The 528,084-nt window shown below is 38.7% G+C and overlaps 10 protein-coding genes and 7 long non-coding RNA genes across 36 annotated transcripts; 8 read left to right on the top strand and 9 right to left on the bottom strand.

The window, feature by feature from the left end:
* Positions 1-3,194: 3,194 nt before the first annotated feature.
* CROT (carnitine O-octanoyltransferase) lies at positions 3,195-22,316 on the bottom strand. 4 transcript variants are annotated; one of them, XM_086858774.1, is made up of 17 exons: positions 22,147-22,316; positions 21,445-21,653; positions 15,452-15,576; positions 14,300-14,481; positions 13,992-14,116; positions 13,280-13,388; positions 11,709-11,802; positions 11,490-11,615; positions 10,951-11,052; positions 10,247-10,330; positions 10,036-10,143; positions 9,662-9,792; positions 8,244-8,367; positions 6,354-6,432; positions 5,473-5,566; positions 5,192-5,311; positions 3,195-4,133 (listed from the first exon to the last, which is right to left on the bottom strand). In XM_086858774.1, the coding sequence occupies exons 2-17, from the start codon at positions 21,557-21,559 to the stop codon at positions 4,013-4,015; spliced, it is 1,839 nt and encodes a 612-aa protein (XP_086714900.1). In that variant the 5' UTR covers positions 21,560-21,653; positions 22,147-22,316; the 3' UTR covers positions 3,195-4,012. The 4 variants fall into 4 exon arrangements, with proteins under 4 accessions (XP_086714900.1, XP_086714892.1, XP_086714885.1 ...); XM_086858766.1 differs by having other exon boundaries at positions 22,205-22,312; XM_086858759.1 differs by having other exon boundaries at positions 22,184-22,285.
* Positions 22,254-35,765, top strand: OLAH (oleoyl-ACP hydrolase). Its single transcript, XM_023920271.2, has 7 exons — positions 22,254-22,498; positions 30,335-30,466; positions 32,068-32,206; positions 32,797-32,896; positions 33,904-34,073; positions 34,980-35,062; positions 35,298-35,765. The coding sequence occupies exons 2-7, from the start codon at positions 30,337-30,339 to the stop codon at positions 35,429-35,431; spliced, it is 756 nt and encodes a 251-aa protein (XP_023776039.1). The 5' UTR covers positions 22,254-22,498; positions 30,335-30,336; the 3' UTR covers positions 35,432-35,765.
* LOC147655911 (uncharacterized) lies at positions 30,298-34,013 on the bottom strand. The gene is made up of 2 exons (XR_015278312.1): positions 33,941-34,013; positions 30,298-30,505 (listed from the first exon to the last, which is right to left on the bottom strand). It is a non-coding gene; the product is annotated as an uncharacterized LOC147655911 (long non-coding RNA).
* A 20-nt stretch (positions 35,766-35,785) lies between the features above and the next one.
* Positions 35,786-48,315, bottom strand: ACBD7 (acyl-CoA binding domain containing 7). The gene is made up of 5 exons (XM_086858810.1): positions 47,983-48,315; positions 46,957-47,414; positions 36,334-36,451; positions 36,169-36,231; positions 35,786-36,081 (listed from the first exon to the last, which is right to left on the bottom strand). Exons 2-5 carry the CDS (start codon positions 46,966-46,968, stop codon positions 36,008-36,010), a joined length of 267 nt encoding a protein of 88 aa, XP_086714936.1. The 5' UTR covers positions 46,969-47,414; positions 47,983-48,315; the 3' UTR covers positions 35,786-36,007.
* On the top strand, positions 39,220-42,355 carry LOC147655912 (uncharacterized). The gene has a single exon (XM_086858750.1). It carries the CDS (start codon positions 39,582-39,584, stop codon positions 42,039-42,041), a length of 2,460 nt encoding a protein of 819 aa, XP_086714876.1. The 5' UTR covers positions 39,220-39,581; the 3' UTR covers positions 42,042-42,355.
* Positions 48,316-48,596: 281 nt separating the features above from the next.
* Positions 48,597-51,228, top strand: RPP38 (ribonuclease P/MRP subunit p38). The gene is made up of 3 exons (XM_086858856.1): positions 48,597-48,636; positions 48,836-48,965; positions 50,179-51,228. Exon 3 carries the CDS (start codon positions 50,201-50,203, stop codon positions 51,047-51,049), a length of 849 nt encoding a protein of 282 aa, XP_086714982.1. The 5' UTR covers positions 48,597-48,636; positions 48,836-48,965; positions 50,179-50,200; the 3' UTR covers positions 51,050-51,228.
* A 206-nt stretch (positions 51,229-51,434) lies between these two features.
* NMT2 (N-myristoyltransferase 2) lies at positions 51,435-87,816 on the bottom strand. Its single transcript, XM_086858847.1, has 12 exons — positions 87,522-87,816; positions 79,024-79,159; positions 72,682-72,826; positions 67,769-67,887; positions 67,581-67,672; positions 67,358-67,474; positions 66,648-66,818; positions 65,390-65,498; positions 61,707-61,877; positions 59,209-59,376; positions 55,733-55,870; positions 51,435-55,534 (listed from the first exon to the last, which is right to left on the bottom strand). The coding sequence occupies exons 1-12, from the start codon at positions 87,629-87,631 to the stop codon at positions 55,514-55,516; spliced, it is 1,497 nt and encodes a 498-aa protein (XP_086714973.1). The 5' UTR covers positions 87,632-87,816; the 3' UTR covers positions 51,435-55,513.
* LOC111924179 (uncharacterized) lies at positions 86,576-96,808 on the top strand. The gene is made up of 3 exons (XR_015278329.1): positions 86,576-86,837; positions 90,144-90,274; positions 92,285-96,808. It is a non-coding gene; the product is annotated as an uncharacterized LOC111924179 (long non-coding RNA).
* Positions 96,809-96,896: 88 nt separating this feature from the next.
* On the bottom strand, positions 96,897-185,055 carry FAM171A1 (family with sequence similarity 171 member A1). 2 transcript variants are annotated; one of them, XM_086858835.1, is made up of 9 exons: positions 184,748-185,055; positions 184,110-184,255; positions 134,400-134,627; positions 128,513-128,605; positions 123,318-123,476; positions 118,260-118,436; positions 104,223-104,339; positions 101,596-101,710; positions 96,897-100,966 (listed from the first exon to the last, which is right to left on the bottom strand). In XM_086858835.1, the coding sequence occupies exons 2-9, from the start codon at positions 184,201-184,203 to the stop codon at positions 99,265-99,267; spliced, it is 2,685 nt and encodes an 894-aa protein (XP_086714961.1). In that variant the 5' UTR covers positions 184,204-184,255; positions 184,748-185,055; the 3' UTR covers positions 96,897-99,264. The 2 variants fall into 2 exon arrangements, with proteins under 2 accessions (XP_086714961.1, XP_086714954.1); XM_086858828.1 differs by having other exon boundaries at positions 184,761-184,933.
* A 30,723-nt stretch (positions 185,056-215,778) lies between these two features.
* LOC147655913 (uncharacterized) lies at positions 215,779-220,678 on the bottom strand. Its single transcript, XR_015278344.1, has 2 exons — positions 220,541-220,678; positions 215,779-219,793 (listed from the first exon to the last, which is right to left on the bottom strand). It is a non-coding gene; the product is annotated as an uncharacterized LOC147655913 (long non-coding RNA).
* A 2,024-nt stretch (positions 220,679-222,702) lies between these two features.
* Positions 222,703-223,023, bottom strand: LOC111924178 (uncharacterized). Its single transcript, XR_002861510.2, has 2 exons — positions 222,957-223,023; positions 222,703-222,849 (listed from the first exon to the last, which is right to left on the bottom strand). It is a non-coding gene; the product is annotated as an uncharacterized LOC111924178 (long non-coding RNA).
* On the top strand, positions 223,003-229,171 carry LOC147655914 (uncharacterized). Its single transcript, XR_002861508.2, has 2 exons — positions 223,003-223,198; positions 225,007-229,171. It is a non-coding gene; the product is annotated as an uncharacterized LOC147655914 (long non-coding RNA).
* A 3,053-nt stretch (positions 229,172-232,224) lies between these two features.
* On the top strand, positions 232,225-232,668 carry LOC111924177 (uncharacterized). Its single transcript, XR_002861509.2, has 2 exons — positions 232,225-232,327; positions 232,480-232,668. It is a non-coding gene; the product is annotated as an uncharacterized LOC111924177 (long non-coding RNA).
* Positions 232,669-241,949: 9,281 nt separating this feature from the next.
* On the bottom strand, positions 241,950-354,279 carry ITGA8 (integrin subunit alpha 8). 3 transcript variants are annotated; one of them, XM_086858863.1, is made up of 30 exons: positions 353,878-354,279; positions 353,593-353,717; positions 342,610-342,710; positions 339,908-340,031; positions 338,405-338,466; positions 337,444-337,489; positions 336,363-336,488; positions 335,192-335,236; positions 333,901-333,944; positions 332,864-332,920; positions 332,623-332,675; positions 327,590-327,795; positions 325,282-325,473; positions 313,093-313,138; positions 311,116-311,223; positions 304,029-304,084; positions 303,284-303,438; positions 302,000-302,137; positions 301,446-301,513; positions 300,355-300,502; positions 293,844-293,936; positions 288,195-288,274; positions 285,186-285,266; positions 279,856-279,961; positions 277,895-278,053; positions 271,769-271,894; positions 269,125-269,238; positions 255,635-255,736; positions 247,058-247,180; positions 241,950-245,802 (listed from the first exon to the last, which is right to left on the bottom strand). In XM_086858863.1, exons 1-30 carry the CDS (start codon positions 354,060-354,062, stop codon positions 245,716-245,718), a joined length of 3,156 nt encoding a protein of 1,051 aa, XP_086714989.1. In that variant the 5' UTR covers positions 354,063-354,279; the 3' UTR covers positions 241,950-245,715. The 3 variants fall into 3 exon arrangements, with proteins under 3 accessions (XP_086714989.1, XP_086715003.1, XP_086714996.1); XM_086858870.1 differs by lacking the exons at positions 241,950-245,802; positions 247,058-247,180 and adding an exon at positions 250,058-252,671; XM_086858877.1 differs by lacking the exons at positions 327,590-327,795; positions 332,623-332,675 and having other exon boundaries at positions 332,872-332,920.
* On the top strand, positions 266,888-275,372 carry LOC147655915 (uncharacterized). Its single transcript, XR_015278352.1, has 4 exons — positions 266,888-266,962; positions 269,844-269,906; positions 272,010-272,048; positions 275,333-275,372. It is a non-coding gene; the product is annotated as an uncharacterized LOC147655915 (long non-coding RNA).
* Positions 354,280-359,849: 5,570 nt separating the features above from the next.
* MINDY3 (MINDY lysine 48 deubiquitinase 3) lies at positions 359,850-407,886 on the bottom strand. Of its 2 annotated transcripts, XM_086858902.1 has the most exons (16): positions 407,699-407,868; positions 401,445-401,500; positions 401,275-401,354; positions 399,124-399,181; positions 398,519-398,692; positions 394,934-394,985; positions 392,956-393,070; positions 392,458-392,531; positions 391,912-391,991; positions 387,143-387,213; positions 384,839-384,919; positions 370,490-370,562; positions 369,614-369,686; positions 364,866-364,953; positions 361,789-361,860; positions 359,850-360,921 (listed from the first exon to the last, which is right to left on the bottom strand). In XM_086858902.1, the coding sequence occupies exons 2-16, from the start codon at positions 401,485-401,487 to the stop codon at positions 360,772-360,774; spliced, it is 1,284 nt and encodes a 427-aa protein (XP_086715028.1). In that variant the 5' UTR covers positions 401,488-401,500; positions 407,699-407,868; the 3' UTR covers positions 359,850-360,771. The 2 variants fall into 2 exon arrangements, with proteins under 2 accessions (XP_086715028.1, XP_086715017.1); XM_086858891.1 differs by lacking the exon at positions 401,445-401,500 and having other exon boundaries at positions 407,699-407,886.
* Positions 407,887-407,938: 52 nt separating this feature from the next.
* On the top strand, positions 407,939-482,901 carry LOC111924175 (uncharacterized). Of its 13 annotated transcripts, none has more exons than XR_002861507.2 (7): positions 407,939-408,501; positions 418,215-418,268; positions 421,304-421,546; positions 424,076-424,242; positions 436,863-437,279; positions 438,856-438,934; positions 474,480-474,832. XR_002861507.2 is itself a non-coding variant. In XM_086858946.1 (5 exons), the coding sequence occupies exons 2-5, from the start codon at positions 441,386-441,388 to the stop codon at positions 474,518-474,520; spliced, it is 285 nt and encodes a 94-aa protein (XP_086715072.1). In that variant the 5' UTR covers positions 440,634-440,762; positions 441,277-441,385; the 3' UTR covers positions 474,521-482,901. The 13 variants fall into 13 exon arrangements, 2 of the variants coding, with proteins under 2 accessions (XP_086715072.1, XP_086715065.1); XR_015278357.1 differs by lacking the exons at positions 424,076-424,242; positions 438,856-438,934; positions 474,480-474,832 and adding exons at positions 448,047-448,118; positions 454,832-454,972; positions 455,205-456,495 and having other exon boundaries at positions 407,948-408,501; XR_015278364.1 differs by lacking the exon at positions 418,215-418,268 and having other exon boundaries at positions 407,948-408,501; positions 474,480-482,901.
* Positions 482,902-528,084: the final 45,183 nt, after the last annotated feature.

A 528,084-nucleotide genomic window follows, 5' to 3' on the forward strand; every position in this document is an offset into this window, starting at 1 on the left:
ACAGTCCTCTCATTAAATCCATGTCTTTCCAATTTAGCAAGAAGAATGTTCTGGGGGGGGGGGGGTGGTGTCTCAAAGGCTTTACAGAATTCCAAAAAAATTACATCTATAGCCCTTCCCTTGTCCACTGATGTAGCTCTCCCATCCTAGAAGGCCACTAGACTGGATATTAGGAAACATTTCTTCACTGAGAGGGTTGTTGAGCATTGAACAGGCTTCTGAAGTGATTGAGTCACCAATGCTGAAAGTGCTCAAAACAAATTTAGATGTGAGACTGAGGCATGGTTCAGTGGTGAAAATGGCAGTGCTGATTACATGGTTGAACTCAATGACCTTAGAGGTCATTTCCAACCTTAATTATTCTGTGATTCTATGGTACTTAGTCTGTAAAATAAAATATAAAAATATAAAAAAACAAAGTGTTTTTCTTATTTGTAGATTGTCTAAGCATTTATTCTACTTATGTAGAAGTAGTGATGTGGAAAGAAGGATTTACTAACTGCATAGGTAGAGTGAAGTTTTTGGAGGTTAGCTCCTGTATTTAGAGCTTCTAGGCTTTTTCTTCTTCTTACTGAGTTGGAGGTTGAGTCATGTTTGCTTCCAAGCTGTTTTCTACATTTACAGTAAGGACTGATGATTCACAAGCCTAGAGGTGTTCTGTCACACATTAAAATAAGAAATTAGAAAGATTTCTTTCTAAAAGAATATGTGTTAAAAAAAAAGAAACATATTCTCTTTTACATAATAGGGTAACCAAGAAAAAAATTCATAAAACTGTCTCTAATTATTCACAAAGTTTTGCCAAATTAGTAACCTTGTTGAGTGCATTCTAATGCACTGAAATATGTCAAAGTTATTTCATAGCTATGTTGTTTACTGCTGATTATCATCTCATGCCAACTGCCTTGGATAGTATTTGTAAGAAGAGTTACATGATTGCTAAGCGATGACCTGAATATCTGGTTTTGGCAGACTATATTAATCAAAACAATTTTTTTCAGATCATCACTTTCTGACAATATTTAAAACATGTCTTTCCACAGCAATTCAGCAAAACGTTTCACTCGCAGTATAACAAGCAAACTTGAAGGAAGTCTCAAGCATCTGTTTTTAGCTCTAGGTAGAAATCTACTTTTTTTAAAGAGAGGTTCTTCTTGGAATACTGCCTATAGAGAAATGCCAACTTCACACACCAGAGGTAAAAATAACTACTCTCATTGAAAGGCAGTGCAGAAATGACAGAGCTAAAAGAGAGTAAATGAATTTCATGCCTTCTTTATGAGCAGCAAATTTGCCATACACTTATCTAATGAATCAAGCAGCTCCTGGTACAATCCATGAGCAACAATTCAGAGTGGTACAGACACTATGGGGAGATTCTGTGAAGGCAGTGGGATTCCACAGTGCACAAATCTGACACGAGTGACAGAAAGTGAGAAAGAATTGAGCTTCAGTCCTGCATACTGACTGGTTTTCTGGATATATCTAGTGATACAGTCACATATAGTCACATACCTAGTGGTTATTTTTTGTTTTCTTCTCTCACAAAATGAGTACTTTGAAACTAAATTACGAGCTGCAGAGAATTTAGTGTTTAATGAATATACATTAAAAAATTGATTTCCGAGATGCTTTACGTATTGAGCTTTGATTGCCAGATTCCTGACCAAGGCTAAACAAACTGCTGCTATTCTAAGACTTCTTGTTGATAGTAATTAACTAAAGTAGAGTCTCTTAGTATTTGGGAGCATTAAGAAAATTAAGGCATGAGCTTCCTCTGGTTTTCAAAGACAATGGGTACCTAGCTTAATTAATAATTTTTGAGAACTTTGACTATTTTTCTTCTGTGCAAAACAGGATGATTTTCAAAGACATAAAATGAATGGGGATTAGATACCAAATTGCTGTATGAGCCAGGAAAATGTGTCTCTACAGTTTTAGGAATGAACAGTGGTTCTCCTTTAGGTGTTATAAATGGCACTGAGTTTGGAATTTCTCCTTTAGAAGTTTGGAAAAACTTCTGATTTTCAAAAAATGCTGAGAATATACTCTGTGAAAAATAATTTCTCTGTTCTTGAGAACAGAGGCACTGGAGACAAAATGTTTTACACAACAAGGAAATTAATACCACATTCATGAATTCATGCATCCACAGAACATAACAAACAGCCCTAACAACTCATAATTTAAATTTGTTCTCCCTGGATACTCTTCTGGCTTCAGTTTCTCTAGGCAAGGCTCAGACTGTGTCAGCTGAAGAGGAAATTCTGGTTATGCTGGTGATTGAATGCCATTTTCTCAATGATTCACTTTCTTCCTTCTTCTGGACTTCTGACAGGATTTCTATGTTCCCAGAAATCCACAGAAAGGCAAGAGTAGGTGTACAGAAAATAAATGCAAATAAATGCAAAATTACACCTTTCATCAGACTTCAGGCTGTTTTGAATGAATGTTCAAAGCAAACTGTCCTAATCACAACCGCAACCAAGTTTACTAACCAGTTTCACCCCAATTGAGGGGGGGTGAAAAGTTGTAACTATCAGACAAAACTTATTAAAATAAAGAACAAAAATAATCACACATAGCTTAATCCAAAATCCTAATCTATCTCACAGAAATCACAGCATCATAAAGACACAGGCTTTACTGCCCCATGAGATTTCAGGAAGTCATGTACCTCTGAGAAAGATGGTGGGTTAGTATTAGCATTGCAGAACAGGGATGGATTCTTTCTCTATATGAGTTTTGGAAGATCTCAAACTGTTAAACACTGAATGATTACCAGATGTAATTGAGACAAGACGTACAGGTAGCTCAGTAAAGGAAAGGAAATAAAGGCTGAAATGAGGAGACCATTTTTTGAGGCAACAAGACACAGTGTAACACCCTGGACTGTAGAGAAGTGTCAGGCATTGATGGAGGAAATCAACAGGGGGAAGTGTTCTTGCTACTGTGGACAAAAACATGCAACAGAGCTTCCAGAGAGCAAAGAGACTGGCTCCATGATAGCTGAAAGTTGAGTTGTTTCTATAAAATAATTAATAGTATTTGATCTCTCTGAAACTCTAAAAGCTAGAGAAAAAACAGTGGGTACTTCAGAATCTCTGTTTCAAATTCACCTGTCACCAAGATCATCTTTCTCTCACAATGTTGCTATACTATGTTAAACAGTCCAGCCATAAATTAAGACAAGGTTGATTTTTAGAAAATTTTATTTCTATAACAGGGAAATACAAAGTTGCTCAGAGGAATCAAGTATTAAAAACCTGAGAACCATATCAAACTGTATTCAGTGCTTACTTTTATTGTGCATTATTAGTGTAAAGCAGCAAATATTCACAGTTCACTAGAGAATGAAAACTGAGAAATTTGAAATTCATTCTGCTTTCTTCTTTATTAATTTGTGATTCTTTTTCAAAATACTTCGAACTGTAGTGCTCTCATACTGCAAATGTTGTGGGAACATCCCCATTAATGGATACAACATTTATTTGGTATAATCCTGATAGCAAAAAATGAAAAGTTACTTATAAAATACCACATCACCTGATGGAGGCAGCCCTTCTGTTTCATTAACCACTCCGAATAGGAAGCATCATTGCATTAAGAGGATAGTGTGGTTACTTTTAAGTACACAGTTAAGTGCTCCACTGGCATAAACACTATCAGTAGACTACAAACTATACTACATGTGACTACTAAGGTCATAAATACAGGTCTCCCATCAATTTTCCACTCCAACATCTCATCCTTAAGTATGTTTGCATTGTTGTGGCATATTTTAATATTGCATAGTTCTACACAGATAAGGTACTACTACTTGCATTGCTCTTGCAAATGGCTACATTATTCTTAAATGGGTACTGTTACCACAGTAAATCTCATAAAAATAGATATATGTCACATAGATCATTAAATGTCTTGAATATAACAGTACTCTTGAGTAGCATTTTGTTTTTAAGCACTACATACAACCTGTGAGCTTGCAAAACCTCTTACATCATTATCAAGCTTACAGCTGAGCTGTAACTGTTAACTGCAGGATGTCATGAAAACACTGGAACAGAGTTCTGCACAGCACTTCTGCATCAGTCTCTGGACAGGATTTCCAAGAAGAACAGGAAGTAACAATCCTACCAATAGAAAAAACAGTGAAGTCACTGTGCTTAATTGTCAGGGTCTAGGACAAAGTCACATGAATTGTCCCGAAATGTGGAATTAATGGCATAAATTCTGAAGTAAAAATGCTCACATAAACATACTGTCTCAACACTAACAGGACTCAGATCCTTAACCTTCATTAAGCAATAATGTTGACAGATCTTGAAATCAGATACTTTGATTTAAATACCTTCTACTACATACACAGAGACAAAACTTTTCTGCTTATATTTAAAAATGCTGTAAATTGTATTTCTTCTTTTTCTGCAATTAGTTTAAGGTTTTAGGTAGTTCTTTTCTATTCATCTAATAAAAGGTATATCTTGATCTAGTTCTATTTATTTAAAGAGAGCCACAGATCAAAGTATTAATGGCTTGTCTTCTCAAACAGATTTGAATGGGCACACAACCCCTGCCTAGCTTGAGGAAAAAGTCATTTGAATTACACCTAAACTAGCAATTTATCTCTACAAATTCTAACCAAAGTAGTTTTAGATTTCATAAAAAAGCAGTAATTTGTGTCCATAAGACCAGCTAAGCTGAAGTTGGATCTTTTCAAATTGTATGATTTTTGGAGAAGTGAAGCCAAATGTTTTAGCCTCTCCGTGTCAAAAACGTCTGGTTTGAGTTAAGATGTATGTCACTGCCAAGAGTGATGGGCAGTGTGCTCACGTGTCCTCTTATCTGCTCTAGCTCAGCCAAAAAACACCTTTACGTGATACAAATGATCTCTAAAATGACAGCCTATTTTTAAGTCCTTCTGTTGCTCCCTTCTTTCACCTTCCCTACTCTTTATTTCTGCTTATTGTCAGTATCTTGGTGCTCGCTTGTCCTCCACTACTCATTCTTCCTCCCACACATGCTTTCCCAGAATGTCAATGCCTCTATCCTCATGTATCTCACTTCTCAATCTCTTCTGGCACATTCAGCCATATTTCTTCAGTATTTTCCTGTCCTCATTCTAGTTGCTAGCCACCTTTTCTTCTGTGACGAATGCAGAGCCATATCCAAAATGAAATTATATCCTTACCTGTCATCTCTAATTGAATAAAAAAAGCCATAGCCATGTTGTACCATAGGAAGTGCAGATCCACTAAACCTAGTGTAGCCAGTCAGACTAGTTGAAAGGACAAAATTCCCACCTCCTCCACTGTGAAACAACACAAAACAAAAGCAGCACTTTTAAAAATAATTTAAAACAAAGTGAGTTTTATGGAACAGTTATTTTGTTGTATAGATCAAGACATCAGCACAAAGGCCTTGGTATCAAGAGATACATACAACTTCCCATGGGACAAGAAGATGAATTACCTGGCTGTGAAGGCCTTATCCCCATACAGTTCTGGCACTGGCAGCCCTTGCCCCTGTGCTATGAGCAGGAGACCCAGAAGATGACGATCAAAGCCTGTCAAATAAATGCAAATACTGAATCATTAACAGCAGTGTTCCAAGTTTTTCTGCTTCTTCTGGTCTGGATAGCTAGGAGCTCTAATAGCAGTTGAAGGACAGATAACAACAGCAACATATTGTAGCATCCAAAAACATTTCCCACGTATTTGATCTAAGAGGTCTTTCACATGTTCAACTTGCAGCACTGAGCTCAAAAGCAAATGACTTAAGTAATTAGGGATGCAGCACAGTTCCTGCGGAAAACAAAACCCAAGGAAACTCCCACTTCAGTCAAGGAGGAAGATCTCCCCACACTGGAAGTGGCCCATGGGCAATGTCAACACAGCAAAAAAGCTTTCAGGGCCACAAGTGCTCTGAATTGTGTTAACACACGAAGAAGGCTGGAGAGAGTATGAAGTTCATCAGGTTCATTTCCCAACTACCCTTTTTTATTCACAGAATAGTGTACAGCACTAACACAGCTGGGTTAGAATCTCACCCAAATCTCACCTGTGTCCTAAAGACCACCTTTTTCACTTTTCAGCCAAGCACATATTCAACTGGAAGGTATTCCAAAGTAATGTTTAACTGGGCAGAAAAAACCCTGAATAATATTCCAAGTGAACATATTTCTGGGGTACAAGGATGGGACTAGTTCTTTCCCCCAGAATTAAAGTATAAAATGTTAAGAGGTAGTTTTTATTCAGGTTGAAAATAAGGAGACAGAGAAAATGTACTAGCATACAATGATATTCCCTTTTCAAACACATGAAAAAGACCCAAAAATGTTGACCCAAGAGTACCTTTTCCATTTTCACATTCCTTCCTCATTTTGTTGTGCTTTGCAAATGCCTTATGCATTAGTTGTAGCCGTTGATAATTCTGTAAAGTAGGACAGAGACAGGATTAAAAAAAAAAAAAAAAGAAGAAAGAGAAAGAGAGAAAAAGAAAAATCAATACAAATGAGTAACACATCACAGATCAGCAGGTTTTTTGCTTTCATAGTTTCTAACAATTTTAGATGGAAGAAAATGGAGGAACTTGAAAGCTACATAATAACCTCTCTCAAACCCTTTCTCCCAAACCCAAATTCCCTTTTCAGGAAAATGTGCTTGTTTGTTCCCTGTATCTCTGTTCTCTTACTCAGATTGCTTTTGAACTGAACAATATTCTGAAATGCATGCTCTTTCCCAAATAATCTGAAACAATGGAAAGGAAACATCACTCAGGAACTAGTGATCAAACCCTAAAGCCTCCTACAGGACCATTTATTCAGGACACTAGCTCCTACGAGGTGCATTCCCAAATCCTCTCTGCTGACTGCCAATTCTGCCCAACATTGTGGTTCTTTCAAGCTTCTATTAAAACTTGTATATTAAAGTCAGAGAGAATGCAAATAACATGGTTTTTGTAAAAGAGACCTTGAGAAACTGTCCTAGATGATCAACATCTTGACTTCTAAGACTTATCCTTTTATTCATCACACAAGAGGCTGCAGCAGACAATGTGAAACAAGGACAGCAGCCACTCGCTTTTGATAAAAATCAAGCTACCAAGAAGACAAGGGACAAAACAAAATTTAAGACAAAAGGATTATTTCAAAGCATCTGACTTTAAGGTATTAAAAACTACATAAAGGCAGACTTCTAAGCACATTAATTTCAATACCACTGAACAGATCTTTTTAAGCTCCAGGAGTTAGTATTAAAAAAATCAAAACAAAACAACCATAGGGAGCTATCTGGAGATGCTATGTAACATTACAAAGAGAAAAAGGCTACAGTTAGTGATGAAAGTTATGCACTGCTAGTAGTAGCAGTAATCACTGAAACCTGATAATTGGTTAGAAGGTAACTGAGGAGCAGGGAAATAATAGAAATTGGTATTTGGAATAGAAAAGCAGATTTGGAAGATAGCCAGAAAGCTGAGTTTTAAAACTGCAGTGTATGCCAAAAGAAACCAATGAAGACCAGGAAAATGTGCTTTTAAAGGTCAGAATTATTAATTGTGCATGCTTTCTGACAGCTGTCTTCCTCAATGTTTTTCAGATGCATTAATAATACAGAAACTTTGATTTTTTTAAAGATGTATTTCCCTTTGTCTCAAAAACCTTTGCCTTGCCTAATTTCTCAGGCTCTGAGAAATGTACAGCAAGGGCAACAGAAAGGGCTTTAGTAGAGCTTTTGCTTGGCAAGCAAGGCATGATCTGCTTTGCCAGCCAAGCACCAGAGGGTAGTTGCTGGGGAAAGAAAAGATCTCTGGTTCAGCAAACTCTAGAATACGCTCCTGTTACCACTAAGACAAACATCTTTCAATCTTGCTCTCAGATGCAACTATTAGATACACATTTCCTGAGTTCACTTGAAAATTAAAACAACAGAACAGCAGAATACTTTGGTTCCAACCTAGTAACTTTTTGAGTTGTGAAATAAATCAGTGTGAATGTAATTCGAGACAGTTACATTATTGAACCCAAAAGGTAAATAACACAGAAAACCCAGCCAGCCCACAAATGACAGCACATCTCAGTCACAATGACCAGAATCAGAGTTCAAGCCACCCAACATTTGAAATTTGTCTCCCTGGAAAGGTGCCAACTCCCATCAATGAGACAACAGAAAAACAAGTTTGAAGTGGTTCAGATGAGAGGCCTTGTAAATACATAGTAATTAATGTAGGATTTCAGTATTTACACTGTCAGAAGGATCCAGCATGGACTTGCACCACTCCACTGCTTCCACAGTACATGGCCTTATGGTCTCTGTGCGGCCATGATAGAAACGTCTGGTCATGGCAGTTTCGTAACAGCAGCCCGGACTAAGAACAAAAATTAGGGAAGAGTGTCTCATTAACTTAACAAAACTATTTTCTATCTCAAGGACTAAAGGAGTCCTGCAAAAGATCTTGCACATCCAGCTCAGTTACAAGTACCAGAAACCCATTAATTTTTTTAAACTTATATTTCTGAAAAAGAACCACAAAGCAATTCTATGTGCTTTTATGGGAGAGGTGACTGAAAAAAGTGCTAGTACTATAATCACACCTTGAAAAGATTGCATTGCCATGGATAGTTTCTAAGGACTACAGATCTACCAGCCTCTAGCAAAAATAGCTCAAATTACACAAGCTTTAGTTTCATGGTATACTTCCACCTACACCATCCAAGCCCTCATAAATTAAGAGACACATTTGAAATAAAGCAGTGTGTTCCAAAGCATTTAGAGGGAAAAGGTCAAAACCTTCTCTGCTGCATACTGACAGCCATCCAGTTTTTACATGGACCAACTCCAGCTCTATGACAGTCTACCACTTAATAGACAACCTCCATGAAACACACTTGCATGTTTACAACAGACCAAGGCTATTTTAGTCAGATAATTAGCGTCCTGATGTTCAGCAAACCAAGGTCTAACAACCTTTGTTATAATGAGCTACATCTCACCAGTGACTAAACATCACACTCCTATGATGAAACCCTCCTCTTTCTGAAGCAAGAAATACTCTGCTGGTTAGTAATGACTTACACAAACCATACTGAATACTAGGTAGCAAACAGAAATTTGGGAGCACCAATACAAGAGTAATACCTTTTAATCAATAATACAGAATTAAATGGCAAAAACAGAGAGGCAGGTACTTGAATGGTCACTGTCTCCACCCCTATTACTCTGCCCAAACCTTCACATCCAATATTGCTCAAGAAAAAGACACACTGAAGTTTGTGAGGCCTTTTACAGACTTAGAAGACTAAACATTTTACTGATGACTGTCACATGCTACAGACAAAACTCTCTTTTACATTTAGGCAACTATTTGACATTAGAGAATCCTGACCCACTGTGCATTTTGTGTTCACCCAAGTGTTTCCTCTGTATGGCCCAAGTTCAAGTTTTCATGGTCTGTGTTCTACCATCCATTCCATAATATGTATATGTATTATCCCTATGGGCACAAGAACACAATTCTTCTGAAGCAAGTATGGCTCTATGTCAAAAAGCCCTTAGTTCTTCATTCTTACATCTCCATGGCAAATTACATACTAAGGTTGCAAAGCCACCACACACCTCTACTCAAGAAACTAGTTTTTATTCCTAATCTAGTATTTTCTTACCGTCCATGGCATTTGTAATAAGCAAGCTGAAGAGCAAGCTGCACAAATGTATCAGGATGAAGTTTCCTCTTTCTAATCAATGCTTTGCCAAAGGATGTGAAGGCGTAAGACACCAGCTGCAAGTCAGACACCTGTCATCCCAAAGGAGGAAAAACAACAGAAGTCAAGAAATATCACAACTTGGTCCACTGCAAATAAAACACACTCAACATAAACCACAACATAACAAATTTAACCATGGTGTTAAATTCATCACTTAATCAGTAACATTCATTCCTGTTTTCCAGCAGGAAAAAAGACCAACTAAAAATATGTAAATAGAATGAAAAAAAATAGTATCAGTAAAAACTAAGAGAACCAGGAGTAAATTTCACCTTCTTGTAATACATTTCTTTAGTACATCCAATTTCATTTATTATTTTTGGATCCACTGTGAATACAAGTTCCTCTGGCAATGGAATATCCCTCACATTATCTGATCCCTGGAAAGATGAAGACAGAAAGAAAGACACAAAACCAGAAAATGTTATCCATAAGAAAAGACATGTTAACTGATGAGTGTGAATTTTTATAAAGGATAGATACCTTCCATTTTCCCTCATTTTCAATAATCTTCTTTTCAGCAAAAGATAACATGGTAATTAAAGCCATGGCATCAAAAGGAGAATGCTAGAATCAAATAAAAGAAGATATTACATTACTTTGCATAACAGCAAGAAGATCAAACTCTTCCACTTTTTTCCTTGTGCTACTCTTTTTCCTGTGGACCAACAGCTTTACTGTGCAGTGTTGGACTTGTTTTATAGTTCTGCAATAAACATAGAAATATTCTAAGTCCACTCACAATTTTAACTGCTCCACAGTTAAATGTACTACTGCCATGAAAAGGCAGGTTTAAAGAAAAATATAAGCCCTTCTGGCCATGCAATAATGAGTTTAAAATAAAGTAAGTTTAAAAAACACAGCTGTTTAAATGGATACATCAAGCAGGGAGTTAATTTTAAGCCTTCTTGTGCATTGTATTTTTTCCCTTTGGAATTCCTCATTAAATACTTTCAGAAATAAAATTATGACTTCAGATGCCATTGCTAATTCAAGTATGGTATACTAGAGAACACCATGAGAGAGCAAAGAACATGAGAAAGCAGATTGCTTTTGGGAACTTAGCAGAGCAGGTGCCAGGTAAACAAGGCTATATTAAAGAGTAACACATTAAGCACTTAAAATAATACTCTGAAGGGGGAAATTCAGTAAATAAATACTCAGAAGATGGACAAAAATCAGCTTACATCACAGAATGCACTACAGGTTCCATTGGAAAAGAATATGCTGTTGTAGGATTTATCTCCCCAGCGCACAGTCGGATCACCTGTTAGCCCCAGCCTTGTAAGCTAAAACAGAAGAAACACACTGTGAAGTCTAAAAAACACCAAGAACACTGATAATCTTTGTAAGCTAAGTCTAGTCTACTTTAAGATGGCAAGACCTCCCTAACACATGATATCTTCATCCAGTTCAAAATGAAACATGATTATAGGGCTAACTTATTAATTAGAAGTGTGATCAAAAGTTAATGTCTATGTCTTTGAAGATCCCAAAGGATAGAGAGCTAAAAATTTATGAAGGTAGATTTCAACCATTCCCACTTACAATGTCCTAATGATTAGAACTATTTAAGTTTCCCTACAGGAAGTCCTTTTTTTGCATATTTATCTGCTTCATTTTTACAGTTCTGAAAGAGCAAGAGGAGCTGCTACTTCTGTATACATGCAGGAGAAATTTTTATGTAAAGATGACCACATATGAATTATCAAAAATTCTTAGTTACCTCTGTGTAGTCCTCAGGAGTTGCATGGGGACTAGAATCATCAAGGCCAACCACAAACAAACTTCTCTGAATTTTTTCCAGAAGAGTTAAGTTCTTTGGATCAAGATGAATCAAATATTCCCGTAACTAGAAGGCATAAAAAGACAAACCTAAGTGAAATAGTATTTTTCCAGTGATCACAATGCTTTTCCCAGGAATCAGCTGCTGAAGTATTCCTACCTCTGCCCATTTTGTCCTTTCATTGCTTGTTAGGGCTGCCAGCCCTGGTCCATCTGGTTCACTATAGCATCTCTTCTGTATATACGTAAGTTGCCTTTAAAAAGATTTCAAAAACTGGAGTTAACAACAGATGGAGACAAACTAAATGTCACCTTGCGCCTCTCTCTCTCTTTTTTACAAAGCTGGAATTTTGGGTTGACATTCACAAGCAAATGTTAATTTTCAGGAAGCATGAATCAGCTCCCCTAGATTTAAAGACAATTGAAGACCTGCTCAGCTTTCAGTCACTCAGAACCTACAAGCCTAGTACAAACACACATAAACAATCGTAGTGCTGAAGCATTATTACATGCTTAATTTAAAATTAGATTTAAGACTTTAACAGGTTGAAGACTCTCAACAGGTTGAGACTTTTCAGAGCAGCAGACACCTGCTATACTGCAGCTTTTACAGTAACTAATCACATACAGGGCAAACTTTCCCCTCAAGATAAATCTTAAAGCAGAACACTAGCTACAGTACATCCTGAATGTAGAGTCTGAACTATACAAGAGCAATTTTCTTCCTACCTTTTCCTTTAGAAGAAAAATTAACAGAGGGGTAAGCTTTAGTTTGCAAATTCAGTTTTTCATATGCTGTTCACAATGTTAAAGAAATTCCATGAATTACAGGCATTTAATCTGGCTTGTTCTTTGTTCTGGCACTCTTGCCTATTAAATTCCACTACTGATCAATAGTTACATAGTATCAAATATATAAGACACCCATTATGAGGTTACAAAAATTAAGCCAAACAAAAAAAAGCCCCACCAAACCAAACTCAACTTGCCCTTCCTACAGACAATAGGTTTAGGGGGTTTTGTCTGTATTCCAAGTGCTCATTTTTTTGTTACTGGCTTTACTTAACAGGTACAACTACAAAAATTAGAAATGGCTACGTTAAAATATTAGGTATTAAAGTACCAGATTATTTTTAAAAAGTGATTTCTAGCCTCTCTAGTTAGGTTTGTATTTCCTGAGGAATTTGGCCATCCACTTTTTGCCAATTTTAGTTACAAGCCTTCTGTTGTGCACTATAAGCAGCACTTTGACAACTGCATTAAGTTATTCCCTGTCAAAATTAACAACCCTTCTTTAGTAAAGAGATGCATATAGATCCCCAATCTACAGACTTACGTTGAAACTACATCTGTATGTAACAGAACAGTTCAACACATGAGAGTGCCTCAACTTTGATAATGATTAAGTAGCACTGCGGATTGTACATGGAAGGAATTATGACAGTTGTAATCCTAATTCCATGTAAAGAAACCATAAAAAAGGTATTTCCTACTGAAGTATCTTCTTTCAGCCCTTCTGTATGATGCTCTACACATGTGTTACAGTAGTACATGGGAAAAGCTGCCATCCACTGAACAAGGATTTATTCAAATCTGAACCTTTCAGCTAAAGGAGAAGCTGTAGTCTCTCTCACACCTAATTCTTTGGGGTTAAAGGAATGGAAAAAAAAAAAGCCTCTTTGGTATGTAGCTTAAATAAGACAACTGATTTAAAATAAACATTTTGAAAACCTGAAAATCTCTGGAGGAGTCAGCATGTTGCCTTCATGCACAGCATCAAATGCAAATATCCGACCTCGACACAGGACTATCAAGTGAGATGGACATTCACCTTCAGCCTCTGAAACGAAAAAACAGTAAAATAAATTAAAAAAAACCAACCAGTAAATAAATAAAAGTAAGTAAATAAATGAAAATCCAGCCTTGGGGATAAAGTAACAGATACAGAACAAACCCAGCAAGTCCTACAGACTCTTTTTTGCTCAATTCTACAAACTTGAAGACAGTTCAAAGGCCAACATAACTTTCATAAGACACACACAACTTTCACTGTTATAAACTACTTCAAGTCATTTTCATCTAGGAGCAAATTGCATCTCTTGTAGGCAGGAACTCCCTCTGCTGAAATGAGTGTTCCTTGCTGAATCCACACAGAACACACAGAATTTGTCTTTCATCAATTCTTAATGCTGGTATGCTTATTATAGGCATCAGTCTGGTAACACACAATTTGAAGCAGAGCACTCTTCTACTCTTATTTGATAAGGACTAAACATTGGACCAAAGAGGGCATTTGTAGATGAGATACCTTCTTTGCTTCATTACATAAACACTCTACAATCAGTAGCTGATTTAGTGCTCAAGAAAGCAAGAATTTTATGGTTAAACTGACCAGTCCTTTAGCATATTAATAAAAATAATTTTCAAATTTTCATTTGTTTACCAGTTTTAAAATAACTGCTGAGAGAGTCTCTGGTAAGTCCAGGAATTTTGCAAGTGCAGAAGAGCATTCGAAATTGGTTCATGTCCAGAACAGTATTCCCAGATCTCTCTATGGCAACCTTCTCTCTGTAGTAACAAACACAGCAACATTAAGCAAGAGACATTACAATGATGGAATTAAATCAAGGTAAGACAAACCTGTCTATTACAGCAAAGAATGCATGCCAATGGACATAAACACGCATATGCAATTAAGGGACACACAGACCATCAATATGTAGGATCAGTTATTTTTTCTTAAAGTCTTACGTTCGTAATAGATCCCAGTATTTCAGGGTGTGCCATATATTTACACAGGCTCTGTCTATCTGAGTGCCCTCTTTTGGTGGCCAGCAGTGTTCAATATAGGGACCAGGGCCTCCCATGTTACAGTGTATTTGTGTTGAGATGCGAAGATCAAGATAAGCCACATTCAGCCACCAGTCCTCCAGCTGAAATGAAAAATGTTTAACATCAGAACTTATGTCATTCACTAATCCGTTAATAATTATGTGACTGTTTAACTGCTTTTTACTTTTTTAATATTCTGAATCGTAGGTCCTATATAACTCAAGGCAGAACAGTGGCTCAAAACTAACTGTTAAAGATATTGACACATGTAGCTCCTCTGCTTTCAAGCTTGAAATAAAATTCAACACAGCTTAAGAATTTTAAACTCTAAATTATGGTATTTCTTCCCTGACAGTCATCGTCTTAAACTCTTGCAGATCACAACTCAGTCAGTTGTGGCTGCTGTGAATCCCACAGACTACCCCAAGAAGAACAGAAGGAAACTAGACTTGTGTTGAGAAGGGATCTGAGAGAGACAGTTCATAATGTACATTTTCTGCCACCATCTGAAAATCCCCACTTTGGAGTGTCTTGTTAGGATTTAGAAAGCCCTCATGAATTCCACTTGGTAACGCTCTTCCTTGTATCTCTTTCTCTGTTGAAAGATAACTTTTAAATGCTACCGCATAGATTCCTTATGGGAAGAAAAAGAAAGAAACCAAACTCTGAATTCCAGGGTTGGTTTTGTTGGGTTTTGTTTGTTTGTTTGTGGTTTTGGTTGGTTGGTTTTTTGGGGTTTTTGTTTGTTTTTGAATTTTTTCCAGCATGGAGAGAGAAGGCACAGATGTCATAGAAGAAGAGAGTGACAGATAAAGCATTCAAAAGTTGGCAAATAACTATAAATTTCAGTTAGTGAGCTCTCTTAGCCACTCAGTTTTTAAAAGAACCAAATGACATCTATGTAAGTGAAAGACTTTATAAGCACAGGTCAAGTGGCAGATGTAAGGAAGATTTGAAGATTTAAAATAGTGAAATGATCCTTTGAATTACATCCTGAATAACCAACTTTCTACAAGTTGAAATAAGACTTCTTATACTGAATTATGATTTCTTACATATCTAAATACGCACCCAATTCCTTCTCATTTTAGCTCTTTCCAGTAATTTCTGATGCAACTCTTTTCCAATGCCATTTTCAAATTTTTTAACTATATCCTCGGTTCTTTGATATTCTTCTTGATTTAGAAATGGCTTCACTGTAAAAAGAAAATGGTTTTATTTTAAAGACAACTGTATACTAAGATTTATTCCAAGATTCAGATATCCACAAGCAAGGGAGTGAATGAAAATTCATTTTTCTAAAGCAAGTATTTGAAGGGAAAACACCTCTTAAATGCCTCTCAAATATCTGTATATAAATCAGTATGTACTAATAAAAGATAAACATATACTTTTAAATAAATACAGATGATAGCAGACTAAAGTAATTGCTGAAAAGCTGAAATACCTAACAGATAACTAAATCAAGTATATTTACCTCTGCAAAGACTATGCAGTTCTTCCAAGTAATTAAATTTGCAGGAACTTTGTAAATTAGCACATTGAGCATACATGTCTGCCACCCTACTGCACCAACTACAAGCTAGTTGCCTGTATTTTCAAGTCCATTAATGGTCTACAAGCAACTTGCCCACCAATTCTCATTCACTGTCCCTGTGTTATATCCACCTTTGATTGACAGCAAATGCAGTTACTGGTAGACAGTTTTTCTGTTTTTAAATCCTTTTGGATTTCTCTCAGATCATGTGCATTATAGGCCAAAGTCCTCCATAAACATCTGCAAAACTAATTGTTATTTTAACCTAAACACTCCTTAAAGACTTTTTTACCATGAAATCTATGGTAAACAGCCACTGCTGAAGTCTTTCCATACAGGCACATTTCATTTCTTTCTTATACTCACCTGGCATATAATGTATTTTCTGTTATATTTATACTTAGATTGTGAAGTCAGTGGGAAACAGAATGGAGGGTTGTGTGTGAGGTGTGTTTCTGGTGATTCAGTGCCTATACAATGAGGTCCAAGTAATTTTTGAGGCTGCTGGACACTACCATTAGTTTATTTCTTGTTTGCCTTGCTACTGGTAACCCTATAATGGACTTATACCTGTTAAGAAACAAAGCAAGATACACAATTACAAAAATTCAAACAAGTATCTGCATCATCTCTTATCTTTTGCAAGCAGCAACCAAGTTTCAGCAGGGCAAGGTCTCAAACACTTACTTAACCTAAGTATTAAATCTTAACTCCATCTTGCTGCAATCATGCCTGCTTGCCTGCAACCACTATTTTTCTCTTCTTCATAAATCTAGAGATTAACTTGTCCAACACTTCATCTCAGTAGGGTCAGTTGCAGCAAGTTGCTTAGGACTGTGTTGGGTTTTAAGTATCTCCAAGGTTAAGACTCTACAACCATCTTGGAAGCAGCCTGTTCACTGCATGACCACTGTTGCAATAAGAAGAGTTTTCTTATATTTAAAAGCAATTTCTTGTATTTCAGTTTGTGCCCATCACCTCTTATTCCGTCATTGGATACTACTATGATGTCTGGCTCCATCTTATTTACTCCTCCACAACAATTAATCACCCATATTGCAAAGATCCGAGCAATTCTAGCTTTGTCTGTTTCTCTTCACATGTCAGATAATCCAAGCCTTTAATCGCTGTCATGGCCCCTCTCTGGGCTCACTTAAGTATGTCCATCTCTCACTTGTACAGGGAGCCCAGAAACAGACACAGAACAGCAGGTGTGTCCTCCCCAGCACTCAACTAAGGGAAAGGATCATCTCTCTGTACCTGCTGGCAATGTTCCTTCTATAAGGAGCTCTGAAGACTACTGACATGCCTTGCTGCAAGGCCACATGCTGCTTCATGCTTAACTTCATGTCTACCAGACCCCAGAGGCTATTCTGCATCCAGGCACTAGGCCCTATCTTGTGCTTCTGTGGCAAGTTATCCTCTCCTGTTTGAATGACTTGGCATTTCCCTATGTTTGTTGAGCTTCATGAGGTTCCTGTGAGCCTGTTCCTCCAGCCTATCAAGCTCCCTCTGATGGCATAATAACATCTGGTGTATCAGCTACTCTTTCCAGCTTTGGAAGCTCCTAAACTCAGAGTACACTCTGTCCCATCATGCATGTCCCATCACCACTAATGACCATATTAAAAATTACTGGACCCTGGTCTACGCCATCAGAGACTGGCCTACAGCTGGCATATGTGTTGCTGATCACAAATCTTTGAGTCCAGCGGATGATAAAATTTCCAGCTCATCTGACTGTCCTCTACCTAGTCCACACTTTGTTAGTTCATCTATGAAGATTTTTAAAAAAAGCTTTTGATCTGCCAGAAGCCTTGCTAAAGTCAATATACTCAATATCCACTCTTTGTCCTTCATCCAGCGAGACAGTCAGTGAGACAGTCACCTCATCATAAAAAGCTACCCTGTTGGTCAAGCAAAATTTCCTCTTCAGAAACCCATGCTGCCCATTCCCAATCACCTTCTTGTCCTTCATATGCTCAGAAATGGTTTTCATTATTATTTGCCAGGGATTCCCAGGAATTAAAGCAAGATTGATCAGCCTGTAGTCACCCAAAACTTCTTTCTTGTCCTTCCTGAAGACAACAGTAACATCTGCTTTCTTCCTTTCCTCAAGAACCTTCACCAGTAATCATGATCTTTCAAAGATTATCAGAAGTTGCCTCCCAAAGACAAAGACTAGCTCCCTCAGCACTTGTGGGCACATCTCAACACAACCCACATAGTTTTTCATGTCAATCTCTTCAGTGCTCTTCTATCAGGGGTAAGTCATCCTCACCCCTCTTCAAAATAATTCCATTTTAATCCTAATTACGTAAAGCATTTCAGTATTTTGCACTACCTGACCTAAGGTGAAAGATAAGGATCCATTTTCAGATACATCCTGGTTTCCTTATGGTACTCCACAACAATAATGCAAGTCCTGGTGATAGCTTTTCTATTCCACAGGAGAGACATGGAGAGTGAGGGCCAAACATTACCTAAAAATGTGGTTTTAAACACATCCTGATAATCCTAGGTAGCAAGACAGAACATCTACCTTCAAGTATTACCATACAATGCTTATGTTTAAATTGCCAATGGGACCTCCAAAAACTATAACACCATCACAACTGGAAAGGTACCAGCATTCCCCTTACACTCCCACCAGAGATGATCAGCTGTGGATATTATCTAGACCTCATCTAGGTGCAGCTTGAATTGCACACCATCAGTTGTGAACACAAATGAAAAAAAGAAGAGCAACAGAGCCATTCACCTTTACCCTGCAGACTACAGTTTTCACCCTGAAGTTGAAAGCCTTCCCTGACTGAGGGTAGTGCAACACTCAGATTTCCTAGAAAATGTCCTTATTATCATACTCTATTGAAAGAGAGGATGATTACCTTCTTTTATTCAGGTTACAAAGTCATTACAGAGCAATATTCACATAGAAAATGAAAACCAAGCAAAATTATTTGGTTCTGGTCTCAATTCATAGAATCATTTAGGCTGGAAAAGAGCTGTCATTAGTTTAGCCAAACCACTAAAGGAGTCACTAAGATTGCAAGGGGACTGGAATGCACAATGACATGAGGCTGAGAACTGTGTTTGTCGAGCTTACAAAGAGAATGCAAAGGAAGACTGCTGCCCTCTTCAACTGAATGAGAAGTTCTGGTGAAGAAAAACCATAGTTCCTCTCAGAGATGTAAAGAAATAAGGTAAGAGAAAAATGGAATAAAGGCGGAATACAGAAAATTTCTGACACTGAAAATGTGAAGTTTTTTAGAGTTTTTGGTTATTGCTGTTTTTTTTGATTTGTTGGTTGTTTTTCTTCTCCCTCCCACAATCATGAGGGTGACCAAACACCAGAACAGATTACAATGAAACAGTCTCCACCCTTTTAAGTAAACAAAACCTGACTAAGGAAGGCCTGAGCAACATGCTGTAGTTGGACCAGCTTTGGGCAGAAATTTGGTCCAGATGAACTCTTCACAATCTACATGATTCTATGACTACAGGGCCTCTTTCCATTTAAAAACTATTTAATCAGATGTAGAAGCAGCACTGTTAAGGAGCAGAACTTGGCCCATGTCCCACCAGACTTCAGTGAAACTTCTCTTGCATTTCTTCAGCCTACAGATCTTGTCTTTAGAAGATCAGCTCTGCCCATGGACAAGAAGTATCCCATGAAAGATACCTTCAGCTGCATAGTTAAGAATCCCTCTGGGAAGCTGGAAGTTTGAGTTTTCATACTTTCGTGTTGAATCTATGTTCCTGAATCTCAACCTCTGGGCTGGAAGGCTAAATAACATGGTTCTGGCCACCTTCTCTGCTTAAGGCTTACTTTCAGAACAGGGTCAGTCCTTAAAGAAGAGGTAGCAACAGTAAAATCTTAAATAAGGTATATTCTGACACATACTTTGTCCAGCTTTTCTAGTTGGCTGGCCCTAAACAGACAAGTACTTTACCAGCAGGCACCCTGACTAATGTCTTCCTCCAACCAATGAAAGGTCTCCCAGGACTAATTTAAAGCCTCTATGAAGAATCATTTGGAGGTTCTGAATTGTTCTTCTGAAGCACCTCTTTTCCTTCACTCACATTTACAGATTTAAATGACAAGCTTAAGCAATTAAACTCACAAATTTAAGTCTAGAACTGTACCCTGCACACTTTGATGTTAATGTATTTGTACAAGGGAAGATTGTGGCAAACGATGGGATAACTTTTCTCCACCACCAGTGAGACTAAAGAAGAGCAACAGTGATCAAAATTATAGAACGAATTTGTACATGGAACAGCAATCAGCAACTAACTTCAGCATGAAAAAAACAAAGGGACATGTGATAAGGTATTTATGAAAACAGAATCAGAAAACAAGAGCAAACAAACTCACTGTCAGATTTTCTCACTCCATAAGAGAGTTATTTATTAACCTGGAGAGACGGATGGGTTTACAAAACTAAACAGCAATTTTGTTATTGCAGGCTCTACTCTTGCAGCACAACTTTAATTAATTTGCATTGCAGCCAAAAAGACAGTGCATTATTTTAGATACACATACACACACAACATTTTTGCTCAAAACCCACCACTTCAACATTCTGCATCAAAAAACAATGATGTAAGGAATGCCAAAACAGGCCATTTCCAGTACTCAGAATAAATGGGAACTCTGAGTAAACTTCAGGAATTCTATTTAGGGAAAGGGAAAATTTGGTGTAGTATGCTTCTGCTAAGGAGAGAACTCAAAGTTTTACTTTCTTAGCATTTGTGTAATACCTGTAAGATGGCAAAATATAAAGTAGATGATCGAGGGAAAAAAAATGCATGTCTCAGAGTTCTGAAAAGTATTGAAGAAATGATCTCAAGATATTCCATAATGTATTTTTGCCATTCCCAATATATAATAAAGAACTAAGCAGTCATTTCTTCATTATAAACAAAACTGCACATTGATGTTGTTTTCAAAACTTTTCTGTTACATTCTTTAGATTAGTCAACATGTCAAGGCAGAAAATATCCAAGCTAAATTATGTGAAAATACTCACCACTGCTTTTTCCTACTACTGTATAGTTAAGAAGTATTCTTTCTCAGCAATATTAAGTATGAAAAGTTTTAAATAACTGGGGTTGTTTAAAAGATTCTGGGCAAACAAAGTTATAAACAAGCAGTTATGCAAACCAGAATTTGTAAGTGAAGTAACTTTTACCAGAACAGCTTTTCATTTTTTCGAGAAGGAAAAAAAAAGGTTAAAAAAAACAACTACTCTCAAACCAAAAAAGTTAAAAGGTTAACCTTCCCACATGCCAAATTCCCTTGAAAAAAGGTATTAGGGATAAAATGGAAACTTTTACTCAAGTTGCACTGGGCACTTAATTTCCAGTTTAACTCCTGAAAAAGACCTTTGGCACTCTAAGCTTGTCTATATCCCACGCCCCAATTACAGTACAAGCTGTCTCTACAATCACTTAGCAAACATCTTCAGATTAGCCTGGTTACAACAGCACATGACACGCTGCCATTACAACATTAAGTCATTACCTGCATCAAGATATTTACTCAAAGATTCATGAAGAGGAGGTACTGGCAGGGAAGGCAGAGAATCTTGGTACTGAAATGTTCGTTCCTCTGAGGATTCAAGCACTTGCTTTTCCATGTTGCAGCTCTGCAGCACAACCAAGCAGACTATTCACGAAGCCCACGTTCGATGACGAATCTCCCCACACTGTTCTCTCCCCCGCTCCGGCCTCCTGCCATTTACACGGTAAAAGACAGATATCAGGAAACGTTCCCCGACAAAGCACGGACAGAGGGTTTCTTTTTGGCTCGCAGCCACGAGAGGCACACACACAACAGGGGGAAACGACGACCAGGCGGCTTTCCCCAGCATGCCGCGATTAACCAGCTCGAGGACTGTCGCTTTCTCTCCCATGAATCAGCCAGTCAGCCCTGGGACACAGCCAGAGACTAGAGGACATCTGGGGAAAAGGGAATCACCCCCCAGCCCGATTGGCGGCCCTTCCGAGTCCCCCTGCAGACCCTCCCCAAGGTCCTCGCCCGACCCCCGGCCGTATCCCGACCCCAGCGCCCCCCGGGCCGGCTGTGAAGCCCGCGACACCACAGCAGTCTTTACAGCAGCTCAGGGCCCGCATCGAGAAAAGCCCGGGAGAGCCCCTGGCGGCTGGGGCCTGGGCGTAAGGAGACAGCCGAACCGAGCCCACCCCTCGCCCCACCACCGCGCACCCCAAGGAATGAGGACAGCAGGTTCCATCACTCACACCAGTCCCGGGTCCCTGCCCACCTCCCCGGCCGCCGCCCTCGCTCCTGTCCCAACTCCCAGCGGGTCCGGAAGCCGCGCGGGGCGGGGCGGCCGCGGGGGCGTGAGGGGAGCGGCCTCGCCGGCCCCTGCGCTCTGGGCGCGCCGGTGGAAGAGTTTAAAGGACAGCTGGAAGTGGGGCGGAGCTGTTGACTCCCTCGAAGGCAGACGGGCCCCGCAGAGACCTGGACCAATCGGAGGGGCTAGCCATCGCCAACTGTGTGAAGTTTAGTAAGGGCAAGTGCCGGATTCTGCGCCTGGGAGAGGGCAGCTCTGGACGTACGTACAGACTGGGGAATGAGAGACTGGAGACCTAGTTTCTGTTGACCTGGTCATTAGAAAGTTGAATATAAATCAGCAGTGCCCTGGCAGGCAGGAGGGCCAGCCGTGTCCTGGGGGACACAAAGCACAGCATCACAGCTGGGCAAGGGAGGGGATTGTCCTCCTCTGCTCTGCTCTGGGGCAGCCTCACCTCCAGTGCTGGGGCAGTTTTGGTGTCCACAACATCCAAAAGACTTTAGGCTATTAGAGAGCTTCCAAAGGAGAGCTATGAAAATAGTGAAGGGCCTGGAGGAGAAGCCACATGAGGAGCAGTTGAGGTCACTTGGTCTGTTGAGACTGAGGGGAGACCTCATTGTAGTTACAACTTCATAGTGAGGAAAAGGGGAGGGGCAGGCACTGATCTCTTCTCTGTGGTGACCAGTGACAGGAAATAAGGGAATGGCCTGAGGCTGTGTCAGGAGAGGTTTAAGCTGGGTATTAGGAAATCTTTTTTCCACCATAGAATGGTTGGGCACTAGAACAGGTTCCCCAGAAAATTGGTCACAGAACCAAGCCTACTAGAATTCAAGAAGCATGGAATTTGGAAGATGCTCTCAGGCATATGATGTGATTCTTGGGATGCCCTGCATAGGGTCAGGAGCTGGACTTCAGTGATCCTTAGAACTCAGGATCTATGACATGGGGAGAAAGCAGAGCTGAGGCTACATTAGAGGGCAGGGGCTCTTCACAGCTGCTGTCCCTCAGTGGCTGTGCTCTTAACTTCGGTGGTGTCCTTAGCAGTACTGAGACCAGATGCAAGCCATGGCTGGCCCAGGGGACTCCTCACCCAGGGTAAGTGGCCCAACTGCTTTGTGGGTGGGCAATAGCTCAGGAATCTGTAAGGGTGGAGCAGGTCTGGGCTGGTGGGTTTCTGTGCCACCTGTTAAAATGTTATGTGGGAGAAATGCTTGTGGGGTGTGACTGGCAGCTCCACAGCAGTAGAGTAAGCAGTAACCAGAGTGATGTGATCGGGTGGCGTTTGGAGTAGTCTTTACATGCTGGAGAAAACATTTCACCACATGGTGAAGCACCACTTGTACTGGGAAGGACATGTGAGGCCCACCCAGCCCTACTTGCCATGAATGAGGTCTCTGCTTTCAGAGACACCTGCCAGAGTGTCTTCCCTTCACTTTATATACTGAGCTCTTCCTAAATAGAATAGAGTTCTGCTATTTGGCATATTGAAGAGGTATCTGACAGCTGCATGTGTACCTGGGTAGTGTATGTTGGAGACCTATGGTTTGGCCCAGAATAATAATTTTAAAAAAGTTAAAAAAAATAAATTCTATGACATACTCTGCCATACTAAGTTTCACCATGTTCCATGACTTCTCTTTGCCTCTGCAGCAGTGGTGCCTTCTATTTGCTTCTTTGTTACTCTCTGCTGCCAAGATGGCTCCCTGTTACCTACTGCCACTCACTCACTCGCTCACCAGTGGGATCAGCGAGAGGATCACATCAGTAAAAGTTAGACATCTTGTGGGTAGGGAGAGCAAAAGCTACACAGAAAAGCAAATCAAAACAAGGAATTCATTTTCTATTTCCCATGGGCAGGTGTTCAGCCATCCCCAGGAAAGTAGAGCTCTGTCATGTGTAGCAACTACTTGGGAAGACAAATACCATGCCTTAAAACGTTCCCCCATTCCGCCTTCTTCACTTTATATACTGAGCTCTTCCTAAAGCCTGTGGTGCTGCATGGGGTTGTTTTGACCCAAGGGCAAGACTCAGCACTTGGTCATGTTGAATCTCATGCCACTGGCCTTGGGACCATCGATCCAAGTCCAGACCCTTGTGCAGAGCCTTCCTAACCTCCAGCACATCAACCCTACCACACCACTTGGTGTTGTCTGTGAATTTACTGAGGGTGCACACAGTCCCCTCATCCAAATTATCAATAAAGATACTAAACAGGAAGTTGCAATCTCCCAACTCATGTTTTCCCTTGACATGGTAATTATCTCTCCACATTGGTGTCTTTCCTCTGGATTGTTGGGCTACTTGCCTGGCATCTCTGTGGCTATCTTATCTCTCTTACCTTTCACAGCTCAACTGTGTAGACTCCTTTAGAGCTCTTTTTCTCAATGGAATAATTTCCTCAAACATCTGAGCAGAGGTTATGTGGTTGCACCATAGCAGAACTAGGCTGGCAGCAGAAGCAGTAGGAAAGGAGGCGAGGTTATACTGCTCCTTGTATTTGTTTTTGGAGCATTCACATGATCTGTATATTGGGCAGTTCCAACACCCTGGAAGGTCCAAGTAGTAAAGTCCATGTTGAGAATGCATGTTGTGTGACTTTAATATTTATTTCAATAATTTTGGATTAGGGATGCTTTGAGCTTATCAGATGCAAGTGTCCCACAGGTAGGTTTTCTGTAATAATGTCCTAGATTTTATTTCAAGACTAAGTAAAGGGATGGGCAAACAGATTTCTGGAGGACATGATTTCAGTTGGTAATGACACTTAAATTTTTTTTTTCATCATCAGCTGTTAGATGTTAGCAGTGACATTAACTGATTTCAAATATAGTCTGCTAAAAATGTGGCCATGAGAGATATGTTACTGGGAAAAATATGACTAATAAGATGGGTATGCTCCATACTTTTTTCCATTAATTTATAGCATCTAGGTATAATGACAAAGGATTGCCTTCAGTCTTTATTTTTCAAGAGGCAAAGACCAGTATTTTCCTGAACTCAGGAACTACTGAGATATGGCTTCCCACATTTTTTTTTCCTGTGGTTTATGCATTTTGCTGTCTCGTAAATGGAACACCACTGCTTTTTTCTGAGTAAGAAAACTTCTAGGGATATAAATCATAAACCTCAAAAACCTGTAATAAATATTACTATGCATGTAACAGATGTGTTTTCTCTCTAACTGGACACCTCTTTCCATAAACCTGTAATTTTTCAGAAAGCCTAAGTGCCTACCCTGGAAAACATATTTTTTCACTTTTTTTTCTAAGGATTATTTGAACAATGCGTGTAACCAAATGTGTGTGATACAGTAATGTGCAAGGTACTGATACAGAAATAAAAAAATTCAACTGTGTCACAATGTTCAGGACACTGAGATGTTGGTGTCTGTCACCAATCTGCACTTGCACAAACTGCATTTCTCTTGTGAAGATACAATCAGTAGAGGATTATATTGCCTAACTATCCTACAGCCTGACAGCTCTGTTACTACAGGATTGCAGATACCAAGTGGTCAATGCCCTGACCTGTTAAAATTCCCATGTTCCCAGCCAGGTGTCTCAGATACATGCCTGGTTGTAAGCAATCCAGCAGCTTTGGTAACAGACTCAATACCTACTGTGAAATGGATCATTTGATTCCCAGGCTCACTATTCTGCTTCTGTGCTTATTGCTGGGAGGTGAATGGACTACCTTAAATCTAAATTGTGTGAGTAGACTTGGATCTACTTGCCACCTGGGGATAGGATTGCTTTTTCCCTGGCTTCCAGGATCTGCAGACAGCGTGTTAACTCATGTATGCACAAATGAGACAGGTCTACTATGTAGGGTCTGCAAGTGCCTGGATACCTGAGAGGCCTCTTAGGTCCTGGACTGCCCTACATACCACACTCCTGCAGTTCACAAAGACTTGTTCCACAGATTTTTAGACTGTGTGCTATAGAATGTTTTCCTTGGGGAAATATCTTGCAGCCCTGTGCTGCAAGCACTTGGCGTTTCTTTACCTTTGGCTTTCTGTTCCCTGCAGGATGGGGCTGTTGGTCCATTTGTGCTTGGTCAGTGTGAAAGCAGTCTTGTTGTCACTTGTGTTTTCAGTTGTGCTTTTCAATTAATACTTGCCCACCTACTATAAGTGATGACATGAAAAGAAATAAAGCTCATGTAAAAAGTTCATCATGCTCTGAAAGTCTGTCTCAAAAACATGTTTTAAAAATAATCTGAAATTTCTTTGGTATACCACATCTGGCTCCATTTTTAATTCTGCTGTATTTGAAGGATGTTGAAATACTGAAGTGAGTGTGGCACGGTTCACTGTGATTGTGACTCGAGTGGGTGGTGTACAGGAGATAATGAGATAATTGGTTTTGTCTTAAGAGGGGAGTGCCAAATGAAGATGTCTTCACCTACCTAATAGAAAGATGTGCAGAGGATGGACAGAGCCAGACTCTTCTTGGATGTACTCAGCAAAAAGACAGAAGACTTGTGGATACAAGAGACAACAAGCATATAGATAGAAAGAAAAGTATCATCACTATGAGCCATGATTGAACACTGGAACTTGGTTATCAAGGGAGATTGTAGAGTCTCCATCCATGGAGACCCTCAACACCTAACGAGAGAAGGTTTGAACTGTATGATCTCTAGAAGATACCTCCAGCCTGAGTTATTCTGTGATTTAAATGATGGCTCTTTTCATCTTTTATACAGCTCTCTATTAAACTAGAATTTTATTTTCAGCTTATTCTAAATGTGAAGAGATAAAAGCCAGGAAATACTTTCTTAAAATTTAGTGGTTTTATTTTTTTTTTATGACTGAGCCATTTCTTTGCCGATATTCAAGAAAGAAACATTCTTTTTGATCATGAACACTCAAAAGTAGATTTTTCTGCCATTAATGCATCAGATCTAACTTAAAATTTACAAGGAATAAAATAAAAGCTTAGTTTTCTTGCAAAGCTTACAATCTAGGAAAATCTTGATTATGCGAAAGAATTCTTGTGTCTCCTCTCTTTGTTGTAATAGGATCTAAGTTAGATTTCAGGTGTAAGGCAAATAAGTAAATCAAATATAAAGATATTTTGGAAATAATAATTTTTTAAATTGCTGCCCTGTCTTGTAAAAAATTAGAAAAAAGAAAGATACTTCCCTAACCAGATATGCTTAGATTTCAAATAAATTGAGATTCAACTGAGTGTACTCCAAAGAAGATTATTTATTCATGTAATAGTTCTTTCTTGTTTGTGGCCTTTCGTTTTTGTGAATGAAAATTAGATTGGCTAAATGTATCTTTCAAACCAGTAAGACAGACTCTGCAGGTTCTTTCAGGGAAGTTGTTTCAGGGAAAGTTGTAAAATAATCCTTAAAGGCAAATTACTCCATTAGGTTAGAACAAATGTGTCATTTACATCCAAACCTTGGGGCTGTATATGTAATATCAGCATGCACCTGTCCAGCTGAATGAAGTGTGTGGAAGCTTCCAAAAAAGGTCACAAAAGCTCCCTTCGTTTTCAACAGGAGGATGGTGAGATTGATGTGAAAACTAAACTACAGCATTAGTTTTCAGCTTGATAAATGATGTGCTCTTACTACATAGCTATGTAGTTGCTAGTGCTGAGTAAAAGGTAGAGCATTATGTCCCAAGAAGCTGGGAAGGGACAGATTGTCTCATCAGCAGCATGAGCAGACCCAGCAGTGTCTGGTGATGAGTGCATCTGTTACAGCTTTGACTTACGTTACTCTCTGAGCCTCACCGTTTCTCTGTATCCCATTTTTGCTTTTCTCACAGCAGTTTCCTTTGCAGCAAAGACAATAGTGATTGTGACTATGGTTTTACTCCTGTTCTCTTCATCGAGTACTTCTGTAGGTCATTCTGCAACTAAGAAATCTGGCCCCATTACTGATATTTTTCAGAAATCTGTTATTTGTTTTCATACCTTATTAGCATATTTCAATTTGTGTGAGGAAAACAGCACTTAGAATGGTTTTCCTCGAGTTCTCGCTACTGATTTTTCTCTTCTGATTGGGTGCCAGTAGGTTTGGATATAGTAATTGACCTCAAAGTGATGGGATAACATCACCCACAAGGTGCAGGATAGCCAGTAGTGAATACAGAACTTTCCAATTGAAGGAGACAGAGTTGGTTGTGAGCAGTTGTGGGGATTTTACTATCATCACACAAAAATGTTTGTGCTTAAAGGAATGAGAATAGTCCTGTGGAGTCTTGCACCTACTGTATGTCTCTGGGTAATTAATTTGGTGGACAAGTCTACTGAATACTTTTTGTACCACTGGGTTATGAGGCCAAACCTCAATGTTTATAAACCTCATGCCTTTTTTAGTCATTATTTCTTCAAGTTATTTCTTGTAGGGTGGAAGTGGAGTGTCTATGTGATCTTCTCACTGGATGTGAATTGCTGTGGTTAAAATGTAGTGCCAGCCTTCTATGTGCTATGTGTACCTTTCATACAAAGGCTGAGAAAGGAACAGATTCCCATTATCTGCGGCATTTCTGCCTCTTTGCCTAAGCAGGGTCTCTCTGTACCCTACTAGCTCTCCTATGTTTGTGTGTTTTATTCTTGTCAGTCCTGATGCTATGTCTCTCACTATTACTCATGGGAAAGCAAAACTCTCTGTTCCCTAACCTGCTACTTTCCCTGACTGCCTTTTGGTTTTGATGGGTGACTCACCATTTGCTGCCCAGGAGACAAGAGAAGCATTGTTGGGAGATGGAGGGACCCCCTGAATAAACTGCTGTTTCTCCAGAATAGCAGTTCTGCAAAGTACTAGTTCTCCAAATTGTTATGTTTGGCATCAAGAACTGCTGACAGATACACATTTGGGTCTGTTTTCTTTTATCTTGTTGGTGTAATTTTGAAATAGGTCTGAATTGCTGCCTATCCTGATTTGTTGCATTTCTCAAACTTTTTGGCTAGGCAAAAAAGGTTGCACGTAGGCATACAGGTGTATTTTATGGTGAATCAGCCCTTACATATACTGAGCTATATTCAAGGCAAGAATATAGCCCTTCATGATTTGCAGCATTTTGGAAATGGAGTTTTGCTGCTTGCTATCCCCTAATAAGTATTTTTTCAGTCTTTTTAATAAGAACACGAGAATTTATTCTGAAGGTTGCAGAAAACATTTTATAAAAATTCAGTATAATTATATTTCAAATTAATTTATCTTCACAAAGCACATTCTGTTCCCAGGTTATTTTGACACAACACATATTTATTTTTGACACAACAGATATTTATTCTGGTTATTCCATCATCTCAACAGAATGTAGCAAATTAAAAATCCAGAGATGGACAGTGATGATGGATATGAAGGATACCTAACACAGCCAGGCCATATAATGAGGGCTGAGATAATATAACAGAAGAGCTTAGAAATGCTCAGTGGCACCCTGAGAGGTACACTCTTCACTCTATTTACTGTGCTACCTCATGTGCATCAAATAAATTTGTATAGGTTGGATTAAAACAAAAAAGGGGATTCATTCTTCATGCATCAGATAGTGGAGCTGTGCAACTCATTGCAAGAGGATGTAATGAATGCCACCTATTCAAGGGAAGATTGGAAAAATACATGAAAGAGTTATTCATAGATGTTATATATATAAAGAAACTACATCCTACTGTTCCTTTGACATCTATTTTACCACTCTTATAGAGAGAACATTGAACTAGGTGGTCCTTATGTTTCCTAGGTTCTTCAGATGGATCTTTTATTTTTGTGTATATTCTGAAAACCTATGGTTTTAAATGGTCTTCCTGAAAACCCTTAACAATTTATTTTGCTACTTGTAATGTTTGTTGTAGTCAGTGACTGAACAAATATTAACTAAGGGTATTGCCCAATACTATTTTACCATCATTTATAAAAGCAGAACTGGTTTACAGTGTTGCAGGAAGATTCTCTTATATCTAGGAGACACAAGCAGTTGTGTTGTAGCACAAGCAGTTTTGATGACAGAGACTATTGCACCCTGTTGTTTCAATTTACACTTAATTCACTCTAATTTTCCTGAAGAGTCTTATTCTAGAATGATGTGTTACTTTCTTGTTTTTTTGGTTTTATTTTGTTTTTTTTAAGAAATGGAAAGGCTGGTTTCTTGTGTACAAAAAAGGCCAGATGCTCTGTGTAGGCTGATTTGCTTTCCGTGGTCTGGAGGTGGAACTTCACAACTTGCTCAATGGGGCAAACTCTTCAATGACTCAATTGAAGGTTAGTAATTTTTGTAGTTGCAGTAGAAGTTAAGCAATTCTGAAATACACAATAGCCAAATTTTTTAAATTGAATATAATAGTCTTGAGAGTACCACAATCTTTATCCAATGCATCTTTTCCAGAAAGGAAGGAACGAGCATTCATTAGGAACTAGCATTTCCACTAGGGTACATTTTCTGTACCACCTTGAATCAAATTATATTTGACAAGGTGAAAAAATTATATCCACAGAGCTACATTTCACAAGAGTATAGTATGCTTGATTGCTTCAGAAACTATTGGTATGATTCAGAAACAGAAATACACTGTATATTGTTGATAAGCCAGTCTTCAGCAAGGTTAACAGTGAAGATATGAGAACTGTTTTTAATTTTGAGAGGCTGCAGAGTATTTCTTACCAGTGTTTGCACTTTTTGTATCAAAACTGAAATTTAATCTATGAATTTTATAACAGAGAAATGACATTTAGTTACACTATGAAATAATTCTCATTGCTCACAAGATATATCAGCACTAAAAAGATCTGTTGCTTGACCTATTTGAAGAGGAACCAAGGCCATTTTCCAGACCTTCCACAAAGAAAAATATAATTTCATATTCATTAGTATTGCCATTACAGTTTTACCAGTCCTCTAAATGCACGTATACTTTCTGGTAAGTAGTTGCACATTGAATTTTCCTTGAAATTAGGGGGAAAAAACAAAAAAGAAGAACGAAAATGCTTTTGTCCACTGGAACTGCTTCCAAGAAAGTGACTGAGGAAATGGCCTAGGACCAGGTGCATTAATAAAGTCAGGGCACAGCATGTTCTTTCAGAGATGGTTTCTGCAGAAAGTATAGAAGACGCAAACTTTTCTGTACTTGGTATTAGGTTGTGGCTTAATCTATCTCTTCTAAAATACTTTGTGTCTGACCTATTACTTCTACATAACTGGCAGTATGCAAGATGTCAAGGAGATTTGAAAAAAATAAACATTTTTTTTTCTGATTTATTCATTCCTTACTTTCACTAAGCAGTGAGAGGAAACCCCTAAACTTTGAAAGGGAAATAGTAAAAGGATGTAAAATTTCCTTCTCTGTAAATATAATTAACTATAAATATCCACTTCACACTATGATTCCACATTTTCCAACGTGCAGTGTTGAAGAGCTGACAAAGAAGAAAACAGGGATTGTACAATTTTAATATTGTTTCACTTAGTAATGCTTCCCTTGAAAAAATTTTACACAACCCTCGAACTCACTAATATTGTAATTAATGAATTTGTGGTTGTTATTAAAACTTATAACAATAAAGTTGCTTTCAAACCTCAGCTGAAATCAAGATCGTGTGGATTCTTACCCAAGGCATTTATCAATCAAATCAGCTGGAGGGGCAATATTTGAGACTAAAGGACAGGTGGAAACCTAATCTCTTGCAGGATTAAATAACAGTAGCAGCAATAGCAAGCAAGTGCACAGTATCAACTGTAAGAAGGATTAATTAGAATAGTATGTATATTCTGCAGAATAACTAAAAACTTTAATTAAAACTATTTTACTGTATTTGTTTGAAATAACTGTAATTCTTTTCCCTCTCTTCCTTCACCTCTTCTGCAGTGTTCTGTATAAGGCTTCCTGGAAGACACACTCACCTTGAGAAGCCTTTTGCAAAAGACATGGCAAGCATAGTTACTGAAGTTACAAGTGCTTTGTTAAAAGAATTGAAAGAAAAACCATTTGCATTTTTTGGTCACAGGTAAAAAAAATACACATTTTTAGATACCCTGGAGAAGGAGCTTCTGTTTCTGAGCTGTAGGAATAGAGAGTTACTTGTTTTTATTTGCAAAATAAAAATAAAATTTTCCTTTATATGCTTCTGCAAGGATCTTCTGTCAAGTCATCCTAAAACATGCAGTTGCTCTCAAAGACTCTGGTTATTTATTTATTTATGCCTTCAGGCACAACATCTGAACACATGTTTCTAATCAATTATAATTGCATTTATTGTTAATATTTGTGTCAGTGCTTGATCTATATGAATGCAGGCAGTGAACCATTCATGAAACACAGATTTTAAAGACTGCTGAGTCTCAAGTATTCAAAATAACTGTTCTTACTGAAAATTAAGGAGGCTGTTAAGAGAAAGAGAGACTATGAAAAAGTCTTATTTGCAAAATTAGACCGTGTAGGAATATACTTCATGTCAACTAATATTATCTGCATGTCATATATGGTTTCAGCAACTGTTCAAGATAGCCAGTTAGCACTAAAATTAAAATTATGTTTATGTTTTCCAGGTTTTATGTGCATTTTTATTTACTTTGCTTTAATGCTTCTTCACTGCAGTTTTGGAACTTACACAAGTTTTGCTGTTGCACTTCATTTGAAAGAAAAGTACGGATTGGAGCCAGTCCATCTTTTCATGTCAGCAGCACATGCCCCAAATGTAAGCTACAGAATCATTAACATTATGAAAAAGAATCATAAATTAGCTATGAAGAATAAAAATAATACTTTTCAGTATGGTATGCAGAGTAGTTTTAATACAAAATAAACATTTCTTCTGAATCTATGGAGTGAAAAGTGTTCTGAGGTACATGCAGAATACATAATATTCACTGCTGCTAACCTTAGCCTTGCAAGAGCAATCTCCTTAAACTAATGATTGAGCTAATTAGTGTTTGAATTAACTAATTCTTAAACGAAATGTTTTTGAATATTGTGTTATTTAGTATGGCCATTGGCTTAAAACTCTAAAGTAATCAAACCAAAATACTAAGTGGTCCTCCTTACTGTGTAATGTGTGAAATAACTGTCTGGACCTAGTCTTTCATAAACCTGCTGTATCAGCCTCAATACATTTGTCCAATTTTTCTTCTCTCTCCTCATTCTTTGTAGCATTTTTAATCAGTTTTTTCCTGAGGTTCTGCTAGTCTTTCTCAGAAAAACAGTAGTGAAGTAGCATTTTTCCAATCCTGTCCTCAGTCAGCATTTTCTATTTCTGTTCTTTGGTTTCTAAGGCTTCTTAGCAGTCCTGAGTATGAGTGATTCATAGAAGTAATTGTTATTCCTGCAAATTTCCATAATCAGTTGGTCTCTTCAGTCCTACATTAGCCAGGTTTATGTCCAGTGCTAGGTTTTTCTTTTTCTTAGATTATGTTACTAGTTTTATTCCAATAGTAAGAGTCAAGCTTGAACAAAATCATATTAACAGTTATTTGTCTGTATAAGTTTCAGAAGTAGAGTGTACTTGGCTCACTCATAATTTGTCACTTCATTAAGCACAAGCAACTAACCCTTTCCATCAAGTGTACTCTGGGAACATTAAACGAATCAGCCATTGTATTCTGGAGATGGAAAATTATTGTATTTTTTTCTAAAATAATTTTAATGAAAAGATTACTTGAAGTATATTATATAAAACCACTGATCTGTTTTGTTTGGTACTGATAGTCTGCAGTACATCTTGCCCTCAAAAGCATGGTCATACCTGAAGGAAATGATGAACTTCTTGCATGTATGGAGATTCTAGGAGGAAATTATGACCTTCCACATGACGAAGACACTAGGAAAAATATGGCTCTTCATTTCAGAGAAGACATTAAAATTTTTAAGACATTTTCGTAAGTTTTAAAACTTTGTACTACTTTTGTATTTTACATTTTTACTTCTGTCTGATCATGTTAGGTTTTTGATTTTCTTTCTTAGTAACTTGTTCTCATTTCTGTTATAAAAAGAAAAAGAAACAATAAACAGTTTTTTTCCTTTGTGTTCTTTTCTATATGTTTTCTAGTATTTAAGCCCTAGATGAAACACTGTGTACTGCAGCAACCACAACTGTTACTACAGTAGTGAACCTGTCGTGGCAGAATTACAGTTCTACCTAGGATCCAAAGTTAGCAGCTACTAAAAAGGAATATATGTCTTTCATTGTTTTCTGAGGTTAAGAATCTCAGCTCATCATGCTTCAGGAACACTGCATTCAGCCTCCAGATCCAAGGTCTTCTAGCCTAACCAGAAGAAAAGAATCCCTGTGTTCTGGGAACCCAGACAGCAACCAGCTTCTTGTATCCTAACTGCTGTTCCCACTGGATGTTACACAACAGCTCATGTAGCTGAGTGGTTAAGGCTTCTTACCTTGGCAAAAACAAGAATACACTTGGATGTAGGACCCATTTTGGTCTTAGGAGCCCGACACTGAAAGATGCTGAAGTGCTAGAACTTGTATATAAATAGGTAACATCATTATTTATTGTAGGTGACAATTTTTATTGCAGGTTGAAGCTCTTTTTTTCCCTTAACTATCAGGTCATTCTTTCTTTACTATTTTAGATCTAATTGCAGTAGGGCAAAGAGCTGAGAAACTTCAAGAAGCAATATTTTCTCCTCCTGATGTCCTGTATAATCTAATTCCTGAAATTTATTACATTTTGTGAAAGAAAAAAAACAAAACCTTTTTTGTATATGGAAGCAAATTCCAAATATAGGTATCTTATGGAATGTTTTATGACTACTTTTTATGTTCACAGATTTCAGAAGGCAGAAATGATCCCTTTCTCCTGTGATATTACCTACTTTTCTGGATCTGATGATAAAGTATATGATGCACAAGGTACTTTGCTTAAATGGTTTTCCTCTTATGCATTTTCTTGTTATAGTGCACCTGTTAATTAAGAGTTTTTAGAGTATCTCCTTCTTAAAGGAAACAAATCAACAGAGCAGTTTCAATGTATGAACCAAAAAGTTGATATGAATTTAAAATAATTATTAAATAATAAATTTGAAATAGTTATACAAAATGGTCACAATAATTGACATTTCTCTGATACTTTAAATATCTTTGTTAGGTTGGCGAGAGCTAACGAGTGGAGATACTGCCTTTTATGAGCTTCCTGGAGATCACTTTTATCTGCTGAAACCATCTAATGAAAGTTTCTTGATAAAACACATCACAAGATGCATAGAAAATGCTGGTTTATGAGTATTTACCTCAATTTTAAATGTGTAAAATTAGTCCACATCAATTTTTAATAAGTCACTTCTTTCTCTACATTGCATGCACTTATGCCTAGAAGTTGTTCCTCCTCTGTAATCCTTTATAAGGGGGAGTTTTCCTGATTTTTTTGAAAACAAACATTGGCTTTGGGTCTTAAAAAAGGTTTCATCTTTTCCTTCTTCTCTTGCACATGTACAACCTCTTCGCTTTATTGCATAACCTTGTTTGCAAAAAAATTACATCTATGTTATTTTACTGTTAGACTTTCTGTTTGTCTGCTCCTGTCAGAATGCTAAATATAATTTAATACCCACACAAATTCACAATTCTCACAGAGAGTTTAATTTATTCAGTTCAAATTTATTTAGATTAATATACAAGCTAAAAATGCATTATATATGTAAATACTCTTTACAGTCAAACAGCTTATGCTTAAAATATATTAGTGTCAGACTACACAATAAAGAGTTAGTACTGCATTTTTCTCAACAGAGTTAGTTCATTAGCTGAACAGTTAATTATTAGTGGGAATTACTTAATCTAGATTAAGATTAAGTAACTCTAGATCCCATATTTTTCTACCATTGCTCTTGCTTTAGAGATATAGGCGCTCATGGCATCCTCCTTTGACAAACCTGCAAAGGAAAGTAGGAGTCATTATCTTTCCTCATTTGTCATCCTATAAACTTGACTACAGGATGTAAATTCAATTGGTGTAACACCTTTTTTCAGGTTCCATGCCTCCCATTTGGCTTTGCCTTTCAAATCTAGCATTCCTGGACATTCTGTCAAAAAAAATGCATAGCTTTGGTTATCATGAGATTTACATAACATTAGCTTGATTTTATCAATATATGTGAGTAAATGTGAAGTATATATGGTAATACCAATATTAATATCTCCAACAGTAGCCTGTTTGTAGAATCCATAGAGTTCCTTCAGTTCTTCATCAGTTGGTCTTGTTTTCAATTTTTTTACATCTTCTGCAGCACCATCAAAGTCAGCCTGATGAAAGAACAAAAAGTGTTCTCCTCTCAATGGGTGTATTTAAAACATGAGTTATAAGACACAATCTAATATCATTAGATATTCTCAATGACTCACTTGGGTTTAGCCATCAGACAAGGCTTTTTCCATGGAAGAAGCTTCAAAATGTATACATTTGTATAAAGGGATCTAGGCTTGTACGGCTGATAGGGGCAAGCAGCCTCCACAATTTATGTAGCATATGTGTCTTTGACAGTCACACTACAGGGATGATGCCATTCACTGAACTTTACACCCCACAGTGATCTCTGAATTTTTTTGACCCTGCCTGCACTGTGTTGGCTCAAGTGGTGGAGCTCAAATCCCCCTCTGAATGGTACTGCCCAATTCACCCTCCATTTCCACTGCTCTGCTGACAGGGAAATAGGTGACCAACAGCTGGCACAGAGGTATCTCACGGAGATGAGTTACTGCCAGGACCACCTTCCACAGACAGCTCTGAAACACAGGAGAGCACCAGAGTAAAGTATAAATTTACTCCTTTCATCACTGTAAATCTCACATCAACCTGAGGTTATAGCCGTTCTCGCTATAAATCAGGTCTCAGGCTAAGGTTTGGAGTTCTGTTCCATGCCAACAACATTTCAGAGAGAGATAGACTTTGTATAGTGACTACAGACCCATCAGGTCACTGCACTACTCTAATGCAGAATGATACAAGCGCTTTAACATGCTATATGCTGGTTTCAACTATTATTTTAGCTTTTGAGTTGGATCTGCATTTGCAGAACTGCAGTATATCCTGCACTCATATTTAATATGTACAAAACCAGCTGTATTGGTTTTGCATGGCCTGTTTTTTGGTAGTGGAGGGACTACAAGTGTAGCTTCCATAAAAAGCTGCCAGAATCTTCCACCATGTCCAGCAGAGCCAATTCCTGGTGGCTCCAAAGATGGATGTGCTGCTGGCCAAGGCTGGGCCGATTAGAAATGGTGGTGATGCCGCAGTGGTAACAGATTTAAGAAGGAAGATAAAATAAGTGTTTGTGCAGTTGTAACTATGGCCAGAGCAGAGCCAGAATGTAAGAGGAACAGCCCTGCAGACACCCAGGTCAGTGCAGAAAAAGAGGCAGGAGGCACTCCAGGTGCCATAGCTGAGATTCCCCTGCAGGCTGTGTGCAGCCCATGGTGCAGCAGCTGTGCCTCTGCAGTCCATGGAGGGCCTGGGGGATGCAGGGATCCACCCACAGCCCATGGAGGAGCCCCACACCAGAGCACGTGGATGCCTGGGAGGAGGCTGTGATCCTGTGGGAGACCCATGGAGAGAGGGGCCCTGCTCTCAGGCTGGAGCAGCCTGTCCTTGAAGGACTGCACCCGTGGAGGAGTGACCCACGCTGCAGCAGTCGGGGGAGGACTGTTCCCCACGGGATGGACTCACCTTGCAGCAGGTCACAGGGAGCTGTAGCTCATGAGATGAGCTCACATTGGAGAGGTTCACAGAGAACTGTCTCTGTGTCACCCCACGGTGCAGCAGGGGAATGACTCCTCTCCCAGAGCAGCGGGAGAAGCCACGGGTGAGGAACTGACCATAACCCCCATTCCCTGTCCCCCTGCACTGCTGGGGTGGGGCTAGAGCTGGAAGTAGGGAGGGGTGAGTGGAACATGTTTATAAGGGCTTATTTTACTTCTCATTTTGTCCTTGCTGGTATTTGATGAGTGATTGTTCCTGGTCCTTAACTCATGAACCCTTTGTTAAATTTTCTCTCCTCTGTCCAGCTGCAGATGAGAGTGAGTGGCTTTGGTGGGTGCCTAGCATCTGGCCAGCATCAACCTACTACACCAGCTTAAAAGTTTGTATGAAAGTCAGCAATGATTTCAGCATGAGTGCTGCAGCTCTGTTTAAATCACTGATATCCTGGCATTACCTCAGAAGTTCGCATTGTGCTTCTTCATACCACCTTTCCCTTCAGTTACAGGAAATATTAATAATTAGATTTTATTTTTTTTTAATAAGAAAACCTAATGCATGTTTGTCCCCTTAATTGATGCCTTTCTCCTTGGCAAGTAACTTTGCTGGGTGGACCAGGTGATGGAAATAATCAAATATGAATGAGAGCTAGATTCACTACAGCATTCTGTATTTAAACAGAGAGAAAGTACAAGAGAAAGGTTATTTCTGATTTTAAATTTAAGAAGGAAAAATGAGTAGCAATTTAATTAGAGAATGATGTTCAAGCAATGTTTCCTCTCAAAAAGGCCCCTCCTGGTGTGATAAATGGAATTGATTCATGCTAACTAAATTGTAACTATTTGGAAAGTTATTAACCAAGGGAATTAGTGTTACAAAGCAGATGTACCCCTTTACAGATGTTACGTGTTAAAATTAAGGTACAGGATGTAGTTTTGAGATAAGTGATGTCCCAAGACGAAATCAACCTTGAGATGGATAAAGCTGGAACGACTTTAGGCATAGAGCCTGAAAATTATTAAATGTAAGACTAATTAGTGGACTTACATAACACAACGCTTAATATGCACATGCAACCTGTGAGGCCATCCAGAGGACAGCAAGGATGAGTGTAAGCCTTCCTCAAAAGACCACCAAAAGAAGACTGAAGACCCCCAATTCTAGGGTGCTGGGGCTCCATTATGACCCATTGGTGTGCTCTTTGCTTGGGTCATGTCTCTGGTTGCCCAGGGCTATTATGAGTCCCAGGGCTGAGGTAGAGATGGAGGGCGGGGCTGGTCTGGCCGGGATGCACTCTGTCACGTGTGACATCACAGGACCTGTGTCACAATGGGTGCAGCTAGCAACATTAGGAGCAGGTGATGCTGGCCCAGTACAGCCTCGGCGAGCGGCGAGTGTGCACGCAGACGGGAGGCTGTGCTGAACGTCGAAGGAGACCGACGGCACAAACGCGAGTACCCGGGCAGCCGGGTCTCAGCGGGCATCCAGAGGCCAGGCTCTGGCAGGAGCACCTTTGCCAGGTTGCGGTGCTGCTGCCGGGCCAGCAGCTCAGGCTTTGCAGCCTGCCAGCTGCCCGGCCTCCTCTTGCCTGCTTTCAGATCCCCGGGGGCTCCTGTCCCCATTTCCCTTATCAGGACCCCCTTCCCATCCCCACTCGAGCCCTGCAAAGCACCTTAGGCCATGCTGGCCACAGCATTTCTCCTCTGGCTTGCGCAAGGCCTCATCCAGTACCCGCAGCAGGCCGGGGACGGGCTGGATGAGGCCGCACGGGAGCGCATGCAGCAGCGTGCTGAGTATCTGAACCAGCAGATGGCTCAGCTGCTTGAGGAGCTGGAGCAGAAGGACCTGGAGCAGAGTCGTGGCACCTGGGGAGCCCTGCTGGTCTGGCAGTTCTGGGCTCTAACTGGAATCGTGGTCCTTCTCGTGGCACTGTGGTTTGGACTCGGGAAAATCAGACGGAACCCCAACACCAGTGGCGTCAAAGAGAGGTCCAGCAGCAACTTGGTGGAGGAAGAAGAAGTCGAAGGAGAAGAAGGAGGAGAAGAAGAAGAAGGAGACAACATTGTTGCAGAGAAAGAAATAGAAAGCACCAATGTGGAAGAAGGCACTATGGATGGAAATGAAGAAGGCAGCAACATTGATGCAAAGGCAGAAGGCAGTGCTGGAAATGAGGCAGAAGAAGGCAATGAGGATGCAACAGAAGGAGTAAACCAGGGTGAGAAGTTTGAGGAAGCCAATGCAGCTGGAAATGAGGAAGAAGATGAAGAAGAAGGCAGAGGCAACACAGCTGCAGAGAGAGAAATCAAAAGCAACAACGCAAATGTGGAAGAAAATACAATGGATGGAAATGAAGAAGGCAACAATGTTGATGCAAAGACAGAAAGCAGTGCTGGAAATGAAGCAAAAGACGGCAATGATGATGCAAAAGAAGGAGTAAACCACGGTGAGAATTTTGAGGAAGTCCACACTGCTGGAAATGAAGAGGAAGAAAAAGAAGAAGAAAAAGAGGAAGAAGAAGAAGAAAAAGAAGAAGGACACAACATTGTTGCAAAGAAAGAAATCGAAAGCAATGATGCAAATGTGGAAGAAGACAATAAGGATGTAAATGAAGAAGGCAGCAACATTGATGTAAAGGCAAAAAGCAGTGCTGGAAATGAAGCAAAAGAAGCCAATGATGATGCAAAAGAAGGACTAAACCACGGTGAGAATTTTGAGGAAGCCCACGCTGCTGGAAATGAAGAGGAAGAAAAAGAAGAAAAAGGAGGACACAACATTGTTGCAAAGGAAGAAATCAAAAGCAATGATGCAAATGTGGAAGAAGACAATAAGGATGGAAATGAAGAAGGCAACAATGTTGATGCAAAGACAGAAAGCAGTGCTGGAAATGAAGCACAAAAAGGCAATGATGGTGCAAAGGAAGAAGCAAACCGTGGTTCAAAGGAGGGCGAGGAAGCCTATGCTGCCAGACTTGAAGAAGACAAACAGGATGCAAAGAGAGAAGACGATGACCAAAATATCAAGCGGAACCTTCGAAGGCCTTTAGAGGAACGCATAGAGTTGCATGTAGTGGACCTGGACAAAGGTTGCTCGCTGGTAATGGAGCTGATGGACAAACTGACAGACATCTTTGGACAAGACTTTTCCAACTGTTTCTACCCAGTGCCACAACAAGCCATTGGAGTGGGCAGCGCCTTTGAAGGCTGGAGTCCCCATGCACAAGATGTGTACCGTGTGCTTGTACCCCTGAGTCCCCCTCCAGGACACGCCTTCCACCTGGAGCTGGACACCGCAGGGATGCTCCAGAGGAACTTCTGTGTCCGTGTGGAGCTGCTGTGCACCTGCAGAGGGGAGCAGCTGCAGGAGGACATGCTGTGCTTCCTCCACCACTCCGAGGAGGAGCTGAGAAGGAAGCAGGACCCCAGCCTCCTGCAGACCCTGTGCACTGGCTCCTATCTAGACGTGGAGAAAACTGTCCAGTGGTTCTACCGATTCCTGAGAGCAGCCCGGCTGTTTTTGCCTCCGTCCTGCCACTGGCATTTAATGTTGCAGCCCTGCAGCCGCTCCTGTAAATTTCAGCTCAGCAGAGACACAGAAAGCTTCACGGTGGAGGTGATCTTTGGGGTGCGGCAAGGAGACACAGATATCTTTGTGGGCAGCCAGCCTACAGAAGTAGGCACGCCAAGCACAACGTGGCACGAGACTTATGCCGTGGCAGAGGCAAAATTCTTCAGGTACATTTCCGGGCAGGCTCCCCAGGACAGCTGGCACTGCAAGTGCCTTCAGTTCCTCAGCTGCTTCCCGATGGGCGGAGGTTTTTCCAGCTACGCCTTGAAGACTGTGGTGATGCATCTCCTGAGCACCGTACCCCCAACACGCTGGGGCAGGAGGGACTTCCGTCAGCGACTGATGGATATCCTGAAGTACCTGCGGTGCTCGCTGGAGACAAAGCAACTTCACCACTTTGTCGTGGGCAATGAGAAGTTTCCCAAGGAGATCAAATTGCCCTCCAGCTTGCAGCTGGCTCAACCCCCCAACCTCTTTCAGCCCCTGGCAAGTAGCCCAGATGCCCACACGAAGGCCGTGCAGGAGTACATCCGCCTGCTGCATCGGATCAAACAAGTGCTGATCTACGGCCATTGAAAGGGATTTTCCTGAACAGAGCTGTGCTTGTGGGGCCTCTTGGCAGACCCTGTAGATATTAACCTCCCATAGTTAGTGCATTTTTACAGTACATGTTAACACCCCATAGTTAGTGCATTTACTACACATATTACAGCCCCGTAATTAGTGCTTTTACTATATGTGTTAGGACCCTCTAGTTAGTGAAATTACCAGATAGATTGCGACACTTTAGGTGGCGCTTTTCCTGTAGATAGTAATGCCCCTTAGTTAGTGAATTCAGCATTCCAGACCCTTCTTTGTTATAGTTTCAATAAACGCATCTATTCCTTAAATGGACTGTGCAAGCTCTTCTTGAATTCCAACAGACCTAGAATACCCCAGTCAGTTTCATATGTGAGGTGGGGTGAGAAGCCCTCCCCCTACCCCAGTCAGTTTTGCTTATGCCTTAATCATACTCAATCACTGCCAAATTACATATATAAATTGTATTTTTTGCTAAATTGTATTCTTTTACTAAATTGTATTCTTTTATACCAAATTACTATTCAATTTACTAAATTGTATTAATTTTTAATTAAACTGCTTTTAACTCAATAGATCTAGTTGTCAAAATTCTAATTTCATTTATAATACTGGAATCATGAAACTACATATTCATTAATGTAAGGACACACCAGCTGGTGGCTTTATTAAGGCAGGAACAGCAGGCAAAATAGGGTAAGGACAGGTAGCTGAGTGCATTGCCGCTTCCTGCACAGAAACTTGGCCACTCTACCACCAAATGGATCACCTCTGCCTCCTGAGATGGAATTCACTTTTTATTTTGGTCTAGAAATTTAATTTGGCTAATGAGATTCATCAGATACAAACTTCTGAGGAATTTCTAATTTTTGCAAATTTTTAATTGCTATATGAAATCCACAAAGGGAAAGCACAAATCTTCTAAAACAAAAGTGCTCACCACAGGAGGATATACATCTGTCACAGCAGTGTTGCAACAAGGAGCAGCAGGCAGAGAGGTGCATTTAAAAGGAATGTTTTAAAAAAAGTCGTGATGTGTGATTAAAAGGGTATTCTAGCTCCCTACAAAGCAGCAATTAAGTCTTGAATGTTCTTTAAACTGCAGCTGTAAATTCACAGAACATTAGATGGGAAGGATTCATGATGACAATACACATCTCTAGGTCTGCCAGTTCATAGCACCCTTCAAGTGAAATGAAAGGAAAAGACAAAAATCCTGCAGCAATGCAGATGTTTTTTAACAAATAATCTTCCAACCCAATGAGAACCTCAGTGTTGGCATAATTGACAAGCAGGTGTTTCTGGGAGATTCCCACCAAGGCCTTCCTGAACCAAATCCCCAGTCATAGATGGAGGAGTACAGAGAAGAATTGGTGTGCTAAAATTGATACTGTTTTAAGTTTGAGAAATGCTGCTGTTCTATTTTGAATATAACAATCCTTCTGAGAATTAGGCAGATTCCATGTGTCATTTGTCTTCTTAAAGATCTCACACTTGTTCATTCAATAAAGTATATGATTTGGCAGTTTCTGCACCAAATTCTAGATTAAATTACTTCCAAATTATATTCTTAAATCTAAAACTTTATATACTGAAACATATGATTACTTATGTAGTTTGTTCCTGTTTTAATAAAAATAATTCTCAATGTTACCAAACTGTTACTGTTTCACTTGTGCTCACCTCCGGATAGAGGCAAGGACATGGGGATTGCAGAGGAACTCACATGCTCTGAATTTACATCCCAGCCTACGCCTGAGTCACTCCAGCCGTGCCACGCTGCTGCAGTGTTCCAGGCACTGCAGCATTAGGATATGAGGGAGTTTTGTACTAAGGTAGCAAGACAAGTCTAATTACACAAAAACTCCTGTGCACTAACAGTACTTTTAATAGATGTACAGCATTTATAATGGAGAAGCATTTAATGAGGGGAAACAAAATCAGCAATGCTAACTACCTTACCAAGGAATTAAAAATAGTGGTCCAAAGAAACTGGAACTGTACACATTTGATGCTTCTCAAAGCAAAGCATTTAAAGTCACACTACCGGTACAGATGTAGAAAAGGGATGGACATTTACTTACAAAAATAAATGTGATGACCTACTGCTCAAGGTTTTTTTATAGGTTTGATTTTATTAAAATAAGTATTTAATTATTAATCCAAATATCAGAAATGTGACATTCTTGACTACACCTATGACTGACTCCTCCAGACATTTCTTAATATTATCCACACACATGCAAACAAAAGCAGGATTCGTGCTGTTAACTCTAAGATTTGAAATTGGTATCACTAATAAACCATACCTAGGTTGCCACATTGTTTAAAGTTTAAGATACTACTGCAAGTGAGCGTCTGCCAGCACGAATGTACAAGGACCGTTCAATCTGTGGAAATCTTTCACATCTCTAGAACTGTTTTCTGATCTAAACTTCTGTCTTAGTTCTGTCTGGGGTATAGTTAATATTCTCCCTAGTATCTGGTACAGTGCAGTGTTTTGGATGCAGGATGAGAACAATGATGGTAGCACCCTGATGTTTTGGTTGTTGCCGAGTAGTGCTTGCACTGAGCCAGGGTCTCATGCTCTGAAAGTGAGAAGCTGCACAACCTGGGACACAGAGCTGGGACACACCTAGGACAGCTGAACAAACTGGCCAAAGGGATATTCCAAACCATAGAACTGATGTTCTATGCCCAGTGTAGAAACTGGGAGGAGCTGGCCGAGAGGGACTGATTGCTGCTCAGGGATGGGCTCGGCCTTGGTCAGTGGGTAGTGAGCAATCATATTGTGCATCACTTACTTCTCCTGGGTCTAATTGCACATGCTCTCTCTCTCTCTCTTTCTCTCATTACTACTATCACAGTATTATATTCAATTTTTAAACAATTACTAAACTATTCTTATCTCAGCCCATGAGTTTTTGCTTCCTCCCCCTTCTCCCAGCCACCAGTTCTCCTCCTGATCCCACTGCAGGTGAAGGGGGTGTGTGAGCAAGTGACTGCCTGGTACTTATTTGCTGGGTGGTGTTAAACCATAACAGCTTCACAGTAAGAATGAACCAGAAGCCCTGTTCAATTGTACAATTTGTTTTTTTTACAAACAGTAAAAAAATAAGGAAATAATTAAGTTAATAACCTTATCTTTCTATTTTATTCTATTTGCATCTATAGGCAAATATCAAAAAATAGTTAAAAAAATTTGCAAATGCTTATCTTACACAGCAAGAAACATACAGAAATTAAATCTAAATACTAAACTTTTCTTTCTTTATCCCCCTTTAGCCAATCATTCTGCACAGACTGTTGCTTAGGATTTGCCTGCTTATACAACAAGCTTATGAGCAGCCTGTAAAAATATAATTTTATTTTAATCATGTGCCGATAAAATTCCCTTTAACTTCTCAAATAAAAAGCATAAAAAAATATACAGACATAAGCCTGAAAGATAAAAGCACAAATTATCAGACTATTATCAAACACTGCATTTTTGCAAAGTAAAAAGCTTGAATGAATTCTTCATTTACAGCAGAATATTTTACCAGTTTGCAAAACTCATAAATGTTACAGCCTCACTAATGAGAATATAATTTTATTCATTTGTCCTCATTCCAATACAGCTAGATTCAATAAATTTATGGATATGATTGGTAACTGTCAACCAAACCAATGTGAACAGACAAGCTCAACAATGTCTAATGCAGAATATGTGCGGTATCTTAAATTTCAACCACTGACTTTTATGTGAAAGTGTAACTGTAAATAGCTATGGAACAGCATATCACACCACATTCAGCTCTTTCTTATGATTTATGGCTCAATTGCCACAAGATTATTGCTTAATCATCAGGCTAATAAATTCATTTTCTAGAGTGAATTCAAGACAGAATAAAACAAACCATAATTTCAGCGATTATTAATTAAGCAAAGATGGTGTTATGTTTGGGATTTGGCAATTTTGACCCACTGAAGAAAGAGATTTCTTCTTAGCTCTAATACAGCACAATGAAACCTCTGTGCTATTCAACATAATTGCAGCTCAGAAGAAAATTGCTAAGCTGCTGGCAGTGCTCTCCCTGCATCTAGGTCAGAGCATTGTGTTGCTCACTCTTTGCAAAATACACACTAAGCTGAGACAGACATAATGAGACAGGGATAGAAGAGCTTGCAAATCTTGAAGTGAAAGGGATAATAGGAAAGCCTACAGAAGAAAAACAGCTTAATCCATCAGGGCATGGCCAAGACAAGGGAAGTATTCATAGTTTCCCACAAAGATAGGAGGCTAAAAGCCAGCAATAATTTCCTCAACAGCAATTTAAAGCTAAAATTAGAGAGAACATAAAAGGAAGCTCTCTTTTTAGCCAGAAGGTAAGAAAGTAGAAGCTCTCCTACCAAAACACAAGGCTACCAAAATGTAGCAGTCCAAAGATGCATACATCCTAAAAAATACACACAACTTCCTTAAAAATTATTTACACTTCCCAAATGCACATATAACACTGTCTCAGTGCTAGAAGTTTTCCTCCTCTTTAATAGCTCCAAGCAACCATCTAGATCCTAAAAATGCAAGTATGTACCTCTCTTTCCATGTCTAACTCAGTCCTAGCAAACTCAGATGCACATCTGAAGAAATATAATCCATGTATGCTCTGAACAGGTAAGGCTCCAAAATATTACATGACCTATGAAATAGTTCCAATTAACGAGCATGCTTCTCACCCTCCACTTCTGAAAAGCAATGCAGTTATTTAACCTCCAGGGGTTTAAGCAGATTTCCCTTGCCGCAAGGTAACCTTGATTTTGCAATAAAAATCCTCATGCTGAAGAAATACCACGGTCTCCAGCACGGCGTTACACAGACGCACAGTGCATCCCCTCTCGTCTCTGTCTCACCAGATGCAGAAGTGAGTACCTGAAGAGTCATGATGCTGCGAGGATGCTCAGGGAACGGCCTCGCTCCTTCTCCGGCGGGGGCGCGGCGCGTCTGCCAGCGGGCTCCGGTGGCGCTGGGATGGGCGCTGCCCGTGAGCTCGGCTGGGCAGCGGAGCAGCGCCGGCAGCGCACACGGACTCGCAGGGCCGGGACAACTGAGCGGCGACAAGCGCCGGGAGCGGGCGGTGGCGGCAGGGAGCACTGAGCCCCCAGTGGTTTCCGCTGAAAGCCTGAGCTCCAGCCATACCACTGAGGATTAGGGCGCCAGGTTGAGAGCAGTGGTACAGAAAGGTCCCCAGGCCGTTTTTGTGACAAAGGAATTTCTTGAGTGATTTGAATTGCAGCCAGCCCAGTTAGTGGGTACTGTTCCCTCTGCAGCAGTCTCTGCCCATGTCCTTGTCCAGCCAACCTGGGACCTCGCACCCTTCAGATGCAGCTCTGAAAAACATGTGGGCAATCCCCAGGATACCTCACACAAGCGGCTACACACAAAATACCCTGCGAATGCCTGTTTTAAATTTCATCTACTAAGTACAGAATAAAAAGAATATTAAATTAATTGATAAACTACCCTACAAGTGTAACCACTGAAGAAAAAAAAAATCATCCCTCTTGTATCAATGAATTATTTATATTCATGCCTCTATACATTTGTGTACATTGTTCCCTAAGCATAGTTTAATCTTTCTGCATTTTTTTACCTCCTAACTTCCATAAAACCATGTCAGAAAAGCAATTGCACGGGAAACAAGTCCAGGTTAAATTAAATCAGGAATTAACGAGGAAAAAATCCAAGTAAATTTAAGTAAGTAGGAGATTTAAAAAAATCTGAAAACATCTCTGAAGCACCGGTGCCCTGGTGAAGAAGCTCTGCTTTTTCAGGGCCAAGAGGCTGTGCTTAACCGTGCTGTGCACTACGGTGAATGTGAAAAGGAACGTGGTAGCAAAGATTTGTCATAGGCTGAGGGCGGATTGCGGGAAACACTGAATGGAACCAGTCTTTTACCTGTCACCTTGGTCACATAACGCGGTATCCGTGCACAGCACGGCGCATCTGCACTGCAGCGAGGGACACCCCTGTGCCTGTGAAGTCCCTATGAAGCACCTGGTGACCTGGCCCTGGCTGCGTTAGCTGACACACCGCTCAGCTGGTCTGCCAACGCCAGTGCTGAGCCCACTGTGAGGGCCGCCAGGGGCAGGCCCCGGCACCAGCGCTGGGACGCTGCTTTCTACTGACGCTGCGGCCGCTGCGCGATGCGGCCTTGAGCGCAGCCCGGGCACCGCCTGCCGAGCCGCCACAGCGGGACCCGCCCGGCCGGCGCACCGCTCTCCCATCCCCGCTCCCGACCGCGCCGCTCCCGCTCGGCCCGCTCCGGACACCGCACCGCCGCGGGGAGACCCACCCCGCCGGGGGGCCGGGGGCAGCAGGGCCGGAGGCGGAGCGCGCCCGGGGGTGGAGCGAGCCTGAGGGCGGAGCGAGGCCGGAGCGGGGCCGGGGCCGGAGCGGGGCCCGGGGGCGGAGCGGGGCCCGGGGGCGGAGCGGGGCTCGGGGGCGGAGCAGGGCCAGGGGCGGGGCGGGGCTGGGCCGCGTCCCGCGGCGTGTTCCTGGAACGCGGGACGGCTGAGGTAGGGCCGGCATTGCTCCGGAGGGCGCTGAGCGGTGCGGCCTGGGCCCCGCGGTCGGGCAGGCGGAGGCCGCTCCGCTCCCGGGGCCGCAGAGCTCGGCGGGTGGGGGGCGGCGGCCCGGAATGCGGGGAGAGGGTGCTGCGGTCCCGGGGGAGCCTCCGCCACAGAGACCCGGCGGCGGGCGCGGTGCGTTGTTCTGGGGCCGTGCTTAACCCAGGTTTCCCTGTTGCCAGGAGCTGGAGGAGCCCAGGGAGCGCTCTGGAGTGGAAGCGGCTGCACACAGCTCCTGGCGGAGGTGGACGTGGGCCGCGTTGCCCCATCTCCCTTCCGGCGGAAGCGAGGGCGTCACGACGGCGGAGCGAGGTGGAGGAGCTCAGTGCTCGTTTTTTCACTCGTTGCTCTGTTCCCTTATTCCTGCACGCTTGTTTTACTCAGGAGCGCCCATTTTGAAAAGAAAAAATGTAATCTCTGAGCTGTGAACATGTTCCGTGTTTTTTTTTTTTCTCGTACATGTCGCTGATTTTGTTTGTCAAAGGTCATAGGAACATATCTAATTGAAAGCTTTTAAAAGCGATGACCCAGAGCTCATTTTTTTAAAGCAATCACAAACTTCTATTCTAACTCAGTCACATGTAAGAATTCTTGTGGTCATTTCCCTTTTTTTAGTTGTGTTCAGTTTTTATTGTTACCACTGAGATGGTAAGCAGAAGGGATTAGATAACTGCATGAATGACAGTTTCATAAAGGACTAATAGGTTAAGTTGCCACATCTGTATTCCTACATCCCAGATGCAACCATTCTGGGTGCTTGGGAGCTGAGGACCTCCCCAGTTTCCACTGTTAGAGGCTTGACCTGTCATCAGGCTTGACCTCATGTCTTCACTGCTATTCTGGACTTGATCAGTCAGAGCAAGGAAAATTACACTTTCTCAGCCCCTGTTCAGTTTTACTCATCCCTGAAGGCATTCTCCAGGTGACACAAAAGACCCCTCTGAACTTTTGGAGGCCTGTAGGGGATTGTCTTCCTTCTCTGAAAGCATAAATTACTAAAAACTGCAAGTTTCTGTCATACCTTCCAAATACAGAAAAACACAAAAGCATGGACTAAAGACTGAAAAGACACTTCTAAAACTCCTAAATAAATTCAGGAACTTGTTTCATGTTGTGATTCAGTTTTTGCTTTTCCTCCCATGTCAGAGGGGGCAGTGCAGCTGTGCAACAATGAAAATGGAGTGTCCTTCAACCTGTGATGCTGGGGATGGATTGTTGTTTGGTTTGGCTGTTTTTTTACATCTGTAAAATCTCCAGCTGCTTTTGTTCACCTTTAGAAGGGTCTGTTGTCACTGCTGTTGCCGTAACTCTAATGCCCAGCTTTTTAAATTCATTCTAAAAAAAGCAGCTCCACACCTGCCCTGTGGAAGATGTGTGAAGGATCGGTGCCAAGTGTAGGAGGTTGAGAGATGCCAGTATCACTGACATACGTTCCTCTTCTGCATTCTCAGAAGAAACTTCTGGTAACAACGTCCACAGCACACCATACAGTATTTGAACAAATGTCTTTCTCTCTCTTCCTTAGGGTGACACAGAACCACCTCAGGATGTCTGTAATTAAGCAAGGGACAGCAACACTTCGGAAAGCAAAAAAAACCACAGTAAAAACATGTCTAGATAACCCCTTTGTTTTCCAGTGGAAAACCATAGATGGAGAAGATATGCATTTTATACTAGAGACCTTAGAAGAAAGGATTAAACATATTGGACTTAAAAAGATTGAGAGTCCAAGAAAGAAAAAACGTTCCCTTACAAAAAAACAAACAGAAAGAAAGTGTGATGCTAGCACCAATCAACTCCCTAAAGAGGAAACAGAAAACCACCAACAAAAACCAGGATGGACTGATGTAAGTATCAGAAGACAGCTTGCTATTGGAGTTAATGAAGTTACAAAAGCATTGGAAAAAAATGAGCTGCTTCTCTTGCTGGTGTGCAAGTCTGCCAAACCTGCCATGATCACATCACACCTGATCGAGCTGAGCGCGAGCCGCGCCACGCCGGCAGGGCAGGTGCCACGGCTCAGCGAGACCATCGCGCCCCTTCTCGGCTTAACATCCGTTTTAGCACTCGGCTTCAAAAAGCAGTCTGACACATTCACTGAAGCAATAGCAGCAATAATTCCAAAGATACCAGCTTTGGAAGTGCCCTGGTTTCAGTACACAGCTGAAGAACCTATGTCTTATGTAGATTCAGATTCTTCAGAAAATCTGGAACCCGAACAGCTCACAGAGGTGCTGGGGGATAAGCTCACAAATCAGAAGCGGAAGCATACAGAAAGCAACTGGCCTGATCTTTCAAATGTAATTTTGCAGCCTTTGAAAATCAAGAAACTTGTCCCAAATCCCAGTAAGATAAAGAAACCACCTCGCAAAAAGAAAAAGGCTTTTTCAGTGTAACTGATTTTAGTTTGGTTCACTCCAGTAAACAGATTTTTTAAACGAAGGATGGAATACAGTTTAACTGAACAATTCTTTTAGGCTTTACAGTGTAAAGCCTAAATATACTGTGAATACACTGAACTTTATGTTACATTTGGCTGAGATACTTTCAGCTTTAATAAAGAATATTGCTCAGACTTGAGTGTTAGTGTTTACTGGGGGTAAGTATTTTCATTTGCAGCTGGAAATCGGAGTTAAAGCTTGTAATGAACATGCCGAAATAATTTTAAGACATAATTTATACTTCTTTGGAATTAATACAAAGCATTAAATGAACTTCATATTTTTACACAGATGAACATGCTTTAAGCAAAAGAGATTAAAGTATAATTACTCAAACAAATAAATACCAAAAGTGAAAGTTTATTTAAACAAAGGTCCATGCCAGTATAAGTCTTTTAAAGCTGGGTTCAAGTAAATAGCACAGGCAGACTTCCCTTTTGAACACTTATTATAGTTTGTTCTGCTGAACAACTTGTTTTGGTCACAAATATATGCAGACTTGGGTTCTACCTGATACCTGCTGCATGGTATGCTGAAGGAAAAGCTATTTCCAAATACCAAACCAAATTACTACTGCTGCAGTATTAAAAAAAAATACTTCCATATGCAAACTATTAACACATCCTGTGAGAAAATGTAAACCTAAACTCCATTAGATCTCTAAATGAAGTCTAAAATTATTTCCCAGAAAATTGATATAAACCATATACTTATGTAAAGTACATGAGAATTATAACTGCTACAAGACTGAAAACATATGAAACTATGAGTTTCCTTTAATTTTACTGGGGACTATGAACAATTTCCTAATGAAGGAGCTGGGTTGTAGGAAGAAAGGGAAATAGCACTGCAATTCAGGCAATCAGCAGCCTAGGAATTTACTTGTAGAAGAAAGCATAAAATAACAGTAACTTTCGTTGTTTCGTAAAAGGTAAAATTTACATGTATTTTTCAGAGATTTGTTAATCCAGGCTTCCACTGTCATCTCAGATCTCATCTGTGTTTTGAATTTATTTAGAAATTACTTTAGTTCATGATACCAACTATGAAGGCAGGCAGTAGCAATGAGCAGTGATCGTGTAGTCATGATGCTCCTCGAAGTTAAAGCATTTAATGCTACAATTCTGTCTGTGTCTGAGGGTGCAAGAAGAGGTGAGATTTCATTTCCTTGCTTCATAGTCCTTTATACATATCCTTTTTTCTGGTGTTCTGGGTGTATAAAACTGAAGGCATGCTGGCACTAGCGTATTTCATTCCCAGGCTGGCTAACCATAGCATGAGTTGTAAAATTCACACAGAGCATAAAGATTAGCTTTGGTAAAGAACATAAGCACAGCAATCATCATTCAAGCACTTCACTGCCTGCCCAGGTCTACAGGGATTTGAGTTCCCTCTGCAGATAGGAAGTTACTTTGGGAAAGAAGTAACAGATGTTTAAAAAGCCAGAGGAAAGGTGGTAGAGTAAGTTTTAGATTTGCCAATCCTTTGCAAACATCTATTAGGTTCTGAGGAGTCTTACCTTCATAGCAGGACTAATGCACACAGGTTCAACCTTGGAAACAAGAGAAGGGTCTCTCCTGACAGTGGCCCCACACAGATGTTCACCTTCTGTTTAGTACCTGCTTAGGAAGTCAAAGTGAGTTGCCCCAGTTTTCACCTCCATAGTAACTGTCTCATTATGTGGGTGCAGGCTAGGACACCTTCAAGATGCAAGTCCTCTTGATGCTGTGATACTTCAGCAAAACACTACAGGTGGAGAGCAATCAGCAAGGACAGAGGCCATGCTTAATACACACCACTGAACAGAACTCTCCCAAGAGCTGCCCCAACACTCAGGCTTAGATGCCTGCTTCCCTCATGCTCTGGGCTGATAAATTTTCTCTCTCAGCTACAGTACTGCACAGCTTCTACAAGAGCATGTCTCTGCCCTCCAGCCCCTCAGTGAACCTGCAGAGTGAGCCAGACAAGACAGAAGTCTATCCCTTGGATTCATATGCAAATGGCACTATTTTACTAGAAGAGAGCACAAGACTGGCCATGCTCCTTCCTTCATGTGCACTAACCTGAAGATTTTGGCAGAAGTCAGGCTGCAGGAAACCCACATTCAAGTCTGTCTTCTACCTGGACACACTTAGTCCCATCATGGCCATCATGGTTTTACAAGGACAATACCTGGGAGAATCTGCCTTCTGATTTCAGAGGAGAAATCATCTGCCTAACATTTCCTCCACTTGCATTTTTTTGAGGGGAGGGAAGGCAGAGAACATGAACATGTACTTCACCTGGGCTGTGATCACCTGGTCTGTCCCAGCAAGGAAGTATCTTAGCCACAAGGACAGAGCTATGCCCTGTTGTCCCACCTCAGGGGTGGTGCCCTGAGTGAAGACTGCTGAGGCTCTGTCTTTAAGAGCTGAAGCAGAACACACTGAGTTCCTTGGTGAACCTCATCCCAGAGCACTCCATGAAAATGTCCTGCCAAAGAGGCACCTTTTTGCCTTTTAGGAGTTAAGTCTTTGACAGGGTCAAGATTAAATCCCTGTTACCTCAGGTATCACTACCATCAATTACATTTTCAGGCACTTAATTCTGCTCAGGCCTCACAGAGTCCAAGCTGTCTCTGCACCACCTGTTTTCACTGCTGCTAACAGAGAGGTATCGAGAGTGGCCAGAGATGTAAAGCCCAACTGCACCATTAGATCTCCTCTGAAGTCCTTTTAAATTCATGAGGTCCCAAGCTGGTGCACAACCATGGGTCAAACAAACCACGTTCAGTCCCTTCCTTTTTTGAAGGAGGTCGAATGCTTTAATCAGCTATAATGCAGTAAGGGAAAGTATTTATCACTGTTCCTAGGGCAGAATCCTCTCACCACAATTCAACAAGAAAAAGAAACCAAACCACAAACCATTCACACAGTGGAAAAAGAGCGGGAAGAAAGAAAAACCCCACTGCTACAAGGTGGTGGGTAGGGCTAACAGTTATGAAGAACAGACAAATTTATCTTCATGTACAGAATTAAACTTTCAGCAAAATCTGCTGTCATAATTACAGGCATATTTAAAAGGAAAGTTAGACATTTGCATTTCATGAGATATTCAAGTCACATTCAAAAGATGCTCACAGCACAGAGGCTTCACTACCACGATTTGGCACTTTCAGCTAGAACAGTTTCTTAACACAGATTTTCTCAGTGCTCACGATTCTGCAGCATCCATGAGCTGAAAGAACTGCTATCATCTCTAGCTATGACGCTATGCTGGAATGCATAAAAAGTTCTTCAGAAGCCACTCCCGTTGCTGAGCATTCATGAGGGAATTAAAACAGCTCCACCCAACAACAAAGATCAGCCCTCCAACATTTCGGGAAGCGCAGTACAGACTTCCAAGGACTGAGGGCAGAGCATTTCTCTTCTGCTTACCAGCCCATATATAGCAAAACTTCTTGTTCCAAAGTCAGGATAAAAACACTACCAGGAACAATTTATGAATACATATTTACACAAGGTACTTTTCATTAGAATTACAGACTTCATAGGAAATCAAAGTAGACAAAGGAATATGTGCAATTTCGCAGAAGCGTCAAAAACATTCAAACTATAAATATCCTGATAGCACTACTAAAATTCTTAGTTTTACACACAGGCTGATGTTATTCTACTGAGGAAAAACTAAGGTATTGTGCCACAACTGTAAATTAAGTACAGTAATGTATTATCATTCTGGCAACAGATAACACCTGCACTGAACAGTGCGATACTGTTAAATCAATCCACTGATCTATTGAAGATCAAAGTACAAATCTGTATTTTTTATTGATTTGGCAGCGTTGCTTATGGAGAAACAAATGCACTAGTTAAACCAGTACATTGTCATACTGCTCCAGTTACAAAAACATCCAGGACTTTCACAGAGCTACAAACGCATCGTATTTTGTGATTTTCCCCCAAATTATGATATCCATGTTAAGTAAATAAGCAAAGATACTCCAGTTTGTATCCTTCATTCTGTTACATTGATATACATACATCACCACTTAATAAATAGAAATGCAGCAGTTCATCCACATAATAGCAAATATTTTTGTACCCTAATCCACCACTGAAGTTCAGTTTGTACAAAACAGTCTTTTCTACAGAGTGGAAAAAAATACCTTCTTCTCATCCAGGTGCAAGCTAAGCTTTGAAACTTAAATGAATGTGCTTTTTATTCTTTTCATGGACAATAGAAGAGTTTCATGGACTGTCTGATCTATCTGAAAATGCATAAATTTGGTCACATGTGGATGTCTTCATTGATCAGATTTAATGGACTATTTCAGTATCACTGACGTTGTGCTTTTACTCCTCTTGAACCATTTCAAGAGTTATGGAGATCAAATTAACTCAAACGATGACCTCAAGAGTTCTAGAAACATAAGCATTCTCATTGTAATACAAGACCAACCTAAAGGAAGAAGAAAAAGACAGTATTTTAGTTGAAGTATGGCAGTAAATCTAAACATCAATAGTCTTCTTCATCTCAATTATGGATCATAAACAGGGCCAATTACATTATTTTTAAAACTTCTTCCCATTTTTGGCCAGTGTAGATTAATGTACCATTATGTCTAATGGAATTCAGGAAATCATTTTTCTCCCTTACCTTTTCAGATTCCATGCCTGGACATCTCCAGTTGTACAAGTAATACTGCAAATTTCCATCTCCAATCCCAAACTTGAGTTTTTCCAGGAATGTTTTGTTTTCCATTAAGTCTAGCGCATTGAACACATCAAATCCTTTCTGACAACAGCAAAACATTTTTAAATTTTACTTTTGAAATTTTCAAATGTCACACAAATGATATTTTACTGAGTGGCATACAGTAGCCAAGAGACTTAGGTTAATTAAAAGGAAAAAATACAATGGTCTACAGCTCCTGGAGTCTTAACAGCACAAAGGGAGGGCACCAGCAGGACATGATACACTTTTAAGACAAAAAGTACAAAACAATAATGCTCAATTACTTAAGCAAGTAATGGTTAAGAGACATTTTTTACTCAGTAAAAAAAAAAAAAAAAGGTATTTTTTTCTTTTAAGTGAGCATCCCATGTTAGGAAAAAAGGGGTTTGAAGAAAAAGAGCACTTAAACTCTTCATCAGGACTCTTTAAAAGAAAGTTACAAAGCACAGACAGTGAGTTTAGTAAGGCTTCCTGCTACCTTATACAAAGATCATTCTGTGTGCAGATGACACCATGCTAAGTTAAATGTGCTGTGAAAAACAATCAGAAATAAGACAAATGAGGTGACAACAGCTGACATTTGGTATTGAAAGTAAATTTTGAAATATTCCAAGTTAGTAAGTAACAGTAGCAGCAATCTCAGCTGGCAGGAAGTGGGGAGAATACAGACACACTCTAGATTACAAGTACACTAAGCTGTGCAATATAACACTCAATATTCAAACAAAACTCTACAGATCTAGTTTTAATTCAGTATTTAAACATTAGCAGGTTAGTTTCAGGTTAGTATCTTCTGAGAGGTAGAAAAAGGTTTCTGTTTAAAGGTATTTTCTCCACAGCTCTGACAGACCACCAAAGCAGACTCAGAATGTGTGTTCCAGATCTAGAAAGTGTCACCTTCAACAATATGCAGGGTTTTAGAGGGATTATCCTGATGCAAAATTTCACTCTCTTGCCATGCAGAATAGAACCCAAGTTAATAACTCCAAATTTTGGGTTTTACTTTGAAGGTCGGGTGTTTTGTCTGGTAACTGCCAAACTAATTCTTCACTAATTTTATAGAGAGTGTGATATGAAGATAAAAATAAACAGTAGCTGACATGCAAACCCTAAAATCAATTCGCTGAGTTCAATTTGTACCTCCAAAATGCATGCTTTGGAGTTAAAGTGCAGAAAGGAGACTATGGTGGGCTGTCCCCAGACAGGAAACTAACACCCACACAGTCTTTGGTTTACTCCTCTCCCACACAACGGGGAGAAAATAGAAGGAAGGCAAGATGTCTTGTGAATCGAAATAATGGCAGTTTAATAGAGAAAGCAAAAGCTGAAGGCACAAGGGAAGCAAAAAGAATTCATTCACTACTTCCCACTGCCAGACATATGTCAAACCACTTCCTGGGATGATTGTTAGAGAAAATAAATGCTATCACCAGAAGCATCCTCCCTTCCTCCTGCTTTCCTTCAGCCTTTATTGTGGAGCAGAACATAGGGTGTGGAACATTCCTTTGGTCAGCTGGGGTCACCTGTCCTGACTACGTCCCCTCCCAACTTCTTGCCCACCCTCAACCTCCTCACTGCAGGGGAAAGAGAAAGCCTTGAGGCTTAGCAAGCACTGTTCAGTAACAACCAAAAACACTGGGGTGTTATCAGCCCTGCTTCAGTGACAAAGAGCAGCACCATATGGGCTGCTAGGAACAAAGTTAACTCCATCCCAGCCAGACTCAGTATGTTTGTAAACAAAAGGCTGTGAATAGGACTGCCTTTGTCATCTCTCTTCTGTTGCCTTACCTCTCCTCATGTAAAACACAACTGTCAGGTCTGCAACTATAATTAGGCATTTAACGATGCATTACAGGCCCAGCAGGTACTTAAGAAATCCACAGGTGTCTAAATCCCAGTATTGCAAGGGATATAGGATGATCCACTCAAAAGGAAAAGAGCTGCATGTCACATTGAGAGAGAAACGTGTGCAGGGGAAGGTGCAAAGCCTTGTGGTCAGACCACGGAACTGCCTCCTCACCCGTCCCACCCACGCCCTAGAGAACGGCCAGACACACAGCTCCCTGTGCCACACTTCTGACTGAGACCAAACTTCCTCCACCTTGACTTTTAATAATAATTACTAGTATTTTTAGCCACTCCTGAAAATTATAATAACTTCTCAAAGTCTGTCTCTGAACTTCCTTTTGGATCATTCTGGAGTCTGAGTAATGGTACTCTGTAACTATCCAGGAGTTTTCCCTGACAAATAGTTACTGAACTGCTTCTAGGTTAACAAGCCTCAGCAAGCAGCTCCTGTCACAGATGGCAGCTCAGCTGCAGTGCTGCATGAACATGGCTGGAACAGACAGGTTGAAGATTGTCTGGCTGCTTTCATGCAGCCTCAAGTCTGAACAGAAACAGCCCTTGCAGACCATCACTGGCTTCATCCAGAACCAACACAGAAATCCCTGTGGCACGTGCAGGCAGCTCTGAGCATGGCCTGCTGGAGCACTTCCCAGGTGCTGTAAGACCACCAGCTGTGCGGCAGCAACACCTCAGCGGGAAGGAGGAGCAGAAAACATGCCTGTGCTCTGCAGCCTGCTGGGAATCGTTGCAGGGCAGATGCTATGGACCAGATTAAGCCTCAGCAGTGCTTTGAACCACCCAGGACAAACAGGTCTCTGCAAATTCATTCAGAGTGCTGGTATGTACCATTGGTATTAGCACTGCAGTCCCATGAAACCCCAGTCACTAAGAGCTGAGCGATAGCTTTTCATTAGACAGTACTAAACTCTCAAAATTCTTCTCTTTAAGAACTTAATTTATAGTCTTTTCCCTTCCATTCAACCAAACATCTATCAGTATAATTCCTAATTATACTAATCCTAATCCTACTACTAATAATAATGATTCCTAATAATACCTAAGAGTATGCTTAAAAGTTATGCCATGATATCATCTCCAGAGCTTTACATGCAGCAATGATAAAATGATAAAGCTCACATAAATAACTTTCTACATTTTTTTAGGAATAAAACATAATTTTAAAAAGCAAAATATATTTGACAGTGCTTATTTATTTATCTCCAAGGGAAATTATTTTACTGATACTTTTCATTCTTCTGATACTTAGTGATTATGGTCATCAGTGTGCTCTTGGGTTTTCCACAGTTCAAGCTATTGCAAATACTTTATGAATTTGTCATTCCCCAGCATCACTCAGAGTAAAAAGGAAAAACAAACATACTGCTTTATATTTTGATATATATATTGCACATGTCTCATCAACTGCACTCTGTGCTGTAAACAGTAAAGCTGACTGCACTGGTATGGATAAATTACTCAGTTCTTACCTTGCCACTACTCCTAAGAATATTTTTGTGAATGAAGCAGAAAAAACCCAATCCACAACTTACCAATTTAGCTATAATGAGTGCATCATTCATTAAGTCCAACAGGGGAGTCTCTGTATGAATATTGTAAAAGGAATAGGCAGCTTTGAGGCTTTTATGAACAGGATGATGCATCACTGTTGAAGGTAATGTGTAGAAACTGAGGAAGTCTGTTAAAATACCATTTGAACCCTACAAAAAAAAACAAACAAAGAAGTCCATTAGTAAGTAATCAGTTACTGGTTAGGCTAATGTGACAGTTCTACAGAAAGTACTAAATGCAGTAAGGTTTGTGCACTGTAAGTACTATGGTATAACAGCTAGTTTTAGATATGATTTGAAGAAACAAACATTTAGATTTTTCAAGTCTATTATACCACTAACATTTTGACAAACAATTGTGAAAGCAGTGGTTTGCTACAGGCAAAGCAAACATAGCACACTACCAGTAAAGATATTGAAGTTCTCTGACTGAACTAATTTTTAATAAAGTATTCTTAAAATACTAGAGATATTTTAAAAATCTGATGACAGTCACATCAGAATAATTTTCTCGTATTTCTAAAAATAGAGAAAAAAACATACTGTGCTGGTATACAAAGCATATTTAAATATTAATCAACAAGCACAACTTATTTGTTGGACAACAGTGCTGAATCACATGGAAATTCTAATAAAACCAGTAGTCATCAAAAAAGGTGTTTATACAGAAATCTAAAGTATATGACTTAAAACTTCCACATCTAAGGAAGTCTGACCATCTTCAAGAGTGCGGATTAGTAGGAAATAGAAAATAATTACTACATGGGTTATGAAATAATTATTACATGGGTAATGACTAACATTCTGAGCACAGAAAAATCCCCAGAGTATCTCCAAGAAAATAAGGCAAAGGAGACACACAAAAACTTCTTGCTTGTTTGCTTTATTTTTGAATGACTAATAACCACTAATTAAGAGTTCAATGAAGAACCTCACATGGCTCTTTAAATTAACAGTACTTTGACAGTAAAAAGTAAAACAGTTCAACGTACCACATGCAAAAAAGCTTTTGTCTTAGAGTAGGTACACATTCTGTAGTAGAGTAATACTAAGTACAAGGAACAGTAAAGTTATTGAGTTACTCACTAAATTCACTAAGAATGATGAAAATACTAACTCATAAATTACACAGAGTATTTTGTAGATTCTCCAGGTGACACAGGTCTTAAAAAGATTTTAAGCACTAATTTTGTATAGTAAAAAACTAGTGCAAGAGACAGCATAAAACAAGTAAGTGAAGACTGTGCAGTTTAGTAAATATGGCACTGATAATGTCACATTCATGCTGATCCTGGTGCTTGTGAACTCTCCTGTAGGCATCAACTCACAAAGCAAGCCAAAAACAGACTCAGGGAGCAGGGAAGAGAGCAGGGAGAAGAGGGAGTGGAGAAAGAAAGTAGAACTATAAATTAGACCATGGAAAAGTCCAATGAGCACTAGATCCACTACAAAGTAAGCAGAAAACTAAGCTTGGACAATAAAAACTGATGGGCAGGACCACTCATCTCCATCAGCTCTAGGTTTCCTAATTCAGCTGAGGCTCCTGCACAACTTTGGGTTACAGCATGGGAACACTGAGCTTCACAACCTAGGGCTTCTGTGAGAAGGTTTAGGGATGTTAGTGCTGATCACTTTTAAATAACATTATCACTTTAAGCAAAGTAATACCTGTCTAAGCATGCTGTCTACAACTGATTTTGTATGGACTCAAAGGGAAGGCTTATCTTTCCACTAGCTTTAGTGCCCCTATTTCAAACATGTCTGGGAGATTTCCAATCCAAATGCTAATCTATTCCTGCACTCCTTATTTCGAGAGAAGCATTATGACCACTGCTTTGGAGGGTGGGCATAGTAGATGCATGTATATATGTGTATATATATGTGTATATATATATATATATATATATATATATATATGCAAATTCATACACATATATACACTGGAAAAATACACTTTACTGAAGAAAATCATCAAGAAACATAATTCTCCCAACAGGTGCCTCTAAAATTAGGTTTTGTTAAAAAAGCATTTTGTAATGGTGTATGGCAGAAACATGTACACCTGGGAGAATGACAGTCAATTCAAAACAAATCATTATTATCATTATTTCAGTCACAGCCTCATTTTCCCTTTTTTCTAGAAAAGAAGGTTTGAAGACCACTCCTTAGTATCAAGTCATATCTCTGTAAAAAAGAATCAAGAAATTCAGGTGGAAAAGTTGACCTTAAAATAGGGTAGGTAGGGTTCTTGTCAAGATGTGGTATTTGGATATTTCTGAATTCTCCTTTAAGATACTCTATTATAAAATCACTACAGTTTATCACAGCCAAACTTTTTCTTATTAACAGAATGTAATACAAAGAACAAAGTTTGTAACACACTTATTTCATACTGCCTGCATTTCAAAAACTTGATGTTGATATGAACTACTGTCAGTGGCACTCACACACAGAGTCATATACGTTAGTGCATATTTTACCTCTACCACATAAGTGTCAATAATATGATCCCGAGGCAGGAACCAGTGGGCCACCTCTTCTTCATCCATCACAGGAGCAAGATTAAACTGTTTCAAGTAAGTATTGATTAACTCTTGTACTGCTTTAGTATCTTTTTGCTCCATTGGTCTCAAACCTGAAGTCTTTGTGGCCTTAGTGTAAAAGAAGAAAAATAAATGTTAAGATGTTGAAAGGAAAACTGCAAATACAGCAAAGGCTGAAAGTAGGTTGCAGAGTCACTTCACTTGTTATAATGCATTCACTATTAGCCTACTTTATCCCAGCCACCTAATTCATTATGCTATTTTACAAACGGCTTTCAATCAGAATTCCCTCTCTTCTAATTATTGAGACAGTCTGGGACACTTCAATCTTTTTACTTCATTATTGAATCAGCTTAATTTCTCCAGAGAAAGACATACCATCACCAACTGCCTACACTTTGTGCGATTTGTATTTTTTTTTTTTTTTAGGTCAATCTACTTCTTATCCTCTTCTAAACTACCTGGGGCCCAAGACACAGAAACAAAACAAAGAAACTTGAATATCAGAAGTTATCTCAAGACAAGAACACTGGCAATTCAAACTTATGGAAATTACAGTCAAGCTATACATCAATGTCAGCTGATTAAGTTTAATTAGAAATTATTTAACAAAAAAGATTCTACCTCTTTTTAGCACTTGTAAACTTGCTTTCTAACAACCTTCTATACAGGCACAACTGCTATTCTGTTAACAAGAAAGCTTCTCATAACTTACAGCTGCCTGAAATTAAAACCTATTTTAACAAATAAAGTTATTTTTCTGACTTCAAACATCAGAAAAGGAAAAAAATTACTTTCTAGTACTATGCAATTACTGTTTAAACAAGCGAAAGTGATTAAAGTGTTCTTCCCATCTTTTGCTAGCCTTCCTGGATATTTCCTTTAGGGGAGGCTAATGCTTGCTCTCTTCAGTGCTCATTTATTGTGCCTCATCGGTCTGAGCTACATACTTGGGCACGTACCACATTAATCATAGCAAAGTCGATTGCAAGAGCAGCCAGGTAGAGACTTGATTACTGGAAGCCTGAAATTAGTGTAGCTGATTATGATTTGCCCAAAAGGCATTATTCTGGGGGAGGTGTTTATTCATGTGCTCTGGGAGTCAGCAGACAGATGAGAAATCAAGGCACATTCTGCCACAGCTCGGGCCTGTGTATTTTATTTCATCCTTCACGCTTTTCTAGGCAGCCTGGGACTATGGTTTGACTCCACAACAGCACATCATCTTTATTTTTAAATGTCCTTATTCCAGAAGGGTGTACACTTGGCATACAGGAAGGATGGAGGAAAAGCAGCTGGGCTGGAAGATCTTTTTCCCCCCAGCAATGCTCAGAAGTGCCACCAGTAAGTGACTACCTGCAATCCCAGAGGTAAAGGAAAGTGTACAGAACTGTGCTAAAATTTGTTTCTCTGCTGGACTGGGCACATAATCATGCAACTGTCCAGCATCAGGATCTCAGCTGGTCAGGAAAAGAACAACAGAGACAAACATACTCCTGTCTTGACTCTAAGCACAGACAAACCTTACTTTTTCCAGGAAACTCCTTGCTCAAGAGATTAAACACTTAGAAAAAGGACACTTTTATTTTTTGGATCTATAGGAACATGCACAACCTTCAGGGATGGTGATATTTATTAATTACAGTATTTATTACACCTGAAAACCTTTTTAATTCAGGCTGTTCAAGTGATTAGGAATGATTAATTCTCTTAAAGGGAGATGAGCTCCTAGTGGCAATGATATTCCAAGGACACTAAGAAAAGAGGTTAAAACATAAGAAACAGTGTTTGGTGCTGAGGGACACTATAGCATGGCCTGAATGGTCAAATCTGTTTGACAGTAGTGTTTATAACAGCCTGAAACTGAGGAAAAAGAGCCTCAACAGCACTTAATCCCTTTCTCGGAAAAAAAAAAAAAAGGCCTCCAAATAAACCCAAAGCACAAGACCTAAAGAGAAAAGATCAGAACAAAGATTAAATCTTTATTTTCCACTGAGAAGCTCCCAAATCCAAACTAAAAATAACAAAAATCCTGAGGTATGTGGACTCCTACATCACTTAATTTAAAAAGCTGATTTTGAAAGCATCTATCTTCTATTTGCACTTCTATGTACAGTGTATGTTTGCCTTAGCTATATTTTATGGATGAGATATGATATATTACTTACTTTCCATAATTTACCTCTCTGTTGAAACTGGGTTTTATGATGAAGGAAAATGATAAGGATACAACTCCTATTTCTAATGATTCTCTGTAGTTACACCTTTGGTACTACAATTAAGATTCTTACTCTTTAAACTATTCACTTCCTGCGTTGTTTCCATAAGCAATGTTCCTAGAGTTGCCACCAAAACCTACACTTGAAATTGTATCTTGCACTCTTCAGACTGTTAAAAATGTCTTCAAGATTTGAAGGAAGCTATATTTAGCTGTCCAAGATTAAAACCCAATTAATTTGGTTATTAATTCTTCAGCTCTGCAAACTGCTACCCTGCACACAAGGGAGAAGCTGAATGTGCAGGCACAGGTGGCACCAGGCAGAGAAGGAAACGAGGCTCTCTGACAGCAGCAGGAGTACAGATCAAGGCATGGCATCATGTGCTTTATTCCAAGGGCTGTTCAGCCTACTGCTCAAATATCTGAGCAGTAAGAGAATATGCAGCATCATGTTAAACATAGCAACTGACACAATTCTCCAAAATCAGATAAATCATTATAAAGTACTGTGAGTGAGGAAAAAAAGTGTCGTTTTTAACCAAAATAAAGTGTTTGTTTAAATAAAGAGAGGTTTACTGATAATGTACAGGTAAGGGATACTCTGCAATCCCTCCAAAAAAGGTAGCTTTTACAAGAAAATAAATTGTTTTCAGCCATAAACTCACACTAAATTCCCATAAACTCACACTAAATTCTACAGGCTATTAATTACAGCAATGAGATTTTTTAACAGTACATGGTATTTACAGTGACTTGCCCAATCACAGAAGTGCTCCCTAAGGCTTTTTGCAAGCTTAACGATTAGCTGCAAACACAAGAAAAAGAAAGTATTAACTAAACTAGCTATGCCAGAACACTTGTTTTTTACTAGACCATGCAAACTAACAGTGCACAACATACTGAAGTGGCTTTTACTCAGCCTGCTCAATGCAGAAAAACAGCACTCTCTGACAGTACAGAAAAAAATGTGAATTAGAGTGGAATCAACAATATGATTGTATTCAGCCAAGTTGCTGACGGACTTCTTTGAGAATTGTAAGACATGAAATGTTGATTTTCTATTCCAGTAATCTCTTATCAGATTAAACATACCAAGAATAGTCTTATGAATCTTCAACTCAATCCCATGTGTTTGTGAAGTCAAGCTTTCTGGGCTTTCTTTCCTTTGTTTAAGGGTTTTAGGTCAAAATTTGTATTTTCTCCATAGAGATCCAGATTTCCAGCAATAGTCTTTTCTGTTTTGTATAGCCCTTAAGGTCTTTTTCATCAACCAGAGATTATTTTTTTAATGTCCTGCATGCACTGCCTTTACACAGAAAAGCCTGTGCTGTCAGAGACAGATGGAAGGTTATTTTGGGCCTCACAATAACTGTGGGGATTCTCTAGAAGTCATACTGCTTACATCAGGAAGTCTGTAGAGCTTCATTGTTCTTTGTAGAGTCATGTTTCTACTCAAATGTGAAAATTTCACCTCCACCAATTTTCTGGGATTTAGTGATCGATGCCAATACCTAAAATACAACCAAATAATGAATTTAAATAGTATTTTAAGTGTCAGTGTCACTTGTATCCATTGACCTGCTTTCTTGCTTGTTCTTTTTCTGCTCTCCAAATCTCTAAGCAAGCCTGTACTACATCTACAAGACTGATTAACAAAAAAAAAAAAAAATTAAGGAAAAGCTATAGCCAAGTAATAGGTTTTAAACAAGCCTGCTATCACAGTATTTTCAATCTAAGCAAATGCTTTTTGATACAGAATGAATAAGTACAGGGCTAAACATTTTTGCATTTGTCATAGCCCTGAAAAACTCACCATACATACATAATAACATTTAATTTCTGGTGCAGACAGGACCCTCTGCTCATGTCTAAGCATTATTTTTGAAGGTGGTCTCCCTTTCTTGGGAGGTCATTGTGCAACAGAGCACCTCTGGTTGTTCTAACACAGCATAGCTATACCCTCCCCCCCCAATCATTCCTTCCAGAAATTTGGTGTTGATAGGTACAAAACAACTTCAAATCAAAAGGTACTGTGTCCTCCGGAAGTCTAAACAGCTGGACTAAAAGTGCAGAAACTGAACTTTTCCTAGTAAAAATAAAATCCATTCCAAGCAAATTGAATTATATTTGACTGTAACTCTTCTCACATGGTAGTGTTCCTATATTTATCAAATGCCAATAAAGTCCTCCTTTCTCCAGTAAAGATGAAAGTATCTCAAGAAAGTAAATCACACAATTACCAGAAATGCTCTGCCATCTCTGGCAAGCAACCAGGTTAACAGGGAAGTGTCCCAGCAGGGACACAGGCCACTTGAAAAACACAGGTATACAATGTTGTCATTGCTAGCATGGATACCACCAGAAAGTCAACTGAAACATCTGTTAGTCTATTTAAAGTATGCTAAACCAACCACAAATTCAATTTTAGTCTGAGAAGCTGTTTTATCTGAGGCACTGGGAGGGAAGGGGGAAAAAACCCGCAACACCAAAAAATCCAACACTGACAAACACTCAGGCCTTCAGGTTAGTCAAGGCCACAATATTTAATACCTTTGAATTTCATGCTTTTACTGTTTTTAGACAATATTAAAAAAAATTTAAATTTTCTTAAAAATAACTGTTGTAAGAACCAATATTATTAAGAACATCACCTAGGTTACCTGCAAGTGGCCACAGGTTTGGGAAGTACCACTCCAGCAGTGTAAACAGCCTGAAAAATTCCTTCCAAGTTTACTCTTCTGGTTATTTCCCGAATCAGTACAGGTGCCACCCGTTTAGATCTCAGTTTCTTATGGACACACAGAAAATTGATTTCTACCATTTTCTTCACACTGAAAAGACATTAAGTAGTGGAAAAATTAAAGAGAGTTGCACATTACATATTTCCATTTTTGTAATTAGTTTTCCATACTGTGACAGAAGAATTTGAAGTAAAATAAACTTGCCTGTGACAAAGCACATCTGCAAGGAACACTGATCTATGACACTGTGACTGCAATGACAAACTGTGCAATATGCAAGCTATCTCTAAGGGGTTTCAATAGTCCTTTATTAGAGCTCTATCAAGACTTAACTGACTGCTTTACTTTAAGAGGCAGTATAGCATCCAAGCAATGCTATGTGGTGTCACAATGCTTTATGTTTGTCAGTATAAGAAGCCCAGCTGATCAACTATAAATGCTTTTAAGCAGGGTCATAAAACTGTATGGTATTATCTGTATTGTCCATCGCTAATAAAATTCCTTAAATAAATATTGGTGCTCTTCACCTCGTTCTCTCTTTTTAAGTTCTCTATAGCAATGGATACCAGTTTAAGGTTTGTTTTGTGGCATTATTCTTTTACAAACTGAAAAGTACTGGTGCATTTTACCTTTCATAAATACGAATATTTGCAGGGATGGCACTTATGAATCCTACCAGTTTTTTGTTTGAAGACACTCTAACCCCACAGTGCCACTGCGGTAACCAGCCTGGAGGACGTAATGCCCTAGAATTGATGACAGAAATAATTACAAATTACTGCCTAAGAAGATGTAATAAAAACACCCTCCACTGCACTCCAGCCAGAACAGAATGTGGAACTCACTACTCACCACAGAAGAAATTCAGGTGAATAATCAAACCTAAACATATTATCATCATCTTCTACATAATTCTCATTTAATAGTGTGTATAACTCCTTCAGCTGAAAACACACAGAAAAAAATCCAAATACTTATCCACATATCAATCAGAAAAAAATTGAATTATTTTAGATATATATAAAAATTGTTCTACTTACAACTTCAGCATTGCTAAGATCCAGTGTGTCCCACATAAAACCTTGTGGCAAAGAATATGGCTCTAGGCGGACATTGTCCTTATCTGGTTCAATTGCACCATGTGAAGTTATAACTTCATCTTTTGAGTGAGAAGGAGGGGGAAAAAAAAACAAAAACAAAAGAAAAATCTGTTACATTGCTAGCTTTCCTGATAGTCCTGTGAACTGCATTTAATTCACATCATGTACTTCCTCATAATTATGTGAATGGAACAAGAAGCTTTTAAAAAATGCTGAAAAAATTAGTATTAGTAGTTTACACTACTTCTCATTCTCATAGACCACATTCAGACTAATGACTGTCTCATCATAATATTTCTAGATATGCACAGAACCACTCTATCTCAACTGATTTCCTGCATTTCATAACACAAGAGACAACAACTTATCAGCACACGCACAGCATTTAAACAGCCATGAGATCCACAGCCTCATCATGAGACCATGTACTCACAGCTAAAAAGCTATGGCTCAGATTCTGTTTACCACTGACTTGAACAGACCTGAACTCAACAGGATTACTCAGAAGCAGTGACATAGCAAAGCCAGGGCATTTAAGAGATACTGGTGGTATGTGAAACGTGTTCCTAAAATCCTACTTGAAAACATGCTTTCTGCTCCTCCCTTACTTTACAGCTCCAGTCCTCAGTATACACCTATAAATTGCAGCTGTTCCTCTTCTAAGGAGCAGCACCTACTAAATCATAGAACCATTTAGATTGGAAAAAACCTTTAAGATCAGTCCAACCACTAACCTTACACTGCCAAGCCCACCACTAAATCATTCTCCTTGGCATCATATTTATCTATCTTTTCAATACCACCAGGGATGGTGACCCCACTACTTTCCTGGGGAGTCTCTTCTAATTCTCAACTATCCTTCAGTGAACAGATTTTTCCTAACATGCCATCTAAATCTCCCCTGACAGAGCTCCCCTTGAGGTTGTTTCCCCTTGTCCTATGACTTGTCAGCTGTGAGGCTGACTACCACCTGGCCACAGCCTCATTTCAGGTAATTGTAGAGAGTGATAAGGTCTCCACTGAGCCTCCTTTTCTCCAGGGTAAACAAGCCCAGCTCCCTCAGGCATTTGTTATCAGACTTGTGTTCTAGACCCTTTACCAGGTTTGTTGCCTTCTCTGGACTCAGTCCAGCACCTCAATGTCATTCCTGTAGCACTGTCCTTTAAGTCAGACCACACTGTAAAAGCTTTCGACCTTCTTGATTTTCTTCTGCATAACCTCAGCATCCTTGCAGTCCTCATGAGCTGCCTGCCTCTTCTTCAATAGCCATAAACTCATTTTCTTGCCTGAATCCCACTGGTGGTGCATCTCCTCATCCACCCTTGGGCCTCTCTTATGATCTCAGGAGTTCCTGGTAAGCCTTGACCAAATCAGTTGGGCAGTGAAATGTCCCTTGACCATAACAGGAGATCCTGCACAGTAAACGTGGGAGTGACACTGACTGTATCAAGATCATCATTTGCCTGAACAACATGGGGAACAAGGGATAATCACTTATTCCCTAATAATCAGCTACTCCCTGAAAGCCGTGGAACACCATTTACCTGAACACATTTCGTGCCAAAGTGAAATGGTAAAATTGTTACTGGACGGGATTTTTTAAAATTTTTTTTTCCCCAAAAAGCAGTTACCAATGTGGGTTATGGCCATGATGGAAACTTAGGGATGACTAAAGCAAATTATCTTGCAATCCTATGAAGAGTGGTCCTAAGTGAGGCCCTTTACAGTGCCCTGGACCACAGTGGGCTGCATCAGCTCCTCTCTCTGAGAGGGATATCTCTTGGAGCTTGCAAACCCTCAAGTCTGTGATATTCTAAAGACTTGCTGAGGATGAGACCTATGCTGAGCCCCTCCACTCCTCAAGGCTCAACCCTTGCCTGCTGAGAAATGCAAGGGACTTAATGTATGTCACTGGGCTCACGGGGAATTTTTAACAGGAACCTTTGAATGTGGAAGTGTATAAACAACTCTGCACCGGTGTGCATGTGTGTGAGTTGAGTATAGTAGGAATGCTGCTATCTAAAATCTGTAATTAAATTACTCTTGTAGTAAATCCTATTGAATCACTTCATAAATGTTGAATTAATGATTAAGTACTTCTAAACTCTTCTGTACCCTTTTATTTTTGCACCTGTATCCTTGGCACCCTGGCTCTCCCTGCATCCCCACTTTCCATGTAAATAATTTTAAAGTGCTGCTAATTCTGCTTTGCTATGTGTGCCTCATCTATGTAGTAAGTAATAGAGAGACCCTTTCCATCAAAGTCTCTTAAGCTGCACTTCCACAAACATACATTTAAGCCTGCTTGTTGCAATTATCTTTGATGATGATTCTTGAGGTGGCCCAAACCACTCATTCACAACAGTTTGAGCCAAACCACTCATTCACAACAGTTTGAGCCAAAGTTCTGCCACGCTGGTCTTCGTCCCCACTGGCTCATCCTTTGGCACATGGAGACAGCCTATTCTTGCATCTTTAAGTCTTCATTCTGAAAACACTTCCAGTCCTCCTGTACATCTTTGCCCTCCAGGACTGTCTCCCAAGGGACTACGTCAACCAGTCTCTTAAACAGATCAAAGTCATCCCTCCAGTTCTGCTGATCCCCTCCTTAGTTCTCTAAGAATCAAAAATTTTATAATGACTGGGCCCAAGATGGCCTCCAACCAGGACATCACTCACAAGTCCTTACTTTTCACTAACAACAGGTCCAGCAGAACACCTTCCTAGTTGGCTCACTCACCAACTTTGTCAGGAAGTTCTCTTCCACACACTCCAGGAACCTCCTAGACTGTCTCCTCCCAGCTGTTCTGTATTTCCAGCAGACACTTGGTATGTTGAAATCCCTATGAGAACAACAGCTAGCAATTGTGAGACTTCTGCTGGACGTTTACAGAATATTTCATCTGGCTCCTCATCCTGTTTGGGAGGTCTAGAACTGATTCACACCATGATACCTGCCCTGTTGACCTTCCCCCTGATCCTTACCCATAAACACTCAACTGTATTATCAGCATCATCAAACTGGACAGTCAAACGTTCCTTTGAGTATTAATTTTTCCAAATGATGCACAATCCTGACTAACAGTTATGGCCTGCCATCCAGTTTGTAAGGTCATAATTATTACCATCTTTAAGCAAACTCTGGAAGGTACCAACAGCCCAAATATTACTGCCACTACATGGCAGGTCTGGCATAACTAATAGTGATAATAATTTTAACCTGAAGGCTGGAGGATTCTGAAGTAAATTTAATGCAAAGATCCCTACAACATTTTCTTGAATTGAGAGATTATTTTTTCCACCTAAACATATAACGTAAATCAACTAGTGATCACTTCCCAATCTGTTCATTCATCAGATAAAAAAAAAAAAACACCTTAAAAAGAAATCTATGAGATCAACAAAACCTCACTGACCAATATTTGTAACTGTAACTAACCCCACTGTATGGACCTTTTACAACTGAAAAGTGACAGATTTTCCTCTCTAAGTGCTGTAAAATACATTGATTAGTCTGAACTGAACTCCTGGCACCACTGCAGAGACACCAGAACTATCTCTGGAAAAGCTTGATTATGGCCAGAGCATTCTTTGATTTACACTTCAACTTATTTTGGCTAGGGTCTTTCTCCATTTAGGCTGGATTGCTGGTGACAATTACTACCATTACTTTATGCAGGTAACTTGATAGAGTTTGTACAGAGAAAAGCCATGGCAGGTCAATTCAGTGCAGTCCAGGGGAAAATATTGTATCTAGGGACTCTGCTCTGGACTTATCTATGCAAGAAAAGTCAGGAAAAAATGAGATTGCTGTGGATTAAGCTATAGCCATGGATTAATGTCAAATGCTGCCTGTGGAGAGAGTGAGCAGAGTGCTCCTGTGCTTTAGACTCTATCTTATTTCTGCTCATTCTACACCAGTCTCCAGTGCAATGAGAGAAACCTGCAGGACAGAGCAGCACCAGCTACTGTGCTGAGAACGTTTTACTTGTGGGGCCTCCATGTTCACACTGAAAAGCTAAAACTGCTTAACTTGAAGATAATGAAATCAGAAAAAGAAGGTTCAGAAAGCAATGCAGAAAACAAAAGACAGTCAGCAATTAATTTCTCCAACAACAAGAAGTTTTACCAACTGTGTAATCTGGGATCAGATCAGTATGAAAAATAACTTGTCAGATTCATTACAAATTTAAAGGCAAGGAGAGATCACCTCATCATCTCACTTGGAATCAAAAACAGAGAACAGAATCTGAGAAAGCATGTCTTCAAGGTAGTGGACATTGTGGAGAAGGACATGAACAAGCAGCAGAGGAAGAGTCTGTGTATCAGACAAGTGCCATTATCCACTTAAAGCTGTATGAAAACAGTGCAGCCTATGGCAGGAGAGTAATTTCTGTGATAACAAATCCATCTATTGAAAAAAAAACTTAAGGAAATATAAATAAACAAACAAAACAAATAATAATTAAAAGAATTAAAGTCTACTCTTTGTCACTACTTAGGGGGTCTTACTTCTCCTAAAGTGGAAAAGACTTCCATGTTCTATTGTTCAAGATTTCAGACCTAAAATACACAAAAGAATGCTATTTCAATAGCATTTCCCATTTTTACACAGGACATCAGAATGACACTTATTAACACTGTATATTATCTATGGGGAAGACAAGTACTTCCCTAGAAAACATCAAAAATTCCACATAAACTAAATGAATGATTAAGGATCCCTACCACACACAGTCCAGCTTTATACCCATTTTAGAGAACATGCCACAGAGCTCTTTATGCATGCACATGCACAACACCTCTTTAGTGATCATGTGACAGGTGTTTGATACAAATCCAGTTTAACTTACTAAGCTTAGGTACAGGTTGTGTATCCCAAAACTGGTATTTACGTTTGGTAGCCTCATCAATATTCTTTGCTGGGCCTTGGCATGCAGAAAGCAGCTCCATTGCTCTCTGGATGTCTTGAAGCTTCTGCATTGGAATGGCTGGATTCTGCACACATAGACAAACAGAACAGGAGGCTTATTGAATACATTTACTCTGGGAATAGTTGTACAAACATATTAGTTTATTTTACTATTCTTACAGGTACTCTTCTCATCATAGTGAGTTTAGGTACAATGTTTGTAGACAGAAGATGGAAAAAAGTTGGGTTGGTAACAGGCAAGCAACTACACAAAATACTTGTCAGTAGCACTTGCATTTACCCAAGAAACATCAACATTTTTAACACAAATACAGCAGCATTAAGGTAATAAACACTTCTTATATTCCCTGTTCCCCTGGTAAAACACAAAAAAATCCCCCAAAAAGGGTCAGTTTAGGTATTTAAAAATAAAGGTACCATCAGTACACATGGAGTTGTTTGAAGTTCTACTTTACACATACAATATAAAATAATATTTAAATTCACTTTGGTTCAGTAGTGCCTGAAGATACACTGATGTGCTACGAATACCTGCTTTTTAACCTTAGTTATATTGACTTGTATTTTCTGGCAATTATTAGAGCAGATAATACCCTTCTGTATCATACAAGTAGGAGTTAACCACCTTGCTGCTAATGTCAATTGTGCCAACACTGACAGCTAAAGACAATTTTAATTGAAGCAGACAAACATAAAATAAACTCATTTTCCACTTGAAAGCTGAAAAATCTTTATAGGAAAGTTATTTTAAAAACATAAACCTAAGCATTTCTAAATTAAGCTGTTAAACCCTCACTTTTGATCACTCTGAGTAAATGTAACAGGAATGAGAATTTTTCTTGCAAAGGACAGTACAGAGGAATAATACTAACAGGCCTCTAAATCTAAAGAGATTTTCCCCTCTCTCTTTTTAAATCTCTTTGTTTTGTTATGTTCCTAGTGCTAAGTCCTGTTCTGAGGCATATCAACAGCATGCTTGTGCTCAGGTTTCCCCAGAATGCAGTGCAATAATGCATCTGAAAGAACAGTCTCAAATGTACTGGAAAATTTTAAGCAGTTCTGCACAGATATTTCAAGCCAGACTGTTGTTTTATTTTTTTTTACTGAATAGCAATGGACTACTATTTCCATATTTCACTTTCTTTCTAGGATTCAGGTGTTGAAAAACCATCATAAAATAAATGTAATAATGATGGTAAAGCTTAATTTGGGTGATCAGCCTCTGGTATCCTCAGTCACAAAAGGAGCGGAAGTGCCTGGAGCTCAAGTAGCCCTTCATTTACTATTTATAATAAACACTTTTATTATCTAAATTAATGAAAAAAAATGCCTAATGTTTAAGTACTGCAAATTTCACCTGTAAGGTTCTTTAGACACCTGTCAACTGAGTAACTGTGAATTAATATGTTTACACACTTTAGAGCAACACTAACAGTAGGCCTAAAAAAACTACTTATTTCTAGATCAAGATAAACAGAGACATAAATTACTAATGCCACTACATAAATTCTGAAATCTTATCGGTACATTATTATATCATACATAAATGCTGACACACTGTAGTTTATCCTGTATATTTGTTTAAAGTCTATAATATGTCTTCTCCATTAAAAAAGCAGAAAATCTAAAAAAATCCAACAAAACAGTTCCTAAGAAAGACCTTACTAGCATAATAGTAAGAAGTTAATGTTCAGGTACTAGGTAGACCATGGCTAGGGACATCAGGAAGAATCCCCTTTGGTTCCAAAACATTCAGAGATCGGCCTGACTAAGAAGTTTACGTTCAACACTTTTTGTTTTCCTTTAACAGAAAGCAAGGAAAACCTACACAGAACTTCACACGAATTAGCAAAACAAAAACCAGATCTTTTATTTCATTTCAGTTTAGGGCAAATATCTCTTCACAGCACAAGATGGCCCTGTCGTGCAACAGGGCTGAGGTACAAAATGTTGCTTTTGCCTCGGTTTTGTTGATGACCTTAGGCCTTCAATGTCCCTGTGCACTGTAGCAGTCTGAGAGAAAGTTAGCGACTGTTGAGCAAACTAATCATGCACAGGTCCCTGAAAACACACCAAATGCATGTAAGGATACTAAGGGAGCTGGCTGATGTAGTGCAACTAACATCTATTAAGTTTAAAATCTCAGCTGGTGGAAGTTTCCTCTAAATGGATAAAAGGAAATGTCGCACCCATTTTCAAGAATGCAAGGGGGAGGACTCAGTGGTCAATATTGTTTAATGATCTGGGACTTGACAAAGAGTACTTTCTCTGCAAGTGCACAGATAATACCTAGAAGAAGAATTTCTAGAACTGTTGATATGCTGAACCACAGAGCAGTTATTCAAAGCTACTCTGACAACCTGGAAACAGACACTTGATCAAGTTTGACAAATGCAAATACAAAGTCTTCCACCTGGGATAGAAAAAGCCCATTCAAAGGCAGAGGGCAGCATGGACTGGCCAGGAAGCAGCTTGCATAAAAGAACTTGGAGGTCCAGGTGGGCAGAGAGCTGGACATAAGGCAGCAGATTGATGGCCAGCAAAGAACAGCTGCATACTAGCTAGTACCAGTAAGACTGACCAGGAAGTCTTCCTCTTTATCTGGTACCCCTGAGGGCACACCTTACAGTTTGGGATTCTCTATCACAAGGAGAACATTGACGGAGCGTTGCGAGTTCTCTGGAGGGCACCAAGATAAATGGTGGGCTGCGGCACATCACACACAAGGAGAAGACAAGAGACCTTGGTTTGTTCATTCTTAAGAAAAGAAGGTTGAGGGAGTAGGAGAAATCTTATTACTGCCTAATGGGAGGGTATAAAAAAAGCTGAGCCAAATCTTTTCAGAGGAACACAGTGATAGGACAAGAAACAAAGGACACAAGTTGCAAACCAGCAAAATCCATTTAGATATGAGGAATTACTATTTGTTCTAACCAAAAACTGTAGTCAAACACTGGAATAAGTTACCAACAAAGATCATGGAGTCTCCATCCTTGGAGTCCAAACACCCTGATCTAGGCCTGAGCAACCTGATCTAGCTGGACCTGCTCTAAGCAGCAGGTTGGTTAAAAAACCTTCAGATATCCCTTCCAATCTATTATTCTGTGACTAGGTTGTGTAGGCCACTAGTGACTATGATAATGACTGATGAGACTGCAGATATGGCAAGCTTTCTTTTTGTCAGTGTGACAGCTTACATCACTGGAACTTGTAATAGGGAAAGATGGAAATCTTGTGAGACGGGCAGTGAAGTGTCCTCAAGGTCACTGTAAGCACACAATGCTAACAATCATTTACTGCTATGATTACACTCACACCAGTGTTCAAAAGGTCTGTCACTACTATCACATATAAGGAAGGCAGAAGCCAAGGTTACTCACTGTTCTGCTTTACTCATCTCCAGACTGATACATCTCTTTACAAACTCACATGACCTCAAAAAAGTTTTTCAAAATAATTTTCAATGAGTTCAGGGGCCCCACTGAGTTCTACCTGATGATCTTGCATATATTCTCTTAGAGGTAAGGTGTGCAATGTCATTCCTGTCTAAAATATACTCTTTTCAACCAAGCGCAAACAAATACTAAAAGCCTGTTTTCTGTAATAAATTTCATATAGGACAAGAATACAAAATCTAAGTATTACTTGAGCAGCAGACAAAGTAAATATACTTTCCCACACTGATCCAGATCAGCAGTCTAAGATGCTTTCAAAAAATCCAAAACAAAATAGTTGTCTAAAACAGACCTGCAACACAGCAGAGAAGGCAAAATAACCCCCAGGCAATATTGATGCATTTGTGACTAAAGAAAAGTGAAAGCCATAAAAGAAGAGTAAAGTGGTTTTTCTGCCTAGATCTTGAAAGAAAGATTTATATAAGAACTTTTTCTTTATGCCAATAAAATATAAATTTTTTTTATATTTTTATATAAATTTATTTATATTTAATATAAATTATATATAATTTATTTATATTAATTTTTTTTATATTTTATCTTTTAACACTGCTAATGAACTTACTAAACTTGTGTCAGTAAAATAATCATGAACAGTGCCACTCTAAGTACACAACTTAGAACAAGGATAGGCTTCCACATTTGTACAACATATCACATCAGAGAAATAGTGTGCAAGACTGCAAGGTGCAAGACTAAAATCTTGCACACAAAAGCAAAAATAACATGAAGCAGCTTCATTTTAATGCAATTAGAGGCAACACATGGAACAATAAGCTTGGTCAGCAGAAGATCAAGGAATTCACAGGATACTATAGCAATTAACTATGCCTTTATGTTAACATAAAAATTTACTTCATGTCAATTGTAAGAGTATGAAGTTACTTGTATATCATTTGCCAACTGTCTTCCTGTATTATCACCTGTTTATGTGTAGCCTCTATATTTATATTGTATCCTGTATCCTTTATATTTATCCTGTATTATGATGTGTTTTAGAGAAAGGCAGTATAAAAACATGTAGCAAAGAAGTACTTCAGTGTTGGAATGTATGAAATTGAAGTTTCTGAGTTCCTCAGAGAGAGAAAGAAATGCAGAGATTAAATTAGAGCCTTTAGAGAAACTAAAATATATTAAGCTACAGACATGAAGTAGGAGTGTAAGTTTTAGTTTTAAGTAAGTAGAAATATAACTTAAGTGCCTTAAGAGACTGTATTAGCAACTAAAAAGCCCTAAAGTCTAGTTGAAAGTTCAGTAGTGTTACCTTTCACAAACATAACTTAGCTCCAGAAATAATGAAAACATAGTAAGAACATTGCTTGCATTTCTAGATAGAACAGATAGATCTAAGTATGTAAACAGATAGTACTCTATATGAAGTTTTTGGGTAAGAACTGACTACTTTTGCACGTTAGAATTAAGCTTAGATTAGTGTAGAAAGAATGTTTTAGAATCGTGTTTTTTAGCTGCTTAGATGACTTATGAATAAAATCCCCCAGTATTGGAGAGAAGAACAACAGAAGAAAGAAGGACAACAACAGGACAACAACAGAAGAACACAAAAGAAAGAAGAAAAAGGAAGCTGCTGCTGTGGCTGCTGCTGCTTCTGCTTGGAGGGAGCTGCTGCTGCTCAAAATATCAGGACTCTGTGCCAGAAAGCCTTTAGCACGGACTTTAGTACTCTGAACTCTTTGCCTTTGAGTCTGATGCATTCATACAATAAACAACTTTACAACAACCAACAACTGCTCTGGTCTCTTTGAAGACCCAAGACCCATGTAAAACTCGGCACTTAAGTATATATAATATGTACTCTCTACATATTATTAAGTGTCCCCTGTGCCAAATGTGCCCATTCAAAGCAATGAGGGTAACACGGAGAAGATCTAAAAGGACAACACAAAAATGTATCACTATGCTAATGAGCCAGAACACAATCATTTTTCCCTATAATTAGTTGGTAGCTCCAATGTACTTGAAAAATCTTATAGGACAGAGATTACTGTTGGTACAATGGTGTAAAATTCTCCACAATAATCAGATAAAGCGAATGTAACTACCTCAATATGCTCAGTGGTCCACAAACTTTCTTAGTTTTAAAAACTTTAGTTCTTGGACTCAGATTTCTCTTGGGATAAAAGCTGTATGCTAAAAAGCCACCACATCATGTTATTCATTGCTCATTCAGAACATGATAGACAAAAGCACACAAATAATGCTATTTTATCAGAAACTCCACAAGGACTGTACATTCCCCCAAGCAATTCTCCATTCTTAATTATAGTGGAGGCCTTTCTGACAGCAAAAATTTTTTTCAGCTGTATCTCCATGTGTGGGATTACTGTATTTTATGTACAATTACATGCTGCTTGCTTGCCCTAAAGAGACTGGTTAGCACAGCAGGCCCACCTTCCCTCCTGCTTCATGCTGCACAAGTGACCAAAACTGCAGTAAGCAAAGTTAGATGGTAGCTAAAAACTAAAAGCAATTCATCAAATAGGAAATCTATTTAAAGGCATTACCACTGCAGATTATGATTCTGTGCAACGAGGCTGTCACTAGCCCGAGTTCTAAGTGCTCAAAGAGAAAGACAAAACTCCTCCGCCTTTCTCACAGTACACTGTGGTGGTGATGACAGCTCTGAAAACACCAGGTCTTGGCTTGCTTCTCTCTGTTCAGGACAGGAACCATTTGTTTAATTTTCACACACTAAGGCAGAACTACCAACTCACTTTTACAACAAGCGACACACAAATTCAAATCAAATTAGAAAGCAAGCACAAATTAAAACAGAACCAGGCTCTCACTTTTGAAGGTTGTTGAATTTTAATCTCCTGGGAGTCAGATGCAGAATCTGATTTGGTGCCTCCAGAATTTGGTTTCTCCTTTTTTCTCTTCTGCTTCTTTTTCTTCTTCTTCGCGCCCAAATCCCCTCCAGGACTTCTGCCAGAGATTCAAAGAATGTGCAATGAGAAAAATCAGTACCACTGAGCCTCAAATTTAAAAGAAGTTAAATATGGAAAACCCAGCATTTTGATATGAAAAATCTAACAGCAGTTTGAATGTAAAGAAAAGGCAGCGGAAAGAAAGGAAGGAAGGGGGGAACTGAGAGCACTGATGAAAAACTTCCTGCAAGTGCTGGCTCATTTGTTTTATACTCTGACACCAGCAGAACTAGGCATTTTGACATACTCATGTCAAATTGTGACATTACACAGAAACCAGTGCTCTTCTCCAGTCTATTACCCAGCACAAACACAAAATGACCAAATTCAACAGTTTGGAGGAACACAAGAAAGTATGGGAACTGAGGAAAGTAACCTCCTTGGAAACTCAGCGACTATTAGTGCCCCAATACTTTTCCCCCTTTATGCTCAACCATCAGACACATTTGTATTTGAGAAGAATCCAGATGAAACTTTCTGTTTTCAGGAAATTTTGTTCCTAACTTAAGCCAAAATAAAACTCTTGCTGAAATCCCAGTAGGAGACAACATAAAACTAATCAAGCATTTGTGCTTTAAAACAATAAGCACAAGAGGGTCAACTTCGATTAAAAAGCCCCAGCAACAAAGTAAAAATTGCACTTGAGGATTCTGATACATTTTGACCATTGATAACGTAAGTTATTCTTAAAGGAGATTTTTATTTAACAGATAATGAAGATATAGAATCAAGATTAGATCAGAATTTGCGAAGTGTGGGATGTGTTGGCAACTCTCAGACAGAACAAAAATATAGAGGGTATGAGTTAACATGAAATTGTCTTCAAGAGGCTAATCTCTCAGCAAAACCATATGCACATAATGGAACTGAAGACAGATATCAAGAGTTTGGGGGGCTCGGATGTTTTTCATTGGAAAAAAGTCAATGCAACAAGCAGTTGTTTCTTTTAATCCTGGAGGGGGAAAAAGCCCAGGTATCATACCGACAAACAGAAAGAAAACTCAGAAGAAAATAACTAAAGTTATTATGACCAACGTATTTACAAGGGACACATTATTTGCTGCTGCATGCTCACTTTCAAGATTATAATGACCAGTCTTAGCATCTATACCATGTCTGAGCTGTTATTGTCAAGAAAACACCTTCCTCCAGTTGGGAGGCCCAAAGCCTGCAATTAACCAAACAATGCAACTAAGCAAAGACTGATTTTTCTGAGATCATTACTGTACTTTAGAATAGTCTGTGATGAAAGATCAATTTCAAGAAGTCCTTAACATTCACAGATACATTGAGTTATGCTCCCAGAAAGAAACTGTTGTAAATGCCACAGCCTCTGGAACAGGACCAAGTTGCTACTCAGTGAACAACAGTAGAGCAGACCAAACACACTGGAGACATAAGAGAGTTTGAAGCATTGCTAGAAGGTTGCAGAAATAAAAAATGGACTTGTATAAGTGATCAGGGAGAAAATCTGTTGCACAATAAGCATACTGCTGGATCACCTACATGATCCATGATGAATCACAACTTCATTGAATCACAGCACTTAAGTTGGAAACCACCTTTAAGATCATTGAGCATTAACCCAAGTCCACTACTAAACTATATCCCTCAGTGCCACATCTACACATGTTTTCAATACCCCCAAGGATGGTGACTCACCCACTTCCCTGGGGAGCCTTTACCACTACTCAACAACCCCTTTGGCGAAGAGATTTTTCATCACATCCAATCTTAATCTCCCCTGGTGCAAGTTGAGGTCATTTTCTCTTGTCCTGTCATTTGTTACCTGGGAGAAGAGGCTGACCCTCACTCAACTAAAACCTCCTTTCAGGCAGTTGTAGAGAGTAATAAGATCTCCCCTGAATCTCCTTTTCTCCAGGTTAAACTCCAGTTCCCTCAGGCATTCCTCACAGGAGTTACTTTCAGCCCCTTCACCAACTTTGCTGCCCTTCTCTGGACATGCTCCAGCATCAGTTTTGTGGCCAGTGAGGGGCTCAAAACTGAACCCAGGATTCAAGGTGTGGCTTCAGCAGTCCAAGTACAAGGGTACAATCACTGTCCCCATCCGGCTGGCCACTCTGTCTGATACAAGCCAGGATGCCACTGGCTTCCTTGGTCACCTGGGCAAAGTGTTGACTCATTTAAAATAATAAAATTTGAATCTATCTGAATACCTGTATACCGAGCTGACATTTTGTACAGAATTTAAATGCACAACAGACCCAAAAGCTTGGCAAGCGGTTATAAATACAAAACAGTAAAACTTCATGTGTGTATAAGACCTAGGACTTCACCACCTCTATCTGGCAAAACAGATAAAAATACCAGGGAAAGTGATTCCACCTTTGCTGAGATTCATTTAAGGAAGCATTTTTTACTTCCTGCAACTGTCCACAAGCTTCCATTTCCCTGTAACACCTCACATACATCAAACAAATGATGCTGCTGGGTCCCTGAGCTGGCTCCCAAGGGCTTGTGTGCTGAACATCAGGCTATTATTCAGAGTTTCAGCAAACACTGTTCTTGAACAGACACTCTCAGCAGGCACTGAGCCCAGCCCTGCACCCATGCAGCTCACTTCTCGTCTTTCAGGAGGATCCGGCATCACATACACCACAGGGGAATTCTGCTCACTAGGATTACCTGAGGGTCAATGTTTTATTTAATTTGGTGAAATAATGAACAATTGAACTAAAAAAAAACGTTTGGCAGCTATGGTGAAAAATCAGCTTTGCCAAGCTTTACTAATGTTACCCCAGTCAAACTGTACTTTTACCAGGACAATCACAGTTTGTTCTTTGACCAACTCAAGATCATTTTTATATAGAAATGTGTATTCTTCAGCTGGGAAAGAAGGAAGACAGAAGTGAATCGCTGTAAAATACATGTGGCATTTAAAACTACACTACTTGGCTTTGGTGTTTTCTGGTATTTTTTAATCTTCCAAAATCCCAGTCCTTGGTTTATGACCTTCAGGTTTAAATCTTTCACACGGTGTTGCAAAATAAATACTGGTATCTTTGTCTGACAGTTTATCCAGCCATTTCTGAGCAGTTATTTATGCACAGTCTCCTGCTTGGGCCAGTTTATTTTTTACTGTTACAGTCCACACAATGTAAAAAGAGGATTTAAATAGAGTTCTACTCATCCTACTATTTAGGCACGCCTGCAACCCAGATATTTGGCAGCAGGCAGCACACAGAAACTTCTCCTCAGTAAACATGTTTGTCCAACACAAGTTTCAACCAGAGATATCAAGCAAATCAGGGCAGAAGCAAAACTGAAACATATCAGGATTTTGTGTCCTTCTCATGCTCTGCCTTGAAAAGAACTGAAAGGGTCTAAAACTGGGAGTGAGAATGGCTGGGAAGGGAGGAACTTTGTTGCTCAACTTGTAGTAATTACACTGGAGTTGACAGCACAAAGGATATGTGAAGGTAACAAGATTGAAACCAAAGACTCCTATTAAAAGCTTTGCTCTGACACTCTTGTGTGCTGACTAAGATCTAAATTCTCCTCTGTCTGGTCAGATACACCTATATGCTGACATGCTGAATTATATCTCACACTTAGAAGCTGTGAGGAAAGAAGTTTCCCATTTTTATGATCTTTAAGCATGAAATCTCTTTTTCCAAACTACTCTGCACTTGTAAAGTGACACAGCTCTGAGCACAGGTCCCATGTAGGAAGCAGAAAACCAATACAGAACTCAGGGTGCTGCCACATCAAGCTGGCAGGTCAGGAAACACAACCTTTTCACGCATCAGACCAATACATCTGCCCCAGTCCACAACACATTATACAAAGAAAACCATTCAATGTTAGACTTTGGGAAGATTTTGACTGTATCAGTCTAGTGGAGACATGCTGATACCAGCAGAACTTTAATGACAGGAGGTCTGTGAGGTTCAGCTATATCTAAGTACAGGCATAGTCTAAGGTATTTTTAAATGCACCCACAATGACAATTTTGTCAGTTGGATGAATAAGAAAAAAGGTGAGGCCAGCATAGAAGTCACATGCAAATCAAAATTCAGTTGAGGCATAAGTAGGGTCCAAAGACCTTATTCTGCCCCAAAATGACTTAATCCTGTCCAGTAACAGGCTGTAGATAGGACTCCAAGACAGTCACTTAGGCCTACAGTTTTATGATTTTGTCTGCAAGTCACAAATGCAAGCCCATGATCCCACCCACATACCTTTCCACTTATGTACACACATCTGGTGTTTTGCATCGATGTGGGAAAAAAATACTTTTGCTTCTCCCTGCATTTGGTGTTTTGGTTGGTTGAGTTTTTTTAAACTGAAAAATGGGAATGAATACTTACTGCATTTGGGGAGAAGTGCAGCAAAGGTGGAGAAACTTACTTTATGAGGCTCAGAGCAAATCCATGAAAAGCTGAGATGGAAAAATCAGGAGGAGCATGACAATTGCCCTGTTCAGGTGGTCAAACTGTTTTGGTTCCCTTCGTTTATCTTTCTCACTGACTAATTATCACTATTATTTTAATTTCCTTTTTGAACACTAAATTCTGCTTTAGCAGAGACAACCTCTTGTAATATCAACATCTGTTTTAAGTTACGTGGAATGGTAATTTTGAGTTACCAATTTCTCAAATTTAAAACCAAACATGTACTTCAGATGTTTATTTTTAAACTGCAAAGGCCTGTGTGGGGTTCTTGCCTTCACAGTACTTCTCCCTCTATGAGTAAGTGAGGTTGCAAAGCTGTATTTCTGAAGATGTTACACAGATCTTTTTGATCACAAAAATCAGGTCTCATGTATATGGGCAAGATTTCAAAAATTTTTAAAGCAGTATTATTTATACTAGAGCTGTCCTTGTTTCATAAAGAAAATGGAGGTTTAGGTGCAAAGGGCTTTCTCATTGCTGTGAAAAACTACCATTAGTTAAGACGATACAGAAAGGTCTTGACCAGAAGTGTCTGTGCTCTTCAAATTCCACTTACTAACAAACTGCCATTACAAAGAATCTCTCTGCATGAAGATTTCATTTCTATACATTTCAATGCCTGAGAATGCAAGATGTTTAGAATGGAAACCTAGCAGCAATACCTTAAACCCTAACCCAAGAGATTTCCTCAGATCTTTCCTCTCATCCTCAGATGTTTCCTCTGCATCACCCTTCAAGTCCATAATCTGTACTCTGAGACATAAAACTCACCTGCTAAAACAGAGCACTGCTTCCACTACCTTAAAAATATTCGCTTATTTTTTAAATCTAGAAATAGTATTTGTTATGAAGTTGGCCTTTTTTAACAATAATCATAGGTGTATAATACAAAAACGTTCAAAGCAAATAATTTGTGAGGGCTGGGGGAGTTGTTTAAAGGTCATACCTTTTCCTCATCTGTTTACTAAATGTTTCATGCCCAAGGCCTTTCTGGCAAGGAGCGTAAGGAGTTATTTAGAATGTGAGAGACCTTATAAGGCTGGGCTTAGCAGGATGGATCCAGGTGCAACAAATACATTTTTTCCACATAAGACACTAACAAAGATATTTTGTAAACCACAGTTTATTACAATACAGAACAAATACAGCATAATGTGTCTAGCAGGAGCAAACTACAGAACAGGAAAACAGCAATGAGTCACACAACATACATAATCCTGCATCTAAAAAACAGGAGCAGAATCAGAGGACAAAGACATTTGCACAGTTGAGAGCTATAAAATGGTTATTTTCTGCTGCACTCATTCAGTGCTCAAACAGAAAAAGACCTGCAAACTAAAGAAAAAAACCAACAAAAAAAACCAAAAAAAAACCCAAGCAAAAAACCAACCCCCCTCCCCCCCAAAAGGCATATATATCTAAAAATCATATTTTCCTGTGGGCAATATTCTAAGGACTTATTTTCAAATGTCAAGAAACATCTGGTTAAAACAGATTAAATACAGATCAGCAGCAATAAAGACCACACAGAATTTAGCAAGTCAGTTGGCAGAGTCATAGTCTCAAGTAGTTGGACTGCTCATAAATTGCTTAAGTATATAAAACCTAGCTTAAAAGCTTGAAGCAAACTTTAAAGTTACCTCAAGAATTAATATACAATGACAGGGAGAAAACAGGGAATAATTAATTAGGGCCCTGTTACTATGGGTTAATCTCTTAGATCAAGAGTAGATTTTGCATACTCTGCTGTGAGAGTTTTCCTTTCATTTGCTGGAATTCGTTTGAGTATTTCAGCCTGCAGACAAAGAGTAGCAAACAAGATTTTTCAAAGATTACAGGAAAATAAAGTAATTTAAGAGTCAATGAGACTTCATGCAGCAGATACTAATAATTAAGAAGCTTTTTCTACTGGAATGATCTACCACTAATTTAACTAAACTTCATATTACTTGAAAGTATTCACTTTCTTAATCACAGATGCACAAAACAGCTTTCTTTTTTAATACTCATTAAAATACATCTGGGGTATTCAGCAAAAACTAGTTTTGGGTAGAAGACCATACAGGCTACAGTTGGTGTCCCTTAGAGAGCAGTGAGACCCATGCTGAAGTAGAGCAGCAAGCTGTGATTCAGAACACACCGAAGTGCAATTCTTTGTTCCCTGGCTGCTCCTCACACACTGCACTCGCTGTCACAGCAGCCCAAGCACAGCAGCTACAGAGGTAGCTCCCTCTGCAGAGGGCAGCTACAACCCAGGCACGCACACAAACAGGACAGCAAACTGAAGCAGGAATACAATCCAAATGAATTCTGGGCAGGATTACCTGGCTATCAAACAATCCCAACTAGGATGCCAGCTCGGTTCCTATGACGAACAATAAATAACAACTCTCTGCTCTTAGGACTTTACTTTCACATATTTGGGAATCATCAACTGTGACATATTTACTGAAATAAATGCAACAAAAGCCCCAAGATAACAAAACAGTATTTTGTCCCTTTTAATATCCCAAATTTATATTAACGTACTTATTTCTGATGCAATTATTTTAGTGTGCATGCCATTAACTCAACGACAGAGCAGCAAGCATCAAAGTTTTCCCCCTTCCTGCCTTCTAGACAAGTCAGCCCTCCAAAGTCTCTTAGATTTCTCTTGCCACGTTTAAGATTGTTGTCAACTAAATCCTAGGGACAGGAGATAACAGAATACATCCTCCAACATCAATCACCTAGAGAAAGGCTCTCGAACAGATCAATCACAAATTCACGAGGAAGATATTTGTGTAGCACTGTATAGATTAACCTAGTTCTATTTTTAGGTTACTCCAGCCACTCCTAGCTGCGACAACAAAGCGCCTTCTCTGCAATCACGTTTCTAACCCCTCAAAAAATAAAAAAAAATAAATTAAATGAAGACGACTTTTGAAACACACTGTTCCCAGTCTTCTGCCCCAAAAGCCTGCAGAGCAAGCCAGAATCTTGGCAGCTCGTGCCCGCACAGAGCCACGCTGCAGCCAGCCCAACAGCGGTCGGGTGGCAGGGGCCGCAGCTATGCTGGCTGCCTCTCCCATCGGCTCCCCAGGCAACTGGAAACACCGCCTGATCCACAGCGTGGGAAGATCTGAGACGCGAGATTAGCGTTGAAGGAACTACAACCAGATAACAGCGTCTGCCCCGGCTACTGCCGTGCTAAAACACGCGCTCTGCTCTGCACAGCGCGTGGATCTGGAGGTATCATCTCTTGGAGGACAATGGGTGACGGTGAGGAGGAGCGGCTGCAGGACAGGCTGCCACAGACGATGTCCGGGCCGGAGCCCGGCCGGCAGGGAGGGAGGGAGGGAGCGGGCGGTGGGTGTGCATGTGCATGTGGATGAGCACGGGGCGGCCCGCGGGAGCCGCTCAGCTGGAACCACCCGGAACCACCGGGGGGACACGGGGGCATCTCCCCGCTACAGGGGGCTTCCTGACGGCCAAAATTACCCGGAAATGCCCCCAAGCTCTAAAAGCGCCAACAAGAAGACAGTATTTACCCTCGTTTATATGGCATGATTTCAAGGCCGGTGTCCGGCGGGGAAGTGCCAGCCCGCCGCCCCCTCACCTCGGGTCGGGCCCAGCCTCCCGCCTCCCCCCTTACGGGCAGAAGGGCGCCGGGCCGGGCGGCGGGGCCGTCCCACACCCGCACGCTGCGGCGGGAGACAGCCCGGGCCGGGGCCGCTCTGCCGCGGACGGCCCGGCGCAGGCGCCGCGGATGAGCCGGGCCGGGCCAGGCCGGGCCGCGCAGGCCGCCCGCCAGCGGGCAGGAGCGGCCGCCACACCCGCCCCGCTGAGGGACCGCACCGGGCATCAGGGGGGCCCGGCCCGGGCACCTCCAGCCCGGCCTCTGCCGCGGCGGAGGAGACGGAGCTGCCTCCCCGAGCCGTGTCCGCTCCCCATGCGCGCCCCTACCCCTTGGCGTGCTCGGTCTCCTCCTCATTGTCGCCGTCTATGCCGCAGGTGTCCTGGTCATCCAGCTCCAGGCTCTGCTGGCTGGCCGCAGACTCGCTGTCCTCCGCCATCACGGGGGAAGGAGGGAGGGGAGGGGCGGGGGAGCCTGTGAAAGAACCGGGACGCACGGGCAGACGCGGTCCGGAGCAGCTCCCTCTAGCTGCGGTCCTTCCCCGCGCCAAAGCCGGGGGACGGAGGCGGCGGCCGCCGGGGCTGCCCGGCCGCTCCCGCCACCCCGCGGGGACCGGGGCGGGGCCGTGTGGGGAGCGCTCCGCGCCCCGTCCTGCCCGGCCCAGCCCAGCCCGGTACGCTCGGGCGGTGCCGCTCCTGGGTGCGGCCCCGCACTACCCCCCTCATGCTGACATCCACGGTGCTTCCCCGGCCCTCTACGGCCCCGGGATCCCGTCCGTAGGCGCTGTCCCCGCAGCCGCGGAAGACCCGAGCGCAGCCCCGGCGTCTCCGTCCCTTGGGCCGGGCCTGCAGCCGATGGGCCTCGGCAGCATCGATGCGCGTTCTGCCGGCTCCCCATGTTTCCTTCTCACGCCATAAACACTCAGCCGCCCAAGTTATTTTCATAGGTCTGCTTAGAGCTTTAGAAGTGACTCTAGGTTTGCTGCTAGATGTGGACAAAATACCCAGTTGCTTATGGCAACAAATTGGAAGAAAGGCAAATAAATTACTTCAGGTGTAGCTCTGCTGTGCTGTTCCCGCTACTGTCAGCCGCCAAAGAACAGAGCAATGTCTAGGGGACCCACCACACCACCATAAATCTCAGCTTTCTGGATCTTTCTCCATTCTGCTTTCCAGGTTCTGCCTCTCCCCAGTTATCCACAACAGAGGCAGTCATGGGTCTGTCATGGCTACAGAAAATTAACCCGTGTCTACAATTCAGAGATGCTTTGAGCCACCTCAAATGCATGTATGAGCATAGGTCCAGATGCACAAATAGGCTTTGCCATTGCTCTGTTTAACTTTTTCCTAGCTGGCTCCCAGAGGAAACTCCAGAACTTAAAATGAAACTCTATGAACAAAATTTGCTGCTGCAGAGGTTGCTGAGGCAACCCAGAGGCAATCCCAGCACTGTGGCTGGTGGGCACTCACAGCACTTGCTGTTTTTATCAAAGTCTTTTGTATTTCTACAAGCTCCATGCTAGAAAACGTGGAATTGAATGGTGATGATTTATACACAGGAAAATAAATAAAGAACAACTTGTGTTAAGTATTCGAACTGTTGCGATTTCCAGGGTCATATCAAACTTTGTGAATGAGATCCAGAATTTCTGAGTGCTTGGTTTGGCAGTGCTGCCAAACACCACATTACAACGTAAGAATAGGGTGCATCAGTTGTAATTATCTTTGCACTCTTGAAAGCAGTTTAATGTGAGGAACCTGCTGCTACCACCCTATTTGATTTAAGGTTTGACCTGGATTAGTTTTTTCCATTTTTGATTTGAGATGGCATCATATTTTGATCTGTTATGTATTGCAGGTGACGTGTCAAGTAAAAGATATCACTGGCCATGCAGAAGAAAGATAAATGTCCTTCCAGCTGTCAAACTCGGTGTACTGACCACCAGCCTGGGGATGCCCTTTGTCCCACTGCACTTGGTCCTTTACAACTGATGAGTTGCCACAGGAACTTGTGATTCAAATGCATGAAATGGAGTCTGTAGTTTAGACTTGGCCAAGTATGACTTCCCAGTGTCAAGCCTGTCACTGTAGTTTAGAGAGAGAATGTTTCTATAATGTCACTACACTTTGAAATGACCTTTAGGAGTAAACTTTAATTCAGTTATAATGCATAGGAGAGAAAGGAAATCTCAAAACAAAGGCACAATACCCAATAGTTTTCAATTACAAAAAGCAATTGTGAAATTGTCCCATAGGCTGGAGAGAAGTTAATCCAGTGATTATGAATGAATTTTTTTTTCCCTTTATAATAAAGTGCAAGAGAAAGTGAAGAACAGTATGTCAATGACTAAACAGCTGTATTGAATCACTGTTCGAGAAGCTGTAGATTTCACTGTTTTCTTTCCTTTACAATTTTCCTCACTTCATTGAGACAAATGGACTACAGGAAGCCTGGATCCTGACTCTTCTTGCATTTCATATTGTCAATTAAAGAGGCAATAAGAATTTCTCCCACCAAGTTACCCTGCTAGGCATTCTTCCTGAAAGGGGGACTATAGCTGCAGAGTGGTTGCTGTTCTATACTTCATAGCATGTGTGAAGAATTACCTTAAGCATAGTGCAGCTGATATCCTGAGATTATTATCCAGGTTTGACCATTGCAAGGTCAAATGACAGCACTGGATTGTGCTTTGCATTTTATGAAAATTCAATTTTTTTATACCACAAATAGATAAGTTCACCAGAAGTGAAAGTTAAGCACCTGTCCTGCACTGTGGATTTCTGAGGTAGCTTTACTTTTCTGAAATTATGAGACATATTCCCAGAGCATTTAAATTCACGCTGCAGATGCTGCTCAGCAGTTAGGTGCTTGATAGGTGCTGGCTATCACATGTGTAGTTGTCTTCCAAAAATAGAGCAGCAAGGTGAAAAAAATGTATCTTTGAATTTCAGGACCCCAGATGCTCAGCCACAGAGTTACTGGAGTATGTAACATTAGGACAGCAAGCAGCAAACATGGCACCTGCTGTGCCCAAAAAGACTCCCCGTGGGCTTCTGTACTTCCAAGATCTCTGTTCTTGCATGTGAGTATATCCAGGGACCCCCGCAAAATACTGCATGTCAGTACTGCAGACACAACCCACAGACTCTCACCAGTCTAAGCAGACCATCAAAAAACATCAGAAATGCTTAAACTTAACCAGGTAAAGAGCTTGTGTTTGTGACAGTGCAAACTTACTGTTTTTAATTGATAAAAAAGACCTCTTTCTAGATCTATAGGGAAGATAAAAGCAAGAGCTTTTTATTTTGTGAAAATTGAAAAGAAGAAAGTACAGTCATTTTGCACAAAAGCTAAAAAAAATATTAACAAAGGAAAATGGACTTCCTTTGCAGGAGATAACACTTCACTTAATTCTAAATGGCATATCATGAAATCAATTAAAATACTTCCAGCATGTAATGAATTATTCATTGGTTGGTTATTTTCATAGGTCTGCTTAGAGCTTTAGAAGTGACTCTAGGTTTGCTGCTAGATGTGGACAAAATACCCAGTTGCTTATGGCAACAAATTGGAAGAAAGGAAGAAAGGCAAATAAATTACTTCAGGTGTAGCTCTGCTGTGCTGTTCCCACTACTGTCAGCCGCCAAAGAACAGAGCAATGTCTAGGGGACCCACCACACCACCATAAATCTCAGCTTTCTGGATCTTTCTCCATTCTGCTTTCCAGGTTCTGTCTCTCCCCAGTTATCCACAACAGAGGCAGTCATGGGTCTGTCATGGCTACAGAAAATTAACCCGTGTCTACAATTCAGAGATGCTTTGAGCCACCTCAAATGCATGTATGAGCATAGGTCCAGATGCACAAATAGGCCATTGCTCTGTTTAACTTTTTCCTAGCTGACCCAGAAGAAGTGCCAGGACTCAAAATGAAACCCTACAAGCAGTCAAATACTTTGGTCATCTTGGTGGCCAACATGAGTTCACAAGAACCCCAGATTACTGAGGGAGGAGCCATCTTAGTTTGGCAGTAAGAAATTTTGGGGATTGGGAAGCCTAAATTCCCAGGACTGTACAGGGACTGGATGAACCATCAAGTGAGACTGTGCAGTACGTGGGAAGGGTTGTACAATGCTTCTCCTTGGTCTTCTGTGACTGAATAAAGCCAGCCAGGCACAAATATTATTTCCCTCAAGCAGCCAGGCATAACCCAGTCTTGTTTACCTACCTAGCAACACATATTAATTACATCCCAGTGAGCTGGTGATATATAATCCAGCATTCAGCCTATTGGCATAATTTGATTAGTCTATGTGTTTTGAGTATTGAACACTGCAGAAGAAAAGTATCTAAAATTTTCATGCAGTCATAGGACTTCTCCCACCTTTACACAACACATTGAAACATTAATGGCATTTATAATATAAAAATGTTTTTGGATTGCAAGTAGCAACTTGATGTAAACATTTTTAATCTTGCAAATTGGAAGCAAAATAGATCCAATTTGAAAATTAGCTACTATTTTAGTGTTTCCCCTATTTTCCTAATTAACATTAAAAAAGTTATTGAGCTAACAAATATATCTGAACTTTGGTTCATTCAAGCATCTATTAGTACTACCCTCACATTGTCTTTTTTCTAATTGGTTGCTCTTTATGGTGAAAATGGACATACTGCCTTCCTCAATTCTGAGTGAGAGGCAAGGGTAAAAGAGTAAGATTGAAAAGAAACAGAACAGATGCACCAGAACACTTCTGCATAGCTATGGCAATTAATAGAAGTAGAAATGGTTAGGGAAGGAAATGAGCTTGTGATCCTACATGTTGTACAGGTATCGATGTGAGATCACAACTCTGTTCTTTATGATTTGTCTCACCCACTCTATCTCTTTTTAGACCCCCCTGCATACCATGCTTGGGGAGCTGCAGCCTCGCCTGTTCCTACAGCCCACTTGCTGATGGCCTGTATTGGCTGCAGTGGTCAAACTGGAGGCAAGCACTCTCAAAGTATCCCATTCTTACTGCTGCACTCTCATTCAACTTTTTTTTATTCCATTTTCAAATGCAGCTCATACCTTCCCTCTTCTCTTTTACAGCTTACCTTTGCACAGAAACATCTATTTCTCCATGCTGATGCCTTGGCAAGGGCTGTGGGCTGTACAGCACTGAAGAGGATTAGGCATTTACATGCATAGTGAAAACATATCAGAGCATTAAAAAATGTATATGATAAATAAAAACCTTTGTACTTAAAGGTATACATGATAAGGATAGAAAGATTTTCATCCTGTTGTTATTGCTAGAAGAGATTTCAGTTTTCCAAAGCATCTGTTTTTGATGATTGTTGGAAGCAGGATACAAGACTTACATCAAACACAGGTTCAAACTGGTTCCAGCTCTGCTCAGTTCCTAGGGTCTCTTGCCCCAAAAGGTAAAAAAATACTTAATAATCAGAGCAAAAAATTAAATAATTATTACAAATATAAACATATTTTTCATTTTTATGTCTATTTTTATTCTGAGACCCTTCTCAAATTATGTATATGAATGAGAATTAGTGGTGACAGATTTTTTTGATAAAGACAGTGTTGACACAGGCACTGCAGGACCTCTAAACTGATACTCAGCAATTACTTCTGCCCATCCAATCTCCAAATCAATCCAATTTACTCCATCAGCTCTGCAATCAGTTCTCCCACTAACCTTTTACACTTCCCCGTATCAATGTGCCTGCTGCTTCCTTCTCTTTGCAGGAAGGCTGCTGGTGCATCCAAGATGCTTTATTTCCCTCATTTTGGATGAAGTGAGCGATAGATGTATGAATTATTCTTTCTCTCTTGACCATTTCAGTAGTTTTCCCAAAATGAAAGTTTTTAGAGTTTTCTTTTTGTCTGTTTCAGATAGTTCTTTACCCAAAACCAAAAAATAACTCTCTCCTATGACAGATGTGCCTTCTGGGTGGTTAGAAACAAATTAACAGAATGGTTCAGAATGCACACTTATGGCATGGAGAATTACACTGAATTAGGAAATGTCTCATAGATGTAGTGTCTTCCCTATGAAGACAATGGAAAATCAGACTCTATTATAACTCTTCAATTTCTATGCAGTTTTTTTTAGATTTTACAGTAAGATTTTACCCTTCAGAATTTTACACCTTTGCACACAAGAAAAGACTGTCAAGTGTGCAACAATTGCAGAGTAACTTACTTAAAATATAGATACTAGACAAGCTTTTTAATTTTTTTTTAGATACTTAGACAAAATTTATACATCAGGTCTAGGCCAGAAAGCAAGTATGAATAAATCTCATGGAAGTTGGATGTACAGCAGAAACTCAGCATCAAGCATAGTTTTGACCCTGCAATGTCAGACCACAAGGACAATTAAGTTAATTAATACAAGCCTTTATGGGCTCTCATGCCGGTTCTTCCAGTCAGTCTGGGTGAGCAACCTTTACTTGGCCATTGCTTGATGTTGAAATGCTGAAACTAGTATTTAAGCCAGCTTTTATATCAAGTGCACTTATATACATACATGTGAATGTGTATCCATACATGTGTGCGTGCACACACACACACACACACACACACACACACACTTATGTAAGCATACTTTCAAGGATTTCAAGGAAAGAAAGACCAATCCAGCTGTCAAGACAAACACATTTCTCATTGGGAGAACCTGGCTATCATGTTTTGCTTCTCTCATTTTTATTGTTATTTAATATAGAATTGCATGGTGTTAAATTCCAGTTAGAGCAAATGGCACAGCTACAAAGAAAACTTGCCCTCGCCAACACCTAAAAGTAGCTTTCCTGAAAAGTCTAATCATAGGGTGTCACATTGTATGTCCCCCTGATGTGTGGCCTCACAGCATGGCAAAAAACTGAAAGCAGAATCAGGGAGTTTGGTTTATGGAAGGGGCATTCCCTGAAGAGAAAGGAGAGAGAAGCGAAGGCCCACAGCTTCTTTCATCTCCAAGCTCTTTAAACTTCATACAACCACTAAATCACCAAAACCCTTTAAAAAACAGTGCTTGTAACAGGACCCACTTTAAATAAGTTCTCTCAGTTTTAATGCCCTCTCTTGCAGCAGGACCAGCCATTCCTTTGAAAGTGGGATTTCTCATCTCAGCATTATTTTAAGCACCGTTTCCTCCCTTTATAATATAAAAGTGTCAGGAGCATTCCTCAGCTGGGTTTATTGAGGAGTCTGTCCTTCTAGTCATGTGAACACAAAGTCCTTCTTTACAGAATTAAAGAAATAACCTGTAAACAAGTATTTCATTTGTACCTCCCTGTTGTCATCACATTTTCTTTCCCCGTGGCTGTTTCTAAGGCAGAATAGCTATTTAATGATCAAACAAACTAACTGGCACTGTTCATCCCTAGAAGAAAAGCACATCATAAAACAAGAAATATTTTAGCTAAGTGGGAACAGATCAGGTGCCACAGTTTGCAAAGTAATTACCTGTGGATACCAGAGGATTACAACTGAAAAGAATTAGATACCCTTTCTGTTATTGCTGACAAACAGAAGACCTAGTCTCAATTTAACAGTTGGAATTACATGAGTAAATGTAATAAAAAATGCTCCTCTATTCTGAAAATTGCACCTGAAACTCCAATTCCAATTGTTTTGCAGCATGGAAATAAAAATAGCAGATATGATGAAAATATAGTGTATGTACGTATCTATCCTGGCATATGATAGAGCATTATATTATATATATTATAAATCATGTATGAGTGTGTATACACACACACACACACATAATAATAATAGTAAGGCTAGCATTATGAGTAAGGCTAGTGTTGAACCTGCCAGATTATTTGTCTGTAAGCAGAGGAACAGGAAAAGAATAACTGAATTGCTCCTATTTTTCTCAACTTTGGAAACACTTAAATTTGTTTTTATTTTATTTTAATCTAAACCCAAGGTGCTATTCACAAGGCAGAATGCAGTACCATCAGTGATGATGCTTTTTGATTTGAATGGAGATGTCACAAGCTGAGTATTTGCCCAGCAAAGAGGCTGGGCAAGGGCCCTCAGCTGACAGGGATCTCTGCACTTGGACTGACAGCAGGCCCAGGCAACAGCTGATGATCCCGTGCCAGCTGCCTGCTGGCATTACTGAAGTTGTTAACTGCTTATATTGAAATGATAAACTGCTTCACACACAGCACATCTGGAGAAGCAATTCACCACCAGGTGGCAGATACCACAACTTGGAATTTCAAATGCTGGAGAGACTAAACGGCAGCACTGATTCAGAAAAAAGTATCTGTTGCAGATGTAGTTTAGAAAAGTAAACAGACACTCTTCTCCTTGGACCAAGTACAAGGATGTACTGCATGGACCCTACCATGCTCCAAGTTACAGACTATTGATTACTGTGTTACAGTTGATTACTGTGTTATAATAAATTTTAATTCCCAGATGAATTCTTAAGAAAAAAAGCCTTTTTGGTTCACTACTGACCTTCCTAGAGTAAGAGTTAATATCTCATCCAACACTTGCTCATTTATACCTGTACTGTTCAATAGATTAAACCCTACATAGGACATTTGATTTCTTACCCATTTGAAATGTATTGGTTCAGAATAGTGAGATAAAATTGGTCCCTGAGAGCATTCACGGATAGTATGATGGGCAGAAAATGAAAATTTTGCCAAGGTATTTCAAGAGTGCTTAATTCACTCTGCTGAAGCTATTCAGTCCTCCCTGTAACAAAGAAAAGCATTATGAGCAATTTCCAAATTATGGGCATTCCTCTGTAATCTGTTCATCTCAGATCAGTACAAGTTTGTGTAATTTGTCTTGTTAGATTGCAAGTGCTCCAAGGCAGTAAGCAGTTTTTGTCGCTGTATCTGCAGAGGGTTTAGCATGCTGGTACCCTGACAAAGCACTTAATCAAATAATAGATCATTTTCACAGTAAGTCAAGGTGCTTCACAGACAGTTTAATAAGCTTTGAGAAGCAAGTATTTGAGAAAGAACAAAGTAGGAGCTGGGGAACAACCATGTAGTGAATGGACTCTTAATGAGTGTATTAACTCTCAACAGTGCTAACATTTCAGAGAGTCTGTGATATAAATGAACATGAACGTTGAAGATTTGTTTCCAGTATTTTTTTAAGACAAACATATTTTCATTATTTCTGTAAGCTTTGTCCTTAAAAACTTGAGATTTTTTCCCCTACTAATAAGAAAATAATCATAAAATAAGAAAACAATTGCTTTTCTAGGTTATCTTCTACATGGACTTGGAGCTGCTGATGCCAAGACCTATCCAAGTTATACTATGTTCTCTGTGTTTTGTAAGTTTTATTCATTCTTGCTTCACTGTGCAACTGCAATATACAGGCAGGAAAGTTTCTTTGCATTTTACTGATGTATCTTCCTTGGTAAGTTTTTGAAAATTAAAACATGGAACTTATCACTGGACTTTTAGCTTAGGCACAGCATACTCTAATCTTAACCTGTTACCTGATCTGTGTTAATTCTGTTCCAGTTTCATTTAACATATGTGGATGTACAGAAATACATTTAATAAACGATATATTTTACAAAATTAAACTATCACACCAGTTAAGAAATGCTGTTTTAAAGATTTGAAACATACCTGCATTGTGTTTGTTCAAGTAAAGTTGCTGTATTAGGACCACAAATCATCAAATGAATATTTTGAACATAAAACCAACACAATTAAAGAAACAAAACACTGCAATTTAATAGCAACAATCTCACTTTACAAGATAGCAATGATGGAAACTTTGCAAAGGAATGTGAAAAAAGAATGTAATTAAAAATGACAGATTTAAGACAACAGAAAACTTGAAATTAAATAGCACAATAATTCTAGTATGTGGAAATTTTATTCAGAATGTTTACTTATGCATCATTCTGATTAATAAGTGACACTGTATTACCGGCACTTACTGACATCTGATAAATACTATGCCCTTAAAGTAGTGTTTTTCTGTTCAGTGACCTTGCACAAACTGACAATAAGTAACCCAGAGCCCAAAACCAGTTCACAAGTGATCAGTACAAATTCCTAAACAGAACAGGAAAGGACCTGGCACATACACAATGAGTAAAATGTAATTTAGTGCGAAATGTGGTGATTTCAATATTCAATGCACTCCACAATATTTCAGATTCCTTTTACAACATATACCACTTTCAAACATGAACCAAACAAAAGGTGATCTGGCTTTGTGCATGGAAAGGAGCGTTGACCTGGGAACTAGGAAATTGGGATTCAACTGCTGTCTAGAGATCAGGTTCCCAGGTAAGACATACAGTAAGAAGGAACTTACAAGACTGGCTTTCTATGAAAACCTTGAAATTTACTGAAAATAAAGCAATGAATATGAGCTGGGGCTTATTATTACAAATTAAATGGGAACTATATAATCTTTGGAGATTACTTATTAACTTTAGAAAGCACAACTGCTGCTGATCTGCATAAAAGTAACTGAATGAAACATGATAAACTGAATGTATATGAAGGATTTCACAAAAGTGGAAGTCACATACTTCCTCTTTGAACCCAATTCATGAAAAAGTGAGAAGAGTGCAGTAAGTTTGAGTACCCACAGAAATTTCAGAAAGGAAACTGTCCCATGGGAAGTGTGACTCCACAGGGAATTTTGGTGATGCCAGGATTTAATTTCCAATGTCTTCAATGATACTTAAGCAAATCATTATGTATTTATCAAGATAAAGAAGATGCTTTTTTGAAAAGGGGTCTAAATTTCAGTATTGACTTAAGCTCAAGAGAACGCCAAAAGAAAGTCACACGAGCATAAATATGCATGGGAAAAATGAAACCCAAGTATTTTTCTTTTAAAATGACATTATGTGATAACCACTAACAGAGGAAAAAAAATCCACAAAGATACATTTTTCAGTTTATTTTCAATTGTAATTTTTGGATAACCAAGCAGCTCTGTATGGAAAAAGCACAGAAGAGTAATTCTGGCACTTTTGGATAGTACATTTGTTTCTTCCCCAAATTTTTCTACACACATTCAGTCCACTTGCTCGGTCGATAGTCCATTTTATATGAGCATGATTAGCTCATGTGATAGAGGAAACTAACAATATTTACAGTCAATGAAACTATCTTCTTGGCTACTCTGGGCCCTTTAGAATGTCTTCTAAGTCTATCCTGGCTAAACAGAATCCACAATATACATGATAGCTACAGAATACACTGTACTGAAATGAGAAATGCTCAGCACAAAATGGGACTCTTGGCATGCAGCTTAAAATAAAAGGTAGAAGTTCAGAAGTTTATAAAATCTCAAATGGGGTCAATTAAAAGGACTTAGCAAAAGAAGGGACTGTTCATTGTTACTGTAAAAAAGGCACTTTGAGAAAATGGTACCAGAATTGGAGGAATCTTAATCGACACAAAGTTCAGTTTGGTTTCATAAAAAGGCTTCAATGCTAAGGGATGCTACTCAAGTTTCCTGCAGTTGTACATTAAAATAAATTGCTGAGTAGTTTATAATAAAGGACATAAAATGTTTACAACCAACTTGTAAAATTAAGAAAAGCATAGTATAAGCAAAATATTACTAAAAGCAGCAATGCATAGCCTTTCATTGAGATAATGCACGATTTTGGACACCATGTGTCAAACTCCTGTTTTTAAGATACTTTCAGTAGCATTATCAACATAAAATTGGCCTACAAAACAAAAGCTTTACCAGCTCCCATTCATAAGGAGATTGAGGTCATAAACCAACCAAAACAATTTGTCAGTATTTTCAACATCCTGGATGACCAATATCAAGTATATGGAATAACAATCACACTCTTTGTTCAGCTATCTCACTGGAGGCAGCTGTTAAATCAGAGGAATGATTTTAATTCTTTTCTAACATTTACACAGTAATGCATTTAAGTTCTTTCAAATGTTGCTCACCACAGTTTGTTTTTCTCTTTTCTCTCCACAACATAAAAAAAAAAGAAGAAAAAAAGAAAAAAAATATCAAGCACTTCCACAGAAAGGATATTTGGCAATTTTATACTCCACTGAAGGGTGGATTTTCACAATAGCTCACTTTAGATTGAAAGTCATTAGTGGTCTTTCCTCTCTTTTCTGCCAAGGGCTCTTCTTATCTTCACCTTGGTCATCTTCCTCATCCTCCTCATCTTCATCATCATCTTGAACGGATGTTCCATGTTCAGGACTAGTTAATGGCTCTGGTTTGGTATCCACAGTTCTGGTTTCCTCCTGCAGGCTGGGCAGTTGCACACCACTTCTCTTACTGGTGCCTTCTAGGAGGCATCGGAGAGCATTGTCCTCGGGGCTACAAACCGCTGTTCCACACTCGCTGCCGCTTTGGTCCATATCATCCAAGTACACGAGCTGTGTGTAGGCTGTGCTATCTGAAACCTTCCGCTCTCTCTGCTGGTGCTCCTGCACTGGGGGGTGATTCTGTGGCGCAGACAGATGATCTCCTCTTCCCTTTCGGGCAGATTTCGGTTCATTCATGTCAACACCAGAGTCCAAACTGGCATCATTACTCCCGTTCCTACCAGCTCTTTGGAGATCAATGTATGAATGTCTAACGTGAGCATTTGAACGCCCATCTAGAGAAACAAACCATGCTCGAGGATGAGGCAACGGCTTTCCACCTCCTAATTCCATCAAAGCCTTTTCTGTAAGAAGCTGCACTTCACTATTCATCTGAGCCAGGGATGCATCGTTAAGAGAGGCAGGAATGGAAATAGATTCAGACATGGAAGCATTTTGCTGACTCCACTCAGCTGCACCTGCATCTTGTAAATGTTGCTGAGATATTGCTTGGGATGCCAACTGCTGGGGCTGCAGCTGCTGGGCAGAGTGTGGGAAAAGCCGTGTGTGAGGGTTAGGAAGCTCAGCCTGAAGTCTTTCTAGATCAATCTGCTGGTCAGCTGGGACAACCAGGGGCTGGCTAACAAAAGGGTGCTCTCCGGGCAGCTTCATGTAGTGACCTGGGATGACCAGTGCAGGCAAAACCTTTCTGTAAACACTGTCATTGACTTGGTCAACAGAATTGCAGCAGATTAACTGACCTGGTCGAGGGAAAGATGTAGGTCTTTCAAGGTGATCAACTGAACGAGACATCATACAATCAGTTGGTCTGCAGTCTAGCAGCTCTTTTTCAGGGGCTGAAGGTGTGGGGTATATTTGTTCCTGAATATTGTATTTACTTCCAGTAGCAATATGGTTCATAGATACTTGAATTTCTCTCTCTTGCTTTTCAAATAAAGGCTGAGACAGCATAGCATTGTAACTTCTCCTATACTCATCTTTGATAGGGGACTCGTAGCCTTCAGCTGTTTCTGTAGATTTTCTTGTCTTTAGAGGAAAACTATCAGCTGACTTGTGGTAGTCTTTTCTTAGAGACCCACTGGGAGTCAGGTCATCCAAGGAAATTCTGCTCTTGTCTTTCTCCTTGTCAGAGAGCAGTTCCTCTCGGGAGCTAAACTCCTGGGAAGTACTGAAGGAGTGTTTGAGCATAGGTGTATGCATATCTGCTTCTCCAGTGGGTGATACCATCTCCATGTGGACAGCACTGATTAATTCCTTTGCCCCTGAGTTTTCAGCGTGTCCATTGCTAGCAACAGACAATCCACCTGGAAATTCTGACTCACGACGTGAAAATATTAAATTTATATGGGACATTGAGGTTGCTTGATCCTTCTTAGAAGTGTCCAGTGCGGTTGAAAGTTGCAGTTTCTTATGATGCTGACGTGGTCTTAGACATTTTCTTCTATAAAAGCCAGTAACAAAAGAAGTTATTATGACTGTTGTGCACAGAAACAAGAGAAACAAGTGTGTCTTAAAAGAAGACTTTTAAGCAGTGATTAGTATTAGGGGAATTGAACTTTTATTACATAATCTAAAAATTAAAAGCTTATCCCAGCAGCAAAGATAAAATTAAAGAATAACTAATGTCATTTGGGAAATATCGCAAGTACCAATTACACACTGGAGTAAATGTCTAGAGAAGGCAAATATAAAATCACTCATTAGTAGGCATTTGCTGATAATTTAATGTTAATTTTAATACAATGCCAATAGAAAGATCATTTGCAAATACAGAACAGGTACAGAGATCTTGAACCTATGCCCATGTTTGATAGGAAGTTAATTACATGGAGAGCACAGGTACAGATGTGTGTGATTCACTCAACTACCATCCTCCCAAAGGCAGGGTTTTTATGCTGCATAGGAACACAGGAAATTTGATCTCACTGTTTCTTTCTATTTCAAGTGTTTGCTTGTCTTTTTTTGCCCCCCCAAAGGAAAAATGTTTCAATACAAAAGCTTTTAATCTCATAAGCACAAGAATGCTTGTATTTTCAACATGAACTAAGTAACCAGGATGGTGAATCTTACCTGCAATAATACAAAAGCAGACACAGCAAGACAAGAAGTATGAGAGCCATCCCTCCTAAAATTGCCAGAAGAAACATTGTGTGATAGCTGGTAATGTCGTGTGTTACAACAGGACCTGGAAGGCCAGAAAAGAGCATTTAGACCTGTAATAATCTGCAAATAGGAAGAGAAACAACAGTCAAACAAGGAGAGGGACAGCTTCCCTTATTATGAGGGAGCTAAGCAACACTGCTGCTCATAGCCCTGGTGCCTACTGAACAGACCATCTCTGGAGAAGAGAGCAAATTGTGGAGAAAGCATGTGCTGGTTTTCGTGACTGCAAGTCCAACTAGCTCATTCTGTGGAAAAGCGGTTAGTTTCAATGGGAGCATGCATCAGTGAATTCTGCTTTCCAGGTCCTAATGCTAACACCGTTTGCCAAAGCTCTCACCACTGGAGAAAATCCATCCCAGCATCTCCCAGCACTGTAATGCACGAAGCAACACTGTGGGAAAAACTGCTCTGCAACATCTGTGGCTCTTCACAGCAAACAGTACAGCCGCTGCAGTACAGGATTTGCTGGAAGATGTGTTGGTGCTCTGAAGTCTAGAGCAATACAAGCCAAGCAGATCTTCAGTAGCTTTAATTAACAGGCCACTAGTGAAACAGTGTTGTAATTCCAGGTTTAAATAACACATAGTAAATGTTCTAACACACAAAGGAATGCAGACATGTGGACAACATCTGTTCACAATTATGCATGTGTGACCCAGTTGGTTTGTAAAATCCTTATGGTGATTTTGAAATAAAGACCCAAATTTTCATCTGCAGGCAAGGAGGTACAGCACCAGCTGGCAGACTAACATCCATGTATTGTGAAGGACAATAAACCTGGACAGCTTAGAGGGTCTGGGTCATAAGGTTTGCAAAACCTCATCTGTGAATTTTGAATGGTCTGTAGAGCCACTGCTAGGAAAACAAAGATAACTTTTGTTGATTTTTGAGATAAGAAATCAAATAGATTAAATTATGAGATAAAATATGGAAAAATATATTAACTCATTAAAAGTAACATAAATTATATTGCATTTGGGAAATCAAAATATTTATACATTCTGTCCCATCACTATCATTACATAATAGATTTTGCTGTTGCTTTAGGACATTAAGCAAAAAGAAGACAAGATAGATCACTTGAGTTTTTCAGAAAAATATTGTTCCCATTGCAACAAAGTTTTAGGAACTCAGATCTAGCCTTAGAGGGGAGGAAAAGTTAAATACAAGTAGAAATTCTGCCATACAAGGTGAATCACAAGGAAAAATAAGCCTTCTCCTGTTAAGAGTTACATGCCATGTAACCTCAGAGTTACAAGCACAGTTACTAGAGTAACTTCCTTGCAATCTGGGACAGAGCTGTACTGAGAAATGTTTGGTTCAGAGCAGTTACTTTTTCTTGAAGATCAATTACTTTGTAAAATTCCATTAAATTTAATATGATAGCTTATACAGATTTGTACCTGCCTCTAAATTCTTTTCAGCAGTGAATCAGCTGAATATCCCAGTATTTAGTATCTATGATTTAATAGAACCTCAAATAAAAAGCTCATATATTATGAAATAACTTCATGATATGTAGGAGTAGACTTTAAAACCTTTCCTCATGTAAGAATTTGTTTTGTTGGTTATATTTAGTTTATTGAGCTTGCACAGCCAAGGCAAGCATGCTTTCATTTCTACCGGATAAGATCTTTAGCTGGAAAACATAATAAAAGAAATCTGTAAGGAGTTCTGGGTTGTTTTGCTTTGTTTGGTTTTTTTTTTTTTTTCGGTTTGTTTTGATTAATTGATTGCCTTTTTTATACACAGAGGTATCTCAGATTCTTGGTGGTTATTGGAAGAACTAATACCAAGAAATCTGAGGCAGCCACAGAAAGAAAAAAAGGAAGCATGAGCTGCAGCATTAATAATCTCCTAAGCAAATATAATTAATGCCTAGTTCAAAGCCTTTTTTTACAGTTATGCCAAGAGGTTTTTTAGATGACAACCAGTCAGCTCTATACTAATGCCACCCTAATATACCTCCTAAGTTATTGTCCTAGTTTAAGGATACCCCAGGACAGTTATTCACAGTGTAAATTGTCACCAAAATGATGCAAAGCATTACTCAGGGCAAAATGGGCATTTTCAGCGCAAAAGTAAAAAGGTGTCAATCCATCCATCCATCCATCTGTAAGCATCTAACCCAGGATAATGCTGGTTTTAGGTGAATCCATATCTCTGTGAGTTTCTGTATAGAAACTCCACAGCACCTGTTTTTCTACCTGCTGGAACACCAACACATGGATGTTATGACTCCCATCATTTTTGAGCAATGGCTCTACCAGGCAGTGGTGACACAAATGCATCAAAGCAGGAATACTTTGAAATGCTCCCCATTAAAATGACAGACACATTTTGAGCACCAGGGTTTCCCCACACAATTCTGAAAAAATTTTAACCCTTTACTTTCAGATTTCTGTTTTCTAATAATCCATTATTGATCAAGCTGTGGCATCTCAGATGAGGTCATTCTGAAAAATATAAACATTATATTTGAATAAATAATTACCCAGTGCTGCAAATATCAATAAAATCCAATTCCATCTTACCTGGGATAGTAGGTGACATAGCTGCAACCCAATAGCCCAGCTGAGGTGCAATATAAGTCCAAGTCAACTGATTTCCTTCTTGTTGTACAATGCCCAAACTACTCTTCAGCCATGTCCCTGTAAATGTAGAAGTTGTAGGAAGATGTTACAGATATTCACATGTTCCTCTGCAAAAAAGAGGAAAATTAAGCAGTAGCAAAATCTATCCATGTGTGGTAGGGATTGTGTGTGCTGCTGTGAATTGGGAAGTTGTGCCTTCTGGTCACTGGCATTTGAGAGTGCCCATGGCTTTCTCAGAAGCAAAAAACAACCCAAATCCAAAACCTTTAAGATTAAATAAAACTAGTAAATCTTCAAAACCTGTTAAAAGAAAACATTTATTGTCATATTGGGTTCCCCTATTTTGAAGATGGATATTCCTGAAGATGATTACATGCAGCCAGCCCACTTAAAAATGTAGCTCAAGAGACATCACATCTCTCAGACCACACTGGAGTTCTACATGGCACCTTTCCACCAGCCCTGGCTGTTAACTTCTAGAAGACAGAGGAAAATGCTTCTTCAAAATGGTTTTCCTATACAGAAAGCAAATTATTGCCAATGACTAGAATTATACTGCACCATCACTGTGATCAATTCCATTAATCATTCAGTATCTGCATAATATCCCCACAAATACTGTTTGGTAACAGATGATTTTTTAAAAGCATGTTTCCCAAAGGAAACAAAATACTTTATTTTTTTATTTTTTTTAGAATTATGAAATGATAATTCCGAAGTAAGACTAACAGTTTTAAAGCAATGTGTTTAAATTCATGTAACTCTTGAGTAGTCTAGATTAACAATCTGCACTAGATGATAGTTTCTCTACTTCCTGAAGATTACTTTTGTTCCAAGAGTTGGGTTATGAAAACCTTTACAACTGTACCAACTGAATGACTTTTTGTAATTCATTAAGACCCCTGATTCTGGGGCTGTCATCTTAGTTTCTGATGTAATAAATGCCCAGAATGGCTTGCAGGCTGTTCCTGTATTCATCCTCTTTGAACAAAACACAGAACTGCTGTCCTTGACGTGGAGAGCAATCACTGAGAGGCCACTCCTGGTGCCAGGCAGTGTTTCCTAAACCTGCAGTCCTGGCTTGGCACCTCCAGTGGGTGCCATAATAGAGGGCTTGGCCTCCTTCAGGCCTCACATATATTAGTGACCACTACCAGGGTGCTGATCTGTGTACAGAGAAGGCATAAACCCCTCTGCATTTCTGTAGAGCAGTTCTGTATTTTGTGCTGAAGGGGGAAGAATGCTGTATTTCCCTTACTCAGCCTCAAATGCTCACTTGAAAGGCAAGCTGCGTCATGTATTTGTGATTCCCCTTCCTTTAAAAAAGTCTCTTGTAACTCCTTGTAACTCCTGAAATGGTGCTTTTCATGAGATGTCACTTAGGATTAAGCAACAGTATTCTGGATGACAGTCATCTGAAGACAGCAGTGAGTACAGAACACACAGAAGAGGTGCTGTGGCTGGGTTTGTTGTGTTTATAATACATTAAAGATGCTGACGATTTCTTCTGTGTTCCTTAGATTATCCACCTGTGCAAACCCTCTACACATAAGAAAGGCTTTTTTGAGTATTCATTTCCTCCCTGCTACTGATTTTTCCTATGTAAGACCACTGTCTAAGGCTAATGATAAACCCACCTGAATACAGTAAAAGTTTTGGAAGTATACATGGTTGAGAGGATTTCTAGATCTAGGTGACTACTACTGCCAGATGTCAACTGTATTTACAACCAAACTGAATTTGTGAGCAACAGGGAAAAGGAATTACTAATGTAATTATCAGTTTTCCAAGTATCATTTCCAGTTTGTAGAGGGTAGAAATCATCTGTTATTTCATAAGGAAAGTCACACAAGACAAGTAATTTTGATTTACAGTACTAAAAGGACTAAAATCTGTGTACACAGATTTGCATACGTGGCATTCATAACTGCTGCAGCAGAACATCTTGATGTAGTCACTCATTTACCTCTCTTAGGGAAACATTTTCAGGAAAAATAGAATGGAATTGTCCACAGTTATCTGTGATGTTTCTGGAAAAGCTAGGAAAAGTAGATTTATTTTTCTCCACTAACATGGCCACCAACCCTTCAGATTCTCCGTCCATGCACTTTCACAGAAGATGTCATATTAATAGCCCTGAAGGTGAAAAATAGCCCTTAAGGTCACAATTTGCTTTTATCTGGTCTCTAGAATTCCATTTGATTAAAAAATTCTGTAACCCTGAACCTTGCAATTTTTCTTTTTCTGCAAGATCTGGATGATGAGAATACACACCAACTATTGAAATACACAACGATGTGAAAATAAAACTTTAACAGAGATAAAAAGTGCTGATTAAAAAAAAAAGACCTGATGAATACATCAAGTCTCCCGTATTTTTCTTATCATCTCTAAGCCCTTTAAATTCACACACAAGCAGAATGCAGACATGTAATTTAGCCAAGTTCAGTACTTTTGATGTCTATTTCTATAGCTGCCTCCTCGAGCAGAAGCTATTACTGATGCCCTCACTAGGTGGAGCTTGTGTCCAGCACGGTTACCGACATGATGCTGCACGCCAAAGAACGCAGTCCTCCAGCTGCCTCCCAAAAAGCCTTTTGCTCGGTAATACTCTGCATAATGCAGTGATCAAGAAGCTCAGAGAGGCTGCAGGCTAATCGCTGCCAGCAGAGCTCTGCTGCCAAACGAACAGCAGCTCACGTTGCTCATATTTTAGCAACAACAGGAATCGCTTATTTGCGATGGAAGCAAACAAGAGTCTACTGCAGAAGCCTCAGACAGGTTTCACACTTGTCTGCTGCTCACGTAGTTCACTCACTCTTGCTCACCACTGGACATACTCCAAGCAATGTGCTGGTCTGTGTAAACCAAGGAAAAATGTAATTCCCTCTCTTTGTTATGGATAGTTAAGAATTTCAAATGCATAAAAGATATATCCAATACTGATCATCTTTAAACAAAAATGGTGCAGCTTTTGTTGACCATACCCTACAAATTGGTGTGTTATGATAGAAAATAGTAACTTTTAACGGCACTGTCCCAAGTTCCTTCATCAGGACGACACCAAGAGTGGGTTCCTGTGAACCACGAGTACACAATCTTATCATCAGCCTTTTTAATACTTTCATTGTCCAACATTGTCTCTGTTTCCACTAATGAAACAGAGAATCCTCCCACATCATGGGATGAAGAAAGCAAAGAACTCCATCCTTTACAACAGCAACAAAACAGGTTTGAGTGGAAAGAGCTGAAAACACAAAATCCTGTATTGTTTCTTTTGTGATCAAATAGCTGAAAGCTAACCTAATGTTACTGGAGGGAGCTGACATACTTCCAGTATTCTGTAAATGCATCAGTATTTCCAGGTCTCTCATATTTCTTCCTTTATAGATTCTAATTTCCTGGCAGAAGCCTCCCTTAAAATGGAAAATCCCTTCCTTCCGAATTATTATAATTTTGAAATTAAGGGGCTGTCAGGCAAAGATATGGGAATAGGAATAACAGTTCTACTACAGTTTACTAGTATGTATAAATAAAAAAATCTTACAACTTAACAGAAAAATTAAAATAAAATGCAGTAGTATAAAAAACCCTGTCAGAGTCAGAATACAACTTGACACCCTGTTGGTCAGGGTGTTGGAAGCAGTCTGATTAAATGGTGGCTGCAGTCCTCCTGGAGTGGCAGATGTGGTTCTGTTGAAGCAGTGATCCTGTAGAAGGGTGTAGTTTTCCTCTGAAGGTCCAGTGGGGATGTAGAACAGTCTGGTCTTCCTCTGGGAATCCAGTGGAGAAAGGCTGCCTGTGGTGTTCCAAGCCTCAGATTATATCCAGGTAGGAATGCTTGGCTCCTCCCCCTGGGTGGAGCATCTCACCATGGGATGATGTCATTTTACCAGTCATGCAGTGAGCCTCAATGGCCCATTAACAGAAGAGATCCCTCTGGAGGGAGGATGGGTCTTGGAAGAGATAAAGAACACTGCCCCACCTGGTTTTAACAGATGGTAATAGAATACATACTTTTGGTTACATCTTGCATTGCAACTCAATACACCTGGTTGCTTTTTAAGTATCATTAAACAAGCAGTGTTCTTGCAGCTCCTTACATGCAATGCCTTGCTGTCATGAATAATGTTGGACCTTCTGTTGAGCAAAACCCGACTGCCTGGTAGTGACTGGCTGTGCTCCTACCATTTCACACTGCCTTAGGTGACCGAGAGCTCACTGCTGTGCAGCCTTGAGAACAAATTCCCTATCCTGCCTCAGATTCCTCCTTGGAGTGAAAAACAAGATGTTTTCCTGTTCTAAAAACGAAGCTAATTACCCTCTATGTCCTCACACACTTGCTGCTGTAAGCAAAGGAGGGGACTGGGCAGTCAGTGAAGAACTTTGTCCCATTTTTCTATCCATTCCTATGCAGTAGCCTGCAAATGGAAGAAGAGCAAGCAGCATTCATTCTTTCTGTGTTGTCAGGTTTACAACTGCAGAACTAAGCAGGAGGATTTAGAAAGAACATAGGTCTTACCTCCCTGTATGCCGTGTTCTAATATTTTAATTTGTTATTTTCCGAATATCCTGTAACATGACTTCTTCCTGCCACCCACCAAGTCAGCAAAATCAATGACCTTCACTGCTTATTAATACTTATACTTGATTTGTAATCATTGTTAAGTAACAAGCAATGCAGAATTATTAAAAAAAACAACCCCAAATCAGTAAAAATAGCTGGATGTAATGGATCATTTTTGTTCAAGACTGTGTCGTTCCAAAGAAAACTTGTGCCTCTTTGGAGAAGAAACAGCAAGCTCAGTACAGTTTGTAAGCACTGCATGATTTGGGCCAATTCACCATTAATTCTTAAAGACTTTCTGGTGCTTCACGGAAAACTTCTATATATAGAGACATTCTTGCTTATAGATCATTTTTACATTTCTCTTCCTCTTTTTCCTCTCTTACTGCTCAGTGGAGCCAAGATGCTGATCCAAGATTCAAGTCAGGAGACATTTCTCCTGGCTCAAACTAACAGCAGGGGGAGAACCTTGACGCTTAATGCTTTTCTCACCAAAATTATACTGCCTGTTACTGACTTTTTGGAATAAATGATGTAATTTAAATTTATTCTTCATTCTTTCTTAAAAAGCTTTTGAAGTATCTACCCATCACTCTTTCATATATGGAACTCAAAAGCAAGGTAAAAGAACACAGCAAAGAATATAGACATTAGAGTACTTTAAAGACACACAAATCAAAATATGATCAGATAAAGCAAACTGATGTCCATCAGACTGCAGAAAATATCATAGAAGTTCATAGGAGAGATAAATTCTGCTAGTGAGAAACATCTTAATTCTTTGCAGTACCTTTTATTGTGATGAACATGCTTATTTATCTCGGGCAGCATTTAGGACTCGCCAATCTCCATTGGCAAGTCCTAAATGCTGCCCGAGATAAATAAGGGGGGTTATCATAACCAAATTTAACAACAAATGATTTGCACATTAAATCTCTATTTCAAGACACATTCAACATCAAACAACATCCCTTTTGTAACTTAATTTGGTTTACTTCTGAATCAGACTGAAAAATGTAGCTTTCAGCAAGGAGAGTGCTCAGATGTGCAGTTATTGCAGAAAAGCCATTGAAGAACAGCTATTCTAGACTTTCCCCCTGTGCAATCAGGTCACTGCAAGTATGGATGGTTTGGCCACAAAAGAGATGTCCTGTTGTCTTCAAAGACATCAACTATTTGCTGTGACAGCTTGCTGGAACCAGGCAGCATAAATGGATCTGCTTCCACAGTCTAGATACATGATGCATCTGAATAAGACATTGTTTCCATATTTTAAAGTGAGACTTTATTATTTTAAATTGATCTGAAGTCCAGGGAATTGTATATCCCTCTGGCTTCCAGGTATGACTGTGGACACTGATAATCCCATGCTGCTCCAGCTCAAGCAAATGGCAAACTTCCCACTGGCCTTGTGAGGCAGGAGTGCCCCACAGAACCATCTGCCCTAGGGATAGATGCACGGGACTCTTGCTACAGCCAAGAAAAGGGGGACAATCTCCCCTCCTGTTATCTGGCTGTGAGGGGAGTTCTCTTGCTGGCACCCCAGCACAGAGCTTGGCTCTCTGGGCAGATGTATAATGCTACTTGTCTCAGGCTTAACTTCCCAAGCTGACCATTTCAGAGCCTTCCAGATCACCACCGCTGCAGGGACTTCTGCTGATGTTGCCTGTGTGTTCTTTCTATCACTGATCAAAATAGCTCTAGTAAATGACTGTCAGATGAGAGTGCTGCAGCCAGCAGCTTCCCCCAAGGACAGTCATAAAGCCTAAAAATTGCTTGTGTTTAAATATATGGTAGCTATGGTGGTTTACTTCCATAAATTACTTTTACATGTGAGCTTTTGGTAGAAAATTCTTCCATTGATCAAATATGGTTTGTTTTTCATTTTGTTTCTTTTAATTGGCAATAGTATCATCCAATGCCACTCAAGCAGGGAACCAAAAAACTGTCTTATTTACAACATTAATTATTTCCATCCAAGAGGTTTGACAAATAAAATTATTTAATTAGTAAGAAAGCAAATTAAGCATAATCCTATTATATAAATTTATTTTTAGTCACAAGATTATCTTCCCTGGACAAAAGCACTTCGTAAAGAAAAGAAAGGTACTTTTAACTGTACTGCTTTATAGCATAGATATTTTAAATAAATATTCCTTAATGAGAAGTGCTTTTCTTTCAGCATGGATCTCTTTTGTGCTGTCTACGATGTCTCGTCAGATTGCCCTGCTTAGGCAGAGATTCACAGTTAAACAGAGATATATGTGTCAAAAGGAGTGAGGCAGGTTGTTATCAGACAGTGTAGGACAGCAAAGGATATTCAAAACATACTAAAAGCGATTCTAGAAGTAATTGATTTAGACACTGCAAATGGCAGTGTTATTATGAAGAGTTAATCAAGGGCAAGTTTGTGAAAAGAACTTCCTAAAGCATGTTATGACATACATAAATTGTAGCTTTTCATTCTACCAGTTGAAAGCTGCTTATCAGATTTCTTCTTCCAACTGAAAATCACCTCTAATCTGCATCAGGAGGGGAAGTTTTAGTAGAGAGGGATGGGATTTTTGGTTTTACTTTTGTTAATTTTCTAAAAAGCTAAAAGCTGAAATGGAAGTTGAAAATTCCTTTGTGAATATTGGTGGAGCTTAATCTCCTCCTCACCTTCCCCCCAATACACATGGGTTTAAAAATTCATAGTATTTAAGTTAATATTACAATTTTGTTTTCAGGGTTGCTAGGCAACATCAAAAAATAAATGTCCCTGCTCTGAGAGCCCATACCCTCATTATTCTTCCACTCTTACAGAATCTGTTACACAATCCTTCCAGGACTAAATCCTGCTCCTGTTCTAGCAGCACCACCATTACTTTGTTAACTAAAAAGGAAATGCTTTTACCATCGTACCTTGAAGATTTTGGCAAGGAAATCTATGAGTTCAATTTATCGTTTGTGTCTGAGAAGCTCTGTGGGTTTTTCCATCTCTTCTTGTTTTTTCCCTTAAATCACCTGCCAAGTGTTTAACAAAAGAATACACCGGTTTTCATTATTTAATATTTAATAATCTTAATTATATCTGGGCAGAAGGCAGGGCACATTACACACAGAACTGCTCACATTGCTTTGGTCCCCTCAGTACTTCCTTCCAGAATGCCAGAACAGAAGTGACATATTAAAGAAAATTGCTTCCATACATAATTACTGGGTAATAATTGTATTTCAAAAGGAAAAGCTTAGTTATGCCTGTTGGACTACCATCCCTAGTTACTGGTACACATGAAAGATACTGCCTTTAGAATTTGCTTTACCATATTATTAATCATATTCAGTCGGTTATTAACAAAATTATTAGAACGAGTAATAATTAAAGCACATGCACAAAACACTGCATGCCTTTTCCTACCTTCAGCCTCACATCACACTCACATTCAGTTCCTATTTTTCAAACTGGAAGTGGAAGCAGAGACGCACTGGGATTTGATCTAACATTGCAAGGCTGCAGAGGGAGGGGTTCCCAGGTCCTCAGCCTCTTCCAGCCCCATCCAGGCACTACCCACTCATTCCTGGATATTCCCACCAATCTCCAGGTCCTCTTCAACTAAGGAAGTTGCACAAGCACAAAGGTCTTTTTTCCACTTCTGAAGTTTTGATGCCTGCCTCTTCCCACCTTCTCCTGCCACGGTTTCTATAGGTGGAGCTACAGGGCTATCTACATGATACTACATTATTAAAACCTGCTCCCAGAAGCCAGGAATCTGTTTCCAGTTTTATTTCCTTGACTACATATCTGTAGATTCTTTGCACAAAGATCACTCCACTTTGGCACCAACCTGTTTCCTTCAATATTCCTTTAAGCATCACCATAATGCCATACCTCATCCACTTCGCTATAAATGCAGTTCAAATGGTGTACAAGGTGAGCAAAGGATTAAACAATCCATTCATTCCCTTTTATGTGTGTAAGCCACAGCATCCATTTTGAAAACACACACTAATAAATAAGCACATCTCCTTCCTATGAGCCTCTCCAGAGGAATCATGAGAGTGAGAACATAGTCAGGGAGCTATACTGTGAAGCATCAGAGGAAGAGCTTCTTTTCCTTTCAATGCTGAGGACTGTCTAATATTCTGAAATGGTATCAACACCTATTATGTAGACACTGTACATGGTAAAAAGCTGGGTTTGGTAGATAACATTTCTATGGCAACACACAAAATATGAAATTATTTGAGAGCAGTTAAGAACCTGTATTGTTTAGTGCATTTAGTCTTTAATTTAAGCTTTCCAGCTGAGATTAAAAAGGAAGTCAAAATCAAATAGTCAAGGATTTTTAAACTACAGAAATAGCTTAACCCTGAACTTCTGTGGTTCTCACCTTTGCAAACCAATCTCCATATCACTGTTGAATCTGGTCTAGAACCATGTATCTGATTATAACTAAGCTCAAACCTTTGGAGGTGAGAGATGTGATTTCCTGAGCACATCCATTTCTCATGCACAAAAAACCCACTAAAACTCATGGAGAAGTGTATGAAGTCCCAAGCCATATGTGCAGCTGCATGCACTCCATGCAGACCATGGTCAGAGACACAAACTCACACCCAGTGTGAGCTCCAGTGACAGGCTGTGAATCTTTCTGTTAAATTATTATTTTCTGTCAGTCACACAAGGTTATGAATGTGGTGGCCGTCAGAAATTAATCAAATTCACAACAAAAAAAAAGTTATACTTTTAAACTATAAGACAGTATTTTCTCTGGGTGGATTATCACTGCTACCACATGGGAAGCTTAAATCTGAGACTTTTATAAATCATCTTATTTGCAAACAATGCACAATGAACTAGACAGGTAAATGTACAGTAATCTGCTTACAATTTCTGCCTGACAGTAGCTGTCACCCTCTCCATAATAACACCATAAACAAAAAGCATCATTTCACCTCTATGAAATTGTAGTCAAGTTTAAGTAGGCACCAATACTGCTTACACACAAGGATATCCTCATGACTTCTTTAGAGCACAGAAAACATTATCTTGATTTTGCTGAGGAAGGAACATCTGGAAATTCTGGTTCTACAAAAATCAATACAAATTTACCACTGACAGCAGAATGTCACCCAGAAAAAACAAGTACCAGACTTTTAAATGCATTTAGAAATCCATTATGGCATTAAATGCAGACAGAAAGCACCAACCAAGAAGAACAGAGTATGTAAAGTATTGTTTTTTATGAAGTTACAGAGAGTTCCCCAGGATGCTTTTCTCCATATTCTGCCCTTACTCTCCATGAACACATGGCTGAAATTTCAGGCACTGGGGAAACTTCCTCCTCTGCAAAGAAGCCAGTCATTTAAAGACAGCAATGTCATGTTGAAGACATACAACCAAGTGTCTGGGGAGAAGGAAGAACAGAAACACGGTATTCCAAACTTCATTTACATGTAGTGCACAAGGAACAACATGTTTTAAGGAGGATGAACAAAAGGGCAAAGGTTAAACCCTTCCACTCCAGAGTCCTTTGCAGCACAACTGAAAACAGTGTTGAAAATATTTTCCTATTATTTGATGGGAATAATTAACTATCAGCAACATGTTAATAAATCTTATTTTCATATTATGCATACTGGAATATTTGGTAGAATTTTAAAGTCTTTCATACAGCTCCAGATGTGGATCTAGAGGTCTAGGTGCAACAAAATGCCTTCATACCACATGGAATTAAACTGAGGACTTAAAATGGGGAATGCTGGACTTACAGTTTTGCTCACTGAATCCAATGAAAACCAGACACCTTAACATAAAACATAAACCATTTAAATGGAGGCTGAGGAGAATACAGCTGAGAAAGTGCTGTATTATTCACTCCAGCTGGTGGGAGCTGGAGATGACACAGGAGGCAAAAAGTTTCATTTCTACTGGGATCTGTGGTATTTCTGACTGAGGAGGACAAGGCTAGAAAGAAGTTTTGAACAGAAATTTGGTGTCCAAGAATAGAGAGATTAATTATACTGCTGTAAATCCTACTGACATCAAGGCAAATATACATGAAAGAAGTCATGATCCCAACCATCTGTTTAAAGATAAAGAAAAAATGATTTTTTCAGCCCCCTTGGATTTTGAGAAATCCAACACAGCACTTGTTAGGAAAAAAACAAAACACCCAAACCCCAGAAAACCCCACTGAGCAGTCCTGATTATAGGAATGAGAATCCCTGTCTCTATGTCCAAACCTTTTAAGTGCATACTGTGGAATAAAACCACTGTCCCACAGTAGTGTGAAACATAAGACTTGGGTGTATCCACAGCATGGAGTGATTAAGTTGCATTTCAGCATGTAATGTCTCCATAACATCAACACATCTGTGTTGTTTATTGCCAACACTCAAAATGCTGCAGGAAAAGGTGGTGGACCAACACAAGAACAAGGTTACATGTATTCACTTACCCTTAAAACATCTCCAGGGCATTGACAGCTGATCTTTATTTTATTAACTATTCAAAATGGTATTATTGCTTTAATTTGCTTGCTGTGCACACAAGGCAGTAGGTTTGTTTCACAATGAAAAATCTCATTTGGAACACTATGAAATAGATGCAGCAGATTGTCTTGTTTTGATGTCAGCCTGTTTATTCTGGCTGCTTGTTTCATCAGTGTCAGCGGAGCCACTCTCAGCCTTAAGCAGACTATACTGCTTCTGCTTCTCTCCCAAGGATAGAAAGCATGGTCATGAAAATACAGATTGTTTATGGTAAACATCCTAAAAAGCCATTAGTTATTTTTGGCTGCCATAAGATGTAAATACTCCTCATTTTTGTGGAAACTACGAAAATCTCTGCACTTCCAGTCAGATGCCTCTGGGTTCGTATTAGTTCATCCTGAGCTCAGCAAAATGTATGAGATACTAAGGATTAAAATACCTCTGTAGTATTTCTGTCACTTCTCCATGTTCTCTAAAAGTGAAAAGTACTTTTGCTTTTTAGAGCAGAAATTGTATTTCATGCAGTAATGATGACAACCGCATGGACTCTAAACAAAAACAATGGCTTGCACGAACAAGTGTCCACTGTACTGCTAATCCATGAGAGAGAAGTGCTGTAAGTGCCTGGTAAGGCAGTCACAGTTTTCTATCTGTGGCATTTACTCACTGTTCAGATAAAAGCATGAAAATTTAAGCCACTGGAAATCTATTAAGGAGAGACCAAAACATAACCAGCACTGAAAAAAGCAGCCATGAAATGAGAGACAAAATCAGAATAATAAAGTTAGAGGTCCTGTCCTAACAAGGCACAGATCTGGCAATGCAAATGCGTTACAACAACTTATCTGCCAGCTGAGGATTTCTCCAGTATGGAGCCACCCCAGTCATTACCCATCCATCGCACTTCATAGTCCAAGCACAGCAGGGATGTGGAATGACAGGATACCACCATGTTCATGCTACATATGGCTAGTTTGACAGCCCTTAGGGTGTTAGAATAGCTTGCAAAAGATAGTGTGGCTGCTCTACTTATTAAATTAAGCTACTCTAATTTAAATTGGTTGGGATGTGGCCAAAATTCTACTAGAACTGGCATGCTGCAGTCAGGGCTTAAAATGCATCTTTGTTCAACATCTTTGGCTGCACAGAAAGGTGCTTACTTCAGCTGAAGTGTGAGCTGGAGCCTGAGTGTATCATCTTCAATACCTTGCTATCCAAGCTTTGTGAAGCTAAGTGTCCTGACAAAGATGCATTTTGTTTAGTCGTCCTTCATACCTTCTCCTCCCAATAACATAAGTGCTCCAGCAGTTTGTAATGAATCTAACACGGCTGGACATGTCTCAAGATTGGGAGGCTCAAGCCTGCAACACTAATTAAACACTAACCCATATTGATCTATACTAATATATATATATACTGCACACAATAGGATAACTGGGTCTTTATATATGAAATTAAAAACCATATTCCATACTAAGAGAGAGCTTTTGTGGCCTCACTGCAGGGACATGGAAATTTGGCCATAAATGAGAAAGCTCCATAATCAAAATCAGAACCATTTACTTGGAATTATGAGTAACTAGCAATGAGGCAGGTTGCAGCTAGCACAGTTGACAGGAAGGAATGGGGAAAGACTGCTTCTTATGGTGAAAGTAAACTCAATCTTCCCTGTTTTGCTTTTTTCTAACAAGGGAAAACAAAATAGTTTCTAGAAGAATTATTCAGTTTCAGGAAGAATGTAGTGAAACTTACTTCCAGGTCAGCACAGAAGTAGTTTCGTTTCCACAGTTAAGGGAAAACCAAATCCATTCATTGCACTCTTTTTCTACTATTCTACTTTAAATCATATTCAAACTTAGTCTTCACTAAATCATACTGCTTTACCCTCTAATACAGGCAACTTTTGACCGAAGATTCATAGGCATGCTGTTTGAAAATACATCATTTTTTTCAGCAAACAGAGGCAGTTAATAAAGAAAAACATATCTCCCCTTTCACCTCTCTCTTCCTCTTTTCCTTCAACACACTGCTTTCCTCCTCTTCTAGGTGTGATGATCAGCTGCCTCAAAACATTTGCTTGCAGGACAACCCCACACTGATTGTTTATACAGACCCATATTTCTGGTTCATTTTTCCTTCAGCATCTACCTTTCTCATCTTCCATTCTCCTTTTTCTTAACAACCATCTGGAACATATTTCAGAAGGCACAGTACAATAACTGAAGAGGGATCACCAAGACAAGACTTAAGCACTCCTTTGCCCTTTAAAATCTGAAGCTGTAAAGAAGGCCAGTACAGTGTACCAGCTAGCAACAAAATAAAGAAAATAAATTTGAAATAGAGCTTGAAACATGTATTTCTGGGAAAAGTCCTGTTCACAATGGCAAACACTATTCCGTAGTACAAAAACTTGAGTGCATTTTACAAATTTTATTAATTAGTCATTCTGCTCTTTCAAAATATTTAATGAATTTGTCTTTTTAAAATTAATTTAAATCATTTACATGTATTTTCCTGACAGTATTCATAAATCTCAAAGTGATTTACAAAAGAAGTCAGTGCTATATTTTCGATCTGGCAGGCAGGAAACAGAGCCCGAGCCAAGAGAGGGACCCAAGGTCAGACAGCTGGCTGCTGGCAAAGATAAGGCAAGTTTCCATTTCTACACATTTCAAATTCAATGCTGTAGTGAACACATCTCTCTTCTTCTCAGTATGTGTGTGAAATGCAGTTCTCTCAAGTTTTTAAATAAAATATTTAATAATCTAAATATGGTACAATTACCAAAACTTTTCTTTAAAATTGGTACATGGTACCAAGTCAAGTATATTTGCATATAAACCATATATTACTTGATCAGTAAAACTCAACTGTCACTTCTTTTAGATAGAAAACAAAAGCCATCTAGGGAGCCACAATGAGATGTCACCTACCAAATTTTTGGTCAAACCTCCATGCTGGAACGTGTGCATTGTGTTTCAAGTTGCTGTTTGCTGGCAGAGGCACTGTTACATAGATGGGGCCGTTCACGGGGACAGGGGTGCCATCGCTGCTGAGGAGGTGGACGCTGACAGCAGTGACAGGGGTGAGGTCATACCTGGTGCTGTTTCCTAACGAGAGAGTGAATGAACACCATCACTACAGAATGTACAGAATTTAAGGAATACCTGTGTGGTTCAACACTGCAGTACTACATCAACGTAATTCTCAATGGACGGTAGCAGCAATTTCCTCCCTGCCTCACAAAAAGAACTTTAAACCAACCAACCAGCCATCCAACAAACAACCCTCCCCCTGCCAAAAAAAACCAAACCCAAGCCACAAAATTAAAGGAAGATGTATATGGTCTTTTTTCACATAATTTGGAAAAATGTGAAGACAAAAAAACTACAGTGTAAAAATCTCCTGCATGTACTTTTCCATGTTAATTCAACTTAAATAAACCTGTATGAGTAACAGTTTCACAGCAAAAAAAAAAATTATCTTACAAGTCTTTATTATAACCTCAGGTGCCCATACTGTTAACTAACAAACACCAAAATAAACAGTGGCATCTCACCAAAGATCAGTCACATGTTTAAGAATGCCAAGGTGCATTTCCTTTGGCCTTTCACTGAAAAGAACCTTGCTAAATGGATTATTAGCATATACAGTTATCATCTTATCTAAACCAATAATTATTCTTTATGTTTAAACTGGATGCCAATGAATGTTACTTCATGACAACATACTTCTAAAAAGCATTATAACCCTTTAATGATTTAACCAAATGAATGAATGACAAATATATATATAAACAGGTGAAAAAAACCCATATTGAGCTTTAAAACCAAGATCTGGAGCTCAAGGCAAGAGCATGAGTAGTTCAAATTGGAAGAGATGGAGCTTCCAGTTTTGCAAGGGGCTTGAGCCCCACAGGCCCACGGAGCTGCTAAAAGCACCATCCCTGCTGCCTCTGTTGTGCTAGCTCCGGGGCTCTGCAGCTGCTCCTCCTGCCAGGGGGTGAATCAGGGAGAAGGGAGAGGGATGCCTGGCTGGTAGGGATGGGGTACTGCCCCACTGCAAGCCTGGTGCCTTACGATGCACAGTGCCTGTGGGGGCATATTCACACCCAGCAGTGGTGGCACAACCACGCGGCCTTCGCGTATCCTGAGGTTTCCCGGTGACAGTGCTCAATATGATGGGTATGTTGAGGGAATGGTGGGAAAACATTGAGACCTTTATGATTTCTTGCAACTATGGTTAAATGGTTAAATGTCCAGGAATGGCCTTTACTACATTTGATGTCTCCGAGCAACAGGTCACCAAATAAAGACATCACCAGGAAAGGGCTTGGGGAAGTGGTAAAGAGGAAAGGGAAAAAAGGTGACAAAACTTCACTGAATTTTAAATTCTTTGGATTTTTCAAGACTGGTGAACTGAAGAAATGGAAAATAACCAGAAGTAACGTTGCATGTGGCTCCTTTATGAAGGCATCTAGTCTGATGCACACTTTGCCCAGATTTCCAGGTGGGTGTCAGTGTTACACAGCTGATGTGCAAGGGACACGCGCTGCCCTCAATGACTGAGAATGGAGGGGCAGACGCTGACCTTACAGGGGGATTAAAGTATTGAGAAAACAGGCACTCTGAAGGTGCCCATGAAGGAGAGACACAGAGCTAACAGATCAAAAACAGACAAGTAAGCTTTGAAAATCCAGCTAGGGTGTAGGGAAAGGTTGCCAGCCTACCCATGCATCTGTAAACATAGGCTCCAGTGGTGCACAAAATTGGTCCCTTAACACATTACAATATAAAAAAGTGAGACAGAGGAAGGAATTGGTGAGGGAAAAGTTATTTCTTTATTCCTGATCAATACACTGCCTGTGCCTGCACCTATAACTTCTGTCAGACTGATGCTTGACCCCAGGCCTTGGGCCACTAAGGTTCTCAGGCTGGTATCAGAGAAAATTCTCTTGCCAAGTACTGTATCCTGAAGACATTCTTGTGTATACAAATTCCAAACAAAAAATGGTATACCCTCAGATTTTAGATTAATATAAAGGATTAAATAATGTTTTATATTTTGCATCTTTTTAAATATTGAAAGTTTGAAATTTTTCTTTAATTACTGTCTTGACATATCTGTAAAAATTACCTTTCAGTCGCAGAAGAAGCATTCTGATGGTGAAGCACAATTTTAATTAAGATGCACTAATACTTTGCAGCACTGGACTGAACAATTGATATTAGAAGATGAAGAAATTTCTGAAATCCACTGACCTCTAGCAATAAGAAATAATTCTCCAGTTTGCCACCTTGGACAGTATGTTAATGCTAATTAAAAAGATAAAATGTTTCTCTTTTTTGTTGTGAAGGCAAATTAAAATCAATGCTTTTGACACTCGCATCCTATAAAACTGATAAGCATACACACAGATTAAATGGGAAGGAACTTTGATAAATGCCAGCTTTGATTTATTTCTTGTCATTTTTGACATCTGGTGACCTCTAAAGAGCTTTAAAAATAATTAGATAAAATTCACTGTCAGTTAAGACATGATGCTTTATAAATAAACAAGCAGGCACACAAAAAGCAAGAGGAGTAATGGTTATCATCCAGCTTTGTCCATAGAGGCAGGTGATGAAAAGTTTCTTTAGTTGGGTTGAAAGGACAAGATTTTGGGAAGCCATCCTCCTGCTCTCCAGCTGGTGATTAATATAAACAATAAGCTAACACTATACAGGCTTGTCACTACTTGCAGTGAAATTCTTCAAATTTTTATGTTTACAACATGCTGATTCATCCAATGAATTTTCACTGCTCTGTATTACTACTTCAACACCCAGTTGGGATTTTATGATAAATGCTGAACTCATAGAGAGGAGATATTATCTGAAACTACTATAAAGACACTCTGGACAAATACTTAGGGATGTAAACACTACACCAGAACACTACAGACATGTAAATAAACTGTGAAAGAACAGAAAAGTAATTGTGGGGGAAGGGGAGGAGGGAGAGAGGGAAGACAGTGTCCTGTGAAATTCCAAAATTTCCCATGCAAATCAATGTTAAGCTTTTTTAGAATTCTAAAATTTGTAAATATTCTTTTTCTCTTGAGAACAAAAATATTCTCCAGCAGGTGTTGGCCTCATTTTTTTATGCTTTCAAAAGTTTTCCAGGCCAAGTCTTCATCAAGTCACTTGCAGATGCAGAAAAGGATGTCAATCCAACTTCAGGATTTTAAAGTTTCATATTTCCACACCAAGAGAGGATTCTACTAGAGATAGAGGACATTTCACTTCTACTATACTGCATAATAAAATACATTACATTTCTAGTCTGTGTTACACCATATTGAATACTACAGTAATCAGAAAACAAGGCTCTTCTCAGTCTCTTAAACACCATTTCTTTGACCGCAATTTTGGCCTTTTGCAACAGTTTTACCTGAAAACTAAAAGTCAAATCCAGGGTTCCTGTGATCAAGCAGAAAAGTTTCTGTCATGCAAGAATAGAGAAGACTAAAAAACCTAAGGCTGCACTAATCTGTTTTAAAGGGGGCTAGGAGATGAAAAAGGAGAAAGACAATATCCTGGTTGTGCATTTCCCATGAGATGGAATCATCTGAAGCCTTGGCAAGACCTGTGATCACTAGGTAAATGCAAGAATGGGAAGCTGGGTTGCCATGTACTTAAGAAAGGTTTGGGAAAGAGGAATCCCACACACACTGCCAGCAGTTTGTTCAGTTGGTTCACAGATAAAAAGAAAGGAGATGAGGAAGTAGACAAATGAGGAAGATGAAATGCATTCCTTCATTTAAAAAAAGATAAAGAGGTTTTGATCATGTCTGAGTATGAAGAGTCAGAGAAAATGGAAGGCTGAAGATGAGAATAGGAAAATGACAGGATGAGATGTACTCACTGGAGCAGACAGAAGGACTGGAGTAAGGTTGCAGACACGTTTCTTGTTGTAATAGAAAAGTAGATGTGCAGATTTGTACAAAGGGAAGAAGGGGGAAGCTAGCATGCTACTGTTTACACACATGACCTAGCATTCAAAGTCACTTAGATCAACATATCACAAGTAAATGCATCCTGAGAAACAGCAGAGAGAGACCTCAAGGGGATATTCAGGCTCCTTCAAAGCAGGCTCAGCTATGCCTCTGCCATCCTCACAGGTGACTAACTCTGTGCAACACCCTCTAACAAGTAAATCTACAGCTTAAACTATCCTCACCATAGCAAGGTTTTCCTAATCACTAGCCTGACTAGCATGGCCACTGATATCTTTCTAACCCACTATGGGTACAGAAAACAAATTGCTCTCCTTTTCACACCAGCCTTTTAAGAATTTGAAGGCTTCTGCTCTTGATTTTGCTATTCTTCTATTACCTATGAAATACCAATTATTCCACTCAAGACTGAATGAAATGTGGAAAAAGACTAGCAGGCAGTTGCAGCTGTAAAAATGTATTACAACTTTGAATTTAACAGTGGTTGTGCTTCTACTGTGAACATTCATTGTTTTCTCTTTGGTGCTAGACGAATTTTCACATTTTGGCTACATTCAAAAGTATCAATGAAGCCACTGAAACAATGCAGTATTAAATTCTTGATATGTACGCATTTTATTTTTAGAAAAAAGAGATGAAGAATTTTATGGCATCTTCAAGTTAAATCTTCTCTTGTTCCTTCACATTCATTTCCATCTTTTATGTGCACACGCAGTACATTTGGAGATTCAGCTTTGAACTAAAAGTGTGACCAACTTGTCTGATCTCCCAAGGCCAAAGATTTTTCATCTTTGCTATTCAGTGGCCCCATTTAAGGGACAGCAGACTTGCCCTCTTGCTCACTGGAACAGCATACTGGTAGGGCAGTTGAAAATATCATGTCACCCAAATGTGAAAGAATGTTTTCTGGAATGAGGAATGGAAAAAACTGTAGGATCAAAAGTCAAGCCCTGGACCAATATGAAATCAGAGCAAAACCAAAGCAGTGGGTTACCTGTTCCATTTCCATCTAATCCCTGCAAATAAGGGAAACTGTCCACTTCCCAGGGTGAACTGGCTGCAGTCAGATATGCTGTCAGATCACTGTAGCTAGTGTTCTCTGGCAATTTCACAGATCTTCTCTGAAAGTGAACTTGTGGCTGAGTCCGTGCACCTAAAAATATTAAAAGTGACTTTATATCCAGGATGGGCAGAATATTTAGGTGTTCATATTCATGGAAGCAATTTTACATTTTTTCATTATAAAATCCAGTAGCTTGAGAAGAACAAAGATATCAGCAGGCAATTATGAAAGACAGAAAAACAGTATTTTTACATTTATTTTGCAGTTGCCATTATTTCTGCACAAGTATTCCAGAGCAAAACTGTGGAGGCACCTACTGTCAGAAGCTTTTCTGGCTATGTTGTTTCTCCTTCACTTCCATTACATGCCTCTTTTAATTAGTCTAACTGAAACTAAAACTAAGTTCAGAGGTAGGGTATGCAAAAACTTAGAAAAACATCCAGTTCACAATATTTGCTCAAATTTTGTTTTCCCTGAAATAGCAAGATAAATGTAGTTTATACTTTTGAAAATTATTATCTAAGAGACAGTTCTACCTGTAGTCTCAATTAAGTTCTGTAACTTCTGTATTTAGATTTTGCAAAGCTTTAGCCATGAAAACTAACTCTAGAACTGAGACCAGTCACTACTGAAATTGCTGGACAAAAAGATTCACTTGATAAACCTTGGCTGAAAAGATTTTCTATATTTTCCCATGCAAAAAACATATCTAAATAGAAGCAGATTACTTGGCATGTAAGAGTTCTCTCTTTTCCTCTGTCTTGTACAATGTTAGCATTTCTTTCAAGCTCACTAGGTGTTAATTGAAGGATCTTTGCTGCAACATGATTTTAAGAGTGTTTCATGTACTATGGCATTTCATGTCTCATTTAAATCCCAGCTTATAAAGTCAATAGACTTTTTCAAAGGATACTCACCATTGATACTGTTTAGCAACACACAGCAAGACTCCATCTGAAAGTTTGTGTGCACATGCAAATTAATTTTTAAATCAAAAGCTGTTGTATTCTCCAGAGCTCATTTTGAATACACACAGAACACTTCCCACACAGCACAAAATCAAGAGGCAAGCATTTTTCTTTTTAATTCACATTGGACTATGTGATTCAAAGATGTCAACTCAAAACCATTTTGCATCTTTGCCCCCATTAGTCTCTGGCAGCACTTTTAGGCTACATGTAGCTTCACTGTGAGAAAGAATAACGAGCCTGACTTGCTCCTAAGCTTTGTAACTGCCAGTGTCATTAACCTAGAGAGTGGAATCTTTTCTTGCATAATTTTCCAGCAGGAGCTCTAGCTGTGACAAAACAAAACTCAATAGAACAAAATGTTGTATTGGTCAAGAAAAATGTCTGTGTACAGGAGTAAGCACTTGCAAAGAGCTGATTGTTGTTTAGCTACCATTTCTTAGGTAATTCATCAAGAAAAAGCTGTAAAATTGCTTTTATTTTTTAATTTCTGAAACACATATTTAAGTATTTACAGTAGGCTCTCAAGACTGGCAGTATCCTTAAGTGTTTAATACAGTCATTAAACAATACCTGTATGAAATGGGAAGAAATCTCTCTTATATTATTTCTAGACATAAATGGAAAACTATATAAAAGATTAAGTAAATTGACTGCAACAAACTCAGGCAGGATTTATCTCCTGTGTGCTCTGCGATACTGAAGCAGTTTGCTGTAACTCAGGGACTGATGTGCTCAGGCACTTTGGAACCCCCTGACTGCACTGCTGAGTGGGCTCCTACAGCCCATGGGTATACATATCCACAGTAACAACACAGGAAAAAAAACCCACAACGAAGAAACTGGCATTAGGATTATCACCAATAGTTGTATGTAAAATTGTCGGATTTTCCGCTGTCTAAATCTCTGGTTAAGATGCATTATTCAAGCTGCCAGGAACTGCTGTTTTATTTCTGAAGATACAAACTAAGCAAAAATTAGAAACCAGCTTGTTGCATGTGTAATACAGTAGTTTATGGGTTTTCTATTAAAAAAAAATTGATGGATTTTACCACTGAGAGAGCCATGAGCTGCCAAATTTTAACTAGATAAGGAGGACTCAGAAAGCCAATCTCAGTTCCTTCAATCCTACAAGCAGCACAAAGCCTTCTTATGGCTGAGCCCCAAACCTGGCAGGAAACCTGCACAACAATGCACTCGGGTGTAAGCTTCGAGGGTGAAGAAACTGTCTCCTCTGTGATAGTGCATACACAAACATTTAATAAATCAGTGCAGAGTAGTCACTTCACACCCTAGAAAAACAAATTCCTCCATACTAATGTTCACTCAAAAGCTGCTATTCACCCTGACTCCCCCTTCAGTTCCTCAGCTGGGTCTCCCACACCTGGCAAGAGACTCCAAAGGGGCAGAAGACTGGGAGCTTCCAGAGAAAGGCTTGTACAAAGGGAAGAAGCGGGAGGAAGGGAAGCAGCTACCAAGGCTTTCACCTTCTGTCACCACCAATCCAATGCATTTTACCAGAGGCCATAGTGGATTTTGGGGCGTATGTCTGGGGATAGATTTATTGAGGGAATTGAAGTGGTAGAAACTTGTACTGACCAGACTCTTCAGAGTATTTTTCCACAAGTCATCACTTATCACTGGGAGTGGGTTATTAGTATTGCTTCTATTACTGAAGATACCTAGCTTTTACTTATAAATTGCAGTTTTTACATCTAAAACCCAAGCACATTCAAGTATAAAATGTGCATGTGAGCTTCTTCCACATGGTGTGTGCCATGAGGTAAAGACTGCTGAGCACTGACCCTGCCTTCTTAAAACAGCCTCTTGTCAACACATCAGCCAGATTTCTATGCTGTCAGCTCTAGTTTGCCAGTACACCCCTTAGGATGTAACCTCAAGGAGTCCCTGTAAAGTACCTCTTGTCACACTGAATGTGTGACATGTGGCACCACACCAGCACCTGAGGTTTAATCCATGTGAAGTAACATCTGAAGTCTCACCAATTCATGCTCTGATTGCTCACAGGTCAGTGACAGATAGAGAGTCCCCATACAGCTTCCATTCACTGAATGCTGAAATTCCGCCCATCACTTGCTGGTATTAAATAACTTAAATGACCCAGTGGTTGGCAAGCCCCATCCCTCACAATTACTGACAGAGCACAGCAGTGGATTGTAATGCCATCATGAAAATGAAGCTGCATGCATCAACTCAGACAAACTTCTCAACTGCATAATACATCACTTGCTTGATTAATTATTCAAATGCAATTGGTAACTTAGTGTACCAAGACAGGCCTTTCTTTCTCTTTGGCTGGTGCTTCAAACACCAGTGTTCCCAGCCTGTTCCTCGTATAATGAGTTCTGGTTTGCTCTCATTCTTGCACTAAGGTAACTCCTGATCAGCTCTTTTGAAACAGTGTGAGGTTACTGGGAAGTGAATTAGAGAAATAACAGAGGAAAACTAGGTCACAAGAATTTTGGATCGAGACTAGAGAGGCTCCATTCAAATACTGGAACAATGTCTAGGCTGTCTTTCTTTTAAGTATCATCACAAGAGAAGTCCCAAGAAAAGAAATGCGGACTGGACCCATAAAATAGATTTTACTGGGCAAGACTACAAGTTCAAATTCCAATCCTTAGCACACTCCAGGTACCACCTTCTTCCTTTATCCCTTTTTTCTGCTATCCCAGTAGAAGCAGTAACATTATTCTAACTTACATATATTGTTAACACACTGGATAATTCACTGAAGGAAAGATTATGTTGAAAATATTTATGAGTCACACTCAACTGTTAAATGTCCCTCTAGTCCTCCAGAAACTCCCATTTTTTTGAAGGAAGATGTGAACATGAAAATACTGTTCCTTTTCAGTTAACTGCATAATATTAGCACATTTGCATAAGAATAAGAGTATTTAATACAGCATGATAGTGGAATACTATTGGTAAACAATGTTTCATGTTTTGCCTAATGGAATCCCTTGTGTTTTAACACAGTTCACTGTCCATCTAATTTACCCCTTAGACAATGTCCAGCTCTCAAATTGCAGAATATATGTAGAGCAGCTCTTTCTCCAGCTCCTTCTGAGCATTCTATCAGCTACCTAATTTGTTTAATGCATTTTCAGCTCTAGTCATATCTAGTGCTATCATTAATGAAAAGTCTATTGTGTCTGGATGGCTTCTAACTAAAAAAATATGTCAGGAAGGCATAACTGTATTATATTCTCTCAGATAAAACAAGGTTATCTTGGAATACTGTTGAGGGCACTATTCCCTTGTTTAACTATCCAGTAGAGTTAAAAATGATGGCAAGCATAAGACTTATTGTGAATAAGACACCATTTATGCACAATTAAGAATGCCCACAGGAAGGATACACCCTTGCTCTGGTTCAAAGTACCTTTAAAAACCCCTGTTCTTTTATTAACAGACTTACCTCAGCCAGCACATCAGCTGGAGTAATTTATGTCAGACCCCTAAGCCAGATGAACATTTTATTCTTCACTGTGCAGTTCAGAACTGTTCCTCTGACTGATACTGCACTCTATTATTACTTTAACATCTGTGTTTGGCCTTATGAAAAGGTTATTCAAACTTTATTTTTCTCATACAGTGGGCTTCAATGTGTAGGACTTAGGTTTGCAGGAAGTCTGACAAGGGGTCCACAGGAAAAGCAAGTTTATACAGTGTTTATACAACAACGCAGATACAAGAAATTTTCAGTTTTTCTATGCCATAAACATCTAAGTCATTCACACTAAGAAGCAAGAAACAAAATAAAACCAGAGGCAAATCTCAGACATTAAGAACACCAGAATATGTTTACTTCAAGGATGGTTAAATGAGGCTAGATGAAAAAACATCCAACAGATAGCGTAAGAAATTTAATCTCTAGCTCTCAAATGGCACACTGAAGTCCAAACTCATTTATTACCATGTAACTTGAATTCCCTAGTCACAGCAGTTAGGAATGAATTCAGCTATTAATTTGGTAAAACAATCCCACAGAGAAGCATCCCTCAGGGAACTCAGAACTCCCCACAGAATACCAGTCTCACTCACAGGACAGGGTTCAGAAAGCACTGGGCTGTCATGCTTTTTCTTTAGTGTCCCTCAAATTTCAATTCCTGTTCCCCAAAGCCAGCATACCTTGAAATCCTGAGACTATCTGGACTACATCATCATAGACCATCAGAGTAGCTGAGCGTTCAGGAAGAAGGCCGAGGCTCAGTGAAGAGAACACTGTGGGAGAGAAGTGGTTTAAGTGGGATATATTTAAATTCCTATAAACATAATCCAACAACAACAGTGCTTACTTTCTTCACATTTTTGCAAAAGCAGGCCACCCAAACGATTAAAATCATATTGTATACATGACAGAAACCACATGCATTTTCTGAACCAAACAGTTAAATTGCCAGAGTAACTACTGAACTAAACAAAATGTTCTATGCTTTGAGTCCTGCACGTCATGCATGATAGCTCAAAGCACTGAAGAGTGCAGTGTAAAGCAGAGCTTCGTGCTTTATATGAAGCAATTCCCAGTTACACAGAAAGACAAGAAATACATAATGAGAACTGAAATGCTAACTCATTCTGGCTGAGTTATTTTTCTGTGCAACAGCTCTACTTCTTACCTCAGGAAGATTTTAATGAAATGTAAGTTTTAAGAACTTTGAGATGCTTACATAAGTTATACAGAAAGGCAAAGTATGATGAATAAGTCTGAATAATTTGCTTTAAAATGCAGCATGTACTTACTGAATCACCACCTACACCAGGGAAGTGCTATTTATAGCAGAACTACTGTCATCCTACCAGTGGTGTGAAAGGGGATGGATAAATGGTATTTGCTGCAAAAAGTCTACCTGCAAGGACCTCCCATCCCACTGGGTACTGACACTCCTTGCAGAGAGCTGTGTCAGTGTGCACACACATCTCTGCAGAGTGAAAAACAGGATATAATTTCATGCCAAGTTCTTCAGACACAGAAGACCCAAAATATGGAAGGAATTATCCACCAAGCCCACCTACCACTGCCTGCAGTACACGTGTGGCTTTCAAAGATAGAAGGAGAAGACTAATGTAGACTAGGTATTTTTGGTAACTGAGCAGCATCCCATACCTGGAGAGCACTCATCCTAGTCTGAAGTAAATGCAAGCTGAGGAAGGCATTCCCAGAAACAGTCAACAGAAGAACAACACAAACTCTTCTGATTTTCTGGAATTTTATGAATTTCCTCTAAATTAATACAGATTACTTAATCCAAGTAATTGGGTTATTAATCCAAATAAATAGTAAGAGACCATATAGATGTTGGCTACCAACAGGGAGACTACACTATTTCTGCTTTAAAAAACATATTCTCCTTCTAAAGACTGGAAATTTCAGAGTTTGGGAGAAGTACGGGAGAAAGGAGAAAAAATTACAAGAAACACACTGAAAACAACTACCATCTAAAAGTTGGTCCTAATGATTTATATATATAAACATTGAAATATAAAAATAGAAATTAAATATCATGCTATTGCAAGTACAGCTGGGCATTTTTTCTTTCCAATGCCCAGCATGAGAAACAGATGTACACATTAAGCAACATAAGTAAGAAAGCCTAGTGCAAGTAGCACTAAGGCCACACAATTACAAAATCTGTCAGTACTCCAATAACTTAATTTGTATGAAGAAAGCTAATGTAATTTAGACACCCTGGGGAGCTCAATACAATCAGCCATGCCAACATCTTCCATATATGCCAGCCTATAACGAATATATAACCTCTAAACTTCCCTTGGGCTTTTCTGCACAATCTTTTCTCAGCAGGACAAAGACAGAAAGACACAGCTTTTAAGGCCAGAAGGATGACAGTGATGATCCAGCCTTATTCCTGTATAACTAAAGCCTTCCCTGAATTAATTATTGCTACAGATTCAATAGCCGTACCAAGACTTGAAAATATGTTGCAAATGAACTCCAGTTTTATTTTACAGGTGTCCAGTGGTGAAGTGATGGACCACTACATGAATGTTCTAATAAATAATTATGAAGGCAGCTAAACTATGTGCCTCTTTACCCATCAAAATTTATAGAGGTTCGATTTCCAGCCATTTGATCTTCTTTTTATACAGGCCTGCTAGACAGAAGAATTCTCTCTTACCCGTTTCCTGTTCTCTATGAGGGTATTGATGGACTATGATCAAATTACCCCATGAACATTCGTGCTAGTGAACAAAATAAATTAAGCACTTCCAAGTCTTTCCCTGTAAACTGTATTTTTCAATCTTTTAATCACCCCTGATAAAAGTCCAGTTTTAAACATTCTTCTTGAAGTGTAGATCCAGAGCTGGACACACATTTCCCTGAATGGCTATGTCAAAGACAAGTCCTGAAATGCTATACTCTGCTTTCCCAGTTTTTAACCTTATTTTACAGGCAAATGATTCCAGATGAGCTCTCCTCTCCCAGAAATACCATAAGCATCATCCTCTGCTCCTAAAACTGTATTTTATCACAGTGAATATCATAGTCTGCTTTGACTTTGACTGACTGTCCTGGTTTCAGCAAGATGCAGATACTTCGTTCACTGTGGCTGGTACAGTGCAGTGTTTTGGATTCGGGATGCCAATAACATCAATAACACACTGATGGTGTGGGTGCTCCTGAGTAGTGCTTACCCTAAGTCAAGAACTTTGCAGTTTTCCATGTTTTGTCAGTGAGAAGCTGCAGAAGAAGCTGGGAGGGAGCACAGCCAGGACAGCTGACCTGGACTAGCCAAAAGGAAATTTCATACCATAGAATGTCATGGCCAGTATATAAATGGGGGGAGAGTTGTCTGGCAGGGGTTAACTGCTGCTCAGGGATGGGCTGGGCAATTACATTGTGCTTCGCTTGTTTTAACTTGGTTTTACTCCCCACTCTCTTTTTGTTAAGTCTCATTCTTCTTCTTAAATTTTATTTTATTTCAATTATTAAACTGTTCTTAACCCACGGGTTTTACCTTTTTATGATCCTCCTCCCCAACCCATGGAGGCTGGGGGGAGGAAGCAAATGGGTGGTACTTAGTTGACAACTAGAGTTAAACCATGGCACTGCCTCTACCAATGAAGTCTGAACTCTGCTGTCTCAGCAACTCCCTCTCTTTATTGCACACACTGCTCCAAAAGAAGTGTCCTTTTAAAAAAGGATTACCAGTCACAAATGTTTTCTTCCAAATTTTTTACAAAGAAAAATCTAAGCATAGTTAAGAGCAACCGATGAACACGTCTTCCATTGTGAACGCTTCAACAGCTCAAGTGATGTTAAATTAATGAACTGTTAATGAGTGGAGTCATGGCTCTGCTGATAAATATTTAAATGGAAGAAGAGATCTTAAATCTTTTCTCCCTACCATTTATCACTACGTAAATAAATAATCCTCCTGCTTAAGCAGTAAAGAGCTAGTAATTGTTTTTGTTAATATAAGAAAAATTAATTTCTGCACTCCTTGAAGCTACTACAACAATATCACAAGTTCAGTGGCTGCACAGCTTTTCAGCATAACACTATTACTAATGCATATTGCCTGTGATGGAGGAATCCTGATCCTTCGGCAAAGTTCTGCTACAGCACTTTAAATATTACCACCCTTTAGCTTTCAAACCTACTCCCTACTCATGGTTATCATTTTCCTATTTGAGGTAAAATGGCCACAGTTCATTTACCACAGCACACAGGATGGCACATCAGCTTCAACACTGCCCTGGAGGAATGCTTCTCAGAGTGGGACCTGCTCTGTGGGGGACAGCTCCTAGCACTGTTAACAAGCATTTTGGGAAATGAAGATCCAACTGTATGGCCGTGCCCAGACTGCACACTGCAGAACAAAGATCGAGATATTCTACCTGTTCCACATCATTCAAACCAGCTTAAAAATAACAACAAAACAACTTGCACATTTTTCCAAAGTTCTATAATGTGCTAGTTAAAAGCATGATAGGCATCTAAATACAGGGCATTGAAATACAAACAGTTCTTGGAAAGTTTTTTTAAAGACTATAGGCATCTTAGTCCATACAAAACATAAAAGCCTAAGTATCTTAACTTTTATATCATGTATCTTTTCAGGACTAATTCAAAGAACAATCCTATTAAATCTACATCAGGCATATCGGGTTATAACTTGTTTCTTTAATCAAAGAATGGAATAGGTTCAAGGTACAGAAAGCAAAATAAAGAATTCTACTTCCAATTAAATCAATGGCAAACTATCTACCAGTTTCAGTGGGGGAGGATCAGAGGTGAAATGAATCTACTTTCTGAGCTAAGCTCACATTTCAGCCATGGAAAGAAAGATTTTGTGGAACCTATACAATTACTGCTCTTTAAACTTCAATGATTTACTAAAACAGAAATGCCCTGTTTCATTCCTTTCCCTCAAAAATCAGCATTTAAGCAAAACAACAAGCAAAAAATTAACCAAACAAACTCCAGGCTATGGAACAGTACATCTCATTCAAAAAACCTAGGGTATGAGTCAGAAAGAGAAGAGACACAAGGCAAGGTTATTGCATACTTTAATCATTTAAAAGCACGTGAAGTATGCTGAGAAAGTTGCACGTTATCTTATTTAAAGAGAAGAAAACCCAAAGAAATTTCTAAACAGAGTCACAGAACAATTATGGCTGGAAGGAACCTCTGTATGTCACCTCTTCCAGCAAGCAGAGGTTCTCCAGTTGAGTCCCGAATGTCTTTAAAGGCGGAGATTTCACAACCTTTCTGCATGACCTATTCCAATTTTGCTGCTGCTGCAATGAATTGTCGTCTTTTACATATTTTAAACTCTGCTGTCTGCAACTCTTTTCAGTTGCTTCTTATTCTTTCACTACACCCCAAAAAGCTTGACTTAGTCTTTGCTGTAGCTCCATTAAGGAGCTGAAAAACATGGCGAAATACAGTTCAGAAAATGTGGAAGAAGTTACTTTTATCTTATCTGAAGCAAGTGAAAGCAGATAAGTAAACAGCATGTTGAAATGCCTAAAGCATAATTCTGGGTTTGAAGAGATTCACGTTCCTTTCCCCTTCTGAAAATACATTTTCTACTTGACCTTGCAGCAAGTCACGCAGTCCTTCTGGCTATGTTGGTATTAATAAATAAAATGGAGCCAAGGCATGGAATTCAACACTGCCCTGGGAACATATACACTATTTAAATATTAGTGCACTTAAAACGTCACTTGGCTTTGGTCCAGGCTAATTATCAAACCCGAGGTGTGTGTTATTTAGGTGTGATTTGTGTACAATACCTGGGATCATTACCAAATTACGTGGACCCTAATTGTACCTGAGGATTGCAAGAAAGGCAGATGAAACTTGAGATGTGATCCTCATATAGATGTTACATCTCAAGGTTTAAAAGCCACCCTCAATCTGCTCTTTTCAGCAATACAGAAATAGGGTTCACGACTCAATTTTTCTACTCATATAACTAATGTAAGGTTCTTAGGCATTCTGATAAAAAATAACATGTAACTATTATTGTTATATTTGTTTGCCCGTGGAAGAAGCAAAACCATGCCAATTAAGTTAGTAAAAATCTTTACACTTGGATAACTGCAGATTAAAACTGTTCTATTGACATGGCTAAGAACTAAAAGACCAGGACCTTTATTGTACACTACAGCCTATGGTGCAACAGTTGTTGCTACACCTTAGAAGAGAAGCAGGAGTACTTCACAGCTGCTGAAACAAGGTTCTTGGAAACCTCGGGACTTCCCATTAAGAAAAATATCTGGAATAGATTTCTATTTACTATGGAGCTGTAGGAGCACCAACAGTTGTTTGAAAACTGATGCAGCACTGTATGAAGGACCTCCAGGAGAGTGAATCTCTGCTCAGCCTTGATGCTGCAGTTTAACTGAGGAATAAATGTTACTATTTTTGAAATGTGAAGATGCTTCTCCTCCCACCCAGGATATCAAGCATTGAAACACATAATACAAAACTGTGTAGCTTCCTTTAGATGCAATATCTTACCTCAGAACAAAAATAAAGATCTCTTACCAGGCAATCTTACAGGTTTCCATGGTGCAGAATTTGGCACATATGCATGTTTACTAGCAGTCACTATCAGCTGATTGCCCAACTTATACTGAAACTTGAGGAAGGCAGTGCCATCTGCTCCTGAGGTTCCAGATGCAATGGAGATCTGGTTGGTAAAAATCTCAATGAAGGCTTCAGTTACTGGCTGATGGGTGCTGGCATCGCTTACATGGACCTTCAGCGTTACTTCTGTAATGACAAACAACCACAGCGATTATTGTCTGAAAAGCTTCTGTGGGAGGCAGCAGTTAGAACATGCTGACACACCAGTGTCCCAACACACCAGCTCTGACATTTTGGTGCCACATACACCTTTTTATAATGGCCTGAAGTTCTCCATCTCAGGCAGTCACTCTTCAGGGACACTGCAGATTCTGCTACAAGCCAGACCAGGTCCTGAATTATTGCCTGACAGCTAACTTCAACTGTGGAGGCATCAATCTTCCACCTGTGACCCACATGCAGCTGGGCAGCACATCTCCAGAGCAGTCAACGCTCCCTTTGAGGGGAAACATGTCAATCACAGAGTACTGCTGTACTATGGCAATTCTAAACGTTTGCTATCCAACATCCTGTGTTAGTCATGCAAGCAGGGCATGGAAACTCTCTGTAAGGTCCTTGCTGTGCTTCTGCTCCAGCCAGCCTCCTCCAGCAGCAGTGGGGAGAAGAAAAGTGGGATATGCTCCTCACTCCTTCCCAAAGCAATTCTCTCTGTGCAGGAATGGAATGGATGAAATCTGCTGTGATGGAAGCCCAGGAAGAAATAGAGTAACAGGGCAATACAGTAGGCTGTATTTTCAGCTCTGGTGGGAGAAATTACCCCAGCTGGCACAGGACCTCCTGGTGGTGTCTAACCAAGGTGGAGAATTCCCACAGGATCATGTCCATGTCCTCAAAGCACAGGACAACCAGGTGGGATGCAGAGTGCTAGCAGTGGTAGCGGCAGCTGTGACATTACTGTATGATCTGTCCCCACATACTACTGGTGAGAAGCAAAGCAGTGATGGTTAAAGCAGTCAGGAGAATCATACATCCTGCAGATATGCAGTCTGAAGCCAACACAATAGACTACATTTTTCTTGAGTAATTTGCCATTTTTCCAGAAACTAATTTACTAGTTTAAATGGTTCCAGATGTACAATATTTGTCCACTCCGGGCACTCTTATGACTAAACCATGCATATTGTGTCACCAAGCATTTGTTACATAAAATGGAGTGGCTTGTGCAAGACAGTCCCTCTAGAAGGCATTCTTATGATTCTATGATAGTTTTTTGTGCCTACAAAAGTTCAACTGCCTCATGCTCTAAAGCAGCAGCTGTTGCCTTTGTGCAATAACCATGACTTAAATGCAGTTTTGTGTTGAAAAGACCCAGCAATGATCTACTGCTTCCACCACATTATTCCTTGGGTTCTTTTCACTTACAGTTGTCTCTTTCTTAAATGAACACCTCCTCTCCCTCTTTTCTCTCCAGCTCTCCCCTTTCCCTCATTCCCATCATAATGTCTGGGAATTCTGCTGTTCTTGCATGAAGTTCCCTACCTCAGTTTCTCCATTCCCTAAGCTAGTAGATGGTATTTTGCAAACTCCCTTTTTGTGTTAGGAGACTTCAGCCTCTCACAAGCATGATCCTCCCACTCCACGTGCAAACATTTTTGCATGTGATGCCCACAAAAGAGAGCATGACCTCCTGCTCACATATACTCAAAAACATTACACTGATTTCTACAGAACAATACTGGTGGCAGAATTCTACAGTTCATCTACTAATTCCTTATCAGAATTTATTTTGGTGTAAGCCCTGAGCCAGCTAGACATGACACCAAGAAGAAAACACAGAACTTAACAAAATCTTTGTGGCGAGTTTCAATAGTGAAATGACACAACTGAGTATGTGGAGAAAAACACTGCAACAACCTAAAAGTTTAAAAGGACATGAGGACCTAATACAAAAGTACCAGCACATCTGTCCTAAGGGCATTTCAGCCAGAAAGATCTATTTGCTGTGCCCTTTCATAAGCAGAGACCTTCTCTCTGAATTCTACAGTACTGAAAATATCAATGTCAAGCAGCCCTGAACAAAAACCCCGTTAGAGAAATTCATCATCATTGCAGCCATTGCTTTAGAACTTGGCAATGGAGGATGCAAATTTAGACGGGATCAGCATGAAATATATTCTAGCTATTAAAGACTCTGGACTTCTTCCCAGTTTTGCATTTAGTAGTCAAAGGAAGCAATGTACATTGGTTGAAAAGCAGTGTCCACCTACTCTGGTGCCCAGTACAGAGGTTGCTCCTTAGAAACTTTGCCTTGACCACCAAGAAACTTGTGAAATCTTGTGTATGTGAAAGGCAGCCACACTAATCAATGAAGGAAAAGATACATATTCATGTATTTACAAACATAAGGACAACAAACAGTATAAGTTTTAATTTTCAAACCAGAGGGATATGCTTAGATCCAAAGCCAGATAGCTGTGCTCTTAGCACTTCCCACTTTGAATTTTCTACTAAAGAATGCAAAAATAGATGAAGTTAAGAATAATGGGTGATGCATTAAAGAAAATGCAAGAGAACAGGACAAGCTGAACACTGCTGTTAGTAATTTCAGTAACATGGAAGTTTAGCCTTTCCTAAAAAAAAACACAGAAAAGGAGGAACACCAAAGAGCTCTGGAATATTAAGTACTAATTAAGGAAGAGAGAAAGAAAACAAAAGAAGTATTGTATCAATTTAATTCCTTATATACATACAAAATTCTAGAATAGAGACTACTACTAAAATTGATCATGAGAGAAAAACAGTAAAATTTTCCTGTATACATAAATCCATCTTTCTCTTCCCAAATCAGAGAGCTAGTCATAGGTATCTCCAATAGGAAATCTCTTTATCTCTCACTCCATAGCTATGTAAGGACTTCTGTCTGCATACTTCTTTCTCTCTTTCTGGCAGGGAAGGACAGGGTCTTCCAAAATCCTTCTAAACAGAAATGACAAAGGCAATCACCCAAGACAGCAGACTGATGTCCTGAAAGGCAGCAGACTGGAACTGCTGTTCCAAACCACACAGTCCCTAGATCAGACACTGTGCTTGTTTTCTCCTTCTTTTTGATACTTAACATGTTTTTTTCCTGGGCAGATAGAGAAAACCCTAGCAGCCTGAACAATCCTAATTCCTTTTCATGCGTTATCTTCCCTGAGAAACACGTGAAATGTATACAACTTGCCTAATTCAGGGCCTTCTCCCACGCAACAGCTCCTTTTTCTTATCTAATGCAGCAGTGAAGTCACAAACACTAAACCTACATTATCACTGTAATTTCCACAGCAACGGAATGATTAAAAGCTTAAAACTGGAAAGAAATTGCAGAAGAAAACATCCTCTCAAATAGTAACGTCGTGAAAAGAACCTATAGAAAAAGACAGTAAGTTTCAGAACTGCTAGGATATATTCAAGCACTTCTTGAGCATCTGGGGAACCGGAGAAGGGAAGTAGGCAGCAGAATAAGGACCAAAGTGACCCAAAATGAGTCTGATCTCAAATTAATAGGGAGGTCTTAGATTGAAAGACTAGGTAAACTAGATGAAATCAATTAGAAGGTGTTTAGAAGACTTACGATTAACTAAGGAATAGAGTATTTAAAATATCTAGCACATTTTTTAGTTGGAACTCTCAGCAAACAGAAGGTATAAAGCAGGTACGTTATTCTTGAGGTTTGCAGCCTACCACAGCAAGGAGTTCACACAAAATTAAAGACACACGGACTCAGAGAAGAAACACAGCTGCAGATGAAGGCAGGGAACTGAAAGCACTGCAAAAGATGAACTACTAAAGGGAAACCTGCTTCATTCTCACACTATTGTACGTACAGTAGGAGTGTTTGCTAAGTTCTGGAGGAGCTTTGTTCTGTGCTACTAGTGAGGTCCTGGAGGGAGGAATAGGACATAAAGGTAAAGAATGCTAATGTTTTCTCATTTAAGAGCAAAGTGAAGATGGCAAAGGTGACAGACCCTGGGCTGATGAACTCACCCAGGGCAGCTGTGGTCTTTCACTTCCCCAGACAAGCCAGCCACAGTCAGAGCCTGAGCCACAGCCCTGTCTGATGTACCTGACTCCTGACTGGTGTGGTGTGAACGTGTGACTTTCAGACCTCATCTGTCTGGCAAGTATTTCCTTGTTGGCTGGTAGCACTGGTGGGCACAGGTACAGAGCCAGAGTCACTTGCCTGTACCAGTAGTGTGTGTCCTGCCATTTTATTTGTACAGGAAAGATTCAAGTCCAAAGCAAGAACCACTTAGGATAACTGTCATTTCCAGAAGATAAACCATAAGCAAAAACATCTTTTCTAGATGGGCAAAAAGCCTGTGTCTGCCTGCCTAGAAGTTCAGGTAGGAATAGGCCACTCACAGATGTTAAATAGTGCAACCCTTCTACTTCAGTAATCCCAAATGAAAGTGGGAAAAGAAGGTTAGTTGGAAAAGAGCAAATAAAACCAGCAAATGCAGGTGTAAATTCTACATATAGATCAAGGCTGGTGTATAGGTATGCTCGAGCAAGTCCAGTGTAAATCTGTTCTCTTATAATTATAGTCCTTTGTCTTCTTTTAAACAATAAACCCCCTACTTGTTGCTCAAATGAGTGCAAACCAAAACTACTAGTTACTGTGAAAACAGCTGCTTAAGTGCAGCTCCCTCCCAGTTTTCTAGTACTAAATTTATTGTAAGCTATATAAAAAACTCCAGCATCTTCAACGTTATAATTCGGGAAAGTGAAAAAAAAGACAAAAAAATCCCTAAATGGTAGCACTCCAATCCAGAATCCCATCTGTCTTCTTAATCTGATTTTTGAGATTTTACTAAGTTTAAACTTTCTCTGAGCAATCCTTCCTGTGCCATCTGCTCTATGAACCCTATTGCCTTGCCTGAAATACAATTAACCTTAAGAAAACTATGTCTGCATTTGTAACCCCTTCTTATATTCACAACTGCTCTTTACTTTGCTGTGAACTCTCAGTTTGGGAATGGCTTCTTTTGGAACTGCTATCATCACTGCTTCTATAACTGAACTCTTGAAAAGCACTGCTTTTAGGTGGTTTGGGGCTTTGTTTGTTGTTTTTGTTTCTTTTTTTCTTTTTTTCTTCTAAGTCAGTAATATAACACAGAAAATAAAATCCTTAGTGACCTGAGCAAAAGCAAACTGTCGGATCCCATATACTGTAATAAACAGAGAAAAATTATGATACAGATTGGAAATCAAAGATCACAATCCTATTTAGATCCCAATCCTGCAATTTGGTTTCTGTGCACACACCCCTCTGTCAGGCAGACTCCCACTGACGTATGCTGGACAGATGATCTCTTTTGGGAACAGGCTGACACAGGCAGCTGCTATCACTTAGCTTTTCCTTTGTGGGTCCCTTATCCATGGACAATGTCAGGATATAACCAAAGAAAGAGATATTTAAATTATCTAGGTTTTGATTAGAAAAAGAAAACTTCCTGCTCATTTAAAAAATGCCATTATGAACTTTATGTAAAATTGTCTTCTGCTCTGATTGAGCTTACTGGCAACATGCCTGGCTTTGAATCCTATGTGCCAAATGGATAAGCCTTTCTGTCTCTTAACCTTTTGCCCATGTGTGAGGTCAATCCTCAGCCAAACAATAGGATTTTCATTTATCTAAAGGAAAACATTTTCCTAGAAAAAGGAGTGTTCCCCATGCTTTAGCCAAGATGCCAACTCTAACATTTACATCTTGTATCTTTCTAATGTATTGCATCAAGAAGGCTCTACTGACAATCACACTTCAAAATAGAAGCAGACTAAGATTGTATGAAGAAAAGGAAACATGTATGTAACACCCCTCCAGAAGCACAGAGACTCTGATCTTCATTGATGCTGTCAGCTGAACCTAAGTTCTCAAGTACCTCAAATATGTGTGCTTGAACAAGACTCACAGTGAAGATGATGACATCCTCTGTTCAGAACTGGCTCTGGCCCTCATTACAGGAAAATCAATAGTGCTAAACAACCTCTCCCTCCACCACAGGTGACTCAGGTTTCAGCTGGGTTAAGTGTCCACCAAAGATTTCCAGGGAACCCAACCATGGGAGCCCAGCAGGAGGTCTTCTCAGTGCCTGTTCAGCAATTCTCCAAATGACACCAAGGCTGCTGCAGTCCTTGGCTTCAAGAAAAACATTCCCTACTACACTGCTCAGAAAATCCAGTAAGAACTACAGAACACAGCTTGGTTCTCAGATCTAGATTCAGGAAGGATTTAGAAAGCAGTAGGGTTCAGAGAAGAGACACACAAAAACCTAAGAGACAGAAGCAGCCTTAGGACTGGTCATCTGAAGAACATGACCTCCTCTTCTTGCAAGAGAAGGCTGGATCACTGTGTGTAACCATGAAACTGCAAAAGATCGAGTCAGCTGAGGACCTCTAGTCTTGCTAACAGAGACAGCAAACAGCTGTACACTGAACCTAAGCAAATTCAGGTGTCACTTCTTCACAACAAGAGAACACCTTACTAGATAGTAGACTATCTCAGCCTGTGAGAAAAAAGTTGGGTTAATAGCTTTAATTTTAGTTTTAAGTGTCTAAATTAGGCTTACAATTAATGTTAAGAGTTAAGAGAATTAATGTTTGATTCTAGAACATTTATGAAGCCAGCCCAAGTGGTTGGTTGTGGCACTTCTTTTTTGCACTGCAATCTGAATTTGCTAAACACTTTGTACTTCAGAGGTCAAGGGGATGACTATCAGTAGGGTCCTCCACACACTGAGTACTTGCAGTGTGATGACTATAATTAGTCCCACACCTCAGAAGTCAAGAAGGAACCTTCTTCCTCAAATGCACAACTGATTATTTCTGAGTTTTTATTTTTTTCTTCTCTCTTGCTCTTCCTCAAAAACAGCAGAGTTCAATGAGAACTGCACATTCCACTCTCTTGGCTGACACAGAGAAGCCTCTACATGATGCCTGATCAGAGCATTCTGCTCACCTCATCTCTGTGGACAATCAGGATCCAGGACTGGGGAGAAAGCTACACTCAGGTAGCACTTGAGGCCTTTTCACCCTTCTCTGCAGCTCAAGTTGATTCATCCATATTTCTCATCTAACATTCCTTGCTGCTCCAAGTGCCTCAGGCATTGCTGGCACTGGGGCTGGTTCCCCTAGTGCACAAGAATTTAATTTCCAGGGGATTGAAATAATTTATCTTAACTAAAATAATTAGTTTTAATCCTCAATCTTCAAATAAAGCACAGTTGTCTGTGATATGAAGGTCAGACAGGTGCCCTACTTACCTCTTCAGGTTTAAAATCCATTAAACAAAGTGTTCATAAACTAAAATGATAAAAGCATTAATTTATCTCACTATGCATTATCTCCTAGAACTAATGCACACAATTTTTAGTAAAATGTCACAGAAAGAATTCTACTATATGAACTAGAGCAACTTATGCCACATACAATGAAAACCAGGCTACTATACAATCCCTGTATTCAAAGGGGAGGGAGGGGCAGTTACGGGATAATCAAATAAAGACATCCATCATGCAACAGTCCAACATGTAAAAGAAGATTTGCATATCCTGACCTGCTAGAGCCTAGAGCATTACCAGCAAAATTAATTTCTTGGGAAAAAAGGTAGGAATTTGCTTTAATTAAAAAAAGTGGGAGCTATATGCATTATGCCCAGATGAGACTCCGATACCCTATTGTTAAGTGATTAAACAAGCATTTATAATTAACTTGAAACTCACACGGCTATGAAACTCATGAATAGCAATAGTTGCATTAACAGGTCTGCCTTTGATCTCTACAGGAACTGTGCATGACACAAACTAATTTCATCTCCAAACCTTGTCTCTTAGACATGGAATTAAATAAAATACTGTCATGGAGCACAGATGGAAGTTGAGTTTCAAAGCTTTAGCTTGCCACACGCATAATGTATTCTTTACAAGACATGAAAAAGTAATCCCTCCTTAAACCCCTCTTTTTTTTTTTGTAATAGAGTCCTTTGAAACTCTGTTTGGGGATCAATATGGAATGAGAAGTTAATGCACTGATAATTTCCAGTTGCTCAGCATTAGAGCTCTCCACTGACTCAAGACCCCAGCTGATTTTGTGACATCAGCTCTGAGGATAACACCACACTGAGCTCAACCAGTGGGGGCTTTAAGCAAACTTTATACCTACTGCACCATCAGTCTAGTTTGGGGGAGGACAGAAAGGAAAAGCTTGGATTTGCTTAGCCACAAAGGCACGTGTTACATTTTCTCAACTTTATCCTAAGTCTATTAATAAAAGTATGCATCTGATGAAAGCAATTTAAAGCAGATGTATTTTATGTTTAAGCAATCCAATATATGTTCAATGGGGCAGTGAGGAGACAAGCACCTTTTTTTTTTCTCATTTTCAAGCAGTTTTAATCTTAGGTTTAATCTCTAATTTCCAAAGCCTGTTGTGAAAGCGAAGCTAGATATCACTTTGGAAGAAGCTATTTTCACTTGGCTTGTTTGTTTTTAAATAAACCACTGTAACAACTCAAACAAACCCATCTCAAGGGCCTCTCTACATTCCCATTGCAGTCTGCAGTGCAAACTTCCACTTTCATCTCAGTAATCCACTGATGTAAGCTCATGCACATACAGAGGCAAACTATTGCGCTAAAATTTTATCTAGCCACTTGCACATTCCCTGTCTTGAAATAACTCGACAGTCGATTTATAATCGCTTCATTCCTTGAAGAGGTTATCCCCAGCTGGCAGACAGGAAAATTCAATTGTAGGTGAAGCTACACATGGTAACCATCTCATTCCTCCAACCCAGCCAGCCTGAGCAGAGAGCTGTGCTGAGGGATAAGGAGTGCAGCACCACTGTTCAGCTACCCCACAGCAAAACCACCACCATCCCTTCCCTCCCGCTCTCTGGGACTGCTGTGGACTCTTGCTCCTTCTCTTGGGCTCCCCCACTTCTCCTTGGACCTGCTGCTGTGTTGGTTGCATTCACTAATCCAGCACTGCACCAGCCTAACAAACTGAGTGTCTCAATGCCAGTTTATCAGGCTGAACTGCTGAAGCAATGCAGCCCCACATGCCAAAATCAGCAGAACAGGCAGGTATGGGGGTAGAGAGAGGTGGCCAAGTGCAACACTGACAGGAAAAGAAAGGATTTGGAACCACCCCTGCTGGTTCACAGGCAATTCAGTCAGCTCTGCTGCATGCCTATGGTCACTTTGGAAGGGTACCTGCCCATCTCCTGACCTAGGCAAGCTTAAGCTCAGTGTTTGGCATGTACAGTTGCAGTAAACATTTATTCTGCATTAATTCCAAATTCCATACTGACTCCCCAGTAACTTCCCAACCTCTGCTGCTGCAGACTGGCACCACAGCAGTAAAATCTCCTGGCTCCATAATGACAGGATGCTTGTAACAATGCCAGGAAAGGGTTGATATGGAGCAGCAAGGCCTTTTGCACAGGCATTACAGAGTGTTTACAACAGCTCCTGAACACCCAAAAACCTCTACAGTCCACTGGTATTTGCAACTGGGTAGATGGAGAACTCTTGTTTCCTCCTGACCCTAAAATCTTCTATTTATTAACATCTCTACATGCCACTTCCTGTGACTTCTGTCACAACAGCACCAAGATTAAATACTAACCAAGCTGTCTATATTGAAATTTTCCTATCCTCCAAAAATATTTATTTCCAAGATTTTGAGGTTTTTCTGTTCAAAATAATATTTCTACTTCCTCATTTGGAACAGCCTAAAATTTAATTAACCTGAGATCTACGTTTTCTTCTAGATAATAAATACAAACTTTAAATAAAATAGGACCCATTACAGTTTCCTTTATCCTAACACTGTAAAGCAACCCCAGTTTAATACATGGCCATTCATCATTACACTTTGTTTTCTCTTTCAGCCAACCTCAGTCACATAGAAGAAGCCTTCTGATCCGAGTCAATTAATTTTTCAATTAATACTTTTGAACCAGGCTGCTGTACTGTCTATACTTCAGCTGTGATGACTGCATATATAGCACACATAACTGACTCAGCAACCAAAGCTTGCGTCAGTTGAAATTACTCTAATAGCCATGGTGATCATAATTCTTGGCAGGAGATTAATTTTTAGGGCCATTAGGATTTCATGAGAAAAATAATTCTAATCAGATTAAAACTATGAATTTTGAAAAATTTCTTTCTATTTCCCCACTCTGGAAGTCAATTATGTAAATCAAAAGTTATTGGCTCTTCCACAAATTCACAATCATAATAGAAAGGTACAGTTACACTTGAAACATTCGTCTTTCTTAGACTCACTGTATTTAAAAACCAAAATGTGACAATGATGGTTTGACATACTGTTCACACACCTTATCTTGCCTTCCAAGATGGGAAGAGCACTGCAGAGTACCTTTGTATTTCTTGGTTGCCTTGCAGCTCTGATTCCCAAAGCTCCTTATCAGTCATGTGACTACCACTGTAGCTAGAAATGAAGGTTTGGAGGTCCACAAACCAGGCTTTGGGAATGGGTGAAAGTAACTTGGGAGTAGCCTGTTTAGGTAGTATATACAATTGCCTCATCTAAGGGGGACATCTGAAAGGGATGACACTCTGCTGAAGGACTCCTGGGGTTCACAAATCAAAGTGCTAAAAAACAACGAATCACAGCTGATCACACAGACCAGTGAATTATTTGTTCTATTTAGAAATCAGTCTTGATGTAAAATGCTGTGACTGGCTGATAAATGGCAGAGGAAGGCTGAGAGGAGATGGGCATGGGCTATGTGCACTGAAGCTCAGGAAATCATGCAGGGTGTGACTGACCACAGCTGCTGCAAACACAGCTGACTGTACCTCAACACAAATGGCACCCAAGGGTGGCCTTTGTGTTAGATGAACAGCTATGTCATTTGAGTGAATGACACCACTGAATGAATCAAATATTTCTCCAAGTTCATTAAAAAGTGAGAATGTCTCCCAAACTAACACAGGTATGGCATATATGCATGGCTCAGACCAGGAAAGTGTCTAAGAACTGAACAATTAACAACATAAATAAAATCAAAGATAGTTGTGGGCTGGTTTCAATCTATGAATTCCATCTCAGCAGCTGGTAATGGCCAGCATCATGATGGTAAGCAAGTTACAGAGACCAAGAATATGTACCATATATTGGTGTAGTGACTGAATTATTATTGTTGCTTATGTATTTTGCATTAACAAAGCATAAATTACATTGGCATTGTGACTTTGGTATATTTTTTATCATTGTGCTAAATCAAAAATCCCACATAATGTTAAACATATCTTCAAATAAATAAACTTGGTATTACACATGTGCCTACCTAAAAAAGCACAGTCGGAGCATACAAGATTCTGGCAAATGCTCACATTATTTACTAGTTTGTCCATTTGACAACATAAAGAGTTATTGCTTTTACTCTGGCACAAACCCATTCTAGATATTTATAGCTGTAAACAGCACTCTGCTCAAGCTCTTTCCCTCAATAAAGAATCCCTCAAACTCTTTCATTTTACCTTGTCTGTTTCTTATACTTGTGTTATAAAACACACATCTGCTTAAAAGTAACACCATCACACAGGGATGCTGGTGTTTTCAGTTCGACAAATACGGCCACTTTCCCATTTACAAGCAGATATGTAAAACTGAAAACATTCCAGCAGCGGGCTCTGCTTCCTTGGCACAGACAGCAACATGAATATTTTGTAGGCTACTTAGTCTATGCATTAAGCAAGCATTATAAACTATTATTATACTGGTTTAAACAAACAGCTGTATGTCTGGAAAGTGATCTACTGCGTGCAAACAATGCTTACAGGAGAAGCAGGAGGAAGGCCTTTCTAAATACCCAAATCATACAGACGCTAAACTTATACACAGACGTTGCATTAACAGGGTGTGCTGGGGAAATTTGCTGGGATGCAAATTAAAAAGGAAATATACAAGACCAATAATCAACTTCTGAAAGGGTAAAATATGCTCTACTACATTTTGTACCCAGAATGAATATAATGGTAGCACCTGGGGACATGGTTTTGTGATGAACATGGCAGTGCTTAGTTAATTATCGGGCTTGATAATCTTAGACATCTTTTCCAAACTTATAGATTCTATAATTAGTAGATAAAAGGTTCATGTATGCTATGCACATACATATGTATGCTAAGTTGAACTGAAAACACAAGGTACAGGTAATCACACTAAAAATGACCGCATTTACTTAAAAGTTTATTTGACAGTACCAATCTATATTTCTTCCCTGAAACCCATTCAAAAACCAAGTTTAGATATTGAAGTTAAGAAACTATGTATTTCATGCAGGGGTATCTCCTCTTTGTTCATTTGTAACATATTCTGTTCTCACACTTACAAAGGAACTGCTAAGAAAAATTACAGTATTCAAAAGTTAATCAGTACTTTAAAGGAACTAGCCCAATAAATTTAAAACATACTATACCATATTTAATCATAAATACAATTCCAATAAGTAATAACAGAGTGCTAACCTTCTAGTAAACATGCAAAATAGAGGTACAGATTCCTCATCTTCCCTTATTGAATTTAACAGCTGTAGGAAATCTATAAATACCAATTTTTAGCAACATATTCAGTGTCACTTCATGCTGTGTCTTATTTTGACATTAACTTCTCTAAATCACCATACATTTAATTTTAAAATTCACATAATTTCAACACGTCCTGAGATTTGGGAAATGAACATTCCACAATACAAAAGTAAGGTATTCTTTTGCTTTGCTGAACATATGCTCTAAATCAAAATTGCTCTTTACTTTTTTTGCCCCTCTTCACACTAAGACTCAGGAAAAAAAAAACCCAACCCACGTAACTCAAAGGATGTGTGTATGTATATACACTCACAATCTGCAGCACACAGTTATACAGGAAGGTTGATTTATTTATTTCAACAACAGGCCTAATAACACAGTGGTCAGTTGTTCTCTTTAGGTTGCAAAATTACTAAAAAAAATTAGAAAAAAAATACTAAAAAAATTACTAAAGGGAAGAGGAAAAGGACAGATTGCTATTATTGCTCAAAGCCAGCCTGAATTCCCAGCTAGCCTTGTGCTACCATACCAGCACAAGGGAGACTTCCAGACATGAGCTGGCCAAGTACAATATGCACCCCTTTAAAAGAGCATATAAAGGTTAGGAGAGAGAGGTTAACCATAGAGAGGTTAGGAAACCCCACAGCACCCATCCTGTAGGAACCAGAGGTCTACTGCAAGGATGACAACAACCAGTTCAGATGCCTTAGATGTTTATAAAGACAAAAGGACTTTGGGTCCACTGCTCTAGTACAGGATCAGCAACAAATACCATGGCAAAACACTTCTATGTAGTTACAATAAATTTCTACAGTCACATTAATGTCCTGCACCCACACACATGTGGATGCAACATAGAAGAAACAAAATAATTAAAAATGCAATTGCCTTAAATGGCAATTTAAAACAGCTTATCTGCAGACTCAAGTTCCTGCAGAAATGGTGGAGTTACTCTAATGCTAAAATGTTCAAGGTGAACAAGAAGGATTTTAACTTCAACTTTGGACCATTCAATCAGATACTCCATTCTGAGTTGGTAGCTAAATAAAGAAAAACTGAAGCAAGTTAGAATTATTACCAGCTAATTAATATTTGCACTTCATCTTTCTAGCCATTAAATGAGTATTAAAATGAGGCTGAAATTATTTTGTAGTTACTTTCACATGGAGCCCAAAATGCTTGGGTCTCAAGTAGCACGTAACAGCAAGGTAATAGTTCAGATAAGTACAGCAACTCATAGTGTATAAGCTACTCCTTTAAAACATGATGATTCTTACGCTAGCTGAAATACCAAAGCCAGGCAAAATAAATTTCATATACTTTTCAATGAGTGTGCTTACATATAAAACACTGCTGCCTACTTTGGAGTTCGGTATAGAAAATTAATTTTTGTTACTGCCATGCTAAAACTGCAGTGAAGTGGGTGGAATTTCTTAAAATCTCTTTTTTAGGAACCTCAGCCAAAGTGTTTTTGAGAGCCATTGCTCCAATTCCCTTGGTAGAAAGGACTTCTAGAAAATCAAATAGGTAACTGTGAAGCAGAATGGGTGAGATTTCATGATCCACTTAGGGATGCAGTGCTAAACTTGCTGTCAACACAGACAGTGGTAGAAGCAGATGGCTCTGCAGGCCGTAAGCTACTTTTGCACCATGCCTATCCTTTTCCACAAATTAGAGGGGGTTCTTGGCAGAAGGCCCTGGGGACTGCCTGTTACACTAGCAGTAACAAAGCCTGGACTCTGAAGATGTGGCCTTCACCTTGATAGTTCTCCAGTTTCTGCTGCCCAGGCTGTATCACATGCAGAAAGGGCCTGTGAAAGACAGCTGCACTCCAAGCCAGGAATCCTATCTGTAAGGCAAAGCGTCTTCACAGCCTGGGTCCCTGGAGCAGCATAAAAATCAAAGCTGAGGCTTTGTGCTCAAGCCTGAGGGTCTCACCCAGGAATTCCAGTCCGGATTCTTTTCTGCTCTTGTGCTGAAGACTCACTTGGCTTAAGATCTGCCATCTCTTTGGCTTGTTGAACTACTGCTGAAATAATTTGGTTAAGATGACATATTTAGAACCTCAGCAATTAATTTTCAGAACTGCTTTTGAAACACCTTACTTCATATTTAGCTACCTTTGTCCTACTGTCCTTATGTTCCAAGACTCCATCACTTACTAATACTCATTTTTATAAAAAGAAAAACAGAGAAAGCTCTGCTAGATGCAATTAACTTTAATAACATGAAATAAATTGATTCACACTGGAGCAATATGTCTTGTTTAAACTTAATTTTATTTAAGTAGCAGTTGTAGTAAATGTATTTAAGTAGAAGACCTGCCATAGTTTATAAAACAAAACAACAAAGCACATGTACTTTACTTTGGCTCTCTCTACAACAGCTTAGGACAAACCCTTCCAAGTTTCACATGAGACTGAATCAACATGCAGAGGAAAACAGTCTTCAGAAGTTCATTTTACAAAATGTACAAAGAATTTAAAATTACTTTTTAAAATGAGAGTTTTCATTTTTCAACAGCTTCATTACAACTGTTGCTAAATTGCTCCCCAAAAGTGTCCTTCTGAAAATATGCATCCTTTTTAGATCACTTGCAGTGACAGCAGGCATCCTGATTTCAGCTCAGTTGTGAAGTCACCAAGCCTTTTGACCAAATCAATCAAACCCAGATTTATAAGAAGCCCTAAAGCATGTAGTAAAATACATTGAGTATCTGAAATGTGGTATGATCATGAAGGTCAGAGCAGCAGGAAGGCCCCTTGGTATAGCAGAGTCCTGGAGCTCCTCACTCCAGAGTGAGGATGCAGGCTCCAGCAGCATCTTCTTGTCATTTTGTGTGCCCCAATTGCTCTTGCCTGACTCAGTTGTAACAGTTAACAGATGGGACTTGATCTACTCCCTTTTGAAGAAAGCAATCACCTGCCAGGCTGTTCAGTCTGTTTTGGTTTTCCCCTCCCATGGCAGTTTTTTTCAGGCTCCATACAAGGCCCTTGAACCTATAAATTACATCAAGAGTCACAAATGACACCTGAAAAAGAGCAAGTCACAAGGCTTGCCAGAGTAATACTACCATTTTTATTGTTACTGGATTTTAAAATATATTTTAAGTAGGATCCATAAAAACAAAAAGGTTAATAAATACTGGTGAATGATGAAGGAAGTCTATTAAGATGGCAGTGGGGCTGCTTCTTGGTTTAGGGTTCTTAGGAAACAATCACAGACTCTGTTTAGGAAAAGGAACTCTGAACTCAGAAAAGTTGTACAACAGAGAGTGAAAATGTAATGAAAAGAGGGCAGCAACTGGCTTTTGTGTGAGTTTAATGAATACAAATAAAATAAATAATAAATACAAATAAATTTATTCTAACACTTTTTTAGCTTGCAGAGAATTGACAAAATGTTTCATGTTCAGTGGGACTTTCACTTCCTATTAGACAAAAAAAGATGAGTGATTGTCTACTTGTGAAAGGAAAGGCCTTTGGGCTGAGCTGGCAAGAGCAGTAAATGGACCTTAACACCAGAGGCACACAGCTGGGAGCCTGACTGGCTACCTGCCACATCTGTCAGCCTGGGTAAAATGGGAAGGGACAGAATAGGGAATGAGGTGGACAGTCTCCATTCACTGGAACAGGGAAACAAGAGTGAGGAGAGATGCTTACATGAAAGTCACGTGTCCACAGATGTTGTCCCTCCATCTTCGTGAAGTTTAGAAAAAACCCTGTAAATGGGTTTTTCTCCCTCAACACCAGACTCTCCTTCCTTTTTAAGTCCTTATCACATTCCAGTAATTCCTGTCAGCTCTAGACTGACTGTTGCTATTTGCTCTTACTTGGACTGGCCTTAAAAGTGACCTCAAAGTGTTCAGAACAGAAAGATGCAGAGAAAGCTTTTCCTTGGTGCAGCAGTAAGAGACTAACACTTACATGATGCCACAGGCCCTCCTCACTGATACAGCCATCGCTCCACTTTCCTGATGTGCCAAGGTGTCTGGGCTGGAGATGTGAGGCAGCAGGGGCAGCACACAGCTGTGTTCCCTGCCAACAGCCAGGAGCTCTGCTGGGGAAGCTGCCCCATCCCCCAGCCTTGGGCCTATGCACTTCACTGACATCATCCAAGATTCACTCCCCTTCCAGCACATCCACGCCAGATACTGACAACATCTGCTCTGGGCCAGAATACCCTGGCCTTTTGACTCCCATTTCTCCTTTCTCTTTGGGATTATTTGCTTCATGTTATTTATTGCAGCAGCTGGATGTTCAGCTTTAAGATCCTCCAATGCATGTGGGCTTTGTATATGAGAAGTGTCATCTCCCCCTGGATATGGGGGTGTTGGCAGGAGAAGGAAGGAAAAAAAAGAGAAGTTGAGTTTTTCAAGCCACTCCCTTTGATTTGCAGAGTAAGTACATGACTGCTGTGTGCTGAGACACTTTGGTCCACGGACTGTACACAGCTGTCATGGAGCCAGGTCACAGAACCAGGGCAGCTCCACTCCAGTGCCAGCATATGGGTCACTTCTGCCTCTTCCCTCCCACAGATACCACCCTCAGCCCACCACGTCAGGGCTGCCAGCCACTTGGCAAGGAACTGAGGTGGGGAGGGGAGACCAAAATATAACAGGCTCTGCCCTCTCTCCTGTCACAGCAGTCAGGACAAGCTAAGAGATAGAAACACTGGACTACCACACATTGTGTTGTGATGCTGCTCAGGGCTTTCAGGACTATTACACCCATCCCCTCAGAGGCACACAGTGACTCACAGCAGCACTGACTTCACACCCTGCAAGCATCAAAACCAGCAGCGGGGTATTAGGGGAAGGAATATCGAACAGCATGGCCAAATCCATCTGAGTTGTGCAAAACAGCAACTCTAGTCTTGTGCTATAGGACCCAGGAAAACACCCTGGGATCTGTACACACTGCTCCAACAGATCCCAGTCCCATGCTGGGAGGACACCATCCCTCTGACTTCTGCAGCTTGTTCTCCACAAGATGAATTTTGAAATGGCTGTAATCCATCTGGGTCCCACCCTACCCAGAACTGCAAAGCACATGATGAACCCCTTCTCCCCTTAAAGCTTTGGCATAGCTTCTGTGACAGCACTCAGCATCTGGGACATTTGCAAAATAAAACCAGAGCACGTTGCAACCAGAAAAGCATCTAACACTAGCATGGCTCTTGCAAACACTTAAGCAAACCACAGGTTAAGTAGCGATGTAAGTGCTAGGAGATGATCTGCACATTGCTTTATGGGGAAAAAGAAAAAAGAAAAAAAGTCAAACGGAAAAGACTTGTCGCTCGAGAGATGAACGGTGGTGGTGAACATCTATAAACAACAGCAATCAGATACAAAGCAATACCTAAAAATAACCAAAGGGAAAACTAGTAAAATAGTATGCTTAAATGTAATATATGTGTGTTATATCTGCAATATGTGTGTTATAAATGAAATATGTGATATAGATGCTTTTTATATCCTGCCTTGCCTCCAAAAATCTGTGTGGGTTCCTTTGAAGTTAAATGTCTACAGACTATTTTTATTTTGTAAATCAGTTTGATTATGTTCCTTGTGGACAGTAAAATATTTGCTAGCTTTTAGACAAGAATTTTCCAGTAGTTTTACTTGGAATGCTCACTGGTTCTGCAAAGGACAGCTGTAGGACTCTCACTTGCACATTCAGCTTCTTTAGAAACTGCAAGCTTTAGCAAGTCCAGAAAACCAAGTTTTCTGAGTAGTCTGTATATAACTCTATGACTCCAAAGGCTGTAAGGAGTCATGCTCCTGTGACATCAGCATACCTTGGAGAAGAAGTCAAGCGACATATGGAGTGTATGTTTAGGCACTATTTTTGGATGCTCTGCCTTTATACTTCTAAATTGTCCAAAGGCTGGTACAGGAAGAAAATAGTTCTTAACACTAATACAATTTTACTTTGAAGAAGCAGAGACCATACAGAAAATAAAGAGGATTTACCAGACAGCTGTTTCGTTCTATACCCTACTCATGTGCAGCTAATAGACCACCACAAAATGAGCACCCAGAAAAGCAAATTTTTAAAGTTCAAGCATATAAACAACACCTCCAAGGCCAACAGCATCAGAAGTATGAATAGCATTATGCATCGTATCTACCTTCTATAGACTCGTCAGCTTCCTTTGCAGTATTTTGGCTTTTACTATACAGGGATTTTTGGGAGATTCACATGTGCCTTTGGTGAGGACAGCTTATTAAAATACAGAAATTATTCAAGTTTTATATACCACAATATGAAGATTTTATCAACCTTTATTTTTAAACAGAACACACACAATAAACTCATAGTTTACCAAAGAACTTCAAAACCCACACAAAACAGGTACTTATATCTAGTCTGAAAAATTCAACAATTTCTTCAGGGAATTGATCTTTAAAAAACAGTTCTTAAAAAAACCCTCAATCATCTGATGTGTATGAAACTTGATTCCAAGAACACCACTTTCACAATAGTCTTAATATAGTAAATGGGCTGTGAAGTTCACCAAGTGAGCAGACCTCTCCCATTTTCAGCCTGCGCCCTGCCTAGACCTGGAAACACAGGCAAGTAGGAAGATGACTGGCTAAAGTTTTGTAAGGACGAAAGGATGACAAGCACTCCTGGAGTTTGAAGGAATAGACTACAGTCAGACATGGGAAAAGTTTCTCAGTTCTCAACACCTCATGCCAAGGAAACTGGCATGTCTAGCCAAAGTCCTCTTTCCCACATTGCTCCCCTCCAGGGAAGTGTGACAGATGCTACAGGAAATTGATGTTTCTATTAATTTCTTTTGTTGTTGTTTGTTTTGTTTGGGGATGTTTTTTTGTTGTTTTTTTTTTAAACAGAGATTGGTAAGAACTTGATATTTTGTGAGCTGTGTGGTGACCACATAGAAGTATTTCTTCATTGTGCTGAAGGGAAGACTGACTCCCTGGCAAGTATGCTCACAATGCCTCTTTATTCAAAGCCAGCTCAAGAGAGCTCACAAAGGGGTGAGTGGGCTGACGATGACAACCTCTTTGCGAGAACACGCAGGAATCTGGTGACGCACTAATCGCTGCCTTGTTTTTTTCACTGCAGAACCCCTTTTGTGCCTGTTTCAGAAGCCAGCTCTCACCCTGCTTTGCTGCCACAGCAACACAGAAACTATCATGTGGGAGTGCTGAAAACAGATTTCCTTGTATTACTGAAACCAAGAGATCCAGCAGTAGATGAGGAACCAAGAATAACTCTTTTACCATCTTGTGGACACATCACACTCGAGTCTCAGAGACAAAGCACAATTTGGAGCTCTTCCCCTCACTCAGTCTCCAAATAAACACACGCACACACACTCCTGCCCCCACAGATAATACTAGACAAGAAAAATACTCCTGGCTTTTCTTGTTCTTTGAGAAGATGACTTTTCTCAGCCAGGCCTTATGCTGACTCAAAGGTCTACAAACCTTCACAGCATCTCAGTGGAAAACAAAGTCTGTTATTGGGATTTGGGCTTGCTTTGCTGAGATGCTGTAGCCTCTTTTCACTTCATGGAAAAAAGACAGTGAAGGAGAAAGAAAGCCTGTGCAAATTACTGAGACGTCTAATTATACTTTGCTTTTTTAACTTCAGGTAGATTTGCAGTTTTTTGACAAGTCTATAATGATACAGTTTTTCATTTTGCATTACAAATGTTAACAGTCAATACTCCGACAGCTATTGACACAGATAATAGATTGCTGAAACTCTGTAATGTAGAAAATTCAATCTGCGAGTGGTGTTTCACAAGTAGCAGTTTCTGTCCTGTGCTCACAGGGAGGTGAAGGTAGCAGCAGGACACTCAGTAAAAGCCCACTGCTTCTGTCATGCTCTACGCTACAGACAGAGCATAACTTGCCCACCATAGGAATCCAACACATTTTACTGCTATACACCCTCATATAGTTTACAGCTATTAGTAACACTACCACGCAGCCTATCTTAAAATTGAATTTTCATACAGGAGAAGGAAAGAACATTTAAGATGAGACATTTATTAAAAAGGAAACGGTTAAATGTGAAGTTTCTAATTTCTTTCAGCCAAGTTAGAACTGAAACCTGAAAATCAGAGTATCACTTAATTTCACTGCCTCAGTGTGTTCTCTTACTTGGGTGATTATTTTCCTACAAAATGTTGTGGGTTTTATGCATTACACTTTTTATGCATTCCCTCTTTTATAGAGGTACTGGTTCAGAGGCATAAAGGAGAGTGAGGAAATGAGGACTAACTTCCTTGCAGTTAAATCAAGAATTCAGAATTTTCACTTCACATAGGCTTTGCTTCAGGGCTGGAATAATCCATCATATGGTATTAATACTGAGATAAGAAATCTAATCAGAAAGGCCTTAATTATACTACAGCTGTAGGTAAACTTCAGCTCAGCACCATTCAATTTGGTGGTTGTTTAATTCTAAGTGTCAAGCAAAAGCTTACTGTACCTGGTATTTGGAGGACTAGAAGATTCCAGTTGTAGCTCAAAATGAGCAAGGAATATTTATTTATCACAGTATGAACATAATATGTTTACGAATTGAAGTGTGTCATCTCAGAAGAGATACAGTAATGTGGTGAGGCTGCTGGAATCATCGTCTACACAGGAGGCCCACCGATAAAAATTTACCTTGATGCAAAATCTTAAATTGACAGAGCCAGAACCAGAGCTCTGTGAATATACTCCTTTTCCCCTGGCCAACCAGACACCACATCCTGGTGGTTTTCAGAGAGTGCTGGGAGCAGGATGATTGTACCACAATGGTCTTTGGTGACCTCTAAGCCCACTGAGGTCATTTCCTATGACTGGAACTCCTCAGGGGCTGTGCAGGTTCACCACCACAAGAAAGCAACAGGAGTGCTCCATGCAGGACTGCTACTCCCTGACATTTGACTTGCTTTTCAGATCTTTCACCTTACCTTGACTTCTTTTCTTTATGGATCAAAAAAATGCTGCAATTATCAGACTAAGCTCCAGGACTGCAAAAATGCTGCACTGAGAGACATAATGAGGGATTTTATATTATCTGTTTTATGTTGCCAGAAACGTTCAAATACAACAATTCAGGGAAGGTCAATATTTCTCCAGCGACAATGCGTAATACTGTATGCTTTTTTTTGGTACTTTTATTTGCAAGCAAGTTAAACACCCATACTAGCTTAAAACTGAGATGGAAAAACATTACATATACCTACATGAAGATTTATGTAAAAAAAATCATAAGGCAATTGGAAAAAAGTTTATGGTCATACTGTCTCTCCAGGGAGTACTTGGAAAGCAAAGGGAGAAGACTGATGGAGAAGCGTTCCCTTTAGTTAATTAAGTTCAGCTGTATTAATTTATTTAACAGATGTCAATGACAAGAAATCATTATTTGTCAGTTTAGAGCAATTTCATAAAGCGATCTTTAAACCTCAGTGGTATTATTTCCCCTTACTTTCTGAACACTACAAAGCTGCTGAAAATGTACTTAATCAGCCTGCTATCAATGTTGATACCACTATGAAGGTAAAAAAAAATTCATAAACCCCTTAATTTTATAGAAAAATTATCCAAGGCAATGAAATTAAGCAATATTATAGCTTTCAAATGTTTCAATTCCAGATTTCCTGGGATGTCCATGAAATCAATCCACAAACACACTGGTAACAATAAAACCTGCCTACAAAATTAAGACTCCTGCTTTTGATATGCTCACCTCCCCTTTTAATTATACCTAAAAATTAAGAGGGTTGAGATTTTAGTTGAGATGCCCCATGTCTTGCAACCATATTTTTTTTTTTACCTACTGTCAATTGTGTTTAAAAGAGAAAGTAGAGTGGATGTTGTAGAATTTTACATAGCAAGAAACATGCCTTATTCAAATAGGGCTTCAGTAAGTTATTCTAAGCCATAGTGGAAGAGAGAGCCTGCTGAAAGATGTACTTTAGGAAAATGTAGTGAAAGAGTTCTATGGAAAAGACAGACACTAAAACAGCCTGAAAACTGATATAAAAAGCAATCAGTTTTTTGTCCATACTTAACAGAACATCTTCATCAAGCCAATTTTTAAAATCAATTTGATTCCATTTCTCCTTGTGAGTGCTTTCATTCCTGGTGCCTCCTAATGACTGTCTGCCCCTCAATTTCCTTTGACATTTAACATGTACATTAAATGTTAGCTGAAGGTGAAAGTATCTTACTTAACACTTCCTACATATGAATCTAAAGGATGTATCACCTGAATTATAGCCAATCTCCCTCCCAAACAACCGAAAAAGCCTAACCACAAGCAGAAGCCAGAGCTGTAACAGCGCATTAATTTACCACAACGTCATAAACAAATGACAGTAGTGGGCAAGCTTTCAAAATACAAATTTTTCTACTGTGAGAGTCCTCCCATTTTCAGTCTGTTACAGCTAAATGTCCATGCTCATTAAAAGCATGCTTTGCACAAGCAGGATTTAAGAGCAACGAAATGTTTACTTTCAAGTAAATAATGTGATTGCTCACAAGACAACATGATACAAGAAAGCAAGATGCAAAAGCAGTATCACTTAGTTGTCAAGAATAATATAAATCAAACAAACCCACATTGCTTCATTGTATTTCTTCCAATACTACCTATAATCTTTCAGTTTTAGCCAACTCAAATTGGCTTAGGTGACTACTGTAGTTTTTTGTGTCCTTAAGCTTCACAGTCAATTTAAGCATTACAATAAATGACCAAAATTTTAGTAATTCATACTTTTGGTAAATATTTAGGAAAGTTATTTGATGCATGCCTTCAATTATATCTCCTCAATGAATGTAGAACCTATCTTAGTTTGCATTTATAAAATACGCAGTACACATGACTTCAGACAACCTACCTATGGAAAACAGAGGGGGAAAAAGCTACATGAGTAAAAAAAGAACAAATTTAAATCTAAAAACTTAAGCAAAGTTATTCTCAATTAACTGCAAGAACATTTGACTGAAGGGATGCTTTTTTCCTGAGTATTCAATATACAAGAATAAGGCAGCCCCCAACCCTTATCTGCCTTTGTGCCTTGGGCTGGGGAAAGGTACAAAAGGAACAAATGTACAGAGTTTTCTTCTGAGGACAGAAAGCTCCTCTGGCACACACCACTGGAAAACAGCACTGATGCAATTAGAACATGGAAGCAAAGCACACAGAATTTCAAAGTGTAATTTGACTACTTCCCTATTTTTTAAAATCACATTTTTTCTCCAAGATACTAATTTCTGGAAAGTACAAACCTAACTGGCATTATACGCATGTTAATTGTAATAGGCAGAACGTCACATTCTGCTGTACCAGAATTGTTCTGAGCTCCTTTAGCAATAGCACAGAGATGCCACCCATTTTGGGACTCTGGATTAGGCAACACACCCCACAGAAAAGATAACATCCAAGGAATTACCCATTGAGGGGGTCCTTTTCTGTAAAAGAAGTTTGATTAGAAAGATCTGGAGGGTCTGCAGATTTGTCTATTCAGTATCTCTCTTGCTCTGTAACTTTATCGATGCTACTGAAATATGACTATACTGTTTGGATAGGAGGGGAAAAACTACATTAAAAATGTTCATATTTATGAGTACTTGAAGTAAAGACATTTATATTTTTAGTAGCCTCATGATCCTGTGTAACGATTCTTCAACTTTACAGGAAGTAATGCTACAAGGAAAGGTCTCCATCGTGGATTCAAGAATGCTGGTTATTACTTTCTCCAAGCCTTGGCTTGACGCTAAAAAGAGTGAGTGTGAGCATATGTCTGTGTAGAGGAGGAAAGGAGGGAAACATGCTATAAATACTGATACATGATGACCTTCAGAAAGTACCAGATGAGATTCCAACTTCGTCTAAAGATACTTTTTTTCCCAAGAGAAAGATATATTTCCTCTCTCTTCTTATGCCCAACCATCAGCTTTTTTTCCCCCTACATCTTCGCAGTATCATTTCAATTAAAAAAAGCTGCAAAAAGTCAAATTATTCTTTGGTCTTACTCAAATTGCTCTTCCCTGGTGCTGACTGTACCCACAGTCCACATGTATCTACTCTATAGATTTCCATCTCTGTGATAAGTCATGATAGCTGCTTTGTTATCTTTAAACATCAACTTTTCCATAATCCACACATCCTTATAATCTTGCCAGTGAATATATCTGCAGCAGATTGGAAAGAACACAAAATGAACACATTTTCTGGTATGAAAAGACAATCAGACATCACAGTTCCACTGAGACAGAAGAAGGTTGTAGCCTCTTGAGCCGTAAGAATTTTGAAAAGTGCATTTTCTCAAGATAAGAAAGCTATCTAATCAGAAGACTCTTCCCCAGGCAGTTCAGAGTGCCTGAAATCAAGTTCAATGTAAGCCACTGTCAAGCATGGTTAAGTAATATCCTGACAGCAAAGGCAAAATCTACAATGGAGCACGAATTGCCATCAACCTCCTCAACTAACCACTTAAAATCAGAGAGCCTCTTAACTGGCCAGTCATTTTATATTTGTTAAGATATCAACAAAAATGATGTAAAATCAACTAACTTCACTACTGGATGAACATTTTGGACTGTATTGTCTCAAAAAAATAGGACTGTCCTCAAAAAACAAACATATTCCAATTATTCCCCTACTACAATGCAGGGTACAATGTCCTTTAACTGACAACCAACAGGGCAGAGAATTGACTAACCCATTGATTCCTATTTGTGTGGTTGAGATGGGCTTTAGCCACACAAATTTAGGGTTATCCAGAGCCAGAGGGTAGGTACAGTGCACCTGATAGATTCTCTGTGACAGAACTCAGTCAGTGCTTTGACTAAAACCAAGTATCAACGCTGGGAAATGAGGCTGAACCACTAAAATGTGCCTTCAGGCAGTCTGGGTGTTTTTTTTAATGGAAGCTGCAAATGTTACTTTACAGATCAGAGACTCCTGAATGATATATATGGGCTAAACTCAAACCAGTGATCCTATAAACTGCATTATCTTTTGCTGGGTTCTGCAATTTACTAGTGTGACTACTGAAATAATTAAACCTATTCACCTGATTAAACCATTATATTGACATTCCCAAAGGCCATACATCCTTTATACTTTTAGACACAGTTATACTACACTCAGCCTCAAAACACACAATTATTATAAATTATTATAAATTAGCAATATTTTACTTTGGTTTGGATTAAGTTAATAAGACTTTAAAGCAACAGATACATTAAAAAAAATAAAAAAAATAATGAAAATAGGATTTGCCACACCAGATCTAACAGGCCACTACTGTATCTAATGTGCTATTTGCCTTCAGCATTGGCTCGATACTGTGGACTGGCAAGAAAATGACACAGTCAATCTAATCAGAAAAAAAAAAAGTTACATAACATACATATATGAAAATAACGGAATAAAGGATACTGTAAGGGGCAAAGTGTATTGTCTTAGATAAAATCATGTAATACATCATGCATTAGTCCAAGAGTTAATTCACTCTTCAAGGTTATAACTCTGCAAGCAGTCCAAGGAACAATTAAGAACAATGTCAAAGTATTCTTATAAGCACTACAAGTGAGAGCAAATTTAGAAATACAACAGATAATGGCAAAATGACAGATGGGGCTCCGTCTGTCAAACACTTATATTTGATAAAGTAATTTGAAAAGAGCTAATGGAGATGAAAATTTTCCAGTGGGTGCAAGAAGAGACACTCTTCAGATGTCATTCCAGAAGAGACTTATCCTGGGTACAGTTGCACTTACACACACACACACATATACATATACATATATATATATATATATAGGCTGGTTAACAGACCTTAATTAAGAAGAGAAGGATAATTTCTTTTATTAACCCAAAACAAGTCACTGACATGGTGTGATGGTGAGCAGTGATGGTCCTAGTATAGCCAAACACTGGTAAAGGCAGATAAGTGTTTGGGGCCAGGAACAGTGGAACTGTACCCCAATTTTCACATTTGCAGAAGTACCAGTATATTAATTTTTCTTTATATTTTATATATATTTCATATATTATAATATATAAATATATTATAACATATATTATGTATTATATATTATATTATAATCTATATATATTACAATATATATTTTATATATAATATATATTATATAATAATATATATAATATACATAAAATATACATTTATTTATATTTATATATTTTTTATTAATTTTTCTTACTTTCTTTTCTTATTAATTTTGTCAGGTGAGAATAGCTGCTCACAACATACAGACTTTAAGATGATTCATGGTTATCAAGGAACTCCCCATGAGAGACTTATTTAGATAATCAGGAAACAATTTCCATGTCAGTATTACTGAGAGGGGTGTTTTTCAGGCAAAAACGAATCAATTCAGATTGAACTAGGTTAAAAATCTACATGTCTTGTAGACAAACACAACAGCCATGGGATGGCATAGTATGGTCTGTTGAGGTTCAACAAAATTCTTAAGTAAAGGATAAAGAGAGTTAAAAATGAAACCAGAAAAAACCCCAATCCATTCCCCTGTGCCATCTCCTTCCCTCTCCCCTGACAAAAGAAAAATCTAGGAAAACACCTGAGAAAACTAGCCAGAAAAAGATCATCTTGCCAGTTAAGCCATAGTTGTATAATATGTACCACACTGGAGCAGTAAGCAAGGCACAAGACAAGGCCACACAGCAGATAAAGATCTTGTGCCTGGTATCAACTTTCATTGCCATTTCACTTTGATGGCTTTTCAACTAACAACCTAACAACTAACCTATCAACTAACAATAACAAAGTCAAATGTAAAAACAGAACATTTGTTGGTTAAAAAAAATATTAAAACATTAAGTATTACTAAAAATAACTAAATAGTTATTTGCAGTAAACTTACACTTAGCTGTGTGGGGAACTTCGTGAAGGAAAGTATTCCATAACTCAAAACATTCTCACAAAATCCTAACCTATAGTTCCCACCAATAAGTAGGCAGAAAAACTGAGGTAAAATAAAATATTGCAGTTTAAACAGAGATGTGAAATAAAGGCAAAGGAACATGCAGAGGAGATTGAATTTCCCAGGACAAAGTACAACACATTAAACTGAAAGACTGCCATTAGCTATTTCCAAGATCATGATTTTCCACAGCCAAAATCTAGAGGTTTCTGTTGCTCTCCTGTGAAACTCAGCAATATGATGTACCCAAGTTAATACCTGTGCCAAGGCCCTGTTTTTTGGCACTACGAAACGTAATATTTTGGCAGCTTTACGACCTTCAGGCCACTTCCTCTCTAAAGCAATTTGGTTTGTTTACTAAATGAGCTGAGATTCATTAAAACTTTATACATTTTGCACAAAAAAACCCCAACCCTAATGTTTCTACAATTCAGAATTATTTCAGTTGTTGGTCAAAACATCACACTATAGCCAAATATGACATCAATTAACTCTCCAAAACAAGAGTTTCTCTCTGTTCTTATCCAAGTGGTAAGAATACTCAAGATAGTATTTTTAAAGCTTCCATTTATGCCGCTTTATCACCCAAGTCTTTAACACTAAAATGAGCACACAAAGAAACTCACAGACTAATGTTTTGCAAGCAGATTTGGTGGAGAACACAGGCACCATTAGATATATCTCACTTCACTAACTCCAAAGGCAAGGTGTGCAGTAGTCACACCTTTGTGCGATCATAGAATAGGCACTTAACAGACATTTAACTCTTCCCAGGATTAGGAGTTACAAGTTTCCTTTGGTTTTCAGTTACTCTTGCTATCCAGTGGTGGTTTTGTATTAGTGTTTGACAACAACCGAATCCACCAAGAACCAGAAAGCAAATTTTTCCGTATTCAATGGTCATTCACATCATCCCTGAAATGCAGTTTCATGTTTTGCCTTCCAATCCCTTATCTAACATATTAATTACTTTCCATGTGCATTGAGAATAAAACTGTAACTACTTTTAATTGAGTACAAGCTCTTTTGCAGCAAGAATGGAGAAAGTTACTTTGAAAATAGTAATCTGTATAAAAATTAACAAGGAATACTAACATACAATTCTTAACTGCAACACAAGTACAAAAGAAACTGTAAATCTAAAAAATTTGAGTCATTTTTTCCACTTCTTGTGTTAACTTTAGTATTTAGTTATTAATTTTAAAAGCTATTTAGTATTTAGTTAAATACTGAGTCACCTCAGGCCATTTTTAGAATGGGGTTTTTGTTGGATTCCACTGAAAAGCAAAAACTAAAAACAAAGGAAAGTATTTTCACTGGACCTTCACTGTACTATTACCATTTTTTGTGTTTCTATTCTTCTCACTTGTTTTTAGTAGGAGTATTTTAAATTAGAATAAAGAACATACACCAGTCTTGTGGGTAGTCAGGTATAGGCCTCTGCTACTAAAAGAAACGTGCATCATAAAAAGCAGTCAAGATTTTCAAGTTCTGTCTTAAAAGAGGTAATTACTTATCTTCCACACCCACACAACTGGCTGCCTGCCAGAACCCCACTCCTCAAAGGCTATTTCTCTTACCTGCATACTTTTCTCAAGGCCAGACTGTCAAGTGCTATATTCCTTCCTTAAAGAGGTCCTTTCTGTATCTGCACTGTTTACATTTATCTGGTGTCTTATAAAATAACCAGTGATTGACCAACACTCTTGTCTATGTTTCTTCCTCTGTATCTAAGAGCTAGTAAGCCTCCAACTTAGAAATTAATGTTATTGGTCCCTAAATAGAGAAATTTATACTGTAATACAGTTGGTTCATTTTGTAAAGACTGTTATAAAAATCAAAGCTTTATATATATTATTATTAGAAATGTGAATGAAAACCTACTAATATAAATATTCAGCATCTGTTCACAGGCTACTGTGTTTGTCACACAGAAATACTTCTACAGTGCCAAATGTAAAGCAAGATTCTTATGAAACTCCACTAAGAGCTTTGGGGACATCATCTGAAGAGGAACAATATTATTATCCCCTTCAATACTAACAGGAGCTTATATGCAATCCTAACACGTTAGAGAAAAAAGACACAAAATAGCTTCTGCAACAGTCTATCAAAATCTCAGCTTTGTAGAAAACAACTCAAACAGTCCTGAATGCTGTTCGCAACAGTCATTTCCCACCTCTTACAAATAAAGAGCAAAAGTAGTACAAAATGACAGACAATTTCCTTAACAAAACAAACTCAAGAAGCACAAACAACAAATCCCAACACTGAAATTCAATTCAAGCAAGGTAGGGCAGCAGATCATATGGATTAACCTAGGGATGGCAGAGCCCAGCCTTCAAGCAACCAGCTTGAGTAAGAAACACCAAGAAATATCCCCCAAGCCCTACCTATGCCTTTTTTTTTTCCTTCTTTGAGAGTTTTACAAGTACTGGGATGAAGTGCTAGGTCTCAGAAAGCTGAAATTCAGAAAAGAACACAGCAATCCGTACTAGACAAAAACTAAGTTAATTATGCCATGAGGAAAAAAATACATGATTGAGCAAGTTCATGTGTAGTTCAAAAGCTAGGTAGGAATGAACATTATACAAACAAAACATAACATTTAATAATTCATTTATTATCTCCAACCATCACACAGTTGTGTTTAGATGAGTATTTGGGACCTGAAGTGTCTATTTCCTCCTTTCTGGGAAATGAGGAAAAAATTGAATGTAATGGAGCTGTGCCAAGTGGAACAAACTGAAAGCAAGACAATAAAAACAGTCCCACATGGCTTCACCAAGCTGTGAGCCCAGACTAGCTATGACAACCTTTTCTGTATAGGTAAATAACATTTGCCTCTGACAGCAAAAGAGTAAGACTGCTTTTTGCTTGGGATCAAATACTACTAGAATGGCTGCTCACTGCAGATACCAAAGGTGTGTGAAACAGTGTAATCACAAACAGCAGCCGCAGATGAAGATGCTCATGCTCAAGCTGCCTAGCACCATCCCTCATCTGAATATTCTTACTGCTCCAGCTGAAGGACTGCAGCATGTTATGTGAGCAAGCCTCATCTCTGTGCAGCCAAGCACTGACTCCATGCACCAACACTGCTCAACAGTTTTGGTGAAAACTGGTGAAATTGGAGCTCCCAACTGTGGAAAGGGGGTCTTACAGTAACTGCTGCAACATCTAAAGCTGACTATGCTAGATCTGAAATGAAAATAGGGTAGTATTTTAAATATAAGGAGGAAATAGTACAAGGAATATGTTATAAAACTGCTGATCAAATAAAATATAGATGCCAAAACATATGGCATTAAAAGCATACAAGCAGGGCACTACCACAGCTCAGTATATATTAAATTCTACATAACCAGAGCACTGAAAAGACAGATAAAGTGTGACATCAGTGTTCCTGAGGCCACAGGCAAAGGTAAGAAATCCAAAATTTCTGGCAGCTCACCTGGAATCATTGCTGTTTGTATTTTAACAACAAATGCCATGAAAGCAATACAACTCTACTCAAAATAACTTGGCATACTGTATACTTCTTGGCTGTGGTATGGAATTAATTTTGAGGGAACATGCAAGGCTTGATCTCCCAGACAGGTATCCTTGTAATGAAAAAATAATTAGTGAAAGTTCGACAATTTTCTCAAACACAGAAGTCTTTCTACTCTTCCTGGTCTTAGGAGTAATAGCACCTTCCAGCCAGGTACAACTCAGAAAAAACAGCTTTAAATGTGGCATAATCATGCTATTACCATATGTCACAGTTTTCCTCACTTCCTGCTTCACTGAAAAGATGATAGAGTCAGGCACTTTCAGTGGTGCTCAGTGACAGAACAACGGCAGTGGGCACCAACCAAAAAAGGAGGTTCCCTCTGAACATCAAGAACTTTTTCACTGTAAGGGTGACTGAGCACTGGCACAGGCTGTCCAGGGAGGTTGTGGAGTCTCCACTGGAATATCCATGGAGTCATCCATGTCAGAAGCTGTCTGGAAATAGTCCTGGGCCACCAGCTCTAGATGGCCAGGGCTAAGAAGGGAGATTGGACCAGAGGTACTTTCCAAACTCAACCATTATGTCATCCTATCTCCACACTATTTCAATGCTTGCTTTTCCTCAATTTGATGGATATTACACACCCTTATTTCCCTCCTTTGACTTTGACTCAAAATTAATAAAATTAAAGTCAGAGCAATTTTACTGAGGTATGCACAAGTTGAAAAAACATTTGTCATAGAAATGAATAAAATCTTCATGCAAGCTTCTCTTTTTCAATTTTCCAAGGTGGTCTAAAATATTCTCGTTTTAAGAAATAGGACCATGTGCAAGCCACATTCATTTGGATAATACTAGAGAAAGAAAATATGAGGGATTATCAGGTTCTAATTACCTTACTACCTGAATAAAAGTTACCTTACCTTATCAACTGAATAGAAATTAACCGGCTTCTTTTCTCAACACTTGTGGTTCTGTACAGCTAAGCGTTTTCAGCATTTCTGTTGGTACTGACCCCATATGCTGAAGCTTTAGCTTGTAAAATTTTAAATTTACCTTTTTTTTTAACTGGGTATGTGTACAGCTGCAACTTTCATTGAAATCACCCCAATGAATCAAGCTGTTGGGTTACAACCCTATAACTCTATCTGTGCACAAACCAGTAAAGGCCAGCAAAATACCATATTTCATGGACTTTATAAGTTCAGTTGCTATGGCAGATAAAAAAGTATTGAAAAATTTGCACAATATTGCTAATAACAGTGAAATGCTTGGAAACATCCTGTGACTCATAATGGTGAAGTCAAGCAGAATTCAGTTATAAGATTAGGTCAGTGAGATTCAAAAAATGCTTACAAAGTACTTGCTAAAGAGATGAAAATCCAGTCTGTTCCAGTACCATACTCCTACACTTTCACAGGGTTCATGATTCATATTCAGAACTGCGCTCCAAACATTTCTGGTCAAACACAGAAGTTAACATATTGCTGCACTTCATTATCTTACCCTACAAAGTGAGTTGTGGGCACATCTTGTTCACCACCTGTAATTTCTGCAGTATTACATTCACAGATCAGAGGGCAGAAAGGCCACTTGGTATGATCCACAATATAATACTAAGGAATCTCACCTAGTCCCCACTTCTGCTCTACACAGAAGCACCAACTGCAACCATGCAGACCAAGCTACTCTGAAAACAACATGCATTCATTCTGCACACCACAAAGTAGAAATGAGACAGCCTCCCTTTACTTTCAGCTCGCAAATATTTGCTTTCCATGTTCAGCAGGTAACTGATTATCCTGCTCCTGGCTGAAAGCAAAGCAGACAAGGGAAACTTATGAGACCAAAACAGAGGGGAAGAAAAAAGTTAAAAAATTAAAAAATCAGTAATCCAAGAATCAAGTATAGGCTGTTACTGGTGCCTATAATATCGAAATATATAATCTTGAAAAGTCAAATAAACACAGATGACTAGCAAGGAAACCTGAAGTTTCTGTAATACACAAAATCTCGAGACTATTAGCAAAAATTATTAAGTGTTCCAAAGTCTGCAAATGGCCTCTGAGTAAATAATTCTAAAATAATATTAATAAAAGTTAACCAGAAATCACAAATTGCATTTATTCTGGCATAAGACCTGTATATCTCCTGGAATTAAGTATCTATCTTTCTATTAAAAACATCCATGTCTGTTCATGCTGGGTTTAAAACATGAACAGAAGACATTTGCTAGATTAACACCCTTGCTATCATGTTTTAATTCTTCAAAGAATCACACAATAAAAAGTGAGCATCTGATTCTCATCAGTTAACAATAAGGTCAATTTTTTTCATTTAAAAAAAAAAATTAACTTTATTACTCACTCATAATATAAACCAAGAAAGAAGCTAAGGAGTTAAAGCTGTTTGGCAGCTGTTATTTTAAACTCCTTTGGGTTTTACAATTTGCAGAGCATGTTAGTTCCTACACATTGGAACTTTTTAAAACACCCAAGCAGAGGAATGTCAAAGCACCATCATCTGCTGTAAGTACAATAGTCAGAGATATTATACAGCAGAGGACCTCCCCCTCCAAATCTGTCACTTGTAATAAATTATGGTGTAGCCAGGAGCTGGTTGAGACCAGACAGACAGAGAAATCAAAATTAAGAGAGTATGTAGAATCAGACATGACCTATATAGAAGTGACGGCTAAGGCTGAAGAGAGCAGTATAATTTCTTAGAGGGAGAAGATATATATGGATGAGGGACAAGGACAGAGCCAATGACTACTCAGTGAAAAGGACAAACAAGAGCATAAAACCTTGAGTACTGTTATTAAAAAGTAGCAGTTTGAGGCTGTATTCAAGCACACAACACACTGGTTTCTTGTTAAAGGTGCTCAGAAAGTAAAGATCAAATATGGCACTAAAACCCAGCCACAGCAAACTTAGCTCAGAGACAAAGTCTGCATCGCAAGACCTGCAAGTGCCACACAGCAATCAGATACTGTCTTTGACCACAATATCTAGAACAGAAGATTTTGCACAAGTAAGAAAAATAAATGCTTATGTTTGTAACTCTTCAAACAAATGTCCTTTTTTCCATAAGATCATCTTTTCCACATCTATTGAGAATGGCTATTCCATCATACAAACATCCCGTCACTACATCAAGTCCCTATATCTGGGTAATACAAACCCTCTCTCAAAGAGAGACCCAATGTGAACTGAATAAAGAAGTTAGCATTTAAAGACAGATAAAATGCTACCCCATCATTTCATAACCTTGCACTAAGTTTACTTCCACTATTTGTACCCACTTCCATGAAGTCCAAGCTGTCAACATGAACTACCCTCCAGCTCATACTCAGTGCTGCAGGACAGCAGCTCTGAAGCGCTCCGAGCATGCCAGCCTTTGGCAAATAAAGGTGGTCACCTTCACTTACCAGATTACAACAAGCAGCCAAAGCCAGTAAGACACCAGTAAGTGCCTTTCATGTTTTCTATTGTGTTTACCTTTTCCAACTATTTGCATTTTCAGATGAACTTTTTTCCTGTTTCTACATTACTTATTTTTCTCTGTTGCACAGATTACAGGATTAGAAGGGGTCACAAAGCAGAACTTTCAGTATTTAGCTCCTTGGCAATGGAAAACATTAGAAGCCACAACACCTTGACAGATTACAGCCCAGCAGAACTCCAGACACAAGCTGGGGCCCTCATGCACTATTGCTATCTACAGGTACCTAACAGCCAAGCAAGAAGTTAAAATGATGGTAAGCAGTGAAAGCTTAGCATCTGCAAGTATTGAGAGCAAAACAATGAAACATTTGTTTCAAGCTCATGCAGCAAGACAAAAAACAACTGCACAGCAGCCACCATTCTTCTGAACAGGAGCCAGTAAGATGAATGTTTCTTCATTTTCCCCAACAAGTTCACTAAAATGTTCGTAAGAATCATCCTTTTATTTTAATTATTGCACAGATCCATACAATCTGGATGCTCTTCCCAAAAAGTAGCAGCAGTGGGGTGTAGATGAGGGTGAAGAACAGGAGCACAACCTGCTCACTGCTCTACATTCAGCCGTACCAGCCCATGCTGAAGAAGCTGCTGTTTACGATCCTCAGTTGACAGAAAGCCAACACAACAGACCTTCTAAGTCTGGATGCAACATGTCAAGAACACAAAGGACTGGCCAACATGACAGCAGCTGGTAGCCATGAGATACTGCCATGGCTGTCAAGCTAACCAAGCTTCCCTCAAGTATGAACAACAAAGACACAATGCTCACTCCAGCCTCATCTCTGCACATCCCTCTGTGGTACTGAAGGTCAGCAAAATGTCTCGTTCCACATACACATTGAGCATCTCTGTCCAGGAACTACTGAGTAACCAAATCCTTCTCAATCTCTTCTGATGGGGATTAAGAATCTGGGAGAGGAACAAGACACATGGATTAGAGCCCTTCAGTAGCTAAAATGCAGTTGTATTTCAAGCAACTGGAACAAGTTGAAACACTGCCAAGTTATCGGCAACTTACAGTAATTAGCAGGGACATAACTAATTTCTTTATGAGATGCAGATGTGGCACTTAGGGACATGGTTTAGTGATGGACTCAGCACAGTTTAGTGATGGAGTGCAGTACTAGATGATCTTAGAGGTCTTTTCTAAATCATTCTATGATTATTTGAATAAACATCCAGGTAAGAGAACTGCACAACGCACAGTTGGAAATATGGGTCAAAGGCAAGCTCAAGTGAACCTGACAATGCATAAAATGCCTCCAGAAAGGACACAAGGATGTGTCTGGACGGCCTACAGAAAAAAAGAATCAGGAAATAACTAAGCAATTCTTAGCAAAACTCCATAATGAACTAACTACTCATCTCCTTCACACTTTGGCCTGAGCGTGCACCTTGCTCTAAGACAACATAGCAGTACACCGAGGATGACACATGTTCATCTCTGAAAGTCAAGGTCATCACGACTATGTGAAGAAATTACTGGCCACTCTACAAGGTGATTATCTACACCAGAACTGCTGGCAATTGAAGTCCCGTTTTCAAAAATTTCAAGTATGGCAGAATATTCAACTACCAGACACATTCTAAAGGGATGGCTTGGAGTGCTTACAAACCATTTAAAAAAGAAAACAAACGAAAAAATCTATGTACAAGACACATCATGTTATCAAAACATGTATCATTTTTTTCTGTTGTTTTATATTCCTCATAGGGAAAAATAACAGCATATCAATTACAAACAAGTATATAGGAATAATTAGAACCCAAGGACCTACTATGACTACCAAAGAGAAAAATCTACCAGTACTGATTTTCAGTAATGTCATTTACAGCATAAGACATCTGACTCAGCATTTGGTCAGTATTTAGGGGTATGTTAACTTATTATTAGGGTATTTATCTTAATACAGATAAAAATATAAACAGTAGGTCAGTTCTCCATTTTAATGCTAAGTGTATTTGTGCGTCTAGAAAGGATAATTTTTAATGGTATCAAAGGCACTATCACAGCCTAAAAGCTGAATTGTCTTGAGCTACTGTAATGAAAAAAAAATAATTCTAAGTGCTATAGTTTTATGAAAAATATCTAAAAAATCTAATATTAAAATTCATTTCTGATAAAGTTGGAAATGTCTAAGAACTCCCAATAATAGTATGAGATACCATGAAAACTGCAGGGAAAAAAACAACCAACCAGGAGCCAGCAATGTTTAACTAGAGGTCTGGTTGTTTAAAAAGTCCTGAACAAAGGAGTACATATACTCATACACTCAATTAGTTCACATGCTTTCTATCTGCGAGGCAAGGGTTTGTTGCAAATCTACTGCCATGAACAAGAAGGAACAAATACATCTGTATGTATTTGCAAGCCAAAGCTGCTTTGAACAAAGCCAATGAGCAGAAAAGATGACACGACTTCTGGTGTAATTGAAATATCCGCAGCAATCCAAGGACAAAATTGAAGCTAAGTATCCTGGAGAACACATTAATTTCACAGAATAATGACCATTAACAAAGGACAATTGCTGTAAGTTGTTCAAAGTACAGAATACCATGCCATGAACACGTAACTGAAAATGGTGGAAAATGCATTACAATTTTACTACTGTGAGGTAAGCTTTGATTCATACCATATGGCCTTACAAGACAAGCATATGTGCACATCTGCACATGTGTGCACGAATGCTGAGGTCTCCAACCAACTGCAGCCATCCCGGTTTCTTAGCAGTAGTAGAGAGAAGACAGGATTCCAACAGACAAATACATAGTTTTTCAAGAGTCATTCAGAGAAGCTAATCCTACTGACTCACAACTTTTGTCTCAGAAACCTGGTAACTAAGACAAACTGAGACAAACTAAGGTGTGAAAATAACTAAGTATTATAGCAATACTAATTGTTATGCTCTTATTTGTTTTCCTCTTTACAAGGCTTAAAAAAAACCCTCAACAAAACAAATCACACTAATATTTGAATAATTCATGACAAGGAAAGGGATCAATGGACTTCCCCTATTCTTTTTAAGGTGGTATAAAACACATAGTTTGTTATTTCACCCTCAGGCAAGGTCCAGTGAATACAGAGCTGCCTCATAAAAATCACAGGTCATCAGTTTGGGTTTAAAGTAACAAAAATGTTAAACTAAATATTATACTGTAAGCATGGAGAATATTGAAAAATGCAACTGGTTATCAGCAAAATTCCTGAAATCAACATTTATCAGTGTTGTCTCACTCTCTGAATTGAAATAATTGCTTCCTACGGTATTTTCTGCGTTGACACTACAGACAAGTACTGACTTTTAAAAAGCACGTTGAATTTGAGGTGGTTTATCCTCCTGCTGCTTCAGAGCATGAAATGAGGTTCTGATGTTATCTGCGATGCCAAGTTTTGTGAGTATGTTTGAAATACAAATTTGTTTACATGATTATGTTTTAAAATGTAGGTTACTTTCTGTCAAAATGAAATAAAGTTAAAAATTAAGCTCAACTCAGAAGACAAGGAAAGGTGAAGGAAAGTGCAAGAAGGAAGAAGATTTTAGTACTCATAGCTGGAATCCATTCAAACTTAATTTCCTATATAGGAACTTTCATACCTTCCTATCACCTTTATGCTTTTTATTTTTGCCCTCTTTTTAAAAATCTTCTTAGTTTCTTTACATACATATATTCAGAAACAAAGCTTGCCATTCATTTTGGGGACAAGTTGCTGTGTACATGAAAAAAACCCCCTCGGATCTGAACATCAGTGTAACAGGTGGGGGTTCTCTGCCTTCCCAGGGGAGACTGAAAACAAGAACAGACTGCTGACACACCACTGTGCTGCCCACTGCCAGGCTTTACCCTTTACACTCATGCAAGTGTGACAAACAAAAGCATGGAGCTGCAAGAAGAGGTGGAATAAATCTGAACATTATTTCACAAGGGTCCAAGCAGAAACTTCATTACTAAGTTACTAATTTCTTCTTCATTACTAATTCTAATGACTTTAATTCATTAGAAGTTTCCTTACCACTGAAGTAAAAATGGCACGAATTAAGAACAAACTCTTGTGTGAGCCTGATTTACTTCCCATCCCTGACCTAGACAGTGTATCATCATGGTCACTGCACTTTCTCTTTACTCCTGACCTTATTTTATGCACAACAACATGCCCTCCTCATCCTGTGACTAGAGAACAAGCAATAAGCCTTTCTTTTCCAAGGAGATTACACTCTTTCATTAATTTGAAGTTTTATTACTTTTATTATACACTCAAGAAGCTGAAAGAATAACTTAAAATATTAAACTCAGCAAGAGAAAGTGCTGTTCTAGTTGGCAAACACACCCATCACCTTCAAAGCCTTTGGGCTGTTAAAAGCTCTTCTGAACTTTAACTTTGGAGTAATGAAGGTTGCATTTTACTATCTCCACAAAGACACACCAGAAAGTAAGCAATGACCTGCAACCCAGTAATGTTAGCTACCATTTGTTTCTAGCCAGCCCCTACATGTACCAAGGCTCTTCCAGGATGAAACATTTTGAGTAAATCCTTACTAGCTGCTACCCTGTACAGCAGTAGACAGAATGGCATTAAGCTACAGTGAGGCCATGAGATTTTCTGCCCCACGTCAGCATCATGGTAAGGAAACAGTGCCGTGCATTTACTTTTCCACCCATTCAATATATTCCTTCTTGGAAATGCTAGCATTACCACAGGCACACAGAGTACCTGAGAGAACTTGGCCATAAGAATTTAAGCTTTAATATTTTCTCCCATGCAATCAGGCTAGGGGTAATTTGATTACCCTGAGCAGCTAACTGATGCAATACCTGATCCTCAAATGCACCAGATATTAAAAAGCATCTTTGTTTATGTGCAATCATCTATGGTAAGCAAAGATTCTCTACCACTCTGAAGGAACCTCCAGATCTATCACTTATTAATGAGTTTCATCTTGAGAGCTTATATACATTTTTAAATTTTTTTTTTCACCACAGAAAAATTAACGTACACTTAAAAGTGTGCATTAACTTGCACATGGGAATAACCATTACTTTTCTAGGAGCCCACCACAAAAGCTGCTCTACTCTTGTTTGCCAAGCCCCTCACCCCTCAAAATTCAAGGCTATTTTTCTGTGCACAGAAAGTCTTGAGACATGACACTAGTCTGACGCTCTCTGCAATGACAACATCTGCTGAGAAGGCTCACTCAGCTCTTTATGCAGCAATAGTAAACCATGCGTTAAAAAAAATTCCCAACAAATGAAACAACCCCTCCAAGATTCATTGAAAGATTACATACAGGTAAAATTACCAATTAAAACAACATCTTCACCAAGACTCTGAACATAGCTAAAGAACAGCAAGTAGTTTTTGCTGAGGTAAAGCAAAGGCAAAGTTAAGGTAAGTATTCAAATCTGTCGTTAAGAAGGACTGCCTTATCAAATGTCTGGAAAAACTAATGGTTTTCAGCCAGAACTGTAGTATGGCAGATTCTCTTCCTTCAACAACTGATTTTTGAAGTACTTTTATTAATTTTATATTCTAAAGCCCACCGTAGTTATAGCTTCAGCAATAAGCAAACTTGAAATTCATCCCATTTTAAGTTCTAGCTCCTACTGCTTCAGGCTGCTTGAAGCAAATGTGTATTTAAATTTCATGTAACGTGCTAACAACAGTATTTATGTTAACTAAGTTTAATGCCATAGTTCCCCCTAAAATTATTTAACTAGCAGTATACTAAAGAATGAAATAAAAATTCCTTTTTTCTTAAAGGATAGTTAACTTCTGAAGAAAATTAGTGTCTTCAAATTAAGATTTTTATAGTAGGCAAAATGTAACAGTCCCCAAACACAGGTTCACCACAAAACAACGAAAATACAGCTCTCATCTCAAACATGTGCTCCTGGGTCCTGTGAATCATATATCAGGAACCTAGAGACTAGCCCAAGCTTAAGTTATTTGCAAGGACTTCAAATGCTGAAATAAGCTGTTAATAATGCAAGAATATTCTTGATATTAGCAGTAAAGATAAAAACAAGTATATCGCCATGCTTCACTGTGTCAATATTATTACCCCAAGTAGCCTTCTTAACTACTGTAATATTTGTCCAGGTCAGCATACTACTCAAGTTTCAAAACTTGCTGGGACCACAAAGCAGAGAGAAGTAAAGCAAACTCCGATCTTGAGCTGATGACTCCCATTCTGCAAGCATAGCGCAAAGCCTGGACAAGTTTATCCCCTCCTGCTCAGCAGTGTGCTCCTGCCCTTCTCCATCTCACCCACTGCAGACCATCAGTCCTGCCTCCAGAGCTCTGGGATACATTTACTTCCCTAGCAATGCTTGCCCAACTCAAACAGAAACAAGGAAAGGCCATGAATACTCCCTAGCACACTTTCCTGCCTCTCATCAGGCCAAACCAAGCCTTTCAAAATACCAGAGAGCCAACACAGGCACACAAGGAGGAAGGGTAGGAAGAGGAGTTGAAAGTTCTTATCTCTCAACAGACACTCTAATCTTGGAGACAACAATGCAAAAGTGCAGTAGCTAAGGAAAGTTAGGCAATTAGCTGAAGGAAGGCAAGAATCACTGGCTAGCAGACAGATCAGAGAGGAGTGACCAGACACTACCAGGCACCATGCACTAATAATGTCAAATCCTATGCTGAAGATTTGCTGGGGAAAGTTACTCTACCAGAGGACTATGGTAAGCATCAGTACTGCCCCCATGTTTCTTTAGCATTCAAATGAACTAAAATATGTAATTTCCTCTCAAACCATTTAGAACATCCAGAGAAAAGATGACTCAGGTACTAACTCACCTGCTGCCCTACAACTGGGAGAAACACTCGTGAGCACTTGATCTGTCACAGTATATATCACAGTACATTTGAGCTAAAACTATGGGTAGAAGTCTGTTTAAACTTCCATGCAGGGTACAAACTGGAAATCCTGGGTAGGAAAAAAAACCTGTTCTAACAAGAGACAGCTGCAGCTGAAAATGCCTCATATTATCTGCCAGCATCCAGATCCAGGTCTGCTAGTATTAACTGTATAATGCAGGTTTTTTTCTACTGTAAGCAAATTGTTTTTTCAAAGAATTCTTTATGCTTTTACTTTGAGCAATGGGATGGTGTCATATTTCCAGATAAGAGCAGTTTCCTTTAAGTAGTAACTTTTATAACAGTTACCTTTCAAAATGCTGTGCCTTTCGTCTTATGCTTTAGTTCTACAAACAAAATGTAATCCTGCATCAGCTGGCATTGCTGCCATGAAGTCCTTGTTTTCCCTTACCAGCTCCTCCTGCCCCTTTCCGCTGCACCAGCAACAGCATTTGTGTAATTTCTGATTAATCCAGTCAGAGAAATGATCCAGGTGAAGACTGACCTGATACATACAGGAGTTTTCAGTTGAATAACTTCCTTGATCTGGTTTACCACATTGCAATACAAATGCCAGTATGAGAAAACAGACAAAGATGAGAGTAACAATGCAATTTAATCCAGAATAAATCAACCCCTGGGAATACAAAGCTAATTAAAAACATGGCAAAAACATAGAGGCAAGTCCAAACAACTCTGCAAGCCTCCTTACTTGTTTCTAAACTTTTCTTTTTGTTTATTTACTCTTGGGAGTGAAACACTTAGGTTCATAAGCATAATGCTACAAAGACAAATGGTTTAGAAATGTAAATAGACAATAACTCTTGTCTGAGTCTTGAAAAGCACATAACCCCACCAGGTAATCCAAGAGTGTGTTCCTTCACATAGTTTATTACACTGTATATATTCAGTAGCTCAAGGCGAAGCCAGAGGGCAACACCGAGGGAGGCAACAGTGAGGGCGGATTCATCTGACTAAATGGGAATTCAAATAGTGTTGTGTAGGCTGTCAGGCTCTTCACTGGAGATTCACACAGTGTATATTCACCAGAGCAAATGTGCTTACTCCAGGTGACAGGAATGATACTTGGCTCCAGTAGCTGAGAAGATTAGATCTTTTTGTCTGTAAAAGGACCATGGACTCAGTACAACACAAACACATGAAGACTGCAGACATCCAAGTCAGATGCCTACTCTAGATGCAAGCTCCATATCCCTCAAATGAGGAGTACTTGATATGTTCAGACTGAGATATGAGATATTTGGATCTTAACCCTTCACAACTTTTCACAGTATGGTGAACAGCAAGAGGGCTGGACAAAACTGCTGATACATTCATTTCCTTGCAGCTGCAGTACCAATGCTCATTTTACCTTAATTTAGTGCTGTTTTCTTAGCAAGTCTCACAAAATCACCTGAGAAATACTTGTTGCTGTGTTAGTACATGCCTTTGCTTATAAAGGATGAAAGGCACCATGTTTCAATAATGACAATCACAAAGGTGGGATGAAACAAGCGAAAGAACCCAATACCACTATCACTTCTGTTAATCAATGTAGGAAGAAGAAAGGGCTCTGTTTTCTTTAACAAAGCAGGAGTACTTTATCTACTTCTACCTCCTATTTATCTCAGCATTTATGGACTGTTAGTGTGAGCTCCCCTTTACTGTTAAACACTGTTATTGTATTATATCTACCACACAGTGCAGCAGCTCTCAGCAGTCCTGCAGCTACAACTAACTGGAAGCATTATGCACTTCGTTGGATTCAGCTTCTTTGTTGTCCCCAAGTCGAAAGGATGCTGCTACTTCCTTCCCCTTGGCTTCCGCTCTGTGCTCCATTTCCTCTCTGCTAACTTCAGCTGCCACTGTGTCTCCTCAAAGCCCCCAGGGCAGAGAGGCTAAGGGTGGCCCCTAACTCCAGCAAGGCCTATGAGGTGCCCTCTGTACTGCTATGTGCTCTTGTCTCTCCATCTGACAGGCACCCGTGACAGCAGCAGTTTGCCATGGTGCAGTTCCCACTCACAGCAACAGAGGCTTCACCTGCCAATGCTTGAGGTGTACAGGAATTCACTCCCTAGGACGCCTCCACTGAATGGCACAGGTAGCGACAGCTCACAGAACTGCAGAAAGTAGGAGTAGGAGCAATTAAAAGATAGCTTTGGTGTTGGATTTCCGGGGACTTTTGTGCCCTGCCTGCATAAACTGCTTTTACTCAAATCATACTTTTATATCCACTGCAGCTCTGTTTAAATATACCCAGTCACCCAAGTAGCTAGTGATGACCCCTAAGTAATAGGGAGTCAAATTTAGGGATTATACTGTACATAAATGATTTTTTCCTTCAGTTTTTCCTCAAGATCTGCTGCACTTCAAGCTAGCAAGAGTGGCATGGGTATATCTGAATCAGAACATCAGCATTTTACAGAAATAAAAATGTTTCTCTATGTTGAAACATAAAAATACTCCTTTCAAGGGCTCAGACATGCAATTATGTCAACTGTGATTCTGTCTTATTTTAAAGTGGAAGATTCAAGGCACTTGGAAAGAGCAAAAAGAAATGGTAGTATGTTCACATTCTTATGGCTCTGTATTTAAAAATACATACATGCTTTCCATTTTCTAATAAAACTAAAAATGGTATTTGTAAAAACCATGTGTATAATGCTTATTACCCATGCACAGCAAGCCAGATATTACATTAACTGAAAGCTTAATGTAAACCAGCTTTCAGGATAATGTTTCTGGAATTTCTGAAGGAAAAAAAAAGCACTCTGTTCTCTTTGGCACTTCCTAAAACAAAGTGTTTTAGTGTTCATTATTAACATGAATTATATTAGTATTATTACACTGATTTTTTCTAGTAAATACCATTTACACATGCTTCTTGCCTCCCTTATTTTTGCTTCCTGGCATGTATATAAAATGTATATTATGTATATTAATGTATAAAACCATTGGGACCTGTGGGAGAAGCAGAATACCAACACCACAGTTCTCTCAGAAGTTGCCTTTTGTCGTGTCTTAAGGCAAAACAGACATATATATACTGGAGCAAAGGAAAATTTATCTTACAAAAAAAAATGTAGCTTGCATAAGATAATGAATGTTTAAGTCAACAGAAATAATGAAAGTGCAATGTCTTGATTTCAAGTTGCATGTATTTCTCAGTTTGCCTTTGGCTGACCAGAAGCAGAACTCTCCCTGAATTATAAACCTGATGTTCACAACAACTGTATTGATCTAATGTACTGGAATTTGAGATGTGGAATAGAAGCATCACTCCCAACCACACTGCTATTCAATGGTGAGACCTAGAGCAGGGCTGTTAAGAAATGCCATTTAGGCTGATCCTCCAACCTGCCAGGTACACCACATTCCTACAATGATGTGACCAAAGCATTGTGTTTCCTTGGCATGCACTTGCTTTGCCCACGGAAGACAAGAGTAAAAAACTAATCTGGAGTTTGCAATAGGAAGTGGAGCGACATTTCTGTTCCTCCATTTACCAAAATCACTGGAGATTTCTTATATTTTCAAAAAAATCAAAATGCACAATTCCTCTTCCTCCCCAGCACACAAATACATATAGCCAAGCTTCTGTTAACCATTACAATTAAAAACTGTAAAATTACATTTCATTCCTACCAGAAACTTCTATTTGAAAACATTCACTTAGCCAAAAGTTGACACAGCCACCCGTAAAGGTCTCATGAACCCAGTTTTTAGTCTCAAGCAGGAAAAGGCATCAGTGTTGCGTTAGACAAAAAAAGGGCAAAAATAAGGAGAGAGGGAGAAACACGTGGCAATTAACACAATCTCAAGACACACATGGGCAAAAACAACACAAGACACAAGTGGGACCGCAGGGAAAGCCAGCATATGAATTTGTCACTTCACAAGTGCATACATGCATTATTAAAGGTAAGCTGAATCACTTAGTGCAAGGTATTACAAGCCAAAAGGGTGAACACAAATGCTCAGGAGAAAAAGACTGCAGTTTCAAACCCTCAGATCACCTAGGTAACTTGTTCATCTGACTGAGCGAAATCAGTTACTAGGCACTTGCAATCATTAGTAGTTAAAAAGGAACATGAAAAACCAACCTAGTGCTTACCTGGATCTGATAATTGATCAAATCAACAAATTCCTCATCTTCATTAACATTTTACAACACTATCTAGTACTGAGTAAACAATTGGCTCCCCCACTAGCATCTACTCTGAGAAGTCTATTTGCGGTCTCAATTAAATAAACCTTTGGATTTGATGGTCATTAGTAATTTGCAGCTGAATCAGAAGAGACAGTATGGCTGTGCAAGAGGAAGGAGAGAGACTACAAAGACTATTTCTGCATCATCTAAACTTTAGCATAATTGTTAAATCTGCAAGCTTGGGATAACCAGTTTAAAAACAAACCCCCAAAAAAAGCCGACCCAGAACTGGAGGGTCTTCTCAGAGCTGTTACTGTGCTGTCCAGAAAAGCAGACTTTGCGGAATGTCCAGCTGAAATGGTTGTGAAGTTAGCTTCCACTAAGTAATGGAATGGCTGCTTGCAGGAAGGCAATTCCAAACAGCAGCACTCAAGCATCAATCCCCCTGTCCTCCATGCATACAGGGGGAAAAAACACTGCAGATCCTGACTAAACAGCAACATCTGAATTTTTATTCACCATCATACATTATTCGCCTAATCTCATTCTGGGATTGTGAAGGTGGGATATCCTGAGTATATCCATCTACTAGTAGGCTAGTATTTGAATTGGGTTAATTGAAATGGTATTTCATTATTCATAACTTCTTAATTTTGAACAACTAATAAAATAGGAAAATCAACTGAAATATGAGTTAAAACCAATACACAGTGCAGCAGACAAATATAATGCCAGATTCCAGCACTAAAATAAAATATTCTAGGATTTCTCTAAAAAGACCTCCCTAGCAGCTAGAATTGAATAATCCTCATCTTCTACTGAGAAGCAAAATTTACAGGATAAAGAAATTTAATCTCTTCCCAAATTACACTGATTATGCTTACATTCTCCCTGGATTCATGTTGCATCTTCATATAACTCTTAAATTCCTGTTTGCCAGGGGTCTGTCGTTAAGTTGTACAGAAGACCTACTCATGTGAAAAATGTGCACTGTATATTTTGTATACTCACCAAACAAATCACCAGTGCCAATAGGAATTCAGCTTAAGGGTTAGTTTGGGGGCTTGTTTGTTTGTTTTAAAATTTGCACACATTCATTTCAGCACTGAAAAAAACTGAAGTTCTGTTAGAACAATTAAAAAACCCAAACAAAACCAAAACCAAAGAAAAACCCCACAAAACCATAATTTAGTTCTCATCTGAATTACCTGTCAGGTTTTACGTACTTGAGAGAAGTTATAGAGGTAAAGGTTCTAAAGGATACCTTCATGGATATCTAACAGCCTCATGCTGGAGTTCCAAGCACCAACACTGACAAAAGTGAACAACTCATCTGTGAGAATTTTACCCTATTCAAGCAAGTTACTGAAACTTAGAGGAAACTCTGTGACCTTCAGAGGCCACAAGAGATCTGCATAAAAAAGTCATTCAGTTTTCTAAATACAGTGCTAAGTGCAGAGCTTAATAATCAGTACTTCCATATTCACAAATTACGTAATCAGTCTGGCTGAAGAGAATCTGAAGCTGGGACTGTCTGAACATATGTCTCAGTGAGGGAAATACTTGATGCAAAGCATCCCTCCTCATCCCTTCCTTAATCAGAACACTGACTACAAATCCCACCTTTAAAAAGCTCCAAATCCAATACCTATTTATTTGGTTTGTTAACCAGACATGAAACAACCAAGTCTCATTTGATCTGTCCCACCATCAGGAAGGCTCTCCACCCTAGTCTCATGTAACCTATCCAACAATAAATATTGCAGCCGAAGCAATTATTCCTTAACGGCATGCTCTGGTTTTCTAACCTCTACCTTTATTTCAATCACTTGATTTTTAACTGGTCCATTCACAGCCACAAAGGGAAAGGCAGTCATCTGCAAACATCCCTGAACTTTGGCAATGGCCCTTTACTTGTACCTACAGCTGTGACCGTGGACTAAAAGGGCAAGAGGGAAAAACAGCTAGTTTAGGTTTTACAACCATTTAGCACGTACTGTGCCATGTGTATACAAACTGGGAATGTACCTGGTACTAAAACTATTTTCCCCAGAAAATCATCACACCTGATGTTCAGGAAGCTATTCAAGGCTACAAGCTGGCATCACATAAACTTTCAAAAAAAGATTCATAGTAAGGAGGTGGTAATTATGAAGTAGAATACACTTTGATATGAGATCAGCTCTACATATCCCCTTGTACCAATGTAGGTGTCTAAAGAGTAAAGATTGAGCTTGTAATGAGGCTTTGGAAAGTGATACTATGAAAACTTCGATGTTCTTACATGGAAGACAAAATTAGACATCTCTATTTCGATAAAGATATTCTCAACTTACTGACATAGCTGTTACTACTCAAATAATCAGCCATCAGTCTTGATGTGGATGTAGCAGCTACAGACAAACCCTTCCACACCATCTGAATTGAGCTTGACAATAGAAGACAAGATCAACACAGCAGTTGAAAGGCACTAATTCTGGCAATACCTCACCACTTTGATCACATGAAAGGGATTTTCCATATGATACAAAAATTATAGCAGATTTTGATATTACCTTCATATCTGAAGTGCTAGCTTCATGGGCCACACACAGCTCTGGTTTTCTGGCATGCTTATCAATAAACTCAGTATATCCCGAGTTTAGTGGCCTTTGAGTTTTAGTTAGTGGTTCTTATTCCAGAACAGCTATTTTTTTGTCCTTTAAAAAAGGCAGGAACTGGTATTACATTTGATGTCAGATTGCCTGGCATGGTAGATTTTCCTACAAGATACCTTTGCCTTCTGACTACTCTGTGCGTGAACACATGCCCACCCAGATCCTACTTAGTGTACCTAAACACAGCCATGAAAGAAGGAGACCAAAAAGGTTACTTTTAATGTTTTATTTCCTGCAGCAAGCATCACTTACTGATTATTACAACCTGTGTGAGATAAGGAAAGCTCCTAGGAAACAGGACACAAGCGTACCCTTCACATGGTGCCCATCCACCCCAGCACTGCAGGAAGGATGCTGCCAGCCCACTGCCATGAAGGCTCAGCCGGTGTGTGATCGCTCATCACAGATGACACATTTAGCCATTAGACAATACATGCCACAAGGCCAACACAGACCACAGGGGAGGATGCATTTCCTTCTAGCATGTCTTGTACCCCTATGTACACAAGTTTTCTGCATCCTGACATACCCATGGGCCCGGTAGGCGCGATGCCGCCGCAGGATCCCCGTCGGAGCCCGACCGAGGGGTTGCCCTCCTGCCACAAAACGCAAGGCCGAGGGCAAGGAGGGTACGGCGGCGTCTCGCCCCTCGCCGAGATTCCACACGGGGGAAGGCTGGAGGGCAGGTGCACCTCGCCGGCCGAGGGGCTGCCACACCACGGCACAGGTGAAGACCAGGGCTGGCAGCCCAGGCCAGGACCCGCAGCCCGGCACAGGAGCATCAGGAGCTGCTCCAGGTGCCCCCGGCGCGCTCGAGCAGTGGCTCGCTGCGGCTTCTGCGCTCTCCCGGGTGAGGGCGGAGGAGACGCTGCCCGGCCGGGGATCGGTCTCTGCCCGGCTGCCCAGGGGCAGCGGTGACAGACCCCGCCCGGCCGGCGGGAGCCACCGCGCCGAACAAAAGGCCCGGCGGAGGCCCGGAAACGTCCCGGGGCCGCGGCCGAGCCGCGCCGTCAGCCCAGGGGGCGAACCCCAGCCTGGCGGCCCCGCACGGCCTGCGGCTGCCGGTGCCCCCCACCCACCTCTCACCGCCGCGTCGGGCCCTGCAGCGGGCACCCTGAGGAGAGGGGAAACCGGGGAAAAAGGACGCAATGCAACAGCTCCGGCGGCGCCAAGGGACGGAGGGAGGAACGGAGGGGGCAGCACAATGAGGCCAGCGCAGCCCCTGCCCCTGCCAGTAACAAAAGCTCCCCAGCCCCGGGGCTGCCTCCGCTTCTCCGGGCTGCGGGGTCTGCAGCGACCGGTGGAAGCCGGGAGAGGTCTCACATCACCGACCCGCTTCCCCGCCGTACCTTCGGGCCGGCCCCCCGCACAATGCAGCCCCCACCGCCCCGGGGACCACCGCACAAAGCGGGCCAGTCCCGCCGCCCATCCCGCACCGACCTTGAACCGCCTCGGGCGCCCCTAAGGTTTTGGTCACCGCCTTCCACACGTTGCAGCCCAGCAGGCACAGGAGAAGCGCCGCCGACCTGCTCATTTCCACCCGCCGCCGCCAGCCGCCGCCAGGGAGAGAATCGCCGCCGGAGCCGCTGCCCGGAGGAGGAGGAGAAAGAGCCGCATCAGGGGCTGGCCCGCTCCGCGCCTCCCTCCATGTTGCCGTGCGCTGCCCCTCCTGCTTTCTCCGCCTGCTGCATTGTCGTCCCGCCGCTGCGCCCCGGCTCCGCGTCCCGCGCTGTCCCCTCGGGCGGACGGCGGAGGCGTGGGGGGAAGGAAGGGGAGGCGGGAGAGCTCCGCGGCCCCGCTGCCTGTCCGCCCGGGTTTATTCTTTAATTCCGCTCCCGTTTATCCCCCCCGCTCTCCCCGCGGGAGCGGCCCGGGCTCCCCGCCCGCCCCTTAACCCTTGGCGGCACCCCCTGCCCTGCCCGCGCCCGGCGGCGCAGCGCCCTCTGCCGCCCGCGCCCCGCCCTGCCCCGCCGCGGGGCTCCCCGGCAGCGGCGGTGCTGCCCCGGCCCGCCCGGGGCGGCCGCGTGTCCCGCGTGCCCCGCCGGCCCGGCCCGGCCCGGCCCGCCCGCCGCTCTCACCTGCCGCGCTCACCTGCCGCGGGGTCGGGTCCCGCCCGGCCGCGCCCGCCGCCCGCTCTCCCTCCCTCAACGGCTGCAAAATGGCCTCCCCAGCCGTGCCGGCCCCGCTCGCCTCCCACCGCAGCCAGCGGGAGGGAAGAGGGGGAAGGCGGGCGCGGTGACCTGCTCTCCGCACGGACGGGACGTGTCGGGTCGCAGGGTCCCCCGCGGCCGCGCTGCCACGCGTGACCTCTGACCGGGCCCCTGCCGCTGCTGGAGTATTTAAAGCGATTTTTAAAAGCAAAACGAGCCAACCAACTACAAAGAAAATGCACTCATCTGCTGGTTTTAATACAAAACAGTTTTAAAAAATGCTATAGCAAACTGCACAGGAACGGTGAACTCTGGGTTGGAAACCGTGGCATTGAGGGCTGAGACCGGGCACGGCCCGTGCGGAGCATGGCAAAGGTAGAGCTGGGGACATTCTGCGGGGGCAGGGTACCTTCCCTGGGAGCTTTCTCACTGGGGTGGTTTGCATCTTCCCTAAGAGCATCTCTCGGCTTGCTTTCCTTCAGGCAAGCAGGGGCAGAACACAAGGGGACAGCAGTCACTCCTCCCTTCCCGGTCTCTGCTGAGCATTACGCGTCCTAAGGGAGGGAGAACAGGCGCTCCTCATGTTTCCTCCAGCACGGAGATTGCTGCTCCAGACAGCTATTATGGCAACTCTTTACACAGCTGTGCAAAGCAAAGCCCCTGCCTCACGGATTTCCCACGATCTGCTCCCAAACACTGCCAGTGCTTCAGCTGGCCTCTAAGACTGAAGTTTGTATACCTACAAATTTAACCTCTCACTGAGGTGTCTTAAAGTTTCAGGATTGATTTGTAAATCTATTTTTAAGTAAAATCTTCATGTAAAAATATGATGTGTTATAGATTGATTTTTAGGAAGCAGTACAGTTGTTTGTTTGTCATTTGAGTGTTTGACCAGAGTAGCTAAATCACAAGCTACAGGTTGTTTATGAATTTTATGAAATTCTGGCACCCCAGAAGTGTTAAAACTGATTTAACAGATCATTTTCAGAGACATTACCGTTTACAGCATACAGATTACAGATTGCAACATATTTCACTTTGGTTTTGCTTTTTTCAAATACATTTTCTGAGAGCTGATAAATACTGTGTAGACACCGCAACTTTAAACTTTTATCCCGAGAATTTGGAGGATTTATTTGTAAAGTTCAGTCCCATAAGAAAACTAAGTACAAAAAGGCTATTCAGTTTCCAGAGAAGACTAAATGAACAAATACAGATCATGTGATCTTACTCCTGCTTGTCATAAACAAAGATTTCAATATTGTAAACTCATGGCATGTCTTAACTGTGAGGCAACTTGTTCCTAAAGAAAGGAGGTTGGCCATGTGGCAAATAATACAGCTTTTCGGTTTTGGTTTTTTTTTTGAGATCCAGTTTCTCTTTCTCTGGATGTTCATGAATTTAAATTAGCACACACAGGATGATCTTAGAGCTAGAACCTGATATAAAACTTATTTCTGTCCACAAGGAAAGATAGAGCATTTTGTTACAAAGAGGAAAATACATTTTCCTGAATAAAGCTGTATTATTTTCACAAAAAACCAGATACAACAATTCTTGCAACATCAGTGGATAACACATAATGACTAAGGCTGGAAAGAAATGAGATATTGCGCAGAGAAATCACTGAATTATCAAATGGTTTGGCCTGGAAGAGACCTTAAAGATCGTCTAGTTTCAATTCCCCTGCATAAGCAGGGATACCTTCTACTAGACCAGGTTGCTTAAAGCCTCATCCAATCTGGCTTTGAACACTTCCAGGGATGGGGCATCCAAAACTTCCCTGGGCAACGTGTTCTAGTGTCCCACTGTGCTCACAGTAAGGAATTTCCTCCTGCTATCTCATCTAAACCTGCCCTCTTTCCATTTACAGTCATTCTCCCTTGTCTTATCACTACATGCCCTTGTAAAAAGTCCTTCTCCAGCTCTCTCGCTACACGGTTTCCCCAGAGCCTTCTCTTTTGCAGCTGAACCACCCCAGCTCTCTCAGCCTGTCTTTAAAGGAGAGGTGTTCCAGTCCTGTCTTCATCTTCATATCCCTCTTCTGGACTCCTTATTTGGAGGCCGCAGGACAGTTCACAGTACTCCAGGCAAGGTCCCATGAGAGGAGAGGGCAGAATCACCTCTCTCAGTAAACCTCCTGGTCACTTCTTGTGATGCAGCCCAAGGTACAGCTGGACCTCTGAGCTGCAGATTTTGAAAACATGAGCTGTGTGTAGTACCACACACTCCCTACATTTCTCTTTATTTCAGCCCAGATATTCTTACAAACTATGCTGGGCACACAGGGCTTATCTCTTACCTGAAAATTTATCTATATAATTACATGTTAACACTCACATAAATGCTGCTATTCATGTAATGAAACTGAGCTATTCCTCCAAACAGCTTCTCTTGAAATGATCTTTTCTTTCTTGCCCCAGTGAGCACTGAAGCATCTAACACTGACATACTGGTAATGCCATTGATTCCTAGATGAAAACTCCTTGTGACATAAGGGGTAGTTGATATCTTATAGCTCAGTTCAAATCCTCTTCAAATTTAAGCAAATATAAGTTATACCCCAGTCACGTTTTCATGCCTTGTTTGCTGACACCCACTGGCTAGACACCCTTAAGGGAAAAAAGGAGACATTTTACTGCAGCCTGAGTAAACACCACAGGAGCAGTGTCAATAAATAACATTAATACAATAAAATTACCTAAGCAGGCTGTAGTGAGAGCTCAGTTCTAATTTGGGTCATACATGAGCCAGCAGAATGCTTTTAGAGCAAAGAAAGTGAATGGTATCCCAGGCTTCATTATTCAAAGCATTGCCAGCTAATCAAAAGAGGTGATCTCTCTCCTCTACTCAGCGCTGGTGAGGCTACACCTGGAGTCCTGTGTCCATTTCTGCATTCCTCAGTCCAGGACACACTTGGGAGAGTCAACCAAAGGTCATGAAGATGATAAAGGAACTGGAGTATCTCTTCTTTGAGGAAAGGCTGAGAGAACTGGAACAGGTCAGCCCGGAGAAGAAAAGGCTCAGCGGGAGTCTGATCAATGTGTATAAATAAATACCTGAAGGGAGGGTGCAAAGAGGATGGAGCCAGGCTTTTGTCAGTTGTGGCCAGTGACAGGATCAGAGGCAATGGGCACAAACAGAAATACAGGTGGTGCCCTCTGACCATCAGGAACCACTTTCTGTTGTGAGAGTGACTGAGAACTGACACAGGCTGCCCAGAAAGGTTGTGGAGCCTCCATCCATGGATATATTCAAAAGCCATCTCAACACAATCCTGGGCAACTGGCTCTATGAGGCCCTGCCTAAGCAGGCAGGTTGAACCAGATGACATCCAGAAGCTCCTTCCAACCTCAACCATTCTGTGATTTCTATTCAGGAAGAATACTTGAGCCCTAGCACTGGAGGTGCAGTGGCAGCTAGATGGCTTGGCCTATTCCTAACCCAAGGTGGCTACTTTTTCCTTTCTGCAGCATTTCCTATTTGTCCAGTCCATGCTTATGCTACACACAGTACATTTTTACATTGTACAAACAATGTAAATTATATTTTAAATTGTACAAACACATTTTCAAATAGCTGACTATTCAAGTAATAAATGCTAACCTACTTAGAACATGAGTACCTATTAATGAGGCTCTCTGTACCAATCATTAGTAGACAAACACATTCAATGAGTGCCTTGGAGACTATATGGATTAGTTTGCAGGTAGGCTACAATTAAAATTTCCAATTTTTAATTCTACAATATTCAGAGACCCTTCAAAGGTATGCTGAATATGCTTAAGGAAAAAGTTGGGCTAATTAGTTCTTGTCTGTTCCTTCTCACAATTTCTACTACCGTATTTCTTGTGGTAATATTTCCACATAGACAAATACAAGTTATGAAAGCAGTGCTCAGCCAACAAATTTATAATGGAGGATTAACAGCTAAATATTTCATATATAGCAAGTGAATTCAGTGAACCAGAAGGTACAAATATTTTTGATAAAGACATAACTCTAGCAGGCTGTTATCTAGCCTTTCTGGTTGGCAGTAGCAGTGTGTCCATTTGAAAATTGCTTTGAAGTACTTTTATAATTTCTAGAAGAGTCTTTGTTTACCACAAGTTACTTTACATATGGAAGATCACACAAACCTAAATCTAAAACAAACAAAAAGAGTGAACATCAGATACAAAGCCCTGATTATTTTGTAGTGCTCCTGATAAATTGAGCCAGCTACAGATTATGTGGTATTAAATATATTACATGAAAATTATAGAAGCTATTTAGTCATAGATCTTTCAAAGAAAAAAGCAAAGTTTTATGACCAGGACAACAATTATTTCATATCCTTTTAAGAAATCTAGCAGTGATTGAGTACTATTGTTATTTTAGTTGTAGCCATGCTGAGCATGGATACCAAAACATAATGTTGTCTTTGGCATAAATACCTTTCCCCCTGAAGATCTCAGATAATTTCAATATTGACATAGACATGCTGTGCTATTAATATGAGACACAACTATTGCCTATGTGTGTTTGTAATGTAAAGAAATGTTTGGCTTAGGAAGACCTAAGTACTTGCTTACTTTGGGAAAGCAGAGCAAAATATACAAATTATATGTGAAATACATTCCCATACCTGACTGCACACTAAATCCCTTAGTAGACAACTGAATGTGGACCAGCTCAAGACTTCAATAAATATCAGAGCCAAAAGTAGTATTTACTGCCCTATTTCTGTATTAAATAAAAACTGTATTTATCTTATGGGAGCTGCCAGAATAGGACTAGGCTGAGATTAAAAAAAAATCTATAAGCATTGCATAAAGGTTGTAGAGGAAAAGCCAGTAGGGTGTCTTGAAATTAATATGAGGGTTTTGGGAGGCTAGGCTCAGCAGCTTAGAGGGGACTGGGAGATCAGAAGCAATGATGAAAGGATGACTGAAGAGTCAGTGGGTTCGGGGACAGGAGAAGGAAGAATGAAGGAAGGGTTGTGTCGAGCCTCTGGGGCTTTTGGAAGCTATGGGGGATATCAGAACATTTTGTAACAGGCAAGGGGGGTTTTCAGCCTCTGAAGTAGTTTAGTTTTCCAGATCTTCCTGCATTTCTGAAAGGTGAATTTAAAACAAACAAAAATATCTGAGAGTCCCAGATGAATCCCTGACATCCTTAACTCCTCTGAGAGTTAAGGATTTATTAAGAATTCCAACATAACAAAATTCTGAATAAAATAAGGTGAAACATTTATACTAAGGATAATTATAAAGTTAACATAGACTATAATTAAGAGGAAGTTGTTATTCAGCATAAAAATCCTTCTTTTCCCTTTTCTGTTATTTATGGCTCCATTCAGCTGAAAGGATGTCTGTTATTTGGATATCAGCTAGGCGAACCTGAAACTTTTCCTGAAGGTTTGATTTAAATTATGCTGGATATTATTTACATGATTGTCTGAGCTGCCACAAAGCTCTTACAATACAACAACAACAAAAAAAGTCAAAACAAACCAATCTTTCTTTATGCTACAGCAAGTGACAACAAAAGATAGCAGTAAAACAGAAGCTTTCTAAAGTATTTTTTGGTATATAGCCTTACTAAAACCACTGTCTTCCCTATAGCTTTCAATACCCAAATCTAAGAGCCTTCCCTCTCTGTTTAATCACTTTGATGAAATGCACTCAAAGCAGTTTAGATCTGAGTTCCTCACCACCAAGTCACACTGTTGCTCTCAATTCTCTCCTCGAGGCCACCACAGCTGTACAGCTCCTGTGGAAGTTGATAGCAACACAAACACCCATCCAGGCACAGCTCTGTTCACAGAGTTTGTGAGTGTTTGGGCTTCCTTCTACCTCCTGATGACAGTCAGCAAAAATAAAATGCAAAAGTCTTGCTTAATGGCCTTGAGTTGTCATTACAAGTCCTGAACTAAAATCTTTGGGCGGGGGGGGGGGGGGGGGGGAGGGGAAGAAACCACATTATAAATCAATACAAAACTAGCAAACATTCCTCTCAGAAGCCATTATCTTACTCAGGTTTTTAAAAAATAATTTCTTTTAAATTCTAAAGTAAATTATATTTTTTTGTGGCTCCCCTTTCTCTTCTTTGCCTGTAATCTCAACTCCTGTCATCCAGGACACTTCACTTTTCTCATGGTTTTGGTTACTGCCTATATTAACCAAAATCTAATTTATCTTTCTGCTCCAAATTTTGCTTACTTCAAACTTTAGTTTCAAGGATATCAGCTTTACAATTGGAAATTATAATATTCTACTCAAAAACCTTGAATTTTCTTTACTACTAAAAACCTGATTACTGTTCCTTCTCACCCAAACTTCTAAACAGCCCTTGTTTTTTTTTTTTTGTCTTTTCTTCCATTTGTTTAATCTCATGCATTTATACTATCTTATATTTCTTTGCCATACCTACTACCATAGTCTTGTTCAAGCAGTTTTATGTAATTTCTATTATTACAGGTACTCCCACTTTCCTACTTCAACTCTTTCCTCCCTTAATCTTAATTGAGGAATGGGGATTTTTTTACTGATCAGAACCCTTCCCTTATCTTTGGTTGGTGTCAATATACTTGCTGAGTCACACAGACAATGCTGCATCAGTATGAATCATTCTTCATAAGAGGTGAAAACTTGCCATTTTTAAAGCTCAGGGTTTGTTTTTTTTTGGTTTTTTTTTTTTCCAAATGCCATTATGCAGCAGCTTTAAAATAGTTCAAATTTATTGGCAATTTGCTAATACCTCTGTTCCAGGATAGAATACAATAGGATATTGTATTCTATAATACAATAGTCTATAAGGGACTCACAAGGATCATCAAGTCCAACTTTATCTAAAAAGCTTGACTTTTAAAATATTTCAGATATTAATTTCACCATTTTATGCCACCAGCTCCTACTGGAAATAATTTTGGGAATATTTTGCATAACTAGTTAAAAACACGAAACCATTGTGGCACTTATTGATATAATTTTTCTCAGATGGCTGTTCTGCTGCATCTCACTGCCACACACATCCCATCACGCCTTAGTAATCACTTCGACAGCTACAGCTGTGCCAGCAAATACAAGTAGTTTCTTAGCTCCCAAGGGTCCACCTTTAAATTAGTGAGTTCTAAACACTGTCCCTCCCACAACAATTTATGTGATGCATTTTGTGATGTTTTTTGTTTTCCTTCTGTCACTAAACTCAAGCTCAGAGCTTGCTACCAAGCTGTTTCACATGACACTAAGTAATTAAATTCTGCAGTATTAGTATGTGGAAACTGCTTGGGTTTTCACATGTGTTTATGCTTATAAATGGTTCTGATGGTTTACTTGCTACTATTCTGAGTCTTATGGGTCCCAGGATGTCTCAATATCTCAGGAAGCATCTTGGTGTACTTGAGCTTTTTTCCTCATCCTGCCACTTCACAATATTTTGGAAATAACCAAAAGCCAAATCCATAATCTTTTAAATTTTTGTCATTCCCTGCAACCTTTATGCCTGAAAGTAAATATAATCACAGTCCTGCTGTTTTCAGGTTACTCCTGAAGACCTGGAATGCACTTGTTCTCTGTGCATAGCACAAAGTGGGGAAGCAATAGAAATGAGTTTCTATATGAAGAAAGTGTCAGAGGAGCATCTGGCAGGGAAGGAAGTAAGACAATGTCAGAAACCTGTTGGAGGAAGGTGACCAAAGGACCAATGAAGAATAAAAATGTTTTTGTCAGCTGGGGGGAGAAGAGATGTCTGTGTTTTCTATGCCAGAGTTTAAGAGAAAAGTAACTTAGTCCCTGCTTTCATGAAAAGGAGATAGCAGATCTTTCTCTATGCATTTAAAATACAAAGGATACAATTAAAAATAAAGGGTGTTCACTGGCAGACTAAAAGAAAATTTAAATGCTCCTCTTTTTTTTCTTTTCTTTTTTTGTTTTCTTTTTCTTTTGTGGCCATGGTTTTGCTTTTCAGAACAGAACATTTTATGTAATCTAGATTCAGCCAAGAAGTTAATTACCGTGCTGGAAAATAGTTATACACTTGTGCCAGAACTTCTCCAGGTTGGGGTTTGCATATCTTCCCTTGTATTTCCTGTATACCTATTAGAAATGCACAGAACTCTGTCTGCACACATTTCTCTCCTTTTAATTTTTCCTCTTGTTTGTCCAGAGCATGGTGTGGGTCCCTTCCAACTCAGGATATTCTGTTATATTCCATTCCATTCCATTCCATTCCATTCCATTCCATTCCATTCCATTCCATTCCATTCCATTCCATTCCATTCTTGAATATTCTGTTCATTTTAACTGTGACACTTTTCACAGTAAGTTTGTATTATTCTTGATATACAGCAGATCATACTGACTGAAGACATACTGACAGAACCCATCCCTTCTAATTAAGCCTGAAATCTGTGCTGTTGATTACAGATGTATTAGAATTGAACATTCGTTGAAATTTTTATTAAATGTCATGAAAAAGATAGGACAGTGGTTATTGTCTCAGTTGCTATCTGAGAATTATCTCTTCCCAACTTTTTGGAGGACTGTATGTCTGAAATAGATACAGATTTCCAAGGGAGGGGAGGAGGAGTGAGGGAAGGAGCATCTGGAGATGGTTCTGCCTAAATTAATCATCACCTGGAAAAGACAGAGCTTAACTAGTGTGCAAGGAAAACACAGTGAAATGTGAAATACTGAAATGATGGGCAGGACTGTATTATTTGTCTCATGAGTAAGACCAGGCATTGTAATTCATCAGAAATAGAAATGGCTGTGAAGAATTTGTCTCATAACTACTTAGGAAAAAATTGAGGCTTCCTCAAGAGGCACAAGCCTCAGGAGATGGGGACTGAAGTGTTGTGAAATGCTTCTGTCTCTAACATTCCAAACCCTTGGAAAACTTGTGAACAGGCCTGGCTGTGGGAAAGGCAAAGTGGATAGTTGTCTGCTGGAGCAAACTTCTGTGGGCAACAAGCTTCTGCTGTTCACTGAAGCAGAGATCAGCTGCTTCTATGCAGGGCAGAAAACCTCTGGCTTTCCCAAGCCCTTCCACTAAGCTTGGTCTCACAGGCTTTGCCTGATCTGTTGGTGTTCCCACCATGCTGAGACACCATATGCCTCCTTGATTATTGATTACCCAAACGGGAAGGAGGGAAGGAGGGAAGGAGGGAGGGAGCATTACCCACTTCAATTTTACACCAAACGGGAAGGAGGGAAGGAGGGAGGGAAGGAGGGAGGGAGGAGTTACTATCAGCTCCTGCATCCAGCACAGAGAAAACTAAGGCAAGAGCATTTGTAGCCATATGCTGGGTACAGGATAGAGGGTAATATGAAATCTAAAAATGTGGTGTTTTATTCCCCAGGATTGAAGAAACATATGGTTCTGCTGAGTGTGGAATAATGTCCATAGATAAAAGACAGGTTATCCCTGTAATGCAAGGCTCAAGGACACAAGGACTATTCTGTTTCTCTTACAACTCTTGTACACTGAAAAGGAATATGGGAGACAAGAATTGGTAAAATATATTGAGATTACTTATTGACAAAGGTGGTATGGCCATCAGAGTACAGAAGTACTGTGCCACAAAAACTGAAATTATGGCAGTTTCTGCTTTCAACTGAAAAAATTATGCAAATAAAGACTTTGATTGCAATGTTTTCTCCAGAGCACAATGAATGTAGCTTTTCTGGGGAAACCCAGGAAATGAGAGGTGAGCTCATTACATGTATCCTATGGTGCTGTGATTTTATGAAGCTTGAGAAAATGAAGGCACAAATGAATGGGTTTGGCCCAAGAAAAATAGTCAGGCCCCCTAAGTGGATCACAAGCTTGCAGAGAGAGATGCTCAGGAAGCCCTGCATTTGGCCTGGTTGCAGGGACATTATTTCAGCATGGGAGTGACTCAGACTAGTCCCAGAAGTTAATCTGTCCAAATGTACACTGAATTTTTTTGCCTCTGCTTCAGACTGGCTTAGCACATGCCAGCTTGCTTTTGAGATGCGCTTGCTTTGCATTGAAGAATTTCAGTACCTCCATCAGGCACAGTGTTCACAAGAATGTTTAGACATGCAATTCCTATTAAAATGAAGGACTCGTGAACACTTATGAGATGTGCACTGTAGAAAACTGAAACTCTTCAAGTGTTAGGTTTAACCATGCATGGATGCATATGCATGTGGATACACACAAACTATTGAAAATGGAAATCCAGGAAGACCAAGTCAGAAGATGTAAAATTTAATCATACTTTTCTTTGATTTCCTTTCCATGAAAAGCATTTGTTTATGTGTTTGCAATGCCACCATAAAAATTGTCCTTTTTCAATCTTTCTCTATATACTGTAAAATGAAATGTAGATATATCAAGACATAAATACACGTAGGTGTACAACTGTAACTGTACATGGTAGGAAAATATATCTATAAAAATATACAAGGGAAGTATTAACTGAGTAAAAGACTTTTATTCTTTGTTTAGTTTAAAATCTCTGGAGTTAGTATAATTATTTTAAAATTTCTATACATATATAAAGACACACAAACACCACACATTCAGCAAAAACAGCTTGACAAAACAAAAGCACATTGGTACAATCTTACAGCTCATGTTCTTGCTTTCCAGTCAGGAAAGGTGTGCTTCAGAATAATGACATTAAAGGCTAAGCATGGCTGTGACTGGAGACCTGGCTAGCAAACACTGCTGGGATAATTAGCATGACCTCCCTGCTATTGCCATTAAGAGACATTAAAATGAGGGTATTTACAAGGGGTAAAACACAAGTGGAAAGGACCAAAGATGAAGTTTAGGGACTGGGAAAGTGGAGAAGGTGGTTGCAGGGATTTCCAGCCAATGGTAGGAACAATGGTTTCATGTTCTGTAATACAATCTAATGATCCCAGTTGGTCTTAAGCCTGATAGAAAGATTTTGTTTAAGAACTATAAAAAACTTCATTTTTCATAAACTCTGAATAATCTGGGAAAAGAAAGACTTTGTCTGATCTGAATTATGTGGTCTTTGTTCACACTGTACTCCTTACTGAATCTAGGGAACAATATGAGAGCCCTCCTGTGGACAGCTGAACACCTGTAAATTCCCTTGATTGCAGTCAAAGACAAGACAGCCCACTAGATCATTACCTAGTGTCTGATTTCTTGTTCAATGGGAGTGAGTTGTTATCATCACACCATTTATTGTGTAGAGGTGTGCATGGCATTCTCAAGAATAAATCAAAGGTGGCTGTCAAACACTGATGTTAGAACATCTAAGTTAAAGCACAGACAGAATAAAGTGAAACACAGAGGTAACACTAGTACAGAACATAATGACTTATTATCTACTGCTGTAAGTCAGCACAACTCCACCAACATAGACAAAAGAAGATAAGTGGATTGAACAGGTAGCCATATGGAACACTTTAACAAAAGGCAGTGGACTTGAAGTGGAAAGGAAGGCTCTGAGTGCCAGTCTGTGTCTTCATTCACAATGTGCTGACATTTACACCAAGATGGAAAAGATGTGAAATCCTGTGCTCTGACTGGGTATTTTTAATATATCCCTTTGCAGAATGTAGATACTGCACAAGCTACCCAGCAGGATTCTTGATAATAGTCTCCCACATCTAGACAACTTGCACCCTCCTGGGCTAATCCTCATTCACATCAACTTGGATTTACAGAAGTATCAGAACAAAAGGATTCGATAGCATAAGAAAGGCTGAGATATCACATTTTCAATATCCACAACTTTTTCAGTACAAAAAAAATTCCTTTTGCTAAAGGGGCAGAAAAAGATTCTATGCAGCCTCTTAAAAAAAGTGAGTAAAATGAGTAGCTGGTCTAAGTACATAGAGATCTTGAAAGGTTAGGAAAAAACCAACTTCTATTATAAAGAATATGAACCAAAATAATCCCTTTAAAGCTAAGAAATTTGATAACAATTTATCCCTTTCATAACTACAAAAATGAAATAATCTTTATTTTATACAGTCAAATTCAAGAGGGCACACTGAGGAGAGACAACTTAGCTCCTTTGAACAAATATGCTCGAAGCTTAGGCTGAAGAATCAAGTGTGTGCCCTATACAATGCAATGCGTTACATTACTGAGCTCTTTAAATGGACATAGGCAGCTAAATACCTTGGGAGAGCTGTCAAAGACAATTTACACAACACTGGTGATGATTTTCATTAGCATGAGTAAAGGTGCAAGAAGAAAATGCAGTATTTGATCCTTTCAGTGCAACATTAATTAGTGTTGCCTACCATCAGGTTACCAGCTTTACATGTTTTTGTAAGTCAGAGCAAAATGCTGTTCAAATAATCCATATCTGCAGTTTTTTCCAGCAGCAGGTCAGCATTATCTAAAACCTCTGAATAGTTGCTCCATGAAATTTTTGAGTTTCCTGATCCTTCTAGACTTCTAAATTTAACTATCTTTGGTCTCCTTGTCAGGCATGTGCAACATGTGACAAACTGTCTCAGTACAAGAATTTTAACTTGTGAATTAAAATCTACAAATCCAAATCGGTCCAAGTGGGGGGGCCTTTCTCTCTTGGTAGTACAGCCAATTGATCGGTAGATGGTGGTGGTGCACTGTCACCTGATGAAGTTGGCCGACGATAGTAACCAGCTGTTAAACCATTTTTATTATAGAGCAGATAAGTACAAGTCTCATACATGACTGAGTTTTCAATGTATCAGAAAATTAGAACATTAAGAAAAGAGAAATACTAAATATATGTGTCTTATAAATGAGGAAAAGTTGTATTTTCTTTTTTGTTTGTTTTCTTTTTCCCCTAGAGTTTCAGCATCCTGTATTTTAATTCAGTGAGGATGGAGTCCTTTAGCTTTTGCTGTTTTCATATACTAAATAAAATGATAGAAGTGAGAAGAAATAAAATAAAGATGGTAAGATGCCTAATGAAATTGTCAAACTCCAGAAATCCTTTCAACATGGTTATTTGCCACTTTCCCTCCCACATTTACTGTCACAGCAGCAACTCTCTGGAGCTGAAGAAGGGACAGAGAGAGCTGGTTTTAGTCTCCTTTTCCCAGGCTGGTGAGATGGAGAGGACAAGCACTGGGGACATCCTTCACCTGTTCAGGCATAGGATTCTGGCATGCCTTTATCTCTGAGTCTTGGTCTGTTTGCACTGCTGTTGGCATTTTGGGGCCTCTTTCTAGGGATATATATGCCATTATGCACCTGAAGCCAGGGTGCTTCTCCATGGGGATGGACTGTATTGATTTTGGGGCTTCTTCTGAGAAAGGAAGAAATGAAGTCTTGGAGCAGGACCACAAATGAGTGAATTAGAGTTGCCTTTCTGAGCAGTACAAGTGCTGAAGCTTTACAGCAGGATGTCTGATGGGAGTGCCATGCTGAAGGCAGTTAGGAAATACTGTAGGCTAGGAGCCACATATGAGGGACAGATCAGATTTCCAGTTAAACACATTTCTCACCCACTGGCCAGATTTGCCTGCTGCTGCAGTGGGAATTAGCAGCTTGTAGTTATAAGTATTTACATATGATGGATGATTAGGATGTAGAAAGCATAGTTTAACAGTAGAATATCTTTGAATGTTTATAGGCTTTTTTTACAGTTTTAAATGTAATGACTCCAGAACTGGGCAGTGACAGGGCCACATTAACACTTTTAATTTGCAACTCACTTCTGCCATCAAAAGCAATATTTTCTCATTTCCTAGGTCATGCTTTCTAGGCTGACTGACAGATTATGTGCATGAACAATCAGAGCTAAAGGAGCAATTTCATTTGGGCTGTGCATAAAACCTATTATGAAGGTAAAACCATATGTTAGTTCAAAATTGAACTAGTACTTGAGAAGAGGGTGAGAAAGCTGATCCAAACTGTTCCTTTTCCTCAATGATCTGGTGCCAGGAGAATCTGGTATCAGAAAAGAGAATTGAGGGGGAAGTCCAGAAGACCTGGCTGAAAGTGTCTTTCAGCATGATTGGTTCCTCTTCAGTTTTGGTTTTGGTCCTGTCTTCACCCAAAACCAGAACTGTATTGTGGGGTGGATGAGTCTCTACCTCATCTCAAAACTACTAGTATAAGCTGGGCAGAGAAACAAAGGAAAATGTGCCCCAAGGCTAGCAGGCCAGAAACAAGAAATGACCTTTTCAGATTTACCTGTCATGAGTCAGATTATTTTTCTCCTTTCCTCCCTCCCTACTTCACTGTAATTTTTCTATCACCTAGAAAGAAAAGCATGTTTAAAGATGTAATATAAAGAGTAATTCCCATGCTGCCCCTTTTGGATTTGAAAGCTGGTAAGAATTCATTGCTCAGTAAGTTAAACCTGATACTGTGACATTTCTAAGGGCAATGGTTATGTAAATACATCCTTATACTATCTCTAGGGTGCCACTGCAAACAAAAAATACAGTCCACACAGGGCAATGATATCATCTTTACATGACTGAATGTAGAAAATTGAAGACTCTAAAAAAATCTTTTATGAACAGCTTCTCTTTTATTAGGTCCTGGGAAAATATGTATTGTTTTAAAAAGAAACAAAGTAGTGAAGGAGTGAGAAATTCAAATAATTTTTCATGTTACTTCAAATATTAAAAAGGGAATACAATAAGATACAAAGGAATTCATAAACTCTGGTTGCCTTGACATAGTTAATTTTGCACTATGAAGGTGTCAGTGCAGAAACATCCATGTAAAAGAAAATAAATTCTCAGGATAAAATTAATATCTTAAAAAAAAATCATACCACAGCTTGTAATGTAAGGCTTAGCCATTAGTGAAGTTATTTATTAAAGCTAATTCATACATTATAATTAAAATGATAAGTTTACTATAGTCATGACAGCTCTTTCTTGATTAGTGTATATTATTCTTATATCAATCTTAAAGTCATGAACTTTTGGTAAATTTGGTCTAGAACCTCCATATGGATTAATGAGGTTTTACATGGAAATAGAACTTCCATTTATATATATAGTCTACAAAGACTGAAGAAAATTTACCTACATTTAAGTATCTCCAGTATCCAGATGGAGCAAAAAGTACTTTAAGGCATATGAAAGTCATTATGCCCTCTCTCTCTTACTCTCTCTCCCCCCCCACATATATAAATATATATATTTGATATAGTGTTAATGTTAGTTATCACACCTACCCATTCAAAGTGAAATCTCTATTTTTCTTGCCTAGATGCATGGCTAAAAGGAACCAGGAAACACCTAAAGAAAAATATCACGGTCAACACTGCAATAAAAAAATCCCCAGGTCCCTCTGTTCCTTACCATGTTATAAGGCACAGTACTACACTCCCTGATTCTGCCTATCTGTAAAGAAAGGCAGACAACAAAAGTCAAAATTTGGTCTTACTTTGACTTGAATGCAGTAATTTATTTTGTGCTGACTATTACCTCATCGTTTCCAAGAAAACAACACTTAGTATTAAAGATCAATTTCATGCTTTCCGAAGCATGCTGTGGGAACTTTTCTGTTGCTTGAGGAGATAAAGAATTTTTCAAGATGATCTTAAAAAAATTGCCACTCAGCCCATTACGTCTTTCTACTGCTGTTGATAGACTTATGAGCAGTACTGAGAAGAACTCTGCAGGATTGCTCTTGCCATTTTTCTGCCTTAGGCTACACGCAGTCTCTGTAGTTCAGCCCAGTTTTCCAGACTGTATGTCCCAAGTCACTCCCCAGGGAAGATGATTCGTATGCTTCACTGCTCTGCCTGTTCAGAAACACTTTCTAACATCTAACTTAAACCTCCCTCAGTGACATATAAAGCTCTTAGGTTTTTATCCCATACAACATGAACATGGCAAACAGATTACTTCCTTTTGCAGCAGCACTTTTTTACACATTGGAAGCTTATGTCTGTCTCCCCTCTTATTCCTCCTGTCTTTTGGCTGTCAGTCTTTGCAGACAGTTAATCATTCCTACTGCCCTCCTTTGGACCCCTTCCAGATCATTCACATATTTTTAAAAATAACTGGAGTTGCCAAACATCCCTTATAATGTGGGATTTCCCATGTTTAAGCCTCAAACCTCACATTCCATATTAAAAACATGTGAAATATTGCCTGCTTGAATATTTCCTCTTTATTTGAATAGGTGACATGGGTTCTGAGGCTGAAACATAGAAACTTGTAGCTGCTCTCCTGCCCATTCTTCAGAGCTGCCACATCACAGAGCCATCACTTGGATGTGGCTGTGACAGAAGTAAAAATACAGTGTCCCTATAGGAGCTGGGGAGGTCTGAAGAACAATGCACACCCTGATGCACCAGGAAGGTGTATCAGTGTTTTAAAATTCAGAACTCACCAATTCTGAGATGCTGGCTATCATCAGATGTAATCCTTCACCGAAGGACTCACCAACATAAGAAAATAAATACTCCTATGTTTTGTAGAAAATGCTTTTGTTTATACAACTCAAGAGATGACATTGTAGGTCCCTGACTTCCGTTTTGCTTGGGATTCTCCATGGTCTCTTCTCTGCAAAATGCTATCCAGCAAGTCATGCTCCATCCTGCATTTGCTCAGTTGCTTATACATGATTGCCTAAAAACCTTGTCTTCACTGTACTTCCTCTTTTTCTTATTAAAACACTTTTTTAATTTGCCAAGATCATTCTGAGTTTTGGTCCTGTGCTCCATTAGTCTTGCTGTTTCTCTCTGGTGTCATCTGTGAATTTAATGCCAGCTCTGCTATCAAACTGTTTAAAAAAAAACCCCAAACCAAAACTATAACCAGACCTAGACCTTTGAACTTTATGTGCTGTATCTTTAATTTTAACAAAGAATCATCTGCTATGTTGTTTGGAGCAAGTAAGAAGCAGAACAGACTTAACTCCTCAGACACCATTTCCATGGATACGATGCAACACAAAGGTATGAATTTGCTTCTTCTGCTTCCAGATGTACAGAAGTACTGTGACACTTGTAGAAGCCTGATGGTATAAGCTCTTTTCTGAGGAAAGACTGGAGAGTCATTCTGAGTGTCCTTAGTCTTGTCCACTGTGGGAGAAGCCCTGTTTCAGAGATGTGAGTGCACATATAGCTGGGGCAGAACATGAGATCAACCCAAAAGAATAAACATCTCCTCTCAGAACTAAGAATACTCCAGCACTAAGAATGTCCTCTGCAAAATATCTACTTCAGCAAATAGGAATGCTTTTTCTTGGAGTCCCTAGGTAACTGATAATAGCAAGAGAGAAACTACAGCCTTTTTCAGGCTCTAAGATCTGTGACATCCAACTGCAGCAGTGTCCATCACCTCTAAAAATGTAAACTGTAGCAGACCCTAATTGCATGAAAAGAATTTCCTTCAACATCATCAAAAGGTCTGGGATTTCTCACTTTGTGAAGAGTTTTAGAAGAATCTTTTAATAATTTTCAATGAATATGTATGAATCTTTCCAGTCTGGGCTTATCAGAGGAGAGAAGCTTGGCATTTAGGAAATGCTTGAGCCTAACTCACTTCATTTTTTCCTCAGCACTCTGCCTGATGATATTTCAGTGTAAAAGAAGGCTTTGCATCTGACCTTTCTATTCCTGCCAGAGAGACCTTACAGGCAGTGGCAAATTCTGTCATTACCCAAGGTGAAAAAGATACTCCCTATATAGATCCCTATCCAGTCTGGACATCTTGGCAGAAATTTATTTCTAGTTATTTCGGTCCCAGTGCAAAGCTTTCAGTGACCAAAGTGGGTGAAAAGGAGTGAAGAAAAGCAATTTGAACTATGTTTGAAAGTTAATTTCACACACTTACGCTATTTCCAACTGAATTTCTAACTTTTAAACCAATTGTTATTATTTTCCAGACCATTAAAAAAGAAATTCCTGTTATAAAGTGAGATGGTGGTTAATACCATCCACTTGCCAACAGTGGAAGTAGAGGTGGCTGGAAAGATACGAAATGCATAGCCTGTGCTGATAGAACATGGGCTCATAGGATTTATATGCACTCAGGGACCACTTACAGGACTGTTTTGTGCTTGTGTGGCCACACATGTGAATGTCATGGGCTAGTTTTTCTTTGCAATGATGCAAGGAGGCAATAATTCCCACATTTTTCTCCCAGTGACAGGAGGAAGGTAGCTTTAAGAGGTAGAAGGCTGAGGACTGGGACCTGTAGTTTCTCTAAGGTGATTTAAAAAGATTTTTTAACTCCAGACACTTCATATTACTAAGCTCCTTAAAGATTTATGATGTTTATGACAATCATTTTTCCTTGTGAAATTTTCTTTCTGCTCAAGTATTTACCTGTCAAGTCAGCAAAGCTTATCCTGTGAGGATTTCTGAATGTAAGGGGGAGATTAGTGTTTCAGGAACATACCTTAATTTACTTTAGAAGCATTTACTGGACTTCCTGCCATGCCTCCTGTCCAGCTGGCTGCACAGTCACTGCCCCGCCTCCCTCTGGGCTTCAGCTTTATTTTATTGAAAGGAATTGGGAAAAAAAATTCCACAAACAAGATTTGAAATGCTTTATATCATAAAATCCCACTTGGGATGTGATTGTTTTTGACTAAAGCAGGGAGCTTCACTTAATGGGATTAAGTAAATTTCCAGCTGCTTAGAGATCCTCCATTTCTCTGCCCCTCACTGACAAGGGAAAAAGAAGTTCAATCATAATTGTATTGCAGGATAATACATCCAGTGGCTTTTGACTCAGTGCCCACAGCTATCATTGCCTCAGCTGTACAGAAGGGAGCCAACTCAGGGGTTTTAACAAGACCTATTTCTCACAAAGACAGAGAATATTTATTTTGGTCCTTAGATGGACTTAGACATTTACAGAATCAGAGAATCATAGAATATACAGCATTAGAAGGGACCCATCAGGATCATCAGCTCCAACTCCTGGCCCTGCACAGGATCCCCCAAAAGCCACACAATCTGCCTGAAATGAACAGCTCTGGTTTTTATGTCCTGCTCAAGATGTTTGGGAAAAAATGAAAAACATCTTTTTTTTTTGAATATTAGCTTTTCACAGAAAATCGCTTCAAACTGATTTCCTTTCCTACATATTTCAGTTTTGGAGTATGTTTCACTGTGATAGAGATGGATCTGCATGGTAGGATCACGCAACTGTTTTGTTAGAACAAAGTAAGATCTAGAAAGCAAAATACAGCAATCCATCTTAAAAATAATAACTCCCATACCACTGCACAAATTACTTACATTACGTTTTTGAGATTAGCACAGTGTACTTCAGAAAGTCAGTTACCCTTTCACCCTACTCTACAAGTTTGTCTACCTTCACTGACCTTTGTTTCCCCAAAATATTTAGAGGAGGTATTAAAAAGGGGCTTTTTTGAGGTTGAGAATTACATGATCAATATGCTGTTATTGGGCTTTTTCTTTTACAGCATAAATTATCATTAGTTGTACTTTTTGCATTTATTTTTGTTAGCATAATTGTATCTGGCAGTAAGTTCATAGTTAAAGAATTGGCATTATCCATAATGATTTCTAAAATCAAACCAGTCTTAGAGAATGGTGTAATTTTAAAAAGCAAAACAGTACTCAATTATCTGCCCAAACATGTGTTGTTATTTAAGGTTGGTATTTAACACTATCTAAGACTTTTTATAAGGGGAAATGAAAATTCTGTGCCCTAAGGAGCTTGTGAAAGGTTTCATCAAAAGAAAAAGGTGCAAATGTTCATAAGCATGCCTTGCTCCAGTTTGAGGCAGAGAAAACATGTGTGACAATCTACTTAGAAATTTTCTACTTTATCTTCTACTGTCCAAAATCTGTTTTACCTTTCCATTTCTCTATAAAAGTCTGTTACGCAGGCCTATGTCAATGACAATATCCCCTCATGAAGGAGTAGAACCAGCAATGCTGATAATCCATCAGGATGCCAAATGCATCTGGTGCAGGGTGTGTGGGCACTGGGGTCCTCATGGAGCAGCCCACTCTGCATCTGAACCATCCCCACCACGGAGTGCTCTGCACCCTCCCCCTCTCCTTCATCTATGGGCCTCTATACAAATATGCATGACTTCTGTATGTGTGTTTAATCTTTGATATTTAATTCAATATATGAAAATAATAAACCGGTACAGTTGTCTTAATGAGTATACCGGCATTTTTTTCCTTGATGGATTTGAAGAGAAGTGGATAAATTTTGTTTTACTTTAAACATTTTCAATGGAAACTTGTATTTTCAAAGGAACTATAAAGCTTGCAGAAACTCTTCAACAAGGTGCAGCATTATCTTCTAAGTAAGTTTTCACTTTTTCCTAAGGAATCCAAAATATTTGGAAAGTTGAAATTAATATTCTTTGATTTTACTGTAAGGCTTTCAGGAAGCCTCAGAGATTTTTATTAGGCACTCTATCACCTTAACATTTCTTTATGTAAATGAAGCTCTTGTTAAATGCTAAGTAAGGTTAAATCATGCTCTGCAGAGATTGCTAAGAAGTTTGACATAAATTTGTGCCCTTCTCTTGATGACCTGATTTTCTTAGGAATTCATAATTTAACTACTTCTCAAATTGCCATAGAACGTAGACAAGTTATTGAAATGAGCCAAAATTTCCAAAAACCCCCCAAAACTGCAGAAAAATAGAACAGTAGCAGGAAGAGAAAAGGTTCTGACCAGTGGATAGGAAAAAAAATTAGTGTATTCTTCAGAGTGTGTCCCACGTGCACATCATTCTTCAAATTAATCAGTATTGTAAGAATACCAAGAAAAAATGGGCAACTTCCATATTTGTTAAAAAGTAAATATATAATATTACATTACTTTTCATTAATATGTTACTTTTCAGTGCTGTCTCCTCACCTTTTTTTTCCACCAGATTCTCCAGCTTTCACCCACAAGCCAGCTAGAGGAACCTCAAGGCTCCAAAGTACAGCTTGAATGACACATTAATCACTATTGGAAACTTAAGAGACTTCATGCTCACCTGGTTCCTTGGTGCTTACATAACTTAAGCACATTTTTAATCCAAGCATCTCCCAAATGCAAGCCCTCCACAGATTACATGCTGCCCATAGAAGTTTTGTTATTTAGTTCTTCCTAAGGACTGTTGGCCAACAGGAAAATGTATATCTGAAAAACTTAGGTTATGTCCATATGGACTGGTTGAAAATTTGATTAAATGTTGAACAATAACATATCCAAAGTGTTCAATTTCCATAATGCAGCAGGCTCAAGCCCAGTCTCTCCAAAACACCAGGAGACAAAAGATGCAACAGTAAAAAATACTTCACAAATATACAAGCCTTCTGAAACATCCCCTGAGAGGCTATCAAATATCTACTCGTAATTCTTTTATAGCTCCTTTAAGATAATATTTTCTTCCCTAAATACAATGTTGAAATTCTACTTTTAACATGTTCAAAAAAAAGTTACATTTTCAAAACTGAAAAAGAAGTCTCTGTGAATAACTAAATCTCAAGAACTATAGCTACAGAGCTATAGATACAAGCATTACATGGCTCAAAATTTTCAAAAAATACAGTGTTTGAACTTAATAAAGCTAGCATCACCTGCAAGTCAGATTAGTAAAAGGGTATGGTCTCCTGCCAAACTTCAGGAAAAGCTCATATTTTCAAGAGTTCATAACTCAGTTGTAAAATGTTAACAACTGTTTTCCAGACTTCTCTTTGGTACACAAGTTTCAGTCCAGAAGTCCTTCAATTTAATCAAATATAGTTCATGTTAAGGGACAAAGAAACCAACTTTTAATCTATTTACAAGGTTTTGTTTATAACACTGAAGTTTTACCATTGGGAATCAATGTAAAACAGAATACAAACAGTTATGTTTATTTGGACAAATTGCAGAAGCAATGTTAACTATGCAAGTACCTAGTTTTGTATACTACTTTTCACCAGTAGATTTCATGAAGTCAGATCTCATACTCCATGTTAATTAGAGGAACACCTAGTTCTGTGCAGAACTTTATACCAGTAGTTGCCAAGAAGTCAGATTTGAAGCCTCTGATCTGCAATCAAAGAAAGTTGAGTGACATATAAGCTGGTCTACCAGACTGGGATGTAAGGTAGGAAAAACATCTGGGGATCTTTACTCCCAACTGGGCTCACTCACCACAAAGCAAGTTACATGTGCAGTAAAAGTACAGTGCACTATCTTCACACACAGAAGTGTATTACAGAGTCAGGTCCATAGCAGCCTGTTCACCCTACATAGCTCCAATCATGGGTTTAGCCATGGCTTGCTCTGGGCAAGAGAGATCAGTAGCCCCACATGGCTTCATTTGCCTCTCAGGGACAACAGGAGTCTGTCATCCATGAGCTTTGGAGCATGCCATGCTGGTATGTTTCTTTAACAGTAACAGGTGATATTATAATTATACTAACAGTATAATTATTATACTTTTTTAGTATCCTAAGAAACAGGTTTTAGATAGGGATTCTGCAATTGTCCTGAATACCTGGATAGCTAGATATTAAACCTACAGGTTTTAATGGTACAGAAGTTCAGTTCTCACTCATGCCCCTGAAAAACAAAGCAGGGTAAACAAAGTCACCCAGTATCATCCTTCACCTGAACACCTCTAAGAGCAATAATTTTGCAAAGCTTTCTTTTACAGTATCTATTGAATATAAGCATTGTGCACTTCATACAGTAATATGTCATGAGAAATTGTCTTCTGTTGCAATTTGTATTCCTTAGTCTATGAAAACCGTACAAAAATAATAAAATTTCTAAAAAATTAAATTGAAAGTAGTGGTCTGATTCCTTGCTGCAATATAAAGCTTTATCTTCAGTCTTCAGTCACTGAAGGCCAAGCATGCCTGCAACAGTACAGGAAGGAACATCTGTTTATACAGAGAAAACAATTATTACCCATTATGAGGATAGTGCTGGAACAGAGATATAATTAATTACAGTAAATTTAGCACCATGAATTGAAGGACTTGACTCCCATTTGAAAACAGGGGAGGGAAGCTCAGCAGGCAGAAAACATCTTTTATAGACAGGGATCATATAAGTGCCCATTTCACACTTATTTAATCTTGAAAAAACACTATTAAGGGAAAAAAATTGTTCCTGAAAAGCATATAAGTTATTCTAAGACATTCAGACACCTGCATACAGAGTTTGTGTTCAAGAGAGCCCTGAGAAGTCAGGACAGCCCATGATCCAAGCTGACAGACCTACTGGGATATGAAGGAGCCCTGAGTGTCCCCAGGGACGCATGCAGAACAATGCTGCCAAGGTGCCTGCCTCACCCCTTTGGAGGTGTGCCAAAATAGGGATGAACCAGCATCCATGCTCTGCCCCACAACCCACATGTGGTGCACACAAGAGGCTGCCTGGGGTAAAGGATGCCAGGTGGGGCAAGGAAAAGGGTGCAGGGCCATGCAGGCAACCTGCCCAGGGTTTAAAATTAAATAAGGCTCTGCAGTGAAAAAAAGCATGTGATTGTTGGCATACTGCCATTCTCTGGAGGTAAGAGCAGCTACCAGAGTGGGTATGTTCTTGTGAAGATTCCTGAAAATGACACCACCATATTTGGGACCAAAGTGTTGTAACACCTTTCTCTTTATTTCCTAAATATGCAGCAAGACAAAGCAGAAAACAAGTTATTAGGAAAACATCAGTGGCTTTGAGATGGGAATGTAATAAAAAACCCAGAAAAAACAGCTCAGTCTACCATATCTAAAAACCCAACCAACTAAAACTTCACCTGTGAAAAGATCTAAGAATTAATATATGGAGTGACCATGAACTGAGTCCAGCTATATTAGAGGCTAGATGTTGAAGTTTCTACAGGACTCTCTCTGAACCACAGGCTGTATCAGAGAAAGTAAAACAGGAAATACTTCCAGAGATGGAAAGTTCTGTTACATTTCTTAAAATATTGGCATTTAGTGCTGGAACCTTTTTCCCCTAATAAGGTACAGGTGATGAGATCAGCACAACAATGAGGAAGGCCCTTGTGCTCTGTCTGTAACACAGTTGTTAGGGAAGAACTAAGAAATCTGTAAGTGCTTTGGTAGTTTTGTAGTCTTTGGATTATGACTGAGTAATTGGTGCTGAGGATTCTGGATTAGGCAGCAGTACCCTGTTTTTGTATAGCCACTTTTATCATAGCTTGCAGGTAGGAAAACTTTAATTTAAATCTTACGGATAACATACAATAAAAGTAGCTATTGACTTTATCGACATTTTAGCATGCAAGGTATTTTTAGAAATTATTTGGAACCTCTTCTTTATCTTCACAGATAGGTATATTTCTATGTTGCTTCTGAAAGAACATAATTTAAGTGCAAAATGTTTGTGTTAATTCCTCTCTGATACAGTAAACTTTTCCTTACTTATATCTGTAATTTGATGATAAACTCCATCAGTTGCAGAATTCTGTAACGTAATATTTAGTTACTCAAAACACACCAACATGTCTCCAAATTATTGCAAATCATTTAAGTGTCCAAGTTAGCTGCTAACCCTGTGTGAAACTGAAACTTGGGCACCAGGAATTTTGTCACATGGCCTAAGTGTTCATTAAAAATGACAGAAGGAAAAAAGACATGGGGAAAAAAAAAAGTACATTCAGAAAATTAAAATATAAACCCAACACCTGGTTGAGACTTGAAAACCATAGTTTCATTTGTAGTTTTCTCAGGATATCAGTTAGAAGTCAGCATGAATGTGTACAAACAAAGCACAGATCTGGAAATACTGCTGTGTCAGATTCTCAGCTTTTACCACAGAGTGCCAGGGTGTGTATATTAAATTGTTGTGGCTTTAGAGATGACACTGTCTTCCTCATCCTCCCTCACTGACCCCCTTGCACAAATGCCAGCAACACCAGTTCCTGGCCTGGCAAGTGCATTGTCCAGACCAAAACACCTAAAAAGTAGTTAGTGATTAGAGGGAAACAAATGTCCCGTGGCAGCACCCACAGAACTGTCTTTCATGTTTTTCTGTCATCAAAGGGCTAAACAGTGATCAGTGTATGACTCCACAACTGTTTTCATGAGTATTTTTTTAGTTCAGACATCATGCCTCCCGAAACTTGTCATTTGTAAATGACAAGATGCATTTAAAAGCCTGTTTCTTTATGAAGCACTTAAAATCATGTCCTGTGCCCTACAGGTGTGCTCAGATACTTCCAGGTCAAGTAAAATGTGTAGCAAAATCAAACAGGGTATACACAATCACCTGTAGCTTCTTTAAGCAAGGCCACCTCAGAGAAGCAAGAACAATAGTCTAAGAAATGTTGGAGAGCCTTTTTTCCCAGCCAACATACACAAATCTACAGCTACTTTGTTCCCAGAGGCCAATTTTCCTGTATCACATCATGAAAATTGTTGCTTCACTTGGCCTGAATTATGGTATATGTTTGACAGTGCTTCCCTAATGTCACTGTTCATCTGCTATTATAAAACAATACTTACAGCTTGTTCACACTTCTAGCTGATTAAATTCATATATTCTTCATAGAACAGTTTTCTACAACAGCTCAGGAGCCACCACCCCAATAAAACAGAATGATAATCCAGTACAATCGTTCACATCCTAATAGTTGGAATTTATTTCTATGCAATTTCTGAATCAGTTGCAGCATTTGAAAATCTTATCTAACACTGTCTCATCTAGGGAATTTTCTAAAATCAGATTCATGCACATATAATTAAGCTTTTTGTCTGGCTTTGCTTCAATTTCTATTCTGTAGCAAAGATAGAATTCATAGTTCTGACAAACTCTCAGAGTTTGTACCTTATTTGAAAGTCATGTATTTGCAGATAGATAAAAAACATCTCTGTAATTTAGTTACAGTATTTGCAATACTTGTCTCTTGTGGTGATGACAACAGTCAATTTCATCTAATGATACTTTCTATAAGGACACTACATTTTTATATCCATAGACCAACCTCTACTTATTTGAGCTAATTTCTGATAGTACCTCTGGCATCCTCTAAATGTGCAGTTTTCAGGCTACTACTGCAGGAGATCTGCATCAATGCACTTTATTGAAGTCTAATTTAGACAATCTGGGTTTGTTTACCCTTACCACTGCTCATGAATCCCAGTAATTTTGGCAAGCACCAATCCCAGATTTTCCAGATTTACTGTCACCTTGCCACTTCATATCATTACACTTGTTTTCAGGGACCCACATTGAGTTTGAATCTTTAATTCATTGGAAAAGTTCTTCCTCCCTTTAGAAACCCTGTATTAGGATCTAAATGGTTCAACTAATCAGGCATCTAACACCAAGCAAGTCTCAAGGTAAGGATAAGTAGATGGAAACCCAAGGGGACAGGAAAGACTACAGCAGAGGCCACAGTGGGCTGGAGAAAGAGCTTCTGGTTGTAGGCAGTCTGCAGCTTTTCATGCATGTGAAGAATTGCAGCTGCTGATGTTGTCAATATGCCAGAAAAAGGAGTAGCTGCAAGAGAGGGAGGAAGGGAGGACTGTGTTGGACCTCCTGACTTGACCCCACACTTCTGTAGTGTAAATTTTTCCTCCCTCTCCCCTGCCATACTCCACCCATAAAAATTTGATTACTATGATTTCATGCAGGTGAAGTGAATTTCACTTTCAAGGTTTGAAAGTTGTTTCATTTTCAAACCCTAAAGCTTTACAGTAAGAGAGTGGGAAATGAGCTGTGAGAGGTCACGGGTGTGATTTTACATGTGGGGTTTTTGGGCACTCAGTTTCAGGAGCTGGCTTTTTAATACTGCTGAAAGAACTCCACACTGAGGATTGCAAGGTATCAGGTGAATGCTGTAAAATGAAATACCATCTTTGCAGGATGTGGTTTGTCTGTGTTAAATTTCACATCTGCCAGTCGTAATAGCATCTTTGTAAACCTAAAAAATTCTATGTTAATGTTTTTCTGTATTTAAATAAAAACATTAATTAAAACCCCATTTTAAAACCTGTAATTTCTTGATTCATGTCTTACAGAATAAGCTATGACTTTTCAGCATATAGAGTGACTGTAAATGAGAAACTGTAATTTCTTATATAGTTAAAAATTTTCCAGAGTCCTTATTGCTTTTCTAATATATTTTGGTCATACAATTTTTATATGTCCAAGGGAACATGAGTTATTTCCACAACTGAGCTCTTTAATGTATATAATATATATATATTTCATATTATATATATATGATACTTCTCTTGCAAAACAATTCAGAACTTTCTGTTCTATTTTTTCCCTACAATGCACAACTGCAGAGATTGCCCGTTTAGTCAGATATATTCATGTTGTAGCAGATTTTGTTTTTTTCTTCAAAAAACAGTGATTCTTTTATTATTTAAAATATGTTAACATTTTATAGACAACTTTACATCTGATTTAGACAGGTCTGCAAAAAGAACCATAGCCCTTTAAGACAGCATTATGACCTGTGGGAAGCTGGGGAACAAGAGCATGGGCTACTGGGAGCACAAGGCCTCTCAGACAGACCTTGCTCCTACCTGGGCTGAAGCACTGCCAAGCTTGTGAAAGCTTCTTTGATATAAGAAGCCTATGGGCTGTATGAGAGGAGCTTGGGTTTGGTACCTACTGTTGGAACCAAAGATAGACCAAGAGAGGTGGATGTGTGTAGGATATTGATCCTGACTGTGGAATTGGCTGGGTGTTCCAACACAGACTTCAGTTTTCCTTCCTGTAAAAAACATTCTGTGTGGTAAGAAGAAGAGGGCTGGTAGGACATACATCCACAGCTTAAACTGGTAAAAGACTTACCAGTCTGGGCAGAGCAACTTTTTCAAATCTGACTGTTCATATGTTACCTATGGACCATAGAACGCTGTTCTTTCTTCAAAATTTCGTATTTTCCTTTGTATCAACAAATTTTAGTCCTTGAAAATATATGGTGGAGTCTTTCACCCCAAGACCTCCTCCCTGTAGCTCACAAGGGATGGCCACTGCTCTCTGGCTTACTAATTCCTTATCTAAAGGGAAGCTGTCCTGCAAGAGCTGCTAGATAAGAATACGCCGTATATCACACTTAATAAAAATGAAACACAGGGATGTCAGACAGCGAATATAAACACTCCCACAGACCTCCTGCCACCATAAAATAATTAATGGGGTTGGAGCTGGAGTGGCATTCTGTCCCTGATAATGTTCCCAGCTGGCTTACCAGCACCTATAGTTTCCCTGACTGTTTGCAGAACAGTCCCAGCTCTAGTTTCAGTTCAATAACTTACTTTATTTATGACCTGCTGTTAAGGAAATCTCAGATGTGGTCAGGTCTCACTCACTGAGCAGAAAATTGTGTCAGGTATTTCAGAACAGCTATCATTGAGCTCACTCTAAGTATTATGATTTTTTTATAGAATAGTCCCAAAAGAAAAAGTCTAACTGCCACCAACTCATTTTCCCTTTCTGAAATGTCTCTCACAAATCACTACAAAAGGTCTAGGGAACAGAAACCTTTCTTAGACAAATAAGCCCAATAGTAAATAAAAATAGGCTATGGACAGCATTTAACATAAAATCCAATACTCTCCTACCTTCGAAACTGTAATTTTGTCAGATCATGTGGGGAACTAGAAAAATTTGCACCTTTTCTCCTACAGGTGCTATATAATAGCACAGTTTTCAGTGGAGGCCACATTTTTCTTCAGAGATTTTAACAGCATTATTATCACTCTCCCATTCACAAGAATCTTTTCTTACAAATGCTAATAATTGGTCTCTTAGAAAGTCAGTTCTATAGGAGAAAACCTGAATGGAAAGCACAAAAAAAGGTTTTCATTACTGTAAAATGCTTTTTGAGAAACAGCTCTAAGTCCAAATGGGGAAGACTCAGGCAATAAATAGAGGAGTGAGTTTGCATATACTAAGTCCTTTAAAAGACACAGCTAGATGTGGTACCAAAGAAATGTCTATTATTTTCTACTAGGCATGGAAAAATTGATGATGAAGAATGAAAAAGAGAATGATACAGAAAGAACGTGCCAGTGGCAACCTGGGGCCCCAGCAGAATACTGCTATTGCAGTCAGGGATTCAGAGGCCCACAGCAGCATAACAACATTAACTGAAATGTTTCTGTCAAATTTCTTCTCTTCTGTTTTTTGACACCATCATTGCAATAGTCCTTTTGCTCCCATATAGACAAAAAATTAATGAAAATGTGAGAGCAACAGGTGAACTGAACACATTTCTACATTTGAGTGATATGTGGCTTACTCTAAGACCCAACCAAAAAGGTAGTTCTCATATAAAACATAACACTGGGCTTTTATGAGCAGAAATCTATGGATACACAATGCAAAATTCATTTCAAAATTGACATAACATGAACGAGCTGCTTTTAATTGAATGCTCTTTCCTTTTTCCTGTTACTCCTCTGTTAAAGCACGTGGTTGCTCTGAGAATCTGTACTGCTGAAATGAGTTGCAGTGTACATGACACACACTGTTGTATCATTGCACATTTTTACAGCACTAACAAAAGAACTAGAATAAGAGTCTGAAAAGAATTTTGTTCCATTATAAACTCAGAAGCTTGGAAGCTTGATTAGATCTTCATTCATTGAATTCCATTGCAAAAGTAGGGCTGGATCCAGTGTACTTTGGATGGAGGGAAAAGGCATTGGCAACACATCATCGTAGAGAGTGTTTGCTGCACCAGAACAGCCTGAGCTGAGAGGTGAAAGCTACACCAGGAAAAGGATTTTGGGAAAGGGAAGTATTTTATATAAGTCATGGAAGTTACTTCCCAATTGGTCAGCAATCTGGATCTAAATCATAAAGGAATTACCTTCTCTGTAAAACCTCCTGGAATTAAAATTGCCTAAGTTCAAAAAGGAAAAACATCACCTTACTACATTCTTAGCAAAAGCCAGGATATTGGAGTGTCATTACATGAAAAAAAGTAGTAGTTAAACAAAGTAATACTTATTTCATTAAGTGTGTCCTGTATTTTTTTTCTGTTTTAATCTCTTGAGTCACATAAAAATACACTGTAAGTTAAAAATCAGAATAATTAAAGTAGTAGCTATATTTATAAATGCTGCTACTTCTTTTGCCAGGTCATTTGGAATGTTCTGCAGCAAAAGAAACAGATGTTGAAAATATTAACACACTAATATGAAAACAGCCTCTTAATATTTAAACAAGGACCATTTAAGAAAAACACACACACAAAAAAAAAAAAAAAAAATCAGGAGGAGGGAAAAGAGTGGATAGAGCCAAAAAATACAAATCATGGATGAAACGTGACATAACTGAACCCCTTCTGGTGCAGAATGCAATGACAGCCAGAAATACTCCCTAAGATGCTGTCTTCTGATAATGTGTTAGGAGAGGGATAGAGCCCTGGTGCCAATACAGACACCCTCCAGTGTAAAATTTGTAAGAAGCACAATGGGCATGTCCTAGGGGTGTTCCCACTCTGCCACTGCAAAAAGAAAGAAATGAGAAAAGATGAATCTTTTCTCCCTTGCAAAGTAATCATTGGCACACTGCTCTCCAGGAATTGCTGCCACAGCTCATGGAAAGCAAACTTCACAGGACAAACCAGTCCCATCCATGCCCTATCTCCAAAGGGAAGAGACACCTCAAGAGTGGTGTCGCTGTCTGGAGGGGACTGTCTGTGCCTTAGCCCTCTCTGTCCATTTCCCTGCCTTAACCAGTAAGCTGGAAAGCTGGAACAGGGATAGTCTGATCCAGAAAATGTCCATTAAGAATTCAGGACTACAAGGAATTTGAGCAGGTGGCAACAGATCATAGTACCCTTGGCACATAGGAAATGTCCACAACTCCTGAGGCTGCTGAGGCCCCTATGACCAGGTGAGCTATCAACCTGCATTGTAAATAGCTACAGAAAACCTTCTCTGATGGAGAGAGCTCTCAGCATCATGGGTCCGTCACCAGCCATGACAGTGCACAGGAGTGACCTCTGAATCACTCCAGAAACCACTTCACATTTTCAGCTTCAGATGTTGGACTTAGAAACAGAACCCACCCCCCCCACCCCCAAATCCAAACTAAACATGTACTTTTTCCACTTATAAAAGTCTTTGCTTTTTCCTCCTTAAGGCTTCAAAATTAACCACAGAAATTTCCTGTTGAAGAATAAATAAGCCCTAAGCAATTTCATGATCCTAAACACCCGCAGCATCATCACTCACTTACCTTTCTTTAAAAGGGAAACAACCCTTATATGTCTCTTCAGTAGTTCTGTGAGGCCTGAGACTCCCACCTCACACAATATTTAAGCAATTGCCTAACTTTAAGCACTTAAACTCATGCAGAGCCCAGAGCAGTAATACAAAAATGAGAGTGCAGAGTATAATGTAACACTGTGCAACAGATAAAAACAATGTATTGTTTTGGTACAAATTCTGGCAAAGAACAAATTTTCATTTCTAAAGGAAAGACCAATATTTTGAAATTAAATTAAATCCACATCTGAGCTTCATTCTGTGTTCTAATACACACACAAAACTCTTATGAAGTGAATAAATGTCATTAATGTGAGTGTAACACTGACATTAAAAGACTGTGTGGAGATATTTAACTGCCTCAGAAGAGAAATTGAGGAAATGCTTTTTGGTTTTGCTGCTCAGTGTGAGCATTGACTGACTAGAAAGTTATTCTCATCACTGGTAACACCTAAGCACAATAGAGTGTTGAAAAGCATGTCTGAGTTACGGATAGAAAAGCTTGATCAGCGGTATTTTTATAGAAGCCATTCAAACTTTCATTAGGAGGAATTCTGGGTACTGAGAGTACTGAGGCCTGTACAAAGTGCAGACTTTCTGGCTTCAGAAATTTAACTCTTCATAAAAAGTTAGTAACACTTTTTATTGGCAAGTACCTGAACGAAACCTTGGGTAGCCTGGGGATATTCAGACTAGCATGCAGTGTCAGAGACACCACCATACTTGTAAAAGGTCTTGCTACTCTGGGCACACAAATTAGATTTCCTTCCATTTACACAATGCCTGAGAGATAAGCTATTAAAATTTAACACAGTGAATTATCAATAAGGATAGTTCTGGGAACATTTGGTGTTCCATATTCTTGACTGCCTTCATGACAGTTCTGCTTTCCAAGTCTTAATCCATCTTCCTGTTTTAGGAAGATCTATTTGATCTCTCTACCCCTAGAACAACTATGGTAACCACATCTGAAGTAGTTGAAGTGAATTGTCACACAATCTGCCTGTGCTTTACCCATGCTTTAGTCCTGGGGGAATACAGTATGGGGCTGCACATCTTCCTGTCAGCTACATGCCTCCTTCTTCTGTCCCTAGCTCATGCTGTACCAGAAAAACCCCTCTTGGTTGTAGTGCTCCTGTCCAGAGAGGTAACTGACCTGGAGTTGTTTAATTTTAAACAGTCTTTGCTGAAGAAAAGTTAGGGAAGAACTGATAGGGGGACTCCAAGATATTGCCTTTTTTATGGTTTGGCACAGGGACATGGACTGGAGTCTCTGCACACAGAGATACTAAAATCATGGGGCCAAATTTATTCTCAGTGTGGCTGTATTGGGACTAAGGAAGTTACATCTGGGATGAATTTAGCCCTTAGCTTGAGAAAATGGAAACCTTATGAAAATCTATTGCTGAGTTAATGACAATGCTGAGCAGTAAGCAATTTTCCAGTAAGCTCCAATACACATGATAATGAATTGTTTTCCTTCTTTATTGGCAGCTAGCTCTATTTAATTAGGTTTCTAGAAAGCGGGGAGTGTCCAGAAATCCTGTTTGCTCTTTGCTCCTCAAACACAGTATTTTTTAGGCCTTACTGTATATGCACCTGTAATGCACCAGCACAGCAACTTCTCCTGACAGGTCTGCTTTACCCAGCAACATCAAGACACGACATCCACTATTTCCAACAGGCTGGGGTTGATGGAGAAAGCCAAACTGTTGTCCTGCCAGAATGGTGGAATGGGACAGCTCCCTAATGCACTGTTAGCTTGAATGAGATACAGCTGGAGATCAAGATCAACTCTCAGGAGAGATGGAGGAAAGACTGTAAGAAGAGAGTCCCACTGAAACATGGCCTCTGCCTGAGATAGTAAAGCCTGGAAGAAAACCTCACATCAGGAAGCAGAAGAGGTGAAGAAATGCCTGTTCCCAGTGCAGCTGTTTCACCTTGCACTCTTGAGAGCAATACCAAATGTACAACTAGCTTTGCAGAGGGCCTGAATGGGACACAGCAGTGTTCACAGTGAATTTATTGCCCCAGATTCTCCGTTCTGTTTGGAAGGGGATGTGTTGCCATCTCAGTAGACTTTGCCACTGAAAGCAATTTTGCTCTGTCTGTGAGATACTAGGATTCATTGTGTTACTGTAAAAAATACTGGAGAAGAATAAAATACTTATTTAAAAATAATTTAATATAATGCTTCCAAATGTTCACAAAAATGGAATTTTACAAATATAATTAAAAAAGATCCATAGAAGAAAGCTTTTCTAACTGCTTTTGGTTTTCAACCGCTTTCCTACCACTGAAAACAGTGGCCTCTGTCTAGCATTTAACTTTTCCTGCAGCTTCACAGGAACTTCAGCTGCAACGTCAAAACCCTATAGTATGTGCTGTTGCTTCACACTAACCTTGCTCTCATTAGTATGATAGAAATGAATGTATCTTTCGCAGCAGTCATTATATCTATAAAGAACTCAATTGCCATAGTAGTTCTAAAGGCCTCAAACAACTTAATGAATTATAAATCATTCTCTCTTTCCTTAATCAGACTGAACCTTTCCAGGTGTTCTTTAGCCAAATCACTTAAGCAGTGTCCAGGTTTATATACAAACAATGTTCCATTTGCTAGTTTATAGTTTCCTGTCCTTTGCCCTCTTTAAAACGTGAGATTCAAATCTGCTACTTCTTAATCTCCAGGAATCTCTTCTTGACTCTTGTGATCTTCTAGAAAATGTCAGTGAAAGGATTGCAGATGTGCCTTTCCTAAAAACTTACATTATCTGGACTTCAGGCTCTGTTTGATTTTAGTGCATCTAGAGTTTTTAAAGCTGATACTGCTGTTATCTGTAACACACAGGAGACTCTCACCCTCCCTTTCCTTTCTGTAGACAGCTACAAATGAGCCGCTCAACAAATGTTCTGTTTGCTATCATCCAATATCTATTTCTCACTATCATTTTTCATTGACCCTATGATTATCCTTTGTCTGGTGTGTGTATATATAAGATCATATAACATTTATCATACTAACCACATACAAATTCCAGAACTGGACAGTTGGAGGACAGTATTTTATGTGGAACCAAAGTCACTTATCTGAACAATTTGCAGATGTGACCTCAGAGCTGCCTCCAAGTGCAGAGGGAGGAATGGTTAACGTGACCAAGAGCCTCCCACTCATGCTGGAGTGGAACCACAGTCAGCAGCCTCGGCCCGAGCTCCTAAGCAGTAAGATAATCAAATCATGCAAAGTGGGCAAAAAAACATTTTTATGACATAAACAGGAACACTTCTTTTCAATGCCTTGAGGAAAACCAAATGAATTAATGCTTGTGCTTGGATGACTCTCAGTACATGGTGGATCGGAGGTTGTTCTACTGATGATGACTGTCACTTTACATAGGCATTCTCCACATGATTTCTAGAGCATGTTGGAAGAGCTGACAGTGCCCTATTGTCAGTAGCAATGGGATTATTCTTTATTTGCTTTTAAAATTATCTGTTATGTTTATTTTCCTCAGTAGTTTCCCAGAATTCTTCAGCCTGTGTTTCTATACAAAATGTAGTGTATTTTGTATTTACTAGCACCTTTTCTTGCTTATTCTCAACCTTTTGCCTGTTCCATAACTGTAACAACCTGTGATGTACGAGGACTGAGAATTCAAAAAGTGATTTGTAAGCCTACTGCCACTTAAAAGTATTATTTATGTTGCTTAACAATTCACTCCCTAAAATTGAATTTATTTTTTAAAGCTATCTTGAGTTATAGCAGATATATTTAGAATGCATTATAGGAACTAATTAAAAAACCATGACCAACAAGAAAAAAACTCCACCCACTGTGACATCCTTCTTTGTAGAAGCCAGCCCGAAAACATCCCCTGCAGTAGAAAAAATCATTTTAGTTTCTATGGAGGAATAAACACCAAAAGCCTACTTCATTTATTTAAATAAATGCAATGTATTTATTACTGTACCTTCAGTTATGAATGTTTATTTTTAAATTTAAATTATTTAAATTATTTGTGCAGTAATAAAGTAGTGATTGGCAGTTGACCAATCGATGTAGCTCATGTGCAGCACCCTTCAGACATTAAGTAAATCACAGGGGTAATGCAATTCTCCTCAAAAGACTGGCATTTACAAAGAGAATTTAGCCTTTAAATGTTCAGCAGGGGCATGGCGGGATGTCTTCACATCTTTTAATTTTCCCCATTTTTTTCTGCATGGTTCCCTTTGAGCTCCCCTATACTGAGTCTGGGTAATAACTAGAGTTACCATCTGATATGTGATGTGGTTTACAGATGAAGGGAAAGTTTATTTTATAGAGGTTAAAACATAATAAAGTCAACAGATTTTAAAAGAACTTATCCTGCAGTCTCATTATTTGATTTTCTGCACTACGCTAAATTTTATATTCCTGTAGTAAATCATGGCTTTTCATAACAAAAGAGAGAGAAAACTGGTCATAGTTTTATCAGATTAATGTATTTTCCACCATCAACACACACCGCCGACTTTGCTTAAAGGTGCCTGTTTCTCCCCGGCAAGAGTCACGTTTTCAACCTCTCAGTACGCCCAGTTTCTCGATACACACACACAAACCGTGCATTACAGCTGATATTTACGTTCGGATATTTGACGCGCTGGCTGCGGTGCGGAGGCCGCACGCTGTTGTTCTCATGGCCGGAAGCTCCCCGAGGCCCTCAGGGCGAGCCGGGCGCGGCCGCTGGGGGGCGCTGCGCCACCAGCCACGGGCCGGCCCCGAGCGCTGAGGGCGGGCAGCGGCCGCGGGCCCGGGCGGGGCCGGGCTGGGGCCGGGGCAGGTGCCCGAGGGCAGCGCGGAGCTCTCCTGTCCCCTTCCACCCGGCTGAGCTCCCCTGGTGCGGTGCAGGCTCTCACCTCCCCGAGAGGGCACCTCTGTCCGGCCACTGCCGGGGTGGGCACAGCCCGAGCCCGGTGACAAAATTCTGCCGGCAGAATCCTGCAGAGAACCAAGGACAGCTCTTGGCCTCAGGGCAGGCACCCTTTTTATTAGTTCTGGTTTAAAGATAAATACAAATTCTTTGGTGTCATCGAGCCCATTTAAAAATTATTTTTTTAACTTTTCATAGAATCTTCACAGAATCATAAAATTGCCAAGGCTGGGAGAGATGTTTAAGATCAAGTTTAGGTGCCAACCTGGCACTAGCACTAGAACCCTAAACAACTAAATCATAGTACCCAATGCCAGATTCAGCCACTCCTTAAACACTTCCAGGCGTGTTGATTCCACTCCCTTACTAAAAGGGGAGAGGGTGGTCAGCTGCTAAGGCATGTAAATGGACCTTAGAGATCTTATAGTCCCAATCTCCCTGCTATGGACAGGGACATCTCTCACCAGACCAGGTTGCTCAAGGCCTTAGCCAGCCTGGTTTTGAACTCTGCAAGGGATGGAACATTCAAACCTCCCTGGGAAAAGTGTTCCAGTATCTCATCAACCACATAGTAAAGAATATTTAGAAGAATGCCCTAATATCAAACCTAACTTTTCCCTCTTTCAGTTTTCTACCCATTACTCCTTGTCCTATCGCTACAGTTCCTGATGAAAAGCTCCTCTCCAGCTTCCCTGCAGGGCTCCTTCATACACTGGAAGGTTGCTGTGAGGTCTCATTCAATCTTCTCCAGACAAAACAGCTCCAACTTTCTCAGCCTGTCTTGTTTTCATCTTCATGGCCCTCATCTGGCCTTGTTCCAACTTGTTTCATGTCCTTCTTACATTGGGGACATACTTCTCTGCCTTTTTATTCTATCTTCATTTTTATATCTCACTCCAACCCTTTTGCATTTTTTATTTCTATTCTCAAAACAAACAGAAAAAGTGCTTTCTTCTGGTTTGTTTGCAGCCTCAGGATACCATTCCAAATATTTTCATTTACTTTTTTTATTTTTTTAATCTGCATATTTATCTGTGTCTTATTCAGAGTGAAAACAAATACTTGAATATTATGTCAGTTGCTCTCAATTCTGCTGCTTGACTATGATTACACAGCACTATTTGAAACACCCTTGAGACAGTGAAGTGGTTCAGAAGTGCTGTTTACAGCCCCTGACAGAGGCCCTGTTCCTCTTCCAGCTCTGTCTACAGAGCTGATTAAAGCAAGCACAGTATAAAATGAAGGTTGGGGCCGTTTGTGCTGCCTTCCTGGTCAAACTATGCTCGGTCCAGAATTAGAGAATTTTGACTTTCTGGAGATTATACTCACATCTGAGAGTCAATTGAGAGACCCAGCAGTTCTGGGCAGCTGGCTACAGCTGTCAGCCTGATTTGTGGCCAAAGATGATGTATTTATTTTAAACATAATATTTAAATTAAATAATTATTTTTTACCCATGAAACTTCATAAAATATCATAAACAGGTAGAAATTAGACCAAATATTCCTTATATTTCTTATCTTTAGCCAGTTCTGCAGTCTTTACTTTCAGCTGCACCAAGAAAGCACTGACTGGCACATGCTGCCTAAAGCTGTCCCAACCATAGTGGAAGACAGTGTCAGCTGAAGGGCAGAACTGAAATCTTTCTGTAACTGAGATTAATTTTGTGTGAAAAAAGTAAGTTGTTCATATTATCTGCCTGCTATGAATTATACTGTCAAGAGATGACATACTAAATCAGAGAAAAAATTTAGAAATATCAGGATCTGGTGCTTCAATTCTGATTTTTTTCTCTCTTTCACAACAGTTATAGTATCAAACAGGGAATCGCAAGAGCCCTTCCTTGAAAGAAATCTGAATTTCTTACAGCCATGTAAAGTTTTCTTTCCTGCTTACATTTTACATTGTAACAGAAATTTGTATTTGTTCTCTTTTTGTAGGAATACTGTACAGGTGGCTGGAGAGCAAGTAGGATTAAACCTTGAGAGGCAAGTTGAGAGCAGATGAGTCAAAAGAATTGCCTAGAAGAGAAAAAAAATATTTTAAAATATTTTGTCCTTTGGTTTTCTAACTTAATATTGGGCATATAATTAACCCAGCAATGTGTGATGCTCATTTATTTGATGACCTTGCAAAGAAGTTGTATCCATTGGCCATGTATAGATGGAATCAAGGAACCTTACAGTGAACAGAAAGGAACTGTGACACAGAGCAAGTGCTGAGAGGCAGTGTACATTAGGTTTGTCACACTACTGTGTTGACACAGCTTCCACACAGAAGCTGGCTCCTCTCCTGCCAGCTCAGAGCTCAGGCAGAGTGAACATGTGAGCATGCATCCATCTGCCCAAAGTCTCTCAGATTTCCATGAAGGTAAGAAAATGCATTATCCTGAAGAACATACAGATTGCTCTATGAGTCCTGGTTCACATTTGTGCAAATGTTACTGACTTACATATATTCCCGATTCATCTTTAAAACAATAAATCTTTGGAGTTTACTAGCTGAAGCTCTGCTTCTAAAATACTGTCCTCCTGCTGATTTTCTGAAGTTCACCTGTAGTTTCCTTCTCCTGTAGTCTGGGGAACTGATTAATCTTGATTTGAAGAGGCTATTTAGGAACTAAGTAACAATTCTATGATGATGTGAAGCCATTTATGTCTTTCCTCCTGGGTGCTTGCTAGTGAGCATATGGGTTATACCATCTTGTGCAATGCACAACCACGTATTAATATACACAGAAACTGGAAATCCAAAACTGGAATTCCAGTTCCCCATACTTCCATCTGAGAAACAAATGAATCCCAACAGAATAGGATTTTGCCCTCCTGACTAAACCAATAACCATCCCATATCCTGCAAAATATTCTTTCGATCGTGTGTTCATGGGATAAAATTTTCCCACTAAAAATCACTGCAGGAACATTCTCTCATCAAAACATGAAACCAAGTGGCTGCTGCTTCTTGAAAAGCATGAAGGTGTTATTGTGAACATTGCTCTAGTATTCACAGGGGAAGGGAAAAAATAGCAGCCTTTTAGAGAGGTTTAACTCAAATCCCCATGTGCAGCAGTGTTGCCTCCAGCCTGAAGCCAATGTAGCTTTTGATCCTAAGCCTTGCAATCTGAAGTTATCCTGTGGTTCTGCAGTTGTGTTTATTTTGGAAGATACACAACAAATAACAAGAGGAAGGATATACGAGATAACACAGAGAGCTATAGGGAAAGGGGTTGCAGCTCCAAGGAGGGGGGACCTTTTTGCATGTGGCCTCTGAAAACCAAAAAAATGTCTGTAGATAATATTTGCTTTTTCTATTCTCCCTTGGGCAAACAAAAATAAAGGGCAGAGGGAAATGATGTTTTTTCTAAATTATAGCCCTGGGTTACTAAGGATCAGATAATGTTTTAATCAGTTGATCTACTGAGGAGGGGAGCAGAAAGTTTTAACCTCAAACTCCTGGAGAAGGCTGTAGAACAGACAGGAAATCCACACACTGTAAAAAGGAATCTGCTGTGAGCTGAAATGCTGAAGTTCTGTTCTGGGGGGAAAAAATACCTTCCATGTGAATTTGCTTCCACCTCAGTTGGAATGAAAAGTTAGAATTCATACTCGCCTATATACTAAGCATTCCCCAAAGCTGAGTTTTGGGAACATGAAAGTGGCCTAATCAGAACATTTAATTTGAGTAAAGTCATAGCATTTTGTTTCGATAAAGTCAACAGACTTTGTTTCAGCTTTTGATCTGGAAGCTCTCTGACAGAGAAAATGATGGAAGCCTGTTCTCTGAAGATGTATTGCTTCCTCAAAAATCTCATGGATTGTTTTTTCAAGCAAGCTGGGGGAGAAGAAGTTAATTGGAATTTAACTCTGCAGTGATGGCAGCTTCATAGTAATCCAAAAGCCACTAAAGCATTCTAGTAAAGGGCAGCATTAAGAGTGACAGCAGCTTGAAAATCCTTTGTGCTGGCAAGGATACTACATTTTATAGATACATACACATATATATCTTTGTGCCACAGTAGAACGAAATCTATTGAAAAAATGCCGTATTTTTCAGTTACATTTTAAATGAGCATAATTAAGCATATAAGGTAAAAGAAAAGGCTTGTTAGTACCTGAGCAGTTAATTGTGACTGGTCGTTTGTTTGTAGTGGTAACTAGCATTTGTTCTCCTGATATCAGCTCCTCTAGAAGATACCAGGATAGACTTGCTAAGAAGCCAACAACCAGGAGTGGAAAAAAATAAGGATGGAAGTATTACAAGTAGATTAAATGTTCATCAGTGGGAACAAGGAAAGAAAGAGCAAGAGAAAATGTTACTGTCCTCAAGGGAATTATAAAGGCAGCAAGCTAAGGAACCTGCAAACAAGGAAGAGCAGGATTCTGACTAAGAACAAGTGAAAACACATTATCTTGTCCCAAAACGTCCACCACTGCTAATTTTCTTGAAAATTAAATCAGATGCAGATCCAAATATTCATTAATAATTAAAGAGATTATTAAAAAACAGTTGTGTAACTAAATGCAAGAAAAATGTCACAGGTGAACAGGTAAAGAAGAAGGGACTATTGGCCACAGCTGATAGAAGCAGAGTGAACAGAAAAAGCAAGAAAGAGGAGTGATGAAAACAGTGATTTACTGCAGTTGAGCTCTTAATGGAAACAGATTAATTTCAGGTTCTACAGGAGAAAGACCTGAAATATTTACTCTGTTATCAGGTCTGATACTGGGGAGGAAGGCAGTTATTTTAAAGGAGATTCATATGGCTGATAAGGAGGAAGGAAGTAAGGACAAGTTTAAATTAAGACATGGGAAACTAGGGAAGAACAAAACAACAAACACTGTCAAGGAGATGGACTAGGTGACCTTGCAGGTCTTCTCTATCAGATGCTTCCTTGACTCTCTATGAAGAGAGCAGGGTCTTAGTAACTGATACTTAGGGTGTCACTGTCCAACTTCAGCAGACTTGTCCTGCTAGAAAGAAATAGACTGCTTCTCTGCAATCTCTTTAGAATAATGAAGATACTGAAATGTAGCTCAGAGTTTCATCAAATCAACTCTATAAAATACTGGCAATGAGCAGAGGTACAGCTTTTCTTCTCTTACTCTCCAAGTGTAGTGGTACCTGAGTTGGTTTTGTTTTGGTGTTTTTTCCAGCTGCTTTGTACTCTGCTGAGAATAACCAGGATAATTGTCTGGGCTGATCTGCAGTCACTTCAACAATAGCCACTCTGTCCATCTAGGGGCTTGCATCCAGTTCATATCTGTGGTCACACTCCAGTAGTTTCCTACAGCCTTACACTGGGAGATACCACAGCCCACCATTTTACGGAATCCTAGAATAGTTTGGTTGGAAGGAACCTTAAAGATCATCTAGTTCTAACTGCCCTGCCATGGACAGGGACACCTTCTGCTAGATCAGGTTGCTTAAAGCCCCATCCAACATGGCCTTGAACAACTCCAGTGACGGGGCATCCCAAACTTCTCTGGGCAACCAGTTCCAGTGTCCCACCACCCTCACAGTAAAGAATTTCCTCCTAATATATAAACAAAATCTACCCTCTTTCAGTTTAAAATCATTACCCCCTCAACCTATCACTGCACTCCTTGATTCAGAGTCAGTCCCCATCTTTCCTCAGGGCCCCCTTTAAGTACTGGAAGGCCACTATAAGGTCTCCCTGGAGCTTGGCTAAAAACCACAACTCTCTCAGTCTGTCTTCATAACAGAGGTGCTCCAGCACCCCGATCATCTTTGTGGCCCTTCTCTGGACCCATTCCAGCAAATCCATGTCTTTCCTATGCTGGGGAATCCACAACAGAGCAGAGGGGAAGAATCAGCTTTCTCAACCTGCTGGGCATGCTTCTATTGATGCAGCTCAGGGTATGATTAGCTTTTTGGTCTGCCTGAGTATATTGCCATCTCATATTCAGCTTTTTAACCACACATACCCCTAAAATCTCCTGTTCAGGGCTGCTGTCAATATAGTCATTGCCTAGCCTGTGTCCATGTTTGGGGTTGCCCTGAATTGACCTTGTTGATCTTCATGAGGCTCACACAGGCCCAAATCTAAAGCCTATCGAGGTCTGCCTGGATGTCATCCCTTCCAATCAGATTATCAACTGCATCAACAGTCAGCTTGCGTCATCCACAAATTTGCTGTGGGTGCACTCAATATCACCGTTCATGTCCTCAGTGAAAATGTTAAATTATATTGGTCCCATATGGTCCCCTGAGGGACATGACTCACCACTGGTCTCCATCCAGACATTAAGCAACTATTTTAGTGCAATTCTCTGAGTGCGACCATCCAGCCAATTCCTTATCCACTGAGTGGTCCACTCATCAATTCCAGGTCTCTCCATTTTAGAGACAAGGTTGTTGTATGGGACATGCTTTGCAGTAATCCAGGTAGATTTGAACTGGGCTGTTCTGGAAGTCCCAACATTGTGGGGAAAAAGAATGAGAAAATACCAGTCTTTGCACCCAACCATATGGAAGTGTTGAAGAGAATTGTTAAGGGAATAGTCAGACCATCAGAAGAATACCATGTGCTGTTGAAGTCAAAGGGTTCTAAGATGGTAAACCATTGGAGCCCCCCTATTGTCTGCATTTAGATGAGTTGGGTGGGATTTTTGTACTGGATACCAATGTCTTGGATTTGATTCTTGCAAAAGAAGTAACTGAGTACTGTCTGGTACTGCACAGATGCATGTAGGAATGCAGCTGAGAGCTAGTAATGCCAGCTCTAGGCAGCTTGGTCAGGTGTTCTTCATCCTCAGCCTTTTTTCTCTAAAAACACACATGTTGGATAAAGCACTGCATTGGACTTGAACCACTCATCACCAATTACAGAATTATGGGTTATAATACATGTCTAGGAGCCTTCTAAGTCCTTCATTTTGGGCACATACAAGGTAGCTGCTTTCTGAGTTCTTCTCAGCTAACAAGAGTGACTACAACTGTGGAAATGATAGTGAGGTACTTTCTAGTAGTCCATCCACCAGTCGCTTCCAGCTGACATCAGCATTGCAGTGTTTTTTTTTAATGACTGGAACCTGTGTGATCACTGAAACCATCCACTGCAATTTTCTCTAGTTCTACTATCATCATCATCACCATTATCATCATCCTCCTCATTATCATCATCACCATCACATAAATGAGTATATGCATGTCTTTTAATGAAGGAAATACAGTGAGTGGTTGACCACTGAAGGACAGCACATCTGTAGTGCCAGTTTCCTGAAGGATCCTACCCTCTATTTTGGTTTAAACAATAGACCTTAATGATCTGGAAGTTGTTTTCTCAGAATCCTTTGGAGGAAGAGGAGGTTCTGTACTAACAAACTCTAGACATGAACTCCAGGCAATGTTTACTAGTCTTGAGAAAACTGACCTTTCATTAATATTAGTGGCTTCTTTGTGCTGCATCAGCTTGCTGCTCAGTGTTTGTAAACTTCTCAGTCAGTTCCCCCAGGATCTCTGAAAAGCGTGGAGCTGCCACAGCTCCCCAGTGGTGCAGCTGATACCCAGCTCATCCAGTCTGTCCCTTGCTTGGACAAATCCCAGTAGCAAACTAATCTGAAACACCAGCATCCACTACCAGAAAATTTGTGAGCAAGGTGGAGGCTCAGGCTAATCAGACTATCTATTGCAGATAATTTGCCCAGATTTAGATTTATAATCAGTATGTAATCTGCTTTCTACCACTGTGTGAGGGTGTGGGATACAGTGTATACAAACACAACTGGAAAAGCCCCTGCTACATACTGCTTTGTAGTCAACTATGTCCTAGAGAGGAAAAGAATAAACATTAGCAAACAATTCTGACTTTCCCCTAACCTTTGCAATGAAATCATCCTATAATTTATGGTTTGATTTTTTTAAATGACTTTTTATTGGATGAAAAAGCTTATGTGTGCATAAAAGTTCAGCAGTCAAGAGCATGTGTATACACACAGCTCCTAAAGACTAGGAGCACCAGACTCCTTTTTAATTCCCCCCAGCACCCCCCCCCCAAAAGAATGAAAAAAATCATGAACAATATCTTGTGTATGAGTTGGAATCCAGACAAAAGTGGAAAAAAACCTTGCCCTTTTTGTGTTTTATGGTATTCTACTATCTTTTAAAGTTATGGTTTTTTGTGTCAGCACTCAGAAGATTTTAGGTGAGATAAAGTGTCCATTCTTTTCTTTTTGCCTCTTTTTTTCCACCATAGCATCTGGGATCTTAAAACCTAAAAAAAACCCCTTATGATTTATCAGACCTAATTGTCTTGCAGTGGGCTTTCAGAGAGATCATTAGCAAATTCAGACATAAAGCAGATGTTCCAGTGATGACATGTCAGCAGAAGGGAGTGTGTTTCTTTTTTACCTCCTCCTTCTTTCTTATTCCTTATCAAATCTCATTTCCCTCAACACATATGTCATTTATGGGGGTGTGATGTTTGTTGGTGGGAGCAGAGGGGCAGGAGCAGCTCTTGCAGCACCTGCACTGTGAAATCACCGGGGTCCTCTGCTGTGTCTGGCCATGGCACACCAGCACACAGGTACAGTAGGTCAGGATGGCAGGTAGCACACCAGGATTAGTAGCACTGCCATGCATACGCAGGTGAGTGGCTGTGTTTATGTGTCACACCTGAGAAAAGCTTCCCACCACAGTTACCTAAATAAAACATCTCAGCTGCTGTCCTGGCTTCATGTCCCAGCAATGAGGCCCTTTCCATGAATATGTTCATTTGCCAATTGCCTGGGTGGAAAAGGCTTGTAACAATTCAGCTTCTGAAGCACATTTATTTAAACAAAGTATTATTTATGAAGATTTTCCTTTAAAAAATAGATGTCCTCTGGCCTGAGGGAAAGCAATAAATGCTCTAAATTATGTTCTCAATCAATAATTAATCTTGATGACTGGACAAAGGAGTAAAGAAAGGAAGAAACAAGAGCTTCAATTTATAAAGAAACATTTTTCCCCCAGCTGCCCGGCAGTCTGTGTTGCGAAGCAGAACAGAACATAGGGTACATCTGAGTCTGAAAAGGCAAAGAAAAAAATTGTGATTATATCTAGAATTTTATAGCATTTTCTCTAAGAAAAAAATCCAAGGAACAGAAAAGATGAGAAAGATGCCAGATAGCTGTCTTGATAAAAAACATTTCCCAAAGAAAAAACAATGGAAACCCTGCCAAATCAGGATCCTTGGTGCATGGTTATATATCAAATCCTTCTCCTTTCCCCCTTAAAACTATGCTGCATGCAAGATTTATTTTATTCTTGTCATGGTAAATAAATCTATGTCTGCTTTCCTTTTTAGGAGTGAATACCAAACTTTAAGTACAATTGCACCAATTTTAAGTTTCAGTATATCTGCACACATAATTGTAACAACACATTTACAACAGAAATGTCACACAGAGGCATCATATCTCCCACTACATTTTGTTTCTAATATGAGGAAGCCAGAAATGGGCTAAGCTAGAATGCTTATCAACTTCCAGCCTCCAATTTCCCTTTCCAGCTAAGAAAGCTGAGGAAGGCTTTGAGAAGAGTGGAAGAGTCACAGCTGCTGTTCTCCCATTCCAGAGCCAAAATATCCACAAAGACACAATCACTGTATTTTTTTGCACCTCCCATCACTCTTTGTATGGAAAGAAGGGAGGTTTTGGTAGCAGCTCTGACTTTGTGATGGTAATGGGATGGTCTTCAGTGCTCCCGGGTCTTTTATAGATGAGCATTACCATTAAAATCAGAAACACTTCAATCTGGAATAAGTCCTGTGGTTTTGTGAGTAACCCTCTGTTCTGTATGGCTAATGTTCTTGTCTACCTTTATCTTAAAAATGAGATTATAAATGTATTTGATAAAAGCTGCAGCACTGATAAAAGGCTAAATTCTTTATAACATCCAGTCTTGTAGGGTTTTTTGACTGCAAAGTAATTTCAGTGTGAATCAGCATTAGTGTGGCTCACATTGAGTGGATTACTAACTAAACAGACAAGAAGTGACAAATTTCAATTTGAACACAGGAGAACATTGGCAATGGAGTCTCATCACTGAGTAGGTGTTTCTAAAGGTATTCAGTTCTGCTCCCATGTTATCTAATGTTTTTTATCAATAATCTCATAAACCCCACAAACATTCCTGTAATATTTATATACAATAAATATTGATATTGATGTAACAATGATAGCAAACTCCCTGTTCAAAGGCAAAGTGTAAGAAGATGAAGCGATTGTTGCAATTGAGACAGAAATTTTCAAGAGTGAGGATGGCTAAATAGCTGGAAAATCAAAACATCTCTCAGGTGAATTTAACATAGTGTGTAATTAATTCCTGCATAATTGGATGCTCAGGAGAGGCAAATAAGCCCTTAGGCATGAAGAAAGGCAAAATCCAAGGCATGGTATAGTCTTTGGGTTCATCATGATGGACTGTCAGCCCAGTGCTTCCATATCTGTCTTGTTGGGACCACTGGATTTGTTTCAAGAGTGAGCAAGGAGACATTTCTGTCCAAGTTTTTCCAAAGTGTTTTTTGCCATTTTCCAACATCTCCTCCATTTTGGTGACACATATAGCTACCCAGAATAGTTGCTGGAGATGGTGCAGGAACAAGTCAAGCACACATGGGAATGTTTGAAAAGCCAGTTGCTAGATGCACTGCAGATGTTGCTTGTTTGGAACACTGGTAGCGGTTCTGCTCACAATTATTTCCAAAAATAGACTAAACACTGACGTGAATAGCATATTCTTTTTTTAATCAATACTTTCACTTTGCCCTAGTTTTGTTCTATACTAGACATTTTAGAAATGAAAGAAAAAGTGACTGCGAAGTGAAGTTAAAATATCTCAGGAAAAAAAGAATAAGATCAACAATGGGGAAGGCTAGCTTTTGATTTTCACTGAATGGCATCCTTAAAAACAAGTAGAATTATTTTTTCTTGCAGAACCTTGTCCTTCATCTGGCATGCTTACAAGAGAAGCAAAACAAGAACAGTATGCATGAAATTGTGCACTGCAAATACTCTATGCCTTACAAATGGAAAAAAAACAATTATCACTGTGGATGTTATTGCCTCATAGTTTTTGGGTTTTTTTTTCTTCCCTGAACGTCATTATTCCAAAATTTTTTACGAACAAACAAACTTATAAAATATGTGTAAAGAATTAGGAGATAATGGTTTTACAGATAACACATTAATTTAAAATAAATTTGTAAGTTTTTCTTAAATAAATATTAAATGTTTCAAACATTGACCCTTCTTTTCAGAGATGGGGTTGTTTTTAAACAGTTGTTTAACATCTTATAAAAAATCTGATGCAGATATAGCTTAAATTTTAGAGTCCAAAATTAAGCAATTGTTTTAAATTCTTTTAATAATGAACTTTTGTATTTGCTTGAACAGGGAGTAGTTTTGAACTGCATAGTACTCACCTGCATGGAAAAAAAAAGTCAACCCCAGCCTCTGAGAACTGTAGTCTGAGGGAAATCCTAGATATGCAGGAGAAGTAGGTTGGACTCTCTGTATGTGTATTTCCCCATCACTAATTTACACCAAAGAAAAGTATTTTCCTGTCTCTTCATTCCACATGCTCCTCAAAATTCAGAGTTGAGCCTGAAGGTGGAAGATGTCACCCTCCAACATAAATATCTGTTGCAGGTTAATGAAGCTGTGAGGCTGTGATGGAGTGGGTGCTGCTAATCTCAGAGTTACCACCTACACAAAAAGACTTTTCCTCTGCCAAACACCCCCAATGCCAGTGACTTCAGTGGAGTCTACAAGTACTTGGCTTGTCAGAAATATGTACCAAAAAGTACCCGAATTGGCCAATTATAAAATTTGCTGCTACTACTCTGGCTGTGGCTTTTGTAATTAGTTTCAAGACAGGTAGTTTCTGATACTGAGTTACTTCTGACTGTGTACATGATGCTGAGTGGGTAGCACCAATGTAAATCATCAACCCTGCTCTCAGCAGGGATGCTGTTGGCGTTCCTCACTGGAATGTGCACTGGGGCTGTGCTCTGTGAGCAGCAGCAGCCTGTATCTGTACTTCTCAAGAAGAGGAAAGAAATGGCTTTGTGGAAGAAACTTCCGCATTACAGACATTCCAGTTGTTCCTTTGAGCCACAGCCATAACTCTCTCCAGATGTAACCCTTCACTTCTCCTTCTTTACAAGTTTATTTTCCTTGTAAGGAAGAAAAACATGGAAAAGATTTTTGGTGGGTGTAAACCAAGCTGAGAAGAACTGAATGTAAAGAATGAAGAGGGCTTTATACAACATTTGGCAACAGCCAGTGAGCTGAGTCACAGACACAAAGCCATGGAAGAGCTAGACCCCATCAGATGCGTCTGTCTAGGTGAAATTCATCTTCTTGCTTAACATAGCATGGGGGGAGTATGTGTGTGCTTGTGCAAACACAGGAAGAGAAATCTTTGCCTAAATTTATGGCTTGACCGAGGAACTCTGGCCTCTGTAGCTCCTGCTACAAATTTTGGGCCTGACTGAAATCTGGAGGTTCTGTACACATCCTGCCTGGGAGGGTTCTACCACAGCAAACACGTATGTACAAGGCTATGGCACCTCTATAGGCTCTTATGCTTCTCTGTAGATGTTCTCTAGAGTAGGAAGAAGGTACACATGAAAGTACTCAATTTTCATGTTTCTAAAGTGTTCTCCTGATAAGAGTATACTGATAATTCTGGATTTCATTTTAAGTTTTGGGCATAGGCATTTACCCTTCCAGTTTTTGTATGAGGAACTAGGAAACTTCCTAGTTTTCAAGGCTGGAGCTAAACCTATGTCCAGGCATGATGAAAGAGTAAAACACTTTTAGTCCCCCCACCTGGGAACCCTATCTCTCAATGTGACTAAGGGCAGGGGACCAAATAATGTGTGCTATTTTGACCTTTTGGTGAGTAACAGCATTGTGGTAAAAGCTGAAGTGCTGATTGAGGTATGCTGCCTTTTACCAGAAATCTCCAAACTCTGCTCTCCTCACAGTGGAGCCATGAACGGACCTGCCCAAGCAAGTCCATTCTCCAGAGAACCAAGTGAGCAGAAAGAGGAGTTACAAGAACAAAGTGTAGACCCCAGAACTTCAGGATTTTTTTGGACCTTTTTTTTGGAGTCTACTGGATGGAGAAATCATAGCAGCAGTCTCAAAATAGTAATTTTATTGACTCTGCTGCTGTATTTTTGTTCTGTCTGGCCACATTAAGAAATGAAAAAATGTGTGTTTATTTTCCCTGAACAAACACAAAGCACAGCTTGTCAAGGGACCTTCAAGTAGATATTTAGCTTTTCCTGATGTTGCAAGTAGGATAGTGAGCCTATCATATTTGTACCTTTAAAAACAAGCCCCACTGACAAAACCAGATCCATTAATTTAAGATGCCAGCAACCCTGAGCATCTCCTAAATATTGCCAAATGTGGCTTCATACTATTAACATTTTCTTCACCCAGAAGCCCTCCTGAGGCTGTCAGTTTGCAGAGTGTGCCTGACACCCAGAGCCGCAGCCTGAGGGCAGAGGTCAGCTAAGACAATAGCATAAGAACAGAAAACATGAAAACCCTTACTCATCAGTGACACCAGAGAAGGCCCAGGAAATTACCTGGGAGCAAATGAAGACCTTCTGCTGAGGCCTGGTGGGCACCTGACTGCCACTTCAAAACATTTCAGTGTGGAGCCTGCTGTCTTGGTATGTGTGAGGTACAGTATTTCTCTTCTAAGGACAGGCTGAACTACTGATTCAATAATTCACATTTGAAAGAAAACTCTGCACACACAAATGCAGTAGGCCAGGATTATTCCATATTTTATGTCAACACATAGATATCCTAGAGAGCATTGTTTTTCTTTCCTTCCCCCCACTTCTATGTTTTTTGGTCTGGTTTATGTTTAGATTCTTATTGAAAACATGTGAGAGTATCACAAACATGAATTTGGCTGCCAAGACTTAGATCCCTAAAGCCATACGTAGGTATCTAGAGTGGTTGATTTTCAGGGTTCAGAGTTCAAAGCATGGCAGAGCAAAGCATTGATTTAGGTGTCTACATAAAAATGCAGTTGTTTGTTTTGAATGGTCAAGTTAGAAAAAATATTCCCAGTATATTCAGGAAATTGAATACGAAAATGATGAACCTTTGAGCATTTGACAAGTTAAATGTTTCAATGATTACCAGAACATGGCAAGGCTGTAAACTTTCCAAGACATTCATTGGGGACCTCAAACAACATAGCTGGAATTCCAGGCTTCTACAAGTGAATTTATTGGCAACGGATCACATTCAGACTGATTGTTAGGAAACCTAGGGCTGATTTAAGAGAAATTTAGGAGCCTTCAACAGAGTAATTTGGACCACAGAGGTATCCAGCCTTAACACTGCTGCTTCTACTGCTGCTGTCTGTGGATGTTCACGTGTTATTGCACAAACTCAGAAGTGTACCAGCATGAGCACTTCATTGCTGGAGGTTTTGCAACTGGTGCAGAATATCTCAAAGTCTGTGGGAGGTCCAAGCCACTGAGCTTATTTAGATGGTGTCACACACTGACAGGCTCAAGAAAGGATCAGAGGAGGAAGGGACACTATAACAGCCTCTTTGCCACTGTACTCAGCCAAAAAAGCAGAGTAAGTTAATGCTGGAATTAATTCTACCTGTCTGGATGTGAACAACCATTTACTTCTCAGGAGAGGACCATAACTGGGTGATGGGTATGTCTGGGGAGAGACATATGCATCATCTTTCCCAAAACACTAGTGCCACTGGTGCAGAAAAGGATTCTGGACACCTGGGAACCACAGGAAAGCAAGCATTGGCACTCAGGGGGTAGGTATCTTCTTGATGTTCTAAATGCCCATGCTTTGAGCATTCTGTAATACAGAAGATCCAACCCACTCACTCCTATGAGCACAGAGCACAGTCCCAGGAGATCACTTTACTCAGCTGACTGCAGTCAGACCCTTCTACTCTCTCTGTGGTCCCTCTGCATCATGGGCTGCTTTGAACCACAGCACAGCCAGAGCAGAACATGTAACACAGGGCTGAGATGAGGTCCTGGGCACAACTTCTGCTTGCTTGTCTCACCTACTTTGCACACCAGTGCTCTTCTAAAAAGTGGCCTTGGGACAGTACATTGGCACCCAGTGCCTCAACCCCCAGCAAGGCAGGAAAAATAGCCCAACTTGATGCCTGCTGTTTCTTCCTTGGCACCAGACTCAAATGTTACCAGATGGGCTTAACAGAGTTGCTGGAGAGTAAACGCAGAGCTGTCATTTCCACTGGCTGTATAAGGTATAGGAGTAACTAGGAGAAATGCTCTGGGTTGCATTGATGGGCCAGATGACTTCTATTTAGGTATTATGATGCCCAGTTTAGGATCCAGAATAGGAAGTCTGCTTATGGCCCTGGCATGCTATGACCATTGCTTATTATTCTGTTCATAATTATGCCATTGTTTCTGTATGGTTCTCTTTGATTACATCCATCTGCTGTTCCATATTTTATATTTGAAGTGTGAGCCTTCTGTGCCACAAATTTGGTCTATGCCTAGCACATAGTAAAGGCATGCCAACACCCAAATCCTGCACTTCCCTCACAGGTCCTCGTGGAAGCACTAAACAGTTGAATGAAATACTTAAGACAGTAGATCATGTGGAAAAATGCTACATTCCTCCTTAGATTACCAGCATTTGAGGTGTTTGTCAGCTGGTGTCTGCTATCTAGTGAGGTAAAAAATTCAGGATTTGGAGGGCATAGTAAGAGATTGACTCTGTTCATCTTTTTAAGCTGTAGACATCATTGGAGCACATGGAGAAGAAAACAGTTTTTACAAAAGCTTTACATGCCAACTTTACATCTGTGACAAAAGCCAGCCAAAATAAGGAACTGCATTGTTACTACACAGGCTCCACTGCCAGCCTCTTCCACTCATGGTGGTTTTATGGCAGATTTGGATGTTGATATGAAGTGATCCTGCTCTGTTTGACAAAACACCATGGTTAGGCCAAGACTGTCAAGTGTTCTAATATTTCTGACTGCTCAGTTTCAGGCAGCTCTGATTTTTTGGGGGGCACCCAGGAATTCAGTGCTCCAGTCACTTCACCTGTAACCACTCCTTATTTGAGTCAACATACCAGCTTGGCTGTTGCTCACAGACATACATTTTCAACTCCTTGAAATCCTCTTCAATGATTTGATTTGTGGTTGCTTGTATATCGGTACTCCCATTCAGGGCTGTGCATCTCTTCTGTTAGTGAAACAAAACATGCAATAACCTACCTATAGAGCAAAGACAGGGCACAACACTTCTATCTCATTGTTGAAAATCTCCAGAGTAATTCTAGAGAAGCTCTACATGTGACATATAAATTCTATATAATTCTATGTTCAAAAGAAATACAAACTTGATCCTTTCAGTGTTCATGGATCCAAGGCTGAAAAGATAAGTACTTAATATTACTAGTTCTTCCAACCTAATTTTTTCTACATGGCAGCTTGGAAAACTATTTTTTTGTATGACAGTTCAATAGCTTCATATATATTGGATTGATGAGAATGGAACAAGTAGACTTTTCTTTTCTGCAAGCCTGAGATGAATAAATAGCTCAATCACAGTAGTAGTAGTAGTAGTAGTAGTAGTAGTAGTAGTAGTAGTAGTAGTAGTAGTAATAGTAGTAGTCCATTACTACTTTTTTCATCAGCTTGGTTTTACTTTATTTTATCACTTATAAATGAGGGGCCAAATAATGCAAGAATAAGCAGCTAAAAAATAATCCTATATAGTTTTATGGGTCTGTGGGGAAAGAAAGGAGCAGTCACATGCTTCTCCAATACAGGCACTTGAACTTGCAGCAACGAGCCCATGGAAGCTAGTGTTACTCAGGACCGATATGTCTTTTTAAGCTTGCTTCCACCTTAGAGAAATAGGAGAGTCCTGGTTTCCACGTGAGGAGTTTATTATTTGCAACACATATCCAGCACTGTTATTTGGTGGCCTTGCTGCAGATGAGGAAGCAAAGGATGAAGCGTTTTCCCAAAATGACATGAAGTTTGTGGACAATTCCACTGCCCAAGCTCAGCCCAGCAGCCAAGCACAAGGCCATCATTTGCCTTCCATGTTCCCAATATATACTGGGAACAAGCTGAAGGGCCTGGGGTGGTGATGAGGAAGATATTATAAAGATTCAGGGTACATATTACGTGGGCAGCTTTGGGGATTGGGCCTGCCTTAACAGCCAAGAGGAACAGGCAGAGGTCAACTAGTGAAAGGTTGTTTTGAGAGGTGATCTGCAAGGAATGGGCAAGAACATTGTTCTGGGACATGAGGGATCAGTCCGGAAACAAAACTGGGGAAGAGATGGAGCAGAATGAGCAGACCAGAGAAATGGTTTATCTTTGGGGAGGCATATGTAGGTGTGAAACAGCAGGGTATGAGTGATTTGGGGATGCCATCCCACTCAGCAGCCCTGTGAGAAGTACATGGTTACTGTATCTGTTTGTATATTTGGCTGGACTGAGTTCTGCCCAAGCCTCCCTCAGGAGGAGGTAGGGGATAGCCATAGGGTGAGATCTGCCTTCAGGACACCTGTGATGCCCAGCTGGGGCCCCATCACATCACAGGGCTGGGAAGCAGCTGCTGAAGTCCCGAGTGGGGAGATAGAGCTGGGGAGCTGCTGCCACTGTGGTGTGGGGAGGCTGAGGGGAATTAATGTTTGGAAGAACATGGAGGAGCTGTGAGGGGGCTGGAGGTGAGGCATGACACTGACTTCAGAAGGGAGTGAGGGGAGGGAGCAAAGGGGCACAGACAAAGGGAGGGAGTGCTTCAGGAAAAATGGGCACCAAGCACAGAGCCCCTCAGTCCTGTGGCAGCTGAGGAAGCACCTCTTCACACCAGGTCTGCACAGTGCTGTATGCTGGAGCCAATCCACATCTTTCAAGGCACTGCCCCTCCTTGGTGGTGCTCACACCCCACACTGCCACTCTGCCTTCTCCTGCAGACCTGCTCAGGAGGTCCCACTGAGAGGCTGGTAGTTAAAAGTTCACCAGTTCTGAGTGTGCTTGCAAAAGACAATCCCCATTTTTTCTGGCACTTCATTCCCACTCTCCAGAGAAAGCTTTTTTAAGATAATAAAATCCACTAACCATGATCTACATAAGATCAGTACACGCTTGACACAACATAACAACTGTAGCGATGACAGTGAGGAGTCCACAATATGTTTTACAAGATTTCCTCTTAAAGACATTGGAGTGAGTCAATGGTTTCACACAGATGTTTGCTTAAAATGGCTGGGGGGCCAACTTCAGGGTTACTTTGTTCTGCTAAATTACAGAACAAAGACTTGGCTGGCTGCTTAGTGAAATAATCTGTAATAGACACTGCAGGACTCACTTTTTTGTGTATATAGGGGCATTAGAAAAGTGGGGTAGAGACTAAACACCCCTTTCCCCCTAAATCAAGTAGAATATATTCTCATCAATCACATGGGAATTACTGAAAAGCTGCAGACATGTTCATGAGACAGGAGATAGCCTCAGCATTTTAAACAAGAAGCAGATGCAGAGGAGATGGCATTGATTCTCTACCTTTCAAACCAGTTGAGTGTGGAGGAGCCAATGAAGCAAATATTAACAAAGCAGCACTCAACAGAGCAGAGCAACATGCTTCAGAAATCTTTGAGTCAAAGCAAATACATCAAAAGGACTGAAAACTGGTATTAGCATTTTCTCCTCTTGGGAGAGTAACTGTTTTGTCTTATCTGTTATCTTACACAAAACAGAAATATCACTGTTAGTAATGCCTAAGTGCTTCATTAGTACCAAAATATATTAAGTGTAGAATTAAAGAGCTACTAAACCTTGAAAATATCAAGCATTCATTACAGCCAAAACTAAATAGGTATCAGCTTCATTACATCGATTAATTTTTCAATTCCATTGCTGACTTAGTTGTGCCTCCTTCATCAGTTTGCAAAGAATTGCTTCAATTTAACTACTTGAAACTGGATTTAAAGACCAAAGCTTTTTACATGTATAGAGAAGCTTCTCAGTGCATGTAGCAACATCTGATAAACAAAACCATCCCACTTAAACACCACTTTACTCCTTAGGTTTCCTGGGTAAGCCAGGCATAGACAGTTTCCACAAAATATTTAGTATTTACTGGTTTGAAAGAAAAGCCTTTCTATTACGTTTGGATAGGGCAGTCTGTGCACTACAGTGAAATATGTCACAGTGCCTCAGCAAATACTGAAGTCACTCTGAAACAGCAGGGAAGCCAGAAGCTGGAAAAACTTCCAAGTATCATGTCTTTATCACCTCCTTCCTTCTCTCAAAGTCAATGAATACAGCCCTTCATTTAGGAATGGGAGAGATTCACAGTTAATGCAAGAAGCTTGTCACAGCTGCAGATATTTTTCCTTTCATTATCTAATTTCTAGGGAAATAGTTTTCCTCAAACTTTGCATGAGCAATGAATCAGTTGGCCATTGTGAAAAAAACAAAATAAAATCACTGTTGTAGATCATTAGTCTCATTATATTCTAGGGTCACAACTTCTCATCTCCTGCAGCTGAGCCTTATTTCCAATCCATCCATTTTACTAATCATCCTTTTTGTTGCTTCTGATCTGTGATAACATCTATGTGTTTAAAGGTTTAATTTTTCCTCTAGAGCTTCCTCCTACTCTCTAAGTTGTTTACAGTTAATGTAGTATCCTGCAGCCTCCTTAATTGCTTGATAACGAGTCCCTTGTGTGCAGCTACCTTGTGTTTGTTCTTGTACCCATGGTGCTTGAAGGGCAGAGCTTCCATGGGGTCATGTTCTCCTCAAGTGAAAACAAATCTTTCCTAATTTTAGCCAGTGAGAAATTTTAGTCTTTGTCCTTCTCCACAAGAAAGTTTCCTCTTGGTGTACTGAGTATAACAGTGAATGTCTCCTACCCCTAGCTTAATAGTGTCAGTTACCCATGCTGTGCCTGTTCTCATATACAGGGCACAAAGGAGGAGATGATAGATCTGGTTGTTTAAAACAAATTTTTTTTGGTTTTCATTAGTTGGCATGGGAGTATTTGTTACAACAATGTCAGAACACTCCTCACCTGAGCTATCTCCTGATGCCTCTTCCAAGCCTGAAATGGAAAAAAAGTAACCCAGATATAAGTGTGGGTCTCATGTGAGTCTTCACTGTTAATTTAAATCTATTTTCTTGTTCAGATCTTACTATGCTGACCTATCTTTTCTCAAATGCTATTAAAATATTAAAGACCAACAAAAACAATCAGTAAGGCTGTCTAAAGAGCCAAGAATTATCATATAAATTCATAGTGCAAAATTTCAACAAAGAATATGAAATCTATGGAAACTTTTTTGCAACTTTTTGCAGCTTCAGAGATTATTTTCTGGTGCTGCAGGTCTGTAATAAATGGGCAGAGTGCTTTAGCTGAGAAAATGTTAACCTTCATGACCAGGAGAACATCACAAGAGAGATGGTGTTTGTGCTCTTGCCATACACTTGCTTTAGTTGCTATACATTTGTCTGGTGCAAGTTTAAAATATGCCCTCCTCTCCCCAGCTTTGCTGTGAGAATTGGTTGGTGTTTGGCTTCTACAGAAATGACAAACAGGGCACACCCTGGTCCTCCTTGACAAAAGAAATGGAGAATCTAAGGTTGATATTTTGTTAATGCAATTCTGAATATAAACTTGGGTAAACTCCTGAGAAGTAAGCTAGCCCCTGTAATGCACTGACCATTTCACACAGTATCCTGGATTCTGCTCTGCCACTGCTATCTTGAGTGGCTTCTGGAAAGGCAGTCCAGTTTTGGAAGTAAATTCCTTGAAGTCTGCTTTACAAACCCTCACTGAAACAAAGAACAATATACAACCAAATGAAACGTAGTGCATTGGTTAAGTAGAATAACATGTTGAAAAAAAATGAAACCATCTGAAAATCAAGTTGAACAATTACTTCCATTCCTCTTTTCTAAAAGTCACTGTGTACAGTAGGGTAGCATCTTGAATAGCTATGTGCCTTTCCAATACAAAATACAGGCAAAAAAAGAAAAAGAACAGTCCTTCAATATTAAAAGCATTCCTGCTGTGTCACATCATGGTGCCTGCACAAGCTGAATTCAAGACTTTTTATTGTTAAGAGGCACTGCCATTACACTACATTTTAATATGGATCTTTGCCAACAATCATAAATAAAACACTCACTCATAAACAATTCCTAAAGGCAGTGTGTCAGATGGTATTTCATTACAAAAATGCTTGCTGCAATGGAGTACCATAGGCCATGGTTGGCTGGGGCTTTCTTTCCCCTGTGTATCTCTAGGTGTTTTGTTGGTTCCCAAAAGGCTTTTTAGTTAATGTAAGCTATGCCTACCAGAAGATATTCATGCTAATGGATGGAAATTTCACAGCTAAAGCATAGAGAAAATCAGTGTAGTTTTCAAGAGCTGTATAATGTGGGAAACCTGTAAAAGCTGTGAGAAACAGGAAAATCTCAAAATAGGTTACAGAATGGTAACAAGAAAAAAATGAACCTGTGGTAAAATTAAAATTGTATTTGCTAAATATCTTTAAATCCGTAACAGAAAACATATTCAAATACACAGATCCCTATTCTGCAAATTCTGAAATTTTCATGAAACTGAAAATATGATATAGTCTGCTGCATGGTTAAAATAACTGGACAGCCTTTCTCAAATTCAGGAAGAAGCATGTGAAATAAAAGATGAATGTCTCTCTATTTACTAGGCTGCTGTGGTAGTTGTAGCAATGAAGAGTTATAAAAGACTAATTTTTAAAGTAATCTTCTGGTTTTCCTGCTCTCTTGACTCCTCTTATGTTCTCTGCAATTAGAAGCTCACCACATACATTGGAAAGCATAAGGCTGAATTACTTTTACAGAAAACTGCATTTAGTAACTCATTAAGAAGCTGACATCACTGCAACAAAAGTTCAGTCATGTAGGGATGTGGCAGAGGTTATCATGTATCATAGTACTAATATACTGGGGGAAAAGATTATGTCAACTGCCTGCTAGTGTCCACATCCAGGATGCAATCTCCCCGGGGAATAAACAGTCCTGGCAAGCACTGAAACGCAGAAATCTTCACAAAGCTGTTTGCAATTTGCAGCCAAAACTATCCGCAAATGCTGGGAATAGACTGCAGTCCTTAACAACACACAACTCCAGACATTTCCATGAGGAAAGTTTAATCTACAAGGATGTAGAAATATAAAACAAAGTATTGCTCAAAGTAACTGTTTGTCAGATCATGTGCCTCTAATTTGGTTTCCAGTGACATTACACAGCTGTAGCCGATGGATTCCAGCCAGACCCAACAGTCACTGAAGTTCTTTTTTTGTTTAAATTTAGCATCTGAACATGTTTTGCCCATCATTAAAATGGAGAGTAATTGCTCAAAAGTGAACTGTAGAAGTTACAACTGCAAAGAACTTATTAGGTCATCTAGTCCCATCCTCAGAGCAATGTAGGATTGAAACCACATTGCAAGAAATACTGAACAGCACTGTGTTGGTTTTCCTTCCCCCCCACCCTCCAAATTACTTTTTTCCTTTATTGTAATCATTATCACTATATTCAAAGTTTCAAAAACAACCACAAATGCCAGTGTAAACATGCTTCAGGTATATAAGTAATATAAAGTATTGCACATACAGAAGTCCTATGTTCAGTATCTCCTTATGGTGCTATTTCATCAGAGTTGAGCAGATGACATGATTACAATGAGCTGCTGGTATTATTTCTGAAGCTGCTGCACACAACAATTAAATATTTACAAAAGCTGGAAGCTCACTTTTTCTGTTCATGGAAGGATGATTTTGCCTGGAATGTATGGGATACAGAGGTGTGCAAATATGGGGCAGGCTTGCTTTGTGGTGGTATTTATCAGCTGATGTCTCTGATCTACAAAGGATCAGCTCAAAACCATCTGGGGGAAGGAGTCTGTTAATGGTTTTCTGGGGGACTGGGAAGTTGTGAGGTCTCCCCATCCCTAGGAAACAGAGGTGCTTGCTTGTGTGAAGCACACAGGTGCTCACCTGTATGCTTCAGAGACACATCTCCTCTCTGTAAGTCTTGTGGGCACACTGCAGCTGATAAGCTAAAGACTCCATAAAAGGTCTCACAAATTTGCCTTACATATGAAGACGTAACACAGCTCCTGCTTGGATTTCTCAGCTTAGTCTGCATACAAGAAATGATAAAACTGTAAAATCTTGTGTCAGACTGGAAGAACTGATAATGTCTCATGACTACTGCTATCTTGAAGTATTAGCAAGCAGAAGGGCAGCTGTTTAAAAGGAGCCAAAAAGTGGCAGAATGGATGAGGCCATTTACCAATTGAAAAGCTGAGATGGATTGGAAAGAAAAGCAACTCAGGAGAAGGCAAGTGATGTGTATGTTTCATAAAATGAAAAATCCTCCTGAATTTCACACTCACAGCCAGCACTGAAAGACTCAAGCTTTCACATAAAAATTTGTACAGATCAGGGCTTAGAGCCCCTGCTCAGATAAAGACCACTTACTGATAGAAGGGAAAGAATGAAACATCTCTTATTTGGAATCCTAGACACAGAAAAAAATAATAAATTAAAATTTTTACACTAAGTGTATATTTTTACTCTTTACCTCAAAAACTCTTTCTTTCTTTTTGTTCATGATTGGCTGGCTGGCATCTAATTTTTCTGCAAAAATACAAATCCTGTCACCCTTTCCTGCAACACTTTACTTCCAAAATAATTTCATTAAGCCCTAAACATTAAGCCAAAAGCATTACAAGATGCTGCCAGCTTGTAGACTGAAAAATGAAAAAGGCAAAGATTTCTTCAGGTGAACAATTAAGGCAATAGCTGTTCCATTTTAAGAGGCGATTTCAACAAAGTAACAGGGCAAAGCCAAGAAAATTTGCCCCAGCCTCAAACCCCCCCAAGCCTTTTCAATATCACCACTGTGGCTGTGATAATTTAAAACAATGTTTCAGAAATTACTGCATCCTGTGTCAGTGTTCAGCTGCCAGCCATCAGCAAAGCAAGGACAGGGTTACTCATCCCTGTTCTATATTGTGCATAGATTTAGTTATCTGGCTGTGATACTGCCAGCTCAGGGCTGAAAGAGATACAATGTGTACTTGCTTATCATATGTCTCATCTTGTAAAGCGTTCCATAATTCTTCTGCTTCGCAGAACACCTTGTAGCCATGGAAGTTGTGTTCTGGGTGTACAATGTGTTTATTCTCCTATTTACATGCAAAGTATGTGATTTCTATTATTTTTTCCTTTCTTCTCTCAAAATATATGTTGATGATTATATCAGATACTTATTCCAAAAAGGTGGAAAAATAAATAATTGTGCCCCGTCCATAAAGTTATGTATAGACTACCTTTGTATTTCAGAAGTACTTTCACAGTACTGATATATTGCCCGTCTCCCTGAGCCATAATTTCATACAAGTTCTTAGGGAGGTTTCAAAGGTACTCTGCAGTAGCATTCAGAAGGTTTGTCCTGCTTCATCTTCTAGACAATACAGCAATGAAGGCATTCTCTCTTTGAGAGATTTGGGCTTGTCCTGGAAGCATCTCAGTATACCACATGTGCTCAGAAGCATCTGCTGAAACGTAGACTGGAATATGGGATAAAAATTCTGTTCAGTGGTAAATATGTTTTTAAGGCAGTGATAAGCAGCTTTCTTTGGCAAGGATGGCCATCATGTGGCATATTCTCAGAACGTTGCATAGATCAGATTGACACCATGTCACTTGCAGGTACAAACGAAGACTGGTTGGAAGGAATCTTTCATTTAATCCTCATTGTGTTTCTAGTCTCTCAGGCAGGATTCTGACGTGAACTGTCACTCTCTTCCTTTAAGCATCAGTAGTCTTGTTATTTGTCAGCTGTTGCCTGTCAGCCATGTCATCTTGAGGAGGTCTAGCTCTGTCAAAGAAGCCACACTGCAGAAAACAATCAACAGAAACAAAGATGTCATGGTAAGACAACCACAGGAGCACTCAGCTGCAGTTGGATTCTTCACTCAGTCAACCTGAAATGTTGGGCACAATATATGGCAGGCTGAGAGACTCTGAAGACATTTTATTTCTATCCAAATCATTCCCTATGAAAGATTTAGATGCAAGGCATTGAGTTCCAAAGCACAGCTTTAAAAATCCAAATTATGTGAAAGATGTTTTTGCAGGAGATGTAAAGCTGGTCTGAATGCTGGTATGGGCTGATGCTAATGAGAAATCTGCTCCTCTCAGTCCAGCAATGCACTCATTCAGAAAACAGATTTTATCTGACAAGCAGTAATAATAAGAGATGTGTAATATGTGTTGGGAAATGTCCACAGGACAGTGTTGTGATGCAATCTAAAGATCGCGAAAGATGAAATTCCGCCCATCTTACTGAAACTGCCTAAAAGTCACTCTTTTAGTTGAAAGGTTGAAAGTTCACAAGTGGTTAAAGGAAGGTACCACCAAAAGATAATTTCTCCCCTCTTGCATGTTTAGACATGACTTTTTGTTGCTCCTACCTGACCAGGTGAAGCTGGGAAGTTAGCATAGGCTGTACACCTAACCATAACATTTAGGCAGCTAAAGACAGATGAACCATATCCTAACGTAAGAAATTATTTCAATCTTATTTTTAAAGTGAACTGAGAGGAAGTACAAAAGCTACACTGGCTCCCTGTAATATAGCAGTTTCCAGTAATTTGTCTTAAAACTTGTGAAGGGAGTGTAACAACCAACACAAAAACAGAAAACTTTAAAAAAACAAAATATATTATATATAAATATAAAAGGAAATCTTCTAAAAATTAATCCTTAGAACTGGGAGTGTTATTCCATGCTGACAAAAACTGGAAATTCCTGAATTATTCAGAGAAAACAAAGTTAGAGTAACTTCTTTTTGAACCTAAACATCCTGAAATAGAGGATCATAGGTCTTGGGAAACAGAGCCGAACTCTGTATGCCCATTTGTAACCAGGCTTCAAAAATAAAGGAGGACTTTGAAAACAAGTTCGCTGCATAAAAGTCAATGACACTAGCATGTCAGAAATGCCAAAACAAAAAAGACACGTGTACTGTTGTCTTTGCTCCACACTGTTAAAGATCATAAAATTCTAGCCTCTCTTTTTATCTGTTAGAATTTTTCAGAATTTTCAGACTTTTTTTTATAGCAGCAGTAACAGAAATAATGGAACATACCTTCCATAAAGCTAGGGTCAGCAGAGCTAGTACCAGTAGTCCAAGAAGTATGGCTAGTATTATAACCCATAAAGGGATCTCAAAAGAGACATTTGGGGTGGACCAAATGACAGATGTTCTGATCTGCAATGAAAGGAATACATTTAATGAACAAAAATGAAGTAAGTAAAGCAAGTAGAATACAGAGGTCAGAAGCATTGACTTCAACTGCATTTTTCAGATTAGAAATACACATTGACTGAAATTTTCCCATGTTAGCTTCATTTATTGTAATTTCCTTTCCACTTGTTCATGATAATTACTAGAAATGGAATTTACACATATATGAAAGTCTTGTCATATCAGACTTAAAAATTATTTTCCCATAATACAGAATGGCAAAAAAAGTGCCTTCTTGTGCAGATGCTTCATGAACATTCCAGGAGCAAAGTTCTGCTCATATGCTGGTACAGCTTAGGCCAGTACACTGAACTGCACTGAATTACTCCCAAACAATGGTTGACTTTGGCCCAAACTCTTAATTCAAACCACAGTAGATACCAGCTGCATTTTTCTTATTTTAATTTCTGCTGACATACCAGTATACATTTTTTCCGATGATTTGAATTTCAGCTAAGCAGTCCAAAAATGAAACTCAAGCAGTGTGTATTGTCCTTTTGATAAAGCCTAACATACAGTCTGATGTTATCTTCTTTAAAAGAAGCCAAGCATACAGACTATTACCTAAAGGGGAAACAAGCGTGAAACATACTCTCCCATTGTCTGAGGCTCTACAAAGCAGCAGATGTTAACATCAGTAACCAAACTTTTAATTGACTTGGCAAACTTCTCTCTTTAGACCTTCATATGGACAAAGAGTAGTAATAATGCTTTTGTATTTCTCCTTTTGAGGACATCCACACTCTCCTCCTCACTCTCCTTTCCATACTTTGTACAAAATTTATTTTATGCTCTCAGGTTCTGCTTGGAAGGCTCCTCATCAGTATCACTGAATATTTGCTCTGTCTCTACTACTCCCAAGTGGGAAGGAATGAGTTTGGGCTTTCCTTAGCTCTTCCAACACAATTATATCCCTTCAGTTTTAGTTTATTTTCTCAAACTTTTCTCTTTGTTGTTAGCCTAGGATGTGATTTCTCTCTGGGGTTTTCTCTTGGACCTCTCTTGTCTACTCCTAGTCTCCCTTAAACAGGATAAGTATGTGACAGATGGAAGTTATTTGCTTTATGACATGATGAAATCAGTTTGCAAAGAAACTGATGACACAAACTCTCAAATGATATTCCTCTTCTGTACTCTAGGTATAGCTAGGAAATCTACTCTTTCTAATAAGTTTCTTGGCTATTGTCCAGTCCCTAAGCTGCACTCATTCTAAATCTTCTATGTTTTTTTTCCTCTATTACCTTAGTGATTGATGCACTAGAAATTTAATGAAATACTAATTTCTAATTTGTTCATTGAAGGAACAGCAGCCTAAGTTTTAAGAATGGTCACAACTCTGTAGTTCAGCTCAAAACTGTTTCCATTCCTGTGCCTCTCACTTCTCTCCTTGAAGATGGAAAATTTAATCATTTAATTCTTTCTGCAACATCCAGTCCTTTTCTCTCTCACTTTTTCTTGTGATCAGCATTCTCTCATAGACTTTTCATTCTGAATGCACCAGTAGATCTGTCTTCCAGCTACTGGCAGGCTTAACTGGAAAACACTTCTGAATAGTCCCTTCCACTTCATCTGTGCAGCCAGCTTCTCCCTACTCTGACACACAGAGATGGCGATGGTGAGCTCTACCAGTGCACGTATTTTTTATACTACCCCTCCCCAGGAAACAAAACGTAGGGACAAACTTTCTGTGTAGGAAACTACTTGCTTTCTACCAAAGTTGACACTGAGGGTTACACAGAAAATTCCAAGATACTGCCCAGTCCTGGAGCTTGCACTTTAACATTGGCTCTGAAGATGAAGTACTTGCAGTGCTTGCCATACCGTTGTTGACCTAACAAACACAGCTAGTACCTCTTTGGAGCAGCTCAAAATAGTCATAAGTATAAAATATTTCAAAAAGATAACATCTACAAAGAATAAATATGAAAGCTGATTAAAGCAAGAAAAAATGATTTTAAGGCAAGCAGCATTAATAAAACAACCCATGAAATGTCACCCTTATGTCCCAACAGATATCCTGATGGTCCAGTCAGGTGATAACCATGCCATTGCAGGAATACCATTCCCTTTGCCAGTCTCCTCTTTGGGTTGCTTCTTAATCACTGCAAAATTTCATAGTCTCTCTGCATCATTAGATTCAGCTAGAGCAGAGCTTATTTAGTAAGGATAAAATGTTCTTGAATGGCTCTGCTTGTGTCTCAGAGTGGCATTAAAATGCAAGGGCAGAGAAAATGAGAGAAGGGTCATTTGAACTGTCTGCAGATTCCTCCCAAGAAAAGCCAATTAAGGAAAAAAAAGATGAATTCAAGTAAAAGGTTAACTGACCAGGGAAAACAGAAAGGATGCAGTTACAAGGAGCTGCTTGAAGGCTGTAGAAAGCTAGGAGCTCAGCTGTCCAAGGAAGAAAGCATCTCCATTCTACTGCTTGAAAATCATGAACGCTGCCCTGAACCATGTGTGATCACATACAGCACAAGAGTTGGGAAGTGCTGATGAAAATTCATGGGCCCCAAGACAGCAAAAACACACTGATCCAAAAAAATCCCAACTCATTCACAATGTGCACTTCCTCTGCTGGCAAACTCTGAGGTACGACACACAGTAAGTTACATATTTTAATTATTGTTTGGAAAGGACCTGACACTGTCACACTGTCAACATGCAGATTGCATATCTTAATCGTCTAAGATTTTAGTTTCACTATGGTTTCTGTTCATAACAGTATCACTTGCCTGAGCATGTTGCTGTGAATCTGGAGCACTAATGTGAAAGACTAACCAAAACCATTCTAAAAAAAATATTTGTAAAACAGCAGGAACAAAAAAAAAAAGCAAGCAGGGCTTTCTGTTGTCTCAAGTTTAATGAAATGACTAACTCCATTTTACAGCAAGACCAAACCACAGGGAAGACCCATTTACATGCAAAAACTTTATTTTGCCATTTCTGCTGCTGGAAGCTTCAGCCAAATTCCTAGGTGGCATAATGTGACTGAGATAAATGAGGAAATAGGAATCAGCATTGCTGCTTTAGGCTGGATTGTAGAACATCAGTAAAACAGAACAAAGATTCTGACAAGTGGCTGGCTAGGTATGGATGGCTTGATAGATGGACGGTCATCCTGGATCTGGGCAGGAAAGGGTTAATTTTTGCTGTAGCCTGGAGGGGGCACAGTCGGGACCTGGGGGTTACTCTACAACAGCTCACATTATTGCCTGAGATGGGGGAAGGGAGTCTCTTCCAAAGTTCCTCCCAGTCGAGTAAGCCTGGCAGAGGAAGCTGTCAGGTATTGTCTATTGTAAGGGAGCTTCCCTGTCAATCTTTCCTTTCTTCTACCCTCTGTCATCAGTATTGTTGCTATTACTGTTAATTTTCTTATCTCATTGCTATTTCCTGTAAATTGTTCTTATATCAACTCCTGATCTTTACATTTTGTACCTTCAATTCTTATTTCCAACCTGTTGCAGGGTGAGAGGGAGGGGAAAACAGGGAAGAAAGCAAGCAGTGCATGGTTTCGAGAGTCCTAGCGGGAGAACTAAATTGGGGAGTACCATTCCTAAACTATGACAACAGTCGACTGAAATTGTACATCCTGAATATGGAAATTATCTGAGTGGACAAGTACTTCTTGGAGTAGGAAGAAATTTTGGTTTACAGATTTCTTCAGATAGTATTTAACTGGACCACATCTGGTTCCTTGGGCACCAAGTCCACTTTAACCCAATCTAAATAACTACTTCAGCACTACAGTGCTCTGAGACAGGGGTGAAGTAAACACCGTGTGGTGTTTAGGTCTGAATAGTTCATAGGGCAGCATATGATTGCACAGGAGCAGAGCAACAACTAAACTCTTAATGTGTGCCAGTTTGCTGTTCAAAATTAGGTAGGGTCAATCCAGACTTCAAAGCATGTTTGATTTCCTCCTGAAATCGGTGGAAGCAGACTATTTCATTAGGGATGGTAGATTTCAATAGGTTTTGGATAAAGCTGGCAGTAGTGTATGCAACTACAAGTACACATGTTGCCTTCCCATCTTATGGAAGAGCAGGGTATCATTCATAGTCCTTAGATTATCAGCAATGAGCAAAACAGCAGAAATTAGGTCTATCCTTTATCAAGCAGAATGCTGCTGCAAAGCTGGCATATTTCTCTTCTCTTTTAGCCTGAGTTCAGCCAAAGCTAATGAAATATTTGCTGGCTAAAATCTTGAAACCATCCCGTTGCACTCACACCCTTTTCCCATGAATCATTTTTTGCCGTGGGTTTTAAAAGCAAGGGGATGGTTGTGCTAAGTACTTGAGATTTATTTCTTGAGCAGGGAATTATATGTAGGCATCAGTCTCACTCCTGCCTGTGTGCATTACCAGTAGGATATAATGCCCTGGGCTGCCACCCTTTATACTCTGCACAAAGACTTGCAAGGCTACTAATGCAATTGCTGGTGAACAGTTTGACACTGCAAGTCCTGAACACCCACAGAGTTGAGGCAGAAGCTGGAGGGGAAGACAGAAAAAAAACATTCCTTCAGTTTTGTCTGCCTTGTTTCACCATTTTTACAGAGGACTGTTGCTTCTTCACCCCATGCTGTCCACAACAGTTTTACATATGACTTTGATTTAAAACAAGTTTGTATTTTCAGCTTGGTTTTTGTTCTCCACCATGTAGTAGGTTTAGTACCGCAGGATTAGAGCCAGAGAATTTAAGGTGGACAATATGAAGTGCAATTTTTACACAAGTGTTGCATGTTGACTCTGTACTTTAGATGTGTGTTGGCTTTCCTCTCTGTTCAGGACAAGACTTTATGCTGAACGCTGAAAACAATGCTTGCTTCTCTGTCAGGTAGGTGAAAAGCACGTCTCACAGAATTGAGAGGAGCCATCTGACTTTGACACTGCTGAACATCTCACACCTTTTGTATCCAAAGGGTGCCAAAGAATGGTACCTGCCTCAGGCACAGAGATGAGGGTGAAGTCAAGCCGAGAGTTATGGACAGAGCCTCTGTTTGCTATTGGAAATAAAATCCACAGTAGTCTTAACACAGATGCTGTCAGATAGTCTTGACTTCAAAAGACCTCTTGTGGTTCCATGAAAGTCATTTGTTGCTTATATAAGTGTTCTTCTGGAGAGGCTTTTAAAATGTATATTTTTAAAATTGTGCCATTGTTAAGCTTGCTGTAAGTAGATAAAATAATTATTAGGGGTTTTGCCACTGTATTTTGTCCAGTTTGGATTTTGCTTCTGATTTTGGTGTTAGTGAGTCTTCAAAATAGTCTTTGCTTCCTCTGGAAGGGAGCACAAAACAGAGGGAAGCACATGTAGTAATCTGCTGGCTCACTGGAACTTCCATGTGTATAGGTGGGAGTTAGGTTTGTCTGGTGCAAACTTCCAGCATTTGTGGGGTCAGAATTCAGCGCATGCCAGTGGGATGCTCACAGAGTTATTTTTTTCCTCCCTGGTTCTTTAAAAGACACACTTTAAAAAAATAAAAATAACTTCTCCATAATTTATTCTGCTACTTTAAGGAACAGCAGCTAAATTAATTATTATTCTAGTGCTACTGCTTTTGCTGCCTATGATGGATGACCTGTCTTTTAGTCTTCAGAAATTTTCTTTACAGAGGCTGAGAAACTGAAAAAGAGGAATTCTTTTGTACTCCTACATGTCTCCATCCAACCATTACAGCATGATGTTCTTACATATTCTCAAAAATGCTCAAAATAGAATGCAAAAGCTCCCTTGAGCTTGAAGTCACATTTATGTTTACATTACAAATGTTTATACAAATATATGTAATGAGGAATATAAGCTTGTTTAAAGTACTTTCACCATGTAATAACTAAAGGAAGTTACAGGCCCTAGTCTGAAACCAATGTTACTCACTGTAGGACACTGGTCAAATAGTTTAGACTAAAGGCATCCACGGTGAAAATCCTATCAAACGTTTGAGAAAAACAACCTTATTTTACTAAACTCCCAAACTGGCTCAAGAATCATAAATTAAAATAGAGAGAATTGCTGCTTATTCTAACTTTGTACTTTTTGTAATAAAAAGTACTTTCATGTTGCACATGAAATTCACCAAGTAAGTATTATTTACCACAATAATACTTGTAGCAAAAAAATGAAAATTTTCTCCTCAATGAAATAACAGTTAGCAAGGAAATTCACCCAGTTGTATAATATATGGTTGAAATTCTAAGACTATCAAAATTAATGGAAATACTATTATAGATGTCAATGGATTCTGGTTTAAGCTCCATACTAATTTTCTGTTTGATACATTTTCATTCTAATGTTTTATTATAAAAGATCCAGATTTTCTTACATTTACCTAATGTTTCACAGACCTTTTTGTCATGACCCTGTCTTCAAGATTCATGTGTCCAAGACCTATATTCCATAATGATGATAAAGTCCTCAGAGCTACAAATAGGACTACATGACTCTGTAGGTTACTGATGTATACGGGATTATTCATGCCATTAAAACTAAAAGTAAATACCAGCTTGTATAATTGGAATTCAGCACTATATGAATTAAATGAAGGACATGTGCTCTATTCTTTAAAATATATTATCTTCTTTATATAAAATTTAAAGTGCTAGCTGATTATTATATATATACTTTTGAAAATTGATTTGAAAAATATTGGAATCTTTCTTCCATCCTTTCATTGTCTGAAGGAAAACCATAAACCTTGAAATAAATCCCTGGAAGCTTTTAAAACACAACTAGTGATCTTTTTCAGAAGGAGCAAAAATATTAAGCTTTGCCCAACTTCAAGGAAATATTTCTTCTTGCAAGTGGAACATCAAAGAACTGATGCATATATAACACATCAAGCTGTAGAGCTGGCAAGCATCCACTGCCATGTCCAGATATGAAACAACATAAAAGTGTTATCATTTTTCAACATTTTACAGTTGCCATTACAGGCATTTTGCTGTGAATCATCTGCTGCAAATAACAAGCATTATACTGGCTGGAGAAAGAGAATGAAATGCTTATCTGATCATTTGGTAGATCATCTGACACTTGTTGAGAACAGCAGGCTATCACCTGGGGTAAAGCACTCCAGCCCAGATGAAGGCCCCACTATCAACAGAATTCTGCACATGTGTTTCTGGTATGGAACACATGCTGCAAGAAAATAAAAAGAGCCTGAGCATATCTGTCAGCTTGGTGCCTTTGAACCTTTCTGGATGAATACTGCATTAAGCACCAATCCTCTTTAGTGAAATCATGGTTTTACTGATGATGGAGGTTGGAGTCACTGTGCACACAGAACCAAGATTTTACCTTGCGTTTTCCCAGAGCAAGTATCAATAAACCATTCAATCTACGCACGTACAAAACAAAACTTTATAGCCTTTATCCTCTAAAATATACTCTTGGTAAACTATAAAGTGTATTATTCTGTTGGTTTTCTAAGTAAGAAAGTATTCTGTCCCTTCTACTACACCTCAACAGACTGATAGGATGTATTTCCACCACAATTCAATTAGCAAAGTTTGAACTGAGCTTACCTTTTAAAAGAAGGAATGTAACTGATGAATCTTTATTAAGATGAGAACATTAAGCCTTAAAATTTCAGATTACTCTTATACTAGAATAAATTTTTGCCCTCATATTTTACTTATTTCTATCAGTAATGACAAAATAGAGTGAATTTTAACCACACTATTAGACACCATAAGAAGAAAATGACTTTAAAGTGCTCCCCAAGCCAAATCCTTCAGCACCAGCAAACAATTAAATCAAACTTATGCCTCCAAAATTAGTTTTTCATATAGTACTCCAGGACCATACAAATCTTAGTCTGCAAATAAGGCAAATACTTTAGCATCTATCTATAACTTCCATAAGGATTACCAAGTAAATTTGTATTTTGCACTTGATGTGCTGTGAGGTGCAAATCTAACAAAGGCATACAGACCTTCCTGAAAATCAGGGTATCAAAGAAGCTTAATTCAGATAAGAAAGAAGTTGCTGTAGAAAATACACAAGCTTGTGTGAGAGAACTGCTGACTGGCAGAAGAGTGAGATCTCTAAACCTAACAGAAACATGATTCCGGATTTTGCATAAAAATTTCCTCCAGATTTTTTACCCCAAACAAGGTAACTAGATACTTGCTTTCACAGTTCTGTTTTCTATTGGGTGAAAAATCCATCCTTCTTGCAATGAAGCAGTCTGCACATTAGTTCAGCAAAAAATTACTTTAAAATGTAATTAGAATCATGTATCATCAACTTCCACAGAAAGCAATGAAGTTATTTCCTTTAGGTATTATTTCAGGAATTTACACTAGAAACACAGGAAAGCCCAATCTCGATATTTTCATCTGTAAGAATGTTCACAGCTGTGATCAGAGTGACCAAATACATATGCTTCACACAAAGACATAATTTTCAGTTACTTACTGCTATGCTTCCCTTGGGGAGCTTTGCTGGTTGCACTTTATATGGCATGCTCTTAACTTCAAAGGAAACATTGGAAGAAAGACTATAGAGATCATTCTTTCTCTGAAATAACAGAAAAAAATAAATTATTAAAATCCATGTTTATATTTAAAAGCATTATGAAAGATAAGCAGACAAAAAAAACTCCACTGATTTCATAAATCAAAGATGGTTTCTTTTGGTGAAGAGTGCAGGAATATTGAGACCTGTATGTGTCCATGAGATAAATACAGCATAAAGCTGCAATACAAAGGCCACATGTTCAAAATGGGGAAGAAGGGTTAGATATGGAGAAAGATACATACAGTTGTTTCTCATATTTCTCTCTGAAATAGGTGAGTTAAAAGCATGGGTGAAGTTTATGGGGTGTCTGTGTTTTAAACCCTCACCTTTGCTGACCAGGCTCAACAACCAACATAGGTATATTGAGAACATTTACAGGCCTATGTTGAGACCAGGTTGGTAGAGCTTCCTGATAACATCAAAGAAATGCCTGTGCCTTCTCACCAAACAACAGGAATATCCATCTCTGAACATCATATACACAGAATCACAGAACAGTTTGGGTTGGAAGGACCCTCTGTAGATCCGCTAGTCCAATTCCTCTGCCAAGGCAGAGTCAAGCTAGGCTTAGAATGTGACTGATTTCCCATTACAGTAGAGCTCAAAAATCCTGCTCACCTTGCTTGTTTACTAAGTTGTGTCAATGTGAGAGGAATGTACAGCAGCCATTGTTTAACTGGCCACCTAGTAAAACATTTATACAGCTGTCATTAAGCATTTCAATAAACCCAAAGAGGTGCAGACAAAATGTGCAATTGATTTTCTGGGTGACACTACATGAAACTTGTCTTGTATATCCCTTCCCATGTAAATCTGGGATAGTGATACGGATCTTGTTTGGAAGTGCTTCAATACTCTCTGAGAAGCATTAGATTTTTAAGTGCTAATATGCCAATGAAATCTAGAGGGTTAGGAGTTATGACTTTTATATCCTTTTTCATTATTATTATTATTATTATTATTATTATTATTATTATTACTACTACTATTACTATTATTATTATTACCATCCTATTTATGCTCCCTGTCTTAATCCTTTATGAAATATGAGGATCAGATTTCAATGCAGTATTTGGCTGATGATTTATAGAGAGACACAGCCTCGTAAGTAAAGCAGTCTTTCCTTTTGCCACGAGCTTCTTTCAGTCCAGCATATCTGGAACATCATTGTCACTTCCTAAACCCCCTTCTGCAAAACCTTCTCCTTCCTTCTATTTCTCACACATTTAGGAGCTCTCCACTGACAAGATTTGGTTCCTGTGTGATTGCTCAACCTCTTTTCCTCAGTTTTCCTGTGTAGTTTCCAGTTGCATCAAAGGCATAAACCCTCTCAAAGAACTGCTTTTCCTCTTTCTGCCTTTTTGCTGAGCAAAGACTGAGATAAGAAGACCCCTTGATGATTTGGGCTGCTATTTTTTTCCTTCACTGATAGAGAAAGGTTTTGTGAAAATGACCTGAAATAAGCATAATATAAGCCTGGGAGCCAACTTGGATGCATTTGAATGACCGTGGCCCAAATCAAAGTTTTCACAGAACTGCTGTAGCTGGAGAGCACATTTGGAGTTTGTTTGCTCCAAGCACAGGCACAGTAGAATCACAGGCACAGTAGAATCAAATAGAACAGTTTTCTCAGGACCATGTCCAGTTAGGGTTTGAATATCTTCAAGAACGGAAACTCCACAATCTCAAGAAGCAACCTCTTCCAGTTTTTTTAACACCTTCCAAGTAAAAAGGGGGGGAGTATGTTTAAATGGAATTTCCTGTATTTCAATTTGTGCTTCTTCCCTGTTCTTTGGTATTGAGAAGACCCTGCAGTGTGTTCTTTACTCACTCCAATCAGATGTTCACACATGCTGATGAGATCCCTCCTGAGCTTTCTCTTCTCCAAACTGAACATTCCCATCTCTCTCAGCCTCTCCTGGTATATCAAATGCTCCAAGCCCTTTATCATCATTGTGGCTTTCAGCTGCAGTTGCTCCAGTATGTCCACAACTTGCTTGTCTCAGGGAGCCTAGGACTGAACTCCAAATCTGTTTCATTGGTGCTGAGTACAGAGGAAGAATCAATTCCTCCGGCCTGCTGGCAACGCTCTTCCTAATGCAGCCTAAGAGGTTGTTGACTTTTTTTTCTGCAAGGGCACACAGTGGGCTCATGTTCAACTTTGCATCCCACAGGACTCCAAGATCCTTTGCTAGGACACTGCCTTCTGGTTGGCTGGTTGGTTGGAATAACATGTACTGGGGCATAGGATTATTCCTCTTGTGGCACATAACTTTGAATTTTCCTTTGTCACACTTTATGAAATTCCCCCCAACTCACTTCTCCAGCCTGTTGAGGTTCCTCTGAAGGGCAGTACAAACAACTGGTGTATCAACCACTCCTTCCACTTCATAACCATCTGCAAATTATCAGGCTATCAGGTTGGTAAGCATCATATCCCTTTTGCAAATCCACGCTTACAGTTTCCAGTCATCTTCCTGTCCTAGAGATGTTTGCAAACGGCTTCCACATTTTTTTCTCTATCACCTTCTCTTCTCAAGGATTGAAATAAGGTTGACTGACCTATAGTTCTCTGAATCCTCCTAGAAGACAGGTGTTACCATTTGCTTTCTTGCAGTTTTCAGGAACTCTTCCTAATCACCATGAACTTTCAAAGATAATTGAGAAAGGCCTCACATTCTCATTGTCCCTCTCTCAGGACTTGTATGTGTATTCTGTCAGGTTCCTTGTACTTTTGTGTGTTCATTTTGTTTAAATGTTCCCCTATCCTGATATCTCTCTGCTGAAGATAAATGTTGATAGCTGCAGGTTTCCTCTCTGGTTGCAGATACCTTGGATTACAGTATGCAGATTTTCCCAGTAAAGACAAAGGTGATGGAGGCATTGGGTAAACTCAGCTTTTTCTATGTCCCATTCAGCAGAAGACCCATATTTTCCTTAGTCTTATTTTGGCTGCTGATATACTTACAGAAGCCTTAATGCCCTTTAAAGTCCCTTGATTAGCTCAGGTGCTGGTGGGCTTCTACTTTCCCAACTCTCTACATTCCTTGCACTAGGTCAACTGACTCTGCTTCTTTTATGTTTCATAGAATCATAAAGATTGGAAAAGACCTCCAAGACGATTGAGTCCAGCCTTTAACCTATCACCATCTTTGTTAAGTTTGAATTGTACCAAGATGGAAAAACTCCATTTGTCAGGATGGACTGTTCTTGAGTGTTAAGGATAATGATCCTGGAGAATCAGTAGTTCTTCTGGGATGATTCTTCTCTTTTTTCCAGGACCATCTCCCATGCTGTTCTTCCAAAGAGATCCCTGTAAAGGGTGTTCTCCTGAGCTCCAGGGTTGTAGCTCTGGTATTTGCCTTGTCCATTCAGTCTCCTTTTAAAAAACTAATTTTCTCTGCAAATATGTGAGGGTGACAAAAAGACAGCGCATTTATTGCCTTCTGGAACTCATTTGGCTAGGCCATAATTTTTTTCTTTTAAAATATTGAGAGCAGCTGAATGGGTATTATCAGAAAATTCAACTTCTCTTTGGGGCTTATACTATGAAAAAGCAATACTAAAAAATCTGTTTCAAACAACTACATAGGGATAGTCAAATCAACTACTTAATACAGCATCAAATGAAAGGGAACTATCAATATCTATCTATTTCTATCAATAGTGTTTGAAATGAAAAATTAGACTTGGTAAATAAGAAGTTTTATATACTTTCATGGTGCTGATCATCTATGAGGTGATATTCAGAAAAATAACTTTTCCTTATCACATTAATTATTTTCCATTTCCAGACTCAAGACATTCTTTGTATTTTATTCTTTGGCACTAGATTCCTCCTCACACAAAATCTTGGAATGTTTCTGTGGCTGTGCATTCAGAAAAAAACCCTGAAAAAAGCCTTATATTTTCAATCCTAAGCAATTAACATTAAGCAGGATTCTGGATATGATTATATGATTTATAAGCATTATCTGTAATGGAGAGAGCAGAATATGTAGAAGAAGTAGACATTAGACATTCAGCTGGATTGGCTAAGGTACAGTAAAGGCATTAACTCTCTTGAAACCTCCTATAAAGGATACCCAGCACTAATGGAAAAATAAAACCTTTCATCTACTATACATGGCTTATTTCATTTTCAGCTTATATCAGCAACAAGAACATCAGAGGACGGTACTTCCTGTGGATTAATGCTTGGCTTGGGTTAATAAACTTGGTTGTGACCACAGCTATCAACTCGCCTCAACCCTTGATTAGGCTCCTGGAAATGCTGGAATACAGGAATAGAGACTATAAAAGACCAGAGAGTATTTTCCTGCATTTATGAATTGTGTGTTTGTGTCGAACACATTGAAAACAATGACAGAGGTCAACATTGGTCACAGCAGGATTCTTACTTGTACTAACACCTTTGAGATACAAGCAGCTGTCTTTCCTACCTTTTTTATAATTCTCAAGCCAACTGTAAGAAACAATATTTCTTTACTATATCATTTTTTAAAATAGTGTATGCTTAAATATTCTGTATTTACTGGAAGCTGCAGGACTTGTGGTTTGAAATTCAAGCTGAGGACTTAGTCATGGCTCAGAGGAAGGAGAAGAAAGAATCTGGTATTAGTGCCAGTGCTTAATGACCAAGACTGGAGAGCCCAGCCCTAACTACACTGGTCTTTTGTGGTTCCTCTTGTGTTAGAACAAGCAGAACTTGATCTTGTGCTCATTGCTGAGACAGTAGTTTGCAATATTCTGGGAAGCAGGCAAAACATGGCCATCCCCTGTGTTTCCTGGGTGGCAGATCCTGATGATATATTTATTAAAGCTTCTCTCTCTACAAGCTTTTGTTTTCTGAATAGATTTTTGAATTAGAGCCTTTGTTTTCTTTAAAAGTTGCAAGACAAAAAAGCAGTCAGAAATGAAGGAAAGTGTTCCAAATAAATAATTCAGTGCAGTGTTTTCCTATGTACAATTGAGACCAAAATAATGTGAGAAATGATAGAAGATCTTTGACAATTTGAAAGACTGTTCTCCAAGCTCCAGGGGAATGCTGATGCTTTCTGCAGGAAACTCAAGCACAAGCTGACCCCCACAAAGCATCTCTAAGGCATGTGGGCATTCAGAGACCACACTGAAATTCAGGGACAAATCTGGATCCCAGGGAGGTAGACTGAGGGTAGGAGGAACAAAACCTTTAGCAGCTTAAAGACTGGCAGATCATTGCTGTTCTGCAGGTTTGAAGAGTTCAGCTACTGGAGAGAGTCCCTAGAATGACTCTGCTCCATTGCCTCTATGGAGAATTGTTCAGGCTCTTGCAAATCCTTTTTATTTTCTGCTGAGATGTAGCTCAGTCTCCCTAGCTGAAATGCATATATTGCATTTCTATGGCAAGCTGTGGTGGTATTTTCACCCCAAGAACTTATGACTTTTGCACATGGAGTTCAGTGCTGTTACAACAATATTGGCATTGCTTGATTAAAATTTGTTTCCCTTCATGTCTGCTGGAGTCTGGCAGAGTAAGCAATACTTTTTAAATACATGCTTTGGGAATTCATTAGCTTGCTTTCTTTGACCATACCTCCCAAAACCTGAACTGCTTCCAACAGAGTAGCTTACGTAAATGCTGCGAGTAGAGCTCATACAATTACTTCTTCTTAATAATTTATTTAAAAATGTACATGTGACTATACATATGGTCAAGTAGCATTTGTGCTATTTGTAGCAAGAGGATATGTCCACCCAAATATGTGACCAAAGACAATGCTCTGAAAATCAACACATCCTTCTCTTTATCATTATATTCTTGCACTTCACATATTGTATTTTTTACATTCATTTTAACAGCCAATTTGAAGTTATAATAGAGGCAGCTATTTTATTGTGATTCCAGAAGAAGTCAATAAACAGATTATAATGGTTATCAATTTAAGATGTTTGTTTCTTCATATACCTAACATTACCTATACTGCAGCACATCTAAGAAGAGTCTCATGTTCTCCTCGTGTTAACACTGAAAATATTTTAAATAAAAATGAAAGGAAACAAAACTAGCCCACACCCCAAAGACCTCCAGTTAGTTCAGCCCCATGCAAATGTCTTTCTTTCTAGCCTTCATTCCACATAAACAATGAAATACAGTATAATATTGTATTTTTGGCCACAACCAAAGTTTTGGGGTTTATTTATTTTGTTTTTTTCAAATAACAACAGTTTTTTGATGTAATTGAAAATTTTGATGATGACTTCCTCCTTTTGTTATTATACGTGCCTTGAAGGCCAGTGCATCAAATTCTTGGCTTTTAATTCTCAGTTTGAATTAAAATAATCTACTTAAACTTCCATATATGGCAATGAATGAGGGCACAAGATCTCTCTCTCACTAATTTTTCTGTTTCCCCACTTCCATCCACACACAGGGAATTTAGGTTGGCTGCAGAATTATTCTTTGAAAATACTAGGCAATCTTCTCTTGACTGAGATGTTTTCCACTGGACATAGAAAGAGGTTCTGTGCTGGAGGATGCTGGGGACAGAAATTATTATTCCTTGGGGTCATATTCCACTTACAGGTTGAATAATTGCTGCCGTGGTAAAGACGAGAGGAGGAAAAGTGAACAAATAAAGGACATTATACAAGAGGATCTCCCACCTGTTTCACATCACCTCCACCAGTTCACCACTGTTCTGAGCTCCAAGCCTCTGCCAACACACATGTGCACACATGTGCAGTCTGTGTGGCCCCACTGCACAGGCTATCTGCATTCTTCCTCTAATGGCCTTTATGTAGCTGAACCAAATCCTTACCACAAAAGCATTACCTGCCTTAGAGAACTTCTACCACACTAAAGAGGCTCAGAGTTCACCAGTGACAAAATACAGAAATTCTTAACAAAATTTTTCATTAGAACATGCACTCTAACAGTGGTGACAGCTCCAGATTCCAGGCAATGGAGGCAAAGGTGGATGCCAGGACTGGGAGAACTTGTGGTTGATGGTCCAGACCAACAAGGTATTACATCATGGTCTTTGTAATTTTCTATACCCTTCCAGACCTCTCAATTTCTTTTTATATCCTTGGTGCAGCTTCAGCAGAAGAGAACACCATCATTTTAAAAAGCAGGGATCTGAGGCCTCTTAAGCTGAGTTTGAATTGAATTTGTGTCTTCCAGTCCTGAATTCTCTAGTCATTGGACTTCCAGCTCTTGCTTCTGGCAATTTAAATGGAATAAACCAAGTCCTCTTAAAGTCTTTTAACTAATTCTATAGGTACCCTATAAACTATTATTGGATTCTGTGTCCAGAGAGGGTGAACATATTCCCACTAAATCCAAATTTGGGTTCCTATCCTCCTGATAACAGCCCTCATGCACCAACCTGACGGTTAATGCAAGTCACTTTGTCTGAGGTATCTCTTTTTCTCCATGTGCTGAACAGGGAGCCTAGGTATATAGGTTCAGGTTTTGGATACCAGTCTGGGGTCAGGCAGTTAAGATATGAGTGTCGCAGCACACATCATTGTTAATATGTCAAGCATATATTTCTGTTTTTAGGCATCTAAAAAGAAACAGTATCAGTGCACATTCAGAAACATTGAGGTAAGATGTTGCCGTCCGTTTACTTTGTTCAGGTTATTTATTTAAATGGTTTGTTCCTGATGTTGTTCCCCCCATGAGTTGTAATGGTTTTACCCGCTTGTCAGTTTTGTAAGCCCCTCCCCTTTTTCCTGAACCTTCCTTGCCCATCACCCTGTTCCTGCCCCTGAACCCCATCAATCTATGTAAACCCCACCTCTTGTTCTAGCTCCTTCCCTGTCATTTATCCCTCACTCGAAGCCCCATTGGCATTGTGACTGCCGCCCCTCCCACGTGTTATTCCTATTGGTCCCCAACATTGTAAACCCTCCCCCCAACTCCTCCCCTGAGATGCCCTGATTGGTTCCTGTGTTTGTACCCTCCCCACCTTAAATTGGAGCGCACAGAGGTGCTCCTTGCTCAGACCGTCCTACCCTTGACCTTTCCAGTCCTTCCCCCATCCACTGCTCCCGACCCTGGAATAAAACCTGGTTTCTGGAGAGAACCTGGGACTCTGAGCCTCCTCCTTGCCTTCATCGGGCACCCACGACGCACCTGAGACCGCAGAGCTTGGTGGCTTACAAGCTCTGAAGGTTCGGTCTGGGACAACGAGCTCCCAGACCGTTCCCCACTCCCGGCGCTGCCAGCGGCTAGGGAGCAGGAGCTAGCCAGGGCGAGGAAAGCCGCGGCAGGGGCAGCGTCAGTAATATTTAACAGAGAAGCCAAAATACGATTTTGGGTACCAAGAGAGCACCCACATGCAGTGGTGCCTCTCTTGCTTTTCAACTTTTTCTGATTAAAACTAGATTTTTCTCCCTTCTAACTATTAAAGTTCATACAATCAGGAGTGCCAAATTTACATATCTGGAACTGTCAAAAAGTCAAGAGAAACAATACAATTATATTCAATAACATTACAATAAAATACAATAAACTTCAGACTTCTTGGGAACCTCATACATCCTCTGTGGTTTTTGTACATTACTGCCTTCCCTAGTTCTCCCAGAAGGAGATTGGTATCATTATGAGAAATTTTCTGTACAGGATGAAATAGTAGCTAAGAAAGTACTGAGTTCCATATCCCACAGTACATATCCCACAGTCCATATCCCACAATGTTTTAAGTTCCAAGGAGCTTGGAGCCTGAAGGTTGTCACAAACCAGACAGATTATACAGATTCATCACTTAGAAATGCATTTTCAAAACAGATGTTTTACTAGACAACTCCTGAGTCTTATATTAAAAAGTATCTATCCATTCAAAGAATACTAGATCAGATCCCCTTGGGTCTCCCTCAGGTGATTCAGAAATATGATTAGACAAATGGGGACATAATAGAACCCCATCAGAACACAACATAACATAACCATGTAAGGTTGTTTCTGTTTTGAACGAATCAGGCTGTTATTTGCCTGATCAGCAAGTCTGAATCCAAAAGTCAGCTTTACTAGAGGGTTCATACTTACAGCCAGACTTTGAAGTTAATCCAAAAAAAGTATGTGATTCTTCTTGGCCTTTGCACAATGTCTGTCTCTATCTTTGTTGGCTGGTTGGGAAATTTGGGCTGCTTTATTTATTCAAACGTGTCAAATTACTGCACGTCATTTAACTGTTATTTGTTATGGGAGTTTGGGTTTTAAGGTGACAGGTTACAACTGTCAAGAGACAAAAGGGTCAGCTGTTGTCAGTTAAACAAAGTGGAAGAGGAAGGAGTCACTCAATACATGACAGGTCTTTTGTGGCAACAAAATACACATGTTGGCCCATATAACTTAGATGAAAAACATTCATTATTTCATCCTTGCATAAATCAATCACTTCCAATAAAACCTTTCTCAGGTTTGCATTAGCGTATCTATAAGAAGAAAATACATCATGACACTGTGTTCTCGGCTTTAATGAGCACAAAAAATTTCTTCTGCAAATCATCATGTCATCATTTAGATTATAACACAGTTGAGGAATGTTGTATGTCACCATTATTCTGATTTCTTTGGCATATGAAAACTTTTATATTGACTGAATGTGCAAAAGAGGTTGCAATGCTTCTCTAGAGACTTTTACCCTTAGTTTCTTTACAAAAGCATGACAGTGGGGTTCAGTCTGGCCTTTGAACAGTCCTTCCTGGTTCACAATCATGTCATCCTGATTATTTTGACTGCATTTTAATCCTCAGTTTGAATCTGCAGATTTCAGCCTAGTTAACAACAGTTGCAGACTTACTAGAGCAGATTATGCCCTTTTTAGGAAACTATGTTCTACACTCTTTTATGGGATGGCTGTATAACTGTTAATTTTAAAAGGGGCTGTAAAAAAGGGAACTGTTTTGAGATGAGTGGAAGGATGACAACCAGACCCTAGGACACTATTTACTGTCTCCAAGTTTGTATGTGAAATAGGGATCGTATTATTCTGGCAGCTAATTAGACATAAATGGGGGGATGCAACAGCTCTCTGGAAGCTACCTTTTTCTACTTAGGAAAAAATTCTGTTGCTTTGAGTGGAGTTTTTCTGATTCTTAACAAGGCTTGCAAGCTACTATTCAAAGGACACAGAAATGTTTACAGGAAAAAGGTGAAATCACAGCCCATAAAAAGTCCTGTTTGGTAGCAAGGGTATGTAAAGCCAGTGGAGTAAACAGAAGATGTTCTGGTAGGAGTGTTTCCCATGAGGTCTTCCCACCCAGTGAATCCACAGGACAGCTCATCCACGTCCCTACCCACAAGCAGGAGCTAAAGGGACTGCAGCACTGGCATTGCCCAGTGTGTTCACACACACCCGTGTCTCAAGGCCCAGCTCTGACCCTTCTCCCCATCCAGATCAGACAGAGAGATGTTTCAAATCGGCTGGATAATGCATCCTCTGAAGATACCTTTCTGTCTTGTCACTGTCTACAGAGCTAGCAACCAGCTTTGGCATCTAACTTTCAGATGACTAATATAACATAAAATGAGTTCCACTCTTCTTGCATTAAATATGCCACTGAATTTCATGTAGTTATACTTGTTCTGAACCTAAGTCAGACTAACTAAGGTTACACTCCAGAAAAAGATTCTGTTTTTACTAAGTCACCCAAAAAAGGAGATTTTGTGTCTTCTGTAGCTAGTTTATTTCAATTGTTACACATCTTCTGTCACAGCCAAAAACTCAGGGAAACTGTTTCTCATTAATTTTGTTTAACTTTAATCTCTTACAGATATTTCTTTATATATACTAATCTAGACTTAGGAAAATCCTAATGAGGCTAATTTCCACTGAAATAGCTGTAAATAGCCTAGAAACTTAATCTAAAGGTCTGTGCACAGGATTTTTTCACAAGACTTTCTTTTTGCCCCTTACAGAGTTAATTATATTTCACTAGTAGAATTATGAGGAGGAAGACTTGACTGGATCTGGAATACATCAGGCTCAGTTCCCAGTAAGGAAGGTAGCTAAAGGAGCTTTATCTTTTGCTTGGTGAAGAAAATGATGACGATCCTCTGTGTTATTGCTTGCCCACTGCAGTGTTCAAAATTGTCACACATTGTTCCAGTCAAGGATAATATTTCTGCCTCTATGCCCGTCTCTGTGTGTTATGAACAGAGAACCAGCTTGTCCAGCAGTCTCTTAATGAAATTGGAAAAAACTGTAATCAAATTCCCATTCTATTTCCCAACAGGTATGTTTTTTCTTTAGCTGTAGAGATGTTTACATACTGGTATTTTCTGTCCTTTGCAAAAGCTTGCACCAGATGATGTCCATCCTAATCCCCAGATTTGAAAGGACAAAGAGACATCCAAGCTGTCATGCTTTTGGGCTTAAATTTGAACCAGACCTTGCCTTTTTTTTTGCACTAGCAGATGACTCACTCAGCAAACCTAAATGAGGTACATACAGTCTAGAGTATCTAGACATATGTAAGATTTATTAAATACACTTCCTCTTTAAAGCATGTTATTTGTGTTAATGGAACTGAAGGACATTAAAGTTTCTTGGGGTTGGTTGTTCATAGAAAGAAAATGCACTGACAAATCAGGAATTAGTTCACTTAGTATCTGAAAGGATGTCCTTTGTTACATCGTCTCTCTGTCTCTCTTTCTGCCTCTCCGAGCGAGACAGAAATCTCTTTTCTTCATGCAAGGCCAGATAGTGAGGACAGAACTTAAGTGCTCTTCAGTCATAGTGGTCCTATAACAGCTCTTGAAGAAGAAACACAATGTGACCTGATGTCCTAACAGATAGGTAGAAAACCCTTTAAGTAATTCTTTTGAGCAACCACTGACCTAGTCCTGTATGTCAAGGGAGACCAACGATGTCCCAAAAGTTTGCACCCATTATAGATTTGGAGCAAAGGTGGTTAGCTACTGAGCTGGAATTTAAATTTCTGGAAGTATTATCCTATCTGCTCTCATTTCTCCAGGAAAGCAAGTGAGGATGAATTTCTTTTGTCTGCTTTCATGTTTGAGTGAAGGGAGAAATTAACTTAAAAGGTGTGAGGAGCTTAATTTAAAGCTGTAAACTGAAGATCCTCAATTCTTCTCTTGCTAGGGTAAGAGGTACCCTGCATATAAAGAATTCTTCTCCCACATCTACAGGAAGGTTCTTGAATTCCAGATAGAAAGACTGGGAAATTCTAAATTCCTTGAGGAAGAAACTGATAATAAATCAGCTTGATCAAGATAGGAGATGCAGGCATTTCTTAATAACAGCAAAATGAATTACAAATTTCGCAGTGTAATTTCCAGTATTATGGGTATGACGACTACACAGTAAATACAGACACACAGCCAGCTGTGAGGTAACAGCTCACAGTAAAATCCCTCTGCCTTATAAAATCATATAATAATTTGGGTTGGAAGGGAACTTTAAAAGTCATCTGCCGTAAGCCTGGTCATCTTCAATTAGTCCAGGCTGCTCAGAGCCCTGTCCAATCTGACCTTGAATGTTTCCAGGGATGGGGCATCTGCAACCTCTCTGGGCAACCTGTTCCAACATTTCATCACCCTCATTGTGAAAAACTTCTTTCTCGCATCTAATCTAAATAGATCTTCTTTTAGCTGAAAACCATTACCCCTTGTCCTATCACAACATGCTAAAAGATTGGTTCCCATCTTTCTCAGAAGACCCCTTTAGGTACTGGAAGGTGCTATAAGCTCTTCCTGTAGCCTTCTCTTCTTCAAGCAACTCCAGCTCTCTCAGCCTTTCCTCACAGGAGAAGTGTTTGATTCTTCCAGTCATCTTTGTGGCTCTCCTCTGTGCTTACTACAACAGGTCACTTTATGCAGTGTGAATATAATTCTGAGAGCAGAATTTGGAAATGCAAGAATTTACAAAGAGAATTTTTATTTTTTTTCCCATTGTCTACACTGTCCCTTCTTTTAGTAGTAAGACAGATTGTCACTACTGTCATGTATCATATGAGCTTGATGCATACTACTCTTCCCTAGATTAACAGAGAATGAATTTTTAAGCAGGACATAGTGTGTACATGATACACTGTTTAGCTACAAGAAAAGTCTTCCATTGGGAAAAAGGTTATTAATGCAGAACATTTGGGCCAGTCCAGAAAAGCAGAAACAAAGCCAGGAAAGGTACTTAAAAATAATCTTGTAACCTTCAAGTAGGATTCAGGACATAAATTTGGGAAGAAGTGAGCAAAAAAAAAAAAAAGTAAGCAGCATCCAAATACCTGGACAGGAACCAGTGTGATGTTATCTTCAAAAAAAGTGTTAGCAGAAAGTATTTATGTTTGCCCCATTTAATTAAATAATTTTTATTTTAAAATATCTGGTCAAATAAAATTTATTTTCATATGGGTATAGAAAGAGATGTTTGCATTACCTCCAGGAATGTTTGTGCCCAGAGCCGGGACCTGATTTTTAGTGCAGCACTCTTTCCTCTTTCCAACTGTCCCACAGCACATGAAATTAGGACACACTTCACATTTGTACAGTTCTGAGTAAAAAGTAAAGGCAAATCATACTTATGCTTTGCAAACAAAATAATTTTCAAATGCTATATATAAGCAAAAACAAATCAAGTTTTCATTAAAGAGCTAAGTACTTTTTTCCCGTTCTCTATGCATTGTTTATTTACATCCCTAAATTGTTCCCCTTTTCTAACTCTCCTGGTTTTCCCACTGATATTTACATCATAGCAGCCAGAACATTTGCTGAGATTCATTAGTTGCTTTACTTGAAACTTACTGTCCATGAAACATTTCTGATGAGCAGTGATTTTGGCTCATACACAAGGCTGAAGGCAAAAGCCAAGCACTGCAACTCAAAACTATATACTCCTAAATTTGCCAGAAGAATGTCACACTAAAGGTTAAAAGCTTACTGGGAGCCACTGAAGGGAATGGGCGGAGTCTCATGGTGTAACCACAGAAATGATGTGGTTGTTTAGGGAAGAAAAAGGAAAAAAGATCTCATAAAATTGATGAAATGTTTATGGAAAAAAATAAAAAATTCTCTATATACAAATAGGTTTTATCTGAAGAGTTTTGTTTTACTCAGGGGAAGGTTGAGGTTTTAATTGTTTCCTATTTTTATAACAAGGCAGAGAATCCCTCCCATGACAGAAGGCCTGGTGACCTCAGAAGAAAAGCTAAGTTTTCACAAGTAAGTATATTCCCTAGTGAGAGTGAGAATGCACTACCAATACCCAATCTTCAGGAAATGAGATGATGATGCATGTAACAGATCTGAAAACACCCTTAAGGAATCCTGTATCTTCATAGACAGCTTTCCCCACAAATCTCTGTCTTATTGGAGGATAAGCAGCTGTATGCTTAATTGCTGCTTTCTATATCTGCCTGTAAATGAAATTGTAAACCCTGGAACTTGCAACTGTAAACTTTTTATTTAAAATGAATATTTTAAAGTATCTGTTTATTTGGCTTTAAACATCCTCCAAACAGATTTATTAATCTGCAGGAAGAAGAAGACTTGTTTTCATTAATCATAGGGGCCAAAACACACATTAGCAAAATAAATCATTAGTATGCAAAAAAGTCTATTTTTGGCTGACATTTTAGGACCTGAGCACATACTTCTGTTTTTCTTAGTAATGCATTTAGCCTGTAGTGATTTTCAGAACAATGTAACATTGGAACTAATGGAAAAGAAACCAAATGTTTAATCAGCAGTATAAATAGAATAAGAGGTTCTCAGAACATTTTGTCTCTCTGTGAAAATGCTTTGATGAAAATGAAAATAACTTAAAATTTCCACAAAATATTTCACTTTTTAACAAAAAATGATCTTTGTCCAATCAGTGTTTTCCAGCACAATATTTATTTTCCATATATACTTCGAATGTGTAAAATAAATTTTAAAAAAATATGCATCAGCAGTAACTAATGCTGAAGGCACCCAGAATTGGGAGACCTTCTAACTGAACTAATGACAGTGCTTTTTCATGCTCACCCTGGAAAAGCCTTGCTACATAACCAGTGCTAAGCTCTGCATCCAATCCTATCCTAATTTGTACTAATCAAAAGCATATTTTGCTAGAAGATTGCTCATCAACGTGCCAATTTCATATTACTGAGTACCCCACTAAATATGTTTGATCCACCTACATCAATCTGCTGAAAATTCTCTGCTTAATATTTTAAATTGCAGACACACTGCATACTTCAGAACTTTGTTAACCACTTCCAGTTGCTGCAGTCATTTTTATGTTGGCAGCCTATGAGCCTAGTCACTCAGAAAGATGACTGAAAATTAAGATATCACCGAAGAATGCACTAAGTGTTCTGTGATATTGACTGGCATGTTTTTGAAAGTCCTTTCATTCTGACCTGGTGGAATCAGATTCTTCCTAGGGTACTGGATTGATGAATGAATGGCACAGAAACCAACTGTGATTATTGTTTAAAATGGGTTGATCTGTGATTTTGTTCTTAATAATGTTAAAGTTTTCATTACTTTCAGATTCTCTCTTCCTGTTATAAAAATTGCCAAATTAACTTTCAGAAGCAATAATTATTCTATTACTCCAGAAGACTTAGTTTGTGAGGCTCTTTGCTTCCAAATTCTAGTGAGGTCAAGGAATTCACGCACGAGTTTACAGTAAACAGCTTAACAAGAGACTGGACAGCATGAAAGAAACTCTGCCCAAGGTTCATAAAAATAGATTGAAAGCACTGACTGTGTGAATCCCTTGACTGATTTCAAGGTCACTGAATTTGCATGTTTCCTTTAGCCAAGGGCAGCTGACCCCTACGGTGCTGAAATATGCTAAGGATGGCACTTTGAATGCAGATGTGAAAAAAAAACTTCTGAAAATACAGCCAAGTCCAAATACTCAGGTACCAGAGACTGTGCAATCAAAACTATTTTCCTAGGAGAGACAGCATTGCTATTGCTCCAGCATTGTCTGGATTGTTAAAAATATGGTAATTGTCCCATTTGCCTTGCCTGTAGCGAGTCTCACCTTTCCCTGCACAGTCCCCATACATAGCTTTTAGATAGCTCACCAGTATTTTTGCAGAGTTTTTCCTGTGAGGTTCTGCCACTGTGACATCTCTTCTCCTGATATAATGAGAAATTGTGGAATTATATAAAAAAGCAGCAAGTTCAGGAGTGTCTTGTGGAACAGCAAACTGCAAAGAGAGAAATGGGAATGGAAATGACATACACATAGAACAATTGTAACAGATTTCTTCCTGTCTCAGAGGTGCTAAAGTTTGGATTAACAGTGTTTTTTCAATTGAACAGCACAATCATGAGAATACACTGTCTTCAGCTAGGAGCATGGTGAGTAATAGCACAGCAAAATATTGTGCAGTCATAGGAATTACAGCAGACATTTTTCTCCACTTTTTACTGATGTAATTTTGTTGCTTTACTTAATTCTGTTAGACTCTCAGGAGTAAATTCTGATTGAGATAACAAGATAAATTCAGAGTTGTTGCACAGTAGTTTAGTCATTAGTTCAGATCAGAATCTGCCTAATGAAATCTAATGATTTTATCAGTTTTAGAAAAATAAGGAAGTCTGACTTCAAGCAACACAATTTTTGATCATATAAAAAATATGTTACAGATTTGTTTTGCTAACAGATCAACTTTGTATAATGCAACAGCTTATTCATTTTTAATCTCAGATTAAAATGCATTCTCTTCAGCTTTGTATTTACAGATTTTTGTTCTCCAATTGAAAACTACTTTTTGTTGGCAGTTTGTCTTTAATTTCTATACAGGGCATTAATGGATTCTTTTATGAAGCCTTAAATAACTCCTAGAGCCAACTGCTGCAGAAGGAAAGATACATTTTAATTCATAATAATACAATCATGTAAAATCAAAATATACATGGAAAGATACATTTTAATTCATAACAATCCAATCATGTGAAATCAAAATATACATGGAAGTTTACTGTAAGATCTCAACAGGAACTCAACTAAATATAGCCACAGCTATTCCTTAAGGACATCAAATTATAAAGCACTGCATCAGATACTTCTTATCAGTCCCTTTAACCTCTAAACACAAAATATCTTAAACAAAATCCTAAAGAAAATGTTTGTAATTTTAATAAATGTTGTAGCATTAAAGGGAAGAGAATAGCAATAAACACACAAAACCTTCCACACACTAATGCTGTGTAGTACTAGATTTGCAAAATTTGTGTCATTTATCTGATTAAAATTTTAATGCTATAAAAAGAACATAAACATCTGACATTGCCTGAGATCTTCAGTCAAAAGCATTCTGCAAAGGGAAAGAAAATATAATTCATTAAGTGTTGAAAACCCATGAAAAATAAAAGAATCCTCTTTTTTCCTTTTTTTTTTTTTTCTGTTGTTTCATGAGGTTAGCATTGTTTATTTGCAATAAGGGAGCCTGTAAGTAGCTAGTAAATATCTCCCTCTCAATGTGGTAACATGCAAACTCTCCTTCCAGAATTCTTCCACCAGCATATAGACTTCTTTAATGATGACAAATTAAAGAAAAACGCACAATATAGTAAAATGCCTGCAAAGAAGCCCTCAATATATTATCACAATGGATATATATGTAGATCAATTTGAATACTAGAAGATTTTTCTTTTTTCATAGATCCTAGAGTGTTAGCATCTTAGTAGTGAATTGTTTCAGCAAAGGTTCGAAAACAGCCCTTTGCAGTTAAGGGAAAACACGTGTCTACTGCAACCATTTAAAAGCAGAATTTGTCCAGTGGCCTAGATGTCCAGGTTAAAGATACTATTTTATTCCTCTTGAGCTGGTCACATGGAATTGCTCAACTGTACAATCTGTCTCTGTAGCTATTTTATATGCCACATATTTAGCACACAATACTTTATCTTAGAAGATCTCTCTCCCTTTAACTACAGTGGACTGTCTCAGTTTCCCTGCCATGGAAAACTGTACTGCTTTCTGCTATAATTTCTAAAGTCCCCTGCCTCTCTGCCACTACTGTCCACCCCGCAGCAGCTAGGGAGACAGGGGAGATAGTTTAGCTTGTCAAAGAACCTAAAAATTAGCTCTGTCCCTTTGCTGAGATGGCAGTTACAGCTTTATTTCTTGGGATCCTTCAGGGTGAGGTTGCAGGAGGGAAAGAGCAAGAGATATTGATAAGCAGTCCTTTTTGAAGACAGGGGGAAAGGGGTGGAGGAATTTACACAACCAATAAGGGGAACTGGGGAGAACAAGATAACGGAAAGAAACTTACAATTCTACATTTTCAGGGGTACATTTTTTGGGTCATACCATTTTTCCTAACTGCATTACAACAGCTTTCTTCTCCTGAGCATTATTACTTTGAGCAGGTTTCCAGACCTCTCCAGTTCCTCACTTCTCATTTCAAAACCCTGTTTTGCTTTTCTCATTTTCTAGCCAGGCCTTTGTTGTATTGTGTAACTCCATCAGAAATGTTCTGGAAGAGGACTTTTTTACACAAAGATTACATATTCTATTCTATTCTATTCTATTCTATTCTATTCTATTCTATTCTATTCTATTCTATTCTATTCTATTCTATTCTATTCTATCCCATTCCATTCCATTCCATTCTATTCTGCATATTTATGTATATTATCATCAATATTATATATAATATATTCTATTACTAAATTATACACAAAATTATACAAGAGAGGTTGGTGACCATTCAAGAGCAATGCATTGGATGGTATTACTTTGTCCCAAGACCAAGCCCTAAACACAGTAGTAAGTTTTGCAGCATGAGGAGACAGTGCTTCTGGAAGGGGTTAGCTCCTGCCACTCATGTTGGATGTACCTTATACATGTGGTAGATTTTTGCTGCTATTTCACTGCTTCCCTGACAGATGCCTCACTCGTGGTACTGCAGTGCTCAGCTATGGAGAATGTGCCATGTGTGTTTGTGTATTCTACCACAGTGGCATTTATAGATACGAGTTTCATAAAAATGCTTTTTGCCATCAGTCTGTGAGAAAAAAAAACATCAGGAATATGTTCTCAAGCCAGAAGGCAATCTAACTGGGCCCTCTTCTCATCACAGCTGCCTTTAGGAAGAATAAGAAGGAAGTAAGAATGGGGCATGCATACAAAACAGTCTCCTAATAATTTTCAGCTTCCAAATGTTTTCAGATCAGGGACTTCCTTATCTATATGAAGTTTTTGTTAATTTACTAATCTTCAATGACCTTCTCTTTTGGGAATTTGTTTACTTTCCTCTTAGAATCCTGTAAACTTTTAACCCTGACTGCTTCCTTTTGGCCACATGTTCCAGATACCTGAGATCTGCCACCATGAACCATCACTTCCTTTTGCTTGTTTTGAATCTGTCTATCCAGGCTTCATTAGATGTCCCAGTTCTTGTGCAGGAAGAGGCAGAGAACAGTCAATCCACACCCACGCTCTTCCTGCCACTACTCATTTTGAGGATCATATTTGTGGATGGTCACTCTTTTCTAGATCGAAGTGTCCTAGTGTACTGAGTTCTTCTGCACTGGAATTCATTCTCTATCTTTGATAAGTACTTTTGCTCCTTTTTACACTTTTTTCAAGATTCATAATTTTATCATCCTTTCCCATCCCTCATTGCCTTCACAGAAAGATAAGCTACAGAAAAGTCCCTAAACAAAGTATTCCCATGTGTGACTTTGTGGACTAGACAACAATGCTCAAAGAAAACCTTTTTACAAGACAAGAAAATCAGCAGTGGGGAGGAATATACTGCTTTGATTGAAATAGAACAATCTGAGTAATTGCAAAGGGGAAACGTCTTGGTGCCCTAAGAGAGGTAGGTTCAGATACTCAAGATAAGTCAGGCATTTAATGTCTTTAGCCTTATTTGGAAATTTGTGCTAAGCATCTTGTTGTTTATACAAAACTTGAAGGAGTGTGTCTCTGCTTTCTGTTGCCATCTGAAGTAAAAGATAAGCATTACATATTTGAAACCTGATTTGTGTATTCATGCTGTTCAATGCTTTGAAAAACTGAAATAAGGAAAGGATATTTAACTTCTTGCCATAATGACTGCATCTAAAGCCATATTCTGTCACAACAGATGGACCATTACTACGGAAAATTTCTCACAAGCTTCACAAGAATTTAGTCTTTTTATGTAACAGATGCAATCATTCTCAAGTAGGAGAAGGAGGAGCAGACTAAAAATAAAATAAATAAAAATATACATTGCTTGATAATGTCAGCAAGAACTGTGGCAGTATTCTAGACAGCTTCTTAATTCAATCTCAAACAGAATACAGTGACTAGGGTGGGAGGATGCTGAACTCCTTTTCATGTACTTGCAATCTGATCTGATCAATGAGTTTGAAAAGCTAGGCTTGCAAGTACAAATGCAGCACCTTAGCTTCTTCTTCCTCACCACTTTTGAAAAATGGGTGAAAATTAGGTAGAAAAGATATGTAGAAAAAAATCCCTGTCTCAAATCTTGCTGTACTTTGGGTATAAAATGGACAGACACTTTCTATCTTCTGTTTCCTATCACTCATTTGCTTTTTCTTTCTCTAAAGAAACTAAATAAAAGTGGAGTTCCAATGCCCCTTTGGTCTCCTGGGTGAAACACAAAACTCTAGCCATACTGTATTTGGTAGACATCAATTTTTCTTTAGTCTTTTAAAGTACGTACTGTAGTTCTGTCTGTTTAAGTTAAAGACTTGACTTGTAGCTCCTTAGGTTGTGAACACTCCTCATCACAAAAAAAGTTGTCTCCCCTTTCATTGAATATACTGAACTCAAACCCCTTCTGATATGCAAAAGATGTAGAGCATTTTTAGCACTTGTAATTCAGGTCTCCCTAAAAGATGTTTAACAGGCTGCTGCTTAAACATGAGAAGTGTTGTTGTTTACTCCAGAAATGTCTGGAATCCATCATGCTTAATAAATTGGATACCTTATTGTTGATGGGATAATAGCAGAGCTGTGTTTTGCCTAATCTTCTGACTCTGAGCCAAACCAAGCTCTTTTTGAGGGGATCTGCCATCACAAACATAGATCTTAAAGCAGAAAATTGTCCAAGCAGCCAGGGATCAGATTAGGAAAAACCAAAACCCTAAGAAAATTAAATGTGGCCAGGGATGTTAAAAACAATATGAAAAGCTTCTATGGATACTCAAACGAAGATAAGGGAAAATAAAAGTTTTCTCCAGAAGGAAACAAGAGACCTGGTTACCCAGGATGCAGAGAAGGCTGAGGTACTCAATGACTTTTTTGCCTCAATTTTCACTGGCAAACACTCCAGGCACACTGCCCAAATCACAGGAGGGAGAATTAAGAACTGCCTGCTGTAGAATGTCAGGTTTAAGAACATCTAAAGCATCTGGAGGTTCACATGTCCATGAGACTTGATGAGGTGCATCTCTTGGACCTGAGGGAACTGGCAGCTGAACTGGCTATGCCACTATCCGTATCTGAAAAGCTGTGGCAGTCTTACTGACTGGAAAAGAGGAAACTCCCTTTTCTAAAAATGGTGAAAAAGGAAAACCTGCAAAACTACAGACCAGTCAGTTTCGCTTCTGTGCCAAGCTCAGTCATGGGGCAGATCTTTCTGGAAACTGTGCTTAGGCACATATTAAACGAGGAGGCAATATGGCTTCACTAAAGGCAAATTGTGCCTGACACATATGGTGGCCCTCTGTGGTGGGGTCACAGTGTTGGGGGATAAGGGAAGAACAGCTGACTTAATCTACTTGCACCTAGACAAAGCATCTGTCACAGTTCCAGATGACATCCTGGTTTATGTGCTGGAAAGACATAGATTTGACAGAGCACTCAGAGGATCATGAATGGGCTGTGATCACATTCCACAAGGAATTGTGGTCAATGGCTTAATGTCCAGTTGGAGACAGGTGATGTGTGGTGTTCCTCAGTGGCTGGTATTGGGACAGGGCCCTTTTTAAAATCTCTGTTATAATCATCATCAACAGCAGTACTGAGCACACCCTTTATGTCAAAAGAGTAAAGAAGCCAAATATGTACCGAGCAACACAACACTCGCATTAGAAATGTTATAGACTATCTATATCTTGCTTCTTACCCAGGAAAATGATCTTGGACTGTTAAAAATTCCTAAGAAAGTTCCATCCATTGTGAATTGTAGGGAAAAAAACCCAATCAAAATGCAGAAAAGGATGGAAATAAAATACTTACTTTTATTTGCATTGTATTAATAGGAGAGCTTGTTTGACAGTTCAATGGTCCATGTGTCTGAATGTGAAGAATATAAAGAAGAAATTCTTCTCTACTGGACACAGGCCAACCAACGTGGAGAACTGTATTGTTGATGGCACTTGGTCCTATATTGTGCAGCTGTTGAAGAAATATGATCAGTACTTTTCAAGGAAGTAAATAACAATAAAAAACACTGCAACAACCATTCAGATATCTTAAAATTCTTAGTGGACACAACCTTAAAGTATTTAGGGAAGGATGTATAGATTATTAATATAATTTTATTGATAGAGAATCTGTGGCAGGTTGGAGAGAAGAACCTCTCCACATTAGTCACAAAGCCAATGGAAAATCTGAGAGAACAGTCTTTTGTCTGAGTCTGTATTCAAGAAATCCATAACCTTTCCCATTTTTTCCTACATATGAAGAGTTTAAATTATCTAAAAAAGAAAAAAAAAATCTCAACCCAAAACCACTAGCAAATAAACCCCATCGAAATATGAACAATGAAACATAACAGATCATACTTGAAAACAGTAATCAAAACTTCAGAATACATACAAATCACATTACAGGGCACAAGAAGGTAGAGCAGAACTTTAACTAGCTTCTTTGGTTAAGAACTGTATTTTCAACACTTTCAATCTAAATTTACTCAAAAAAAGTAAAGGAACTACTTTTCCTAAATTAATATCCCAGGATGTTATTTTTTTCTGGGGAAAATGAGCAAAGATAGAAATAAGAAAAGTTTTCAAATCTAGGCTATTAAAATAGTTTCCTTATATCAGTTTACAGTTTGAAAATAACTGATGACAACAGGAGTCTGGATATGTGTTGTCACTGAACATGAAGAGTTAAAAAAGCTTAACACCATTGACTTTACACTAAGTTTGTAGAGATGTGAGAACCTCCTTTTTTTAAAAAAAATTTGCAGAATGTTTGTGACTGATGACCTTCAGTTACAACTAAATGAAAAGCCTTTCAATCTCACATCTTCTGGGAGACGGCTTGGTCTTTTTTATGCTTTTCTGATATAAACCATGTAAGTGGTTTCCTTAGTAACTGTAACTGATCACTGTAATTATTTTAATATATTTGAACTCACAAATACAGTTTCACAAACAACCCAAATGCTTGAGACAGGATGATTTGTTAAGTATTTTTCAGTTTAGAGAAATATGTTAAGACGAGGAATTCACAAATGATAATTTGTATTTTACAGTTGTATTCACTACACTTTAGTATGTCATGCAAATTGTAATCTTACACTGCTGATTAAGCTCAGTTGCTTATGTTTTCTTGAGTGCAAGTTTGTGAATTATAACCATATGTGAAGCCCTCTGTTTTACCCTCTAGAATAAAGGCCATCCATCAGATTCTAAGGATGGCTTCTATTCCATGTAGTTCACACAATACCCTTTTTCTAAGCTGAACTCTTTTAATTGACGAATCATCCATAGGAAAAATCCAACAAAGATAGAAGGTAAAAATTTGTGTACTTCAAACGTTAAAGAGTTATTTTCAACAGAAAATTTTCTGATGTAACAAATTACATGCATGTCTACATTATTTTTTCAGTTAGCTAAATGTCAAAGAAAACATTTTTTCCAGTGCACAGCATGCACAGCTTCTACTGTGAAGATATTTAACATTGATTATAAGGAACTTTTAAGGACTGTTTTTAATTCTTGTCAAACACCCAAAATGTTTATAAATCCCTTAAATATCTAAGACAAACTCCTAGCATAAACTGGTATCTCCTCCACTCACATGAACAGATAATGGGGTTGTGAATTCCCAGATTAAATTTGGGTCATGTGCTAAAGTCAGAGTATTTACATTTGTGGCGTTATCTAGCTACAGATAAAGACAATAAACCAAACTTGTCAGGAATTCAGTGGGGGCAGCGTGAGGTCCTGAGTCAACAATGTCATTTTTACCTCATAGATGTGTTCTACTAAAGGACCAACTTCTTCTTCTTTTGTAGGTTCATCTTTGGGTTCCCAGTTGTGAAGTGGAAAAATTATGGTTGGGGGGTGAGACACTCTGTAATATACAAACCAGGTTAAAACAGTAACTGTTACCAGTGACTGATTGCATCAGTTTTAGAAAAAAATGTTGACCACTACAAAAAACTGGGCTCTCAAAGGCTTGTTACTTGGGCACATTAATTACAATTAGGTGAGGTGAATAATACAATGTCTCCATAAAACACTACCCAATCCTTGCAAATGCCTGAGGGTGCGCGTTTAGTGTCATGCTTCCTGTAATGGATTGTCCTTTCCAGAAAAGGGTGTAGCTCTGTTTGGAGAGAGGAATCCAATCTGCTGGGCATTTATATCCTTCTCACTGATGAGATACCTGAATACACTATCCACAAAACTAGAGTAAATAAATGTATTTTTCTATTTCCATTTAAAGCCTGTAGGTATTTAATGCTATACATCTTTCTTCCTAGAATACACATTTATCGATTTCTTTAACTGTTCTGACTGTAAATTTCTATAACATCTCTTATTACTCCTTTAAAATCCTTGCAAGGTAGCTTATCTCATCTTACAGATGGGAAACAGAGATATAGTGACTTCCATAAAATCATGATGAAAACTGGTGTAGTGAGAAACAGAATTTGGGACTGGAGTCTACAAGAGTGCTCCAGGCTTTCCAACTATTTTGCGAACAAAGTGGCACTTAAAGCATTCCCTGAAATATTGTTGCAACTTGCAACACATAAATAAAGCACAAACAAAGAAAACTGTGACTTAATATTTGACATCTTTCCAGCTGCTTTTTTATTTTTCCTTTTCTTCTCTATCTGACCTTAAGAATTTAGTTAACATTTTTATTACAATCACGAACACTTAATTTCCCATAAAATTGGAATTTTGTCATACTGCTCCCATTCAGATGTCAACTAAACCTCACTCAGGTGTTCAGAAGTTGGGAAATCAGACCCCAAGAATTTCTTCTAGCATGATAAGTTAGTTCTGGCACAGACATCTGTCACTTTCAAGTACTGCATGTAGCTCTTGGTGCTAAAATTGTATTACCTTTTCTTTGCCAGGGTCAACTCTCACTCAGTTTTGCTGGTTTATGGAGCATTTAGCTGAAAGAAAAGTTCTGCCAGAGCTGGACTTTTGCTAACAGAAAACTGTTAAAAACCAATCATTAATTTTTTTGAAGTGTAGAATTTGAGTAACATGATGGACTTCTAGGCACTGATGTTAATCACTTTGCAGTAGCCCTGTGGCAGATTGCCCCTTGAAGAAAAGTTTGGATGGCTTTGTTGCAAATGCTGAAAAAATACTATTGGAAGAAACTGTTTTCAATTACAGCTCCTTTGTCATATACAATGAATGAAATGTCTGAAATAAAATTTTCTACAGTACACAGCTTCTAAAAGCTGCAAGAAATCCCAGAAAAGAACAGCCTAATACCATCCAGCTGAAGTACAACTCTTTGTGAAATTTGATGTACTCTGGAATATCCTGCTAACTCTTAATACTTCCCCTGACTTCAGAATGCCAGCAGATTGTACTAACAAAAAAGTATGCCAGAGAACAAATCCACAAGCCAGCTCTAACAATAAAAGAAGCTCAATTTATTCATTAAAAAAGTAATTTGATTATGTACTTAGCCTAAGTTTCACAAATCATATTGTTTCCAATATGAATTTTAATTGTTGATTGCTGTTGGAGATTAGGAACTTCAGGGTGTTATTACAAAAGCCAAAACACATAGACCCTTAATCTACCACAAAAAACCTGCAAATCAGAAACTACAGAGACAAAAAAAAGGTATGAGGTTTCAAAACTGAGTGTTTTCTATTGCACTGCCAGGGAAGTATTCTTATTCATGGAATTACAAAACACAAAGTATAAATTTGGAGATTAAATTGAAATTATTGTGGCGTATATAAGAACATGTATTTTAACAGAATTTACAGTTATTTTGAGAACTTCTGCTATTGACATAAAAGTAGCAAAATTAGGTCAAATAAAAAAATCCATTATTTTTACTATTTTATTTTGCATTTAATTAAAACTAAAAAATTAAAATTAAAAAATTAAAAAATAAAATTAGAGAATTAGAATTCAAAAATTTAAATTAATTGAAAATATTTTTAACATTTGAATGTTTTATTAGACAAGGATTTTTCCTAGACTTTTAGGTGACAATTATCATGAAACAAGAGTACTGAAAAATAAGATAAATGAAGTATTCCACAAAAAGGCTTATATGGGGATATACAATAAAAATTCTGCCAGCTCCAAATCCTCTCAATCCAAATTACTTCCTTCCTGAATCCCTCATTCCTCCAGTGCTTTTTCAGCAGTGGTAGATAACAATGACAATACTAAACTCTTATATTTTTAGGGATGGAAAAAGGTAAGCAGAATAATCAAATTTTAGTTATCAAAGCATCTGCTTATTGAACTATCTAAGGAGGTATGTTAATTTTCTTTTAAAGAGGATATTGAAGAAGATTTCTTCCTTTCTCACAGAAAAGAAAGGTTTCACTGTGCAAGTAAATCTGTCTGCATACATATGCACAATTTCATAACCACTTACTTTTCCTCAGTAAAATGTACAATGCATCCAGTTCCACTCTGTGCAACTCTTGGAAGACAAGAAACTAATGCAAGATATTTTCCAGTCCAAATGTGGACACAGTCTCTCTTTTATTTTTATATAGAAAATAGTGAGCAATTCCCTTGGAACTGTGTGTTTTAGCATCTCTGAGTAATTAGCAAAATATGTCAACAAAGCAGTTGGGAATGCTATAGCTAATAAGAAACTTAAAATACTTAAAAGGAAAGAAACTGGAAGTCATTCAATTAAGTAATTCCTCTGTATTTAATAACCTGTTTCTTAGAAGTGCAGGCAGCAATTCAAGAAACTTTTTCTGCTTATTACCAAGCTCATAAGTACTGAGGATTTTGTGGTCATTTTTTGGTTTATCTGTTTACCTGTTACAGAACATTTTGTTAAAAAGAACACACTATGGCACAGTAAAAGCATGATGGAGGCAAAGTTTCCAAAGAGTCTCCAAAGAATAAAAAGTTTGCAAGACTTTTTTATTAAATTGAGGAGAGACTTCACTAAAAAAATAGAATCAACAGCACTGGAAACAACCCTTGCTGGGACGTCCTGTGTATGCAACCATACCTATTCCAGTCTGAAACTCCAGACAGTCTCTAGCCTGGGTGTTCACCTGTGGCAACACCTAGCAGCCGGTGGCTCCCAACACTTTCTCACACATCTGCAGCCCATTAAATAATACCTTTGATTATCTTTTCCTCAACCTCTACTTCTGTATTACACCATTTGTGTTTTTCACCTCTCTTTCTATCCAGCTCATTTCCTTAAATGACCACTAACTACAGAAAATGAAATAATATTCTCACATCTGTTCTTATTAAATATATTGTCTTTCAAGTGCTCCTTTTCAGAAATAAAATAATTAACATATATACACACAGTCTTTGAGCACCAGCCTTTTTTTTCCACCTGACTAGTTTTAGGGTCTTAACCTGGAATACACTTACAAAATACAGTGAAAAATACTTTAAAAATCTCTGTGATTTAGACTGAATATTAGACTAGATTGGAGGAGATAGATTGAATATTAGAACAGAAAAAATGTTCTCTGTGATCTGCAAAATAATGTAACATTGCTAGCACTAGGCAGTCATATTCTCTTGCAAGTGACAATAATAAATGCATTTATATAAATGAAAAATACCATAAATAAACACATTTTTTATTTGTTTACATCTAAGGCAGCCCCTTGAAGTGTATCACATAAGAGACATCTACTCCTCTTGCATCAGCCAAGCCTCATGGCCTGACTATGGAAGTGAATCTGGTTCTTGTAGCTCCTGTTCAACCCTTGCAGAGCTGATAATGGTTACAGGTTTCTTTGAGCTGTAGGTTCATAAATGGAGATGCAGGAAATATAATATCCCAGACAAAAAGCATTGGGGCTAATTATTTGCTTTACAAAGACATCCTCCTGACTTTCTCCAGGGTGCCAGAACAGGAGTCTTGCTCCAAAACTTTACAGGGTACTCTAATATTCTTATAAAATCTTACAATCATTTAGGTTGGAAAAAACCTTAAAGATCATTGAGTCCAACCATAAAACTAGTACTGTCAAGTTCACTATTAAATCACATCCCTCAGTACCAGATCTACACGTCTTTTCAGTATCTCCCAGGATAGTGATTGTACCACTTCCCTGAGGAGCCTCTTCCAGTGCTTGACAACTCAAAAAAGTTCAAGCCGCTCTGTTAGCGACAAGAAAATTTTCCTAATATCTAAACTGAACCTCCCCTGCTGCCACTAGAGGCCACTTCATCTTATCCTGTCACTTGTTACCTGGGAGAGAAGACTTATTCCCACCATAATACAACCTCCTTTCAGTTAACTGTAGAGAGCAACAAGGTCTTCCTGAGGCTCCTATTTTCCAGGGTGAACACCCCCAGTTCCCTCAGCTGCTCCAGGCCCTTTACCAGCTTCGCTGCTCTGCTGGACTTGCTCAAGTACCTCAATGTTCTTCTTGTAGTGAGGGGAGCAAAAATGATCCAAATATTCGAGGCATGGCCTCACCAGGGCCAAGTACAGAGGGTTGATCAATGCCTGTTGATCAATGGCCACATTATGTCAACCCAGGATGCCATTGGCCTTCTGGTTCATGTTCATCTGGCAATTATCACCTAATTGCATTCTATAATTTCCAAAATTAAGCTGTATATGAAAACAGATATAGAAATTATCATCTTTGATTATATCCTGTGGTGATTTAATTTTGGTATACTTTGTGTCAATGGACAGTTTATCATAACTCATTTCTTACTCATCCTTTCCCCAAAGGTGTCACTCTGCTCTCTATTAGTACATGCATTGCCATAATGTGCTTCACATTTCCAGCCATAAAAGCAGTATATTCTGTCCAACTAGTTGCACAAGAAGACCTACACAAATAAGCAGGCATTTTATATTAGTAACACAGTTTGAATGCCTGAATAAAATGTTGGCTCTGACTGGTATTACTGCAATGTGAGATTCTTTAGGTTGCTGTCTTTGCACAGACACTCAACAAGTCTCCATTCTGAAAGGCTTGCAGGGGTAAGACTCAGGTGTCCTTGACAGATAATGCATTTGAGTTTATAATATGCCAAAAGATTCACTACCTGGAATTATCATATGCAGAAAGATTCTGTAAAAAAGTAGCTACCATAACGAGTTGAAATAGTTGAATACTTACCCTCTGATCTGTACTTGAGCCACAGCACTGATGTTGATATGGAGGTTCACTAAGTTGCTGGTGGGATTTATTTTGTTAGAACTGGAAAAAATATGTACAAGTATTAACAAAGTTTTTATATCAGAACTCTAGATTATCGTATCACTCAATACACAAGGCTTGCTGGACATATTACAAAATAGGATTCTTATTGCCACTCTTCAGTCTTGTAGGACACTGGTATTCAAGTTGGATATTATTTGAGCTCATCACATATTTAATAATATCTTCAACTCAAGCTTCTTTTAAAGAATCTTGTGATTATGAATAAGATGATACAAATTTATATGGCTCAGAATATCATGTCAATTCCTTTGTACAACTTGGCTTTCTGTATGGATAAAAGTATCTTTATATAATAGAAGTTTGTTTCCTTCATTGGAGTAAGGCAGTGTTAATAAAGAAGACAGGCTTTGTTAGGATAAAATTTATTCTTATGACTCCAAACTTGTGACTTTTGCATGACAGAGTCTTTGGGTAAAAAGAACCAAGGTCAAGTGTTTCTTTCATTTTCTTATTTTCTTCCCTCCCCTATCCAGAGTGTTTACATTTTTAAAACCACTTAGTAGTTCTGAAACTTAGAGGTCTGAAAACAGATCTCTGTGTTTAAAACCTAGACCTCTCATTGAAGGCTACTCCTGTGATTATAGCCCATTCATATAAAGAAAGGTTTGCAGGTTCAAATTCATGAAGATAGTGAAGTAATTACAGAATTAGAATTTATTTAATTATAGGATTAACAACACTAAATTTGGATTTTTTTTTCAGTCAAGTGTGGTCCTCTTTGATCCATGAACAGTATGTTTCTATTGCTGTCCCAGTTTGCTGTTATCACATCTGGGTAGCATCAGTCCATTGGAAACATTCAGAGGAGGTCAGCATTCCCAGTAACTGCTGAGGAGTAAAGAGCAACACTGCTTTGATCCAGGCTTTCTGGTTACAGATTGCTAAAATTAACAGCAGCTCTAATTTGTTTGTAAATTACTGCAGATTCCCATCAAATGTTATTTGAACTTTAATGTAATCCTCTATAGCCATTGAGTATAAATGTACAAAAAATGTTTGAATTACAAAAATTATTATGCCACTACTTTTTTAGAATAAGCTGCTATCCAATTTGCATATTCGTCCTACTTTCCACAGACTTAACATACAGATTTTGATCATATATATCTGGTATTCAAACCTTGTTCATGCTTTATGGCATTTTTTTAGAGAAGAAAATAGTTTAAATAAAAGTGCCAAGACATCTCTCTCTCTAAGGGGTACATAATTGCATAGCAACATGCACATGAGTAAAGGAATCAGATTTCAAGACACAACTCAGCCTCTTGCTTGTTTCTTATAAGTAATGAATTTCAGTTTTGCAAACCAAAATATTCATTTTCCACTTGATGTTTTGAAGCAAAATAAAGTTCTCTCTTTTGAATAAATTAAAGTAGGGCTGAAATTGAGATGTATTCTTGCCTCCATTTAGGCAATTTCCTCTTTTTGCCTCACAGAGTTCTGTTCCCTTTTTCTTTTAGGATTATTTTACCTGTTCACTAAGGACATAGAAACACACAAACTGTCCTGCTGCTTGTGAATGAATGTACAAAGCAGTGAGTTTTAACTGCAGGGTACATTCCCTATGCAAGAAATTTTACTCTTTTATTCTTTCCTTTTTTGTTGTTTTTTAAATAGCTGTGTGCTCTTCAGCATTTTCCTACAAGTTTATAGCCCAACACATTTCCTTCCTTTGCATTTTAGTGAGAGTGAGTACTCTCCTTGCACTCAGAGAGGAAGCATGAGATGTTATTTTCTCCTGAAGTTCAGACTTAATACTCAGGGAATTCTTGTAACTTTTTAAAAACAGTTACCTACATTCAACTCTTACTACCTAGACAGATTTAACAACACAAAAAGCTCTGGACCTTTCAAATTTCACAGCATGAAAAGGGTAATGACATGAGCCTTGGATAACCATTTAAAACTATTGCTTGCTATTAGGAAATGGATAGTGGCATGGACAGGGGACCTACAAGGTAAATGTTGTGCCTCTCTCTAGAGGAGCTCATGTCCAGGTTTGCATGAACCCCAGGCAGATTCCAGGGAGAGGGCTGAGCACCTAATGGATTACTGTGGCATTGCTGTGCCTTTCCTGAATTTCTGTATGTCCTTTCCTTTCAAGGGTTACATTATGAAGACATGACTTACACATTTAAAATGTCTCAGTTATTTACCATCATGTACATGATCAAGGCCCTCATTAAAGACCAGACATTAGCAATTAAGTCTCTGTGTGTAGGGCAGAGAGGGCCCCATACAGAACTCCAATGTGTATTTGGTGAGGACAGATGGAGCAGAAGCCCTGCTCCTACTGAAAAAGTCCCAGGTTTGTTTTTGCTGTTATCCTAACTCAGCCCACTCTGTGCTTTTTTGTCCCTGTGGAAGAAGTACTGCTCAGCATAAAACAGAAGATTCTACAGTATTAATATGTGAGGCCCACAAATGGGGAGGAATCTAATGCAAAAATGACAAAGATTCACCTGCATCAAACTGAAACAGTTCTCTCCATGCCAGTAAACCTGCTGAGCAGATTTTAACAGCTTTTCTTTTATTTTCTAATTTTTTGTGAAGAAGAAGCATGTCTAGTTTAATTCAGAACATGGTATATTTACACATATTCACCTTTGTTATAAAGTGATTACTGTTTATTAATTCTGAAGTAGAAAATAAAGTTCGAATTTGGAAAATCTATAGAAGATCCTCAGATTATTGACCAAAATCAGTTAACCTGAATTTTAAAGAAATAAGACTTATTTTCCTAACAGCTAACAAGGCTCCAACCTCAAAAATCCTCCTGACATAAGCTACCATTGACACTGAAATAATTACTGATACTCAAGAGGGACCTTATTATATAATAAACTTCATATGCCAATAGGAATTAATAATTTAATTGACCATGCTCTTGATAAAATATCTAACCTTTTTATTTGCAGCTCAAAGTTGATGCTGAAATCTGCATTTTCGAAATGCTGAACAGAAAATCGAATGCCAGTGGAAAACTGAGAAAGAAACAAAACAACAGGTTACTACAGCTGATTTCTCCAGATCAATAAAGCAATACTGTTCAACACTGCATTTCACAGAATTATACTGGATACTGTTGTTTTTTAAAATTAATGTGAAATAACATCATCTAGTTGTTCTCAGGAAAAAATACCATCCTGTCTGTGTATGTCACCAGATGGAAAACTTGGCTGAAGAGAGGAAAGATCAGAGAAATAGAGAAGCACATTCCCATGAACACAGCAGTGGGCCCTTCTTCATCCAGACAGTCATTGCCAAGCCAAGCCAAGCCAAGCCAAAAGAAAATAACAGTTGTTTGGCAGCTCTCATCCCTGCCTCCATCCATGCATGCCTTGGTCCAGGTCTGCAGGGATTCCTGGTCCCAGCACTGTCTCTGCACCTGGGAGCTCTGCACTGCATGCTCGTGTTAGCAAGCATGTGTTAGGTGTTGTGGGGCTGACTGAGCACCTGATGCTAAATTAGCAGCAGTTTTAATTTACTTTTAGTTTGAGTCTTTTTTTCCATTGCAGTTCTATTAAGAGGAATACAGCTTCAAAGTTATATTTGCAGTTCAATTTGCCACAACTTGGAGTGAGTGACCAGAGGAGAGAGTAAAACACAGTTCCCAAAACTGATGGAGGTAAGTGCTTCCACTGGTGCTGCCTTGCGTTTAAGCAGATCTAGCATCCTCCCTTTGAAAATTTCCGTTTGTTTTGAAAGAGAGGCAGGGATAAGCAGATCAAGTTTATTCAGAGGAGAGAAGGGCTAACTAGAGGAGGAATATACAATAGCCCATGTTGGGGTCTCTGTAAGCCTCTTGTTGGACGTATTTACAGCCTCAGTGTGTAAGTGGCAGGTAACAGGAGATGCCATCTGCCCTCAGTGTAAATTAATTAAATTCTACTGCAATGTTAAAGTAATTGTTTTTTATTATTTCAACTGCACATTTAAAATCTGGTAATTTTAAAAATGTGAGTTTTGCAATTCCTACAACTTCTTACTCCCCCTCTACCTTCCATCTGCCTGATGGCAGAATTTTTTGCAGGATAACATGCACATTGTAATTCCATTTTTTTGAAAAGGATGGTAACACATAGATATATTCTGCATGTGGAGAAACAATCTTCCTGAGAAATTAATCAAAAGGCATCAGGAAATGAGGACATCATTCCCTCATTTCTGCCAATGTCTGACTAGATTGGGGGGCAAGGGGGTAAGAAAAAACAAGTTGTCTGCTTGGCATAATTTCCTTAGAATATTTAAGGAAACCTTGTCAACAGGACAGGACACACCAATGTAGGGACTTACATTTAACATCAGCAAAGATGAGAAAAATTCTTCTGTGGATGTCATTTAATGTTTAAGTAATTCCTTTTTCCCCACCAATTTTTTTTCATTAAATTCTCATATTTCTTCATTTGCAGTGGTGCAACACTATCCATCACCAGAAAACCTACCTAACATGTTTCAGCTACTTTCAGCTGACTCATGCTGAAGCAATACTGCCATCATAAATGGAATGGTGAGTTCAAATCTTTGAATTCTAATTATCTTAATGTCCTAGTAACAGTTGATCTCTCCTTTTCAAAGCAAAATCTTTCAGATGAAAAGACAGTGCTCATAAAATTACTCAGAAGTTGAATAGCTGACTTGGAATAGGTATGTAAGCTCTTTTTAATTTTAAGCTCACTTTTTGGAGATGATATTAGCAACTCTATTGATATTCCATTCACCTTTAAAAATATAATGACTTTAGTCTTTTAGACAAAAATTTCCAAATATTAAACTCACCATTTCTCTTACTGTTTTTACTGACCAGTCTAAATAAATTTGTTTCCACTTACAGCAGAAAAGATATTTGATAAACCAAAGATAAAATTTTCATCAGACAGAGCAAACATGAACTGCCGTTTTGATGATCTATTACACCCCTGAGGCTTAATCCCCTATTTATTAGTGAAACATGCTCCTACTGTACAACTCTAATAAGTTACAGATGTTGTCTTTGTATAGTCATATGACTTTGTTAATGTCAAGTAACCCTTGACATTGCTACTAATAATGGGGCAAAGATGCTCACATGCCCTTGCTGAAAACCCACGGAGGCCAAAGGAGTTTAACTTGCTTGAACCTATAACTTAGCAATTACTCAACATCCTCATTTTAGTAGGACATAAATTTTATCAAAACAAAAACTTTATCAAAACTTCCAAAGTGAAGTTCGTTTCATTAAAATTGCATTATTTCCATGTTTGTAACATCATGTATCTTTGAAATACATGACATTTCTGCTATTACTAGTAAATTTAATCTATTATGTTTGAAAGGATTTAGCAGAGCTGGGAGACAGAGCTGTAGCTTTTTTGAAGTGTCTTACAGTGCATAAGAAAGATAAAACTTGGCGCTCTTGAAGAATCAGTTTGGTGCATACCAAGAAATAGGCAAGATCTTCCAAGCCTCTAGTCTTCTAACCTTCTTTCTCTTAATTTCTATAAACTTCCAGATTTTTCTACTAGATTTTCTCACTTGCTAATGCCACTGAACGGCATTAGGAAGCTTGTCAGTCTGATCCATTCCAGTGTCATAAATAAATATGTTGAGCAATCTTTGCCAGTGAGATGTTGTCATACATTTAGTTTGCATTTGGCATTGAGGTTTTCCTTACCGATTATTTTTCTCTTCATTTTTACTCTTTCATCTTTGTTTTCTTTTTTAACTTCAATGATATTACTGATAAGGTGAAGTATTTTTTTGGGGCCAGTCCTTTTTTAAGGACTCAGATGACATAATGCATTTTGAAGATGTAAAGTGTCAGACAACCCCATAGTCTGCTGCAGTAATATCCCATGGATTATATTACAAAATCCCGACATAACCCTCATACTCAGAAGTTGATCTTCAAGAGGTCAACAATTCTAGGATTTCAGGGTGCTGGCAAGTCATTAAGGTGACTCAATAGTTAAGGAGTTTTAGGAATGTTCAATTTTGACCTTATCCTTCCTTCTCACTCACAACTTCCACAAAAAGTCCCTTTCTGAATATTTTGAGAATAACTGATCTCCTGCCAGAGCAGAATTGTTTTTCAAAACTGGAAATGGATCAGAGCAACCTTTTGAGATTTATGCAATTTGTACAAAGGGCTGGTATTTTGCTTTTGGAAGTACATTTGCCATCATAAATATGTTTGGACTGAAAAACAACAAGTCCTTTCACCTTTACTGAGCTTCCAGGAGAGCTGAGCTTCAGAGAGCTTCAAGATAAATTTAGGATTTAAGATTTCACTTACTCTAATCAAACAATGTTGCCATCTGGCTTGTAATGCTCTACCTTTATATACCTCAATTTTAAAGGGCTGGATTATTTTCTTATAAAGTAGAAAACCCTTGAATATGTTATGAACCCTGCTGTTTTATTCTGCTACTTCTCTCTTTATGAAGTAGTTTGCTTAGGAGTGTCTGGTAATGGCACTTACAGCAGTCCCAGAGTTGATTCTGAAGAAAAGAATTATTAGTTCTGCTGTGAAAATTCATAAAGAGGCAGGTGAGAGTGGTAATGTTTTAGTGGCCACCAAATGGCATTTCTGAAATCTTCACACTGCTAGCATTTTGGGTGAAGGATAATGTGGAAATAGGGCTTTGGATTCAAAGGGAGGAATATGAGGGTCTGTAGTCTAACACCTCTACAATCAGACCTTTCCATCACTTATGCTTACAACAATATGCAAACTACAAAGATTTTTTTCTCGGTATACAAATTAGTGTCTCTTGTGTTTGGTCTTCCTTTTCCAGCACAAAGGGTTTTACGCTCTCCTGTCCCACTCCAGTGCATCCCAACCACCCATACTATTCTTGTCCACTTCTGTCTGTATATTGAGAATTTGCTTCTGCCTTGAGACTAACTAGGAAACTACTAAGCAGGTAAGTAAAACAGCTGTCTTCTTAATACAAGAAATTATTTGCCTTGAATTGGAAATTTGTCTCAAGCTTTGGCCCATCATTGTGTCCCATCATTCCATTATGAAAATTTCATTACTCAGAAATGTTTTCAATTACTTTCACTTTTTAGGATTTTCATTAAGTAGAATAAAACAAAACATACAAAATCTTTTGGCCTTCCTGTCTATGTCCTTCCCAGAAAATGTTTATAGTAATCTCTTCAGTCCTCTCATTCAAAGTTGTTCAATGGAGAAGGAACCTCACTAGGAAAATTCCCCTTCCCAGGAGGTCCATCACCCAGAGTTGAATCTTCAGTGGTTTCCACCTCCCTGTAGTCCCAAAGAATCTGTGGGACTGCCTGTGACTATGCAAGCAGATGACTGTATGAGACACCTGCCCTTATTCACATTCTAAATTTCTATGGCTGATCTGAAGCTATTCCTAAAATCCAAAGGAACTTCTTCTAGTCCCGATCTCCAGTTATATGACCCATTTGGCTCTTCTGTCAAGGGTCAGACAAGAACTTCTTCAAGATTAAAAGAAGCCAGGAAAGTCCCCCTCTATAGAGAGGCTGAAGATTGAAATACCAATCTTCCATGGGATAAACCTTAGCACAGATTTTGAAAATACTACAGAAATTTGCTTTGGTTTTTTGCAAAGCCATAGGTCCAATATGAAATTCAAACAGTAGTAGTTTTCAATTAAAAGTTGCTATTTATTCCTGATATATGTTTATGCTGTCAACTGCTTTGATTTTATTAGGACAGTTTTTTTTATCTAGGTATCAATAGTTAGATTTTTTTCTTTTAGTTAAATATTCATAGAACTTAGGAATTTATGAGAAACACTAAACTCATCCGCAAGAACATCCATAGCTGAACATTCCTGGATTTAACGCTTCTGGGATTTCCTGGATTGTTTTGTCATGAAATAGGGATGAAGAACTATAATTGTGGATTTTTTTTATCTCCAAACTTATTTTTATCCTTATCTAGTGTTCATCGTCAGTTATCATACAGTTCTGCTTTGTCCAAAAACAAGGCTACCATCATTCCATCCAATGTGTAGTATGATTTATAAGAGGCTGTTTTAGGAAAATCTTCAGTATTAAAATAATAACTTTAAAGTGAAAGTTTATTTCAAACACAATTTCCTAGATATAAATTGTTTTAAACTGCTAAGACAACCCCTATGTACTCAAGATGAGAATCAGATTGAAGAAGTTGTCACTTACTATACATATATCTATATATTTTAAGTAGAGGGAATACTAAAAGGGAGAAATAAACTGATCACGTTATAGATTGGAATTCTCATTATACTAGTATACTGTATGTATATATATACAACTTCTAATGAAATGATAGTGATAAATTGAGTCACTCTCACTTTCTTTCAGTGACATAAAACCTCAAGTTCTAGAATAATTAATATTTTAGGAAAACATAATGTTAATTTTTCAGAAGCACAGTTCTGCTTCTTATTACACCAAAAAATTCTTGTCCAGGTAAATAATTTGGTTTATGTGCTGCTTATTGGGACACATTCTGGTAATTGAATAAATTTCCATTTGTTCCCCTTTAAAATTCAATTAGATAAAAATCAGTAAATGCATCTGGTTTTCCCTTACGTTTGCTCCAGCCACCATGGGGTTCCCAAGATCACAAACCACCATTCTAGTTTCATTTTCCATCTTGTAATCACAGCTCAATACACGCAGTGCCTGCAACAAAAGGACACCAATACAGAGGTCAGAGATCCCAGTGAAATGTATCCAGTTGGGAAAGTGATGCCTTTTTGACTGTGACCTTTCTTTTGATTTCAGACACCTGCTTAGTGCACTATCAAAACATTTAGTTGGTTATTGTCAGACAACGGGGGAAACTGATGCCAGGGAAAAACAAACAGGATAGTTTCCCAGTACATTAAGAATCATGATGAGATCACTCTATGTCTAGTTTTACCATACTGCTTTGTTGCTGTGAATCATTCCTATAGCCATAATGACTCAACAGAGAAACAAAGAGTAACCAAACTAAGCAAGAATAGGTCTCACAGTAATTACAGTGTTATCCATCACCAAAGTCTCTATAATGAATTTCTGACATTGGAAAACTTGAGTATGGATCAATTCTAGATCTTTGTTTTCCAATCTGTGGTAAAACCGAATGTTAAACGCTTCTGTAAAAACATAAACTGTTATGTGAGTTTATAAATTAGCAACAAAAGAGATAGACTTTTACATTATCAGATATAAAGGTTTTATTGTTTATAGCAATCTTTATCACTAGTAATATCATCTGTAAACAAAAAGTCTGCAAGAGGAGGAACAGCTATAAAATAGTGCAAGCTAGGAGATACAGAATAAGGCAAAGCAATAAAATGAGGGGAGGTTGCAACAAAATGTGGGTTTGTTTTTGTTTTTTTCTGTTTTCCTTTCTGACATCTTCAGTAAATGAAGGTATTTCCATATATGTGCAGAAGTAAACCAGCCTGTAAAGCAGGATGCAGCAAGTTGCATTACCTTTCTGCTCATCTGTGCTTCTCACAGATAAAGCAGTGTGAACAAGTTCATGCCCTTTACATAAAAAAGACCTGGGAAATCCCTGGACCAATTTTCCCTATCTGTAAAAGCCAGCATGGACATGCTGTCCTCATAATTTCCTGAGTTTAAAAGAAAAGACAGGGCATGTCCTAAACAGAGTCCATGTGAAGCATGCCCTCAGCACACACCTCATTGTGCACTGACATTTTTACAGTTTGCTAGGAAGAAGCAAAGTTTGTTACACAGCATGTTCAGTGCACTAATAGCCTTCCCAAGCTTCTCCAGGGTTGGGAGGGAAGCATTTTTATACTCTTTCCAGATGGTTAATTAGAGGTGGGAAGCAACACATGGGAGAAAAGAGGGTGTTAACACAGTTGGAGTCAAACTTGTCTGGAAAATTGTCCATTTGATCTTGATGTGTGGGTATATAATTTTGCTTTTGTTGGGGAGGAAGGTTGAAATTTAGGTTTAAAAGTTAGAAATAAATACTGATTTATATTAGATATTTGTAGATAGTTTCTTTAAAGATGCTGTATCATAGACCAGCACAGAGTAAATCAGCCCTTTTTGTCCCTCAAAGGCTGAGAAAATAGAGGTATTTTTCAAGTAGTTCCTCTGCAGTCTGGAGGCTATGTTTCTAGACTAAAAATGATTAATGGTGCAGGATTTCAACGACCAGCATCACAAAAGCTAATTTGTGCAGTATGAAGATGTGACAAAGTGTCAACTGTGGTAGAATTCCTTCCATAATGAGATTTACTGTCTTTGTTTTTATATTGATCACCTTTCTGAGGTGATTAAGTACAAAACAGGAAAATTAAAATCAGGCAGGAAGCTAGCAAGAGCTGAGGCTTGTACACCTACTATTGTCAGTATTGGAGCATTCACATCTAACTCAGCCAGATAGAAGGGTTTTCCACAAAGCCCTTCTACCTGACAGTGGTAACAATTCACATTTCTGTAGCAACACATGGTTTTTTAGCAGTCTTGAGCAGAAATAAACCCCCAACATTAACACATGTGCTCCCAGGGTGCATTTTAACTAGAAAGTGATTGGATGCTTTAAGTAATCCAGGCAGTCTACAAACTTGAAACTCTCTTTTGTGGTTCCAGTGATGAATTACTAATTAATACCATAACAGTTAAACACAACAGGCTGGCAAGTAAAAAACTTCCGCTTTCCTTTACCATCACCTTCTAATTTTATTTTCTGAGGAAAGAGGGATGGATTAGGTACCATCTTCTAGTTGATGTATATGTATGTATCTAGTTGATGTATGAAGAGTAATCTTTGCCTTCACCAAGCTCAAATCACATCTCATCTAGCCAGCCACAGTGTACCTAGTCTAAGAATTTCCAAGTAAGACAAGAATGTTCCAGGTCTTTTTCTTATTTTAAGAGTGCCATGCTTTAGTTCAGAAAAGCATGGGGGAAATGACTCAGGGTTTATCCATTGCAGTACCTATCTGGATGTGATCTTTATCACTCTGCAGTTTCCAATCTCAACAGAGGCAGTTCTGACAAAATACATAATGTTTTTGGTGCATAACAAATATCTGTTAGTGCTTTGTATTTGCCTGATTTACTAATTATTCCATAAGAATTTTTAAGAAACCATAAGGGTCTCAGCTTTTGCTACTACGGCAGGATTGAGCTGTTTAATATGTGCAATTCTGTCATGGAGCAAAGGATTAGTGCACTGTATTCAGGCAATGGCTGGTGGTTCAAACACACACTCATGCTAGTGACTGTTGTAGTGTAAAAAGTGTACCATATAGCAGTATATATTTTCTCTGGATCTACTTCTGGAAATATGAGCTAATATAATGTGATTATACTTTCTTCATTGCAGCTAATTTCAGTAAATTCATATCTACTGCATATGAACAGTTATTGCAAGCCAATGGTTTCCAGGAACTAGTGAAGCTGTGGTAATTTTCTCATTTACCTGGTCTCTGTACCTTCTAAGTGCTTCCACAATACAACTGATGAAAAACACAATTGATTTCATTTAAAGACATTCTACTTCAATCCTCAGCTTTTGACTGAAGGAAGTGTCAGCATCTGCAGGAATCAATGATGCTTCAAAATCATGTCCCTGACCTCAGACCTTAGGATCACACACATTCACTTGCCTCTCCTCTTGCATATGATCACATTTGTACAGAATGTTGTTCATTTTTTTATGCAGTTGCACAGTCTGTGTGCAATATTCTAGAGAATCAGGCCCGAGATAAGAAGATAATGCCAACTGAAGTACAACAAGCACTATATTGTGTAAAGCTGAAGGAAGGAGGTAGAGACAAGTGAATTTTCAGTTAAGTTTTTGTCTTCAACAGCTTCTAAGTGTAATTCAAATTATATAGAATAACACAATACATTATTAACATGAAATAAAGAAAAGAAAGCAGGGCTGGACAGGAGGAACTTAAGGTGTTTCTCTATAAAGCACTTAACGTGTGTTTTTTTATTAAATAGACTAAATCCAGAACAGCCACACAACAGACGAATATCCTCTATAAATAAGTCACTTTGAAAATATGACAGTGTAATTGAATTATTGATTCTACAGATACTTCAGTTCCATCAGAAATGTATCAAGTGATTTATGCAGCTGATTAAATTTCATTTATTCTGGTCTTAGTCTACCTCTTTTGTTGGCTCTGAGGAGACTCTTATCTCTGCCTTAATACCAGGAATTCTGCAGTCTGGAGAAAAACAGCTACACAGAGGACAGTAAACATGGATGAAACCAAGAGGAAATGCAATCCCAGAGGCAGAGTTTTAAGAACATGATTGCAGTGGGCTCTACCATAAATCTACCTGTCTGCTGAAATTGGTCTGCATTAAATTAAGTATATTTCAGGAGCAGTCACAGATGCCCCTTTGTCAGGATACAACATAAACACAAAAATAAGAACTGAAATCCTGACTTCACTGCAACTGACATGAAAACTGGAATTCTCATCTCTAGTCCATGCCTCAAAAAGTGCCTGCAGATGGAGACACTTTTTTTCCGTATAGCTCAGTGTTTTCTGCATCCAGTGTGATAATTTCTTCTGTTATCTTGTCAAATTGCTGTATTTTCTCAAAGCCCTGTAAGTTGAATGAATTGAGTCCCTCTCATTTATACTCACTTATACTCTTTTATACTATGACTCCTAAGAATTTTGTCATCATGGTAACAGAAGAATTTACATTTAGAAAATTTTAGAAGAAATTTACAGAATCAATTTTTTTCCAATTGCACTTAGAAATTTATAGTTTAGTTTACTTAATGGAACCATAATATTGCAGAAAACATAGTTTTAAGAAATACACATTTACCATTTAAAAACAATACAAAGAATAAACTTAATTTCAGTGCCATTTGTAATCCTTGTGAAAATGGTCCTTTAATGCAGAAAGAAAGACATTAAAAATTATGTAGAAAGCAGGACTAATGTTTTGATCCTTCTCAGAGCATGATGACATCTTTTGGAATGGAGTAAGTATGAAAAGCAAAGAATATGCAATAAATTATGTGTGGGAGTAAGCTAAGTAAATGTGGACAAAAGGAAGACAGTTTTTTATAAATCTACAAGGATTCAGAATTGGATTTTTCAGAAAGGCATTTAATCTTTCCCAAAATCTGAAAAGAATAAAGTATTGTGTTTCCTGTGTTTTTAAATTTTTTCTTCAAAAGAAAAAGTACTCTAACTTTAAAAACTTCCCAAGCCGTCCTAGTTTCTCTTTATTCTTCCAAAGCACCAGGATCTCCCATGTATTCTTTCCTTCCTTTCTCCATGAGTCTACTGTGTTGGCACTATAAAATTAAATTTTTCCTAAAATCATAAGAAGCTCTGAATTATTTCTCTAGGGTCTAAATTGGAAGGGACCTTAAAGATCATCTTGTTCCACCCCACCCTGTTGTGGACAGGGACACCTTCCACTAGACCAGGTTGCTCCATCCAACCAGGCCTTAAACATTTCTAGAGATGGGGCATCCACAGCGCCCCTGGACAACCTGTTCCAGTGCCTCACCACCCTCACAGCCAAGAAATTTTCTTAATATCTAATCTGAACTACTTTCTTTCGGTTTGAATTTATTCTCTCTTGTCCTGTCACAACATGTTAGTGTAAGAAGTCCCTCTCTGTCTTTCTTTAAGTCTCCCTTCAGGTACTGAAAGGCCTGATGCAGCCCAGGACACGTTTGACTTTCTGGGCTGTGACTGCACACTGCCAGCTCATGTCCAGCCTCTTGACCACTTCCACCCCCAGGTCCTTCAAATGATAGATACGTGCTAATACATGCTTGGGTTTTGGAATTAGTGCCACCTCTGCCACCTCAGTAATATCCAAAAGAATAGTGAAAGATTTCTAAAGAGGAATAAAGGATAAAGGTAACCATTTTTAGCATACTAAAGAGAACTTTAGTTTAGATTACAGTCAAAAAAAACCAGAGGCTTTGCTAAGAGAAGAAAAGGAATGGGCAGTAGGAAAAGGCTAGTGTCTTTAAGGTATGCTTTTGAGAAGTGAGGTTGCAGAGAATTTCTATCATCTTTGATTATAGCATTACTTCTTGTAATTTTTTTCAAACTAGATTAGAAGCCCATTAATAAAGTCACTGACAGAAGAAGAATAAGGAAATACCTTGTAAGTTACTTTCAACTTCCTTAAAAACATTTGCCTTCAGAAAGGAAATTAACTTGCTTTCTCCCACTCTCACCCTTGAGGCCCTTTTGAACATTCCAGGCACTAACAGAAAAAAGCAGTTTCATGTTGCAACAGCTTGGGAGATATATGTGCAGATGAGGCAATTCAGATTTGCTGTCCAACAGAGAATACATGAACACTCTGCTTGTTTGTAGGATAGTGTTTCATCTTTGCTCTTAAAAAACAAACAGACCCAAAAAGGAAAAACACTGCATGTTCAGTACAGCTCTGCAGGACTTCAGTCAACATTAGTCCTTCTGTGAACACTGGCACATTTTTACATTTTAATTGCATTTTTGGTCCATTCACAACACAAAAGAATTGACAACAAGGGAAAGCAGCTTCATCAAGTTTATACTGCAGTTAATGTCCAACTATTCAGAATATTGGAGACTGGGACCTTAAAAAACTGGGACTACCTTAATAATGCCAAAACACTGGTGAGAGGAAACAGCAGTGTCCAAGTGTCTGGGGGTTCAGTAGGGCTCATTAACTCTGGCTAGGAGTTGGTAACATGGGATCTTGGGTTGGAAGCATTAAGGGAATTTGGCAGTATTATTTTCTGCTACCAGTATTGTTTAGTGGTTCAAAATCTAAATGATGTGAATACCTCTGTTCCTAGACGAAATGAGACAGTATTATGTAGTATTATGAATAGGTTAATTGGAAGGAACTGAGCCTGAGCTGGGTCTGAACAGGATGGTCCTGTCCTTCCCATCTTTTGGAGGCATGGCTTATCTTTACCCTGGGCTATGCAAGCAAGTATAGCTGAGAGTTGATGGAATCTCCCTTCCTTAAGGGAACTTCCTTATGTGCTGCTTCCAGCTGGTACAGCCTATGTAGGTTATCCTTGTTCTCAGTTGTCTGCTTCATTATTGCTAACATTTTGATTTTACTTTACCTTGTTGTTGCGTTCAACCCCAGTGTAATCTGCTTCAGGTGGAATCTTTATATGTAGCTCAGCTTCATAGGCTCCTTCCCCATCATTCCTTGGATTTATTATGAGCATGACACAGTTTTCTTCTCCAATTATTAGCTGATCTGTATCCCTGTATAGAACATGCTACTTGTCAGGAGTTAAAACATGCACAGTTAGGATTTAGATATGAATAAAGCAGAAGGATATTTTGCTCTCAGAGCATCTGTTGTGGAAAATACTCTGTGAACACAAAATAAAACATCTTCTATAAAAATAACCCTATGAAAAAGTAGACCAACACCTGGGTAGAAAAGAGGTCAAGAGAAAACACCACTGTGGCCAAAATGGACTACCACAAAACTTGAAAATAACTGGTATAAAATTCCAGAGCCTGACTGCTTTCTAAAGAGCAAGAAGTATTTAGTGGAGAAATCACTTGCCACAGGGGTCTCATTAGCATTGCTTTCTGGAGGACACAAAGGTGGTAGTTTTCTCCTCATGTCCATCGTAATACAAACAATGACAGAAACTCTCCTGAGACCTAAAATGTCACTGTCCCTTTTTGTTTCACAAAAGTCTGTTTTCTAAGGACTGATTCTGACGAGTCAGGTAACTCTCAGACATTCCCCACTTGTCCTGCTTGGCATGTTTCTCCCTCCACAGGACTGTTGCCATGTTTTGAAAATTTTATTTTGAGATTAATTTAATACAGGAGAAGTGTGTCCAAGTTCAAAGTCACTGGCACTCTGTAATAAAAAAAACTTGAAACCTCCTATGAACAACAATTTGTATAATCTCTTGGTTTTCAGAGAACTAGAAGCACTCCTAACAAATTAGCTGGAAACTCTATTTTCTGTGATAACCATTAAACATCATGAATGTGGTTTGCAAGTGTACGTTTCTCCATTTTTTGTTTCTGTAGCTGAAATGGACGCACAAATTAAAATCTGGAAATCAGGTAAGAATGATTAGCTACAGTAAACAACAGACCACTGTTCTACATCATTCTGTTGCAACAGTTAGCAGTGTCTGGTCTTTCTTATATACAGCATAATTTATTTTATTTAACTTACGGCACTGCAGAAAGTTGCAAGTCAGGAATGCATAAATTGTCCTCCCCACAGTCAACCAGAATGTGAGCCTGTATCATTGCAAAGTAAAAAATGATAATAGAGTTAGTATATACCTCAAAGTCCAAATCACTTCATTAAATATTGCTAACCTAAGTGTCATAAACATCACTAGAACTGCCTTAGTGAATTAAATATTTTTCTTTCTATAGGTTTCTTTCACTAGAAGTTCCTTTTCACATGGTAGTTGGAGGTTGGAGACTATTTAGGTGGTCAAATATGTCCTTAGCAGAACAATATAATTTTCAGGCCCTGTCTCACACTAACTTGGCTTGCATATTCTAGAAAGCAATCAAAACTATGAGTACAAGAAAGTTTTGGAAATACTTGAAAGGCCTCTTGATTCTATATTTATATTCAATATACATTTTGTATTAATTAAATCCCTGTTGTGTAATTTCTGGATGTGATACTCTCTTTTAAGGAAGATGACACACATAGTATTTGTAAATGCTTTCATGTTTATATACAGAAAAGGTGGCATGCAAAATTCATACCTGCTCAGCTAGTGAGTTTTTCTGGTAATAGTTCAGTATTGGCTTCACAGTCATACTATCTTCAAAACGGGACTCATCCAAACTATAATTGAAGTTTATATTGATGGGAGATAATTTATCTCTAAATTCTGTTTCATCCTGTGAGTGACAATCACATAATAAAAACCAATGGTTTGTTGTGATTATTTCAGTTGCTATGGTATGACAACAGATTTAGACTTCTGAAGGTAAAGATGTGGTCTTTATTGAAGGTAAAGACACGGTTCTTTGACAGATGTTGGCCAAATTCTGGCTGCATGTGGTGTCATTAGGAAAGCAAAGTAACTCACCAGTAATTGGAATGCCCAGAACACATTGCCTCCACAGCCCCACATCTGGAAGAAGCTGGCTGAGCTGAGTAGACTCAGAAATTTTTCAAAGCATTAGCCTAAAATGAAGCTGTTTAAGAGACACACAGAACCAACTCCTATCAGCTACTGCCCCCCTTCCTTTTGAAATGGAGGTAAGGGCATGTGTGGATTTGTGGAGGTAATATTGCTGGTTTGTATCATAACCAAGAATTTATAATAATTAGCAATGGTAAAATTCAACCACCTTTCTTGTCTAGTTATGTCCTTACACAGTGCTTGAAACTTCTCCATTTCACCTCCCACTGCATTTGTAGGATCAGACTTGGAAACTACTACAATTGCATGAGATAACTCCACCTGTAAGTGAGCAAGTGTTGACCCTTTTTCCTTTACAACTTCAATTCCATAATTTTAGTTTTTTAAAAAACATTTTCAAATATCTTTAACATATTTTTTTAAGTTGTATGAAATTTAGGGCAATATCTCTGGTAAGACTCCTTTAAAATCTTTTGAACCTGAATTGGCATGATATTTAACGTGATTATTACTTCATGATAAACACTAAAAAATTAAAGGGATACCAAAAAAAGGAAAGCAATCTTGCATTTTTGTATCAGAAGATGCAGTATTTGACCAGAACTTCCAGAAGAGTGTGAAATGAATGTATTTTTATACAGAGAAATTCTATACTCTTCAAAATCAGTATTTCTTTTATACTTATATTCACAAAAGAGGAGCTGAAGATTTACATAGGGATTTTTTTCAAGGTAGCAGTATGCTCTGGACATACTGAACATACAGATGAGGTATATATTATATCCCATTTCTGTAATTTTGGAAATTCTTCTTCTTTTTCCAGTTTTTTATTATTATCTTTAAATCCCTGGTACTATTCAAATAATAATGAAAGTCCAAAATATTTTAAACAACTTACTCTGAGATAAACAAGGAAGTCCTGGCAATGGAGTTGTTTCTGTCTTTCTATCACAATGGAGAAGTAGTGATGTGACTGATGGTAATCAAAGAAGAGGGTCCTCTTAACAGCTCCTTTCTGTTTCAATGAATCTAATTGCAATTCACCTTTCAGGACTAAAGGATACAAGTAAGTTACTTATTGATTTAACTGAAAGAAAATACATATGTATATGTGTAACACATAATATGTATAACACGTAATATGTATTACATATATATATATATATAACATATAATTATATATTTTAATTAATTAACCTAAGCAAGTCTTCCAAGAAAAAACAATTCATGCTTTAAGTGCCTGTCTGTTTAAAAGCCCACTAGGTTTTCATCCAAATTATGCAGGACGTGTAATTTAAGCTTTCATAGTTCATTGACAGATCATATGTGTATAGGACATCTGTCTCTTTATTTTTTTTCTAAAACAAAACATTCTCCAACAAGGTACATTCTTGTATTTATTTAGAAAATTACTTAATCTGAAACAAAAATCCTTTAAGTGAGTAATAAAACGTTTGTGCTTACACACACACACACACACACACACACACACACACACATATATATACAAACACTTTTTTTTTTAAACTGCATTTTCTTGCCTTAGGAGGCTCTCACTCCTATTGTCTTTCCAAATGTAGGAAAAAATACATCTGAAATGGAGCAGGACAGGGTAAATTATAGGAATAGAAAACTTTTCTTACCTATCTCATCTGAAATACTTTGACCTTCAAAATCTGCACAGACTCTTACTATAAAGCTACACATAAAAGAAGTAGAAGCAGTTAATTATTAGCAGATAATGGACTGACTTGGGAATCAGCAGTTCCCAAGTTATATCTTTTAAATTTTATTTTAATTTTCTTAAAAATATGTTAACTAAGATTGCATCTAGCTACCAATGATATTCTCTAATTAAGTCAGGAATTCTCCTATACTGCACTAATAATAACAGAAGACAGTTGCTGAGTACTTCCTGGCAAAGGTACAGAGAAGATTCTTTGGTCCCAGTAGTTCTTGAGAGAGCCCATGGAGATGACCCTTTGGATACTACTGCCAAAGCTGGATTCTTGATGCTGAAGTTCAGCAAACCACCTTTGTAAAAGGCTGTTCACAGAAATCCTTTCTGGTTCATCATGGTAAATCAGAAAAATCTTAAAGAATGTTGTCAGTGCTCAGGCTGTTTTCCTGCAAATCAAATCACCCAGGATACCAATGTGTTCTATTGTCATTACTGTAAGATTTTCATTATTTTAACAGGCTATGATTAATTCCAAACATAAAACCTAAATTGTTGGATTTTTGCAGCCTTAGACTAACCAAACTGTATTGCATTCAGTTTGCTAAGTTTTGTAGAAAGTGGCATTTACACAACCTAAATTAAAGCACAGAGATACTGGTGATTCATGCTGTTTATCTAGTATGCTAAAGCAATGCATTCTACAAAAATCAACACATCATAAGTTAATTGTTTTTAATTTTCCTGTTCTGAATGCATAGCAAACTCTTTTGAGCCTAGAAATATTCACACCACAACTGTAACAATTATACAAATGTCACCTCAGCCATAGGTGAGCCCTTTCCTGTAAGAAATATTTCTGTGTAAGGCTGGCAACAGATTTGCAGTTATACTTAACTGATAGGAGAAGTCTTTTATAGTTTTATTGGCTGATACCTTCTAATAAGAATTTTTAACTTACACAAAAATTAAGTAAAAAAACCTAAAAAAGTAATGATTATAGGAAAGTTTCACTTTGTAAGGAATCTATTTATCTTTTATAAACATTTAATTGAATTGCATTTTGAAAAATTGCATTTTCACAAATTACACTGGATGGAATGAGAAATAGTATTAATTATGCCTGTTGATGCAATTAGAAGAGTGTACTTCCCCAAAAAGTGGCAAAACAAGAAATCTGAAACTGGAAAGATGTTCTTCATTTTTGATTTCTGCTGTCATCCGCCACATAGACTAAGTACTGCATACCATAATTCCTAATGAAATCCTGTATAATGTAACAAAATTGCTCAGGTGAGAGATTCTTTCAAGTGTTTGGTTACCAATCATCCTTAGAGAAAACTTTCATGGCTTCATAAAATGTTTTGAATTGTATATGGACAATATATTGTAGGTGAGCATTAAAATCAGCTTGAGTCAAATAAAAAAATATTTGCATTATTCATTGATCTTGATCTCACTACTGTTATACTCTATACTAATGTTCCCATGCAGTGGATACAAAACCACTAACATCAACTTTAAACCAACCTGTAATCACATTCTAATTGCATGTTTGTTTTCTCTGACAGATGTAATGGAACTTCCACATCTGGGATATGTCAGTCCCATAAAGAAAAATTCTTTTATTGGAGAAAAAAAAAAGCCATTATTTCTTGAGGAACTAGAATGGCATAAGTGATTAATCTCTGCCAAACTGTAGCCGTCAAATGACTTTCCAATCCATGCAGAAATTGTAAATTTATTCATACTCCCCCTTATTTACAATTATGAGTTAATACATGAAGAATCAATTATTTCCAAATACACAAGGACAAAATAATGAGGAAATTTTGTGTAATCACATAAATGCAATTTAGACATCAGACTTCACAGGCCAGTCTCACATGTCAGAGTGTAAGAGTGCATTTCCTCTAGTGTAAACTCAAGAGCTGGCATTGTATTAAAGTCACTTATTTTGCTTTGGATGAATCACATAAATTTTGCCCTATCATGTTTGAAAAAAGGTTGTGTTCAAAAATGCAGCTTGGAATGTTTAACAATAAAACAGAACACTTTCAGTGTATGCTTTATTTACTGCAATGAACAGAATAATTCATCATACATATTGATAACTGAAGTCATGCTCTTAAACATTACTGTAAGAGTCAAGATTTACTCCATCCACTCCAGGCAGAGCATGTCAGAAAGGGAATGGCAGAGCAAAAAAGCCAAAATTTGGAGTGGATAATCTCCAACACTCTGGCCACACAAGAGGGAAGACTATGGTTTATAGCACAATTCTGCCACAGATTTGTGATTCCATTATTTAGTTTAGAAATAGTGCTAAAGACATCAAAGATTTCAATTGCAAACCTAGACGAAATTAGATTCACTCATCAATAAGAAGATGCTGGGGAGATTTTGAGGGATGCATTAGCATCAAGATAAAGAAAAGCAGAGAGAAAGAAAGACCACAAAAGAGGACAAGAGTCTAAAGAATTTGTAGACATTTGAGATCTGACTCCTAGGCACAGTAGAAAGAAAACATCTGAGCTTTTGAGCTTACTTGTAGGAGCAATCAGCTAAAATACACAATTAAAAATTAAAGGAAGAAAACTTCAGCAAGTAAGAAACAAATGGGAAATAATGCATCATCCCAAAGCACATGAACTGTTTATGTGCTATCAATTTTGCCTCTCTGAAGAGATCCCCACATCACATTTATTCTGCTGTGTCTGTCATCACTATGAGATTATGCTTTGAATAGTATTTGACTGTAGTTACAAAATAGAAGGAAAGCCTTAAAACTGAACACACTAATTTTTCCTGACAATTTCAAGGCAACAAAGCAGTTTGTTTAAAATAATTTTACGTTCTTCAGGTAGACAGAAATATCTTTACAAGAACAAGAAGCTTAAAAACATTCCTTTCTTTAAAACTACTCTTGGCACAGATGGGAGCAGTCTCTTCAAAAGTTAACCCTAACAATATTACCTAATATCACCAGAACTGGTGAAAAGTTAGTTACCCCTGTATAGTATTTCTAGACTGCATTTAGTACCAGAAAGAAATTACTTTGGTCTAGCGACTCTAGCAGCTGAAAAAAAATAGAAAACTTACTTCAGGAGGTGAAAAGCAAGGCATTATCAGATCCTACTAAATGCATTTGTCATTGCTAACATTAGCACCCAGGTTTGCAGATGGAGAGAAAGAACAGAAAATGCCTTAGCAGAAAGGCAATGTAAGCTTTAATGTTATGGACTTCCATTCTGTGTGAGGCTGATGTCCTATCTGCAAGGTCACAAACCTCCACAGGAAAAGTTATTATCTACTGATGAATGACCTTTAAACAGTTTCCTTTCTGAAGTACAATGTGTAAAAGCAAATACACTTCTATTATGATGCTCTAATACTTGCCCTGCTTTTAGATTTTGTTTTAGCTAAGTCTAATCCAGTGACCAGCACAGAGTTTTAATGCTGAAGGTGTCTCATGGCTAAGCTACATCACATGGCTAGGCTGCAGTAGCTCTAGGGCTGCTAGATAAATCAAGTGACTGCCCTTTGGATGTCTCTAGGGCTACTGAAACTAAAACCTGGAACAGAGGTCTCCTGTACAGCAGCTCAGCTGTGTTGGTAGAAACTGACACCACCTGCCTACCCCCTTTGACCAGCCCCTGAAGAATGAGGTATCCACCTTCTGACCCGTGGCCATATGGCTTTGCTATCCAACCCATGGAGTCGGGCTGGCCAACAGTCTTTGGAAAATCTCACACAAATTTATCTCAACAATGGCCCCTAGGTCCAAATCCATGGGGCACCAGTCACATCCTCTTTCAAATGAGGTCAATGAGAAAAGAAAATACTAGCAGTAGAAAGGAGCAAAAGTAGAAACATAGTCTAACCTATGCAGCTAGGAAAGGCTGAAATATTATTTTGAGAGTTTATATCTTTGGTGGAAATTTTGTATTCAGTTTTTTAAAAAAATGTATGTAGAAATGTCTCATTTACTGAACCTAGCTGACTCAAGATCATGAATGTTTTATTATTACTTTAATAGTAAGAAATTTGGAGATAAATTAACCACTTTTTTTTTTTATTAAGGATTTTTTTTATAGTAGGAACTTGAAGATCAGAAATTTTAAGCACTCTGCTTCTGTTTTTAGTGGCTTTAAAGAGGTGGATAGCCTCCAAGGCACATCTCAAATCAAACATCCAAACCTGAAAAGCACCTACAAATAAAAAATATAGTCTACAGATATAAAAATAGAAATACAAAAATACATATACAAAATACATTCTACAAATCATGATTGGACACTTCTATGCAACTTTCAGTAAGTCAGGTAACTTCTCTGATCCTCTACAAAATGGAATTAACAATATTCACCTGAAATTAGTGAGAGGTGAGTAAAAAACTTGCTTTTTACACTTTTAGTTAGTAGATAATCAGACCTCAAATGGTAATAAAAATACCAATGCATAGATAAATTAGACCTCCTGACAGCTAGAACCCAAACTTGAACACAATAATTTACATGGTGTGGAAAGAGGTTTTGAAAAATGAAAATCTTTAATTTATTTACCTCTTTTTAGATAATTAACAGATACTGCATCTTTTACACTTAGGGGAAAGAAAAGTCTTTTTCCATACTCTTTAATATCTTCAAAGTTGCAGAATTTGTTACAGGCCTGCTAGTATTGGGAACTCAGAAACAGCCACATTTTACACCCAGCAGAGAATGAATTATGTTTCTAGAAGTTCAGGACAATTCTCTTTGAACTATGCATAAAAATGACTTTTTTTGCATGTTTCCTCTTCTGCTTCAGCTTTGCAATTTATATCATGGCAGAAATAATATTTTCCTAATACTTGGAAACGTACAATAATCCACATTATTCATGCACACACACTTCCTGAAACTTTTCTGGTAGGAGGTTTCATTTCATTCTAATTTTGCAGTGTTAGTCAGAAGAGTTTTATACAAGTTGCACATCTGGCTAAGAGATACAGAAATCTGTCCTATGGGACTGAGGAATTCTTTGCCTGTTGGGGTTTCCCTACTAATTGTTTTCATATGTACAATACATTCTTATATCAACCAAGGAAAAAAATTACAGTATGAAAAATAGCAGCTGCTCTTCAGTCATCTCATAACATGAACTGAATCTTTAGGGAACAGTACTTTAGAATAAAGCAGACAGAAATTAAATTATGCTCCTACTAAAGCTCTTGTAGATATGAACCAAACTTCTTCTGGCTTATTGTAGCGGAGAAATGAAAAGAAAAAAAAAAATATGTAAAAGGAGTATGCATTTCTTCCTTCCTTTTCTAAACAATATCTCAGAGCAAGAATATTTTTTAAGAGAGGTGTTTTTCTTCTTGTGCAAAAAACACCACCTTTTCTCTTGCAATACCTGTTGTTAACTGTTACAATTCCAAAATCATTTCCATTATGATAAGAAGCATTTTTTAAAAGTCTTAAAATCTGGAGTTGTGAGCGACGTAATTTGGATCATAGAAAATGCTTCAGCCAAGTGTCTGTATTTCAAAATTTTTTTACATTAACTGTTAAAACAAAAGATAATTGAATCAAAAAATTCCAGAAAGGCCAAAGATTTGTAAAGTTCTGGCATTGCTTAGTACCACCAAGTGCCTTCTACACTGCTCTGTAAATGGGCAATTTTCTACACTGGATGTAGAAATGAGGAACGTGATATAAAATATGAGTAGCCCCATAAAGTGTAAAAGAACAGCGCAAGACTGAAAATCTCTTGACAACCCCATCCCAGATGCTTTGGAAGCCCACATATTTATTGGTTTAAGTGTATAAAAGTTTAGTTCCTTTAAGAGCTTCCAAGGCTCTTAAATGATCTGCTTCTCATGATTATGTTTTACAGTTCATACTTATCAATTAATTCTTACGACTCTTTTATTAATCTTACATTTGAGATGAATTTTAGGACTCATCTCCTGTAAAGAATGCTTCCAATGTGGGGAAATCCTCTGACCATCTTTGGTTTAAAAGCAGTGCAAAATGTCTGCATTAATGTTATCTTCTGGGGTCCTCTTTTACACCTTAATATTGTTTTCATCCAGCCCACGTCCTGGCAGGCTTCCTGCTTCTAATGTTTTTACATCCTGGAAATCTGTGCCTCACAGTCTTTCTGGCAAGACTTACTATCATTTTATATTCAACTTGCACGTGTTTATGCTCTGTTTTGATTTCAGTTTCCTCATTTGTTATGATTTCCACTTTTAAACGGTATCTTATGTATTTGTAAAAGCCTCTTTTGTCAGCTGTTCCTGGGGTTCATTCAAAGTGACTTTTTTCTAGTGCAGTAAACGTGCCTTTATGTGGTGTTATGTGCTGTTATATAGCCTCCAAACGTCCTGCAAGCATTTTGTACTTGTAACAGATCTTAAATTGTTTTAATTAGCTCCAAGGTTTTTTATGTTGTTGGTTTTTTTCTGTTCAAAGTCAAATGCTACTGTGGTTAAATGTTTCTCTTTTAAGGATAGTAGAAACATTGCCCTGTATTATGTGCTAAATAAACCTTTCCTCTGACCAAAGACAGCCAGAAACAACATCCTGTGAACTTCTCTCAGGATGGCCAGCCAGATACCTTCTCTCTTCCATGAAGGATTAAGATCTGTCTTTCTCCAACAGAAAATGGTGGGCCCACTAGTTCTGCATCACTTTTACTGTTACATTTTGTCAACAGATGACTGTTTATATGTTTCATCTATTTTAGCTGGTTCACGTTTCATTCCTCTAAACATTGTATATAACTTTGTAGCCTGCCCCTAGGAGACACTGAGCATCCTCTTATGCAGAAGGAAACTCAGTGTATCAAAGGACTCAACTTTCAGCTACAATTAATTAGACAATCTGCTAAGTACTAGAAAATACCCAAAAGATTTCTGTATAGAGGGGTTTTGTAGTGCTCAGAGCATGTTTCAACATTTTGAACTTTGAACACCTTCAACAAAGAGTTGCAATAAAATTAAGGAACAGGAAGTTATTTGAGAAAGAGGACAAGGATATTTTTTTTATTAATCATGGACTTACCAGGCCACCAAAAGCTGAGAGCTGGGGAGCTGGCAGGTTTTATTGTCTGGATTCACAATCATGGGGTTCAGAATAAGATGAGCATTCACTGTCACAACAGGTCTGGCTCTGGGGGACAGAAATAAGGTTCACCACGTTCAGAAGGAGCACATTAGTACTTAAGTTGCAGCAGAGAAAAAACTGAGTTTGCTGCAAAGAAGCCAGAGATGTACGGTTACTTGGGAGAACACAGTTTTGTAATGCTGCTCATAGCCAAAATAACCTTTTTTATTTTTCCATCAGAATCCTACTGAGAGTCACAAAAAAAAATATCACATGTTAACACATCACGGAAACAGTATCCTATGGTTAAGCAATAGATGTGCCCCAGGACTGAGGCACATCAGGCACATTTCATCACACTCAGTTTTTCAAAGGGACAGAGTTTGCCTTTTGGGGTTTTACAGCAGTCCTTCGGCCATCTTGCAGATTTCTTTTGTACTGTCTCCATTAATAATGATACATTCAGACTTACTGTGTCTGTTTTAAGACTCTTAAAAAAATAAACATGATTTGGTTAAAGTAAAAGTTAGTTAGACTATCTTGGGCCAATAATGAAGTAAAATCTTGTCTGACATTTTTTGAGACAACTGACTTTGTAAACCAGGAATAATCATCATTAAATTGTGCTTAGTACATGAATATATAGTTTTGGTGACAGAAACCATCTCTCTGAAGCTGTTATTAAATATGAGATAATCTATTACTACAAGCAGTTTAGAAGACAAATAATAACAAGTATGTGCCCAGATTCTGGTTTTTTAAGACAGCAATACTATTTACAGTAATTTACATAATCCCAGTTTTCTAACTTTCCTGATAATTTAATCCACATCTGAGCTTTTATGACTACTTCTTTATATTACTTCAGCAAGACATCAAAAAATAAAATTAATCTCTTCACTTTTGTGCAATAGGGAAAGCCCTTTTTTGCCTAGAAAATTTCAGTAATAAAATTCTGTTTCAACACTATTCATATTCATATTCAATATATTCTGGCTGGGAAATGGACTCCTGCTATTCACTTTCTTAAATGAAATAGAACACATTTTTTTGTTATTGAAAATAGACAGGGGATCTAATTCTTCAATGTTTCATCCTGTGCAGTCACTCATGGCATTGCAAAGTATTTGCATGATTCTCTCATAGCAAGTAGGAAAATCAGATCCTCTCATTGCACCTATATTGTTAGCTGAGATGAGCTAACATTCCTGTTTTACAAAATTTTTAATGCTGTCACAAACATTCAGTTGGGAAGTAGAACATGCCTTTTCTCACTAAGGTGCTGTTGAGAATACAGACAACAAGAGGCCAGACAGGAATCAGAAATATGACTACATTGTTGTAGCAATGGATGGTGAATATTTCAATGAACTGAGCTGTCAGCATGGCTGGACTGAGAGCATTAGCAGATTTTATGTAAATGTTTACGTGTTTCGTAGTGTTAAATTTTACATCTAATCAAAAAGTGCCTTGAGTGGAACTCCGTAGTCAACAAGAACTTTTTGTTTTGTAAAATAGGATCTTGCGCATTTTTTTAAACTGAGGCTAAAAGTAGCAATCTTTATTTTGAAATGGTTCATGTCTTAACATACACAATCTGAAGATCAGTTACTTTAAAATTTCATACTAGCACCATATCCACATGAAAGAAATTAATTTTCAATGCTATGCCTTTTAAATTTCTTATTCAAAATTAACTAGAGTCAAACATTCCAGAAGCTGCTCGAGCTAAGCCTAAGCATGGAAACTTTAATTAAAAATTACAGGTTTTGAGCATGGAAAAAAAGCATTTGTTTCTCACACGATGTTTAATTTTTCATCTCTAATGACCACCTTTTACACACTGCAACAGAGAAACAGGAATATGACATTTTTAAATTTTAATATTTCCCACTAAAGCTGTAAAATATCAAATCAATTGTATTTACCACATACCTGTAAACAACTGCTTTTCCAGCTCCAAATGCACCAACAATTAAATCTGGAAAAACCAAAATGGCTTCAGAATAACTATACCGAAATCTCTCACACATTTTTTTCCATCATAAATTAGATTATTAACATTGCAGTAACATAAAATAAATATGATAATTACTTTCTAAGCAGTTTTGTTCACAAGTGTGGAAGAAAACACTTTTGTTCACCTGGAAGAAAACATTTCACATGTCAGAGATGGTGTCATAAATGTCTCAGTTGTAACCAGTAACTGCCAAACTATTCAACATGAGGTCACCCATGCCACAATCTCACTTCTCTCCAACTTGTATCATAGGGAAGAAAATACCATTAAACTCTATGCATTTTATTCCAAATCCTTTACTGTCCATTAAATGAAGAGCTGCAAAACAATTTATTGACAGTTTCATATAAGTCGTATTAAAACTTTATGGTGTTCCTTCCCGACAATCCTTCCATTTTACTTTGTGTTTTAAGTAATTTATTCATTAAGTTAGGCACTGCATCTCTGTACAAATAAATACAAAGCAAGATCAGAGGATGGCTGATTTGATAGCTTCTAATGTTTACGGCATTGTAGCAATATGTGCTAAGGTTTACAAGTTATCCATCTAAAGATGTCATTTTCCCTGACAGATGGAGTCAACAACACAAGCTCTACCCCAGAACTTGGCCATGTCTTTGTCAATGGTCACTGGCCTGGGGTTGGGAATGTACAGTCCAGAATATTTCCTCTTTTTGCCTGGAGTCCCCACACAGTGGTCCCTGGAAAGATCCAGACTGGCTTGCTGGATCCATTCAGGCCTCCTGGAGAAAAACTGCAGCCAAGCCATGAGGAAAAAGGCTCAACTTTCCTGCTGTGCTTGCCTTTGGAAAGAGCTTTGTTTCATTTTCAAAGCCCCAGAGTCCATCTTGGCACAGCTTTCACTCTACTTCTGCTATCATTCAATGTGACTGACATCCAATTCAGAAGACAGAGCCTCAAAACAGACCTTGCAGTGGTACAGACTGGAAACCTAAACTGATCTAAATAAGTTAATTAAACGAGTGCTTAGGCGTGTAAACAAACCCTTACTTGCTGCTTCTATACTTGGAGCACTGGTTTGCTTAAGCAGCCCTGGAGTCATTGAACATGAAGCAAATACCAAGTTTTGATGTTAATTATCCGGATGGGTTTGGTCCAGGTCTGGCAGTGTATTTTCTAGTGCTTCTCCATCTTTCAGATGATCAAGATTTCATAAAAAAGTTTAAGCAAATACTTCACATGGGCAACAGCCAGTCCTTTGCTGAATTCCATTAATTAATGTCCTAATAGGAGCAGACATGGACAGTTTATTGGTCTGATCCTCTTTTTGTACAACATTTACATTTTTCTAATTTCATTGGCCTTAGAGAAATGTGTTTCAGGGTCAGGAACACTTTAAATAGCAGAATAAAATAAGTGGGTTTATCTCCTTTTTGGGACATTTGTGCGTTGTATTCTTTAGTAGCCTTTATAGACAACTTGCCCACAGTACCAAAACCTAAAGATGTTTTTCCTCTTAAATAAGCAACTAAATGAGAGAAAGCCATGGCCATGAAGGCTGCACCACACAGAAAAACAGAACTTTTCCTGGCAGCTCACTTATAGTGGCACCCATAGTAACTCCCCAAAAGATTTAATATTTTGTTGACTATTTTTTTGCTTGTGTTTGAAGGGGTTTTTGTGGGTTTTGTGTTTAGTTGTGTTTTCTATAACAGACTTGACTTAGGATATGTACTGGTTCATACCAGACTTGATAACTCAAAAGGTTTCAGGGTTATGCTGTAAGAGACAAAACAGGTATATATCTAAGACTTATTAAGATCTTGGCCTAGTGGTGATTTTCTTTCATTAAAAAATAAAGGTTAAACACAAAACTTGGGTAAGCTTAATAAGATGCAGCCTGTTAGAATCTGAAGGTGAGAAGGATGAGTCTCAGTTACAGCTGGCCTCACTAGTGTGAGTGAATGCAATTTCACTATGTACTGCTGTGCAAAGATCCCCTCTATCCCAGCATCCCCACTTTAATATTAAAGAGGGTTTTGTACACCTGCTTAATGGTTAAATCCTGATTTTTTGGGACAGAACCCCGCTTATTTGAAGCCGGGGGGGATGGGTCTAGAATAGCAAATAGAGGCCTCAGCTACCAAAAGACTGGTTTTCCATGAGCAGTCTTTCTGCACGGCCACTTCAGCCAGGTTTGGAGACGCAGCAAATAGGATGAGGATCCTCCATCATGGCACCACCACAAAAGCCCTATTTAAGACTACTTTAAGGGCAGCCAGGACTGTGCTCATCCTGCTCTTGATTGGACGCTATTACTTTTACCCTGACATGTCATTTGTTTTCTGGTCTAAGCCATGCTTATTCTGGATCCAAAGAGCTTAAATGACTAAAACTACTAAGTAGAGAAAGTGGAATTAAGAATAAATACGCAAAAAACCCCCCATATTTATAGCCAGTAGTAACTTCTACAGTCTAGTGTAAGGACAAAATGATTATGTATTCAAGCAGAGCATTCACTGGAAGATTAATTAGGGTTTTTTCTTTTCTTTGTCTTGTTCTGTTACAGAGCAGTAATTTCACTCTTCCTTCTTTTATTGCTTTATGGGGTACAGCTCCTATACCCATAATTGGAAAAAATAGTTTTTGATGCTGATACAAATGCATGAGATTTGAAAACACATCCCATCAGAGCACTTTCATAAGCAGAAGTTTTGAATTTGTTGAGTGTTCCGTAGAAGAAAAGTTACTAATCATTTCTATGAAAAAAATGTATGAGATGTCTAAATTATCTGAATGTTGGCAACTTTCCCCTTCTAAAAATAGAAGTTTTCTTTATTAATTCTTGTTAATGCTACGCAGGCAATGTCACTGATGCAAAGGTCACTAGCTGAAAAACAAGGTTTTAACAAGCAATTACAGAGCAAAAGAAGCCAGCTTAAAAAAAAATAACTGAACTCCTTACAACCCTTCCAAAGAGAGAATGAAGCCTATTAAAACTTTTACTCCTTTGCATCACTGAGGGTTTTTTTCCAAGCTCAGATTAAAATGTGTGATTAAAACATAAAGATGAAGTATAAGAATCACAAAATCTATTTCATTTTTTCTTTTCTAATATTTCATGTCTCTGGGATGATGAGGGACCTCGTTGGTTTAGTTAAATGATCACTTTGCCTGTGTTGTCTGTTTGAGAAGATTGTCTATCAGCTGCTCACCTGCAGAGAAGCCAAGATCTGTAAGGAAGGGTTGATGGCAGCACCCATGAGCTTGTGTGTCATTGCTTTTGAGGAATAAATGAGCTGTGGGGTCACAACTACACTACAAAAATTAGGAAAACAAGCACAGAGAGACTCCACAGGAATTTTTAACTTCTATTTTTAACACAGCTTGTGGGTTGTAAGCATTGAAGTCCCAACTGGTGGAGTTCAGAGCTTAATGCTGAAATAAGTGTCTTTGGGACATATTTAACTGAAGTCAAGGGGCACTGCACAAAGTTAAACAATCCTAATGCGATTTCAAATACTTCAAATTTACTTGGCTCTGAATAGAAGGGTTGCAAGATGGTGTCTGGTGCAAGAAGTCTATTTTCTGAGATAAAATTATCATAAAAATTTAAGGTAATGGTACTGAAAGGGACAGTGGATTTTGTAAACATATGGGTTCACTTGCACCTTCTGCCATATGACTGTGCCAAATCTGAAACATTGTGTGATAAAGGGCAGAAACTTGCCAGGATGCTCACTAAACCTTCAACCAAATAAAGGAAGTAAGAAGATCAATAAAATCCTACTTCCAGTCTCAACAAGACACACTCATTTATTAACTTGAGAAATTTTTTTGATTCCCTCATATTTTTAAAGGTCATCCCCATTCTCTCTGAGAGATGCAGCCTCAGGGAGACTGAGCAGGGAGGAACATGCATCATGTTCAGCACCCCACACTTGGTTGGAGCCTGTGCAGCAATCCCAAGAGAAGTTGCCAAGACATGATGTCTCGTATCGATACACGGGGGACAGTGGCCAAGAAAAACATCCAGTGAACAACACATAACTGGCAAACACCTCCCTTGTCAGAAACCCAAAAATGAACAACAGCTGAGTCACATCCCTAAAAGGATGTCCCTAAAAGGACACAGGTAAGAAAGTGTTAACTTTGGGGACTCAGAATGATTTGCTGACAGCTTTAAACGTAACTTAATGCAGTCTGTCGGTTTCATTGTATGGTATAAAAAGGAACCGGAAAACAGTTATATTCTATCGGAGTACAGGTGCCAATTGAAATTTTGTAAAAGGGAGAAAACCACCTAACTGTAAAGTATTAAAAAAATCTTTGTGAATCTTTTTGCAATTTATTTCCTTGGCAGACTAGGTGCCAAAAAGGCCCAAGATTATATCTCTATTTGTTTTATAGGATTTCAGTGTGCATTAAAACCCCAGATCTCAATACAAATGATCTAGAATAAAAAATGCCTTTAAATGGCCATCACTACAAGATTGGCCATAGTAAAGGACACAGATCTGTCTAGCATAGCCAGCTTTACTCAAGGATTTTAGTTAAATACTACAAACAGCCATCATTCAAAGCAGAATCACTTTCTTACAATTCTATCATTCTCAGCTACCTTAATACTTCCCTGTTTTTAAACCATTGTGGTAGCTGGTCAGTTACAGGTAACATCTAAGGCTAATCTGTTTCAATACTTATCTTTTGTCTGAACGAATCCCTTTCACAATACAGCAATATTATTCATCATACTACAAAAAAATCCTGAAGAGGACAGTTAATGCTTTATCACTTAAGTAAAACACTACTAATTGGGATCAATTACTTTACTCCTACATTCTATTGGGCACAATACTGTGATTTCATAAAATATCATGAAGAATTTTAGAAAAGCATACCTATAAATTACAGAGATAATAATTTCCCATATAATCAACATAATTCTACAAAATTCTTGGCTTTTCACTACATTTTTGACTGATTAATCATGTGAAAAAATAATTAGCTGATAGAAGATTTTCTGCCTTTGCTGGCAGAACTCAAGCCATTGTTCTGGCTCCTACATATAGCAGTCCTCTCTTACAAGAGCAGATGCAGCTTCTCATTGATTTAATTTGTTTGTCTTCCACAAATCTCCTGGACCAACTTCATAATTTAATCATCACTAGATTCCGATTTTTAATATTGTTGGCACAATGCCTTCTGTTCTCAAAAAAAATTTATTTCTGAAGAACCCTTGCCTTGCAGAAAGAAATTTGAGGATTTTCTTCCTGCTGTTTGAGTTAATGTACTCAGCAGATGGAGTTGTTAATACTCCTGTTTTACTAAGATTAGACTGGATTACTGAAGTTCTGTGGGAATTTTGTCTTCTTATTACACTTCTTTCCTTCTTAAAACATTTCTAGAGTAGTTTGATATTAACTAAAATGACATTCTAACTAACTACTATGATATTCTTAAGATAATAACTGAGTCCAAAACAACAAGGCACGAAGATGCCTATGCTGACAAAGGCTTGACTATAAAGAACAACCAAAAGAACAGGCCAACAGCTGTGTTTGTGCTAAAGTAGGATACCTTGAAGATGAAGCTTCAGTGGCACTGATTCCAGAATGACTCTCTTAACTGATTAGGAAGGCTTACACAAGCATCTAAACAGGAAGCGAGCAGAGACAATAGTGCATAATTTATTTGAGCAATTAACTAATCAACAGTCTTTGAATAGTGAATTCATCCAAAGCACTGTTCTGAATCTACCCATACTGTTCAAAGAAACTGGTTAAATCATTCTGATTCAGAAATACATTTGAAGAAACCCCAGTCTTCAGGAGGATATGCCACAAAAAGAAAGCGAGTTTAATGAGTTGAGTAAGTTATTCATTATAAACTATTTGCTCAGCTATAATCAGCCATCAAGTGGCTGAACATATGCTGAAATGTGAGGGTGGAAACCTTACAGCCTACAAATGTCTGAGCCCTGTACAGATAGATGAACCAGCTGGAAGTGCAGCATCATCACCTAGATAATCACAGACTCCAGGCACTCAGTGGGGCCAGCTTTGAACAGATGCCCAGAAGCCAAAAGAAACAAATTTCTTTCCCATTAAACAGATTAATGGATTTCTTTTGTTCCTATGCAAACTCAACTATGCTAATAGAAAAAGACAAATAAAATTACAAATAAAATAAACTATAATTCAAAATGCATGCCTTTGCTTCATTCCCTGCTCCAGGCCTTGATAACACATAAAGCTCAGGATGGAGCAAAGGGCCCCTAAAAGCCCTAGATTTACAGGACATTGGAAGCTGCCTTGAAAGATATTATTATGCATCCCAGATGTCCCAGCACAGAATACAGGCAGGAAGATTGTGCTGAGGCAGGTATTTCAGAATATCTTCATGCAAACCTTGTAGAGCTTCTGTTACAGAGAATCCCATGGTTATATAAATTGTGTTACAGCCTAGGACGGCCTCAGACACAGCACAATGCTGCTTTACCATGTCCTCAATTTGGCACAGAATCCTGTACAGAATTCCAGCTACCACTGTATTTGCACTTAAACTGATGGGAAAAGCCCACCTTTTATGTTTTTTCAATCCCATTACCTCCTTTATTTCTTTAATCCCTTTACATTTTTTATGACTGGCAATCCAGAATAATGGCATTAAACCAGTGTTTACTATTCCAACAGAAGTGAGACCAGATCTTCTCTTTCAAATACGATCTTAGAACATGAGTTGTGAGAAAACAGTGAAATGAATCATCTGCTGAAAGATGTTACAATTATGTCAGTGTTAGTAAATTAGTGGAAGAGAATTTGCCTGTATGTTGTATCTTTACTATCTGCAGTAGTATCATTAAAATAGCCCTAACACAGTTCACCCATGCCAATTAATAGACTCCAGAAGTGAGCATGCAGCAACCTGGTTTTGGCAAAAAAGTGAATTTGATAGTGTGCACAGGGACTGTTAGTGACAGTTCAGAACCAAAGCCTATTCCATTTACTAGTGTAATCTTCAGGGGGATTAATCGGTCTTTTCCTTCAAATACTGGATACATGTTGTATACTGGAGAACTACTGAGTATTTCAGGTAAGCTTGTCAGTGTCATTCTTGGAGGACCGGGAAAGCTGCACATCGTGGCTTGGCACAATCTATCTGACTGATATGCTTCTATTAGTCTTATATGACTATAAATTTTAATCAGACTCTGCCTCTTACATGACAACAGAGAAAGGAGCATCCATCCATTAATTACCACCATCACCACTGCTTGGCATTGCAATCCTGCTAGGTGAAGAGGAGCCCTCTGTTGCAGGCAGAAGGTGATGCACACAAGCACAGAGAGGGCAGCTGCATGAGCGACACAGCTGTTAGGATGATCAGCACAGTTTTCTGCCTCTGCTGTTTCCCAGGGTTGAAAGTTTCCCACTGCCTCCAAGCCTGCAAAGCAGAGACTACCATATTATCACCCCTGTCTGTGCTGATAAAGGAACAGTTCTGGGTACATAACATCTGGAGTGTCTGTAAGTATGACACAATTTACAGAACTCCCTCCCTGGAAAGCTGCAGAGATGTAAACCAAAGGTTGTACTTAGTAACAAAACTCAGTCTTTCCTGTTGAAAAAATCTCCATGAAAAAATCTTTTACAATGCTGAGAGGTCTGTTTCTGTTACAGTGACAACAGCTGTGCCAGGACAGCTGAAGACAAATGGTCATTACACTGACAGAACTGCTAACAAGAAGGAAAAGCAGTTCTGTATGTATGCTGATCCTACCAGAGAAAGTTCAATTTTTAGGTATGATGTTGACTAGTTAGTTATTCAGTTGTCTGTACCCTGTGCTTGTGCAATAAAGGCAGGGCATGAGCTTGAGCGCTGTGAGTAGTGTCCATATTTTTATACAGATTAGCTGTGATTTTAGTGTGTGCAAGTTAGTACTCTCCCAGATGGCAGCTGGAAAAGGTCTGGGGAATTGCCTGGGCTGAAGGCCTTTCACAAAAGGGAGTTTAAGTACCACCATCCTGTTCCAGTGGTTTCATCTGATGATAGTGAGCTGTGCCGTGCCATGTAGCCTCAAGGCCAGACCACAGTTCCTGGCTCACTTTATTTTCTTGAACAAACATAATTGCTGATAGTAATGAAAAATATTTGGGATTATTGTTTTTTCAATTCCTAATTATGATTTTCTTCTCAGTAGAGAAGATACAGCTCTTTTTATTTTTGTGTTAAGTATGAAACCCAGGTCAATGGTAAAATCTTTATTAGCAGCAATAATTTACCCAGGCTCAAGTCATAAACTACTAACTTCTCTTTACATAAAAATTTATGAAGGAAGAGGAGAAGAGGCAGCAGTGGTGGCAAGACTGAACAATCATTTGGTATAGCAGAACTGGTGTGCCATTCTCCACTGCACAAGGAAGAATTAAATATATTATAATTCCTTCCAGAGGATTGCTAAAACACATGGCTGATAGTGGAAGTATGTCAGAAGTCTGTAAAATAACTAGACTGCAGAACTTTTCACTGTCTATCCAGTATAAGAACTAGAAACTGTCCAGTGGAACATTCAAGATTTGAATGGGACACAGTGAGAATTACTTCTTCACAGAACATTCAGCTGGGCTTTGGGGTTCCTTGACAAATGCTGTGTGTGCCAAAAGTTTGCATGAGTTCTACAGCTGATTGGTCAAATTCATGGAAGAAAATTCTGTCAAGCAATACTAATTTTGGAGGTGCCATCTCTGACTCAGGGCCACCTTGATATTCTGGTTGGTTAATGCTGGGTGAATATTCTGGGAAATGTCACAGATGTAAAATCCCAGGATATCTATTGCTGGTCACTGTTGGAAACATGCTATGGTACTAGACAGATCTATCACTATGGCTGTATTATGTTCTTCCTTGTCTGCTCTGCTGCTCCACCATTAAACCTGCCTGTAATCAGTTTTTTCCCAAATTTATTATACAGCTGGAGTCATGGGGACAAGAGAATCTTTCTCTGCCTTTCCTAAAGAAGACCAGAAAGTTGGGGTTGGGGGAGACTCTCCCTTTGGTGGCCAGGAGATGCAGGAAGAGGAGAAAAGAGAAACCACTCCACCCACAGGAAAGCTGAGGGGTATGAAGAGCTCTGTGTACTAGGGAGTCTTTGTCTTCTCCCTATTTCTATCTCTGTTCCTGAGCTTATACTGGCATTTGAATAAAGAGGAAGATATTGCTTCCTGTACCAAATGGCTGCTCTACTCTAGAGGGCAAATACATAGATCTCAGCCTGAATTGAACTTCATTCAAGAGAGGATTTAACCTTTTTCCAATGGGAGAAAATATTGACTGTGATTCACTCTCACATTTTAGGAACTGTGTTACCCAGCTTGTACTCAAAGAGCACTGGTTGCTGGGTACAGCGATCCCAGGACAAAGCTCAGTGTCTGATAAGAAGCCATATGAACAGGTGGTATCTTCTGAGCCTGTGTCACTGACTTGCTCCAAAAACATTACATTATGGTCTGATTTAAAGAAGGCCTGAACTTCTCAAAGCTCTGAAGATGATATACAGTGCATTCAAAATGAAATGGCAGAGTTACTCCCGTGTCTCAGACTCCCATTTCCTAGCACGAATATGCTTGCCTCATGAACAATGTCAGGCACAAGTGCTTGAGTAATTACACAAGCACAGCTATAGTTTTACAGGTCAGTTTGAACAACTGAACTCTAGCCATGGAAGAGCTACATGCTTGGAGAATCTCACCTTGGACAGTGGTAATATATACCTGAAGCCAGAATTACAGCTGTCTCATCTCCCAGACCAGAATTTCTGAGAAAAGAACTTCTGAGAGTGTTAAGTCAGAAAAACCTGATTTTATTACATTTTTCTTTTTATAAATTCTAAATGTTTTTAGAATATACACACTAGAAAGCTTAAATTAGAATGTTCATTATTTTTTTTCCCCCTAATCTTTCACAACCCTCTTTGAATCACAGACACAAACAGTAGTTTGGGAAGCATGAAATTAAAACCTAATTTTCTAGACCTTCTATAGTCAGCAAGACTCCATTTCTCTAAAATAAAACTTCCTTCCTAATCATTCCAACTTCAGTACCTTGTTTCCTCCTTTTACAAGGGCTGCCCTTCAGTGTTTCCATCAGGAGGTGAAGAAGAAAAACTCTGACACGAGAAGGATTACTTACTTCATTGCCTAGTGTGTTTGTCCTAGGCTTGCATTTCCCTATATTATTTCCTTTCTTTCCTCCCCCCACCACCCCCCCCTTTTCCCATAGGAAGGCATTCTATTTTCGTGCTAGCATTGTGCTATGTTTGCACTATTTTTACAGCTCTGTTTTGGTGCCCCAAATCTTCATGAATTAAGGAGGAAGTGGTTGACTGATAGTAAGAGGTTTTTTCTTCTCGTTTTCTGAGAGATTTTCACCAATACTGTGGACTGCTCATCCAGGGGAAAAGCTAGTTACAGTAAATGCGGGGTGGTGTTTCTTTTGTATGCTTTCATTTTTTAATTAGATAATTCCTGTAATAAAACCAAATGATCTAACACATAGTGAACTGATAACACAATCTGAAATTCTGCAAGTAGGATGTATGGTACAGGCCACAATGATGAAGAGAGAATTCACAATTATATTACAATTCCTCAGTGCACATTTAGAAAGATCAAAACTCATCACTCAAACTTTCCACAAATTTGTTTAAAAGATGCTCCACATAAAGTATGCCAATAAAGCAGTGAGACTTCTAGTCTTCTTTCTTCTCTATGTGAGTCAAAGAATCTCTCCCTTCCCTCTATCTTTTCAATCTTAGAAATGTCAGGAATGCAATATCCTGTTTCCTTTGGTTTTGCTGGGGGGCCTTGTGGGTGCTTTAAGAAATGTTTAAATGCTGAAACTTTAATAAAGAGTCCTGTTGTCCAAGAGAACCTCATTAGTCATGGACAATGAAAGACTATTAATAGCAACATCAACAATATGCAAACAAAAAGTCAGAACAGTGTTTAAAAGCTCTTTCTTCTCTCTAATGCTAAAGATCTTACTTTAGTCTCATGATAACCTCACTTTATTACTCTGCAGTCAGCTTTTCTGTTTGTAAAACTGTGATTTCTATTGTAAACACCCCTTCCCAGAAATTGCCTTCTGCTTTTGGAAAGATACCTCTTTCAAGGTTTTTACAATCCATCACAAAAAGGTAAAAGATCCTATCTGTCCCTTTGAAAAACTGCAATTTTCACTTTTGAAATAGTACAAGCTTTAAGAACTCTAGCCTTGAAATAACCCAGGCTAACAAGAATGATTTCCTAGTAAGTCAGGGAAGCATGGACTGTTAGGATTTTACTGTGGATGAACCTTTCACAGTAAGAAAATATGATGTTTTACTGCACACCCTTATTAAGGTTTCTGAATTGTGATGAAAAGGAACAGAATGGATTTGCTTCCAGATGAGAGAGAGGAAACACAAGCAGACTTACATTCAGACTACTTAGATGATAGGAAAAATTTTCTTTAAAAATAAATGTTTCATTGAAAAACTTAATGAATGTTACCAACTTGATAAATGTGAATACATGTCAGGTAAACTCATTAGGAAGAATCAAAGCTAACCTAAAAAGGAAGAGTCCATATACCAAAATGAAAACATAAAAGGGATGGAAAAGCCCAAATAAAATAGCTGCTTTAAGCAATGCAATCAAAGCCATTAGCTATATATAGCTCAGTGTCTCTTCGTCAGCAAAAAACAACTTAGAAACACAACGAAATCAATCCCTTCTTCTACAATGCAACATGTTTTTAATTAAGAAAGAATGCCAGGATGAAGGAGACCTTACAAGTTCAATAAGCTGAGACCATTCAGTTTTTGGAAGCGGGGGAAAAGGGTTAAGCTTTTCATTGTAAACTTCACATGTTTTATGTTAATACAACTATTTAAGCCCTTCCTTGACTTTCTGATCATGTCTTTTGACAGGAAAGGGAATATTTGTTTTGTCTGTTTTTAACTCTCAGGAAAGCAAACGAGAACTGTCCAGAAATGTCTATCCTTCATTCTGACCTCTGCCTTCCAAAAGGAGCAGTTTAGACATGATGCATTTACCAGAGAATGGAAGTATGAAATTCCCTTTCTAATGTAAAAATCTTACCTGGGTAATCATTCTTGTCTACATCTGAGTCTCCTCTTAGAGTGAAGCCAAATCCCGAAGGCATGGACTGTGAGGCCCAGGCTCCACTGAGAACCTGGGAAGGGTTTGGGTTTAACCCATTACTGTATCCATTGTAAATGAGCACTTTCCCTCTTCTGTCTTCTCCTGCAAATGGTGCACCAATAGCAATGTCTGCAGTGAAGGGAAAAAAAATTAAAAAAAATTTAAATAATGGACACACCTAAAAATTAACTCCCTGCAGGAACATACACACAAATTGCTACTCCTACAAACATGCAAGAACTTCAACATTCTGTACTTCTGTATGTATTCTAGTTTAAAGGCAAATGCACAAAATGTTACCAGTGTCTTTTCTGTGTCAAATTTTCATGACAAAAACTTATAAAATAATCCTATGAAGAGGTTATTTAATTATACTAAATAGCCAGTCCACATTGGATTCCTCTACGTATTTCCAGGGCAGCTAATTAGCCTTAATAAACCAAGATCTAATGAATGCCTGCTTTTACTTTCGTATTTTTGAACAGGCACAAATTTTCTTTGATTTCCTCTACCACCTAGTTAATAACGAACATGTTAAATAAAACTAATTTTCTTTTTCCAGATAACATATCCTATACAGACAAAAAACTTCAGCCCCTCAAACATCCAATGCTTTAGAATGCAAAAGAGAGCAATGGAATATAATGTTTTCATCTATACCAATTCATCATTTTATTGAGAAATAGGAATAGTACTGAGTCAGGAATTTCACAGCAGGTCTTAGGCTTTATGGAATTAAACAGTTCAATCCTTAAAAATGAGGTGTCATATCCAAGAAGCAGAACTCACAGTGCTCTCCTTAGTTTTTGTGCATGGGATGTGGAGACAATATTGTCTAGATTGAGATCCAACAGATACACTAGCTGCTGGCCAATAGGAAACAACAGAGGATATGTATCTGTAGTTCTCATTTTTAGGTTCTGATCTAGGAGTTGATGTTGGACTTTTTTAAACTTGAATTGAGCACCTGGACTGTAGCTTCACTCTAAAGGCAGAAATGCACCAAAGCTCTGTGATTGGCATATTCAGTTATGAAGACAAGATCTTTGGCTCTAGAGTCTTCTAAGTCTTTATACAGTGACAGAGAAAATCAGAAATCCCTTCTGCCTATCTCAACAGAATTCTGGAGAGAAGGAAGACCAACACTGCCTGCCCAGAGTAGCTGAGGGTATCTGCTATTGTTCACAGGTAGAGAACAGGAATTCTCCACTGAGGTTCAGCTGTGATCAACTGGTGGGATTCCAGGACAAGCCAGTGATGGTACCCTCAGCAGTGACAATCCAATGGCTTCTACCCGCAGGATGGTATTCATATTTCGTGCACTCTGAACCCCAGTGCAATTCTATGACTCCTGACTTGAATGATCCCTTGCACAGCAGCCACACAATGAGGACATTGCCCTAGAATCTAGTGGCGAGAGCATTATGAAAAACAGCCCTCAAGGTAGGTTCATTAATTTTTCCTTAGTGAGACAGCTATTCTAAAGGCTACTGTGCAAAACAGATCTTCTAAGAAAAGTTTCTTGATGTTTTAGATGCAGAGATGTCTGCTTTGAAGATTCCTAACGTCCTGGAAATAAGAAGTAAGGAAATGCATGCAGGAAAAACCAGGATGCTACTGACCATGTCTAGGAGGCTAACTCTAGGTGCTGAAGGCATCCCAGCTTTCTCAGGTAATCAAGCAGCTAGTTTAGTTGTTCTGTTTGCTTAAATGTAGGCTGCCAATAAACTTACATCAACATTTTGTTGTGTGCATGTGCTATAAGCATTTGAGAAAGAACCCATTATACACCTCTTTTTTTAGTACTTAAGTACCAGTGGAAGGCTGATTCCAAAATAGTACTCCTGTACTTGCCCAATTCTTTCATTGTTGACAAAATGCTTCATGTACTGATCCTCATCCAATTATCAAACTCTTTCAAGCATTTGAGGAAAGGAAAAACTCTGCTTTCAAAAAAATGAAACATCTTAACAAAGTAATTAAATGTTATTATAGTTACAAAATAAAATATAATTTTATTCAACAAACATATTTAGTAAAAAAATCATGCTGTAGTCAATATGACCATCTCATCAGTCAGCTTTTCATGATCTGTCTCAATATCAGTTTCATTAGCATTAGTGTAAATTCTCATGAATTTCAAATATATTAAAAAGCCTTTTCCAGCACAACACAAACCAAATATTTGCTGCTTAGGCATGAGTAATTTCAGTGTTAGTGATACACTACATTACATACAAATTACCATTATAACCATCTTGATTGAGATCTCCAAGGTGTGTGATTGCACTGCCAAATCTGCCAAACACTTCAGTGCCTGTCAGAATTTGTGCATCTTCGAAGAGGAATGCACTTTCTTGCAGGTACAGATAAACTTGCCCAACTTCTTTAGGCTTGCTCTCAAATTCCCGTTCCATAAAAAGAGGGGCACCAACTAGGATATCATCTAAACTGGAAAAAAACAAAAGCCAATGTCACTGAGAGACTGAGTGTAAATGACACAGTTTATACATTTTCTAAACAGGAAGCTGATAATTATCATACAGTCAGACTAACTGAGGTAAGAAGGCACTTCTAGTCCAAATACTTGGTCAAAGCCGTCAATTAGGGAAGGCTGTCCACAGCTATACTCAGTCCAGTTTTGAATACCTCCATGGATGGAGGTGCCACAACCTCTCTGGGCAACTACTTCCAGTGTCTGATCATCATCCCAGCCAAAATGTTTCCTTATAGGTTTAAATGGAATTTCTTGTACTTCAATTCATGCCCACAATAGACAATGAAAACTTACACTTTGCAATTGATGATGCTGAAGTCAGGAATGAAAGAGTGAATTTGTGTCACTAGAACAAATTCTGTAGATCTGTTTCACTAACAGTGCTAGTGAGAGACAAATTTTTGTACAAAATCTAGTTTTTGTAACTTGAACATCAGTAAGTGACCAAAGGAAAAGACCCTGACACTTTACAACAGATTATTGTGTAACATAGGTGAAACACAAGTAGAGCATCAATTAAGAGAATGATCCCAGAATATTTAATTTGGAAAACATATTCTCTTGCTCTAATGTGAATTTTTTTTCAAACTTGTAAAACTCACAGAAAACTTTCTATTCTCAATTTGTCATATTTCCAATACGACACTTTATCTATTAGGAAACCAAACAGTATAATTGCACTACATTGTTTTTTCCTAATCCTGATAGAAAAAAAAATCTGTATGATTATGTACACTATGATTCCAAGATACACACTGTAGGATTTAGCATAGAGTAATTAATCTAGAAAAAAAGAATTAATTACATTGTAGAATTTTCACATTCTATAAGTTGTGACAAAATACTTCTAGGCATGTTATTTTTCTACTAAGTTTCATAGTATGTTACCATAAAGGAAAGTGTAATTCCAAATGTCAGGTCAGTTTGGTATAGCTGTCCTATTTTTTGTGTTAGATTTTACCCTACGGCATAAATAACTAAAAAAGGAAGGAAGCAGATGCTGACTTGGCTTCAAAGGTGGGATTTTCCTTCCACACTGAACATTAAAAGTCTTCCTCTACTAAGTTTGTGGCTGGGACAGAATGTCAGCTGAAATGGTTGCCATGAAACAATAACAATGACAAAAAGAAATAATGAGTGATCTTTAAAAATAAGTTATTTTACATATGCCATGTACTAAAAGCATTATACAGTAGGACTAACGTCAATTCCTCTTTTAGCACCTCACAGTCCAGATATTCCCAGCATATTTGGACCTCACAGAGTTCAGTGCTGTAGAAACCTTGTAATAAAAGATGAGCTTGGCTCCCTCAAGTATTTTACAAATGAGCAATCATAAGACTAAAGGAAGATTTTTTTAGAGGTGATAAGGAACCAAATCAACGAAAGTCAAAAAGCTCCCAGTACACTGATGTAATAGATACCCAGATACCTTTAAAACCCTGGTCCATAGAGCAATATCTAGAGTGCCTAAAATGGTGAAAAGAGTGACACAGACTATCTATTGTGTACTAAAACTCTTTAAGCAGAACCCAGAACGTAAGATTCACCAGGTGATACAGAAAGCAATTAGACAGCAGCTGGAGCTTGTTGAACAGCCAGCACAGCGTCCCCACTAGAAGTGCACAGTGCTGGGTTATTTTTCTGGTAAAATTTCACCTTTGCTGAAATAAATGACAATTTATTGTATGAAATGCATGAACAGTCCAAGGAGAAGGGACCAGAATCTGGTAGCTAAGATGGCTCATCTTCTGATGTACTGAGGGACAGGTGGAAGGAAGACAGTCATCTAATATACTGACCTATTTCTCAACTGGTTATGGTAGCAGAGCCACCTGGAGCACCCACAGCACTTGGTTTGCCTTCCCTCCAGGTCTTCATATGTACTGCCTGCACCAAAGCCTTCCTTTCCTCACTCTCTTCAATTTTCCCCCTTCTCTTTCAGAGCTGAGCTCTGTAGATCAAAGCACACTGCTTCAGCAAGTCCTCTGCAAGAGGGAACTCTCCTTTAGGCAATTCTAGAGGTTTGGGATTAGAACTTGGGTTTTTTGTGCTGTCACAGAAGTGTACTATAGCTAGAAAGGAAAGATTTGTCAGCTACCCAACTCTCTCTGATCCTCATTTACTTTTGGTTCCTCTTTTAGTGGGTAAAATAAGCAAACAATTGCTGCTTACCATACTTTACAATCAGTTCTGCCTCCCAGCTTCTACAATTTAATTATTTAGATAACAAGCAGTCAAGGGGGCAAGGGGGAGGGTGTATGTACTTGTTGGGTTCTAAGTGCCTATGTGATTAGTATTACGTATTTTTGTTGGTGAAAGAGGATATTTCAGTTGGCCTTTTCAATTGTAGGAGTTTGTATTTACAAAATTGAGAGTTATGAGTCAAATTCAGTTTGATGTGATTACTTGAAAAAAGCCATATGAGTAAATAAAAGCAAAAGCCCCTGGACAGCAATATTAAACCATGAAATGCAGTTCAGTGGTATTTTGAACTGGTTCATTAGATTTCATTATTGCACTAAGACACTAGAGTTAACATAAATTATATATTAATTTTTGCTCCAGCACAGAAAAGTAACCAGCCATTATTACTTCCCTTCTGAAAAAAAAAAAAAAAAAAATCTTTAAAAAGTGCAAAGCTGACCACCTGCTGAGACTGTGTGCCCTTCCTTTGTATCCTGCAGAGTAATAAAAAGCAGGAATATGGGAAATGTCAAGAGGTCAAAGTATAACTACAGAAAGCTTTGATATAGGCCAAATAAAAAAAAAAACAGTAAACAGTTTATTTCACTATTTTTATTGGACTAATTCAGACTAAATTGAAAGTATTCTCTTCTCTCTTTACTTGGAATGCAGCCTGTAAGTTGATGCCAAAGCTTGATTTGTTAAGTTTCATTGTGGATTTCTCATTATTAGCAACAGGCAGCTAAAGGGTAGTTCAAACAGTATCCTCAATTTCCCTGTTCTGCCTACAATCCTGATGTGGTGCAGATAAAACTGCATGAGTCACTTTGGAATACCCACAGAGCTGCTGGGCCAGGTCTGCTGGCTGAGCTTTTTCTTCCTAAGATGAGCCTATTCTTTGAGCCATATCATGAGTCTTATTACAGCAAAGCACCATTCCTAATGATCTTGTATTTTTTTTTTCAGCAAATAACTTAATCAGGTTTCTCGTACTGGTAAGGCCACCACTACTTCCTCATCTTTAGCTGAAAAATATGCCTAAGTGAATTTGAAGTGTCAATTTCCCTTTTGCTTTTTCCCCCTCTTTTACTCTTCCTTTCAGATAAATATTTCTATTGATTATATGTGCAAACCAGCAAAGACAGACTACATATCTAATCAGACATGTTTATCAAGTAGAGCTTTTAATGTTTTCTTTTCTGTGGGATGTTTGGATCTCAGGAAGAGTCTTTAGATTTCTTTTAAGATATAGACTGGGAGACCACACAAGCCTCAGCAGCAGTTTGATTATATTATTGACATAAACTGTGGTTTTAGAGGTACACAGAAAGTATGAGACCTTCCAAGCCTATGGTTAACAGGAAATAACCTGTACAGGAAATAGTTTGGTTCAGTGAGAAGTTAAATTATAAGTTCCCTGAAAGTCTAATGAATGTCTATCGAACCTTAGATTAATGTTTTTCCACCCTTTCACATTTGTAATGCATCAGTAGGACTAAATAAATTCTGATTCTGTATATCATAAACCCAGAAATTTTCAAAAGCTGTGATACTATGACAAAATTTGATCTCAGAGACTTGGAAAGATTTGAGTACTATTTGATGTGACCATGAAAACTGCTGAAGCTTCTGTTATTGTTTTGTTTTGTAACTGCAATAACGCTTTACCACCTTGATACTTTTCTCTTCTCTTGTAAAACTCAGTCTTTAACAGGTCACTAGTCACTGATGAGAAGCACTGACTTAGCCCAGAAAATTTATTTCATGCACTATGTTTAAGCATTTAATAAGAAAGGATCACAAGAAAAAATATGATGTAGACACATCTGATGATTTGCAATAAGCAAGAGTACATTACATCTCTAAATATTGTCCTGGCTCATCTTTGTGCAGACTTCCAAGCCTCTGAGTTTCAGGGATCTTTATCTCCTTTTAGATAGCTACTATAAATATTCTCTTCCCAAAGTCCTCTTCTAAATATTTAATAAGACTTTACATGACTTGAAAGTTAACAAGGGTTTTGTTCAACACAGCCTGAAACCCCCAAGTATCATGACCCTAGGAGCATCATTATTCCTCTGACATCCACAATGCTTGCTGTAACAGCTATGGGACACAGACACTTGTTGGTCCTCAGGATGATAAAAATGGATAGCCAACCAGCAGGTGCTGGAATGAGGAAAGAAGAGCTGATGACACTAGAAGGCTTTTAAAACTGAGAAGTGATGCTATGGATGAGAAGACTTTCCTGTGTTTGAGAACGGGACAATGAACTTCTGACTTTCACCTATCTCTTCCCCATGGTAGCTAGTGCTGTTTATTCACTGTTTTTCTACCTGGATCTGTTTCCTAGGACTCTGGACACTACTCTGACACACTGCTTTGAATAAATATTCAGATGAAAGGCCTGAAAATACTCATAGCCACTGTGACTGCACAAAGATAATTCTATGTGAACAATTAAAATTAGACAAGCAGAGAATCCAAGGGAAGCATTTTGATGTATGAAGCACCTGAAAATCTACATTTATTAATAAATATCAGCCATTGCTTCTATTAATGTTCAGGGGAGATCAATGTATTTGGTAACCTACCCATCATTGTTAACATCAGATACTGCAACTGTGTACCCAAAATAGGACGCCATCTGAAAATAAAAAGCAACATATAGGCTTTTATATTCGATATAAAATGTAAGGACTTTTCCTGATAATCCTCTTGGTTTTTATGGTCATTATCACAAAAAAACCCCATTTTATATATTCTTGAAACTATATTAAGGAACCTTGAAGCTCTAGAGATACAATATTTCATCTCCTAGTTGCTTTACATTACCTGCTCACCAGTGAAGTTCTGGATAAAGGTCAAGTCAGAAGAATTAATAATTGAGACCTGGCAATGAAAGAATAAGGAAAGTTTCAAGCACATATGGAGATGCTACAGCATGACATCACTGCAAAAGAACTTGACGCACTGAAATATAGTCCAAGTAGCCAAGAAAAAACAGTTCTTTTTCTGTCTCAACAGTTTTCCTGTATGATCTTGAACAAATTGCTATGATTTCATGACCCTCAGGTTCTCCATGAAAAAAATAGGGAAAAGTATTTCCCATCCTTGCTAGATCTGAACAACAGCAAATCACACACTATCAACTAATCAGTGACTAGGCATGAAAGCAAGAACTTAAAACATAAAGAAGTATACATAAATACATAAATATATATACATACGCACCTTTTTCCTAAAAAAAAAATAATTAAAAACAAGCCCCAGAGACTCAAAGAATTTGGGGTCCACAAAACTAGAGAATGTGTCTGTGGCTGTGATCTCCTTTCCCAGTCAGGTTACCTGTGGAACGTTTCTCCTACAAATTAAAAGCTGCTTCCACAAATGTATATTGTTTTCTCCCTTCACTCCTAACTGCATATCATGACTCTTTGCACCTGGATTTCAGTGTATACACTTACAGCAGTGCAAGTAAACAATGGGTATGAATAATCTGAACTCAGACTCCTCTGCACTGTGGACACAGCATTGCACAAAAATATGCTAACCTATGGGTGAGCTTAGGTCTGATAACACTCAGTGGTTATAGGGATACTAGTCTGACTCAGACCATGTAATTGTAATTGTGATTGCCTATTGTAAAACAGACCTCAGAAGAGACTAAGCACTTACCATTCAAAACCCAAACAAATAAAGACATTTCAACCCACCCAGATAAGCCAGAGGATGAAAGTCAGTGGCAGTTTTCTCGATTTGAAAGTTTTGTATGAAAGAGACAGAAAATATAATGTAGCATTTCCTAGGACTCTCACAAAAAGCTTAATTGCCTTCTTATAAAAACTATAAAATGAAGATCCAGTACATACATAGCCAAAGTTCTGTGCTCCCCTTGGGACTCCAGCAACCAGCTCTGAAATGATAAATGATCAACAGTGAACTGTGGCAATCCCACACCACTTAAAACTTCCTAGATATATATATGTCAAATCTCTTAGGATTTTGATTTGTGATCTGTATCAGAAAGACCTATAAATCCCTTCAAGTCATTATTTCATAAGACTGTAGCATTCATTCAGTTCATTTACTCGCACAAAATGTTACACTCTGACTTTTGAATACACACATCCATGGATCTCTTAGCATTACTTAGCATTGCACAATACAACAAAGGTCTTGTTACAATTCAGCTTTGTACCTGACAGCTGTGTATTGATGGAATGAGAACTAGTTATGGCATCACATACTAGAACACAGAAGCTATATAGGACTGTTCTTACAAATACCTCTTTTCTTTTTGCCTATCAACAGTTTATCTCATCCATTATTTTGCTTGATGCCATGTAAGTGCTTGACAAAATGAGTAAGAAAAAAAGAAGGAAAAATTGAAGTTCCAGCCTGCAGTCTTGCCATCTAAACCTTTCCTCATTAGCATACCCACATCAGAAGACAGCAGCAGGAACTTCAGATGACAGAGCACCTCAGCCACCTGCTTGTACTGACCTAGCCTTCCTCTGTTCCTCACTGGGATCATATACTCCCCTCTGACTGTGTTTGCTCAAGGGGAAATGGAAGTACTATCAAAGGCATGACACAGGATGAATACTAGAGCCAGCCAACTATGCATTATTTTTGTGCCAGTCATTCACATGACATAATGATTCAAAAATCATCCATTATAAAACTTTGAGTATGCATTAAAAAAGCAGCCAAAAATGTAGCCTTCCATTACCAGGGGTACCTCTTTTCACATATTATAGTTTGGCTCAAAACTGTGTTTTTTCATTTAATTTTTGAATCCTTCATAATGCAGGACAGGCAACTTTAACTTCAGAGGGATTAAGCAGCAGCAGTTCTAGAGCACTGGGTTTACTGTGGGAATGTACAAGGTCCCTATTGGCTTTGTGAGTCTAGACTACAGGGCTGTTCAGCTCCTCAAGAAAGCTACCTGTAGTAGAATTCAAATTTTTATTTTATTTTAATTCTGTCATGTTATACTGTCTAAGGAAATAATTATCTCTGAGAATACTGAGTGCAGATAGCTTATGTCTCACCAGTGTTTCAAATTGATAATAGGTATGCTCCTGTGTAGAGACCCAAAACAAAGAATTTATTAAGTGCATGGCTGTATAGTTTTCATTCGAGTAGATATGTGCTTACCTTGTTCAGAATCCCCAGTAAATTCCCCAGCAGCCACTGAGTATCCTGTTTAAAGATAATTTAAAAAAAAAAAACCCAACTCGATAAACAATTTCTTTCAAAAAATATGGAAGGACCAACAGATTTGTCTGTTCAATGGATCTGCTGAATGCAAGTTTTCTAGCATTAGTATGCTAAAACTGTGTGGAGAAAAGGAAAATGGTTTATCACACCACTATGACTAAATGAATGGTAGGTCTGAATGTATAAGAAATTGATCCCACTTCTCAAAAAATGAGTTTCTAAATCAACAATGCTTACTATTAATCTGAAAAAACCACCAGGTATGGTGTTTTGCCCTAACTGCTATTGACACAATTCAGGTCTTCTTTATTATACTGTTATGTGTGAGTGTCCTGGCTGAGCCTTCTATGGAAAACAGATTTCTAAAGATGGAGTAAAGCTCCTGTAGCTTTAGTAAACCTGTGAGATAGCTATTACTGTCACAGTAAAGGACTTTTGCATTCTATCAGGAATTTTAATTTCAAATCTATGGGCAACAGTGCAAGGTCGTGCCTTCAAATTCCACTGAATCTTTTCCATAACTGTGTGAAGAAAAACCTGCTTTACTTGCAGAGACATGTGAATATCAAGAAAATTCTTAGAGATCAGTACTAATAAAAAGTAGATAAGGAGCCTTATTTCTATTAATTACATATTATCTTCTAATTGACTTTTGTTATTGCTTACTTCAGTTGTATCTTTTAAATATGAGTGAAAATAAATTGGATATTTGTGTAGTACAAAATACCACAGAACTGAATTTGAATTTATCTAACAAAAATTGAAATTGTCTTTAATTACATTAAGTTCAATCTATCATCTTGCAATGGAAAAATACATAAATGGAAAAATTTTGTATTTCTGCTTAATCATTTAACATCAAATAATAAGGACCCTAAAAAGCCATTTAAGATATCAAACTTCAAACCCTGTTGTTGTGCATCATTTTAGGAATGTTAATAATCTCACTGAAGTAACCAGCAAGCTACAGATTTGCTGTTGTGCTTAAGGCCAGACATGTTCAAATCCTCTCACAGTTGTGACAATAGTAATGTAGGGCTTGTTTTCATATTTATGTAAGACTCATCCTTTTAGACCATATTGCTAACTCATATAGAACTCATCTTACCCATGTAATTGTCATCATATGAAGGTGGTGCCACTCCTGTTTGCTTCTCTCGTGCCAGTTTCCTCAGAATATCCTTGAAGGAATAATTTGCAATGATGTCCGCAATACTTGCAGTGATTACCTGACCTGGATTCAAACAGCTTCATAAATGAAAGGGACTAAAAGAGGGCCAGATTCTATAAAACAGGGCTAGCATAACACCAGAACAGAGCAGAAAGGACACTAATACAGTCCAGATGCAAAGAGTAGATAACTTATCTCAAGCTTTCTCCATTATTACCCTGGAAGTCTCAAGAGTACACCACATAAATCAGTAAAACAAGGGACTGAACCTCTATTGAACAATTACAAAAACACCTCCAGACCCATTTCAATGTACTAATTCAAACTAATGTCACTGCACTGTACTAATGTAGTAGACCAATGAAAGTAATTTCTCAATGGAGAATTCAAAACTATGAACTCCCTACAATCACAATCAATTAGGTCTTCTTTAAAAAAAATGCAAAAACACACATCAGAGAGGCTGACAGTGGGCATGCTGGTAGGCAGAGGCTGGGAGTCAGCTAGATCATACATGTAAGAACACATTACAAAAATAACCTCTTAACCCTTTACCAAAGCAATTTCAGCATTTATCTACACGAGAAACTACATCTTAGAACCTACATTGATGCCACAAATTAACTTAAAATACGTGTAGATAGCTAGAAAAAGTTGTGTTAAAAAACAGTAACAAAGATTTTTAAAATAATACATTTGCTCTACAAATACTAGAAATTCTTAAACTTTCAGTATTTCTGTGGAAAATTTCAACTTATTAATTAAGTGACAAATATACTAAAATGCCATCATAAAAATAGCTATTTGTATTTGTTTAACGTCCTATACAACCTACATCCTGGATTTTCGTGGCTTATTTTTATGCTCAGTTGCTTGTTAAGCAATTTATTTTGATTTATGTTTGTTGAAAATTACGTTAGAGACTGGTTATATTAAATTGACAAAACAGTGGAAATCTAGAACAATAAGACTTTCTGCATCACTTCTTAGATCCAGTTAACCAGCCAGATGAACATACCTTGCCAATAAAAACTACCGGGCCCACCTACTATCAGGTCTCCATTCTACAAAAAGCAGAATTAAATAAAATTACACAACAAAAGAACACAGTAAAATTAAGCATGCATGGGGAAAAAAAAAACAATTTAAATGACCAAAATAATATCAGAATCATGATAAAAGGAAAGGATGTAGGTGCAAGGATGTGCAGGAAAATCCACAGTTAAAAAAAAGTTAATCATCCTATGCATCTGCACTTGAATAAAAGCCATTTATTTTACCACTAACATAACATTTCAAAAATTCCTGCTTATTTGTACCAAAACAAAGTTAACAGAAAAAGAGAATGCTCACATTCAATGAAAGGACATTAAGGTGTTAAAGAGAATTATACAAGGCAGCTGCAGAACTCTCCAAACAGTTGCAATGGTCAGTTACCTGAGGCTCTGGTTCTATAATAAACAACAATGCACAGTTTATCCTTTCTCCCACAACATTGTTTCTGGACCCTCTTGGCATTCAAGAAAATCTAGCTCTTTCCCTTAAGCACTTTCACCCTCACATGGGAATGGTTTTACTCAATGACTAGTCTGCCACCGAAAGCATCCTTATATAGGCTATTTTAACTTTTTAAAACTAGCTGGTGCATGCCCCAGTGCTTCCTGAAAGTCAAGTAAAGCATTTTAAGTGATGAGAGACTGAGGCAGAAGGATATAGAAGTTTTTGCTTAATTATCTGTTGAGGCAGACTGAGACAGATTGGAATGCTGCAAGGAGATAAACAGGTGCTGATTATTTCTTTTTATTAATGAAACAGAAGAGTCTGTAGCTTGAAAAGGAGGAAAGAACTTGCAACAACTTCACAAAACTTTCCATATCCAACAGCATGGAGATAAACTCATGATCACTGAGACAGCACTTGAACCCTGCAGATATATCACAATGACAATTGGTCAAAATACTTCAGGAGCAGAATCTCACCTTGTAAAAATCTAAGCTGAAACCGGCTTGACAAAAGCCTTGTCCTTCAGGATCTGCATTGCCTGCAATTATGGAAGTAGAAGCATTTTATTGATTTTACAGTGCATGTGTAAGATAACACAGATACTCATAGCTGTAATGCTATGAAATACAATACTGCCAGTATATGTGAAAATATGTATACTTTTTTAGAAGAAGCAGAGCAAATCAAGACCTTCTACAAGATCCTAATCATGCAGTCCCTTGTGAAGATTTAAAAATAGAACCTGCTACTTGGGACTTTCTCCTCCCACTGCCAAGAAAGGACCCTTGAAACAACTATCAGGGATTCAGTTTTAATTTAACTGGAGATAAAAAAGTAAAAACCTCAGCAGGACTGTAGAATGCTCATCACAGTCTGATCTGTCATAAATACAAAAGAAAGGTGTTGAGGTGTTCTCAAAAAATCTTGACACAGTGTAAGGGTCAGGATGGGTACATGGTAAAAAACAATGTTCCTGCTGCTAACTACTTTGATTTCTATTCTCCAAATCCTTATATAATTGTGCAAAGTGTGTTTGCATGCATCTTCTGGCAATTCTATGTGCACCAGAGTGCCTGACGACTGCAGGACTGCAAAACTGAGAGTAAGAACAGCCACTTGAACTCTCTCTTCAAATGGCATAAGCCTTTGACAAAGCCCCAGTGAGACATCAGTAAGTACATAAACCAGATCTTAAGGTCACCATTTCTTACAGATTCAGCTTCTTTCTGTCCATGTCCATGCAGAGACAAGGATTTGGCTTTAGAAGGAAGATAGAACACTGCTTAAAGCCCTACTACAATAAGCATAGAATGCTGAATAAGATGAATGACTGATAATAACCTAATGTGTCGTATTTTCTGCAGAATTCTAGGTAGCTGAACCTGGTTCTAAATATACATGTGGTTTATCCCTATTTCCCAACAAGCAAGGCCCAGAGATGGCTACCACATCCTCAGAACAGCACAGAGAAGAGTGTGGAACAACAGTGTTAGTGTTCATGGCTTTCTTCCATGCTGAAAGCTCTTCACAAATGAGCTCTTGTGGATATTAGCATGAGTGACGATACAGGCTTGTGTGTTTCTATGCAGGGTCTGATCTTCAAATTGTGACCTTGTGATAAGACAGTTATACTCAGAATAAGTATGAATAATTGGTTTAATATGCTGTCTGCTTCTTATCTAGATCTGTTTGCTATGTTTTAAAGCCACAAAAATTGAACCAATTATAGCTCATTACTATAACTGCACACACTTAATTGACTTAGTTTCTCCTCTTTCAATCAATTATACAATAAAGCATCCAATTGTAGGCATATAGTTTAATGTTAATTTTCCTTTACATCCTCATTCAACGCAATAGCATCATATAGTAACCTTCATTCAACCAAGACTCAGTGGTGTGAAGAATTGACTGAAAGAATGAAAACACTCAGTGCAAAACCAATTCCTTCAACACAGACTGTTCATATTAATACATACTGTTACGACAAGGTGAATATTCAGCATAGGCACTGAAGTTCTGAATTGCTACATAGCAGGTGCCAACAGGGTCCTTCTCAGGGCTGTCTTTAAGGGTTCTCCAATGATACAAAGGAGCACAAGCCTATAAAAACAGAAACACAAAATGGAAAACACATATACTTTCACACACTCTTGCACCTGGCAAATGTAGTTTTTAACAGGCTGTGTACGAGGATTCTCTCTGGCGTTGTATCGTTCATATAGCAATGATCACAAGATATTGACAGAAGAAAATGCAGAACCACTGCTTCATATAATTTTATTATAACCTGAAAAGCACACTGATGTTCCACTTATAGCCCTTGGCAGGTGAAATCTGGCAGGGATAACAAGTCACATTTAAGCCATGTTACAAATACCCTCTAAGTCTGCTTCACAAGTAATGTATTTGCTCTATTACTGCTCATTGCACAAGAGCTGAACCCGTAATTTAAGATGCATATCACATATATGTGGCTGAAGGCAATCCCAGTTCTGTCCTGGTATGTCCTAAGATAATGGGCATAGCAGCAGAACTGACCCCAATTAGCTGGAGATTTGTCAGGTTGTGGCCATATGCAATCAATATATAATTCATATAATCAATCACAATCATCAGAGTATCTGCCTCCTTATAACCCCCTGGTTCAAATCTTCATAGATAGGATACAGTTATAAGGCATTCAACAGTATAAGTGAAGAGTTTTTTGCTAAGGAAGTTTTGGCTAGGTATTTAATCTTCCGTGTTACAGCAGTTGTGTTACAAACATAAGAGAGCAAAGACAAAAGATACAGAACTTGTGTAGAGAGAAGCATTATCTTTTTTGAAGATAATCCAGATAATTAGAAAAATAAGAACAATAAGCTCTCAGGTCTGCAAGTCATTCCTCAGAGTTTCCTGTGCCCTGAAACTTTTCATTGTCTGGGAGCATGAAGATACTACCTCTCCCTGCAACCTTGCCTCTGTAAGATAAAAATAAGTCCTTCATTCATGTCCTGTCTTGTCCTACTCTTTCAATTACAAACCTGTCTACCTCTGGCAAGGTATTGCTATTGTTTACAATATAGTATTAGCCTTCTCTGCAATCAGTACCAGCTGTATGAACCACAGTGTTACTAAGAGCTTACCACCAGTCAGAGCTTGTGGAGCAATGGCTTAAGGAACAGGGACACTTCACACACCCCTGCCCAAGAAACCTTGCATATTGAAGCAGAGAGCAAAACCAGAGTGCAGCAAAGAGTAGTATGTGTCCTGTGGAGGTGATTTTAGGTAAATCTGACATCAAGCCAAATGGATTGAAAAAAGAAAAATATAATCATAAACATTGACTTAATGTACGTTACTATTCAATCTGCAGCTTAAAAAACAATTTCCTGTCAGTTTGATGACATTTTCTTTTTCTCTTATCCTACAAAGTTTAACAGACAAAGCCTTCCAGCTTTGCTGTCCAAATTTTTGCCTGCCTATAGTCAAAGTGTTGACTATACCTCAGTTTCAGCTTCTGAGAAGAGTTACCCCAAATAAATGAAATTTGGTCAGTACAGACACAGCACATCTGTTGATGAGTTTTTCAACTCACTTGATTAAGATTTCACAAATGAGGGTAAAGAAGTATTTTATTTCAATTTTTGAACTGTTTAGTATAGTACAGAAAATGAAAAATGTTCATCTATTTTTAGAATTTTTTAGAATTTTTATGTTTACTTAGCTCTGTAACAGAAAAGGGTGATGTTTTACTCATTACCTGTTTCATTTCAAAATCCTTCTGTAGGTTAACCACAAGGAATACAATATAAGGGAAAGCATTTCCTTTCAGTATTCCTCTCTTATGACTAATATTTAAGGACTAATTGGAAGTTTTAATCAAATCCCAAGTTAAAATTTTATTTGGTAATTGTATAAACTAGTAATTGTAAAAACTAATGACCAAACCAATTATTCTTATCACAACTACTTCAGTGCTGTTTTTAATGTAAACCTTAATGCAATTGGAAATATAACATGTCTGTGTATAAGCAGCATCACCAATACTTTACTAGGTAATAAAAATACCTGCCCACTGCTGGCCCTCTACCAATACAGGTAAAAGTTCTGTGAAACTGGAAAACATACCACATTTTGACAGCCATCTTGATTTGGAGCTTTTTTATCAGCTGTTTTTATCAGCTTTTTTTTTGCAGCTGTTTCACCACGACTGTGACATAGCTGCTCAAAGCAATGCACATGCGACAAAAGAGGTGTTTTCCTAACTGAACATCAACAAAGGTTCTTGGGTTTCATAACATTTCATTACATTCAAATACATGCAATTTCACTATATTCTGTATTTAACATTCCTAATGTATCTTCATAATACCAAACATTTTATAGCATACAGCTATCAGTTCCTGTGTATCTCTGAAATATGTCCATTATCTGTTAAAAAAATATCATTCACTTCCACAATATGACATTCACCTGTTTTCACCTGTTTTGCTGTTTTCAAGTGAAGGATCATCTTCACTTGATCAGTTCAACCCGATTTTATAGGCTGTTTTTTTTTAAATTATATACATTGTTTTATAATTAATGCATAATCAGGGAGTTATTTCCATCGTGTACACATAGAAAGCTATTAAACATATACATTTGATAAAAATAAACATTATCTCCAAATGAATATCAAATGTGAGAGACTTACCACAACTTTTTCTTTATGAGCTTTGACTGTTGCCCCAAACCACTGATTTGTCTTAAATTCAATAGGTTCCCTGGTGCCATTGACTTTGATTTTCCTGTTGTCTGACAAAGAAAGATGCACTATGTTGACAGCTTATATTTAACACAAGTGAACAGATAAACAGATATATTACATTGAATCCACTTGTCATTATCCAGCACATTCAATAGGAAATGGACTTTTTATTATCATTTAATCTTTTCACTGGTCAGCAGAAACCAGCTTAAATTTACACATGAAAATGCAAAATAATTACACTTAAACTTTAGAAAAAAAATACACAGGACTGGAATAAAAAATGCTGTGTTTCCCCCTGGAAGAAAAAAAAAAAAGTTTACTTGGAATTTGTGATGAAGAATGGACAAGAATCTACAAAAATAGGTGAAAAGCCCTAAAAAGTTTTCTCAGATGTGGTAGAAACTTTCCATGTAAAAAGCATGTTCCATAATTAGTTTTTGTCAAACAAATGACATTTCTCAGCACGCTTATTCAAAGACCAACACTACAGATAGCAAAGGACTTAGTTTTTAACAGAATTACATGTGTACACACTGTCACAAGAGACAGCTTCCTAATGTTGCTTTACATACACTCTTGCAGATGTCAACATAAGAGAAGCCATCTGGGCAAAGATTCAGGCCAATTACAATGCATTTCAGGTTTTAATAAAAAGCAGACATCCCTTCCCTTCACCCTCACTTCTCTGAAGTAAACTGATTTCCCATATGTTCATGAGCTATGCTCTTTCCTTACCAGTCATTCCTAATGAACTTTTCAATTTATAAATAAGCAGGGCATTACTCCTACCCCCTTGTATCTGCATTCCCTTATGTTTGTTTCTGGTTCCTATCATGAGGGATTTCAGAAGAATCAATCCTTTTTAGTCACTCTAAGTGAAAATAAAACCACATACTGTATACCTTGGAATGTTAATAAAAAGTAGTATCAGATCATATTCTAAGGATTTACATACATTTTTAAATAACTGAGAAAACACACTGCCAACTTTTTAAAAAGTCAACACTCCTTAGGATTTACCCAGAGGGAATACAGCAGATACCTGAATGTTTTCTAGGATGTTAGTTCACCACCGACTTCAGCTTATGGTAACTTCATAAATGTTAGAAACTGAATTAGAAAGAAAAATGCATCATATTTGGAAAACAAGGGTATTCTTATCTCTGTATTTTTTCCTAATAAGCATGAAGGAAAGTTGAATGAGAATTAATGTTTTAAAGATTAAAAGCCTCTAAGGAAACATCATCCTTCATACAAGTATTTGCTTCTGTGCTGCACCAATTACAGCAGCTACTGTTGAAGTTTATGCTTAGAGAGATAAATTTCAGGAATATTTAGCTCTTAAAAATTCAGGAAGTATAATTTAAAATTACTCTAAAAATATCAATTTTAAAACAGCATTTTACTGAAGTTAGGCCTAAACTTGTGTGGATGTGAGAGACAGCATATTTGACACACCGCAAGGTAGGCACTGCCAGCTCCTACCTAGTGTTGGCAACACTACTTTCAATTATTTTTTCCAGTGAAGTCAGACCCTTTCAGACTTTAAAGGTTTCTTTTTTCTTTTTTTAATGCTCCAGCAGATCTTAATATGATCAATGTACACAGATGGGATCTTGATAGAAACAAAGCTTTGCAAGCTTGAAAATCAGCCATGGCCAGCTTTACAGCAGCCAATGCTGTAGAGCATTGCTCTGGCTGCTGTAGAGCAGCCTGGCTCTGAGGATACTCATGGCCAGTATTCTAACTTTAAAGAAGCTTACATTTTCAATCAAAAGAACATACTTGTCTATTGGCAAAGTACACCAACATTGAAAAGAAGTTAAATTTTAAAACTTGGACAACCGTATGCAGGGTTATCAAACCACAGCTGAATTTACCAGTAAATCTGCAAGAACTGTACATACACACACACACATAATCCCACCTCATTTAGTGGCATGCACTGTAGTAGGAATCCTTCATCATGTGGCATGGGATTTTCATCATAACATAATTTGAAAAATACCATAGACACACAAATTAACAAATAGGGTTGTTTTTTTTCCCTAGATAAATCTCTTCTGGTAGAAATTTTCTAATCACTTTTGTTCAGAACTCTTGCTAGAGCTATGGAGTCATACTCACAATTTCTGAGGTTGTGCCTTAAAATACAGTTAGTCTTTTGTATGTAATAACTAATCAGAATTTCAGAATGCAATAAAACATCTACTGCTTTTCATGTAACTTTGGCAAAATAAAGCAACATACACAACTAACTTGTCTGAATATACACAAGCTGTCATTGCTGTGCCCTGCTGCAATTGTCCACTTCTGAGCTAGTCACCCACTTACATCTGAGGACACGATCTAAGCCAGCTCTTTTCCCCCTAAAGCAGAACTCTAAGGTCAGAAGAATCATGGCCTAAAAGTACCTAAAGTAACATTTATTTTTTTTTTTAAACCAACTGTAAGTAGCCATAGATGACCATCTTAGATTAGACTCAGACAAAGACTATTCATTTGCCCAGATAAATCCCAATCCAGTTTGGAAAAAAAAACAACTGTATATTCCTCAAAGCAGCATTATCTATGAATTTCAAAAAGTAGCATGTCTGTACTCTGACAACACCATTATATGACAGGGAAATACCTCTCCTTGTGCTATTTATGGGAATCTGAGGCCCACAGGCTAAGTCTATACTGTACCATACTCACAGCTCTGTTTTTGTGAGGAGCAAAATCTTGGTGGGAATTCAGGTTGCATTCACATAGCCTCTTCTGGAGGAGAAAGCCTGGCCCCTTTTAGGAAGGAGTCCAGGCTATCTTGTATCATGATATGTGACACTAGTGCAAGGATAGCAAGAATACAAAGCAGCAGCTGGGCTGGGCACACAATGCCTGAGACTGTCCACAGAGAGGTCCAAGGGGTGCCTGAGTACCATCTGGATTGCTTCAGAGCCAGCCCTGGAGCTGTTCCAGATGGTCAAATCTGGATGACTCGCAAATTTGGCTTGAGACGCAGCTCTGGAGTCACTCATAATGATACTCCCTAAGACTGTGTTGCAGACTAAGGCCCAGATAACCAGGAGTATGCAAAGAGAAGAGAGATTTATAAATTTAAATTTAGGTATGAGGACATCCTCATACCATTTCAGCTAACCAAAAGCACCCCATTTTCTACTGCAGGAGCCATGACTCCTATACATGGTACTGCCCTACAATCCAGCTTCAGAAGCAGCTCTGGAGGTACAGAAACATGATTACTAAAACCAGCATTCTTTGACCCAGTTTTAGCAAACCTTTGTTAAGAGCAATAGCACAGATTCACTTGTAGGAATTAAAGTCTGAATCTAGAACAAGTGTTAGTGCAAATCCATCATTTACACACATTAGCGTAAATCTGGTGCTTTCTATGGGAATTGGTCTCCCCTCAGTCACTAATTCAGCACATTATAAACAGCTTAATAGGCACGAAACAAATATTTCCCTTACTAATTTTTTTTTAATGCTAATTCATATCTGCATAAGAGATGTATGGGTAAACACTGGTAGTTACTTAGTGTGATTCATTCAGCTTTTGAAAACTGTAAGTAAAAATGCAGCATCTTTTATAATTTAAAAACACTCAAATGAACAAAAGCAAATCAAGGTGGTAATCATTCAAAGGCTGGACTCCATGATCTTAGACATTTTTCCCAATCTAAATGATTCTATAATTCTGTGAAATTATTTTAATCAAACTTAACACAGGAAAACAATGCTTCTAGTCAAAGCAAAATATCTGTCTATGTAATACACCTGCATCTCTTTCACATAACTTTTCATCATTGGAATTTTGAAAACTATTGTGTCTAAATGTTCTGGACCTATTTGCCTGTATGTCCTTGATGAACACAGATGCCCATTAATCAGGCATCTGCAGCAAGTTCAGCTACACCCTGCCCTCACATCTGTGCCTATATCCATGATGGCAAATCCCTTTTAAATACCTATTTTGATATATCTGTGTATGTATCTATGCACATGCATCATATTAAAAATATAGGCAAAATGCAATATGTAGATTTCATATATTTGTACATAATTGTATATACACAGATGTGAACAATTACCTAAATCTATCCATATTTGTATAAAATGTGACTACGAACATATAAAACAAATAATTCTATAAATTTATACAGGTAAAGGAATGTGAATATCCCTGACATGGAGCCAACACTTGGAATGTTACGTACAGTTTTGATACATCACTACTTGCAGGTGTTTGGCCCAAAAAAGAGAAAGCAAAGGATGATCTATTTGTGCTTCATCCAATAGGATGAAGTTCAATAGGTAGAGAGAAAAGAGTGCCAAACTCCCATTTGAGGTATGCAGCAAAAGAAAAAAGGGCAACAAGACACAAGTTGCAGCAAGGGAATTTCTGAATAAATCTTAAGCACTAGAAGAGATTCCTCAGAGAGGCTGTGGCTCTTGTCTTCTGGGGTGGTTTCAGAAGCTGGCTACAAAAGACTCTGAGCAACCTCAGTTAACTTTGAAAGCAGCTCTGCTGCATCATTAGTGTTTTGGCTTACAGAAGGGAAGAGGGAAAGTTCCTGGCATACTTGCTCCCATATTCTAGAACTGAGGGAAACGGAATCTTGACAATCCTTCCACCATATCACTCCCTTAAGAGTCTGATGATACCACTTCTTACAAAGCAAAGGTAACTCAGTGACTTTCACAGCGTCATTGATATTAGACCCTCACCAGAGAGACTGAATTCAAATGCAAAGCTAAACACCAGGCATGATCTAGCAAACTAAGCCAAACAATTGCTTTTAATTAATTAATGCTGGGGGAAAAAAGGGACTCTGAAATGTTGAGAAATAGTAAGGATATGCAAAATGCTGTCATGATGAGTAGAGTTGTTTCTATATTTAGATTTATCTGGTTCTGCAACCGTCTATTATATATCTGGTTTTTACTGCAGCTTAGCTGCTATTCATATGAGTCATTTGAATTTAATAGATCATATCTAGAGAACTTCACTTGGACATTCCATGAATCAAAATAAAAATTAAAAAAAAAAATCATCAAACTCAGTAAGATTTTTTTCCTAAATACAATCTGATCAAAACCAAATTAAGACCTCAGGGCTTGAACTAACATAGCTAAGAGTATTTTTTCCTTTCTATAGATAGGGCTGAGACTTACAAAAGAATTTCATGAGGGTCTATTATAAATCAGAATGCTACAAGTTAACCATGACATTCCAGATAAGGTCTTACTGGCATAAAGGACTAAAATGTGTCAACATTTAAAAGTACAAGAAAATTCTCTCTCAGCAATTTCTCTTGAGATGCAAATTCTGTTTTACAAAGGATTCTAAGTTTTCCCCAGAATCCTACTATCTCCACTACTAACGATTTTTTCATGTAACTAAAGCTCTCTTGTCCCACAATACATCTTCTCCTTATATAGTACCTGGGTTCTGTTACAATCAGCTCAACTGCTGGCCAGATTAGCTCATGTTTTTTATCAACTGCACGCTTGGTCAGAACTGATTTACATCCCCCTTCCCTGCTGTTCTTCAGAGGCTGTTCAGAATTTTTTCCAGCTATTTTAGAAAAATATAACCTATTTTAGTAAAACTGGTAGAGTTAACTGATAGCAAAGAAAACACTCCAGTGTGTTCTGTAAATTTAAAAGAGGTGGTATCTGAAATTCTGCCTTCAGGGCCCAATTTAAAATATAAGAACTTGATGCAGCCTATTAAGTATTACAACTAAAAGTGACCTTAATAATGAGTTTCCAAAATCTGAAATATTAGCTTTTACCAGGTTTCAAAAGCAATAGTGTACTTTAAGCTGTATTTAAGTCTGCTTCTGGCTGCAAGATGCTTTGAATGGTTCAGAAGTTGCCTAGTTAATCAAGAGAGCAGAACATTTTCTTGATATTGCTCTCCTGCTACCTCTCCTGGCAGCTGAATGGAAGAGCACACAGTTGAAACAAGGACTCGGTAATTCTACCTCAGCGTTAAGGCAAAAATAGTCATTGTAAACCCATTTCATACAGAAGAAACTGAAAAGAACTTAGCTTTGTGTAGGTAAGAGAGGAAAGCAGACCACAAGCCTTTAATATGATGCCAACGCTTGTTTCCCTGTCCTCTCATTGAGTTTCAGAGTATCACAGCCTTACACTGCAATCCAACCAGACAACTTCACAAAGTAGGGAAACAAGGGAGAAGAGTTGCTGCCCTTCAATCTGTATTTGCTGGAGTAAGGGGATACTAAAAGCCCTTCCATTACACTTTATCTCAGCTCCCTGCTGCAGTGGAGTAGGTTAAAGCACCTATTGTGCTCTCAGGGGCAGTGCTTTGAGCTTCTTCCCAGAGCCTTGACCCTGGCACAAAGATTTAGGGAACTTTAAAGTGCAAACACGGGACTGCAGAGTCAGTACTGTATCAACAGCAGGAAACACAGAAAGTTCCTGCTAAAGCCCCTTTTTGGCTGCAGGCCATATCACTGGCCAGCCCATATGGGAATGTCCGGTTACATGACTTGCTTATGGACGGGTCAGCTCAAATCCAGCATGACAAAATTTCATCCTCCTTCAATCCTTCGTCCCTCTGTTGCTTGTCAGGAATTCTGTTGCATCAGGATTAATTATTTCAAGTAAATAACCTAATTTCTTTGGAAATCTCTGGGTTAGCTACCATGAAAAGCAGAGATAGGTGGCCTGAGAAATTAGTAACCATCTGGGACAACTTTCTGTAAAGCAATTTCAGTTATGTGATGAGGATTTTAGGAATGGGCTGCAAATACTCCTGGACCTCCATTAACTCCAATTAAGCCATCTTATCAGCAGAGTTTAGCCCATGTACATTTCCACATTAACGCAAGTTATGTAGCTGCCCATAGCACTCAGACTATCTCTGTGCCACAGAGATGATTTCAGCAGCAGTCTTGTTTTTGAGCATCCTTGCTAGTAGTAAGGAGCCCAGTCTCTGTTTGACAGGTTGAATATGGCACTCAACAGTAATCATGCATTTTTTAAAGGTTTTTTGTATCTTTTACTGAGAATACAGTGTCTACTCCCTCATCAGATCTTACTCTCAGAGGAAAAAAAAAAAATAAGGGGGCTTCATAAACCATAAAGACTTTTATTTTGTCATTTAAAGCCTACATGATACAAAAAGTAAAGTTTAATACTGAGTGCCACAGTCTGTGTGGTAAGAGGGAGGTTACCTGCACCTTGCCAATGACTGGGTGCATCCCTTGCAGTGTCATATCCCTGATCCACTAGGCAACACTGCAGTTGTCTCCCACCAGTGTCAGGATGTCAGATTCAACAATTAGGCCTGGGACTCATGTTCTCCCTTCAGGACTCTATGGCTCAGGATATAGAATGACATTTTTTAAAATAATACTTCTGTTATTTTAAAAATAAAAATATATTACTCACATAACTAAATAAACAAACAAACAAATCCCTTCAACCAAACCTTTACAGAACCAAAAATCATCATATCTCAGCAATGAACATCATAAAATTAACCTAAGCAAGACTAAGTTTTTAACTAAGGTGTCTGTCACTTACTTGGTTCCCTCATATCACTTCTTGAGCAAATGCCCCTTCTGTCTAAGGCAATAAATAGTTTAGAAATTCAATGGATTACTTTTTTCTTCTTTCCTTTTCCTGACTCATGAGCCTGCTGATGTTCATTATTGCCTCTTAACAAGCTTTAAATGTTGGTGGAGAGAGATTTTGCTCCTTTTGGTAGTGGTAGCATATCTACCCATTTATTAAACACCTCAATAGCTGTAAAATACATGATAACTATAAATTAGTACGAAGTAACTCCACACCATGATGTCTGATAATGCCCAGAATCTTGACTTAAAGCCATTGTAGAATACTAGGCAGTGTCCTCACTATTTTCTTTTGGTAGGACCGAGACAGCAACAGTGTTAATACAAATAACATGAAAACAATTGCAAACAAAGGAATCTCACTTGAAACCAGCTGTACTATTTTTGTGGAAACAGAAATAATCTGTGCAGTTACATATGAGTCTTACCAATTAGATGTCCCTAAATATACTTGTTTGTGACAGTAAAAGCCCAAACATCATCCAAGGGCACACACAGTATGTTCCCTCCTCAAGGGCAAAACATAACTTGCATTGAATGTAACCTACCTGAGCTTCATTTGTGCATCTAGTCCTCAGAAGTAGAAGACATGAGCCCTCATGCACATACATAATTTAAGCCACTATCTTTCAACCTCTTGGATTTATCCATTTCTTGAACTTCTAAGTAATAGTGAAAATTTTAGTTTATGTGACCTGAAGAAATTTCACATATTGAACTTTGGATATAGTACATGGGAGTCTGCTTGATTTTAACAAATTCTTTAGAATTCAGAAACCCTCCCCATTGAACTTTTGAGGCTGAAAAATGCCGATTTAGCAAATTCTTTATCCACTTGTTGGTTCACAGTGCCTTTCTTTCCAGTTCTTTCCAGTTCCATTCAGTTTTTACTTCTGAACTTAATTAAGAATGCTCCCAATTATTCAAAGAGTTTTGTTTTACTGTGCTTTGTTTAGCTAATTTAACTGAAAGAGATATTATTTAGGTAGAGTCAAGAAGAAAGTATTGAAAAAAATAGCTTGCATAAAAATGCATCAAAATGAAAACGTTCAGCTCTGAAGCAGCCTCTGTAGTTCTTCTGTTTTGTTTCAGAAAACATTCCCAAAGCTTTACAAGATTTCTAAAGATCTCCTACTAGGCATGAATCATTAATCTTTAATATTAAAGCTGCTACAACTGAACTTCTAGTCTTCTAACAACTTTTGAGTGTTTCTGTTTTGGAAGAAAGAATAATCTTGTAGTAAAGGCACTGTAAGAAGAAGAAAAAGCTCCTAAGTCAGTTACCAGTATCATCATCAACTTTTTGTATGATCTTTGACAACCCAGACTTTTTTCTGTTTATTACATTAAATATTAAAAATAGGAATAGCAACATTTCTGAGTGATGTTGTAGGAGAAGGCATAATGAGTACAAGATGCCTGTACAGGAGCCATGAGCTGAAAACACCCCATGCTATTTACCAAGGACTATCTAAGTCTCTGTAGGCATAACATAGCTAAAGGCTTCAAATAAAACTTTGTGTGACAGACTATTTGGAATAGTTTCACCTAGGACAGAGTTCATGTGGGGAACAGTGGAAAAGAAGGAAAACTTGATCCTGTAAATAATGGGTTTGAGAGAGAAAAAACCCAACATGTAATATACATCCAGAAATCAGCAAAAGGAGTTACCTAAAGCATATTGGAGATGGCCTTTCTGTTGCTGGCAATGAAGAACAGGGTGTGGTACAAGCCATGCAAACCCTCCTGGGGTCCTTGTCTAAAGAACATTGCTGAATTGTGCAAAATGACACCTTTACTGCCCTTGGGACTGGAATTAGAGAGCCAGGGATAGCACTGCTAAACCTGCCTATGCTGCCATCCCTCCTGCAAGGAGAGTGCGTCTCTGCCTACATCACGGTTGATCTCTGGCCTAACTTCAGATGTCTACAAGTCAAGGATGCTATCTATCACAACCATCTCAGGAAGCCTGAATGAACCGCCCTTTGGAGATTCCAAGTTGAATAGTTGTGTGATACAGTCCAAAGCTTTACTGGTATATTTACTCCTCAGTTTGTTTGTGCCTTTATTCCAAACATACTATCTGCAAAAGGACATCTCTGAGAAGAGGAAGGAGTTGTCCCAAGTTTCCCACAGGAAACTCAAATGTCCTTCTAGGTTTCATCACTAGATTTTCATAAATTTTTCAAAACTCCCCTTCAAAAATGTGATGGAATTTTCATTTGGTATGTAAGTTTTCTATTCAAACTTGAAAATTTCCATTTATATATATGTAACCAGATGCTGTACATAGGTTTACCTGCCCCAGGAGCCATATATGCTTACATGAACTATCACTCTGTTTTGAAGAATGCTCAGCATGATGGGACAGTCTTCCTGATCAGTCATTCCTAGACACTAACACAGTAATAAGATGTGGGTGGCTGGAGTTGGGAGGAGTAAAGAACTGCACTGCTTATTTGCTACAGTTAAGTGAGCTCTTCTAATTTAACTTCTGCTTTCAAAAAAAAATAAATAATGAATAATAAAAAAAAATTGTATTGTGTTCCCATTTCAATAAAAGACAAATATTAAGATTAAATATAACCTAAAGAATAATAACTTTTGCTTAGTGGTCAAACTGCTTAAGTCTGCCTAAATAAAGGAATCAGTTTTAAAGCCTCTGCAAACACTAGGTTTAAATTATTTTCAAGACCTATAAAGAGACAACAGAAAGCATAAACAGCTTGAATTGTTTAAAACGTGTGTTCCCTCTAATTAAATAAGAAACATCTGTCTTGGGATTTTGAAAGTGGATATAATCTATCCACATTGTGCCTAAATCGGTTTGCATCTAGCTTCAGTATTCTGAAACAAAATTCTTGCTTTCTGAATAGAATTAAATAAGCATGACACACGCGGCACTTCATCCATCTGAACAGCCAGAAATCCCCTCGTTGAAAATAACAGGAAAGACTAGAAACTCTGTTATTTCCATGCTTCAGGAAAGTGTGAGACAAGGCTTTTGTGGCTTTGCCTTCTGAGCATGCAAAAGCATTTTCAAAATCAGGAATCTGCCACAAATACGTTTCATTAAAGAAAAAGAAGAAGAAGGCAGTTATTAAGATGAATTACTGATCCTGGAGGTCACAATCCTGCTATTTCTCTAGGGACCATTAAACCCTTCCCAGCAAGAGCACATGCATTCAGAGTCCCAGGAGCGGGATTTCTATCCCAGAGCAGATTCTCGGATCAAAGCGACCCAAGTACAGGGATGGCGGAGGAGCCGAGGGGGACCCGGGCGCGGCGGTGCGGGACAGCCGGCACTTACTGGTGTTGTCGAAGGGGATCTGCCTGCACCGGGCGGCGGGCCAGGCGCAGTAATACACCGCTCCTCCTTCCACGATATCTGGCTGTGTGGTGTTGGCTTTGGGAGCTCCCACCAGGACGCTGACCCTGCGAAACACACCGGGAGGTCACCGGGGCGATCGGCACAGGCGAGCGATGGGCGCTGTCACCCCGCGGGCGCGACGCCGCCGTTCGCCCGCCGCCTTCCCAAAGCGCTCCCCGGGCCCGGGGGCGGCCCGGGCCCGCCACCCCCGGCGGCGGCACTCACGTGCTGGGGTCGGGGATGTAGAAGTCCACAGAGTACCCGAAGTAGCTGCCCGGGGGTCCGCTGTACACCGTCAGCTTCTCCTCATCCAGGTTAAAAGCCAGCAGCGCCGGCGCCCAGAGGAGCGCTGACAGGAGGAGCAGCGGTCGCTGCCAGCGGCGCGGCCGCCCGCGGCTGAGGGGCAGCATCCTCGCCGCCTCCGCGGCCGGCTCCCGCTGGCGCAGCGGAGCGGAGCGCGGTTGTGCGGCCGCCGTGCGGTCCGGAGCGGGGCGGAGAGGTGCGGTGCGGTCCGGAGAGGTGCGGTGCGGTGCGGTGCGGTCCGGAGAGGTGCAGTCCGGAGAGGTGCGGTCCGGCTGCCGCCGGGCGCGGGCGGGGGGCGGCGCGGGAGGCTCGGCCCCGCTCGGCCCCGCCGGCCCCCGGGGGAGGCGCGCTCGGGCGCCCCCTGGCGGCCCGCCGCCGGGGCAGGGCCGCTCCGCCGCTCGGTGTGCGGTAACCCCGGCTCAGCAGGACGGCCCGTGACTACCCAGCAGCTACCGATGGCTGCCGTGGGGCGGTCGTGCTCACGGGGGGAGATGTCGGAGTGTGGGCTGGTGGTTTCGAGTCGAATTTCTCTCGACTTCCGTCATTTTCAAGGGTTTGAACTGAAGAGCTTGGTACTTGAAAATCTCTTTTAGCAAACTGAAGTGCATTGAAAAAATGTAAACCTCCATCAGATTGTTATTTGGTTGCTCGGCGTGACCATTATTAAATAGAAACCAAAGAACCCCAGCAACGCAAAAACCCTTCTAAGCAGAGGAAAGTTGCAGAGCCGGGCAGAGCTCAGAACGCGTTAGAAGATGCCATCCCTCTGTCGCTCTCAGAGTTTCCCTTGAGCTCCTGGCTCAAGCTTTAATGAGCTGGAGGGGGCACCTCGCGTTGGCGCAGAGAGCCCTTAGCTAAAAGCTCCATGCAGGCACAGGTGTCGCGCCGCTTTTCCCACAGAAATAACCAATTGAACGTAGCACATAAATGGAACTGTGCTTTTGGAAAGCGCCTCTAGTAATTTCTTCGTAAAAGAAATGAAAAGGATGGAGCTTTATAACTCCTGTCTTGAACTGTTCTACCCCTGCAAGCTCCACAACAGAGTTTTAACTGGTTTTGTTAAGCACGTATAGAAAAATCTGACTGCCTGAAATGCTCCTTTCCCTTCCTAAGTGTGGCATCACACCCACATATTGAGGGGACAGAATTATTGATACTTTTTTCTGGCCAACGCAGAGGTAGGAAGAAAAGGAGAAACATTTTATTTTTCATGTAATGGAAATTATTCCATGAAAATTATTTTCCATGTAATCAGCTCTGTAACAAGGAAAAATAATTGGTCTTCAGCACTTATAACGCAAATACGTCCAAAACAAAATCAGAGAAAGATCAAAAGAACGGAGAACCTATTTATAAACGTGCTACATTAGATCTACCTATGAAAGCAGCTGAGAGCAGTTTGTTTTGTTGTGAGGTTCTGGTTACTTTTGTGTTTGTTTTATTTTAAGTGCTTTATGGCAAGATTATTCAGATAAGACTGACATTCCTTTTCACAAAAATAGAACCGTGTTTATTTCCAGCATTAACTGTGTGACCCTTAGTTGTCCCCACAGGCTTATAATACCCCTTAATTCTGCTTGCCTTATATCTATGTCAAATTTATTTGCTAAATAGTGAAACATCACCATTGACATTATTTTATTATTTTGCATTGTACAAGTATCTCTTAGAGATCTAAGCACCAGTAATAAATTCAGAAGTGAGGCACTTCTGAATCACTTTAGGATTAACTCTTAAAAGTTATGCAGTTTTAAGGCAATTGAAGGCATCTAGAAGTTGTGTTGCCATTTATGCTAAATGATGATGATGATAATAATGCTCCATTTTAGCATAGCAATCAGTTCCAAGTGTCACAAATGTAGTTTCTGGGGCTTGGAGAACTGCTCAGACTGCAGTCCAGAGCACTGGCACTCAGAAGTGAGAAGGCAGCACATTCTGATGCTGTAGCTATCTTGTACTGATCCATCCAAAAGAGTTAAAATTCAGTAATCAGCACAGCTGGAGATAGGTGAGTGTTCACACAAGTGAAGCTGAAGAGGCATAAGCCAGAACACAGGCAGTGTTCATGTACTCCCCTTGTACCTGCCTTTCAGTTAGAAATACATGCCACCTAACCTGGTTGTTTTGAACTAAATTTTACAAAGTAAAAAAGTGCTTCAAATGGCTATCAGTACTTAAACCTGTCGGAAGGCAGGGCAACATGAAAAGAAGGAACTCTCTTTCAAGAGCCTTTTACCACCAAAGAGTGACCATGGTGCAGCACCCCCGCCCCTTATACTTTTCCTTTTTTTTTTTTTCTCTCCCTATAGGGACACATGCAGAATATTCCAAACCAATTCAAAGATATAAAAATAATTTATGTTGCTAACAATTTGCAGTGTTTCCCTAAACAAGCTGGACTTGTTCTGATCACTAGCAGCTTATCTCACATCTTGCTTTCCTCAGACTTTAGAATTGTTAGACTGTTTATAAAGTGCACACTTAAGAGGTAAGCAGCTCCCCAGTTGCTGGTGGACTGAAGCTTGCATTTTAGCATACCTGTGGTCTGATATGTTAACTCCTTTGAACATCTAACTAAAAAGTCTTAATGGGCTCTAGAACCACACCTGCAGCCAGGACAGAGAGCTTTTGTAAGAACATTTAGCCAAGATTCTAAATATAGATAAAAATCATTATCTAACTTACAGAATAAATGGAAGGTAAAATGTGGGATTACTTAATTTATGAAGAAAAATGTGAGATTAATGGTGTGAATTTCTACAGCTAACATTATGTGCAGTTGGTGATATTAGTATGTCATTATGGTGTTTCCAATCTTAAAAACAGATGAGTTCAATCTTCTATGGAAAGCTTAGCTGAGGTAAAACATAAATATTAATATTCTGTGGGAGGTTCCATTAACAGAGTTTTAATGTTATTTATGCTATTACTTAGTAATGAACCTGCTAGCAGAGGAACAAGTACTTCCAAGAATCATATGGACTTTTAACATAAATCTTATCAAACTTAGTGATAATTTTACTGTTAAACCTTTTCAAAATATGGAAGTACAGAAACTGAAATGTCCAATTCCCACAGGAAAACTTACTTTCCTTTCAATTGTTTCCTAGTTTTGTTTCTGTAGGCCAGAAGCCTTCTCCTGAACTGTAGCTGGAGCAACTACATGGAGAGTATTTTGTATTGACTATTGTGCCACAAGAGGATAAAATGAGGATGTGACCATGCATTACAGAGACTGAGTTTGTGGGATCTGAATCCAGGATGACATGCTAACAAAAGATGTTCAGCATTCCTCTTTGAACCTTACCTTTGTGAACATTGTCCAAGTTAAAAATCTTAGAACTCCTACATGAAAAGCATTAAAGCTAATTTCAGATTGAGCAGATTAAATCATCTATCAATCAAAGAATATAGTCTACAGAAAAATCAGTTTATTTTCAAGAGATCTCCTGGAAATACTGATTTTTCATTAATTATAGGTATTGACTAGTGTAATCACACAAAATCAATGTACAGTGGAGTCTAATGAGCCAATACACCATGCTGGTGAAAGCAGAGACTGTGTGTGAGACCCCAGAGGATGGGATTTTGCAGAGGAAGCTGTGGATGCAGTGTTCCCACTGCACCTCTGGCTACTGCCAGCAGCAGAGCTGCAGCACAGAGCTGGCACAGCCACGGGAAGCTGAAGGTGCTCTCCAGAACATGCTGGATGTTTTGTGCTGAGCAGCCTTGCTTGCAAGCAGGAGCATCCAGAGTAGCTGTCCACAGCCTCACTGCAGACACTCATCACAGCAAATTAGTGGATTGCACTAAGGGAGGTTCTTGTTTCTGCTTGGAAACTGATGTGTAGACAGCCATTCCTCTCCCCCAATGGATGTTGACTCCCACACTTGCCTGCTCCATCAAGGACCATCTTGGGCTTCTTTGACCTAAACTCATCCACACAAGAACTGAAGAGATAAGAGAAAGCATATGGAGATAACCAGATAAGCATAAATTGTAACTGTCTGAAGGAACAAAATTTCAACAGAAGTATCCAAAACCCAAAATGCCTAGCATGTACTTAAGAGATTCACTGCTTTAAAGGGCCTTTTGTGTGGATTCTAATAAGGATATTTACATTTGGGTTTGTACTGGCTGCTTACCTTTAGCAGTTCAGACTTCAACAAAGCAAATATGTATTTGTTAGCCTTCATATATAACTCATCTGGGCTAACATGAAGCACTAGAAGCAGTCTTTCCATTATTTACTTAGATAACTTATTTGGAGCTGACTGTGAACCTGAGTATACACTGAAATGGGAATAATTTCTTTTACTATTTACCCAGCAGTTGACCCCAGGAGCCTCCTCCCTCCCACACCTTTTTTTTATAAAAGTGAATTTAGAGCAAAAAGACACCATCATGTATCTGAATAATTTTCTGTCTCAAAGGGTTTTGAGACATTGGAAGGAAAAGCCCGTTTTCCAGACCAACTGTGCAACATCATGCTAACTGCACCATGTTGTCAGCTAGGACAGTAGTTGTCTCCCAGAAGATACTGACCTTTCCTTAGCAATTAAAATTGAACAACTCTGCAGTATGTAAAAACCCCTAGAGTATGAATCAAAATGTCATTTAATTGCATATTTAGCTCACATGCTTTCTTGCAGTCAGCATTACCAATCTGCTCTGGTTACAGCATGTATTTAATCCTACAGATTGCTCTGATTTTATTGACTAGGCCTCAGTTCGCAAACTGCAATATATATGTACATGCATAGGCAGCACTTAGAGCAGAACAACCTGTATACAGGCTTCTAGACATTTTTTTCTATGAAAGCAAACCAATGTAGCAAACATTAATGTCCTGCATTTTCTGACATCTAAATAACCACATTCTTTTAGGGGACAAAAAGTGAATTTCCATAAAGGTAGAACCTCTCCCATCTTGCTCATCATGGAAGAAAGGCCAGAAAGGTTCACTTGGTTGAGGCTCTCAGATGAGCTGTCTAAATGCCATAAAAGCACTGTTAGCCTCTGTAATCCAAAAATAAGTGAAGTAAACCAGAATCCAGGCCTTTAACAACTAGGCAGTAGGAAGGAAAAAGGATACAGGAATAAGGTTTCTTATATCGCACCATCATCAGCTAAAAGTCCCTAGAGTACAGCAGAAGTTTTAATCCAGACTAATGCTTAAAGACAGATCTCACATCAGCTGGGTGTCTAGTACCTTTTTTTTTTTTCCTGTGAGACACAACATCAATTTTATGAGAGTGGGCTAAAAAAAAAAAAAAGCATATTCTAACAGATTCAAGCTATGATTCAGTGCAAAATCTGGTGTGAGATACTATTGTACAAGCCAAGGACAGACACCAGAATTCAAGAGAAAAAGCAAGAAAAGTGAATTTTCCCAAGGTATCAGTGGAAGTCTAAAGACATTTATCTTAAATGTGCAAAACCAGCTAAAACAAATACCTATCAAGCTTGTTGAGAAGTTCCACACTTGACAAGCAGATTCTCTTAATTTATCTGTATTTTTCAGCAGTAATACCACTGTTGCACAAGTTTAATGTCAAACCCACACTGCAAGACAGAATACTTGTGTTTTAAGTAAAGTGAGTCCTAAGACAAATTAAGGAACCCTTTCAAATCATTATCTGCAAAGGAATTGTTTTTTTTCAGAAAAAGAAAACTAACAAAAACACTCTCTTAATACTAAGATACTCTGCTGTCAGTCTGCAGTAAGGAATGGTCATGGTAATTCCAGAAGCTACGAAATTACCTTTTAGCATGAGCTTTTCCCCACCCAGGATGCGTTCAACTTGAAAGCTGACATTTCTAAATCTGTGGTCCCTTTTCATCATCTCAGAGAAGCAGCAAGTAAGTCCAAATAAACCAAAATTTAAGCAATATATGATTCAAGGAAAAGATTTTATTTTAGGGCTAAGAAGTTGATAATAAATAAAGGAATATAATAATGTAGTAACAGATGTTCTCATGCACTTAACACATACAGTAATGCTGGCTTACACTGCTGTTTGGACAAATTAAGAAGAGGTATTTGGCAATATTGTAAGTTTTGAATAGTTTAGATTATAGAACAAGAAATTCTTTCTGCGTTTTTTACATTTCTTTTATATAAATTCAAATAAATATTAATATATCTATTTTTCCTCAGATTTTCTGTTCACTTTTAACATGCCCAATAACTAAGCCACAGTAATATACAACTGCCAAGAAAGAGTATTTATGAATTATACTTATTCCTAAAAATGTATATTTATGTCACATTGTGCAAGCTCTTTAGGTAAAATTAGATTTTAGGAAAAACTGCAGAAAATTTAAACTCATTAAAACATATCCAGTGCAAAGGCCAGTCTAGTCCACACATTATGGTACTGTAATGTAAGCTAATATAATTTAAATAATAAAACATGCCTATATGATTCTGAGAAAGCTGAATATGTTTCATGTTTTAAAGATCTGACATCTAATATGCAGATTCTGCAATATCAGAATTTTTCAAATCTTCATGAGATGGCAAAATAATGATAAGACTTTATAAGTAGGCTTCTTTTTTTTTTTTTTGGATAACTCACATTAACAGTACTACAGTGGCCAAAAAAGACAAACTATTATAATAGAAATCAATCTGATTAAAAAATTAAATATTCCAATTAACACTGAAAAAGTGTTTGTAATCATTATTTACAATTCCTCAATGATACCAGTGTATAACTTCACACAGTCAAAGTATACCACTCCCCAAGCAAATTCCAATTCTGTATCCCCACTGGAGGATCTGACAGCTGGATGTTGTTCATGGACAACACATCAGTTTAGGGAAGGAGATCGATCTGTGGTCCAGAGCAGTTCTATGTACGGCCATTTGGTCTGCAAGCAGCGCTTCACGGGAGTGTCGTCGGTCTGCAGCATTGGTTCTTCAAAGCCCATGACAACTGCTGTGCCTTCTACATACATGACCTGTCAAAATAAACCCAACTCTGTCAGCCTGTTCAAAAACTGAAAGATAAGATGATTACTTTCACCAGGTCAGGAGAGGATTTGTTATGATACACATTAAATCTGTTAAGTTTTACATACTTCTTGTTTTAATGAAATGGAAGTATGAAATAGAAAAACCCTAATCTTTGAATGCTTCTGCTTACATTCTGAGGTATGGAGCAGCTGCAGATTTCACACAGGTAATTTTAAGGACTTAACCACAAGCTATTCCAAAGACTGAGTAGGTATATTTTCCAGAAGAAGTCTTACTTAAGTCATTCTTGTTCCTTATGTCTCCTAATGCCTTACAGTCTCTTACTCTAAATTCTCCTTCACGAAGTTAGAATCAGTCATATTGTGTCTGGTATACCTCTTTTTCAAGAACACTGAAAATGAAACAGGTCATCTTTGTTTTCTCAGTAAATGGTTCAAAAAAAAAAAAAACAACTGATTTTTTTGATGCAAGCCTGGACTACTAAAAAAAAATCACAAAAAAATTCTAAACAACCTAACTCAGATATAGAATTACTTCCAGAAGTTGCACTTTGTGTATGTTACATCTCCACTGTCCCTTACAGTTCATACCCCTCTTATGACAGGTAGGTGTGAGAAGTGCTCTTTTCAAAATGCAGAGTTTCAGAGATGTGGTCTGGCCAAGCAATCCAGTATAGTAGCTCAAATATGATTAGGAGCACAAAGAAGGTTCCAATTCCAAATATATAATTTTGGAAGAAAATCATCAAAATAATAGTTTTGTAAAAAGTCTATTTCAAATTAGAGTATTTTGCCTGTAAGTATATTCAGTTTTGCTTAGTGACAGTTATTAGGGGTTAATTGTAAACTTACCTTTTCATTATAATTAGATTGCTTCAGTCCATTGTAATGGTAAACAGTGAATGACTCTGAAACCCTGGAGTCCTAATAGAAAAAAGACAGTTAATTTCACGTGACATCCATTGTGCCTTGATTCTCTACTCTTTATAACTAGACAAATGTATTCCACCAGGAAGACTCAAGAAAACCGTTAAAAAGTACCATTTCTTTTAGGTGACAAAATCTTCACTTTACCTTTCTTATCAGAAATAAACAACCAAATGTCAGTAAATTAATGAGTAATGTTCCCAAGAGCAAGTCAAGATTTTCTGCGTTTACTTGGACACTTTGAACTACAACTTCAGCACTGACCATGGAGAATCCATCCCAATTTTTAATGTCAAACACCTTATTCAGTAGTTGCATGCATGTTTATTCATGACAGTTTGGATGCCATGAAGTTTTTTACTAAGGACCAGATCCAAACTCTGGCCCTCCATCTGAGAGCTAAAAGGGTAATACTCCCATATACTTCACTTCCTTTGAAGACACCAGTTCTGCCAAGGTCCAACAGCAAAGGTACTGGCTCTAGGTGATCTTTAACATTCTAGGTGTTTAAATGCTGTACTCCTATGAGGACTAAAAGCTTTGGATTTCACTGAAACAGGAAACACATGTCAGGTATAGTATCAGCTCTTTTATGCCTACTGGACCAGGCTACAAACAGAAACTTATCCCTTTTTTTGAGCACATGGAAGTAAAGGATGGAACGAGAATAAATCTGCCCAGGTTACAAGACATCCATCAGATTACAAAAACCCTCATTAATTTTTCTTCTCTTGAATGATTCACAAACTCTATCTCTCTATGTGTCTCTCACAGACATCCAGGCTATTCAGTGGAGGGAGGGTGGTGAAAGGGAAGATAAGTAACTCTGCTTACAGAAGTTGCTTCACAGAAATAAATAAAATTAAGCCTTCCTGGAAAGAAAGAGGACACATTCATTTCCCTGAGGAAGTTTCCCATCCAGAAGGGAAAAAATGCTGTTTCCTAGTTCATGTCTCATGGAAGTTAAGAATTTTGTGCAGTTATTGTTTCCAAAAAAACAAAGGGTTTCAGAAGGAAAACTGAGATTCTTTCCAGTTTTTGAGGTGGAGCTGAGTACTTTCTAGGAGTGTAAGAATAGGGGTTTGAATATTCTTAGCAAAGGAATCAAATCTGGGTTTCCCGAGCCACAGCTCAATGTTCAAATATTAACATCAACAATGCCAACCATCACTGGTATCTGCTATTTTCTCACCGTATTTGAAAGAAAGACATTAATCTTCCTTTCTGCAGAATTTCACTTCCAGAAAGAATTCTGAGCAAGGTGTCAGTATGGTTAAGGGCTACTGCTACCCGATCCACAGAGTACAGACAGATTGAAAAAACATAGTTCCAATCCATGCTGATTGTTCAAATAGGACTCACAAGGCAGTAACAATTCCATGTTTTTTACTACAGCCAGTGCATTTTTAACAGGACAGGCAAAACTGCTTGGAGAGAATCACATGTAGCAGGAAATTAGCACTTGACAGACAGCACTGACTTGGGGGCTCCAACTTTACCAGAGGCAGAGTTCCTCCACCAAGGTGACCAAGGCAGGGCTCTGCCCATGATTGCACTATGCTTTGTTTTTCCCTTCTTCAGTCAATAATGCCCTTATGACAGGCAAGAGAGGCAGCAGCCCCATACAATGGGTCTTTTCCACCACTCTATGGCCTATGGTACCAGATAGTTTAGGCACAGCCAATTAAGGAGGATGTTCTTTGGCATAATGAACTTCATTCTAAGCATCTGGGGCCTAAAATGAAGCAGTGGAGTCTTCCAGATTTGCAAATGTAATAGTAATGAATAAATTATATTCAATTGTACATACATTTCCACTTCTGTATAAACAAATAAAAGAAAGAAGAAACAGTTGGCAAAAATACAATGTAGATATTACTCTAAAAGGCCAAAGACAAATGAACACTAACTCCTCTTTCCTACAGATGATGAAAGCCTCTGAATGATACATTTAGTTCCTACCACCTTTGGCAGTGCAATTCTAGCGTCTTCTGACTGACCATGTTTCATAGTACACAATGCTATAACCCAGCTCTGCACAATCATAACAAAAAAAGAATCTTGCTGAAGGCATTTAAACCCATCAGTTTCACATTTCCTTGACTGTAAAAATTAAGCCACACAATTTCAGTGACACATTAAGCTAAAAAGCACTTCTAAGCCCTTCTCCTGCTTCCACCAGCCTATCCTTCTATCCCCAGGTAAACCTGCTCTCTTTTGCCAATATAAGAATGTGCATGCCCATGGAAAAAGCCCCCCCCCACACCTACAAAGAGAGCTCTTATCCAGACCAGCTCCCTGCTCTGGTTTACCACAGATCTCTTTAAAGAGGCTTCTGGTGGCAGGAAGGCAGAGTGAGAGCAGGGAAATGTGGTCCAAGGCAAAGGGAAAAGAGGACAGCAGTGCTAGGTTAACACCTGCCTCTCAGTAGTAGTGCAGTATTAAAGAACGTATGGAATGGACTAAGAGTTTGAAGATGATTTTCCAAAAGCCTAATTTCCACATATGCTAAACCTAAGTCTATCATGACTTTTTTGTTCAATTGTCAAAAACTTTTACATTATCAAGAAATGCACATAAAAATAGTTTTAAATATGTTTGCAACCTTCTCCTGTTTGCGACCTTTTCCCATTTGCAAGCAACATTTTTAATTATTGATAAAACCAGTACAGTCATTTATTCTCAGAAAAACCAAACTCAGATGAACTTTCTGAGTAAGGAAACAATTTAACATCATACACAAAATTATTATATATTTCCTGAAGATAAATTTAGAACAATGGAGTTTTCTTACTGTGTAAAGCTGACAAAATCATGAATGTTATTGGAAACAGAAGTGTACCATTTACAGTGGAATACAGAAGTTATCTGCTGATCAGCTGAGTTGAATGAATGCAATACTTATCAAAAATTTCTCTTATGATACTCATGAAAGTTTTTAATGAATCTCAAAGCCAAACAGAACAGACAGTGCTCTGCAGCAATAGAACTATATTGATTACCTGCTCAGGGAAAAATTCTTGCAGAAAGGGACCCAGTAGTATGATGCCCAGTCCTTCTGGGTCTAATTTGGTCTTCATGAGGTTTACACTAAGATAAAAACATTAAATATAAAAGTATGAGTATGACACTTTTATTCTTGCATGACTAAGTTATGCTGTGCTACCACAGTACTGACTGCCAAGTATAGCAATACTATTCTATTTTTAATTGTAAGTGTCAACTGCACCAGAATGGCATGCAAGTTGCCAAAACATGGTTATTTTTAAGTAAAAGTAATCTGTTATTTTAAATTAAATAAGTGATAATTCTGAAGGACCACCATATTTGGTAAAATAATTTGAAACTCATATAATCTAAAACCAGGTTTACAGCCTAAAAGGCATTTTGCTGTCTTGTAAGCATTCTTTAAAGATACAAAAACCAGTCATCTTTCAAATACAGCTCTGTCACTGCCAAACAACCTGTTTTTAAACAAAGATTTGAAAACCTTCCAAGATTATCTAAGTACGCTGAAATAAAATTAAATTGAACAGATACATTTCTTATTTATATCACGTACTCGGCATCAAAGAAGCCAGAACCAACAAACAATGGAAATACTAACAATACTAATCTGGAAGCCTTACTGCATGACTACAGTCTAATTTCAGGTCACTGCAAACTAAGGTCAATTATAAGACTATATATCTATTTAAGCAATGTATTTCTACAGGCAGCAGACTGTATCTATTTGCATCTACCTAGCCCTCTGCTTGAGTTACAAGTTGTACCGTCCACAAGAATGTCCTCATTGGGTCAAACCAACAGAGCGTCTTGCCCAGTATCCTGTTCCTGACACTGGTCAGTAGTGGATGCTTACAATAGAGAACAGGGCAAACACACATCCTTAGTTTACCCTCCCCACTTCCAGCAGTCTGCTGCTCAAAGACATCTTCAGTGACAGGCAGTATCTAAAACACAAAGATATATATTTTTCTTTCCATGCATGTGCCTAATTGGCTTTGAACTCATCTATATTTCTGGCTCTTAATAAACTCCACTCAAAAAGTTAGAATTAAACTATGGATTCTGGGAATAAATGTCTTCTCTGTTTTGAACCTGTTACCTGATTCAGTTTGATGTACTGTGTGAAGCCAATTAACAATCGCTACTTATCTACTGTGTTAATGGTTGTCTATCTTTTCCAGGTCAAACAGTCCTAACCTAGCTTTTCCTTGCACTAATGGCATTCTGTATCATTAATTAGCCTTACTGCCTTCCTGATACCTTTCTACAATATTCATTGTCCAAGATGGAGTGAAGCATCGGGCATTTATTCCATGAAATAACTCCTATGAATTCTTCTCCCTATGTCTGTCACTATGAGTTTAAATCTAAAAATCTGTTTCCTGACCAGTAATATGTAGTTCACAGACCAACAATGTGTATGTGAAATCAGCATTGCTTTATCCCCTGAGCAACCAATCTACATTTACTTTATTGACACTTCTCTGTTCCCGTACCTTCTAGTAACTTCTGCTGCTGCTCTTACACTTTCTTTTTTTTAACATCTCAAACACATTTTTATCACCAACAATCGTACAATACAAAAAAGTTCCTTCCTATTCCATGTCTGCACATGAAATATTTCACGTGAATTTTCTCTAGACTGGCCTTAAAATCCTTTTCTAAGTCCTGTTGTTCATTTGCCACCTTTCTCATTCCTATACTATTTGGTACCAGCGCAGTTCAGTGGTCAGTACACTAAAATAGTTCAGCAATGTCATTCTAATGTTTCTCCAGGATGTTGAGTTTTTTTACTTATTTTGACACTTCAGAATCTTAGTTACTCTGATCACCCATTAAAAGGCTTAAGTACAGAACCACTCTGTAATGTTCTCCAGTGATGAGAACTGCTCCCATCCCGAATATAAAGATCTTACTGCAATTTTTTAATTGACTTTGAATACTTTTAAAACATTTGGAATCATCTATCAGAACTACAAACCTCTTGCAAGCCTCTTGGCACTGATGGGCTCAGAAGAATACTATTAGTTTTTGTTTGCTTTATTTACATTTAACATTCCATAAATTCAGATTTCTTCCCTTTTTTTAATGTACCCGCTATGTTTTTCTTTCAGAAGATGCACTTCTAGTTTCTCATAGATGCTTCTTTTACTACTTAGGCCTTTAAACACCCACCAGGTCTCTTTTCTTGGGGACTGTGGGCGGAAGGTGTAGGTTCCAAGGTCTTTTTGATTGTTGCACAAAAGCATTTTGTCCTTTTGGCTACCACTTCTGTTTCTTCATCTTTAAGTAACTTCCTTTCTTGGTGCTAACACAGAACTAGTAGTAAATTATTTGGATTCTTTCTGTTTCTCCCTCAACACACACATAGGATGTGTTATGCAAATCTTAAGAGAGTGGATCTGTTAAGGTCCTTGGAAGAAGAATTCTAAAATTCATAACACTGAATGTGGTATCCTATAAACTATGCTCATTTATTATTTAAAAAAAATTCACTACTCAAGTGAAACCATGACTGAGGATTTGCAAGATACTGGACTTCAATCCTTCTATTCCTCATTCTCACTGGTACAAAATTTTGGCTATTTCAGTGGCTGTTTGAAACCTGCCCAAATTCTTGAAATGCTGCAATAGAGTTGCAAAACACTGTGTTTGCAAACAGAACCATAACAGATAATTTTTAAAATGCACTTAAAATTATATAATAAAATTAAAGCAAGGTATATACTCACTAAAGAAATATAAGAACTGTTTAAAAATACAGCACCACATAAGTTTTTAAATCTGGCTAATGTACTAAATTCAACCAGCTAAGCAGGAAGGTAGATCTAATAAACTTGGACTGTGCTATGTTTCAAATGAGGTTTTTTCCTTCAGCAAATCATTAAGAGTTTTCAATGTTACTGGTACCACAGCAGAGCTACTGAATATGTGTGTACTTGTGCTTCAGTTTCCTCAGCACAAAGCCTGGCACCTGAACTGAAGAGATTACGAGTGTTGAGCTGACGGTCCTTGTGCTGTTATGGCTGAGAGTGTGTGGGGACAAAAGCCTCCACTACTGATCAAATAGAGAGGATAAAACAGTTTAAGCAAGTTAAACCAACATTAACATTGAGATGTGCTCAAAATGGTGCCCTAAAGGGCATCAAAATGGTTTTTAGAAACAGACAAAACAAATGAGACAGGTGGGTTCTCACATACATTTACTGAAAGACTAGAAAATTTTACTAAAAACACATGTGATGGCATGCAGTACTGGCTAAGTCACCTTGTTAATTCATATCTGCTCTACAGAGTTTTCCCCTCTACAGTTCTAAAATTTTAGTCAGGTCTGATCTTTATACATTCTGAGAAACTTAAAGCTTTGGATTAGACAACACACATTTAAATACCACATTTGGAGGCAAGGCATTTAATTTTCCTTAAGAACAAACAAAACACGAACAAAAAAGCCTGTATGGAGTTTGAAATATGTTATTTATACTTGTGTTCCACACTAAGAAGACAGAACATCTAGAACCCAATGAGAGGAGGTTTTCAAGATAATAGCATTAGGCATTATATTTATTTAAGAGAAGATGATTTAAGACTGCATATTCCATGGTTTGATCATAGCTTTTTCAACACAACAGGTCTTTTGACTGGCTCTTCATACATCAATTTATATTTTATGTGCTATGCACAATAAAATAGAACAGGGCTATGCCACAAATGCCCTGAAAGACAAACAGCCAAATGGAAAAAGCACTGAATGAAGAAAGGATTTCCCTAGATTTATTGAGACAGCAGAACAAAAAGGCAAAATAAATCTTCTCAGACCTATTAAATGATGGCTTGTTTTCTTCCCTCTCCTTTAAAAAAAAGTTTTTTGCAGATTTCACCACTTATTGTCATAATACGAACATGAGCTCAGTAAACTTCATTACACTGTAAACCTTTGAAAGTATGGAAAATATGCTCAATTCAATTTCAGATGGCTATGGTAAGTAAACTTGCAGTCTCCACAGTCATTCCAGCTTTGACCCAACTAAACTAGACCAATTGTTTACAAGAGAGCAGGAGCAACTTTTGGAACAGTAAAAAACTACAAGTGCTTGGCTCTCCTTTTCTGGGTTAAGTATTATTCACAAAACAAGATAAGTTTTGACACTGAAGGTTAACTGCTGTCACTTAGTATTAGTCTTGTCTGCCCATATTAGAGCTAAAACATTTGAGTTTTAACTCTAATCCTGGGAATCAATGTGTTATTTCTGAATATAAAAGGCAATTATAAACACTACTAGGTCCTGAGGGCTGGAAACAAACTGTAACTGAAGCAGTTTCAGCTTCCAACTCTGCAGAAAGATCCAGTGGTAAACCAAACTTGCCTCTGAATACCTTGACTGTTCAGCTCTTCTGTTGTACCATTTCACCCACATTAATATATAGAAATACAATCCCAGCTATCTCCTCAATATATAGTAATGCAGTAGGTGTGAGGGGTTTTTTTTGTTTCTACTTATCACTATCAAAATTAGAGACAACTTTAATTCCTCCCATTTAATTTAAAGCTTAACATTTCAAAATAACACTCTGTGCCCAGAATCTAAACTAGGAAAAAAATTCCAAACTAGGAAGAAAAACCAAAACCAACCCAAAATTATAACATATATGAGGGAAACTGAATAAAAAATAAAGCCTTAAATGATAATTAATATCATTAGTTGATACTTTCGCAGTATTTAAATTTTATTATACTTACTATTCAGGATCTGAAACAAGGTCCAGAGCCTTCATTACATCTTCTAGCAGTGTGTCAGGTATAAACCCATTATCTGAAGAAGTAGCAAAGTTTCTTGTGAGGAAAAGAAACAAAATGCTTTCCAGGAGAACAAATTTCACTCAAAAATACAAATACAACGTATCTTTATCTATAAAATTTGCAAGCAAATGGTGGGGTTCTAGAAGGAAAGGAGCTTTCAAATGCTTCTCTCACACTTCAAAAAAAAAAAAAGTGCAATACAGAAACTGCATTTATCACTCATACACTTAGAAGCTTAATACTTGCTAAGAATTCAATCTTTACAAAGAGTTCTCCACTAGGTACCTTGGGATAATAACTGTACCTTTTTCCCCTTTTGATTAGTTAAAATAGTACCTGAAAGCTAGACATTCTCTGTTTTCTAAAACATAAGAAAATTTTCTGTGTATGCTGCATACATTCAAGAACAAAATCTCATGAAGATTGAATCATATCAGATCAGTTGTTTTATGAAAATTTGAAATAGGAGAAACAAATTTTATTTAAACTTTATGTTAATTACAAAGAACATAACAAGGTTAAAAACCATCTATTTTAAAAACTCTACTTACTATTGCACAATTTCTCTTACTGCAGAATTCTCAGATAATTTCTTCATAGAATTATGGAATGGTTTGGGTTAGAAGAGACCTTAAAGATCACCTAGTTCTAACCTGCCTGCTGTGTCAGGGCAACCTTCCAGACCAGGGTGCTCAAAGTTACTTGTAGATTAATTCCTGTACTGAACATTTCTTAAGGACTAGGTGTTTCATTCCTCTCTTAATGAGCACATTTCTTTTAAAAAAATCTTATTTCAGAACAAAGTACAGCCCTTACCCTCAGGGTCATATGTCTGGAAAACTCTTCTTGCTTGTTCTGAAGGTGCTTCAGGAGCAACAAGGGCCATGTCCTGTGGGGTGAAAAAAAATAAACAAATCCACAAAGAAAACTTACAAAATATTCTTACTTCAGATACAGATTACTAAGAAAATATTTAGCCATACTACACCCAGTTGGAACCCAACTTAATGGAAATTTCAATACAACAGAGGAAAAGTTAAAGTAATTTGGCAATTTTGCTAATAGTGACATAAAACAATCAAGAAATACACTAAAGATTATTCCACAAACTTCTAGACAAATTCTATGCAAGTCTTTTCATGTGGATATTGTGGCACAAAAGCTAATTGGAAACTACAATTCCAATCATTTGTACTCAAGAGCTCCAAGTGAGAAAGCACACAAAAGAAACTAATTTGGGAGGAGTTCCTTCATCCTGCTAATCTCTCCTGATGAGAGCAACTTGAAAATTGCTTGTTTTATGTAGTGGAAATATAAATGCTAGATTTTTATATTAATTCAGTATCACAATAATGTAATTTTAAGGATCCATAAATATGCTTGAACAGAAACAAATCCACTGTTTAATGAAAATTTTTCCACTGATTTTATAAATTAATCACAACTAGAACATTTACAGGAAACCGATATTTTAACAGTTTATCTTCATATTTATGTATGTTCTAAAATCCTTTAAAGTGCTTTCAGACAAAAAGACTATACTAGCTCAACACAGTCAGTTTCATGATGCCAAATTATGTATGAAGTCATGCAGTTGTTAAACACATACCATGTTTTAATGGGTGTAACATATATTTTATAATAATATAAACACTTATTATATAAGGCACATAACATACACTGTGAAATTTTGCAGTATGTGACCAACTCTTAAATAATATGGAATACAAAACATACTAAGCAGAAATAGATTTCATTATCACAGTGTATTACAACAAACTCATGCAAATATTTCTCAGTTTAAAATTAATGATGCCACAGCATACAGAGCTTATCAGCAACAATATGATTAGTGATTTCAATATTCAGGGCTTAACTCTGAAGAAGGGATATTTTAGTGGTAGTTTCTTATTAACAAATCAGCAGCTCACAAAGCCAAGTAACAAGGGAGAACTCTTAGAATTTCCAATGGTATGTAAGGACATAACCCAAAGTAACTTCCAATGGCATAGACATATAATTTCAAATGTAAACTACATAGTTCTACTTTGGTTTACGAGTATGCAGTTCCTTCCACACAATCTTAATGTAATCCAAGAATCAAGACTATCATTTGTGTTGTCCTCCCTACCCACAAATCATCTTGTTAATGTAGTGCTTTCCAGTTTCATGTGACGCCAAACAGATTCTTCAAAGCAAGTCTTCTGCAACTGCCAACAATTTTTTTTGATAGTCCAACTGCAAATAGTGTGTACTTCTGTTAGCATTTTAATTTTCCAGGTTCTTAGTTTTTCAGTTCATGTATGTATACATGGGAAGAACTTAGAGATGAAGTCACTAAATGCATTAGTCATATTGAAAACTCTCTCGCATTCCAAAAAACTTTCAAATATGATAAAGCCTCCATATTGTTACATATTAACATTTTTTATTCACTAAATGTGATTTACTGATACTCTAAGCAACTAACTTCAGATGGAAACTTAGAAAAGTCTGGCTGAGAGATGACTAAAACCCCAACCTCTCTAACCTGTAAAATAATTCTAACTTTCCACTCAGGTCGTCGTCCTATAAGAAGTTTAAATGCAAGATCCTTTACATACAAATCCCATATAACCTCTTAACTTATCATGTCATTCATTTCCAGTATGCAGATAATGTTAAAGTTGTCTTAAAAGTTCAATAAGCCCATATATTTGTATCTGGGGGAAAAAGATACCATAGCTCCTTCATGCAATAAAGCTGAAAATGTGATAAACATCTAACAAAAACATATTTCAGCTGCCGAAGCTGATATTTCACCATATGTGCCAAAATAGATTCCCCACCCCAGCCTTATGAATTGTATTTTGATGTAACCCATGCAGTGAACATTCCATATAAGGGAATCTCATAAACAGTTAATTACAATAATTATTTCCAATACCAAGTACAACATGTCCTAAAAATCATGTTTCACTCATTGGCTCTTGTGATAAACAAACATGTCATTTTATATTACTTTCAAAAGTTATTCTCATCAGAATTACCAGTTTATTTTAAGATCCCATGTTTAGCCTCAGAGGCAAAAAATATTCTTCATAAGTTTTAATGAAAACATTCCCAAACTTTTCATTCTACAAATCCAAAGTAGAACATAATGGCTAAGCCACACTGAAATCCTGGCTAAGAATTTTTACAAAAATCATACCCTGAAAGACCCATTGCCCTGAAAAATGAAAGCTTGCATATGAACTGCTTTATGGTTGTACACTACCACTATTGAGTGATATGTGGAAGAATTGCATATTGTAATATTAACTTTCTGTTAAAAAAGTTAGCTAGAAACAATATAGAAACACTGATTTTTCATTAACTTTTTAACCTGCTGTAACTTAATAGCATCTGGAGAACTGAAGTTCAATTAATCCAGTCTTGTATTACAGAGAAAGGTGTATATTTTTTCAATGCTATAATCAGTGGCTTTCAAGGCATCAACTTTTCCAAAATGGCTTCCTAAGAAAACAAGGTTGATGGGATCTCTGAAACTCATTCCCATCTCTCTAGCCGATTTCTGAATCCATTGCCCAAACTTCAGTTTTACAGAGGAAACAGAAGTCTCATAAATGATTGTTGAAACTGGATGCCAGGCAGAGCATCTCAATGAGGAGCTGGAAGTGGACAAATTCCATGCTTTATGACTTTCAAAAACTCCACAATGATTCACTCAAGATGAATTTAGCTTCTAATATTATGCTACTCATTTCCTACGCAAAAAAATGAATATCTAGTATTAAATACTATTTCTACATCTAATACTATTTCAGCCTATAGACATGAGCTGATTGCTATGCAATGCAGTGGTGAATATTAACATACTAATTCTATTTGGGAATTACAATAAGGAGGGGGAAATTAACATGTATGTCAGGAACATTTGATAGCAAAGTTTAAAACCAGTGAAGATGTACTGCAGAAATTTAAATCTTCCTAAATACAGTTCTCACAATCCTGAAAGCCGCACTTAATGTTGGAAACCAGCTTACAGTATTCAGTTTCCCACTTAAACCATATAATTCCCTCTTGGAATGATGAAAACCCTCTGGCTTGCTTCAATCCAGAATGATGAAATGTTTTTGAAAATAGACTGGATCAATTATTTTATAGCTCAAATATGCCAAGTGTTTCTAAAGGACAATTCTTAGCCTGGTTCATTAACAGTAATATTTTACGGCTTTCCATGTGAAATGTGCAAGCTCTGTGAAGTAATGAAGGAAAAAAGTTTATTAATAAAGGCATGTGATCCACTGTTATTTAGTATTGGTAAATAGTATTTCAGGAAATATTTATAAGCACATGTTGCTACATGTACAGAGAAAATACTAAATATTCACAAACATCACAGTTTAATTTATTATAAAAACCGTATTGCTGTTTCTGTTCATATTTGAAGTATATCATTTTAGGTAGCCAATTCTAACTAGCAGAATAGAGCAATTAGCTCCTATAAAAAACAGTCTTTTATTCTTTTATTAATACAAAACACGTGATTTTTTTTCATTAACACCATATTATACAAGTAAAGCCCATCTCACTACACTCCAATTGCATGAGCTTTCTTAACTACACATAGGCAGTGACCAAATTTCTTCTCTAAATACATCTGCTCTACTCCAGTATTTTCAAACCACAGTCTCTTGACAACTTTGGCACCCTTTTGTAACAGTTATTTTTGAAGTACACATGTAAGATACCCTAAACTAACAACTGGACAGGAAAATGGTATTGGGCTCCCTGTAACACAAAAATTTTGTAAGTTTCATAAGCTTTTTACATAAAGCAAACCAACACTGGAAAAAATGTACGTAAATATTGAAATGAGGCTGCTACAATTTTAGAAACAAAAGAATATGTTATTGACATAGCTAATCACATGCAACTTCATATGTTAGAATAGAATAATAGAAAATGAAGGCAATACCTAAAATATACTAAATGTGCTTCACCTTTGCTAGGAGTTCAAAGGTCCTTCCTCCACAGCCCCTGTCCCTGCCTTTTCTCTCTATTTGCAGCCTTCCACATAGACTTTCAATTTCCATTCACATACCCTAACCTGAAAGTAGAACTGCCTTATCCAAAGAGGTCAAAGATGTTATTTCTGTTTTGTATAAAACAAAACTGCTATCAGTATGAAAGCAGTAAATAAATGGATGAAAAACTTATTTTTCAACGCTTTTTAAAAAGCAGTTAGAAACTGGTTGCTAAGGATTTTTTTGACTGTACTTAGATTAAATCCAATGCTGTATCTAGATTCAACCTATGTTCCCAGGGATTCCACAGCTGTCACATGTATTAAGGTTTTGTGGAACAAACAACAGCAACAACCCAAATTGATTTCATGGAGGTCCCTGTCATTTATAAAATGACCTAAAGTATCCTGATGGAGATTTTCTACACAAGTTCAGTCTGTCATATCACAGCTTTATTAGGCAGTGTGTGAGTTTTCTAAAAAACAGAACTTGGCACCAAGTTTCAGAACAGGACTACAACAGTTACTATTTTAAAACATATTCTTATTACAAAAGCATATGTTGGCATGTTGGGAGTCTCATTTACTGTTTCTAGTTCCTGCATCTATCCCAGTAGGGTTTGGGAACATGGGAACAAAGCAGGCTGAAGAGAGAGTAAAAAAAATGTAAGCCTCCACTTCCAAGGATAAATGGTACCCTGCTCAGAAAGAACATCTGGTCTTCAGACATTTTGGAGAAAACATACAAAGAGACAAATGGCCACAAAATAATTTCCCTGTTGCTGTACTCAAGAACGCTTCACTTTAAAATATCTTCAATAGGCACTCACTAACTATATTTAAAACTCTGTTTCCTAAGTTCTGTATTACGTTAATGACTTCAGGACGTTTTCTCAGGAAGAAAAGTTGTAAGGGGAAGAATGATTCCTTGGATTCCATCCAGAACATGGATTTATAACAAGGGAGCAAGTATTAACAGCCACTCATAGAGATTCATTTTGTCAAACAGAACGCACAACTGGCAGTTGGAAATAAGTTCGTAAGCTGGAACTACCACTCACACAATGAATACTATATTCCCTATTCTATGTCTTAGTATTCTCAGTATCATTATCTGGTATGAAAAATATGCAGTTAGTAGGCTACAATTAAAAGATAAAGTAAATGGGAAGTTGCTTTGTAAAGCACTATCAAGGTTTATGATTTCTACCTCTTACCTCATGTAAAGGTACATGGGATATGTGGAGAAGTTATTAATTTTATTTGCCTTCTCTTCATTGGGTTACTATAAGCATATTAAATTCCCTATTTTGGAAGACAGTAGTTTAGCTTTTAGGGCTCTAAAAAAACATTCTGTGTGGAAATGACTCAAAATTTCTCTTTCAAAATTCCATTTCTGGAATGATTCCATGTAGATAACCCCTGATTATGAATATACTGTTTGCTGTCTTAAATTAGTTTATTTACTGACCTGCTCTGGTTTATAACCTTTGACAATCACACATACATGCAGCTGTTGGGGGGAAAAGAAAAAGAAAACTAAACTCAATATTTTTCCCCTCTCCGTGTGCTGAGGATGCATCTAACAACACACAGCACCTTCTACTTCTGCTTTATCTCTGCCATAAATACACCATTGTGCCAAAGCCTGGTGTGGACACTGGAGCATAGCACTGCATTTACAGAATGGAGTGTTCTTCTGCTTTTAACTAACACCCTTCACTTGATACCAGATTAACTACTAAGGAAGCTAATGTCTTCCTAACTGTGTGTGATTCGTAAACTAGCAGGATATAAAAATGCACTAAATCTATTGAAGCATAGCTTTTGGGTTAAGACTTCAGAAGACCTTTGAGGGAAGCAAGAAATTTATGCTTCTCATCTCCTTTTATTCACAAATACTGGATGAACTACAAAGTGCTTAGGGTGTAATAATACTTTCTCCACTATACAGAGTAGTTCAAACAAAAAGGACAGTAGTATATCCAAATGCATCTAGAAAGCTAAAATTTAAAATCACTTTGAATACTAAAAAGCCAGAGATTAAATATAAAAATGAGAAAAAGGCTTATGGAAAAGAGTTTTACTTTCCAGGCCAGCATCTACTGTGAACTAACCATTAACTCATTCACAGCTTGGAAGCTATTAGGCACTGGAGGAGTCTAAGCTGTGCCATATAATTCCACAGCAATGACCCACAAAAGGAAGGGGTCTGTGAATCAATTATGCAAGAATATATTTATAAACAGTATCTAATTTCAGAACACTACCAGCAAATTGCAATAGCTGCAAATATAACACATACCAAATGAAGAATTCCAGTGGTAAATATTAGTGCATTGTGTGAAGTTAATGCATGAAGACAATGCATTATGTTAGTGCCTGCTGACCAGGAGAAACAAAAAGTAACACAATACACAAGAGCCTGGTATATTACAAAAGGTATGTTTAAGAAAACTTCAGTTAAGTTCTCAATGGATGGCTCTGTCTTGAGCAATAGCATAAACAATACTTTGCTACTTAATATAGATGAAAATGAAACAATTGTGGCAGAATTAAGTGGGAGTTGTATGTGGAAAGGCTAGGGCACCAGACTAGTGGAAGAAGCAAATGATGAAGGAAAATGTCATCAGTATTTTGCTTTTCACTTGATTAGAAATTACAATTTTTTTAATGCAACAATTAGTTGAATATCAATTTGATTTTTAAACACTTCAATATTATTAAAAACTCTTATCTATTAACTGTATTTTAACAATGAGCCTGTATGTCTATTAATCCAAATTTCAAACCCAGAATTATTTACCCATTATGTGATAACTCAGGCCCAATGTCTGCTGTATCACATATAACTGGAAGCAATATTGGTATCACACTTGAAGGGATACAGAATAATACAAGTTCTCAGCCTTTGTTTCCATCTAGTACCTCTACTTTCAGAGTTTAACAGAATGACTTATAATTTATAAAATTGCATTTAGAAATTTCTTTGATGTAGTTTGAGTAGTGTTTACTACTTGCAAACCACTCTGCATATACTACAAAAAAAGAATGAAATAAGTAAAAGGTATTTCTTTAAAAATCAGCTTCTCCCTTGGTAGACTATATGTACATGCAAACTAAATGTTTCCCATAGACTACTCCTTCAAGAGATAGGAGGCTGTAATTCCTTCTAGAAGTTTTCCTATGAGGTAGGACCCAATTTGTTACCTTAGAGCCCCCAATTTTAGTTTACATCTGAGAGTCATACATGCTGCTAGAAGGAAAAGGAAAATGTACTCCTCAGGACAGCACACCCTACAAAGGAAAGGCAGGAAATGACCCACCATTTCTATACTGCTCAGTGCATTTTCCACAACAGGTGCTTTACACCTTCACAAGCTTTCCACTAAACAGAGAGCTAGCTCAAGTTCAGAGACAATGTATCCATCAAGTCATTGCAAAATACTGTCTCAAAGAAGAGACTCAAATATTTTTCCACAACCTACTGCTAACTTCTGAAAGTCAGACAAAAGTTTGTTTCTTAACCAACTGAAATGTGAACTCAGCAAGCAGAAAGTAAACAGAGTATACACAGTAAAGGGAACTAGGAAACTGGAGAAGTAAATTGATGGATTACCTCTGGAATCACTATTCTTCCTATTTAAAATAGATTTGAAATTATTAAGGAGATATTCTTCCTAAAAATGTTTAATGTGATATTCATGGTCATTACTTAGGCATATTTTCTTTGAAAGTCTTCAGATTCAGAAGTACTGCTACAAATATACTAAATTGAGAGCTTAACAGTTTGTGGGAAATTCTTTCATTTTTGATTTGCGGATCTAGAAAAGATTCTCTTATTGCACTGGTTCTCTATCATTTATTCTCTCATCCTTCCTTCATTTTAAAGAGTATCTCATGCAACAAGTGGTAGTGCTTTATTTTCAGTTTTTTATATCTAAATGTTGCTGGATTGAAAGTTTCTATTGGAACTGCTAGAACTACTCTCCATCCCACATTTTACAAGATTTTATCTAGGTGTGGAAACATGCCTAGTGTCAGCACCTTAGCACACAAGGTAATGTGCTACCTTAGCACAGGACAGTATCAAAATGTGTAACATTTCAGGATAAATTCTTTTCAATAAGTATAGTAACTCACAGGGGCTTTGTCATCTCCAGCATTTAAAAAGTTATTTTGTAAAGCTGAAGTAGAGACCATCAAAATTACGAGCAGACAGGGAGATCTGCTATTTCCTATCAGCTATCAGAGCTGGCTGCTCATTCAAACAATGTGGGAAACAGGAAAATAAAATGAAACAAGTATTTCTCCTGAGCAATGCTAAAAATTGTATGATGGCTAAAGTTTCTCATGAAAGCCACCTTCACTTAAAACCAAGACAATATTTCTAATCAAATAAAGAAACCCCAAACAACCAAAACCATGCCTTCCTCCCCCAAAACCCAAACCAAAAAATAACCCCACCAAAAAAACCCAACAAACCCCAGAGACTTCATAAATGACAATGCTTCAGATTTTTTATCTTTAGAGAAAATAAAACCACCAAGACTTTGGGTAAATTGATGTCATGAACTGGTTTCATTAGAAACAAAGATGCCACCACACATTGTTGCATCACATATAGTCTCTTTTACTAGAATGAAAAATTTAGACAAAATCTACAAGTTATTTGATAAATGCTGGTGTGAAAAATCACTGACTAATGTAACAAGTTCAAGTTCTCCCACAGAAAACCTTCCTAACAAACAAACAAACTGTTCAGAAGCACATGTTTACAAAAAGGACCACATATCTGTAGCAGGAACTAATTAACATGCAAGTAAAATCAGAGTGGACCCACAAATAGCAGAACAAGGTTTCACACAAGCTCTGTGATCTTGCAAAGCTAGAGTAGGGTAGCACCTTTCTGAAGCACTTCATTTTGAGACGTCCCCTGCCAGTGAGACCTCAAAGCTGGCCCTTCTACTAGGAAGCTCATTTGGAATTGTTTATGAACCTATGAACTGCTGTGTTATTCAGAACAACTTAATTCACTTAGCAATAGCATTTATACTACAAATCTTCAACTAATCACTGGAGTAACTTCAATGCTTTTTGGGAGCACACAGTTCCCACAGGAAACACCCTCCTTTAACATTCTTTTAAAAATGGGTCTCTTCCTGCAGAAAGGAGCTCTTAAATTAACAACAGAAAAATTTGAAGAGTCAATACTGATTTAGTCAGGTAAGTGCTATTGTCAAAAACAGAACAGCATTCACCTCCCTAAAACAGCACACAGAAAACCGGAACCCTATGTTAGTCTAGAAATGATTGCTGCTGCTGCTGCCTCACACATCTATATTTTTTCCATTTATGTGTCCAGACTGTTCCAACAGAATCAATTCCTCTTACTCCTGAAAACTAAAGACCCTAAATCCACATGCTCTGTAACCATTTCCTGAAGTGGAATCTTCAAAATATGATTTTAATTTCTTCTCTAATGAAAACATGCATTTTCAAAATTTGATTACCTGCATTTACCGGTCAGAGAAGCGAAAAACAAAAGCAAGTGCATAGATATTTTTCACTCCCTTTCTGAAGCAGAAGAGTTCTTAAGTTAAAGGATACACATAGATTACTTTTGTAGAAACCGAAGTTGTTAGCACATACTAATAATGACTATTTTTACACATGCATCTTGTTTCCTTTCACACCACTGACAACCTCTGTTGGTGTTCTGAGTTTAAATGCTGTACCAACTAACACTCCCCCTCGGCCCAGCTCTGGTAAACACCACTGACCCACATTTAGGCTCTCCTGTAGCAATGTCAGTGTTTGCTGAGGTGCCCCTCAGTTGAACTCTGATGAAAGAGATTGTTTAGGAAGAGAAGTGAACGTTCTTTCTTCTGAAAGACAATGCTATCAAGGATGCAGAAGAAAGGCCCTGAGAATGTGTAGAACAAGTTACAGTGATCAAAGCTGGAGAAATAAAAAAATGTAATCTGAAACCAATGGGGTTCCAGAAGACCAGGGCAGGACATTTTCCTTCAAAAGCAGTAATTTTTAACTTACTCAGATTTCTCAGACAGGTGTTTTCTATGCTTATCTAACTCTTCAAGTCTAAAAATGCCACAATGCTCTAACTGAAAATGGATAGCCAATTCTCTTGTGGCATCTGTGCTCAAAGACCTAGAAACAAACTAAGGAAATTTTCTAAGACCCACATGGCTGAAGTGTCCCCTTCACCTAAAGTCACCAGACAGACATTTATTCCACACTGCCTTTTCACTTTCGAGTCTGAATTCAACCTTCTACACAATGGGCATTTGTGTGTCACAGACACTATTTAGAAAGCACCTATTAACCTCCTGCTGTTCTTCCTATTGTTTGCACTGGAACACTTTCTTGTTCTATTCTGCATAGCATTTCAACTTGTTGGTACTCTTTTATACAGTATCTGACCACACTGTAACATTCCTAGAAATTCCTAATTGTTTCAGCTTGTCATAACTTCCTTTGAGTATTATAAAAATAACTAGGAAGTGCTTGAACAAGATTTCATCCAGAACATCACAGCCTTATTTAGAGCTGCCCCACTTCCTAATCTCTTATCTCTACAATGAAAGAGAAAAAAACAAAATACAAAAAGACTGTAGTGATAAAGCTGATTTTTAAAAGACATTTAAATACCACATATTTGCCTTCACACTATCTAACAGAGCATGCAGACAAACTCAGTGTTGTCAAATGAAAGATTCCTGGTTTGCTTTTGTTGGACTAAAGCCATTGAAAGTCTTCCTATTCACTGAAAGGAAGGGTGGGCAGGGAGAGGCAGAAATGATGGTTGCTTAGATTTGCCAGCCTATGAATAAGGTACATACTGACTTTTTCAGGCAAAATCTATCCCGTTGCAAATGCACGGTCCATGACCACTAAGAATAATAGCCACACTTATTTTTTCAGAGAAGATTACATTTTCACTGCTGAGCATTAAGCAGCTTTCTGACTTTATGCACACAACAGTTGTGAAGAAAAATAATATGATGGTTATACTTATGGTTCTTTGCCAGGGACCTTCCCCCCACCCCCAATGATTCAGTTTTTTTCCAACTCTATTACATAACTAGTGTCAGAGTTTTGAAGAATTATTTAGGTAATACAGATGTCTGCATGTGCTTCCTAACTGCAACATTTACCCATCTGCAGAACAAGCTGCAGTATTTTTGCTCAAGACAGTCTACTCTAGAAATAAATTTATGGAAGATGCGAGATTTCATTTCAAGTATTTCCAGATTCTATTTTCTCCCCAAAACATCTAACTACAAATAATTATTTAGCTGATGACAGGTTGGTTAAGGCCCAAACAACAAAACTGCTAATATTATTTCAATAAAATGTGCTTCAATCAAAACTGCTGTTTCAATGAAGAAATTTTTGTTATTTCTCTCTACCTCCAAATCACTGTACTAGAACAAGGAAAATAACTCACTGGGTATGTACAAAAATGCTATGCCAGTCAAGATGTGGAGATGAAGACCATGCAGGTAGAAAAAAAACTTACTCTTTTAGTAACAGGACAAACTGCTGACCAACTGTACAGTTGTCTTAAAACTAGGAATTGACTAAACTGTCACTATTAAGGGCTATTTCATGCAGCAGTAGTTATAAGAGAGCTTAAGCCCAATTACACACTTTAGCTAATTAATTTTCACTTTAAGCTATAAGTGTGACCTTCAGCCAAAGATACTGTGCTGCAATTTGCTCATTAAAATCCACTGAAAATATACAGAGTTTTAGAATGGCAGCTATGAACAGATTTATTTATTTTACAAACTAAAAAATTTCTCACAGTCACAGCTAAAAGAATGGTGTACTTTCAGAGTAGCACAAATGTATTCTGCCAGACAGCAATAGAAGAATATAATATTTAAATCAAAACGTTCTGAGATAGAAGAGTGCAGTGGTTTATGGTTCATTCCTTTGATAGGAGAAAAATGTTTATCATTCATCTAATGTAAAAAAATCTGAGTCAAGCACCTAAAGAACAGCAGCCAAATTTCTTTAAGTAGAGCAGTATGCAGAATTTGAGTAAAACCTTTCACTTCTTAAACTTCTGTGCTCAAGGAAATTAAGATTCTGTTCTGTTCACTAATTTTCCCATGCTAGTTGTCTATAGCAACAGTAGCCTAGGAAGACTTCTGTTTCTAGATTTCTAGGCTAAATTACTCAACTAATGGTAAAACAGACTACCGTTCTGCTTATTAATTGCCTAAAATTTTTCTATTTAAAATAAGGCTTTATGCTCCTGTAAAATACATGCAGCTTGAAAGAATTAAAACCTGTTTGTTTTTTTTTTTTGATCTGTACTGGTTTTGGCTCCACAGTTCATTTTTCCCTTTCCACTATGAATATTTCTTGCTCATGTAAGCAAATTCACCATCAAAAATGGATGTAGAAACTACATCCTCAGTATCAAAAACCATCTACACAACTACACATGCTACTTTAACAACTTGCTGATTAATCACTGGCAATGAATTCAAGTTTCTTCTTGTAGCTTTTAACATGTACCTTCAATTGATACAAAAATGGTTTGTCAACACATTGTGTATAGCCAAGGTAGCTGACATCTCTGCTCCACCCGAAATACTCAACAACTGCTGCTTTAGAAAGGGTGGGGTTAGACACACAAATTCAAAACCTGAGTGCTTTTACACACTTTCAGCTCCTGCTTTGCTTAATAATAACAACAACAACAAAAATCTAGGAAATTGTTTGCCAAGACCATGTCAATTCTTTATTCTGCTCTTTGATCATCACAAGCTGAAGTTTTACACAGCCTGAGTGGAGTTCAGCAAAGAAAGTGACCAGTTTGAGTCACCAGATATCAATACTCAGTTACTCTAAACCCAGGAAACAACTTTCAGCATCCAAAAAGAAAGAGCATTAGAAGCAGATTTCTGTCTAGAAACAGTCTCTAGTTGTGATAACACTGGGACAGGAATGCTGGACTGGCATAGAAGAGAGATTACACCTATTTGTATCACACTGCTGCCTATACAACAAGGTACTGGGTTTGATGGTATCATTCAGAGAAACTGGGGATAAAATTTCAAAATTGAAATAAAAATTCCTTACTAGGAAAGACTAGGTAGAGAATAAAGCAGAAAACAAATATCCAGAGGTGAATAAGGATTTTTCTATTTTATGAAGGAAGAAAAAATATTTATCTGACATTAGGGATTAAAGATTTGCAAAAAAAATTTCAAAATGTAAAACTAGCTAATTAATTTCAATGATTTTTTAAAATTTAAGATTAGAGATAATTTCAATATATTGTGGAAGTTTGTTTTTTAGTAAGAAAAATCTAGGCATTTGTGTTGTCTTTCTAAAGATTAGGCAAAAGTTTTACCTAAGGATATTCAACAGTTTGAGAATTTACAGCTTTATCTTTATTATATGTTCTAGTATTTATTTTCAAGACTTATAAGTTTTAATTAACTTTTTAAAATTTTAGGTACAGGGAAGTTAACTTCTAATAAGTACCAATAAATGTACTAGGAGGTATCATTCAAAGTTTCAATAAAATTTTTAATCAGAAACAGGTGTTCTATAAAAATAAAATTTAAGGAAAACAACTTACAATCTTCAACTAAAGAAATAGAAATTGTCTCCTTGGAAAATCTGGTTTAAGATTTTAAACTGAGAGTCCTCCCAAAAGCATTTTATGTTTCACAGCCTATAGTAGATATCTGACAGAATACATAAAAATAATTATTGTAACAGTCCTAATATCTATTTTTAATCTAGAACAAACAACTATAGATTTAAAATTGTGCAAATACTGTCAGGGAGATGAAATTACTACACAAATCTCTCTTACACTACAGAAATTTAAAACACTTTTATTTACTTACCCCAAGCATGGTGTTCCAAAGCATAAACTACCCCGAGTCAAATAAATTAAGCTAAAACCAAAAGACTTCACACTGCAAGTTACGAGATAATGCTGAAGTATGAGAACAACTCTGCCTTCAAAGAAAGGCTTAAGTAAAAGTTCCAGTGACTATGTTTTTACATTAAAGCCACATAAAACTCACACTGTAGCAAGATCTGCACTTTGAATTTATGTGGTGTTTATCTGCCTGAGGTTACCAAACCCACATCTAACATACCTTGGCAAAGAAGACTGTGAGGTGCGTTTCACTACCAAGTATCCAAATAGGAAATTTTGGAGATTTCAAATAGGAGCCAACCTGAAATGGTACAACAAAATCAGAAAGGTCATCCAGTTAGTGACCAAGTTAATGAAAATCAACTTAGTTTTCGGAACAGTTGGGACTCCACTGACATAAAATGTTCAATAAAATGATCTAAATGTTTAGCTTGCAAACAAGTATTATGCTTAACAATACTATAATCAGATGCTAATGAAAGGTAAAAGTTCACTTGATTTATTAGCTGGTTTTGGATTAATTCATCCAGAATTGACATTTAGTTAATAAATGAAGGGACAGCCAGTTGCAGTCAATACACCAACATTCTGCCAACTACATTATTCTCTTTAACTCTGAGATAAGCTAAAAGTTTTTAATACAGACTCAAAAGAAAGCAAAGAAGAACCAAGAAGGTTCAGGAATTAAAGAGTATCAACGCTGTTTCAAAAGTAGCCTTTGTACAACAGCCAGGACCCTGTGACTCCATAGGGGATGCTGGATAAGTTCAGGGAGGTCTGTCTCCCTTGGGTGGTACCCCATGCTGGAACAGGGGAAGTACAAATTCCCTCACATCCCAGGGTTAAACAACCTGCTCCCTTGCAGCCCATGGAGGACCAGCACATAACCTGAGCTAATGGTGCACTGCCAGGAGTCCCTTGTTGCAGCCAGGCTGGGAAAAGCAAAGGAGTTCACTGTAGCATTAAACCTCGGTCCCAAAATGACCAAGGGTGGAGGTTGTAATGGATGTCTTTAATTTGTTGTAAGCCATGATCTGAGCTGCTGTTACAGGAGTTACTGTAACAGGAGCCACTTGAAGCAATGGAGGAAAAGCCGTACAAGAAGCAGATGCAGTGCAGCAGTGACCTGACCTGAGCTGGATTTGGAGCCCAACAACTCCACACAGCACCATGTCCCCTGTCCTAAGTGACCACCAGAACAGATGGAGCCCAAAGCCACAGACCAAATGAACTCAAAGGACTGTGGATATTGTATGGACATTCAATAGGGGTGCCCAGACTAAGGGAAAGACATGTATTTTATATCAAAGGGCAGGAAGGAGTAATGGTTAATGAGATTGTATAGAATAGTGTGGAATCTGAGCATGACATAAATGGTATGGAATAAAGGGTGGAATGTGCTGCTTTGGGACAAAACAGAGTTAATTTTCTTCACAGTGGCTGGTATGGGGCTGTGCTCTGGACTTGTGCAGAACACAGGGTTGTTAATATAGAGATGTTTTTGTTGCTGCTAAGCAGAGCTTACACAGAGCCAAGGCTTTTTCTGCTTTTTTACAGCCGCACTGGCAAGGGAGATGGGGTGCAAGGGAGGCTGGGAGGAGACAGAGCTGGGACAGGTGACCTAAAGTGACCAACAGATATAAAGTGGGAGGGAAGAAGGAGGAATGGGGGGGCATTTGGAGTGATGGCATTTGTCTTCCCAAGTAACTGTTACACTTGATGGGGCTGTGCTCTCCTTGGGGATGGCTGAATGCCTGCCTGCCCATCAGAAGCCATAATTAATTTCTTGTTTTGCTTTGCCTGTGTGTGTGGCTTTTGTTTTCTCTATTAAACTGCCTCTATCTCAACCCATGAGTTTTTCAGCTTTAACCCTTCTAATTCTCTCACTGATCCTGCTGCTGGAAGAGTAAGGGAGCAGGTGTGTGGGACTTGGTTGCTGGCTGGGGTTAAACCACAACAGTAAAGCACTGAATTTCTCAAATAAAAAACAGAAATCAAGAAATTCTGTCACAACAAGAAGGAATATGGACTAAGTTGGACATCAGCAACTTTCAAATGTTCAAAGAAAAATACATAAAATACCTTTTAAATTTTGAATAGATTATATTTAGAATACAATTGCTTAGTAGTTTTATTGTTTTTACTTGAATGGAAGACAGCAACAGCATAAAAAGAGATCAGTAAAATTGCAACACAACAGCAAGACATCTTGGGACTCTATAGCCAACCACGTAACTTTTAGAGTTATTTTAGTAAAAACATAAAACTTTTAACTCACAGTAATCAATTGATGCAATAAAGTTCTAATTTAAATAGCATCAAACAACATTTACTCAGTAAGATGCATTTAACAATTTTATCATATAGTTTTCTTAATATATTAGTGTCAGATTGAATTTGGACATTATTTGAAAGTTCTTTAAGATCTCTTACAGTACACAGTGAAGCTTTCAGCAATACTGTTAAAAAAGCCCACAACACCTTAATAAAAGAAAACTTTTAAATGATGTAGAAAACAGCTTACCTTACAATATCTCAGAGACTCCATCAATGTCAAAAAGCCTACTGTTGCCTGTTTGTGTATGCCAAGAAGTTCTGTTCAAAAAAAACCCAAAAAATTTATCCAAGAAAAATCTGAAAATCCTGTTTTAAGCCGTTTTTTCTTACTTTCAAAATTCGTCAAGAAATATCAATTTTAAGTTATGCAATTGTAGTGGTAGTAATAAGAGCAAATTATCAAGATATAGTAATAAATGGTTATTTCTCTCTCTATAAATAAGATCTCCCTATATATTTCTCCATGAAATAAGATCCAGATACATGGTTTTAAGAGCTTCCTGTTGAGAGCCCCTTTTCTAAAGCTGTTGGACTTTTTAGGGGAGGAAGTACTTGCAACTTACATTACAATTACTCTTAGAAAAATCTAAAAAAACCAGCTATCTTGGAGAACATCCCATATATATGCATAAATTAATGTTTCTTCCTCTCTCCCACTTTTTTCTCAGAGTTCCTTGGTCATATTTACTTTAACCATTTCATGTTCTGAATAATAAAACACAATTTTCAAAATAATAGTTTTGTTAGCAGAAAAACTAATTTGATTTTCAATACTGACTTCCACTTAAAGCTCTCACACACAGCTGCCAAGAATAGCTGAAATATTTATGTACTACTGACTGGAAGAACACTTACAGAGCCTTACTTGTGGTCCTCTAACATAATGAAAGTACTTCAAAATTCAAGCTTCAAACCTAATTATATGGATTTGGAAGAAGCTCCTGGCTTTCACATACATCATCTAAGGAGTTCCAAGTACTGTCTGCTTAGACCAGCTCTGCTAGATCCCCAAATATTGTCTAACAAGAGCAGCACATACTGAAAACGTACACTACGATCAATTTAAGAATATCTGGATTTCCTTTTTTCCAATGAACAGTGACTTTCGTATTTGGAAGTTCCCTTTAAAACACGAAGTCTCAAGCATAATTTTTAACAGCAATCATTTGTGTACAACAGCATAAAACTGACATCTTTATCCATGGGCTAAAGCCTCAGGACCATAGCAAGTGAAGGAAACCATTCTGAATTTAAAAGATTCCTGGATTTGCAGAAATGAACTCTGCAGCAGCAGGCATGCCACACTCCTTTCACCAGCTTCAAGTTTACCCCACTGAATTTTGTAACAGTGCAGAACAGTTATTACAGTAATGGTTTAATTTTTTCCTCTACTGTTAAGCGGAAGTCCCCATAAATCCAATTCTGAAAATTAAAACCCAAAAAATGTACATACATGAGCTTGTTCGCTACCTTAGTGTCTGGAAGTACAACTCCTTCCTTAGAGTGTGAGCTATACATATTAAAAGGCTCTTTGCAGTGTTGAATTCTTTGATCTGAAAGCTATGCTTTCACAGATTACCTTCAAACTTGCTTGGAATTAAAATATTCAGGGATGCATAGATTATCCTTTGCAAAACCCCATTATCTCATCTCACTGGCTTATAGCTGAGTGGCTATAAATTGCTATACGCTGAGACAATTCATCCTTTCTTTGAACTGGGAGAAAGAGAGCTACAGCCAAATTAAAAAAAAACAACTACTGAAGACTCCTGAAACCTAGGGAACAGCTAACATACAGAAATAGCACATTTATATGTGCAATGGAGGAAACAAGTGGCAGAAGTAAGCAACAGTACATCAGAGAAAAAATTTTATACATCACATATATTTCTTACAAACGAATAAGAAAAATCAATGTAAAGTTCAGTCTACTAAACAAGGGCTTCAGATGTAGGAGCCAATACCTGGGCACAGAACAATGAAGTCACACATAAATAATATTTACGATTCAGAAGATTATTCAAAATAATTCTATTATGAAGTACTTTGTTCCTCTGACAAATATATCTAGATGAGAACTCTGATAACTAGAGAGTGCTAGGATTCTGGCTACAACAGTAGCCACATAGTGTGAATAGTTAGTAGTCAAGCTACAGAGACTGTGTACCCAGAACCTCCTAAGTTAACTTCAGCTTTTACTCACTGGTCTACCCCTGCCTCTTTCAGAATTAGCCAACAGAGAGGAGAGACAGAAAAGCAAAAACTACTCTCAGATGATTTACCAAGAAATCAAAGGAGACTAGCTGCACTAAATCAAAGCTTATTCTGTGAATAACCTCACTGCACAAAAGAGAAGATGACTGGAAGACATCTGATAACACCAAAGTTCAACTAAGAAAATGAATTACTTATGCCTTGTGTCACAAAGTTAGTTTCTCTTGCTTGGAAAAGCACTTTTGCAAAGGACTCAGATTTCTGCACACATTTCTGTTACCATCTGCATCAGCACAGCGCCACTCAGCGGCCACACCAACCCCACAAATCCCCGGCACCGGCCGGGGAAAGCAGCTCCAGCCCGGGCTGCACCCATAGGGAACTGCTGCAGTGCGCGGAAGAACAGGGGCTACAGTGCATGGAGGAACAACAGTCCTAAAAAAGCAGTAAAAAACCCCAACTACCTCCCCATATCTTCCCACTGTGGATAGCTGTGGCAAGAGAAGAGATCAGAATAAGAAGAAAGGTTTAATGGAGAACATGTAGATAGTCAAAGGACAGATATCATTTCACTGTCATTTTTACCACCAGTGGCCAAGAACAATTCCAGTTAGTAACTCCTACCCTATTTGGAAAATATGCAATAGTGTGAGAGTCAGTGCTCTGAGTATACTCTGCAAACACATGGTAATTCCTCAGTTTTGCAATTCAGTTTGTTCTTTCATCACTGCTAAAATTACTGCAGTACCTTTAAAATTGCTTATATTTTTAATTATTTATTAATTAAAATTGCTTATCTAAATAGTTGAACAAAAGGTAAAGTGACTTTAGAAAATTTCTGAATAAAACAGTATTCAGTCCTTGCTATTTTGACACCTGCAGCCCTTTTACATGAAAAGCTCATAAGCATTGACATGAAAGAAGCTGAAGGTTTTGCACACAAAGAGAAACAAAATCCAAGAGAAATGCTCAGAGAAGGAAAGATGACAAAAAATGATTTCCATATAAAGGAAATATGGCAATGTATCCAAAATTCAGTCTTGCCTAAGAAGTACTGGCTGCTCTTCATCTTTCTTTTTGATAGACTACAACAAATCACTTGGTAACAGATATAGACTTAAGAAGAAGCAGGTTCTGACTGTAATTATCCAAAGGCTTCAAGAAAATGGAGGGCTCCTAACAGTAAAGTCCAATTACTTGACTGGTTAGAAAAATTAACAGGACACATAATACCAGATCCTTAAAAAGTACTAAAGATCATTTTCAATTCCTTCACTCTCCACAAAAAGAGACAGACTCTATGGGAGTTCTGGTTCTAGGTTTTTAGGACAGAACTGTCTGAGAACCTAAATGTGGTCTATATTACTGGGTCCAAAGCACATTCAGCATTTTCAGAAAAGAAAAAAAATTCCAACTTGGATAACTAAGAAATAAAGCCTACCAGAAAGATAATCTGAAAGGCAAACGAGGGAATGAACTACCAGTTTTCAAAACCAATATATTAAATTGCAGAACAGCAACTTAGCCTAAAGTAAAGGAAAGCTCCTAGAACAAGTCAGATTGATTGATGGATCATAATCTAAAAATTCAGACTGATAAATCATAATCAAAAAGGGAAAATTAAAAATACTGATGAGAACATACAGATAAAACCCAGATGGCTAACTGAAAAAAAAAATCAATAGGAAACAGGGAGCATAAATGTCAACAGTGTTAAATAGAGGAAAGTTAGATAGAATATCCAAATGACATTCTGGAAGTCTGAAAGCATAGGCTGCATGAAACCATAACCAAGTGCAAGTCTAAGATGTCTCAAAGATTATATTATTTGTTCATCATCAAACCAGAGCATTTTGATTCAGGTCTTGTATGGATCTGTCCCAAACCTCATTTCAAGTAAGTATTTTCAGTGCTGACTTAGATAACGGAAAATCATTTTAAGAAACATGCTGATGAGCCTGACATAGACTTTGTAGCAGTGGAAGAGAAGATGGAAACATTTCCACAATTCAAACTGTTCCTGTTTTCATATAATCTTTATTTGCAAAATGAAACACAAAACCCACAAAAGCCCCCTAATCGTGAGCCTCCACTGAATCACTCCACTACGTCCATGTCTTTCCTGTACCTGGGAGCCCAAAACTGGACACACCACTCCAGAGGTCACCCCACAAGTGCCAGATAGAGGGAAAGAACTACCATTTCTCTTCAGCTGCTGGCTACCCTCCTGCACAGCCCATGATGCAGCTGCCCTTCTTTGCCACAAGGACACAACAGCGACTGAGTGCAACTCACTGCCCGCAAGAGCCTTGGGTCCTTTTCTACAAGGCTGCTTCCCAGCCAGCCAGTGCTGCCCTGTGCTGTTCCATGGGTTTATTCCATCCTGGGTGTAGGACTTGGTGCATCTCAGGACATTACTGTCAGTCCATTTCTCTAGTTTGATGTGGCTGTTTTGAACAGTGGCTGTGTCCTCAAACTTCCCAAATTGCAGAAACTGCACTCCCATCATCCAGACTATGAAGTAACTTCTACATTCAACTTGTAGCTGACAATCCTGTATTCACTGATACTAACATCAGCAATTTTGTGCAAGTATGTTTTATTTCCATTTGAGGTCTACTTAAATCAAAGGGCAGTAAACAAGGAGATTATCAAAACAGAAACAGAATATATTCCAAATCTATATTCACAATATCAAAGTATGTAAAAAATATGAACAAGTATAAGCTAGAATGAACTTACTCATCCCTGAACATTCTCTGTCTCCATCCCACACGTTAGAAACAGCATGTCCCGTCAACAGCAGATTAATCAAACTTTGGCTACACAACAGAAAGAAATTATGTAAGACATAAGAAATTAGAAGGGACGTGCAATTTATTTCAAAATATGTGGTTATCTGTAACAAATAAAAAATTATTGGATTACCCAAGAAGACATTTTGTAACTGTTTTCCATTAACTAGCATGTAATTTAATTTTAATTAACAATAATTATCATCTCCACTCTTTCAAACACCAACTTGATATAGAATGTAGCCCTGAATTTGAGAATAATCCATCTGAAAATTCAACAAGAACAGAAACATTTCCACAGAACTGATGTACTAAAAGGAGTTACCAGTGAAAAAGACACACTTTTCAGTGTTGCTTTTAGTTATTTTAAAGTTATGACTGAGTCAGTCTTTTAATGTCAGTAATTTCCTAAAAGAATGATCAGTTACGTAAGACATAAAAAATAAGCCCACAAATCTGTTTTAAATGGTAGCAAACCTATTTTGCAGCTTACCTTCCATGACCATAAACAGGATCTATCAATGGCTCAGTTGCATCTTCAATTTCATTTTTTATGTTTTCAATACCCTGCAGAAAAATTACAAACATTTTTACCATCTTAAGGAATGAGCTGCAACATTTATACAACAGAATGCAACAGTAAAATATTGGAAGGCTGGTGTTTTTACATGAACTGCTAACAGGCTGCTTTCTCTTCAAAGGAAGATGTTTTCAAACATCTTGTAAGGAAGGATGTTTTCAAAATGCTTAAGTCTCTCCCACATTAAAAGAGAAAAAGACAAACCAAAACCCAAAAAAACCAAAGGACTTAGCCTTTCAAATTTTTAGGCTGGAACTGTACTGCAACATCGATGAAGATACCATTTCTTCCATTTATCTGGACATTCATCGATTTATTGTTCACCTTTTACAGAAAAGGGTTACATGATCAAACTGTCTCTTAACAAAGAAATAAAACCCACCCACAAAGTACATCAAGCAACCCACAAACCTTTGTCAGTATTACAGAATACAGAAAGAGTAATACTCCGAATCTGTTTGTCCATGCTGAATATTGATCCCAAACTGCATCCTTCAGTTCAGGGAAGCTTTTGAATGCTCGTTTGCTAAAGACAAAAAACAATAACAAACAAACAACAGAAAAGAAGTATGTATTTGGATGAAGCATTAGAATAGCGTCACAAAGCACAACCAAGAATTACTAACACCTAACATGAAAATGTCAAAGTAAAAGTAGAACAGATCTGGTTTTATATACAGAATGACACAGCAGCTCTTCTGGAGTTACTGTAACTGCCATCTGCAGATGATAAATAATTCTGGAGCAAAATGCAAAAATGAACAATTTTTATATGCAAACACTAATCATAAAGTTACATACACGTGTGAAAGAGCTGAGTGGCTTGCACCACTACTGTAATTCTATAAAACATTGTTACTGAAATTGCAAATAGACTGTATGTCACCAAAATAACATTTGCATTATACAGTGTTCTGAAAGACATTCAGCCCATAAACAACGGAGAAATAAACCTTCTATTCAACCAGGTAAGACTATCTTCTAGGCTTTCGAAGAAATTATTATATTTCCCACAAGAATTTGACTTTGTTAGACACTAGCTCTGAAAAAGCAAATTGTTCAAAACATTCAACAGTGGTACATTAACATTTGGGATACTATCTTATTGCATAATACGGTGACTGCCTGGATGATAAGGTAACACCATGTGATCATATGTTTAAAAAGGAAAAAAACTGAAATAAAAACCTAGGAAAGGAAGAAATTCACCAATATCTCAGTGAAGCAATACACTTTCAACTTCTTGGGCAGTTAGAGGTAAACACTACATTTCAGAACAAAAACATTAGTTTGAGTAACTCAAACTAGATCATATTCTTTGCTTATCTTACAAACAGGTATATTATTTTATTTCTAGTTTCTTGCACACTTTTGTTTAAAAGACAAACAAACATCTTCAAAAATATATCCATAGATGGGTTTACTCTGGCTCATTTCTAATTACTCTGGCTTGATTTCTAAACATCCATTCTTCATCAGTAGAGTAAACATGGCATACAAGGTAAGCAAGGCAAAGCCAGTCCTGAAATTCATCTGTAAAGGTAAATGCCAGAGCATTCATTCCCAGTGAGAATGACTGAAAAAAATTGGATACCACAAGTTCCAAGACCGAAGGGGAGAGCAGGAGGGGAGGAGGAAGAGTAGGAAACTAGTGTTTTGATCATCTATAAAAATGTTATATTCTTCTCTTTCTTATTTCCCTATATAACAATGGATTTAAAAATAAACTGTAATTACTACTGATAAACTGAATGGTGGCTATTTCAGCTCTAATTAGCAACATTTTCCATCAGGTGTTTTTTTGAATTCTGCTGCTCTTTATTTACTCTTTGGGGATTGATTTGTATAATATGTACACAATGGTTCACCTTGAAAATAAAAGGCTGTTACCTTTAAATATAAACTCACTAGACTGTGAACTCTGGGTTTAGACCCCCAAAAAAGAAAAGTGTTTAAAGTATGAAACAAAAATCAGTCCTGTATATGACATTTTAATAAATGTTTCTTATGATATCTCAAATCAGGAAAATGTACTGATGACATTATATAAATATGGAGGATTAATATCTTTAACCTAAATAGGAATCTTGATTAGATTCACAAAACTCTGTGTTCATAAACTTGAAATGCATAAAATATCTGGCCAATTAATCACATTACATTGCTCCAGTTTTATTTTAAAGCCCAATACTTATGTTCAAAATAATATTCCATTTTAAATGGCTAAAATACAAAGAAAAAACACAAACCCCCCCAAACCAAAACTTGAAATTCAAGTTTAACCAAATGAGTAATGCAAAAAAAGTTCCTCAGCATACCCCTTTCAGGCCTGTGAATATTAGTGAAACTTCAAAATATTGTATTTTAAATGTTCCAACATATTACTTACTGAATTAATGCATGAAATCGCTCAAAGCCAAGCTCTTCGACAGCCAAGGCAGCTATACACAAGAGACACTTTTCAGCACTACACATGGCAAAAAAATGACACAAGATACACACAGCAAGCTAGAATACTTTCAAGCTCTAATTATATTTTTAATCCTCTCCTGACATTTAAATTTAACTGATTAGTATAAACTAATTTACTGCAACATTAAGATTCCACCATACAAATTAGTGAGAACATTTCTATTTGGACTAATCAATTTATTAAAAGCACAAAGCCACTAGAGTGCATAGTCCTGGAAATATTTGTCATATACTGAGCTGCCGCTTTTGTACAAAATGTAGCTGTCACTAAGTCACCAAGCATTAGCATACTATAGATATAATTCTGCAGGTCAACAAGAAGTACTATTTCCTAGAAAAGCAAGCACGATTATTTGGATAATTTTATCAGTGTAGGTAAGCTGTATTTTTTCTTTGAATATACACTTCTGTTACTGAAATTTGGTTATTTTTTTTCCATTTAATGCTTATTTATTACAAACAAAAAAGTAGAATTACTCTACACAGTGTTACACATTCTGTTTTAAATAAGTTCTCATTGTTTTCTTTCAATAATGGATAAAGAGTCTTTCAAATTCGTGTTGCATCCAGGACATAAAAAAAAAAATACAGCATTAGTGTCTTCCCAAGTTCAACACAGGCTTTATACCTTTCTTTTTTCTTTTCTTTATCTTTCTGCTAGTAGAATAATACACAAAACAGATCTGCTTTCTGATAGATACCACTTGATGCTGAGTATTTAAACAATGTCTGATCACCAAGCTATGGGTTGTGGCTGTATACAATTCAGTTAAGATATGAAGCCATTAGGGCTAGTACTACTGCTCAGTTCTTCCCACCTGAATTCATGAGAAGGCATTTTATACCCATTCTGATTGTATTTTGAAAGATGCACTTAATTTGCCCTACATGCAAACACAACTAATTCTCAAGCAACAGAACACTTTCATTTTCTACTTCAGAAAAACAGCAGCAGCAGTCTTAAGAATTTTAGTTTTTGTCATATGAATAACTACAAGGAATTGGTTAGATTACCAGGAATAAAACTGGACTTAAAAGAATGTATTTTTAAGACATTTTTATAAAATACAATTAATCTAAATTGCAGAAAATGCTGCAAAAACTAACCTTGCTTGAAGAACACATGTTTTTCTAAGCAGAAGGTTAGAGGGCCTAACTCATATAAAGCAATCTTTGAACCTGGGAACTTGCACTACTAAAGCCAACACATGGCCAACAAGTGACTGCTATACACCACAAAAGCAGATGAAAAATGCTATTGCATTCAGTAAGTGTGCTCGAATCCACCTTTTGTTCGCACAGCAGGATGACAGGCAGTTTCATTCTGTTACTAAAGAACAGAGTGAAATGCTAATAGAATTACTATTTGAAATAAAGGGAAATAAGTAGAAATTCTAAAGAGAAGTAGAGCTATACATAACCCAAACAATGCTAAATAAAGACAGTGCTTAGTGAAACAAAAAAGAACAAACAGCAAGAGAACATGAGATGTATGAGAAATACAATTGTTTAGAAACCCTTTAAAATGATACTCTCACATGCTGTGTCTAAGCATATTTCATGGCTTTATTATAAACATATCCCCATATTCAATTCTCAAATAGCCTGCCATATGGAACTGTATCTGTAATACTCCCTGCTCACCCAACTCTTAAGTTCTATCAACTATGACAATGCCAGTTTCTATTCTTATTGAGTACAGCAGCCAAGCAAGAAATAAATGTACTCCTTTGCACTAGCAGTTACACAACTCTGCATTACTCACAGTATCTTCTCCTCAACACCTCAGTCCTGCCCCTAACCAGGTTAAGAAGAGGGTTTACAGGTAAACAGCAGGACAGAGGAAGGGAAAAAAGCCCAAACTTCACTAATACATCTTAAATCAGTGAGCGTATTGCATTACATACAGAAGGCAAAATACTGTACGAGACGTGCATTCAGTGTCTAGCAGGGAATGTAAAATAGAAACAATAAAAGTGACCAACACTGCCCATGACATAAGCAGGCTATACATGGTAAATGTATCCTGGTATTCCATGAGCACATTCCATGCTATTAAGGACAAGCCAGGCAAAACTTGAAGACTTGTACAGAAACGTGAAAAATGTAGTTATGTAATAGGATGGATTAGTTCAAAAATGTTAGTGTTGAGAGTAATTATTAACTTGAGTGTGTGTTTAAAAAGACTGTTGAATATTTTCTACAGTTAAAAGTCCTTTGGAATCAAGCAACACATTAAAAAACAGAACAGTAAGATCCTGTAAATCACTAGTCTCTGCTTAACTTTACCTAGAAAACAAACTTCCTATAATTGGCAAGAGCTTCAGAGTCAAATAAAAAAAGGAAAAAAATTAGGAATTTCAGAGTTACAACTGCCTTATCTTGCAAAGGAAGGTTTTTTTACAGATAAGTTGCAGATAAAACTTTCTGTATAATACTTATTACTTTAAAAAATGGTCACCTTCGAACTCTTATGCACTGACTGTCTGGTTTTTCAACTAAATATCATTTTAATTATTATTCTTTGAGCCTTCTAAAGCACAGGGAGCACTTGATAGAAGCAGATAATGACTTGTGACAAGGAGCCCCTGCACAACAAATTGCTATAACTAGCTGCGTACATATAAATCTATTTGTACAATTCTTACTTTGTAGTTATGCCACAAACAGATATTCCTTCCATCAAAAGACAGCACCTTTACAAGCAATATGTTCTCATGTGAAGAGATTTTCATACTTCTTAAGGCTCACATTCTGAACAAAAACTAAAAGAAAAAGCAGCTGATCTTTTAACACATTGTATCTCTCCTGTCAAAAGATTAATAAATACAACTCTCTGATCATATGTCCACAGACAAACTTCCCATGCCACTGACTCTGCAGTATTTAGATATGACCGGATGCCTCATCTTAGTGCAACAGATGATGGCTCCTGGAGCCTTGATGTCAGTAACTAATGAAGGAATAAAGACATTGTCAAAAAAAGCAGGTAACTGAAAAATTCTAAGCTATAAAAAAATTATGATAATTTACTAGAAGGTGATTTAAACTGTTTGGTACTGCACAGAAAAATGGAAAAAGGCTACTTCTCCATAACAGGGGATCCAGAATATTTTAGAATAAATAAAGCATTGGAGAATTTTCTACAAAATTCTTCTAAAACAACAAGTGACAAGTATTCTTCCAGTGTTAAGAAGCATGTAGATGTTTCAAAACTAAAGATGTATCAGGTTCCAGTAAATTACAAAATAAAATTGAAGATTATGGAAATTGCTGAAATTCTAAAGAAACATGTACGTTAGAACCCCAGTGACAGACAGCACATTGCTTTCAACAAAAAAGATCAATGCCTCTATTTACAACAGACAAAAATCTGTCTTTTGCTAATGGAATTACAAAGGCAAAACCCCCATCTGTGAATTAATAAAAAAGCAGTGGTCCCTCATAAACCACATAATACTTCACTAAGTGATGGGTAATTTAGCATGGAAATATGTCTTACAAGATTGTTCCTCTCGACGGCTAGATTCTGCAGGACTTTCAGAAATACTAGCAGTTTCTTCAGTTGTTTTTCCTCTTATCCAAGTTGCCAGACAGTATGACTCAGAATTATCAGAGCAAGCCATTTCCAAAATATCACATAGTGTGTGACAGAGAAGGTTCTTCTGCTCCTCTTCTGAAAGACCAGAAACCTGCATGAGTCTGACTGCTGAGAACCATTGTCATATATGTTACTAGTATCTTTTTTATACATTAATGCTATCTAAATAATTACTTTTATCTCATTAATTACTAATGTTAATTGCTCTTTTACGATACTGCACCAAAGATTATAAAGCTGTCTTTATAAAAGTACGGTTTTATAGAACTTGTAACCCATTCCCTTTCTTAATACTAATTTCAATTCATGACTTATAAAACACAGAAGTATTAAGGACCAGCACAGACCTCACAAATAGGAGTTCTGAAGGACGTAGTATACATACAGTATGGAAGCACACAAAAAAAACCCAAAGTGTGAAATATTTTAAGTTTTTTGAACTAAGACATGCTTTACAAACAAACAAAACAGAAAAATAATAAGAGGAAAAAAAGAAGTCTCAGTACCTGGACAGTCTCTCCAAGTAGACTTTTCACTGGTAAAAAGCCTCTTCAAAAGGAATGCCTTTGTTATCAAAGAATAAAATATTATTAAAATACAACACCACCTTTTACATTATGTCACAAGCCCTACAACAAAGCATTTTTGCATATTTTTAGATGAGTTTCAAGCTGCTTACCATTCAAAACAAGACTCTGAGCCTGCTCTGTTTATTGACTTTTCCCCATCAAACCAGCAACAAAGGTGGCCTCAGCTAACTACATTTAAAACCATTGAGTTTCAACTTCGAGTACACTTCAAATACACATAGTGCATACTGGCATATACACCTCCAGACTCATGGGACTGCAGTAATGGAGACAGAAATATTTTTCAGTATAATTGACCAGTAGTACAAAACATCTGTAGTCACTAACACAAACCCCTTTAGTAGTTAACAAGTAGTTAACAAGCCTACCTATTTTAACAATTGCAAATAATAACCTGCAGACCAGGTTAAAGAAATCCTATGTATGTATCTATCCCTTCATATCCCTTTGTTTTATCATCAACACCAATGCTGCAATTAAAAAAAAATAAAATATATATATGCTCCAAATTACAGAGAAGGAACAATGAAAGAAGAAACTTCATGAAGCAGAGTCTTGGGTTTTCTAATTACTTTGTAAGATGCCATTTCAGGTACTTTCAGCACCTCAGAAACAGCTAGTTCAACTTTCACTGCTTTCCTCACATGCTCACCCTATTCTCCCATTACAAATTTTTTGCACACCCCTCTAGTAATACACAGCAGCAGCAGACACTGCAAGATCTGTTTGATCCCTTCCTCCTTCCCTAGCTGGAACTCAACTCACTTTTAAATATGCTTTAATTACTTAATTCCAAGGAAGTTTAACTACACCACCTAGAAAAAAAATTATCTACATTTTATATGTTCAAGACTTGGCACTGCCTTTAAACAGCTGGCTGATCCTATTCCTTACTCTCTCCAATCCCCAGATAAAAGATTCTAACATCAAAGACCAGACTCCCTGCATCTGAGAGATGCCATGTTATAGTTCATAGTAAAATAGTTTTTTATTGATTGTTTGCCACTTAAACAAATGGTGCTTCTTCCTGCAGTACAAGTCTTTTGGTGGAACCAGTGCTACGAATGGCAGAGGTTTTATGACATTATACACGCCAGAGATGCAAACAATTCCACACTGTCAGTTGTCTGACCAATTACCTTCCAGTTCATGATCAGATTCACTCTGCTACAAGATTTAAGCATGTCCCATATCAGTGGACAAGGCCTCCAATCAGACTGAGACATATCTGCAGAATCTGATTTGTGTTTAAGAGGAGTCACCAGCAGGTTATCAGAAATAACCAGGTCCATGACTGAAAGCCTGCCTGCTGCTACAAGGTGCTCCCACAGGACTGAAGAGCAGTCATAGCTAAACAAACTGGTCTGGCAGAACAGATTCAGCCTACAGGTCCTATGTCCACCCAGCAGTCCTAACTGCCCTGAAACAGCATTGCAAATAGCATACATGGCCTGCAAGGTACAATCGAGTAAGAAAACAAACAAACAAAAAAAATCAAACCAGAAATGGTTTAGCGTATCTGCAACACAAGTGACATCCTAAACACATTAAATATATATGTTCACTTGACATATTTCAATTATTCTGCTAATTAGGACTTCCAAAGTATAATTTTTCCCCTTTTAGTACATAGTAAACCTTGATTGATGTGAAAATCAACTACTTTAAATATTTCTAATACAGAATTACAATAAAAAAGCATACATTGACACATATATTACCCTTAAGACCAGGGAGTTCAAGAGATGTGAAAGGATTAGGATTAAATTTGTATCTTCTCTTTTCCTTCTCCCCTTTATAATTCATTGCTGATTTTGAAGTCACTTCTGCTTGGACCGACCTGCTGTATATTCTCAAACATATGTCCTTCTGCAAAATTATAATTCAAAATCAGCCCATGCCCATCCCTGCCTTTTTACAGAGATTTTGCCTCCTCCACACTTTAATTATGAAATCAAAATACAAGTGATCTGCAGTTTTTTTCATATTTATTTTAACTCCATATATATAAAGAACAAATTTTGGGCTCACTGATATTAAGCCATTCCTATAATAAAGACATCTTACCTGCACAGGTGCTATTACTGCACAAGGGCCACCTTCAAATTGTTCTAATGCAGTTGATTCAGAGTCGCTAAAGACAAATCCTGTCAAATGAAAAAGGATTTTATTTAATGAAATACATAAACAACTATGTTTACTCCTTCCCTAACAGAAATGACACCTGATTTATTCACCTTTAAAAATCAGGGCTTTGCTTCCTTGATAATGTAACTGCATATGGTTAAACTAGCTGAAACAAAAGAGTCATCAGTACAGATGAAAGGACAGATATTAATTATTTATATCTGCAATTAAATCATGACCACTAAGGTGCAACAGCTAGGGTTTTAAACAAAAGAATTTCTAACTTAAACCATGGTTATTTTATGATAGTTTATTTCTCATCAATAAATTAAAATTTATGTATTATTTTGTCTACATGTGTAATAAAAATAGATCTTGGTACCTTCACTAAACACATATAATACACTTCTATTCTCAATGAATGGCACAGTATGCCTCCCACTGATCTCATTTTTGACCTATCAGTGTATCCTATTAAGACTGAAATATGCTGAGTAGCTTAAATATTCACTTGCAACTCCTGAATAAAACATCTTAATGGTGTTCTTTCACAGAAGAGACACTACATTTACTGAGATGCAACATCACCTATTTTCCCCCTCCAGCTTTAATGCATTTGTATTTCAGAATTATCTTACAGTCACATAATAATGCAAATACTGGAGCAATTACTACAAAATTGTTTCATTACCACCTTGCCCTTAAATTTGTCTTTAAGACAAGGTGATTCATAACTTTCATTTCTCATGGATAAATGCACATGCAATTACCTTGATGAAGCTGAAACACGGCAACTTAGAGCGAGTGGTGTTTTGTATTATCCTTTTAAGTAATAATAAGACTGCTGAAGTCATTCTAGTTCACTGTAATCTAGAAACCATGCAACTGTAGCCACCAAGTAACCAGCAAACACAAGCGAGTGGGGGCAGGCAGAAAGGGGATACACATGCATTTTAAGACTGCCAGTGTCAGTCTCAGCAGAAAGAAAGTTCAATGCTGCTTTCCCACAATTTCTCCTCCTCCTCATTCTGCAGGATTACATGCTGCCAATAACAAAAGCATCTCTAAGCCCTGGATGTGAATCTGAACTACGGAAATGCATCCCCCCTCATTACAGCATGGCAAGTCATTACAGCATGGCAAGTATGTCATCCCAAGCAGCAAGAGCCAGGACAGCTTGATGTTTTGCATCCCATACTTCATCACAGAATAGTAGTTGTTCCACAACAATGTGAATTTTTTTGTTTTTAAAAGGATCAGGGTAGCCATGGGGTTTTTGCTGTATCTGACCAAAGGCTCCAGGTTTATTTCTAGCCACATGTGCAAATGTGCATTACAAAGATGTATTTTATATCCAAAACCTAGGTGCCTATGTCAAGCCTACATACTTAGATCCAGAATCACCTGATGTAGCAATGAAGCTCCATTAATTCACACCTGAACCAAAGTTTACAGTAATGTTATTACACTGCCCTGTTAACGTGACCTACTAAGAAATATCATCAGTCCTTTCAACTTTCTGAATTGGTTTGTGCAAGCTTAGAATATTAAAAGGAAAGTCCTCCTCTGCTTTGAAGTATTACTGCATGCCATCTAAGCACATTTCAACAAGACAGCTTTTTTAGTAGTTTTAATGATTTGTTTCTGCAGAAAAACAACATACTTGGGTGTGGTACCACTAAACCACACTTAAGAAATCTTGAATTTGCTTCACATTCTTCAGGCTTCTTATAGAAGGCATGAACTCAGCTTAACCCTGCCCTGTTTTTCAAAATTGCTTCCTAAAAACAAAGAACATCGAGTGATCCACTGGAATGAATACAAATTTGAGACAGACAATGTAAAGATGACATCACACAGGATTTCACAGAAGACAACCACAGGCAAAACACACATAAAATACTTTCTTATTACTTAAATGCTGCTTAATGCATAATAAATATTAAGATTCTAAAAGCTGTTAAGCAAAAAAATGGGCTTCAGGCAGTATGGTCTTGCTCTTTTTAAAAAATTTTACAGAACTGAAAGTCAGCTCAGGTAAAATTTCAGAAATCAACACTCCGAACTCCAGCTGGGTTCAAGCCTACCTCAGCCTGAAATCACATCTACTCACCTTTTTAACCCTCCACAACAATCACATTTTGGGCAATCTCTGTAAACACTCATCAAACCCACACTCTTCCTTACGATTTGCAAGAATGGCCTGGACACCCTTTAAGCTACCAAAATGAGCATCTGCAATCCAGGATAACTTCTCCTTACTCTCTCTCTTAACCATTCTTATCTATCATACAGCTCTTCACTCAAGATAAAATTTCAAAAAGAAAAATGATGTAAAGCAGCCAAAATATTATTATTTTTTTTTACAATTAATCCATCTGCCTTTTATTCGTGAGTATAATTAGCATCATTTCCCTGCAAGAAACATAAAATAATGTCATTACCATATATCTTCCATGTCATTTATAACCCTATTAAATACTGCACTGACACAATTTTTTCAACATCACTACTGCTCTGTTGCTTTAACCTTTTGGGGCAGTGTGGCAGGGAGATGGAGTGGATCTAGATTCTTGTTGATAACCAGTGCATTGCCTAGTACTTTGCGTAATGACACTGAGAAATCTGTCTTTATATCCTTTGTCCACTATAATCACACAAAACAAAGTTTTATTCTCCTTATTTCCCCATTTGGCATTTATGAAGGTCCACGTTTCTTTCTTGCATCTCATTCTTAGCTCTTCTATGTACAGCTTGCCAAAATTAGCATATGACTTAGCACCCTTGTCCTTCATCTAATATGCCACTTCACAGTCCAAAGTACAATAAAACCCATTAATTCTTCTATTATGACTACTCCACCACTTTCCTGCATCTTTTTATTACTAGCCTATTTCTAAAAAAATATTTTTTCCATCCAAGACACCACAGACATAGCTGTCATTTCACAAAGGATGCTGTGTCTCTTCAGTATTTTCAGTCTGTACAAAACCCAATTCTACTTGAATGAAAGAGACAAGGGAATTAGCAAAGAGCATGCAACACTAACCAGGTTAGAAAAACCCCTTGCTGATCTGGTCTAGCTATAAAGATACTGTGCTACTCATTTTCTGTCCTAGAATCACAGAATATGTTGAGTTGGAAGGGACCCACAAAGATCATCAAGTCCAACTCCTGTCCCTGCAAATGACACACCAAGAATCACACCATGTGCCTGAGGGTGTTGCCCAAAGGCTCCTTAACTCTGCTAGGCTTGGTGCTGTGACCACTTTTCTGGGGAATCTGTTCCAGTACTCAACCACCCTCTGTTTTTTCAAACCTTTTCCGGATATCCAACCTAAACCTCCTCTGACTCAGCTTCACACAGTTTTTTCAGGTCCTGTCACTGGGCACAAGAGCAAAGAGATCAGCACCTGCCCCTTCACTTCCCCTCGTGTGGATGTTGAAGACTGTAATGAGGTCTCCCCTCATTCTCCTCTCCAAGCTGAATAAACCAAGTGATTCAGACACCTCTCACCATGGATTTGCATTTCTTTTTCTCTTTTGGGATACAAGAACTGCCTGATGGAAACACTAGAATAACACATAATTACCCAAGCAAGAGGTTTACAACATATCCTAGTGTTTCATTCTTTCTCTAGCCCTGGGAATAGAATACACATTTTGCTTGTGGCTTTAGGTTTTCCAAGAATATCTTAAGAGTAAAATGAAAATTCCGAAATTTTCTGTGGTGAGAAAATCCCCCCCAAAAAACCCCAATTTTCCTGCCCACATAATGGAAGAAGCATTTACTACAGCAATACCACAACAAAATTCCATAGAATGGGTTGTGGATAAAGAGACAGAAAGTCCTGTAAGGGACTGAGGAATGTATACAAACTACCTAGTAGGCTACCATTAAACTGGGCAGCTGGAAGAGAATCCAGACATAATGGACCTTTTTACACTGTATGTTATCCAAATACACATGAACTGTACATCCTACTATGCTTTTGCAGTTAAATGCTTGTTTGAGAAGACCATTCCATATCTTTCTTTCCAAAGACTAGTGAGAACACATCTTATGTAGCCCTGTGAGGATGCTGTGTGCAAGTCTGCCAGACATTTATACTGGAGAGACATGATGCCTCCTGCCTTGGGGATGATCTGAAGAGCAGTTTTATGCATGAAATTTGTCCCTTGGATCAATGGAGAAATTTACTTCTAACATAGGTATGTTCCTTTAGGGGTCAGTCATCTTCTCAGGTCCTTCCCAAGTCCTCATATCTACGCCAGGAAACACCGAAGAGCAGAGTGAAGCTTTGCACTACATTCCTGTGTCTGCTTTGAGGACTCAGGTAAATAGAATCCACAAGGTTCAAACTGCAATTTCTGCTGCAGACATAAAGAAAAACTGTAACGATCTCCACACAAAAACCCTCACAACAATTTTACAGCCATGCCTCTGTGAAGTCCAGAATAAAACCAATATATTTAAAGTTGCCAATGCAGAAACCCAAGGGAATTACTGCCACTGTCTCCCAACAGCACATCCTCATGAGCTAGGTCAGCTCTCTGAACTTCTTGCAAATAATCCCATTTTCAAATGAGTATGATGGTTAATGAGTTTGGTGCATAACAGGATTCCAGGAATGTGCTGTCTTCACTGAGAAACTGACAGCTATCAGTCTTACGTTCCTCAACACCCTTTCTACTGCCTACTTTTCTTTCCAAATGAAAATCATAGGTCTCAACTTCGAAAGGGTTTGAGAAAGGATCTGACAATGCTCAGCAAGTATCTGAAACAAATGCCAGTGCTGTCACTACAATCAGCAGAAATAAAAATAAACAAAAAAATCCAACACCAAACCAGTTGTTTGATGCTTTCAGCACTTACTATGTGGAACAGGGTCTATCTTTTAAACTTTTGAGTCTCTGGAAAGAATAAATCTTGATACGTTTTTGGTTTTTTTTTTTCTTCTTTTAAATCTTGATGAGTCAGTGTTGACGGGCCTCATTTGCAGCAAGTAAATGCTGCAGAACTTTTTCAACAAAATAGAAACTGAAAGCTAGGTGAAAGTATTATGCAGCTACACAAGGTAAGTGACTGGAATTGACTGTTTCAATTTTCAGCACAAGACCTCCAAACAGTCTAACTTAATGTCATGGAGTTTTGCTACGCAGAATTGATTATTGAGAAGGATATAGAGAGAAGGGAACAGATGCACTACACATTCCAGTCACAGGACCTCCCTAAAGACAGATTGGAAATAGCAGCTCCATTGCAGAAGCCACCAAGAACTCCAGAGACCTTTTCCATTAGCCCCACACACAATCACAAGTACAGCACACTAAAACACACATTTCAATAAATCTTGAAACTGCTAAAATTTCTCATACAATCTTTAAAACTTTAATTGCAGCAAATCAACAGTTAAAAAAATAATTAAGCTTTTTAACACCAATTCTTCTTTTCTGACTTTGCACGCACTTTGTACTGAAACCGTAACATTACCAAAACTTCAAGATATATTTCATAAAGTATATAATTATATTATAAATATAATTATATTTCAATAACCAATTTTGTTAGGAAAAGTAATGGCTTTGCTGTGCCTGTTTAAATTCTAACCTTTGAAGGAATTTGTTTGGGTTTTTTTCCCCAAAGTATTTATCACTGAATTATCTGAAGTCAGATGAACCGAGTGAAAAAGATAAGTCTGGTAATGCACTGCGTCTAGTAATGGGGAGCAGCTACTCAGATCCCAAATCTACTAAAACTATGTAGATGACAAAACCCTTGTAAAAAAAAAATAAAAAGGCAAGGAACAGAGAGCACTAAGAAACTTCTGCTTTACTTCTTGACAAAATACTGGCATGCACCTGCTTCCATGGCCAAATAACCAGTTTAAAAAACACACCCGTTTAAAAAACACGAGTCTCTGTCTCAAACCTGGCCCCACTTTCGCTAACTCTATTTGTGAGTCACATATATTTCACAAAAAACCAGAACCACAGCACAAGTTCTGACCGTTTCCACAAGCTATGTAAAATCACGACACGAGACGCTTTTGTTATATTTAATAAATTCAGATCCTTTTCTACAGAATTTTAAGTCCCTGCGGAGATGTGGGGCTAAAGACGACCATGCTGCAAAAAAACTAAATAATTATTTCGCAAGGGAAGCTGCCTCATCATTTTCCCGCGTGGGCCAGCGCCGAGCTGCCGCTGACAGAGGCACACGAGCAGTGCCCAAGGCACGGCGCCCCTCAGGCACCCGGAGCCACAGCGCGGGGGGCGGCGGGGGGAGCCGCGGGTGTGCCCCGGCGGGCGGCCCGGGGCAGCGAGGCGGGAAGGGCCGGCGGGACACGGCGCACGCAGGTACCTTGCGCCCAGCGGCAGAAGATGGTGTCGGCCAGCCCGCGGGGCCCGGCCTTCTTGCCCCACACCAGGTGGACGAGCTCCTGGCCCGCCTCGGACATGGCGGGGCGGCGGCGGCCCCGGCGCCGGGCGGGCGCGGCGGCTCCGGCGGCTCCGGCGGCCCCTGCGCAGGAGAGGGAGGGGCGGGGCCGCGCGGGCGAGGCGGGGCCGGGCGGGCCGGGCGGGGCGGCCCTTCCGCTTCCCCAGCAGGCCCTGGTGCTTCCGCGGGCCCGGGGGCGGGCGGGCAGCTGTGCGTGTGGGGATGGTCGTCACTGTGACTAACGCGTCCCTTAGGGAGCGGCTTTTGGACCCGACAGTTCCCCAGGTCAAACTGTTGTGTGTTGGCGCTTGGAGTTCTTCCTGTGGTGTGCAGCCGAAATGGAGCGGCGGTTGTGTGCCCGCTTTCTTAAGCAGTTACTGTGTCGGTAGGGTTGGAAGGGTGCACTGGAGATAGAATTACAGAATCATAGAATCATCGGTGTTTGAAGAGACCCTTACGAGCATCAAGCCCAACCATCACCCAGCACTGCCACTGTAACCCCTAAACCTCATGATTAAGCGCTGGATCCAGACACCTCTTAAAGACTTAGGGGATGGTGGCTCCACAGCTTCCCTGGGCAGCCTATTCCAATGTCTGACCACTAACGGTGAAAAGGATTTGTCTAATAATCCAGTTTGAATCTCCCCTTTCACAATCTCAAGGTCAATTTGTCCAAGCCCTCACTAAGGCAGAATCACCTGGAGCCTTTGACACAGGAAAGTGTCCAGGTGGGTTTTGAACGTTCTCAGAGAAACACTTCACGACCTCCCTGGGCAGCCTGTGCCAGCCCTTTGCCATCCCTAATGTAAAAAAAAAATCATCTGCTTCATGTCGTGGAATTTTTTTGGGTTTAGTTTCTCGCCATTGCTCCTCATCTTGTCGCTGAGCACCACTGGAAAGAGGCTGGCACCACCCTCTTGGTACCCGCCTTTTTATATGCATTGATGAAATTCCCTTTCAGTCTTCTAGACTGAATAGGCCCAGTTCCAGCTGTCCTTGTACAAGAGATGCTCCAGTCCGTTAATCATTTGTGTGGCCCACCACTGGAGCCTCTCCAGTAGTTCCTTGTCTTTCATCACACCCTTAGTGCTTTTATAAAGACTGAGCACATATGTAATATTAATATGTTACATGTGTAATCATTCTGAATTAAATATGAAAAAATAGCCAATGCTAGCATGTTTCTGAGTTTTCTGGCATGTCATACTGCAAATTGATCAGAAGATGGGGTGGTTGTACTTCTGATTTTTAAATGTTTTCAAGTATACACACAGTTAAGCATTTCCTGAATAATTGCTGACAAGTCATCAATTTCCTTCAATATTGATTAACAGAATGGATTCTGGGAATAAATAATGCAATTATAATGGACACTTTTAGATTTTTAGCATAAAGAATTTCAAACAATGGGAAGGAATTGAATTAGAATTAAAGGCAGCATGATAAGAAAATCAAGTTCTATATATACTATAACAAAGGCCATCATGTTGCTAGGTTTTGTGTCTTTTGAATCAATAGTGCAGTAAAAAGCTAATTTTGTTGCAGTACTTTGAGTTTAATACAAGGTATATCAGACTTGAAATTGTAAACATCCTCTGAGCAGGAGGAAAATACCAAAGTACATTGATTTTAAAGTGTGTTGTTGTATATACATATGAAGTATTTCAGAAAAGTAATTATCAAAATGGTTCCAAGTCTAAGTCAGCTCAACAAATTTCAGACTCTATCCATTAATAGGAAGGCTTTACAAGTCAGAGGAAAGAAGTACAAGTTTTAGGCCAACTCTCCAAGTTCCTGGGCTTGTAGGGAAGAAAATTTATATTGTCATAGATGCTTAGGGTGCAATCTGAAAAACAATTCAGTAGAGAGAGGGAAGAAGGCACTGCAAAACAAGGATGCTGAACCTGCAATGGAGTGATGGCCACTGCTGTATGGCAGAGGAATTCCATGGCACCACCCAGAAGCACGAAAAGGCTGGAAAAGCTCCTCCTCCTCTTCCATTTCTGGTGTCCTGAATCATTACTTCAAGATAAACATTGTATGTCTCCACAGAATGCAATGAAGCTGGTGAAGGGTTCAGAGAGTGAGTCATGAAGAGTGTCTGAGGGAGCTGGGGTTATTTAGCTTGGAGAAGAGGAGGCTCAGAATGGGCCTTGTCACTTTCTACAGCTACCTGAAAGGAGGGTGTAGGCAGGTGAGAGGTGGGCTCTTCTTCCAGGCAACCAGTGACAGGATGAGAGAACGTAGTCTCAACTGCACCAGGATAGGTTCTGGTTTGACATCAGGAAGAATTTTTTATGGAGGGGTCATCAAGCTCTGGAGCGGACTGGCCAGGGAGGCAGTGGAGTCACCATCCCTAGAGGTGTTCAAGAAGCAGCTGGACATGTCACTCAGTGCCATGGTCTAGTTGACAAGGGGGTGATCAAAGGTTGGACTTGATCTTGAAGGTCTTTTCTAGCCGAAATGATTCTGTGACTTTGTGGTGATTGTGGAAAGCAAGTTAATGAGCATGTCCTTTGATTTCATAAGTACAAACAGGTATTTACGGTGAAACTTTTCCACATATAAGGAAAAGCTGAGTCACAACCTGAAGACCTGTGAGCCAGAAGAGATCCCACAGTTTAATGTGCTCTAAATACAAGTGCAACAAATTTACTCTGTCACCATAGAGTGGAAGAATGCTTATCAGCTTCAAATCTGTGGTTACAGACCTGCAGGTGACCTAGCAACTCACATCTCCTGTAACATCACACTATAAAATTGCATCTATATTTCTAACCTGAGTTAGAATGAAAAAAATTGCCACATTTTGGTGCAGTAGCAGTATTTTTGTGTAGCAGTGACTGGTTTGCAGCTAATGCCTTGTGTTGCGTAAAAATGCTCTCACCAGCATGATGTGAACTCTGATATTGCTAATTTGATCTGTATAATTTGATATGAGAAAACATATTTTCAGAGTTACTCACAATACTGGCAAAAGCAGACAGCAGTGAGAGACACAAGATGTTAAGTAATTTGACCCATCTTGATTTGGTTGGCATACAGCACATGGAATTCAATATAGACAAATAAAAATTAATTCATCTAGGAACAAGGGAGCAATTCTGGGGATATGTGCCAACTGGAACAATCTGTCATGTGCTGGTTAGGAAAAGCATTAGGAAATTATTTTGGAAATACCATGAAATATCACTGAAATCATTAGCCTCACTAACACAAACGGTAAAAATCAAACTATATATCAGCTGTAACAAACAACACTGAATCCAAGCAAATGAGACTCTGGATGTCATCAGTTTCTTATAAGTGTTGGGCATTAATAAGATAATGGTATGCTGCATATGCCTACCAAAGATTTGGAAAGGAAACCTTTTGTGTCAATGAATGTAGGTAGCTGAGTTTCAGTTAGTGAGGAGGACACTAAAAATGATGATTAGAAGAAGCTACAAGCTCAGTTGTTCAATAGCACATTGACAGCTATGCTGGATTTCAGAAATAAATGTAAGTGGATTGAAGTCAGAACTCTTGAAAAGAGTGAAAATCTGCATACTACTACATCAAAATAGTTTTTTCTAAAATTATGAAAGTGGTAATTAATAATTTTTCTGTAGACTCTGGGATGTAAAAACTACTATAGAGTCAGGGCTTCATGGAAGATAAATAGTAGATTTATCTGCATTTTGGGCCTTCAAGTCCTTAAAGTATTTAGAGGTGTGCAAACAGAGGACGATTGAAAATTACTGCTCTGCAGCATTGTTTGGTTATATTATGAATAATATGCATAATTTTTAAACTAATTTTTCAAATAGTTTCTCTTTAGTGCAGGTTTTGTCCTTTTTTTAATGTTGGACTGCCATCATGTGGTTGGTGACTTAAGGTGCACTTTTTTTTCCTTTGTGCAATGCAGCTAATTCTTTCTGCAGGCTGGTGTGGTGGGTTTGGGGTTCTAGGAAAACATAGCAATTACTTTTCTTTCCCTTTTAATATCTAATCTAAACTCAGATTAGCTTGATTCTGTTGGTTGCAGTATGTTACATCGTAGAACTGTTCTCTACTAGACAGAAGGAGTAGGTAAAGAACATAAGCATATAGTATTTAAGTGTGCAGTCCCATTTGGTTTACTTAATATATTTTTTAAGAATTAAATCTCTTCATGAAACTTTTTGGATTAATTGAGAATATATGGGTTTACTGATATGAACTGTTGACAGACAGCAGTACAAATTATAGACATTATCGATTTTTGCCAGACAAATCTCAGTGAAGTTCATCTACACTGAGATAGTTTTGCCTTACTTGTCTTTAAAAAAGCTGGCTTGGATAGTAGGAAAAACAAATGTCCTAATTAATGGCAGGCTACTTAGTCCATACAGATACAAAGGGAATTGCAATGGTCTTGTATTATTAAAATGTTCTGAGGAGGTAGAAATGAGTATTTAAGTTTTCTACGGTTCCCTTTTCTATTTATTTCCATCTTTTAATTACCTCACCCTGTCCTTCTGCCCTCTTAACCCCACAATATAAAAATCAATCTGTCAATCAGATCTGTATAGAAAAAATGTGATTGAGAAGTTAAAACATTGTGGTAGTCTAGAAAATGCTGTTGAACAAAATCACAAAAGTGTTTTGTTGTCTACTTGTTGGGGTAGTTGGATGCCTACTTCCTACTGATGTGAATATATCTGAACTTTGTTCATAGTGCAGTATTATATAACTATGCTCTCAGGGTGATCTCTGAGAAGAAAATTTTAATATTAGAAGTCATGTTCAAAATTCCATTGTGTGCACATTTGTGTCTGAAGAATGATGAATGTCACCTGTAATCAAAATGCTGATTCCTCTGTCCTTCATAGCAGAGGCAAATTTTGGACTGCGGCTGACATTGATTCTTCCAGCTAGTTCTCGGTGAAGAGGTAAAGGTAATTGTAGTAGCAGTGATGGCAAAGTGGTGGTGGGAAGAGATGCTGATCCCTGTTTTGTGCTGAGGTCAGACAGTGGGATGCTGTATGGAAGAGACAAGAATATAGTCATGCTTATCTGCCCAGTGTACCCATCCTGAACTGGAGTGGCCTAACAGAGGGTTTTATATGGAAGATGAAAAGGTCCTCCAATCTAGAGCAGAGTAAGGTGCTTTCTGTCAGGAGAAACACTGGGAGGAAAATTGGGACCCAAAATTTAAATTCTTTAGGTGTCAAGGGACATCCTATGGCCCTGACACTTTTATGGTCCCTTTTGTCTCTCCTTAGCCCTCCTTGTTTTGAGAAGAGGACAAAACTTTTATTTTGACCTATGTATCAAGACCAGGTTCTCTGAGAAGATAAAGTTCAAGTCTAAGAAACAGAAAGCTTTCCTGTTTCTTATTTTCTCTTTTGAAATGATGAATGAGTGTTAGGTGGAAAAATTTCTTAGTTAACTGGCTCCTACTGAAATTACGGATGAGAGCAAAAGGGCAATTTCATAGTAAGTATTTGCCTGCAGAATCTGTTGATGAGACTGAACAAGACAGTGATTTTCCTGTGCATGTGAATGCTTGGGATTGACATCTTTGTGGAATGGGAAGGAATCTCTGGAGAATCACAACTTTTTTTTGATAGCAAGGTGAAAAAGAGTTATTTCTTGTGTATATGCCATATATATATATATAGTGTCTTAATGCCATAGACAATAGATTAGTTTTGGGTAAGCTGTTTAAAACTGCTGGAGCCCAAACTCCAACATTTGCAGAAACACCAGTGAGTGAATATCCCTGTATTCCTAGTACAATCTACATCCAAACTTAACCATTCTACTGGTGGTTGCATTTCATTTGGAAAGAAGAAAAAGCACTGTTTCAGAAACAATAATTTATTGGTTTTTTTGCAAGTTACCATGGAATTTTCATGTTTGAAGATTAGAGTCATCTTTTCCCTCCCAAAGAGAAAATCCTGAGGTTCTCTATTATTTTCAGATAAAATGATCTTACAGAGAGAGGTGAAAAACATCCTTTTTTTAAATGTTTTTAAACATCCATTATCCTTATGTGGTCACTCAGTGTGGAGCTCTCAGCAAATGCTTTGCATTATGGACTTCAGTTTTTGGGAGGAAAAAAAAATACATTGTAATTGGCAAGGAAAAAAGTCTGTAATTAGTAATACTATTAGTAGTATAATTAAATTAAGGATGTCAAGTTCCAACACAGTGATACTAATACTGTATCTCTGGCATTATTAGTTAGAAGTGGCTCAGACAAGCTTAAAGTCCAATTATGCAGTGGGCTAATAACTCGCTGTGCAGTCAGTATCCTCTGGTTAATTGCAGTTTACCTAGCTGTGACAATGCATAGGAAAGGAAAGATAAAAGGCATTTAGCTTCATCAAGTTTAGTAATGTGAACTGCATTTCAAACTAAAAAGTTATTTGATACAAGGGACTGAATTTCTGATTGAAAAAAAGCTGAATTTAACTATATTAATTGCACTGAAATGTTAAAAGAATTAAGTATGTAATATTTAGTGAAAATTAAACAGGGAAGTTACAGTCTTATAAAAGGACTGGTTTCCAGCAGAAGACGCCATCAACATGTTTTAGTTTTTATCGTGGAAATTTGGTTTTACTGGGGAAGTTTTGTTTCCAAGCAGGTGGTGTGTTGAGAGACTGCAGAGTGAAGAGGTCATTCAGATGGCTGATAGCAGAAAGCAAAGATACTCAGAAAGTGGTCTGTACTAAAGGGGTGGGCACCTCCTTCTCTAAGTGTAGCAATCAAAACCATTTTCCCATTTAAGTGTCTTGCTCTCTAAATTGTTTTTCTTACTTTTACAGGTTTTCTGTTTCAAGCTCCCCTTTTTTCAAAAGCCTGACACGCAGGTTCTCATCTCCCCTTCATTTACAATACTTCTGTTTAGTAATGCTTGCCTTTTTCATAAACTTTCCATTCTAAACCATTGTTTTGTCTCTTAATCTAAATGTTACTTTTCTTTTATTCTTGCAACAATCTGTTTCTTCCTGTATAACATTATGCTCTTCTGATTTGTGATGAAAATTCATTATTTCATCTCTTTTCATAGAGGCAGCTGAAAATCTCATCTACTTTCATATTGATACTCTCTGTGCAAGAATCTATGTGTTCTTTGGGCCTGTGGCATGCGTCTGCAGTGCAACCTTAAAAAGTATCACATAATTAAGACATTTTAAGAATACATAAGGAAGAAATCAAGGATCAAATTCAAAAGGTGCACCCATATTGGGACCACTGATTTGTTCAGAGGAGCTGCTGTACTGAGAATAGCATCCATCAAATGTGAAAATTCAGGGAAAGGGGGTTCATGAGTAACCTCATTACTGAGTGGAAATGGTCTTTTCTTTCATCAAAATATTAATTCCTGCTTTCTCTTTATAAAATGTTATCATTACACCAAAATAAATCATAGGATTTTATACATCATTATATTTATATATAGCTTATTTATAAAATTGTGCGTGTGTGCATCATGCACTCAAGCTCGACCTTTGGGAGAATGCAACCAGTGGTTTCTTTGGATCATTGAAATTAACTGGCTTTCCATATTTGAATGAAAATTCTTTGCCCAGTAGAGGGTGTTGTAGTTCTTAGAACAGCTAGAGTACTGCTACTGAGCTTAACTAAATTCGGTGAAAAAAAAATCCTCAGCACATTCGTGTGGTTGAGAAATTAAGGGTCAGGGGGTCTTGCTGAATTATAACAGCTGAACATCTGCTTTGGAATGCACGAAGTGAAGGATTCAAATTTACAGTTTCCCACAACAACTATAACTTGTCTCCATTTTACACGCTGTTAGCATTTTTACTGATAACTTTTATTCTTGAACATATAAACCATGTTAGACTTTGGGTTGTTTTTTTTTCTTTTAAATTTCTCACCAAACAAAATTATGCTGATTATTTTTTCTTCCCATTCTTTTATTTAAAAAAAAAAAAAACAAACAGGAGAATAAATACTAGTAAAATCAAAAACATCTCTCCTGTCATGTTAAGCAGCAATTGATAGACATCAAAGCTTCAAGTGAAGATTATGATCTAGAACTGTCTAGATAAATTAAGAACGTATCCTCAATACCACATTCCTCTTTCAGTTACAAACTGAAGACAAACAGACAACATTTCCTCAACACTACATTTGTTTGTTACTTGAAACCATCTATTCCTGAAATAAAATACTTGCAATGATTCATAGTCCCTATAGACCATAACTGCAAGTATTAGAAATGTTTTGGGTTTTTTTTTTAATTTTGTCTTTATATGGAAATAAACAAGTTTTCTTGTTTTGTACAAATTCAGTTTTCTTTGGGTTTTGTGAAACTAACAATTCCAGAACACCCTGAGCCTATTAAGGGGTGTTTTTTTCTTCTCTTCTTGCTTCCCTCCTGCCTATTTGAAATATACTAAGTAGCTTTGGGTATTACATGTTTTTAGAAACTTGAAAATTAAGGCTAAAAAGAAAACTGCTCATTCAGCACAACAGTGGGACTGTTGCTGCTTACATTGCTTTAAGAAAAATAATCAGCAGATAAATTTGAAGTATTATGGCAACTCTCATCTTAAGATGGCTGCTCTGATATTCAAATATCTTGTCAGTTGTGTCACTAGAAATGGTTGAAGTTTAAATGCTTGTTATTAAATTGTATGAAACTGGTAGTGTCAGAGCCTGTTCTGCAATTTGACATATGGTACCTCCTCACATAGTGTTTTACAAAACTTAACATTACATGAAGTGCATACAGATGGGTTTCAAAATCCATTCACCTCTCCTATTGCCTCACTAATTTCTTTTTGCTTTAAAAATCTTCATAAGCAGTCAGCATTAGTATATTTTCAGCATCATCACCTATGTACAACAGAATCCTAGTGCAGCTTTCCTTTCCTCTTTTTATGAAAGCTTCATTCTGTAGCAGTGCAACTGAAAGTAAAACTCAGGAGCTCATCAGGAGATGTGAATGTAAGTCAGTGCTATGATGACTCACATGATGACAGAGAAATGTTTTTGGCTTGGAACATTTTTCATATGACATTGAAAAGAAAAATCAATGTGTGGCTTAGCATGGCAAAATTTTTAACAGGCTTTGTGTATTTTAGTGAAGAAATCTGTTCATTTCAGGCAATGAGTGAGAAGGACATGTACTCTAAATCTTGCACTTCTGAGCTTCCAGTGTTGTTGCATTTGCATGAGAACTTGCTACAACTGACAGAGAAAATTAAAATCCTGACTCCTTTTTTTGAATTTGAGAGGGCATCATGTTTACAATGAGCAGAAGCCTCGGGGAAAGGGAAGTTTCCCAAAAAAATTTCAGAAGAGAATGCAGGGCCAGCAGGCAACTGATTCTGGCTTCCCAGATTCCTGGATTTTTATTTTCTAGTTTGCACCAGTTGGAAACGGTTGCTGTGGAACTGCTTCCTATGTACTCTGGCTACCTCTCATAAGCTTTCTTCACCTATATATCCTCTGTGCCATGTGGTCTGGGAGGGTCATCTGCCTTCTGTTCTGTGATGAGATTACCAGCTAAACCATTAAGAGTAATGGATGTTGTATGGCAAGGCCTTTAAGGATGTACATAGTGCTCCTACAGCCAAGCTGGTGAGCTGAATAAATAGTATAATGGATAGAAAATTAGCTCAACCATTGAACTCTAAGATAGTGATCTCTGGTACAAACTTTTCTGTCCTAAATAGAGAAGGCTAGTGCTTTATATACCTTCCTCAACAGAAGAGTGTTGAGAAAACAGAGCTAGACTCTTCTCAGAGCAGCACATTGAGAGGACAAGAGCCTGTGACCAGAAGTTACAACACTGGAACACTGGAAACGCCTCCTAGTGCAAGGGGAAAACCTTTGCCTTGAGCAGTCAAATGCTGCAACAGATTGCTTGTATAGGTTGTGGAAACTCCACCCAAGGAGACTAGTGACTCTCTGTTAGCCACTGCCTTTAGCATTTGGATCTGAATAGACTTAAACTGAGTAGGGTGTTGTGTGTTTTTCAGTGGTTCCTTCCAACTGACCTGATTCTGTCTAAGGTAGTCATTGAATGCATGTGGACTGATGCCAGTAAGAGAGATTTCTCTCTCTTCATTCATATTTCTGATGTGACAAGTACAGGTCAATGGAGTTTTGTTTTGAAGGGAACAATATAAAAATGAAACAACTAAAATGAAAGAAGAAATAAATCAGTTATGAATTTTCATTTGTATAGTATGTTACTTGAGTCTTAGAAGTGCATGAACAGTATTATATGTATTTCACTTTCTCTATGTCATCTTGATATTTCATTCAATAACTTTTTTCATAAGAACTTCATACTAATTGCATTCACTTTCATGTTGTGGACAATCGCAGCACGTAATTGTTTGCTTACACCAATGGTGATCCAGCTGAAACCTAGACTTTCTGCTTACCTGGTCTAACTGTTTTCTTTTTTCCTGTAATTTCTGATTCCCAGGCTAATTGTGATAATGATGATGATGATGTGTATTCCTTCTGCTGAGAAAAGTTTGTAAGTAATTTTGAAGTCTCATCTTCAATGGAGAGGTGAAGTAATTTTATCGTAGCAACAACATACAGAGATAGTATAAATTGTACACTGAATGCTTTGATTAATAGCTTAGCAGTTTCTTACTTGAACTGAAGGATCTTGGTGCTTTCCCACTATGTTACTAGCTCGAAAATTAACAGGCTTAGAGATTTCCCCCACTGACAGTCCAGTGTTTGAAAGCTTAAAACAGAATTATTTTTATGCAAGATAGTAATTAGTGATGGGATCATCTTTGTTCTTTCAGGCTAATACTCCATAGAGGAAAAACACCAAGACAAAAACAGTGTGCAACCTATGCTCAGATCTAAAGTCTGACTTCAGATTGGCTGTGGTACATTGATAATGAATCTGTTTCTAGCCTTTCTTTGTTTTCTCTCTTGTAATGCCCACCATAGTTACGTATTTTGGGTATCAAATAATTTTATTCAGAAATAAATGGTAGTTGTACAGACATTATAGTCTCACTCTGGGATTAAAAATGCAGGCAGTTTTGGGTGAAGTTGTATAAATCATAACAGTGTACTCTATCAACTTCCATTTTTATACCCATAAGATGAGGCATTAAGAACAGTTTTTACCTTGTAAAATAAAGAAAGAGAAACAACAAGAATTTATTACAGCCCATAAACAAAAGGAAGGAAAGGGAATAGAATTCAAGGAATAATGTGCTAACTCAAAACAATCCAGAGATTAATATTAAGTATATATAGTGTATATATATATATAAAAACTAATTCAGCATAATAAATAACAAGGGAAGAAAATTGTAAATCATAGGACCTAGTTTAGTTTCCACAGTTTGTTTTATATAATATTAGCCAGGCCTTATAGGAAACTGTAGAGCATAATTTTACAGCGCACTCCTTTGAACTGGGTTTGTGTATGTAAAGACTGTGAAATGATAATGTAGCAAATGTTTCCCATGTTACCAAGTCTTATAGCAACCTTGCTGTTTGCCTAGAAATCCTACTAGAGCTGGATCTTTTGCTCTCTTTGAGCTTCTTAATAGGCATGGTCTGCAGTATCTGATTTCTCTTCTTGACTCTTAAGTTTTAGTATGTCAAAATTAATATTTTAGATTAATGAATGGAATTAGGATTCAGTGCAAAAATTTGTTATGGACTTGTTGGAAATTAAGTCAAGTGTTTCTTGCAGTATGCTTTTGAAGCATTTTTAAAATAAAACTGAAAATAAATTTTAAAAGTATTTTTGATAACAGTTTGATAACAGTTTTGGCAATGGGGCTTTTGTAAGCCTGAAAAATATATCATCCTCTTATATATAATTTTGAGCATTGTCTTATATATAAATGTACATGGTAAAGAAATACGGTAATGCCAACTTACGTGGTCAGAATCTTAAGTCAAAGGAGGTCCAACTTTGCATGGATTTTCAACAAATGGTTTGGAAGGGTTGCCATTTTTCTGTTCTTACCTATGACTTGTCAACAAAGCTGTGTTGTAAAGCATCTTTCCAGAACCAAACAAAACAGAATAGGGGATGCTATTTAAAATTAGGTCCTATATATTGACTTTTTGTAGCAATCCTACACATACTGGTAGTAGTTCCCTAGATGACAGTCTCTTCCCTTTTTCAGAATAAATGATATAAAAATCTTGGTTAGGATGATGTTGGAAATATTTTAATGTTGATTGCCAAGTGCATCATAAAAGTCATCTTTAATATCTGGCCATATTTCTGTTAGTATAAAACTTGGCACAAATTCTGGTGCCAGACCTTCAACCTTGTGTCTGGCAGAGATTTGCCAGATGGTCTTCCAGCCGTTCACCTGGAACACTGAAGGTAGCAGAAAGTCTATTTGGTCTTTTGAAATATAAATCCCTTGCTCTGTATCTCAGTATGGATTCCCAGTAGTGAATGCTGTCTTCATCTATAGATGTTTTGAATACAAATGCTTCTTCAGAATCATGAACTGTTGAAAAATGGGAGAGAGATGTGTTTCATTTTGCTTCTAAAGCGAACTGCAAAGCTTTACCAAAATAATTGATATATACAGCTCCGATTAACATGTTTAAAAACTCCTCTAAGCCATATTGTTATGGTAGGCCTAGAAGGAAAAACTTAAAGATCAGTGACCCAAAAAACACAATCACCCTAAAGTGGTAAATAAATGCCAATATCTGTTTTCAAGCTGGAGAAAACAATAAGCTGCACTACATTAGCTTCCTTACATATTTGTATCATGTATGTTTCTAATGCAAAAATGCATAAAGTGCACCGTAAAATACAATGGTCATTAAATCTTATTTTTCCAAGTTCCATACTAGGTGTGAGAGAAGCAGTTATGTTACTGTGAAATGGACAAATCTATATTAAAAAGTGAATAGTTCCCAGAAGAACTGCTCCAGTGTGGGTCCCTTCCACAAGGTGCAGTCCTTCAGGAACAGGCTGCTCCTGTGTTGGCCCCCCATGGGGTCACAACTCCTGCCAGCAAAGCTGCTCCAGTGTGGGCTTCTGCCTTCACAGGGCCACCAGTCCTGTCAGGAGCCTGCTCCAGTGTGGTCTTCCCAAAGGGTGACAGAGTACTTCGGGCATTCACCTGCTCTGCTGTGAGGTCCAGCGTGGGCTGCAGGTGGATCTGTGCTTTGCCAAAGGGTCGAGCACAGACTGCAGGGGCGCAGCTGCCTCACCATGATCTGCACCACGAGCTGCAGGGGAATCTCTGCTCCAGCACCTGGAGCACCTCCTCCTGCCACTCACTGACCTTGGTGTCTGCAGAGTTGTCGTTCTCACATATTTTCACTCTTCTCTTCTGGCTGCTGTTGTTTCACAGCAGTCTTTTCTCCCTTTTAAGTCTGTTATCCCAGAGGTGTTACTGCTGTCACTGTAACCCCCCCACTACCAAAGCCTTGCCACACAAACCCAATGCAAATAGTTATGTCAATGTATTCTGTAAGTGTTTTAAAATGTATGATTTGTTCCAGAGATCATGCTTTTTTTTCCCCTTTTTTCTCAACCTGTCTCATGTGATTTAGGGTTGATAAGGCATTTCTCATCCCAGCCTGTAAAGAATCTGTGAAGCAGGGCCATTGGACATCTTAACAAGTGCCATGGAGGCCCATCACATCCTCTGCGGTTTCTGAAGTTTGCAGACTTGTTCCCTCTGCAGCAAACAGGCAGAAATCAAGCACCACAAATGTCGGGGGAAGCAGAAGTCTTTTCCAGTGACACTGAAGGGTCTTGACACGCAGTAAAGTGCTGCTGCGGAAAGCCAAAAGGTAAAGATCGTCATCGTGTCTTTTATATTGCTTTTTAAAAACTTGAATTCCTAAAGGAGCTAAACATATGTAATTATTCTTTTGGCCTCTCTGTACATCTTTCCTTCCGGTTATCCCTCAAAACTTTTGAATCCTGAAACTAATTTTAAATAATATGGACAGGATGTATTAAAAGTAATGAATTTTGAGAAGTTTTGTGAAAATTTGTATTTAATAGCTGGTATCTATGCCATTGAGGAAAAGACAAAACAACTTATATGAGTCAGTACACATGGAGACAATATATGTGCTGAAACAGCTGGTCAGTCACAATGTGTGTGATACCAGGCAGCAATTTCACCTTTTGCCGAGACAGAAAGCTGGGATAAATCAGGAGCTGTGGCAGCAGCCTCTGTGAAGAATGTAGTCTATAACCTGTTAGGAGAAAAGGATTCATTAGCACTGTTGTTCATGAAAAAAATATTTATTTTGTATATTCTTGTTATATTTTAAAGTAGAATATTTATGATCACAGTTGAAAATTTTGATAGAAACAGATTAATAAATTTACACCTTGTTTTTAAGTAATTTTAACTAATGTATTGTGTTGATACATATTTTTTTGTTTTAAAAAAACTTTTTAAAAATACTGGGCTTACAATGGGATTGTGTCTGTTTCAGCTAAGCACTTTTAATAAAATAGAAAGACAGCTTATTTTTTTTTTGTTTACAAGTCATATGGTATCTTCCTTAAGTTAGTCACATATGCTTTCTTAAAGGGACAGTTTTTATCTGGAAAAATGACGCCTTTTTTTTTTTTGCTAATAACTGCAAACAATGAAGTTTACTTCAAACTTGACTACAATTCTCTCTCTGTTTCCTGTAAGGATTATTTTAACAGGAACTTTTAAAATCAATGTCTACATGATTTAGTTCTGTCACTCGCAGTGCTATAAACCACTTTATGATATATTTTAGATCTTTGGTAGATGTACAGTACAGATTTAGGATCAGTTTGCATATTGTATTTGTCTAGAATAAAGTTAAAATATGGAAATTTAGTGTACTTTGTTGATAAATTTTCTTACTATTAAAAAATGGAAGAAAAAAACCAGGATATTCTGATGTTATTCAAGTGATTAAATAATTTAATCTATGGATCTGCATTTAAATGGATCTGCAGAGATCCATTTCCAAACTTAAACCCTCAAACAAACCCATTGTTTTGCAGCACTGGGAGAGTACGTACAGCTCCTGGCTTTGTTCTATTTTGATGAAATGTGTCATTGATAAAAGAGAGTTCAAGCTTCCCTAAACCAATTAAAATGTTCTTGCCTCAGGTGGTAAATAAAAGCACATGATAGAACTAAAGCAGACTGGGAGAGTGGTAATCAGTACAGTAGTTTGGTATTGAACAATATTGAACACTGTAACAATAACACATAATAAATCATTTTGAAAGGTACATTGGATATATTTTTTTCAAGGACAAATAAAGTATACTCACAAGGATCAAAAGGACACCTTAGGTATTTTGATGCCTTATTTTAGAAATTATTGATAGTTTCTTTTAAAAGTAGCTTTAGCTGGCTTGACTGCAAAATGTTTATGAGACTACTTTTGGGCATTTGTCAGTTAGATGTAAATATGTTTTATTGAAAGCTTTTTTCTTAATAAGATCATGTGGCTGTAATGTTTCATTTTTAAGAGCATTGTCCTGATTTCTATACATTAAATACCTTGATCTCATATATGTGAAATGTGTTCAACCCAGTTATATCATTCAAGCCAATATGTTGTTGCTGTACCATCTTTACCTTTATAGAACTGATTCACTAAAAGAAACTCTTATATATTAGGAGAAAATATTTTTGCCTGTTCATAAGAATGTCACTGTGGAAGTAAAAGCAGTGCTATAGTGTTTCTATTTTGAAAGAAGCTAGGATGGGATAAAAACCCTCTCTCTTATTGGAAATTTTCCCTTTGGTCTAAAGGAATTTGACTGTTCTTTACTATCAGAAGTTTACTGTAAAATACCAGACTATCCAGATCAAAATACGACTGGGATGCTGTGGGTAAATTCTGCAGGGTGCCAGATTAGCTAAAAGTGTGTTGAAGTTGACATGGAGTTACTTTACTGTGTCAGGAGAGCCAGAGATCCTGAGAGAAGTGTCTTTGGTTTGGGTTAAGCTCTCAGTGTGAATCTTCCTCATCAAAAAGCAACACAGATGCTAGAAATGGAAGTGCAAGTGAGTTTGATTAGCTTTTGCTACTGCGTATCAAAGCTAAGACCAAATTTTCTCTCCTTCTCAAAGGACAGTCAAAGTCAAGGACAGTAAATAACCTGGAAGAGGGGAATTTGAAGTTCTTGGTGTAGCACTTTAGTCTGTGTGTTACCTGCTGCTATTATGCATTAGTTGACCTCTCAAGATAAATATTTGCCTTCACAGAAAGAAAAGAGCAGCAACAAATGTATAATACATATCATCTGTGGCTCTAAAATGTGCAAGATAATACCGTCGTTTTCTTTCCTTTTCATTTTTTTTTCAGTGTCACTGCTTGGAAACCTAAAAAGGGACAGAAGTTTTGGTATTCTGTGCATTTTATTAATAACTGTAGGAGACAAGCCTTGTCCCAGAAAGTTTACCAGAAAATTGCTACATCATGAAAAATATGGCAAAAGACAGCAAGTGTCATAGACCTCCAAAAAAAATAAAGTGAGAAAAATTTTGCTTGAAGCTAAAAGACTTATATTTATTAAATTATATCTGTATTTTAGCACAAGCCATGGTGCCTTCTGTATTTTTTTTCTTTTTACGTCTCTGTTTTATCTATAGACAATATACAAAGTGGTCAAATGGTGAAAGAGAATGCCCAGATGATAGAAATTAAAGGTCTTGTTTCATCATTGTTATTCTCCAGTGCTCTGGTCTTATTCCAAAGGAGCTCCATGTCATCAAAGCCATTACTTCCTTTCTGTGTCTGTTTCAAACCTTTGATATTGCTAAGGGATTTCTTGCATTGGTTCTATATTTTTTCAATCTTTAAGCAGCTTTGTTCTAGATCATCCTGGAACAGTTGTTATTTATATCCTTCAGATATTTATGGCCATTCTTTGTAACTTCACACCAGGTTTGATTTCTTAGACCACAACTGGTGGCCACCAAGCCCACACACAGTGTATTGCTATGGGTCCTCTCCAATGAAGTATAAGGAAAAGATGGTGCTGTGTTCAGAGCAGCATTACACAAATGTGCAGTCCTGAAAAGACATAAAGCTTTATGAACATAAGAACATATTAACATATTAACAATTATTTGCAAGATTTTTTTTACTGTGCCATATTTAATGTACCTTTCTTTCAGTAGCACTCTTGGCTTTTCTGTCAGCAGTGGTCACTTCAAGCCATTTGCTCTGTAATGTGCCTACCACACTGCTATGCCAATGGGTCCAGTAGTAGTCCCACTGGTAAGCCAGCTCAGGAAACTAATAAAGACTGCAGTTTTTAATTTTTTTTTAGTTTATTTTTAGGACATCATCTATAGTACCGCAGGTAATTTGCTATTTCAAATGCAGTTCAGGTCTTCCATGAACCATTTGGCACAAAGTGGTTTCTTTCAGTTCATTCCAGCTCTATTTTGTTTACCAAAAACTGGAAAGATAAACAACACAAATCTTAAAGATCCACAACTAAAGTGCCAAATACAGGTACATATTAAAAATATTTAATCATTGTGTATTCTTTCTGTGCTTTGCAGTATAGCTGTTCTTCTTTAAGGGTGATGATCTTAATTGTGCTGTGCTTTCCATTTTTCTTTGTTCCTAGTAATGCTCTCAGAAGACTGAAGAAATATTGCTGCTCTTGCCATAATATATACACTTGAGAAAACACCAAAAAGGCATGTTTTTAAGCACTCCAAGCAATAACTGAGTATTGATGCAACTACTTAGGCCATCCCACATGCTCACTGATATTGCACCAAAAAGTAGGAAGCAGAAAGTCAATTGCAAAGTAGTATTAAAAACATATCCTAGTGAGTGCACTCTGAGTAGATATTAAACACCTGACCAGAGCTCACTCTCTCTGTATCTCATTATTTCTGAGAGCCTTCCTATGTAGCTGAGATTTAGATTCTTCCACTTCAATCATGCTCTGCAATTACTTCATAATTTTGTTGTATATAGAATTATAGAATATTTTGGGTTGGAAGTGATCGTTAAGAGGCATCTAGTCCACCTCCTCTTCAATGTGAAGGGTCATTTCCAACTAAATAATTTTGCTCAGAGCTCTGTTCAACCTGACTTTAGATGTTTCCAGGGATAGGGCATTTACTATCTCTCTGGTCATCATGTTCCAGTTTTTCTCCACCTTCATTGTGAAAAGTTTATTCTTTGTATGTAGCCTGTATCTAACCCCCTTTTAGTTTAAAACCATTACCTCATGTCCAATTGCAAGTGCCTTACTAAAATGTTTTTCTACATCTTTTTTATAAGCCCCCCTTTAGATACTGGAAGACTGCTCTAAGGTCTCCCTAAAGTCTTCTTTTCTCCAGGATGAATAATCCCAAATTTCTTAGTCTGTCTTCCTAGCTGACCTGCTCCAGCCCTCTGATCATTTCTGTGGCCCAACTCTGGACCTGCTTCAGCAGATCCATGTCCTTTGTGTGTGGGGCACTCCAGAGCTGGAAGCAGCACTCTGGGTGGGGTCTCACCAGATTGGAGTAGAGAAGCTGAATCACCTTCCTTAACCTTTTGGCTGCAGTGCTGGTGATGCAACCCAAGATACAATTGGCTTTCTGGACTGCAAGGTCACATTGCCAGGTTATGTCCAGCCCCTCATCCACCAGCACCCCCAAACACTTCTTGTCAAGGCTGCTCGCAATTCTTCCATCTCCCAGCCTATATTGAGACTGGAGGTTGTCCCAACCTAGGTGCAGCACTATGTACTTCATCATGGTGAGCTTCATGAGGTTTGCACAGACCCACCTCCTGAGCTTGTCTAGGTCTATCTGGATGGCATCCTGTCCTTCAGGTGTGCCAGCTGTACCGCACGGCTTGATGTCACCGGCAAATCTGTTGAGGGTACAGTTGATCCCACTGTCTGTGTCATTGACAAAGATATTAAACACTACTTGTTCACTTGATAAATGTGTTTTGCAGAGCAGGATGACCTTCAGTTTTGCAGAACTTGGTATTCCCAATTTCTGATATAGGAACGTAGCGATCAATGAGGTTCATGGTTGGTGTGATGGGTTTGAATGTTTTAGAGTAAGTGAATTTTAACTCAAATATCTGATACAAAATTGATAGAGCGCAATGGTTGGAGAAAATAGGAAATAATGGACAAATGATATAAAATCAGTAGAATAATGTAGCTTTTGTTTTTAAGTGAAAGGTAAGGAGAATAAATGAAAGGAAGAGTTCTATGCCCTTAGGAGATCATAGTGGATATTAGCCCAGGCCTACTAAATGGAGAGACTGAGGCACCTGGGGTTAAGTGACCTGAAAACTCTCACAGATATAAGTTTGCAGATTCCTTGTATCTTCCTTCACCTGAGAAGGAAATAGGTGAAAAAACAAGTTTATACAATTACTCAGCTAATAAATTAATTACTACATCATGCTCATTCCAGACTTTGTAATACGAACTATTATTTTGTAAGCATTTTGAAGCCACTTACCTCTGCCATCATTTCTTACAATTTTTGCCACTGCTGTTTAGCTATGAATTGTTTTTTCCAACAATTCACCAGGAAAGTGGCCTTAAAAGCTTGAACTTGCTGCATTGCAAAGTGCAAGGGACTGTATCTTAAGCTACGTTAGTGTTGTACCAAAATAAATATGTCATCAGGGAAAACATAGCTCCTCAAATGTTATTTCCTGGTGGAATCTTTGTCCCTCAAGTCATACTTTTTTGAGAGAAATAACCTGAATAGCCTGCTTGGATAGAACCTGAAATCCCTGCATTTTATTACAGAGCTTTTATTCTGAGATTTTTCTACATCCTTTTTGTTTTTTATAGAGCAGTGTTACTTATGAGGTGGAGGGAAATGAGAAGAAAAATATTAAATATTATTAGGATGTTTTCTTCATCCACTTTTAATTCCATGTTCCAGAAATGCAAGAAACAGTTGGAGTATTCCTCTGGCTTTAGTCAGTGATTTTGGATCAAAAACAACAGACACTGACATAAGTACCTTTTTTATTTTATTCCTCAGTAGGAAACTGTGATAATGAACTTAGTTCTGGACTCAAATATTGTATACAAGCTCAAGATGTGCAATAGCTTAAACAAAAAGAGTGTCAGCAAAAAAACAGCTAAAAGAAATGGGAAAAACATTGCTTTCCCTTTATCCAAATTAACAGAAATTGACTGGTTTTTCTTTTTTTTATTTTTTTCTTTTTTTTTTTTTTTTTTTTCTATTTACCAGGAATGTCAGGAGTATTGAATATCATGGGATTTTAAGAACTTAGAAAACTGATGTGATCATTGAGTATGTTTGGTAACAACAGTAACACAGAACAATGCTGTTTTCAATTAACAATGGAGCAGTACTGAAATATATTTCATTAATACACAGGTAAAAGGACTTTACCACTAATCAGAATGAATTGCTGCATTCAACAAAGAGCTGCTACAGGTCTTTAAATTACTTTTGCCTTGCTGCATGGATACAGCTGAACATATTTTAATACATTTTTTACATGATGTAATTTTATCTAGCTCATACAATGTCAGGGTAATAATAATGATATTCTAATATTAATGCAAGCACAAGATATACATATTGATGAATAATGGTCGTATGTTTTTGGATCTCCTTGCCAAGTCATATTAAAATGACAAATAATTGCCATTGCTTCAGAGAAATGGTACAGGCTCTGTAGTCAAAAAGCACATTAGGGACCCACAGTGTCCATTTGTTATCCTTTGTCAGGAAAACATGGTTCTTTAATGAAAGTGAATGAAAGGACACTGATTGAGGACAGTGACACTAAACCTCTTTCTCAATAGGAGCCATGACATGAGTATTAATAAGCAGATTGAAAGGTTAAGACTCAGCTTTGAAACTCTGAAAGCACAGTAGAATCTGAAATAACTCACCTCTTATAATATGGGGAAAATCACAGTGTAAAATGCATTGTATAAGCCTTCTGGCCACAGGAGGATAGAATGAGTGAAAATTGGTTCCCAGACAATTCAGGCAAATGCCATTTAAAATCTTTACCCAAATATATTTTTGTTAAAGTTTTTGCTTTTAATTCTGTCTTGATAAATGATTCTTTTCCTTTTCATTATCCCCTCCCTTTTTGCTCCCAGTACTATAAAAAAGCTAACAAAATCAACCCAGGCGTTTCCTGAGCATTGGTGAGAGCAGCTGAGAAAGCAAGGGCACAGAGACACAGACCGAGTTAAGTATGAAACAGTCACCTAGAACAATGCATTTAGTAAGAATTCAACGTGTATGTTACTTGGGAGAATGAAGAAATATCCATATTAAAAAAAGATTTTTGAATGCATAATGCATTATGGTGATCACTTATTAATTACTGGGAACCCAGGGGAGCCAGTCAGGGTCATGGAAGTCTGAAATAGGCAGCCCCTGATCTTGCTGAGCTTATGTGTGTGTGGTCACACTGGAGTTGGTGGTGCATGCAAGGGAGCAATACAGATGTGTGTGTCTCTGCTGGCTAGTGGCTGGAGCTGCTCTATCTGTATTGATAAGGTTTTTGCTCTGAAACTCAGTGATCTGCACAAACTCTGTATGATCACAATCTCTAACCACCTTTGGAGGTTTATGGTTTTTTTACAGTCCCACTTTTCTGTGGACAGAAAATACTTTCTGTATATAACCCAGGAATTAAATGAGTTTAGAGTTAGAGGAAAAATGCCCCATAATACTAAAATACAAGATTTTCCACACCAGTAATGAAGCTGGGCAAAATGTTCCAAGGTCAGAGGTATTTGAATGCAGAGACTGGTTCTGTTCATCATAGAGATGAAGTGAACTGGGATATTTACAATTAGGTTTCAGAATAGTCAAACAAGTTTAGATGACTCTAACTGAATGTCTCACTTCCAAAAGATCTGACAAAATGGCAAACCATTGCACACATTGAATGCATTAAAATTCAGATTTAAATGTATTTAAGAGTAAGAGCAGTAAAACCAGATGAGTATTTTCAGGCAAAGCTAATAATGTTGTCAGCCAAATCTACACCAGAAAATTAAGAGGGCCTAGGACTATTTTCTCATGAAGAAGCCAACAGCATGGCATAACCCATGTCCATATTATTAATTCTTTTAATCTTTAAAGAGGTTGCCTCCATGCATGCTGCTGATTGAGACTCTTTGCCAGCGTGTGGTAAGTCCTAACTGGTGCTTGGGAGTTGGCTGAGACACCTGGTTGAAGGAGGGAAAAATTATAACATGGACTTTTCTAATAATTGCATGATGGAGGAGTTTTATTGTTCACTGGCACTGTTTTGTTTAATGGTGTATCTGTAGGGAACAATTTTATTTCTTCAGTAAACAATCAAATTTATATTTGATATTCAGTGTAGGGGAATAGAAGAGATTTTAAGGATGAAATGGATACAGAAAATAATAAAAAAGAGATTGTAATATTTTTATGAACTATAGAGATAACTTGAACATAATATGCATTAGTCTGGTCAATGGAGAGCAGTAGGAACATCTGTCAAGAGAGGGGTCAAAATCTTTTGGAAATACAGAGGAAAAAAGGAGTACACACAGGTGCACTGGTGAAATGATGGAAATTCTCACCTAGTTTCTTGCTCTTCTCCTGTTCTGCATGTATCTTGGACCTCACCATTAATTCCTTCCCATGTGTAGCCATCCAGACCTGTTTAAGCAAACCCAGTACCTCTCATGTATCACCCACATCCAAGCAGTGTCCCTGGTCTGGCATTTCTCTGGCATACTCAGTTTTCATTTTATTTTGGGTACCTTTACTGGAAAGCCAGAAGAGAATCAGTTTGAAATCTTAGGGCCACAGGAGTATCATGCAGACACCACAGGGGACCCAGATCATGTGCTGTGCAATTTAGACACAGATGGTGCTCACTAGAAAAGGACTGCATGTTCCAAGCAGTGTGGGCAGGAGGCATTCGGCATCATTTGTGGCTGTGACCTCTGCTTGTGGCCTGTAGAAGGTGTTTTAAGCAATGTGGGGACAGTCTTAGCTGGCCAAAGGATAACTGAAGCTGGTTGGATGCAGGACTGTGAAAAGTAAACAGTCTTGGGATATATCAGGTGAAAAGCTTCGAAAAGAGAAGGAAACAAAAATGCCATTTTATAAGGCTGTAGTGAGATCTCATCAGGAGTACTGATCAAATTCTGCTCACTTACATGCAAAAAAGCTGAGATCAAGTTGAAACAATCACAAAGAAAAGTTTCCTGGATGATCAAGGAGCTAGAGATTACAGCAGGGTTTTATTAGTCTTGCAAAAAGTAAGCTGGAAGAGGACATGATTGCTTTAATCACATTGGGAAGAGGGACAAAAGGAATTGAGAATTGCTTAGACTCAAGGGCATTGTTGACTCAAATGAGCACAGATGAGTAAATATGAATAAATAAATTTAGGCTAAAATATAAAGAAATGTTGCAAGCTTTAAGAAGCACAGCTTGTGAAAATATTGTCTGTGCATGTTGTGGTTTAACCCCAGCCAGCAGCCAAGCCCTAGGCAAGCCACTGGCTCTCTTGCCCACCAGTGAGGCTGGGGAGAGAATCAGAAGAGTAAAAGCAAGAAAACTCATGGATTGAGGTAAAGACAGTTTAATAGGGAAAGCAAAAGCTGTGCATGTGAGCAAAACAAAACAAGGATTTAATTTGCTGTTTCCTATGGGCAGGGAGGTGTTCAGCCATCCTCAGGAGAGCTGGGCCCCATCACACGTAACAGTTACTTGGGAAGACAAACACCATTGCTCCAAATCTCCCCCCATTCCTCCTACTTCCCTGTGTTCTGTATACTGTATCATCATACCCATCTGAGCATGGTGTCACATGGTCTGGAATATCCCCTTGATCACTTTGGGTCATCTGTCCTGGCTGTGTCTCTTCCCAGCCTCCCAGGCACTCCCAGCTCCACTGCCTTTGTGGCAGAATGAAAAGCAGAAAAGGCTTTGGCTCTGTGTGAGCTCTGCTCAGAAACACCAAAAACATCTCTATATTATCAATGCAGTGTTCAGCACAGATCCAGAACACAGCCCAGTACCAGCCACTGGGAAGAAAATTAATTCTACCTCAGTCAAAATGAGCACAGTGGACTGTGGACACAAGACACCTAGATGTTCAGAAGGAGCCTGATGAATGTAGAAAAAGAATTCTGTGACGGTCTAGAGATTACTGCATGACTGTTTATTTCATGTACCCAAAATACTGTAGAAATATTGTTCATAGGAAGCATTCCAGTATTATAGTTTCTTAGTTGCTCTTTTAATATATAGGAATTGAAATAATTTTCATTCTTGAAATTATTTATTATATTTACATTGAACAAAATACCTTTATGATTTCCATGTCTAGTTGTATCAAGTAGGTGATAAACAACAGATACCTGTACCTTAACTGAGAAATTGGATGCATACACTCAGAAATACTTCACTAACATATGTACACATTGTACAATTTCATAGAAACACTGTGTCACACAATTTGAACTTTGCAAATTTGCAACCTTTTTTTGCCCAAATTTGAGATTTGAAAATTTAGCCCTTGATACACGGGTTGTTTCAATGGAGTATCTGCTGCTTGAAGTTTTTAAGGTTATTCTTTTTTTTTTGCCTTATTTCTGATCTGCAGTGAGGCTTGTTCAATGACAGGAGGGACAAATTGTTCATAGATCTTGTGTGCCATTCCTGATACAGTATATTTTCGGTACTGTAGTTCTCATGTGTGGTGTTAGAAGTAGTTGAATGAAGAGACAGAAGGTCAATATCTTGGTAAATAATAGACTTATTTTTCTTGCTGATAGTCTGGTCTTTCTGGAGCTCCCTCACAGAGTCCTGGGCCCTAATCAGACTGGTCTCCACAATCCAGTAGTGGACTTGCATTGTGCCTAGCTATATTTTTACATGAAGAGAGGAAATTTTGAAGAAATTTTAAGAAATCCAAGTGGAGGATGTGGTACTGTTATGTTATATTGCATTGAAATTCACGGCAAAACACTTTTCATATTTTCTTATACCATAATAGTGTATACTTTTACAATTTTCCTTTAAAAACAAGAATTATCTATTAGTACATACTTTTACAATTTTCCTTTAAGAAACAAAAGTTATCTTTACAGCTGTGAGATAAACTCATTCAATGGTGAATTCAATTCAGTTTTCAAATAGACAATAGCAGACATTCACAATACTGGTTTTATATCAGTTTTATATGTACAGAAATAATACACATACAAAATGTCTGTTTAAATATGTTCTGAAATCCAGTGTTGTAGGAAAAAGCGTCTAAATTACTGTTGTTGAAAAGAATTAGATAGAAATGCATCCATGATTCCCTTTTCATACTGGAGGTATAAAGAACATTCTTTTCCCTGGTTAGGCAGGTAGTGTCTAACAACACCAATAGTTCCCCTTTGTCCTTATGGCCCTCGATGTAGTCAGTGTCTGCTATTATATTTATCCTAAATAGGAGCCTCACTTGTCATAGTTCTGTTCAGACATTTATTATTCACAGCTTATCAGAGTGGGAGTAAAAGACAGATTGCTGTCTTTACATTTTTCCTGGAGGTTAAGCAAAAAATACTTCCTAGCGTAACATAGAGTCCCACAACAGGAGATGCCATCACCTTGTGAGGCATGGGTCCTGTAACCAGACAGCCCTTGGTGTTTCACTGCAGCTTGGGAAGCTCTCTGTCAGCCTGAGAGGCAGGTAATAGCATATGCATACCCATACACTATCATTTTGGATATCATGTCCCATGGTGACTGTGTATTTTTTTGCCCCAGAAATGCATAAATAAATAAATCTATGGGCAGAGGCTGTTATTGACTAAACACTGCTAGCTTCCATTGAATTTTGTGGATGGGCAGTGCTTTGGCCCTAGGGAACCATCTTTATGAACTTTATAACAAATTGTTAACGTGTCTTCAGCAGAACTGTGTTACTCCTGCAGCAGAGAGCTAATGAACCTTTCTGTGCAATTAGAGTTGGAAAGTTTCTGTTTGTAAATAAAAAAATAATCACTATTTCCAAAAACTATTTTCCAAATGTTATTTTACTGTCTTAATTTTTGCACTAACTGGACAGTCTGGTTTAAAATTCATATAAAGGTATTTTTAATGAAAATATTACAAATTATCAAAATCAAGACTCAGTAAGTTTAAATACAAAATATTAATATTTCTCTTATCAGATTAATCACATAAATTCTTTAAAATACCATTTTGTTACAGTTTTGTTTACTGGAGAAACATGGTTTAACAGCTCCTAAGCACTGCTCAGCTTCTCAGATATACTGAGGGGTCCAAATGGGCTTTGAAATACTGGCACATAAAAGGAATATGTACCTTTGTTTAAACATGGAAAGAACTGAACAGACAATTTGGCCTATGTTTACCTCCATCTGCTTTAATCTCACTGAGCCTGAAATGAGACTGCTTATGCAGGTAAAGTAAAGCCTGTTCCTAGATTATATTCTTGCCTGAATCAGGATCAGAATCTGGAAGTTAAATGAGGTCAGATGCTTTCAGTCTCTAATCTTGTTCCTACCTAAGATATGTTTTTACCTTTGATTTTGAGAGTAGAATCAAATGCAAATATTTGACACTGCTTTGAAATAATTTTCAAGGCAGTGTAGAAGTGTATAAAGTATAGAAAGTTCTTACAAAAAGCATTAGTTCAATTCCATAACTGGAACAAACACAGCAGGGTTTTGTGTGCATTTTGAGTGGATGGAGAAGTCAACAACTATCTTGATTTGGCAATGAAAAGAGAATCCCTTGAACCTGTCTATAGAACTTACTCCCTTGCACAGTCTTTTCTCCAAGTTTGATGATGCTCTGAATGGGAAGATAATGAAAGTGCCGGCTAGGCTAGATGGAGATGAATAATTAAAGAAGCTTGTAAATTATGTTGCCATCAATTGCTGGAGGATATGATCCTGCTGCAAAAGAACAGGCTCTCATATGTCTGAGGCATTTTTCAGAAGATATTAAGAATGAATATTGGATGCATAATTCGGTTTTCTTGAAGGTGTATTAGTACATTAGAGGTAGAACATTCAATAGTTTTTAATATCCCACATTACCTATACTTTGATTGAGCAGTGGTATCACTGCTTGTATTTCTGCATCTCTAGTTGATATCTTTCTAGAATAAATGTGTTTTAGAAAATGGAAAATTATAGTTCTCTACATGCAGCATTCTTTTCTTTTCTTTTCTTTTCTTTTCTTTTCTTTTCTTTTCTTTTCTTTTCTTTTCTTTTCTTTTCTTTTCTTTTCTTTTCTTTTCTTTTCTTTTCTTTTCTTTTCTTTTCTTTTCTTTTCTTTTCTCCTCTCCTCTCCTCTCCTCTCCTCTCCTCTCCTCTCCTCTCCTCTCCTCTCCTCTCCTCTCCTCTCCTCTCCTCTCCTCTCCTCTCCTCTCCTCTCCTCTCCTCTCCTCTCCTCTCCTCTCCTCTCCTCTCCTCTCCTCTCCTCTCCTCTCCTCTCCTCTCCTCTCCTCTCCTCTCCTCTCCTCTCCTCTCCTCTCCTCTCCTCTCCTCTCCTCTCCTCTCCTCTCCTCTCCTCTCCTCTCCTCTCCTCTCCTCTCCTCTCCTCTCCTCTCCTCTCCTCTCCTCTCCTCTCCTCTCCTCTCCTCTCCTCTCCTCTCCTCTCCTCTCCTCTCCTCTCCTTTCCTTTCCTTTCCTTTCCTTTCCTTTCCTTTCCTTTCCTTTCCTTTTCTTTTCTTTTCTTTCCTTTCCTTTTCTTTTCTTTTCTTTTCTTTTCTTTTCTTTTCTTTTCTTTTCTTTTCTTTTCTTTTCTTTTCTTTTCTTTTCTTTTCTTTTCTTTTCTTTTCTTTTCTTTTCTTTTCTTTTCTTTTCTTTTCTTTTCTTTTCTTTTCTTTTCTTTTCTTTTCTTTTCTTTTCTTTTCTTTTCTTTTCTTTTCTTTTCTTTTCTTTTCTTTTCTTTTCTTTTCTTTTCTCTCTATATTTTATTCCCTTTACGTATTTTCTTTCCCCTTTTAAGTTAATGGGAACCATACACGGAAGTCAGTCAGATAAATGTACTGAAACCTTGTTAGAGTTTAATCTCTTTTTAGATAAATGCAAATATTGCTGTGTCCAGCAGTCATCTGAGGAACTTACTCATCCATTTTTCACAATGTGTCTAGTATTATCAGTTGCTGAATATTGTGATCCAAAATATTCATTCCTGATGAAAACAATAGAATTAGGCCACAGGGCTTCAGAAAATTGCTTTCATATTCAAGCAGTGCTACACACATACAGACACCTTGTTGATGATTTTCCTGCCCTGAAGAAAATATATTGCTGCTGCCACAAACCTGTCTTTTGGCACTTTGTCACTTACAAGTGATGATAAAATTGCAACAAAGAGACTTCTTTTTAATCTCATAGGTCATCGTTTGTTCTCTGGACAGTCCTCCCTTTGTCCTCTCATTTAGTTTAGATAAGGTGGAAAAATCCTTTTAGTTGCCTCTAAACTTGTCTTAAAAATACAAAATCCAAAAAGTCAGCCTCAATGTACCTTCAAATTTTTAACATGACAACTTCTTCCTTCACGTTTCTCATTTAGATCAAAAGCTCTGTGTGCATCTTAAATATGTATTTCTTGGACAGCTGAATTGCAGGCAGGCTTTTTGAGTTATAGATTCACATCAAACTATAAACCTTTAGAGGGACATTTAATCCCTTTAATTTTGTGAAACCCCCAGAATCATGTGATAATCGTATTACTGAAATGATATTATATCCATTTATTACTGCTAAACACTTAAACTTTTTTTTTTTTGTAAATTCACTTATCTGGTCCAGCAATTCAAAGTTGCAGAAATGTGGTGATGGATAGAAAAACAGAAAAACTGTGAATAAATCCATGTATACATTGAATATTTTGAAGATAGACTTTCACACTGTTAACACAAACAATTTGGCTACATTTTTCCTACATTTTCTATACTTTCTGAGAGATTTTTTTTCTTTATCTTTGTCAGCTTCTTCTTCAGCTTCATACCCCAGTGAAACCCCAAACCTGTATAAATAAATAAAACAAATAAATAAATAATAAATTAAAGGGCTATTGCCATGGGATTTTGATGCACCATAAGCATAAGTATTTTGTCTCCTGTCTAAATTCTCTTCCAGATTTAATCTCCTCTGGTTGGAGATATGGAAAGAGTAAAAAGAAGCTTAAAATCTCCTGAGAAAAGCAGCAGAAGAAGGTACCCCTGGAGTGTGCCAAGCAGGGGCTGTGGAGGTATCACACCTTTCCAAGGGTGAAGGAGGAGTCAGCTCCTGCACTCCCCATTGCACACAACAGCTTGAATAATGTGTCCGAAGGAAATACAGAAATGCAAAGTTTTCTGATATGAGTACAACCTCCAGAAGCCTAGGACTTTCACAGTTCCTCTTATGAAAAAACAAGCATTAAGAAATACAGAAATGGACACTTAGGTGCCTAAATAACCATTGAAGGCCAAACCCTCTGTAAGTGTCCAGGGGAAACAAGACTCATCGCTCCAGATGAAGGGATTCCTGGGTTTGAACCGATCACTACTGCAGGTAATGAACAGATTACTCATTTACTTGGATTTAAAACCTATGAATAGAAATATCTTGGGCCTCTGGCCTGTGTCACTTTAGCTCATCTCCTAAAATCACTGCATATTCACCAATATAAACTGGCAAAAGCAGAAATAGCCACAATGAGCATTCTTGCTTCTTTGTGGAATTCTTCACAATGTGGGCTTAACTTCCAGATAATGAACCACCATTTTCTAGTTAAATTATAGTGCTTGACAGCCTGCACAATAAATAAAGATAGAAGCCTAAATAGCCAAAGTCAGAAAATTATTTTTTCCCTAGGTTAAGTGCCCTTTCAGATTTACTAATTTTTTTTTTTTTTTTTTCATTCTTATATTTGCCTTCTTAATTTTCTTTTTTGGTAGATGTTTGTCCTGGGGTCACCCCAGGACAATGTTTGAATTTCAGACACAAAATGCAATTCCTCCAAAAAAGTGTAAATGTTGTTCAAAGTATTTTCTCGGTATGATATTGTATTGCAAATAATTATGTGTGTTCTGCGACATTACTCTTAAGGTTTCTCTCAAACTCTTTTATTACATATCACATCTTCCTGATCTTATAAGATTTTCCATGGTTATCATGAAAAATCATTGCATGAAAAATTATCATGTAAGTGTTTCCATGTCAAAAATTAGTTACATTAAATAAGGCAAGGAATATATTTTCCTCAATGGCAGAGTATAATATAGAAGCAGAAAAATATGGAAAAAACCAAACCAAAATTATGAAAATCATGAGCAGTTTTAAGTCTCTGATGGACTTTTCTCAACATTTTTGGAGGCTTTTGAAGTATTGGTGGATTTCACAGCAGCTACTGGCAGTTTCTGAACTGATACTTTAAGGCTGTGTTTATAACAGGAGCTCAATTCTGTAGTCAGATGCAAGCTGAGTAATTTTGTAATAATGAGGGGTTTTGTAATAAAATTAGCCAGACTCATGCTGTGTTTATACAGGGTTGCCCATTTGCCCCTGGCACACTCAGCAGCATGGCTTCATGCCTATGCTCTGCTCTTCAGCCCTGGCTACCCTGTCTCACACAGACCTGCTGTGCCAAAAAGGGACAATGCACAGCAGCTGGTCTGATTCAATTGCTGCCTTACAATTGAACATTGAATTAACCTGTAGCTCAGTTAAAAAAATTCCTGGATGAGACTCATTGCAGCCACATGAAGGAGGAGCTGTGCTGAACCTGCATAGGTTGCTGGAGCTGAGGCTTCATCTTACCCTGCACCAGGTACAAGACACATCTGTCTCCTGGTGATATAGCTGGGATAAATATGAGCTTGCCATGTGAGTGGTAAAGGGTGTGGCACAGACAGGAATGTTAATGTAATTGTGCACAAAATTTCCCCAGGTTTATCACACACTTTTAAAAATTGACATGCAGTTCAGTATTTAGCAATCATTTTGCCAGCTCTGGAATTTTGCCTGTATATAGTTGTTAAGGTTTTCTTCAGTTTTATTTATTTCTGCGGCAATCCTCTAGTGTTTGATCATCTCTTTTTTTTTTTTTTTTTTTTTTTTTTGTTTTGTTTTGTTTTGTTTTGTTCAGTGAAGCAGAGCTTCTCTATTACAGTCCTGAATCTCCACTCTCAGATCCTTGTGGTAACCCTGGCAACCCTGCTGGCAAGGTGGGATACAGTTCCAGCACCTCTGGCTGGGCAAAGTGGAGTCCTTTTCCCCCAGACCTGTATGCTAAGCTGGAGTGTCACCACTGCTGGCATGTCACCCTCTCTTTTGGTGTTGAGGGCAATAAGGTGACATGGTTTAGTTCTTCATCAAGAAAGATGGCAGCCAAGCCTAAATATGCTTTTCAGATTTTGTCATTATTACTCACACTGGAAACTATAGGGCAATATCTGATAAATTATTTTTTGATTCTCTAATTGAGTCAACAGTTCTGTGCTTGCTATAGACAATTTTTTTTAAAAAATGAAGGAATTTTCTATCAAATTCTATAGAGTCCACAAGAACTCACTTTGTTAGCATAATCCATAACTTATTAACATAATCTATATTACATTCTCTGGTATCATCTATTAAATGATACATTCATAAGACATGTGAAACTAGTATGCATCCAAATCATGCAAATCTTAACTGTTTTTCTTTAAGTATTTCCCAAGAATCTTTCTTCCCATTTCCTACATGTGTACTTGAAAAACTTTAGGAAGGAAATTTTGAACTGATAGGCTTAAAATAGGTGGTGTTGCTCTCTTGAGAGATGTTGACAGTTGCTGTGGCTTCCCTTCAGAGGGAGCAGGCAACATGGTTAAAACTTGTTCAAACAGAACTATTGTAAAATCTTTAATCATAAATTCTCTGCAGTCCTCTGATTCAGGCAATCCTGCTAAGTGTTTCATATCTTCTCCCCAGTAGCTTTCTGTTCTTCATGTTGCTTCAGTTTTGTTGCTTTTCGGGGTCCTCTGTGTGTTCATGTTTTTGAGAGGCAATACAATAGTCTTTTTTATTTAGATCTGGTATTTTCTGGAAAAAATTCTTCTAGAAGTCTCCAAAACAACTGAGCATTTGTAAGATTAAGTGCAGTTTATTGAATATCTTAAACTTTTGAAACAGATCTCTTCATGTATGTTAGTGTCTTGGTTTACTCTTCATTAAAATCCCAAGGAATGAAAGTTTGCTTTAAGTTTTAGTCTTCAAAATTCACAATATGAAATACATTGATTTATTGATGATGTTAGTTTAACCAAGCCAGCTATTGGGGCTTTCTGCAACAATTGAATTAGATTGATTTATGACAAAATATTAATGGGTAATTTCTTCTTGATCCATTGTTGTGTGTGGGAAATGCTGAAGTCATAGACTTACTGTTCAAATCTCTTTGTTGTACAAGCCTGGGACAGAACTGGAATGAGCAAGGGGCAAGAAGGATTAGACTCAAGGTTATAGTTTTAATTAGGGATGAGAGTGGGACTGAGGCTTGGGCTGATAGTTTTACACCTTAATCCTCTGAGACCTTGTCCATGTTGGTTTAAGAGCTTTGTGAGTGCCGCTGGTGTAGCAGTATCTGTAGGGTAGTGGATAGGGTTCTAAGTTTGTTAGATTTGCTTAATGTTTGGATTCTACTTTTCTTCTACAGTGAGAATGAGGGCTGGGACACACAGGGTCCTACACTTAATGTTCCTGTTGAGGATGGGTTTATGACATAATGCTAAAGGTCGGTTGGTTATGGGTTAGTTATGGAAAATCTTTGGAGCTAGAGTTAGTCTGGGCATGTGAAATATGCAAATCATGGAGTCACAGAGTCACAGAATCATAGAACACTTTGGGATGGAAGGGACCTTAAAGCTCATCTAGTTCCAACACCCCTGCCATGGGCAGGGATGCCACCCACTAGACCAGGCTGCTCAGAGCCCCATCCAACCTGTCCTTGAATATTTCTAGGGATGGGGCACCCACAGCTTCTCAGGGCAGCTTCTTCCAGTGTTTTACTACCCTGTGAGTAAAGGATTTCTTGCTAATATCTAATCTAAATCTAGTTTGAAATTGTTCCCTTTTGTTCTATTGTTACCTGCCCATGTCTGACAATCCTCCTTATTCCTGTCAATATTTTACAATTTATCATTAATTCTGTACCAAGGGCCAGCAAGCTGCAGTTCAAGCTGCCTGCATTCCAGGTCCACTCAGAGACTATGCCACCAATGGCTTTGAAGGGTCCCTTCCAGGAAGGTCTTCAAAGGAGCCTCAGGCATGAATCCCTTCTCAAATTTAGGATTAGGCACAATGCTGAAAAGACAGTGGATGGCTTGTGGCTGTGTTGAGCCACATAAAGGCTAGTCTGACTGAGGCACAGTATGGATTCTATCTTTCCACAAAAGAGCACTTCAGTTTAATGTTAAGTGTTAGATAAGTGGCTTGATACTATTAATGATATTGATACTGCACACAGATCTAGTTGAAGACTCAGGAGAAAATTGAAAAATGGTTTTTATTCCATTCTATTCTGTGATAGGTAGCAGAGGCCAAGTGGAGTTAGAGCACAGGCAGGCAGAGGACCAGTTGATTTTATTGCTCATTGCCTGAAGGTCCTCATTGTGGATCATTTACTCTCTTTCCCAACTATGAAAATGGCTGATGGAAAACTGTATGCTGGGATGGCTTCACTGACTAGGCTGTGGGTTTGGCAAGGTAGAGAAATAAACCAAGCACTTCAGGCACTGCTCTCTCTAATATGTTTTTGCCTACTGATAACAATAATCCTTAATACTAGTTTAGACACCTTTCCCCTGGGCAAAATCAAACATACTGGTTTTCCATTTCACATCAGTTGTCAGCCTGTTTATAAGGTGTTAAATTTCATACAGCAGTAATAAGAAAAAAGTCAATTCCTGGTGTCTATGGCACTAATCAGACTTCATCTTTAGAGCTAATAGAAGCAAAGGGTAAAAAATACACTTCTTGCTCTGGCCCAGTCCTGTTTCTATATCCTTCTTCCAAGATCATGTACCAAAAGTAATAATTTATCTACATTTTATAAATCTAATCAGAACCCTTACTAGTGCTAACTGTTATCAAGACACAGTTAATGGGAACAGAAATTGTTCCCAAACTGCAATTGATTTGAGCATCAAGCTGTATAAATTAGCATGTTTCTGTGACCATGACCCCAAATCAGTCCTAACCCTGAACTAAAAAATGGTCTTGGACACCTCCCATATAAACTGTTTATTTTCCTCCAAGTGTCAGCGTTTCTCCTAGTTCTCTGGATCCTGAAGGAGCAATTCAGTTTCTTCTTTTGTAATCACACCCCCATACCCAAGATTAATTGTAGCAATTTTACCTTTACTGTTAAAGTACAATGCAGATCAAAGCAGTCTCTGCAACTTTAATAAACTCTCAGGCACTAACTGTCATGCTTTAGTCATACTTCTTTTAAAATTCAGGTGGGATTTTTTTCTGTGTTTTATTCACTTCTAGGCCCTAGTTCTCAAATACTATATGATAAGAAACCCTAATAGTGCTTTGCTTTGCATTATTAAGGAGCACACATATGTGATCTGAGGTGATGTTACATATAGTCAGGCAATAACTTGCCTAGCAAGAACAGTAAGAGTACAGATAAATGTAGTCAGGGAATGTCTAAACTGCAAAACATCTCACAGTTAGAAACTCCTAGAAACAAAACACTGACAAGGTAAAGCATAAATTAATAAATGCAAACTATTATCATCAGTCTAGAATTCAGAAATTCATAATGATGGCAGCGGGTAATATTTGTATTGCAGTGTCCTGTTTACAATGAAGAGACCTGTCTTTGCAAACCATTTAGCTGACAATTAGTGGATATGTGAGTGCAGTGGGATGTGCAGTGCCTGGCTGCAGTTGGCTCTGCACTCCTCAGTAGTCTAGCCAAAAAGACAAATACAGCACAACACAGAATAGGCAATCTTTTGTTATATATCTTAAGAAAAAGATCACATTTTTGAGAGTAATGTAGAAAAAATTGATCTGTACCATTTTGGGCTTCATTGCTTCAGTGTGTTTGATTTCCTTGCCAGGTTTTATGGCACAAGCTTCATTCCAGGGTAAGCATTTTAAACATGACTCAATGTGCAGTTTCCTTACTGTTTCTTTTGCCTTGGATTTTTAGCTGTTTGGAAACCTTCAACTCTCACTGTTTCAGTAGGACCATAGGAAAGTTCAGCTGACAGTACTACGTCTGTAAAATTCTAGTATTACTGATTCTTGCCACAGATGCAGTTTCCCTGTCAAAGCTGACAATCATTCCATCTTCAATCATTGGAATATCAGGACACTTTAGTATTAAAAGAGAAACTTCCTGCAGTATTCTATTTACTGGTAATTTGTCTTCTTAATAGTCCCTTGAAAACTTGGTGACAAAATTTGGTAACAGATTGTCATGCAGGGCATAATATACAACCAGTATCTTGCAAGTTTTCACAAACATCAAAGTGGGGAGATCCATTATACTGGTACATCACAAGGTCTTTCAAAACAGCAGTGCAAAACACACTGTACCAGATATTTTTGTTCTCTGGTTGTAAAAACCCACAGCACAGTCAGCCATGGAAAAAAATGGTAGAACTCTTAGATCTTGTGCGTATCAATGCGTAGGGAGTTCGTCATGAGGTGATACTTTTAGAACACAAACTGTGATATACAGTCATTGCTTTGAAATGTTAGAGAATAAGTTGGGAGGAAAAATATAAATATCCACTGTCTTGAGGTGCCAGAAGGCATGAAAAATCACCACCCGATAAATCTTGTTGGGTTAAAAAATGAGTTCCTGGCACCTCTAGGACTGAATACACAGGATTACCTGATTTATGGGAGTTATGAAGTTACATGGTGCTACTTGAGAAGCCCAAGGCAGGGAGCTGCTCAGGTGAAAGGATAAACAGTGATTATACTTGATTTTCAATACTGAGGTGGAAAGGAAGAAAAAGTTCCATCAAGCCTCAATCACTCTTTGAGATCTTGTTCTGGAAATATCTTTCTGCCAGATACAACAGCATTTGGGCAGCTTCCAGCATCACATCAGGGTGGTCCTTCACTGAAAAAGGAAAAATAGCCAAAACCCAAATGCTTAGTAGGAATGTTGATTTTCATGCAGGCAACTAGGGGAAGTTTTTTCTTCTGCAAGAATGGGATGTTTAGATCCTCACGTAAGAAGAAACAAATTCTCTAAATGCACAATTGGGGTGAACAAGGGAACAATTATTTTGTAGATTTTGAGTGTGGGTATATGGGAGTGTTAGAGAACTATTTCAGATTTGAACAAATCCTGCTTGTATTACAATTGAAAATAGTTTTAGTATCTAATTAATGGAATGGTATGGAAATTGTTGTCAGTGCAATTAACATGATTATAAAAATGACAGTGTCCAAAAGGTGAGAATTTTTCTTATTTCCTTTTGAGTTTTTTGGTACTGTTTGCTCATTTTCTTCACATTATTAAGACACCAATAGCATGAAGTAGCAAGTAGATCATTTGTTGGGAGATGATCTAGGTGTAGGTGCTGATACCTTGATGCAGGGAATGGAGCAGAGGATCTCTGAAAGTATTGTTTTCAATGGTTAGAAGTAAATCTTGGTTCTGCTGAATCTGTCAGTCTCTTTTCAAAACAGACATGCCTGGTATATGAGTGATTGTGAGTAAAACTATGTAAGGATTCAGGCTTATTTTCAGAAAGAAACAACACTATTATTCAAGTCTGCTTGAACTTAGAAACTGGCATTGTAGGAGATGTTGAGTGCCTTGACTCCAATGGGAATGCTGGAAATTACTCAGAAAGGGAGAACACAATCAGTTCTGTTTAGATTCCTAGCTTTAGGTAACAGGACTTTTCTTTTCTTTTTTCCATTTTCTCACCTCCCAGAACTGAAATACTTTGAGAGCCTTTGACTGAAAATGTGAATAATTTATGCAAAGCTATTGATTATAGCTCTATTTCAAGTTCCTTCTCATCAGTAAGAACTTACAGTTTCAATTCCTCTACAACTCCTGTTCTTTGTCAGACATAAATTGCAGGCGCCATTATATCCCTCAAAACATTTTCTCTTTCCTTCATTTCTTTCCCTTTATGTTTTTCTTCCTCCCATCAGCAGGTTTCTTCCTTCTTTCTTTCATTTGCAACAAAAATATTTCACTTATTTCAGAGAATAATAAGAGAAATAAAGAAATTGTTACCCCAAATATAAAAAGCTAGTTATGGGGCTTTTTCGCTGTAATACTTCTGTGAAAACTTTAAATGTGAAAGTCTTCCATGTGTTAGCATGGGCCAGTTATTTTGATCTAAGCTTCCCAGATAACAGAAATTTTAACTTTGAAAGATAATTTTTTTATAGACCACCAACAGCATTTTCTATGAAATTCTGCCTTACTGGAATATGTTGAGTGGGTGCACAAGCCCTGCATGCTGGGCAAATAGCACACACCCACACCATCCCCTACTCCTGCCTGGGTGACTGGCCTTACAGTCTGGTGCTGTTGCCACTAAGGACTTCCCCTACAATAGTCCCCTCCCATGGTGGGGCATCAGCTTGCCAGCAAATGTAAGAATAAATAGTTCTCAAGAAATGAGGGCTTCCACTGCTGTTGCTTGTGCTAAATGTAAATTAATGAAGAGAGGTCTGGTTTGCAAATAGCTGGATGGGCTGAGACTGATCAGAAACCATCGGGCAGATGCAGAGATATATTTTATTTCACTTTTCTTTCTAAACTCTGAAACTGAGTCTACATTTAGGAGAAAACCTTGTTTCAACTCTCCATTGGCAGAATAACTCATTATTTTTTTAATCTGTTAGATGTCCACATAAGAGACCACATTAATATATGAGTTCAACCAGGAAAAATCTGGGCTGTGAATATAAAATTCTACTCCTTGCTAAAGAACTATTTGGGGCCAGAATGATTCTCTGGCAGAACTCCCATTCATGCAGGCTGCATTTATAGAATGTCAATATGAAGAAATTACAGAAAAAAAAAAAAGAAAATGGAGGTGAATATTGTAATTGAAAAATGAAAAATGTATTTTATTAGGCATTCTTTTAATGTGTTTTTACATACAATTTTGTTCTAAAAAATTCTGGCTTATCCTGTATCTAGTGTACACTTAGGTATATTTACTGGTTGGCTGTTATGTATTTTTTTAAACCAAGCCAGAGAATTAGTTTTTCCTCCTAAGTAGGATTAAATTTTCCTTTCAAAAGGAATTAATTTGCTTTACTTCTTGAAAATACACTGCAGGAACCAGGCCTCAGTCAAAACAGAGCTTCATAGAAAATCAAGAACCTCTTTTATTCCTGCAATTTTATGATCAAATTTAGTACTAAACTTTATTAAGCAATGTTTTGCTTTTATAATTTAATACACTAACAATTTAGAAATGTGCTCTACTTCCAGAAGTGGTTAAGAAATCTTAAACACTTAAGAGATAAGTAATTCTGGCAGGTAAGAGGCAAAGAGCTGCTCTTTTTGTGTGCACCTATGTGTAATTGTGCAGTGGACCTTCACAGGAACAACACGGCATTATTGAAGATTTGTCCTGAAAGATTTATCTTATTTTGTTAAAACAAGTCATTAGATTTATCTCTTTCAGTATCATAGGTCTTCATTGAGTCAAATAAACCATATTTTGTTTACCGCCCTGGAAAGATATAAATGCTAAATACTCTTTAACTTTACTTTATGGGAGTGAATATTATATTCCTCTTTCCAGTGACCTTTTATTGCCTTGTGAATAAAAAAATAATTTACCAGACAGAAATAACAGCCAGAGGAAGGTGGGATTTATGAGTATGCCAACTCCACTAAAACCAAAGGATAAACATAGTAGTTTCAGAATAAAAATGGTGAATTATCTAGTGCTCTGGTCTCAGAACTTTAAAATAACTTTTCTCAGAAAATTAGAGGTTTACTTATGCCATCATGGCCGAAGCAAAGGAATGAAGGCTCTGGGGTTTTTCTCCTTTTTTTTTTTCCTTTTTTTTTTTTTTTTTCCCTGTTACTTTTATTCTTTTAAATCTAAGGAAAAAAAAAAAGGGGGGGGGGATATTCTATTTGTAAGGAATTAGAATATGAAAGAATTTTCTTTCTAGTTTATATCATTATATATATGAACTGCAGAACATTTCTAAATTCTGGACACAGCAGATTTTTGTACTCCTCCAGCAGTGTTAACGTATCCTGTTACTGCAAATAACTGTAGAAATTCTAGAACTTTTCAAAATGAGACAAAATTCAAGTTTCCCTGCTGGAATCTATTTTCTCCATAGGATCTCTGTTTTGGAAACAGGGTCTACTTTAAGAAATAAAATGGAAACTTTTTTTTCTCCCAGAGATCAGCACTCAGAAGGTGTGTTCTGTTTCCCAGAGGTAGCACTCAGTGCTACCCAGAAACATTATTTAGGTGGCATCATGCTAAATTCTTTGCTGAAATCCAGATAGGCTGGTTCTTTTACACTTTAAAACTCAGTTAATCTTCTCAAAATATGTCGTTAGTCTAGTTCAGTAATCCCACTTGCATTTTTAACTCACTACCCATTTATAGTTTAAATCTGATTTTTCTTTCATCTGAGATTCTCACTGAAGTTTTGCACACAGGTCAGACTCACAGGTATAAAGCTCATTTTGTAATTCTAAGTCCTCCCTCTTTTCTTAAATGAAAGAAGCTTGCAAATATTAGTTTCATTATTTTTAAAGCCATATGATGCTGCATCTGCATTAACAAATTAGTAAAAACACTTAGCATTAACTTCTGGGATTGGAAACATTTTGTTTTCCCTGCTTAGTTACATTTTGCACTTTGATTCTCTTTCCTGCTGGTATTTAGTAGCTTCCAATTCTCTATCCCCTGCCATCCTTTGGAGAGGAAGAAGAGAGGGAGAAGGAAGAAAGGTGGAGGGCAGCAAGGCATCCCTTTGCAAGGTGCAGCACATCCCCATCACAGGGGGCTTCAAGTGACAGATGGGATATGAGGAGAAAGAGTGAAAGGAGGGGAGAAAGGAACCCATGCAAATTTGAGGAAAAGAAATGGCTCCTGTGGAGTCAAGAGAATAACAGAGAGTAGAGTAGGGTCTGGCTACACTAGATCAGGGCAGGAAACAGTGGTCAAGTCCTTTGTTAAATGGGGTTCAGCATGAACTGCTGAATAAGGATGAGATGGCTGCTTCCTCCCAGGAAGTGAATGATTGAAAGGGAAGCACATAGCAGAGCACTCTTTGCACCTTGCACATTCCCTGTCACATTTCATTCTCCAGGTTTTCGTCTGTCTCCTGTGGAAGCTTTTGGGATGGAATACAGGGATATTGCATGCCAATATGGAGAGTCAGGTGAGGGCTTTTACCCTTTTTTTCTAAGGTTTTTGGTTTATATTGATTTCAATCTTATTTAAATGTTGTTCCTTATTTCATGTTTCAGATATTTTCCCTATTACCATCAAAGAAACGCTTACTGGTAAAATGTCACACTTGCATGTATTTCCTAAGCAACATGTTCCTCTTTAAAAAAAAATAAAATTAACTCATTCTTAGTTTTCTGTAGTCTGGAGAAGGTCCTCATCCATAACAGATTGAGGAAATCAGTCAGCAAGATTGCTGGACCTGGTGATCCTCATTCCCTCATAATTCCAAGGGAGCTGGGAGGGACTCCCACTGCTGTGTCCTCGGTGGAAGACTGGAGTGAAAGAGCAGCTTTGCATATTACCTCTCCCCAAACCAGGCACATGCACCTCCCAGCACTATGTGGAATTAGCTAGCTTTTCAGCTGCAAAAAATAACAAAGTCAAAATCTGAAGTGAATTATCATTTGTCTTTTTCTTCATAAAATGAGAGTATTCTCCTGCCCTAGGATTTCATAGATTTCTATGCTAAATTAATAAAAATATTGTGAAGAAATGTCCATTTTGCACCTGTAATAGAATTTTCTTGCATCAGCAGCAGCTCTGTCTGTTCCATGTAGGTGACAGGCTGACAAATGGAAAGATTATTTCTGTTCCTTCTTTCATTTGAGAGTCATAAATCTGAAAAATGCGGAATAGATTTTTTTCATGCATCTTATAAGATTTTATAGGGAGATCCAAGATGGCAGAGAGGGCACAGTTCCAGAATATAAATTAAGATTTGTACTGGTACCACAAGCAGTCACTCAACATGATTTGACAGTATCTTTGTCAAATCAATATACAATGCTTTGTTGAACTAGTGGAGTAAGTGGATATGTCTGATAAAATAAACATTGTGTTGTCCATGCCATTGACATGAATGCTTATTTAATAAGATCGTTTTGATTCAAAGTCAATTTTCATATTTATACTATTGCAAATCCTGCAGAAGCAGCTATGTCAGTCATATGTATGACCTCATATTCCTTAGAGATGCAGATCTGCTCAGCTTTGTCTTGGCGTTTGTGCTTCTGTATTGATAGCAAATACTGTGAAAATTTATATTCACCCTGCATAGACAGACATGAAGCTTTCTTCTTTCTCGGTGGTGATAAAGAGATCAGGCAAAGTGGATGCTGAGTTATTGGTCAGCTCAGGAGCTCTTTGTCACAAGGCATTTCACTCTGTACTGCTCTGGAGCCAGCTGATTAGAGGGCAGTAATTACACTATGGACCTACTCTTCTGCAGGATTTTTTTGTCTTGGTTTTTGATGCTGCAGTTCCAATAGAAAATTTTCCTCAGACGCAGAGCTACAATATTTTAAGAAAAGTATAGATCCTTCTGATCTTATAGATTCACATATCTGTGGCAATTCAGATGCAGTGGATTAAGTTGTCTTTCTGCTTGTGAGCAGCTAGAGCCAGGGAAAATGTCACCCTTGGCCACAATCATACAGTCTTCAGGGGACATTGGTGTCACTAGAAACTGATCTCTTACATCAATGACACAATTATATTGAAAAATCCTGATGAAATTTGAAATTACATACCTCATCTATAATTTCATTTATCTGTTCTGTTGACATCCTAAGCCAATTTTTAATGATAAACCTTTGCATTCATTCTATCCTTTTCCTTTTCTTCTTTTTATTCCTATACTTTTATACAAGCACAGGTGCTCTTTTGTCAGTTGATATATGCCCATTATATAATCAGAAGGCACTTTAATATAACCTTTTAGTGCATGAAAGGACATATTACAATAAGAATTTACGGTTGTCTGATTTCCCCAAGAAAGTTCATTTTGTTCATGGTATAAAAATGAAAGCCTGGTGATGGCAGGTTCTGTTCTTTAACTGTGTGCCAACATCTTCATCACTATAAACCCCTCTTATTTCTGGTAGTGCAAGAGATACTAGTTGCTGCCTGAGCATGAGTGACTCAAATATTTTTTGTATGGAATTTTTTTAATGGACAATTAAATTTTTTTAGTAGATGCAACAGGACTGATATATGGCTTTCTCACAGTTACTGTTTCCACAGAGCCAGGCATGTCCCTTTCTACCTCAAATATCCTGAAACCTTTACCTTTCCTTCTTTTCAACTTCACAGGCAACAAAAATTGCCTTTTATGAGGGATCTATATAAAGACTGACCCCTCACATCCGAAGCTTTGAGCAGGATTCAGGGTTTGTGCCTAAGTTTTGCACACAGAGAGAGCCACAATGTATTTGAAAATATGAAGCTATAAAATAACTGTTTTAACTTGAATGTAGAATGTCTGTTTCAGTATGAATCCCTGGTCTTCTTTAATATATGAAAGAGCAGCCTAAAGCAGAGAGGGCAAGCCTGGGTGAGTGGGCTGGTGTCTTCAAATGTGATGAGTGGGAGGTACAAAACTCCCTGTGTGCCTCCCCTCTACCTCCTACTCCCTACGTTCAACATCCATCTGCAGATGGAGCAAAACAGGGAAGAAGCAAAGAGGTCGCTCTGTTCCTCCTCCATAGTGTGGCCGCCTTCGTAGGATGATTCAGGAAATTATCCTTTTTCATGCATTCCACCCTCTGGCAGGCATCTTTCCTATGGAGGATGTCAGCAGCATTTCTACCTCCAGGAGGAAGAAGATAAAAATTGTAAATAACATTTTAGAGTTAACTATTTTTGGCTATGTTGCATAGGCTGAAACTCCTATTTTCTCCTTCAGAAATTTGTTTTGTGTGATCTGACCGAAGCAAGTCAGGGAAAGAACACAAAAGACACAAAATCACAGACCAGTGATTTTGAGCCATGGCTGATCATGTTTTTTATCTTTGCACACTTTCAATTCCGGATACTTCATTGTTTGTGGGTTTTTTTAAGTAACTGGATCTCCACTGGCTGGTACCTCTGGTTTCAAAACAAGCTTCCCACTCACAGGTTGCAGTTGCTCCTGCATGTTCTCTCCAGTTAAGTCTAGCCTGCTGGGTAACACTGCTGCACTGATGTCTCAGCTTATACCATGCCACCCTCTGTTCCTCGTAAAAGACTTGGGCACACAAACCAGTAAAAACAGGTTTTTTTGAACCTGATGTGAACTGTAGACTGTGCTTAATTTTGTAGTCTACTTATAGCCTCTGAATTGCTTCTTGGGCTCTCAGGGTCTTAGTTGAGAAGGAAGCTTTCACTCATTCACAACAATTTTTAACAGAGCACTTCACTATACTTCTGTTTACAAAACTGTAAACAGCACTAAGGAGTTTTCCTCCTCTCCTCCTCCACCAAAGTGAATGTGAAGAGAGCAGCTCCTGTCACTTTGTGCTTCCTCTTGAGGCTGCAGCTTTGGTAGATAATGCTAAACAACTTAGTACAAGTCCAAATGTTGCGACAAAGACTACTACCTTAAAAATAACCACACCTCCAGAAACAGGAATTCTGAAAAATTCTTGGGGTTTGGAGCAGATGATCTGATGCTCAGTGCTGAAGCACAAAATCACTGATGAAGATAAACAGGATGATCTCAAGTAAGGACGGGAAAAGAGAGTGGCAAATTCAAAACCAGCCAAACCAAAACAGGGATTATATTTTTAATGCTCTGTAAGTAAACTGCTAAACTTATTGGCATACAATATTACTTTTCACAAGGGTATGAAGTGGTAGGACAAGGGATAGTGACTTTAAAGAGGGTGGGTTAGGATGAGATATTAGGAAGATAGACTTTACTTGTGGGGGTGGTGAGACACTGTAATAGGTTGACGAGAGAAGCTGTGGATGTGTGCAAGTGTTCAGGGCTGAGTTGGATGGGGGTCTGAGCAACCTGGTCTTGTGGAAGGTGTCCCTGCCCAGGACAGGAGTGTTGGAACTAGATGAACTTTAAGGTCTCTTCCACCCCAAATTTTTCTCTTATTATGGAGACCAAAAGTTTATGCTAATGAGACAAATTATTGTAAGTACCTTTCACAGAGCACTCCTGAGGACAGAGGTGTCTGTATTTGTCATAAAGCTGGAGGCTAGTAGAGGAGTTCAGAAAATATCACTCACTTTTTTTTTCTTTTTCAAACTTTCCCTGAATCATCCACTGCACACCTCTGTCAAAGACAGGACATTAATCTAGATGGACCTTGGGACTGACCTAGCACAGCTAGTCAGATGCTGCTGCTTCTTTTACTTATATATTTACCATCCTGATATATGATTAAGTCTCTAGTTCTGATGTTCACAGTCTAAGAAGGAAACTGAAAATTTGAAGACTGTAAGAATATTTTTTTAGTATTAGGAAACAAGTAAAATACTAAGGGGCCCTCTTTATTCCTCTTAATGAGGGCAGAGCTAAGGGACAGTTTGCTTATAGTCCAAAAGTATCTAACTGAGAAAGACCAAACTCTTCAACAGAAAGAAGTCATGCATGATGGTAGGATTCATCTGGCTAAATATAGATGACTGTGCCTGAGCTGGTCCATCTAGAAGCTCTGTGTGTCAATACAGATCTAAGCAATACTCTCAGTAGATTGTAAAGCACAATTCATCTCAGTCTAAAGGAGATGTCTAAAACAGGTTAGATGAATCACTCCCTTAAAGTTTCTATTTGTTCTACTGTCTGTGAAAGGCACCTAGTGTGACTGGCACAGTTGCAGACCACTACTGAAGTTGCTTAAAGTTGGTTAAGTTTTACCCTTAAGGTCTGTGAACTGATTGCTGGAGATTAAAAAGAGTACTAGAGTACAGTGCCTGCTCAGTGTGATTTGCAATTGGAATATATTATGAAGAACTGAGATGGCTCTCTCTCAAAAACTTTTTTGAAAATAAGGCTATGCTTTATTTCCTAGAAAATATCCCTAGAAACCTGGCTTTTTGCCTTGTTCCAGAGGACTCCTTTGACCTGTGTTGTACAGAAGATCAGATTATCAAATCATATTGATTTCTCCCAGTCTTAAAAATCTGTGCTTTCAATCACTGTTTTCAGTCATTGCTAATAAAGAGTGGCATGTTTTCAATTCCTTTCTAAGTGGGTCTTGATCAATACAGATGTTGCATTTACCTGCAGGGTTTTCCCTACAATTGTTTGCTACTGCTGCTGTGCTGCTGTCAAAAGATGTAATGTTACCAACCAGCTGATGAATCTCAGGCATTCTGACATTTTCCTATCAACACCAAGGGGCAGATTTAGCTGTGGCTCAGAGTGGTAGACATCCCCCTAAGCTCCATGCTGTGCAGCCAGAAGTGAAGCTGCAATGTACGACAGCCTTGTCTACCAATATCATGGCAACATCCAGTCCCATGTAGCCAAGTTTATTCTTGTATCATTTAGTATGCAGTGAAAATGGCTGAATTTAAAGCTGACAGTTTAAGGAGGGTCTTTCCCTACTCAGTCTTTTGTATCACTGACAGGTTTATCTCTAGTGCAGTATGCCTTTATATCCATCAATGTCAGACGGAAAGAAAAGATAATGGTGTGAGCATGGCTATGGCATGAGTGTGTTCTATGCTGTCCTTGTTTTCATTAAGTGCAATGGCAAGCAAACACATTAATTAATCTTAGTCTCAAATACAGTTTTATTTCATATTGCTGACATTTATGATGACTAACTAGGACTTGCACAGATTAGCTGTATTCTTGGGGTTGCTGGTGTGAAATCATGTTGTGAGTCAATACAACATCAAAACCACTTTTGACTGCCCTGAATACGTTACCAACTAAAAAGTTCTCTACTCATTTTGTCAAATCTATGACATGCATTATAGTTCCTGATACTGTCTCTTCATTATTGTTGCTGTAATGAGAAATTCTGCATGCTTACTTTTTAAAAAAGGACTGATCAAGGGGACATGGGGGAATATTAGAATAACACCAGAATGATCTGCTTTTCATGGGCTGAACAGTGATCAGTATCACTACTGATAATCACTGTTGTCTCACCTGATTTGTTTTCATGTCACTAATGAGCACAGCTGGAAAAGCTATACCTGAAAGGCTTCAATTCGTGGTTCCTAAAGCTGGATCTTCAGTTGCAGGTGCTCAGACATCTCTAAGGTACTATCAGCAAGCCCAGTCATAAATCACAGAGACTTGCTGTTTACCACTATGACTGATCTCCAAAAACAGGATCAATGCAGCTCATTCCTGAAACCTGAAAACAAGTGTATATATATAAGAGAAAGTGTCGACAAAGACAATTTTATAAAGAAGGTCAAACTTTAATTCACCTTGGTTCCCAGAAACATTCCTTTAAGCCTCCTGATGAGAATATCTTCACAGCCTGTGTGGATTGCATTACGCCTACTCTTAAACTGATTCCTTTAAAGATAGTTACTGACTCATTTTTATTCTAAAAATCTTTACTGTGGTGACATCCCTTCTTATCCAATAAGGTAAATGCAGATGAATTAAATGTAGTTTTCAATGGTATTTTTGCTGCTAGGAGGCTAACACCAGGTTTTGCCCCAGTTTGGGGCAATGGAGGGGAATTTTTTTCACTTTTCCAGGAGAGGCTTGGAGAAAAGGGAGCACTTGGAGGCAGTGATGTATGGTGCAGTCTATATCTGCTAGCACAGGGAGCTGCCTTGTTGTGGGGAGAAGGCAAAATCAAAGCTTCTGCCAATGTAATCCCTTTCTCCTTGCACGAAGTAAAGTCATTACTCTGCAAAGAAAGATCGTTCTCCCTCTCACAATCTGGTCTTTAACTCCAGCATCCAGTACTGAGGCACAGGAGGAATTTTCACAGCCTTTGGCTTCTCTTTGCTGTGTGCCAGCTGAACCACAATTTGTTCCTTCTTGAATACATCCTGCAACTGAAGAAGCAGACTGTGCAACCATCCTAGTCATAAAAGGTGAGTTTTAGGATCCTTCCAGCCCACTATCCTTTTTCTGAGAGTGGACAGCAGCAGATGTTCTGGGAATAAGTAAGATAAAGGCAAGCTACAGTGACACTTTCATTGTGTCTTTGCCTTGATTCCAGGGTTTTGTGCTTCTCTCATTGTCTCAGCTGGAGCCAAATTCTGCCCAACAGTTTCTTCAGAAAACTTTTACAAACAATACTGCATGTTTTTCTCCCTGCCATAGGTCCTCAAGACAGTGATTCCACTGTGAATACAAACAAATTCATCTGTTGCATTACATTCTCCACCAGTTGCAATAGAATAAAGCTTGCTCCTGGCAGGTTGCCTCTTTTTCCCTGGCACAACTTGAAGCAGGAATCTCAATAAATAGGTAGGCAAACCCTTTTCTCTGACAGGACTCAGCATCAGCTTATTTATATAACTTTGCTGACTTTCCTGGAGTTAGACTTCATTTTCAGTGGACTCTGTGTTATGTTTACAAGCTAGGATAGAGCAAAAACTTTTGAACCTGTGACAGTTTTAGTGTAGAGCTGTGCAGGCATAGCTGGGTAAATGGGCAAAAGAAACATTCACACTATATTCTGGTGCCAATTTGAGCATTCAGCAGTCTTCTGTAGCCAAGAGAAAGTGAAGGCATATACCTCAGCGCTACAATTATCCCAGAGAGATCAGAAGCCTTGTCTGGATGCTAAATTTGGAATACATGAAGAACCTTTCCATTACTCCAACATTTTCCAGCTACAAATTTAGTCTTAAAAATAAAATTAAGTGACTAGGTCTCTGGCAATCTGTAGTGGCCCAGCATCTTGCCCTGCAGCAGTTTCAAGTCTGACAACAACAACAGAACTTTTAGGAATGAAAGCTGTGACTGATTTTCTAGTTAACTTAATTTATTGTAATTAGGTTTACTTAATTATACATACAGCTGTTCCACACCCTCAACAGAGCCCAGGGGACTGTTTAAAGTGCTTAAGTCTAAATGTCATGTTTTAGCACAGTATAGAGCACTGTATTGTTCTTCTCAGGATCTGGTGGGAAGGAAGGGCATCCAGCAGCCCATGCTTCTTCCCTTTCACTTTCTCCACACACTCTCAGCACATTCTCCTCCCCCATTGCCTTCTTTTCTTGCAAGGAAGAGATGTCTGCTCTTTTGCTATACCTGACCTGCACTCACTTGGTGCACTGAAGGGTTGTGGAGCTCACCACCTTTCCCCTCTGTGGGGCACAATTTTGCTGTCCTCAGTAAGTCTCACCTGGTCTTGCCAGGGGAGGAATATGCCCAACAAAAATCTGAACCTTGAATTTTCCGCTGCCTTTACACCACTGGGATATAAAAATGTTCCTTTTTCCTTATCACAGATAAACAGTGGAAATATTTATGATATTGAATCACATATTACAAGTCTCGTGAGAAGATGTTCTTTAAAGTAAAGCTTCATAAGGAATTTTTCAACCCTGTTCACAAAGCATTTCTATGCCCCTAAAAATATTCAATAAATTCTTTTTTTATATCACCTTAGCAAAAAAGGCAGTCCAATTTCAGCAAATCAAGCATGTACTCATGTAAACAATCAGCTGGATTCTTCCACTAGGTTTGTATTGTTTATTGAAAGTAGTAATGACAATAGTTGAGATAAATAGGAATTTTAATCTGCTTTTCTGAGATGAGACTATGCAAGGTCACCTTCACTGTAATTCAGATACTTGCATGTGCACACTCGTGACACAGATAACTGGAGCTGTCCAATTTGGTTTGTATTGTCATTCCACTTAAAATAATTTATTTTCATTCTTTTCCCCTTATTAATCCAACAGAGTTTTATATCCTTATCTTTATCAGCTCCTTCCTGTTTTGTCAAACTTTTGAAAGTGAGATGTAGAAGGTGCTGGAGCATCTTGGGGATAATTACTCTTCAACTAATTTGAAGCAGTAATGATGATATTCTAGATTTTTATGGAGCAAATGTTTTATGTTTTATTAATTGCACTTGTTCTTTCCTTTGGTATTTTTCCTGATGTCTAATAGCCTTCCAGGTTTACTGTCTAAACTACTTCTATGCTGTATATCTCATACCCCAAAAGATAGGCTTTATGATAGCACTCTAAAGTCCAGATGCTGCCCTTTGGAGAAAGAAAGTATTTATGAAGAAAACTTTAGTCAGAAGCATGTTCAGTTCTTGTGATGGGGAATGTCTGGCAGATTGTGCCCTTTCACTGACTCAATGTATAGAATCTGTTTGTCTAACACAGTCACAATTTGTACAACAACAATTCTATCCAGGCACCTCAGAAAGTCTAACAGGTATAATCAACAAAAATCCCTATACCTTTTCTCCACACCCATCTGCCTCTTCCTCTCCCCTTTCATTAACCTTCTCTTCCCTGCCAAGAGCACAGGAATTTTGGCCAAACAATTGGGTAATATTCTTTTGTGTTGGAAACATTACATCAAGTGTTTGAGCCAGAGAGGGTGAGCTGCTGGTGAGCCAGGTGGTGTCCTGGCAGCTGTGTTGGGGTAGTGTAAGGGTGGGACTGGGCAGAGCTGGTATCCCCCTGGCAAGGAATCTGTCCCAATCCTTACAGGATTTTGCAGATAAAGACTAGGCAGTGTATAAGGGGGCAACACCTAAATTTAATTATAAACTATTAGAGACTTTTGTAAAAGTCATTGAACACCTAAACATATTCTGAACATAAAAGCGCTTGAATCTGCCTTTACAAGACTTCAAACCAATATTCAAAGGGGAACTTGATGCTGTATCCTATTTTTGTATGTAAATCATCCCTGTTCTTCAAGCATTGCAAAACTCAAAATATGTCAGCAAGTTTGTGACATCACTCCTATAGTTTGGGGAAACACCATGGAAGAGATGGGAATAAAACTCAGAGCCTGTAGTTTCCATGTGATCTTTCAAGATGTTTCTGGTGGTGCAAAAACTAGGGGGGTTTTGTGACTATTTTGTCTTTTCATTATTACTGAAATTGGTTGGTGAGGTTGGGAACCTCAAGCTGTAGCTTCTTAGGCAGATTCTTAAGGCATATTTAAAGTGAAGGTCGAATTGTGCTCTCCTAATGAAGTGTTGGTTGTTTCTTGTATACCTTGCAGAAAAAACCCATAGCTCTGCACAACAGATGGAGGGCCAGTTGCCCTGCTGTGCCCCCGTGAGTCCCTGTTTTGCAAACAAACAAAGCAGAGGCAGATACATTCCTGACCTCTAATCACAACACTTTTATACTATTTAGAGAGTTGAGGATGCAGGTGATGCTGTTGTCCATGAGTTTGGTTGGTGTTTTGTCAAAGACAAGAGTCCTGGAATCAAACAGGACACCCTTAGCTTCAAGAGGGTTTCTGGCACAGAAAATTTTGATGGGACTGTGTGACTTTTGTGATGATGCATGAATATTTATGGACTTCTTACTTGAGGGATATTTTTGTGCAATTCCTGCTTTAAAAAGCTGTTGAAGATTGCTTTTATTTCTGACAATTAAATGTGGGTTTTTCCATCTCCCTTTGCTACCCATAGAAAACCAGAGGTTTGTGAAGCTTAAGGCATGGCACGTGTCTCACAAAGTAGTGTTAGACACTGTGCTCCTCTACTGTGGCTCTCAAAGCCCCCACTAAACCTCTCAGTGTTCTTGTCATCATTTTCATATGTGAAACACAGAGAAGACTTGAATTGCAGGTATTGCCAAGAGATTAACTGGCAATCTGAAGATGGCTCCCAGAAAGGCACTGTCCACCTTCTGTAAAGGGTGAAACAAAAAATTTGAAAGAAGAACAATTAATGTTTCACAGAAGTTAGAATCCTCTTCCTCCAAGTGAAATAATTCAAACACTGTGAGACAAGTCCTGTCCCGGTTGTTTTAGCCAAAGTTGCTCTGTAGCCTCACATGAACTGTTTCATTGGTGTTTGCACCAACTCTCAGGGGAGGATCTCCTCTTTTTCTATGTTCTTAAACATTCAAGTGTCCAGGACTGTGGCAAGAGAAGCCCAGAGTCACAAAAAAAACCAGAAGTACGAGAGAAATTTTTCACTGAAAGTAAGAGCAGCTTGTTAGCAATGTATTAACTCACACTTGTTAATTTACATCTGACATTTGACTGTCACCTCATTCTCCTGGACACCACTTTTGTATTTATTCACTATATGACATCTTCTGGTACTTAAAGAGTAAGGCTCAAATTCACAAAGGGGCTGAGGGAAGAAGAGGTGTGAGAGGTGGCCCAAACTTATTAACCATAATTACTCAGTACACCTAAGCAGGTGTGCAACTCTAGAGCTAATTTTGGCCTTTTAATTTAATTTTTTGACTTATGTGTTCCATATATTTACTGAGGATTCCCAATGCTTCCAAAACTGGGGGGGAAAAAATGTAAATAACACAATACTCAACCTCCCATAACCTCAATCGAAATAGTAAGGTGTACAGCAATGTTCCTTGGTATATTTTAAAATTAGCTGTTATTTCAGACAAAAGTGTGTTACCCTAAAGTTGGAAAAAATTAGTTATATAATTTTGCTACATTCCTTCAGGTTTAAATGCATAAATCCATGTTGGTATCCTGTAATACTAAAAAATGCAAATATGTTTTTAAATCACAAAATAGACAGATACTGAAGGAAAACTCTAGACCCAGTGCACAATTATCTAGCGACTGTTTTCTTTTAGTGAACTTTACAAAACCTGTTGGGCAAACACAATCCTAACTAAATAATGCTGATTCTACTTCTTCCCAAGAAGAAATAATTGAAAAGAATCAAATGATAAATGAAATGAATGGTTCCCCATCAAAGCAAATGGTGATAAATAGAAACACCTTAGTGTTGCCAGCACTCACACTAATGTGAACTGGTCAGTAGAATTTATAATTATTTTTTTTTTACCTATTGCAGGCTGGTTCTTTGTGCTGGATCTGATGTTAAAGTGATAAATTAGAAAGAGGGAGGTTGTCTAATGAGCAAGCAGGCAGCAATATATCAAAAAAACCCAAACAAATCTAGGCTTCTACCAATGTCTGGGGTTTTTTTGATGCTCCTTTTAGGAGAGAAAAGCATGCTCATTTTGAAGCTGCAGCCAAAAAATATAAATATTTTATATGATTTTCCACATGGATGTATGAAAGGCTCACAAATACACCTGCTGTCTTCTAATATGTGTAAAAGTCTGCAAGACTGGGAAGGCAATCTATACTCATGATCAGTCAAAGAGTTTGCAGTTACTCGCCTATGAGTGTTTAAACATGCAACAATACATCTGCATTTCTGAAAGTGAAACCCTTCATGTTGCACTAGAAATATAAGTAAGTCACTTAAGTCAATTGGGAAATGCTCATTTAATTCTGTGAAAATTCAATCAAATGCATAATTTTCTTACTTTTAAAGTTAGATGTAATTCCTCTAAGGAATATATTTAATCACATGCAAAGCACCCATTTAAGTATCTTCATTATTCCATTCAAAAAGAGTTAATGAATAAAGAGGATAAATTATATTTTTGTACTAAAGAGGTTCAGAAATGTTAAATATTTAAAACATACAAATATAAGAAGTCAAAATGTTGAGAATTTTTGTGAAGCAATAACATGGATGAAATTGTCATTTCTATAGTTTCAAATATTTCATTTTGCTTCCAACTTCTATGTTTTAAGTAACTTAAATGTCAGTAGAGAAGTAATTTTCAGCTAAAAATCCAACATGTTCTTTTCCTAGAATAGTAACATTGGAAGTTTTGTGCTGTTTATATAAATATTCTTTTCTTTTAGTAGGTTAAAATGTAGACCTTTTCTGATATTTTGCTTTAAACATTTTTCAGCAAGAAAGGACTTTATCAATAAATTAACTGCTTATTCTGTAGAAAATTCCTCACAGCCAGGAAAGCTAGCAGCATTTTCCCCTTTGTCTTCCTATTCATGGGTGAATTTACTCAAAATGTCTCTGATGTTGTATGATGTATCACATGTAAGTCAGGGCATAATTTGCTCTTCCAGTTTTCTGCTGAGGACAACCTGATAAAGGTGATGGTTTACCTCTGTGCTTTCAGCTCAGCATTTTGCTCACTATCAGGAAGAGATAAACCAGAGGTTTGATATCTAGGGTTTTTTCCAAGGTCTGTGAATATCTACGTAAAAATAATTAAAAGCAGAAAAAAAAAATATCTAATAAATTCTGACTTCCTGCTAGTAATGTTGCTCTTAGGTTAAGCCTGTCTTTGCTCTTTCAATTTTGTATTTGGTTTTGTTGCTTTTCTTGATGGTGTTCCAATATTTTCCTGTTTTTTTGCTCTGTTTGGCTGCCATGGCAGAACCCAGCTCTTTCTTCATTTTCAGTCTCATCCTAGAGGATGTGTATGTCAAACAACCTTCCTCAAGCTAACTGCAAGGTTTCTCTTTGCCATCCCCTCATCCTAGTGCTAGGGCACTTGGTTGTATCCAAGAGCATTTCTGGCAGATAGCATGCAGCAGACAGCTGTGGAGGTAAACTTAGAGAGGAGGAAATACTTCAGAGAAATGGAAGATAAACTCCTGTGGCTGCAATGTACCTTCTTCTCATATCTCACAAGACTAAAAATAGGCTTTTGTGTTTGTCTACAATTTGTGTTTTTATATTCTGTGGGGTTTCTATTAATAATGGACAATAAACTAATTAAAAAAAAATGCCTCTCTGTGTGCTTTGGCTCCCTTATAGCTGAGTTAGCAACTCTGGCTACATGCTGAGATGACTGGTAGAGCTGCAGGCCCTTACTGCCAAGGTCTGCATTATATTTTTTCCATCACTAGCAGTGAGCAGCTTTTCCTTCTTCTTTTAAAGCTTCTAGGTAATAGTCTTGTTATCCCAAACTTATGGAAAGGGAAAGACATTCAAATAGACCCTAGATGACAGCCTCAGTGAATCCTGCATTTAAAAAAGATCTTTTTTTTCTTTTCAATTAAAAAAAAAAAATCCCTTTAAAATTCCTTTAAAACTTTAGTTACTCCATCCAAATTTCACCTTTACCTCCAACCTCACATTTTGTACTTCTTCTCAATTACCATGGGTACCAAGAGCCTTGCAGGACCCCTGGGAGTTTGAGAAATACTCCCCTTTTATCCACAAAAGCCTGAGTCTCATACATTAGAGGTACCATGCTTTACCTGCCTTCAAAATTGGTTTAAATGCCTCTGATTTATTCGTGGTCATACAGGAAATCTTTGGAGAAACAGAGACATAAACCTGGAGCATTTGGTGTAACATGGTCTTGTGAATGCCTGACTGCAGCCTATTGTCTGGCCAGATGACTTCAAATCTCAAAGATGAGTAACCCTCCTAAGGCTTTTTCTGGTTTTAGCAGGAGAGGGACCAAGAATATGGACTTATTCATATCTGGAAGGGGAATATCCTACACTTTGGATAGCATGAAGGGGCGGCCTACCCCAAAGCAAGAACTGGGGAGCACCTCTGGAATGCAGTCAGTAAGAAAGTAATGAGCTTTTTGATTTCTTAGGTACCATAAATTGTTTTTTGCCATTGGGATACTGCAGCATTAGATACAGAGGGTCTGAAAACTAAATACTAAATGTTTTTTAGTTTCTGAGGGAAATAAAACAACCTATAAGTGGTGCAGGATTGTATATTAACCACTCTCTCCTATTTCTTCCTCATACTTGCAGTTTGCCCTATGTAAATCTAGCTTATTCACATTGTTCTCATTAGCATTTCATGTCTTTGAGAATCCACACATGAAATTATTTCCATTTCTCCAGCTGTACCAGAGCAAAAGCTTGCATTCAATTAGTGCTGGTGTATTTGCCACTTAAAACTAAAGTGCTCTGTTTTGCTGAGTTGAGTCATCACTAAAGGGTATGCAACATCCATCTTGTAACCAACTGCAGTCAGATCCTTTAATTAATGACTTGGGATTCTGCTTTGTCTTTTAAAAGGATAAAATCTAATTGCAGTTCAGATTAGGCTGTCTAATGAACATGACCACAAAGCAATTGATCAAAACTAATAGGGGGAATAGTTATGCCGACATTAAGTAAACCTCTTGTTTGTTTTGCATATGTAACCTGAGGAAGTAGTACAAACATTACTGATGCATTATTTGCTTCACTGGAATTTCAGCCAAGTACTTTGCTGTGGTTCAAAGACAGAAGCTCTAAGCCCTATTTTTCTAGTACTAGGAATATTGCTTTTTCACCTTCCATTTGGTATAATATAACAAAGATGCTGTTCTGAGAGTCTTTTAACATAACTGATCTAGTTTTAATATACCACACATCTGGAGAGATGCTGGAGCTGAGTAAGGCAGACCAATCTGCTTCCTGTATAACAGCCAGAGCAACTCAAAAGAGGTGCAGAATGGTAGTAGGAGGTGACTCTCTTCTGAGGGTTGTTTTTGTTATATTAGTTGACCAGATGCATGCTCCAGAGAGGTACACACTTACCAGAGTGTGCAGAGACTTACTCACTCATCCACTTACAGAGAGGTGTGACTCTTACAGGTTTTTGTATCAGGAATACCAATGAGAGACTGCCAAGGCTCTTACAGTCCACTGACTGTTACCTGCTACTGCTACCTGTTGTTTCATGTGCACACCAGTGACATAGCCAGGAGCATCAGGGACTGAAAAGCACTGGGAGGAGTGGTAAGGGATGCTGGAGTGCAGGTAATTTTTCATCAATCCTCCTGTTCAAAGGAAAGGGGTCTGGAAGAGCCAGTTGAATGTGACAAATCAGTGAGTGGTTACAGGACTGGTGCCACAGTAAGGGTTTGACTACTTCAGACCATGGGACTGCCATTGAGAAACCTGGTCAGCTGGGGGCTGATGGGGTCTCTCTGTCAGAGAAGGGGGAGAGCATCTTCAGCCATGGGCTTTAAGCTAGGCAACCTCAATCCATCCCACTTCCACAAGTGTGGTGCCAGTGCCAGCAAGAGATGCCAAGAGCCTGCAGAGGGATCACACATCAGTAGGAGAGCACCTGAAAAGCAGGACAAGGAATTCCAGCCACTCCAGTCAGTTTTGTGGCAGGGGGATGGGGTGGGGGCTATAGGCAGGGGAATCTTAAATATCTCTATGCAAATGCATACAGCATGAGGAATAACCAAGAGGGATTAGAGCGATGCACGTGCCTGCAGGGCCATAGTCTTACTGGCATTGTGCAGATGTGGTGTGATCACTCCTATGACCATAGTGTTAGAATAGATGGATACAGGCTCTTCAGGAAGGACAGGCAGGGAGGTGGGTCACCCTCTGTGTCAATGACCAGCTGGAGTGCATGGAGCTCTGCCTGGGGATGGAGAGAAGTGGGCCAGGATTAAAGGGAGGGCAGGGACTGGTGACATTATAGTGGGAGTCTCCTACAGGCCACCTGACCAGGAAGACCAAGCAGATTAGACAGATGGGAGCAGCCTTTTATTAAGAAGTCTTGGTCCTCATGGACCTCAATGGACTTCAATCACCCCATTATTATGAAGAAATTCTTTACTGTGAGGATGGTGAGACACTGGAACAGGTTGTCTAGATAGTGGCTATCCCATCCCTGGAAGTGTTTTAGGCCAGGTTGGATGGGGATTTGAGCAGTGTGGTCTAGGAAAAGTTGTCCCTGCCCACATCAGGGTGCTGGAACTAGATGGTCCCTCCCAACCCAAATCATTCTATGCCTCTATGACTTTAACTTCCATGCAGAAGTATTCTAGAAGTTTAACTCTGCATATGAAAATAAAACAAACCTCAATTTTATCCTATGGAATATTTTGTTTTTATTATTGAAAACAAGTTTTTTGTCCTAATTAGACAGAGTTGGAGATCAAAAGATAATCTTTACATTTTTTCAGTATGTTCATGGGATACTTGTAGGCAAGAATTAGGTCACAGAATGAAATTCGTGCTCTAAATGCACAGTAAATTTTTCAAATTTACATAATGTAGCAATATATCTTCAAAGTACTTTCCTCTTGATCTTTAGTTAGAGATGATTTCTGTTACCTGAACAAGGGTTTCGAGATAAAACCCTGTACAAAGATCATAAAGATTAACTTGTATTTTCAGATGAGATGCTCATATTTAGATACATTCAGATTTGCAAACAAAATTCCAAGCTTCTTTTACATTTATTTATTTTTTTTTTTGTGACATGAGGTGAATTTCTTAATTATTAGGCAATTTTCTCAGGTTCATTATTTATGATTATTTTTTTGGTAAGGTCAGTTTAAGAATATCACAAAACCTTTGAAATTAGAAAATTTTCTTGAAACATTATGCTAGATATGTGGCATGTTTCTTAAGAGTAAGGAAAAACTATAAAAAGAAACAAAATATGATATAAGAAAGTTTGTTAGAGTAAACATAGATGGAATGAACTGGAATGATTTCCACAGAATCACAGAATTATGGGAAGGCACCTCTGGAGATGGATTAGTTCAACCTCCTGCTCAGAGTAGGCTCAACTACAGCAGGTAGCTCACAGCCATGTTCAGGCAGATTTTGGATATCTCTAATGATGAAGATGACATATCAATCTGAGCAGCCCATGCCACTGTATGACCACCTGCAGAATAAAAATTATTTTTTTCTGATGTTTAAACAGAATTTCTTTATTTCTGTTTGTGCCTATAGCCGGTTACTCTGTCACTGAGGGCCACTGGGAGGACTGTAGCTCAATCTTTACTCTGTCTCTTCAGCTGTTTATACATTTGGATGATATCCCCACAGGAGCCTTGTGTTCTCCAGGCTGCATGGCCCCAGCTCTCTCAGACTCTCCTCATGTGTCAGATGCTCTCCAGCACCTCTGCAGCCCTTCTCTGGACTCCCTGTAGTGTCCCCATGACCTTGCCCTGAGGAGCCCAGGGCTAGACACAACCCTGCAGAGCTGTCTCACCAGGGCTGAGTAGAGAGGGAGGAACATCTTCCTTCACGTGCCTTCACTGTTTTTCCTGAACCAGCCTTGGACCCTGTGAGCAAATTTTTCCTAACTTTCAATATCTGCAAAGCAAATACTAGCATCTAACCTAGTTACCCAAAGATGTCTCTGTAATCAATGGCAAGAAATAGGATTATTTATTGGAAGTAATATCCTTGAATTGTGTCTTTTTATTGATAGCAAAAGGAATTCAAATTACTCAGATTAGAAGTATAACATCAAATAAAAGACACTCAACCAATAAATCACAGCTTAGAATTTATGACACTGAATCCAACAAGGGGGTTTGCTCTGCCTAAGCACTTGGCGCCTATTTCCATCTAATCATACTTGGGAGTTAAAATAAATTTTCTGAGGTCACAACTTACAAAGGATTACTTTTGCTTGGAAATAGGATCAGAGAAAAAGAAAGTACTCAGCTTATAGAGGATGGAACCTATCCATGAGAGCATTCACCTAGACAGTGAAGAAAGACAGGTTCAAAGCTCTAGTCCCCACTCGCCATAAAAGTGTTTGAATGACTACCATATAACCTAGTAGAGCAGAGTATTTTGCAATGTGTTAAAGTCAAATGACAGCAAAGAAAAAAGAAGGAAAATTCACAAGGTCAGTTAGAAATCCTGACTCTCTAGCTTTTAGATAGGTATGAACAGGAGGTTTGTTGGCATAGGGAATCAGATCCCTCAAACACAACTGCCAGTGGCTGTCTGGTGGTGTCTGCTGGAGGAGCCTTTGCAGGAGTGTCTTTGTCTGGGTTGAGATTCCCAGAGCTGCTGCTTTGCTCAGTTCTAACCTGGCTGGCTCATGGTCTTACATGACCACCTCCAGCATGTAATTAACAACATATAAAACTCTTAAAAATCTAAAAAATCTGAAAATGGCTTATGTGAACATTTCTGTAGTTGCAGTAACAGTTTCAGCTATTAACAAGTGTCTTATCTATGGACAAATATGATTTCTACAGCAGAAACGGCCTGGGCATCTCTAGGACATTCCAATCAGGACACTAATCAACACATCTGAGCATAAAAATCGTTGCCTGGGGAGAATCTCCATCACTGCCTGAAATTCCCATCTGGAGAGCTCTTGTCACAATCAGTCAAACACTTTGCTGTGGAGGGATAATGTTGAACACCCATTTCAAACCATTCTCCAAACAGCCCATTATCTCACTGAGGGGTCCAGAATTTCCAGTTTCCTCCCTGGGGCATGCATTTCTGGAGCACAGTGACTTGCCCCAGTAGGAGCAACTGGGAAGTTCCCCTTGTGCCTGATTGCAGCTTGCTTTCAGGGAAGACTTCTGCAAAGTATCTAGATTTGAGTATTACTGGAAGCTACAGAATTCAAATGTAAGTCAAATCCGTGGGAAATAACCTTTATTAGTCATTTTGCTTTTAGAGAATTTTCTTTGAATTCTACAGCATTTTACAACCAGTTTTCTATCTTAATGTCTCCTTCACTCATATATGCAGAAATGTGTTGCTCTGAAATGCAGAAATTTCCACAGAAATGCCAGAAATAGATACACACCATGAAAACCTCCACATAGCTTACATCTCTAGTTCCAACAATGAGAGAAATCAATATATTTCTCAAAAATATTCCTATGGGAGAAAATGGGAGGATTTCCTCTTATTTTGTGTACAAACCAATGTAGAAGTACTAATTTTTAAAGTGATGTAAAAGCTGCAATGAAATTGAAAAGAAAGTCAGCAAACGAAATGTAGAAATCAATGTTTTAGCAGGAATTTCAAAGGTATTTGCTTTCATAAATAACTATATCAAAATATGAAGCCAAATGGATTCATTGATGAAAGGGAAAAAATAACATTAAAAACATAAGACTCTCTGCTGTATTGAGGAGGAGATGAGGCATGAAGAGGTGTGATATAGTTTTTTCCATACATATATATGAAATACATACTTCATTAAAATCACTGCAGAAAGCAAATCTATGCAAAGGGAGTCAGAAAATAACATATCTTCCTTTTATGCACAAAAACACTAGTCTCCAAAATATGAGATCCCAAAATATAAGCAATGAATCAGCATAATACGAATAGAATCACGGAATTGTTTAGGTTGGAAGAGACCTTTAAAATCATTGACTCCACCTGTTAACCCAGCACTGCCAGGCCCCCACATAAACCATGTCCCTCAGTGCCACATCTATGTGTCTTTTAAATACCTCCAGAGGGGGTGACACAAATGCACCTCTGGGCAGCCTGTTTCAGCGCTTGACAACCCTTCTGTGAAAAAATGTTTCATAGCATCTAATCTGAACCTCCCCTGATGCAACTTAAGGCCATTTCCTCTGCTCCTGTCACTTGTCACCCATGAGAAGAGACAAACCCCCACCTGGCTACAAGGTCCTTTCAGGACTGTAGTAGGTTGTAGTTGTAGAGAGCCATAAGGTCCCCCCTGAGACTCATTTTTCCCAGACTAAACATCCTCATCTCCCTCAGCTGCTCCTCACAAACTTGTGCTGCAGACCCTTCACCAGCTCCATTGTCCTTCTCTGGATTTGCTCCAGCCCCTCAGTGTCTTTCTTGCAGTGAAGGGCCCAGAACTGGACATGGCGCTCGAGGCACAGCCTCTCCTGTGCCCAGTACAGGGGGATGATCAATTCTCAGGTCCTGCTGGCCATACTCTTTCTCATACAGACCAGGATTGACCTTCTTGCCCATGTGGGCAGAGGTGGCTCATGTTCAGCTGCTGTTGACCAGCACCTCCATGACCTTTTCTGGTGGGCATCTTTCCAGAGACTTCCCCCAGCCCCTAGTGCTGCCTGGGTTCGTTGTGCCCCAAGGGGAGGACCCAGCACCTGTTCTTGTTGAATTTCATACAGCTAGCCTTGGCCCATTGATCCAGCCTGTCCAGATGCCTCTGCAGAGCCTTCCTGACCTCCAACACAACATTCCTGCCTGGTCAATTAGATGCAGGGCTGATTAGGCTGTCTTTCCATCAGGTACAATAATTTCACAGTTTTGTGAACACCTTCAAAAACATCAGCTGGATCCATTCTGACACAAACATACTTAGCATCGAGTTTTAAACATTTTTACTAGAAGAACATGCCGTAGTTTTCAATGAAAATCAGGAGTATTACCCTTAATATTACCACATTTGAAAGTAAACTTGCTTTCAGACTCTTTTGAAGGAATGAGATCTTCTAGCCTTCACAAATGGCTCAAGAGACAGGTAACATATAAAATTAATAATTTTGAACGCATTAGGTGGTTTTATTTCAAATGTGTCACAAGCCTAAAATACCAAGCTTCCAACAATTAAAAAATATTCCCATATTCCAACATTCTAAACTTTACTTTCAGGAAAATTCTAGTTTTAAAACATATTTATAAAGTAGTCTGTAAACACATACAAGGAATTTACAAGGAATTTCACTTTTCAGTATTATGAATGGCATGATAAAGTTGCAGGAGGTTTTAGGACTTGGGGGACTGGAGAAGTAAAAATCAGGATAGAAGGCATCATTTAGGGGCTAGAATTTCCCAAGTCAGAGGGCTGTTCAAGTTGAGGTGGAGTCTGCCTGACAGATAATATATAGCTTTTCCTTCCTTTCCTAGCATCATAAGAGTCATAATAAAAGAACTTTTATAACTTTGTAACAGAGATGGGTCTGGCACTCTGCCAGCTAGTGAGGTGTCCCCAGGACACTAGAAAAACATCAGTCTCTGCCTAATAATTTTCAGCTGTGACATCTGTGCACCTGGGAATGCATTGCTAAGTTTCTGCAATTGTGAAATACCTTCTTGTTTTGTATATTGATCAGTGTGCTCAACATAGCAACAATACAGACTTTCAGCACACAATCAGCACACAATCCACAATCCACTATTGCCTGCTATTTGTTCCACCTCCATCTCATACTAATAATTGTTGTAGGTATTAAAAAAATACATTGTTGTAACCCTCAGCAAATGATCAGAGTCAAACAAATCATTTTGCTGACAAAAAGTGATATTGCTTATATGAGGCTCTCAGATACTTGAAGGTGGAGTAAGAAGAATAAGATTAGGATCTAACAGAGATTTGATCGCTGTCATCTCAACAACAAGATGTTGACAGCTAGAATAAATAACTTCTCAGGAGCAACTTGTTAAACTGGGTTAAAAGAGGATCTGTAATGATGTGGCCTGCTTTAATACCTCCTGCCAATCAGATTATATTTTATTACTCAGCTGAACTGTACAGTATGATTCAGTTTGTGTGAAACTAGAGGGTGTCACAAGATAGAGACACTCATATTTCCTGAAAGCAATTTGGCAGAAAATGTGGATAAAAACAACAGCATGCTGGTGTCAGAAGAAAAGACAAAAGGCTTCATGAGAGTTATTTAGGGCTAGCAAAGTTCTGGTCTAAGGCAAAGTGGCCACACTTTGCCATCTAAAAAATATTCTCTGCTTCTGTGACTCACATCAAGAAAACCTTTGAAAGTAGTACATATACATCAGCTCATATTACCATTAAATGTCCTTGAGAGTAAGCTATAGGGTACTATCACCCTCTTCAAGAAAGTACAAGTCCTTCTTGAATTATGAGTGGAAAAACTTCAACTACCAAATTCAAACCCACCGAAATGGTAAACAAGAAATTATTAGTGTTGTTCAGAAAAGGGTTGTAGAGCAGAACAGGCACAAAAATTTCACAGCAATACAAGTCCTATTGGTGGTCCCCTGAAGCTTTGCCCATGGCTTGCAAAACCCAGAGACTGGAAGATGCAGAAGAGTGCTAGGATGAGACAGCTTGGGCTGCATGGCAAGTTACAGCCTTGCCGGGAAGTCTCATGTTCCCAGCAACAGCTGGCTTTGTTTCACACACAAGGCTCTGTGTATTTTTTCATTAATTAAAATATCTGTCTGTTCTACTTCATTCCTACTTACCGTTCCACAGGCATTTATGTCAATGCCAATGTTTTTAGCAACGGTTTTGTGTGTAAACATGGATGAAATCAATAAGTAGTAACTAACCAATGATCCATGAGGAAGTTCATGTAGGAGCACAACCCAGTCACTATGGCTAATAACCCATGCCCAAGCATTTTAGATCAATCCAAAAAACTATTTAAAATGTGCTCTAGTAGTAGAGTGCTGTTTTAACCTTTTAAAAATTACTATTTTAGGGTTTTATTGCATTTTTGGCTTTGTGAGCCCATCTGAAATATCTGCCTCCTGAAACAGCACAAGAAAACTTAAAATGTCAGAATAAGTCAGTACAGCTTGATAAGGACACTATCAGTACTGTATGGAGCTGATGGTGACTGAGTCACTGAGGCAGATGAAAGAGCACAGAACTTCACCTGATTTTTGCAACTACCAGAAGGAAAAATCTTTACCTAATCTGGTGGTAAACAAGTAACATGTTTTTTTCAGGTAGTTCCTTTCAGTTACACTTCATGTTTCTCTTTCCTCATGCCAACTCAGCATTTGATTTCTTTCTTTCCCTCATTTTAACCCATTCATGTCAGAGATATCTGGTACTCTCAGGAAAGTGCATCATTTATTTAAAACAAAATTACAAAATAAATGAAAAATACTTTTTTGCTCTATCCTTGTTTTGCTGTGGGTTGAAGAAAAGGGAGGGGAAATGAGAGATGAGGAAACAGCTGCTCTTGTGCCTTTTGCTTCGGATCATAAAATAAGATGAGTTAAGGGATGGTTGAAGGATTTTAACACTGAGAGGCAAGTATAGAAAGGATTTTCTCCTATAAACCTGCATGAAACGCCTTTGAAATCTTTTGGTTTGTTTTAGCTTGGAATAAACACTTGATTTGTAGTTGAGCTTATCCTATATTAACAGGCATGCTGACATTAACTTGGGGAAGAAAGACTGAGAATCCTTCTCTGTCTCAGGAAAGTTATTAAGATTCACAGTAAACCTTTGCAGGAAAAGAAAACAACTGTGAACAGCAGAGCTGAGTTTGCCAAAGGACTCTGGGCTGTGCCAGTGCCCTGGGGGCAGCACGTTCAGGGTGTACGTGCCTGTCTGTCACCAGTGAGCATCCTGAGGGACTCCTGGGGAGCAAATTTAGGACCAGGAGATGGAAAGAAAAAAATCTGTTTATTCAGGGAGGCTATGGCAGTAAAGCAATCAGCCCTCACTCTCCAGCTCCAGGGTTCTCTACAGAGCTGCCTAAACCTATTTTCAGTGATGCCCCGCAGCTTTCCAATGCTCCCAGTCCACCAGGGCTCACACTGCAGCAGCTGCTCATAAACATGTGAAACCAACAGGAAAGGACAAGTAACTTCCAAGGACTTAACACTGAATTTCTAAAGTTTTGGAACTTGCTTTGATTTTCTCCACAAAAAGTTGGAGAGATATTCCTTTTCTAAGAACATTTGGGTCAAATGTTCCTGGCAGAACCAAAGGATAACACAGAGTTGTCAGCTTGGGCAGAGTCAGAGTAATTTAAACTTTAGTGGCCTTACATAGGTAATCTGGTCTTCATGACATCATTTTACAAAACCAAGACTTTCTTTAATTTTAGAGCTAAATTTCTGAAGGAGCCAATCTCCTTCAACTTTTTCTAGAGCTAAGATTTTATCCTCCACTGTATTCTCATTAAATTTCAGCAGAGAATTCAATTAACAGTCACGTTTTGTCAAAGTGAACATTTCTGCCTACTACTGAGACATTTGGGTACATGAAATTCAATAGGTCATACTTATCCTCTTGCAGTAAAAAAAAAGCCCCCTTTCCTATGATCACAGATGAGCACTTCCTTGAGTGCTTATCCTGTAAGCCGGCACCATTTCCACGCTCATTTTACAAAGAGTCAGCTGAGCAAGCTTGGTCAAATAGAAGGTAAGGCCATGTAGGAGATGCATAAAATCCCTCCAGAGCCAGGTTACCCCTCAAATTGTCCTTCCTTTCCATCATCATATAAATTTAATCTGGGACACACAGCTACTGCCTAACCTGTGTATCTGCATGCACCCTCTACCCATAATCAGACAGTAGGAAACACTGAGTAAGAAACTGATATAAGCAGGAAAGAGGGGACTCACACTGCACTCCACAAACCTCTCCCCTCCAGATGCCAAAGGGTTGGATATGCAGGCCACATGCTGGAGCACACTTGCACAGATGTGGAGACTTAGCACCACACCTTAGAGATGTCAGGCTGTTTCTGTTAATTACTAATTTGCAAGTCACAGATGGGGTGCATTTGAAAGAAGTATATTAAGTATCAAAGGTGCAACTTCTATGGCTATCCAGTAGCCTAGAGGAGGGAAAGGGTAATCAGATTTTTTTTTATTTGTTTTTTCAAAGTTTTATGTGGGGCCTTGGGCTATTTATGAGGACTCTCAAAATAATTTTGGATGTTATATTGCTCTCATCCTGTTTGCAATTAGAATGTTTGATTAATACACAAAGTGAATGTTGATCCATGTAGAAACAGGTGAAAAGGTTTGGAAGTGTCCCGCTCAGTTATAAAGTTTTTGCTGCTGTTTCAGTCAGTCATATCATAAAATTCTTTTCATAAAATTATCTCATTTCATTCTAGAATGACTTACAGGGTTTTTCTTGTTCCCAGTCTTTCTGCAGGAAGGCAATTCAAGAACCTAATTTTTCTTATGGCAGGAGACCGCACTGGTGCCCAGCCTAAGTTTGTGCTCAGCTCAGCATTCTTCATAACTAATAACACGTTTTTGACTTGAGCAGCCCTTTTTCCTGAATCCCTCCTTCCATATTGCATCCACAGAGAGTGATCATTCCAGACTGCATGTTGAGAGACTTTTCAAATCACATGTTTCAAGTCTCAGGCTTTTACTCCCTAGCTGTCTCCCCAGTAGCCTCTCCATATCTGCCATGTGTTTGGTCACTGCTCCTGCACAGAAATCACTGCCACCTGCCACAGCAGTCCAGGTAATATCTTGTCAGGGCCTGTATGGACATTAATTCCTGGTTCAATGGACATTGAACTCTCTGGTTCTCCTGAATACATTTTAAGTCATTCATCCTCTTTTTCCACTCATCCCTCACTGAGACACTTCTGTGGAAGCTGTGATCATCTGCAATACTCACATTTTTCCCAAACAATCCCACAATTTTTAAAATTCAACTTCTAGAAAAAAGAAAAATGTCTGCTTGTAAGTCCTTGATTTTGCCATTTCTATTATTAATTTTATGACAGTTCTTGAGCTCTACTGTTCGTTATGACCCACCCTGTCCTGATAATTTATAATTCCACATCATTGGAAAACATCATCAAAATACCCTTGTTTTCCATATCAGGGTCATTAAGAAAATATTAAGCAAGATCCATGCTGCAGATGATCCTTAAGGTCCCTCAAGTATAATACCTCTTCCTTCAAGATTAACTTTTGCCATTTGGTTAATTTGGTCCCATTTGGTTCATTTCCTACATCCCTTAAAGTACTGTGGAAAGCAACATCACTGTATATACTGATTCTGTTGTGCTTTAGTGAGTATTAGGCTGCCTGCATGTCTTTAGACTGGAAAAACAAATTGTCAGAGGAAGCCATAGAGTTATTCTGACACTATCTTCTTCTAGGATACCAGGAAAAATATTGGAATCTCCTGCTGAATTTTATCCTATCTTCTTCTTACAGGACTGGTAATGAATGAATGGTGCCTTTTCACAGCTGTGTGAGAGCCCTTCCACCACTGCCACCACCTCTCCAGCAACTGCACCACCTATGTAACACCAACCAGTGCTGCAGGGAGGGGACACACAGAGCCCCTTAATTTCTCACTTCTGATGAATCCTCAGGTCTGTTTACCTCTGAGTCTTTGACAGCACCATTCTCACACTTGTTCTCAAAATCCCCAGACATGTTCTGGGATGACCACAAACTATAGCATAGTTGCTGAGATTACATTTCTTCTGTGCTCCTTTTAAAAATAGATACCATGTTTACTGGTCTTCAGTCCTCTAATATAACCCTTGATTTTATGAGGGTCCAAAAAGCCTTTTTCTACAATTTATTTTTTGAAAATTTTAGAAATTTAGATTTAAATTTAGATTTAGAGAATTTTAGAAAATTAGAAAATTGGAAGCTTTTAGAAAAGCTTCTAGTATATCATTATAGAAAATTGAGGACTTGCAGTTATCAATCTTTAGGCTATACCTGCTCTGTCTTTAATCATTCTCTCCACTCTGAATGCACAGCAGTTAATTCCTTCTAATTTTTTGTTATATGAATCTTTTGTTTCGTTTTGTTTTTCTCCTATTTTCTTTGAGAGGTCTGACTCAGTGTGGGATATTGTCAGAATTGTTGAATTTAAGTCATTGAAGAATTGATGATACTAGTTGGGAAATCATGAGCTGGGCTCCCTGCCCAAGCAAGGAAGGATGGCTGGAGTGAGGTGAAGGTCTCACAGCTGAGAAGAGGTGCAGAAGAGCACCCACAAATCTGTACTCCCCCTTCACTCTGAAAAATGAGCCTTGATGTAAAACCTGTCCATTAAGTCTGTCCATTAATAAGTCTGCAATAATAAAATAATAAGTGTGCAAAGACTCTCTGGCCAAGGTCAGACAGTCTTCACTGCTGCCTATAGTACACCATTGTTTGACCCCTTTGGGCAGGGACAAAAATGTAAAGTATAAAAGGGTGGCTTCAGAGCAGAAAGGGTCACAGGGGGAAAACACCTCTGCCTGGTCAGTGTCAGCTGGAACACTCTGTCTCTCCTCCTCTCCTGCAAGGATGCCTTCAGGTGAGCTTTGCACCTCCACCTTTGTTGGACCAGATCTGGGAATACTTATTTCATATATATGTGCATGTGTGTACACACATAATCAGCACTGACAGATGTCTGTTGTTAACACTCTGTAATTGGTTCATTTATCACCAGCAATCCTGAACCTCCTTTCCTATTGCTTCAATGAACTGTAGTATTCATGAACCCAGGTCGTGCAAGTCCTTTTTGAACACAATCAGACCTGAACTGGTAAACTGCATTTTTTGTGAACCTGTACCTGTGAAAGCTCTTATTAAACTTAGCTAAACATACCATGCTGACTTAACTATGATCAGAAAATTAAACACCCAGTGACACCCAGCCCCTCTGATCTTTGAGGACCAGCTGTAACCAAAGGTGGTTCATTTTCTGCTAGATTTCTATAGCTTTAATGCAACTCCTTTTTTTTTTCTAGAGTCTTGTTCTATTTCAATACTTTGCAGCACCTTAGTTTTCTGTATTGATCACTTCTTTCTTCCTTTGCCTATACTTTATTTCTTAGCCCTACTATTTCCCTTCAGCTGTGCAGCTGATCTTTCCAAGGCTTTTACTTCTAGCCTGGTATATATGTTTTGAACATTTCTGCCTCTGAGATACAGAAAAATCTAAACTATGTCTTACATGCCAGGTCTGATGCTTTCAGATATTCTGTCATCTTTAGCTAGTTTCCTCAGTCAAAATAATCCCTTTTGAAATTGCAAATCTTAAATACAGAAGGTTTTCGTTATTGATAATTCTAAACTGGGGTGCTGAACTCGAGATGGCACTAAATGATGTTGGTTTGGGAGGTGATACTAATTAGCTGCAAACCCTATGGAAGAGAGGAAAAACAAGGCTAATGGAGTGCCCTGACTCAGCTGCCACTGCCCCTGAATTCCCGTTTTCCCTCACACAAGAAGAAACACCAAAGTGGTAAAGTAACAGACGTTTTGTATTTATTAATGGTTTTTTTTTGTCTTACCATGTCGGAACAAAGGCAAATAATGTTCTGAATTTTTAAGGAAATGAGGCATTTAGAGGACAAGAAGTTTTCTGCAGAGAAGGGATTTGGTTTACCATGATGTTAGACATACCTCAGATTTTTGGAGACAAAAGCCCTGGTTGGACCAACCTCACCACCATGCACTTCAGCGCTATCTTGCACTTGAGATAAATGCATCCCTGAGAACACCAGGTTCAAGCTAATGTTAGACATGGATCACAAGCTGAGTGTCAAGCCTGATCAAGCTCCAGTAAAAGTGATGTATGAGGCACGAGCAAATGAACAAAGATTGTCTAAAACAGACAATGAGAGAATTAATAATAACAGTCCATAGCACAACTGTAGTAAGGGTGGGAGAAATCTATGCAGCAATAAACAGGAAAAGAAATAATGGACTTGAATGTCTCCAAGAAAGTTTTAAAACATGTTAAAATGTATCTTTCATATATGTATACTAAAAAATGGATAAAAATTGATTGGCAAGGAAATCTGCAACACCTCCACTGTTGAAGTTCTCTAAAAACAGAATAAATAGGTTAAAATAGCTTTCCTCAGGAGAGTTGTGGCTATCATTGATTTTTCCTTGAGAGTGATAGATTGTATGAGCCCCAGGGAACCCTCCAGACCTATGACCCCACGGCAAAACTGGTAAATCTAGGGAGGTCTGGTCTTTCTTGTATTTGCTCATTCATCCTTTTTCTAGATAAAGACTCTTCATCATGGAAGTCTATAAGTGAAATAAATTAAACTTTAGCAAATGTAACAATTGAGGCCTTGATATCTTCTGCTTTCATGAGAAAACACAACTTAGTGAAGGCCAAAATAAAGCTGCAGGAGCAACTCCTTGTTGTCCATAGTGGCATAAATAGTTCTTCTTTACTATGTGTGGTACCAGCTGGAGATCATTTTGTTTCCTAAAAAACACAGGACTAATTATATTTATTTTGGCAGTTTACCATTTTGATATTGCTCCTTGCTTTCCTTCCCTCAGTATTATTCAGACAAAAGACAAGACATTTTTTTTTTCTCCTGAAAAATTCCCCATCAATGCCTCTATTCTTCCTCTGTTAATTCATTTTCTTGGTAATTTTAGCTAGCCCTTCTAAAATGGCCTTCATTACTATTAATCTAGGTCTTCTAAAATATCTAATTACATATGGCTATCATACACAGGAGTTTGTATCAAAGCCTTTTATATTTAAACTCTATAAGCCAGCTCTATAATTAGAGCCAGCAGATAGATTTTAATCTCTGTCTGCCATTAATTTTACCATTACCAGTTCACTAACCTGCAGCAGCCACTGTGGCTGTTCCCTTTCTGGGATGAAGTCTATGGTGGGATGAGGCTGGAGAGGTCCTGCCTGTGTCATCCTGCTCATCCCACCCCACCCAAAAAAGGACGAAGAAATTGCAGCTTGGCCTCCCCACAGCAAAAAAAGTGGACCAGAACAGATACATTCTCTTCACAGGTCTCCCCATGCTGAGGTGTTTGTGCCCTGTTCCCATTCAGAGCCTTTTATGTTTTACAAAAACATTGCCATTTCTACATTTAGGGAGTTGATGAGACAGATAGTGGTTTTTGGATAGTAAAATGTTTTAATTCAAGGCCATTTCATATAAAAGAGTGGAAAAATGCCTCCTGTGGAAAAGGTTCGTAATTTTAGATTTTTTTCTTTGAAGACTAACATTTCAGTATACCTTAAATTAGTTTTGCTTTTCAACTGTGAACAAAATGAGAAAATCAGTCATGGATACCCTGGTCATCTGGGGAGAGCACAAACCATCACTGAAGGCAGACAGAGGAACAAGAATGGAAAAAATCTTCGAAAATTTAAGCTTGCTATAAGACACTAATATGATACACAGAAAATGTTTAAGGTAGGGAAACATTAAAAATCTTACAGAATATGGATGCTAAAAGGGAAAGTAATCAATTGTTCAGCGTGGCAAAGGCTAAGATGACATTGGCTTAATTTGCAGCAAAGGACACTTAGGTTTGACTTTAGGAAAACCTTGCTAATTCTAACAATAGAAAAGTACTGTTAGAGGCTACTCAGAGAGATGGCAGAATTCCCAATGGAAAGTTTCAAGTACATATTTCCAGAATGGCTTTGGTATGTCTGGTTCTGCCTCATTATGGAAAGATAACCTGACCCAGCCTTGTATTGCTCTGAGCTCCCTTCCCTGTAATGCTTCAAGGAGGCAAAAGGGAACCTGAGAAAAACTTTCTCAAACTTTAGTTTCAGGTCAAATTGAAATTTCTCTTGAATTTCTGATTACAAATAAAAGTCTTGGAGACTTTTATGAAAAACAGATCAGGCTTTTTTCCCCAAAGTGTTAATGGTGACTGTCTTTCAAAATCTATAATTCTTTAATATATTTTAAAGAGGAGAAAAAAACACACCTCTTTATAATTCAGTGTAAGAGACTTTTTTCCTGGGCTGTAAGAGGGGGTGAACTTCTCTTTCTGTGTTTGGCTGCCATGTGAGCCTGGGAATGAACCACACATTTTCAGTGAGACAAAGTGCTCTTCTCATAGTCCTAAGACTTGTACTGAAGGAAGAAAGTCTTTAGCAAATTGGATGTAGATAGCAACATCTCTTACAACTTGGCATCACCTCAGCCAGTTTAGAAGAGACCATGAAGCCCTTCTCCATAAGGAAAAAGGCAATTAGCTGGCTACCTGAAATGAACAGAGAGCTACCTCCTTCACAGCTGGAGGCACACTCCACCACTGTGTTGGAGATGGTGTTGGGTACCATAGAGAGAGAGGTGAGAAAAATAATACCAGATGAGATTAATTCATGGTTTCTTCTACTCCCTGCAGAATAATTCACAGGAACTGTAAGCAGCTGCCCCTGGGTGCAGGTTTCCAGATGCTGTGTGTGTTGCATCTTGCCACTCGGCAAGTGTACTCTTCCTCCCAGTGCCTGCTGACAGGTCTGGCCCTGCAACCATCTGGCTTGCAAAGTAATGAGACCAAATGAAATGGAGCTTGAGGAATTAACATTCTTTGCTTAATCTATTAATAACTGAACAGTGTTGATTTTGGTGACAGCTAGATACTTTATTGTGAAGCAGACTGGTTAATTAGAAGCAACGTAGTGAAGGTTATATCGGATATGTGTATCCCTTCAGAAACACACATTTTTAATAAGGAGAGGTTGGTTTTGCTCACAGTCTTAAACAATCACAGAAAATTCTGTGTGAAAAAAACAACAAAATTAAAAAAAAAAAAAGACAATTTTCTCCAGCTCTCTGATACTGATTTTTTACTATTCAAAAGGTCTCTCTATTTTGAATGTGGCTACCAGCTAAAAGCTATCTGTATACAAAAGGAGGCATCAGGCGTGCAGATCTCTGCACCAGCTACCTCATTTTCAGGGTCCTGAAGGCCATCTTCCTAGCCTGAATAAGCACACAGACAGACACCTTTCTTAATAAGGAAAAGCATTCCCATTTACCTAACTCAACTCTGGTCATGAGCATCTCATTGGTTCTTTTATGTGCTCCTGCTGCTGGCAGGCACAAAAGCCAGCTGACCCACAGGCATTTCTTAATTGTACTTAAAGAAGGTTCATATGGTTTCAAAACAGTTCAGATTAAGTCTATAGGACTTCTGAATAAATTGGAAGAAATAGAGGTTTTTCTTGATTTAATTAAATTTATTTTAAGCTGATCTAAAGCCACAGCGGTACACTTTTGAATTTAGCCATCACTTTCTGGTAACTTGTTATTCTGGGAGTAGCTTATTCACATGTCAAGGCTTTCAGATTGAAGAGCTGGCTGTTAAAAATACCTCTATTTTTCTAGCACAGTTATTAACTGGTACAAGTCAATCCTTGTAAAACTGTTGGTTGTTATTTTAAATATCAGCCTTTAAGGAAATGTCTTCTCATTATCACTTTCCGAGTAAGGTACTGAGAGTGAGGGTACAACTAAGTATTTCCAGTGTTCCCTGTGGACCCCCAGCGCTGCCACCTCTGATTTTTTTGCTCCCTCTTCAGCCTTGAAGACTGCACAGCTGTGTCAGCTGCCCAGGTTAACTTATTACCTGTGTAAAATGACAGGTGTTTGCTCTTGATCCTTATACTTACACTACTGCAATAACTGAAAGGCCTTGTTAATAATTGCTGTTGTTCACCACGAGAGACCTGCAGGCACTCAGACTGCTCCTTTCCTTTTCTCCTCCATCTCTCCACTGTAATGCTTCATCCCTTCCAACTGTACAGGCCTTGCTCTGATTTCTGCTTCCACTGATGCTCCTCATCATCTGCAATCACTGCTTTGTCTCCTCACTTCTTCCCTCTCTTCCCAGCAGCTATATTTTCACCTTTTGACTCTGGCACAGAATGGGTCCAGCAGTACTAATTAGAGGAATATATCTGCATAGTCCCCACTGGCTGCTCAGCTCAGGTTCAAGCATCTCTGGTGGCTCTGCACCAGGTGGGCCAGTGGGTCCCAAAAAGGCAGCTGGGGCCAAGCCTGTCAAAGGCTGCTTCTTCCCAGGGGTCCCTTCACCCCTATGGGCTGCATCACCCTGTGGGGCTGGCTGGCCCCTGGCCACGTGCCCGGCACTGCTGCTGGCACTGCATGCTGCAGTAGTGTCCTCTTGCTTGGCAAGAGCTCAGCACGGGCCCTGTTAAACGGCAGCATGCTTTTAGGTAAGGGAAGCTTAGATTTTCATTACTAATCTCTATCAGAGAACGACTTTGGGATTTTTGTGACATTTACCAAATGAGCATCTGTTTCTTCTCTCAAATGACTGTTCACATTGGTAAGTTCAGGTTTAGTATTCCTAAATTCTGTTTGGTCTAGGAAGTTAACAAAGTGCTCCTCAGATTTGCAACTGTAGATCTGCTGACTCATGAAAAAAGGCTGTAGTTTTCCTTGGGCTTCTCCTTCCGCTCCCACAGGGCCAGTGGCAGCTGGGTTTATGGCCTCGTGGCCCCAGGCCCCCCTGCTGACATTAGGAGTTCCTTTTGCTGGGGAACAGACAACAAAATGTATTTATATTTATATATAATCATGATATCAACAGGTAGGGAAAGACAACGACAGCATCACCAGAATGACAGAAAAACGTGCATTTCTCTTTCCCATCCTCTGAGTATCCCCATTTCAGCCACCACATCCCAGCTTCAGAAGAAAAATGTGGGACCAGCACTACCAACTGGATGCATCTGAAGTTAGGATCCTTCTAAAGTTTTTTAGATACCTAAATAAAGTACTGGCCTGATATCCAGGAAGGATCAAACCTGCTGTCCTGGGAATTACGGATCCTATATAGGTGTCCAAAAATTAATTTAGTGTTTTATTTTGTGTTTAAATACAAATATACAGGAATATCTCACTCTGATTGAAAAAAATCTATTATTGCAGTGTCTAAATAGCAGCAACAGAATAAAAATGCGGAGTATTTTATTTGAAGTGGAGTAGGTGTTCAAGGATGTACCAGGGGAGTATGCAATCTGGATGAAAACAGCAGATTTCAAGAGAGCACATGACATCAGAGTTGTTCAGCAGAACAAAACTTGAGAGAAAAGACTTGAAGTTTTTCAAATATTTTCTTACAGTTCAGGAGATTTTATAGCTCCATCAGTGACCTCTGAAGAAGGATACTTCTTGTCCATAAGTGAAATTTATTTCTATATTTGAAGACCACACTTTGCTTTTGAACCTGAAGAAATGGAACAGGAGAGCCGAGCAATTTCTGGTGAAGAGAGAAGTGGGGAAAAGTAACCAGTTTACGACTCTACCTGGGGTTTTTTTTGTGTACTCTGGTCTCCAGAAAACATAGAGTTGCCAGAAGAGGTCTGTGGGAAGAATCATCCACTTCTAGCCTCTTTTTTTTTCCCCAGAACTGTAATCAAGATGGAATAAAACTGTCATTTGTTTTGAATAGTTTTGCCTGATCCTGTTTCTGGTTGTGATTTACCACTGATATCTTGGTAGACGATGTTCCTTGTGATGTGAATTACTGTTAAAATTAAGCAAAGCCCACTATAGGATCTCTGTAGTTCCAGAGCACTTACTCTCAGCTTTCCCAGAACTGTACCATTTGTGTAACTTTGTGTAAGTAATACCTAATCCTGCAAGTGATACTCAAGGGAGTAATACCACTCACAGCAAGCATCTAAGTTTAGCACCAGATTTGAAGGCTGGCACACAGTCAATAAGACAGTCCAAAACTGCTGCCCAGCACTTCTTCAACAACAGTTACAGCTGAAGACTATTGCACACCCACCAGACATTCTACAATAACATGCCTGGGAAGTGTTTCCACAATAGTCTTGATAGTCAGTGAAAAAGCAGAGTGGAAAAAAAACCCCCAGCATCCAGATACAAAATATTTTGAGACTCCATTCAAGCTATTATAGCTGTACTATAACTAGCCTTGAAAATTTTAGACATGCTTCTCATGGGCATGAAAAAACATTGTGTTACATACTAAATTGAGTATTGTCGATGTATTCAAAAATGGCCATGCAAAATTAGATAATTTAATGACAAAAGGAAAAAAAGTTAGTGAACACTGCTGAAGAATTACGTACAGTACCATCTGTTGGCTTTTTTTCTTCTTCCCTTGAATCTTTGCACGTCCATTGAAGGTTACTGTTACCATTTGTGTTGCATAAACTCAGCATGAGTAAACAGAAATGATTTATTTTGTGAAGTTCCAAGATCAGAACTTGTGAACTGCAGCATTTAGCCTTGTCACTGATTAAACTGTTTTATAAAGAATTTCATTAATCTTACTTCATTGTATAAGTTATTAATTTTAGAGGAATTTTTGCTATATGTTTTCATAGTTCAATAAAAAATGATCAAGTTAAAGTGGAGATGGATACGGAGCAGAAGGTCTGTGCCTTTAGGGACTGACACCAGTTATTAGACACATATCTTAAAGAATCTGAAATTCCTCCTGGCAGGTGTATCATAAACAAGAAGCTGTAACTTATGGTCTGATGGTGCTGAGCTACTTGGCCATTATAATTAAACTTACATTAAAAGAACCCTCCTGCTGTTTCCTTCTCCTTCTGGAAAGGCTAGCAGTTTTCTTCAAACAATTATGACAGTATTTCTAACACCTCTGCATTAGTTTTCAGGATATAAAAAGCCACATGCTCACTTACATGGCCAGACTGCAAATCTAGCAGAGGGGAAAGGAAGCACGGGAACGGGGAGCAGTATTCCCCATCAGAGACGGGGATGGCCGGGAAGCGCAAGGCAAGAGCAAGAGTGAACTCTTCTTCCAGTTCTTGTTTTAAGATAAAGTGAAATAACTCCACAGCTCTCTAGATAAAAGAATAAAGAAAATACAAACAAGAAAACTATGTCAGTAAAAAGCCATTGCTTTTCTGGGTTGGCCAAAGACCCACACACTGTATATTTAACTCATGACATCAGCAATGGGGAAGACAAAGGTGAAGCTTCCCAGGTAGTGTGACCACTTCAGTCTCTCCCTCCAAACAATGACAGTCTTCAGTTTCAGGCTCTGTCCCAGGCTGGTTTCCACCCTGGAGTTCAGTCTTCCACACACCTGCTGACTCTGCTTCATACCTCATCAGCTCCCTTTCCCATTCAGTTCCATTTTTGTTCCTTAACCTCTTCTCTTCATCTCAGTTATCTGCTACCTGCAGGCTCCCAGTATACTCATACATGCAGAGTTTGCATATTATGAAATTGTAAAGGCTTTTAAAATGCAAAATTTGAGTCAATCTCAACTGATCCTGACTCAATTTGAATCAACCAATTTTCAAATTTTAGCTTGAGCAAAATACACATGAGCAGAGCTTTCTGGCTCCCTCATGCTCCCTCTTGGAGTACTAGAAGTTTTCAGGTCATCAAAGCATTAACTTGTGTGAGACCACCAGCTTTTCCTCAAACAATTTTTGGCTGATTTCTCCAAAAACAAATTTATTCTCCAAATAGAAATTAATAGACACAGCACTTGAGGCTATGCAAATTTATAAGCAACCAAAAGACAGGCTAAAATGGGAATCAATACCAAATCTCATCTACAGCCAATGATGGGATCTTGTTTGCAATATGAACACATGCCTGAATAGTATCTATATAACATCCTGTCCACCTGCTGCTTCAAGAGGTGTTCAGACTATGTCAAAAAATGCCAGCAATTCCAATTCTTCTCCAGCCAAGTCTTCCAACTGTGGATTTCCAAAGTGCACAGAAATATTTATAACTAGCATTCATATTGCTAATTGAAATATTAGTAGGAGATACCAGCTGCTTCATGTATCAAAATACTGACATTCGTTATTATTGGTTGGCAAAGACTTCAGGAGTTTTTAAAATTTTTGTGCAAATTTGAGTGTTAATGAAGGCATACTAGTGGAGTTGAGTGGGACCCAAACATGAACTCTGACCCTTTCTCGACCCCTGCCTTTGTAAAAGCTTTAACTGCAGAGCCAAAGCCTGGGCTGGGTTCCCTGGAAAGCAAAGGACTAGCATCACAATTTGACTTTTTCCAATTTCTTTTTCTCAGCTGTGCAGGAAGAGCACACCAGATATTTGAAAAGGTTTATGCTATCCGTATGGTCTGGTGTGCAGTTATATTAGCAAGAAGAATGAGAGAAATGGAAAAATAAAGTCTTGGGCAGCCTTGAAAGATGTTGCTTTAAGGAAGCTTAACTCAGTTCCTTCAGGGTGAAGATGTGTTTTATCCCACGCATTGCCAGTTTGTAATTGCATGCCATTTTCTTAATTGCATATTCAAATGATTAAGAAGCACTGCTGCTAGCATTATGATCACAAGTGAAATTAATATAGGCTCTCACTGATTTTGGAATTATTTGGAAAATTATTACATGTGTAACATTACATGTATATTAAATAAGAAAATAATGACCATTTAGACATTTTACACAATCTAGGAACAGCAGGTGCATTTTCATTATTCTCTTCATGCAGCTTGCTAACTCTTATAAAAGACTGACTATGTAATTGTTATCAATCTTGTGGTAGCAATCTTGCCTAACTAGAAGCACACATTACAATTTAGACATCCCTGTCCTGGCATTGTACAAACAAAAAGAAAAAGTGGATCCATGAAAAACAGAAATTACAGTCTGAGTCTAAGACTAAAGTCAGTAGGCTGCAAGGTAAAGAAAAAATACTGTTACTGCTATGACTTACCATGCTACGATTTCAGGATTGATTTTACCTGAGCACTTTGTTAACTTTTCATTGTATCAATCCAGACATTTATGCTATGCACTCATCATAGTGGTGCCCAAGAGAGTTGGAGGCTCATGACAGCTTTAATAGCCAGCCCTTGGATAAATACATGGAGGAGCACTGCACAATGAAAAAGCAGAGATTTCATTCTCAACATCCTATTACTGTAACTCTTAAAAGGTGATAGACTCTCACTCAAGTGTGATATTAGAGGGACTATAAGACACTCATGGCCAAGAAACCCTTAGAAAGAGGTGGAGGATTGCTGGCTAATCCTCTTTTACTGGTAACCTAACAAAAATACAGCAGATTATATAACATAACTTAATTATTTTGTGTCTTTGACTGAACTATCTATTTTGCTATTATTAGGACTAGGCACACACTAGGCACAGTGTCTCTGATCCTGACTTTCCTCCTCTTTTGCTAATCTTTGTGCTTTGTTTTTGGCATTACTTTCAATGAAATAACACAAGTGAGAAAGCAAAGAGGTCCCAAAGCTCCAGAGGCTCTGGAGTGAACTCTGCTGGTGGTGGGACTCCCCTCCTGGGCTCCTTTCCAGGGATCTGTGTAGGTGGGCTCTGTTGCATACTAGCTGAGTGCTAGAGCTGACTGGAATGTTTCAGCCACACAATTTTGTCTGAAAACTTGTATTTGTCAAAAAAAAATGCTCAGAGGGAAAGCATAGCTTCACTGAAAAAGATCTTTCAGGTCTTAGAATTTTTAGCTGGAAAGGAATCTTTTCTCCCTGTGCCATCCACAGAAGCCATGGTTCCCTTCCCTGCTCTACCTGAAGTACGTGGAGTATTTCAGCCTTCATTTCCCACTCTCTTGTTTAGCACCTTCAATGCCAGTAATTGATTATTTCAGGCTGGGTAATTTTACTGTTCTTCAGTGTTTGGAGTGTTCATTGCTTTGTCCTGCAATGAAAGGGTGTCTCTTTTGCAGCCAGAATATCTATCTGCTGCCAAGCCTTTCTGAGACTGTACCATCAGATTTTATCTTCACAGGACATAGGAAGGCCTTAGGAAAAAATACTGGGTTTCTAAGGTAGAGAGGGAAAAGAATATTGCTAGTTATGCCTGTCCAAAGCTACTGAGGACGTTTGTAATTGGAGTAGTATTTCTTATTTTCTGTAGCTATGAGGCCATTTTAAGCCACAAAATTTACACAGAGATTTACAAAGATCTGCAGCAGCTGTAGATCCATTTATTTCAATTTAACTTAAGAACTCAATAGCCCTGGCCCAAGCACTTCAGCTGGACAGCCCTTTGCTGAGTGTAAATGACTTGAAATCAGGAGCTACTTTTCTCTCCACTTGCAGACTTCTGCAAGTAGTTCCTGAAATCATGAAGGCAATATGATTGTTCTTGCTGAGAACAGAGAAGTCTTGGTTGTCTTGTTACTTTATTCCCTCTCATCTTTTCTAGATGCCCTCAAGTTAATTAAAGTTAATTAAAAATCTGATTTGAAGATCAGAGGCAAAATTCAGTAATCTTTTAATTGCTGTTGAAACATCTGCATAGGCATTTCCACTTTCACTTAAGCTGGTTTCATTTTTAATAACATCTTGTCTGGAGAGTGAGGTTAGCAGACACACACTTTGTTAGCAAAACAGCAGCTTAATAGCTTAGGAAGGGGACCATCACCTGCCTGTTGCTATAGAGTCTGTCTCTGGGTGTTTTTCTATTCAAGTATCATGCCTCCATATTATGCCTTTTAGGAATATTTCTGTGACAAGCTTGCATCATATTGGATTAAAGTCCTGATAGTTTTTTTTTCTGACTATATGTAGCCCCATATTATTATTTAACTAGAAGGTGTGAGAGCTCTGACAGTTTCTGAAATGGAAGAGCTCAAGTTCCTTAAGGCTAGAGGCTAAGAATTTCAATCTGCAAAGACACTCACATCAGTGTAGTGTTGTGCTTTTGTACTTATTGTTTCATTTTGCAAGATCAAATACCGCAGCCCTGTTGTATAATCCAATCCATGTTACTGGACCAAATAACTATATAGACATAGGACACTGCTGAAGTTTAAATGCAGCATATAGATGAGATGAACATACAACATGGCAATGAACACAGAGCACAGAACAAGAAAATAACAGATATGGAAAAATAAGACTAGGAAGAGTCCTGACATATGATCTGCTTGCCTCCCTCTCCATCACTGCAGGATCGGCTTTGCCTTTGCTGTTTGCAGCAACTGGGCTCAGAGCTCTGCATCTCCAGAGATGCTCTGGCTGCATCCCCTGCATCCTGCTCTCTTATTGGGTCATTGCCATTATGGAATTTAACCTGCTGTTTCACCTGGGATTCTTTTGCCATGAGTTAAGCTCATTGATCTTTTCTTCTTCTATTTAACAATAATTTACTATTAAGTATCATGCTTCACTTGCTGCAGGAAGAAACTGTCAGAAATCAAAGATTTTAGGCTCATAATTTATCAGTCCAGACCATGGTGCCCTCCCTATAGCTCCAAAGTGGGATTACATATTCTGCCACAGGTTAGCCGAGGATGCTGCTTTTACCAGGCTTGCAGCAGCTCTTGTAGCAGCGTCACCGTTGGTAGACAGTGCCAGTGCTGTGTTTTGCAATCATGGGTAGCTATTTTCAAACACATCACTCCAACACTGATAATGCATCACCAATTAGTCTGAACAGAAGCTCACTCTCCCAGCTGCACTGATTCAGTACTGTACCACTGTGCATTTCAGATTGCCCTTGTTGTGTTCTTTCTCCTCCAGGCATTCTCCATAAACCAGTTGTTGCAGTTGAATTTTTGCTCAGATTGTGGAAATTCCAACCCCTAACAAAAAATCTTTTAAAAACAATCCACAGGGCTTGTCTGTCTTCTGAGAATATATGGGTCTTGAAAGATCAAAGGAAATCTTTATCTCAGGAAAAGAAAATATTTATTTCAAGAGCATTAACATTATAATAAATTTAAAAAATGTGTTTTAAAATATCACACTTGCTGAACTCTTAATCACATTTGAACATGTAATGATGATGCCCATATTTTGTAAGTTATTATAAAAATAAATTTCTTCAGAGATCTGGTTATAGAGTAACCATTGACAACCAAAGTTTCATCCTGTTGAGTTCATTGCATCGGTTTTTGAAGAAAATTCTTCCAGGCAAACATGTCTCAAATGCACTCACTAATTAATCTATTAATATTAAAGGCAAACAGTTGCAAATCCTGCAGGATAATTTTACCCCTTGTGCATTTTCTCTAGAGCAGATCCATTATTCTTAGGCAATTAACATCTCTGAATTTTTGCAATGATTTATTAATAGTAATTTGTATTGCAGCAGTCGGTTGGTGCCACAATAAAATGTACATATAGTAAATATATTGCTAGATATTAGAATTTTTAGTCCAAGATTAATGAAATTAATGATTGTGGATTAATGGTTGTGGCAGACAGAGTCAGGATACTGTAATCATGTGTTATTAGTTGCACCTTTAAAAATACAGTGTGTTTAAGGTATAAATGATTTGGGGGACAAGCAGCATTGAAGTTTGTATGAGTGACACTTCATGTGCCAGAATATGGCCAGTAGTCTTTTAAACATGCTTCTGTCAAAGACAGGAACTCCCACATGTTCCTATTACATCCCAGGTTTGAAAGTAATTTATAAATGTTTAGACAATGTAGAACAGGCAAGAAATTCATTAAGTCATCCTTCAATAGATACACAGAGACAGGAGTTTCCATCTGGTGCAGCCCAGTGGTCCCCACTGCCGTGAACTGATAGTGCATGTGGTTTCTTTTGGCAAATGGTTCATATTTTAGAACTTTTTCTTTCAAGCATGGGGGGGAAATAAAAGTGGACAAAAAAAAAAATAGGAAGATCTCCCTGCTTAACCTATGTATTTATTGTACCACTGACTCCATGAGAGGCCTGTAGATTAATTCCACAGTAAGAAGCTATTGTTAATGTATCTTTCCTGCTGGTCTTTACTAAGTGGAATGACTGATGCATCTGCATCAAGAATACTCTTCTTGTAACCACATATTCACAGGCAGAAATAAAATTATGTATTTTGTGGCTGAGTTTGGAAGAAGTAAATTCCATGTAACTAGCTGAGAATAGTGATAATTTCTCACTTCCATGCTGATGGAACACATCACAATATCTGTTTTTTGTTACAGTTCCTCTCTCAGAGTGTCATGTTACTTCTTTTCATCAGTGGCCTTCTTTGCCATCCCAATACTCTGCAGGGTTTATGCATGTATCAGTGCTTTATAAAGTACCAGGGCTTGAACGTGATTTAAAAGAATGTTGAAAACTTACTTTATTTAAAACTAAGTTAAATAATATTTAAAATAATATAAAAACCTAAAACTTGATATATCTAGAGTTAAAATGACAGATTAAGGAGCCATATCCAGCAACAATATTCACAAAAATTTCATTGATCTTTACTTCTTTTTTATACACTTTGCTCCAGTGATAGTTGCTATGATTACTTATAAATACCATTAATTTCATTACTATATGAAAGTACACAAACCAAATGAACATAAGTATACACTGAGATTTTTAGATGTTTTAAATTTTGTTTGAAACCTATATTCCCCCCATAATTCTAAGCAGTTCCATGCAATTAAAGATAGATTTTTTTCTTGTGATGATATACTGAACCAAGGGTTTAGAGAACACTCTGTGTTACAGGAGACACGAAAAAGATGTGATAGTTGGCAACATTGGTTTTGTTTCATTACCATAACATCTGAATGCAGGGAAGCTGCTCCCAGCACTTCTAACATTTACTCCTCTGGAAGTCGCCCAGACCACCATCCTTCTCCAGGCTGCAAAGAAGGGAGAAGGTATCTGGAAGCAGTGATGAAAGCTGGCTGTTAAAAAGCGTGCTCTGAGCAGAGATTTGTTTGAGTCAGGTGGCAAAATATCTGTCTGCGAGTGAGACAGGCTTGTGAGGCGTCTGTGGGCAGAGCTCACTCAGGTGCTGGCAGGTTGCAGATTCTCCACCAGCTGGTCTGAAGGCTCTCCCGAGCCATGGAAGAGAAGCTCCTCCTCTCCAACCAGCAGCTTTCAGTTTTATGGGGAATGAGTAACAGGAGTGTACCTACTGCTTTTCAGCACGGAGTAGCAGAAGCCTCTTCCTCTCCTGGCTTAGACACAGCAAGTCTCTCCAAGACTCTCACGCTTCTCCAGAGTGTATGGCTCAGATCTTCCCGCTAATCTGGTTTTACAGCATTGTGGTGTAATGTCACTGTTGTCTGGCAGTTTGTCTGGCCCTCTAAGCCACTCAGGATGCTGTTGTACAAGGCAACTATAAGACATTTCCACTTCAGACCAGAGCTCTGGCTTGGAAATGCAAACATCTCCTTAACCACACCCTTCAATGTGCAATGTGATATACACTAGAGGTATTCCCTAGCTACAAAGTTCAAGAAAAAATCCTCTTATTTGGAGTTTAGAATAGGAAAATGCAGAGAACAAAAAAACGTACACAGGCTATGAAATAAGTGCTCATTATAAAATTAAATATAATTGAACTTTTTGAACTTCTGTATGTCTATAGCCATCTCACCAGAGGAAGGCAATTTTGGACAGGTAGCTGGAGGCTGTTTCACTGGGGATCTACAGCTGTAGTAGTGATGACTGGACCATGTATGGGTGTATTTCAGGGACTAAACACTGATTTAGCAGAGCTTTAGGTTCCCTAGGGAGTAATCTGTGGTGAGGGTGCATATGAATGTGATTATGGGGACCTCAACATACCATATGTTCTACAGGCTCAAAATACGGGAAAATGATTTCCTAATTGGTAACACATAACTGAAACAGCTGCTGTTTTAGAAGGAGAAAATCCATCACCTAGGATTCCCAAGAGGAGTTAAATCATCACTTGATACATCAAAGTGTTGGATTAACTTTTCCCTGTGAGGCAGAGTTAAACTGCTGCTGTATTTGATCCAGATACTTGATGGTCTTTGTAAATTGAACAAAATCCCTGCATGCCAAAATTAAATTGTGATTTGATCTAAAGAAAATAGGGATTTTTCAACTATCTCAAAGGAGGCTTTGTGAAAGGTAGAAATCTTTCAAGAGGAAATGTACTTGAAATACCTTGAAAGACAATTGTTTGGATATGTGGATATGCAAACTAGTTGTCCAGGTTAAAAGAAAGGTTTCTTGAAATAAGAGTACAAAACTGTCACTGTCAACAGAAGAAACCACTACTATTTCTAAAATATCAAAATACCTATAGAAGATTACCTCTGGCTTAGTTTTGTTTAAGGTATGCAAGACACATGCTAGTCAAAACCCCAGCAATCTCTTCAAAGTATTCCTCAGACACTATTTCTGTCTTCTACAGCATTTAGCCTTTTGCACTGGTCAGTGGACATCTCCAGACTATGGTCACAAGTTGTGAAACCCAGATAAGCAAATAACAAGGAACCAGTTCTCAGAACATCTTTTTCCTGTTCACTTTATAGAAAACCTTGATAATTTTCCTAATTGAAGACCAGTCCAAAGTAATCAATACACTTTATAAGAAATTAAAATACCTAAAACTTGAATTAAGACCAGCTTGTAATACATCTCAACAGATTTATTCCTTTATTCCTTAAGACAGAAATTAACTCAAAATTTCTCTTGCACACTCAGTCAAGAAGACCTAATTTTGGAGCTCTGGATTCTTTAATAATCCTGAAAAAATCTTCTTTGCCAAAGAAGATTTCTATTTAAGTGATCTTTTCACTTCCAGGCCCTGTTTAAAAAAACCAGAACAACCCACAAATTAACAAAACCTAGGCAAAATTCTGGTTGAAGATGATCCTCATTTTACTGGGAACTTTGCTATAGATTTATATGAAATCTGTTTCTATTATAGTGATGGAAAATTATTTAAAATCAGCAGAATACAGCGTCAGTTGGTAAATTTAAAGAAGGGGTCTCTAGACATCAGGAGATGAAAAATATTCTTCTCTTAGGACAATAATCTTGTTTTCTCAGTTTTGGATGGCTAGATGCCAAGCAAGCCTGCAACTGTCACACGAAGGAGAGAACTAGACTGTGATGAACAACTCTCTCAGCTGCCACCACTCTGGATTTAAGAAAGCTCTATAGAATCTAGGGGGTATTAGACAGACCATAAAGGAGAGAAACTGGAAGAAGAAGGCAAATCAGAGCTGAGGGACCCTGAGATTTACTGTAATAGACATAAATATGTATTATATAAAATACCTATAGGTATCAAAAGCAAATTTCCTGTGCCAGAATTGATGCACTGAAAGGAAAAGAAAAGGATTTGAGATTCTGTCTTAGAGTGACTGAGAGGGAAACAGGGCACAGGGAGCCCAAACAGCCCAGAGTATTGATTGATCGAGTGCAAGGGAGATTAATTGGAAGAACAGAAAGCCACAGAGGCAAAATATTTCTGGAATTAAAGAAGAAAGCTAATTTTTGGTCCAGAAAAAAAAAAAAGAGGTTCAAGGGGATGCAAATAGCAGCTCTGAGACTGGTTCAGACATAGGTTTCTGGAAGCAAGAGAGGAAAAACCTACGCATGAGAATGAAGAGAGCAAAACAGAGATGAAAAGGAGATCTCAAAGCAAATTAATTTTAAGGATTTCAAGAAGCTCAGAGACAAAGTGGAAAAGGGATATGAAACGATGATTGAAAAAATCTTGCTTTGTATTTACTTGGAGCAGTGGTGCCAAAAGCTGAACTGACAGGCAGGAGGTGAGGAAATGAACAGAAAAAGTGATTTTATGGCTTACAGCAGCAAGTAGCCAGAGGGGGGGGAAGAGTATTAATTGCTGCAAGGTCTTTTAGTTTATTCAGAAAAAAAAAATTACAATATTTTTACTGTTAATTACTAGGGACAATTCTTGAAATGCAACAGCTTGTTTTAAAGAGCATATGGTAGGGGGTGCTAGGCAAACGCAGCAGACAATGTGTTACCGAAAGAAGAAAATCTCTTTTACATAAGGAGACATATGTAATCCAAATTTATCCACACCGTGCCATCAAAAAGGGTATTTTAAATCATGCCATCTATAACACTAATATTCAGACTGCAATTACTCACTAAGGTATGTGCAATCAGTACTTTCAGACATTACTCTAAGGGCAGCTTGAATCTTAGAGATATAGCAAAAATATAAATGGTAGCTAGGAATTTTTGTGATAAGTGATGTGTTAACCCTGCTTGATAACCATGCTGAGGCCAATAAATGGTCCTATTGTCTGGAAGCTTCTCAAAACTCTGCAACCACAGAATTTACTTCTTTTACATGAACAGAGTTTTTCCTGCCTTCCTCAAGCACTCTTTGAATATGTGCTCGTAAGTTAAATTTATTTTTCAGCGATGTTCTCTTTATGGTATTAGGTTTTTATACCTCTACAACAACATGGTTCTCTTACTGTCTCACTGCCACCTTTTGTCAGCTGCCTTCCAGTTTTATATTCTCTGGCATAGTGTGAAGAAGTTTCTGATCTACCTTCTCTTATATCAAATACTTTTGTAGATGAGCCACAGAAGAGAAAACTGGCAGCACTCTGCACTTCATCTTAAAATTACCTCTGTTTAAAATAAAATTTTGTTCTCCTATGATCGAGTCACAGGCAAACCATGTCACAGCATGAACCTTATTAGAAACAGAAACTAAATATGAAAGCCCATCTTTGCAGCATTAGTGTGCAGGATAGAGATCTGAAGGACCATATGAGGCTGGTAGGGAGGACAGGGTCCCACAGTGGGATCTGCTCTGGGAGCAGACATTTGAGCTGCCAGCTGTGTGGGTTGGGTAAGGTGTGGTGTCCATAGGAGCCCTGGGTTAGTCAGGACAGTCGAAAGGTGCTGGCAGTCTGGGGGATAGGGTGAATGGGCTGGCACAGCCTGAGCTCAGGGGGCTCTGTGCTGGCAACATGGGCTGGCAGGATCACCTCTGGGGGAAAGGGGCTTCCATGGCAGCCTCTGTGTTCAAGTGATCATTCATGCTGTGTGTGACCTCCTCAACTGTTTGTGCAGGTTTCCAGGGTGGAGTTGGGATGAAGAGCAGAGTCCCAACTTCACACTTTGGTTCTGCTGGGGAACCAAAAACCTGTGAGCAGCTCTCTGCAGCCAGCTGGGAAACCAGCCCACAGGTTCTATGGCAAAGACAGTGACATGCACTTAAACCTGAAGCGGATTTTGATGAGCATTTTATGTTCTGTAAAATGAGAATGGATGACTAGTATTTCCTGGTTTAAGATCAAAACAGAACACAAAGTAACTTTAAAATGCCAGTAAGTCCTATGTAGCCTGAAGAAAATATGCCCTTCCCAGTTTCGAAAGTCTCCTTCAGTCATAGCAGATACTGTGATGCCTCACTGAGAGAGTGAGCATTGATGTTGCCAATTTGGCCATCGTGTCCTCCTGATTGCACTGTCTCTGCCAAAAGAGCTAGCAATATGTACAGCTGCTTGTAAAGAAGAACATATTAAAAAAATGCAAAGCTTTCATGAAGATGAAACATGTACTCAGTTAGCAGTTCAGCATCTATCCACTCTTGACTTAGTTGAGTGCTTCCAACAGCTCTTTATTTTATACAACGACTAATTTGTATAGCAATATCTACTGACAGAGTGAGAGCAGCTCTGGAGATGCCATAACCACAAACAAAAAAATCATTCACTTCCTGACACATCTTCTTCCTGCAGGATCTTGCAGTACAAAGTGCTTTTCCTCTGTGAGTGGCAGTTTCCATACCAACCTTGCTCTCTTAAGCACACTTAAAAAGAGCTGAGATGAAAAGACTGGAGTTGAACCTGACAGCTACTGCACCCTGTGCTCACTGTGATTGTAGGTTTTCAGTCTTGTGGAGGTGCTCAGCGGAGAGCACTACATCAGGAGCATCACACCTCCTAAACCCAGTGCCAGGTTAGGTTCCTACATTAGTCACAGGGAGAACTAGATATGGAGGAAAGGAAATCACTACTGAATGAGGGGACACCTTATAATAGTCAATAGGAAGTGCTAAAAAGGGAAGAGTGTTTCTTCCAGACTTAGACATCTGTTCCTTCTCTGGCCCCAGACTCGAAAAACATATGTGAGATTCACAGACCAACACTCTGTCACTTAAATCATTCCTTTGGGCACAGACAACCAGCTCCCTTTGTTTCTTTAAAAGAACATATTCAGTGACAACAGAATTTTATCAGCTGGTCTGGTGTTCAGATCTGAGTCTTTTCCAGCATGAGGTGGATCAAGCTCATTGCCCAGCAGACAGATTTGTGTGGCACACTGGGATGAGCCTCCTGCCTGGTACACATTCCCTACTGTGCAAAAACAGTGGGAACAATTTAGGGGTCACAGGGAGTGGCAGTAGGAGAAAGCATGATGTTGTAAATCTGAAAAGATAGTAGTCAGCTAAGACAGAGGGCCTTACTTCAAGTCTTGCCCAAACACATGACCAAAAACATGCATTAAATAGTATTAAACAGTTGCCCTACAATCACACAGCCTAAAAGAAATTATACAGTGATCAAGAGCTAAACCCCAGCTATCTTCATGAAAAGCAAATGCTATAAACATCTATTACTTCTACATCCCTGTTTCTGAGCAGAAGACCTCTCACTGAAGCTTCTTTTATTTTGGTTGCTACTCCCTCTCTTACCTCTGATCGTGCCTCACATCAAAGCCATCTCTGCAGTTTTCCCTTTGTGGCCCATTTTTAACCCCTCTCCAGGGAGAGCTCTAGGCTTTCTCTGTCTTTCAACCATACCTTTTGTTCATTTATGGGTGATTAAGCTCCTTTCCATATCTGCACCTTGATCTCAGTGACAGTTACTTTGAATTTTAGTTTTGGCATCATGACTCTGGAAAGATGTTTTTTCACTGTCTTACTGCTAGTTAAAGCTAGCTTGATGAAGATTCTGATCCACAGTCCCAGGAGATTCCTGACCCTTTCATTTGGCACACAGTTGTTTTCCAGGTGATTAGTTTGGGTATTTTTAAGTGGTTTTCAAAAATTATGTTTGCTAGGTACAGTGCATTAAATTCTCCCATCGAAGTCATTCTCTTTATATTTTTAAGAGAAAGTAATTATTAATCATGCTAGTCAAATTATTCATTTTAATTTTGAATTTGTCTGCCACTTTGAAAATAAACAGCTTGTTTTGCTATTACATATGTTTTAGAACTGCATTACTTAACACCCAGCTGTAAGCCTGAGTAAAAATCACAGAAACAGAAATCTGGAGGCAGATGTTGCACTTCAACATCCATTCTCACACCCAGCTCAGAATATCCTGTGTGCAGGTTTCACTTTCCTCGAGGTGATCCAGATCCTAACCACTGACTTGGCACCAGCAATGATACCAGGGCAGCAAGGCAGAGTACATTCGTCCTTTGAACCAAGTCCACGGATCATTGATCCCAACAGTCGCTGTAGGCAACAGGTGGTTAGACAGGAATAGGTTTATTGATTCAATTCCTTAAATAAAACATTATGAAGAAAAGACTATCACAAAAGATCTGCAGAATATTCAGCAGGTTTGCGGTGTGTGTCTCTCTCCTGGTATAAAATATGCATGGTACAAATGCCCTGGGAGTCTGCTGCTTGTCATCAGAGCTGTGTTGCACGAGCACAGCAAGCCAAGCAAAGGAAGGATGTGTGTGAATAGCATGTTTACACAGATAGGTGAGTGACCATAAGTGCTGAGTTCATTCACTTTATGCCTGTTAAAAATCAAACCTTTCATCTATATTTGACATTTAGTATGGGCCAAATTTTTCCGTGTATTTACACCAGTTTTGCTTTTTCCGGCCATCTCAGTTCTCACTGACTATCCAGGCTCTCCTGTCATTTCAGGGCAAAATTACACAGGTCAGTCATGATGTAAAGTGGATTGTGCTATGGAAAGAAATCTCATACAATTAGGGACAGCTACAAGATGACTTTGGAACCTGCCATCTCCTCACAGTTGAGCGGGGCTCACAGGCTGTGTGAGCTTGGATCCTGCTTGAGTGCCTTGGCAGGGTCTGGAGGCACATGGATGATGTGGTTGCTTGTTCAGCTCTTTGGGTGCAGCACAGAGGGTCTGCTGAAATTGCCTCACAGCTGCAACACCTGGCCTGTTGTCTCTCTTAGCCTTCCAAAGGCCAGGGTTAGTGTTGAGGCTTAGTGCTGGTGTGCTTTCCACCACAGCCTGCCTGCCCCAGCCAGCAATGCCTCTGTGGGGCTGTGCCGCTCCCCAAGGTAGCCAGGAGTTCCCTGAGCTCACATCCCAGTTGTGGCAGGAATCACACGTTGACACAGGTTGTGGAAATGATTCCCTTCAGCTTGGTGGCCCCACTTGCAAAAATATTTTTGGGACTGGTACTGACTGATAAAAATATGCACTATAGTCTATGCCAAGGCAGTGGTAAATTTGCTATAGCAACATAGTATGTCTGATGGGTATGTTATTCTGAAGCCTCAGCTGCGGGCCAGGACTCCTTCACACTAGATACTGTACAAGCCCAGACTGAAAACTGTCACTGTGAATTTGCTTTTTAAAGTAAGTGATTTGATGAATGATGATAGCCTCAGTTGTCAAAAGTACTGGTTTCAGAGTACAAATCCTGCTATTTTTATCTTCCGTTGTTTGCTAAACATCCAAGTAAACTTTCAAGCTTCAGAGCAACATGCTTTTTCACAAAATATTTTGAGTAATTTCTGACTTTCCTTTTAACTCTAACCTAGAGGTACCCTAACAAAGTCCTGATAGAAAAGAACTTCAGGACATTACAGAAACCCTTAGTCATTTCAGAATATTGATATTTGCAAAGATGTTTCACATGGAATAAAACACATTCACATTTACAAAATGGTTGTTATTTCCACCCTATTCATATATTACACGGTGCTTTCTCTCCTATAGTGGAAGAGCCAAAACAAACCTTCATGTGTGATCATGTAGGCTTAGGATGACAGAAAAAGTGCAATGAGAAACAAGGGGGTGCAAAGCAACCCCATGGGGACTGCAGCTGCCTCCTGCTCTGACAAAATGTCTCCAGAGACCCCAAGGGAAACTATTTCATAAATGAGCCCACTGGAGCATTAAAATCTAAAAGCCTCACATTGGCACAAAAAAATAAGTCATTCTAAAGGAAAGGGTGGTTTTCATATGATATGGTTAAATCATGATGTGCACTCTGTTTGTTAATGCTCTAAATAGTTTTCTTATTTAGGTTACTTGCTTCAGATTAAATCATGTTTCTAGTTGGCAGTGTAAGTAAACAGCTGTAAGCTGAGGTTTACTTCTTGATGCTGGGATGTAGGAAGGACTCCAGACTTACAGTGTGCAGCTTCCAGCTGATGCAGAATAGATGCAGTTCTATTTTGCATGATTTTAAAATATCAAATTAATCCTGATCATGTAACTCTAACTTTAATGCTTACTTAATGAACTTGAACATGATACATGCACCTTAGACAGCTATTTACACGTGGGCTGAATTTTGTCTTTAAAACATTACTAATGTGAAAAAGATAGGTACAACAATTTTTCATTCAATTTGATAAATACGCTTCTGTGTGCCAATGCTATAATGATTTTAGATAGAACATAAATGGTTACATGAATAAATGTACCTGATTCCAATGGAATTTGTTTCATTACATTCACATGTTTTGTTTAGCATTTTTATGAAACCGTATGAAAAATGAATGAATGTTCAAACTAGTTTACATCACTCCTTAGTGATTAATTACAGCATAAACACCATGATTCTTCTATGCTGAAATAGAAAAAAAAATACCTCAGAGACATGTTTAATCATTTGGCTCTAATAGTGCTGTGTTTATTCGTTCCTTTTTGGTCCATTAGAGAGTAAATTAGATTTGATTCACTTACTTTGATTGGCTTAATTGTACCAGATACAGATGAAGTACTAATAAAACTGTAATAAATCCAGCAGATGTTTAACTTGCTCAACCAAGATCTTTAACAGTCAATTCCAATTTACACTCAGCAGTTTAACCAGACCCTTAGGAAGTTGATCTGATTTTTCTGAAAACCAGATACTTTATTTCTGTGTTGCTGAAACAAGACTGCTGTACCACATTTTCAACTCTGGATTATTTTACAAATATTTTTTGTGATCTTGTTCTACTCTGTGCTGGGCATTGCCCCCTGGCAAGAGGATTTTAGGAACTGGTGTTAAAGTATATCCTATGGCTTCTGCTCAAGGCAAAAATACTAAAGGTCACTAGCAAAGGAAAAAACAACTTCAGAATAAAATTATAAAATAATGGTTTTTAATGTCTTTGATTTTAAAATCTGAAAATGCTTACATCTAATGCATAATGCACTAAACCACAAGGTTCATCAGATCACAATTTAAATTGCTATGACCTTTAAATATTCTATTTAATATGTGCATGAGAAATTCTAATACTAAATACCATATCTTAGTCAAATTGGTCTTTCACGTGGCATTGCGAAACCATCTGTACCTATAGAAGTAAAAAGGACAATATACATCAGCGAACCAGTCCATGATTGTTATGCCCCAACAAACCCCACCAAGAAATGAAGTAGCTTATTAACACAGAAAAATGTCAGTTATTTTAATTATAACAGGAGGTGAAAGGAATCTTCTCTGAGTGTGAAATTACTGTGAAGCCATCCATTGATCCTGCTATTTAATCAGTCTCTTGAGAACACTAGGAAGATGGAAGAGTATCTGATTAGTGTGGAAGTGTCAGCCTGGCGTTAGCTTTAGGCACCCAGCTTTCATATCGAGTGCTTTCCCCTCTGCACTCACAAACTTGGACCACAGGCTGGATTTACCACTTGTCCCACTGAAGCAGGGCTCCCCTCTCCGTACTATGCCAATGGAACAAAGTAGAGGATGCCCAAACCTTTTGTTTAGGTTTCCTGACCAAAGACCCAGCAAATGACACAGGTCACAGACAGTGAAGGGAACAAAACTAAAGCACCCAAATCAGTTACTCCAAAGCCATCCAAGGAGACCAAGCAGACCACTGTCCCTGGGATGAAAACCACTGAGGTCCTTCCCTCCACGGCCAGCTCCAGCAAACCATGGGCTGACTGTGTGCCCAGGGATGTGGGACTTATTTTGGACTGTACAGGGGAAGAACAGTGCAAAACTTATGGGACATTTTAAAGGGATTTAGTGTGAAATGTCCTATTTAGGACATTTAGGGAAAGAACCAAAGCTGGGGAAGGTGTCTGGGTGGCTCAAGTTCCGGGTGAAATAGAGAAGAGGCTCTCAGATACCAGGTGCTTCCATCAGTTCACTGCAAGAAAATAACAACTTGGCCATTCAGGCAGAGCCTGCTGCTCATACAGGTGCCTATTAGTGTGAGGAAGTTAGATTTCTCCTTCCTCTGTTGTAAAATCTTTTACTTCTCCAACAAGCAGCAGAGGATGTTGCTCAGCAAACCACTGAATACACACCCAAACTGTAAACAAACAGTTTGCAAACAAGATATAACGTGGAACAGGCTCCGAGTACTTTGAATATTGAACAAATCTGTCAAAATCAAATTCTGTTCATAGATAATTTGTGAATAGCAGAAAAAGCTAAAACAGCAAAATAAATGTTTGAACTGCATAGTTTATGCTGTTCTGTCAACATCTGAGTTATCAACCAGAACACCTACTCAGGTTCTTCAATGTCAGATCCAAATTTACTGCCCCCAAGACAAGTCTGATCAGCTCCAGACAAGGCTGAGGTGAGCTGATCAGTGCTTGGCATGTATATGTCTTCTTATTAGCATTACAATGGGCATGTCTAGGAAAAAATTCCTTCCCTATAAAACTCTTCCCTATAATTTAGTTTTCTGTTTTAAACTGAACTAAACTATGCAACATCTGATTTTTTTTTTGTGTGTGTGCGTGTGTGTGCGTGTGTGCACTATATTACACTTGATTATTGTGAAGGATTTTCAAAGCCTTTGAATTATTCACCACCCACATTATTTTGTATTTTATTCAGTTTACCATGAAAATTGCTTGTGAATTAAACCGCAATCACTAGTAATGTTCACCTTGTATTATTGATTTTTAAAAAGAGTTTGCAGATAAAATCTATAGTTAAAACATAAAACTTCTCAATGGAGCCCTGAATCTGTTAATATTGAACTATGTCTTACTCTCAGACTTCATCCTTGCTGCAAACCCTATCACTTTATAAAGAAAGAGCCCTTTATGAAAATGGTTTTCCTACACCAGCAGAGCAATACAGGAAGCTGTGATCAGATCTGACAGTTGGTTTACTCTTAACATTTGATCACAAAATTTCCGTGCCATCTGCGGGAAGCCTCACAGGCAAATGTGTCATCACATCTAATAATGAAAAGAAGAAACAGACAGAACGTGCTGTAGAAACAGACCGCTTTAATTAACCCCCGAACAATGCTTCGCAGAATTTGCAGAGGAAAAGTCCTGTGTGGACAGGTTGCAATGTAGAATGTCACAACAACAGCAAAAGAGGCTTTTACCTTGGATACACCATAGATTTATTAAGAAAACCTTCTAAGTGGAGAATTAGAGGATTGAATGCTTTGCAGACCTCTGAATTTAGTGAAGGCAGGCAATGCTGATAGCAGCTGTGCTTGCAGACTGTCTGCCTGGAGCCACTGCCTGCACTGACCACAAGAGATGAGGGTGCAGAAGACTTGAGAAGTTTTATAGTTATGCTTAGGAGATAAACAAGTAGTGTCTGATTTTTCCTCTGAATGGGGATCTCCAGCCACGAAGAAATGAATGGAAATAGGTGCACAGCAGCATCCCCCAGGGCCAGTCAGGAGGTATGTTGTGGGGAAAGAATCGGGGAGAGAAATCCCAGGATGATTCAAGCATGTGAAGCTGCTCTGAAGGACTGCCCTGTGCTGATGGGAAGAATAAAGATGGACTTTAAGAGAACAGGTTGCTTCTATCCACATCATGACACTCCTATGTAGTTTATGTCTTAGCAAAGAAATGGTGCTGTGCTGTTTTATCCTGACTGCATGTCCTGCTTCTAGGGTATTCTGGGCTGAGAACCAAGGTGGTGGCTTGCCATGCTGCTTCAAAGTGATGCAAATCTCTCATTACTGAGGGCAGCCTGAGCACCAGGACATGGCTGCAGTGTGTGTGTTGTGCTAAATGCCATCCAACAATTGGGCAGGATGGAAATCTCATTGTGGCAGGGTGGGTGTTCATACAGGTACAGTGGGGCCCACTTTGGACAGTGTTTGGATGTCTGGAGAAAAGTCATACAGGACCATTCTTATCTGCAAGCCAGCACCCAGTTTTAGTACATACTTAAGGTCCTAGACTGTCTCTGAGGCTTCCCAGGTGCTTTCTCATTTACATCTAGTCTTAAGTTCTGCTGCACCAATGTTTGGAGGAAAGAAAACCACAATACTATTACTTTCTTTGTATTTTTCAAGCACTTTATTTTTTCTCTGCCTTTGGCATGTTGGTCATCCTCCCCAGGTATGATCTAAAGAGGAGACACCAAGTGGTCCCTCACAGAGACTCCAGGCCATGGGTTGTGAGGATTTGATCTCTTGACAGGAAATAAAATTTGTTTGGGATTTTATTTGCAGTCCAGATCCATCTGCAACAGCATAGCCAGGGTTAGCTTTGGGCACTTTGTGGAAGCACCCATGAGTTGTCCGCTCAGTGCCAGCTCAGCACAGCCCTGCCAGCGACATCCAGGGTTGGCAGCTGGAGCTCGCAGTGTGCTGGGACCTTCCCCTCCCAGCAGCAGGATGGGCACGGCTCAGGCTGCCCTGCCCAAGGACAGGCAGACTTGGCTGGAGCTCAGCTCATGGCACAGCCCCAGAACCGTTGCTACCCAGCCCATTTACCAATCAGCACCTAAAGTAAAAAAGGAGGGGCTGTAGTGTGGCATAGAACTTCGTGGAGAAAGGGAGCTGACTGCTCTCAGAGCTGTGGCAGGGCACATTTCCTGTTCTGTCCAGTCTGCACCACTGAGAATGACACAGCAGCACCCATAAAAAATTAGCACATTCATAGCATTTGTGTGTGACCATGTGTGGCAGCACTATACCTGTGTGCAAAATTGGAGTAATTTGCTATCCTTGAATGCCACCTATAGGTTAATGTTTTCTGAAATAATCCTGATAAAAAACATGGAAGTCAGAGGTCAAAGTGTGCTTTTGGATCAAAGTGCCAAGTTTTTGTGTGCTTACTTTAATTTTTGTAAGGTCACTACTTATCCTCAGGACAGTTGCATCCACTGCCTGATCACAGTTCCTCTATATATGATTTTACAGATCTACTCACTCATGGTGTTAATGGCTCATTTATGAAATTATCATTCAAAGGTTAATCTTTTGCAGGAACACAACCCTATGGATTTATTCCTTATTGCACAAAACCTTTTGGTTGCTGCACAATACTGACACACAGCACACAAAGATGTCACAGGGTACATTGCAGCAAGTGAGTTTCAGATCATTAACAGGGAAGTCAGTAATTTACAGCAACTGGGCGTCTGGCCCTGCTTTCTGGTATGACATTTTTGAGCAGCATGCATTTGACCCTTCACTTCACACTGTGTCCTTTCTATTTATTTATATTTTCCTCATTAGAGCAGAAAATTACCATTTCTAACTCTGTAAAAACAGGAGGTTCCTTTGGGAACCAGTTTATTTGGAAATTTTTTGATAAAATAAATGAAACCATCTAGAGATGGTCAATTCATTTCAAAGAGGATTTATCCTGCAAGCTGCTGGACACGACCTGCATGGTGCTCACAGCCTTCCCCTATGTATCACCTTTAGAGGAGGCACCAAGTACACTGCAGGACCTCCTTGCCTTACCCCAGATCTGGCTCTGTGATTCAGCTACAACTTAAAGACATATTTTGTCCCACTCCTGATATATGCCAGAACATATTTGAAAGAATATTTGGACAATGTTGCTATTTTAACATTATGAGACAGCCAAATGTAACTTCTATCACCATAACCTTCCTGAAATGCTTGGGAAAGGAGGAATACAGATTTGGTTGGGTTTTCTTTCTTTTTGTTTTGTTTTGTTTTGTTTTAAGCTTCTAAAAGATGTGGATGGATAAGGTATTAATAAAATATTTTCTTTCTCTTCACACCTGAATATGTGTAACATATGTGAGTATAATTTAATAAAGAATGTTTCTTTTATTCACCAATAATATCTTCAAGACAATGAGAAGATAATCTTACAACAAGATCAGTGAGGAAGGTGTTTAATGAGAGCCATTGCATCTCTAGCTTTATATCAACTTAAATTAGCAATTCAATCATGGAAGCATAATGCAGACTAAGAAATTCTGTTGATGCAAGAGGTCCTGGGATTTAAGATGTCTTCTAAAAATGTTTCAAGAATTAAATGGTAATGCATTACAACACTAAACTTCACTGATATGCATAACAGCATTTAAAAACAGCTTTCTCATATAAATGTCAGTTTCTTATTTTCAAAAATTTAAAGTCCAGTGAATTACTTCCGTCCTTCCTCCTTAGATTGTTTCTTAGAATATATCTGAAAATGAATATGCAGACAGCCTGAGATCCCTTTGTTGTACAGTGTAATGACCTGTTAGATACATGACCAAAGATGCATAATTCTGTCTCCTTAGCCTTTGTTGCTAAAATAAATACTCAGTGGATCACTGTGAACACATCTTTACCACATAGGCTGATATATTCCTAAATCTCCTGTTGTCTTTAAATTTATATTATATTATTTTATATATTAAATTATTTTATATATTAAAAACTTGAAAAAGTCCTTAATACTTGGAGTTCAGTGATGCAATAAAGTAACAAAGGCAGATGTAATCAGCTGAAATGAGAAAGAGTAAGTTCTCTTTAGATAGTCTGACATTACTTGTGTTATTAACGTTGCTTTTTTATTTCTCAGCTTAAGCTATTTGCCTATCAGTTTGAAATGTCTTTTAACTGTGCTATTATATATACCAAATGCCTTTGTTTGAATAGATGCTTTGGCCATTAAATTGCTGCAGTATTTAATTTTTTATCACATGCGCTAAAGGTACTGTACAAACATCTGTCCAAATTATCAGGCTCAGCTGCACGTTTGCTCTCATGAAGTCAAAAGAAGGCAGAATTTTCCTGATGACATTCCTAGAGCAATCTAATTGGTTTTCTTCTGTTAAGAGTCTCTCCCAGGAGGTGTAAACAACATGCAGAAAGGAAAAAAAGCACTCAAGGCACCTTCCAAAATGACAAAGCACAAAAAGTTAGGAGAGAACATGACTTTTCCTTCTCTTTTACTTATTTAAGTATTTGCAGTGTTCCTTAGTAAGGCCTCAGAAGCAATGAGTCAGGAAGTACAATTCTTAAAATAATCTAGAAATGTTCAGAAGAAATGTATGTTTTGCAAAATCCTAGGCTGTGCCATCTCCAGCAATTTCTCTAATGACTGTTCTGCTGGAGAAAAGAGCAATACTTTGCATCAGCCTCCTCCTTGAAAGTATTGCTCCCCAAAATTCCCATCCTCAGCAACAGAGATTTTGGGCAGGCCTTACCTCTCCCTTTCATGATGGTGTATTTCTCACCTGATGGGCTTTTTGAAGTGGAAATCCATTTATTTAGGGATGACTTCACAGAGGGGACCAGTGTAAGGCTGGTGAGCAGCCACGATATCAGTGGACCCTGCTGTCTCCTTCTCAACAGAGCCTTCCAAGGAGGGGACAAAGAGGAGGACAAAGTGTATCATAGAAGGGCTTCCCTGCAAGGGCTGCCTGTTGCCTGGCCACATAACCCATTTTCAAAAACATACATATAGGGAAGCTGCTCATGAGCCAGGAACAAGCTTGGCTTTGTCCCCTCTGTGAGATCACGGATGCAATTAGGACTCTGCCAGTGTGTGACCTGGTAAACTGGATGTTGAGATAAGGTAACGCTCTCTCATCCATTTCTGTCAACGAAGGCAGCTTTTGGCATGGCTAATGACAAAATTCTTCCCTTTGAACAAAACAGTGCATTTTTATGATTCTGGTGCTGGCTGTGATTCAGCTTTTCTATATGTCAGTTGCCAGCAGCTTCCTCAGATGAATCAGTTTCTGTTCCCTAAACTGAAGCAGACAGATGTTAGCAAAATATCTGTGCAGTACTTAATTCCAAATAAGAGAACTATAAAGAGAACTTTCTTGGATTTACGTTCTGTCTAGAGGACTGGTTGAGGCTGTGCAGAAAAAAAAAAATTGCTTTGGAAACAAAGGATCAGAAGGCATCCCCTTGTTCCAGCTTGGACAGAAGTCCTTGGCACACTCACATAAGATATATTTCACATGTTCTTCAGTATCTGTGGGATTTCAGGTTTTTTCCTACATGATTCTGAGGATGTTAAGATTCCAAATGCTCTTTGCTCAGAAAACTAGCACTGTCTTTTGTCCAGAAGGTGATCATACAGCTTTTTGACTCACTTCTAGCACAAATAGTAAACAAAGCTTATTCAGCATTGAGCATCCATCTATGTTGACAGATTTTGCAAAAATCCCAGGAAGAGTGGAATCCTACCAAAATCAGACTGTGCCAAGCTAACAGAGTACGTTGCAGAGGCCAGCATCTGCAAGTCCTCTTCCAGTTGCTGTCGGATAGGGAAAGCCTTGGTGCAAGGTATTATATTTGGAAAAGTATCTTGGGTTTTCCACATAAACATGCTGCTCTGGAACCGATAGCTGGACCAAAGAAGGAAATATGCATTGATATTATTTTGATTAACCTTCCAGGGAATCATTCATGAGAAAGTATAAATAATTCTACAGGAGAAACCTGAAAAAATTGATAGCAGCATTAACTTGCACTCTGTGTCAGGGGTTGCTCTTCACTATCATTAGCCTGAAAGGAAAATATTCTGAGAATGATTACCTGGTCTCCTAGATTTACTTTTAATGACAAAGGCAGCTGAAGCCCAAGGAAAGCAATGGCTTTTTCAGGAAAAGGAAAAGCATATACAGAAACATTTGCTGTGTATCAAATGCATGCCCATCTATAACAGTAAGCTAGAATGCACGGAATGCACTTTATCTGTCCTTAAAAAGAGTTCAGTGACTACTAAGGAAGCAATTATTCTTAAAATATCTTAAAGGACCAAAGGGCAAACAGATGGGTGATTCCAAGCAGGGTAGACAAGAAGCTCCTGTGGTACAGCTGGTGTTTGCAGTGCAACCACCTCCAGCTGAGCTGCTCACTCCAGCTCTCTGCAGGGTCAGTGGAGAGGAGAGCATGAAGCCCAAAACACACTAATGGCATGACTCACCCAACCTCTTTTACAGTCCAAATTGGAACATCAAAATTCAAGCACTGAAACAAGCTGCCACAGGGAAGCGACTGAGACAGCATCCCTGGAGATATTTAAAAGATGTGGAACTTAAGGACATGGTTTAGTGGTGAACTTGTCAGTATTATGTTGGACAAGATGATCTTAAAAGTTTTTCCATCCTCAGTGATTCTCTGATTCTAATCTGAATTTCTCTTGTTGCAACATGGGAAAATTTCCTTTCACTGCCCCCTCTCTAACCACTGGCAGGTAGCTGAGGACAGCTAATCACATCCCACTTCCATGTCTCTCCTCCAGCTGATAAAGCCCAGGTTCTAAACATCAATGGGAGGCTGGGGCGCAGCTCCCACTCCACTCCTCAGCCAGCACTGCCTGCATCTCCCTGGAGCAAGGTGAGAAGCTCAGGCTCAGGTAGTGATGGGTAGCAGGTTTAACAGTGTCACTTGTCAACCATCCATCTGTAATTAAAGCTAAACATATGCCTCACCCTGTCTGATGAGCAGGGCAGCCTCTCCCCCAACACAGACTGCTCTGAGGACACGTAAGGGCAGTGACCACTGTGCTTAGACACAGCCCACTGAGCATCCCCATTCAGATATAAGGCAGGTATCACTGATAACCTCAAAATTAACTTGCCACTGAACAGATATTTTGAAAATATCCAAAAGTTCATCTATCAGGAGAAGTTTCAGAAAGAAAAAGGCAAATGAGGTGTAATGGCAAAACACTGTTTCTAGTGGGACTTGAGTCAAAGCTCAGCTGTCATTGCCAGCAGTATGACTACGTGCACAAGGTAGGTAGTTTCAAAAATAAAATGATTTCACCAGAACAGATAAGTGTTGTTTTAAAAATGGCAGATACCATTTTAGCATTCATATGAGAAATGTTATAAATAGGTAGTTTTGAATATAAAGCATCCAAGCTACAAGAGAAGACAGACCCTGCTTTATGCTGCTGCTGCTGGGTTTATCAGTGCTGCGGCTTTGCCCAGAAGGAAGCAGCCTTATCAAGGTCCTTTGACTTCAAAGAAGAACAGAAATGATGTTGAAGATGATATAAGAATTGTCCGTGGGACCTGCCTTCTCAGGGTCTTCTTAAATCATTCTCGTTTTTTGCGTGTCTATTACATCATGTTTTCCATGAAGGGCTGCAGGCGGTCATTGGAGAAGACGTGGAAGAGGAGAGACGCACACATGGAAACAAACTGGAATGTTGTTCTGCACCTGGGACACCATTATTTCCTTGGATGGGACAGACAGATCCAGGCTTTTCTCAGCAACTCAGAAGAGTATAGGTAGAGCTGTTTCTATACCTTTGTGCTTTCAATCTGTATAAAAAGTTTTTTATTTGATATGTTCCATTTTCAGCATTACAGATTCCTCCCTTCCCTGTAAGGAATTTTATCGCAAAGCCTTGGTCCATTTGGGGTATGTCACAGGAGTAGTCTCTGCTTGTTACCATGCTAAAGAATCCATTGATTGACCTGTACATGAAACCATGCTATATATTTAGCAAAAATGTATGAAAATTTATACAGTATAAAAACAATCACAGGAAAGTTGGCATATGCTGGGCATCTTATGAGGGATTTCATTTCACCAAGCAACTTTAATTTTTTTTCATTTGAGTACTGCAAGAAAGTTGAGTGCCAGGGATAAAATTAAATGAAAGAAGGCAGCAGCTTAACACCCTGGGACATGGAGGACAAGAGGTGTTGCACATGGGAAAACACATGATGAGAGATTCATGATGTGCTGGAGCTTTGCAAAGCTTACCTGGCACCGCCAAGACAATTCAAATGAGAAGGAATGGGCAACAAGGAGTCGGTGGCATGAATCACAAGGGTGTAATGACTCAGGAACCAAGTTCATATTAACCTGATAGCCTGAACGGAAACAAAGCAAATCTCAGGGAGGCCAGATTCAATGACAGCACAATGTGAGCTCATGATTTGTAATTTTAATAATGCAAAATTCAGTAAATAAAATGTTAAAATAAGCAACTTTAATAATTCATTGCAACACTTACTATTTTAGGACTGTTATTTTATATAGCATATTCAATTCAATTGTTCAGTGTCATTGTATGTCCTTTCCTTGTAACCATGCCCCAGCTTAGACATTACAACAGTGTTTCATAATGGTCAGCTAATTGTGAGGTGTTTCTGGGTTTTTCAATAGAGCAGAATCCCATCTGTCACACTAGAACATCAGCTTTGAACTACACTCTTGCTCACCGAGGTTCTATATCACCTCAAGTGGCATATATATCTAATGCTTGTCCTAAAGCAATGTTTATGTTGGTTTGAATACCATTTAGGACTTCAACAGTTTGTGTCTTCAAAGCACTGTGTAAATATTAACCAATGTATATATATGGTAAATTCACCCAACAATACTTGTGTTAACTGCAGGAGTTAAAGCCAGAGGCTGCATCAAAATTTAGAGGTTATTCTGTGATTATCTTTTCTGTATCTGTAAAAACATTTGTAGGTACTTTTGGTAGACCTGACATTTTTGCAGACAGAATATATATAACCTACATCAAAAGCTATCGTTTTAAAAGATATATTTTTATCTTTTTTAGTTGTCTGTGTTTGATGCTGCACAATGGCTGATGCAGACTTAAGAACAAGTAAAGTGTTAATGGTGGGCAAACTGCAGGGTTGACTGCAGGCTTGTTAGCTTAGCACTCATCACAAGCAAAATCGTGGGAAGACTGAGTGTAACATAAATATTGTTATTAAAGACTGGTTTAAGTACAATGTAAGATGCAAATACAAGGAAAACTGACAAGACTTTAATGAAAACAATAGCATCCCATTGAAATGTAAATTTAAATGCTAGCATTTAACACTGAAATATTTCTAGCATTTTTGACAAGTTTAGCTAATAAAAAGTGACAGCTGACATAATACACTTAGATTTCCAAAGGTTCTTTCCCTTGATACAGTATGACATCCTGATTAAGAACATTTAACTGAACCACTGAAGCACAAACTAAGAAAGATTTAAAACTGTCTATTTTGTGGATCTCAGAAAGAAATCATAGGTGGGGTCTCTTTTCAGGCTCAAATGTGTTCATTCTCTTTACTGAGGAGCAGAAGCCATCAGATTACACCTACAAACCAACAAGACCAAGATTTAGAAGAAGACTAGCTGACTCAGTTTCTCATTAACAGAAAGCAATCCATGAGGGCCCCTACATTTTCAGTAACATATTCACATCTGCTCTCTTGCTCTCCAAACTATGGCACTTTCCCAACTGACCTATTCAGGTTTCACAGTGTTTGGAGCAAAGTCTTCACTCCTGAGGTGGAACAAAATCTTCTTGTAGCAAGCACCAGGCTTTCTGTCAGGTTGACTTTGGCTTAGGTCCTCAGTGAGATATTCAAACAAACAAAATTCCACCAATTACTTTTACCTAAACAGTGGTGAATGCCAACCTCTCTGATGCCCCTGAGGACCTCTACAAAGAAAAGCACTAGTCACAGAGATTTGGGTGAGAACAAATGTATCCATGTATCACTCCTGCCCCGGGTAACTTCCAGCCATAAAAGACAACAGTATAACAGTACACCTTGCACTGTAGAGCAAAACAGTCTAAAAAGCCTGTGTGAAAACAGATGATTTTGGTATTGATGTCTGTATAAAATTGCAGAACCAGGTCCTGCGCACATCTGAGTAAACTGATCTCCAGAGCCCTGAAGATGGGTTAATAGCCTCACAGCAAGTGCACAAACTGAGGTGACAGATGTAATAGAATCAGGGAATTAAAATGTAATTAACATTACATCCATGATAAGCATTTATATTAACTGCCAATCTGATTGTTCCACTATATAACTAATGAAAAAAGTTGAGGGAGCCTGAGCATAAACAGAGATACTTTTATATGGGCACCAGTAGGCATAGAAAGTAAATCAGAAAAGCACTGGTGATCATGCAATGCTCTCTGAGCCTGTGGCACACAAGCAAGAGACTTGCAATTTATCATGCAGTTAAGAAGGCAGCAGGAACCCTACGATTCCTGTTGTGAAGCTGCAGAATTGTCCTGTAGTCAGCAATTTAGTCTGGACTATTTTATTAAAATATCTTTTTGTGCTTTGCAACATAACTTCTGTTTGAGACAATAAACTTGAATTTAAAGTGAGAAGAATCTCCAGGCTGCTGTGGAGAGCTCTGCAAGCTCAAGAGGACAGATTGCTATTAGCACTCCAGCAGTTCTTCGCTGTGGGTTATCACATTATAATATGCTTTCTTCTCCTGTAGAGGCTGATGAATATATATATATATATATATATATATATATATATATACATAACAGGTCCAAGATGCATGTTTCTACCATTTTTAAAGTCTGACTTCTTACTGTGGCAATAACTTGTTTTCTGTTTAACACTGGCAAGTAAAAAAACTGCTAGAACATGGGCATCTTTCCCAGTCTCTTTAAACATACTGCCTTTATAGGAGGCATGAGGCTTTAGCTGCTCCCACTACAAACAGCATACGGAGCTCACTCTGTCCTTTGTTGTATCAAGCTTGTTATGGCTTTCATTTGACAAGATTGCATATATGCAAACCTCAGAAAATGCAAATTGGTTTAGCTTGATCTGACATTTGTAACACGCCTCTATCTTGTTGGTTTGGAGTGTAGGGTCGAAGGATCATACAAATAGATAGTCCAGTTCAAAATTCATGTAAATCCCATGGGATCTTCCTATCAGCTGTTACCAACTATTTGAAAATATCTCAGGGTTTCAGTGAAGATAAGCAGAATGAATACATTGTAGTCTAGATCCATAACTTCTTAGGGCATAAAATACCACTTCAGTGATATTTGTTACTAAATTAACCTCAAGAGATGGGTCTCAGAAGAGGTCCTCCAGCCCTTTTGTCATTCCCAGTTATAATGGGTTCTTACAGTAGTTTTGAGATCCAATAATGCAGCACAACATAAGAACACAAGACTGGTGTTACTAAGGCAGACCATGGGTTTGCTGACCACTGCACCCTGTTCCTGTCTGTGGTCAGCAGTGGAGGAATAGTAATGCAAGGGAAGCAAGCACTTCTGCTCCCCCAAGTTCAGTCCCTGACCCTGAAAAGCATTATAGCTCAGACACTTCCTGAACAAGAGCTGTTGCCTTTTCATTGAATGGATACTGATGTGTTATTTTCAATTAATTTTATCTACTCATGTTTTTAAAGCCATTAAAACTCTTAGTATTCCTAGCATCCAGGCCCAAGGGGCCACACAGACTACCTTTGTAGAATGCAAAAGCCATTACCTTTGTTTGTTTTGAACTTTCTGCCTGCTGTTAAAATTTGATGTCCCTTAGATCTTTTAACTGGATATAGCAGAGCATTCATTCATTCCCCATTAACCCTTTCTGAGCTGCTCCATATTTTATAGATCTCATATGCCCTGAAACCATCATATCTTAAAGCATTTAGACCTTCTTTGAAATAAACTTAGCTTGCAAATAGAAAACATTGTAAGCTTTAGCCTCCTAACAGGGTAGGAGGAAATCATCATTATTTTCAGACATCAAAACAAAAGCACATTGGCCATAAAACACCTCAGCAGTTTTTCTGTCTCACTCCATGACAAAAGTTTTATTCCAAAAGATCATATCCTAAGTGATGCAACACCATTCATCATCCAAATTGTGTTCTGCAGCCATTCATATGCAAACAGGCCAATCATCAGAGGGTATCATCCCATCCTACTGTCCTGTGCACAAAGTCCAGAGTATAAATGGTCTACACAGATGCATTATAATAATAAGGAATTGCACAACATGTTCTTCATGTTGAGGCAATGTTTTAGAGGTTTCTCTGAGTCCATGCTAGCACGAATCAGTTGTGATTGCTGGGATGGTGGAATAACTACCACATTTCACACAGCAGCAGGTAGTATGGGAACTTCCAAAAGAAAACAAGTCTTAAATCCCACAAATTTTCAGTCAGTTCATACTGTCTCAGAACTATCTTCCATTTCCAAAATTTTTAGGGAAAGGACAATTAGGAAGTTTTGAAGCCTGCTCATTTATTTTCAGCCTATTTCAAAATTGTTGCTGTCTTTTCAAGCCTGTGTCCCTTGAGTAACACAGGACTGTGATGTACAATAACCAAGTATAACTTGAGAAGAGATCAGTACAGCAATGAGCACCATAGCTCAGGAGTTTCTCTCCAAACTATCTGCAATGCCTTCAACCACCAATCTTTGCTTCTTCCCTGGCCACAGCAACATCTGAAATGGATTTTCTGTTCAGCTCCCAATAGCCAGGAGGTGGAGTCATGAGGCTTCAGCACTGCCCAGCCTAGCTCATGGCCCACAGGCCTCTCCAGATGATCAGTGCATTAGAGATCTCTCTTCTGAAAATAAAAATGTGAGAACATAAAGTTTTTAATGGATCATAGAGATGACAAACCCCCTGAGCCATCACATCCTTCTGAATTTGCTGCACAGACATATTTTGTGTTATTAGCAGAAGCCAGTACTTCTTGGGGGAAAACATTGTTGGGTAAATGGTTCAGAGAAAGGAAAACAATTTGAAATTGTCTGCAGCCAGCCTTGCTCAGACAATATGGATCTGAATTTCAATTCTCTGTAAACAAGCAGCCCATCTCTGAGTGTGTCAGCAGTTTTAATGTCATGTCATCCAGTCAACACAGGTTGTGTTCTGGGAATCAGAAAAAAGTATTTTTGCATTCATGAGAGAGAAGACATTTTGTCCCATTTTACTAATTCCTTCTACTAAATTGTACCTCGCTTAGTTTGTTGCTAATGATAAAGACCAGCATTCACTTTCTGGCACTGCAAATTCCTCCTTCAACAACATAATGTGTTCACACATGCTTCCAGGCTGCTGTACAGAAAGAAGTAGCAAATCACTCTACAGAGAGTGACATTTTTTCTTCTGTGATGCAGTCTGAGTGTACTACTGCTGAACACACTTCTTAAGGTGAACTGTCTATTAGAAATCACAATTTGCTTGAAAATATTAGTTAGTTCTTCAGCTGCTGAAGTCTGTCAGAGATCCATTTAATTCAAGGGAGACATGCTAATTTGAACTAAAGAGCTGACCCTCTGTGCCTACCCATATTAAATTATTATTCTATTAGACAGATCCCAGATAATTATAATCCTGCATGCCTCTGTTTATTGACATCGTGTCTCTGGGAACAGTCTCTTAAAGGAGACTTAAGTAGTCATCTGCCATCCATTTCAATTACAGAAATATAAACACAGACTACCAAACAAAACCAAAAAAAACCTCAACCCAGAAATAAAAGACTTAAAACCACAGCAACTTTCAGAGAAATTACAGGCTGGTAATATTTGGTTTCTAATTTCTAATATCTGGTCTCTTTTCAACTCATTGTAAAAATGTTGCCTACCAAACTGGAGAGATTTGAATGACTCCTTAACAGGAAATTAATGATTCGTGATGCATCATCAATCTCCACACATAAGTCCCATCCACACATAAGTCCCATCTCATTCAGTTCTGGCCCAGGACTGATCCCAGCACTCTTCCATAGAGTTTACTCTTATTTTAAATTTTCCAGACAGGTGTCTCCTGCCTGTATGTCACTGCCTTGGAGCAGTGGAGAATCCCAGACTTGTTCCCTGCCTCCCACTGACCTTGGCACAGAGCCTCAGCAGCGTGGCGCAGAGAGCCTGTCGTGTCACAGCAGCACCGCTCTGCCGCTGAGCTGCTGATGCTGCCTCACTGCTGCCTTGCGCCATATTCTGCCCTGTGATGGAGAGTAACACAGGTAAAGTTACCTTGTGTCTTCGTGTTCTCATGAAAAGCAGAAAGGAAACTTTGTAGTCCATGTAATCCCTCCTTTCTGTTTGCCTTTCCCTCCCCCCCTCCCCCTCCCCAATATGTTCATTTCACTGGTACAAGACTGGGAACCTGGTTTAACAGATGAACCTAAACCCTCTCCAAGCTGTTGTTAATTGTTGTCTGTCTTAGTAAAGCAGGCTTCCATTTTATCCTGAGTCACTAAATGGAAAGTTTTTAAGTGCACTGCACATCTCATCATGTTCAGTGAGAGAGGTACTATAAACACCTTGTATGCCATTTACACAAACAAATTTAACCGCACCACATTTTACTCAGAAGGCAGATTATTCCCTCTCTGGTACCTCAGCTAGCTCACAAATCACTGTACTGCCATACATCTGGGGTGAAATAACCCTCTGCAACAGCACAGGCCAGGGCCAGCTGTGGGTCCTGGTGGAGGGGCAGCTGCAGTAGGCTCTTGGGGCTGGGAAGAGCAGCCGTGTGCTGGGCTGCCTGTGAACAGCACACCCAGCAGCTTGAGGGATGTGTTTATTCCCCTCTTTCTGGAACTTGTGTCGCCAAATCTGGTGTGCTGTGTCTAGTTATGGGGTTCCCAGTAGAGTAAAAATACTACAAATGAGAGATTCCACAGGAGGGACATCAAGATTATAGGGTGGAAGCACAAATCAGGAGTATAATATGGAAAGAGAGTGAAGAATTGGATTTTTTCAGTTTGAGGATGATCAGTCTAAGGGAAGATCTTACTGTCTTCTTCAACCAATTCATGAGAGAAAACTGAGAACATGAGAGCCTGACTCTTTCCAGTGATGGCTGTGAAATGGATACAACTTGCAGCAAGAGAAATTTGACATGTGGGGAAGTATCTTAACAGAGAAACTAAACAAATTCTAGAATAAGCAATGCAGAAAGCTTCTGAAATTTCTGTTCCTGAAGATGCTCAAAATGCAATCAGGTAGTCAAGCAACCTGGTTGAGATTGAAGTTAATCCTGCTCTGAGCCAGAAACTGGAGCATGTGACCTCCAGAGTCCCCTCCAACCTAAACCATTCTGTGATGTTGTAGTGGAAAAGACAGATGTTTTGGGGGGATGTAAGGTGGTGCAAGTCATTTGGAGGCAAATGGATTCATAAGGTCTAGATGCTACTTCCAAATCTGCCCCACACATCCCACCCACATCCCTCAGGGTGACAAACCACCCTGAGGCAGCTGAGGCATCCTGTCTCTGGTGAACCTGGAGACAGCAGGAGCACCAATATTGTCTGTGCCATTACCCACTGCCAATAGCAAGGCATTTAGCCTTGGGCAGGATCATGCCATCATCTTTCCCAGCTGAAAACTAGGCACACACAGAGTGAGACAGATTAACTGTACTAGAGAGCTACAGGTTCCATAGCCATGGAGGCCATCAGACATAAAGGGAAACATCTCCAAATAACACAAACTAGCATCCAGTACAGGGGAAGCCCATCATTTTGTCTGCCAACTTATCTGAAATGGAAATCAGCTGTCAAGGATTGCAGTTAAGTGGGGAATGTGAAAACAGAATTTTAAATGTTTGGTAAGTACTTTTCAAGGCAATATTAACATTAATAATTCCTGTTGGTATTTGGACCTCCGTTGTCACCCACTCATTTTGGCATCATATCATACATAAAAACTTTTGTAATTTTAGCTAGTTAGTAATATTCTCCAATATTGCCACTAACACTTAACTTTCAATTTGTCATCATTTAGCATTTCCAGGTCATCTGTTTTTACATTTTTTTAAACTTTCTCTTCTACATATTCAGAATCATTTACACACTATGAAGGCCCAAATTTTCTGGACAGCCCTCTCCATGAATCTGAACGATAGGACCATCTCTGGGTACTAGGATCTGGGAGCTCTTTCTTATTTAAAAGTAGGAGCCACCCACCACCACCCTTTGGGTGTGTGGAAGCTGCTGCTGAAACCAGCAGGCTGTGTGCATGGGAGGGACCATAAGTGTACATTCTGTGGTCATCCTGTGGTACAAAATCATGGCTTAGTGGATGCATACAGGGCACCACAGTGCCACAGAAAGGTATCCAAATGAGCTGATACTTTAACTCAGTGATCCATGAGGATGGTTTATCTATTTCTCATCTAACCTATAGGCTGTACAGTACCTTCTTGCAATCATGAGAGAGGTACCTCCAGATGCTGATTATCTTGATCTTGGCAAGAAAACCTGCTGGCAGGCAGCTCAACAAGGTTAGACTGACCTCAAATGCATTTGAGGCACCTTGGCATGAGAGATGTCTTTAGGGGATCACTGGCCAATATAAGGAACATGATGAAGCAGCTATATGAAAGGTAAAAGTAATAATATTCCCAATAAGCACCTGCCTTTTTATTGCTACAAGATTTTGAGTTTATTTTCTTGTAAGAACTCTACTGTAACTCTGGGTTAGGAGTGACCACCTCCTACATACCCAGCATTAAGAATTAAAATGAACAGCAGTCAATAGCCGTAAGCTTTCAAAGAGCACAGATTTCACATTTTGCTGATATTTTACCATTATCTTTATTATAGAAAATTGCAGGAAATAAGAAATATGACTGATCTGTCTTTATGACACATTTAATCTTGATACATAAATGCATTTTCAAGTATATAGCACAGTTGAGGACAACATGCTCGATGATGGGGCACATCCTTTTGCAGCAGCTGGGGTGCAGGAGATGCTGCCTTGCACAGAGATGTGACCCCAAGCTCGTGTCTCCATGTGATGCTTTTCCCAAGGGCTGGGAGGTGCAAAGGAGCAGATGGCCACCAACACCACTTTGTGCCTGCCATCCTCCAAAAATGTGAGGCATCTGAGGGGTGGTGCAGTGCTCAGGGCATTGCTCAGACAGTACAGAGAGCAGCCAGCCTCCTGGGCCCTGCCCTTTTAACTGGGAGTGGGGGGAGCCTGAAGCGGAGGAAAGGAAGGGCAGAGAGCTGTAATAGTCTGACCCTGGGCAATTTATTTTCCAAACAGTCTTTTCTTACTGGCTGTATTTTTAATGTAAATACGTGGGGGGTTTTATTGGAGAGGCAATTCATGTGTCATAATAAATACTCTACAAATTTATACTGGTTCTCTTAATTCCTTATGAATGACTCAAAAGTATATAAAAGGTACAAGTTAAATCAATTTGTTTTTTTTTAAAGGCATAAATTCAGTGAGAAGCTACTATTTAAGGTCTATTATTGAGTGGCAATCAGGACAGTCTGCAAAATTTGATGAGCTTTATCAACTGGGTGATCTCATGGTCCAGTTTATAGCAAATACAGGAGGGAGAAGTCTGATTGTTAGCAACACCTCAGTCATGGGCAGAAAACAGTTATAGAAAATGCCAGCCCTTAGAACAAAAGAAAATTCTCTTTTGGTCTCACCCCCACAAACACTATCTTCAATGCAAAGCAGGAAAAGATTAAAAAACAAAAATGTTATTATTTCAAACAAAATTCTCAGCTCTAATCTAAAAAAAGACAGTACTGATGTGGGCATACAGAAGATGCTACTTTTCAGGGAAGCATTTGCCTTGCTAACACCCTGTCTATCTGTGAGACAAAAATGACACAAACATATGAAGATGATAAAATGGGGTTATCCACAGGGGTAAGCACATTCACGAGAGGGGGAGGCTGAAAGCCTGCATTTGCCAGTTACCCAGCACACTACTACTTGGTTTCTCCAAATGGACAGCCTCTGCTCCTCTTCCCAAGACTTTGTTGCTGCAGAGCTTGTTCTTCTCTGCTGAGACCCTGCCTGGTTGCCCCTAACCCAGGTGTGCACGGACAGGGGTGCTGCTGCTGCTCACGGGCACACCAGCTCTCCACTTCCTAGGAGGTTTCCTGGGTGTGCAATGGAACAACACCTCCTTCAGACAGTCCCTGGGGTAGCAGAGGGGGGGATACAGGCAAGGGTAGTGTCTGTGAGAAGCTGTCTGAAGCTTTCCCCATGTCTGGCAGAGCCAACTCCAGCTGGCTCCAGGATGGAGCCGTTGCTGGCCAGGGCTGACTCCACCAGTGACAGTGGAAGCACATCTGGGATACAACATGTATGAAAGGGAGAAAAATATCCTGAAGTGAATCTGCAGGCAGAAAGAGGAGTGAGAATATGTGAGAAAAATCTCTGAAGACACAAGCATCAGTGCTGAAGGAGGAGAGGTTGTGTGCCAGGCACTGGGGCAGTTTCCTCTGCAGCCTCTGGAGGTCCACACAGAAGCCCATGGAGGACCCCACACCAGAACACGTGGATTCTAAAAAGACATGGAAAACCCATGTTGGAGTAGGCTCCTGCTCCTAGGAGGATCTGTGGCCCCATGGAGAGAGGAGTCCACAGTGGAGCAGGTTTGCTGGCAGGACTTGTGGCCCCATGAGGGACCCATGCTGGAATAGCCTATTCGTGAGGGGCTGCGCCCTGTGGAAGAGTCCCTCACCAGAACAGCTCTTGAACGCTGTGAGGAGGACTCATGCTGGAGATGTACATGGAGGATTGTCTCTGATGGAAGGTTGGAGCAGAAGGAGAGTGTAAGGAATTCCTTGGGTTCAACCCATCACTGCAGGAAAAAGAACACCAAGTTTTTCATCTAAGAAAGACAGGTGAAAAACACCAAAGGAACCTCATACCAAAATCTTTAACAGGACACAAAAGAAAAGAAAAATTATATCACTTTTTTTCATGATCAGAGAAGAAATCTACAGTAATAGTCAAAAGCCACCCACTCATGAATCTTCACCACAGATCCCTCACCTAGTGCAATCTAAACCTGACTAGCCTTTCAGCCAGTCTCAGAGAGTCTTCCTGGAAAATCCTTGTGGTCCAGTCTTTATGGCAATGTGGGCAATAAGACAGTAAGTGCTACACCATAGAAATAGTTGCAGTTTCAGCAGCACCAGTCAGGGAAAGGGTGCTGTCAAACACTTCACAATCTAGATGGGAAACAAAACACTTCAGTCTATAAGGAAATGGGCTTCTTCATCTTCTCAGGATATGTACTAGTTCTTTTATTGGTAATTCCAGATATGGAAGATTTTTAGAAATAGACAATAAGCTTATCTCCAGCTGGAGCAGGTCTTTCTGGTTTGCTGTTAACCACTTGTGTTCCCTAAATCTATATGTTGAATTGTTTGTCTCTTTACAGAACTCTGTTCAGAACTGTCAAAATTAATTCCTAGGATATATGCTTGGGAAATTTTGTCCCAGTAGTCCCTGTTCTCATATAGCTTCTACTAGATTATTTCAGTCAACTGAACAAAGTTTTCCATCCCTTTCAATTATTCATTTTTTTCCCCAGAGATGTTATTTATACAGCAGTGTACACAGTGCTTTGCAGTAAGTAGGTATGTCAGGCAAAGAACAATGTCCTCTTGACAGCCTTTGCAGCACAAAGAAATTAATAAGGTACAGACCAAAACAGTAAGAGTAAGGAGGCAAGGTGACTGCAGTTCAAATATTTCATGGAACAAAAGCAATGGCATGAATGTTTGAAATAGCAAAACTACTTGTCACATTGAGAAGGGTTTGTTCACTTAACTTCACACATCTATAATGCAAGGATCCGTGTCTGAGCTAGTCACTGGAGGCTCCTTTCTGGAGAAACAAGTGTTTTAAACGCTGAGATTCATCTAATTTGGACACCTTTAAGAAGAAAGGAATCATGCTTTATGCTCTACTTATCATATCAAGCATTCCTCCATTGACTGTAACTTAGTCAAGCTTATCAACTTAGATGTGGATAGCTATATTTAGTTAGATGATTTCAACCTACTATTCTAGCCACATAACAATATCTCTTTTAAGTCCTTTGTAAATGAAATTTCTGCTTGACTAAATTTCAGGCAGTGGTTCCCCATTCTTTTCCACTGTGGAGAGCTTTTTTTAAATCCCCTGTGCACAAAGTTTGGTTTTTTTTTCCTGGAGGTAATTGCTAGATTAGCTCAATTAAATCAGCTGTCTCGTAGGCTGATCTCTAAATCAGATTTAGTTATAGAAGCCTGGTTTTTAAATGCTGTCTGCAGACATTTTTTCTTTTTGTTGTAAATAGATGCCATGTAAGTGTGGTTTAAAGCCCTGCCATGGAACAGGCTGAGTCAGAGCAAACTGGAGTTGACCTGACTTAGTCTTTTACATGACTGGTAACAAGCTGGGATGGAGGAACTAGGGAGAGGCACAAACCTTTTAGTTACGTCTGTAATCTGCAGCTTACTTCATGTCACCATGTCTTCAGATTGCTCCCACTCCTGTTCAGTGTGGTCACCCACTAGGCAGGGACAAAGCAGGCAGGCATCCTGTGGGGTTCCACCTGACACTCTGTGGCTGCTGGAACTCCAGCTGGAAACCTGCACCTTTGAGGAAGGTGGAGTGTGGCACAGAGAGAACAAATGCAGCCCACGCTGGGCACCTTCAGGTCCCTGCACCGGCAAGGAAAGCTAAGGATGCTCAGTGCTTGGGCTCACGTTTGAGGCTATAAATGTTGTCACCGGAAAAAATACTGAAAAAATACATTTTTTTTTCTTCTGCAGGTAGAAGTGTATTAAGCCACTTGTGCTGTGGCACTGAGTAGCAGTGAAATTGCAATGATTTGGTGGCAGTTGTTAATGAAGCCCATTGATTTGGAATGGAAAGTCCTGCTTCCCTTTAGCACTGCTAAACCTCAATCAGTCTCCTATATGAGACATCCTTTGTTTTTGTATTTAATAATTTCAGTAACTCTGCAATATGAAACTTTCTCAATCCAATCCTTGTGTGTGGGAGGGTGTGAATATTTCCAGCTCATAGTAATGAACGCTTTGGCACAGGCGGCTGCAGCAGACAGAGGCCTGCGAGCTCCGCTTTCCAAGCCCAGCTCCAATATGCTTCTTGCTGCAGCCCAATGCTAATGCAATTAGCTTTGCTTTCCATGTGCACCATGGTGAGACAACACAGGCAGAGCAATTGAAGAGTACTCAAAAGAGCCTGACATTTATCTGTGCTTTCTTACATACTAAAAAGTAAATCACGTTTCTTACATTAGGCTCTTCAGTCCGGAAAAGGTGCCTAAAAATCTGAGACACCCTTGAAAACAGAATGTCCCTCTGCAGTGGTTTGGTGGCACAGAAGAATGCACCCAGATCAGCTCAAAACTGGCCCCACCCTGGCAGAACAGGGGGCAGAAGGAGGCAGGTATGGATTCTTCCTGTTTTCTTCCTCAGAAAACAAAACCTCTCTCAGGTGCATTGAGGATGAGTTCGAATTTAATGTCTGTTTTCAACATGCACATTGCCTTCCTTGTCAGTCCTGAACCCAGGCTCTAGCGAAGACCTGGAGCAGCACAGTCAGTACAAAACACTTCTGATTTGCCTTTTCTGTCACTACTCCATGAATGCATTAACATTTTAGCATTTTTGCTGCATTATGGCAACACAGAACTGTTGATGCCATTTAAAATTGGTCCCAAGTAAGTAATGAAGTGATTAGATGCTGCCATGGTATTTTAATTAGATGTGCAGCACAAAACCTATCTACTTAGCCAATCATGCTATTTCTTCTAAAATGAAGCCATACATTTCAGACTTTAAATAAATAGAATGAAAAAAAAAATATTAAGGGGAGAAGAAAACAAAATATCAGGTAATGAATGGAGTTGATAATAGATTATTATGCATAGTTTAATCATGAAAAACACATTGTTTTAAACAATACAGTACATACTAAAAGTGAGTAGATGTAGATGCTAATTGGCTTCTCCATTACAGAGAGAGAGCTAATGCCAGGGATTTGTGGCAAATGGCACTTAACCTCCTGAACTCCAGATGAAGAGGGAGATAGATGTTTGCTTTTGATCATTCTGGTCTTTTCATGATCTGAATCAATAAGTACCCCTTATAGCTTTGAGTCATGTTTCTAATTAGTCAGCCTCTTGGGCCTGGTTTACAAAATAAAATATAAATCAACGCACATTTGTAAATTCCAACAAGCATGCTGGGCCAATGCCATCTCAATAAAATAATTAAAATGCCATCAGCCTGTTAACGTGCTTTCATCTCTGCCAAAATATATATACTGTCAAATGCCAACACATATTTGGAATGCTAAGGAGAAAGGTATTTTGCAGATACAATAGATGCAATAAATATAAGAGATAAAATACTTATGTCTTAATATAGCCAATTAAAGCTTTACTTTTCTTTGATAGTGCAAAGAATTGCAGAAGGAGAACTAGAAATTAATCTATTAATATTGACTACAAAGATCATAGAACCATTGAATAATTTGGGTTGAAAGGGACCTTTAAAGGTTGTCAGACCAACAGGTCCTGCAATGAGCAGGGATATTTTCAAGTAGATCAGGTTGTTCAGAACCTTGTCTAGTGTAACTTTGAATGCTTCTAGGGCATGGGGTATCCATCACCTCTCTGGCACCTCTCTGGCACCCTTTTCCAGGGTCCCTTCACCCTCATTGTAAAAATGTCCACCTTATATCTAATTAGAATATACTCTCTTTTACTTTAAAAGCATTATACCTTGGGTCTACTAACAGATTCTAACAGGATCTGCTAAAAAGTTTGTCATCACCTGTCTATAAGCTGTCTTATACACAGAGATTGCCAGAACGTCTTCTCAAAGTATCCTTTTCCCCAGACTAAACAGCCCAATTCTCTCAGCCTTTCCTCATAAGTGAGGTGTTCCATCCCTCTGGTAATTTTTGTGGCCCTCATCTGGGCCTGCTCCAACCCATCCATGTCCTTCCTGAGCTGGGCACCCCAGAGCTGGGTGCTGTGTTCCAGGTGGGATCTCTCTCACCAGAGCAGAGCAGAGGGGCAGAATCCCCTCCCCTGCCCTGCTGCCCACACTGCTTTTGGTGCAGCCCAGGACACCTTTGGCTTTCTGGGCAGTGAGTGCACATGGCCAGGTCATGTCCAGCCTCTCATCCACCAGCACCCCCAGGTCCTTCTGGGCAGGGCTGCTCCACATCCCTGCATCCCCCAGCTTGTGTGGATACCAGATAGTTGCCCTGACCCAGGAAGGTCAGATATCTCTGATCCAGAAAATACTCAATGAAGCTCACAATTAGCTTTTCTAAAAGGAAATGCAGCAGGTAAATTCTACATTGCAGAGTGAAATACATACGGTGACACATGGGGCTTGAGTTCTACAAAGGCAACAGCCTGTAAGGGACCCCCCTCATTAGGGAGCATCCAGGAGACAAATTGTCCATTAGCAAGATGATTAATTTTCCCTTCTTTTGCTTGCTGTTATGCCTCGTGTGTACTAGGACAAATGTGTAAGGACAAATTATCAAAAACAGCCTCTGAAATCCCATCTGCCCCTCTCTGAATTCCCAGCTTTGTGTACACGCTGTCGCTTGCTGCTTCCAACAAAAGGCCAGATTCAATTCTCACTGGCACAAGTGAAGGAAGGGAGATAGAAAATAGCACATTTAAAGTAGAAGCCAAATCCCTACAGCTCCAAATATGCAAAAGATGGGACTGGAATTTCCCCATGAAGAGTCTCCAGTGAGCTAGTCAGGCAAATGATGCACCACACATCAAACACATCAAACATCAATTAATTGAATATCTATAATTATAAGGCTCATCAACAGTATGCAAGACTTGGGGAAAAAAAAATTAAGGAAAGAAAAATGGAAGATATGGAATCATATAGAGAATATGATAGATTTTTATTTTTTTTTTCCAGAATAGATAAAGCCAAAATGTCTTGATATTTTGAGGTAATTTGTATGGTAATTGTCGATGAAATGTCCTAAATTTAATTTACCTAAATTTAAGATAATATACATATGGTGCAATATGAGGAACAGTTAAGCTGGAAGAGATCGTCCTTAGTGGAAGAATCATAGATTTGCTCAGAAATTGACTGTGATAGCAATGAGAAAATAAGCAGGAAAGTTACTGGTGGAGATCCCAAAACACATGTCTTAGGAGGTAGCATGTTTAAAATTTTTACTAATGGCATAGACTCAAACTACGACTTACAAAATAATTTGGGTGCTTCTGACACCTAACTGGGAAGTACCAACATCATGATGAGGATTCAAAACAACACAAAGGAAAAAATCAAATTACTTAGAGACACGAAGGAGAGGAAGAGAACACAATTGTGACACAATTGGCACAAAAGATTTATCAGGATTTAGTAGGAAATTTTTTGGGCTACTCCAAGATAGCTGTCTAAATTCTGTAGGTAAATTTTTAGCAATCATCACCCACAGCTTATCTCAGCCCTAATAATTTTTAAATCAGAGTGGTTGAAAATGCTCAGCAGAGATGTCTGTTGTTCTCTTCTGAGTTTCATCAGGATCAGAAACTGGCAGCTGATGTCCTTTCTGGGGGCAGTTTCCCTTTTCTAAGGCCAGACTGCAGGAGCTGTAGGAAACACTGGGAGGGGAGAAGGTGCTGGTGCTCCCATAGCAAGCAGGTCTGTATGGGTTACTGAGCTGCTTCCAGTGAGAACTGAAGGTTGGTACTTCTTAAACACACCCTAAATGTTCAGTGAGCTTTCTTTTTGGCAGACTTTCATTTTTATTTTGGCAAACCATTCTGCTCTCTGCAGTAATGCTTCAGCTTTGATCTGAAAGCCCAAGGGCCCCAGAGCTGGGAGGAAGGATTCAGGCAGTGCTAACATCAAAAGCCCCTTTCCTCTCAGAGCACTTTCAGCACCAGTGCCCAGTGGGATTTACTGAGTCACCTCCCCAACATGCACTGCAAGGGGGAATGAAGGAGGTGAAGAGGGATGTGGTCTTGCTGGATGTCATGCTTGCTTTGATGGTGCTCTGTAATTCTCAATGGCTGGTTTTGGACACAAAGGCCCACAAAGGGTTTTAGCCACTGGTTTAGTGCTGGTTTGCAATCAACTTTAAAAAATAATTGAAGTAGTGCCTACTAATGAAATGACCAAGGAATTAGAGACTGCATGGCCACATTTTGTCACCCCAGCATAAAGGTCTATGGCACATAATGTAACAACTGTTGTTTGCAAGACACCAAGGTGAGGATGTGCTTGAAAAGTAGCATCCCTTATTTGGACATCCCCAACCTGGGCAACACCCCAATCTGGAAGTCCCTCTGTTATTGTGTTATGTATATAAACTTAGTTTGCACACATCAATTCAAGTGTCCTTCCACTTTAAGAAGCTTAAGAAGTTCTAACCATTTATTTCTCTGCAGAAAACATTGTTTTGTAAGCACACTAAGAGCAAGAGTACAGTAATGGGTTTCTAAGTCATTGACCTTTCACAGACTGTTTACAATGAACACCTCCATACTTCAGGAAGTGATGATATAATCATCTTTATAAATAATAGAAAGAACTCTGCTTTGCTTTGCTGTTCTCCTGCTCTGAACTTAAGGAAAGACCCAGAGAAGCAGAAGAATGCAAATTACATGTGTTTCCAGCTCTGTGGCCTTATAACACTTTATAAACAGACAAAGCAGATTATCCCACTCATTAGGGATAATCCCTGTCCTCAAAGGGGAGGCAGTGTATTGCTTAATGGCTAATAGAGTGATCAGTGTGCTTCACTGCCTTCAAAGACCATAACATTCAGGAGAATTTGTGAAATTTACAAGAGGATACTTTGAAGCTCCTGGAGCTTGAGGTAACTCTGCCTTCTGTAGGATTAGGCACAGAAGTGTAGAGAGGGTATGGAATATTTTTTCCTCTCTTATTTTTACCTATCTACCAGATTGCTGCTTTGATCTTGGTTTCCTTACTTTTGAAGTACTAGGATATGGTTTTAAAGGTTTGTGATTTACTCTGCTGCAATTTTCCACAAGAATTCTTGTATATATTCACTAATTATCATTATTTACAGCAATAATGTCAAAGACTTAATTGCTCACAGTATCATGGAATAAACTAGGTTGGAAAAGACTTTGAGATCATTGAGTCCAACCTATGACCCAACACCACCATGTCAAATAGGCCATGGCACTGAGTGCCACATCCAGTCTTTTCTTAAACACTTTTAGGGACAGTGACTCTACCACCTCCCTGGGGAGCTCATTCCAATGCACAGCCACCCTTTCTGTGAAGAACTTCTTCCTAATGTCCAACTTAAACCTCCCCTGGTGCAGCTTCAGGCTGTGTCCTCTTGTCCTGTCACTGATAGCCTGGGAGAAGAGACCGACCCCCGCCTGGCTACAACCTCCTTTCAGGGAGTTGCAGGGAGTGATAAG

This window comes from Cyanistes caeruleus, chromosome 1 (genome assembly GCF_971803275.1).
Source record: "Cyanistes caeruleus chromosome 1, bCyaCae1.hap1.1, whole genome shotgun sequence".
In the NCBI taxonomy this organism is placed as follows: Eukaryota; Metazoa; Chordata; class Aves; order Passeriformes; family Paridae; genus Cyanistes; species Cyanistes caeruleus.

Bases quoted from the DNA above. Each gene is read 5' to 3' on its own strand.
- CROT (XM_086858774.1), bottom strand. From the start codon at position 21,559: ATGGAAAAGCAAGTGCTTGAATCCTCAGAGGAACGAACATTTCAGTAC. The intron at 9,793-10,035 runs GTGAAATTTACT...TTGGGATGACAG, and splicing joins AAGAAATGTATTACAAGAAG to GTGTCTGACTTGCAGCTGGT. The intron at 4,134-5,191 runs GTAAGGATATAA...TTCTATTGGTAG, and splicing joins TATTCAATTAGAGATGACAG to GATTGTTACTTCCTGTTCTT.
- OLAH (XM_023920271.2), top strand. From the start codon at position 30,337: ATGGAAAGGCTGGTTTCTTGTGTACAAAAAAGGCCAGATGCTCTGTGT. The intron at 30,467-32,067 runs GTTAGTAATTTT...CCTCTTCTGCAG, and splicing joins CTTCAATGACTCAATTGAAG to TGTTCTGTATAAGGCTTCCT. The intron at 32,897-33,903 runs GTAAGCTACAGA...TGGTACTGATAG, and splicing joins CAGCAGCACATGCCCCAAAT to TCTGCAGTACATCTTGCCCT.
- LOC147655912 (XM_086858750.1), top strand. From the start codon at position 39,582: ATGCTGGCCACAGCATTTCTCCTCTGGCTTGCGCAAGGCCTCATCCAG.
- ACBD7 (XM_086858810.1), bottom strand. The intron at 36,232-36,333 runs GTATTACCATAT...TTTTTTTGACAG, and splicing joins TGTTGGAGATATTAATATTG to AATGTCCAGGAATGCTAGAT. The intron at 36,082-36,168 runs GTGTTACACCAA...TTTCCTTTGCAG, and splicing joins GGCATGGAACCTGAAAAAAG to GTTTGTCAAAGGAGGATGCC.
- RPP38 (XM_086858856.1), top strand. From the start codon at position 50,201: ATGTCTGTAATTAAGCAAGGGACAGCAACACTTCGGAAAGCAAAAAAA.
- NMT2 (XM_086858847.1), bottom strand. From the start codon at position 87,631: ATGGCGGAGGACAGCGAGTCTGCGGCCAGCCAGCAGAGCCTGGAGCTG. The intron at 67,673-67,768 runs GTAAGTAGAACA...GTGTGTTTTCAG, and splicing joins ATCTTAGCAATGCTGAAGTT to CTGAAGGAGTTATACACACT. The intron at 67,475-67,580 runs GTGAGTAGTGAG...CATCAATTCTAG, and splicing joins TCACCTGAATTTCTTCTGTG to GGCATTACGTCCTCCAGGCT.
- FAM171A1 (XM_086858835.1), bottom strand. From the start codon at position 184,203: ATGAGCAGGTCGGCGGCGCTTCTCCTGTGCCTGCTGGGCTGCAACGTG. The intron at 104,340-118,259 runs GTAGGTGACATC...CTACATTTACAG, and splicing joins GAGGTTTGACCAAAAATTTG to GGACATGGCTGAAGAGTAGT. The intron at 101,711-104,222 runs GTAAGATGGAAT...CTGGCCTTCCAG, and splicing joins TATGTCACCTACTATCCCAG to GTCCTGTTGTAACACACGAC.
- ITGA8 (XM_086858863.1), bottom strand. From the start codon at position 354,062: ATGCTGCCCCTCAGCCGCGGGCGGCCGCGCCGCTGGCAGCGACCGCTG. The intron at 325,474-327,589 runs GTAATTTGTATG...CCTTCACTGCAG, and splicing joins CAATCAAGATGGTTATAATG to ACATTGCTATTGGTGCACCA. The intron at 303,439-304,028 runs GTAAGAAAAGTT...TGTATCCTTTAG, and splicing joins AAGTATTTCAGATGAGATAG to TCCTGAAAGGTGAATTGCAA.
- MINDY3 (XM_086858891.1), bottom strand. From the start codon at position 407,795: ATGTCCGAGGCGGGCCAGGAGCTCGTCCACCTGGTGTGGGGCAAGAAG. The intron at 401,355-407,698 runs GTACCTGCGTGC...TTCATTTGACAG, and splicing joins CTTCTGCCGCTGGGCGCAAG to GATTTGTCTTTAGCGACTCT. The intron at 360,922-361,788 runs GTAAGTTTACAA...TTATTTTGACAG, and splicing joins AATCTAATTATAATGAAAAG to GTCATGTATGTAGAAGGCAC.
- LOC111924175 (XM_086858939.1), top strand. From the start codon at position 441,386: ATGAAAATGGCTGATGGAAAACTGTATGCTGGGATGGCTTCACTGACT. The intron at 441,453-443,018 runs GTAGAGAAATAA...TTCTTGCCACAG, and splicing joins TAGGCTGTGGGTTTGGCAAG to ATGCAGTTTCCCTGTCAAAG. The intron at 443,124-448,046 runs GTAATTTGTCTT...TTCATTCTCCAG, and splicing joins CTGCAGTATTCTATTTACTG to GTTTTCGTCTGTCTCCTGTG.